Genomic DNA, 452,702 nt, shown 5'->3' with positions numbered 1-452,702 from the left:
CGAGCAGAGGCGGGCCCTGGAGCCATGCTCCTGCCAAGATAGACTTGGCTACGACCAGTGTGGCTGATGTCATGGAGGAGTTTGACCAGGTGTGCAAAGATTTCTTTGAGCCCTTGGCTGGCCACGTTCCTGTGCACCATCAGTGGCCCGTGAGCAAGGAAAGATGCTGAGGACTGAGGGGACTGGAATGGGGTGCTGGCAGGTACAGTAGCGTGGTCCCCTCCAGCAGAGGCTCAGCCAGAGGGGCAGCTCAGGCTTGGCGGCAGGCCTGGCTTCCACGCATGTCCGTGCTCAACTGTGTGGCTTCAAATCAGCCACCTAGTGGTTCTCAGACTTAAGTTTTCTCATCTGGAAAGCATGAATGTTAGTCTCACTCAGGGGTTGGGAAGTTAAAACAAGCCTGTAAATCTGAGGGTAACTGAGAATTGCTCTATAATAATGTAAGAGGCCACAAGAATCGAGACAGCTGAGTCTCTTGTCGGCTGCATGCAGACTCAAGGCCCTGCATACTCCAGACACCCTTTAGTGCAAGGGGAAGAGGTGTAGATAACCCCAAACTTCACCGAGTCCCCAGACCACTAACTGGTGCTGTTATTCTCAAGAAAAGATTGTCCTTCCTTACAATTTATGAAAAAAGTTTGTACATATATGCTGGAAAGATGCTAGAGAGTCAAGTTGGGGAGAGACTGCCCACGAGAGTAAGGGGAATGTTCTGGATGTGTGACAGGAATTTGATGGAGAGTAGAGACTTTGACACCTAATCCACTACCCCTTTTCTGCCCCTTTAGAGAGGATGGAAGCAGCTCAGAGAACTTGAGTAACTTGTCAAAGGTCACACAGTTGCTTGATGGCAGGGCCAGGTTCAGAACTTTGACATCTGAGCAAGAACTCCCAGGCCACTTCACCAGAGCTATGCCATCCCAGATTCGTCCTTGCTATCGTGGGGACCAGTGACTGCTGCACCACTAGGTCTCAACGCCTCTGTTACTGCTGGGGAATAACAGGGACGATGCATTACAGGCAAATGGCATGTGCTATGTTGGCCGTTTTGGTGCACAGTTTAGTAGGGTAGAAATTTTATGTAACTGCTCAATAATTCAAAGGTTGTCATCTCCCCATCCATCATCCTGCTGCTAACTCTGAGTAGCCTCTAAGTCTCTGTGGGAAACCAGATCCAGGGGCGGGGAATTACCTGTCTCTTTTCTGACTGATGCCTGACACTACCTGGGGGTGTGAGCCTCAGAGAAACTCAGAGGGGAGTCTACCTCTTCAGCATGAGGTGTCAATTTTCCAACTGCTTGTCCTCCATAGCATGAATTTCTCCTGACATTTACCAATATGACAATTCACTATCAAGATAAAAGCTGAATCAGAAAATTGCATGCTTTGACAAAAAATAAGGGCAGGCAGCAGCGTAAAAAGGATGCAGAAAGAGGCGCTGGGAGTGGGGTTTCTCTGCAGTGGCAGCCTTCCCTTATTCTGCGGGTTTCTGGCGGGTTCCGCCTCTGCTCTCAGGGACTCTCTCGTTTGCTCATCCTCAGACCAGATGAGACAGTGCCCCCCAAAGTTATAGTTTTAGAGGGAGTCAACAGGAGGGATACTGGGACTAAGAGACTGAGAAAGTGATGGAGGGAGAGAAGAAGGGGATGGATAGAGGAACCTTGCTGGAAAGGTTTCCAAGCCTCTGAGCATTGAAAAGACACAGAGAAGGGTTCCCAGAAGTGAATGGGGAGAACAGAGGAGGGCATTGTGCAGGGGAGGAAGAAACTGAATAGCAAGGTGTTGGGAGCACAGACTCCGGAGCAGGCTGCCTGTTTTGGGGTCCCAGCATATCTCCTAAATTTCAAGTTGCTTGACCTTTTACATGGCCGTCTCCTCATCTGTAAAATGGGCATACTGCAGCTAGCAGTACCTCACAGAATTGTTGTTAGAATTGTACGGTTACTGTGGGTAAAGCCTGAGGAAGAGGAGGTCCTGTGTGAACATTAGCCATGAATACTTCCACGGCCAGAGGGAAGCCCCGATTGGGACGTGATGTTTTTTGTTTTCTTTCTGCTCTGCCCCTGCCTCATTCTATGCTGTCCACTCCCCCCCTGCGGTCTCAGGTTCCTCACCTATAGAGTGAGAGCCGTCACCACCAGCCTCTCTTATCAGCGGAGGAGCTAGCATTCCTCACGCTGCAGAATAAGTAGCAGACAATTGACTTAATGTAATACCTTTTCATTTTGGGGTCCCTGGTGTTAATGAACTTGTTTAGCTTCAGGGCGTCTTAGAAGGGCGGAGTCCATCATCCAGAGTGGTCTTTGGAGGTGTTTCCTTCCATCCCTAAACAATGGCACTTAACCATTTCGGGGGAGATAGCCCTCCTCTCGTACCCTGGCATGGGGCTTCCCGTCTCCCGGCCCCAGACAGTCCCAGCCTCTCCCCAGGAGCGCCGCAAACTGCGCCCCGCCTGCGACCGCTCGCAGCCCCTCTCCCTGGCCCGCCCGTCCCAGGCGCTACTCTTCCACTGCTGCGCCCTTTATCTCTGGAAGAGTGGGGACGGCCGGGGGAGCGGCCGAGGGCGGGCAGGTGTGCGAGGGCGCCCCCCGCCGCCGCCCCGGGCAATCCCCTGACCAGGGCGGGATTGCAGACTAAGCAGCCAGACGGTTCCCGAGCTAATCCGGCTGAACGCTCACACCCAAGCCAGGCTGCGCGTCCAGGACCCGGGTGGCCCGCGGAGAGCGGCGCGGGCGGGGGGCCGTTGGCATGGGAGGGGCGGCCGCGCGGGACGGAGCGGAGCCGCGGCGGAATCCGCCCCGGGCGCAGTGAGCTGCCCCGCCGCGCGGCCTCGCGTCCCGGGTGCCCGCGCCATGGCCGCCCCCGGGCTGCGCGGTGAGTGTCCCCTGCCCGCCCGGCTCCGGGCCTCTGGCGGGTTGTGCGAGGAGGGGCTGGGAGGGGAGGGACGATGTCCGACCCCTGCCCTCTGGGACTGGTGACCCCCTGTGAACCTGGAGAGCCAGGTGCGGGACGCTCACCCCTTTCCCCCGGGGGAGGGAAGCCGAGGGACGCTGAGGGGCGCCGGGGCAATTTCCGAAACACATCGTTTATCAAGGAGAGAGGCCTTAGGACAACGAGGCGGACTGGTCAGCGGCTTTTGGTGGCCCGTTACCAATTCCTACCCCTTCGTTGTTGCCTCCTTGTCGTTGGGTATTTAGCTTATCTGCTTTGAGGGTAAGCAAATAATTCAGAACCGGCCTGCTGAGGGCAGGGGTTCGAATTCACCTGCAACGACATTGACTTGGACGTCCTGGGAGTGTCCTCGGCTTCAGGCGAGTCCTCCAGCCTGACCTCAGCCTTCCCCCAGGAAGGGCCCTGACACCCCAGGCACCGGGACACACAGGCCCGGCTTACAGTGACTTTTCATAGAGGAAAGGCAAATCCAGGCAGACATGGGCAGGGGGCGCCGCCGTTCTGCTACACCTCCCACATTATACTAAGTAGGCAGAAGCTTAGGGAGGGGCTGACCCGGCCTGGAGAGGGATGTTGTTGGTGTCTTGTTTCTTCTGGTTGTTGTTGAGAGAGGCATGAGGTGGGGAGGTGCCCACTCTGTCGGCATGAACTGGGAGTGGAACGGTTGGTAACCGTCAGTCACCGTCCTGAGATTTTGTGAGCAAGTGTGGAGAGATACCTCCAGGGGTCATGTGGACTCTGGTCCAGGGAAGAAGGTCTCTGAGCAAGGTTAGATCTAACCTGAAGGCAAGTGGCAGGTGGAGAGGGGATCTTAGACAGGGTGGGGGCTCTCCCAGAGGATTGTGGTACTCTGGGCCCTCCACTTGCTTGGACTTTGTTCCTAGGACCTGACGTGAGAGCCCTGGCCTGTCTGTCTGTTCCCCTGCACCAGCTGCTGGGCATCCAGGGCCCATGTGCTCCTTTCACTGTGTCTTGCCATGCACCTTCCTTTTGGCAGCCACAGCCCCAATAAGGTCCTTTCCAGCAACTTCTAATGCCATGTGAGCTGCCTTTATGTGGGAACCACTGTGCGGGCTGACTGAAGAGGCTGTGGGAGGGGTAGGGGTAGGTCTAGACACCACCCTGAGGTTCTGGTCTAGTTTCTCTGTGTACCATTGCTGCCCTCTTCCATTGTGGGGCAAGGTTAGAGGGCCAGAGGCAGTAGGTATAAAGTGGAGCTTGTCTTTCATTTTCTCTAATGAGGACCTGAGATTTTTGGAGCTCACCTATCCTCTGGCCTTCCTGCTGGCTGAGTGAAGTTCGTCCCCCCTCTGTGTGGTGTTCTGAGATCACACGGGGTACAGAAATGTGACCACTAGAGACGAGGATCCTGCCTCTAGTTACAAAACAGAATCATTCTCTGTGATGAGAGGAGATGCATTTGAACAGAGATTGCATTAAATGAAGGCACAAGCTGTCCAGGCAAGATGGAGAATGATCTAGTAAAGGCACCATTAGTGCAAGACCCTGTGGCAGGAATGTGCTTGGGCTGTCCGAAAGTCATGGGAAGCCCAGTGACTGGAGCAGAGTGATCAAGAGGGAGAGAGGTAGGAGAGAGCCAGACCATGCAGTCTCGTAGCTCAGGTCATGTGTCATTGGCATTCAAAGAGGAAAGGAAGACAACATTTATCAAGCATCCAGTCTTCCAGACACTGTGCAAGGTACTTTGCCTCACAACTTTGGGGGTGAGTTTTTTTTTAAATTCATTTTGTTATCATTAATCTACAATTACATGAAGAACATTATGTTTACTAGACACCCCCCTTCACCAAGTCCCCGCCACAAAATCCATTACAGTCACTGTCCATCAGCGTAGTAAGATGCTGTACAATCACTACTTGTCTTCTCTGTGTTGCACAGCCCTCTCCGTGCCTCCCCCCACATTATACATGCTAATTGTAAGGCTCCCTTTCTTTTTCCCCTGCCTTATCCCTCCCTTCCCACCCATCCTTCCCAGTCCCTTTCCCTTTGGTAACTGTTAGTCCATTCTTGGGTTCTGTGATTCTGCTGCTGTTTTGTTCCATCAGTTTTTCTTTGTTCTTATACTCCACATATGAGTGAAATCATTTGGTACTTGTCTTTCTCCGCCTGGCTTATTTCACTGAGCATAATACCCTCTAGCTCCATCCATGTTGTTGCAAATGGTAGGATTTGTTTTCTTTTTATGGCTGAATAATATTCCATTGTGTATATGTACCACCTCTTCTTTATCCATTCATCTACTGATGGACACTTAGGTTGCTTCCATTTCTTGGCTATTGTAAATAGTGCTGTGATAAACATAGGGGTGCATCTGTCTTTTTCAAACTGGGCTGCTGCATTCTTAGGGTAAATTCCTAGGAGTGGAATTTCTGGGTCAAATGGTATTTCTATTTTGAGCTTTTTGAGGGACCTCCATACTGCTTTCCACAATGGTTGAACTAATTTACATTCCCACCAGCAGTGTAGGAGGGTTCCCCTTTCTCCACAACCTCACCAACATTTGTTGTTGTTTGTCTTTTGCATGGTGGTGATCCTTACTAATGTGAGGTGATATCTCATTGTGGTTTTAATTTGCATTTCTCTGATGGCTAGCGATGTGGAACATCTTTTCATATGTCTGTTGGCCATCTGAATCTCTTCTTTGGAGAACTGTCTGTTCAGCTCCTCTGCCCATTTTTTAATTGGATTATTTGCTTTTTGTTTGTTGAGGTGTGTAAGCTCTTTATATATTTTAGATGTCAACCCTTTGTCGGATCTGTCATTTATGAATATATTCTCCCATACTGTAGGATACCTTTTTGCTCTATTGATGGTGTCCTTTGCTGTACAGAAGCTTTTCAGCTTGATAGAGTCCCACTTGTTCATTTTTGCTTTTGTTTCCCTTGCCCAGGGAGATATGTTCATGAAGAAGTCACTCATGTTTATGTGCAAGAGATTTTTGCCTATGTTTTTTTCTAAGAGTTTTATGGTTTCATGACTTACACTCAGGTCTTTGATCCATTTTGAATTTACTTTTGTGTATGGGGTTAAACAGTGATCCAGTTTCATTCTCTTACATGGAGCTGTCCAGTTTTGCCAGCACCATCTGTTGAAGAGACTGTCATTTCGCCATTGTATGTCCATGGCTCCTTTATCATATATTAATTGACCATATATGTTTGGGTTAATGTCTGGAGTCTCTATTCTGTTCCACTGGTCTGTGGCTCTGTTCTTGTGCCATTACCAAACTATCTTGATTACTGTGGCTTTGTAGTAGAGCTTGAAGTTGGGGAGCGAGATCCCCCCCACTTTATTCTTTCTTCTCAGGATTGCTTTAGCTATTTGGGGTCTTTGGTGTTTCCATATGAAATTTTGAACTATTTGTTCCAGTTCATTGAAGAATGCTGTTGGTAATTTGATAGGGATTGCATCAAATCTGTATATTGCTTTGGGCAGGATGGCCATTTTGACAATATTAATTCTTCCTAGCCAAGAGCATGGAATGAGTTTCCATTTGTTAGTGTCCTCTTTAATTTCTCTTTAGAGTGTCTTATAGTTTTTTCCTGGTATGGGTCTTTCACTTCCTTGGTTAGGTTTATTCCTACTTATTTAATCTTTTTGGTGCAATTGTGAATGGAATTGTTTTCCTGATTTCTCTTTCTATTAGTTCATTGTTAGTGTATAGGAAAGCCACAGATTTCTGTGTGTTAATTTTGTATCCTGCAACTTTGCTGTATTCCGATATCAATTCTAGTTGTTTTGGAGTGGAGTCTTTAGGGTTTTTTATGCACAATATCATGTCTTCTGCAAATAGTGACAGTTTAACTTCTTCTTTCCCAATTTGGATTCCTTGTATTTCTTTGTTTTGTCTAATTGCTGTGGCTAGGACCTCCAGTACTATGTTGAATAACAGTGGGAAGACTGGGCATCCCTGTCTTGTTCCCGATCTCAGAGGAAAAGCTTTCAACTTCTCACTGTTCAGTATGATGTTGGCTGTGGGTTTATCATGTATGGCCTTTATGTTGAGGTACTTGCCCTCTATACCCATTTTGTTGAGAGTTTTTATCATGAATGGATGTTGAATTTTGTTGAATGCTTTTTCAGCATCTATGGAGATGATCATGTGGTTTTTGTCCTTCTTTTTGTTTATGTGGTGAATGATGTTGATGGATTTTTGAATGTTGTACCATCCTTGCATCCTGGGATGAATCCCACTTGGTCATGGTGTATGATCCTCTTGATATATTTTTGAATTCGGTTTGCTAATATTTTGTTGAGTATTTTTACATCTACATTCATCAGGGATATTGGTCTGTAATTTTCTTTTTTGGTGGGGTCTTTGCCTGGTTTTGGTATTAGGGTGATGTTGGCTTCATAGAATGAGTTTGGGAGTATTCCCTCCTCTTCTATTTTTTGGAAAACTTTAAGGAGAATGGTTATTATATCTTCTCTGTATGTCTGATAAAATTCTGAGGTAAATCCATCTGGCCCGGGGGTTTTGTTCTTGGGTAGTTTTTTTATTACCACTTGAATTTCTTTGCTGGTAATTGGTTTGTTTAGATTTTGTGTTTCTTCCTTGGTCAGTCTTGGAAGGTTGCATTTTTCTAGGAAGTTGTCCATTTCTTCTAGGTTTTCCAGCTTCTTGGCATATAGGTTTTCATAGTATTCTCTAATAATTCTTTGTATTTCTGTGGGATCCGTTGTGGTTTTACCTTCCTTATTTCTGATTCTTTTGATGTGTGTTGATTCTCTTTTTCTCTTAATAAGTCTGGCTAGAGGCTTATCTATTTGGTTTATTTTCTCAAAGAACCAACTCTTGGTTTCATTGATTTTTTCTATTGTTTTATTCTTCTCAATTTTATTTATTTCTTCTCTGATCTTATTTCCCTCCTTCTGCTGACTTTAGGCCTCATTTGTTCTACTTTTTCCAATTTCGATAATTGTGACATTAGACTATTCATTTGGGTTTGTTCTTCCTTCTTTAAATATGCCTGGATTGTTATATACTTTCCTCTTAAGACTGCTTTTGCTGCATCCCACAGAAGTTGGGGTTTGTGTTGTTGTCATTTGTTTCCATATATTGCTTGATCTCTATTTTAATTTGGTCGTTGATCCATTGATTATTTAGGAGCATGTTGTTAAGCCTCCATGTGTCTGTGGGCCTTTTTGCTTTCTTTGTACAATTTATTTCTAGTTTTATGCCTTTGTAGTCTGAAAAGTTGGTTGGTAGAATTTCAATCTTTTTGAATTTACTGAGGCTCTTTTCGTGGCCTAGTATGTGGTCTATTCTGGAGAATGTTCCATGTGCACTTGAGAAGAATGTGTATCCTGTTGCTTTTGGATGTAGAGTTGTATAGATGTCTATTAGATCCATCTGTTCTAGTGTGTTGTTCAGTGCCTCTGTGTCCTTACTCATTTGCTGTCTGGTGGATCTGTCCTTTGGAGTGAATGGTGTGTTGAAGTAGCTTAAATTGAATGCATTGCATTCGATTTCCTCCTTTAGTTCTGTTAGTATTTGTTTCACATATGCTGGTGCTCCTGTGTTGGCTGCACATATATTTAGAATGGTTATATCCTCTTGTTGGACTGAGCCCTTTATCATTATGTTGTATCCTTCTTTATCTCTTGTTACTTTCTTTGTTTTGAAGTCTATTTTGTCTGATATTAGTACTGCAACCCCTGCTTTCTTCTCGCTGTTGTTTGCATGAAATATCTTTTTCCTTCCCTTGACTTTTAGTCTGTGCATGTCTTTGGGTTTGAGGTGAGTCTCTTGTAAGCAGCATACAGATGGGTCTTGTTTTTTTTATCCATACAGTGACTCTATGTCTTTTGATTGGTGCATTCAGTCCATTTACATTTAGGGCGATTATCAATAGGTATATACTTATTGCCATTGCAGGCTTGAGATTCGTGGTTACCAAAGGTTCATGGTTAATTTCCTTGCTATCTAAGAGTCTAACTTAACTCATTTAGTATGCTGTTACAAACACAATCTAAAGGTTCTTTTCTGTTTCTCCTCCTTTTTCTTCCTCCTCCATTCTTTATATATTAGGTATCATATTCTGTAGTTTTTGTCTATCCCTTGATTGACTTTTGGGATAGTTAATTTAATTTTGCATTTGCTTAGTAATTAGCTGTTCTACTTTCTTTACTGTGGTTTTATTACCTCTGGTGACAGCTATTCTACCTTAGGAACACTTCCATCTATAGCAGTCCCTCCAAGATAGACTGTAGAGATGGTTTGTGGGAGGTGAATTCTCTCAGCTTTTGCTTATCTGGAAATTGCTTAATCCCTCCATCAAATTTAAATGATAATCTTGCTGGATAAAGTAATCTTCATTCCAGGCCCTTCTGCTTCATGGCATTAAATACATCATGCCACTCCCTTCTGGCCTGTAAGGTTTCTGCTGAGAAGTCTGATGTTAGCCTGATGGGCTTTCCTTTCTATGTGATCTTATTTCTGTCTCTGGTTGCTTTTAACAGTCTGTCCTTATCCTTGATCTTTTCCATTTTAATTACTGTGTATGTCTTGGTGTTGTCTTCCTTGGGTCCCTTGTGTTGGGAGATCTGTGGATCTCCATGGCCTGAGAGATTATCTCCTTCCCAGATTGGGGAAGTTTTCAGCAGCTATCTCCTCAAAGACACTTCCTATCCCTTTCTCTCTCTCTCTTCTTCTGGTATCCCTGTAATGCAAATATTGCTCCATTTGGATTGGTCACACAGTTTTCTCAATATTCTTTCATTCTTAGAGATCCTTTTTTCTCTCTGTGCCTCAGCTTCTTTGTATTCCTCTTCTCTAGTTTCTGTTTCATTTATCGTCTCCTCCACCATATCCAACCTGCTTTTAATACCCTCCATCGTGCTCTTCAATGATTGGATCTCCAACCTGAATTCATTCCTGAGTTCTTGGATGTCTTTCCATACCTCCTTTAGCATGTTGATGATTTTTATTTTGAACTCCCTTTCAGGAAGAGTCATGAGGTCCATATCATTTAAATCTTTCTTGGGAGTTGTATTAATAATTTTACTCTGGACCAGGTTTCTTTGGCGGTTCATATTTGTTTATGGCACCGTTTAGTGTCCAGAAGCTCTATTCTGGAGCTGCTGAGCCCCTGAAGCAATGTCATTTGCCACAGGGGAGAAGTATTGGTGCCTGGGGGGAGGAAAGAGCTGTTCTCTGCTTCCTGGCTGCTGTGCATGTCTCCACTGCCTGAATCAGTGGGCCAAGCACACAAGTATAAGCTTTTGTCCCAGAGCAGCTGAATATGGATCCCTGCTTTTCACAAGCAGCCAGAATCCCAGTCTCCCCAGGAACTCCGCCAATCCCAGCTTTTCAACCCTGTAATCAGAAGAGTATGATGAAAGCACCATGAAATGTAGGTTTGTGCTCCCAGAGCAGATCTCCAGAGTTAGGTATTCAGCAGTCCCAGGCCTTCCACTCCCTCCCTGCTCATACATGTCCATTGTAAAAACATTTAAATACAAGTAGAAAATAGAATAATAAAATAAGATATAAAATGAAGTATCAGTTTTTAATATTTTGGTGATTATTCTTCATCCTAATTCCTTTGTAATCCATTTATATTTTGCCAATATCAGATAACTATTGTTATTGCTGTTTATTATTTATTAATCTTCAAATAATTTACAAAAAAGGAGAACCCAGATACATAAATACTTAAACAAGGATAAATTAATAAATGAAGATTGGGAGCATATTGTTATATCACAAAGCATAGATAATAATAGGTTCCATAACTGAGCAAAACTGATCTATGAGGGTCCTGATAGGCAGGTCAGAAAAGAGACAATGTTACATGGGTCTCATTGTCAAATGAAAGGAGACTGGTTCATCAACATTAAACTTTAAGGAGAAAGTCACAGTGTTATTAGTGATATTTATATTTATATAAGACATTGCCCCATATAATGAGCTGTAGTTTCACTAGGAGGTTTTTAGAAAGAATATTATTTATCATATGGGCAATTATTACCTTGCTTCTGATTTTTTTAAAGGGTGTTCCTGCTTTATTCTTTTTTAGTCCATTTTATCCTGTTATATCTTTAAAAATGCTTTTTTGCAAACCATTAGATAACCAATGAATGAGCTGAAACTCTAATTTGAAAGTTGTAGTTTATACCATATAGAACACTCAGTGGCAAATCATTCATGTAGACCAGGGACACTCAATACTTTTCCTCTCCTGTGTAAGAAAGGCTACAAGACTCTTGCATCAGGAACAGTTCTTATCCAACTTTCCATCTGTTATCATTGCCCTTCAGACTGAAGAAATTCCTTCAGCCTTTCCTGAAGTATGGTTCTGCTGATGACAAATTCTCTCAGTTTGTGTTTTCATGGAACGTGTCTTTATTTCACTCTCATTTTTTTTTTTTGGAGAGGGCATATCTTATATTTATTGATCAAATGGTTGTTAACAACAATAAAATTCTGTATAGGGGACTCAATGCACAATCATTAATCAACCCCAAGCCTAATTCCCAACAGTCTCCAATCTTCTAAAGTATAATGAACAAGTTCTTACATGTTGAACAAATTCTTACATAGTGAATAAGTTCTTACATGGTGAACAGTACAAGGGCAGTCATCACAGAAACTTTCGGTTTTGATCACGCATTATGAACCATAAACAATCAGGTCAAATATGAATATTCGTTTAATTTTTATACTTGATTTATATGTGGATCCCACATTTATCCCTTTATTATTATTATTATTATTATTTTTAATAAAATGCTGAAGTGGTAGGTAGATGTAAGATAAAGGTAGAAAACTTAATTTAGTGTTATAAGAGAGCAAATGTAGATGATCAGGTGTGTGCCTGTAGACTATGTGTTAATCCAAGCTAGACAAGGGCAACAAAACATCCACGGATGCAGAAGATTTCTCTCAAAACAGGGGGGGGAGAGGTTCTAAGCCTCACCTCTATTGATCCCCAATTTCTCACCTGATGGCCCCCCTGCGACTGTGCCTGTCTTAGGTTGTTCCTCTCCTGAGGAATCTTACCCATCTCTGGCTAACCAGTCATCTTCCGGGGCCATACAGGGAGATGTAAAGTTGGTAAGTGAGAGAGAAGCCATATTGTTTGAAAAGGTTAGCTTTTTACTTCTATGTAGATTTATGCCCTGTGGCTTCTAAGCCCAGCATTTGTCTTGAGGTATCTTTAGCACTTGGAGGAATTATGATACTCGGTAAATTCGATATGAGGCACGAATTCTATTTAAGGGTTGTAATTAGGAAGGAAGAAGAAAAGCTATAGAGGTAGCAGATGGAAGAAAACATGGGGAGATTGATTATTTCTTTGACATATCTTCTTGTAGAGTAACTTCAGCATGTATAGGTTTTAAATTGCGCACACACATTAACATAATAGGAGTATAGTTACATAACCAAAGCATACCTGTAATTACCAGCCATCTCCAGTGAAACCAAGAAAACCAGTTAGGCACCTTAGGCATTTGTGAAAACTTATCTATGATATGGTGGATATTGTCCAACTGCACTTGAACAGTCTGAGAGAAATCAGACAAATTAAAACAACCCATTCCTGGGGAATGTTCACATTCCTTATGTTCTTTTAACAGTAAATAGTCTGTAGTTGTAAGATTTTGGAGCGCTACAATTTGCACTTCTCCTAATTCTTGATTGAGTTCCAACAGTATAGATCCAGTCAAATTTGTTGTTTTACTGTATGCACAGGCCAACTTAGATATCTCCTTCCTCATTCCCATGGCAAGTCCAGGAACTGGTGGGATGAGTGCATCTACAGCTGTAGCAGTGTGTGGATCTTTGTTGGGGTTTTTTGATTATCATCTTCTGGCATGAGTCTTCCAGAGAGTGCTGATGTTGGAAGTTCTTTTTCATATCATATCTTAGTTCATTTTCTGGGTAGCCCAATTAGGCTTTGATCCTCTGTATAAACACAAACAGACCCTTTGCCTACACTTTTGTATGCCCTTTATACTCTTGTGTAGAACTCGTTGGAGGTTACCACACAGGAACTGCCCTTTTTTTTTTTTTGGTATCACTAATATACACTTACATGATGCATATTATGTTTACTAGGCTCTCCCCTATACCAGGACCCCCCTATAGACTCCTTTACAGTCACTGTCCATCAGCATAGCAAAATGTTGTAGAATCCCTACTTGCCTTCTCTGTGTTTTACAGCCCTCCCTTTTCTCCTACCCCCCCATGCATGCTAATCTTAATACCCCTCTAATTCTCCCCCCCTTATCCCTCCCTACCCACCCATCCTCCCCAGTCCCTTTCCCTTTGGTACCTGTTAGTCCATTCTTGAGTTCTGTGATTCTGCTGCTGTTTTGTTCCTTCAGTTTTTCCTTTGTTCTTATATTCCACAGATAAGTGAAATCATTTGGTATTTCTCTTTCTCCACTTGGCTTGTTTCACTGAGCATAATACCCTCTAGCTCCATCCATGTTGCTGCAAATGGTTGGATTTGCCCTTTTCTTATGGCTGAGTAGTATTCCATTGTGTATATGTACCACATCTTCTTTATCCATTCATCTATTGATGGACATTTAGGTTGCTTCCAATTCTTGGCTATTGTAAATAGTGCTGCAATAAACATAGGGGTGCATCTGTCTTTCTCAAACTTGACTGCTGCATTCTTAGGGTAAATTCCTAGGAGTGGAATTCCTGGGTCAAATGGTAAGTCTGTTTTGAGCATTTTGATGTACCTCCATACTGCTTTCCACAATGGTTGAACTAACTTACATTCCCACCAGCAGTGTAGGAGGGTTCCCCTTTCTCCACAGCCTCGCCAACATTTGTTGTTGTTTGTCTTTTGGATGGCAGCCATCCTTACTGGTGTGAGGTGATACCTCATTGTAGTTTTAATTTGCATTTCTCTGATAATTAGCGATGTGGAGCATCTTTTCATGTGTCTGTTGGCCATCTGTATTTCTTTTTTGGAGAACTGTCTGTTCAGTTCCTCTGCCCATTTTTTAATTGGGTTATTTGTTTTTTGTTTGTTGAGGCATGTGAGCTCCTTATATATTCTGGACGTCAAGCCTTTATCGGATGTGTCATTTTCAAATATATTCTCCCATACTGTAGGGATCCTTCTTGTTCTATTGATGGTGTCTTTTGCTGTACAGAAGCTTTTCAGCTTAATATAGTCCCACTTACTCATTTTTGCTGTTGTTTTCCTTGCCCGGGGAGATATGTTCAAGAAGAGGTCACTCATGTTTATGTCTAAGAGGTTTTTGCCTATGTTTTCTTCCAAGAGTTTAATGGTTTCATGGCTTACATTCAGGTCTTTGATCCATTTTGAGTTTACTTTTGTATATGGGGTTAGACAATGGTCCAGTTTCATTCTCCTACATGTAGCTGTCCAGTTTTGCCAGCAGCACCTGTTGAAGAGACTGTCATTTCGTCTTTGTATGTCCATGGCTCCTTTATCAAATATTAATTGACCATATATGTCTGGGTTAATGTCTGGATTCTCTAGTCTGTTCCATTGGTCTGTGGCTCTACTCTTGTGCCAGTACCAAATTGTCTTGATTACTATGGCTTTATAGTAGAGCTTGAAGTTGGGGAGTGAGATCCCCCCTACTTTATTCTTCTTTCTCAGGATTGCTTTGGCTATTCGGGGTCTTTGGTGTTTCCATATGAATTTTTGAATTATTTGTTCCAGTTCATTGAAGAATGTTGCTAGTAGTTTCATAGGGATTGCATCAAATCTGTATATTGGTTTGGGCAGGATGGCCATTTTGACGATATTAATTCTTCCTAGCCACGAGCATGGGATGAGTTTCCATCTGTTAGTGTCCCCTTTAATTTCTCTTAAGAGTGACTTGTAGTTTTCAGAGTATAAGTCTTTCACTTCCTTGGTTAGGTTTATTCCTAGGTATTTTATTTTTTTTGATGCAATTGTGAATGGAGTTGTTTTCCTGATTTCTCTTTCTGTTGGTTCATTGTTAGTATATAGGAAAGCCACAGATTTCTGTGTGTTGATTTTGTATCCTGCAACTTTGGTGTATTCCGATATCAGTTCTAGTAGTTTTGGGGTGGAGTCTTTAGGGTTTTTTATGTACAGTATCATGTCATCTGCAAATAGTGACATTTTAACTTCTTCTTTACCAATCTGGATTCCTTGTATTTCTTTATTTTGTCTGATTGCCGTGGCTAGGACCTCCAGTACTATGTTAAATAACAGTGGAGAGAGTGGGCATCCCTGTCTAGTTCCCGATCTCAGAGGAAATGCTTTCAGCTTCTCGCTGTTCAATATAATGTTGGCTGTGGGTTTATCATTGATGGCCTTTATTATGTTGAGGTACTTGCCCTCTATACCCATTTTTTTGAGAGTTTTTATCATGAATGGATGTTGAACTTTGTCAAATGCTTTTTCAGCATCTATGGAGATGATCATGTGGTTTTTGTCTTTCTTTTTGTTGATGTGGTGGATGATGTTGATGGACTTTCGAATGTTGTACCATCCTTGCATCCCTGGGATGAATCCCACTTGGTCATGGTGTATGATCCTTTTGATGTATTTTTGAATTCGGTTTGCTAATATTTTGTTGAGTATTTTTGCATCTACGTTCATCAGGGATATTGGTCTGTAGTTTTCTTTTTTGGTGGGGTCTTTGCCCGGTTTTGGTATTAGGGTGATGTTAGCTTCATAGGATGAGTTTGGGAGTATCCCCTCCTCCTCTATTTTTTGGAAAACTTTAAGGAGAATGGGTATTATGTCTTCCCTGTATGTCTGATAAAATTCTGAGGTAAATCCATCTGGCCCGGGGGTTTTGTTCTTTGGTATTTTTTTGATTACCGCTTCAATTTCGTTGCTGGTAATTGGTCTGTTTAGATTTTCTGTTTCTTCCTGGGTCAATCTTGGAAGGTTATATTTTTCTAGGAAGTTTTCCATTTCTCCTAGGTTTCCCAGCTTGTTAGCATATAGGTTTTCATAGTATTCTCCAATAATTCTTTGCATTTCCGTGGGGTCCGTCGTGATTTTTCCTTTCTCGTTTCTGATACTGTTGATTTGTGTTGACTCTCTTTTCTTCTTAATAAGTCTGGCTAGAGGCTTATCTATTTTGTTTATTTTCTCGAAGAACCAGCTCTTGGTTTCATTGATTTTTGCTATTGTTTTATTCTTCTCAATTTTATTTATTTCTTCTCTGATCTTTATTATGTCCCTCCTTCTGCTGACCTTAGGCCTCATCTGTTCTTCTTTTTCCAATTTCGATAATTGTGACATTAGACCATTCATTTGGGATTGCTCTTCCTTTTTTAAATATGCTTGGATTGCTATATACTTTCCTCTTAAGACTGCTTTTGCTGTGTCCCACAGAAGTTGGGGCTTAGTGTTGTTGTTGTCATTTGTTTCCATATATTGCTGGATCTCCATTTTGATTTGGTCATTGATCCATTGATTATTTAGGAGCGTGTTGTTAAGCCTCCATGTGTTTGTGAGCCTCTTTGCTTTCTTTGTACAGTTTATTTCTAGTTTTATGCCTTTGTGGTCTGAAAAGTTGGTTGGTAGGATTTCAATCTTTTGGAATTTTCTGAGGCTCTTTTTGTGGCCTGGTATATGGTCTATTCTGGAGAATGTTCCATGTGCACTTGAGAAGAATGTATATCCCGCTGCTTTTGGATGTAGAGTTCTATAGATGTCTATTAGGTCCATCTGCTCTACTGTGTTGTTCAGTGCTTCCATGTCCTTACTTATTTTCTGCCCAGTGGATCTATCCTTTGGGGTGAGTGGTGTGTTGAAGTCTCCTAGAATGAATGCATTGCAGTCTATATCCCCCTTTAGTTCTGTTAGTATTTGTTTCCCATATGCTGGTGCTCCTGTGTTGGGTGCATATATATTTAGAATGGTTATATCCTCTTGTTTGACTGAGCCCTTTATCATTATGTAGTGTCCTTCTTTATCTCTTGTTACTTTCTTTGTTTTGAAGTCTATTTTGTCTGATATTAGTACTGCAACCCCTGCTTTCTTCTCACTGTTGTTTGCTTGAAATATGTTTTTCCATCCCTTGACTTTTAGTCTGTACATGTCTTTGGGTTTGACGTGAGTTTCTTGTTAGCAGCATATAGATGGGTCTTGCTTTTTTATCCATTCTGTTACTCTGTGTCTTTTAATTGGTGCATTCAACCCATTAACATTTAGGGTGACTATTGAAAGATATGTACTTATTGCCACTGCAGGCTTTAAATTCGTGGTTACCAAAGGTTCAAGGTTAGCCTCTTTAGTATCTTACTGCCTAACTTAGCTCGCTTATTGAGCTGTTATATACACTGTCTGGAGATTCTTTTCTTCTCTCCCTTCTTGTTCCTCCTCCTCGATTCTTCATATGTTGGGTGTTTTGTGCTGTGCTCTTTCTAGGAGTGCTCCCATCTAGAGCAGTCCCTGTAAGATGTTCTGTAGAGGTGGTTTGTGGGAAGCAAATTCCCTCCGCTTTTGTTTGTCTGGGAATTGTTTAATCCCACCATCATATTTGAATGATAGTCGTGCTGGATACAGTATCCTTGGTTCAAGGCCCTTCTGTTTCATTGTATTAAATATATCATGCCATTCTCTTCTGGCTTGTAGGGTTTCTGTTGAGAAATCTGACGTTAGCCTGATGGGTTTCCCTTTATAGGTGACCTTTTTCTCTCTAGCTGCCTTTAACACTCTTTCCTTGTCCTTGATCTTTGCCATTTTAATTATTATGTGTCTTGGTGTTGCCCTTCTTGGATCCTTTCTGTTGGGGGTTCTGTGTATTTCCGTGGTCTGTTCGATTACTTCCTCCCCCAGTGTGGGGAAGTTTTCAGCAATTATTTCTTCTAAGATACTTTCCATCTCTTTTCCTCTCTCTTCTTCTTCTGGGACCCCTATAATACGGAAATTGTTCCGTTTGGATTGGTCACACAGTTCTCTTAATATTGTTTCATTCCTGGAGATCCTTTTGTCTCTCTCTATGTCAGCTTCTATGCGTTCCTGTTCTCTGGTTTCAATTCCATCAATGGCCTCTTGCATCCTATCCATTCTGCTTATAAACCCTTCCAGAGTTTGTTTCATTTCTGCGATCTCCTTTCTGGCATCTGTGATCTCCTTCTGGACTTCATCCCATTTCTCTTGCGTATTTCTCTGCATCTCTGTCAGCATGTTTATGATTCTTATTTCGAATTTTTTTTCAGGGAGACTGGTTAGGTCTGTCTCCTTCTCTGGTGTTGTCTCTGTGATCTTTGTCTGCCTGTAGCTTTGTCTTTTCATGGTGATAGGAATAGTCTGCAGAACTGGGACGAGTGACGGCTGGAAGAACTTCCTTTCTTGTTGGTTTGTGGCCCTCCTCTCCTGGGAAAACAGCGACCTCTAGTGGCTTGTGCTGCGCAGCTGCACGCAGACAGGGTTTCTGCTTCCTGCCCGGCTGCTATGGAGTTAATCTCCGCTGTTGCTGTGGGCGTGGCCTGGCTCCGGCAGCTACTCCAAAATGGTGGAGTCGCGTTGGAGCAGGAGCTGCTGGGAGGCTATTTATCTCCGTAAGGGTCCTCCCTGCTCCCTGCAGCCCAGGGGTTAGGGTGCCCAGAGATCCCGGATTCCCTACCTCTGGATTAAGTGACCCGCCCTGCCCCTTTAAGACTTCCAAAAAGCACCCTCCAAAACAAAACAACGCCCACCAAAAAAAAAAAAAAAAAAAAAGTTTTTAATTAAAAAAAAAAGGTGGTTGTTCGTTTTTCTTTATTCTCCAGTGCCAGCCTCAGGCCTCTGCTCACCGGTCTTTCTGCCCTGTTTCCCTAGTATTGGGTTCCCTATCCCTTTAAGCCTTCCAAAAAGCGCTTGCCAAAACAACAGCAAAAAAGCAAAAAAAAAATGGTCGCACGCTTTTCTTATGTCCTCTGTCGCCCAGCCTCCAGTGCCTGCTCACTGTTCTTGCTGCCCTGTTTTCGTAGTATCAAGCGCCCTGCACTCTGGCCCGGATGGCTGGGGCTGGGTGTTCGGCAGTCCTGGGCTCCGTCTCCCTCCCGCTCTGCCTGCTCTTCTCCCACTGGGAGCTGGTGGGAGGGGCGCTCGGCTCCCGCGGGGCCGGGGCTTGTATCTTACCCCCTTCGCGAGGCGCTGGGTTCTCTCAGGTGCGGATGTGGTCTGGATATTGTCCTGTGTCCTCTGGTCTCTATTCTAGGAAGGGTTGTCTTTGTTATATTTTCATAGATATATGTGGTTTTGGGAGGAGATTTCCACTGCTGTACTCACGCCGCCATCTTCCGCCCCTCTCCCTACTCTATGTCTTTTGATTGGTGCATTCAGCCCATTAACATTTAGGATGACTATTGAAAGATATGTACTTATTGCCATTGCAGGCTTTAAATTTGTGGTTACCAAAGGTTCAAGGTTAGCCTCTTTAGTATCTTACTACCTAACTTAGCTCGCTTATTGAGCTGTTATATACACTGTCTGGAGATTCTTTTCTTCTCTCCCTTCTTATTCCTCCTCCTCGATTCTTCATATGTTGGGTGTTTTGTGCTGTGCTCTTTCTAGGAGTCCTCCCATCTAGAGCAGTCCCTGTAAGATGTTCTGTAGAAGTGGTTTGTGGAAAGCAAATTCCCTCAGCTTTTGTTTGTCTGGGAATTGTTTAATCCCACTGTCATATTTGAATGATAGTCGTGCTGGATACAGTATCCTTGGTTCAAGGCCCTTCTGTTTGATTGCATTTAATATATCATGCCATTCTCTTCTGGCCTGTAGGGTTTCTGTCGTGAAGTCTGATGTTAGCCTGATGGGTTTTCCTTTATAGGTGACCTTTTTCTCTCTAGCTGCCTTTAAAACTCTTTCTTTGTCCTTGATCTTTGCCATTTTAATTATTATGTTTCTTGGTGTTGTCCTCCCTGGATCCTTTCTGTTGGGGGTTCTGTGTATTTCCGTGGTCTGTTCGATTATTTCCTCCCCCAGTTTGGGGAAGTTTTCAGCAATTATTTCTTCTAAGATACTTTCCATCTCTTTTCCTCTCTCTTCTTCTTCGGGGACCCCTATAGTATGGATATTGTTCCGTTTGGATTGGTCACACAGTTCTCGTAACATTGTTTCATTCCTGGAGATCCTTTTATCTCTCTCTATGTCAGCTTCTATGCGTTCCTGTTCTCTGGTTTCAATTCCATCAATGGCCTCTTGCATCTTATCCATTCTGCTTATAAACCCTTCCAGAGTTTGTTTCATTTCTGCGATCTCCTTTCTGGCATCTGTGATCTCCCTCCGGACTTCATCCCATTTCTCTTGCGTATTTCTCTGCATCTCTGTCAGCATGTTTATGATTCTTATTTTGAATTCTTTGTCCGGAAGACTGGATAGGTCTGTCTCCTTCTCTGGTGTTGTCTCTGTGATCTTTGTCTGCCTGTAGCTTTGCCTTTTCATGGTGATAGGAATAGTTTGCAGCGCTGGGACGAGTGACGGCTGGAAGAACTTCCCTTCTTGTTGGTTTGTGGCCCTCCTCTCCTGGGAGAACAGCGACCTCTAGTGGCTTGTGCTGGGCAGCTGCGCACAGACAGGGTTTCTGCTTCCTGCCAGGCTGCTATGGAGTTTATCTCCGCTGTTGCTCTGGGTGTGGCCTGGTTCCGGCCTCCCCTTCGCGGGGCGCTGGGTTCTCTCAGGTGCGGATGTGGTCTGGATATTGTCCTGTGTCCTCTGGTCTTTATTCTAGGAAGGGTTGTCTTTGTTATATTTTCATAGATATATGTGGTTTTGGGAGGAGATTTCCGCTGCTGTACTCACGCCGCCATCTTCCGCCCCTCCTCCAAAACTTTTCTTTAAAAACAACTTTGTTGTTACTCAAAAATACTTGAACTCAGCATAATCAAAGTTCTAGAATTTTATACCATAAAGTATAGAAAAGAGATTACTTTTTCCAGAAATCCTTCTTCTCATCTTTTCACCATTTCCATTTTTATTCAATCTTTCATTGAACACCTGCTACGTCCCAGGCTGTGGTAAGGATGAAAGTGATATCTAGTCCCTACCTTTGACTATCTGTCCACACTTGTGAGGTGCAGGAGTGTGAGAAGTTGTTAAATCTCTCAGGTCGGGAGAATTTTGGGAAAGACTCTCTCTGTTGAGCAAGGCTCTGAACTCTTGTTATTTGACGTGGATGGTATCTCACTAGGCTGAGTTACAGCACTTGAAGATTACTTACTATTTATCCACATAGAGAGTGAACAATACTGTATTAGAGTACTGCTCAACTAACTGCTCTAATTGTAAGATAAATTCTAACTGAAATAAGCAGGCGATAAGAGGCAACAAAGGGCCAGGTGGTTTATTTGAGCGCAATCCGGGCGAGGTTCACCAGTCTGAAACACAGGCTGGAGAAGTCGCCCCTAACCAGATAGGCAGGGAGTTTTTATAAGCACAGGGAGGGGAGGGGGAAGTGGGCTGTGCCAGGGGTATGTGGGGAATTTTTATTGGCTCAGGGTCAGGTGATGGACAGCCAGAGGTCTCCTCCTTCCAGATGGAGGGGGTCTGCGTCTGGGGTTTGTTGGCAAGTCACGGGACTGGAATCCAGGAAGAGCTGTCCGTTCCTTCCTTATATGGCACAGAGCTATTTGGTGCTGTCTTTGCTCCGTTTGCACTGTCCTCGCTTTCCTCCCTCCAGTGCCTCCAGCCTTACACTAATGAGTAGACTAAAATATAAATAATGGGTAAAACACAACAATAGTTCATTTCTTGCTAAAGTCACAGTCCTGGGTGTGTAAGCAAGTTGGTGGGGAGGCTCCTTTCCACATAGCTTTTGAGAGAACCAGGGTGATGGAGGCTCATCCAGTTTCAGCTATGACTTCCAAGGTGGCCTTGGGGGTTGCCATTCCAGTCATCTGAAAGGGGAAGCATGCATGGGTGATGTCTATGGGGCCAGACCTGGAAGTAGCAATATTACTCTGTTCACATTTCTCTGGCTGGAATTCAGTCTCATGGCCATATCTAACTGCAAGGGTGGTTGGGAGATATCATCTAGCTGTGTGTTCAGAAAGAAGAGGAGAATTTGGATTTTTGGTACTGCCAATAGTCTCTGTCATAAGGGCCTATCAAAAATGATAAGATTGATATGGCATATTCATACTTATTTTACTGTATTAAAGTTACAGATTTACACATTTATTTCCCCAAGTAGGCTCTGGATCTTCAAGTTTCAGTATCAAGGACAAGACAGTGTATGTGGTAAATGGTTATTAAATGGTTTTTGAGTGAATGAATGAATTGAAGTGAATTGGTATGACAGTAGTTGGCCAAACAGATTCAGTTGCTTCTTTTTAAAAAAATATTTAAAAAAATTTTAAACTAAAGTGATGCCTGGCTAGTTGAGTTAGAGAAAGCAGATGAATGCAACATGAATCTTCTTTTAAATGTGAAAAACACACTTCACTTGTCCTTGAAATCCAAACAATTTATGAATTTGAGACACTAAGTATGAATTTGATTTCTCCTCGGGGAACTCAATCGTTTTCAAAAGTTAACTACACACCCTTGTGAAATTAATACACTGGGTTAAAGGAAAGAGAAAAAGAAATTATAATCATAACATATGAGCTTGAGATAGAGTTGCATATTTTTTTAACACAAAATTTGAATTAACTTTATTTCCCCTACAGTCAACAACTTTACATTGAATTTTGAAGCAAGAAAGTAACATAAAATCCCTCAAATGACAAGGCATCAAAAATGCAGATTTAGTTACACTATATTTGTGAAAGTGTTCAGCCATTTTATTGGTCTGTAAAAGAACCATCATCTGGGTAAAAAATGAATTCTACAGTCAAAGAATATTCAACACTTTAGAAAAGAAAATCAGCAGTAATATTCTCATTGAATATTGTAATGACACTTTTCTTCATAAAAGGTACATATTCTATATTTTCCCACCTACAGCAGGTGTGTAAGTTATGCTTATTTACATTAAAAAAAAAGTTATATCCAATGGCAGGAAAAACCCTTTCTCTTTCACTTTTCCTAAACAATTGGAGAAAATTCTCAAGTCTCTGTAAAGTTGCCTATAGCTGGAAAGTGAACATGTTTCAATCTCCATTTATATTTTAGTGCATTTTTTGACAGTTGTCGTATTTTTAAAAGAAGTGAAGAAATGCACATAGCATTAGAGAATGTTTCATCAAATGTTTAAGTAATTAAAAAAATACGGAACAGAGGGCAAAATATTGTGATGGATGAAACTGTTATAAACGGAGAGAAATCCAGACAAAGTTCTTTGTCATTCAGCAGAGTCACAAAAAATGAACTTTGGGTACCTGTCCACCTTTGGGATTTTTTTCCTTAATCTTTTGTGTGTAAACATAGTGACAATCTTAGTACTAAAATACCAAATCCCATCCAGGTAGGGATATAGTTGCATATTTAAAAAAAACTTTCAGTAAAAATTTCATTATGAAGGATTTAACCAAAGTAATTATGGGATTTGAAAGCTATGGGACTTGGAGGTTATCATCCTTCAGAGGATCATTTAGGGGATGATAGCCAAGTCCCATAAGTAGGTAGGTGAAATGATGAAATTCTACCTGAGGGCCTCCTTTTTAAAAAGTTGCTTTTTAAATGCATGTTGTGTTACGATGGTCTTGCATTCTTATTAGGAGGCTCTTTCCAGAATGTCTTTTCACGTCTATGTTGTCAATTTAGAGGAAGACGCTTGCCTTCCTGTTTGTTATGACAGGTAGACATGGCCCCAGTTTACTTCTAAATTGTATCAAATCACTGAGGCATATGTTAACCACATTCAATGACATTTACCATTTGAATTTACTTGGACTCTGTAGAACACTTCCTACCCCCTCTGACTCTCAAGCTGGTATTATGATCAAGGCTCTGCAGTATGCTTTAGAAGTCAGGAAGCCGCAGTGAAGCAGCACAGCGGAGGGCCGGCCCCGGTTGAAGCACACACCACTTCTGTAACCAGGGGCCAAAGCACACTGCTGGGGTGCCATGCATGGCAGGTTTGCCTTCTGTAGTGGCGGGCATCCCTTGCTTTGGGCTCGTTCAGAACCCGACCTTTTCACACCCAGGTTAAAGCAGGTCTAGTTCTATATACTCATCTTCACCCTGCTAAGGGGCACTTCGCTTTATTTGTCCTAAACTTACCTTATTCAAGTTCTAGGTAGTGCTCCTTCCTTCTCATATTTCAAGACCTGTGACTAGATCAATGTTCCCATTGTTGAATCTATGAGTGATTCTGTAGACCAGTGATCTTAACTCTGGCAGCATAATAGAACAGCCCCAACAAATTACATCCTAATTTTGAACCGGAGCCCAGATATCAATATTTTAATCTTCTTTGGTGATTCCAATGCACATCCCAGGTTGAAGACCTCTCTGTTCCCATTTGTTGTCAGCTTTCCCAGTTGCTGAATCCTAATATTTTAAGTCTGGCTTCCCATGACCATCCCCTCCACCCCACAGAGTCACTCTTGTTTCCTCTGTTTCTTCTTCTCCAGAACTGCTTCTCCTGGTTCCTTCCTTTGGAATGTGATGATTGTAACCTCACTGATAGTCAAATGAGGGCACATCTGGTTTTGAGTAAGAGCAATCTGTGTTTGCTTGGCCTCAGCAGCCTAGTGGAAGTAGAACTATGAGAAACTAAAAACTGTGTCTCTCAAGCTTTTCTCCCAGTAGTTATTATGGGATCTCCAGTCCTTAAAGTCTGTCCCAGCAATCAAGGGAGTCCCTGGTGGGATTGGGGGGTGGGGGATGTCTCATGTATCCATGAACAGTTCTCCAGGCTTCTGCATGGTGTTACCAACTCAGCCAATGCTTGATGTTGACGCTACCCTTTTCCCAAGTTGTGGGAAGGCACTTGTCCTGCTCCCAAAGCCAGTTATGTGCCAGTCCTCCTGCTGCGGGCTGAGGACGCAGTGGTGAGCAGGATAGGCCTGCTTCTGTCCTCAAGGAGAGAACAATCTAACAGATGAAACTCATACAGACATGTCAGTTAACAGTGCTATAACACAGAGAACATTTTTGAGCAATTTCCTATAGACTATAAATATATTTGGGATATTTTATAAAATTCCCAGGTTCATCCGTATTCACCACATCTGCTCTGAAACCCTCAGATTTCAGATCCAGAGGCCCCACAGCCTGAGCTGGGAGCTATGATGGGAGAAGTCAGAAAGTCTTCAGCTTTACACTCATACCCAGTCCATTTTGAGCAATAAATACCTGCTCCACCTTCTTTTGGAGAGATGGGAATAAGAAAGAGATCAGTCTGGGTTACACCCAAGAGGAAGAGAAGGGCCAGAGATGGAAGATGTTAGTGGGTGGTGGGGAAGGATGTGGGACATTGAGGGGAGTCACCTGGTACACCCAGGAGAGAAGTCAATCTGCCTCTATAAAGTGGGCATGTGAGTTTGTGAGTGTGTGTGCGTGTGTGTGTGTGTGTGTGTGTGTGGTGTGAAGAGGGGCTGGGAGAGGATTGCTGTTTGCTCACTGTTGCATCATCCTGCTCTTTCATGTCAATGTACTTGCAAAACAGGTAATAACGAACTAACAGAACAGTTTGACCCATTATGCTGTGGACTGGCTACTTCCTCATGATACAGGGAGACATTTATACCCGAACCTCACTAGCCACAATCTAAACCCTGGTGTAGGATGTGCTGCCAATGAAGAGGTTTCATCTGGGCAACTCATCCAAGTTCCAGTCCATGGATTTTGTCACTGAGGGAAGCATTTCCAGAAATGAATTTATTATTTTTTTCTTGTCCTAGGTCTTCACTGAGCATCGAGTGTAAATGCTGTTTGTTACAAGGTTTTTTTAAAGGGATGAGGGATGTCAAGAGTGTCTTGTCAGGAAGGGCTTTATTAAGTAGCCTTCCTTGTCCCTTACAGCTTAGTGGTTAAAAGTGTGGACTGTGTGCCACTTACTAGCTGGTGACCTTGGGCAACTGACCTGATTGCTCTATGCCTTAGTTTCTTCATCAGTAAAATGAGGACAACAATACTACCTGTCTCATCAGGTTATCATGACGATTAAATGAGCTGACAGGTGTAAAGTGCTTAGAACAGTGCCTTGCACACACGAAGTATTGGCTACTAGTGTTGTAGTTGTTGCTACAATTAGGTCATAAGTTTGTGTTCAGTTCAGAGGGGAATCCACTCTGTTCAAAATTCATTCATAAGAAAGGCTTCTGTAATTCCCTACATAATTGCCTGCATATATTTTTTGAGCCCTTATTGTGTCCTGAGTCCTGTACTAGGAATACAAAGACATAGGAGGCAAATTTTCTGAACTTCTTGTGGACCTCCCTAGGTAGTTAGAAGAGGCTTGGTGCAGGAGTAGGACTTTAGCTGGATGGAACTTAGACTGGCGGCGAGAACACTCCCAGCAGGGGGACTGTGGGAGCAAAGGCATAGAGTGAGAGTCAGTTTGGAGATAGGTTTGGCTAAAGAGGAATGTTCATGGACAGATGAGGCAGCAGAAACATGTAAGAGCTGAATAGAGATGCCTTTGAATGCCAAGTTGTTTATAAGCTCCCAGACAATGGAGGTTTTTGAGTAGCCAAGTCACCAGTTGAGTAAAAGTTTTATGAGGGATCCCCTGTAGCAGCAAAGGAGTTAGGGATCCATTCATCTATCCATCCATCCATCCATCCATCCATCCATCCATGCATCCTTATCCTGACACCCCATTTATCCTCACTTTGGCCAGAGTGATCTTTCTAACATAATGCTGATCATGTTGCTCCCTCATTTAAAATTCTTCAATGTCATTGTAACTTGTGAACTTTGCATGTTAGTGGGATTTGGGGTGGCATAGGATTGAAGAGGGGTGTTCAGGGGCAGAAGGGAGAGCAATTCCAAAGGCCAAAGATATAAAAAATCAGGTCACCTTCTGGAAGCCGCATGTTGTTTGGTCTGTCTGGAGTGCATGTGTGTGTTCACTGACTAGCCGGAGATGATTGACACTGGGAAGGTTGACAGGAAAGATGGGAAAAGGCCTTGTAGGCCATGTTAAAAACTGTGTACCGTAAGCCAGAAGGGTCCTTTCTTTGCCTCTCAAATCCCAACACATTAGTTGGCCACCTGTTGGGACTATGTGGATGGAAAAGGAGTTTGGGGAGGAGACAGTCCTTGTTCTCAGGAGGTTGATGATCTGGAACAGCCAAGGCCAGCAGGGGATTGTAAAGGAACCTACAGATGATTCATTTCTCCCTGGAATCTCCTTTCTTCCTTTGCCCATTGGAAAATGTCTACTTATCATTTCTAGATGCACCTCAAAAGTCATGTGCTGTGGGAGGCCATTCCTGATGGCTGTAAGCAGAGCTGAGGCCTTCTTCCACAGGTCCTTGTTCATTCCCCACATCGGCTCTTCTCTTATTCCTGAAAATATCTCCTTATTAGTTTGTTTTCCTTCCTTGTTAGTTTGCGTTTCCATGGGCCCCTAAGGGTTGGTGGAAAGGACCATGTTCTGTTTCACCTCATACATCCAATTTATTATTCAGTGCCTGGGAAGTTACAGTCTTCTGGAATGAACAGAGATGTGGATGGTTACATGTGTGTACCTTGCACCCCAATACTGGCCATTTGTGCTTGGAGCATGGCATGGTGGTGTACACAGTGGAGGAGGGGCTGGGAGGGCAGGGCAGGCCGTGGATGGGTGTGGAAAGATGAAGCAGTTCAGACAGCTGGGCAGGGCTCAGACTGGGAAAAGCCCTGGGTGCCGTAGCAGACAATTTGGTCTTCATCTAAGAATCATGGGAAGCCACTGAACAGAGTAACTTGGCCAGGTTGCTTCGGATAGTAATACAGAGTGAGTCGAGGAGCAGAGAGAGAAAGATTAGCTCTTACTTATCCAGGTTCTAGGTAAGGGTGCCAACTCACCAAGTCATTGGTATGTGGATGAATCATTATTAGGAAGGGGATGCTGGGTGTATCAGGAGAGAGGGGGCTGTTTTGAACCAAGGCTATGAGATCTGCAGAGTTGAGGAGGCAGATTTGCAAGGGGTCCTTTTTGTGTGGAGAGGACTGGAAGGTCGTCCTTCTGTTACTCTGGCTACCTGAGGCTGTGGAGGGACTGTTCAGTGGGATATTGTGGCAACGGATGGGGTGATTAGCTGACCACTGGGTCCAAATTTCAATCATGGAGCATCAAATTTGGACTGTTGTCCTGGGTCAGATTCATACAGGAGGCAGGCTGAGACCTCAGAGCAAGCGTCGACCTGGACTGAAGTGAAATCCATCCATCCCAGGGTGGTTGGGGAGGGTTTGGCTGAGTGCCTTCCAACTCTGCAAGTGCCCAGGTCTCTCTGAGGCCCCCAGGAGGCCCTGCCTGTCAGTAGGACCATCCCCGCCAGAGTTTTGTTCTTGGTCTGGGAGAGTGTAGATGCATGGTGTCCCCTTAGGCCTGGCCTGGCTTGCCTGGTTTTGCCAGAAGCAGTGGCCTTGAAAGGCTGGTGACAGAGGCTGTCAGGGCATTTCACATGCCATCTGCCAGTGGTTTGTAATGAGACAGTAATGACGCCATGAGGGAAACTTCTAGAAAGCCCAGCTGCCTGGAGGTCCAGCTCCTGCAGGAAGCCTTCTCCTCCTGCTGTTCTCTCTTGGAGGCTCTGGAAGCGCCCAGGGCCCTGAGGACTCACTCACCCTCCTCCGTCCCGGTGAGCCCGCTTCCTGCTCTCTCTGTGCAGCTGGCCCTGCCTTGCTCTTGATGGTGTCCTGGCCCCTCTGCTCCCATTTCCCCACCATCCTCTCATGCCTGAGCTTTCACTCTCAGTAGTTCCCCCTACCTTGCCCCTCCCTTCTCCGGTACTCAGAGGGCCCTCCTCCCTCCGATCTTTGCTGTGACCCTGGAGATTCCTGCCGAACTCTGAGAGGTGTGGCATGTTTTGCAGGGTCCAGAAAGAACTCCTGCTTTTCAGCATCTCTCCCTCACTGAGCGTGGTGCGCCAGCACTCGCCACTGGGGAGGGTTCCGTCAGGCCAAGCCCCTGCCCCCGAGGACACGTGGGGCTGTAAAGATGACATCTGCAGGGCCCTTTACGGTTTTCAAAATGCTTTCACTTACATTATCTCAGGACACCAGCTCTTTGTACTTTGGGGTGAACTAGCTTCTGAGAACTGAATGAGGGAATGGGTGGGGGAAGACCGTGGTAGTGGGGGAGAGCACAGGCATAGAGCAGGGGGCCCAAAGCTGGGCAGGGCTGAGAGTGCCTGGTGGTGGCAGGCGACTTGGAAACAGGCTCCATCTCACTTTGCATTTACTTGGGGCATCTCCCTGCCTTTAGTTTTTATCTTTTTCTCTCAAAATCTCCAATCCTGCTCCTTCATCGCCTTCATCCCCTTTCTGGCTTAGCCTAAGGTACCTGCAGCCCTACTTGGTCGTGGGGTTCGGATCCAACTGGAAGAGGCAGAGCTCATCCCCGAAGCGCTCAGCTCTGAAGGGGAGAAGTGTGTGTGGTGGTCCCAGATGAGAAAGGAAGTCAATTCCCAGATAGAAATGGGGGACAGATGGCTGAACTTCTCCTACCAGGCCTAGGAGAGCTTCCTGGAGACAATGAATAGTAAGTAAGCAGGAGGGAGGGAGAGAAAGAGGCTCTGGGGACTTGGGGCAGAGAAGTCAGGGTGGGCAGAGACAGCTGTGGGGCAGGCACTGCAGCCCTGGGGGAGGGCTGATCTGGTCTCTCACACTTCCCGTAGCTCCTGTACTTCTAGGGAATTGTAATTTTTTTTCTCTTACTGTCTCATCACACTTACCCTGTGAGGAAAAGCCCCCAATCATGGAAGTAAAAGCTAAGCTCAGAGAAAATACATAATTTTTCCAAAATTGTGGCAATGCCAGAACTGGCTGCCAAGGGCCTTCCTGGCTCAGTGTGGGGCTTGCTGTGTGGCAGAGGGCTGATGGCTGGTCCGGGGAGGGTTTAGGCTGGGAAGGAGAACAATGTGAGTAAGTCAACCCCAGTGCTTCTTGGGTAGGTGTAGAGCCTGTCTCTGTGCTACACCCATGTAGCCCCAAATCACCATCTGGCATGTGTTGATTTTCCTATTCTCAGCCTGCAAAGACTGTCAGCTGTGGCCTTGGGTCACTCAGACAGGCAGCAGATACCTCCAAACAGCAGGCCAAGACCAGAACACGGCCCTTCTTACTTTCATTTCCTCCCCACTCAAAAAGTCCAACCCCTCAGCTAATGCTCCTATGGCTCCACAATGCTTCAAGGCCCTCGCAAGTTGAGCAAATAAGAATATTCAGAAAAATTCTAGAAGAAAGAAAAGGAAGGCTCTTCTTTCCCCCACCCTAATGCTGTAGGAGGCTTAGGAGGGCCTGGACAGATGAAAGATGGGCCAGTCACAGTTGGGGTGGCCCTTTGGGGATCTGGGCAAAGGCCTTGGAGCGCAGATGCCTTGACTGGACAATTGGTGGGCTCCCCAATGGGTTGTCTTTGCTCATTGACACTGGACACTGAAAGCTGCTCCTTGAGCTCCACTCTGTGGCCCCATGCTGACCAGTGGCATCTGCTGGGTGAAGCTCAGAGGCCTTCCTCTGCTGACTTTGTGTGTGTTTGCGGCCCCTTAGCCCTCTCCACACTGCCTCAGCTTGTGGAATGTCAATCATATTTGGGGTGGTGGGAAATTATCTTTGCTTGTAGTATCCAAAGCTTCCTGTCTTATGCCTTGATCAGAAGTTTTTCAATTAGAATGTGTTACTTTTGATGTTTCTGTCCCTAATGATCAAAAGAACAGGTGGCCTACAGCTAGATGAAGGTGCGTGTTCCAGCCAGAGGAGGAACATAGGCAAGATCCTGGGTTGGGAGGGAGTTATGGTGCATTAAACAGACTGGAAACAGAACAGTGTGGCTGGTCAGACACCCAGACATCCAGCAGAACATGAAGAGAGATGAATAGGAGACATGGGCAGGCGGGAATATGCAGGTTCTCAGAGCTTGAGACCGGTGGGGAGCACCAGGAGGTTCCCACACTGGGGTCATGGCCAGGTCGACATCTGGAAAGGAACCCCTGCCTGCCTTGTCAGGACCAATGAAGGGTAGCAGGGGGCTGTTGGGAGTAATCAAGGTGGATGAGGTGGTAGGCATGGAGGTGGTGAAGAACAGGTGGATTTGGGAGATATTTCAGGGATGAAATTCATAGGGTTTGTGACAAATTGGCTATGGGGTAGGAGGGAGGAAGGCTATCAAGGCTGCCTGTAGATTTCTGGTTTGTGGACTGAGTGGTGGCAGCATTCACAACAGTAAAAACATACTGGAAAAAAACAATACAAAACTACTGGAAAAGAACCATGTCTCAGAGATGGTAAATTTGGTCTTGGACGTGTTGGTTTTGAAGGGGCTCTGAAGCATCCGAGGGATGCCAGGAAGGTGGGGAAGTGTGTGGACCCAGGGGCTGGAGGGGAACAAGGGTTAATGATAAAATGTTTAGATTTCTGAGCACATAGGTGATAATTAAGGCTATGGAATTGGTGGGAGTGCCCTGGGAAAGAAAGTGTGGAGAAGAGGCCCAGGTCCAAACCTTGTGGAAATCCATCTCATTGATCCAGAGGTGGGTGAGGCCATGCCTCTGCTTCCTGGCACCCGTGGGCCAGGAGGGTAGCTAAGTTGTGAACACCCAGGGATCTGCTGTTCAAGGCAGCCGGGAGCCCAGTAAATAGTCAGTGAAGTGAAGTGTGTTTCCAAATGGGCACCACGTTCCATGGGCTGCGTATGATGATGGCCTATACTTCTGATCAACCTCCACCCACCTCTTCTCAGCTCCTCGGGGGAGTCCCTTGGAGGCACTCACCTGCCGCAGCCTTCCTGAGGCCAGGCTTCACTCATAGTCCCCCTCAGCCTTCGTCTCTTGACTTAAGCTAGCTCTTTTGGGTCTCCCACACCTTTTTTGTCATTGTGTCATTATATTGTCATTTTGTGTCCTCCTTGCCTGGTATGTATTTCTGGAGCTGGAGGGTGGAACCATATACTATGCTGTCATTGTTGGGGGGAAGAAGGGGGTCATGAAAGCAGGGCCCCATGTGTCAGAGGGCAAGCAGAGGGAGCAGCCAGGGTGGCTAGAGGGGCCCAGAGGCTGGCCTCAAACCCCAGGTTTCGCCTTTAGGGGATTGTGGCTCCTGGGTAGTGGTTTGACTCAAGTGTTGGGCTGGCTTGGAAGCTGGGCTGCCCCGGGTCACAGCTGTGAATGTGGATATAGTTGTGGGGGAAGGGCAGACCTTGAGTGACACCACCTTTGTCATCTGCCCAGTTAGGCATCGCGATGGTCTTGGGCTTCTTAGGCATGCCTCTGGAGGTGTCCAGGCCTTCCCTGGAGCATTCAGTCCCCCTCTCAGATCTGCCCTGGGCCAGGTGGTGGGCAGGCATGCAGAAAGGCCCAAGGGGAGAGGGATGACGCAAGTCTAGGGTCCAAGGAAGGGAGCCCCTCCCTTGAGGCCCTAAGCCGGAGGCGCCCATCGCTCCAGCGTGCGTGCCCACTCCCTCCCTGCCGTGTTCTCTCCCCTGCCTTCCAGAAGCTGTCCACCCTTCGAGGCCAGCTTCAGGCTCACCTCCTCCAGAAGCCTGTTTTGCCTTCCTAGCCATATTGTGGTTTCCCATAATATGGACTGGAGCCTACAATATAGAAAAGGATTATGAAAGCTTTGCTCTGCTGGTTTTAATTGCGTTCCCTGCATGTCAGCTCTGTCTTCATAAAGAGATGTTAAGTTTCTCAAGTGCAGGAAAAAATGTTCTAGGGCTGCTGGAACTGTTCAGCCGAGAGGTGGGCATGGAAGGAGCTGCCCCGTAGTGGGGCCACTGCCCAGAACTCTGCTTCAGGAGACCAGCAAGGGCTGCTTTTGCCCATTCCTACACTGGGCAGGTGCTAAGGGCTGAGCTAGAAGAGTCAGTTGTGATCTCTGCTCACCTGGAACTCAAAATAAAATCATAATCATTCAATGTAATTGACCGTATTCCTTATGCTGTGCTTTTCATCTCTGTGACTTATTTATTTTATAACTGCAAGTTTGTACCTCTTTATCCCCTTCACCTATTTCACCCATTCCACATCCACCCTCCCCAACCCCACCCCACCCCCAAGGGTAACTATATTAATCCTGGTGAGTATTTTTTAAGGTATATAATTGTCAAATCGTTATCCTGCACACCAGAAATGAATCTCATATTGAGTGTCAACTATAGTTCAATAAAAATTTAATTAAAAATAGTAATCATATAACCTCCTTTTGTTGCACACCCAGAGGCTCTGACTGTCCTGTGTGCTTTGCTTATGCATTTCTCACTACAAGTTTGGGATTCTCCCCATTTTACTTGAAGAAGGAGGTTCACCGAGGTCTCTGAGCAAGCGGCTGAGCTGAGGTTCAAGGCCAGGGCACGGGGCTGGGCCGCTCCGCCGGACAGTGTTTCTCGGAGGTGGGAATGGGCTGTGTGCCCCTGTCTGGGGCTTTGGTGCCAAGTGCACTTGGAGAATTTAATTTCTCTGTCCCCTGCGATTCTGCCTTTCTGCATTTCCATCACCAACCTGGGTCCTGGAGGTTTTCTGAAACCGCACTGCGCCGCTGGCGGTCAGGAGGGCTGCTTCTGGAGAGCTGAGAGGGGCGGGGGTGCTGAGGGCTTGGTGAGTAGCAGGGGTGTGGGAACCCTTCCAGGGCACTGGAGGCAGCCCTTTGTGTGAGGGCGCCCCTGCCCTCAGGGAGCCCACTCTCCATCTGTCCTTGCAAGGGGTGTGGAGGCCGGCCAGGGTGCGGCTGGCCTGGCTGCCCTGGGAGAGGCCCTAAAGTCTGAGCCTTTGGCATTAATTCAAGGTGACTTTCCAGGCAGTGCCTGCACGCCCCTGGCTGGCCTGACACCACCCCTCTCCTCTCGTCTGGGAATCACAGGAGATTATGACAGCTGTCATGTGAGGGGGCTCCTGCTGGGGGCTCCAGGCCCCGCCTGTCTGCAGTCCCGTCCCATGGCTCACAGAGGCTGGGAGGAGACAGCTGTTTTCTTAGGGCCACCCCAGTCCCCCACCCTCTGGGCCTTGGTTTCTCTGAGTCCCGTTTCTTGTCATCTGAAGCTGCTTTGCCTCCTGTGTCTCTCTCCCTCTGACAGACATCCCCCTGCTCCCTGGCTCCCCACGCCGGCTGAGCCCTCGGGCGGTGGCCAGAGGGGACCAGGACCCCAAACAGGGGCAGCAGCAGGACCTCCAGGTGTCTGGCCCCCGAGCCCTGGGGCTGCAGGGCAGTTCCCACCGGGATTCTGGCCAGCCCGGTGGTGGAGGGAGCATCTGCAGCAGCTTGGTGAGTACTGGGCTGGGGGGATGGTTGGCCCTCTTGGGGGCCTGAGGGAGGCTCTTGCCCGAGGGACCCTCCACGTGAAGGGCAGGTGTGTATGTGTGAGAGAGAGAAAGGGAGGCCAGGGTTTCTGTTAGGGCCTTTTCCTCTCCTCCCTGTCCAAATCATGGAAGCACCACGTCCCAGCCATGCTGCTCTGCTGATCACAGGACAGGGAAGGGGGAGGTGTGGGAGGCCAGGTGATCCCACGTGTGGGTCTGCAGCCTCCTGGCCTCCCTCCCGCAGGTCTGTGGAGCCAGACCTCCGCTGTGGCTGCTCTGAGGCTCTCCCCAGTGCTTGGCGCTCCATCTGGTTGCCCAGGTGACCTCTCAGGTGGCTGCCAGGCAGCTGGGTATCAAACCAGTAATAAACAGGGAAACACCCAGAGGGAGGGAGGCAGGTCCCTCTCCTGCCCCGCCTCGTTCTCCTCCTCTTCTCTCAACCTCCTGAATCTGGGCGTCAGTCCCCTGCTTCCCCATCTCTGGCAGGGTCCTCACTGGTGGCTGGAGAGGAGGGGAGGATGCGGGGCTGTGAGGGGCACAGTGTAGAGTGAATCCCTTTGGTGTGGCAGGTGGGGGTGGGCCAGGTGACTAAAAATTGACCTTTGTTCCAATGGATCCAGAGAACTTGCCAGTGAGTAAAATATGCATGTGTTTGCAGGCAAGCCTGCAGGTCTCCAAGAAGGAGGGGGTGAGTGGGCGTGTTACTGTGCTATGAAGGGCCGTGTGTGTGTCAGTGCGCTGGGTGATGCACGTGTGCTCAGCTATGTGTAGGAGCGGTGCAGAGGGCTGTGTGTGCGTCTGCGGGGGCCGGCGGCTGTGTGGCGTGTGGCGTGGGTGTGCAGGGCCTGCTGAGAGCGCAGTCTGGTTCCCTGAGCATCTGTGTGCATGTGGCTGGAGTGGGCGTGAAGGCACCAATGTCCAGGGTGTGTGCAGCTAAACTTAGATCACTCTGTCCTTTCACTGGGGCAGTTGGGACCTCTGGGCCAGAGGGGTTTGTTACTAGTCCACCTCCCTGGGCCCAGAGCACAAGGTCAGCCTCCTCTGTCTCTCACTTCTTCCTCACCGGACCTCCCCATCTCTGTCCTGTTCTCTGGCCAGGTCATCAACAACTACCTGGATGCCAATGAACCAGTGTCCTCAGAGGCCCGTCTGAGCCGCATGCACTTCCATGACAACCAGAGGAAGGTCGACTACGTGCTCGCCTACCATTACCGGAAGCGTGGGGTGCACCCTGGCCACGGGTCTGCAGGCCACTCGTTGGCTATAGTCTCCAATGGAGAGACGGGCAAGGAGCCCCATGCTGGGGGTCCCGGTGACATGGAGCTGGGCCCGCTGGATGCCCTGGAGGAGGAGAGGAAGGAGCAGCGGGAGGAGTTTGAGCACAACCTGATGGAGGCTGGGCTGGAGCTTGAGAAGGACGTGGAGGTAAGACTGCAGGTGGCGGGGGGACGTGCGACGGGATGGCCTGCAGGGCTGGGCTGGCGATCAGTGTCCCCTGAAGGGAGCTTTGGCTTTGTTCTGGCAGGTGACATTTTTTTTTTAATCTGGTGGATAAACCAGATTTTCTTGCCCAAAGGCTTGAGGAGTATTGGCATATAGTGCCTCTGCCTCGGGGACCCCAGGTAGTAGTGATGCAGGCGGTGTGCCCATCTGTTCGGCGGCAGCTGGCCTGGCTAGAGATTGAAGGCAAGACACGTCTGCTGGCACTCAGGCCCCATCCTATGCCTTCTCTGCAATGCTTTCCTTGGGATAAGGACCCAGTTTGCCTGTTGAACTGTGGATTAAAATTCCTCTCTAGGGGAACTACTTTACTAAGGATGTGTTTGCCTGGGGCCCTGGAGGGAGAAGATTATTTGCAAAATGAACATTGGACATATTTTATCAACTTGTGAGCTCTATATATTCTCAACTCTGGTCAGTAACCAGAGTAAGGGAATCCATTTATCTACATGTCCATCCATCCATCCATTGATTCATTCACTTATCCATCTATTCCTCCATACACAGTGGTCCTTTAAAGATGACCCACCCTCACCATCCCCTGCCACTCAAATCCTCCCCCTCCCGCCTCCCCACACCTAGTGCGGCCCACTTGCCTGGTCTGGGCTGTGTGTTGGTCATCCACACCTTGGGGTCTTTGCGCTGGTTGTGCCTTCTGCCTCGGACACCCTTCCCCAGTCCTGTGTGTGCTCAATCCCTCAGGTCAGACCTCTGCTTGAATGTTACCTCCTTCCTGAATCTTCCCGACCATCCTTGCTAAATACCCCCACCCCATCACTCAGTCCTTGACCCTGCTTGACTTTCTTTCATCATGCTTAGCACTGCTACCTGAAATAACATGACAGAGCTTTGTGTTTATTCATCTGCACTCCCACCAGCTCCACGGAGGCAGAGGTCTGTTTGGTTCACTGCTGTGTTCCCAGAACCTAGGACAGAGTCTGAACAAAGAAGCAGCAGATGCTTACCAAGTATTAGATGAATAAATGACTTTACCTGAGTGTCAGGTTCCTCATCTGCAAAGTAACAGACACCCCACTGGATTGTAGTTCCATTGTAGTCATTAGATGGGGCAATGGAAACATCTCACACAATGTCCGGTACACAGTAGGTGCTCAGTAAATGCTTATTATGATTAATTTAAAGGGAGTTGTGCTGAGGAGTGGGGTGCCACTCTCACGAGAAATCTGTGTTCTGAGATTCAAGCTGACTGTCTCCAAGCTGGAAGGGACCCTCAGAGGACCACCATTTCTCTGTCTCTGGGCTGGATGGCATGTGGCCTGGCTCAGACTTTGTGCTGCTTTTCCAGAACCTTAACCAGGAGATGCTTCTCTTGTTATTTTTTCTGCCAATAGGGCTCATTGGGCCCTCCTTGCTCCCTTGATTTCACTTTTTGAAACCCAAATCTCATCTGGTGCCTCTAATTAGGGTCTGGTGTGAAGGTTTCTAGAGGCAGTGGTGTGTTTTGAGGGTGTACAGGGTGGTCTTGGCACCACCACTGTGGGAGGCTCAGTCCACACACCTGTCTCTGGGTGTCAGGGAGCAGAGGCCTGGGCCTTGCTCTGCTGTTTGGAAGGGAAACAGCATCATGCTCGAGAGGGTGGATTCTGGACCCAACACCCAGATGTTCACATCCCAGGCCTGGAATCAACTAGCCTCACATCTTGGGCAAGTGACTTGATCCTTCTGAGCTGAAGTTTCCATGTTGGTAAAAAAGGAATTACAACACATTCTTCACTGGGTTTTTGTGAAGACCAACAAGACAATTAAACAAAGTACACAGAACAGTAACCATGAGTGAGCGTCACTGCTGTGATTTTTAGAGTTGCCAGATTTAGCAAATCCAAGATGCCTAGTTACATTTGTATTTCAGACCCACAGCAAATACTTCTGGAGCATAAGTATGTCCTATGCAATACTGGGGACATACTTAAACTAAACAAATATTCATTGCTGATCTGAAACACTAATGTAACTGTCCGGGCAGCCGTCCCTGCTAGCAGTATCACTGCCCATCTCAGCTGTCCTCCGGCGTGCCTCGTTTGGATTGCTGTTAGATTTTCCTGTCTTTCGCTGGAAATTAGGAGGGCCCGGAGTTGCTCTGGGACTGCTCAGTGTCAGTGGGGGGCATGGAGTGCATCCTGGATTGTTATCCCTGTTGTGGAACCACCAGAGGCTTCCCCTTCCCTGTGCCCATTGTGGCTTCAGGGCCAGCTTAGCTCTTCTCCTTCATGAGGCCTGTCTGGGGTCCTCAGGCTCCACCACTCATGTGCCCATTGTGACCTGCCGTCTTGCAGTGCCCTCTGTCTCTCCCCTCTAAAGATCTCCCCTCTAAAGATCTCCCTCCTTGATTTGGGACCTCTGTGCACAGTGTTGAGTTGATCATGCTTCTCATTCATGGCATCTTGTAACCACTGGATGAGGACCCTCTCGTCCCTTATTTAAATACCCCCTTGCTCTTTGCTGCCTGTTACTTACTTCGCTGACCTCCATGGGCAATCATTCCAGTGTGGTGTGTTTCTGGGAAAAGTATGGTGGTGTTTTTGCTTTGTACAATTTTTTCATTTAAGAAAATCAACTTGATCATTGAGAACAGTTTTTAGATTTAAAGAAAAATTGGACAGAGTTCCCACATACAATCTGTCCAGTTGCTTCTATTATTAACATCTACATTGATATGGTACATTTATCACAACTAATGAGCCAGTACTGATACACTGCCATTAGTTAAAGCCCTACTTTATTCAGATTTCCTGAGTTTGTGCCTAGTGTCCTTTTTCTGTTCTGGGATCCTGCGTACCTGTAGCTGTCCCAGCTCTCTAGGCTCCTCTTGGTGGTGATGGCTTCTCAGAACAGTATGCATTTCTCATTTACACAAGAGCCACTCTATTTTACTGCCCACTCTGGTTCTTGCTTTTTTCTCTCGGCACTCTATTTTGAGACCATTCATGTTCTGCGTGTGAGTCTAACCCATTTTTCCCAGTGGGTGAGCAGTTTGCAGTCACCACAGTTTGCCTAGGCCCCCCCTAGTGACAGCAGGCTTGCCTCTCACCGTGTGTCACCCAACAAGGTGGAGAATGGGTTGTCACCCTCTTCAGGGCCACCGGCCCAGATCTTCTCCATTTCTCTTCCTGCTCTTCCCCCACCCTCACCCCAACCCATGGCATGTGGTACTAAACACTGGTTGGAGGTTTATCAGCTGAAGCCGGTGAGGGTCTGAATAACTCCTCTCTGTGTCAGGATGCTCAGCCTCTGGCCTTGGGCAGCAGCTTAGAACCGACACCTCAGGAGTGGGAGGCTGCCTGATGGCACCTGGAGAGCAGGTGCAGTGGCCCTGCCTGCTCAGCATGTCCCCACTCTTCTGGGCCGGGCTGTCTTGTAGGCCCTGGTTTCACCTTGATTTTAAGATAAACGGAGAGGAAATGGGTCTCTATCCAAGACCCATTACAAATTATTCACTTAGTCCTATAATCGAAAGAATTTGATACCCATCAAACTCCAATTGGTTGGATTTCCTAGGATTCATTTCCAACCCTAGTTGATTGATATCTGGGATCGGCACCTACTTTCCACTTGGTATTTTAGTTTTTCACTTTGTGGGCATATTTCCATGTATTGACATTGCCATGTTCATATTTTAAAGACTATTCAGTATTTATCAGGTGACTAAATCAAAGTTTGCCTTTATGTTTTCTTATGTTTGGCCATTTGACTAGAATTTTATTTAAAGTCATCACTGGAGATGCTTACAGGTGACAGAGACCCCAGCGTCCTCACTGCCAGTTCAGGTAAATGAGGGCGACCTGTCTGGAGCTGGGCAACACTGCTGGTAGGAGGCTGATGAAGCAGTTGAGTGATTTACCCACTTGCGCCTCCAGACGGGGTAGTAGAGTGGGTGGGCTGAACAAGGCCTCCTGGGCTCACCTCCTCCCGGACTGGAGAGACTCAGATTCAGATGAATGGCTTGACTGAGCGGGCTGACGGGGGAGGGTGAGCCCCAGAGCCAGGCGATGCCCTTGGTGGACCCGGAGGGCACGTGTGTGGACTTGGGCATAAGACCTCCAGCTCTGCAGGCCCTGAAATGCCAGCAGGCAGGGCCCCAGACTTCATTTGTATGGGCAACTGGATCTTCCAAACAGGGAAGGAAGAGAGAGCAGCCACAGGGAGGCCAAGTGCCCCTTGCTCAGGGCCAGCCTTCCTGGGAGGAGGGCACCAGAGAACCGACCGCAGAAGCTGCCTTTCTTTGGCACAGTCTGGCCTCTCCAGCAGGTCTGTGAGCTGCCTGGGGCAGACTCAGGCTTGGAGGAGGCAGTGTGCCAGTTGGGACACCCAGAGGCCACAGCTCCATTTGGGAGGCAACCTCTCTTTTCCCATTTGGAATCAGGTTGAACCCAGGAAAGACAAAATTCCTTCCCTCTCTGCAGAGAGGAGACTCCCTACCCTCAAGCCCTGGGAGGTCCCTGACCCCTGGCTGCTCACCCTACAGACCTGGATGTCTGACCTCTCAACCTGAACTACTGCACTGAGCCAAGGAAATAGGCTAGGGGACATCTGAGGTGTGGGACATCATGAACTCCCACAAGGGCTCACTTAGGGGAGAAGATTGTGGGCCAGGAAAAGCAGACAGTCTCCTTACTTTCTTAAAACCAAAGGCCACTGTTCCTTGACCTTCGTCATCATCCCTTTTGCCACCTCCTCTTCAGGAAAAGTTTTATACATCTGACGAAACAGCTGATAGGACCGGCCGTTCTCCTAGGCCCGTGGAGGAGGTGGGGTGACTTTGGGAAATTGCTGTACCTTTAAAGTTTGATTCAGTCTATGACTTTTAAGGAAGGAGCCAGCTTTCCCGAGCACCTTTTGGATGCCGTACACCATGGCCTCTTGCTTGCATTTGTGCTCGCTCATTTAATCTTCACGGATATCCTGCAGGGAGGGAGTTAACTCCCGTCTTTTCAAGGAGCTGAGGAAGCAGAGGCTAGCAACCCAGCCTCGGTGATATCTTGCAAGTGACCCAGGTAGAGCTTGAACCCCGCCTGAGCTTCAGACCTTCCAGAGTCTTTGTCATCCCGGGGGGAATGGCCAAGCCCCTGGTAGCAGTTGCCTCTTCCTCTTTCCCCAGAACTCACAGAGGTTCTCTGCAAGGGCCAAGAGTTATTTATCTCAAAGGGAGCTGATTTTTGGTTCATAGGAGCGTGTGGGTGTCCAGGCAGTGAGCACTGCCAGTCTGGTCTTCTGCTCTCCCGGGTGCTGCTCTGGCCTCCCTGAAGCTCCGGGCCAGCCCTGGTGAGCATTTCCCCTCACGTGACATCAGCCTGCAGCCCTAGAGACTAAACGCTCAGACCCACCCACGTCTTCTCTCGTGCCCTATAGAGCTACTGTGGAACCAGTTTCTCCTCTTATAACTCTCAGTCTTGCTTTGCTGGGAAAACTAGGGTGGAGGAAATTTCCTAGTCCTAAGGAAGACTATTCAGTTGCTGTTCAGTTTTCTAGGGTGACCGTGTGTCCCGGATGTCTTCCCGTCCGTGCTCTGCCTCAGGCACTGAGCAGTTGGTGTTGGTGCTGCAGTGAGCAGACGGGTGTATTTCTATGGGGCGGGGGCCCCTGACCCCTGGTGACTCCATTATAACATTGGTCTGTTTCCTCCTCAGGAGTGGGATGGGGCTTTGAGTTCTCAGGAAAGGCTATGGCAACGCAGGGAAAATGCAACAGTGGGATTTAATGATGCCCAGTCCGTACTGTTTCTTGGTGATGGCTGCTCTGCTCTCACGAGCGTGGCAGCGGGTGCACTGCTGTTGATGTGCACTGATCACTGGGGACAATGTGGTGATTTCCCCCTGGCTTTGCCTGTCTTCCTGTCCCATTTGCCTCACCTTGATGCAGCATGCTGGAGCCTTCGGCGTCTCACCTGCCCAGGGGACCTTCAGGGAACACAACAGAGACAGCCCAGCAGCCCGTGCCCCTGCTGGGGCACAGCTGAGCGGAGCGGAGCCACAGAAGGGCTGCTTGGGTCTGATCTCTGCGGGGCCCTCCAGGCAGCCTGGGGGGCGGGGTACAGAGAGAAGCAAGGAGGGAAAGTTGAGCCCCCAAACACGGGCAAATATTTCCCTTTTCAAAGAGTTCATAGTTAAAAAATTGATATTGAGTATTCACCCTCAATGCTCATGGGTCCCCACGGATGTGGCTAGGACAGCTCTTGTCCCTTTGTTGCAGGAACAAAGTGCCATGTCAAGCTAGTAAGGAACAGGGCTGCACCCTGAAACTAGGTTTCCTAATGCCTGCTCCCTCTGTTCTCTCAAAGTGACTTCCAGGGGCAGCGTTTGGCCTGCACAGTCACCCAGCCATGTATCAAGCTCTGTCCAGGTCATGAAAGCAGTTAGGTACTGGGTCTAGTGAAAAGCAGGTGGAGGGTTTGCATAGTGGTGGACGGGAGCTGGGTGTGGCTTTCTCTGGTCCATTATGTCTTTCATCTGTGGACAAGGGCTCTAGCTGTCTGCAGGATACCTGTGAAGGGACTGGAAGGAGTCTGTGGGCTTTGATTTGCCAATCCCACCTCACAGTAGCAGAGGGCAAGGATCAGTGCCTGGCCTGGCTAAGGGCTTCTGGCCATGCCCCACCTAGGTTGGCTGTGCGTTTGCTGGTTTTCTGTTACCAGGTGCCATCTGTGAGGTATGAGAAGATGGGATGAGAGGTTGAGAGCTGGGAGGGTTTGGATCGGTTCTTCCAGGTCCCTCAGAAGTTGAGAGGATGTGACTTGTATAAGCTCATGCTGCTAGTTAATGCTGTGAGCAGATGAAATATTGATTACAGAGAGTCTGTGAAGCTAGCAAGTCACAGGGGGCCATCTCCCTTCTGTCAGATCTGCCTTCCGTGCAGCTAAGTCACCTTCCTGTGAGGCTGATGTTTGCCTGGTGCTTCTGGCTTGATGTACCGGGCGTCCATGGCTGGGGCCTGTCCTGACTTAATACGCTGTGCTGGCTGTTAAGGTTTATATATCACTCTTACTTCCTACCATCATTTACGTGAAGCTCTGGATTCGAGGAAGACAGTTGGCATTGGGCTGGTCTCTATCCCGCCAGTCATCCCTCCTCGTGGCTGTGCTAGGTGTTTAGGGCTCTGAGATAAACGTGTAGAAAGAAAGCCTTTCTCTATTGGTCATCGGGTAAGTTCAAGGTTGTTGTCAGCCACCCGCTGCTTGGGCAGCCGCGTCAGCTGTAAAGACACTCAGAAGGGAAGCAGCTGCAGGGAACCTGCCGGCCCGGTCCCTGCCCCGTCTCCTGCCTCTCACTTAGGGGGCATTTGCTGAGCACTTAAGGTGCCAGCAAAGGGTTGGGAGCTGACGACACAGAGGTAAGATGTGGTCCCTGACCCAAGGACCTTGGAGAAGGGGAAACAGGCCTGAGCACAGAGAGTCCACACAGGGGGGTCGGGAAGCGCGGCGCAGAGGTGGGAAGAGAGTGACTGATGGTCTGGGGGACTTGAAGAAGTCTTACTGTGCCTCCAAGCTGTTGGCTACACCACCTGCCTTCCCTTGCTCCCCGATGCTCGGGGTCCTGACAGAAGTAAGTGGGCTGTGTCCCCCACTTTTCAGATGTCCAAGAAGGACTCACCTTCTGGGAGCTGAGTGGTGGTGAGGACTCTGCCCATTTAGATTCAGCTGAAGTGGGTGTTGTATGCACCAGGGTCTGTCTTGGAACATTTGAGATCTTGAGACACCCTGTGGTTCTATCTGGTGCCTCAAAGTGGTGAGGGTGGTTCTAGGGTCCCTTCAGCCTAGTTTCCCCTTCTCTTCACTGCAGACAGAGTCTCCCAGGTACCCCTGGTCAGCTCGTGAGGGTGTCTTGATACTTTATAGCTGATAACCTAGGGTGTGTGTGTCACCATCAGGGTTCTTGGATGCTTTGTGAATAGAATTCAAGGGTGGAATTCATAAACTTGGATGCTAGAAAATTGTACTTCATTTTCACCAACATTTAACTGAAACTCAGCATTTACTTCAGTTAAAAGATAAAGGCATAAACCTGCATTACAATGGAGTCCCGGGAGTTTGTCACCAACAGAAATCACCATAGATTCTCATCACATTACAGTCGTTGAACAGTGTCCAAAAGCATTTACAGTCATTGTTACTTTGAAATTGTGACCATATTTAGATGTGCTGTTAGGCGTCACTATTAAGTAGGTTGATGAAGCAAGTATATTACTGTATCACAAATTTATGTCTTATTATTTCATTAACTGTATTTCTATATACTTAGATTCTTTGTTATTCTGAATAATTATTTTACACACTTACAGACATTCTGAGAAGGGGTTCATAGCTTGGGAACCCCTGATCGTGACACCTGACCCTTAGGGGAAGGCTCAGGCGGTGAGTGGCGGTCCAGCCTGGCTGCTGTGTGAAGGGAGATGAGATGGGGAACCCCACTGGCTGCTCTCTGGAGACTGGCTGGCTCAGAGAAGGCTGCTGGGGAGTGCGGAGGCAAGGGCATGGCTTCTGTAAGCGGGCATCCCTGCGACACCTGCGGAGCCCTGCATGCTGCTGCTGCATGAGGCCTGCATGGCTGATTGCTTTCGAAAGTGTGAGGCTTAGTCCGTGAAATACTCTAACTGAAGAAGAAAACGGAAAGGAAAGAGAATTGGGCCGAGTTCTAGAAGACCTGGATTCAGGTCCCATTCTGCCACTGACTGGCTTCTTTCTGGACCTTGATTTCCACACCTGGAAAAGGAGAAGGTTGGGCATGATCAGGGGTTCTCAAGCCACGTACCTGGAAGTCCTGGCTTTCCATGACTTCGAGTGACATAGTTTGGGCTCAAATAAAAATTGGTACTGTTTTCTCAATTTACTGAAAAAGTGCATTGATAAAGATAATTTTCTCAATTTAAAATTGTTCTTTCATATCTTTTCCTTAAACTTTTGGAAGCCATTACTCCTGGTTTGCCAGTAAGTACTTGCTGAGGGCAAAGGAAGTGGATGAGAAGTAAAAGAATATTAATGGAAAAACTTAGAATTGGTTAATCCTGTTTAATTTTTTTTCTCTTTGTACTTTTATTTTGTTTATTTTTATTGAAGTATTGTTGATACACAATCTTATATTGGTTTCAAGTACACAACACAGTGGATCAACAGTTACTCATATTATTAAATCCTCATGCCCTCTAGTGTGGTTACTATGTGTCAACACAGAAAGATGTTACAGAATCATTGGCCATATTCTCCATGCTGTACTACCATCCCATGACCAACTTATGATTGAGCATTTCTGTGCTCCTTTATCCCTCTTACCCACCCCACCCAACCACCCCAAACCCTACCCCATGGTAACCACTAGTCACTTCTCAGTGTCTATGAGTCTACTGCTGTTTTGTTCATTCTGTTTTGCTTTGTATTTATATTCCACAAATAAGTGAAATCATATGGTATTTGTCTTTCTCCACCTGGCTTATTTTTTCTGAGCATAATACCCACTAGGTCCATCCATGTGGTTGCAAATGGCAGGATTTCTTTTTTTATGGCTGAATGGTATTCCATTGTGTATATGTACTACATCTTTATCCATTCATCTACTGATGGACACTTAGGTTGCTTCCATATCTTGGCTATTGTAGATGGTGCAGCGATAAACATAGGGGTGCATATTCATCTTTCTGAATCAGGGATTTTGTTATCTTTGGGTAAATTCCTAGAAGTGGAATTACTGGATTGAATGGTATTTCTATTTTTAGTTTTTTGAGGAACCTCCATACTGCCTTTCACAGTGGCTGAACCAATTTACATTCCCACTAACAGTGTATGAGGGTTCCCTTTTTTTCCACATCCTCACCAATACTTGTTATTTCTTGTTTTTTGGATAGTGGCCATTCTAACTGGTGTGCAGTGGTATCTCATTGTGGTTTTGATTTGCGTTTCCCTGATGATTAGCAATGTGGAACATCTTTTCATGTGGCTGTTGGCCATCTGTATTTCTTCTTTGGAGAAATGTTTGTTCAGGTCCTCGGCCCATTTTTTAATTGGTTTATTTGCATTTTTGGTGTTGAGGTGTATGAGTTCTTTATATATTCTGGATATTAATCCTTTATCAGATGAGTCATTTACAAATACATTGTCCCATACTGTAGGACGCCTTTTTGTCCTGCTCATGCTGTCCTTTGCTGTACAGAAGCTTTTTAGTTTGTGGTAGTCCCACTTTTTCACTTTGGTTTCCTTTGGCCAAAGAGATGTGTCCAGGAAAAAATTGCTCATGCTTATGTTCAGATTTTTGCCTATGTTTTCTTCTAAGAGTTTTATGGTTTCATGTCTTCATTTGTGTCTTTGATCCATTTCGAGTTTACTTTTGTGGGTGGAGTTAGACTGTAATCCAGTTTCATTCTTTTGCATGTAGCTGTCCAGCTTTCTCAACACCAGTTGTTGAAGAGGCTTTTTCCCATTGTATATTCATGGCTCCTTTATTGTATATTAATTGACTATATTGTGTGGGTTTATATCTGGGGTATCTGTTCTGTTCCACTGATCTATGGGTCTGTTCTTGTGCCAGTACCATACTGTTTTGGTTACCATAGCTTTATAGTAGAACTTGACGTTAGGGGGTGTCATCCCCCTGGCTTTGTTCTTCTTTTTCAGGATTGCTTTAGCTGTTCAGGGTCTTTTGTGGTTCCATATGAACTTTATACTATTTGTTCTAGTTCATTGAAAAGTACTGTTGGTATTTTGATAGGGATTGCATTGAATCTAAATTGCTTTGGGTAGGATAGTCATTTTGACAATATTTATTCTTCCTATCCATAAGCATGGGTTAGATTTCCATTTACTGGTGTCTTCTTTAATTTCTCTCATGAGTGTCTTACAGTTTTCAGAGTGCAGGTGTTTTAAATCCTTGGTTAGGTTTATTCCCAGGTATTTATTCTTTTTTGATACAATTATAAATGGAGTTGTTTTCCTGATTTCTCTTTCTGCTAGCTAGTTGTTAGTATAAAGGAATGCAACAGATTTGTGTGTATTAATTTTGTATCCTGCAACTTTGCTGAATCCACTTATTATTTCTAATAGTTTTTTGGTGGAGTCTTTAGGGTTTTCTCTATACAGTATCATGTCATCTTTAAATAGTGACAGTTTTACTTCTTCTTTACCATTTTGGATGCCTTTTATCTCTTTGTGTTGCCTGATTGCTGTGCCCAGGACCTCCACTACTATGTTGAATAAAAGTGGTGAGAGTGGACATCCTTGTCTTGTTCCTGATCTTAGACGAAAAGCTTTCAGCTTTTTGCCATTGACTGTGATGTTAGCTGAGGGTTTGTCTTATATGGCCTTTATTATGTTGAGGTATGTACCCTCTATACCCATTTTGTTGAGAGTTTATCATGAATAGATGTTGAGTTTTGTCAAATGCTTTTTCAGCATCTGTTGAGATGATCTTGTGTTTTTTATCTTTCTTTTTGTTAATGTGGTATATGATATTGATGGATTTATGAATACTGTACCATCCTGGCATCCCTGGAATAAATCCCACTTGGTCACGAAGGATGATCCTTTTGATATATTTTTGAATTTGGTTTGCTGTTATTTTGTTGAGGATTCATCTTGTTAAATTTTGCAGCTTAGTTTTGGTTGTGATTTTTTGTTGTCTATTCTGTGAGTTCTTCCACTAAAATTGTTCCTAGTTTGAATGTTGGGATTAAGCATGTTAGTATTTTAAGGACTTTTGTGAGCGTTTCTGCAAGAAGCCCTATGACCTGGGGGTGTTCTACCATCTCCTGCAGTCCCTGTGGCCCAGCCTGCCTAGACATTCATGAACACACAGCATCTCAGGATGCATTCTGCTAGGAAGGCTTTCCTTTGTTCTGGGTGAGCAAAGGGTGAGTGAACTGGTGAATCTTAGGGGGAATGGCCTCTCTCCAGGGCAGATAATGCTCCTGTTCACATCCAGGCCACAAACAAAAACAACAGTGCCCCGATGTGTTCCCAGCCTTCCCTGTTCTGTGCACCATGACTGGAAAAAGGACAATCTGGCAGTACTTTTGGCCAGCCCTTCCTGCAGCCACAAATCCTTATGTACTTTTTGACTCCCCTAGAACTTAACTACTAATAGCCTACTGTTGACTGGAAGCCTCACCAATAACATAAACAGTCAGCATATATTTTGTATGTTGTATGTATTATGTACTGTATTCATACAATAAATACAGAAAAGAAAATGTTTTTCAAATTGTTGCATATCTCAATAAATTTTCCAATATATTTATTGAAAAAAATGCACATGTAAGTGGACCTGCACAGTTCAAACCTGTAGTATTCAAGGGTCAATGTACCGTGGAAGCAAAAGGAAGAAGAGCCTGCTGGGTTGTCAGCATGTCACCGTCTTCTGAAGTGAGCTGTGCATTGTGGAGACCCCACCTTCCCTGTCCCTCCATTCCTCTTGACTTGCTCGGGAGCTCAGCTAAGACCAGGTGTTGTGAATCTCCCCGGCAAGATTCACAGAAATTGCTATTTATGGCCTGATGGGCTTCTAGGGAACCCAGGTCCACTGTGATGTCTACCAGAATGTGCTTCCTGTCCCTTGAGCAGTCCCACCTGCAGCATACCACCCCAGCAGGGAAGCAGCCAGACTCCTCTCCAGCACAGCAGTCCAAGGGGCTGGGCGTGGGCCTGGACTAGGTGACAGCTGGTGTTCTCATGACTATCCTGTTGAGTTTTTGCTTGGGGACCCGTTGTTGTGAGGTGTCCAGGGGTGGGATTGCCTCTGACTGTGGGTGTTTTAGCCAAAGCTGCATTGTTCCCTTCCCTCTGAGCTCTTCCAGACCAGGGAACTCACACTTAGGTCATCTGCAGGCCTTTGGAGGGTCAAGGCTTCCCAGGCCTCAGGGAGGACTGATGGGGTTTTAGCACCTTTTCAGGAGCAGGAAGTCAGGAGTAATGGGATTTGGTGGGTGTGCTGTTCTGTGGTGTTTTCCTTGTCAAGTGCAGACCCAGGGACCCCCACAGGCTTTGGACTGAAGCTCTGGGAGCCTTAGAGTTTGCGTGGGTTTGCTGCTGGCTCCCTGCACACACCACCCATCTGTGGTTACGTGTTGTGTGTGTTGCTATGTACGGTTCTCACTGTGCACTGTGGAGTTGGAGAGGATGTGTTTGGGACAACTCGAGCTGCAGCCTGTGAGCAGGGCCTGGGAGTCCCAGCTCTGTGGCTGGAACATTTAGACCAGTGGGTATATGTAGGGGTTACTTGCTGCCAGACTCCTGACTCCAAAATGTAGTGGGAAGAAGTTTGTGCATGGAGGGCAGTGGGCAGGATTCACTGACGTGCCTTTGTGCAAGTTTCTTAGCCATGTTGGGTTTGTTTTCTTAACTGAGATCTGTAGCCAGCACCTTCCACTGAGAGAGAATATTCTATACATTGTAGAATGCCTCCCACTCGGGTTCCAATTCCTATGTGTGTGTGGAGGAAAGGGTTTTCCCATGCATGACACCAAGTGATTCTCCAACACCAGCAGGGTGTCTGAGAACTCAACTCCATTCTGATGGTATCTGCCCGGAGACAGCCCCAGATTCCCCAGGTTAAGGACTCTGTCCTACAAGACTGTCCCTCATCTCCACACTCTAGATGCCAGTCACAAACCCAGGCTGTGACCTGTGCTTCTGCCTGACTGGCTACAGATTGGGGTTTCCAACCTCCTCAGGTTCCATTAATTTTCTAGAGCAGCCCATAGAACCTAGGAAAGCACATTTACCAGTTTAATAAAGGACACCATGAAGGATACAAGTGAACAGCCAGATGAAGAGATGCACAGGGCAAGATCCCACATCCAGAAGCTTCTATTCTCGTGGAGCTGGGGGCTGGATTTGGTGGCTCATGGGTGCTGTGGTTCCCCGGGCATGGAAGCTCCCTTCCAGACAGAGAAGCAAGATGCAGAAAGGGCAAAATGCCCTTCACGGGGGTGTTGTGAGGGCTTCACTGCATAGCCATGATTGACTAAGTCATTGGCCGTTGGCTGATTCAAACTCCCCAGGGGTTACGGGCAGGGGTCTGGGGGCTGAAACCTCCCACCCTCTAATCAGGTGGGTGGTCCCCTGGCAACCAGCCCCTGCCCTTGGGTGGGGCCCAGTGTCTCTATTAACGTAACAAGACACCCATTTCCCCTTTAAGCTCTGAAGTGTTTTTGTCAAGAGCAGTGGGTGAAGACCAAATATATCTGAGAAATATACATTGGTCAACTGAATGACCAAATACATATTTCTTATAAATCCTATCACAATGCTGTAAAAGGAAGCGTCCCTCTTCCACAGGAATGCTGTGGGGTTTCTCCCTGCCTTGGGCTTTTCATTTTGCCAGTGGACCCAAGTTGGCTCTCCCACCTGCCCACAGTTGGCTTTAATTTTCCAGTTTTTCACCCTCTCTAGGAGCTGAGTTGAATCTCCTTCTCATTTTCCAAATGAAGGACAATGCTCAGTGTGTGGATTGGGCACCCCAAGAAAGGGGGAGAGGGGAGTCTGCTGTCCTGCTGGGGAGCAGGATGTCCCCCCTGAAGGTACATGTGCTGGTTGCTTGTTTTACTTCACTTCCCTAGTAGAGGTTTCACATGTTCAGTTATTTAAATACCACAGTCATGGTTGTGAATGTGTCTGCTTACCAGTTTCATGATTGGAGGCATAGCCATTTATCTATACTATTATTTGATGAATATGTTTGCTAAATGGGCTCACTTTTTAAACTTAAATGTATTTTAAAAGGAAATACTATGACATAATCATAAGTAGAAAATCAATATCATTGGTCAACAAGTAGACTACAAAAAAATCACAATAACAACCAGAAACAAAATAATGTCATTAATCTGGCTGGATACGCTGACTGCAGGGGGTCACTCCTTTGAAGGAAGCTTAGCTAGTGTTGGAGAGGGTAAAGCTGTATTGGCATTAAACGGAGACCTTATCTTTCAGGATAAATGCAAAGGGATTAACTTCCCTGCTATTTAGAAAATGTCATTTGATGTTCTGTGTATCCATTCATCATCAACTGCCTTTAGTACACTCTATGGAGCTTCACTTGTGCCTGGATATATTGAAGTCTTTGAGAGCAGGACCTGGGTTTTATTCTTTATTGTTTTGTGCAGTGTCTTAAACAGAGTAGATGCTCAACAAGTTTGTTGAATTGATTCAAAGCCTAATGGGTAGCAAATGCCATACTCCGTGGAGTTGTTCAGGGCAGGAGAGATCCGCCCAGGTGGGGTTGGTAGGGAGGCTTTCCAGGGAAGATGGAGCTCCACCCCCTCATCTGGGCGGCACCCCTCTCAGTGCAGCCGGGGTCCTCCTGCTCCTGGTGCCTCTCCCCCCTGTCCTTGGGAGCAGCAGAATTTGCTTTTAGTTCCCTATCTCCTTCCTCAACCTGGGAAGAAAATACCACAGTAACTGTATCCCCTCAGAGCTACATGCTGAGGTAAGCTGGGCTAGAGGAGTGGGTGGGAGACAGGGAGGGAGGGAGAGAGAGAGAGAGAAGGAGGGAGGGACAGGGAAGGAGAGGGAGGGAGAAGGCGCGGATAGGGAGTGGGGAAGGGGGTTTAGGAGGCCTGTGGGGTGAGCCTGCCCTCACAGGCTGCCCTCCAGTCCAGTGTTAAGGGATTTGGGTGACCTGCTGGGTGAAGGTTGAGGGCTGAGCCCTGGGCCTTAGCGGCCTCTTTTCTTCCCATCCTTCCTTCTCTCCATTTCTCTTCTCCTTCCTTCTAGCACCTCCAGCTCTGTATTGCTGGGCAAATTCCGCAGCCCCAGATGATTACTGTTGTCATGGACCGGATGCTGTTGGTGTTTATGCGAGGCTAATCTCCAGTTAATAATGTAGATAACTATTGAATCACTATGTTGTATGCTTGAAGCCAATATAACATTGTATATCAACTATACTTCAATTAAAAAAAAAATAAAACCTTTCAGAAAAAGACACAGACACGTTTGCTATGGGCAGTGTGTCAGGAACTGCTTCCATGACTTCCAGCCCTGTCCCTAGGCCTATCTGGCTTTGGGGCCCTGCCTTCCTCCAGTTACCAGAAATCTCCTCCTGGGTGCTGCCAGGACCCGTGTCCTCTCCCCGCTGCCACATGGCCTCAGGAATCTGGACCCTCCCCTCCCTGAGTGTCTTACTGCTGTTTTTGAGGTCAAGTCATGACATTTACTTCTACTGTGCAAGGTGCATAAAAGTAACCCATTCAATCCTCCTAACAACCCTGTATTTACTATTACTGCCTCAATTTTGCAGATAAGAAAATTGAGGTCGCATAACTCAGTCAAGGTCAAAGAGCTGGTGCCAGTAAGGGATTCAGATCCTGAGAACCAGCTCCCGCCGGGTAGCGTCCCACAGCTCCTGGGGTAATGCTTCTGCCATCCGAGCTGGTGTGGGGCTGGGAGCCCATATTCTCACCACTGGGATGGCCAGTAGCTAAAGCAGGCTCAGGAGAGGAGGTGGCCTCCGACTTTGAGAGTCTTTTCTACCGCTTTGTTTTCTGTTCAGCTCACCTTGTCTCACCACTTACCTGCCTAGGCAGAAGGTCATGGACTGGGGAACAGCTGGATCCCTGCCCATCCCTTCTAATTACCCACACACTGAGTTTGTGGCAAGAATCCCGCTGCTCAGGGATACCCCCCACTTCTCCCCCAGACAGCAGGATGGGTCAGGATCCAGCAGGCAGAGCTTCCCTGGAGGGGGAGGCCAGGACAACGCTGCAAGGGCAGGAGAGAGCCTGGGGTGCAGTGGGGGCACAGGGCAGTGTGCTGTCCGGAGCCACTTTGGGACCTGGCAGGGAGGATGGTGAGCCAGTGTGGCATGTCAGTTCCCCTGGGAGAAGGGCTGGGTGGGAACCATCTGTGTGCACTGCCCTTTCCTGGCCTGCGGCAATCAGCGGGTGTGATGGCGGGGCCTGGAGGCCGTAGTCCCAGGTCACTCAGTCTTCCTTTTCTTCTCCTCCTCCAGGCCTGGTTTTGCCATCACTCTTCATCCTCTCTACCCTCCCGTCTTCCACGCAGGCCCTTCAGGATCACCCTGATTTGTAGCAGTTGCACTTTTAATAGGAATCAACACTTCAGGCTCAAGGTGATGAATTGGCCTCTATTGGCTCTTCCCTTTTTCAAGGACCCTGGCCCCAGACAGGCCTCCCTCTCCCCTCTCCAGCTGTCATACGCTGCTTACCTGGAGCCTAACAGGAGAACAGCCAGGTGGCATTCGGGATGGAGTGGCCTTCTGCGCAGGGGCCTGTGCTGCTCTGGGACGAAGGAGGAGGTCAGGGACATATTTGGGAGGTCCAGGTTTCTTGACGGGAGCAGAGGGAGGACAGTTTCCCCAGGTGGTGCAGGACGCCCCCTGTGAAGGTGCAGGTCTGTTCCATGCATGGGCAGCTTACAGAGGGTGAGTGGTTAAGCGGCTCACAGCCCCTTGCATTCTGGGTCATTCCCTCCTGCTGTTAGGATGCTCAGGAAATGGAAGCTAAGTCAGTCATTAATCAGCCTAAGCCAAGCCGGATCCGACAGCTATGCTGGGATCTTCCTCCTCACACAGAGGGCAGGTCCCTCCAGGGCTGAAGGGCTGAAGGGCCGTGGTTATCTGTGCCCCTGCCCACCTTCACTGGCGTGGCCAATTGCAAATTGTTGGTACAGTCCTTGTCTGCATACGTATCATAATCTAAACTGCCCTAATATGACGACTGGAACCTTGAAGGGCAGGGCTGGTTGGTTTCCCGAGGAAGATTCTGGCATCAAGTGAAGTGGGAGTGCCAGACTCATTTCACATCCCAGCTCTGCCACCAAGTGATGCGTGACCCTGGGCAAATCCTGTCACTTCACTTTTCTCATCTGATTTGTTTGAAGAAGATCCGAGCATCACGGGTACTTCATATTTGTCAAGGAAACAAATGATGACATGAGATAACATTTGTTAAAGTGCCCAGAGCAGTGCTTGGCACAGGTCAGAAATTCAGTTTTCAGTTGCTATTCTAGTTCCTTAATCTCAGGTTCTAAGATGTCTAAAATGCTTCTGTCTGCTTCTGGTTTCTAGGCTGACTTATCTCTCCTGTCCTAATTGTTCCCATTCCTTTTCTGGCTTCATGGGCCAGCGAGAGACCCCAGCACTTGCCTGTTGACCAGATACCTCTGGACAATTCCCCTTGAAAAGGTTTCTTTTTTCCTTTTCTTCTTTCTGGAGTCTCTGGGAAGCCCTCCTAAGAGCGAAGGCCTGATATCAAATACCTCACCGAGGAATCAGAGAGACTTTTGCATTCCTGGGCCTGTGACTAAGTCATCAATCGTTGTGTACTGGTTAAAGCTGGAAGTCTAGCCTGAGACACTGAACACCTGTTTTTAAAATTCTCATCCAATTTTAAGTATATTAATGTAGCTTGTTATAGTGAGTCCCTTTTTAGAATTCCTAATTTATCTGCTTTCTAAACCTGGACTTCCAAAGGTCAGATTTGCTTGCGGCGAGGCCTACGGTTCCTTCCTCCCTGTGCTTTAGTGAGAAACACGCACATTGTACAACTCTAAGCACAATCCAGCCTTGGTGCCGAGCTTGAGAAGGGCGTGTATTACTGCCTCTGTCGCTTGCTTGTGCAGATCTCAAAACTCAGGAGGGAAGTTCTTTTTGAGGTCTAACCTAACTCCCTCCAGAGCAACCGTATGTTGGAGAAGGAGCAGGTCAGATGGCATGCACTTGATTGGCTCCTCTGGGTCCGATGTGCGTGGGGACTTGTCTCTGGGGCCTCATTTTGAGGCTCCCATGTCCTAGGCAATGGAACCAACAGGAGGATTGGAAAATACCTTCCTCATGGGCCTGAGGAGGAGGGAGTATGGCGGTCTGCAAATCTGAGCTCTTTTCCCGGCGTTTCCTCAGACTCGGGGAAGGTCATGTGATTTTCCCCAGGTCTTAAATTTTGGCGTTTTGAGCTGGTTTGGGTCCCCCCATCTCCTGTCTTCTGTGGCATCTATAAGCAGGTTGGCTGACTGTTATCTGAAGAATCACATCCTCCTTCATGGGCTGTGGGAGGTGTCTGAAGGTCATCTTGTCCATGCCCCTGCCTCTCGAACAGGTTTTCTGTGTCCCAGTCCCTCAAACATCTTCCTGGGGCTTTCTCCATTGCCCTGTATTATATCTCCCTATGTTTCATAGTGACAAGGTTCTTTCTAGAATCTGACTTGAGCCACTCTTGCTGCCATCTCAACCCTTTGGTCCACTTAGTACTGGCCTCTAGGGAGGGGAAGAACAGCTGCTTGGCCCCACCCCTGCTCCTTCCTTGTTCTTGATGGGCTATCACCTCCGTGATCCAGCCCATGAGTCCCCCAGCAATTTCTTTGTCACTAGATCACATTGCAAGCTCCTGTCCAAATGCTGTCTGGTGCTTCCTGTTCCAGGCATCTCCCTCCCACCTGAGTATTTGTGTTTCTGATTATTTATCCCCAGATGCAACGGCCACATTTTTCCAGGTTGAATCTGCTCATTGTTACTTCCTGCCTGGGTTTGCTAACATCTCCAGGTCCCTCTTGCAGCCACTGCAGCAGCTTGCTGGTCGTGGAAATGTGCATTTCCAGCTTTTGGAAAGCAAACCATGAAAGGAGTGGGGTGGGGTGAGCCGGTTTCCCTGCTGTGAAGGGCCCCACCCAATCTGGAGTCAGGAGAACATCTGAATGATGAACGCAGAAGGCCATCTAGTGTGGCCAGCAGGGGGACAACCTAGACAGATACCCGTCCCAGCTGTCTGCCTTCTGTGAGTCTCCTGAGCAGAGAACAAGGAGCTGCCTACCTGCCCTTCTGCCCTCGGCTCTTTCCAAGCAGCCATCACCAGTTCTCATTAAATACTCAGCAGATGAAGCCACCCAGTGCCAGATGAGGGGCTTGGGGCTGTTTCCTGTCTGGGGAGGGGGCTGGGCCAGGATGGCAGGGGCTGCAAGTTATCTGCATATCTGTGAATGCGCCCCCCACCTTTTTTGAAATGGGAAAGTTTATTTTATTTTGGTGTCTTCTATTTTATTTTATTGTAAGTCCTGATAACTCAGAAAGGCAGAATTGGAGAGGACCTCTGAGAGTCTAATGCTCGTCTCATTTTACAGATGGAAACTGGAGGAAGGTTGGCAACTTTCTCAAGTTCACACGGCATTTTAAATTGTCCTCTGCCCTCAAGATGGGTGCTAAGTAGTAGGTCCAGAAAGTTAAATCTCTCATGACGAGAGAGGCTCAGACGTGGATGTTCATCTTGCTTGCCTGCATCTCTTCTTACTCTTCACCTTGAACCAGAGCTAGAAGAGGAAGCTGGGAGCACTGGTACCTCCCCAGCCTCCCAGGGCTCTGGGTTCACTGGGATTAAACTGAAATCCAGAGGTGTGAATAGGGTGAGCTGATCTGCTCGGGAGAGGTGGTCAGAACGATCGGCACAGGGAACTGGTGAAAAACGGAATTCACGTACCCTCTCCCTCTCCCCAGTTCTCTTCCTCCTGCCCCACCGCAGCTTCTGAGTTTGGAGCCTGTTACTAGTCAGGGGGCTTCCTTGGAAGATGCTGATGAATTTGGAGTGATTTTTAAAATTCATCTGGGGAAATAAACAGCTGCAGCTTGAAACACAAACACACACACTTGTACTGCTGTGTCCCCTGCCCTGCCGTCCTGCCCCCATCCCCCCGCCCGCTCCATCTGGGAAAAGCACACACACCCAAACTGTGCAGAGACACAGAAACCCGTGTGAATGGTCTGAACGACCATTGTGCAGAGGGAAAGGGATTAGCTGTCCTGCGGACTGGCAGATACCGCACTGGGGGGACGGCAGGATCTTAGAACACACTTCTGGAATCCTGGGGAACTTTGCATCCCTGGTTTGTGGAGCTCTTTGCAAGACGGAGCTGTTCTGATCTTTTAAGAACCTTGTATTTCTTTAGGGAATGGGGAGGAGAAAGGGAACAAACATTTGTGGTCACCAAGTACATGCCAGAGTTATATTCTCTTAACAAAATTATTGTGAAGTAGCAGTTATTGTGAAATTATGATTTCCATTTTATATAAACTGAGGCTTTCAGAGGTTAAGCTGGGACTCCATTTCATAGCCGTTTGCTTTTCATGGCTCTGTGTTGCCGCCTTATTTCCCTGGGTTCTCTGCACTTCCCTGACTGAGGACCCCAGATCCCTGTTCTTTGAGGGGCTGTGTGATGTTGGGGGGCGGCTGCTAACCCACCAGGTGTGACTGTTTCCTCTTCTGAAGGTGGAACTCATGCAATTTGGCTGTTTGGCTGAGTTGTTAGAAATCTTAATAACACAAAGTCTGTAGTCCTCTAAGATGTGATTGGAAATGACTGTGAGAGATATTTGCTGTTGCTCTAAATTGGAAGCACCATCCAGAGGTGAGTCTACTGTGCACTGCCATGCATGGCCATGTGGGGGGCAGAACTGCAGAGTCCTGGCTCAAGCAGACAGCAGGGCAGCCTTTTCTACCTTAGCAAGAGAGAGCAAGCTTTCTGGGCTGCAGCTACGTATCAACTTTTTTTCTGTCTTTAGAAGGCCTTCTTTCAACTCTATTATCCCCTGCAGTTGTGACCTGCTTACTTCTCTTCATAGCCAGGCTTAACAAAAATAAAATTTTTAAAATTGAAGTGTTGCATATGTCTGAAAAGCACACAAATTGAAAACGTACAACTTGATGAATTATCACTAACTGGATACACTTGTGTAACTGCCATCAGATGAAAAAATAGAACATGTCCAGCTCTCCAGAAACCTGCCTTGGGCCTCTGCCTAGTCACAGCCCTGCCCAAAGGTTGCGACAATCCAGACTTCTAGCATCACATATGAATTTCCTCATATATTTACTGTCTGACTTCTTTTTTTGCTCAACACTAAGTATATGAGATTCATCTATATTGTTTTATGTGATGGTGATTTACTCATTACTATAATAGTATTTATTTTATTGTTTGAACATATCGCAATTTACTTATCCATTCTACTGTTGATGGACTTTAGGGTTTCCTATTTAGGCTATAATGAATAGTATTGATATGACTATTTGCAAGTCTTTACTGAATGCATTTCTGGTAGGTATATACTTAGGAGTGGAAGAGCTGGGTCACATGGTATCTTACCAGTGGGTTTCAGCCCCGGGAAAGTTCATTATGGATCCAGTGAGACCTAAGAATGACAATGGAACATTCTTGGGGTGAAAGGGTTTATTACCTGGCTTGCTCTCCTGGTGATAGGTCAAGTACTAGAATTATGTTTGCATCCAATGGTCCGCAGGTCTGTAACTCTCCTTTGTCTCTGCCTCCACCCAGTGCACTGGTCAGAGCTCTTTATATAGTGACTTAGTCAATAATAGCTAGTTGCCTATGGGTGTGCAAGCATTAGCCTAGCAGCAGGCCAGTTACATCATCAGGTAGTTTAGGTTCAGGTGAGGATTCTGGCCATAGGAACCTTCACTTTATCCACACTCCACCCCTCCAGGATTCTCACCTCACAATCTACACACTCTCCATCTTTCCCAATGGTGCCTGTGTAAGAAAGCTGGAGCATTGTAACCAGATTCCACAACAGCAACAGAAGATAACAACAACATAGAGATAATTACAAAAATTAAGATACAACAAGATTTTGATACAGGTAACAAAATTATAATAATCCTCAAGCCTGAGGAGGTATTTCAGCTGTATTCAAAATCAGTTCTACTCAGATGAGTTCATGACTTGCACTTAGTAATGGTACAGATAGGGAGCTCCATGCACCCCAATGAGTAGCAGCGGTTTTTTTTGCTAGAGTGTGTGCCCAATCCACAAAGACCTTAGGGGCAATAAGACCCATGTTTTAATGACACCAACACAGGCAAATCTTGTCCATCAGGTAGGATGCATGCAAGAGAGTAGTCCTGTGATAGGACTGTAGCAGCAAGGGGGGCCTGTCCAGATCTAGTATACCATACCTTTACTCCTCTCCCCATGGGGGTTACTGAGGGATTTATATATAGTGCTACTGGAGGTGCATGCACTGGCCATAACGATAAAACAAAACTCCCCAGTAAGATGCTCCTGCCTTCTGGCCATTTAGGATATACTACTGTGATCTTTGGGGGCCACTCTACTGTTACTCCAGGCATACACAGGAGGCCAGCTTCCAGGCCTTGTCCCCAAGGTGCCAGGAGGGCCAGCCATCATTGGTTTATGTGTCAGAAGGTCCAAGGCCATGTCCACTCAATGGAGCCTCCAGGTTTTAGTGCAGTTGGTGTTGGCAGCAAGGTATTATTCTGCTGGCCGAACCTCAGCTTCAGTGATTCTTCCTTGGTTTGTACTTGTAGTTGTATAGGGGAGGAAGCAATATGCATTAGCATGTCTACGGGGCTCAGGGCTCCCTTTTGGGGTTTCTTGTTCAAATGCCATAGCACTGTCCATAGCAGACTGACCATCCCTGCAGACCATTGGTATCTGACTTCAGTCCAGATTTTAACAAACCATTGTACCTCTCTATCATGCCTGCTGTGGTAGGCTTGCATGGCACATGAAACTTCCATTTGATCCCCAACTATTGCACCCATTCTTACAGTGCATGTCCAGTAAAGTGGGTGCCTTGATCACTCTGTTACCTGTGGTAGGCCATGGGTGGCCAAGAGATGCTCCAGGCCTCTTTCAGTCATATGTTGGTCAAAGGGATTTGGGCTCATTTCACCCTGATAGCCTTACCCCCATATCCATCTATAATAGTGGGGGTCCAAGGAAACTGCTCAGGGTTGCCATAAATCAGTGCACATTCAGCCCCTGTGTCCACCAGAGCCAGGACACATTGTATGTTCACTGGGGACCAATGGATAGCTATTTCAACATGTGGCCTCTGGACCTGCTGGCCTCTCAGGGCAGGTACCTCAACCTTCCCCTCAATCAAACCGTGTTCCCCAATCATCTACCTGTGTGAGTTCAAGTGAGGTTGGCTCACTCTCCAGCAGGAAGTCTTGCAAACACAAAGGCTGGACTTGTGGCTCTGTCCCTGGCCTCTGCCTCTTTGTTCTTAATGGCTGGAACTGCTGCTCTGGTTTCAGTTGTTGCCACAGATCCAGTAAGATTCTATTTGACTTCCCATCTAATTTCCTTCTGTCTGCTCCTGCCCATATTAAATCAACCCACATCTGTGTCCTCTTAACCTTCATGGGGCCATTTAAATTCTTCTTGTGAGTAGCAGACTTTATTTCTTTCCATGCTTTCACTGCTTCAGCCTCTCCTAAGTCTGCTACTGTACGGGTAGCCTCGCTTATGGGCTGCCCTGAATAGCAAGAATGGCCACTGAAGGCCCAAACAGAGAATGTGGGGGCTGTTTGAGGCACATTTCTCATCCCTGCAGTAAAAGGCTCCTCATCTGGGCCATAATTATCTGGACTATAGATGGCTTTTTTTATGTCTAGTTCCCTTAACAGCTGTTGGAGCTCAGTATACATCTGCCATTTAACAGGGGAGGATGGTAAATCATCATGATTGGGCCACACAGCACAAAGTGGAGCCATAAGCCAATCAAGGAGGAGTGATTTGTTGGGGTCTGATGTATATTTTGTAATTGCTACCTCAAGGCAGGCTGAACTGTCAGGGAAGACAGCTTTCCCATCTCTGATCCCAACAGAACAATTCCATCCACCCCTAAATCCCACAGGCACAGGAGCCAAGCTGATATTTACAACCACTGGGGTGCTTTCAATTTTGGAGCGGTCAGTGCCCCCAACACCACCCCTTCATCCTTCCCCAGCTCCTCCATTTCCGGGGCTGATGTCACCTTTCTCTCCACTCCCCCAAGTGCCTCCTCTGCTACATCCTTTTCCTCTGCTACAGTGCCTCACAGCAATGCTAGCTCAGTCTTCAGCAGCTCTCTTACCTTCACCTCAATGCTTCACAGCTGGCATTCTTGTGCTGCCTCTTCCTAAGCTTCCCTCAGGAGTGCATCCTTTCCTCTATGGCCTTTTCCTCCTTCAGAGCACCTGGCAGTGCTGCTGTCTCATTCTGTAAGGAATCTTTTACCTCTTTCACTGGACCTCGCACTGCCTCTTCTTGTGTTTTTTTTGCAGGGGTCCATCCTTTTCCTTCATTGCCTTTATCTCTTCCACAGTACCTAGTAGTGATGCCATTTCAGTCACCAGCAAGTTTACCTCCTCCACAGCACCTTGCAGCTGGCATTCTTGTGCTGCCTCCTCTCATATCAATGCCATTTTGTTCTTCAGTGAATCCACAGCAGTTCACAGCTTGAGTCTCATGCTGCCATTTCTTGTGTCTCTTTCAGGAATATGTTCGTCTCATCTGTAGACTTTTTTTTAATACTGTGAGAAGCAGCCAACCCTCAGTCCCTGCTGCCTCATGGGCACTCTGTTTCTCAAAGGACCTACTTACTATACTAAGGGCCACCCCTACTGCCTCAGGTGTCACCTCCACCTGCCTCCAGTCCTGGAGTGGGGTCCAGCCCTCACTCGGAGCCAAAGCACCTCAGATCACATACCCACTGGGGGACAATCGACTGTGTCCCCATTCATAGGGGCAGCCTGCTGAAGCACCCCTCTCATAAGGGCAGCCTGTCTTTTTCCTTGGTCAACAGTGAACCCTGCCAACATCGCCAATTATCTTGCCAGTATGGGTTTCAGCTGTGGACAAGTTCACTATGGATTCAGTGTGACCAAAGAAATGACCAAAGAAACATTCTTGGGGTGAAAGGGTTTATTACCTGGCTTGTTTTCCCGGTGATAGGTCGAGCACTAGAATTACCTCTGCATCCAAGGTTGGTGGGTCTGTAACCCTCCTTTGTCTCTGCCTCTGCCCAGAGCACTGGTCAGAGCTCTTTATATAGTGATTCAATCAATAATAGCTAATTGCCTATGGGTGTGGAAGCAGTAAGTAGCCTAGCAGCAGGCCAGTTACATCATCAAGTAGTTTAGGTTCAGGTGAGGGTCCCAGTTGTAGGAACCTTCACTTTATCCACAGTGGGACGTGAGGTGTGAGTTAAGATTAGTTTTCTCCCCACATGGATATCTGTGGATGAAGTGAAGGTTCCTGTGGCCAGGATTCTCACGTGGCCCTGGATGACTAGCTCACTACACATGTGTGGGCAATACATTGTTATTGACTCTATATAAAGAGCTCTGCCCAGTGCTCTGGGAGGCATGGCGGCAGGGCTGCAAGGCAGCAGGAGAGCAGAGATGAACTAGAGTGGTGGCAGTGCTGAGGACAGAGACTGAGACAGCTGCAGGGGCAGAGAGGCCCAGAGGCAGAGACTGGCTTGCTGCATGAGACTCGCTCTGAGTGGATAGGGTTCTAGTGATTGACCTGCCACTGTGGGGATAAAGTTGGGTATAGCCCTTTCACCCCAAGAATGTTCTACTATCATTTCTTTGGTCACATTAAATCAATAGTGAACTTGTCCAGGGCTGAAACCCATTGGCAAAATAATATCTAACTGACCCAACATCAGTTATTGAAGGGACCATCCATCCTGTTTGCAGTGTTACCTGTGTTATAAATTGTGGGGAAAATTGAAGTTCCTCTGGCCAGGATCCTCACCTGAACCTAAACTACTTGGTGATGTAATAACTGGCCTCCTGCTAGGCTACTGCTTCCACACCCATAGGCATTAAGCTGTTACTGACTAAGTCACTATGTAAAGAGTTCTGCCCAGTGCTCTGGGTGGAGACAGAGATGAAAGAGGATTTCAGACCTTCAGACTGTTGGATGCAGATATAGTTCTATTGCTCTGATGTATTGCCAGGAGAATAAGCTGGGTAATAAATCCTTTTACCCCAACAACATTCTATTGTCATCCCTTGGTCTCACTGAATCCATAGTGACCTTGCCAAGGGCTGAAACCCGTTGACAAGATATGGTCCTTGTGCTGGTACCTCATTATCTTAATCACTGTATTTTATAACAAGTATCTCATAGACGTTCAAAGTTATTTTGACTTATTATTTCTATTTCTTTCATCTTAGTCAGGCTCCTTCAATCTGCCTTCTGCTCCCACCTCTCTGCCCACATTCTCTTGTAGAAATGAGCAGTTAAATGGTGCTGAACCTAACAGAAATTTTTTAGTTCTTAGCAACATTCTTTAGTTATTTTAGCAACATTTAACACAGCTAACCATTACATCTTGTTTGAAACACTGTCTTCCCTGATGTCTTATTTTCCTGATTTCCCTCCTTCTCTTATCTTCTTGGCTGGGTTATTCTACTGTGGGGAAAATGGAAGTTCCTATGGCCAGGATCCTCACCTGACCCTAAACTCTTGATAATGTAATTGGCCTCCTGCTAGACATGCTGTAGGCATTAAGCTATTATTGACTGAGTCACTGTATAAAGAGCTCTGCCCAGTGCTCTGGGGGGATGCAAAGATGGAGGTAGATTATGGGCCTGCAGACTGCTGGGTGCAGATGTTTCTAGTGCTCAACCTACTGCTGGGAGAATAAAGTCAGGTATAAACCCTTTTACCCCAAGAATATTCCATTATCATTTCTTGGCCTCACTGAATCCATAGTGAACTTGCCTGGGGCTGAAACCCTCAGGCAAGACATCTGCTCCATCTGATTTTTAAATGTTGGGCTTCTTCAAGTCTCATTTCTCACCTCTCTTTTTTTCTCATTTTACAGTTATTCTCAAGATGATTTATCTTATTTCCAACCTTTCTGTTGCTATCTTTAGGGTAAGAGAGCTCCCAAATCTATATTTACAGTTAGAGTTTTCTCTGAGCTTGAAATCATGAATTATCTGAATCAGAATTTTTTCCTCAATGGATCGCTTCCTGAATTATTTTTTTAACCCAGAATTTTTTTGTCTTTCTACTTCCTCTCTATGTACCTGGATCCCATTCAGTTGAGGCTTCAGACAGGGGATTTAATTTCTTTGAGATTCAGTTGCCAAAAATAATCAGTTGGGGAAACTATTTTTCTCATATACAAGGAAGTTGAGATAGTTACCTGAACTATTTCTGTAAATTTCTTTGTTCTCTTTAGGGATATGTAATATCCCTACAAAATGGTAGTTGTTAATGCATTAGGTTTCTCTTAGGCATGCCTCATTATCTTGCTAATGGGTTTCAGCCCTGGGAAAGTTCACTATGAATATAGTGAGACTTAGGAATGACAATGGAACGTTCTTGGGGTGAAAGGGTTTATGACCCGACTTGTTCTCCCAGTGATAGGTCAAGTACTAGAATTACGTCTGTAATCTTCCTTCATCTCTGCCTCTGCCCAGAGCCCTGGTCAGAGCTCCTTATATATTGACTCAGTCAATAATAGCTAATTGCCTATGGGTGTGGAATCAGTAGCCTAGCAGCAGACCAGTTACATCATCAAGTAGTTTAGGTTCAGGTGAGGATCCTGGCCATAGGAACCTTCACTTTATCCACACTTATCTTCAGTGTTACTATTTTCACCTTCATTTTGACCATCTAGAATGGTGTGGCTTAAAAGGAGGGACAAATGAAGGCACAGAAAAGCCAAGTGAATTCCTCCCACCACCACTGATGTTCAACAGGCCCCTCAAATTTTTCCATCAAAGTGTCCTTACAGAGAACATGGGTGATCCTCAAAAACCTAGTGGTGCAACAATGTCTAATCTCCAGCTGTGATTACTAGTCCAGGGGAGAGAAGCAGCTTCCTTTTCACTCCATGTGGGATGGGGGAACAGATCTATTTATTTCCTCACTGCTTAGGCCCTATGATTCCCCTGATCCTTATTACAATCACTTTAGACCTTTTCTAAGTAAAAAATCATGTATTTAAAGCTGGAGTTTCAGGGTCACAAATGAATAGTAATCAGGACTTCAATTAGATTTAAAGTTCTTTTCTGTTGTCCACTGATTCTCAAATTTGAGCATTATCAGAATCATCTGGAGAACTTGTTTATGATTTTGTTTGTATGGTTTTATCAGTGGTTGCTCTAGGGATTACAACAGACATCCTTGAATTGTCACAGTCCACTTTCAATCAATATTTCACCATCTCAAGTGGCGTGTAGAAACCTTAACCACCTTGTAAGTCCCTTTACCTTTCCCACTTTTCTTCATTACATAAATTCTGTACATATTAGTTACATAAATTTTGAAAAACCTACCAGAAATGTTGTAATTTCCACTTTTAATTGTCAAAGACATTTAAGATAGCTCAATAATAGAAGAATGGTATATTTTATTTACTGTAGTATTTACCACTTTTGTGGCTTTCTTCATTCTGCATGGTCTAAGTTTCCTCTTGGTATCATTTCCCTTCTGTCTGAAGAATTTTCTATAGTAGTTTTTTCAGAGCAAATCTGTTGGCAGTAAGTCATCTTAGTGTTCCTTTATTGGAGAAGCCTTTATTTTGGATTCATTCCTGAATGATATTTTCACAGCTCTGGAATTCTGGGTGGACATTTCTTTACTTCTAGCATTTTCAAAGTGGTATTTTACTACCTCTGGCCTCGATGATTCCTGATGAAAAATCTGTACTCATTCAAATTCTGTTTCCTGTTTATCTCTGGTTACTTTCAAGATTTTTTTCTTTGTCTTTACTTTTCAACAGTTAATGATGTGTCTGGGTGTGGAATTCTTTGGGTTTAGTCTGTTTGGTATTTGCTGGGTTTCTGGAATCTGTAGGTTTATATCTTTTACTAGTTTTGTGAGGAAGTTTTCAGTTTAACATATTACCATTTTTTTTTGCATTGTCCTCCTTCTGCTTTTCTGGAGGTTAATGGCATTAAAGTTAGATCTTTTTGGTATTGTCCTATAGGCCTCTGAGTTTCTGGTAGTTGTTTTCCATTGTTTTTTTCTCTCTGTTCAGATTGGATAATTTTTATTGGTTTCTTCAAGTATACTGACTCTTTCCTTTCTCACTCCTGTTTTGCTATTGAGCCCATCAGTGAACTTGTATTTCCATTATTGTATTTTTCTCAACTCTAAAATTTCTATTGGCTCATTTTTTATGTCCTCTATTTCTTTGCTGAAGTTTTCTATCTTTCCATTTATTTCAGGAGTGTCTACCTCTTACTTCCAGAAGCATTTTTATAACAGCTACTTTAAAGTACTTGTCAGATATTTCGAGTATCTTTGCCATCTTGGTGTTGGCATCTGTCTTTTCCCATAAAGACATTTCCTGGTTCCTTGTATGCTAAGTAATTTTAGATTGTATCCTGAATGTTTTCAATATTATGAAACTCTGGCTCTTGTTTAAATCCCATTTGTGTGTTAGCAGGCAATTATCTGGTTGGGGGTCAGGCTTCAAATTCTGACCAGCTTTCTTGGGTGTGGTTTCAATATCAGCTTTATTTTCAAAGCCTTTTGTTATTTGGTTCTGTACTACAGAAGCTACCAAGTGGCCAATTTGGGACATGGACAGTTCAGCCTTTAAGGTATGTCATATGCTATTTAGGTCAGATCCATGCACGTGCAGCTCAGGGGTAAGCCAAAGAGTTCATGAACAGCTTTATGGGGTCACTTTGCCAAGCTCCTTCCTCTCCGCATTCTTCTTAGTACCTTCCAGTTTGCCAGGATCCCCTTTGTCACTTTACAGCCAGAAACCTTGGAATTTATTTACCGTCTTCTACCACATACTTCTCACAACTGCACCTGTTTCTGGGGTCAGGTGGTGGGAGGGCAGAGAGAGAGAGGGAAAAAGCAACACCTTCTTTTTCCACCTTCTCCCTTCTCTGAAATTCTCCCCTGTTCAGAGGCTAGGGTTCCTTTCCATTAGAATTTCAGAAGCCTGTGTGCCAGGGTGCAAAAGAATGGAGAACAGAAAAAATAAAAGGGGGTCTTGCTTTAGCTGTCTCTGGATGTTGAGAGGTGCCTTTCTTATTTCTCAAGCCAGAACCAGAGGGCTTATCCTGGGCCTCTTTCTGTCAATGATGCTGATGCCCACTTCTGGGTTTTAGACTGCCTTGAGTCCAAGCTGGGGGATAGTGAGGGAGAAAACACCAGTTCAAATTAGGTCAAATTCCATTCTTCTCCCCCAGTCTGCCTCCTATTATACACTTTCCAGAATTCTCATATAGCTCCTCTGTACCTTCTGTTCAGGTCTCACAGCTGCACTGAGAAGAAAAGACCCAGGGAAAGTGCTTGCTTCATCTTACCTGGAACAAGAAATTCTGGAGGGCTTGTTTAAAACACAGCTTCCTGGGCCCACCCTGAGAGTTTCTGCCTCATTTAGTCTCAAGAAGGGCCTGAGAATTTGTATTCCTAACAAGTTCCCAGATAACGCTGAGGCTGATTGTTCCAGAGTCACATTTTGAGAATCACTGATGTAGTCTATCCTTAAATAGGATGGGAAAATTCTTTATCCAGAGTAGAATGTAAGTCAAGTTCTTTCATATTATAACATTAAGTGCCTAATGGTTTACTGTTTAATAATCTGAAGGTAAAAGCACAGTGGAATTCATTTGGTTGAGCAGATGAGGAGATGAAAAGAAAAACATTATGGAATTTGTTATAGATTATTTGGCCAAATAGGAACTGTAGGTGGTGCTTTGCTAATATAGAACTCAAAACTGGTGGAGATATTGTGATGGGGAATTTCCATTATTAAGATCTCCTTTAAGTATAATTTTTTAAAAGGAGAACATGAAAAATCTAGTAACTCTTGATTTCTTTGTTTGTAGGCTTTGTCTTTGAATATAGGACAGATAATAAGAGGAACTCAATTTTCATCTCAATTCTGAATAACAAGGAAAAACTGGTTGGCAAAAGAACTCTGACTGTCCATGCCATCTTGGCAATGATGAACATATAGAACACAGGGCATGGTCAGATATGTATCTGACATTTTATGTCGATATATTTTTTTAAACCAAGGAAAAGATAGATATCTGAATATATATTATAGGAATCAGAATTTTAGAAAAAAGATATTTAATATCCCTCCCTAGTCCCTAACACAGGATTTAGTAAGTGATTTCTGGGTTGAGTTCTTTCTTCACACTTTAATGTGTGCCTTTAGGAACATACTAGAAGGTAGAGCTGCTCAAGAATAATTTAAGATTAGGGCATTTATAAAGACCAGACAGTCTGTTGATCTATTCTGACATTTGCACCTCTGCCTTGGGCTGTGGGTGGAGAGCCCTCTTCTGTCAGGGCCCCAAAGGGCTTAAGATAGGGTCTTGCTCTGTTGCCCAGTGCTGCTGCCCAGCTGGAAGCACATTCGACTTTGTCCTGTAGAGTAGCATTGAGGCTGCCAGCATTTCAGAGCAGCTGTCGTACTAGAGGAATGAGCTCTGCAGCCACAAGAGGCCTTGCCACCTTCCCCATGGAAATTTTTCATGCTGCCAAGGACTCAATACTAGTGGGAATTATCACCTCTAAGCAGAACTGGTTTTCCCAAGATGCTGGTCAGGACAAAAAATAAAAAAAAAAGAAAAGAAGAGAGTGGGGTTTAAGCCCAAGGGGCCACAGACCAGAGAAGGCACAGACTGGATAAGTCCTGTTTTCTATCTGTGTACCTGCTTTTGGACAGGTACAGACACATTACCTCTGTCTTTCATTCCTGAACTCTTAGCCCCACAGGCCTGCATTATTTGAACAACTGCTATGAGTCCTCCAAACCACCAGGAGACAGTAAAGAGCCTTGGAGGGCCACTTGCCTAAGCAGCAGACAGTTAACGCCGCCTTTCAGGAGGGGTTTACTTTTTCCTAACCGACCTAAAAGACTTCATTGTCCCTCTGCTTGGGAACTCCACTTTGTTGTCTCTGAGATGATTGTCCATTTGGCAGCCAGCACATAGTGCTTTAGCCCTCTTAGTGTGGCACAGGGGGCTGTATAGGGAAGAGGAGACATGGTCCAGGTTCCCAAGAAAGCCACAGTCTGGGGAAGAAGATGAGGACACTTATAAGACACAATTTAAGAGTCTCATTCTTGTGCTGCTGGCTGGACTTCTGCCTGGGGCCGTGGGCATTCATATCTTCCTGGAGTCTCTTCTTGGAGTGTAGTTACTTATTTGTCCTATTGTCCCCAGCCAAAGTGTAAGCTCTTTGAGGGCAAGGATCTCATGGAATTAATTTCTAGGTGTGGGCAGTTTTAAAGTAGTGGTTAAGTACTCATGCTTTGGGGGTCCCTAGATTTAAGCCCTTGTGTGACTGCTAAAAGCTTTCTTTATCTCCCTCAGTAAGGCTTTGCATTTCCATTAAAAAAGAAAAAAGTGGTCTTATCAACTGGTATGTGCCCCACAGAGTTTCTGTGAGGAGTGCAGAAGACGATGCTGTGAGAAGCTTAGGGCTGAGCTTGGCATGTTGCCAGTGCTTGAAAGAGAAATCAGTCCCTCTGCTCCCTTCTCTCTCCTCTTTCCTTACTTCCGGAGCTTCACACAGTGTTTGGCACAGAGAAAGTACACATAAAATGTTAGTTGGTTGACTAAGAAAATGACTGCGGCGAGAGCACCAGTTGTGACTCAGTGATACGGCTAGCCGGGCCCCCTCGGGGTAGTCTCTCATTACCCCGGGCACAGCGGTGATGCTCTGCCGTGGAGCAGGGAAATGGGGCCAGCCCCTGGGATCAAAATCCGCATTGTGGAAGCAGTGGATTCTCAGGGACGGTCTCGGGTCCCCTTCGTGAGTGATCTGCCTTGAATCATACGTTTTTACTGAGGATGCTACTATGTCAGGTAGGGTTATTTAAGTAATTTAACATCGGAAGGATTAATTTTCACTTTCCCGTATTTCAGTGAATCCCTCATTGTCTTTCATGGGGGTTTGAAGCTAGTAATTTAGCTCCTTTCCATCTGTGGATTTTTATCATTTTCTTATTCCTTTCTGCTTTTTTTCAAGACTGAGACTGAGATTTTAATTACTATTAGATTCAAGAACCATAACATTTACTATAAATTTTTAAATTCTGGTTAAATATACATATTTTAAATAGCATTTACATACTGAACATTATATATACAATTTTCAATAACAATAAAATTTACCATTGTATCCATTTTTAAGTGCACAGTTCTATGACATTAAGTATACTCACATTTTTATGCAGCCACCACCACCATCCATCTCCAGAACTTTTTTGTCATCCCAAACGGAACCCCTTCCCCATTAAACACTAACTCCCTGTCCACCCCTGCTCCCCCAGCCCCTGGCCACCCCCATTCTACTTCCTGTTCCTTTGAATCTGACTACTCTAGGGACCTCATGTAAGTAGAATCGTACAGTGTTTATCCTTTTGTGAATGCCCTTTTGTTCCCTTTACTTAGCACAATGTCTTAGAAAAGTTGTAGCATTTGTCAGAATTTCCTTCCTTTATGAGGCTGAATAATATTCCATTGTGTGTACATACCACATGTTTGTTTATCCATTCATCTGCCAATGGACACGAGTTGCTTCCACATTTCAGATAGTGTGAATAACGCTGCTATGAACATGGGAGTACAGATATCTGTTTGAGTACCTACTTTTCCTCTCTGCTTTTAAATTTGCTTGGGAGGGTCAGGGCAGCTTAGATTTGTATGTTGAGAAGGGCCTGAGAGAAGTTGTCCGTCCTGGGCCTCTCCTCTTAAAAAGCAGGTCCTGAGTCCCAGGTCAGGACTTTATTTGGAGTCCTCTTGGCCCCCTCCAGGCATCTCCTGGGCACCATAGTTTCATGAGAGTCAAGGGCAGACGTCCTGGGAAGGGGGGTGGGCTTAGGTCACAAACACATTTATAAGGAATTAGCAAGTGTGAACAATGATAGTTCTTGCTATCAATACCTGCTTGATGAGTTTTCTGCTTTAGGGAAGCTTTCCTGACCCAGTTAATGTCTACTGGGAAATCTCCTTGTAGGTAGCCAACTGGTGGGACCATGAAAAATATTTATCAATATAGATGTGATTTTTACATCTAGACCTATTGTATAGTAAAGAATTTGCCTGGCCTTTGCTGCTGGTTCCTGGAAGGTGTCTGTTAGGTCCTGGAAATGTGCTGTTACTTCTGGTTATTCCTGCTAATGGAGAGGAGCAGCGGCTCAGATCTCCAGAGGGCAGATAAAGGACAAGTGTGCTTTCCCTTTGGATGGATTAGCGTGGTCAGACTAATCTCCCATTTCCGGAGTATGTGTTGATTTGTGGTCAGAGTCTGTAAGCCAGGTGGAGGCAGGATGGTACTAGCTCCGAGTCTTAAATAGCCACTGGACAGTCTTAAAATCATCCCCACTGTTGCTCATTAAGGATTGCAGGGTTCAAAGTGATGTTCCAAAGGACCCAGACTATGCTTGTGGTGTTGCTCAGCTGTTCAGGACTTGGATGCCGAGTTTAGACTGCTTGGGTTCATGTCTTACCTCTGCCACTTGACGATACCCTGGGCATGTTACTAAACCTTTAATGGCTCACGTTTCTTCATCTGTGAAGTGGGAAAAAGAGTAATGTCTTCTTGCTGGGTTTGCTGAGAGAGTTAAACGAGATAATGCGTTTAGAGCTCAGAATGCAGTGCCTAACCTATGGTAAGTTGCTCATTAAATATTAGTTATTATCGTCATCTGCTTTTAGTCTTACAGCCACCTCCCTTTGCCCAGCCTTGGTCATTAGTTGGTAAGCATGAACCTCAGACATGGCTTGGTCTGTGTCCTTAGTGCCTTTTCCATTCAGTTGCTCTCTTTCTGCAAAACCCTGGGATCAGCTCACCTGACCTGAAAGTTTGGCGAAAGCTCTGACACCTTGCAAAGCCTCACTCCTTCCTAATACCTTTCTACGTGAGTCACCTTTCTACAGGGGGGCCACCTTTCTACAGGGGGCCACCCTGTGTGTTTACACTTCCGGACCCCAGGGGTGGGGAAGGGGTGGTGGCGCCACTGGCTCTGTAAGCTTCCAGGCAGCCGGGGCCAACTGCAGAGGTCAACCCCACCACAGGAAATTTTGTCCGGCTTCCATGGAATAGGAATATTAATCTGACATACGGCCAGGGCAGACTGGACCAGAGGGAGATGAACTAGTAGAGCAAGAATGTAGTGTTTTCTGGTGGAATCAGGCAATAGACGGCTGCAGCAAATCGGAACCAGATTTTTGAATATGGTTCTGATGGTGGTGGATGGGAAGGAGGTGTTTGTGCCTTGGGGTCCTCTCTGCTCTTTGTCAGCAGCCCTGCCCTGGGGCTGTGTTTGTCTTTCTTTACCATGTTGGAGGGGAAAGGGGGTGTGTGCTTCTGCCTGTCGGTTTCCTTCCACTTTGGCTTGGTCTGTCTTCTGCCCAGATGATTTAGAGCAATCTGCAGGCCCAGGGAGTCATCCTCGGTCCTGGATTGGAGAGAGTGGCTTAGGTGATTGCTGTTTGCCTCCAATGCGGCTGTTAGGCAAGGTGGGAGCACCTTCTGGAAGCAGACTGGACACTGTCACCTGGGCCCCAGCAGAGTTTCCTGCTGTTCCCGTTGCTGTGGCCTGCTCACCATCCCCAGAGTGGTGCCCGGCTGGGCCTCTAGCCTGAGCATCGTGACCTTGCCTGCAGGCCACCTTGCTGTCACGCCAGGAGTGCTCGTCATCCCATCTGCAGTTACAGCAGTGGGAAGGAGCCGCGGGAGGGGGGTGAAAGGGCTGTCAGGCCTGCACTCGGCCTTCACATCAGGCTGCACTGGAGGCTGGTAGGGACACGGGGTGAGGATAACGGCCCGGAAACCGAGCCGCCCTGGGCTTCAAGCAGGTGCGCTAACTTCATCCTCTCCTCTCCTGAATTTACAGTGTGCCAGTGGCAGCAGCTGGAATCACTGCCCACGGTAGCCACGATCTAGCCCTGCCTGGCATCTGGACTGTGAGAGGCCCAGATTCAAGGGGCCCTTCCCTGTACTGACTGCTGGGGTTGGGGGTTGGCCTAGATTGTCAGAGGTAAGTGGTCAGGGTCTGGAGGTTGGCCACTGGGGTTTCCTTTTTCCATTTTTTACTGTGTGACCTTGGCCACATTTTAAATTTCTGTGCCTCAATGTGTTTTACTATAAAATGGGGATTATAATATATGCTTACCAGGACTGGTGTTAGGATTCAGTTAGATGGTACATGAAAAGGGTTTTAGAGGTGTACTGGCCACACAGGGGTTGATATTCAGAAAGAGCAATCCTGTAATTTCTCCCCAGCTGATACTTATGTTTGTGAGATTTGCAGCTTTAACCAGTTCTCCGGTTGCTGCCCCAATGCTACAGAGCTCGAAAACCTTTGGGCTGGGTACCAGCCCAGGGCCAATCAACAGTAGCTTTTATAATGATTGATTTTAAATACCTGGCACTGTTTAAAGTGCATGAAATAAACCCAGAAAATGTCAGAGCTAGAAATGACCTATGACATTAGTCATCGCATGCAAACTCCTGCTTCCATCGAGACATGGAGGCCTAGAAAGACAGCGTGTCTTGCCAAGACCCCAGTTCCAGGCAGGGACTTGCAGCAAAGTCCTCAGTTCCCAACCCAGTGCTCACACCACTTCCCTGTGGGGCCCTGTTCCCCAAACTTGGAGAGAGTCCTGAAGAACAGCCAGAGAGACCCAGCAGCTCAGCAACCATCAAACACACATGCAGGCATAAACCCACCCAAGTGTTTGTGCTATTTCCAATCGATGGCGTATGTGGCCGATGAAGAGAAGTTAGTCCCGATGCATAGTAAACAAACAGCTAAGTGATGTTTCCGTGAGAGTTTGTCCAGAGTGGCTGTGATTTATGAGTGAGCTCTGGGGTGGACGGCACCTCCAGGTCTGGTTCAGCAAGAGAAGGTGGACCTGCCCCGGGGGGATGTGTGTCCTGGGAGGACCACAGGTACCCAGGATGGACATTTATGTGTGGGCTCTGATGTGAGCCTCAGGTATTTAATTCATCTCAGTTTTCAGCATCCTCGCGGGTGACATGAAGCCAGGGAAAACCGAGCCACCATGAGATTTTAGACTAACACAGGCTGTGTGTGGTCATGGCCTTGGGGGTCTCCAGCAGGGTGTGTGGTGGGCCCTTAGGCCCATGTGGAACCGTAGTAGGAGAGCCGTGAGGAGGTGTCTCTGCCCACGTGTTTCCTTCTTTATTCTCTTGTCTTCCCACCCAGCTCTAACCTTATCTCCCTTACCTGAGAATTTCCTTTTTGTCTCTGCTGTGCCCTCCTGTCCATCAGCTCTGCAGTGGACGGTGCTATGTTTTTGTGACTCTGAGCACCGCAACGCTCCCCGACCCTAGTGTGAGCAGTTCTTAGCCTTTTCTTTTGGGGCTCTGTCTGCTGCTGGACTCTGAGCCTGGAAAACAAAAGCAGCTCTGTGTGGGGATGTGGGCGACCCGGGGCTCACCTTTCTCCATTCCTTTGCTGCTTCCTAACTGCTCCCTCAGACCACCCAGCTAACGCCTGTCCTGTCTTTGATGTCTGTTTCCTCCAAACCTTGGCAAAGAAGACCTGTCACATGGCTGTGGTCCTTTGGCCACCAGTCCCTCTGATGTCTGACCAAGCCGTGAATGTCCTCTGTCCAGCCAGTGGGCCAGGACCTGAAGCTGGCACAGTCCCCACTCCTTGCCTGTGGGGAGGAGTACAGATCCTAGCCTTTCTGTATGAAGGTATAATTAAGAGTCATGGCTGTCCAAATTCCCTTCCCTGAGAAGTGGAGAAGATAGAGCATGAGTACAAGGTTCTGAAGTCATGTGGTGCCAGGAAATCTCTCTGAACTTGGTTTCCCATATATAAAATGCACACCAAAAGGCTGCTGGTGCACATCCACCTCCTCCTCATGTCCCTGGACCCTAGATGGAAGCTTGAGTTGGGGAGAGGTATTCTTTCTTTCAGACCGTAGGAGAGGTGATGGATGGCAGGTTGATACAGGTTGGCATCTACTGCTAGTGCTGTCTTAAAAGCTCATAATTAGTCTAGAGAATTCTGCCTGTTCCTTTTCTTCCTGTTCTTAGGGACCCTTGAAGAAAAAGGCACCACCCTGGTTCTCAGGGCCATTCAGCCTTCCTCTTTCAATAGTGGTTTATATTTTGTAATCTCTTTCTCTGCCTCTGTAGCCACCCACTCTGACCCACCCCTCACCTCTAGTCGTAGCCTGAAAGAGTTAATTCAGTTCTCAGCTCCAGCCTGGGCATCTCCATTTGCCAGGAGAGTCAGCCCAGGATGAGCATTATTGAAATTGCTAATTTATTTCTATAGCTTCAGTCTCCAGCCTGGAATGGAATGAGACCAAAAGTGTTCCAGACACATTGTTTGTTTAATAAAGGAACATTCTTCCAGCTGAACTGGATGGCTGTTGGATTTTTCTGGTTTGATTGGTTAACCCTCATAAGTGGTTTGGATTTCGCTTGTTAGAGTTGGTGGGGGTGGGGGTTTGAGGGGGTCCAGGAGCCCTCTAATTGTTACGTCATTACTCCCCTGACCCTGGCCTCTTACCTAGTCCAACAGTTTGACTTCTGTAACATTGTCCTGCATCTGGAGAATTGGTTAAAGCTGTAAATCTCACAGAAATGAGTGTGCTGTATGGCCCCAGGAGAAATTACAGGATTGCCCCTTCTGAATTCCAACCCCTTTGGCTTTGAGAAGGCTGTTGATTTTATTATTGATCATTGGGTTTGATCTGATGTATTTCACAGAGACTTGGCTCTGAGGTTGTGCTGCTGGCTCTGGGGGCAGCAGCTATGTTGATGACAAGTTTTTCCGTTCCCCCCACCAGATGCAAGAGGTGGTAGGGTAGGCGCAAATTTACTCCTCCCTTCCTTCTGGAAAGTCTGATTTGGATGCATGCATATGTGGGTTTCTTTATGTTACTGATGGTGTGCGTTAAAAATTGCTCTTGACATACTACCAGGGGCAGGGGGATAGATGGAATGACCTTTGGAAGACTCTTCTTGGTAAAATAACTATGATTATTTTTATTGTTATTCTATGGACTGGACTTTTTTTTTTTCTGTAGATACAGGTAGAAAACTATCTAACAACCTAGAAGGATGCCCGGTGTTCATGTTTGTTTCTCTGGCTTTGGGTAAAACCATCACAAATCCATGATGTAGATAGTGAGCTCAACTGGGAGTAGTCAATATGGACTCCCTCCCTCCCTCCCTCCCTCCCTCCCTCCCTCCCTCCCTCCCTCCCTCCCTCCACCATCCATCCATCCCTCCCTCCTTCTCTCCATCCATCCCTCTTTCCTTCCCTCCCTCCCTCCCTCCATCCATCCCTCCACCCATCCATCCCTCCATCCATCCATCCCTCCATCCATCTGACCATCCATCCCTCCATCCATCCATCATTTATCAAATGCTTACTAAATTCTAGCAATTATACAAATCTACCCCATATTATGTAATTTCTTTTAATATTTCTATTCAATGAGAATAGAAATATAAAATCCTATTTTTACCTGATCTTTCGTTTGCATTTGACACAGTTCACCACTTCTTGCTTGACATTTTCTCGTCATTAGGATTCCAGAGTCTGTCCCACGGTTCATCCCTGCATTTCCCCTGCTCCTGTGGGCACCCCTCTTGCTGTCTCTCACGTGTTCTTGCTCCCTTATGGACCAAGTGTCAGTGTTCTCAGAGTCCTGTCTTCAGTTTCCTTTTCTCCTTTTCCCTTTCTGTTACTTTTCTCTTTAAACACTCTTTCTGAGCAATTTCACCCATTCACCATGTCTGAGTTATTATTTAGATACATATGGTGACTCTCAACTACTCATGATTAACCAGCATTTCCCCTCTGTGCTCTTAGCTCTTCTGTCTTCTGACAACTAATGCCTGGATATCCAGAAACATCTCAGACTCAGCAAGCCCATGAATGAACTCGGCATCTTCTCTGTCAATCCTGTACCTTCCTACCTTCCTGATTTTCTGTCTTGGGGATTGTCCTAAGCATTCTCCTTCTCAACCATGCCAGAATCTGGAAGCCTCCTTAGATTTCTCCCCCCGCTCACATCCACTTGGATACCAAGTCATGTCAGTCCTATTTCCCATATCTGTTTCCACCTCACCTTCCCCACTGCCACCATCCTAATTCCAGCACTCATTACCTCCCCCTGCATTATTGCAGTATCTCTTAACAGGTCCCTAGATTGCCACCTCCAGACCATCTTCATGCTGCCTCAGCATGGTTTTTTAAATGCAAATCTGATCAAGTCAATCCCATATTTAAGACCTTTCAGTGGGCTTCTAAGCCCCTAAGATCAAGTTCACACTCTTAAACATGTTGTAGCAAATTTCTATGATCAGCCTCTTTTCTATGTCTTTGCTTTGTCTCCAGTAAGTCTCTCTATTCTCTGACTTGACCCCAGACACACACCCTGGACCCCATTCAGACCAAACCACTGGCTGTGCTGATTCTTGCCTCCAGGCCTTTGCCTGTCCTCTTTCCTCCCCCTGAAATGGTCTTTCCCCCGTTACAGCGTTGGTCTTAGCTCAAGCGTGGTCTCTTCTGTGATGTCTTCCATGACCCCCCGGTTTCCTGCTCCCTACTTCTATTATACCTTGTAATAATTTGTTTGCATGTTGGTTTCCCTACTAGCCAGTGAGCTCCTGGAATTGTAACCCTCCCTAGTGTTTCACACCGATCTTGTGCCTAGAGAGAGCTCAGTACATGTTTATGGTTATACAGCCCCCTACGTTTATTTTTCCTCTTCTGATCTGTATCAGAGTTACAGACACTCAGTCATTTATTGTGAAGTCTTTCTCTTCTGTCTTATCATGTCAGAAATCCACCAGAAAACACGAGGACTCCTGAAATTAGGTTTGTTTCCATGTTTGGGCACTATCAACTCTTATTTACCCACCTACAACTTCATCAGCTGTTTTGATTATTGGAAGAAGTTGCTGATGTGAACTCAGCCTCGCTTTGGCCCTCAGCCCTGATCCTGGGGCTGCTTCCTTTCCTTTGCTCTCATCTTCCGACCTGGGAGCAGCACGTGCCATGCTTTCAGTGGAGAGGGGTAAAACGGTAGTTTTACTCTTGCAGGACCTCCAAGTTTGGATACACCGACTGTCACATTTAATGTTCCCGACGGCCATTCCCACTCTCTCCCAACCAAATGTTAAGCCTGAGTAGAACATAATTAGCAATCTGCCCTAAGATAACGTTTTAGAAGGTGTGTCTTTGCTCCCTGCTCCATTTCCCATGGGAAATGGAAATCTTAATGAAGTTACTGAACAGTTTTCCTTCAGGAGAGTACTTCATCTCAGTGTCATTTTCCCTGGCGTCTCTAAGTAAGCTGGTGTGTCCACATTGGATGCAATATGAATCATAAATCTATTAGCTCATTTAGGGATTGCTGTCTAGGTTGGTGTTGGGTACTTTTTTCAATGCTGTGTGGGCTGATCTTCAAAGCAAGACACTCATGCTTATATTCAGGGCATTCATATTATAATTAGTGGGTCAATTCATCAGATGTTTGGGGTATACTTACTATTAGCCAGACATTGTGCTAGGGCTGTTGATACAGTGGAGAACACAGCTCGTCCCTGCCTAGGAAGGCAGCATGATACTATGCAAAGGCATTAACAGCAGACAGACCTGAGTGTGAATCTTGATTGCATTACTTCTTACTGTGTGATTCTGACCAAGTTACTCAAACTTTCTGAATTTTACTTCCTTCATCCCTAAAGTGAGGGTTATTCTATTTATCTTACAATAATATTTTAAGAACTAGAGACATAATACATCAAACATAATCTGGTTGGTTCCGTGCTTTGCACTTAATACTGCCCACTATTACAGTAGTGGTTATAGTAAAATAAAACTCAGCTCTCTGGTCTGATTTAGTTTATGATAATAATTAAAATTTACAGCATACATTCCCTGATACAGACTCTGTTCTTAGTGCTTTACATGTATTAACACATTGAATCCTTACAAAAATCTTATGAGGTTCTTTTATTATTTTGTAGAAGTGGAAACTGAGGCATAGGAAAGTCAAATAACTTGCCCAAGTTCACACAGTTGGTGAACAGTTGGCCGGGATTTGCACCCAGGCAGTCTTGCTTCATCCTGCATGCTCTTAGCCACCGTGTTATACTGCCTGTCTGTGAAATGTTCAGTCTAGTAGCATCTCTAAGTTAGTAACTGTATTTATTTCTTAAGGCTGTAATAAAAAAAAATCCTCAAACTTGTTGGCTGAAAACAACAGAAATTTATTCTTTCATGGTTCCCAAGTCCAAAAGTCCAAAATTATGGTGTCAGTGGGGCTGGCAACTTCTGGAGGCTCCGAGGGAGAACTGGCCACGGCTCTGCCCTAGATGCTGGTGGTTGCCAGTAGTCTGGGGAGTTCCTTGGCTTGTAGCTGCATCCCTCCAATCTCTCCCTCTGTCTTCACATTGCCCTCTTCTGTGTGTGTCTTTTCCTTTTCCTAGCAGGACACAAGTCACTGGACTTAGGGCCACTCTAACCCAGTGTAACTTCATCTGAATGGATTCTATCTGCAATAACTGTATTTCCAAATAAGTTCACATTCTGAGGTTTAAGTTGGATATGAACTTTTGGCAGACACTATTCAACCCACCGTAATAACCATTCATCCTTTACTTTAAAATGTGAATTAATAAAGGAACATTTATGTACTTTTTCCAAAAGGCAGGTGAAGTAATTAAAATAATGCTCTAAGAACATAAACATATTTCAGAACATGATTCTGACTAGTGTTTGCCCATGGCCAGGCAGAGGAGTAAGAGGGACACTCCCCCTCAGCTGGCCTGGCCCTGCCCTAGCCAGATCCCATGGTCCCTCACCCATCCCTGTGCTCCACTTCCCTCTAATCAGTCTAACACCTTCATCCATTTTTCACTGGATGTAGCCTTCTGTTCCTTTTCTTTTCTCATTTCTTTCCTCTGAAGGGGCTCTGACTTGTCTGCCCCCATGAAATGCATCAGAGAATAGAGACGAACCTGCCCTGCTGTCATTCTAGATGTGGCCTAAGTCACATCAGATTGAACAGTGGCTACATCATCCCAAAGGCCTAGGCCTGGTTCTGCTGCTCACCGAGGTGATTTTGAGGAGGTTGTAACCTCTGTGAACTCAGTCTGATCTGTAGAATGAGGCTCGTCACACCCATTCACAAGGATATCATGCATCAAGGGGCCTGATGTGTCTGCACACTCTCTTTCCTGCAGCACAGTGCCTGTTAGCGGGAGTCATTACACATCTGCTGTGGGGCCAGATGAAAGGGACTGGACACTCCCACAGTTGTCTGCCTTCTGTGGCTGAACCCAGTCCCTGAAGGACTATCAGTCAGGGGTAGTCAGTGTGGGAGGGGGTGGAGAAATGGATCCAGGAGGCAGGGTCTGGTCCAAACTTTTGATCAGGAGCTGTGCCCTTTGATGTAGCAGAATGGAGCTCCCTTCAAGAGCAGTGCTGAGGCCAGCAGGCCCGCCTGCCCTCCCCTGCATTCTCTGGCAGGTACGGCACAAACCTGTGTGGCTGGATTTGGGCCTTGGGCCATCCTCCTACTGGAACTTGCCTGACTTTTGATGTCCAGTGGTTTGACCTAGTGATGATCTCCCTAGGTCAGGAGATGCAAAACGTGTACCATCACATCAGAGCATCAGTAGGACGAGCATTTATTGGATACCTTCCATATACAACTATTAGACTGGGGTTCAAGAGTTAAAAGACAGAGCCAGCCTTCAAGAAGCCCCCAGTCCAGTAGAGGAGACAGACATGTAAACAATCACAGTCCTGAGAGGAGGGCCAGGGGGAGGTGTGTCTGGCAGTGCGGCCTGCTCCAGGTCCAGCCTTCTATCACTTTTATTTACTTTTGTAAATACAATTGTCCTGGCACACAATGGCACTCATTTATGAGTGTATTGTCTCTGTGAGCTTCTGCACTTCAACAGCAGAGCTGAGTAGTTGTGACAGAGACCATGCAGGCTGCGAAACCGTAACATATTTACTATTTGCTCTTTTACAGAAAACATTCTCTGGCCCCTCTCCTAGATAATGCGCCAGCAGGTGAGAGTTCTGGATAGACATGGACCCTATTCTCAGGGGCATTCTGGATTTTTGTATGTGCAACTAAAACACAGAATTAAGAGAAAGTTGGTTTTGCTGGTGAGGGCAGAACTTGGACATGTGTGTAGTGTCAACTGGGAGGCGGGATGTCAAAAGCAGGGCAGGTGGGGCTAGAAGTTTGCTGTGTGCCCCCAGGTGACCCTTTATAGGTGCAGAGAGGAGCTGAGAGTGAGCAGAGGCCGAGGCCAGGATCCAACGATAGGCGCTGTGATAATGGGGGATGGCGTGGATCTAAGGCCATGTTGTGCTGACGAAGGCCATCAATGTAAAGCGCTGACATAGCACCTGGATTGGTGTTAGAAGTGTCCTCACAGATCATCTAACCTCCTCTTCATTGCATAAGTGAAGAGACGTGGAGGAAGGGAATTGGCTTCTCCAAGCTCATCCTGATCAGGTGGAAGACTGGCCTCTCTGCACATTGTGAACTGAGCTGAGGCACTGACCCCATGACGTAGCTCTCTAGGGGGGTCTAGGAAGCTCAAGCTCTTCACAACAGCCTCCTTTAGAATTTTCTGCAGCTTCCAGACTCCCAGCCTTTCCTCCTAGCCTCTTGTAGGATTCCCCAGTGTGTGTGCTGCTTGAGGGCAGGGTTTGTGCCTGCTCCTCTCTGTGAGTCCCTCCTTGTTCATACTGGGGGTTCCAGGGATGTGTGCAGAAATGCTGAGCAGTGAGGCCTCTGCCTCACCTTCCCGAGCATGCAGATTGGAGGTTGGGCCTTTGTGTGCCTTGGTTGGAGTGCAGGCTGGGACATGATAGCGTTCCACAGCAATGGCTGGTGTCTCTGGGGCTGAGAGGCCCCTCGAGGCAGCTGCGAGCTGTCCCTGAGCCCTGAGTGGCTTTGCAGCTACCCTGTAGTCTGTTCCACGTGCTCTGGCCACCTGCAGAGCTTTTCCTCCACCAGCTTCACCACTGTGAACTAAGAGCTTCTTTAAACGCTGAATGTCTCCATCAGTTCAGGGAGGACTCAGCTGGGATGCCATGCATCTTTGGTGAGTGACAGAAACACCTCATTTGTCCTGATGTGTTGACGGAAAGGCTGGAAGAGCAGCCAGAGATGACTCCCCAGCTCAGCATCCCACTAGTGGGCAGGACCTGCTCCTCCCAGCTGCCTGCAGTTGTTGAGAAGACTGCTTGGCCTCCTGCAGCATGCTGGATGGGCCCCAACCCAAACCCTTCCAGCGTGGGACTGAGGATGAGGATGGGAGGGGAGTGAAGCGGACGAATGGTGCAAAGTGAGTCAGGCAGTATTTGCTCATGGAGTCCCAGATTTGTCTGTTATCTGTAAAGCAGCCCCAAAGTTGTCCAGAGTCAGAGGCTTATCTGGCCCAGTGATAGAGCAGGAGAAGGGGGGCAAAAATCCAGGAGCCTAGGGACTCCAGGTGTCATGAGAGAGAGACAGAGAGAGCAGTGTCAAGCACATACATTCATACATACAGTACACAGTCCTGACCCTGGCAAGGCCTGCTGACTCCTCAGTCCTCACCCATCCCATTTGGCTGGTCTTATTTATTTGCAGCAATACAGAAATCAGCCACTTAGAGCAGCCTTGCTGTCCAGCCCAGGTTACCAAATATTGAGAGGAAAAAAAAGCCCCCAGTGCAAACAGTACCTTGTCACCAAAGGCAGTAACAAAGCTGTGCCCCTGTCACATGCACGTGTCCTCCCAGCGGCTCTTCCCAATGGCCCCGTGAAGGATGCCATTTCTCCCTTCCTGTGGACAGAGTGGGTCAGGAACCCCCAAGGTCATACAGAGGGAGTTGCAGGCTCTTAGTCCCAGAACCTGCTTCTTTTCACTGTACTGTGCCTCCTTCCTGGACCACAGGCACAGCCTTTTCTGGGAAAAGGGTGATTTAGGATGCTGGTCCAGACCACAGGCTGACCCTCTATGTGGGCAGAAATGGAGGTCTAGGTAGTGTGATTAAAACAAAACTGGGATGTAATTGCTATACCATAAAATCCATCCTTTTAGACGTGCACAGCCAGTGGATTTAGTATATTTACCAAGTTGTGCAACCCACATTGGTGGTAAGAATTGAACTTCGTCAGAACAACCCCTAGATTTCCGTCCTCTCCCCCATCAGCCTCCTAGTAGGCCTGGCTGTCTGCTGTGACCAGTAGTGGGGTAAAGCATTCAGAGCCCAGTGACAGTGCAGCTTGGCGGGATCACATCTTGCTGAGCCTTTAATGCCTCCAAAGGGCTGCCTCGTCACAGACTGACAAATATGTGGCTTGGTAGACCCTGTGTGAGGGAACCTGGGCTTAGACTCTGAGCTGCTCAAGGACAGCCCAGGGACTCCCTTAGCTGGAAAGGATGGGGTTCTGTGACAGGAGAGCCAGGGTGAGGGCATGGCCAGGACACACACCCTTAGTCCTGTGTCTTTTTTGTGTGTGACTCTTTGTGCTCTGGCTTGCTCCTGGGCTTCCACAGGAGGCTGGGAGCTTTGCAGCCCATCATGTCATATTTGCAGTAGAATGATGGAAAGGCTAGTTCTTCAGGCTGAAATGCTAAGTACTCTGACCCTTCGTGAAGTCCTAGATCTTTCAGTAGGAGGAATGCTTCTGAGTTCAATTCTTATCGTTTTATCCGTGAGCAGAAAGCAGAGGCCTTTGTCGCTCCCACTGCCCAGGGGGCCGGACAGCACTGGAATAGTGTGGGTCCAAATCAGCAGGGAAGACTTAAGTGCTCTTTTTCCAAAGACCTCTCAGAATAGTGGACAGACCCTCGGCTTGGGGTTTAATGAACCTGCTAGGCACAGACACTACTCTGAAATCACCACCGTCCCTCGGCTTCTCTGGGAGATTGGTCAGCACCGACCATTTTCTTTCCCCTCCTCTTGTCCCCAGTGCCAAAGTAGGATGAGCTTCAAAGCAAGATCTTGGTATTTGCTTCTTTCTTCCATCCCAACACATGTTTTGTGAGAACTACAGTGTTCTTGGATTTACGAGGGGTACTTCCTTCATAGGAGCTTGACTTGACAGTGGCCCCAGCAGCAGTTAGGTTTCTCTGCAGGGCCAGTGAGCCATACTCAAGTTCCCTGAGAAAAACTTATACCTTATTTGCCCAATTGTTATTGATTATGATAATTGCTTGTGAAGTTTTCAGCTAACAGTGGGCAGGGGTCTCAGGGAAGCCACTGTCCTCTTGGAGAAGACACTCCTGGGTCATGGCTAAATCGGAAGTGTCGTCATCACCCGAGGGGAGCAGTGCTTTGTTGTGTTGCCCACACTTGTCATTTGTCATCTTCTCCCCTGGACCCCGAGCAACCTCTGGCTTGTGCTCCTGCCTAAGGGTTAAATAGACGACATGCGTTTGATTCAGGGGCACCACCCACTGGGCTCTGCACTAGCACTGAAGGCATGGGGAGGGTGGCAGAGAAGACTGAGAAGGAATCCTGACCCACGGGGGCTGGAGAGAGAAATTCCTCTCTTTGCTGTGCTGTTTGAGATGATGCCAACCCTCCTTTTTGTTGCAAACCTACCATGCTGTTAGTCCTCTGGTGCTGCTCGGAGGAACCCAGGGAGGTGCAGAGCTGGATCTTTGTCCCCTGGAGATAAGGGAGTCAGCCTCGGAAAGATGCCCGTAGTCAAACACGGTGTTGCATGTCACAGATGAGTGACAAGCGTGGAGATGGGGGACTCTTGGTTCAGGAGTTTGGAGGGGCTTCCTGGAGTAGGTGTGACTTGAGCTAGAGCCTGCATGGAGGATCGCCCTTGGAAGTGGCCCTGGAGAATGCTCCTGCCCTGCTGGGTGCCACCTGCAGTGTGAGCTCAGCCAGGCCAACGCATTCTCCAGCTGGTCTCACCTCCAGGCTTTTGACCCTCCTTGGAGCTCACCTCTTGCCACCCATTCTCTCACTTGTCACCTGTCACCCACCCCACCCCCAGGCCTCATCTCCTCAGCCTCTTTCCAGCCCCCACCCAAAGCCTCCATTTCTGTTTATTTCCCTCAGTTAGAGTTACTTGCGTTCTTCTGCATTGAATCTCATTTTGTTATTTCCTGTCCCATATTTCCTAAACTCCCTAGGTCCCTTCTCGTTTATTTCCCCATCCTCTCTGGTGCTGTTTGTGGCTCCGCCCCATTGGCTATCATCTGCAGATTTAATTAGCATGGTCGATGATCCCCCTTCTTCCAGACTGGAGGCCGTGGGGAGGGGCGGGCGCTCAGGCAGGGCCAGCTACAGCCGTGTGTGTGCAGGGTCACGGCAGAGGAACAGCCCGTTTTGGCTGCACAGGGGGGACATGTTCCAAACTGGGCTCTCTCGCCTCATATAGGGGAAAAAAATGCCCCAGGAGCCAGGTTTTTCTGGGAAAAAAGGGAGGGTGCTGGAAACTAGATTACACAAACCCCCTCAATTCAAATTCCTCTGGCCAGAAGACACCATATGGAGAATCCAATTCTTGTTAGCACCAAGCACCTATTATGTGCCAGTCACTGGGTGAGGTGCCTTTCTTATGTTGTTATTGCTGATCTTCACAAGCACTCTGTCAGGTTATGGTTGCTTTCGGATTATTATTTTTCTGTTTTACCAGAAAGGGAATTGATGCTCAGAGAGGCTACATAATGTGTCTAATCACACAGGGAGCTCAGTGACAGAGCTGAGATTAAGCAGTCTCTCTGAGCTCTTCCTTTGATGCACCCTGCTTTTCCACGGTCCCATCTACTTCATCTCCTGGTCCCCATACCACTCTAGGCATTCATAGCACTGTTTGCAGATGGGCTAATTCTGGCTATTTTTGGGAGCTCACAAAATAACTCCTCTATTCTTTTTTATCATCATAGTGATGTACCCTTTCCAGAGTGTCCCTGGTCAGCTCATTAATATTAGATCCAAGATCTGGATTTTAGCTAATTAGTCATTACTCACAAATTGATTTCTTTAAACTCTACCTTAATATTTCTCAGGTCTGAGCCTGGTAGGTTGGGGTGGAGACTGGTGCCATAACTGCTAACCCCGGCTTTCATGTCAGATCTGATAGATCTGTGGGCAGCACAGTGTGTTTGCCTGTGGCATCCTGAGTCTTGGGGCAGTGATTCTCAACCGGGCAATAGAGTCTCAGTGTATTTCAGGGGGGACAATTTTTCCTTGTATGGGACTTTCCAGGACACTGCGGTATGCTTGGCTTCCCTCCAGCCATCCACTACATGGCAGTGGTGCTCTGCAGTCATTGTGACAATCAAAAAGCACTTTGATTTTGTGTCTGTCCTGGGCACTTCCATTTCCAAGGGCAATGGCAAAACTCTTATGGTGTCCATAAAGGTAACGTGGAGACCATCTCAGGGCCAAAGAAGCCTGAGCTCCAGTTGAGCTCTGGTCCTCCAAAGCTCAACTAGGGTAGGTCTTGGAATATTTGGTTTGAAGAAAAGGTCTTCAGCTACAGAAGGATTGCAACTAGGGTTGTAGAAAATCTTACCGCTGCTTTGTTCATGTTCAAAGTCTACCACGATTCCCTAAATATTATGAGGATTAATGGCCCTGAGAAGGAAGAGCCAGGCTCTGCCTTCCAGGAACCTGCCTCCTCTGACCTGCAGAAGGTCAGTGTGGTGCATGGGAGGCTTGCTCATTTAGCCTGTGGACTGCAGCCTAGGGCAATCCCAGAGCCGAGGGACAGTGGCTGTCCATCCATTTCATTTCTCGGTCTGCTTGTAGAAAAGGGAGAGCCCTACTTCAGCTCCATTGAGAAAGGAGGAGGGCATTCTCTCGGGGTTCCCTGACAAGGGGGACTCTCGTCATTCTTGCTACTGTTGAAGATATAGTGAATCTAGGTGTGAACATACGGGGTCGATCTGTCAAGATCACTACTTTGAAGGTCATTGTGGGCATCCTATCCAGGACAGGCCCCATCTCAGGCCTCTGGCTCCCCAGCTTCTTGCCTGTTGCAGGCAGGTTGGTTTCCACATGCTGCACTCCCTCCTCCTTGCACCTCTGCTCCTTCTGTTCCTTCTCTTCCATGCCACCCACAATGCTTTCACATGTGTAAATCCCATCATACAATGTTCAAAGGACAACTCAAGTTCCCTCTCCTCCGTGGCATCCTTCCTGGCTCCTCTGGCCCAGAGTCAGCTCTGCCACTGGTTTCTCATATATCAGTGAGAACTCTTGGTTGCGTTGACACAAAACCCAACTCAAACTGGCTTAGACAACAAAGGGAATTTATAAGCTCATGTAATTAGGACGCCCATAGCAGGTCTGGTGAAGCTTGATCTAGCAGCTCAAATAACGTTCCCAAGGACCTCCTAATTCTCCATCTTCCTGCTCTACCTTCTGTAGTTTCCACTTTGTCCTCTGTTTACTTGCTGGTCCCTTGGCTGACCCAGGCCTTCCCTTTATGGAACAAACTGACTGTCGCTGTTCTCCCCAGAGTTATGGCAGAAAGAGAAAGCTGCTTTCTCCAGAAACTCCAGTCAACATGTCCTTGCCTCTTACTGGTTCTGATTGCATTACATGCGTGTTCCAGGACCAGTTGTGGCTGATTGGCCCAGCCTAATTGGGCCTATCCCTGGAGTTGGTAGTGGGGTCAATCTTCTGAAAACATATGGCTGACATCCAGAAGGAGTGTTTCTCTCAGAGCACAATCTGGCAATTATTGTTGAGTGGAAGGGAGACAAAAAACAAATGAGAGGCACTAGTCATCCTGTCTGTGTGGATATTAATCACTCCAGCCATAATGTTATTCATCTGTTTTGTGTGTTAGATATCATTTATCTGTTTTCCAAAGAGACTGGCTTGATAGCTTATATTTCTTCTGTGTGCCCTGAACTCTTACACATTGCTGAACACACAGTTGTTGCCCAATTCTTATTGAATTGAAATATGTTGAGATGATTGAATCACAGGAAATAGTGGAGATATTCCTTAGCCCAGAGGCAAATCAGGTAAGAGAAGACAAGAGCACATCTTTGGGAGGGAGGGGAGGTAATTACCAATGGCATGGAGGTTTTGTAGAAGTGTCTTGAGGAGGGAAGAAAAGTATCAAAATCAAAGAATCACATACGTTTTGCGTTAGGAGGGATATAGAGATGCTTTCAGAGGTAACGTGATGGGCTTTTCAGTGCCTGGAACTGCTGCTCTCTGAGTGGGACATTTATCATATGGGCCAAAGGAATGACAGTCAGGAAGGAGATACGGGGCAATCCTGCCTAAAAGTATGATAGCTGTTGAAGCTAGTGGTACTCATTGCTGGCCCATGGGGTGGCCCAATGATTTGCTATCCAATCTGGGACATTTTTGATAATGCTGAAATGCTAACTTATGGATGGGATGATGAGGCAGGAGAAATGAACTGGCACTATCCCAGCCCATTCAGGACCTATTGGCCATCCTTGGTCTGAGTATCCCATCCTCCCAGGCGACCCTTTGCCCACCACTCTGCATCTGCCTTCTGCTCCTCTGGGCAATGAATTGTTGCAGTGTCCTGGTAGGAAGCACACACGTCATTGGGAGCATCCAATTCCGCTTGCAGGCTGGTGACTGTCCAAGATTGTTTTACTGTGATGAATAGGAAAGGGCAGCACTTTTCCTCTAGTCTTTCCTCATGGTTTATCAATGACTTTTTCCCCTCTGGGACTGGGCCTCTGTGCCTGAAACCTCCTTGTCAGCCTCCCAGCCTGCCTTTGTTTTGGAAGAGGCCTTGTTCTTTCTGCCAGCATCTTCAGAGCTTATGGATTTTTATTGGTAGAAATTTGGTCTCTGGCTCCTGGATTCTGTTCAGCCTGTTCCTTGCTGCATTGTAAATTCTTAAGAGAAACATCCTCTTCTTTTATCTCTGACCTTATCGGTAGTGTTTAGGTCTCTGCCAGGAACTGTTGCCATGGTGGGCTCAGCTATGATTTCTTGCAGGTTGGGATCCAAGAAGTGTGGTAGGATCCCCACAGAGGTCAATGGCATGTGTGTCATGGTCCAAAGGCAGGTACATGCTCTGTACTTTGAGCACCAATGCAGAGATTCGGCAGCCCAAGTCCTGAGCTTGCTCTTAGAAAATCTTTTTGCATATCACTTTATAGTGTGCAAAATATTTTCATCTATATCCCACTGGAATCCCCACAGAGGTCAATGGCATGTGTGTCATGGTCCAAAGGCAGGTACATGCTCTGTACTTTGAGCACCAATGCAGAGATTCGGCAGCCCAAGTCCTGAGCTTGCTCTTAGAAAATCTTTTTGCATATCACTTTATAGTGTGCAAAATATTTTCATCTATATCTCACTGGATTCCAAGACACCATGGAATCCCATTAACTTTTGAATATTTATGTATTAATTAAAATTAACACTATATAATATACTCTTAGACAAATAATGTGTTTATGTAACATGTTTTAATGAAAAATAATGATTTTTTCAAAACAACAAAAATGTTGTGAGAAGCATGGCATTGTTTTACACTTTCCCCCTAACTTTATTGAGGTGTAATTGATGTTCAATAAACTGCACATATTTAAAGAATCTAATCTGTTGAGTTTTGACATGCACACACATGTGAAGCTATCACTGTAAGACAATAATGACCGTATCTATCACCCCCAAAAGATTCACCTGCACCTTTGCTGAGTCCATCCTTCTCTCCTCCAGGGGATATTATTATTATTAATTATTACGATTATTTTAACATTGTCTCTGAGTTTCGAGAGCTTTGGTAACTTGTCAAAAATGGTGCAGCTGGTAAGTGACAGAGCTGGTGCCCTCAGGTCCATGGCCCTTATAACCTGTCATACATCAAGATTTTCCCCCATTTCTTATGTGGGCTTTCTGGAGTAGAACAAAGCCCAGGACACACTTCATCCCATTCTATTGCTGACCCCTGCGGTGCTCCTGCAGGGTGCGGGGCTGCCCTGGGGGCCTCGGCAGCTCAAAGTCAGCTGGGCAGTGGGTTCTCTCAGTCCCTGGTGTGTAGGAGGGTCTGACTCCTCAGTTTTCCTGGGTTCCTGCTCACTACTTCATCTCCACCTGGGCTCTGAGCAGAGGGTTTCCGGGTAGCTCTCGTCTGGAGTTCAGTGACACGTGACGCACGCAGTGGGGACTGTGGTATCAGTCCAGAGACAATCTCTGCTGGATGTCTGTCCATTTTGGTAGTTGACCCACGGCACCCTCCCAGCCAGGAGCACCCTCCCCTTCCACCAACTTTTGGTGATGGCTTTTGCTTTGAACAAAGTACAACAAGATTGGCTGAGTTTGCATCTCCATAGCGACTTGGCCAGGTGGTCCTCAGCCTTTGGCTGGGGACTAGGGGAAGACTTCCTGTAAGTAGAGTCCTGCTGTGGCGGTTTTGGGTCTCTGGGACAGGTGCAGTGGGCATTTGGCTCTGCCCCCTGCCTTTGCTGATTACTGCCCCTCCTCACCTTGGAGGGCAGGGCTGGGGAGGCGATGCCCTTGCTCTCACCCAGGGTCTCCCAGGGAGGCAAATTTTCATCTTTCCTTCTCCTGTCAGGATGTTCTTTCCTGTGCTAAATTCCAAGCCACTGTGTCTCTGGGAGGTCCAGGCAGAACCTTCTCCCTGATTGTAGGGAGGACGTTCCTGCTGGCCGACTTTATTCTTGATGATGACGCAGGTAGGCCCTGGTGCTCCTCAATGGAGCAATTGTGGGGACTCTGTCATTTCCTGCTCTCATTCAAAGGTCTCAAGCTGCACCCACACTCCCCCTTAGTCTGTGATGATGGCTGCAGTCTCAGCCACACCCGGGCCAACTCCTCCAGCTGGGTGGACGTCACCGACAATGATCTGAGAACATGGGCGTTGCTGGGGGTCTCCTTCACCCTCACTGTATGACCATATGCCTCTGGTCCTTGCTGATCCGAGATAAACTAGGCTGGTGATATCTTAGGGGAGTCTGTACCCCGTTGGCCCATTTGTGTAGCTGCTCAGCCCCCCACCCCGCCTCTAGCATCCCTGTTCCTAGGCCCCAATGTGCTGCAGCTGATGTTCTCTGCTCACAGCAGGGCTCGGGACCAGATCACACTAAGGCGTCCGGCTCAGCGTTGAGGTGGCTTGGCAGGACTTGTGGGAAGGAGGCTTGCGGAGTATCAGTTTCCAGCGTTTGGCTGGGGCTGCCTCCTATTCATTCTTGTTTCTCTAGAGGGAGAACGTGGTCTTGTGAGCCATAGGCAGTCTTTGGATAATAACAGTAAGACATAAACAAAATGGATAATCTCAGCAGGAGCGCACTGCCACTGGTCCCCGCCAAAGGCCATGAGCAGTGGCTGGAGCCCTGGAGAGAGGTGGCTGGGGGTGGTTTGCCCCTCCCCGAACCCCACCACTCCTCCATCCCTCCACTACCTAATTCCTTGTTGAGGGGCAAGCTGCAGATCTGCCCTCAGATGGTTGCTAGCACTAAGGGATGTATGACGGCACCCCTCCCTGGCACTATGGAATGGAAACCCTGGTGTTAGAAGACCTGGAGGCCATTCCTGGCTCTGCGACTAACTAGCTCAATGTCCATGCCTGAGCACTCAGTCTGGTTTACGTTCTTCATTTGTTACTCGAGGAAGACATGTTAGGTGTCCTTGGAGGTCTCTTCAACCCTGGAGTCTTCTGGTCAAATCAGTTCAGTCTCCTGAGATTCCCTGTGCCCCTCAGTGGGCTCTGCCTTGAGCTGTCAGCATCCGGATGTTGAGAGGCACCATGGAAGTCCAGTGCTTGGCAAGGAAAGATACCAAGGACTTTTACATTTGGAGTCTCTTATTTTCCAGAGTATTCCTGATTCTTCTCCTTAATGCTGCAACAACCCTATAAGCCTCTGAGGCAGAGAGGTTGCAGGGATATCTGTTTGCAGCTCAGTCCAGGTTGTGTTTTGTGAGCACGAGTGAGTCTGCTGTGCGTGCCTCTGGGAAAGGGAGCTGTGACGTGCAAATGCAGTGAGGACCGGGGCTGCCCACAGGGATGGCGAGGCCCTCCTGCAAGGTCCTCCTAAGGTTCCTGGTCAGGTGGACACTTGAATAACTTTCATTGTCAGCATGAGAAAAAAATTCAGAAATGCTGCTTAATTGAATTGTTCTTTTAAAAAGGAATTAGATTTAAATTTGGTTGGCCAAAGGTCACATTTATTTTCTGGACCCAGCAGCCAATTTTTAGAAATTGGTCATGGGATCCAAATAACCAGCTAGGTGTATGTGTGTACTGAAGTTGCAATAATACATAATCATGGAGCATTTGCTGCATGCCAGGTTTGTGATGGCTGCTGAGGACAAAGTAGCCAACAAGATGGGCACATTCTTTGTCCTCATGTTGCTTATGGTCTAGCTAGGAAGGCATTACTCACCTAGTTACAGTGATTGCAATAGTGCTCAGGGCTATTAAGGAGCAGGCTATGAGCTATGCAGGCAGGAGGGCAGACCAAACAGTCCAGGGTACAGTAAGGCCTCCCGGAAGAAGTAATGTTACAGCTGAGACCCAACTAGGACTTGACTGGGTTTGGGGATGGAGGGGACTTGGAAGTGGAGAAAATAGGGTGTGAGGAGGTTCTGAAGTGAGAGGTTGGCTGATGAGGAGGCACTAAGGTGGGAGGCTGGGTGCAGCTGCTGGGAACCCACGAGAAGGGCTGTGTGGCTAGAGTCCAGGGAGGAGGTGCTGGTGCGTGCGGTCACGTCTGCTGATGAGGCAGTTGCAGGGTGGAAGGAGGAAGGAGAAAGTGAGACCCTGGCTGATCGGGCAGGGCACAGGTTCAAGATGGGGACCTGACTTTGCCTATTGGTTGATTCAGTTTTCTATTTGTTTGCTTGGGGGAGAACAGGTCTAGGAAACTGACAACACAACTTTAAAGAGACGGAGGAAGCGTAAGGCAGGTTATGATCGTGGGGTGTTCGTTTCCTTTGACCCTCATTCTTTTGTTGGTCATCTCTTCCTGGGGCCCCAGGAATTGGAGAAACAGAACTCATAGGCTTTTATGAAAGTGGAATCACAGCGAAAAGAGTTATGTAGGCTTGTGACACATCTCAGTGGAGCTGCAGAGATCTCTTTGCCGTGTAGTGTACTTCACATTTCCTGCCACTGGAATGGTTGTATCCCCGAGATGTATGTGTTTGTGTTTTCTTAGAGAAAGCCGTGTGCACTCGTTCCCCTTTCTCTGATGACCAGAACTCAGTTGTATGTTACAGTTCATTTTATGGGAACTGAAATTTTAGTTGCCTGATGAGATGTGGGAGCCTCTTGAATCTCATTGATTAGTTACCTCTACAATCTTTTAGAGATGAGTTTTGTGCTCTGATAGCTGATCTCTTACACTCTATGTTCAATTTTGTATTGGTTCCAGAAAATAATGTCTTCTGCTCTATGTCCTCAAGTTCTGGAGATGCACGAATTTTAAGCCTGTGAATTCTTTTAGGGTGCCTGGGACATTTTGGAAATCCTATAGATAATTTAAAAAGTTCAAGGTAGTAAACAAGCCAGGATTACTTATGCACAGTTTTAATCGAACAGGAACTGGTTTTCCTCAATCTTTTCTATCAATTGCATGAATTTAATAAGGACCCACTGTGGGTCCAGCCCTGTGCCTGGTGCTTGAAGATCATAAAAGAAGTATCAGATTCTGTCCCTTCAGCCAAGAAGCAGTCATTTTAACTGGGTAGAGCTAATCACTGTGGTAAAGGTTGACATCTATTGAAGGGTCCATGGGACTTCACCCAACAGAGATACCTGTTTTTCATCCCCCTTACTCAGACAAAGAACCTGGCTTGTTTGGTTAAGTGACTTGCCCAGCAGCCTGAAGCTGTAAAAATGCAGGATTCAAATCTTAATCTGTTGTTATATGAAGGCCACACTCTATTTTCCTACTGTGCCGAAAAGAATCCAGGGTCAGGGCAAAATGCAAGTCTGCTGGAAATGGAGAACAAGGAAACTTTTTTTTAAGCTCAATCTATGTTTACCTCCAATTTCAGATTCCTGGATTAGTAAAAAGAGCTTCTGCATTTGGTAATGGTTCTGGCGCAGGGGTTTTCATGTATTTCTCTTTCTTCAGGAGACATAGCCAGTCACACCTCTTAGTGTTTCACACCAGCCTGCATGATTTTCTTTTTATGAAGGGGTAACAATGTTGCATGGCATGAAAGGAACATGACTTGATGTTAGCAGCACAAAATTGCATTCCAGCTTTCACTTTCATTTCAAACAAATCCCACTTGAGGAAAATTGAGCAGAAGCATGCTTTTCTGGAGTGAACTAAATGCCCCCAATTTTGTATCAGTTAGTACAAGATTGGGCTGCAACTGATAGAGTCTCTAAAATCACGATGGCTTAGCAAGATAGAATTTTATCTTTCACATAAAAATCCTGGAGATAGCCCAGGGCTGTTAGGACACTCTGTGAGGTCAGGACCCAACTTTTCTCTTGATACTTTACTCTTCCTGGCCTTGACCTTGACCTCAAGGACTAACATGCTTGTACCCATGTTGCAGGCAGAAATCAAGGGTAGAGAAGTTGGAGAGGCCAAGGGCATCTACTTGCTGTCTTTGAAGAGGGTTGCCAGACTCTCTTCATGACACTTCCACCTACTTCGCCTCGGCTAGAAATGAGCGATATTCCGACACCTACTTGCCAGGGAGATGAATTTTGATTCTGAACAGTCATGCACCTAGTTAACAATGAGGAAAATAAGAATGGCTGTCAGGGACAGCTAGCAGTCTGCCACCAGGCCATGGGGTTTGACCCTTGCCCTCCTCAAACTTTGAACATCTGCAGCCACTTAACAGACATTTGGTGCATACAAAGCACCAGTTCTAGAGAAAATTAGAAAAAAAAAAGGGGATTCATCACAACTTAAAAATAAAGACAAAACGTAATGTGCTAAAGTCAGTAAGAGTCATGATTTCCTCTCAGTGAGAGGGATGGTACTGTCTGCCATCTTTCACCAAAAACATCTTTTTTGGGGTCATGATAGTGAGCTGAGGCTGTGGGTCAGCTTTCCAGATGGTTTCTTTACTTACTCTATATTTTCACTAAACTAGGAAAGCTGAAATTATAGGTACAAGGAGCAGCAAGTGATTGATGACTTTGTCTAGTAGTCCTGGATATTGCAATCGTAGACAGATAGAGAAATTGGGGAGATTTCTTTCTGTAGCCCCTTTTCAGCATGTTTGGTCTGAACTATGTCATACTTAAAGGCTGGAAGATTGAATGTTTCACCTCAGGACTACCCCATATATTCCTGATCCAACCTTTGATTCAATTTTCATCTAAAGAGCATGTCTTCAGTTGCAGCTCTTGGATGTGGTTTTTAACTATGCTCAGTAATATGTCATGTCTGCCTCTAATGACAGAAGAAAGTCATCTGGTAGAGCATAGACTGCCTGGATTTGAGTAGTTTTAATCACACTATCTGTGTAACTTTGGACAAATTATTTAAATCTGCCCTGATTTCCTCAACCGTGAAATCGGGATAGCACCTGCCTGACAGCATGGCATGAATATTCCATGAGCTAATGCACATAACCACCTAGCTCTGTGCTGGCACCCGAAGCACACTCAGTCAGTAGGCATAGTGGTGATTGTTAATATTTTCAAGTATTCGCAAACTCTAGACCGTCCTGGCTTATTCTTCTTTCTTCTCCAGTATAAATTATAAACTCTGACCCTGTGAAAAGTGGAGGTTGGTTCTGGATATATGAGTTACTGAATTTATGAGGGAGCTGCATTCAAAATCATACAAATAGTCTTCACTTGCATGATAAGCCTCATAAAGTATCCTCTTATTTTATTTTATTCATCATTTCACAAGTGTGCGTGAGCACGGCTGTGGTCTGCGCACATCAGCCATCTTCCGGCTGCTCCATTTCTCTGCCCAGCATGTGGGAAGTGCAGATGGTCAGAGGCTGTGGATGGCTTCCACTGTTATCTTCAGCACTAAACCAAGACCAGAGGGTGTATTGTTGACTACTAACTGGTCTCTCTGAATGAAGCTGGGGAAGGAGTTTTCACAGGGCAACTGCTTTCATGTGCTGCACAAAGAGCTGGTGCCTTCTCAGTGGTCTCCATGCATCCTGCTCCACAAAATACCATGGTATTCAGTAGAAACCTCCTCTCTCCTGCAGCACGGATTTCCAGGGGGCCAGTGCAACAAGAAGCTGGGAATGCATCTCTGTAGAGCTTCCCTGCTGGCCTGGTCCCGATGCCGCCCATCAGTGGCTGTGTCCCGATGTAAACGTCATGTTGGCTGGCATGCTAGCATCTTCCCACTATGCTGCTAGAGTTTTATGTGATTTCCAACAGCCATCTGATGAAGGAATTTTGCTATTGGCTTGTTTTTCTGTCTCTGAACACAGCATTTGTGTTGACTTTGCAGGTAGTTGTAGAAGCTTCTTGCCAAATGGGCTTTTGCCCTTGTTTCCTATGTTTCTGTCTCCTTTCATTCTATAGTGACAAAACTAACTGTGATAATGTCAGAAAGTATTTATTTTTGTGTTCTTGTTCTGATGAAAGCTTGAGATTCTATTTGATGATAAGGAGACACTGGGGACTTCACGTCATAATCTGACCATAATCTGTTTTTATAACAGACACTGTGGCCAGGGGCAAATGGATTGCTGAGTCAGTAAGACCTAATTTTCAGGTACTCATCACTGCACTGCCTTCCCTTGCTTTTCATTTTTGGGCAAAATCAGCAGCACTCACGGAGTCACTTGTCTTGGGACATGGATTCATGTTCCGTAGTCACCCTGGAGCCCCTTTTGTGATTTGTGTTTGTAATATTCATGTTGCACCACTTACACTGTTTTTTATACCGTTAGCTTGAGGCTTAGGTGAACCACTTTTGTGATTTGAGCCTATGACACAGCACAATAGTAGGAGACGAATACTAAGTTAATATTAAACAATGAAATACGTGAGTGGAGGCAAGTTGCAGGCATTCACTGAATGCCAGCAGAGGGAAGCTGAGCAACTGCTGCGCTGAGAGTGTAATGGGATTTCAGGGAAAATCATAATTGCTTATATTTCAAATCTGTGAGCACAGTTGTTTTAATTCTTTTCCTCTGAAGCCAGCAAATCTCCAGGGAGTACACTTTGGGAAAACTATCCTATGGTTTTTGATGAGGGCATTTCTGGAACAGAACAGGTGAGTGGGGTATGGGGCTAGGGGGACTGGCCCCAGTGAGGTTTGAAGGGAAGACAAACCAGAGGCTGAAGAAACAACAGCTTGGGTCTTCTAGTTTGGGTGAGTTGGGGAGTCAGGGATTTAAGTTATATCCTTACAAATGTTTCTGTTTCTCTTCTTTTGTACCTTACAGAGTAAAAGCCAGGGATCCGTCTTTGTCCGGATACATGCCCCATGGCAGGTGCTGGCCAGAGAGGCGGAGTTCTTGAAGATCAAAGTCCCCACCAAGAAAGTATGAGCATGTTTCTCCTGGGCTTGGGGGTCTCCCAAGGGCTGGATGGATGTGACTAGTGTGGGAACAAGGCCAGTGGGACCTGGCTGTTATGGATTTGAAATTATTCTTGGCTCCCCAGGGATGCAATGGATGTGGGTGGGATGGGGAGAAAGATGGTGCGGAGAGAGGACTGGTCAGGGGTATCATTTTACCTGGGAGCCCCACCTGCGATGTGCTCCATGGCAGGTTGAGCATCACCACAGTCCAGCTTCTTGATCTCTGTGTTATGCTTCCTTTCTTCCTCTCCTTGGGGTCCTGACACTGCCAGGAGTTGTTTTAGAGCAAATGCAGCAATGAGAGCAGCCAGCACATGGTGCTGGTTGGATTGGCAGCGAACAGGGAGAATCGCACCAAAGCTGCTCTGAAGACCCCTATCCTGGTTGTGACCCAGCCGCTAAGTGTTGTATAATGGTGTTTTTCACTTGTCTTTTCTGTAAAACAGAAGGTTCTTAGGAGATTTGATTAAAGTCATCTGGGAATGTTTTCAAAATACTCATGCCAGTGTCCCACTGCTGGGATTTTGATTCAGTTGGTTGATGTGAAATGAGGTTTTGGCATCAATATTGTGAACAAAATCCCCAGGGAAGTCTGATGCACATCTGGGACGAGAGCCACCCAGTTTAGATGATTCCGAGGTCCTTCTCAGCCAATAGAGTGTACATGGAATTAACGCATCTTCCTAGGAAATTCCTAGGCGGTTGTTACCTCGTATGACAAAATCCAGCAAACACCTCCAAAAGAGAAAGGAAAAGTGTCCACAGCTTCACCACTCTTTTTTCACTCTGTATTTTAGGGGAAAGGGGTGGCTGCTGGCTTTGACCATTTGAGATGTCTCTGGAAAGGGTCCTGGGGCAGATACACTAGTTTAACCGTGATTATGGATGGTGGTGTTTCTCGTTCTCTGTCTCTGTCTCTGTCGCGCACACACATGCACCCCCCACCCCCCCACCCACACACACCCTTAACATCATATCCCGGGGGGGACCTACCTTCGCAGAGATCATTCATCTTTTATTACTGCAACTCTCTTCCCAGGGGTGATCCTTTTAGCAGGAAAGCTGGAGCCATAGACGTGTGTATCCTTCCACTGCACTGCGCTCTTTGTGGCCTTTCCTTCTTGGAAAGTCTCTGCACTTGAATTAGTAGGTGAGATGATTAGGGCGAAGACATATTATAATGCAGCTTTCTCTGAGTTTCCCTCCTTTGTTTCCCTTTCTTAAAATAATTCAAATGTATTTGATATAGAACCTTGTGTAAATTTAAGGTGCACAGCATGTTAATTTGATACATTTATGTATTGGAATATGATCACCACTGTAGTGAAAATTAGCACCTTTATGTGTTACAGAATCGTCCTTTATTTTTAGTGGTTGGAGTAATTAAGTTCTGGTCTCTTAGCAAGTTTGATTAGGGTGCAGTATATTGTCTATATCACTGTACTGTGCAGTAGCTCTCTAGAGCTTCTTCAGTACTCGTTGCAAGTTCATATCCTTAAATGGCATCTGTCCTATCCCCCCACCCTTCATTCCCTGGTAGCCACCATTTCACTCTCTGTTTTTGCAGGTGTGGCTTTTTAGATTCCACATATAAATGATAGCATATGGTACTTTTTTTCTCTTATCTCACGTAGCATCCTATGTTCAAGGTCCATCTATGTTGTTGCAAATGGTGGGATTTCCTTCTTTCTCATGGCAGAATAATATTCCATTGTGTGTGTGTGTGTGTGTGTATGTGTGTGTGTGTTTACCACATCTTCTTTATCCATTCTTCCACTGATGAGCATTTAGTTTGTCTCCACCCCACCTTCCTTTTCATTTGGAGGCATAGGCACTGTACTAAAAGCCCTCAGAAGACTGGACTTCTAGTCTTGCTGTGTGATTTAGAGATATCACTGCATCTTTCAAAGCCTCCATTTCCTCATCTGTGATGTGGGCATAATAATACCTGACCTATTTTTCTTAGAAAGTTGTTGTAAGAATCCACTTCTTAGCCAGCATTATGGAACTACAGGAGTTTATTACTGTGCCTGTTATGGGTAGTCTCAATTCCTTGTGCTCTAGTCAGCTTCCCTCCTGACTGAACAGGCAGCCAACACTGATGGAGGGCCCCTGGAAGAGAGTCTTTGGGAAGACCCTCAGGGGCACAGAAACAGTCCCTGCCTCCAGAGAGCTATGGTCATAGCACAGAGCAGGATGAACGTGCTCACCCACACATCAAAGCACCAGTTGAATATGTGTCAAATAGCAGTTCATTAGCACAACACAGATTTGGTGTGTAAATATGGTGGAGCAGGGCACCTGGGGAGAGCTGAGTCAGGTGGGGGCTTCAGATATAACAGAAAGAACTTCTCAGCACAGGTGGACTGTTCTGGCATTCTGTGGGTTCAACCACATGGCCCTGAACTTGACCTCACAGCAGGTGTCATAACCAGAAGAGGGAGATATAACTTGGTATGCTGAGTAGGATGCATGTTTTTAACAATTAATCTGTGAACCTGATACCAGGGGTGGAGGTGGGGTTAAACCCTATTTCTGAGATGAAGAAGCAGCATGGGGTGGGGGAGGATGAGACACGATAGTTTGTACAGGCTAGTGTTGGGTCCAGTGGCGTTTTTCTCTTTTTAAATGGGTTTGGGAAGTGACTGCAATGAGAAAAAACTATATTTTCAGAGAGCCACATGCTGGTGGCGGGGGGAACATGGAAGAAGACTGAGGCATGGCAGGGGATCAGTTAAGCATCCTCCAGGCCAGTGGAAGTTTGTACCGTAACTCGGCAGAGTCTGGAGAGACCAGGAAGTTGGGGAGGAAATCACGAAATCGAGATCTCAAACCTGGACAAATCCATAGTAATGCGTCCAGGGACTTGGAGTCCTGAGCACAGATATTAACTAGGAGGGGAAATCTTGTAAGGAAGCACTTGTTTTCCAAAAACAACAACAGAGGAGCCAGTATTTTGTGAGGGACACACCACATCCATGCACAGGAAGCGGGTGGGAAGGCCTGGCCTTTGGCCCCGAGCAGTCAGGGAACGATTCCCACCACTGCTCATGACGGAGGTGGCCCTTCCAGCTTGTGGTCGACATTTATGTTTCTTCTCATTCACTTTCTTATGTTGATGGATAAGCACCCCCTTTCCTCACCCCTGCTGTTCACTTATTCCCTGCTGCAGCAGGGATGAGGCTGTGAATGGATGAGTCCATTCTTGACAGTGAAGTGTTAACCCAGCCAGAGTCCCCTAAGTTTGGGTGATGGGAGTGGGGGGAAATGGCCTAGTCCCTTAAATCTGCCCAGGCAGCCAGAAGCCCAGAGAAGGAATCGGTGGAGAGGTGGGAACAGATGGCCTTCGGACTGTGTGCTGGGGGATTTCTGTTTCCTAGTGTGGGTCCTTGGGGCGTCTGTAAACATAACGGCTCCGTGCGCGAGGTCTGCGATGCCGTCTTAGGGAGAGTGAGCAGGAAGACTGCTCAGGCCCCACAGTGCAGGGAGGGAGGGCTTGCAGTCGCCCGTTCCAAGGGATAGATGGCAGGTGTGACAAGTGGACACCTTGAGTTCTACTACTGGCTCAGCCCACAGGAGCCTGGGGTTATTTGATTCACATCTTAACCTATTTCCCAAAATAGGACTTGAGAGATGGATCACAACCTAAATCATAACTACAGATGGATCATTTTTAAAAGGTACAAATAAGAAAGAATTCTGTGCTGGGGAGTTAGTAGGAAAATGCAGGGGAAGTAATGACAGTAGAAATAAAAGCTAAAGGTCACTGATGACAATGAGACAAATCTCATTCTTAGCTTCCTGGGAGCCAAGGCAGAAAGGACTGCAGCTCACATGATCCACAGAAAGGAGCATGCATTTCATCAGAGGAGGCCAACTTTTTCCTGTTGCTTAAATATAATTAAGTATATTTAAGTATAGTTAAGTATAGTTGTCATATAATGGACTTGAACAATATAAAGCATGTATTTTCAGTAGTGAGTTCATATAAAGTGCTCAAATATTCTTTGTATGGCCATTTTTTAACTGATTCTGGATGAAAATTGAGGCTGTAATGTTAAACACTAATTCAGAGAGGGTTATATTAAAAAAAGTATGTAAATTTCTGATGAACTAACTCTTTGAAGAAAAAAAGCAGAAATGTCATCCATACTTTTCTCCAATGGAATCCATGTTTTGAAATGTTCTTTATGTACTGTATTTATTAAAGAATAATTCATCTTTTCATTTTCATTAATGGAAAACATATAACTGCCATTAGGAATTTTCTGGTTGGTGGAGAAAATCGATGTTACCACACTGAACTAATACGATCTATGGCTGCCTCTCTTGAGGCTCTGATTTGGTAACCGTGGCTTTTGCTAAAGTTCCACAGGAAGGTCCTCCCTCTGGCTCATGGTGCCACCCAGCTTCAGGGACTCTGCCAGGCTAGGGCCCAGCCATCTTGCTTCTCACTTATTGAGATTTGAAGTTTGCATAAGTCAGGGTTCTCCAGAGAAACAGAACTGACAATATATATGTGTGTGTATATGTATATATGTTTATGTACTGTGTGTGTGTTTTTTTTTTACCTATTTACTGTGAAGAGTTGGCTCAAGTGGATATGGAGGCTGAGAAGTCCCCAAATCTTCAGTTAGCAAGCTGGAGACCCAGGAAAGCTAATGCTGTAAGTCACAGTTCAAAGATCCGTCAGGCTCAAGACCCATGAAAAGCCTGTTTCAGTTCAAGTGTGAAGGCAGGAAAAGACCTGCGTCCCAGCTCAAACAGTCAGACAGGGGGAGCTCTTGCTCACTCAGCCCCTTTGTTCTATGCAGGCCTTCAACTGATTGGGTGAGGCCCACCACATTAGGGAGCACAATCTGCTTTACTCAGTTTACCCATTCAAATGTTAGCATCCACAAACGCTCTCACGGACACCCTCAGAATATTTGGTCAACTATCTGGGCACCCCATGGCCCAGTCAGTTGATGCATAAAATTGCCCATCACAAGGCTGTATTTTTAAGGCCCATAAACCTCTTTGTAGTGGGTTGAATAGTGGTGTCCAAAAATATATGTCCACGTCCTAACCCTGGAAGTTGTGAATGTGATTTTATTTGGAAACAGGGTCTTTACAGATATAATTAAAGATCTCAAGATAAGATCATTCTGGATTTAGGATAGACCCAAATCCAATGGCAGATATCCTTATAAAAGAAAGGCCAGAAGAAATTTGAGACACACAGACACACAGGTAAGAAGACCACTGAGATTGGAAGACAGGCTGAGATTGGAGTGATGCAGCCCCAGACCGAGGAATGCTATGGGCAATGAAAAGCTGGGAGAGGTGAGGAAGGTTTTTGTCTTAGAACCTTTGGAAGGAGGGCAGCCCTCCTGACACCTTGATTTCAGACTTGTGGCTTTCACAACTGTGAGAGAATAAATTCTATTGTCTCAAGCCACCCAGTTTGTGGTAATTTTGTTATGATAGCCCTAGGACACTAATACATTCCTTCTCTGGGCAGGAAGCTATAAGCAGCAATTCAAGACCTGGGCCTCTGACAGGCTTGCTGTCTTGCTGTTCATTCCAATACTTCACTTTGCATCTTCTAAGATTGCTTGAAATAGCCTTGTTTACTCATTGATGCTGGGTTTTGCGGTTGTCTACAGGAATCTCAGTGCAAGCATCCTCCTATATGACTTGGGTGTGTCCGTGTCCACTTCACATTCCATTCCTACTTTCTTGAGGTCTGAGAGTCTGGAAGAGGCTGACCTTAGCATGGATGGTGGAAGGAGACCCTTTCATCCTATCTGGGAAGAGCTGCTTATTCAGTCAGCAACTATTTTCCCATTTATATTTCTGTTTCAAAAATAGTTGTTGGTTTGATTAAGTAAGTTTCTGCCTTGGTAAGGGGTATCTTTAAATAAAGATATTAGCATGTTTTAAAGCTGGCCCACATTTCATAGTTCTTACATTTGACTTTGAGGAGGATGGTTCATGAAACTGTTCTCAATGATGTCAGTCAAAACAAAATATATTAAAATAAAAAAACTTGTAAATAGATAGAAGGTTGATAAACAAATAATTAAATTAATTGACTTTTAAATATAGCTAATGCTTCCTATGTGCTGGGCTCTTTGATAAGAGCCTTGTCTGTGTTGCCTGTTTTTATCCTCACAACAATATGAGGTAGGTCCTAGCTTTAGCCCCATTTTATAGATGAGGATGCTGAAGTTCAGAGAGGTTAATAAACTTACCTAAGGTCACACAGCATGAAGGGGTTAGATCCAGGCCTCAGACTCATTTCTGTCTGACTCCAAAGTCATGCTCTTATCCTCTTACTTTACTGAAGCATCCATAACTAGGCTTGAGTTAGCATGGTCTAGAACAGCATTTCCCAAAATGTATATTGTAGAACAGTCTTGTTTTACACACACACACACACACACACACACACACACAATTCCATGGTCTAACATGCTCTAGGAACAGTAATTATTATAATCTATCTGACCAACTTAAAGTTCTGAGAAATCTTAAAGTGGTACAATTTTGTGGCACAGTTTCCTACTGAGCACTTAATAGGTTATTGACGTGTATATTATTAGATATCCTGGGGATCCAATGATCTACAGACTGTACTCTGGCAAATTCCATTCTGGATTAAATAATCCTGGACTGGGAGAGGTAACACATTAAAATTTTTACTTTCTCATTGCCATGGACTGGCTCAGTGACTTACTAACAGTCCTGCATTACAGCTTTCTCATCTGTAAAGTCAGGAGGTTGGACCCTAAATTCTCTGTCACAGCTTTAAAATGTTCTGGTCCACATGTAAGCCAAATGACACTTTGTGAATGTGTTAATTCTTTTCCTCTGCTATGGATGTTAGCTGTGGAATCTGAGGACAGATCACCTTTGGGGTTAGTCACACTCTATTTCCTAATATCCGAGACCAAAAATGTCCCACCCCTCTGCCACTTCTGGCTGTGTTTTACATGTGGTAGTATATTTAGCCTCTGGGTGCCTGTTCTCACCTGGGGCTGCCCTTTCCCCCCAAGCCTGGTAACATCACTGGGGCTCCTCCGAGTTCTGCACATGCTAGGCTGCTCTCCTCCAAACTATGCCTCTTCGTGGAGCTTATACTGACCTCCCTGATTTGGACTTTTGCCAAAAGGAGAGTACTTTACTTTCTTCCAGGGCTAGAGACTTTTCAAATGCTTGAAATATTTGCCTCTGGGCCTGGAATGATTTCCCATCCTCTCCAAATAAACAGTAAACAATAAAGAAACTCCTCCTGTGTGACCCAGCCCAAATCTGACCTCCCTTATACACCTTCCTTTATTTCTTCATCTGAACTGATCTCAGCTCTTCTGGATTGTTGGTCACCTACAGTCGGTAATGTTCTTAACTGTTCACTTTTCTTTAGCTGCTTTGATGCCTGACGCTTGTGTCTTCAAATGGACCATAAGCCTCTGAGAACAGGAACTGTAGCTCATGTTTCCTGTATATTCCGTGCAAATGCCTGTATGGTGTTACATGAATATAGATGCTCAGTACTAGAGTGACTGATTGATACACCAGTCCTTGTTCCCCTAGCCCAGCAGCCGTGTTCCACAATATAATGGCAGGGGTTTCGGCTCCCAGATGATGCAAAATCCTGGCACAGGAGACCCACTTATTTCCCTCTTCACCCTGACCAACTCGTTCCTGTACCAGGTGGTGATTCAACTACCCTTTGGGGCTATTTGGATAATTTAGTGACTCCTCCTTGGTGAAAAAAAGTGAAAATCAGGTGATACTCCATGAGCTTTGCTAAGGATGGAGAACTTGTAGATCCCTGGTCATGGGAAGAAGGGTCACTGTCTATTCAGCCTTCAAGAAGCCTTTCAGGACAGATCATTTTTGTTATTATTGTCAATAACTTTTAAATGAAGTGGAACTGTTGCTGTTTACATAGGGTTGGTGGTAGGTGGGGTCTCCCCTGTGGTCATTGCCTGTTCCCAAACATTTGTTTTTAATAGAAGCTCAGCTGAAAGGGCAAGGTTTCTATCTGATATCTCTATGGGCTTTTGACGCATGCTCTTTGATTGCTATTTAAATAGGTTGGGAAGAGTGCAGAATACTTTGACTTTTTATTCTTTTTTGTTTACTGTAATGCTTCTCATCTTCAAAAATCAGAAAAAATAATCAGTGCCACGTTAAGTGCTGTGGTTTGAGTGAGGAATCTGAGATGGCCTGCGGCCACACTCTAGATGTGCGTGCAGGCCTGGCAGACTCGAGTGGGTCTGTTAGCAGACAAGCTGGCTCAGGGCTCAAAAACAATGAAGCTGAAAATACAAAAATGTAACAGGAAGTGAATTTGAATTTTTTTTGATTAAGCTGTTTTTAGACTCATAGTTAAGAAAATATTGAAATAATAGTGGTGGTTTTCTTTTTTAAAGCCTCAAGTCATGTCTGTCTGAACTGGGGAGGCACATACCAGATGGGGGCTGGCTGGGACTGGACATGGGACCCAGCGCTGGTGGGGCTGAGAGACAAGGGCAGTGGCTGGGCTGACCAATGAGTTTCTTATTCAGAGGGGGCCCCTTTGAGAGTCAGCTATCAGCAAGGATGTCTGGACCCAGTAGTAAATCAGGGCTGTCCAGAGGTGCTGGGGCACGTGGCCGCTCTCCCAGTAGGAGGTGTGGGAGTGGTGGGCCTGGCATGGCATGGGTGTGTAAGGGAAAGGCCAGCCGGGCGGGAGAGGCAGAGCCACAGGCAGGGGCAGTGAGCTTCTGGCATGTGCGGTGCATGGGCAGAGCCCTCCTTACCCAGTGAGAACTGGGGTCTGGGATGTGCTAGCTCCCAAAGGCCCTAGAGATCTGACTGTTATGTTTTCAAGAATTTTGCAAGCTGGTTGTTACACTACATATGATAGGTTGACATTGGCCAACGTGGGTATATTTATACCATGGAAATTAGCAAATGTTCCAAATCAGCAGTCCCTCTTCCCTTGCATTCTCCCACCCCCGTAGTTGGTGAGCATTTGCCAGCACCCCCTGATGACAGCCCTAGAACTGGGTGCCAAGTACAACTGTCAGCTTGCTCTGTCCCATGCCTGAGCCAGGTTAGACCTGAGGGTGTTGTGTGGTTCCTGCTGTGGGCATTGAAGGGCTGCTGGTTAGAGAGCGGACAGGCATGATGGTGTCTGTGTCAGGGACTCTAGCCGGATGCCATGTCTGCCACCTCTAATACAGAAACGGGTTTCCCACCACTCCCTGACTTGCTCACTCTGCAGCGGCCACACTGCCTCCTTCCTGTTCCTGCAGAATGCCAGGCACGGTGCTATCCCAGGGCCCTTCAGCTCGCCTGTCCCTCTGCCTGGCCGGCCTCCTCCAGACCCCACGGAGCTCACTCCCCCACCTCACTGGCTGTCTCCTCATCTGGCCCCTCCTCAGGCAGCCTCCCACCCGCCCTCTGAGGCAGCCCCCTGCCCCTTCCATCCCCTCCCCTGCTTTTTCTTTCTAACACTCAGAGACTGAGCCATGTATTTGTGTCTTGCTTTAGCGTCTCTGACCCACTACGCTGCAGGCTCCATGAGGGCAGGAGGTCTGTTTTGCTGTCTTGGCAGCACCTAGAGGGAGGCCCGGCACAGAGCAAGCTCTACGTGGGTATTTGTAATGAGTGATAGCCTGGGTCACCTCCCGGACCTGGCACGTGGGCCGTGGCTCACTGGGCAGCGATGCTGAATGGGGAATGCTGGGACTCTGAGGGCCGCCTGCAAGGTGGGGGCCGGCAGCCCAGTGGCACATGCACTATAGTAGCCATTGCTGGCCTGGGCCCACAGCAGCCCCTTCAGTTGCCGAAATATTAGGAAGAGTCTGACTGTACCTGGCACGGGGCTGGGTCATATGTAAGGGGTCCTGGCCCTTTGGAAGGTCACATGCTTCATCCATGCCTCCAGCCAGCCAGTGAATATTTACTGAGCATCAGGCACTATGTGAATACTCTGCTGGGGACAGGTGAGTCAGTGGCGGCTACAACTGGCCCTGGGCCCACGTGGCTTCAGTGTTCTGAGGACTCGGCAGGTAGGTAGCTAGTTTTGAGCACCCACTGAAGCACAGAGTAGGGTGGACAGGGAGCCAACCAGAGGGAATGAATTTAGATGGGGTCAGGGTGAGGGCAGGTACCATTTGAGCTGAGATCTGAGGGCTCAGCAGAGAATTTGCCAGGTGGGGAGGGCAGATGAGAGGCTTTGCAGAGGGGGAAGAGCATGTCCTTGGGTCCCGAGGTAAGAAACGTGGCTCAGAAGGGAGCCGAGAGGAGCCCTGTATGCCAGGGCAGTGCAGGCTGTGGCTCTGGTGGGAGGTGGGAGGTGGGAGGCACAGTTTGTAACTTGTCAGTCATGTAAGTAGTTTGGATTTTATCCCACATTTTTTTTTAAAGTCCGAAACCATGCATTCATGTATAGAGGACATACTGGAACAGAATTAAAACCCATAAATGAATATAGTTAGATAGCAGAGAATGTGCATTTTGTAAACACAGCACTGTCCACACTCCGTGTTGCTAGTGATAGGAAATTTACCTATAGGCAGCAGCAAGGATGAAGAGACTGGTTAACTCCTGTTCTTTGTTGCACACATAGTCTCTGTTTGGCCTCTAGGATGCAGCTCATTTTAGCTCCTGGTGCTGTTTGCCTTTTGATCGGTGAATAGCTTGACATTCACTTGCAGGGGGAAATGTGCTTATGCACGGCACTCCTCAAGTCTGGGTTCAATCTGCATGTGGGTATGTGTGTGCCCCTCCCTCTGTCCCCTCAGGCACCAGTGAAGGATGAGAATCAGTGGGCAAATGCTGCTGCATCCTTAGCTTCTCTTCCTTGTAACTTTTCTAGTCTAGAGTCTTCCACCTCCATCCAGCTAGTGGCCTGTGGTGCCACCTTCCCACTGTTTGACTTCTCTTTGTGTCTGAGCCTAAAGGTGAGTGGGGGGCTATGATGACAATCTGCAGCCCAGCCCTACCTCTCAAGATGAGTGGCAAGCTATAAATAATAACAGTCGACCCTCAATTATCCAGTGACTGGAGGAACAGAGGAAAACACAAAGTACGAAGAGGCAGATGATCTGGGTCAATGTCTGGGTCTGTGAGGCTGTAAGCAGACACGCGAGTTCACAGCTGGGCTCACTCTCCGTCTTTCTGCCTGGTCTGTGCTCTTGCTGCTGACCTTCCCTCCCAGTTACAGGGAGAGACTCTTTTAGGTCATTTCAGATGCACTCATGGATAATGAACATGATATTGTTTATATCTCACATTGTGACACCTTTTCCTTGATCTTTGGCATCATTGGTTCTCCTAATGTTTGTGATGCTGGGCATATTAGTAAAATCTTTGTGTGCCTTGGTTTCCTCATCTGTAGAATGGAGGTGGTCGTATGTATCTGTCCGTGATAGACATCCTTATAGCCCTGCACCCTTGCATCCCAGGAAGGAACATAACTCCAGTGCAGGAAGGAAACAAATCAACCCTGAGACCACACTGCTATGCAGAGGGAGGCAAGGGTAGAAAAAGAAGTAAGAAGAGAAGGAATGGCAGTGAACCTCCTAGACTGTGACAGTGAGGCTAAAGTAAGCTTTTATGTGAACCACATTTGAGCCCTGGAATAAAAAATAAGAGCAACATACTTTAAAAATTATTTATGATTTTAAGCACATGAAAGGCGTATCATGTACCCAGGGAGGGCATAATGGGAACCAGCTGGCTAACATGTGTCTTGCCATTTCTGAGGATGTTCATAATTCTCTGATGTCCAAGAATAACAGTAATAATGATGCAGCTGCTGATTGCATTAATAATAATAGCGAGGGTGAGGGTGCCATTCCTGGATCCTGCTGAACCCAAGAGAAGAGCCCAGGCTGCTGGGGTTGGTGGGGCCTGAATGGGAGCTCCAGCCTCCTGCCTTCTCAGGGTCCTGGAAGCCTTCAAGGATCAGAGGTTTAAGGAAAGAGCCTGGATGGGGGAGGCGGGAGACCTGGGTCCCACGCCTGCTTCCGCACTGGCTCTGTCAGTCCCCTTCCCCTCTGAGTCTCAGTTTTCCCACGTGGCAGGCATGCCCTGCAGTTTCATGGGCCCTGGGAAAGGGTGCCTGGGGAGGTGCAGGAAATGGGGGCAGACGTTCTGCCTCTGGAGGGGTTTGCCGTCTTCCCCAGCACGAGTCACTGTCAACCCCCAAGCTCAGTGCCTGGCCTCTGGGAGATGCCTAGAAGTGTTTGTGCCGTGAACGAAGTTTTCTTTTTCATTAAATGTTGAAAGCTGTAGAATGTTAGATTTGGACAATACTCTAAAAGCTGTTTAGTCCCTTTTGCTTTTATGATTTGTTAAGTGGGTCTGGAACAGTGCCCAGCCGAGGGCTGATGAGCCCCCACTGCTGAATCCACCTGAGTGCTCCACCCAAGACCCCGCGGGTGGTGAGATTTTCCTTGCTGCCTGGTGGGAATGGGTGCTATTCCCAAGTCCCTCAGACGGTTCCTCCCAGTCTCCATGAGTCCCTTTGTACCATGCTGTCAAGTCTGCAGATCTCTGGGGGTGCCTTGTGAACCTCTCCCCTCCTGGGGGCTCTGTCCTGTGAACTCTGGCTGCCCCGGTCTCCCCAGTCTCCTCAGCTCAAGGGACTTCCTGGGCCCCACCTGTGGGCCCTTCCTGCCCACGGCCTAGAACCGCCCAAGGCCGTGAGCTGGAGCCATCACTGGGCTCCTTGCTTCTGGTCCCTTGGGAACTCCTTGCTGCCTGCTCTCCGGTATCTTGAACACTCTTGGCCTCATCCTTTCAGGCTGCTCTAACAAAATACCACAGACCGGGGTGGGGGTTCATAAACAGCAGCTCTGGAGGCTGGACGAAGGCCTCGCCAGTGTGCTGGCGTGCTTGGGTGAGGCCTTCCTCCTGGTTCTGAGCTGATGCTTTCCTGCTGTCTCACATAGTGAAAGGGGCGAGGGAGCTCTGTGGGGTCTCTTTAATGAAGGCACTGATCTCATTCATGAGGACTCCATCCCCGTGACCTCATCAATAACAAAAGGCCCACCTCCTGACACCTCCACACTGGGCATTAGGATTTCAAGATACGGATTTGGCAGGGGACACAAACATTCAGACCACAGAGGCCGTTATTTCATGTTTTCTGGGTGGGTGTTTGGTTGTTCCTGAAGGGGTAAATCGGGTCCCTGTTGCCCCATCATAGTGGGAGGTGGCTGTTCCTTATTCTCTCTTTAGAGATGAAGGACCTGAGAGGGAGAGTGACTTGTCCAAAGTCACACAGCTAGAGAGTGTCAGCAAGGACCAGGGCCCAGTCATTCACTCAATAGACATTATTGTGTTCTACTGTGGGTCAGGCACTCAAGGTGTGGTCCCTGCTCTCCAGAAGTCCACAGTCTGGTGGGGAGACAGAGAGTGAGCCAAAAATCAGAGAAGGGCTTGGCAAATTTTAGGACATAGGTATTAGTTCATAGGGTACTCAGGAAGCGTGACAGGAAGGGATTGGCCAAGGAGGGTTTCCTGGGAGAGATGATGTTGGAGCCTAGTGAGAGGGAAAAGGGGTGACCCGGGATGGAAGAGGAGGGACACCCCATGCAAAGGGCTGGAGGTAGGAAGCAGGTCCTTTGCCCTCTAAGCTGAGTGTCTGTGACTTTATGCCATGGGGCCACCCACCCGTGTTTTACTGTGGGTATGTGTCTGGCTCCATCTCCCAAAGTCCCTGAAATCTGGGAATCTCTTTCCGACCTAAGTCAGCCGTGGTGTCTCAGCCTGGGCACATTTGCATAGGGTCTTGGTCAGGCCAGTGCAGTGGATGTTGCCTTGAGATTTCTGGCTGGATTCTGGCATTCTACACCTTTTATGTTTTTCCTGGAGGGGCACAATATTATTTTCAGTGATTTGGAGCACCCCCCCATCCCCCAATCAAAGAAGGTCAAAAGTTATCCTGGTCTCATTCCTGGTCCCTCTAAAATCAGATCAGACACCCACTCCCTTTAGCCCATTTGTGTCAGTGAGCTCTCCCCGACCCACAGAGCTCTGGTAGAGATGAGGGTCAAGAACTGCTTGGAGGTTCTCAGCTACCCTTCTGCCTGAACACGGCCCTGAAACAACTGCTGGGTTATTCATCTGCACCACCTGCATGTGGGCCTTGCTGGCTATGCCAGGGCTCGGCTCCTGAGTGCCTTTGCAGTTGGTGGGGATGGCAAGGGGAGCCTTTCAGTCAGCCAGGGGCTTTAGGCCTTTGGCTTTATTCTCCAGCCTGCTTTATTTCTACCCCTGTTACCAAATGGCTGTTCTGCCCTCAGCCTGGGCTCCTCCAGTGGCAGCAACTACTGATATCAATGCTGGTTCCCCAGAGATTTAGCGTTTGTTCATTCATTGACCCATTCGTACATTCAGAGAGAACAGTCTGGACAGTGTCTTGGCTTCATGGAGATTATGGTTTGGTGGGGCAGCTGGACATTAATCAAAGAATCACCCAAATAAATAGAAAATTACAACTGTGTTAAGTGTTATGAAGGGAGGGAATCTGAGTCCCTGGAATGCTGTGGAGGTCAGAATTGACCTTGTCTGGAAGATTTCCCCAGGAAGTGACAGTTGAGTGAGACCTCAAGTGTGAACAGAAGCTGGTGAAGGGGCAGGAGGAGATGAAAGGCACAGGGTGCTCAGCATATTGGAAAAATTGCAGGAGGGCCAGTGAGCAGTGAACAAGGCCCCAAGCAGCAGGGAAATGGCGGCTTCTCCTGGGTCCCATGAGCTGCGTTAAGAATTTTGGCCTTTATTATTAGAGCAATGGGAACCTGCTGAAGGCTTTTGCTCAGGGAGGTGACACGGTCAGGTTTCTGTTCCAGAGCCATCACTCTGCTCCAGAGTGGACACTGAGTAGAGGTGGACAAAAATAGGGTTGCCAGATAAAATAAAGGATGCCTAGCTCAATTCAAATTTCAGATACACAAGGAATACTTTTTTAGTGTATGTCCCAAATATTGCATGGGACATACCAAAAAAATTGTCCCTTGTGTATCTGAAACTCAAATTTAACTGGATATCTTGTATTTTTATATGTCAAATATGGCACCTGTAAGCAAGAGGAGATATAGGAAGACCAGTTATTACTGTTATTTAAGGCTCCTTAGAAGGACAAAGAAGAAAAACCTATGGCTGGCTCAACTCTGGCATTCCAAGACATCTGGAAGACGGAGTCCATCAGCTTCCCTCCTGCTCTGAAACTTTAATTTCCATACACATGCTATTTAAAGACACACGGCCATGGGTATGATTAACACATTGCAATTCCAGGGCACATGCCCGGTCAGAACCTGCCCTAAATGACCCATTGGACATATGCTGGGATAGTCTAGGGGGCCATCTTTTTGCCCCCATCCCTCCAGGCCCAAGGATGAGCACTTTGCCTTGTGGTGACTGGTGTGTGTGAAGGAGAGACTCAGCAGGATGGTCAAGAGCTTAGTGACAATAGAGGCAATATTGCAAGTTGTGTGCTGTTTTCCCCCTTGATAACTCATGTTTTAGCCAATGAAGCAGAAAAGTGAAGCCATCAAGAACACAGGCTTTGCTAGGGGGCTCACATGCTCCAGCAATTATCATCTGGTTTACACTATCTGTGTGATCTTGACTGGGATACTTAACCCTTCATTGACTTTGCAGCATATCTCAAGATTAGTGCTAATGTATATCAAGAGCCAGGCACATAGGAGGTGCTTACAAAGTGGTGTGTGCTTCTAGAATAAACAATCCCCCTGTTTCCAAAAGCTGGCTCCTCCATATACAACTTCACTTGATTAATTTCCAGATTCACAACTCTGATTTTATCACTGTTCAAACCCTGTACTCACTTCTCATTGCCTCGTGCAGCAGGACATCCAAGCACTGGTTCCGTTTGCCTTTCTGCCAGGCCTGTCCTGGCTCTGCCATCAGAACCCTGTGCTCCAGAGAAACCAGGCCATTTAACCCCCCTTCAATCCAGCTTGAACTTTTCTATCTTTTAGTTTGCCTGGAATGTCTTGCCTATATCTGTTCAGGCCTTATTCATTAAGAGTATTTACAAGATAATGTTTTAGAAGTATGATCGAACAAGATAAAGCATATGTAGAAAATAAAATAAGTGCCCATCACTGGGAAACTGACTGAACAAATTAGGGTTCCTGTCTGCTGTGTGATGTTATGCATTTATTAAGGTACTTCTATAGGAGCTGACCTGGAAAGATATATATCTGGGATATATTGCTAAATGAAAAAAGCAAGTTGTAGAACAATGTGTGAAATATGATCACCGTTGGGCTGAGAAAGGGATTCAGTTTTATCTGTATGGGAAGAGTCAAGATAAGACATACTCTAAATTGTTAATAGAGGTTTCCTCTATAGGGGAGGGCGGGAGTGGGTTGGAAGTGAAAGGAAACTATTCACATTTAGCTAATATGCTTTTGTGATTTTGGTTTGTTTGTTTAGAATTGTGTTAATTTTGCAATTGAAATTAAATAAAAATGTATAGAAACATTTCTGGGAAGAAATAAATAAACTGTGGTTATGTTTTAGTGTTAGATTGGGGAGGCTCTTCCTCTCCCCCCAACTTATCATTATTTTATTAAAGAACAAAATGAGAACCCAAGAAGGTTCCCTTTCTGTTAAAATCCATGAAACCTTTTTCTGATTCCGAAGCTGAATGTGTCATCTCTGTTCTTTGAACCCTCAAAACACTTTGTATAAGACATACAAAGTGGGACTTCTCTCTGTCCAATGTGTATTTTGTACATACTTCACTGCCTCTCCAGAGTGAAGCAACTTGAGGATATTGTGGTAGAGAAGAAGAGTGGTTTTCAAGTTGGAAGGTATGGAGGTTGGCTCTAGTTCTGGTTACCTATGCAGTGTGATGGAGTTGCCCAAACTTAGCTTAACACACAGCCATTTTATTCTGTCTTATGAATTTATGATCAGGAACTTGAGCGGAGCTGGGCTGGATAATTCTTCTGCTCCAGGTGCTGTCGGTTTGGGTCACGTGGTAGTGTTTAACTTGGGGCTGAGCTGAATAGGAGGGTCCATGAAGGCTTCCTTCTCCTGCCTGAATGTGGCTGGAAGGCCACTTCAGCCTGGTTGTTTCCCTTTTTGAGTTCCGTTGGCGCCTCTCCACGGACTTCCTATAGCGGCTCAGGGCTTCAAAAGACCAGGCCTACCAAGGCAGGAGCTGCCCATCTCCTTAAAGGGTGGAACTGGCAGAGTGCCACTTCTGCTGTACTGGTCAAGCGGCCACAGAGCCCACCGAGCTTAAAGGGGGGAGCAGAGATGCCACCTCCTGAAAGGAGGATTTGTATAAAAAATTTGTGGCTATTGTTAATCCATGACAGCTTTGCTACGAGAAGTACAACCTCTGTGTCTCAATGACTGCATCTGTGAATTAGAGAGACTGAAAGCTATACTGTATGCAAAGGCACCCTGTGCATTGTAAAAAGCTGTACGTACAGCAAGTATCAGTTATCTTTGTACTGACTCTGTGGCTTACTCAAGGCAGGTACTTATTTAGCATGTTTAATTAGATGTTTGAAAGCAGACTCATTTATCAGATATTTCCCCAGGGGAACACACAAAGAAAGTGGTGCTGGGCGATTGCCCATGGGCATGGACTCATTGTAGAGTCAGACTTTGGGCTGCATTGGCATGAGTGAAATCAGGGCGTTCCCCAGTTGCATCTGTGTGACCTTTGTTGACTCATCTCACCTTTCTGAGCCTTAATTTCCTTATCACAATATGAGAAAAGTATTACCTAGCTAAATTGCTGTGAGCATTGAAACTAATTTGTGTAAAGCACTTGGTATGGCAACTGCAACACAGTAGGTCTTCTGTTTCTCTTCAGATGATGTAACAAAGTCATACGGAAAGTATGGACTCCTCACTCGTTTCTCTATGCTGGCCACTTCCGTTGACACCAACAATCGAGAGGGGATCCAGAGCCCACGTCCTTGTGAAAGCAAAGGGAAAGGGGAAGGACCCCCCTTCCTGTTTCTCCCAGTCGCCTTCTCGCCTCAGAGTGTCCCCCCTTCCAGGGCATCCTTTCCTGAGTGCTAGATGTGGCCCCTTTTCAGACCTGCGGCTTTGCCTTTCACAGATGTATGAGATCAAATCAGGAGGCAGCATTGCAAAGAAGTTCAATGAGATTCTGCAGAAGCTGAGCTCGCCCCTGAAGCCCAGAGTTCCAGAGCACAGTAACAACAGGATGAAAAACCTCTCCTACCCATTCTCCAGGGAGAAAATGTACCTGTGAGTATTGAGGCTGTGGGGCGGGGATGTGAGAGAGGCTGGGAAGGAAGACTGAACGCCACTCAGAGCCTCAGCTCACAAACAGAATGCTCCAGTGCCTGGCAGATGGGCGAGCATGCTCTCCTGGTGCTGTAGTCACTGTATCTGCTTTCTGAACCCCATTTCCTAAATGAGCTGATCCCAAATAGCTCCTGAATATTTGACTGGTGGCTTAGGGGGGAAAACCTGCCAGTTAGTCATTCTGCACATGGATGGAGAATCAGGAAGCAGACAACCATAATAACCTTTGGGACTCTGAGAAAAATCTTCAGATGGCCTGTTTTCTTTCTTCGGGGAGGCCATTCTGCCCAGTTCTCAGTCTACGGGATTCCAACATGTTGGGACAAACCAGAGGGAAGGTGGACAAAGCTTCTGCATTTCTGTATTTGCAGATGCCTACTCATGTACTCACTGGCTCTGAGGAGACCACTCCCCACTCCCCACCCAGGAAGAGGGGGTAAGGACCCTTCACAGGGATGGCAACAGGAAGCCTTTGGAGGGGAGTCGTGGTTGGCAAGTGGGAGATGCAGCAGCCAAGCATTAGTTATTGTAGCAGCTAATGAGAAAATAAGAGGCTGCCAGGAGTGCTAAGAGAATCTAGAGAGAAAGGGAAAGGAGTGGGCATGGAAAGGCAGAGGAGACCCAAGATTCTGTCCATTTTGAGGAGGCGGCATTCACAGAGTTGTGTTTCTGCTGTTCATTGAATGGTATCTCCTCCCCACCTTTGCCATGTTAGATGATAATTCTATACATATGCTTATGCCATTCCCTCTTGCATATACAATTGGCCCCTAAACAACATAGATTTGAACTGTGTGGGTCTACTTATATGTGGATTTTTCAATGAATACTGTAGAGTACCATAAATGTATTTCCTTTTCCTTGGGATTTCCTTAATAACATTTTTTTCCCCCTAGCTTACTTTACTATAAGAATCCAGTATACAGTACATACAACATACAAAGTATGTGTTAATGGACTGTTTATGTTATCAGTAAGGCTTCTGGTCAGCAGTAGGCTATTAGTAGTTTAGATTATTGATTTATTATAAAAGGCATCAAAGGAATACAAATCAGCTGCCAGATGTAGAGATATATAGCTGTACACAGGTGTTTTTCTGAGTGAAAGGTCAATATCTGACATTTAGAACAGACATAGGCCTTATATAATTAGGAGTTTAGTATCCAGTTGATGTGAGAAGAGTGACAACACTAAGCAAAATCCTGAAAAACAAAGAGTTATAGTTGCAACACCCTAAAAATATACTCCTTTTTCTTGTTATATTTTTACTATCTTTGTCCATGCACACAAATCCTTTTTACATATTTTTACCTTTAAAACATAATTATATGCTATTTTTGGTCAGAGTCTACAGTTTTTCTATTTGTAAAGATTTCAAAATTGTAATTTCCAATGACATCTTGATAATCTGTTGTGTAGATCTTGTGATTGTATCTTATCTCCATATCTTTATTATAAGTAACCTTGTAAGGATCATTTTTACTTATGGAACTTTTTTACTATAATAAATATACCACAACATAATAAATACACCAATGCACTTACTGTATATATAATATCTACATTTACTGTATACAATTTATAAATTTACCATATATAAATATACTGTACACTAATATACTGTATATTGTATGCACAGTACATTTACTGCATGTATTTATATAACATATATGTATTGTATATAATTTATATGCTTACTGTATATATATTGTATATGAATAAATATACGGTAACAATATACCATATGCTGCTTTCTTGGTGTCTCCAGGTACAACATCCAGGATAAGGACTGCTTCTTTGATAACGCCACCAGGAGCCGCATTGTAAGTAAACAGGTTAACCAGGGCTTCACCAGGTGTAGTAGGCTTGGGAAGGGGGTGAACAGGCTGAGCACCCCATTTTGCAGGGCATTCTCATGCCCTACCTGCCACCTCCCATTGTCACTTGCTTGCAGTTGCCTGGTGACTTGAGAGGCATATCCAGGAGCTTCCCAGTCCCAGCAGCAAACAAAACAAGCACCTGCCCTCACTCTTGGGTTGAGAGCAGTGTCTTCCCTTTAGGCTTCTCTTCTTGGGATGACAGCAGGGAACTCAGTGGGTGGGAGCTTCCGCCAGTTAGGTGACCTCCTTGCTTTACAGTTGAGGCGACTGAGGCACCAACAAGCTACAAATTGAAAAACAGTTCCTACAGATAATGTCCCAGGGAGGACTCGTTGCTGGGCTGTGTGCATCTTTGTTTCACCCCAAAGGAGTCCTGTGCATTCGTATCACAGGGTGCTACAGCCAGTCGGCTGGTCCCAGTGTAAAACTACCAGCCACTCAACAGAAAGCCAGAATTGATGACTGTAGCTGGTTTTCTACAGCCTTTTTGCCATTTAAATTTCCCTATGGCTTGGGTCCCACACCTGTGGGGGAGTTATAGGGTGTTGTGGAGATTACCCGATAATTGCCAAGTGCTTGTAAAATAATACAATGCTGTATAAATGCTGTTACTAATTATTATTGCTGTTGAATGACTGCACTGTATTGTAAGGGAATTAAACATTCTTGGTCCCCATCCTGCTGGAAGTTATTTATTTACCACTTCCTCTAGGTCTGTGGCCGGAGTACAGGAGTGTGAATGGTGGAGTAACACATCTCTCATTCACCTCTGGTTCTGGGAGCTTCTTCCTTCCCCTCCTGCCCAGTCCACCCCACACTGGGAGAAAGGGAGGGAAAGAGCCTTCAGTTTTGTGTTGGGGTCTACTCTGCCCTGGACTTTTGTCTGAGGACCTCGTCCGCATCTGGGAACATCCTCTCTGCACCCCTTTGGGTGTCTGAACAGCTTGCTTGTCCCAGAGCAGGCTTCCTCACTGGCGTCTCTTTAGAGCCCGGCACAGGCTTGGGACCCTGCACGGGTCCACCTGTGACCCTGCTTCCTCTGCAGGGGGTAATCTCAGCGCCCCTCCCTTCCATGTGAAAAACAGGGCCCTCCCCCTTCCGCACAAGCCCATGGCCCAGGCGTATTTGGGCCAGCAGTAGTCATTGAATAGGCTGCCGGCTGTGTGCCCAGAATGTGCGCTGACACCTGGGGTCTGAGGGAGCTTCTGACATGCTCTGATGGGGGGGCAAAAACAGAGACATAAGAGCTCCAGTGCCCGAGAGGTAGGTGGCCCTCTTCCAATTTCCAAAGTGCTTTTTTGGTTCCTCAGAGCAGCTCTGTGAGATAACTCGGGACCCTCAGAGAGCTTGCTCCGGAGACAGGACCAGAGGCGGGTTCATCTGCCTCCCTGCTTTCCTCAGCCTGGCACTCCTCAGGGCTGGCGGTGCCCCCCTCCTCCACACCTCCCGGCGTCCTGGCAGCAAGGTGCTCCCTCCCCAGCCCTCCAGAGGCTGCAGGGGTCTGGCCCACTGGGGTGTTTTCCTTCCCTTCTGTAACTGCAGTCAATTTCTAGCTGATTCTTTACTTTCTTCAGGGTGGGGAGAAGGAGATGACTGGGTGTGAGGGGTTAGACTCTGTTTGCTCAAAGCACTCAAATTTGAGTGGGTGTGACATGCAGTCCACTAGTGCGGCCTGTGATCAGCCACCTCTCCGGAAACGGGGCCCGCAGCAGGGCCCTGCGTGTGCAACGCACGTGGTCCAGGCGCTCACAGCCCTGCTGTCCTCTGTTCCAGGTGCACGAGATCTTGAAGCGCACAGCGTGTTCCCGCGCCAACAGCACGATGGGTAAGGACGCCTTCCCCGCCCGAGGGCCTGGCGCTGATGGGGACCCAAGGGGGCCGAGCTCTCCTTTCAACAGCTCCATCGGTGGGAGCAGAGCAGAGAGCAGAGCCTGCCGCGCAGGGCAGAAGGCTGCTTGCACTGAGGCCGGGACCCCGCTTGCCCTGCAGGAGCGCAGACGCCCCGACCCCGCCTGCAGCCACTCCTGCCTTTCACTTTATCCAGAAATTTCAGCTGCTTTTCTCTTTTCACTGTGTCCAAAAGTTTTTAATATTTACCTCAAATATGGCTGGCTTTTATTTACTCACTTTTTTCTAAGAAGAAAGGCATCTAGAGGCCCTTTAGTGCAAGTCCCCACTTTGTGTAAGAAGGAACTGACCTCCAGGCAGGGCCAACAACTTGTGTTAAGGCCACGAAGCTATCTGAATGTGCCTCTACTGAGCTCAGCATTCTTTTTTTTTTTAAAAATTGAACTATAGTTGATATGCAATATTATATTGGTTTTGGGTGTAAAATACAGTCATTCCACAGTTATATACATTATGAAACAGATACACCGTCTGCCGTCATGCCAAGTTGTTACTGCATTGACTCTATTCCGTATGCTGTACTTTCAGCCCTGTGATTAATTTGTTTTATAACTGGTAGTGCTTGCCTCTTGACCCCCCATCACCTGTTTTGCTCATCCCCTGGCCCCCTTCTCCTATGGCAACTGCTCTGTTCTCTGTTTATAAGTCTACTTCTGTTCGGTTTATTTGTTTGTTTGCTCATTTGTTTTGTTTTTTAGATTCCACATGTAAGTGAAATCATACGGTTCATCTTTCTCTGCCTTATTTCACCCAGCATAATACCCTCAAGGTCCGTCCATGTTGTTGCAAAAGGCAGGGTTTCATTAAGCTCAGCCTTCTTGTCACCATATCTGGAAGAATCTATTTGCCTTGGGGTCTGTGTTTAAAATGTGAAGGTATTTGTCTTTGAAGTAGGAACCTCAGCATTTGGGAGCTTGTGGTATAAGGCAGGCAGTTGATGTTGACAGACTGGGTAGAAGACACAAACAGCAGAGGTAAAAGTGTGAGCTTACACACGTAAGTGTGTGTCCCGTCTGCAGGATCACTGCAGCTTGAAGTCTCTTTCCAAAGGCGCTATTGTCGCTTGGAACAGTTTTCGAAACCTTTTGAGAGAACTTCCTTCAGAACATACTCTGTGGTGGCAAATCTTTGGCTCTAGGGGCAGCTTTGAGTTGAAAAGAATCAAATAGGCGATGAGGCTGAAGGATACTAACAGTGATGACAATAGCAATACTTCCGTTTGGAGAGCTGACTGTAGGGCTCCTTGGCTGCCTCAGGAGCCAGGGGACAGCCCTGAAGAAGGACTCAGAACAGGGTTTGTGTAGTGACAGCACTTTCAGAATACTGCAGAGACTCGCAAGCGGGCAGTTATGATTGACTCCGTTTGCTTGGATGTATTCATCTTGCTACAAAATACCAAGTAACACTCCAATTTTTAAAAAGTCAAATCTGTTATGTGTTATCTATCTGGAGCTTGGTGCTGACACGGCAAGGACATGAGTGAGCTTAGCCCCACTTGACTCTGTGGACCGGACTTGCAGCCCTCACCCTCAGCGGGGACCCCACCTCACCTCACCTCACCTCACCTCACCTTGACCCCAGGCTCAAGAACACAGAGGGTTCAAGTGATCTTAGAATGCATTTTGTATTCTCCTGGCCTTTATCAAAGTTCTTGAATTTATCCTGACTTCTTGACCATTCACTCCTCAATTCTGTTAATCTGCCTTTACCCTCTCACACCCTCCCCAAGTTGACTGGAACTGCTCCCTCAGCTGTCATGGTCTTTTTCTCCATCTTCATCTTCCTTACCTTCCTACATCCTTCCACACTTTCTCTACTTAACGTCCAGGAAGGTGTGAAGGTGCTGCTGGCCCACAAACCTGCTGTCTTTGTTTCTATCTCACGGACCACACTTTCTTGGTTTCCTTGTCCTTCTCCCACGTTTTAGATGTTGTCTTCTCCGTATTCTCTTGTGCTCTTTACTCTCTCTCTATGCAGACACCTTGCAGCTGTGTATTTCTATTTCCTGCTTTGCTTCCTGATTTCAGCCCAGTGTTCCATTCCTAATGGATGGAGACCTCTATTGAGATGCTCACCAGAACCTCAAAATCAATATATCCAATGTCCATTTCTATCTCATTGCTTCTCTCTCCTGCTTCTCTTCCTGGCAATGTGACCACTATCTTCTCTATTTTTGCTCATGCTGTTCCCTGTGCCTGAATGTCCTTCCCCATCTTCCTCATCCCAAGTCTATCATCAGTCCAAACATCACTGTCTTATAGGGTCTCCCTAATGTTCTCTCCTCGGAATACCCATCAAACTCAATCTCTTTCTTGCTCATTATCTATGTCCATGGCTGAGACTCCCAGGACAGCCCTCCCTTCATCTTTTATGCCCTCAAAGCAACTTGCTGTCTGACTTGCACATTACACTCAGTCGATTTGGTTTAGTAAATTAATTAACCACGTCTAGCCTGCTAGTCCTGCGGCAGGTGCTGATGAGTTCCTAACCATGTGTGTCCATGGACAAATGGTCTGTTTTCTCTGAAACTCAGTTTCCTTTTATGTAAAGTGGAGATAATACTATCTATCTTGCAGAGGTTTCTGAAGATTAAATGGGAAGCTGTTAGTTTTGTAAACTGTAGAGTCCTTAAAAACTGAAGTTGACTTTGAAGACAATCTCCAGATTGCTGAAAGGTCATTAAAGACCCTTTGCTTTAACACTGAAGTTTTTTTTTTCCCTTTGAGGATCTGAGTGTTTTTGTGCTGTCTCAAAGTCAAACATCAAAAGAATTTTGTTGAGTAGTTTTCAAAATTTCTCTCTTTTTTGACATTTAGAAAGCATATATTGAGTACCTGCTATGTGTCAAATGATGTTATAGAAACTGAGAGATGCCAAAATGAACTCAACCTAATTTCTACCCTTAGGGGCTCTTAGGTTAGCCTTGCAGACAGACGTATAAACAGAGAATTATGAGATAATCTGGTAGGTACAATGGTATAGATATGTACACAGTGCAAAGGGGGAGGAAGCAATTAACTTCCATGTATGTGTCTAAACTAGGAGGAAAAAATAGAAGGGAAATACTCAAATCATAGGCCCTCTAATTTCTGAAGTTGGGCTACAAATCTGACTTTGAACCAAAGTGAGAGAGAATATGGCTAGCAGTTCAGCTCTTGATGTCCTCAGCAATGTCTTTTGGCATAGAAAATTTTCTATAATCTCTCATACTTTCTTATATTGAACAGATCAACATACATTAACTATTTCTGGATGATTCAGGATCACCTACACTTTTTTTATGTTTGCTCAAGGATTATCAAATTACTAATAGAATTGTTTGGCCCACACCCCTTGATTTCTTGAGTTTTTGACTCTGGTGACCTTCCCTGGGTTTGGCTGTTTCAGTTTTGCCTTGCTCTTTGGGAGACAGCAAAACAGGCTTTTTAGAATTGTGGGCAAAGTGAGAGAGGAAATGATTGAAGGAGGGTCTGAAGGATTTGGCTGTGGTCAAGGCACATAACAGTAGGGAGTGGGTTTTATGAGATTTAGGTACTTTTTCTTTCTTCTGGGTTCTCTGCTGTGAGAACTTGGATAACCAGATAAGAGATCTCTGTACAAATAAGGCATCACTGTTACCAAATAATAAAGACCCTTTGCATGGGCTTAGTTGTATGCTTTTCAAAGACATTCATTGTCTCATGGGATCCTTTAAATGACCATGCAAAGGAGGTTCAACAGGTGTTAACTAATCTCACAAGAGAGAGACTGACCAGGTGCCCAAGGTTAGAGATCTAGAGTCAGATTTTAGCTTCCTTGGCTCTTCGTCAGTGCCCTTTAATCAGTTAGTAAATAAATGGAAGTTATCAGGCAAGGTTTCCCAGAGAAATAGAAGCCAAGGTCTTCCCAATGTTACATCCAGCCACTCAGTTGACAGATATGTACTGAGCACCTACTATGTGCCATTTGTATTCTAGAACCATGGATGGAGTAATGAATCAAACAGACACAATAGACACAAATCTCTGCCCTTAGGGGGCTGAAAAGCTAGCATTTGAGAAGAGGGAATAAGCCACATGAATTCCTGGCAAGAGATACATGCACGGAAAACATATAATAAGAAATACATGATGGGAGTCACTCTGAGACAATCAGTAAGTGTCCCAGCAGGAACAAATGACACGTTCAAATTAGGAAACTCAAGGTGGGAATATTAATAGACCATTTATAAAGTCGGGGATTCCAGGGATGCGGCTGTGACCTGGAATCAGTAGCAGAGCTGGAACAGGGACAGACGGGATTGGCTAGAGGAGGTGGCACTGAGAAGGGCAAGCGGCTGTTCAGGGCGGAGGCCCAGAGTCTGTACTATCCTACCCCCATCTGACCTGCTGAACCCAGCAGAAAGCCAGAGAGCAGAGAGACCATTCATGGCCAACAGAGAGGGGAAGAGACCATCTCAAAAGGGGCAAGGAAGATAGGCACACCCCCAGCAAGCCTGGAGAAGAGGGCCCCTTAGTTCTGGGATGAATACATTAAGAAACTTAGGTCAAGTCACATTCCCTCTGTGGGCCTGTCTCTCACTTTGAATCACATTCTCTCTCAATGTTCTTGAAGCTTCTGTCTAGCTCCAGCATTTGCTAGACTTTGACTTGAAGGAGCCACGTGGTCTCCTTTCCATAATGGGCCAACGAGGCTGTGGGTGGAGAAAATGGAAGTTCCTACGGCCAGGATCCTCTCCTGACCCTAAACTACTTGGTGATGTAATTGGCCTCCTGCTAGACTAATGCTTCCACACCCTAGGCAATGAGCTGTTATTGACTGAATCACTATATAAAGAGTTCTGCCCAGTGCTCTGGGTGGAGGCAGAGACAGAGGTGGATTACTGACATGCAGGCTGCTGGGTGCAGACGTGATTCTAGTGCTTGAGCTACTGCCAGGAGAATAAAGCTGGGTATAAACCCTGTTACCCCAAGAACGTTCCATTGTCATTTCTCAGTCTCACCGAATCCATAGTGAACCTTCCTAGGGCTGAAACCCGCAGGCAAGATGCATGCTCAGAGAGGGGACTGGCTTCCTGTAAATTCACAGCAGGTCCCAGGATCATGGCCAGGACTTGAGGTTGTAGGTTGTTCCTAAGAGCACGAGGACAGAGAGTGACAGAGGAGTAGTGAGAACAGGGAGGATTCAGGACTGCTGGCCAGGATGGTTGGAAGAGAAGACTGTGCTCCCACCTGGATCATCTGCCTATGGCCTTGGGCAGCGGGCACTCAGGGGCTGCCCACCCCACCTGTGTCAGAATCACATGGTGCCTTGTGAAAGCCCTGGCAATCCGGATGGCACACCGAGTTTCTTATTCATGAACTGCAGGGGCAAGGCTCCAAGACCTATGGTTTTATAAGCTACCCAGTTGCTTTTTAGAAACTCTATGGTTAGATAAAGATAAATCCCGGATGAGCTTCACAGACTTTCTGACTTACATACAGCTTGGAATGTAGAGTAGCTCAGAGGGCTCACCTTCCGGGGAGTTGACCACTGGTTGTCTGCAGTACCCAAAGATAACTGAGTCGCCTCTGTGAAGGGCCTAATTTTTGTTCTTGTTAGTTTTCTAACATTTGTTATGTGGGCATTAGCATTCAGTCCCTTCTAATGTCCCAGCCAGAGGTAGGGTCTTTCAGACTTTGTCTTCTTTTTTCTTTTCTTTTGTATTTTTCCTTTGGCAGAAGGAAGAGCAGGAAGGTAAAAATTAGGGTAAGGAGGCAAATAAAAGGGAGCCAGCCTTGAAAAAGTGTGAGTGGACTGACATTTGGTGATGGTCTAACTTCATTTTGGGGGTTTCTTCCATAACTTTCTTGTGTAGCCTTCTGTAACTCAGTCTCTCCCTCTTCTTGGAAGTGAGGGATTGTGGACTAATGTGAACACAATGTTCAGAGTATTGAATGGGTCTGCAAGCTTGGGTTCTGCATGGTGGTGGCTGCATGTGAACGATTGCAAACGTGGCCTGGCCCCATAAGGCCTCTTAATCAGCACAAGGTAAGGTGAGCTCTCAGGACCTGCAAGTTCACCCCCGTCATGGAATGCTTTCAAGTGCACTTGACCGTGGAAAGAAACCTAAGCCTCCTTGACCATGTCAGAGGAGGACAGACACCATTCTTGCGCCTTCATATGGAATTTATTGTGGCCTTTTCACGGACAGAAAATTACATATTGATGGAGCTACATTTTCACAGACATTTTGGTGTCAGAGCATTTAAACAAATGTATGCTTTGGGCATCTCTCGTCCCCATTCAGGAGATGATGTCTTAATTACTTTGACCGGAGCCAGACTGTGTTATGTGTTGTAAACATCTGGTTTATCATTCATCCAGCTGCACTGGTTTATATTTTGTTAGAAGAAAAGGCTTGGGATTAAAGGCATTTAAGTAATTAAGCACATGTCAGGACAATTTGGCGATGGGTAAATATAGTCTCCGTTAAACTGAGACTAGGGACTCTGGTTTAGATTTATGTCCGGCTGGAGAACTGGGATGAAGGCAGAAAGCCGGGTGGACTGGGCCCTGTTCTGGGGGAATCAAAACCAAATGGGTTCTCGGGAGTTCAGCGCCATTCCTCTAAGTACCTGTCCCCTTAGATAAAAGTTTCTTTTGCGTTTGGCCTGGAGGGGATGGTGCTGTAGTCCCTGTCACCTTGGGGTACTTGCAGATTTAATGGGACTTTCTTTGGGAGGCAGACCATAAATCATGCTTTAGCTGGTCCTTTGTGTTTGCGAAACAGAGATGTCTCAAAGCTAAATACTGTGAATGTGTGGATTCAGGAGCCAGTCCTGGGGCCTGAGCCCACCCTGTGCTGCTCCTCGGCCCTGACCCTGTGGCTGCAGAGGAATGGTGTTGCTCGGCCAGCCGGGGTGGATCAGGCTGTGTAGACCTGTGGTCAGAGGCAGGCAGAGACAAAGAACGAGGCTTTTCCTTTGGGGATTCTAGTTCCAACAGCAATAGGGAGGCAGTGCCTGGTGATTTGAAGGGAGTTAGGGACCAGGGAAAGTGTCCTCACGAACTATGCTGTGTTTGAGCAGAGGCCCTGCCTTTCTTTGTGGGAAGAGAGAAAGGAAAACGTCCTCTGTGCTTCTCCTCCCTGGTCCCCCTTTCAGGAGTAATAGGATGAGGGTTTGGGTCTTCCTCTCTCTCTCTCTCTCCCTCTGGGTCTAGAGCAGAGAGGAAAGACTATAGATGTGATCCTGAAGAAGAAAGCATTGCCACTGTGGCCAGATGGATGGTGCATGATGGAACCAATTAGCCCATTTTTTTGCTGAAAAGAAAGGAAAAAATTCAGAATTGCAATTTTCAAAGCAGAGACTCTTTTTGAAAAGCATTTGATTATTTCCTTCTTCTTTCAAACTGATTTCCATGCTTGTTTGGGGGTAGAATCTTGGTTTCTGAAGTCTGGGGCCCAAGAGGCCAAAGCCATTCCCACTCTTGGGTGAAGTTGCGGATGAATAGTTATATCCAGCTTGCCCTGCCCCCACTGCCCCTGCGCCTCCTTTGTGTGCTGTTCTCTCCTGCCTAGCAGCCACTTACTGGGGTCTCCTGGATGACACCATGTGAGAAAGAGGAGGTACACCGCATGGGGTGTTCAACATCTGGGGCCCTGGCCATCTGGGTCAGGACAGCTCAGGTCTGGTGGCCTGAATGGTACTGGCTGCAGGGCAAAGACCCATTTATTGGGCTTCCTCTGTAGGAAGTGGACTAACCAAGTAGAGGTTAAAGTTCCTTCATCAGATCTGTCGCCAAAGAAAATTGGAGTGGCGAGGAAGGCGCATACCTGGGGTAAATGGGAAGAGATACTGAGAGAAGTTTAGCCACAGGGCTGGTTTCTCTTAACACCAGGTGTCCTCTCTATGTTCTCAGCAGTGAACTGGGGCCATGAGAGACACAAGTGGGAGAGAGTGCCTCTGACCTCAGGGACCTGGTAGGGCTTCGGGGGATGCACAACGATGAGCAGACCATGTCCTAGAAGTGGTTTTCGTGACCTGCCTTAGGAATGTAGTTCACAGGAAGCTTTATTTGATGGGAGGTGCAGTGCACAGCATTAGGCCTGCGATGATTTGAGAGCTTTTCGGGGATCTGGCAGCAGGACCCAGGAGTTCAGGTTGTCAGCCTCATGCTGTCAGACACTGGGCTTCTGTGCTCAGTAAAGCCGAAGAATTCAGCACCTGCCTCACTTTCCATGCCTGGGACTGTCCGCATGGAGTACGGTGCTGCTGGCCACTGGGACTGTGAGTGCAGCATCGGGTGTGTGGGTGCCATCTGGCTGGAGTCCTGCCTGCCACTGACACCTTAGCCTCCATCTACCGTGAGGGCCTGTGTGTAGCTTTGAGCTCCCCGCCCCCTCCCGCCTGGGACTCCTCCCCTTGATTATTGTAGGGTGGCTTCACACGGCTATGGTTATGCTTCTTGAACTGATTAGCCATGCTCAGAGTGAAATTGTAGTCTTGTGAGGAAGACAAGACAAATCTGCAGCTCATTCAGTCCCCTGGCCCCCCCCACCATGCGACTCCCTTTACCCACCCTCTGCCCCCCTGCCCCCCAAAGTTATTGCTGATGTTTCATGTTCATGCCAAGGAAGAAGCTTAGGATCAGGAAAGGATTGGCCCTTTGGTGATGATGCAGCGTCAACACTCGCAGCTCCCAGGTCCCTGCTCCCTGGAGGCTTGGCCACCCCGCAGTCCTCAGGGCCTCGGCTTCCCCGTGGGGCCCACGGCTGGTCTTTCTGGCACCAGTGTCCTGAGGCTGAGGTGACCAGGGGCGAGGCAGAACGGAGGAGAGGGGACTGTTGAGTGCCTCTCTGTTCTCTGAGCGTGTGGGTGGGGACTGGGTGGGAAGGTGAAGGGGAAAATGTCTAGATTTGTTGTCTGACTTTGTGTCCTTTATCCAGAGCCATGCAAATGCAGATTACTTAGCATTTGAACAGTGTACTTATTTCCCTAGAAAACCAATTTTCTTCTCATCTCACTACTGTCTAAAGTCTTTCTGGAAAGGATGGTTGAGGGCAGAAAGTGTGTTTGAGGGGAATCACTGCATGCCAGAGACTTACCCCGCCCCTCCCTCTCTGCAATTCAATGTGCATCCTTGCATGGTAGGGTTCTCAGCACAGAGAGTGGGCGAGATATAATCCCTTCCATCTGGAGCCAGTGACCCAACACAGACTATCCCAAGTGGACAGAACATACAGACACTTTATAGTCTCTGAATAAAACCAGGAATGAAATGAGTCAATGACAGTGCCTCGAGGCTGAGCAGAAGGTTCTGTGCTGTGACTATACTAGAGCTAAAGGACAGAGCCATTTGTTCATTTACACATATTTAGTTATGTGCATGTGGTGCGAAATACTGATAAGATTAGACAATGAATCTCTTGTGTGGTTTGCAAACATTGTGGTCTCAGGACCCCTTTACACTTCTATAAATTCTTTTACACTTCTGTACTTCTAAAAAAGTACCAAGAGCCCGAGGGCTCTTGTTTAGGTGAGTTATAGCAATTGATATTTATTGTATTAGGAGTTAGAACTGAGAAAATGTAGAAGCACAAGAATCCATGAGTGCTGTTTTGTCAGCTGTCAGAGGGATGATATCATCACGTCACAAAACTCCCCTGGTGAGGGAATAGGAGCGACAAAGCAAAGTATGTCTCAATACTATTATAAAAAGTGTTTTGACCTCATGAAGCCCCTGAAAATGTCATGGGGACTCCCAGGTTCCCCAGGCCACACTTTGGGAACCCCTGCCCAGCTGCTCCCCACGGCAAGGAGCTGGGGTCCAGGCAGTGAGCACCGCTCTGCAGAGGAGCAGAAGGGCACTGCTGGGTGCTTATGCTGCTCATGGTTGCAGTGACCCACATGGACGTTCCTGGGCTGCTGAGGAGCACAGCTGTCCTCAGCTGGTGGTCGTGGAGGGCTGGTGGTGGTGAAGAACTGTTGGACGGAGTGCTCTGAGTGTGTGGGGACGGGAGAAGGGGAAGTCTGAGAGTACGTATTTGATATTAAAACATAACTTGGTAATTGGGACATGAACACTGTTGCTGTTCTACTAAGAACTGAAGTCGGACAAAAACTTATAGACTGGGTGGGCATAGAGGACATGCAGTGATGCTCAGCTGACAGGTGAGTGGGGGCTCACTACTCATCAAAAGACAAAGGTTACGTTGAGAAACCCCTGCCCGGGAGTTACTGTTGCACCTTCCTTTCTTCCCTAGGAATTAACTCTTTGATCGCAAACAATGTCTACGAGGCTGCCTACCCTCTTCATGACGTAAGTGCCATTTCCATTGGCTTGATCCCCGTAGTGTTTGTAAAGCTGAAAACCTCAGGGGGTAATAACGTGTGAGGCAGGCAGGCAAGAAGCATGGCGTTACAATCCCTCTGCTGCTTCTGGACGACTCATAACTGACAAGTTGGTTTTTGCCGGTTGTCAAACTGTCCAATTATTTCCCTGATAGTGAAATGATTGGATTTTGTTTGAGCTTTCCCTACCCTCCCTGCCTTTGTTTTGAGAGAAAGTGTGAGATGACAGATACAGCACGTGAGGGGTTAAAGTGGGGAGCAGGTGGGGAAAGTGGGTGGATGGCAGGGGAAGGCAAGTCGAGGCCTGGATAAGTTAGTACACAGCCGGGACTGTCAGACCCTTAAATGATTGAAAGTGGTGTTTTGTACGTGTTGGTTTTGCGTGTATGTGAGATTCCTCATCCTTACTATGCAGGTACATATTACATGTCAGATTTTTCATCTTTTTAAAAAATTTTAACATTTTTGAAGGAAATTTCTCAAAATTCCTTACATTGTTCAATTACAGAAAGAAAACATGTTATCAAAGCTTTCCTTGACTGGGAGTAATGCTATAAACATCCCATAATACAGTGCAATGACATTGTTCAAGACAAATCATGAAGGACTTACCTGGCTCATGTGCTAAATGTCCCCCTGGTGCACTGTTCGCTTGACTGGCCACTTCTTTGGCATCTGTCACACAGTCATGCCAAATGTGGCTACTGAGGTGGGGATCCCTGAGTGCTGGAAGGAAGGTCCAGCTGACAGGCTTCTGCCTGACACCCTGTGCGGGCAAATACTGTGCTGGGTTCTGTCCCCTGAGGACGGGGCGAGTGTGACTTGGCACAAGGTGATTTTGCAGGATGCTAGCCGGTTGACCACATATGCTCTGCTCTTACATTAGCTATGAGGAGGTGCAGGCTGCTCTCTGAAGCATCTGAGGGAGCATCTTTGTGTGAGAAGCCAACCACAGGCAACCTTACAAGTATTATTAACTAAGGAAGCAGAATATTGACTCCTTACCATGCCATGCTTTTGACCTTCCTCAAATGGGAATGAAAGAATGGGATGACATTAGAAAGGCAGGAAAATCCTGTCTCTGTTTTTGATGATCCCTTTGGCTTTACCCAGAATCCCTTTCTCTCCTGCAGGGTGAATATGACAGTCCAGGCGATGACATGAATGACAGAAAGGTAAGGGGGCCTTTGGCTATGCAGAGCGCTTTGGGCACAGGCCGCACTGGCTGGGTGTGGAACTGGACAGAACATCCTACCTGCTCTGTTTACCTGCTTAGATATTTTCCAGAGTCTCTTTCACACCTCCCTGCCCTCCAGGTCTTGTGGAAATGTGAGGGCCATTTCTGGTCATGGACATGGCTATGTGTACGGGGTGCTGCTGGCATCTAGTGCCTGGTGGGCCAGGGATGCTAACCATCCTGAAACACCTTCATCAGTCCAGGTCCTCAGTCGAGAAACACTGAGCCCAAATGCCTTGTAGATGGGGTGACTGAGACACAGAAAGATTGCGGACTTTTTCCACAATAACACTGCCACATAAACAGAGATGGGGCTCGTAACGCCTGTGACTCTCAGATGCAGTGTCCCTGCTAAGAATGTAGTATTACCCATTATTAGCCTATAGGACTTTTGGGGTGTCATGCTTAAGTTATTCTTCTTTTCCTCTAGGCAGACAAATGGGGATACCGCCATTCCCAAGTTAGAGAGGAGAAGTCTAAGGGAAAGCAGTCTCTGTCCTGCTGTATGTTCTGGGCAGCTGGGAATGAGGTTATGGCTGCAGGAGGGTCTCCCCCCATGCCAGTCACAGCTCCTGGCTGTCCAGCTCTCTCCCCAGCCCTGCACCCAGGTCCCGTTTCTTCTGTTTGCTAACACTCTGGGAACATGTGTACCCCTCCCCGCCATGGCGTGGCACTGCAAGGGTCACCCACCTCCAGTGGGAACTGCCCTGTCTCTGTTGCCTCTTGTGCCACCTTGTGCCACCTCCCACCTGGCTTCTGCCAGCCTCTGGCAACTCTGTGAGCAGAGGCAGCTGGGGGGGCGGGGGGAGGATGAGGACCTGGAGGCCAAGAAGTTCCCTCCCCCGGCCTGTTGTCTGGAAAACCATTCATCCCCCAAGCTGCCTTTTGAGTAGTCTTCTTTTCATCCTGCCTATTAGTCCCTGTTATGAAGTGTTAAGTATTAAAAACATAAAAGGTCTTTTCCAGAAATACTGCTGTGATTGCTTACACATGTCCCCTTCTCCGCCTGCCCAGGGACTCAGTGGTAGTATTGCGCTGTCTTAACCTCATCTGTTTTCTATCTGATGCTAATAGTCTTGGTGTTTAATTTCCTGAAAAGTCCCGGATCAGATTTAAAGGAGAAGGAGGAGAAGCATTTTTCTCCACATCTCATTTCGCTTCCCCAACCATTTTCTGCCCTCCCACTCCCCCATTTCAAGATGCCTCCCCTTTAAAGAGCGTGTGCCACCCCTGCCCACCTAAGAAACCTTCTGCTGGGTGGGTGGTGAGCCCCGCCTGTCAAGGTAGAGCACTTTGCAGGAATATTCCGGAGACCAGGAAAACACAGTAACTCATGGGAGAAGTCAGCCAGCCCCCTGTTATCTGTACAGAGACAGAGAGAGAAAAGTTTTAGACACATCTCCAAAATATATGTGTATTTGTCTTTGGAATGGAATTACATTATTAATAACAACAAAACCTTTTAACAAAAAATGTTCATCCCCGAAAATGTTTTGCTCGGGCCCATAGAATTCCTCCCAGGGGACACTCCAGCTGGTAGAACAGGCAGAATCTGGGAGGCAGGGGGAGACCAGCCAGGGTGGAGCTTCATCTCGGTGGATAACTCCCAAAGCTGATGTCAAAAAGATGCTCATTAAGGTGGACGAGTGTCTGAAAGACAAAGGGCCCCTTTTGCATGGCTTTTCCTTGGGTTGCTGGCCAGTCCCAGTGCCCTGGTCCTCCTCTGCCAGGGTCGCTCCTAGGGAATGAACTGCAGTGGGGGAGGAGGGAAACCATGAGTGAGAGAGAAAGCCTTCTTCTGCCCGCCTGGGCTGGGAAACTGATGCCCAGCAAGATGAGGAGACGGGTTCCAGTGCCTGTAAACGACAGTCAAATCAGGACGAAAACCCTGGTGTCCAGTTTGCAGTCAGCCCAACACCTCCTGTGTCTGCCAAGGGGAATTGTCACCACAATGCCGGTGCGTCCTGTGGTTTCAGGGGCACATGGGTGCAGTCAGAAGGTGTCCTAAAGGAGAAAAAGCCCAGACCTCTGAAAATGTGCAAAAATTTATTTGTTTTTATTACATTATAAGGCTAGGGTTCTGGGAGAGGGGCTGCAGGAAGGATTTTGGCTGGGTGCAGGGGAGGCCGCTTGGAGGTATTGCTGGAGGACATGGAGGAGGGTTGGAGCTGTAGGGTGGCATCGCCTCTCTGGGGGCCTTTTGGGGTGATTTGCAGGCGTCTCCCGAGCCACCCCCCCTTCCAGTGCCTGCGTGTTCTCCTTCACTCTGTTCCGTGGCTGTGCCCATGATCTCCCTGAGGCCCAGGCTCCTCCTCAGCAAGCCCCAGGCAAGCCAAGAGGCCCCAGAGGCTGTGTCCCCTCTCCCCTCGGGCTTGCCCACGCACACACGCACACGTGCAGGAGGCATGACTCAGCCCCTGCTCGGGGCTGTGAGGTGCTCTCCCCACTCCCGGAGGGTAATTAGGAAACAACTCCCTCCCTCTGGAGAACAGGGGTTTCCTGCCTTTCTAGAAAGCAGGGCAGCAGGAAGAGGGAGCACCGTGGGTGCTGATGGTTCCTGCTGATTCCACATTAGCCGTTGCTGCCTGGTTTGTGTGAGCGTCAGTTACCACTTTCTGGCGGCTGCCTGACCCCCACCTGCTGCCCCTGGCTTTCCGACCCACTGCCAGGGGTACCTGAGGTGTAACTGGAGTGTGACTTCCTTCAGCATTTTACCCCTGGGGCTCTGGATTCCAGCTGTGAATGGTATAAAGTGACGCCTAAAAGGTGTCTGTGTTTCTGATAAGAAAGCTACTTTTCTTCTTGGTTTCATCTGAGGATTAATTTTTCCATCCTCCCAACTCCCATTGTTCTAAGGCAGAAGATCCAGAGAGTTGAGGGGGTCTTGCCAAAAATTCAGACAGGTCATTACAGGGTCTGGGAGTAGAAATCCATTCTCTCCCATTCAGGCCCATTCTGTCCGGTCGGTGCCCCTACGCTGGCTACAGCTGCCATCTTCCTGCCTGTCGCAGTCCAGCTCAGAGACAGCCACGGGTCTTAAACGTCTTGCTGTTCTCTGGCATTGCAAATGGTTTTAACAATTGGGTTCCTTTATAGGCTCATGAAATACTTAAACCAACTGACCCGCTGTCAAATGTGATCCCTGGGGAGCCCAACTGGCTGCGTGTATGCTCTGCTCCATCAGACGGGGTGGTCCCTGTGGGGCGTTGCTTCCTGCCATAAATATTTGAGGTCAGGCTGACATGCCTGGAATTGTATCCGGGGCCTCTGGAATAAGGCCCTGTCCACTGAGAAGGAGCTGCAGACCTTTGCTGCTCTATTTGCAGGGTTGGCCTGTCAGCGAGGAGGTGTAACGAACTCTAAGGGAGAAAGTGGATTTGCTAAGAGACTTGTTAGAAGGTTCTAGACTATGTAAGTTTGAAGGGATTGCTTTAAGTTACTGTGGTTGTCCTGCATTTTACTCACTCCATGCTAATCCCCATGGAGCAGAGACCTCAGAGTATGCCTCTCTTTGCCCTGACTGCTAGGCTGTTCTGAACCCCGTGACCTGGGTTTAGCATAATCTGCTAGCTCTCCAGCTATGTGTGATTATGAATTTGCCGAGATAGGGAAGGGCCTGCAGCCCTGTCCTCCCTGCTCCCTGCCACCTCTGCAAGGATGTGTGAGCTGATCTGGGCAGAGGCATGTGAGTGTCCAGGCCAGACCCCTGCATCGTGGCCCCGACTTGGCTTCCTGTTGCCACAGCTCTGCTGCCGGGACTGAATAGTGAGTTGCTCCTCTGTGTCCATCTGCAATGAGGGCAGATAACTCTCTTGACTCATCTTCACCCGTATCCACAACCTACAGATACAGCTTTGTGCTTAGAGGGTGCCACACTGAGAAAGGGACTTTGTGGAGGTTTCTTACCATGGGCCCAGGATCCATTCCACAGTAAAGCCTTGTGAGTTTGGTTCTCAGTTTGAGCCCAAGCCAGCTGGGCCATATTAGCTTCCTGGAGCATTTTTAGTTTTTCCCTCCAGGGTGGTACAGACAGGTACTCTCAGGCCCAGGTGTTGGTTAGACATATGACTGGGAGCAGAATTTGTTCTGGAGGTCAGAGCCTATGAGGCAGGTAGTGACGTTCCCCAGCCCTCAAGGGAGGCCTTGCCCATATCTCCTGATGCAAGCTGGCCTCCCTCTGGACCACAAATGATGTCACTGTGACAACCAGGGGCTGGTGAGTGAGTCCAGGGTTTGCACTAGGGGGAGGGAATAAAAACCCAGGGCAGTACAAGTACCTAAGAGGCAGGGAGGAGGAGATGAAATGAGAACAGTACGGTTAGGTTAGAAGCCACCTGCCTGGAACGTGAAGCTTCAAAACTCATACATTCCATTCCTCCTCTGCCCATCATGCACTGTGTGACCCCTTGTGTATCTGGGTTTCCCCCTTTGCAGGTGGCCCTGACTATGGCTGCAGTTTGCTCTGGCAGGGTCTCTGTAGTTTCTGGTCCTGTTTTTTGTAGACATTAGGACAGTAAAGTCTACAGCCATTAAACAGGAATGTCAGTTCTTCTGTCAGTTTATTAAAAAATCATGTCTTTAAAGATTCTTAGGTAAAAGGGTAGCTTCTTGATGTTCAGCTGGGTATCCAAAATACCTAACTAGAGTTTTCTTTGACAGAATTCCTTGTGACTCCTGTGTGACATGTAAGGAGAATGAAGAATATAACAAGATAAAAAGTATATTATAAGCCTGTCAATTCTACACATTTAATTGGACTCTGTGCTAATATTTATTCAGTATGGATATCTAGATGATGTCTAGTGACGGTTCATCACCAGATCGATCACTTCATGTTCTTGTGGATGATCTGTGAGGCTTGCTGGCTGGCTGTTTGCAACTAGCCTGTGGTTTGCCCCTGACAGTGATACCCAGGTTTGCAAATGTGCCAAGTCTGCTACTGGTGCGGTGGGAGCATTGAGAGGTGGCACAACCTGCTGTTTCGGCCCATTGCCCCCTCCCTTAACCTCCAGAATGTGCCCCACCTGTCTGCCGAAACCACCACGCTTGTCAAGGTCATCAGTGACCTTAAAGCCACTGCATCCAATGCTCACTTCTCTGGCCTCAGCTGATCTGACCCCTCAGCAGTCTTTGACACAGCTGGTCATTTTCTTCTCTTTGAAGCCACTTGTCCCTGGGCTTCCAGAACACTGCACACTACTGGCTGTCCACATCACCAGCTGTTCTCCTGTCTCCTTTGCTGTTCTTCATCCTGACCTTGGCCTCTAGCCACTGGCACACCCAGGGTCCGGGTGTCAGGCCTCTTCTCTGCCTGCTCTGTGTTCCTTGGCAATTGCATCCATAGTTCAATGGCTTTACAAATCATCTTTCTCTGATAACTTCCAGGTTATATCTCTAGCCTGGATTGTCCTCTGAACTCCAGCCTTTTATATCCAGCTGCTTACTCAGCATCCCCATGTGGATGCCTAAAGAGCAGCTTGAATTAATGCACCCCAAGCTGAACTCTTGGTTCCACCCTTCCTAGCCTGTTCTTGCCATGGTCATGGTCTTCTCCATCTCAGTAAGTGGAACCACCATTTGCTCAGGCCAATTGTCCATTTTCTCTCACCCCACATCTAAACCAAGAGTAAATCTTATTGACTCTACCTTTAAAATGTAAGCAGAATCGACTACTTCTGATCACTTCTTCCATGGCTCAAGCCACCATCAGGTCCTCCTGGAGCACTATAATAGACTCCCTACTCCTGTGCTCATTCTCAGTCTGTTCTGCATACAGCAGCCAAAGTGGGCTGTCTACACTCTCATTGTTTCTCCCCACTCCTGCAAATCTCCCAATGGCTCACTTCAAAGTCCATGGATCTTAGCATGGCCTACAGACCCTTCAACCCTCTGGCCACATCAGGACTTTCTGACACCATCTCCCATGACTCTCATGTTCTCTCTGCCCCAGCCACACTACATCCTCATTTTTCCTTGGATACATGCTCCTTCCCCAGGGCCTTTGCCCAGGAGGAGTGTTCTTCTGCCTGGAAAAGTTCCCTACTTCCTACAGGACATTATTTGAGGGACTTCTTTGTTCTCAGCTCAAATGTCAGCTCAGAGAGGCCCTCCTTTGCCATGCTATCTCAAACAGCATCCTACCCCACCCCCGGCTTCATATTCTACTCCCTTACTTTGATTTATTTTTCTTAATGGCATTTATAAATCTTACATGTTTGTGTTTTGATATTTGTCTCCCCACACCAGGGTGTAAGGTCCGTGATAGCAGCAGCTTTGGTTTACTGCTGTATTCAGTGTCTGGACAGTGCTTGGTACATAGTAGATGCTCAGTAAATCCTTGATAGATGAGTGAAAATGAATTCCAGGGCTTATTTTGTTGGACTAAGCAAGACAACGGAATATAGAAGGAGGGGTTGTGATTAGGTGGTATAACACTGCCCCAGAGTGTGATAAAAGGCCTCCTGTATTATTTGGGGAAGGAGAAGTCAACTTCTACAGCTTCCTCCCTTGTGGATGAGAATTTTCCTAGAAGCTGGATTTTTGGGATTCAATTCTGACTTGTGAGGATGGCTTTTGGGGAGAAGATTTTGACTTGCTCACATGGACAAAAAAAGGCAAATGGCTGCCCCCCTTCATCTCTAATCCGGGTTTCCCTCTTTTTCTTGTTTAGCTGCTGTATCAAGAATGGGCACGCTACGGAGTGTTCTATAAGTTTCAACCTATTGACCTCATCAGGTAAGATGTGGGAGGGACATCTTGGGAGGACCTTAGAGGTGCAAATCCTGAAAGATATCTGTCAGCCTTCTTGGCCGCTGGCAGTCTGTTGGCCAAGCAGAGGGATCTGCTTTTCTAGGTTGTGATTCACCTGCTCTGTGCCTTATGATTGGGGAAGTGGCTCAGGCACGGGAGGAGGGATGGAGGCTGTGTGGGGCAGCAGGTGGTGCAGGACGAGATACCACGACTTCCGTCTCGAGGTCTTCGACGCTGGTCTCTCTGTGCCCGCCCTTCTGTTGGGTAGGGATGAATGGAGTTATCGTTCTTACTATGGTCCTTCAAATTTGTCCTCAAGAAGCACCTGGCTGAGGCAGATCCTTGGGTTATGCCCGAATGGCCACAGTGTTGACCAGGAGAAGGAAAGTCCTGGGGAATCACTCGTGGAATAAGCTGGCTGGTCCACAGGGAATGCAGGCTTTTCCTGACCTCCAAATTACAAGAGGAGAAAAGTCTAGGTCCTAGAAACCTTCCCTTTAGTGAAATCCCTAAAATAATGTCCTATTACCTTGCGAATTTCCCCAGGGTCTAGAGAACATTGGTGAAAAATCCTTTGAAAGAACTTACTAGAATGCAGTGGGTGTGATAAGCCTAAAATGGGCCGAAGGCTCTAGACGTGCAGGGGGCTCCCCAGCCCCAGTCCCTGCTGGGCAGCTGGAGGCAGCACAGTGAAGCGGGAAAGCTCCGGGTCTGGGCACTGGGTCCTCGTCCATGCCCGGCTGCCGGGGGCTGCCCATTCTTTGGGCAAAGCACGTTCCCTCTTTGGTCTTCAGGATCCTGGTTGCCCTCGGTGGGGAGGCTGAGCTGACGGGTCTCTGAGGAGACTGGGTAAAAAAGCCTCGCCACTAGGAAAAGATGGGGACTTTCAGTCCCACGGCTGACATGATGGACTCACTGTGTACAGTCACCTGTGGCTCTTCTAATAAGATAATTAATCAGCCAGCAAACAGAGCGTGCTCCCAGCTGATTGCCCTGGGCTGGGATCATGAGGGGGGCAGCAGCCAGAAGGACTGAGTCCAGAGGGAGGAATTCCAGCTTCTTCTGGGAGGAAGAAAGCAGCCTAGGCCCGCTGGGCAGGTCCCCCTCCCACACAGATATGTGGTGGCCCTCACAGGGAACTGGGAGCTTGGTTGGACGTCTCTTGACAGTAGGTGTTTCTTCCAGCTGAAGACTGTTAACCAAAGCACAGGGGTCGGGGAGCAGGGCCACGGGTGCCTGTGACCGGGGCGCCGTCACCCCGCCCCTCCCACCCCTGGCTGCCTTTATGAAGCACGGGCCACCTACACTGCTGTCCGAGCCGCCCCAGGCTGCCTCCTCCATGCTTGGGGGGCTTTGATCTGCCCCTGCATCTCAAGGGGCCACCCACTCTGTCGCCTGTTTTCTCCAGCTACTTATTTATTTGATCAAAAAATGATTAAAAAATAGAAAGGCTCCCTACCAGAGAGCCCTGTCTTTTCCCCCAGGGACGTCAGGTGACTGGCTGCCAGCTAAGTGGGAAACAGCTCCAGTGTACGCTTGGTTTTGGCCCCCATAGCAGCCTCACCTGCAGGGGGAGAACTGCCTTGGAGCAGAGCCCTGCTCTGGGGCCTGGCGGTTCCTGAGGACGCGGAGCTCAAAGCTGTCTAGACAGGGCATGGTGTGTCGTGGGGCTGGAGGCTGTCCACTGCTCCTCATAGATGAGGTGGGTGAGGCCAGCAGCCTGGCCAGGAGGGGAGAAGGCTGGAGCCTCAGGCGTCTCTTAGATACTGGCTGGAGGGGAAGAAATGGCCCCTGGGCAGTGTGTGCATATATGGTGGGGGGCTGTTGTCTCCCCGGTGGTATAAGGACCTCCATGACCTCAGGATGCTGCTGGACAAAGAGAAGGTGAGAGTAGTGGAGAGAGAAAAGGGGACAGGGCCATTAGGGACACAGGTGGGTAAGCAGAGACAGGGAAGCCAAGAGCAGGTGTCTGGAGGGCTTGTAAAGAGAACCCTGGGTGGCAGGTGACAGCAGCCCACATTTAGCAGGTGCCACCTAACTCACGTAGCACTGCCTTCCAAATGGCCCACCTGCCCTTCTCTGGTCCCATCAGTGTTCCCTCCTTCCTCCTCTGTGTCGCCTGCCCTGCTCATTTCCCACACCCCAACCTGACGCCAAGTCCTGAGGGTGCTTCCTCAGCGCCATTTCTCTCTTCCGCTACTTCTCTATCTTTCCTGCCACCTCTTGTGGGTCCCACTCGGCTCGCAGGGCCCAGACCAAAGCTGCCTTCCTCCAGCAGTCACTGGTCCCACACTGCTGGTGTTGTGTCACTACTTACTTGTGTGGCTGTGCCCTCTCTGTGCCTCCTGTAGAAACTGCACCCATGTGTTCTGTGTTGAAAGGTCGGCAGAAGCAGGGGTGTCCTACATGAGTTGAATAGGACAATTCATACAGAGACTCCAGAGAGGTATTTCCCTGGGTACTCAGCCCCCTGCTTTGAGCCCTGAGCTTCTTTTCCTCCTGTGGGTCCCTAGGCCTCCCTGTGCCAACTATTCAGAACATTCCAGAGCAGCGAGCTGTTGAGAGCTCGGCAGGCATGGGAGACCTTTTTGCGTTCTGAAAGCCCCAGGACTGACTATCCTTCCTCTCCACAGGCCCTCAAGCCTAAACCTGTGACTTGGGGTTTGAGGCTCCTCTCCCAGGGGTTGGAAGTGGACAGAGGGGAGTCAAGACATGTTTCACAGCATCCTCACTGGGCCTCGGCCTGCTGCACCGTCGTGCATGCCCAGCAGGCTGCACTGTGGCACTGCTGATGGGTCTCTTCCAGCCCAGCAGGGCGCTCCACCCCAGTCCTCCCTTTCCTCCAGGTCCTGGGGGCCTGCAGAGGCTGAGTGTGACAGTGTGCGCGCCCATGTAGTTGCAGGGACAGGTCCCGGGCACACATCCAGCACAGACCCTGCTCTCCGAAGTGCCCTCTGGGCACATCCAACAGCAGCACTTGTGTCCTGGCACAAACATGATTTGTGACCAAGACAGCAGGGGATATGATGCCTTAGCTGGAAGGAAATAGCTCTCTAGTCCTTAAGGGGCCATATGAAGGTCCTTGTAGCCAGAGGAGTTGATTTCTGCCTGCACTGTTCTGGGTTAACACCCCAACATCCCAGGAGGGAAACAGCCCTTATTTTCTGGGTTCCTGGGGACCTGGGGCCTTTTGGATTTGTACAGGTGTGATCCAATATTAGGGCCATGACCTGTCTTGTCATTAAAATTAATATCTGTTTCCTATGCTGATTTTCTTAGCTGAGAGGTTTTGATATGGATGAGACAAAACAATTGGCTTTAAACTGAGTCTGACTTGGCTCCTAACTATACTCTGCTGAAAGTGATATACATTTTATTTTCAGGTATCTGCCTGCCTATGACAGCATGAGGCAAAGGAGGGTCCAGAAGGCTCCTAGGCTCAGGGGGATTGCAGCCCATAGACTTTGAGGAATTCACCAAGGGGAGAATGCTTGGACAGCATTCACCACACTGAATCAGGATTACAGTCTGGAGAGGGGCAAATGACTCTAACACATTCAGGAATGTCTGCTTCGTGACTGAGGCTTCCTGAAAACCGGGCCCTGGGTGTGAAACCTGTCCATGTGGCAGCTCTGGAGTTCCCTTAGAAATGTGTGGGCTTGAAGCCTCGAGGGACAAACTGCCGCAGTGACCTGAGAATGGTATCTGTGGGTCATGCCATCTCAGGAGCCTTTGGGCATCACCTGTAGACAGCAACAGTGGCACTGTGTCTGCAGCTTGCTGCATGGCTCTGCCATCTCAGAAGCCCCAGCAGAGCCCTGACAGAGCAGGGATTATCTTTCCCTCCTCCTACTGAAAAGTCAGGTCCTTGTCCTGGGCCCAGCTCTCCAGGTCAGCCACTACAGGGCTGTGTGATTTGATCCTTCCCTCTCTGTCTCTGGGCCCCACTCTGCCCTCCTGAAATGTGACCCATCCAAATCCCTCCAGGAGGGAGACAGAGGAAGCCGCGCTTTTTCTTAAGAGGCTTCTCAGCAGGCCAGGCTTGGGAAGGACCAGACACAGCTGGTTTGGGGGAGGGAATGGAGAGGAAAAAATGTTGATCAATCCATGATTAGTTATTTCCTGAGCTCTGCCTCCTCCTTGATCCTTCCCTGGGATTTATAAAGGCAATTCAGCTCAATGCAACAAACACTTACTGACGCTCATGGTGAGCAAGTCTCCATGCTCCGCACGATGGGGAGGTGCGGCAGTGAGTAAGTCTGTGACCTTAAGAACCTAGCAGTTACACAGGGAGACTGACAGGTGCAAGGCAGGATGCAGTGAGGGCTTATAAGGACTACAGTGTAAGACAAACATAGTACTACAGGACAATGGTTGAAGAGTAATTGTTACTAGCAGAATAAGGGAGGACTTCCTGGAAGAAGTGGCTCTTGAATTGGAAATGTTGCTTTCTGAATGAGCAAGGTTAAAGGTCCAGAATACGCTTTGATCACCAGGCTGTGCTGCCACGTGTATGGATTGATTGTTCAGCTTGATATTGTTTGCTGGAAATCACACTGACCCACAGCTGGATGCTTCCTGACTGTTGACAGGGAGTGTTCAGATCAAGAACTTGACTTGCCAACCTCACCTGTACAGAAGTGGTGCCAACCTGGCCCAGGTCCCTTGCTCTGCTCTGCAAGTTAGCAGAGAATCCAGGGTTGGAAGAGATGAGGCTGGATCCAAGGAGGGAGGCCAAGGGGACGTGAAGTGTGGGACTGGCACTGTGGTGTCTGCACAGGTCCCACTGTTGGAAGTGTTGGATCTAGCTGGGAAACATTTGAAGGCAGGAAGGGAATAATAGCCCATGGGCCGGAAGAGTATCTTTCTTTTACGTCTGAGGGTTTGGAACAGAGCAGACAGAGAAGAGCAGGCAGTAGCTTGTGGAGGCAAGGCAGAAACAAGGATGATGATGCCCTGTGCTGTTATATTCTCTCCCATTTTACAGATTGGGAAGTGAGTCAGGCTGTTTATTAAATCTAGCTGTAAAAGGCTCTTGCTTCCCCCACCAAGTGCCGTTCTCCTCCAGTGTGCACCCTCTCAGGGGGGAGGCAGGTGGCCTGTGACTGACCAGTGAGCAATCTGGGTACGTGCTCTCAGCCTCCAGTCTGAGACTGCACCCAGAGGTCCGCTTTGCTTCTGATGGGGGTCTCCCAAGCCTTCTGTGAAGTGGGTATTTCTACTTCCATTGAACAAACGGGGCCACTGAGCTCAGCGAGAGAAGGAGCTTCCCAAAGCCACAGAACCAGTCCATCTGTGGTTCAAACCTGTCTGACTCCTGAAAGTATCTTCTCCCCCTGTACCATGTGCCTGAAGGTGACTGAGAACTCCATCCCACTGGACGTCAGGTGAATGGGGTTTCCAGCTATCTAGGGCTAATCCCTTCAATTAGCAATCTCTGAGGGAAAACTGGTGTGGTCCCCTGGTAAGTGGAGCTCAACGACCATAGTCAGCCCTTGCTTTACAACGGGATCCTCATTACGAACAGTCTTCTTGCCTAGCAGGACTGATGGGTCCTGCTGGGCCTTTGTTAAGTAACTCCAGAATGACATGTCTCTGTTCTCATTTCTATTTTTATAGCTGTTTTTCTGATGTCTTCCATGTGGCCAGGCTTTTGGCCATCCCTTCTTGCTTTTGTCCACCAAGTAGCTTCCTCCTGAGCTCTGATTTGCTGCTCTGTCTCAGTTGCAGGGTTAGCAGCCAGACGCCCAAGCAGGTGAGCGCTGTGCGCCAGGGAGGAGGCTCCCACTGCCCGCCCTGGAGTCTGGCTCCTGCTGGTGTGGGATTTGGTCGAGGCTCTGCGTTTGTTGTGGAACTGTGTTCTTTTTGTTTCCCAGTGAGAGTGGGTATGTGTACAGTAGGCCCTCTCAGTGAGAATAGCTATCCTTTTGTTCTTACTTGTTTTGGGAGGTCACAAGACCGCCATGCTATCAAAGATTTGTCTTAAAATAGAGCTCAGAGTCTGGTAACAACACAAGGGTGGGTCCCTACATCAAGAGTCTCCTGGATGAAGAACTTTGTCCTGGGTATGGTGTCAAAGCTAAAAGCAGAAGGAAACCGGAAGCTTGGAGGGCGATGCTGGGATGTAGGTGTTCACCGTGGAACACAGCTGATGGAGGTCACGGAGCTGCAAAGTAGTGCCCAACAGGTAGCCAACGCACACAGCCGTGTGCAGACGTGCTGGGGGCCAGGTTGCAAGGGGATTGGAGGGGTTCGCCACTGGATTGAATGCCGTCGATGAGAGAAACATGAAGCTTATGGGGCAGGTGAGTTTTGGGTACAAAGCAGAGATTTGAACGTGAAAAGAAATGTGGTTGGGAGATTTATAAGATTCTGATGAAAGCACCTTTGATCAGGAAAGGCTTAAAGAAAGAGAGACTCAAGAGGGGCTGAAGCCGAAGAAGAAGGGCTGAGGAGAACGTGCTGGGGTGCCTGGATGCGGCTGGAGGAGGTATTTGAGACCGTGTGGGAAGGAAGCCTAGACAAAGGCATCAGGACTATGAGGACCAAAAGGAGATGCTGTCAAGTGGTTTCCCTGGAATTCAGGCAGGTGGCAAAGCAGAGCTTCTGGGAATTCCAAGACTTAAATACTCTGTAGAGAAAATGAAAGTTCCTGTGGCCAGGATTCTCACCTGGCCCTGGTCGGCTTGCTCACTGCACACGTGTGGGCAATAGGTTATTATTGACTCAATTTAAGGAGCTCCACCCAGTGCTCTGGGCTGCATGGCTGCAGGACTGCAGAGGCTGGGGTGGTGGCAGCACCCAGGAGGAAGACTGAGATGCTGTGGGGCAGAGAGGATCGGAGGCACGGACCAGCTTGCTGCATGCAGACTCGCTCTGAGCTGTGTGGGATTCTAGCACTTGACCTGCCACCGTGGGGATAGAGTTGGGTATGAATGCTTTTCACCCCAGGAATGTTCCATTGTCATGTTTTGGTCTCACTGAATCAAGAGTGAACTTGCCTGGGGCAGAAACCCATTGGCAAGACATACTCCTACCTGTGAAGTGAGTGTGGACGTTGGGGTTCAGCTTTTTACTCATCCCCTTTCTTGGGAAACTTTGGGCAAGTCATCAGCCTGTTTGGATTTGGTACAGTCCTTCCCCTGACAGAGAAGGGAATCTGCATCTCCTCCACAAAACCTGTAGGCTGGCTGTGGCAGGTGCTCTTCTGTCTGTGGGAGCCAGAGGCCAGATAGCTCTGTGGGACTCATCCTGCCTGAGACAGAGGGGGAACTAGCACATGGATGAGTTTCCATGGACACGACCCAACTGTTTGATTCCATGAGCCACTGCTCTACCACGTGTCTCTGGAACCCCAAGCTCCCTGTTCCTGCTGGCTATATTCCCCTGAGTGGCGTTCTCCACCCATACCACATGGGTGTGTAACCAACATCAACAGAAAACGTCTTAACACATTGAGTAACATCGATGGAACACACGTGACAACAGCCACCACAAGATAGCTAAATTTAATTAGTCTGGCACACCCAGGCTTTTCACACAGCGATAGGTCTCTGTTTTAGAAATGGAAAACCACAGCATTTTGTGGGTCTGGAAGTCAGACATGAGCAAGAAAAAAATAAAAATAAAAAACTTGGAAATGCCTGCCTGCAGGACAGCCATCCCCCAGTGCCTTCGCGGGGTCATCTCAAGGTATTCAAAGACGTGGGTAGTTGGGAAGCAGCCAAGGATTGCTTATGATCTGTCCCTGGCAGGACGGTTGACTCAGACATTGAGAGATGTGGGGAGACTTGGCACCCAGCTGTTGGAGGGACTCAGGAAACCCTCCTGGAGGCCTCAGGCCTCAGGGTTGTGGGCTTGGCCTTGCTGGGCTCTTTCATAGAATCCGCATTCAGCTGAGCTCAGTCAAGGGAGGTGGAAAGGGGCTGGGGGATGGGGATTTGAACTTCTTATTTGGGCATTTTGTCTGGAGGAGGGCTAAGGGGGATGACTTGGTTTCAGCTGTTATCATTTCTGGCAAAATGGCAGTATTTCCTGAGGTTGGTATTCTGCCTGATCCTCATCTTTGGGTAGCAAGGCAAGCTGCTCAGTGGAGGGAAGTGAATCAGTTCTATACCCAAGGGGTCTCTCTGCTCTGCTCAGTTCACCTGGCCTCCTGAGAGCTCCACCTCATGCCTCCTGCTGCAGTTCATTCCCTTTCACTTTTGCTCATTCTCCATGCTTACCCCATGGTCTTTTCTTTCTGTAAAATTCTGTGAGATCATATCCGCATTTGGATATACTAGCCCTTCTCTAAAGGATCAACATCTGTGGATGGGGAGGGCAAGCCCTCTAACCATGCAACAGCTACCCAGAAGCCTCTATGGGACAATGTGAAAGAAATACAGACAGAACCCCCAGGCTCAGACCTTTTGACATGCAGTTTGGATGAAGACTCAATGTTTTGAGAAAGAGATTTAAGAGAATGAATAATTCCGTTCAGTTTAATCCAACATGTTTGTTGAGCACTTTCTCTGTGCCAAGCACTATTTTAGGTGCTGGAGTTAAAATGGTGAAAAAGTAATGGACAGCCCTTGGGTCATTAGATAATTTATTGTCTAACTCAGGACACTTTTGAGAGTGAAAGTAAGCACTGTTAATAATTACGCTTGAGTGTATGAGTCAGCTGTTGTCACAATAATGCTACATAACAAACCATCGAAAGTTAGCAGCTTACAACAACAGTCAATTATTTTTCTTGCTCATGTGTCTGTTGGTTGAGTGGAAAAGCTCTGCTTTAGGCCCAGGGTTGGCTAGGCTTAGCTCTAGACTTCAGATCGTGTTCTGGTCTCTGCAGGTCTGCACGTTCTCCTTAGGTCAGAAGCTACCTGGAGCATGCTCCTCTCATGATGAATCACAAGAGCACAAAGAAAGGAACAGTAGCACATGGTGCCTCTTAAGGCATGGCTGACATTCAATATGCTAGCGTTCCACGAGGCAAAGAAGTCATATGGCCAAACACAAATCTATGTTGCTGGAAAGTATACTCTTTCTTCAAGGGAGAGATGTTAATATTTGCTGAACACCAATCTAACCTACACACTGAGGCAACAGGTATAAACCAGGACTATCCCAGGAATATCTGGACTTGTGGTCCACCCTGGTCTCATCTCATACAGCTTATGTTCTAGAAGGGCAGACAGATAATGTACAGTTATTTATAAGTGTGACATGGGTTACAAATAGGGGAGTATGGGGCTTAATGGGACCACAGATAAAAGCAATCTGACCTAGTTGGATTCAGACTCCTTGAGAAAAGTGACATTTGAACTAAGATTTGATGCATGAGTGAAAGCAAAGACGAGCAGAGTAATGACAATAGCTAACATTCCATGGTACTTCTGTGGGTCAGGCGCTGTTGAAACTCCTTGCATTTTCTGACAATGACCCTTTGAGATAGATACTATATCCTCATTTTAAAGATGAGGAATTGTGACACAAAGAGGTTAAATTACCCAAATTCTCACAGCTAGTAAGCAAGAGGGAAGATTTGGACCCCTAAGTCCGGCTCCAGAGTCGAGTCTCTTTACCACTGTGTGTGCTGTGCCCCTGCTGGAAGCAGGAGCCCGGGGTGCTGGAGCATTATGTCTGCAGTGTGGGGAGTGACGGCAGACCAGGCTACAGTGAAGTAGGGTCCAGGTCCTAGAGGACCCTGTAGGCTGGTTGAGGATTTTAGACTTTATCCTAAGGAAAGGGTACATCCCTGAAGGGTTTGGCTTACGTAGGTGCGCATGTGTTGGCTTCTACTTTTAAATGACCTGAAGCTTTTCTGTGTGGGACACCAGAAAGGACCTGAGATTGCACATTTTGTGCAAGACAGGATGGAGGAATGGGGTGGGGGTCTGGGGAGAAGAAAGGCTTCTCCTGCTGGACGTCCTCTGTCCTGGAAGAGCGTGTGGGCTTCCGGCAGTATGACTCTGAGCCCAGAGCCTCTTTTCTTATCCTCACCCCTGCACATCCTAACTAACCACAGGTTTGCCTAAATTTTAGTCCCCCTGTTAACCAGTGGTGGACATCTTAGTGGGCATGATGGTGGCCAGCACTTCCATGGCATGTAGCCCATGCTCACCATGTGCCACCATTTCCATGCCCTTTATGTGCACGATCTTCATGGTAACCCTGTGCAGCTGGCACAGTGTTTCCATTTTCCAGACGAGGACACTGCAGCACAGGGTGGATAAGTCACTTGCTCTAAATCTCCGGCAGTATGCTCCAGAGCCCATTATCTCAACCTCTCGCTTTACTTTGAGGGAGGAAAACTGTTGGTGAGACACATGGCTACTTCCTGAAAGGGGCCCCAAAGCAGGTGCTGGGGGATAGTGTGCAAATGCAGGCAGATGTTCCGGTGGGATGGGGAAGAGACTCTAGGATCTTTTGGAATAAAACATACCTGGTTCCTTAAGGGGGTGTTGCCATAGATCACGGGACTTAGGAGTTTAGATATGGTGGGGGTGGGGTGGGGGCCTTGAGAGCCATCCCCTCACTTTATAAAAAAGCAACTAAATCCTCCAACAAAATTAATGAGGTGGATGGACAATGGCATCATGTCTGCAGACGCTTCCAGATAAGGAACTTTGACCTGTGCTGCTGTAACCTGTTGGCATTTAATGCAGAGAGCAGTGAGCAGGGCGTTGGAAGGGTGTATGGGATTAGAGGTGGGGGGTGATGTCCAGGCAGGCTGACCAACCTGCTACCTTCCTTGCCTAACAAAAAGGGGCTTGGGTCAGGTCACCTGTGAATTCCCTCCCAGGATCAGTTTCCCAGGCTCTATATGGTAGAATCTCCAGCCTGAAGCTGGTGTGAGGGCAAGACCCAAGGTCACACAAGGAGGCAAGGTGGGCTAGGGAACAGAACCCAGTCTGGACCACAGTTCTGGACACCATCCACTGGACTCTCCACCCCCCAGGGGCACCTCTACCCCCATGTCCCTGGATTTCTCTCTTCCTCTCCCCTAACCTACTCCCCCTTCCCATACACCCCCATCTCTGTTTTCTTTTGCCTCTGGCTTTGATCACATCTGGAGCATTTTGTAGAGTTGATGAGTGTATGTTTTCCTGTTGGGACACATGGTGTATATCAGAGGCACTTAAGAAGCTCTGGACGAGTGGAAAAGTCTGCGTGGCATCTCAGCGGCTGCTGGCCTGGAGGGAGGATGGCAGCTGCATGGCAGGGGACCTGGCAGGACGGCTGGCTGGCTCTCTGGGAAGACCAGAGGCCCTGCCTGGGGACTGCTGCTCCAAATGGCTTTGAGTTGTCCTGGTGGGATTGGTGCATGGGAAACATGTGCATCTGTGCATGTGCATGTGTGTGTATAAAAGGCCTGGAAGGGCCTGTCTGCCTTGTTGCCAGGGGCCACCACCTTCAGGGATTTGCTCTCCATGGTAACTGGGGCTTTTATCTGCATGTCTGTATGTCCAGCAACACAAACGAGTCATGTGTTGCCTAGTGGGGATGAGTGTGACATGGGGCAGCGAGGTGGAGCAGGGCTCCCTGAAAGGTGACAGTAATTTCCAGGGAGCAGTGAGGATGGATGAGATAGAGGCAAAGTGGACTTCCCATAGTGAGAGAGCTGGGCACAGGCCTGGGGCTTCTACGTCCCCAGTCAGAATTCTCTTTGCTGTCCATTTTCTTCTCCCTGGTGCTGGCCTTTTCTCCTCAGAGTCTTGGGCATGGGCCTGGGGTGTCAGCATGATTCTGTGCGGGCAAGGATGCTTTCAGCAGGAAGAGCGGTGGAGGAAGCAGACAGGGTCAGACCGGCTCTGAAGGGTAGGGGTCACATCTGCCCTGCTTCCCATTTCTTTCTCCTTCTTACAGGTGGAGGGGAGGGTGGGTGTGCCCAGCCGACTCTGCTTATTCTTTTGGAGCCTGCCTCCTGCAAGGGGTTTCAGAATGCTGCAGGGCCTCCAGGCTGTCTCCTCAGCCCTTCCCGCACCTTCCCAGGGCCTGGGTATCTCTCTCCAGGCTTCACAGCTGTGCATGCCTCCTTATAAACTTCTCTGTTCTCCTTGAACTTTCTCCTCCTCCTTGCAAGAACCCCAGGCTTTATTCTTTTTCCTTGCATCTCCTTTCTTCACCAGTCCATCCCAACTCTCTGTATCTGTTCACTCCTAGTGACATCTTCCAGACTTGGGGACAAATCACCTCTCTCTGGGCCTGCTGGGCCATCTTGGAAAGTGATAGAAGGTGTTTATAGGCCCAAGGTAGGGGCAATGCTGGCGGATGCCATGCAGAGTTTGGCCTCAAAGGTTGTTTATGCTCTTGTAGCTCTAACAGGGAGCAGCCTTGTCTATCCAGTGGCTCAAATTAAACTGTGGGTACCCCTGAACTCAGGGTTAGGAGCATCAACGAGGGAATTGTAGACTTCAAGTGAGAAGCAAACTTGGCAGGAGACAGGCCTGGTGAGGGCTGGCCCGGGATGGTTTTCCAGGAGGCTCCCTGGCCTCTTGGGTTCCGGGCACCGAGAGCCTCCCTGGAGCTGCACATCCGGGAGTGTGGCTTCTCGTGGCTGTGAGGCAGTTGGGAGAGGGGAGGGGGAGAGATTTCCTAGTCTCTCTCTCTTCCATTTCACTTGTCCTGCTCAGAGAGGGTTTAGAAAGAGGGTGAAGTGCTGAGTGGATGGCCTGCGGAGACCCATGGGGTGCCTGACATTTAGGTTCCTGCTGTGAGGCAGCGTCCCAGGAGCTGAGCCTTGGCTCAGGACATCATGACAAGGGTCAGCTTGCAGGCCCCGCCCCTCCCTGGGGAGGTGGGCAGCTGCCCTCGGGCTGTGACTCACCCACTCATTGATTCACTGTCGTTCAAAACACTCAGTGATTCAACAAGCACTTGCACTGTGGCAGGACCCATCCCAGGCAGTGGCAGTGAGACGTCCTGGCCCTCAGGGAGCTTTATAGGCAACTTGGGGAAAAGATAAGTCAGCCAGCACCTGTGCATGTGTGATGGGCACTGAGACAAATATATGCAGCGGGCCTAGGAGGCTTAAAGGAGGGGCTCCTGTGTCAGTCAGAGGAGGCCTCCTGGAAGATGAATAGTGACTCGATGTACAATGGGTGTGAGGACGGGGCTGGGCATTCCAAGCAGGGGAAACAGCATGATTAAGGCAAGAAGTGGAGAAAAAGCAGAGTCATTCAGGGATTTGAAGGGCGCTGAGTATGGCGGGAATGAAGATTGTACGTGAGGGTGGGGGGGGTATAAGGCAGGAAAGGTGGGCAGGCATTTGACCTTGGAAGCAGTCTTGAAGAGTTATTTCAGGTGATGTAGAAGGAGTTTAGGTAGGAAACTGGTAAGATCAGACTTGAGGAATGTTATCTGAGGGGTAGAGAAAGCTCCCCTGACTACTTTTCCCAGGAGTATGTCATAGCCAAGGCGAAGCAAGGCCTTGCAGAAATGGGGCACAGGTGGGTCTCTAGTGGGAGAGATGGTGCCAGGGTGGGAGCAGAAGCAAAGCTTCTTGGAGGGGAAGACCTCAGATGAGGGAACTGAAGCTCAGGAAAGACAACTCAGCAGCCCAGGCCGCACAGCTAATGAGCAGCAGGGCTGGGGCTCCAGGGAAATCCGAGCAGGAATGGTGACCACACGGCCTGTCTTCTCTAGGGTAGCTCTGTCTTCTCCACTTTCAGCATTACCTGTTACTGCAAAAATGAGGGGCAGAATTATTTGTGGGAATATTTATAAAAAATCCACACACAGATCGCAAACTCACGGTCACCCTGGCATTTTACCGCGATACTTTCTGAGAGGGAGGGCGCCTGCTTGTGCTCCATCTCCTGCTCGCTGCCTCCCTGGGGGTAGAGACCATGAAGAAGGAAGGCGATGCTTCGGCCAGCACCAGTCAAGGGGGCTGTGTCAGGGGGTCTGGCCACCAGCTCTGAGGCCTTGAGAATGGGAGGCATACTGATCAGATTTCCCATTGGTGCACATCTGGATGAAGAAGTTGCCTTGAAAGATACCAGAATCAAAACTCAAATGTTCTTGTCAAGAAGGAACCCTGAGCCAAAACCAACGAGGTGAAATTTAATAGTGGTAATGTAAAGTCAGCTAATACAGAGCAGGACCAGGAAAGCCTGACTTGGCAGGCATTTGTGTGAGTGTGAGAGAGACTGGGGGCAGGGGTGAGTTGACCACTGCTAAGCATGAGCTTTCTGTTCCTAAACATGAACTTGTCTCACACCAAAGTTAACAAATTCACGGCATGTGGACTGTGGGTAATTATGGTGTCACCATCCTCGAGCTGTCAGTCTACCAAATCGGATGGTGCTCCATTCTGGATGCCCCATTTTAACAGGTTCATTGACACTAGAGAAGATTCACAGATGTTACAAATTGGTGGCCTCAGGGAGGATTTTAGTCAGTTGACATTTAAAATAATTTGGTCCAAAAGATGTTTTAAAAACATTACATGTGAATGTTTTTGGTTGGAGCCTATGATAACTCCCCATAGCCCCCAGCATTCCCCCTGTCTTATATCCATCAGCTTGTATTTCCATTGTATGCCTTTACCCCACCCATTTCAACTGGGACCCTTGAATTAAATCTGTGATTCTCAAACCTAACAGCATGCCAGAATCACCTGAGAAACCTTCTAAACACTGATTCCCTACTTGCACATCTGGCCATGGCAGTGTCTGGTATAGGACTAGATTTTCTGCCATAAACAACTAGAAACCTAGATAATATGTATGCAGTAGCTGTTTTCAGACATTAGACAATGTGCAGGTAATCCATGAAGGAAGGAGGCTAGCCCTATGTTTGCTCTGAACAAATACAAAATACATAACAAAACATTCAGTTTAAACCCAGCCATATTGGTAATTATATTAAGCATAAATAACATCAAAATTAAGAGGTAGAAATTGCTAGATTGGATAAAAAAGCAATACTCAACTATATGCTGCATACTAGAAACATCTTTAAATATGAGGGCACAGATAGGTTAAAAGTAACAGGGTGAAAAGCCTTACACCATATAAACACCAATCAAAAGAAAGCTATAGTGGCTAAATTAATATCAGACAATGTAGGCTTTAGGTCAAGGAATATCAGAGGTATGGATAGTATTTGTGTAAAGGGGTCAACTTACTAGGAAGATGTAACAATTCTACTTGGGATTGTGAGTACTTGGTAAGAGAGTTTCAAAATATATGGGGCAAAAATTGACAGAACCAAAAGGAGAAATAGACAATCCACAATTATACTTGGTAATTTCAATTCTCTCAGTAATTGATAGAACAAGTGGACACTCAGGGAGGACATAGCAGACCTGAACATTATGAATGAACCTATCCTAATTGATATTTATAGAACACTGTACTCAAACTGCAGCAAACACATTATTTTCATGAGTACATGGACCATTTACTGAGCTAGACCATATTCTAGCTCATAAAACAAGTTCCAATGATTTTTAACAATTGAGGTCATGTGGCATATATCCATCCATATATGCAATCACACATTGCAAATTTAAAAAAAATGTCTATTGGCACAGTGGAATTAAGTTTGAGATTAGTAACAAAAGCCCTGCGCACAGTTCATGGTGCCTCCTCTGGTCTGTTCATGCAGGAAAATACCTCATGCATCCGTTGCTAGCTGACCTAAGCCAATTCAGGCATGCAAATTCTTTTTTGATAGATATTGGTAGCCTCTGAGGAAGTTTTGAGATCAGTGACATTTATGAACAAGTGTGAAAAAGTTCATATGACCTTTTTAGTGTGTTCCAACTTGTTGTTCTTACTATTCTCTGACACCTCCTTGAATGAAAGGTTCACTCCAGGCAAAAACCTCAATTCTAGAGACTCTTATAACTGGTGTCAGGGAAGCAGACTCCGGAGACTCAGCTAGACATGGGGCCATTTAGGGGTTTAGCCTAGGGCACTACATCTAGGACAAGGGGTACAGGCCTCTGTGACTGTTTAGAGGAAAGGGCAATAGTATGTCTGAAATATGTCTAGCCAGTCCACATTGTCTGAATACTCTAATTTCACCAAATGAAGACCCTTTTCTAGCATTCATTATGCTGGTCAAGTCAACAGACCCTTATTTTTACCTATGAAAATCCATTTCTGACACCCTGTATGCTAATTCACCAGGCTTTGCTTGCTGATAGAGATGAGGAAGGCAGCCGTACCACCTATAAGCACAGGCTTCCCAGAGTACCAGCTGGACACCCGGGCCGGCTCAGATGGTACCTGCGTCCTGGCTTCAGTCAAGCAAGACAAGTCCTCTTATACTTTATATGATGAAGTATTTTGAAGTAAATTTTACACATGGTAACATTTTCCTAGACAGTTTCCCCTTCTTTTGAAGATGTCCAGGGAAGGATGCCCGCTGGTGTCCCCTTGCAAACCTATTCCACTATCTCACAAAGTCATCCAGGTTTTGTTTTCCTTTCCAAAAGTGCTTCCAGGAATATCTTTATTCTTGATTTCGGAGCCTCCTTCAAAACGTGCACAGCCCCTACTGCCTGCCTGGTCCTGTAACTTTGATGTAAGACTCACAGTTCCTGAGGGCAGACAGTGGGTTTGGCTGAATTTTACTGCTGGTGCGTTTACAAGAGAAACCTCATCCTGCAGTCATGTACACGGCTGTTAGCTTTCTCTCTGTGGTTGTCACACTAATTGTTTTATGCGCAGATAATTATTTCCAACTATTATTTTGTTCACTGTAGTCTCTGCTGAAATCAGGAAAGGACTGGACTTCTTGAGAAGTAGGACATTCTAGTGGACATTTCTCTGCTTTCTTCTCTGAAGGCTTTTGGAACCTAAGAAATCACACATTGCAACTGAAAGGCCAAGGCCTGGGCTACATGGCTCCTTAAAATAAGGAAAAATTTGTTTTTTACTTTTTATTCTGAAATAATTCAAAACTTCCAGGAAAATTTCAAAATAGTACAAAGAATTCCCTACTGTTGGCACTCAGCTTGCTCAGTTCACATTTTGCCACATTTGCTCTGTCACTGCCTCTTTTTTTTTAAATTAAGGTATCATTGATATACACTCTTATGAAGGTTTCACAAGAAAACCAATGTGGTCACTACATTCACCCTTATTATCGAGTCCCCCCCATACCCCATTGCAGTCACTGTCCATCAGTGTAGTGAGATGCCACAGATTCACTATTTGCCTTCTCTGTGCTACACTGTCTTCCCCGTGATCCCCCCCACATACCGTGTGCACTAATCATGATACCCCTCAATCCCCTTCTCCTTCCCTCCCACACCCCTCCCCTTTGGTAATTGCTAGTCCCTTCTTGAAGTCTGTGAGTCTGCTGCTATTTTGTTCCTTCAGTTTTGCTTCGTTTTTATACTCCACAAATGAGGGAAATCATTTAGTATTTGTCTTTCTCTGCCTGGCTTATTTCACTGAGCATAATACCCTCTAGCTCCATCCATGTTGTTGCAAATGGTAGGATTTGTTTCTTTCTTATGACTGAATAGTATTCTATTGTAAGTATCACATCTTCTTTATCCATTCATCTACTGATGGATACTTAGGTTGTTTCCATATCTCGGCTATTGTAAATAGTGCTGCAATAAACATAAGGGTGTATGTTTCTTTGAATCTGAGAAGTTGTTTTCTTTGGGTAAATTCCTAGGCGTGGAATTCCTGGGTCAAATGGTATTTCTATTTTTAGTTTTTTGAGGAACCTCCATACTGCTTTCCACAATGGTTGAACTAATTTACATTCCCACCAGCAGTGTAGGAGGGTTCCCCTTTCTCTGTATCCTCGCCAGCATTTGTTGTTCCTAGTCTTTTCGATGTTGGCCATCCTAACTGGTGTGAGGTGATATCTCATTGTGGTTTTAATTTGCATTTCCCTGATAATTAGTGATGTGGAGCATCTTTTCACATGCCTGTTGGCCATCTGAATTTCTTCTTTGGAGAAGTGTCTGTTCATATCCTCCGCCCATTTTTTAATAGGGTTATTTGCCTTTTGGGTGTTAAGGCATGTGAGTTCTTTATATATTTTGGATGTTAACCCCTTTTCAGATAAGTTGTTTAAGAATATATTCTCTCATACTGTAGGATGGCTTTTTGTTCTGCTAATGGTGTCCTTTGCTGTACAGAAGGTTTTTAGCTTGATGTAGTCCCATTTGTTCATTTTTGCTTTTGTTTCCCTTGCTCTAGGAGATGTGTTCAGGAAAAAGTTGCTCATGTTTATATTCAAGAGATTTTTGCCTATATTTTTTTCTAAGAGTTTTATGGTTTCATGACTTACATTCAGGTCTTTGATCCATTTTGAGTTTACTTTTGTGTATGGGGTTAGACAATAATCCAGTTTCATTCTCTTACATGTAGCTGTCCAGTTTTGCCAACACCAGTTGTTGAAGGGGCTGTCATTTCCCCATTGTATGTCCATGGCTCCTTTATTGTATATTAATTGACCATATATGCTTGGGTTTATATCTGGTCTTTCTAGTTTATTCCATTGATCTATGGGTCTGTTATTGTGCCAGTACCAAATTGTTTTGATTACTATGACTTTGTAGCAGAGCTTGAAGTCAGGGAGCATAATCACCCCAACTTTATTCTTCCTTCCTAGGATTGCTTTGGCTATTTGGGGTCTTTTGTTCCATATGAATTTTAGAACTATTTGCTCTAGTTCATTGAAGAATGTTGTTGGTATTTTGATAGGGATTGCATTGAATCTGTGGATTGCTTTATCACTCCCTGTCTCTTATGTTTAGAAATTTATTTTTAATATTATCATACCATTTAAGAGAAGATGGCATACATGCCTCTTTATCCAGAAATACTTCAGTGTGTATTTTCCAAAGGCAAATATTTTTTCTTACAGTGTGATTTTCAAACCCAGGAAGTTTAGCATTGCTGTTATGTCATATCTATTCTACAGTCCATATTAAAATTTCAATTGTCCTGATAGTGACAATTTATAGTCAGTTATATCTCTTTAGTCTCCTTTAATTTGTAATCTTTTGTCTTTTGTGACACTGACTCTTGAACAGTAGAGGGTCATTTTGTCAAAGATCTCTCAGGTTGAGTTACCATCTGATGTTTCCTCAGGACTGAATCCAGATTCTGCGTTTTTAGTAGGATCCTATGTGAGTGATATGTACCCTTTTTTAAGACATCACAATAGGAGGCTGTGCTGTCTGTGGGTCCCCTTTATGGCGATATTAGCTTTGATCCCTGGGTTATGGTGGTGTTGTCTGTGTTCCTCCACTGTGAGCTTACTGTTTTTCTTTTGTAATTATTAAAACAATTTTGGAGGAGTGTCTTTGGGATGGTGTGAACATTCCGTCCCTCATCAGACGTCACCATTACTTTCAGCACGCAGGAGTTGGTTTGGGATTATCCTACCAATTGGGATATCATTTTGAAGGAGAAAGGAGTGAAGTGACTCCTTATTAAAGGCTCCACTTGGTGTGTGATCATTCTCTGCCCCTGTTCCCTAAAACTACAGATTACTTCCTGAATAAAGTAGGCTCTTTATTATTAAATTGAAAATGGAGAAGGGAGATTAATTTACTTTACTTTTAAATGACTCTGTGTGTGTGTGTGTGTGTGTGTGTGTGTGTGTGTGTGTGTGTGTGTATTTGGGGAAGAGGGAAGTGAGCCAAAATCTGGGATATGGAAAAGCAAGCTTGGTAGAGGGAAGGGAGTAAACAAAATCTTGTTGCATTGGCTCTTGGTTTGATACTGTCTATGCACAGTGCACTTCTGTAATTAATCAAGTGAGCAACCAATTAGGTTTCCCCTTTAGATACAGAATCTGGGATCTAGGAGGGATCTCCAGAGACCATCTGATTCAACCCTCTGCACATGGGCAGTAATCATGAGCCATATGTCAGGTGGGTTGGGCTTTCTTTTAGGTTTTGATACTTCCAGAGGGGAGATATCATCATTTTTTCTTGCATAATGCAGAATTGAGAATATGGGGAAACGTATGTACTCAGAAACTTTTCAGAAACCTATATACTCTTCTAAGAGAGGTGACTCAAATGACTATTCTCACCCTCATTAAAATTCTGTTAACCTTTAAATCTAAAATTGGTCCCCCTGTTTTTGGACTATGACACTTATCTTGGTCCCATGTCTATTTTGCTTTCATGTGGAACTTATCTTGGTTCATGATGATAATATTTCATTGAGTCTAAGAGTCTGCTGATTGTAAGATACACATTTATTTCACGTAATACTTAAAAAATAGGTGAATATTTAAATTGATGAAGCATAGTATAAGAACATCAGTGGTCGAACCCATCATTTGTGCTTGTTCATTCATTCCTTCAACAGTTATTCAGTATAAAATGATGTGCTAGTTTCTGTGGGGAGATACAAAGAGTCCCCATCAGCACTTAGCTGAGATTCAAGAAAATAAAGAAAAGAAATTGGAATTGGGTAAACTTGAGTTTGAGCCTCATTCTACCATTTTGTAGTTTTATGATCTTGGGACACTTAATTTCTCTGTGTCTCAGTCCTCATCTATAAAATGGGTTTAATAATACCCATCTTGTACTGCTGTTGTGAAGATTGGTAATGATATTTGAAAATCATCTAGCTTAGTGTCTGATATATAACGAACCCTTATTAGAGCAGGCACTCAATCAATTTTTGTAAATAGATTGATTTACAGGCATGTGACTAATATGCTCTGTTATAAGAGTGCATTACAACTGGGCATGACTTTTGATGTCTAAATTGCATTTCCCCAGCTCTGATTGTTTTATTCCATCTCCAGTGTAGATGAAGAACAACTGGACACCAACCCTTTGGTAATAATGTCTGAGGACAGAAGTGGACTCCCCACTACACACTGGTCTTGAAACTGTAGGAAAATAATGCATCAGCTTACCCATCTAAGGGTTAGACATTTGGGGGCCATTTCTTTCTAGTCCCATCTGGCTAACCACATGCCTTCTCCCACCTAACTGCAGTTACCCTCCTGGTTTTCAGTGTTGATAACAGGGCTGGATGCCACTGCTCTTGGACTTGTTGACCAGCTATGATTGTTTTCCTACCATGTTCCTAGTTTGCTTAACACCATACCATGCATTTTGGTCCCTGGCTGTTCTTTTTTTTTTTTTTTCCTCTTCATTTTGAGATCTGTAGGCTTTTTTTCTGGCATGAAGAAAGGAAGATGGGGGTGGGGCGATGCAATCAAATCCATATGTTTGCCATGTTGCATTTGCCCTGAAATAAGAAGAAAGCGTTGTTGGGAAAGAGCCTTTGGAGGACTTGGGGGCCACTTTCATAAGCCCTATATTGGCCTCTTCAGCCCATGCTGCCACTTGCCAGTTTTTGAGAAGATAAAAGTTCACATGGGGACGTTGTCCTCTTCTTTTTTCCTCTTTTTCGTTGCCTTTCACTGAGGCCACACAGTTCTTGCTGCCTGTGGCCTCACTACCTCACCAAGAGACCATTCCTGTGCTGAGAATTCTCGGTTGATGCCAGCACTCCAAACTCAAGCTAACTGGCCCCTCTGAACTCGTTAACTCCAAGGGCCTTTTTATTTCCTCCAAGCTCATGTCAGTTTACACATCTTATTTTTAAGCTCATTTCCTTTTTCTCCTCTCGGTCCTTTTTGTATATATTTTCAACAGATACTTATCCTTCACACATTTGCTGTCATGTGTTTGGGGTTCTGCAAGGCCTTGGGGGAATGTTTGGTTAAGGGACTCGTGCCTTTTCCCTGAGATCTGGAAGCTGAGTTCTCCGGTGCTTGCCAGGCTCAGGAGCGCCTCTCTGCAGCCTGTGGAACCGTCCTCCAGCTGACGGCACTTCTGCGCTCACATACCTCAGGGGCCATGCCAAGGGTCTGAATTCACAGAACCTGGGGCTTAGGCTGCAAGTTCTGCTGGATTCTACATTTGTGTACCAACGAGAAGAAGGCACTGCAACCAAGACTGCATCAAAACCCAAAGGAGCTCCTCACCCTCCAGTCTGAAGTTAAGAGATGTTGGGAAAAGCTCCTGGGGGCAAAGGCTACACACACGTGGAGTCTGCCAGGGAATCAGGAGATCACTCACAGAGACTGGTGCTGCCCTGCATGGCTTCATTCCTAAATGGCTCCCTTATGACTCACTTGAAGCTTTCTCTCTCCTTCTTGCTGTTTCTTGACACACAGTGGTGCTCACGTTGCATGTTTATCATCATGCGTTCCACCAGAATTCATCACATGCTGGGAAGGAGCAGAGTCTGTGTGGTGCCCAGGTGGGAACAAAAAGTGTATAAGCCCTTGGAGTGTTGCAGTAAGGCTGGGGAGACAAGACACAGCCACTCAGATAACAAGAGAGCAGTAGAGTTGGAAGAGCTCGGGCAGTGGAGACAGAGAAGTGGTGTCGGCCCCAGCACCTCCACATCGCTCTGTGGCTTTGGACCAGCGCTTTACCTCTGCAACCTTCAGCACTTTTCCCGAGAGTGGTTTTTTGGGAGGATTGCATGTAATAGTGTGTGTGAAGGCCCTTTATACACTACAAGGTGCTGCACAGGTTTTCGGTATTGCTGATTGTTACAGTAAAGCAGCAGTACCATGCAGAGGAGCCACGTTCTAGAATGTCACAGGGGAGGGATGGAGACATATGTCCATCAACAGAGCTCATTGCAGGCGTGGGGTCTGAGGAAGGAATGACTGGGTTGGAGAGATGGGGTGTGCTCCGGGGGGTACTTTTTGGCTGTCTCCCATGTAGCCTTGGCGTGCCAAAGCCTTTTCCCCCCTCACTCAGGTTATGTGTGAGCAGAATTAAATGGTGTTAATTTTGATAGCTTTTAAAGCTGCTTTTCTGGCCAAGTGCTGAGCCCGTGCTCCTCAATTCATGACTGCCATTTAGTGCCCAACACCAGAGGCTGAAATAGGTCCTGGGCATGGCACTGGATGGGAGACGTTTCTGAGCTAAGGGAGTGGACATTCTCCGAGCCAAAGGAGGTACACCATGAGGAGATTAGAGGGAGACAAGTGTTTTGACAAATCCCTAAAGAAAAGTTTTATGGTGCTCAGGATAATGTATCTTAATAGTTGGAAAAACAATTTGGAAGTTTTGCATTTTTACTCTGCCATAATTTTTAACATGACTCATATAGGCACAGGGTGATCTTCTGGGTCAAGATGAGGCAGTGGAGATTGTTCCTGTTTTATAGGAACAACAATTTATTTTTCCTCTCTCTCCTTCTCTTTGTGCATGATATACAGTTACCCCTTTTCTCTTATCTACTAATCATATTCTAGTAGTAGAAGAGGTGGATACATTTAGCAGCAGAAAGAGAGGGTTTGGAATTGGCAAAAGAGTTGAGGCAGTGGAAGGGATCAAAGACTCTCAAGACAGATAGACTATGAGTGGAAATGCAGATGGCCAGCTAACTAGATGTGGACCTTGGCCATGGGATTTCACTTCATTGAGGCTTGTTTTCCTCATCTGCAAATTAGGGGAATAATTGCTGACTCATAGGGTAGAGATCAAACCATCTATGTATGTAAAAGGCAGTGTAGGTGCTCAATAAATGTTCTTTTGCTTCCCCTGGTGGATAAGAGGGGAGTAAAGTTGGGAAAAGTCATCGAGAAGAGGTGCAGTGTCCAGTGACAGAACAAACAGGGTTATTTCTAAGATGAGAAATGCACTTTGAGTTTGAAAGAAAATCAACCACAGCGCCGCTGAGATTTCACCTGGATGGACACTGAGGGAGGAGCATGTGCTGCAGCAGCTCGGGATGCCTGGCGTGTGTCTTGGGGAAGAGCAGACAAAGCTTTTGAGGGCTGGGCCCTAACTCAGCATCCCTAGAGGTTCCACCAGGGCATCAGGCATTCTTCAAAAACATCAACACCAGCAGTGCCCTTGACCTTTCAGTGAAAGCTGTATTTTTTATCAAGTTGTGTCTTTAGCACCCTCTCAGCATAAAATAGAGCTGGTTGCTTGGCATGATGGTTGCACATCATTGTGTAGGCCTTTCTTTCCCCTTGGGAATATTAAAAAACACTGAAGAACAATGTTTTCGTCATACGGGAGAAAAGGTTTCTTTTTTTCTGCCACCCACACACATTATGGAATAGCAAAGTCAAAATAGTTCTTCAACCTCTTCTTATTCTAATCCCTGGCCTCTTTTCTTTTTGGAACAAAGTGGAGTAAGGAAGCTGCAGTAATTGTGCCAGAATCCCCTGCTTTAGAATTTTTAAAGCACTTTCATATGCTGTCTCAGTGGATATTTGTAACAACTTAATGAGATGAAGGTCATTTTCATTTAACAGGGACACCTACTTGCTGGGGGACCTTGAAGCAAGGCCATTCTATGAGAGCCATGCAGGTTGTTAACTGAATGGGGCACCTGGCCAGCGGGTGGAAGACGGGCTGTAACACCCCACTGGTGCCTTTCCTCATTCATACTAAAGGCGGGAGTGGCCCTGTCCTGGATAGGACTTTCTTGTGCTTAGGTTTTTCCACCTGTGGAATAGGATTAATTTTAGAATGTTTATGCCAGAAGGAGCATGTGTTTTTAAGTCCATATCCCCTTTCTTCTCAGCAGGGTTGGAAACTGGCACTATGATGATGATAATGGTGCTGCTAGCTAACCTTGCTGAGTAGTTACTATGCGCCAAGTGCCATGTCAAGCAATTCATATATATTAAGTTATCCAGCTCTTCTAACAGTCTTTTGATGTATGGTCTCTAACTGTGACTCTGCCTTGTTTTCGTGGTGATTTTGGACAGGTCTGGTCATGTCCTCAGCCTTAGGGCCTTAATCTGCAAAATGAGAGGTTTGTAACATATCAGGAACTTCTAACTCCCCTCACCCACTTTTCGGACTTTTTGAACTTTGTGTCATTTAGGAAAGAGGTGACACACTCAAATGGGTAATTGAGGATTAAGGACAATTCACAAGGGATGGGAAAGTACCCAGGATCAGCAACAGTGGGAGTGGTTAGCACCTCCAGGTGCAAAGGGGCCAGAGGAGAACCCTGAGAGAGCTGGGGCGGAAGCCAGCATGGGGGACAGGCCTCTGATGGGAGCGGAGACATCGCTGCCGGCACAGGGCTGGCGCAGGGCTTTGCTGCCAGTCATTTGGGGGAAATCAAGGCTCCACTGTCTTTACTCCCTGTTTTTGATGTCCTGATGGTGCCTCCCATTGGCAAACCCAGGAGCCAGAGATCCCAGGGGCCTGGTTGACACATTCCACTCAGGTCACCCTTTGGGGGCACAGACCAGGCTGGAGCTGGGTGAAGAGTGGGTCTGCAGCTCCACACAAACCACCTTCACAGCAGCACGTGTTTCATCCCCTAGACTCCCCTGGGAATTGTTTTTAAGTCAATATTATACAATATGATGTAGAAATGATTCTAAGTAAAAACATTTTATTTTAAATAAATATTAATGGATCTTGCATTATAAAAATCATTACATGCAATCTTTTGTAATATTCATTATACATAAAGACAAGTTTAAGTCCTTTTCCTTTTTCCACAAGGGGGGCACCCGTTGTTTATTTTACCACATTAAATTGTGCAAGAAAAAAATCATGTTCCCAAAATATCTTTTAGCAGAGTATGTCATCTTTGGTTTGGGTATTGATGCATATAAAAACTTAGATTAACATTTGTCATCATAATATAGCTTCAAAATAGACAAAAATACCCCCCACCTTTATGCCTGAAATTTGGTATGTTTGCACTTTGAGTTAGAAATGTAGCTGGTTTGTTATCTACTATGTATCCTTCATTGCCAAGGGATGAGCTGAAAGAGAAAGTTTTTAGGTTACACGTGCAAGGACTTCTCTGTATATTACATATGGTTGTTGAGGACAATCTAGCTCCCAATAAATGAAAAGCCAATTGGATACAATTGGATATAATAGTCATCCCCCTTAACATTGATTTTTGGTAGTGAGAATATCTTTATATGTCACATATGTCAATTTTGAGCAGTTACACATAATCTATGAATATGTGTGAATATCATTTAGAGGCAAATTCATTGAAATCTTTGCCGTTTTTATGCTCTGCATTAACATGTTTTATTTCACCGTCAGTATTTCTTAAGTTTCCATCTTTATTTAAAGATTGGTTGTGGATAGAAAATAAGCAGTATTTAAAAATGAACATGGAAACAGTGTGAACTGGCCAAAACAGCTAGGTGATAAATGATTGGGGCACTTGCGTGAGCATGTGTCTCCAATCACCATCTGATGTGGGCTTGGAAGCTCTCACGCTGCTCATTAATAAACAGAAAATGTCTAAATAATCACTTTCTGTATTACTTTTTTGCAAATAGAAATCAGAGCAGATGCTGTTACTGCCTTTTGTGGTGTGAAAGTGCCCCAGGGTCATAGGGTTTCATAAACCACTGAGTGGAGGATTCTATTTTAGTTGATCCTCAGGGTATCTTTCAGTTTTTCATTGACATAGAAAATGGGTCATAACACTTTTCAAACTGGAAGGCTCAAGTCTGCATTCTTATCTACTCCATTACCTAAGAAATGCATGTCATACTTAAGGAGTGGGCTTGGAATCAGGCAGCCCTGATTTGGAGCCCTGATTCTTCTCTTGTTAGCTGTGTGACCTTATACACATTACTCACCTTCTCTGAGCTGTGCTCATCTCATGCATAGAGGAAAGCTAGGCCTAAGAACCACCTTATGGGGTCATTGTGAGGATTTAGTCATCCAGTAAGCAAATGCTTATTAAATGGTTGCTATGTGCCAGGTACATTCTAGGTGCTGGGGGAACAACAGTGAACAAGGCAGAGAAGTCTCTGCTCTCATGAAGCTGACATTGTGAGATGGACAAAAACACAAATAAATGGAGAAGACAGTGTTAGGTGGGTAAGTATTACGAAGAAAAATGAATCAAGCTGGGAAGTATGGTGACGTTTGGGATGGGGTGATCATAGAAGGTCCTTCTGAGGAGGCGGTGTTGGAGCTGAGACTGAGGGAAGTGAGGATGTGAGTGTGAGGAGGTCTGAGTAACAGGTGCTCCAGGCAGAGGGCATAGCCAGAGCAAAGGCCCTGAGGCCAGGCAGATGTGGTGCGCTTGAGCCACGGTAAGGGGCCAGTGAGCTGGAGCAAAGCTGAGGAGGGGGATGGCAGGGAGAAATGTAGCCGGACTAATTTCAATGGGGTGAGGAAGATGCAGCCAGGCCAAATAGTACCTCGTAGGCCATGAAAACAGTTTTGGCTTTTATTGTACATGACATATAGTCATGAAGTTATCTTGAGCAGAGGAGTAACAAATCTGAGAGGCATTTAAAGGGATTCTTCTGGCTTCTGTTTAACAAAGAAATTGCAGGGGCCTTGGTGATGTGTCCCAGGAGGCAGAGGACAGCAGTGGGGCCAGAGTGTGTGTGGTGGAGCTGGTGAGATATGGTTGGGTTGTTTTATTTTTGACAGTAGAGTCTCCAGGATTTGCTATGGATTGGCTGTTTGATGTGATAAACAGTGTCAGCGATCATTCCTTTCTTGTTTTGGTCCTGAGCACCTGGACTGTGGTCCTGCATACTGAAATTTGGAAGACTGGGGAGGACAGTCAACGTGTGGCAGAGAAATCAAGAGTTCCATTGTGGACGCATTGAACTTGAACAAGTGTCCTGTAGGTGGTGGAATCGTGACACTGGAAACCGACAAGCTGGAAGACTGAATCACTTTGCTTTTCTATGGTTCCATCCCACAAACTGGAGAGGAATCGCGTCGCTGGGAGTGAGGCTTCTTGAGTCTTTCAGAGTCCCTGAGAATCTGAAGCCATTGCTGTTAACTCTTGTAAGGCCTTCCTGAAAGGCACTCCTCTTGCATTGTGGGGTGGTAAGGGAGTTAACAGCAGGGGCTTTTGGACCTCAGCAGATTAGTTTCAATATTGGTTCTGCAACCTAATGGCTTCATCAATGTTGGTGAGATATTTAATCTTTAAAGTTCCCATTCCCTCATCAATTAAATGGGGGTATAATGCTGACTTCTAGGACTGCCACACAGATTTGTGAAGGTTTTGCTTGCCTGAGAGGGCGAGGAGGCTGAAATCCACACCATACCCTGCTGCCTAGCCGTAGGCCCTGATGTGGGGCTGTGTATTCCCCGAGGAAGGAACCTTTTCACTCATATAAGGACTCCATTTGTTGGCCAAGCCCTGTGTTCTCTCATGGGATTCTGGTGAGGATGGTAAGGGATAAGGCATGCAGAGCATTCCCCAGAGTACCTGGAAGGAAGTGGACACTCAGAAATAGGGCCCTTTTATTTTGAGATCTGTCTCTTCTTCTGGCCTGGGGGGCATGGCTGTTAACCAAAGTCCACCCACCTGCCGAAGGCAGTGTGCAAAGGAGTGGAAAGATCCCGGTTCAAAACTTGCTTTCAGTGTCTCTGCTGGGTTCTGAAGAGGATCCTGCCAGCGCTCTGACTTCTGGAGCTTAGTTTCTTCCTGCCTTGTCTTTCCTGCTCTCTCACTTTCCAGGCTCTGACTTCTGCTCTGGCTGTCTAGCTGACCATGGGCTTGGCTCTCCATCATCCCTGGTCTTCTGTCCTGGTCTCCTGCTTGCTCCTCTGAACACATCTGCTGCCTGCGGGCCTGTGAGCTTCTGCGTCAGCCCAGCCAACTCTGTCCGCTGGTCCTGACCCTGCATCCCATCACCTGGCCCAGCACCTTCCTCTGCTTTGAACACAGGTCTTTATTTGGAAACCTTATAAAGTAGAGGACTTGGGAGGGCAGAGAGAGAACACTTGACAGAAGTGGCACAAGAGTGTTTCACAGATGTAGGATTCTGTGACGCCCGGTGTTTTTTCCCTCTGGAACTTCTGAACAGCTGTTCCATCAGCTGGTGTCTGTGCTGTCCCCTGATGCCAGGACTTGAGCTGGGCTCCATGCTCTCAGCCCCAAGGTCCTGAACCTAGCCCTTTCTTCACTCTGCTTTCTGAATTTGCCCCATGTCAGCAAAATTTTCTTTTCAGAAGGAGGCCCTCTCTTGGTCTCTCTGGAGGGTAAGAACTCAGAGCCTCCTGGCCCTCTTTGTTGATCTCTGTCTGCTGGCCTGTGCCCATCAGGGAGAGGCAGGCTGGGCCCTGCTGTGGGCTTTGGCAGAGGGGTGACAGCTCAGCCATTCCCCACCAGGGGACCTACCCACAGGGAGGCGTTCAGGTCCTGGATTGCCAGGCCGATGATCAGAAGTCGGAGCTGGGAGCTGGCATAGCGAAAGTCCAGTGTCCTTTCTCATGGTCACGTCTGTACTTACTGGAGAGAAGGGGCATGTGCTTCAGGTCCTGGGCTGTGGGTCCTGAGAGAAGAAGCTGATTAGCACCATTCTTTAATGAATATAAACCACCCATACAGAGAATGCTTGAAATCCCTTTTGACATAGAGTCTCTTCCTGGGTTTCTTTTCCAGCAACCTTTGTGCATCCCACCCAGGAAGGTAAGTGGGGGTGGGTGGTGGGTGGCAAACACTCCCTAGGAATGGGGGTGGAGAGGGGGATCGAGGGGATAAGACAGGGGAAATTCCCATTAGCCAGGAAGGAAAAATAAGCTTTTCCACTGAGGCCAGGTTGTTATAAGGAGAGAAATGGAAGGGTGTAGGGGGTTGGGGGTGAGAGGTCATTATTCTGGCCCTCCCTACCTTGGGGTCAAACTTTTCTGGAGTAGGAGTGGAAGGTTAGGAAATTACAAGTCTTTAGGGAAACCCAGCATCCAGCATGATGCTAGAGTGCCATGGGGCTGCCAGGCAGCTGCTTAAGAATGGCCAAGGGACGTGGCTCAGGAAAGTGAAATCGTGCCCCCAAAGCCTGCAGCCCACAAAGAGGGTCTGAAGATCCAGAGCTTCTTGTGAACGAGCCCACCTGAAGAGGCTGGGGCTGGGACACACAACAGATGCCCACACAATACTGGGGCCAGCCCGACCCAGCTCAGCCACTGAGCACTAGAGACCAGTGCCAGGCTCCACGGTCTAGACCAGGAAGTTCCCAGGGTCAGCCTTGGGGCCGGAAGCTCCCTCCCTTCTTCCATTTAAGGATGACACACTTTCTCCTCACCTAGACACCACCTGGTAAAGGGGATGGCGGTGGGGAGACTCCTGAGCTGGGAGAGACCGTTCTGATGGGGAACTTGAACTGTGAATTGACTGAATATTTATATCAAAGAGACTGCTTGTAAAAACCTGAAAAGACTAGTCTCCTGTAATTGTTATGCACATGTGAATCTAACCTTAATCCTAACACTAATTTTTGACTTACCTTGTAAGGTTTTGCAAGCATTAACAGATCCTATGTGTAAAGCACTGAACCCAGAGCTTGCAAGTGGTACATGCTGGATGAATGTCCACTTTCTCCCCTTGCTGGCCCCTTATCAGCCGTAGTCCACTCACATTATTTCCAAGGGCTGAGAGTGCAGGAAAAGGACACTGGTAGTTAAGAAGGCAAATCCTCCTTGGCCCAGCTCATGGTTTCACCAAGGAGTTACCTTTGCTGGCTTGTCTGGCTTTTGTAGCTGGGAATTTCCAGTTTCTCTTCCAGAAAGCCAACCATTGTGAACTTTAATTAAAAGCTCAGAACTTTCTCGTCGACATCTGTGCATCAGCTCACCATGCAGTTAAGGGATCCTGAGCCTGTTTGCCTTTAATTCTTCTCCTGAGGGGCCGGGAAAGCCTGACAACTTTTTGTAAGCCCAGGAAGGAAGGTGCTGGGCCTGTCATCGTGTCAGGCTGCTGTTGGCTTGGCAGGAGTTGAGAGCAGAAGCTGCCCCCTCCGGCGCCCCGGAACATGCCCTGCTGGCACGCCTGCCCCACGGTAATCATCTCCTGTGCTGCTTCTGTTCTGAGTGGGCGGACAGCACAGGCATCATCAGCCTCCATCAGTGCCCTGGGCTGCCCTGCTAATGCCCACCTGGCCTTTCAGGGCTGGCTGCCTTGTTCAGGAAGACTTGCCTTTTGTTAGCCTGGCCTTCTGTGCTTCATTCAGGCGGAAACTCCCCTTTCAGGTCTGCTGACGCCCTGGGCCTGAGTCATAAGCAGGCCTGATGTGGATTAAATGCTGTCTGGTTTGAAGGCAACAGAACGGACAAGATGATCTCCAGGGAATCTATGGGCCCGATTATAGGACATGTGGCGTCTTTTTAAAACCATTTTAAAATCAAAGTAAAATATACATACAGAAAAGTGTATCTACAAGAAATATAAAGCTTGCTGAACTTTTGCAAACTGAACACACCCATACTACCAGACTCAGATCAAGGACAAACGCTATCATCACTTCTTCCCTTACAGTATCCTAGTTGGGTATAATTTGTCAGATTGACTCCTTAAGCATCAGTCCAGGAGGGAAAGATCTATAGATTACATGGGTTAAGAAAGTGGTCAGAGAAATCTTATGTCTCTGAATGGCTGACTGCCTCAGAGGGGATGCTGTGGTGGTCTGGCTTCAGAGCTAGAAAAAAGCATGAAAGCACGCTAGGGGGTGGGGGTGGATGAATCGCTATGTGTGGCCTTTCTCCAATTTAGCACATCTGCCCTGAGCGTGTCCCCTGCCCATCCATTTCCTTTCCTTCTCTAAATTCCTCCTAGAAGTCAGTATGATGTGGAGGTTAAGAGCTGGAATTTCAAGGTTGACTCACTTCAGATTTGAATCTTGTCTTTGCATTTAACTAGCTGTGTGACCTTGGGTGAATAATTTGTACAAATTTCTTTATCTATAGTTTGAGGATAATAACTACCACCTCATAGAGTTGTGAGGACTGAAAAACTAAGATGTATTTAACATCTTCTGGAAACAGAGGTTGGCAGAGAATTAGACCTCCATAAACCCCAGGCACCACTCGTGCTGCTATCCTGGCAGGGGCACTAGACACCGAGGGGTCGGGTGGCAAAATACCAAGTTCTTACTCTGCCCTTCACTGGCCCTGTGACCTTGGACAAGTCTGTTTATCCAGGGAGTTTCCATGGTCTCACCTGGAAAGGCTGTTGTGAGAATTAAAAGAGGCTGAACAAGACCGTCAAGATGAAAGGGCTGGACAGTTTGTGCTGGTCCATCTGCTCTCCTCCGGCCTTCTCTCTTCTCCACTCTTCTTCCAGGGCTGGTGGTGGGGGTGGTGGGGACTGGGGGAGAGGGTAAGATGAGCGCCCGTGAAAAGACATGTGACACTGTCACCTCATGATGGGAAATGAGAACTGGGGTGCTGTCCCTTCTTTCATTCCCAACATTGGTTGTTTGTTTTTTACCTTTTATTTTCATGAGCAGTTTGACTAAATGTTTATCTACTCTACTGATCCTTTCAAACCATCAGCTTTTGTTTTCACTGACTCTATCATTTTCCTGTTTTCAGTTTCATTGATTACTGCTCCCCTTTTAGTCTTCTTTCCTTCTACTCGCTTTGGATTGAATTTGCTCTTCTTTTTCTAGTTAAAGTGTAAGCTTAGATTATTGACTCAAACTTTCTCATTTTAGTACAAATATTCGATGCTTTGAATTTCTAAATGTTGCTTTAATGCAATCTTGTAGTTTTTGATATGTTGTGTTTTCATCTTTACTCAACTGAAATATTTTCTAATTTTCTTTATGATTTCTTCTTTGACCCATGGGTTACTTAAAAGGGTACTGTTTATTTGCCAAGTATTTGTGGATTTTTTTTCCCAGATGTCTTTCTGCTGTTGATGCCTAGTTATTTGTGGTCAGGGAACAAAGTTTTTATGATTAAAATGAAAAAATTTGTTAGCTTTGCTTTGTGACTCAGAATATGGTTTATCTTGGTGTATGCGTATTGAAAAGAATGGGTTTCCCGCTGTTTTGGTGGAGTGTTCTGTGAATGCCAGTTAGGTTCCATTGGTTTTCAGTACCTTCTATGTCCTTAGGGATTTTCTGTCCACTTGTTCCTCTCTGTTATTGAGAGAGGTGTTGAAATCTCTGACTTACACGGGAGGATTTGTCTTTTCAGTGTTACTCTTTTTTTTGGTATGTATTTTGATGTATGCAGCTGATATATGCATTTTAACATGTGCATTTAGGATTATTAGATCTTCTTAATGAATTGTGCATTTTATCATTATTTCATGTCTCTATCCCTGGTAATGTTTTTGTTCTGAAGGCTACTTTGTCCCAGCTTTCTTTTGGTTCCTGTTTGCATATATTTTTCCATTCCTTTACTTTTATTCTTTATATGCCTTTATATTTAAAGTGGGATTTTTGTACATTTACGTTTAATGTTATCATTAATGTGTTTGTATTTTAAATCTACCATGTTACTATTTGTTTTCTTTTCTTTCTGTGTTCTTTGTTCCTGTTTTTCTTCTTTTTGTGTCTTCTTTTGAAATGAGTATATTTTATGATTCTATTTTGTCTCCAATATTGGCTTATTAGGTATACCCATTTTAAAACATAGTGATTGCTCTAGGGTTTATAAAATATAACTTTAACTTATCACATTCTACTTGCAACCACTATTATACCACTTCACACACAGGGTAAGAACCTTACAAACTTCATTCTCCCCCTTTCCTATCTTTTGTGCTAGTCTTGTCATATATTTTATTTCTGCATATGTTATAAACTCCATAATATGCAGTTACTGTTTTTGCTTAAGACCAATGTTTCCAAACTTTTTTTTCCATTATTGCCTCCCTAAGGCACCTTTTTAGACATTTTTTTCCTCCCTCTTCTCCCATGAAATTTTAATATTGCAGATACACTGTGGTATCTGTTTATGTTTTGTGGCCCTTTGGCCACAAAAATTGCTGTAATAAGTAAAAGTTTTTGGCTTCCAAAGAACTAGTTTTATCCCCCTTGGGGGCAAGATTGCATGTAGTATTCTGGGTTGATTTGTTTTTTATTCTTTCCATACTTTAAAGTTGTCACTCTATTATCTTTTGGTTTGCATAGTTTCTGCCAGGAAATTGGCTGTAAATCTTAACTTTGTTCCTTTGAATACAACATCCTCTGTTCTTCTCTCCAACCTCCAACCCCAGCTTAATGAAAGGTTTTCTCTTTCTCTTTGGTTTTCAGAGTTTGATTATGATGTGTCTAGGCATTTAAGGTTTTTATTTTTTACTTTTATGTTTATTCTGCTTGGGATCCTCTGGAGTTCTTGAATCTGTGTTTTGTTGTTTTTGATTAATTTTGGAAAATTTTTAGCCATAATCCATTTAAATACTTCATTTTTGTTCTGTTTCTCTTAATCCTTCTGGGACTTCAATTACATGTATGATAGACCCTTTGATTTTGTCTTACAGCCCTCGATTGCTAGGTTCTTTTTTCTTCTTTGCTCTTTTTTTCTCTGTTTTAGCTTGGACAATATTTATTGACTTATATTCAAGTTTATTGAGTTTTTCCTGGCTGTGTTCAATCTCCTGCTAAGGCACTTAAATGAAGATTTTTCATATCTGATATCGATAATTGTTTTTTTTCCTAGCAGTCCCGTTTTGCATTTTTGCATTTCTGTCTCTGAAAATTCCCAGTTTTCTCATGCATGTCGTCCACCTTTTGCACTAGATTTTTCGTTAATCTATTAACTATAATTATTTTAAAGCCCCTCCCTGTATGAGAATTTTGGCATCTAGATTGACTTTGATTTTGTTGATTTCCTTATTTCCTGAATGTGGGTTTTTTATTTTTCAACGTATCTCAAAATTTTTATTGAATTCTGGACACTGTGTATGACAAGATAGAAGAAGCTGAGATAAATGGCATTAACACCTGGGAATGGGCTTATGCCTGTTCTGTTGGGCCGTTTGTGAGGGGAGTGGAGTCAGTCTAGTTACGGGTTGAGCTGGGGATGGATTTTGTTTTGGTAGAGTCACCTTCAGTGTACCGCAGATCCCAAATCCCTTTGGCAGTGGGATGCTATTTCCAGCACAGCACTCGAGTGCTGAATATTTGTCCTCATTGTTCCCTTTCCATCTCCAGCTCTCAGCAGTACTTGGCTATAGGGAGCTCTCTTTCCTGCTTTTCTGCCAGTAGCAGACTGCAGATCCTTGTTACTTGATGTTTAAGGCTTTTGATTCGACTGCAAGGTGATCCTGCAATACAAGTGGGCTTTCATGCCTGTGTGCAACTAAGGGAGCTCTCTGCAGCTTCCTATGATGCCCTGGTCCTTCTCATGAATACCAGGTGCCGGTCATTGAATAGGACCTTGTGCATGAGTGCAACCTCTTTTTACATCTGGAGCTCCTAGTTATTCTAATCTGTCATGCTTACCTATACTCAGCCTTCCAGAATTAAAAATATATATATAGTTATTTCTTCTTACTTACTTTTATGGTGACTGCTTTCCTCCCGTGCTATGCTAAATGTGAAACTCTTTGTATTCCTATCTTTCCTTGGAGGGACTTGTCATTAAAAAAGAAACATTCAGTTTACATGGTCACCTTGCAACCTCCACTCTCTGACCGGTTTAAGAAAAGGCTTGGACAGATTATCCAGATTCCTCTTATTGTTTTGGTAAAAGCTACATTTTCTTGTAGTTGTCTACATTCAAAATGGGAGTAGCACCTCTGGTAGTGGAAAAAATAGATTCTACTCACTGTTCTCCATATTGCTTGGTCCTTTCATCCAAGAAGGGGCTGAGCTCCATTTCCATTCTGTGTTTATGTCAGAGGCTCTTGAGAAATGAAATATACTGCTCCACTGTGGACTGTTTTTTCTCATCAGGGGTCCATAACCAATATTTATTTAAGGGAAAATCCCCTTTTAGAGGCTTAGTGTGATAATTTACTAACTTTATGAACTGGGGAACAAAAAGATATGGCATGGTAAATTTTCTTTGTAAAAGAAATAATTTCTTTAGTTATAAAAGTAGTTCATTAACAAAATACAGTGTTTAAAGTGCAGAAAGAAAAGCAATATAGAAATAAAAATATAATCCCATAATCCCGTCAGCTAAAGAAACCACTACTAATATTTTATCATGTTTTCTTTTGGTCATTTTCCTATGTTTATGTTGGTTTGTATATATAAGTATACTGCCCAAGTATATAATTTGTGTGTTTTGTGTTTAAATAAGTTACTTCCAAAAAAGGTGTGCTTCTCTCTGGGTTGAGTTCCATGGCACTCATGAAATGATGTCTTATTCATGTTTGTCTGATAAAGATGCCAGAATTTATGGCATATCTTTAATTTGCTGTTGGGGCTGGATTTCTTCTCACAGCTATTTCACACAAACAGCCAGGACAGGTGTGTATATGTGACTCCATTGGAATGTAATTCATTTCAGAAAAGACCAGTGGTTGATTCCTTGTGCTGAGGTCCCCCTCTCCCCACTTCACTTCTCTTCTCTCTCATTTATGCTGACTCATTGTCAGGTTTAGAATAAACAGAAATGAGGAAGGTTCATGATGTTCTTAATATGTGTTATATTTTCTTTCTTTTCCAGAAAGTACTTTGGAGAAAAAATCGGTCTGTATTTTGCCTGGCTGGGACTATATACATCATTCCTCATTCCATCTTCTGTAATTGGGGTGATTGTGTTTCTTTATGGATGTGCAACAATTGAAGAAGATATTCCCAGGTGAGATAGTTTTAAAGAAATAGACTTGGGTCCCATATGTTAGTAGTTTGGAGTCTTATTCCAGTTGTAAGTACATTTTGCTTGCACACCTTCTTCCAAACTCCTCACCCTTTATCCTTCTTCCTTTACCACACAGGTAACTTCTGTCCAGAGACAAATCTGGGAGCTATGGATTCTGGGCATGGCTTCAGAGCTGTGCTGGGTGTGGCCCACTTCCTTTCCTGGTCAAGCTCTCCTCCAGGGTCAGGGTCTGATGTGCACAGGTGGATAACGCCTGATGAACAGACCATGCCTGACATGCTCGGTGGTGGTTGCTAGAGAGCTGGGCCTCAGGCTGGTCAAAACTGGAAAGCTCCATACAAACTATAGAGAACCAGCACCAGTGTAGTGGGTCGGGTGTCAGTGTGCTGATTTACATCAGCACTTAGAACTTGTGCCCTGGTTCCCCACATGGGAGTACATGTGACAGTGACCACTATAGCTGGAAATGACCACTGTCTATACCTGCTGGAAAGATATTTATCTACGCACATGTATATTTATTTATGTAAAATGTGATTGTCATCATTGCAGATGTATCATATTGCCTGTTGGGGTGGGTGATGTTTTACAAACTATGGATAGCAGCCCATAAGTACACTATGGAACTCGTTTAATGGTGATCTTTTAAGTGAACTAGATGGGATAGAATTGAGTGAAATATACTATTAGTATTCATGATAAGAAGGAAGTGTAAGTATTATTTCATGAGATTTTATTTAGTTACATAAGTCTTTATGGGGAGAGGGTATGTGTGTATTTTCATATTGAAATCCACTGTAAAAGTTTTTTTTTAAATTGTAGGTCTCGGTCTAAAAGGTTTGAAATTGGCTGTTACACAATTGAAATTTTGGTTGGTGTTTCAGACTTAGGGTAGGGTGGAGCAAATCAAGAAGGTGTAAATAATAGAAAAAATTAAGCATATCCTGAAGACTTTTTTTAAAGAACTACACTTTAATCACAATTATATATCCACTAAAAGTCCAAGCTCTATGGGCCTGATAAAAACTCACAAGCTATTGCTCCTCATCAACAAAGGAATAGTCTCTCAATCCCAATACTGAATCTAAACAAATTCAGACTTTTTCAGGATCTCTGTCAGCCACCCCTAGCATTATTAAAATTTTGCCCTGTTTCTGGGATTATTTCTAATTTTGGCATTAAGCCTGGAATTTACCATCTATGTGTCATTTAAAAAATACTTCTATTTTGAAAACATGCTAGATCCGCAGGAAGTTGCAAAGATAGTATAGAGGGATCCAGTGTACCCTTCAACCCTTCATCCAGTTTCTCCCAATGGTTATGTCTGATATAACTCAAGTATAATAACAAAACCAGAAAGTTTACATTATATGAAACTTTAAATGGTACCTTTTATCATCAATAACTTTGCTATGTGGGATATAAGGATCACTTGTGAGTAATAATTCCATATGTGCACGATATATCTCCAGAACTTTCCTCTACTTACCAAGTGATTGTTGGTTCTTTTGTTAGGCATTTGCTTACACGGGTAGGAAAGACTAGGGCATTTACAAAAGCTGATTAATATAAACCATATTGAAAAGAAGTTGGTTACTTTAGGCTTGAGACCTCAGTAGTGGGGTTCTGTCTGAATTTCATGAATAATTGCCTCATAGCACCTTCTCCCTTTGTGTTAACCTGGCCTGGCCCTGTATCATCGAGCTGTGAGCTATGACTCGTGCACTGAGAATGCTGCTCATTCTGGGGTTCTGGTTCAACTGATTGTCAGGCCATCTGTCCACTTTCTTATGCTTTCTAGAGAAAATGGTAGATTGAAGTATTATACCGTTAGATTTATAGCCACAGGTACTTCTAACTAATAATCTGTGGATTAGGCAGCCAGTGAACACCCTAGATAAGACTACAGTTCTAGCTAAGCTCCCCTATCTTTAAGCTTGTCTGGCGGCAGCCTCTGTCAGAGAATACAGTCATTTTAGCGTCATCCTGAGGCAGAATTTCTCCAGAATTCTGTTCAAACTCCTTGCATCAAACAAACAAACAAATAGAACCCCATGCATATAAAGCATTCTGACGTCAAAGTTAAATGATTTGGGGAGTATCCATGCTGCCACACTGATGATTGTTTTCTAATTTGAATGCCAATAATTTACACAGTGCTTAAGTTCCAAAGTGCTTTGTGCCAAGTTGGCTGCTCATACTTTCTTCATTCCTTACCCTTTAGCAATGATGGGGGCTGCTTAGCATAGGCTGACTAGGATTATCCCTCCCTGCATCTGTGTGCAAAAACCAGCCTGAACAACAAAGTGACATCCCTCATATATGCACTTGAGGGGCAGCATGGAGGAGCTTAGACGTTCAGACTCAGCTGAGAAGCACAGCCTGTTACTAGAATCTATACAGACCAGTAGGTTTCTGTATGAACCTAAGAGGGTACTGTCCTCTCTGAAAGGAGCACCTCCTTCTCAACTACATAGTGAACTCTTGTCCGACCCAAGAGACTTAAACCTTGCTCTCCAGTTTCCAGTAAGGACATGGTGAAACCAGCATGGCTGAACTTAACTATTGAGAAATTACTTTTTAGTATCGGTGATGTTTATTGAGTCACTGCTATTGACACTTGCCAATGGAGAGCTTAGCAGCGAGTCAGTGGAGAAACTAAGATTTATCCTCAGGGAGCTGGACTTTCCATTCTCTCACACAGAAAGCCTTTCCCTGCTGTGGATTTAAAAGCTCATTAAAGACAAGCCTGAAAGTGGGACTTGACAGACAGTGACAGCCGTCAGTAAAGCCTTTCAATTTCTTAATGAAGGGGTCCTGGACCCAGGCGTCCCTTTGCCTCTGGGTTCACCGGAGCACTTGCTGTGGCACACAGGGCTGGCACTGGCCTCCTACTTGTCTGCCATGCTCTGTAGCGCCCTCTGCTGCCTCTTTCCAGAGAAAACACAGCTGTGGCTCCGGGCCTAGGATCTCCTGCCTCCCCATCCCTGTGTCTCCAGCTGCTCTGTGAGAAGAGCCAATGCTTCATTATCATGAAATCTGGAGTTCTCCACCCTTTGCCCCTAAACAATGAGCTTAACCATCTCTCCACTCCCCAGGAGGCATATTACACACCAGACGGATGAGTTCATCCATTTTCCTACCAATGTGTGGTGTGGAGGGATATTGGGAAAGCCAGTTAGGGCTGTAGCTCTTTGGTTCTTGTTTGCAGGCATTCATATGAGTGGACATTTATTGGATCCAGCTATTCACCTAATGAGTGAATGGAATTTCATATATATTCATCAGTTCCCTTAAATAGAAATGTATGGAGAATTGGTGGAAATAGAGGTGATGATTACCCGACTCATTCTTCTCTCTGCAACTATCAAAGAATCTAGAATTTGGAAGAATTTGCCTTATTCCTTCATGCTCCCTAATCCCATCTCATGGTTATGACACTTACTATTAGGTTGATGTTATTAATCCACTCTACAAATGGCCATGCAGCTCATACACTCAGAGAAGGGCTTCCAACCCAGATCTGATTCTGTTCTTCTTCACAAGGCTTCTCCTTCTAGAAGTAAGGGCTTGTGTGGGTGATGCAGCCACCCACTTGTGTTTGTTTCTCCTGTGACCAACCTTGCACATTTGTAGGACAGCCAGTTGGGTTGAAGCCAGTCTGTTCTTTAATGACGATGACCAAATCTAAATTTCAGGCGATTCATTCACCACTGCGGTTGCTGCCACTGACCACACAGGCTCAGTGCGTTTTGAAAGGACTTAATAGGGCATCACTCAATATGTAACATCTCTGACACACGGTCACTGACCTTCTTTTGGGACCCTTCTAGTGACAGGGAGGCTCTATACCTCAGAAGGTGGCCCAGCCATTTTTTTGGATAAACTGCAAGAATAACACTGTCAGAATGAGGAATCCAGTTCCATCTTCTTTAACACACCTCACTCGTGGAGTTGATAGCTCGGCCATGGATTTGGAAGTGGGAGATGTTCTGGGGGTGATTTGCTTGGAGTGGATCCTGTCTGAGGCCATGTGACCCAGCAGCCTGTGTCTCCTGCAGCAAGGAGATGTGTGACCAGCAGAATGCCTTCACCATGTGTCCCCTGTGTGACAAGTCCTGTGATTACTGGAACCTCAGCTCAGCCTGTGGTACAGCGCGGGCCAGCCACCTGTTTGACAACCCTGCCACGGTCTTCTTCTCCATCTTCATGGCTCTGTGGGGTAGGTTGCCGTCATGAGCCTTGCTTCTATGGGAGGTACCTTCAAATGTGCACAGCGACAAGTCCTAAAGTCCATATCCTTCAGTTTACTTTCTTTTGATTTTGGTCCTTACATCTCAAGAAGTAGTTTGGGGACAATAGATTTCTCTCCTTTACTCATATATGTGACTAGAAGTAGGAATATCCTCAGTGGCTTTATGTATATTAAAGAGATATAGTAATGCTAGTCTTGTATTAATCTCATGTTTTAATTTATTTAGAATTTTGAATCAGTGCATGTTTTGAAAACCCCTAGCACCTCTAGGTGCATCTACAAAGGCATGTAAAGTCATAGATATCAGCCAGTAAAAGGCTTAGAGTGGTGGAGAAACCACCGTCTGGTCATAGAGTTAGCCGGCAGCAAAGGTGGTTCCCGACCTGGCCTGACCCCAGGCCTAGTGCAGTTTCCAGGGCACCACGAGCATGGACTGCGGAGGCTATGCTTAATGCCGGAGTGATGTTTCCAGTATTCGCACCAAAGGGATTTGTGAGGGAAAAAATAGTTCCTTCCCTTTCCACTTTCCTCCTCCTCCCTCACACCCAGAGCATCAGGATAATACACTTTCCCTGGGCCACGGCCATTGAGGGCACACGCATGCGCCTGCATGCACGCTCACGTGCACACACACACGCACACACTTCTCTTCTCACAAACTGGAATAACGACCCCGCGGTAAATGAACATTTCCATGAACACACACCCACGTGCATTACAAAAGGAATCCAGTCACCATGTTTCAGCCCATCTTGAGCAGCCACCTGCTTTTTACTTTTTCCTCATCACTGGATGTCTGGACCCTTAGCTTTTCCACTGGATCACAGGCCGGCAGGGTCACGATCCTGCCTGATGTATCACTGACTCCATGAGGCCTGGAGGACAGGCAAGGGTGGGGCCGTGAGTCACGCATCCCTGAAGTGTGAGCAGGACCGAGGGAGAGGTCTGTGCTCAGCCGCGTTGGGGGAATTGAGCACAGCCTTCTGCCACTCCCTGTAGGGACCTCTGCTTGGGTGGACATAGAGCCAGATTGGAAAGGTTCACGTCACTAGGCCACCAAGGATACTTGCCAGTGCGCTCTCTTCCCCATTCCCAGGGACAACAGCTGCTCCCCAGGCACACGGGCAGTAGTCAGCGCACAGATGGAGGGCCTGGGAGTAGGAGGAAATGGCACTGTGAGCAGATAGCCCTGCAGTGGTTCACAGGGAGGGTCAGTGTAACAAACTGCAATTGAAGCTTATTACCTGGGGAGTTCTGCATCTCCTCATTAAGTGGGGGCATCTTATAGCTGCCCCCAAATCCACTTGAACTGGTTTGGAACCCAGAATACCCATTCATTTTTTAAATATATTGCAACCCTCATTCTCATTAATTTGTCTTGCAGATATCACCATTACTGAGTGACTGAAGCTTAATGACACCGAATTCAGGGCCCCTTTAGAATATTCCCAGGGTGCATAACTCCTTGTTGTTGACAAACTTGGTTTTCAATTGTACTTTCCCACTTGCAAGCCCCCGAAACTGCCTCTCTTGGTCCTCAGTAGCTATAATTAGCAGATAGCTCCCACCCTCTCTGAGATCCACAATAATTTACTCCCCCAACCCGTCTCTCTCTCTGCCTCTCATGTAGCTGCTCAGGGAAAGCTAAAAGGGTGGGTTCATGTCAGAGCCTCCTGGCATAGGGTAGGGTTCGGTTTTGTTTTTTTAACAGGCTTGCTGTGTTTTATGTGATTGTGTGTTTGGTTACAGCAGTCAGGAGCCCCTCGGGCATGATTGCCTACAAATTACAATTAAAAATTACAGTAATGCCTCTCATTACCATGATTATTATGATCAGTGTTGCTGTGCTGGGTGGGCCCAGCCCAAGCCTGCCAGGAAAAGGCTGGGAAGAAGAAGTGGTTCTCTGCAGAGGCTCAGGCTGTTGGTGGAGCGGGATGGGGTTGCTGAGACCCGGGGGCACATGGCGAGAACCAGTCAGTAGGACCTGGGTGTGCTGGGCTCTTCAGGCCCAGCCTCAGGGCTCTGACCTCAGACTCTAGGGAACTTTGTAAAGAGAGGGAAGCCCTGTTGAAAAAGAAAGTAAAGAGACAGGCTTTCTGAACTCTTTCCTAGATAGACATGAAGGACACTGATTTAGGGGTCAGGCAGTCTAAAATGTGTCTCTGTCCTGCCCCTTACCAGCTGTGCATCCCAGAGATGTCAGTGTGAAGCTAGCTCTGTGTGTGTGTCACAGACCAAGCTGCCAGGTGACCCAGCACGTGACTCTTAACCTTTGGGCATCGGTGCCCTCATCTGTACAAGGGGAGAAGTAATACCTGCCCCACAGTGTTCTGGTGGCAGGTGCATGAGAAGTGAGCAAAGCTCTTGGCAGAGTGCCTGGCAGCTGATGCACCCGGAGCTGTGAGCTGCTCACCCCCGTTAGGACTTGTCCTCCCCTGTCCTTGTGACTTCTCTTCAGTGGCTCATGCCCCTGTCACCTGCTCCCAGTCTGACTTCTCTCCTTCATGGAGGCTGCAGTTGGGAAGCACCCATATGCAGAGCCCTCCCTGGCCCCGAGATGAGCGTAGGAAAGAGAGGATGCCCTCCTGTTCTCAGAGCATCCCCAGGCCAATGACAGTGTCTGGGTGTCAGGATGCACCCACATGAAGAGGCCTCATGTCCAAGGGAGATAACTACGAATCAGCACACCAGATGGTGGCACCATGTAAAACAAATAGAGTTTTAAGCAACTGTGCCCTCAGCCAATCTGTTCGTCTTTGTTAGGCTCATTTCTATGTGTGCCTGAGGTAAACAGAGGCAGCTAAGAGCCAAGGAAGAGTTTATGGGCTTGTTGCCACATTGCAGACCTGAGTGGCAGGTAATAGTCTAGCAGGGTGTGCAGTGAAGGGTGCCCAGGCTCTTACCCAGGGTTGCGTTGGGCTGTAGGGGTGGCCTCAGGGGGTGTCACATCTCTCCCTGCTCCAGGGCATCAGACCCTAAGGGCAGTAGGAGTGTGGAGGTGGTGGGGTGCCTGTGAGCCTGGTCCTATGGAAGAGGTGGGGTTTGAGCTGGTCAGGAAAGGACGAGGGTAGACATTGGAGGGCACCACGGACAGATGGACAGTTTGCACACATTGGGGATGAGGAGGACAGCAAGGAGATGACCTCGGCAGGTGATGCAGATGTAAGGTGTGTGCTGACAAATGGTGGGAAGAGATTCAGACAGAGGGGTCAGTCCAGCAAGAGCTTAGACAATATGGAGCTACTGAAAGTTTAGGCAGGAGGGTGCTGACACCCTCCCTCCCACCCCTCTCCACACCGTAATGCCATTGTTCTTCAAGACTCAGCTCAGATGCCTTTTTTGGCAGCTAGCCCTCTCTATTCTGCATGCCCACAGCCTTTTATCTGTGTCATTCCTAAGGCCCTGATCATGCTGTGCCTTGTAGTTATTTACAATCTCTTCTCATAGACTGCAAACAGCTTGAGAGTGAGGTCCACCTCGGATTCCCCTCATCTTCCTTACAATGTCCTGAACATGCTTTGTATGTCGTCAATACCTTAGTTAGGCCTCGTGGATTGTGCAGGATTAGAAATTCAGTCAAGTTTGCTCAAAGAACAAGAGAAGGCAAGAGGCATGCCCCTGGATGCAGGGGGCGCAGCGTGGCCAGGCATCTGGGGAGCGGAGCTGATGGAACTCTCAGGAACCATAGCCCGTCCTCCTTCCAGGCTGCATGGTCTGCCCCACTTCTGCTTCTCTTTGTGTCTCTGAGTTTCCATTTTCAAAAGAGAGAATCCGACTGGTCCATCAGCAGGCTCTGGGTTAGCTGTTCAGTGCTGATCTAACAGGCCGTGGCTGTGGTGCAGAGGGAGTTGGTTCTGTCCAGAGCAGGTTGGGCTGGCCCTTCAAGGGGCTGTGGGTAGAACGGGAAAACTGGCTGAGGCGAAGGTACCACTGGCATTCGACACTGTGCTAGACAAATGCGAGAGCGAGTAAGTGTCATTTAAGGGTGATTATCGGCTATGCATAGGGTGTGGGAAGGCTGAGACTCTGGAGTCAGGTAGAGCTTTTAGGAGACCGTTCCGTAACCTCAGAATGAGATGATTAGGGCCAGAGGAGGGAAGTAGTGTTGGGGACAGAAAGATGGAGAAAACAAGATTTCTCAAAAGGTGCAGGAAGAAACCATGTGTGTAGGGAAGATGAGGTTTGTCAAAGAGACCCCAACCCTTCCTTCATCCTTCCATCCTTCCTTTATTTCTTGGGATCAGTCCTTACCCTCTCCTCATAACCTAGAAGTGAGAAAAAGTGTGTGTGTGTTTGTGTGTCTCCCTTAATATATATCCACTGGGCTCTCAAGGATGTGGAATATTTTGATGAGTTTCAGCTAGAAAGTAGGAAGAAGGGAATAAATGCCTTTAAAAAAGTCCCTAAATTTAAAATCTGTAAGTTTATCCTCCACCGCCATTAGAGGACCCAAAGGGTACTCAAAATCCATTCTTCAAAATTAATAGGACTTTTTCTTTCTTTTTAAGCTACCATGTTTCTTGAAAACTGGAAGAGATTACAGATGCGACTGGGCTACTTCTGGGACCTGACTGGTATAGAAGAGGAAGAAGTGAGTTCTCCGGCATCCTTCTCTGTCTCTGCTTTGACTCTGGAAATAGATTACCTTGAGTGAAAAAACCACTTCCATTTGCTGTCACTATCAGCCAGTCACTGGCTGAGTCTTAGGGGGCTGTTTTTCTAGTTTGGCCCCATGAGCTGAGCCATGGTGGAGATGCTCTGAAGCCAAGGGTTCAAAATCCTTGCTCTTTTCTTGAGCTGTAAGACCTTGGACCTGATGCACAGCCAGATGTCCTTGTGACCCTCTCTGGGAAAAAAAGATGGCTTGAGATTTCAGTCACCACTCTACTACCCCTCTCACTGGTGCTAGTGGGCATGAAGCCAAAGTATAGGTATCCTTGCCATGTGACCCAGAGCATGGGTATGTCAGAATGCCTGTGAGCCTGCTGGGGGTCCATCGAGGGGCGTGGGTCTAGATGCCGGAGGCCTTTGATGCCTATGGAAGAAGATGGAGCCACTAACTATCACAGGACAGCATGTGAGAAACTGGAGCGTGAGCCAAGGGCAGACGGTAGGCTCTTCTAGAGTCTAGTTTTAGGGACAGATGACGTTTAAAGGGTGGTTTTTTGAGAACGAGGGCCCCAGTCTTGATGCTGCAAGTTGATGTTGAGTTGTATGCATGTGATTTCTCAGTTATCTGTTCTCTTGGGCTGCCCTGACTGAACAGCAAAAGTGAATTTGCATAGGTGCTCCCGATATTGTGGACATTGTCCACGAGGTGCTGGGGGCAGTGTCTAGAGGACGAGGATGCACTTCCAGTGCCCTGAGCCCCCCACTTGCAAGGGCTGGTCACGAGTGTTACGGTGGCTGCACCAAGTGTAGAACTTTCCTTTTCTTCCCTGAAGTAACTGGTGTGCCTCACCTCACAGGCCTTGGGACTGTGGCTTTGTGTCCCTGATGTTTTATGACCAGGCGAGTGGAATCCCCAGTTTAGTTTTGTTCTCAAACCTGTGTGGTTCCTGTGTTGGTGGTGTGGCATCATTTCTTCTTGTAGTGCCCTAATTATGAGCTTGCCTTTAAGCAGATGGGCATTCCATTGCCAGGTAAGGAGGGCATTTTCCATTACCAGGTGCTGAGTACCTGTGCTCACTCTGTTCCAGTCCTGTGCATTAAACGAATGCCTGGTGACTAATAGCATCACAGATTCTGTGGCAAATGAGAGACTGTACATATGGACTCTGCCTTCAGAGAGGATACAAATTGTATAGGAAGAGAAGCAACAGAGAGTAATAAAGGCAATTGTATTTCTCAGGGAAAAGTGCCCAAACAAGTGTTTCCACTAGAAAGAGCTGTAGAAGTTGACTGTGTGGGTGATCTGGTTGGGACAACTTCGTCCTGTTGGTTCTGTCTGATTCAGCTGCGGGGGTGAGAGAGGGAGAGAGAGAGAGAGAGAGAGGGAAGAGAATATTGAGGCTGGGTATGGGGAGGTGGGGTGGGTGGTGGTGCAGCTCCTAGTCTCCTAATGCCAGAGACAAGCCAAGTTGTCTGCTAAGTAGAGTTGAGGAGGCCAGCAAGTCTCTCTCTTAGAGAAGAAGTATAAACACACATGCAGAAAGGCATTAGTTATGACTCAATGCCCTCGAAACCTCAGTCAAGTCACAGACCTGGCAGGACTGGGATTATAATCCATTTTTTTCTTTCTGTAGCCAGGTTTTCTGCTTTCCATTGAATCCATTGAGCCATGGTACCTTCATGGGAGATACATGATTTCAGGAACTCATGTGCAAACTTGGCCAAGATTGGGTTTACCCGTGGCACAAGGACACATTCCTGATGGACTGTCTGTGTGAGTTGTGCAAGCCCAGAGCCAGGAAGGGTCAAGAGGAAGGGAGCACAGCCTTGTCTTTCCCTTGAATGTATTTATATTTTGGAACTAGAAAACTAAACACACTTAAAATTCAGTATAATCTGAACATACACATTAAGCACCAACTATGTTCCAGGTTTTGATGTGAAACACAAAGCTGCCTCAGGCATGGTCTCTGAGCATCTCCAAAGGGCTACATTTGGATCGGGGGCTGTCTGGCCTCTAAATATTGAATATACAGTGGTGAGTATGTCAGATTTTAATGGGCCACAAAGGGAAGGAAGGGTACCCACAGGAGGAAGCAGCAAGCAGAAGCCTTCATCTGGGGAGGCCAGGAGTGTGGATCAAAAACTGAGAGACATCTGGAAAGACTAGTTAGCTGCAGGGAACAGGGGCTGGGATGCAGTGGGGGACACAGCCACAAGCATGGGCTGGCGGCTGGATCAGGGAGGGGACTGATTGCTGGTCTGTGCGGGTCATGGGAAAGCATGGAGCACAGGATAAGAAGGTATCTGTGACCTGTACACGTGTCCTGGGACTTACGTGGAGTGTTGTGAGCAGGTCTGACCCATATTCAAGTGAGTGGCAAGCGGACACTGCTTTGGCATTAGGGAGAGGGAGGGACGGGTCCTTGAAGTCCATGATGGGAAGTTTTTCTGTTTCACCAGACACTGTCTCTGGGTATCAGGAATACCTCCGCAGCCACACTCCACAGCTGTCTGCAAGCCTAGGGCAGCATTCTTCCTGTGGTCTTCTCTGGCAAACCCTTACCACCCAGGGAGAAGGAGATGCTCACACAGAGACCAAAGCCCTCTGTCCCTCCACCTGGGGCACCCCTACCACGTGGGACACAAGCAGGTGGCTGCAGCCAGCAAGAAGTGAAGGACACGGGGTTGCTTTCTTACCAGGGCAGGGAAGGAAGTGAATAACCAAACCCAAGAGTCTGCGTCCTGGGCAGTGCAGCCCCTGCCTGCAGGCCTCCCTGTGGAACCAGCTGGGATGCCTCCCAGGGATGGAAAGACTCCTTTGGGTCCTGTTTGTGCTTAAGGAAGGGAGGCCTGCCAGACTTTGAGTCTTTTGCTCCGAAGCGGGTAATCTTCAGCTCAGCGGGGCTCTCTTATCTCATTAGCTTCTGCCGTCAGGCCCCAGGTATTCCTCGGACCACTTAGAGACGTGGCCTTATCTGAATAGGTGTCCTCTCCTCCATTTCTTTCCCTTTCCCTTTGATCACAGCAAGCTTTAGATATATGTCATGGCTTCCATCACGTAGGAAAGAAAATCCTCAGCCCTCCTACCTGGCCCCAGCCCGTGCCTCCATCCCCCTTGCTCAGGGCTTCTAGCCACAAGGGTCCTTACTGTCTCCCAAGCCCACCCCAGTCTCTGCACTGGCTGTTCCCTCTGCCTCTGATGCCCCAGTCTCCCTGGGCCCTCTCCTGTCTTGGCTTTCCCATCCCAGCTGGAACGTCACCCTCCTTGGATCGGCCTTTCCGGAATCCCCAATCGGAAGCAGCCATCCTGACTGACTCCTTGTATTGCTCTTATCCCCGTCTGCTGGTTTCTTATCTGTGTGTTTGCTTGCTTACTGTCACCTCCCTCCACTTGAAGATAAGCTCCATGGGGACCTTGGATGGTAGCGTAGAGCCTGGAAAGGAGCTGAGAGCCCAGCAGGAGCCTATATGTCCGTGGAAGGCAGCTGTGGAATGTATCTCTGGATTCACCTCCTTAGATCATGAAGGCTGGTCCTGAGCCAGCCTGGGGCCTTCCTTCAGGGCCTCCTCCTCCTGGAGGAGACCAGCCAGGTGGAAATAGCTTTGGGAAATATTTCCCAGAGTCTTGGGGGGAGGGGTTATGCATTTGTGATGATTCGGCAGCAGGCTACCCCTCTAGAGAGGCCATGATTGGGGAACATCAGTGAGGATGACCCACCACGGCTGGATGTGTTGGAGCAGCCCTGACAGGGTCTAGATCCTGCGCTAGCCAGGAGCTCAGCTGTCCAGCTCCCTGCCTTTCAGGAATTCTGTGACCTCACCCGACCTTGGCTGTAAACCGGGAGATCCTCATCTGACCTGCTTTGTCTGGAATGTGAGCAGCCTAAGATTCTGCTTTGAGAGCCTTGGACTCCCGTCCATGTGCAAAGAACACTCGACTTGTTCTAAACAGATGAGGGGTTTCTGAACCAGGGCCCAGTATGGGGTGAGGTGGGCCACAGCCGCTACTAGAGGGATGCGAGGTCACATCTCTATGTGATGTCACGGTGTGGCTTGGGAAAGTCAGGGGCAGGTCAGGAGCACGCTCCCAATCAGCAGGGAAGGGTCCTCAGCCCCTTGGCAGGATGAGCGTGTAGAAGCAACTCTAGCTGGAAGGGGTTTAGAATCCACATTATGGTTGCCACCAGAACAACACCACTATCATTTTTAATTAAAACCTTCCGTGGGAATAATGTACAAGTGAAGCCAGAAGCCCTTATTCCTTCCATAGGAATAATGTAGAAGAAAAGCAACCAACAGAGGCCATGGATGAAAACTTCATACCACAGTTTTCCTGTAGGATGTTAATTGTTGGAGGTAAAAGGAGTTTTGTGGGAGATGGTGGGTTTAAGAAAATTAAGCAAGTGTCTTTATAGTAGAACTTTGAGGAACTTTGAATATGCCCACTGGGACTCTCAGGTGATACATTATGTGGTATTTTCTAATCTCTTAGACCCTGGAATCCTTTTGTAGCTAAAACGCTCTTGACACACACATTATAAAATGCTGTTTTGGAGAATGAATGAAGGTGAGAGACAGAATCAAGTGTACTTCACAAGCATCTAGAGATTTCTGTGTGCTTTGCATGGCAGCAAATACAAAATAATACAGATCAGGTAGCAAATCCTTATATTAGGGTAAAAAAAGACTCTTACATGTAAATAGCTAGGAAATAATAAAAGAAAAATATGTAATCCAGAACTGTGTGTAGTATGAGCTATAAAACTCTAGGATGTCCAAGAGGGAGGAGACCCCACCAGGTCTGAAGCAGCAGTCAGAGGCCTCCTGAAAGGGATGGGACTGGTGCATCCTTGGAGATTGGGCAATAATGGGGAGCCTTAAAAACACTCGAATAACATCAGCTGTTGTAGTGAGTATGTTTATTAGGCATATGCATGGTTTTTCTGCTCCAACATCATGGCATGTCTGGGGAAAGCCAAAGACAGGACAGGAGCCTAGCTTGTTGGCTGTGGAATCTCTTGATGCATAAGCAGTGATAAGGAAATGTGTGTTCTCTGGGTCCACTGTGAGCCAGCACCTGAATGCCTGCCTAGGATTATTGGTAAATGATGCAGGAACATGAAGTCCTCACACCTGTAGATATTGGTCCTTGGACACTGCAGGGGAGACCTGCCAGTGAGGCCAGGTGTGCACTGTTAAGTTCTCTTTGAAGTTAGTTGTGCATCTTCCTGCTGCAGCATCTGCACTGGTTTGACCACAGTCTTCCTGATTTGGTGGGTGCTCTTTCCCATGCCCGGTGACTCACCATTCAGGTCTGCACTGCTGAATGGCTTGGTGAGGTCTCTTGAGCACTGGTGTACTTGCCAATGAGTTACAGGAAATAGGCCCAGGCAAGTGAGTTTTAAGATTCCCTATGGCAACCTTTAACCTTTGATGTTTATTGGCTGCCATGTTAGCTTGCAGAATAATGGAGCAGGCAAGAAGTTTTGTCATTGCCCTGAACTCCCAGCTGTGGGACACATCTGGTTCTCCAGCTGGGATTTGGCTCCCTGAAACTTAAAGTCTGAGGTATGAGAATGATTGGAGGGATGACCAGGTGCATCCCTCTGCCTTTGGTCAAACTGCTTTGCAAAGCATGTGGCTTCTCTTTGTATCATCTACTCAGTTAACCTTTCCTCTCTCCTTTCTCAACACTGATGCCATCTCCAGGAACATGCCCAGGTTTGGTTTTCAGTGTCGTAACCACTGTGTGTCTCCTCTCTCTCCCCCCACATACTGTTCCTGGTCTAGACTTTTGTGACTGTGTGTGTGGTGTGGCAGTCCATGTCCAATAGCATCTGACCCCAAGTCCTGACTTTAGTGTACTTGTGGTGTCTGGTTATGACCCCCAGGCCAACGTCACTCTTCTACCCATTTACTAACCACTCTTTTGACTCCTGGGTTTCAGGAACACTCCCGGCCTGAGTATGAGACCAAAGTCCGAGAGAAACTGCTAAAGGAGAGCGACAAGTCGGTCGTCCAGAAATTGGGAGCCAGTGTGATTGAGAATGAGGAAGAGGTGAGATACTGGTGCCTGTTGCTTGGTGCCCTCTTTATTTCTTCAGATCCTGTTGTTGTTTCATTTGGAATGGCCTTGTGGATGGAGACTTGGTCATGAGGAAGGGCTCATGGGGAGGGGACAGAATGCAATGACTGCGTGACATCTCTCGTCGTTTGTAGTCAGAGCTCTTGGGCAGAAGGCTTTTGCCCTGACTTGATTTACCTCTCCTTCCCAGGTGGTAGTGTCTGGACAAAATGCAGAACAGGTTGGAGAGGAAAGAAACAGTTTCAGGCCTTGTTCCCCCAGACTCCATCACCTAAATATCAAATAACAATAACTACCGTCATATCAACCAGCACGATGGCAGCTGACCCTTACCGAACGCTTTCTCTGGGCTAGACACTGTGCTAAGTGCATTCCATTATTTTATTCTCATGGTAAATTTATGAGGCTGGCACTATGGGCACATAAGTTAAAACAAATGAAAGAAGTTGTGTCCATAGGTGACATTGTTTGCCAGAGGTCAGCCAGCCAGTAAATGGTAGGTGGATATGGGATTCCAACCTAGGTCAGTCTGTATCTGACGGTCTGTGCATCTAACCATTACCTGATGCAGCCTTTCAAGTGCAACACAGATGTCAAAAGATAAAGCAAGAAATGGCTCTTAGGGTGGCAGATGCAAAATCATGCCTGTATTTGCTTGAGCTGCTCATGCAAGGTTCCTTACAGTTCATTTTATCTGGGTGGGCCTCCACAAGTAGCAACGTGATGGACAACATGTCTACTGAGTCATATTTCTGAGTTTTATGGTGGCATTCAGGCATTGAAACAGAGCTTCAGAATCTGTGCTGTGAACTGTAAATACTCCTAGTGTGTGCGAGGTGGGGGTGCTGTAGGGAGGCCTTCTTTTTGGCTGTGCCCATCTCCTCTGAGTGCCACCCTTCGATGTAACCAAGAGTATGTGTGTGTATCTTTCCTAATCTGGTTCCTGCAAAAATTCAACAAGATTGAAAATCTGTTGTTTTTACATGTGTCTTTTCTCCAGTTGGATTTGAATTCAAATTTCATTTAATTTTACATTCTTTAAGTTGGAACCATTCATGTTAACATGCAAATTTATTCAAGCACCAAAACAGAAGAATGTGGTGTATTTGAGCCCAGAATACAAGACCTTTTTTTTTTTTTAAATAAAAGAAAATAGAACTTAAACAGAAGAGAAAGAGGGTGGCCCTCTGAGTTATTTATTTTTTTTCCTAGATGAAAAGTAAGTCCGAGACTGTCAATTATTTGGGGAAATAATGAATTCATTCTCAGAAAAGACTAATCATCACCGCCACCCTGACCAGAAAGCAAGCTTTCTGTGTTCTGTCAGCTTCAGCAACTCCATGCAACCTTCTTTCTCCACCCCAGAGCAATATACAATGGATAATTTTATGGAAATCACATGTAACTTTTATTGACTCATTTAATTTTAATTCCATAGATGGGAATGCCAAGGAGCTGGAATTGCGTACATTGAGGCTGTGGTTCTAATATAAACATTGCTTGGATATATATGCATGATAGGTCAAATAACTTTCAGGAACCATGAATAATTGAAAAACATCTGAATGCATTATGAATGATACATATGTTTATGTTTTAGCATTCAACATCTATTTCCATTACACTGTTGGAGAAAGCAAAGCTCAAAGCATCTAATGTTTACGGGCACTGGGTGGGGGAAATGACCTTCCCAAATGAGCAGTGTATGAATAAAAGGGCCCGGGATTTGATTGTCAGCACCCTTGTTGTGTTCCCTCAGTTCTGTTAATATTGTAAATACTTCTGTTCTTGCTGTAAATCTAGATGAAGATGGGAGATGAAGGGCAGAGCACGTGTTGCTGTCTAATAGGAGGGGTGTTGTTTTTGCGTATGGCAAGAGTTAAGGTCAGTACTACTGCATACCATGGCTCCAGGGGTACCTGTGTGTGTGTGCAGTATTTATGAAGGGCAACTTCCTTTGGGGGCTAGACAGGGACTGAGGATCAAATTCTAGCTGGTGGTCTTGGATATGCTTCTTTTCTCCCGGAGGATCACCTTGTCTCGGCCTCCCTTGTAACCCTGATATTCCGATCCCCACCTCCCTTTACTTTCCTTCCTTGTGAATGATTAAAAGCTCCCATTTACTGAAGCCTAGAGAGGTACAGGAACTCGCTGAAGACCACATAGCTTGTTGTGGGGTTGCTGGTAAACGGACTCAATTCTGCTGATCCCCAAGGCCCCTTGCTTTTTTTTTTTTAATCAAGTCTATTTTAAGAAACATCTTTATTGAGATTTAATTCTCAGACCATCAAATTCACCATTTAAAATGTACAAGTAAATGGTTTTTAGTATATTCACAGATTTGTGCAGCCATCCCCACAATCTAAGTTTAAGATATTTCTATCTCCCCCAAAAGAAACACCATGCCCAATAGTTACCAAGACCTGGGAAACAACTAATCTATTTTCTCATTCTATAGATTTACCTATTCTGGACTTTCATGTAAATGGAATCATGCAAAATTGATATTTAGTGTGTTTTGCTTAGCAAAATATTTTCATGATCCATCCATGTTGTAGCTGTATCAGTTCTTCCTTCTTTTTTATTGCCTATTAATATTCCATATTTTGGATATACCTCATTTTATATATATATTCATCAGATGATGGATATTTTGATGGCTTTATTTTTTGGCTATTATGAATAGTGCAGCTATGAATATTTGTTTACAAGTTTTTGTGTGGATGTTAATGTTTTTATGTCTCTTAGATATATATGTAGGAGTGGAATTACTGGGTCATATGGTAACTCTATACTTAACATTTTGAAGAACTGCCATACTGTTTTCAAAGTGACTGCACCATTTTACATTCTCACCAGTAATGTATGAGGGCTCCCATTTCTCCACATCCTCACCAACACTTGTTATATGCCATTTTTATTAAATCCATCCTCGTTGTGTGAAATGATACCTCATTGTGGATCATGAGCATTTCCCTACTGACTGATGATGTGGAACATCTTTTCATGTGCTTGTTGCCATTTGTATGTCTTCTTTGGAAATATGTCCATTCAAATCCTCTGCCCATTTAAAAAATGGGGTAATTGTCTTTTAAAAATTGTATTGTAAGAGTTATTGACATAATCTGGATGCGAGTCCCTGATTAGATAATAGGATTTACAGATATTTCTCCCATTCTCTGAATTCTTTTTACTATGGATGGCAACTTGAACCACAAAAGTTTTATGAGGTGGTTCAGTTTTTCCTTTTGTCAGGTATGCTTTTGTGTTTTATTTCTAAAAGACCATTGCCCAGTCCAGCGTCATAGAGCTATACTCCCAGGTTTTCTTTGAAGAGTTTTAATAGTGTTAGCTTTTATATTGAGGTCTGTGATGCATTTTTAGTTAATCTTTGTGTATGATGGAAGTAAGGTGTCCACATTCTTTCTTTCTTTTTTTGTATGTGGATATTCAGTTATCCCAGCACTGTTTATTGAAAAGACTATTTTCCCCATTGAATTATCCTGACAACCTCATCCAAAAATCAATTTACCAAAAATGTAAGAGTTCATTGCTAGCCACTCAATACTATTCCATTAATCTGTATATCTGTCCTATGCCATGATTGCATTGTCTTGATTGCTGCTTCTCTGTAGTAAGTTTTGAAATTGAGAATGTGACTCTGACTTTGTGCTTCTTTTTCGAAATTATTTTGGTAATTCTGGGTGCCTTGCATTTCCCAGTGAATTTTATCACCAGCTTGTGAATTTCTGCAAAAAGCACAAACTGGGGTTTCTGATAGGAACTGAGTTGAATTTGTAGATTAATTCAGGAGGTATTATCATCTTAACAATATTAAGTCTTCTAATCTGTGAACATGGTATAGCTTTCCATTTATTTAGATTTTATTTAATTTGTCTTAACATTTTGTACTTTCAGTGTACAAGTCTTGCACATCTTTTTAAAATTGTGTACAATCATTTTATTCTTTTTAATGTTATTGCAAATTTGTTTTCTTTCAGTTTTGAATTGCTCATTGCTAGCGTATAGAAATATAATTGATTTTGTATGCCACAACTTTGCTGAACTCGTGTTAATTCTAATAGTTTTTAGTGGACTCCTTCAGGTTTTCTATTTATGAGATTATGTCATCTGTAAATAGAGATAATTTTACCTTTTCTTTCCTGATCTGGATGCATTTTAGCCTTCCCACCCCACCACAATTGCCCTGACTAGAATTTCTTGTACAGTGTTGAATAGAAGTGATCAAAAAGGACTTCCTTGTCTTGTTTTTGATCTTAGGAGAAAAAAAATTAATCTTTCATCATTAAGTATGATGTTAGCTCTGGCCCATTCCTTTTTAACTCTCTTCATAAGGCTTCCCAGAGGACATGTCACATCACCTCAACATGATGCTGATCTGAAATAGAATGTCTGTACTGTAATACAGTGGTAACTGCACGTCCACGCTGGGAAGGGGCAGTGTGGTAAGGCCCAGAGGCTGGCAGGCCCAGGGTGTTCTCACTGGGTACTGAGCCCTTCTCTGCGTGTCCTCTGCCTTAGCTGTCACATGGGGAGAGTGGCTTACAGCCTCTGCAGTTCTGGGAGTCAGGTGATTTTTCTTTGCTAATGTGAGAGATGATGTTGGTCATTAGCCCATAACTTCAAAGGATTGACTGCCTCTTGATGGTGGTAATTTGGCTATTCTTGTATCTACTCTCCTGATTTTCAAGGGTGTGGGCTCATTAAGGATGGTAATGATAAAAGTATAAGTAGTATTTATGGAGTGCTCACTTGTCAAGCGCAAGGCTTTCCAAGTTTCATTTCAGTTAAGTTTCAAAATCATTATTATGTCTAACTTATCCATGAGGAAACTGAGGCTTAGGGAAATAAGCAACCTGCTCAGTGCCAATGTGTGGCAGAGCCAGAGAGTGAGCCAGGTGGTCTGACCAAGGGTGAGGCTCTTGACTGCTGTGCTCCTCCATCTCTCAAATGTTTTTTTCCCAACAGATCCTCAGACGCTCCTAACATGTCATGCTTGGTTCTTCTTTTCTTCCACTAAATGCAGGAAGGACTGTGTATTCATTAGAAAGGTGGGTACAAGATAACTTGCTACCCTACTTCTTTAGCAGTTTTGTGTAAATTTTGGTGGAGTGATGCTCTGTTTCCACTGAGGACAATAGGCAGTAGAATTAGCTCAGTTTATAGCAAAAGGTCCAACAGACAGTAAGGAGAATTCAGGAATACAAACACAGATAGATACTGGGTTTCCAAGGAAGAATATAAGGTCATGAACTTTTACTAAAGGAATAGGCTCATTTTTTTTTTTTTCTTCCTGGATTGGTTTGAATCTTTTCTGGAATAGTTGATCCTGGACAGATTTGGAGGTTATCTCAAGTTTCCCTCCTAGGCAAGATTTCTCTGTGCGTACATGAGGATAAAGCTCTAAGTTGATTACAGATGGCGAGGTGCTGCGGCTGGCAGGGCTGGGGGGGCAGCACTGAGCCCTGCCTCTCATCCCGCTGACCTTTCGCTCAGCTGCTTCTAATTCCAGATCACATCTCCTTGTCTTTCAGTAAGTTTTGTATTAGTTGGGGTATAGTTGGAAAATGGAGCTCATGCCACATAGTTCAATGGAGGGAAAATAATATGAGATTTAATTATAAAGGTGTTAGGATTGGGGAAGTTGAGTCACACAGGGGATGGTGAGGCAGCCGAGAGATTAGTACCAGCAGGGGGTTCCTACCTCTCTCAGGAATGGAAGGCACTGAGCGAGGTGGTATTACCAGAGCCCAAGAGGCAGGGCCGTGTAATGGTGCTGGTCCCGCGGCCACTCCCGGAGATGCCATGTGAGGCTGACAGAGAGACTGCAGGAGAGGGACTCTGGATTTCCCCCTCCTGCCCTCCAGTCTTCCCACCAGCACCTCCCATTGGCCGAATTTAAGCAAAAGTCAGTTGATAAGTTTTCTGGGAAATACTGCTTTCAGCGGTCTGTGCCCTGCAACACAAAGTGGAGGGAGGAAATGGCAGAGAACAGATCTGAGCACAGTGGCCAAGGACCAGGCCAAGTGTCCAGCCAATAAGTCAGCATAACTTTAGGACCCACTAGCCACAGACCACCTAAGCCAGGTCCTTGCTTCGGGGAGTTGAGAGGCTACTGTGGCACAGAAATAAAACTCAGCAAATGCACAGGAAGGCCTCACCACTGACATATTGAACACACGAATATTCAGGGGTTCAGACCACAGTGATTGAGCATGTTTGTGTGAGTGAGGGAGTGTGTACTTGTGGTGTGAGCACGTGTGAGACAGCATGTGTGATTGGGGTGAGGTCAAATAACTGAAGGCTTCAAAGAGGAGGGGAAAATGTGATTTTGTGTCAAGGAGCCTGTAGCAAGCTGGAGGAAATGGCAAATGCGGGTCTTAAAAGAGTCTTCATCTATAAAACAAGTCACTCAAAGGACTCTAAAACAAAATCCTCTTTAACCAGTCCCAGGAGTTTACCTTGCGGGCCTTGTCATCAGCCGACGTTATCCAGTGTGGTGCAGGCACCTGTCCTCCCACCCCCTCCTGGCGCTGCTTGCGATGCAGCGTGTAATGAATGTTTTATGGGGAGCACTGAAGCTAAAACATGTGCCAAGAGGAGGCCCGTGGATCGATTGGTGTTAATTTACTGTTCAGTGCACCACCCTGGGGACAATTATTTCAAAAGAAAATTCATCTAAAGTTAAAGTATTGAAACATTTAGGACAGATGCCTCTGGCAGGCACAACAAACAAACATGTGGAATAAATTATGCATAATTGTGGGGCCTTTGACAGGAGGCTAGGACAACAGCAATAGGAGGCTCAGGACTGTCAGAGCAGGGGGAGCGGGAGGCCCGGGGAGGGAGGCTCTCTGCACGAAGGGGAGAAGCTCTGGCTTTCCACAAGGGCCCTGGGTGCATCAGCAGAATGTCCTGTGGAAGACTGAAGTTCCCTCGAGGCCTTCTTTTGGAGGCACTGAGTGACCAGAATAACATGATGAATCTAGGTGATTCTCTCAGACTTTTCTTAGTGATTAGCAGGTTCCTCACTGGCCACGGAAGCACTGGGGACAGAAAGGGACTTAAGATCCACATGGTGAGGAGCTGGGGTGCGGCTTGAGCCTGGGTCCATTTCGGAGAGCCTCGTAGTCACCTCGGTGCTTACAGTGTCCGGTCCTCCTTGTGAGCTGGTGTTCTGTGGATTTGCACCCAGAACCCATGCCAACTGAACACTGAGTTCTGGTTGGGGCCCTCCTGGGCCTTCCTTCTCTCCTACCTCCTGCATGATGCGAGGAGTGGCTGCAGGAAAGTGGGCTCTGACTTGTGCTGAGGGTGGCCCAGGGAGCCGGCCCCGCAGGTAGAGGGTGGTCAGCTTTGAAGTCCTGTGCTGCAGGCCAGCAGTCCCTGCCTCCCAGGACTTCCTTATATTTGGTCATAAGGACAATGAAACAGGTCACTATACAGTGCAGCTCTCTCGGAGGAACACAACTTAAAAAGTAGAATTGTTTCTGAAGGCTGCCCCTGACAATTTTATGTACGTTTACCATTTTATTTTATAGTTGTCTATTTATGTATTTATTTTTAGGTGTTGTTTCAATGGAGTTTTTAATTCATTGTTTTCAGCTCTGGCTCCCCTCTCTGTCTGTCTCTCTCGGGCTCACTTTTCTGCCGTCACTTAGGGTTGAGGGTGGGGAACAGCTTCCATTTCTCACCTCTGGTCCCTGCACCCCCCCAACCCCCAATTCCCTCACCAGGACATTCTCATTAAGGGAAAGAGGGCAAAGAAGCAGAGAAATGGATGCAGCAAGGGGCTTGGGGGATAGTCCTGTTTGACGATAGGATGGGGATGTCTTCTTAGCAGTAGTTCAGGACAAGTTTGGAAGCGCAAAGTTCTGCCTCCCTTTCCCTCATTGGTGAAATCCAGCCTCGCGGCTCCACCTAGATGAAAGGCAGGCTGGGAAATGTGGTCCTTGCCAGCGGCCTCCAGGCAACAGCTGCAGACACCAAAGGGCCAGCTTCTCTGCCTCCCTCCCACAGCGTCAGGTGGTGAGGAGTGAGCAGTGAGGCTCTGGGAAGGCGGCGGGAGGGGTCAGGGTGGAAAAGCCTGCAGGCAGTTCTGACTACCGCCCCTGAGAGTCCCTGTCGAAGGCGGTTCCCTTGAGGGAAGCTGTGAGGCACAGGCAGTGCGTGCTCACCTGTCGGTGTGCCCACGGAGCCGGCAGACGGCTTTGCGAGATCAGTGCCTTCCCCGGAGCTGGCACAGAATTCAGCACTGTCTGAAGTAGTGTTGCAGGTAACGTTTTTGGGTATGGCTACATTAAAATTGTGAGTTTGTTTTGTTGACAATTGTTTTACAAGTCCAGTGTGCTACCCTTGTCACAACAGAGCCATGTGGAAACATTCTCTTCAAGAAAAATCCCATATCACAGATAAAATGGAAGGCTCCCTGCACCTCGCCTCCCCCATGGAGGTCGCCACAGCTTCCAGTTTGGTTGGGATCCTGCCGCATCTTTTCTTATGCACTTTTATTCATGTATGAACTTATATTTATTTATTTGTTTTGGTTGTGGATTTATTTATACACACACACACACACACACACAGGAGAAAATCATAGGCAAACAGTTTCATTATGTTGAGAACATGTCTTAAGGCAGGAAGACTGTTTCCCAAACTATGCCCCGAGGTACCCCAGGGTGCCTCAGTGAACTCAGAAGTTTTGTGGAATTTTTAAACATTTTTGAGGGAAGCTCAGCAGTCCCTGACATCTGTCAAATACCACACAAACTACTACCTCACCAGTGTCGATGTTGAAAATTGCACGACATGCCATTCAGCAGCATCACGTCTTAGTGAGGCCCATCTCTGTGGCTGCAGTACCAGTTCTGCACACAGCCAACACGGAGCAGGAAGTGATAGTGGTCACGTCTTGTCTGACAAGTCTGAGAAGTTGGATAGTGTCTGACAGGTGAACACATCCTTTTAGTAAGTAAGTATGGCTAAGAATGATTTATGCCCTTTTTTTTCAATTTATTTGCATTTTTTCCCCCAAATGACTACTAAGTTATTAGGACATCAGTACTTATTATTTGGACTTAACTGTGCAAGAAAGAGAACTGTTAAATAGCTCTTTTAGTTAGCCCCATTGTGTAGAAATTACTGAGATGTTAAGGTTACTGCAAACTGAGATTTTGAGAACCACTGGACAGAGAATTCCTAAGTTCTATAGAGATGTAAGAGTAGAGCAGACAGCCAAGAGCAGAAAAGTTTTACAGAGATTAATAGTGAGTTTTCAAGTTGCAGGAATGTTTTCGGGGGGTGGCCACGTCTGTGGCAAAGTGTGTGCTCAGAGAGTTCCAGGCAGACTGGCTTCTCTGCCCTTGCTCTTGGGCCCCCCACTGACTCCTTAGGCTTCAGGGCTGATGCGCCTCAGGGTGGTTGTTCTCTGCCCCTGCCTTTGTCTCTGTTGTCTTCCTCTCTCTCCCTCCCTTTCTCTCTCTCCTTGTCTCTCTGTCTCTGTCTTTCTCTCTCCCTCTCTGTCTCTCTGCATGTGTGTGTGTGTGTGTGTTAGGATGGAACTGAGAGTTCCTGATTATGGACATGCTTTTAAATCCTTGGGATTTAAAAATAAACTCGATGGCTTCTTACCCAGAAGCCTTTGCTTTACTTACACTCTCCAGGGTGGCTTGGGCTTCATGGAGAAGGATGCCAGGGAAGCAGAGAATGTGTCCGTAAACATCTCCTTTGTGGGACACGTGAGTCATTCATCCCACCAAGAGCCTCCTCGGGTGGCCCGGGCCATCAGACAGGGGCTCTGGCCTGCCTCAGCTGACAGGCCGTTCTCGGCACAGAACCTCTAGCTAGCATGAGGCCTTCTCCTGTGCTCACTGTGTACATTTCTACTGGCCTGGGTCTAAATTAAGAAGTTACAAATAAGGAGAGTCCTGAAGCCTGGGTTATGGAGGAGAAGCTGAGAGAGACCAGACAGCCACAGCCATGGGGGAGGAGAATCAGCAGACCCAGCCTTGGAGTTGAGGCTGGGCAAATTCGGGATGGTATTTCAGGCCGGAGCCTCGTGGAAACACCAGGCTGTGCACGGATGGGGAATGTCAGGACAGCAGAGTCACTAACAGAGGCCAGCACATACCACGGGGATGTGTGATGTGTGCTGCTATAGACTTGCAGTTTGGACTTCTCTTTTTTCTGTCTAAATGATTTTTCCATTGTTGGCCTGAAGCATGTAAATTAAATTTGTCTTTTGCTGTCTGGGCCAAGGTCATTATTTCACTTGCCTAGAATTCACTGGAAGCACACCCAAGCCCTTCAGGTTCCTTTGCTCTCTTCCCCTTCGTGTGCCAGAAAATCAAGAATGTTGTTCTAGAAGATTCCTCGGAGTCAAAGGTGTTCTGGCTCCTTGTGATTCTCTGCCATGATGGTCAGAAGGTACTTGGAAAGAAAATGGGTGGGATTGCTCTTTCATGGTCGGGGAAGATAGAGGCCTCGAGACTGTGCCCTTCCAAGAGTCATTCCCCAGGCCGGCGGAGGCTGCAGGAGCCTCCCCGCCCGCCACCACCTGCCCAGCCACGCCTCGCCCTGCTGGTGAGCAAGTGCATCCACGCTTGCCAGCTGCAGCTCCATGGCTGAGGGGGCCCTGTGCTCTTCCTGGACACTACTTTCCTAACTTCCACAAAGAGTAATGACCTTGGAGGAAAAGAAAAAAGGGTCCTTACTTTACTTTTAATGTATTTAGTCTAGGTTTCCCCAGACGCAGACTTTGAGCCAAGGATTCAAGTGCAAAATTTATCTGGGAGGTAGAAACCCCAGTAGCGTGGGAAAGAGACAGAGAAGGGAAGGCATGTTGTCAGTCATGCTGCTGCTGTGGACAACTGGAGCTGTGTTCCTCTGGGGAATTCTGGGAGCTGATCTAGTACAGGCGCTTTACAGTTTTACTGCCTGAGGGCTGAGAGAGCTGGGTGTACACTAGCTTATATCCTTCATGTTGAGGGAGGCCCTGGGTGTGTGTGTGTGTGTGTGTGTGTGTGTGTGTGTGTGTGTGAATTCTCCTGCACTTGTGGCCTGCCTTGAACATGCATATGAGCAGAAGAGGCTCAGGTTACCAAAAAAGGCCTCAGGCACAGAGGTACAGATGCTGGCAGCTGGCAGCTGGACCCCTTACAATATGGAGATTGGCGGTCAGCACCAATGGTATAAGGGTCCTCAATCCTACCATGCATCAGCCAAGATCCAGTCGGAGAACCAGAAGCCCAGGGATCAGTAGAGAGAATTTAATACAGAGGAAGTTAGTTAGAAAGGTGTCAGAACAGCTGACAAGCTAAACAGAGATCGTGAGGCACCCAGAGATCAGCAGCAGCAGGAGGCTGGGGCACTGAGGTAGGAGGTGGTGTTCCCAGAGCCCAGGGCCAGGCCCCCTGGGAACTGGAGCCATGGTGGGAGATGGGGCCACTGAGGGAAGGGCAGCCAGCAGGACCTGGGAGTCAGGGGGAGTCGTGGCTACTTCATGAAGCAGCTGGGTGGGGAAGAATAATCTGCAGTCTCTTTTCCATCCACCTGCTGACCCTCCCATTGGCCGAATCTAGCCTGAGGGGGGAGTCTGGGAGATGTGATGCAGGGACCACTCCCCCTACATTGTATATCAGAGCAAAGGGCAGGCAGGTCTGAGAAGCAACAGGACAAGGGCCAGTACTGGTCATAACCCTTTACCTGACACAGGCACGTGCCTTCCACCACTAATTTCACAGCTCTTTCCACTCCATAACTCTGTTGGGTTTATCACCCCTTAAGCAGACTGTGAACTGCTGAGGGATTTGGATGGAGATTCCCTGGAGAGGGGAACGCGCTAGGAGGGGGAGCACGCTTGGCACGCTCGCTTGCCACTGTCCTAGAGGATGGCAGGGCTGTTCCTGTGCCTTTTGTTCCTCTGGTCAGAGTTAGCAGGACTTTAGACCCCCTGCCTTGGTTATGGGGTCGCTGAGGAAGCCTGCATCCTAAATATACCCATTCTCTGTGTCCCGCTTACATAGGCTTGCCACACTTTCGTTTCTTCTCGGTTTCAGTGAGGGAGGTTTCCTTACATTTTTGAGGAATACCTTTCAGAACCTGGAGCATGCCATGTTCTCTCTCTCCCAGGTTATTGCCATTTATCTGTTCAATAAAACCAAATGTCATCCTTCTGTTTGCTAGAAATAACAATCTGAATCCATACTGATCTTGTGCCCCTGCCCGGGACCCCCCATGCTTTCAGTGGTTACCTTATTTATTCCCCCAATCTTCCTGGGAGAAGCATGTCTATGTGGCCCCCTCTTCCTTCAGATGGGGCAGCTCATGTGAAATTTTCATGAATAATTGTGCATAAAGTCCACAGCAAAACTGATACCAGTCTCCACTTGGCTTACATACCTCTTTTGAGTTGGTACCACTTAATAGCAAACTATTATATGCCACCATGTTTGAGTTGGGTTCAGTTAATAGCCAACTAAATACATAATATGTAAAAGAATACAATGATCCCTACTTCTATTTTTTGAATATCTAAGAGCAATAGTTGTATTTAATATTACTAGGCTACTATGTGCTATGAGAATGGCATCCTGCTACCCTAAGCAGGCTGGAGCTGGAGTTCAAGGTGAACTATCCACTGGAATGGGGTCCATGAGGTGCCAACCCTAGAGGTAGAAGGAAATAAGTCCCTTCATGGGAGAGAGGAGCAGAGGATGTTAATTTCCTTACATTTCTTGCACCACCTTCAAGTCTAGGGGCCTGAAGCAGGGGGATGCCCTGAGGGAGGCGAGTCATGACTTAACTAGCCTTCTGCACCTGTAATCTGTAAATCAATGATCTGTAAACTGTAACCTGTAAATCAAACTTTTTTGAAAGAAGATGTCCAAAACCAACTCTCGTGGCCTTTCTTACTTCTGTTTCCTAGGCTTTCAGCTGGAATCCCTGAGGTGTGGCTGCAAGCCAGCCTCTGAAGTTCAATTTCATTCTCCTGGCCTAACTGGGGCATTCCGTTTTCTCTGACGTATGAGCACTGGCTTGTCCTCCAACTGGTAGGAGACGGGAGCAGGGGAACGGCATCCCAGGCCTTGAGGAGTGCCCGAGGCCTCTGCATAGTTCCCACTGTCCCGGGCTGGTGGCCGCACAGCCAGAACCAAGTGCTGGCCTCTGCAGAGGGGCAGCAGCTTGCTGTGTAGGCGATTGTTCTCCCATAGAGTATTCAAAGCCAGTTCCTCATCTGGGGGAGCTGCTGCTGCTCTTCTTCAAAAATACTCATGCCTTCCCAGCATTCTGACACCACATCCTGGATTTTCTGCATTATGATTTTATTTTTGCTGGGTTTAGGGCTTCTGGGCCTGTACTGATTTCCCTGGCACCATTTACACCCCTGTGGTATATGTAACCTTGGAAGGGTTAATGCCTGCCCAGTGCCAAGCAGTCCTGCTCATCAATGGCCCAGAGCTGGCCCAGCATGGGGCCTGTGGGCCCAGCCTAATGATTCCCCAGGAAGGCCACACGTTGTGGTGTTCCATTGGCTGTAGGCATTTGACATCCAATTCATTTTTATTATAATGGTGCATGGTCTTCTAGCCAACTTACATAAATTTCATTCTGAATTTGGGCATCTGCATTGAGTTTAGAGAATTTGTGGCAGGAAGTTTGCCCTGGAAATGTACTCAGCTGAATATTCCCACTCTGTAGCGTGAAGGGACTCCCATCCAAGAATCTCAGAGAGTTTGTCTATAAACATGAATGAATTAATCCTCCCAACACCACTGTGTGCAGTTTGCCAGCTGGATTATTTTAAGAGAAGTGACCAGCCCAGGGGCCTAGCGTGAGTCATGAAATAGTTCGCTCGCAGCCAGAGACTTTAGAATGTAGTGCTGTGGGTGGAGCCAGAGACCACTCTGAACCATTCTTTCCTCAGTGCTCATGCTTGGGGGCAGTGATTAGCACAAGAGCTGAGGTGGTCTGGCCACCTTGCAGCTCAGCACATCCTCTTCAATGTCTTCATCCCTGAAAACCATGGCTTTGTTAAATTAGGAAACTTATTTCTTTACGTATATAAAAGCAACATGTGCTAAGTGTAGAAAATCTAAAAAGGGAAGCAAAAGTATAAAGGGAAAATATCATCCATTATTTCATTTCCCAGAAAAACTATTGTAAACCCCTTTGTAACATATATTATCACACGGTTGACAAAAATGATACTGTACAGTTAATTTTGTATCATAATTTCTTTACTTAGTCTCAGGACATAAGGAGCTCCCGATCTTATTAAATACCATTCATGTACATCATTTCATTACCTGAGTAGTGTTTGGTCATGTGCATGTAATATAGTTTTCTTAACTCTTACCCCTGTAATTAATATACAATGAACACACTTATAATTTTCCCCCCTGAATTTTGGGTTATTTGGATTAACACATCATATGAAGGCATTATATTTTTTAAAATTATTACCCTATGGGTGAACATGTGATGAACATAACTGTACTTGTTATTTCAGGGGGAGAAGGGTTTGAGTTCTTTTAGAAGGGTTATGTTAGCAGAGCTCACTGGAAGCTCAGGATCTTTATTTGGTTGCAGGTTTCCTTAATGCACTACAGGAACGACATAGGTTCAGCCTTGACGTGGGACTGATATGCAGAGGCAACTCCAGTGTAACTAACTCTCTCTTGCTATTGCTCAGTCGTTCGCTCTGAGTAAAGCTGGGTCAGGTCATTTAATTCATGTCCTAGACCTCTCCCCTTGGCTTGGGTGCCCCTTCTGGGAAAGCGGGAGGTCTTTGCTCTTTTTGCATATGTGGCAGGGAGAACAGAGTTCTGGAGCATAGGTGGGTCATTGATCTTAGTCTCCGGGGTCTGGTTCTGGCCAGGGAGCCATTTATCACATCCTGGGAATGGGTGGGTTACTTGTATCAAATCCTGGAGTCTCTACATCTTCTGACCCCACTGCTATTGTGGGAAAATGATTCTGGAGCAATGGATGGGTCTTGGGTTCCTCAGTATCTGTATTTCACCAGTTGAATGAAGGCCAGGTTTTGGCAGGGGAATAAGAGGGACTAATCATGAGCTGCAGCTTTAGCTTCGAGAGGAAATGTGTCTCTGTCGGTTGAATGATCAACCAAAAGAGTATGAAACTCCGTTTGATAACTTAAACTTCTGGAAGCAATTTAGAGGGCAGGCAGGGTCACTCTGACTTCCGAGAAAGGGAAACGTTTTCTTGTTGAGATGTTGATTTTTTTTTTTCCCTCCAGCTTTACAACATGTACACACACACAAACAGTGTTGACCTATGGAAAATATTGTTAATTCACAGAAGAGCACTTGATAAATACTTTAATATGCTGTTATTTACTTCAGTGCCATTTTTCATTTGACTGAACTTTCTGTGGACAGTCACTCTGTCTCCCTGTGGAACCTGGGGTGCACCTTCACACCCTTTTGATGAATCATGAAAATGGAGTATTAGCCCCACAGCTGATCTAATAGCACTCTTTCAATTTGGAATGCATTTTCTGCTTTTCCTTACTTTTGCTTTTCCAATCTTACATAGTGTAGGATAACTAGTTCATGCTGTGCTTTTAAACTAGGCACCCTTGGGATTCTAAAGATGTGAATTCTTAATCAGGGTTAAGGTAGGTAGAACTCATTGAAAATAAACAAGAATAAGGAAGAGGGGAAGAGAAGACTAAAAAGAAGGAAGATAGGAGGAAGAGGACAGAAGGAACGACGACAGTAATTACCACTCATTGATCACAGCACCATATCACAATCCCTCTCACCGTAGTTTTTAGCCTTCATCCCATAAATGGGGTGTTAGGGACCATTTCCAGCTCTCTGGAGGCCCAGGAAGGAAACGAAGCTGACAGTAGCACCAAGCTTGTCAGGCCTGGCCATGGGCTGATATTTCTTGCAAATGGTGTACAACCTGCTGTGGCTTCAGCTGTGGCTGGAGCTCCCAGAGCCAACCTCCCTGCCTTCTCTGTCCTTGTTTAGCCCGTGTTTGGATGGCAGGAAGTGTAGTGAATCCTTACGTGTGGTTTGCTCTTGATCCTCTTTGGACTCAGAGTCTTGGACACATAAGCAGAGATTGGGGACTAGTGTGAATCTGGCTAAAGTGATTCTGTGTCTTTTGAGCCTTTGCCGAGCAAAGGTCACTCCACAGTGATCTGGTAGAAGGGCAGATAATCCACATGTGGGAAAGTGAAAAGAATGGGCTAGAACTTTGGCAGGCCTGAGAGGAGCAGGGAGGTTGCTCCAAGTCAGCAGGCTCAGGGCCAGATCCTGATACTGGATCTTGTTTCTTCCAGCATTAGCATCTCCCTCTCTGTCTTCTCTCTTTGGCAGAAGTGGGAGCTGGCAGACAGAAGGAGGGCTTGAGGTGGGTCCCCGAGAAAATGAGATTAGTGTCCCTGGGCCAGTTGAGCCACGAGGGGAAGGGTGGAGTTGGGAAACCCTGCTTCCTGGATTTTTTAGCCTATGTCATGGACGGTAGATGGTGGAATGATTCGGTCTGAGTTTTCCTATTTTGGATCCAGCAAAGGAGCCTGGCAACTTGAATTCTGGAAGGTGATGGGGCTCCAGGGTGAGTCATGCCATAGGGGACTTGGTCACAGCTGTTCGGTAAACAAGCCCTGAGTTCCAAATTCCCTGGAGCCCACCGTGTGTCATTTTCCATCCTCCTTCCAGGAAGCTCCAGAAACCTCCCCTCTCTGCACTACTGGCTACTTAATTCACATGTTGTCACAACATTGATTATGGTGTCTGCACACAGGGTTGAGGGGATTTCACTTTCTCCTTCACCACCTGCCAAAGTTTCCCCAAATGGCAACTATGACTTGACTGTCTGCTTTCTGGGAGGAAATGTTTAAAGTACTTTGAGACACAAAGAGACCTTAAAATACTGATGTTTATCTATTATCTATATCCTTGGGTCAAAAAATAGGCAGAAAAAAAAAGTAAAACAAGAATAAATGCATGTTTTCTTCTTAAGTCACACTGAGTGTGAAGATTCGGTGTGAATCTGATGAACCCTGTCAGTCCAGGTCTACCTACCTCACGTCTCTTGTGTTTATCTCTTTCTCCTCACTGTCTGAGTTCAGATTCTCATTGCATCTTGCCCAGACCCCTTCAGCAGGCTCCTAACTGGGCCCTGGCCCCCTTGCTGGGCCCCCTTCCAGCTGTGTCAGAGGGATCCATCCAGAATGTAAATCTGATTATGATACTCTATTGCTTAAAATCCTCTAATGCTCTCCAGAGTGTTTGGGATTATTTTCCAGCTTCTTGGCTTTACCCACAAGGCCCTACATGACCCACCTCTCCAGCTTCATCTCCAGCTCTCCCATGTGAACACTCTCTGCCAACCATTTCCAAACCGCATTCAGTTCCTAGCGCATCTTGCTGAACGTGCCTCAGTGACTTTGCGCGTGCAAGTCCCTTTGTTTGGAATATGCTTTCCCCTATTCGTCCAGCACTTTTTCCTTCTTGTTCTAGAAAAGTTAGGGCTAATATCGTCTCCACTGGGAGGCCATCTCTCACTCTCCAGGCAGACTTAGCTGTTGGCCCTTGTGTTTATTTCTAGTGCTGTAATAAATGATCACAAACTGGGTGGCTTAAAACAACAGATTGCTCTCATGGTTTTGGAGACCAAAAATTCAAAATAAAGGTTTTGGCAGGGTCACCCTCTCTCTGAAGGCTCTGAAAGAGGACCCTTCCTCATCTCTTTCAGCTTCTGGGACCTCCAGGCTTTCCTTTGCTCATGGCCACAGCCCTCCATCCCTGGCTCTGTCTTCACATGGCCTCCTCCCTGTGTCTCTGTCTTCACTTCTTGTGTCTCCTGTAAGGACACTGGTTCTTGGACTTAGGTCCCCACGCTAAATCCAGGAGGATCTCATCTCAAGATCCTTAACTTAGTTATATCTGCAAAGACTCTTTTTCCAAATAAAGTCACTCTCACATTCTGGGGGCTGGGACCTGGATGTGTGATTTTGGGAGCCACAGTTCACCCCCCTAAAGCTCTGTAGCACCCTGTACATTCCTTTTAGGAGGGGATTTTCCACTGACAGTTTAAAGCATTAATTTACATTCCTATTTTTCAAGGTGAAATCTCTTTGAGGGCAGGTGTTCCGTCGGACCCTTTATCTTTGGCTACTAGCACAGAGCCTGGCTATATCTCGTGGCATTTTCATTAACTTTAAGAAATAACCATCTAAAGGCTGTTAGTGGCTCCTTGTCTTTTGCTTGCGCAGATAGATATGCTCAGAGGCAGGAACCTGGGCAATATCACCTCCGGAAAGCCTACCTAGCTCAAGGGACCTGTTTCTGCAGTTTTGTTTGGGTCTGAAGTGCCTTTTTAGACTAACGATTTCAAGGACTATCCCAAGGAAGATCTTGGAATATTATAAGCCATAGGGAAGAGCCCAAAGTAGTTCTTCTACATTCCAGTGTGTTATTGCCCTGTGTGTGATGATGACATGCGTGGTTTTGCAAGGTACCAAACGGCTGACAGGGAACGGTTTAACATTTTCTGAGCATGTACAGGCATTGCCAGGATTCCCCATATTTCAAATGAAACCTTGGCTCTTAAGGGAGGAACAAGTCTTGGGAATTGGTCAGTGAATTACACTGTCCTACATGTTTGAGACCTGCAACTTTTATTCTGTAACCTTAGCTTAAGTTTTTTTCTTTAAACCGATAAGAACATAACTCCTGACTTCCTGATTTTCTTTATCTGCTTATGGTTAGAATTTGACCTTGGAGTCCAAAAATCCATCTACCAATCAGTCTGCAAATGGTTAATAAGGCCCTATTAACACTGCCTTCTCTCTGTGAGGCTCCCCCATACCAACTCATATTAACAAGACTGTTTATGCGAAAGAACTTGTAAAATCAAACTATTCTTTTGGAAAAGGGAGGGTGCAACTAATCTGCAGTGCTGGCCAAACTATTGACAAAAGGTTTAATTTTGTTCTTGGTCATCTCTGACCTTGTCGCTGACAGTGGAGAGTCCTGAGTGCCCCACGTCTTCCTGTTTGCGGAGCTGACGGCAGCACTGGGGTCTCTGAGGAGGTCTCGCAGCAGCCAGGGCTGCCCTTGCTCTCCACGGCAATCACTTGTTACCAAGTGGCCTGACATCCTAGACTCAAAGCCTCTGTAATCTTGGGCTTGCATGGGAGTCTTCCCATCTTCAGGGAGAACTTACGTGATCACACTGGTCTCATTTTCAGTTTCTCACCTCCTCTTGACACCTTTCTTCATTCACCCCCTCCCTGCCATTACTTCTCCTGTAGCACTGAATCCTCAACCCCAGCAACCCAGCTCAGCTCCTTCAACATTGCCCAGGGTCAAGGCCCTGCCCCCTGGCGCCCCATACTCACTGTCATGTTGTAACTTTGCCACTTCCCACCACTATCCAGGACCCCTGGGACCTCCCAGGGCCCCATCCCTTTTCTTCTGCGGTTTCATCCATGGCTCGCTCCTTCTAGTCCACATGCTTCCTGTCCTTACAGAACAGCTGGGCTACCAGCCCGAGTCACTGGAGCCACACCCCCACCTCTCAGTTAAGGTTTGGGCTCCCCAGAATTCCCCACTGCCAGACCATACTGAGAGGGCAGAGGACCAAGGGGGGGCAGTCATGAGGGTAATGGGCTCACTCATTTTCCCTAAATGTGTTACAAGCAGAAAATATAAGTAGATTCTCAAAGAAATTGGCTAAATTACCTATGACTGCAGAGCCATGCATGTGAATAAAGAAGTCAGGGTAAGTTCAGTGGGTGAGGATGCTGGGGATGGTTTCAAGCCCCCTCATGACTTTCCTAGAGGCCTGGTTGGTTGCCAAACCCTAGGTTGAATTGGATCTCTTCCTGATTGTAGTGGTGGAGAGGTTCAGTACTTGGAAAGAGTTGCAATTAAAAATATTTTGATGAAGACTACTCTTAGGAGAAGGAGAAATGTTGAGGGGCAGGGCACCCTCCGTCCTCTGAAGGTGGGATACATAAGGTGTGCGTGCAACTTCTCCTTGTATCCCGTCAGTCAGGTCTCACCACACCTAAGGGAAGGGAGGCCAGCGAGTGTAGTTTTTATTTTGCACCCCCATGTACCTAGCTAAAGAGAAGACTCTAACACTCCGAGAAAGGCTGAGAATGGATATTGGGGAACCACCAGCAATGTTTGTGGGGGGCAATACATTTAGTTAATTGTTACTAAGTATAGTTCCTAAATGGAGGATTTTGGAAAAACCAAACTAGAGGGGATTTGCAAAGGATCCTAAGTGATACTGGATTGAATCACTTATTCAGTCAGTATTTATTGAGCACCTGCTATGTGCCAGATGCTGTGCTAGGAGCTATGGATGCAAAAGTGAGCAAAACAGACTTGATCTCGGTCTTTGTAAAGCTTACGGTGTATGGGGAAGACAGATTTTAAATGTGGAAATAATTATTTAAAGCATAACTTTATTCCATGAGTGGTGTGGGGCTGTGAAACAGGAGAAACTGGCCCCCTCTGGAGAGCCGAGGGGAGCTCTGTTGATGCCCTGACACTTAACATAGACTGAAAGAATGAGTAGAAGTCGGTGAGGCGAGAAGGGAAGAGGGAGGCTGAGAAGAGCTCACGTGTACTGTGGAGGCCCCATGTGAGGTGCTTGTAGTCTTTACAACATAAGACTTATCAGGTATGTACCTTTATTGTCGCCGTCTTGTAGATAAGGAACCGAGATAGAGATAAGTGATGTACCTAAGGTCACAAGGTGGTGAGTGACCCAGGTGACCCTAGGCAGTCTGATTTGGGGCCATAGTCCTGAATGCTGTGTAACTGAGCAGGGGACATGCTGAGCAAGCCAAGAAAGAGAACGAATGCCTGCCTTGTGGAACATATTGTTGAGGGCAGTGGCTCCAGATAAAGCTGAAGGGCAAGGAGAAGATCACGCAGAGCTTTGGAGGCCTGGTTAAGGACCTGGCCTTTTCCTTTAGACCAATAGGAAGTTACTAAAAGATTTTAAAAGCAGGGACACTACCTGCTCATATTTGCACTTTAAAGTGCTCTGGCTGCCAAATGGAGTACTGGGGATGTGACGCCCTGTGCAGCGGGTACACATCAGTGATGACAGTGTATTCTAGGACAAGGAGGAGGAGTAGAACTCAAGCAGGTAGTGTTCACTGGGTTTGGTTAGTGGAAGGGATCAGAACCACACATAGGCATCTTGTTGGAACATCTGTGAGGTGGCGATTTTATTTACAAGATGGGAAGATTGGAGGAGAAGCAGTTGGGGGAAAGATCATGAGTTCTGTTTTGGACATACTGAACCAGGGTGTTTGTAAGACGTCCACGTGGAGAAGTCACTTGGGCATTTGGATCCAGAGCCCAGAAGAGAACACTGGGCCAGAGATACAAATTTGACATTCAGATGGTATTTGAAACATTGAAGTGGACAATATTGGGATGTATTGTCTGTCGATAATGTCTTATTAGTTAGAAGGTATCACTTAGAATAACATGAACCCAAGACAGTTTACCAGCATCGAGTAGTATAAATTCCATATATGCCACCTGTTCAGAGGAAGGGGAGACCAGCTGACAGCGGGGAAGATGGGAAGTGTTTCAAAGGCAAGCCCTGAAATGCATGGAATTTGTATAATCATATTGATACTAGGAAGTCGAACAAGCATCCTCTCGGGGGAGGAAGCAGGGAACAGAGTAGGTCTAGAGGGACCTCAGGCCCTGAATTGGGTGAGAAGGCTTGCTTCTGCCACTTCCTAACTGGGTTATGTTAGGAAGGCATTTGACTTCTCTGAACCACTAGGACTGATATTCATTCTGCTAACTCACAGAGTGATGTGACTGGTAGGAACAAACAAGATTAGACCTCAATGAATTATGTAAATTGGAAAGCTGTGCAAATTAAAAATGCTACATTGTCAAATAAAGTTCAAAATCCAGAGTGGGTAAGTCATTTTCCCAAAGTCACCCAGCTGGTAAATGCAGCCGACTAGAGAAGTTGGAAGTAGACCCTGGTCCTTGAACTTTGAGTGAGGTGAGTGAGCACCACTGTGGTTACTAGCTCCATGTCCTTGGGCAATTACTTAACCTCTCTAACTCTCATTTGCCTGACATATAACTGAGGAGACAACACCACTGACTCAGGTATAAAATATATTCTTGCATTTATGTGTTGGGCACTGTTCTAGATCATGGGGTTACAGCAGTGAGCAAAGAAGACAGTGACAGAGACAGAAAAACAAACATAATGTTTCAGAGGGTGATGACTGCTATGAAGAAAGATGAAGTGAGTAAGGAGACAGAGAGAAAAGGGACAGGTGGTAGAGGGAAAAGAACTATTCTTCAGTAGGGTGGACAAGGAAGATCTGGCTGGTAAAGGTAATGTTTGAGCAGGCATCATCATGAAGAAAGTGACTGGTATGGATATTTGGGGAAAGAGCATACAGGGAGAAAACAGTAAGGGCAAAGGCCCTGGGGCAGGAATCTTCCTGATGCATTTGAGGAACAGTCAGGAGGCCAGTGTGAAAGGAACAGAGAGCACAAAAAGGAGTATGGGAGAGGATAAGGTCTGAGAGGGCGCCAGAGACAGGATCGTGTAGGGCCTCGTCGGCCACAGCGAGGGCTATGAATTCATTCTGAGTGAGATGAACAGAAACTGTAGAGTTTTTATGAGAGGCAAGGAGGTGATGCATATGAAATTGCTTTATGAACTGGGAATTTGGGTTCAAGAATATTTCTGGGGTCATATAGCTGGCTGGGTGGTTGCAGAGCCAGAAGAGGACAGTGTCCCTGACCCACAGGCCATCTCTTTTTCCATGACATCCGGACTCTCCCTCAGAAAGCGTGGGGTACAGGGTCGATCCATGACCAGGTTGAGCCCTTGAACAAAGGCCAAGGCATTCTCTCCTTCCCAAGCTAAGGGGCTTTGTGAGCCTGTCTGACCCGGCACCATTGGGCCTTTGGAAGGAGCTGCAGAGGCTCTCAATGTGAAATGGGTGGAAAGAGGAGAGCTGGAGCTGTCCGAGGCAGTTTGGGCCTGGGACATAGAGACTGTCTTAAATTAAACACAGACCCCTGCTCAGGGCTGGACTAGAGAAGCTAAAAACATCAGGACTTAAGAGGAAAAACCAGCAGTTATGATAGGTTTCAGGGAATTCCTTTTAATATTTGTTCAGGAAGCCACAGAGTGGCCAAAAACAATAGTCAGAATGGCCAAAAACAATAGTCAGAATTTGTATGAATTCATAGTTGTTTACACAGTATTAGGCATGGATCAAGCAGATGCAATAGTGCGTGAATTTGGGTACCCAGGGTGACCCTGTATCACACACCCCTTTGGAGGACCAACAACTATAGATAGTTTAATCTGGCAAGGGCCCTGCCTAGTCCTCCTTTTGTGTGCACGTGCGATCCTGGGGGAAGACACTGTGGTTCTTTGCTGGGGAGCCCGAGGTTGAGGTCTGGTGCCCTTGAATCTTCACTGTTTGTGTAAAATGGGCTGAGTTTACTCCCTTCCTTCTCTCTGCCCTCCTCTCTTCTTGCCTTTTTTTCCTCCCTTCTCTCTGTCCGTGAGAAGAGGACATTATCCAATGTTTGATTTTCCCTCCGTTACAGTTATAATTGTTCATAAGTATATACATATCACACACCCAGTCTACTCCCTAAAAGAACGTGTCATCACGCACCATCTCCATTTCCAATAAAATATTCCCTATATACCTACTAAGTGGTCCTCATAAATCACCAGCTTTTAAGAAAATCAAGTGTCATAATTTTTTTCAATGAAACTGTGTTGGATTCCAACTGTATAAAAGCCATAATGATGAACAATCTGTTAGTGAAATTATGTTTCTTAACCAAAGGTACAATTTTCCCAGAAGTGACAGGCAATTGATATTCTGATTTCAATTACTTTAAGTAGGTACATTTTAAAAACATAACCACCTTAAGGTCTATGCATTTTTCAAATAATTCTTGTTATAATCTTTGTTAGTTTCTTTGCCTGTAGTTCCCTCCTATGTGAATCTTGGCAGACTCAGAAATGGAAATATTTCCTTTATAAGCACAGAAAAAATGGGGTACAATGAAAAGATATATAGGAAACATGTATAGGATGTATAACAGACACACACACAACACACATGCACACACACACACACTTATTCTTACTAGAGAAGCTCATCTCAGGGTTTCCAAGGGCAGAATCAGGTCCAAGTGGTGAAAAAGTTTCAGGGAAGACAGATTTCAGATTCCTTGGGGAAGAACTTTTTTAACAGTCAAATCTGCCCACCAACAGAATTGGCTGCATCACCAAGTTCAGTAAAAGGCTGCTTTTTTCGAGAACTTTATAAATACCAGAAGCTTCCAATGACAGGATTGTTATAAAAAGAAGATTATTTTATGCCTGCCCATTAAAAAACCATGCTATTATAAAAAGTAAAGAAGGAGCTGCTGTCATGGCACATGTTGACATTGTGAGCAGGGCACCTGTGAGCTGGCAGTGACTGGTTGGGGATGTCGCAGCAGCCACGTGGACGGGGCGGGTAGAGATTGTGATGGATGATGGCAATCTTGGTAATGCAAGAGTCACGATGGATCTCAGACATTTATGTATTCTGGCAACTAGCTAATGCTTTGAAATATTTAATTGCAATTCTGCAAATGTATTATATGCAATGAGTTCCTTTCTCTCTTTTTCCCCCCTAATCTTTTTGCTCTTTTGCATCTAAGACTGAAAAATTCCAAAAATAGCATACATCCTTGTCAGGTCCGATCCTGGGCATTCTGAATATGTAATCTATCATGGTGAGTGCCCCACTTCTGGAAGAGGTTGTGTAGAAGGTGAATGAACATTGCTAGAAACATTAAATGAGGAATTTCTGCTTTGAGTGGTTAGAGGAAATGATAATATGTTTTTAAAGCTGTGAAATATTTTGAGCACACAAAAAAATCTAAGCAATAAGCTAATGAAAACCAGGCACTTTTGTCATAAAGAACATTTTGTCACATTTGCTTCAGCTCTTTTTTTAAAATGTCATTACTTACAGAAGTGAAGCATATGTATAGCCCCTCATTTTGTATGCCTGCTCCTTCTCTTTCTAGAGGTTATGAATATTCTGAACTTTGTGTTTACCATTTTCATGGATATGTGTGTACTATTACTTAACATGCATGCACACAAATCCTATTTTTTTTGCATGTTTGTAAGCTTTACCTAAATGGTATCATGTTATACAGATTATTTTGTTGCTTGCTTTTTTCCTTGGCATTGCCTTAGACAGATACATTTTGATACATGGAGCTCTAGCGCTTTCATTTAAACCGAATTACCATATTTCTTAGATTAGTATGCCATCATTTGATCGCTCCGCTTTCCTGTTTAAGGGCACCGAGGTTGATACCTTATTTTCTCCCACTAGTGATGCAGTTTTGAATCCTCTTACAAATGTGTTTGGAACATTTATGTAAGAATTTCTCTAGGAATGGAATTACTTTTAGAGGATACACCTCTTTACAAGATATAATCAAATTGTTTTCTAAAATGACTGGGTTATTTTATATTCCCACTAATTTATACATTCTTATCAGCCCAGACTGATAGCAGAATTTTAATTTTGCCAATTGATAGTTGTTAAATGTTGTTTCATCAGATTTTTTAATTTGAATTTATTCAAATCTATTGTTTTTAAAATTTTATTTGTGTCTCTGTGTTTTAAGAAATCCTTCTCTCCCTCACAAATCATAAAGCCATTCCATTGTTTCCCCCTAAAATATTTAAAAAATTGCTGTTTCCCATGAATCTTGGAACTACCTGGAATTTGTTGTGTGTAGTGCACAGTAAAGACCAGTTTTCATGGCTTTCTATAGATGGTTTTAATTTTCTGGGTTACTAGTAAAAGCAACCATCTTTTCCTATGTTTATTTGCCACGTGAATTGTTTGTTCTTCTTATTTGCTCATTTTCCTGTGGAATTGTTTGTTTATTGGTTTATAGGAATTCTTTATGGATACTCTGCTTGTTAGTCATATGCACTGCAAATATCTTCTGTCAGCCTATGGTTTGTTTTAACTGTGATTACCACATTCTATGATGAATATTGGCATTGTCTTGATTGCTTGATAGAATTTACTGGTAAAACATGGATCTGGTATGCATTCTGTAGTAGGAGTGCAGTGTTCTTTATTTATTAGATCATGTTTGCTAATCATGAGCTTCCAATATTCTGTAACCTGCTGGATTTTTGTCTTCTTACATTATCTAATTACTGAATGTGTTATGTTGAAATCTTCCATATGGTGGAACATTTATGAAAATTGACTAGGAAGCAGGTCTGAACATGTTTCACAATATTTGTATTATAAAAATCATATTCTCTGACCACAATGTAATTCATTTAGCAATCATTTTTAAAGATAACCCAAATTTCCCTCTTATATTTAACACTGAAAAAAAATTTTCCAAAAGAATTTATGGGTCAAAAAAGAAATGAGAATATAATGGGAATATTAATGATGACGGCCAAATACTGCATTTTAAAATTTCTCTTATAGTTGTAAAGATAATTTTTGATTGTTATTAGTTGTCTATCAATTCAGAACTGGTAGACTGGTGCATTCATTTAGATTTGATTCTTCCCTTATTGCACCACCAGGTCAGGCATGCCTACAGAAAATATTGTCTAGTATATTTTAACAAGCATTAATATGTTTTCCGTACTTGGAAGGGGTCTCCTCCACACTGAGTTTACCACATGCCAGAAATGGAAGTGTCTTTTACATTTTCTGTGTCTACAAGCACATTCTCTGCAAATAATGGAAATTTGGGTTTTTCTTCTTTCCACTTCTTACATTTTATTTCTGTTTTCTTGTCCTGTTGTGTGAACAGGGTCTTTAGTACAGTGTTGAATACAAATGTATGTTTTTATTTTATTATTTTATTCCTGATTTTAAATGGAATGCTTTTAATATTTTATCCATAAATAGGATATTTGCTGTGGTCTTTTGTTGATACCATTATCAGATGGTTCCCCTTTGTTCCTATATTGCTAGGATACTTTAAATTATCAAATCTTTTTTCTATATCAATTCAAATAGTCATGTGGCTTTTCTCCTTTAACCTTTGGGTGTCCTGAACTTAATTAAGAGAACTATTAAGTTAACCTACACATGTATTCTCGGTAAAAACCAACTTGGTCACATATACTTATTTTAGTGTGCTGTTATATTTGGTTTGAAGATTTTTGCATCCGCATATATTAGTGAGCCTAGGCTAGAGTTTCTACTATGTGTCTGGTTTTGGTGCTAAGGTTATAAAAGCTTCATGTTATGAGTTTATATTATTTCTTCTTTTTTATTCTGTGCAATACATTATAGAAGGGCAGGATTATTTGTTTCTCCAAAATCTGGTAAAACATGTCTGGGCCACCTGCTGGGTATTTTGTGGGTAGATTTTTAATTTTTGATTTTTTTTTTTTACTGGATTTATTCTATTCAGGTTTTCATTGTCTTCTTAATTCTATGTCATTAGATCATTTTCCTAGGAAGTTGTCCATTTTGTATGTATTTTCAAACTTACTGGTATGAAATCCTTCACAGAATTGTCTTTTAAAGCTACTAGTCTTTGTCACATCTGTAATTGTATTGCCTGCATGATTCCAAATGTTGTTTATGTTGTCTTTCTTTTTCCATGTCTGATCAGTATGCCAGTTGTCGATCTATTTTATTAGCCTTTTCAAAAAAAAAGGAAAATTTTGGTTTAATTTATCCTTTCTATTGTTTGTGTTCTATTTCATGTATTCCTGCTCTTCTATTTTTTTTATTCTTTCTTTGGGCTTACTCTTTGTTCTTTATTGTTGGGTGTTTACTAATTTCCAGTCTTATAAAAGCATGTAAATTTCTTATCATTTAACTTATCATTTATTCTTTTACTTCTTATCAGCTGTTTATGTGCCAGGCACTGTTCTAGTTTCTATGGGTTCATCAGTGGACAAAACAACCAAAAAGCCCTGCCCTCATATTTTAAAAATTCTACTGTGAATTCTTTATTCCTTGAGTTATTTAGAAGTATGTTTTATGTTTCTATTGATGTAGGGGTGGGGATGTTGGCATCATGGCTATTTCTAATGGCATTTTGTTTAGAAAATGTGGTGCATGTGATGTTATTGTTTGGGTACTTTGGAGATTTGCTTTGTGACCTGGAATGTGTTTCTTATTTTATTTCTTAAACGTTCCCTGTGTGCTTGGAAAGAATGTGACCAGGGATCTGAAGAGTCTTTTCAACTTGGCGATTCGGTGGCTCCATGTCAGTGTCAATAACCTTGCCTAATCTGACGTGTTGTTCGAAGTTGTAGTTTTAAAAGAGCCTGATTCGCATTGAGGCTGATTCAGTAGTGAGTCTAGAGAGGTGCTTGAGAGCTCTCCACTAAGACCAGAGTTTAATGAGGGCCAGTCCCCTTTTTCTTCTAGGGAGGAGTGGGGCCGAGAATTATGGAATATCAAAACCAGAAAAACCCATTAGAGGTTGTGTGTGGCCAGAAGCAACCTAGCTGCTTGAGTGATTATTCAGAAGACTCGAATATATAGCACTTACTTACATATCAGGCACTGTTTTGAGTGCTTTACAAACACACTTGATCTTCACACCAGGCCTTGGCAGTTTGTATTATTGTCCCCATTTCTCTGATGAGAAAACTGGGCCACAGAGAGGGGAAGCCCTAAGGTCTCCCAGTTGGTGGCAGAGTCAGGATTGAATTCAGGCAGCCTCTGGCCCCCGGGTCATGCCCTCAGTGGTTCCATGATACTGCCTGACACACGGATCTGATGTTAAACTCTTCTTAAAAATACATACTCCCTTGCCCCACTGCAGATTTCCCATATCACTATGTACTGAAAGCCATATTCTTCACATGTCTTCAGGTTGATTCTCACCACTGTGAGGCCATTCCGTTCATTTACAGGTGGGGAAACTGAGGCTAGAAGGGGCAAGGGACTTGTCCAGTAGTTAATGGCATATGCAGGGAAAGTCTGATTCACTGCGACCTGCCCCTCTGTATGCTCTGTGTGCGGCTGCCGGGGAACTCAGCGACCCTGGTGTTGCCGGGAAGCCTAGTCCACCGCTCTGCTTGCGGATCTGAACAGCTCTCCTTTCCCCAAGAGAATCCATGGAGGCAGCCTCTAACTGGCTTTCTGTCCTTATCTCTCTCTGAATTTCTCCTTCTGTCCGTGTAGCTCTGTCTCCCTCTGTATGACTGTCTGTCTTTTACATAAAGTTGTCCATTAAGGAACTGAAGCAGAGATCCTGGAAGCTTTGGGGTTGGTGCAGGTTATGGGGTGTATTTTGTAGTGGAGAGAGTTTTAGAATCAGATGGAGCTGGTTCAAGTCCCACATCTGCCACCCTCTGGCTTTGTCATATTGGACTGTCTGACTTATCCCCCCTTTTTCTCATCTACAAGGGGGCATAATAGCCCTACTTTGTACTGTCTCCAGAGGCGTAAGTGACAGTGCCTTTGCGAAGTGCCTGGTACAGGGTAACAGCAATAGCAGCACATGGCGATTGAGGCCCCACTGTGTGCCGGGTGCAGATCCAGGCCCTGGGGATGCAGCAGTGAGAAAAAGAGACACAGTCCCAGCGAGGTTTGCAGTCTATCAGCGAGAGAGACAATAAATAAGTAAACGGGTAACTATATCATGTGTTCGGTAGCAACATGTGCTATGAAGAAGCGCAAAGCAGAGTAAGGGGAGACACTGAGGCAGAGAGGTGGTGGGGTGGTGGCAGAGGGCAGCCTCTCTGGCATAGTGACAGTTGTGCAGAAATAATGAAAGAAGGAGAAGCTGGGAGGAGGTGAGGGGAAAGGGTTCCGGGTGAGGCAGCAGCTCTTGCAAAGGCCCCGAAGTAGAGCAAGCTGGTTGTGCAGAAGGAACAGCAAGGAGGCCAGCATGGCTAGACCAGGGAATTCCTAACAGAGTGGCTGGACACGCAGGCCGGGAGGTTGCCTGGGTCAGCCCGTGGAGGACTCTGGGTTTACTCTAAATGAGGTGAGAAGTCACTGGGACTCTGGCTAAGGTTTGACACAATGAGTCCAACATTTCTGAGTGCTCACGCTGGTTGCTCTGCAGAACTAGACTTTAGGGACCAGGGCAGACAGGGAGACCAGTAGGAGGCCTTGCGGTGGTCCGAGTGGACAGAACAGAGCCTGAGCTCCGGGAGAGCCCTGGAGATGGTGGTCAGCATTCACCTGCTGCTGCATTTCAAAGGCAAATCCCTCTGTACGTCGATGGATTGAGTGTGAGGTATGAAAGAAAGAAAGAAATCGAGGGTTACTCAAAGGCTTTGGCCTGCACGATTGGCAGAATGCTGGTTGGGGAGCAAATCAAGTATTTGGTGGTGAACATGTTACATTGTGACAGCCGTCACCAGCCTGTGTAGAGAAGCAAAGAAGGCACCTGTTTTTTTTTCGGGGCAATGACTGGGCTGGAGAGTCATTGGCATTTAGATTATTTTTCAGCCATGAGATTCTTTGAGCTCACCAAATGGGTACGTGTGAGCAGAGGAGAATGATGCCTGGGAACTAAGCCTGGGCCTGTCTAGAGTTAGGGACTGAGAGGATGAGGACCCCCCAGCCCACCCAAGGTAACTGGGAATAGCTGGTTAAATAGGAGGGGAACCAAGAGAATGTGGAGGCCCTGAGGGCTGAGTGAGGGGAAGGCCACCGGAGGAAGGAGGGAAGGGAGGGAGGGGCCTCTGAGCGCAGCCAGCATCCTCACTTCACAGTGTGGCCCGGGCTCAGCAATGCTTACCTTCTCTGTTCGCAGCTTACCTTCCCTGGCAGGGCTGTCCCCTCCCACTACCGGCCACTTGGCCTTCTCGTCTGGGGGTGGGGCACTGGGGATGCCTCGTCGTCGCCAAGGCTATTGATGTCTTATTACAAAACCAGGCTTGCTCTGGGGTCTGGGGTTTCACGGTAACACCACGTGGCAGGAACGTGGCACCTACATGGAGGCACTGTGGACCTGAACTTGGATTATTGCGATTATGTGAGCCTGATCTTGACTTAGACCTGGCCTGACCCAGGATCTTTGAACCCATGTCGTAGAGGAGGGGCTTAAGTATACTATGGTGGAAGCATGAATTCAGGTCTCTGCATGTCTTTGCCTTTAGCATTCAGTACCAACCTGATGTCAGCCAGCTGACAGGTTAATGGCTTAAAGAGGATAATTATTTTACCTTATACTAAAATCTCCAGCTTAAGCATATATTGTCCTCAAATACCTTATAGAAAAAAAAATAAGCAGGACGAAAATTTAGGAGTCATCCTTGATTGTTTTTGTCCCCTCATATGTATCTTTTTGTTGCCTATACAGCTAATCCACCAGAGAATGCCTTTGGCTCTACCACTGAAGGATGTCTCTTATCTGAATGTGGTCCTGCCTCCCTATCACCCCCACCCATGCCTGGTCCAAACTGCCATCACTGCTGCTGTGTTATTGCAGGAACTGTCCACCTGCCGTCTGGGGCCTCCTCCCTCTGTAGTCCAGTCTCCACATCATTCATTTTGTAAGCATGAGCTTCCCAAAGTGTAGATCAGATCAGCCACTCATGACCTAAACCCACCGTGGCCTAGAACACCCTAGAAATAACGATAGTTTATGTCCACTCCAGGGTTGCTCTTCCTTCTTCTGGAAGGTTCTTTTTCAAGTTGCTTTTTGCTGCCTGCTCTCCTCATCCTGCTCTCAGCTGCCTGCTCTGCCTGGGAGATCTTTCCCAGCCCTGGCTACAGTGGCCTCCTGCCTTCACCAGCGTGACTTTCCCCACAGTGCCTATCAGGACCTGAGGGTCTTGGTTTACTTCTCACTTCTTTGCTCACACCCCACCCTCCATGTGAAAGGCCCCTGAGGACAGGGAGTCTGCCAGGCTTGCCACTGCCTCAGCTCTATGTCCAGAGCAGGTGTGTAGCATTTAGTAGGTGCTTGATAATGCCTGCTGCTTGATCAACAATATGCATTTACAAAATGAATGGTAACAGCTGATTTCCATTAGGTTTCCAGCTTTGTTTTGATGCCCAGGATGGGGTACTTTATTCCAAGTAGGATGAAAGTTGGTGATTCTGCCTGAACCTTTGAGCCAGTTTGGGCCTAGAGTGAGGGGCTTCTTCCCAATGTAGGAGTCATGGGGCACACCCACCTCGGCTTCCAGCAGATTGTTCCCACCCACCAGGGCACAGGGTAAGGTGGTACTTGGTCCCCACCAGTCATGGCACAGGGCAAGGTGGTGCTTGGTCCTCACCTGTCATGGCACAGGGTGAGGTGGTGCTTGGTCCCCACCCACCATGGCACAGGGTGAGGTGTACTTGGGATGCTCACAGCCTTCCTGAGGCAGGAGGAGACATTGGGCAACACTCTTTGGGACCCTTATCCCGGGATGACCTGGCTGATGCCCCAGCTTGAGCTAGGAGAGGCCAGGCACCAAGCAAAGGAGAATTTCACCCTGCGGAGGATGCAGACTTTCAGGAATCTACAGAGCTGGCCAAGTTATGTTAACACGAAGCTGGCCAAGAGCGTTGGCTGCTCATTTTCCTCCTACAGATCCAAAGTCAGTAGCAACTGCGGATTCCCTCATTTCAGAGCATTCACTTTTCTTGGGCTTCTTATTTTAAAAGAGTATGTTGTTTCAGGGACTCCCGAGAGAGAAAATGGTGAGGCTCAGAGGTGGGTGGTCCCAACGCCATGGGTTTTGATTCTGGCTTTGGGACCAGATTCAGAGTGGCTGGGGACACTTGTCCCCTTCCCTTCAGTGCCCACATCAGCCCCATACATTGGTTCTGTCTGGAGTCACTTCATCATTAGGTCCAGCCTGTCAACTGACTCTCAGAACAAAAACGCTCCTGAATAGTTTTAGCACATTGGCTTTGCCTTCTGTGTCTGCTTGTGCAAGGCCTGTGGAGAGCTGCCTTCTGCAAGTGGTCTGAGGCTTACACGTGTCACATCTAAACACTCACTCTGCCCATGTTGGGATCTGTCTTATGTCAGCATCTCATACAAGCAACATTTTAGCTTCCTTAGTGAAAACCATTTCTCAGTAGAAAGCTCAAAGAAGGGAAGAAGAATGCAGAATGGCCTTAAATTCGAAAACTATTTCTTGAGTGTTAACAATGTGCCAGACCCTGGCCTGGTGACTCAACAAAGTCATCTCCTAAGGTAGGCCACAAGGAACACAGAGACCCCAGCAGGACAGGTATCTCTCCGTAAACTTGCCCATTGCCATGGGCACCCCTGCAGGAGTCTGAACTCTCCTGCTTGTGTGCTGCATGGGGAATGGGAGGAGCAGGTCTCATCTCAGAGTGTGCAGCAGCCAGACCCAAAATCCCAGGTGAGTGTGGAGGAAAAAGGTAAGGCCGGTCATGGGAGTGAGCCAGTCCTGGAGAGCTCAGGAGCAGGGCCTCGGTCACCATCGGCGAGCTGGGGCGCCTGGCCCTGGAGGTCACACCCAGTGAGGGTCTGGGAGGCTAGGCCCACACTTAGGGCAGAAGGTTCTAGGTTTCTCCAAGGTGCTGGAATGAAGCCAGTTCCCACCTCCTGCAAAAAGCCTGTCTCTGTGCTCCCAACCCCATCTCTCCCTATCTATCTCTGGTATTTTACTCAAATGACCCCCTTTCTTTTGCAGTTATAAATTCTAACTCCTCAATATCTCTTCCCCCTCCCTAAAGTCAGGTCCCAGATTCTGGAATCCTAATCAACCTCTCCCTCTAAGGGGGCACCCCCATCAGAAGCCAGCACCTTCTTGATACCAGCACCTTCCTTTTCTCACTACTGTTCCTCACCTGGGCCTCATGGTCCCATTTGCCCTTTAGAAAACTTGTAATTTGTTTCTCTCTCCCAATCTTCCGAAACTGGCCTCTCTGGAGACCATTAGTCACCTTCCTAGTCAGTACACCCTGGAGCCTCCCCTTTCTCATTCCTCTCTGATCTCTGTCTCACGTCTTGAGAAATCAAATCGCCGATCTGGGGCCTTGGCCCCTTGAGACTTCTGCTCCTTGTGCAGGATAGATGGATGAGGGCTTGGGAGACGGGTGTGCAGGTCATCCAGAAAGACAGTAGGTGGGAGACATGGCGCCTTCCAGGCACTTGAAAAGCTCTGACAAGGAACAGGTGCTCCCATGGGTCAGGTTTTTTTCTTTAGTGAAGCAAAGGGACAAGAGGGACTGAGCAGAATGGGTGCCACCCAGGCCCTGTTACCCTTGACCTGTTTGCTGAGTAATAGACAAATCTGGAGTAAACCATATGCCATTGTCTCTTAGGCTTGATAAAGCTGCATGACTAATTGAGATTTTCAACTTTTGGGTCTCAGCTCTAATATTCAGGTTCCCAAGGATTTGCGCAGGTGCAGAAGGGATTAGATTAGTCAATACTTTAAGCCTCCCTCAAAAGGGAGTACAAGGATCAGACCTTTGTTTGAGGGCATCTGGGGCTTTAAGAGTTGACAGAAGAAAATCCTGTTGATGGTGATAGCCAAGGCTTTGGGTAATTAGGAGGGCACTCTGATTAAAGCAGAGGAAGGTGACGGGTCCTCCTTGTAAAGGATTCTCCTGGCTCCAGGCCTTTTGTAACACTGAGCCCGTCTTTGCCTCTTGGGCTTCCATTCAGGCCAGGCTTCCTTCCCTTCCCTGATTTCCCAAAGCATCGTGTGTTCCGAAGCCCTCTCCACTGCCCAGGGGGACTAATGGGCTCAGCCCATTGCTCAGGCCCTGCGTCAGGGGTAGAGTTTTGGCATCTTACCATCACAGTTGTGTTCTTGTGTGTTATTCTTCATTTCTGTTCTCCCACAAGGTCTTAATAATTGAAGTAGGAACCTGGAAGAGCAAGAGGGTCTGGTGCAGTGATTGATACTATTTGTTAGTGGTCTTGTCAGATTTTCATTGGACAGTCATAATGCTGATACAACAGTCCTCATTATATGTAAATTCTTTAATGCTTTTAGCTCTCAGCACAATGTCAAGGCCAAGGCAGCGGAGGGAACCACTGTGGGGCATTGAGCCAGACCTCCCAGGATCCTTTTTGGCAGTCCCATATTTGCTGTGTAACCTTGGGAAATTTTCTCTCCTTCTCTGTGCCTTTTCCCCCCAACACGTGTAACAGAGGTAATCATGCTGGTCCCCTCCCCGCCTCAGAGGGAATGAGAGGATGAATGAGATCATGTCTGTAAGTGAATGGAATTCCTTGGAGAACGGTACTACGGAAATTCAAAGATGTTGGGTATTTATGCAGCACTCCAAGTTCTTGGAAAACGCAGCCTCGTGCAGAGGACACCTTGCGTGCTGCTAGCATTCGGCATCAAGCCACAGCATCCATAACATGCAAGGGGGACTGAGTGTCCCCCAGCCTCCTTGCAGGACCCCATCTGACCAGCCAAACTGATAGATGCCAGCTCCATTTATAGGCATTTTTAAGCAAGGAAATTTCATGTTTCATTGGAAGCATATCCCAGGGTTTCAAAAACCCTCATTCTAGGCTCGTCTTCCCAGTAGTGGAGCTATATTGCCTCTCGCTTCCTGTATTCCATATTCAAGGGGTGGAAGTGCTGAAGGTCATTCATTCACATTTATTTAACAACTGTTCTAGCCAGGCTCAGGATTAGGCAGTGAACAGTACAGCCCCTTTGTGCTGAGGGTCTAGTGGAAAACGTAAGTAATTAAAGAGTGTTTGACACCAGTTGTGCTTTATTCTGGTAGGTGGAGGCAGTACCTTGTCCGGTCATTTAGAACCTGGCTTACCTCAGTGAGTTAAAACAATGCCAAGTGCTTAACTCAGTGGGTTAAAATGTTTTCTGACTTTTTTTAAGGGGCCATCCTCTTTTTATCTTCACTTTCTCCTCCAAACAGCAGTGTACCCATCACCCTTTCTCTCCATCCACCTTAGGGTACACACACGCACACCCGCACATTCCTGGAGCCTCCCCTACTCGAATTTGGATCTTGCATCTTTGCTGTCAAGAGTATCTTTGCAAAACACCCAGATTTCCAGAAACACTAAGTGGGACTTGGAAGATGCAATAAGGACAAGGAGACAGAGGGGGGTGTTGTATTTCCATTGTCTGCACAAGGAAGGAACTGGAGGATATTTATGACATTGGTATTACAAACCCTCAAGAAAATAGTGATCCCGCCAGTGACAGTGACCCAGCTTGCTGAAGTCAGAGCAGCTGGTGTCCTTTGGTGCCACATGCTGGCTTCCCAGAGGGCCTGAGAGAGGGATGGGTGGCCCTCTAGTGTAAAGGCCCCCAGCCTTTCCTTAAGATGTCCCTAGACCTTCTGCAGAAATAATTTCTCCCCCTTTGTGCTCCCATAGGAGTTCTATTTTATTACTGGTAACAATGGACTACGTTTGTGGCACTGTTCACTGGTGTAAGTCTGTCTCCCCTTCTAAACCATGTGCTCCTGGAGGGGGGAAACCACCTAGTTTGCCTTTGTTTCTTCATTAGTCCAGCATATAGTAAGTGCTTAATACATATGTGGGAAGGAAAGAAGTGATATAGGAATTTTACATATTAAAATTGATAAAGCTCTGGAAATTCCTGTCCATGCTACAAGGGGATAAGGGTTTAAGAAAGATATATATTTTTAATGTGGACAATGTAGGCTGTAGCCCTGTGGGGACTAACGGATTTGGCCCATAGTCTGTGAGAGCCCCAAATGCTTTTCATTTTTTAGGGGTGCAGAGAGCTGGTGGGGAAGTGGGGTCCTGCCATTCCAGAGAGCTGCCCCAGGACCTGACCCTGCAGACTCTGCCCACTTGCTGGCTATGTGGAGGTTGTCCCCTCTTATCTGAGGGGGCTGGCCTCTCTGCCTGATACCCAAACTGTCCCTCTTCCAGATGAGAAGAAGCCAGTCTCAGTCCTATGACCTCTTCTGCCATTTGCAGAGCGTGCTGCCCCAGCTGAGTAGCTGGGGAGATGGCCAACTCCTCTGTGGATGGAGCAGCTATATCTGGGAGCCAGGCTGCCCCAGGGCATCATCCTGTCCAGCCCTCGGCTCTCCCCCGAAGGCCTCCCTTCTGTGTTCTGGGTAGGTGGGGCTGGAATATAAGGGCAGGAATGATGGTGAAGGGAAGACCTTGATCTGACTGGGAGGGTGGGCTGTCCTCCTTTCCCATGTTTACAGAAACTCATGGAGACATGCTGGGAGTCTCACTGGTACCCAGGAAGGCCCCCATGTTCCTACTGCTCTTCCCCAGTTGTCTAACTGGCCAAGGTCAGAGACAGCTAGCTCCCTGTGCCTGACTGTCCTGAGGGCCAGGCCCTTTTTCAGGGTTAGCAAATACATGGAGACTTCTTTGCATCTGCATCCACTGGCCAGCCCAGAAGTAGAGAGGGCTTATTCCTCATAACCAAACCAAGGTGGGCACAGGTGGTCTGCAGGTCACACTGAGTCTCTGCCATATATGGATCTGGCACTGAAAGAACCTTGGCTTCTTGAGAACCTACTATGTGCCTGACCCAGAACTAGATCTTTTCCATATCATCTTATTTAGTCCTCCTACTTCATCTTTGGGAGTAGATTAATTATATACATTTATATAGGGGTAAATAGTAATATGTCTAAATCTCCTAGGCTACTCAGTAGTAGAACCAGGATTTGCACCAAGGGCCCACGATTCCGAAGCGTGTGCCTTGAACCACTGTCTCAGCACCAGTCTCTCTAGGACCTCCAGAGGGAAGATGAAAGTGAGTCAACAATATGCACCTTATTCTCAACTGAGTAATGGTTAGACTGGGAACCAGTATAGCCACATGGGATGGAGGCACTGAAAATACCTGCAGGTGGGTGTGACATGCCATGTCCTACATTCTCAGAGGGATGGAGAAGTTTAGAATGGAATCTGTTTGTAGAGAAAGGTTTCCTAGAAGAAGTGATACTTCTGAGCAAGGCTGAAGGCTAGTTCAAAGGTAGCAAGAGCTGTTGGGAAGAAATACTCTGTGGAGGAGTGATATTCCCTGGTGGAACCCTGGCTCACTTTCAACCAGCCCTCCTATGGCCCCCAGGGAGGGGCAGCTCCCTGCAGAGGGCCCAGGCCCACCACGCTAATTTTTTTGTCCCTCAACCATTTCCCCACTGGTGTATCAGCCACTGACGGCAAAGATCTTCTCCAGCTCATTATTGTATTGTCTGGCTTGCAGCAGGAGCTCAATGAATATTTGTGAACGGGTGCTCTGACCCCTTGCAGGAAGGGTGGTCCCATTGCTGACAGTGACTCAGGTGTTGGCATTTCTGGCAGGGCTGCATGTTGCCAGATCTGGGTGCCATGCTGTGAGCCATGGAACCCCAAGGCCTGGTGAGGATGTGGGAGGGACACCTGGCCTGAAGGGCCCTGGGGCAAATGCTGGGCCTGCGAAAGCCTGAGTGTGACCGGGTGGTGGAGGAAAGGGTTGTTTACAGTCTGCTCTCTCCGCCCCTGCCTGTCCCTGCACACATCTGCCCCAGTGAATTATAGATGTTGGAACTCTGGACCACATGGGGCAGCTGGAGAGCCAGGTGCAGCAGATTCAGGGCAGGTGGAAGTCAGAGTGGAGGCAAGATAGCTGGGAGGCCGAGCCTGGAAGAGCTGGACTCCCTGGTGTGCTGACTTGGGGATCATCCTCCAAGGCCCTGTCAGGGCCTCCTCCGTGAAGCCCTCCTTGACTTCCCCCACCTGGGCTGAGCTTTCCCTCCTTCCTCTCCTCAAGCTCTCCAACGTGTATCATCTGTTTGACTCTGGCATGCAATTATGGTGACTCTGTTTTCTGAACTGAAAATCAGGACATGTGATCTAACAGTGAGAGTGAATGTGAAAACTGAAGTTTTCTGGGAAAGTCTGCTATATGTGGCCAACAGAGATGACTGTATGGCCCCCTGCAATGTCTGATTTGCCTACTAAATCTGTTGTTATTTGTTTACAAAGTCCTCACTTGTCTGAGCCTGGTCTCCTCACTAGATTAAAGCCTTCTGAGGGAAGATGGTGTACATTGACTCCCTTGAGGTCTTTGAATGTCTTGCAGATCTTTGCCAGTCCGTGCTTTTAAGAGTAGGAGAGAGATATCTGAATCTTTCCTCTGTTTTTTTAAATTTTTTTTTCCTCCAAAGCAAGATAATTCAGGATCTTGTCTGAGCTGTGTTTTCCGTCTTTAATTGTGGGGTTAAATAGAGAGGACATGAGAAGGCTTGGGCTGATGATGTAGGACATAGTGCTGGAGAGAGAACACGTCTCACACTCCAGGGCAGGACATACTTTGAAAAAGGCAGGGTAGGGAGAAGTCTGGGAGCACAGAGAGTAGAGAGCCCTAGGGGATGCTGGTGACCTCACCACAGCCCCCAGTGCTCACAGGGTCCTGTAGGTCACCACTCCTCTCTGCTGCCTCCTAAGAAGTACAAACTTCTAAGTGTGGAAAAGAAAAGGTCAGTGTTTTCTTATCCCTCTGTCTGCTGCCAGGTAAGTCCAAACTTCACCCACTCTACTCAGATGAGTATCTTTCTTGGGTGCTCAAAGAAGGTATCAATCAGATGGCCAGTTTCTTGAAGGTGGAAAACCAGTTTGTCATTTCATTCCCAGCATCCCTGGTGTGGCAGTAGATGCAGAACAGAGCTCAAGAAATCCTTAACATACAGGGAAAGAGACGGCCAGTCCTTCCATGTTGCCTGCTCCCATGCCTAACTGCTTTGTAAACGGGGCTCTTCGGCGTCTAACAGAGTGTTTCTTGGCCTACAGCTCATGACCTGAGCTGAGGACAGAAGGTTCTCAGGACTTTGGAACTGAGTGGCATGAATTCCAGTTCTTTGCTTTGCCCCCAGCCTGTGCCTGTGGGTGCTCTGTGCACAGTCTCTGCACCCTGAACCCACCAGCAGCCAGGCCTCCATCCCCCACTTGCCATCATGACTTTCCAGATTCCTCCCCTTTGCATAGCCCCAGAGAGAGAGAGAGAGAGAGAGAGAGAGAGAGAGAGAGAGAGAGAGAAGATAACCCATAACTCAGTAAAAAATGTAACTGTTTCTTTGGTAGACATACTCATTTATTTCTTAAAAATCCCCAAAGACCAGAATTCCCAGCCTACTTCTTGGTTTTGATGAATACAGGAGTTGGGAAAATTTAACCCAAAACTGTGGGATAAGAAGCCTAAAAAAAGAGGCAGAAGTCTTCGGATGCAAGAACCATTGGTCTAAACTTATGTCTATGTATCAGCTTCGTCCCTTCCTCAGAGAAAAGGCAAATCCATTACAGAGAAGGAACTGTTACGATTTTTAAAATAATCTTTGAAGCAAAGCGATGAACGGTTTTTCTGTGATGTCTCCATTTAGCCTCCCTCCCTCTGCTCTCCAGCGCCGTCTATTCTTATCCTTTCAACCCTGACCCTTCTGCTTTCCTGGGGGTTAGTCAACACATGGGTAGGGTTGTGGGTCGAGCAGGGAAATGAGAGAAAAGGACTGTTATGGAAGAGATGTAGGAGCTTCATTAACAGCATGTTGGCTCAAAAAATAGCCCCAGGGACCTGTACGTACTAATGGGCTCCAGGGAGTAAGAAGAGAATAAGCTGAGTAAGGAAGGAAAAGGTTAGAGGAAGAGAGTAAATTTTCTCCCGGGTGGAAGTGGCCCGAAGAGCAGTAGGGAATGCGTTCATTAGCTCTTAGGCGGGCATGCACTTTGAGCTTTCTTCCCAGGGACGTGAGTGGGAAACGAATGGGTTCAGGGCTTCCCAGCTGAGGAGCCTCCTCTGTGCCTGGCCCCAACTCCAGAAGCTGTTCTTACGGAAGTTTTCTCTAGGGATGCCCTGCTTTGGCTTCCTCCTCGTGGGAAATTGGTTGTACCTCGGCCACTCTGCTTTCCCCTGATTCTTCTGTGCGGTGACCTCGATGTCACTGAAACAAAAGTCACACAATCCATAACATTCATAGCAAATGTGTGAGGTGGCAGGGGCCAGCTGTTCCCATCACCAGCCCACTGCTCTTCACTTTACAGAAGACAGTGTAGAGGGCAGACAGAGAAAGGACCTTCTGGAAGTCACACGGCTGCCAGGCCGATGCCATCCTGGCTCTGTTGATGGGGCTGCTGCCTGTAGCCCTGGCAGTGTCCCATATCTCCTCCCTGCTTAGGGATCACCTTTCTGCATGGAGCACAAGGAAGCACCTGTGCAGGTTGTGTGGCCGGCGCCAGTGACACCAGGGCCTTGGGCAAGTGACACATGGCTCCTCCATTCTGGGGGTGTCTCAGCTTGAGCCTGGGGCAAAAAGCTTTTCCATCCCTCCTGCAGGGCATGTCTGTCAACCAGAGGCATGCTCCCAAGTTAACTTTTTCTCCCTCCTTTATCCTGAGACCACCTGTGGGTCCCCTCCCATGAATCCACATGACTAGATGTCCAGCAGGTGGCTAGCCACCACACCTCCCCTATCTGCTTCTCATTCCCTGGGGTCTTTCCTTTCATCATTACGTGGTCCTGAATTAATAGGGCCCCAGAGTTAGAAGGGACAATTTAGGGGTTCCAGTAAGGATTCTACTGCATCTCTGACAGGTGCTTGAAGCCTTCCCTGGGTGGAAATTTTTTACTTTATAACACAGCCTGTCCCCGCTTTGGTCGGGAGTTGGCTGTCCCCACCAGTGGGTCCTGGGGCTTCAGAGCCCAAACAGTGGAGGCAGAGCCATCTTCACGTGTCTGAAGGCAGCCGTCCTCTGTCAGGCAAGTGTTTTCCATACCTAGCAAAGCATCTCCATTTATTTCCCCCTATCTTTACTTGGCAGGCTTCCAGATCTTCTCTTCTGGTTACCCTCTCCTATTTTTCAATGGTCTTTTTAATAAGAGGGTGCCAGAGAAAAACTCCAAAAGTGGACTTACTTGATTTGTTCCAAATAGTATACATCTGCTAGTATAATTGAACTTTTAGAGGCCGCATTACACTTTTGGTGTATGCTGAGCTCAGATTCAACAGACCGCCTACGTCTTGCTTATGTGAGCTGGTATCGGCCTGGGTGGAACTTGCCCTCGTGCTCTTCTGAGCCTAAATGTAGGTCCTTATGGTTTTGGTATTCCAACTCAAGTTGTCGGTTTCAGCCAATCTTGCTAAGTGACTCATCTTAGGGTGGGTACTCTACTGCCAACCAATGTGTTATCTACTCTTGCCAGCTTGGTGATATTTTCACAATTTAAGCTTCCTGTCTCTGTGTTTATTCAGATCATTGATATAATAATGATCAGGAAAAGGCAAAAGACTGTGGCATACTATCAAGGACCGTCCTTCATTATTTAACTAATCAATATTCCTTGGGTATTTGTACTCACCCACTCACAAGTCCATCTAATTCTATGTAGTATGGAAGATCCCTACATAGAAGGTGGTGTTCAGCCCATGTCAGAGCTATGTCCCAGTAAATCCCTTGGAATATTTTAACCTGAGCTCCCAGTGTTTGCCTTGGTATGTCTCTTTGCACAGAGTCCATGTTCCCAGACATCCCAGTCTTTCCTTTGGCAGAGAGGGGACTGATGATTTGGCTTCCTAACCCAGGGCCTGAGATACCCTCACCACCCAGTTGGTGCCCTGAGGATTTTGGCTCAAACATGGGCAGACTGGAGCCAACTTGAGGCACCAGTCCAGGGCACTGGTTGGACAGCCCTTCAGAATTCCTAACATATGTGGTCCCGTCACATCTAGTGGAAGGTGGAGGTATAGGCATCAAGCTCTGCAGCTTGCGTTCCAAACTGAGAGTCTCACTGAATTAGCATCAGAACATCTTCAAGGCCAACCCAGGAAATACATGTCAAAATCTGCCAGTTTCAGTTATCCAGGGGTTACTACCTCTGAACTGAGACTAAAAAGTAGAACTTCTCAGCAAGAAGCCAGGTCCCATCAGGGTCCAAGGGGTTGGATGGCTTTGGGAGAAAAGCATTGCATCCACAGTCTTGCTCTTTCCCTGGGTTTCTCCCCTACCTCTCTCTGATCTTCCCTCCTGCTTATCTTCACCAAACTGTGGGGATTTGTTTTCACACCATTTCTTTCACTCTGAGATTCCTCTCTGCTTTCTATACTGCTCACGCCATCCTCAGCACTCCGGGAGGGTGTGGACTAGTGGGGAAGGGGCATTGCTGCCATTCTGGGAGGGGCTGGGGAGGGAGGCCTTATTTTCTATTGAAGAAAAGATGGGACAAGTGTTCCTTTTCTCTTTCCCAGAAATGAGTACCTTTTGAAAGGTATAAATCCTCACTGGTGGCTGCTGCCTTTGGTTAGGTAGGACCTTCCTCTGTTCCCAGTGCTTGGAGGGGACCCGGGATAGGGTCACGGGGGTGCTTCAGTGGTGTGGCAAGGGATGAAGTTGGGCAGGACTATCATGACTTCGGCGCTTCATGACCAGTGCGCCCAGGGGCATCTAACCAGGGGTCTCAGAGATCTGGACATCCATTGTTCCTCCTTCTACAAAGTTGCCCATTGCTAACGGTGGAGAATAGGAGGAGTAGAAGGGGGTAGTGGATGCTGGAAGCGTCCTTCCTCAGAGGAGGACACCAGATGCACATGGACGCTAACAAGATAATAAGTAATAACTAACAGAAGGAGTCTCCAGACTTTAAGAGGTAGAACAATGTTCTCCTTGCTTACCTTCTGTAATAGTGAGCTGCTGGACTCTGTTGTCTTCTGGGCCATATTGGTTCTCATTTCCCATTTGTCTCCTGAAGGTCTGCTTCTGTATGAACAGGAAGTTGTCCTCCATGCCTTATTCTCCTCCCCAGCGGGTGCTACGGGCCCTCCCAGCACTGCCCCACTTCCCCCAAATGTCCCCTGGAGCTGGTCCTGTTTGTGTGCCAAGCTTCCCCTCAGCCCTGAGCAGCTCTGCCTCCCCTTTGGGGCCTGAAGCTCATAGGTTGCCTGCTTTTCAGTTTGGTGTCACTTTGTAGTACATTTCTGAGCCACTTTCATTTTCAAAACCTTAGGCAGAGGGGCCTTTATGATAATGTACTATATTTTTCCTCTTTATAAAACAATCCTTATTTATTGCAGAAAAGTTTGAAACCGCAGATAAATTTCCTTTTTTAAAGCAAAGAACAATCATTCCTAACATGATCACTGTTAACATTTTGGTCTATTTCCTTTGAATCTCTGTATGCATTTATGTGTCTGGGTGGGTAGATAAAATGGGATGTACTGTACACTTTATGACTGGAGTCTTTTACCCAGTAATTATTGTGAACATAGAGCCACGTTTCCTTGCTTGTTGGCTGGGTGCTTCTAAACCCAAACAGAGTGACCTCCTTTTGTTGTGAATCCTTTGTCTGTACAAGATGACTGCCCAGCGTGTTTGTCTCCTGGCCAAGCCATGACTGAGTGGTCTTTTCATTTCTGTCTGTACATCTGTGAGATCCTCTTTTCTGTGGCTGATGCCTTTACAAAGTGTATCTCTTACTATGGCATCCAGGCGCTCAGAGTGCTTCCTCCTGAGGAAGAAGGTCATTGGCAGCTCTCACTAAGATCCTTGCTCTCCTCTTGTCCCCATGTTAAGGAGAGTCAGCATGGTCCCTGGTGAGGAGACAGAGGTCCCAAGGGCACTTAGACGCACCATCTGAGCAGAAAGGTGCAGAGAAGTGCCATCCTGGAGGAAGTGATGTGGCCCCAGGTCCAGGAGCCCTGTGTCAAGGAGAGGTCTGGAGAGAAATCAGTGCTGACTGTGGAAAAGGGGAGGTGGGACATAGACCTCCCCATGTTAGAAATGCTGTTCAACTGGAAGTAGATATGTCCTGTTCTCCAAGGCCCTGAGGAGGAAAACACATGAGCTGCACAATGACCAAGGCAGACGAGGATGTGGAGATCATGGAGACTTTGTTTGACAAGTCAGGAAAACTGAGTCTCAGACTGGAGAAGTTCTCATAGCAAGTAATAGTGGAGCTGGGTCTTTGGATGGGACTCCTGACTCCCAGGAAAGAGTTATTGCTACAGCACAGCATTAGAGCAGATCTAAGAACTGTCTTGACTGGTGGTAAGGCATGGGGTCAGGTGGCCAAGACCAAGTGTGGCTCCTTCTTGAAAAACATCAAGTAAGTGCAGTTTATGTCCTCTTTCCTCTAACAAAGGCTAGGGTTCAGGGATGGGAGGGCCTAGAGAAGGTGATGCCTGGCGTCCCACCCCCTAAAAGAAGCCAATTGACCAGGAAGTGTCTCAAATGTCTGATTTAACCTGAGACTGAGGCTCAGAAGTCCAGCGACTATGATGTGGTCCTTGCCTTCAGAGAGTTTAACGAGGTGCTTCATTGTATCATGGAGACTTTGCATGTTATAGAAGCACAATAGAAAAGGATGGGCAATAATGAGTTGTAGGTGGCAGAAAACTTTTGGAAGAAGCTGATTTTACAGGGAAGAAAAAGATTTATATATACACAGAAAGGTAGCAGGAAGAGTATTGCATCTAGATGCAGAGTCACACTGACTTGGGTTCAGATTCCAGCTTCTCAGTTCCATCCATCCATCCATCTACCCATCCATCCATCCATCCATCCATCCATCCATCCATCCATCCATCCACCCACTCATCCATCCACCTATCCATCCATCCATCCATCCATCCATCCATCCATCCATCCATCCATCCATCCATCCATCCATCCATTTGTCCATCCTTCCATCCACCCACCCACTCATCCATCCACCTATCCATGCATCCATGCACCAACCATCCATCCATCCATCCATCCATCCATCCATCCATCCACCCACCCACTCATCCATCCACCTATCCATCCATCCATCCATCCATCCATCCATCCATCCATCCATCCATCCATCCATTCATCCATCCATCCATCCATCCATCCATCCATCCATCCATCCATCCATCCATCCATCCACTCAGTCACTCACTCACTCATTCATCCATCCATCCATCCATCCACCCACCCACTCATCCATCCATCCATCCATCCATCCATTCACTTATCCATTCATCCATCCATCTACCTACACATCCCTCCATCCATCCACCCACCCACTCATCCATCCATCCATCCATTCATCCACTCATCCATCCATCCATCCATCCACCCACCTACCCACCCATTCATCCATCCATCCATCCATCCACCCTTCCATCCATCCATCCATCCATCTATCCATCCATCCATCCATTCACCTATCCATCCACCCACCCACTCATCCATCCATCCATCCATCCATTCATCCACTTATCCATCCATTCATCCACTCATCCATCTACCTACCCACTCATCCATCCCATCCATCCATCCATCCATCCATCCATCCATCCATCCATCCATCTCCATCCATCCATCCATTCATCCACTCACCCAGCCACTCATCCATCCATCCGTCCATCCATCCATCTGTCCGTCCATCCGTCCATCCATCCATCTGTCCATCCGTCCACCTACCCATCCATTCATCCATCCATCCATCCATTCACTTATCCATCTATCCATCCATCCATCCACCCACCCACCCACCCTCTCATCCATCCATCCATCCACCCACCCACCAATCTACCTATCCATCCATCCATTTATCCATTCATTTATTCAACAAATACTTTTTGAGGGTCAGAAACTGTTCTAGGTTTTAGAAATACACAAGTAGATACAACCCCCTTGCTCTCACAGAGCTTGAGTTCTAGTAAGGTTAGAGAGTGACCTTGGGCAACTTGACCCTCCATCTATCATCTGTAAAGCTAGAGTACCAACTCCATCTCACTGGGTTGTTAGGAGCCAGTGAGATGAGTATGATGCAGGTTGATTGAGAAGGTGGATATAAAGCCCTTCACAGGCCCTGCACATGTGAATGTCACGACACACAGACTCTCACTATTGTATTGTGATGATAATATTATTATTATTATTAGAGAATAAGAGCAGACACTCCTCCAGTGTCTAGAAGCAGAAGATGGCTGATGGGGAAAAGGAAGAACTGAGGATGGGAATACAGTGTGGAAGAAAGCCTGAAGGAGAGAATTAAAAGCCAGTAAGCTGAGTTTAAACCAGATGAAACAGGCAGTGGGGTAGGGGTTCTCTTCTGAACAGAGGCTATGAGTTCCCAATAGCCATAGTAATGATGATAAAATGAATAATACTTATCCAACACTAACAACCTACCACATTCTCTGTTAAACATTCAGTAGGAATAATTTCACATGTCCTGTATAGGAGGTTGTGGCTTATGGATTAGGAAACTGAAGCTTTGAGACATGGAGTAACATCCCAGAATCAAGCTGGGAAAGCCAGAATGCAAACCCCGTTCTTCAGGCCTGCCTGCAGATGATGGGAGTGGCTGGCAGCTGGTATTAGGCACCATGTCTCAAAGGGGCTCTGCACTTTCCCAGGGGGGACTTTTTCTAGGAGGAGGTGGCCACCACAGCCACAGAAGGCTGTGAACTGGGGAGCCTCCTGCCAGCCATTTTCTGCAGTTGAGACAGTGCTGCTTCCCAGAGCTGTTCAGTTCCTTCAGTTAGGCTGGCTGGGGGTTCTTTGTGGAGAGGTTGACATATTTATGTGGAGGTATGACTGTGTCGGCTCCCTGAGGAGAGATTAGGAGCATAGCCCAGATCACTGTTTGGGGGCTGAGAGTCTCTGCTGGCCTAGAAAAGATACCTTGCAGATTAATACCTTTCAGATTAATTCAGAAAGTTACCAGCCTTGGGCATTTTAACTTGCTTCTCCTTTCCTTTGTCCATCAGTTATGACAAATTTACAGTTATCTACACCAGTGAGTGAAGAGCTGTAGGAGTCTACATCTAAAGCAATAACTAACTGCCAGGGAGTTCTCCTTCACTTCTGAAATCTCTATGTAATTTTTTTTTTCCTCTGGGGAGTTGGGATGGGGTGGGACACCCTCTTTTGTGCATAACTAAAGTAAGCGCTAAAGAAATGTGACTTGTTCACCAACCAGAGTGGCTGTGCTTGGAGAGGGCGCACCAGTGGTGAAGGGAGAGGTCGGTTGTGCCTGGAGGACCAGGAGGGGGTGTGAAGGCAGCCAGGGGAGAGGATTCCTAGTCTCTTCCGGAAACCTGGCTCTGTCACTTGACCCCCACTTGACCCGCCTGCGTCCCCAGTTGGCCTGAATATTGATTGCCAGCAGGTAACTATTGGAATCCATCACTCATCAAGATGACTACAAGGAAAACCATTATTTTTGCTTCTCTGGTGGGTGAGTTTGGCTTAAGAAAGGCTTGTGCTACTAGTAAACCACCGCTGGGCTGGCTCTGAAAGGGGCCAGTCCGTGTCTCTTTATGATTAATCTCTTTCATCCAGGTTCCATTAAGTTGGAATTTAGTGACCATTCGCTTTCAACTAATATTTATTTTATAAGTGGCTACTGTGTGCCAAGCACTGGCTGGGGCTGTCACATAGGTCATTTTGTTATTTGAAGACAGAAGGGCTCAAAATGTACCTTTGCATGATCTATGAGAAAAAGGCTTACTAAGCAAATGATGGTATGTGCAAGATTGCCAGGGGCAATTTTAAACTATTAATTTTAAACTGCTTCCAAGAAGCCTGCCAGTACTTTAGAAGCACTCCCTTACGTGGTATTTAAAAACAAAATTCAATTGAGTAGATTTTAAAGATCTTATTAGCTTTATTCAGTAATTCATGAATCGGGCAGCATCCCATCCAGTAAGATAGGAGTTCCTAAGAGCTGTAGAAAATGCAAGGCTTTTACAGGCAGAAGGGGGCAGAACAAGGTTGTTAACTAGCAGAGCGAATTGTGGGTGGTAAGATCACCATCCCTTGTGGGGTGGCAGGGGGTCTCTCAGGGTTACCTACCAGTGCTGACCAGGAAATTCCAGACTGACTGGTTAAGATTACATTCCTGGGAGAGGCAACACTGCAATTAAGTTAGGTATTAAAATCTCAGTTTGGTGACTTGGGCTTTAGCACAAGTGTCTCCATTTTGGGCCAGAGGTTTCTTTTTTTTTTAACAATGGGCAAACAGCAGATCCAAGAAACAGAGCCATGCGGGGGGAACAACGCAGGACAGAGCGTCAACAGCAGCATATCCCATCCCTGGTTCTATACCATGGCTCTGCCCCTGCACACTGCCACCCACTCCCCTCCCCTCCAGCTCATTCACGAAGATAATAGAGGCCCTCCTCGAAGCCTCACTGAAGGTACTGAGCAGGGGGTGTTGTGTGCACCCTTTTATGTGAAAAAGGGAGGAAATGCAAATAAACGCACACACACTTTTGTATTTGTTCTGTATTTGTAAGACATTCTGTAAACTTAAGAAATGAATAATCATGGTTCCCTCTGCAGAGTGGAGATGTGAGATTGAGAACTGGGCAGATGGGGACATAGATGGGAGGAAGACTCATCCCCAGGGGTACACTGGTTTTTTTGAACCATAGGCATATGGTTACATTACCTATTTAAAGATTAGATTCATAAGAAAGCTCTCTTGAAACCCAGACTCAATATTATAAAGAACTTCCAGACAAAAAGGAAGCTATACACTACCTGTTCTAAAATACTAATGTTGGCTCTTTCTGAGCGCGCCCAAACTATCTTCTAAATTGTTCATTTCTAGATGCTTGCCCAAGGGAGGTATTATTCTGCAGTGTCACTTGGCAGAGATTTTTGATGTATTGGGTCTCTGCTCATTTCTCTACCTCCTCATCACTGCAAATGTGTGCACACACAAACACACACACACACACACACACACACACACACTCACATGTGTGCATGTATGCCTGCCTCCCAAACAGATGTAAAAGTTGGCACCCTCACACCAGGTAGCTGACATTCAGGGATCCTCCACACTAGGCCCAATCTTAACCTGAAAGAAAATTAGCCTACTGCATTTATTCAAATAACTTGATTCTTTAACCCAAGGATTGTGCTTTTCAAATCACAAGTGTTTGGAAGGGGCCAGAGTACAGAACATCACAAGACCTCTGTTATCACTCAGGGTCCCCACCCCCAGCGTGAGTCACCTCCTGGGGAATGCACGCACTACACAGCACGTAGACCACAGTTACAGGGCTTGGATTAGACTTTCCTTCCAGTGTGTGAAGTTGATGTATTTTTACATATCCTTGGATTGATGGGTGGAGGGGCTGGTCATGGGTTTAGCTTTTTCTCTGCCTTTTTTCTGTCTTGGTTCTGTGAAAACCCTGGAGATGCCACAGAGGATTTGATGCTTGGGGAGGCCAGGCATGGCTTGAAGCGATAACTGGCTTAGAGAGCAGGAGAGAACTTGAGGTGGAAGTGTGGAGGAAGTCTTAGGGGTGGTCCCTTCCAGCCCCCACCATGATGAGAGGCTCAGCGGGTGCCCTGCTCAACACAAGCCAGTGGGGGCAGTGAGCCCTCAACTCCAGGGCAGCCCGGCTGACAGCCAGGTGGTTTCCTCCCCAGACTGAGAACAGTGAGAGAGGACAGCAGGCATGCCCCCAGGCTGCAGCACCTGAGGCTCTTTTTCCTCCCCTTTGTCTTCCTTCCTTCTCTCCCATCAAAATATTATTGCCTGTGTGGCAAGTAAAGATGGAAGGAAAGGAAGGAAGGAGAGTTGCTTGCTTCCAGGTTGCTGACTATTTTCAGGGAGGTAGATAGATTTTCCTTCTCTTTTTTTTCCTATTTGTTTATTTATTTATTTTGTTATCATTAATATACAATCACATGAGCAACATTGTGGTTACTAGATTCCCCCCATTATCAAGTCCCCCCCACATACCCTATTACAGTCACTGTCCATCAGCATACTAAGATGGTATAGAGTCACTACTTGTCTTATCTGTGCTAAACTGCCTTCCCTGTGACCTCCACTATGTTATGTGTGCTAATCGCAATGCCCCTTATTCCCCTTATCCCTCCCTTCCCACCCACCCTCGCCAGTCCCTTTCCCTTTGGTAACTGTTAGTCCATTCTTGGGTTCTGTGAGTCTGCTGCTGTTTTGTTCCTTCAGTTTTTGCTTTGTTCCTATGCTGCACATATGAGTGAGAAATCATCTGGTACTTGTCTTTCTCTGCCTGGCTTATTTCACTGAGCACAATACCCTCTAGCTCCATCCATGTTGTTGCAAATGGTAGGATTTGTTTTCTTCTTATGCTGAATAATACTCCATTGTGTATATGTACCACACCTTCTTTATCCATTCATCTACTGATGGACACTTAAGTTGCTTCCATTTCTTGGCTATTGTAAACAGTGCTGTGATAAACATAGGGGTGCATCTGTCTTTTTCAAACTGGGCTGCTGCATTCTGAGGGTAAATTCCTGGGAGTGGAATTCCTGGGTCAAATGATATTTCTATTTTGAGTTTTTTGAGGAACGTCCATACTGCTTTCCACAATGGTTGAACTAGCTTACATTCCCACCAGCAGTGTAGGAGGGTTCCCCTTTCTCTGCATCCTCACCAGCATTTGTTGTTCCTAGTCTTTTCTATGTTGGCCATCCTAACTGGTGTGAGGTGATATCTCATTGTGGTTTTAATTTGCGTTTCCCTGATAATTAGTGATGTGGAGCATCTTTTCATGAGCCTGTTGGCCATCTGAATTTCTTCTTTGGAGAAATGTCTGTTTATATCCTCCACCCATTTTTTAATAGGGTTATTTGCTTTTTCGGTGTTGAGGCATGTGAGTTCTTTATATGGAGTGTTAACCCCTTATCAGATATGTCATTTACAAATATATTCTCCCATACTGTAGGATGTCTTTTTGTTCTGCTGATGGTGTCCTTTGCTGTACAGAAGCTTTTAAGCATGATGTAGATCCACTTGTTCATTTTTTATTTTGTTTCCCTTGCTCTAGGAGATGCATTCAGGAAAAAGTTGCTCATGTTTATATTTAAGAGATTTTTACCTATGTTTTCTTCTAAGAGTTTTATGGTTTCATGACTTACATTCAGGTTTTTGATCCATTTTGAGTTTACTTTTGTGTACGGGGTTAGACAATAATCCAGTTTCATTCTCTTGCATGTAGCTGTCCAGTTTTGCCAACACCAGTTGTTGAAGGGGCTGTCATTTCCCCATTGTATGTCCATGGCTCCTTTATCGTATATTAATTGACCATATATGTTTGGGTTAATGTCTGGAGTCTCTAGTCTGTTCCACTGGTCTGTGGCTCTGTTCTTGTGCCAGTACCAAATTGTCTTGATTACTATGGCTTTATAGTAGAGCTTGAAATTGGGAAGTGAGATCCCCCCTACTTTATTCTTCTTTCTCAGGATTGCTTTAGCTATTCGGGGTCTTTGGTGTTTCCATATGAATTTTTGAATTATTTGTTCCAGTTCATTGAAGAATGTTGCTGGTAATTTGATAGGGTTTGCATCAAATCTGTATATTGCTTTGGACAGGATGGCCATTTTGACGATATTAATTCTTCCTAGCCATGAGCATGGGATGAGTTTCCATTTGTTAGTGTCCCCTTTAATTTCTCTTAAGAGTGACTTGTAGTTTTCAGAGTATAGGTAATTCACTTCTTTGGTTAGATTTATTCCTAGGTATTTTATTCTTTTTGATGCAATTGTGAATGGAATTGTTTTCCTGATTTCTCTTTCTATTGGTTCATTGTTAGTGTATAGGAAAGCTACAGATTTCTGTGTGTTAATTTTGTATCCTGCAACTTTGCTATATTCCGATATCAGTTCTAGTAGTTTTGAGGTGGAGTCTTTAGGGTTTTTTATGTACAATACCATGTCATCTGCAAATAGTGAAAGTTTAACTTCTTCTTTACCAATCTGGATTCCTTCTATTTCTTTGTTTTGTCTGATTGCCGTGGCTAGGACCTCCAGTACTATGTTAAATAGCAGTGGGGATAGTGGGCATCCCTGTCTAGTTCCCGATCTCAGAGGAAAAGCTTTCAGTTTCTCGCTGTTCAGTATTATGTTGGCTGTGGGTTTATGATATATGTCCTTTATTATGTTGAGGTACTTGCCCTCTATTCCCATTTTGCTGAGGGTTTTTATCATGAATGGATGTTGAATTTTGTCAAATGCTTTTTCTGCATCTATGGAGATGATCGTGTGGTTTTTGTCTTTCTTTTTGTTGATGTGGTGGATGATGTTGATGGACTTTCGAATGTTGTACCATCCTTGCATCCCTGGGATGAATCCCACTTGGTCATGGTGTATGATCCTTTTGATATACTTTTGAATTCGGTTTGCTAATATTTTGTTGAGTATTTTTGCATCTACATTCATCAGGGATATTGGTCTGTAATTTTCTTTTTTGGCGGGGTCTTTGCCTGGTTTGGTATTAGGGTGATGTTGGCTTCATAGAATGAGTTTGGGAGTATTCCCTCCTCTTCTATTTTTTGGAAAACTTTAAGGAGAATGGGTATTATGTCTTCTCTGTGTGTCTGATAAAATTCCGAGGTAAATCCGTCCAGCCCGGGTGTTTTGTTCTTGGTTAGTTTTTTGATTACCGTTTCAATTTCTTTGCTCGTAATTGGTTTGTTTAACTTTTGTGTTTCTTCCTTGGTCAGTCTTGGAAGGTTGTATTTTTCTAGGAAGTTGTCCATTTCTTCTAGGTTTTCCAGCTTGTTGGCATATAGGTTTTCATAGTAGTCTTTAATAATTCTTTGTATTTCTGTGGAGTCTGTCGTGCTTTTTCCATTCTCATTTGTGATTCTGTTGATTTGTGTTGATTCTCTTTTTCTCTTAATAAGTTTGGCTAGAGGCTTATCTATTTTGTTTATTTTCTCGAAGAACCAGCTCTTGGTTTCATTGATTTTTGCTATTGTTTTATTCTTCTCAATTTTGTTTATTTCTTCTCTGATCTTTATTATGTCCCTCCTTCTGCTGACTTTAGGCCTCATTTGTTCTTCTTTTTCCAATTTCAATAATTGTGATGTTAGACTATTCATTTGGGATTATTCTTGCTTCTTCAAGTGTGCCTGGATCGCTATATACTTTCCTCTTAAGACTGCTTTCACTGCGTCCCGCAGAAGTTGGGGCTTTGTGTTATTGTTATTTGTTTCTATATATTCCTTGATCTCTATTTTAATTTGTTCGTTGATCCATTGATTATTTAGGAGCATGTTGTTAAGCCTCCATGTGTTTGTGAGCCTTTTTGTTTTCTTTGTAGAGTTTATTTCTAGTTTTATATCTTTGTGGTCTGAAAAGTTGGTTGGTAGAATTTCAGTATTTTGGATTTTGCTGAGGCTCTTTTTGTGGTCTAGTATGTGGTCTATTCTGGAGAATGTTCCATGTGCACTTGAGAAGAATGTATATCCTGTTGCTTTTGGATGTAGAGTTCTATAGATGTCTATTAGGTCCATCTGCTCTACTATGTTGTTCTGTGCTTCCGTGTTCTTACTTATTTTCTGCCCGGTGGATGTATCCTTTGGGGTGAGTGGTGTGTTGAAGTCTCCTAGAATGAATGCATTGCAGTCTATTTCCCCCTTTAGTTCTGTTAGTATTTGTTTCACATATGCTGGTGCTCCTGTGTTGGGTGCATATATATTTAGAATGGTTATATCCTCTTGTTGGACTGAGCCCTTTATCATTATGTAGTGTCCTTCTTTATCTCTTGTTACTTTCTTTGTTTTGAAGTCTATTTTGTCTGATATTAGTACTGCAACCACTGCTTTCTTCTCGCTGTTGTTTGCCTGAAATATGTTTTTCCATCCCTTGACTTTTAGTCTGTACATGTCTTTGGGTTTGAGGTGAGTTTCTTGTAAGCAGCATATAGATGGGTCTTGCTTTTTTATCCATTCTATCACTCTGTGTCTTTTGATTGGTGCATTCAGTCCATTTACTTTTAGGGTGACTATTGAAAGATATGTACTTATTGCCATTGCAGGCTTTAAATTTGTGGTTACCAAAGGTTCAAGGTTAGCCTCTTTAGTATCTTACTGCCAAACTTAGCTCGCTTATTGAGCTGTTATATACACTGTCTGGAGATTCTTTTCTTCTCTCCCTTCTTATTCCTCCTCCTCCATTCTTCATATGTTGGGTGTTTTGTTCTGTCCTCTTTCTAGGAGCGCTCCCATCTAGAGCAGTCCCTGTAAGATGTTCTGTAGAGGTGGTTTGTGGAAAGCAAATTCCCTCAGCTTTTGCTTGTCTGGGAATTGTTTAATCCCACCATAATATTTAAATGATAATCGTGCTGGATACAGTATCCTTGGTTCAAGGCCCTTCTGTTTCATTGCATTAAATATATCATGCCATTCTCTTCTGGCCTGTAGGGTTTCTGTCGAGATATCTGATGTTAGCCTGATGGGTTTTCCTTTATAGGTGACCTTTTTCTCTCTAGCTGCCTTTAAAACTCTTTCCTTGTCCTTGATCTTTGCCATTTTAATTATTATGTGTCTTGGTGTTGTCCTCCTTGGATCCTTTCTGTTGGGGGTTCTGTGTATTTCCGTGGTCTGTTCGATTATTTCCTCCCCCTGTTTGGGGTAGTTTTCAGCAATTATTTCTTCCAAGATACTTTCCATCCCTTTCCCTCTCTCTTCTTCTTCTGGTACCCTTATAATACAGATATTGTTCCTTTTGGATTGGTCACAGAGTTCTCTTAATATTGTTTCATTCCTGGAGATCCTTTTGTCTCTCTCTATGTCAGCTTCTATGCGTTCCTGTTCTCTGGTTTCTATTCCATCAATGGCCTCTTGCATCTTATCCATTCTGCTTATAAATCCTTCCAGGGTTTGTTTCATTTCTGTAATCTCCTTTCTGGCATCTGTGATCTCCCTCTGGACTTCATCCCATTTCTCTTGCGTATTTCTCTGCATCTCTGTCAGCATGTTTATGATTTTTATTTTGAATTCCTTGTGAGGAAGACTGGTTAGGTCTGTCTCCTTCTCTAGTGTCTCTGTGATCTTGGTTTGCCTGTAATTTTGTCTTTTCATGGTGATAGGAATAGTTTGCAGAGCTGGGATGAGTGACGGCTGGAAGAACTTCCCTTCTTGTTGGTTTGTGGCCCTCCTCTCCTGGGAGAACAGCGACCTCTAGTGGCTTGTGCTGGGTAGCTGCGCGCAGACAGGGCTGCTGCTTCCTGCCCAGCTGCTATGGAGTTAATCTCTGCTGTTGCTGTGGGCGTGGCCTGGCTCAGGCGGCTGCTCCAAAGTGGTGGAGTCGCGTTGGAGGGGGAGCATCTGGGAGGCTATTTATCTCTGTAAGGGGCCTCCCTGCTCCCTGCAGCCCAGGGGTTAGGGTGCCCAGAGATCCCCGGATTCCGTACCTCTGGATTAAGTGTCTCGTCCTGCCCCTTTAAGACTTCCAAAAAGCACCCACCAAAACAAAACAACGACCACAAAAAAAAAAAAAAATTTTTTTAAATAACAAAATAAAATAAATAAATAAATAAATAATGGCCGCTCGTTTTTCTTTATTCTCCGGCGCCAGCCTCAGGCACCTGCTCACCGGTCTTGCTGCCCTGTTTCCCTAGTATTGGTGTCCCTGTCCCTTTAAGACTTCCAAAAATCACTCACCTCAACAAAACAACAACAACAACAACAAAAATGGCCGCTCGCTTTTCTTATGTCCTCCGGCGCCAGGCCTCCAGTACCTGCTCACCGTTCTTGCTGCCCTGTTTCCCTAGTATCCAGGGCCCCCCCGCGCATGCACTGTGTCTGCGCTCTGGCCCGGATGGCTGGGGCTGGGTGTTCTGCAGTCCTGGGCTCCGTCTCCCTCCTGTTCTGCCTCCTCTTCTCCCGCCGGGAGCTGGGGGGAGGGGCGCTCGGGTCCCGCGGGGCCAGAGCTTGTATCTTACCCCCTTCGCGAGGCGCTGGGTTCTTGCAGGTGTGGATGTGGTCTGGATGTTGTCCTGTGTCCTCTGGTCTTTATTCTAGGAAGAGTTGTCTTTGTTATATTTTCATAGATATATGTGGTTTGGGGAGGAGATTTCCGCTGCTCTACTCACGCCGCCATCTATGCTCTGCCTCTGATTAGATCTTACTTTTGTACCATACCTTAGAGTTTGCAAAGCTCTCACAGACATTCAATTATGCAGTTGGCATAGTACCTGTTGCCTCTTAGGTGGGACAAATGTTGTCATCTCCCTGCTTAAAGGAGAAGGGGGTGCTCAGAGCTCCCGCTTACCTCAGTGTGTGGGTGCTCCGGCTTGGCACTCTCCATAGGTTGGCTGATTAACATAAAAGGTCTGGTAACTTGGTGAGATAGATATTGCTATTTTACATATTGTACAGATAAGAAATATAATTATGGATGAGAAAACTGAGGTTCTGGGAATTTCCCAAGGTCACTTGATATAAGTATTAGAGCCAAGAGGTAAACTCAGATGTTCTGGCTCCAAGTCTGCTTTTCTTTCCATGATCCCATATGCTGGCTAGATGGCTTTTATGCAGGGTGTATTTAAATTAATGGTGTCTTGCCATGAATCTTTGTATCCTTAATGTGCCAGTGAGTGGAGAGTTTGAATCAGCTTCCATTATGACAGCCAATTACACGTATACATATATATATAAAGGCTACTTTCCTCCCTGGCAGCTTTGCTCGTAAGTTCGGGACCTTGGAAACCTAACCTTTGTGCTGCTCTTGGCGCTTGTGTCTGAATGCATGAGAACTGTGTGGATGTTGGAAGTTAGGACTTCCAGAAAAAGGGCTCATTGGTATAAACATGAAAGGGGGTGATTTTTCAGCAAACACCAGACCATCTGTATCAAAATGGGTATTTTTCTTTACGATTGTTGCTTTGAGAGGGCATCCGATTCAGCTGCTTTCTGTTGTCTCATTTTTGTGCAAAACAGTAATGCCACCTTCCTTTCCAGGGTTAGCTCTGGAATCCTTTTCCTGTGTCCTCCATGGTCTGAGCTGCCCATGGGCAGCCTAAGCCTTCTCACTGCGTTCTCAGTGTCCTGCACAGAGTGAGGCTCTCCAGTGCTCAGACCGTGTGTGCTGAGGGGAACCGAACCAGAGCTCTCCAGGCCACAGTGATCACTGCAGGGTACAGGCTCTCCAAAGACATCTCGTCTCCCTGGGTCCCTGGACTGAAGAAGGTGGACAACCACCCTGCAGGAAACCTTAGCCAAAACTATCCTGGAGGCCTGACTCTTCCCGTGGGTTCATTAGTCACCCTCCACAATTGTGCTTTTTATTTCTTTGAGCCCATTTCATCTTGAGCCATATTTCTTGCTCCTCTGCAAGTACTTCCCTCTCCCCCATTTCTTCCAGGACTGACTGACTCTGCCCTGAGGGCCACCCTGAGCCCAGTCTCACCCTTACTGACTGGTGTTTCCTGCCCCTTCCCCTCATGTCACAGATCCAACAAAGGTGTTCCTACCTCTCCTGGCCCTGATCCACACTCAGGGGCCCACGGGGGAGAAATCATCCTGTGGAGCCTGCCGTGGAGTCTGTCTTCCCTACTCACCACTGGTACTTCAGGGCACACCTGGTTTGCTGGGGTTTCCGGCAGAACCTCTCACTTATAGGCCAGAGAACAGAAAAAGAGTGAGAGAGTCACTAAATCCTTCACTGTAAAAGGGAGCCCTTAGGAAAGGCCCTGCCATGCACCCCCACAGTTCTTTCCAGGTCCCTTTTGGTGTTATCATCCACCAGCCCATCTTTAGTTTTTCTCATCAAAATCTTCAAGGAAAATTCGACTGGTGTGAGGAAACTAAAAATTACACTGAAGGCAGAAAGAAGGACATGCTCCTCCCCTTTGATGTTGACCTCCTTCAGAAGACCATGCATGGGTCTTGCTCAGCCCTAGTTGAAATAGTTCTGTGCCCTTCCACCTATTCAGAATGGCCACAGCCTGTAGTAACCTGTTCTCATCGTGTGATAGAAAGTCCACTGGGCTGGTCTAGAGACTGGATTCTATCACAAAGTCTATGAAAATGGAGCGTCACTTGTTCCTGAGTGGGAGTCCCAGGGCAGCAGTCCTGTCTGCTTTCCTCTGTGTCCCCATGAACCTAGCACCAAGGTCTGCACACGGTGGTTGTACAAATGTTTTTAGAAAGCCATCTTTTAGGCCAAGAAGGCCCATCACCTATAGTAGGGTGTTCAAAGGCTAGATGGCACTGTTGCTAGAGCCAAACCAGGTGCATCTGAAACAGCAGTGAGGAGGGAAGAGCAAACAGGGGCCCTGGAACATTCACTTGCTAAGTTTGATTCTGATACATGGCAGAGATGCAGGAGGCCTCCTGCCTTCCCAGAGCGCAGTGCCTTTCTATTTCATGGAATCCTCACAACGTGGCTGCAGATGGCCTTTCTAGTAACTTGGTAGGAGGGAGGGCACCCCCAAGTCTAATTTAATAGAACTGCAGCTCAGAGGAGTCTAGTGCCTGGTCTAAATCTACATAGCAATTAATTGGCAGAGATTGTAACCATTCTTACCTTGTTTGGGCATCTTCTTACCAAGTGAGGGTCCTTGGACGGTGCTAAAGGAGGACTGTGGTCCATCCTGGCCCAGGAGAGTGGACTGGGCGAGCTAGATGGACCCTGTCTTAGGTGAAAGTTGAAGGTCTAACCTGCACCTCGAAGTGTCTGCATTTGTGACCAGGGGACATGGTCATTTGGGAAGAAACAAAGGACAATACATACTGGTTCTTTGAAGAACAAACATTGTGGGTAATTTGTATACTTAACTTAGGATTTAAGGTCAATGGTTGATGTTCTATTTACAGGATGATCTATTTCAGAATGTTGCTGGGGAGCTGGGTCATATCTGTCACTTGTCCATTGCTTTCCTGTGTTCCCATGTTTCTCTTTAAAACCATTCTGTGCATAGGCAAGATGTTGTCACAACTGTGTGCACTTCACAGTGAAGACACAGAGGGTCAGAAATGTTAAGAGACATGTCCAAGGTTGCACAGCTGAGAAGGGGTTGAACTAAAACTTCAGGCCAGTATGAGGCTGAAATCGAATATTGTCCTTTTTCCAGGCGATGCGGAAATCACAAAATTAGGAGGGCTGTTGTTGATATGAGGGGAACGCATCAGAGACCAGAAAAATACTTACATAGAGTGATGAATGATTAATTGTATGCAAATTTATGCAAAATTGAGAGAAAATTATCATCTTTATTAACACATAAAAATTATTTGTGACTTCTGATTGTCTCTACCCTGCTGTTTCTCCCCAGGATGATGAAGATAAGCTGAACTGGAAAGATCGTTTCCCAGGTTACTTGATGAACTTTGCGTCCATCTTATTCATGGTAAGTTCCTTGAGGGGACACCTGCCCATGATTTATGCATGTAGATCCTGCTGTGTGAAGGCTGTGTGTGTGATATTCCCTTTTGCTATGGTAATGATCCTGTCCAGAGGGACAGGATTTTACCTGATAATGAGGTCACTGCTGCTATTAGTCATCCAAAAAGGGGAAGGTGTTTCCCTCAGACAGGAAACCAGATCTGGGAGGGGTCAGTGGCCCTCAGTGGCTGCAGAAAGGGGCTCTGTCATCTCAGCCTTGAGCACCACTGTTTGAACTGGGAACTTCTAGGGTGGGTTCCATCCACATGGAGACAGACGAAGACCTGGAAAGTAGTAATACAAGTAAGATGGTGTCAGAATTGTGGCAGCCTGTCTGGGCTGTGGACTGGCTCTCCCTGATGGTTTGTGGAAAAGAACCGAGTCTGGAAGCCACAGAAGGCAGCCACCTTGGGCTCTGTAGGCCTGATTCTTTAGCCTCCCTACAGTTGCTGAGTTTATTTCCCTGGGTTCCTCCCTTAGAGTTTAGAAGAGCCTTTGGAAAGACCCAGATGGTCTCAGCTGAGTCAGGGAGGGTGAGGAATGGGTCTGAGAGTCATACTTGAGTCAGATCGGGAAAGTGGTGGCAGATCATTCTCGGGGGCCAGAATGGGTGAGACAATAGGGAGTGAAGCTGGAAGACCCTGGGAAGGCAAAATCCGGGACTGAGCTCAGGACACTAAGGCATCTGCTCTCTTTGTGGGTAGATGCCTTTAGGATTCAGGACTGGGACTTCTGTTTTACAAAGGGGAGTTGTGTCCTTAATGCATTTCTAAGCAGGACTGCACATTAATTGTGTGGGGAGGGTTCGCGTATTCTAAAAACTGGGACTGAATCATAGTTTCCTGGACCTACTGGCAGGAGGTTATTCTAACACAGGCCTGAGGTTATTATTGCCACCATGAACAGAAGCATTATGTCTGCTGAGAACAGGAATATGTGCTAGTCTCAGAAATTTAAAAAGCGAAGGAGGCATAGACACCTCAGTTCAATTCCTTGTTTCACAGATAAAGTGCAGAGGTGATGGGTGGCCAAAACTTAAAAGTTTCCATTTCTTACCATCTCATTGCTTAGCAAGAGGGAGGCATGTAGAATTTATTTAAGAATATGTGGTGAACTGCAATGTGTTAAACTAAAATGATAAGATGTTTAACACTTCAAAGCCACCCACAGTATTCATAGTATTGTCAAAGGGTTTATTTGTTCATTCAGGAAGTATTGAATGATACCTCTTGTGCTTGATGGTATTCTTAGGCATTGGGGATAGAATAGAAGGTAAAAGAATCCCTCCCTGATGGAGTTTATAGGTAACAAATATGTACATAAATAGGAAAATAGGTAAGTAAAATAGACTTCGATCTCTGGTAGTGGTACATTAGGATATTTGTAGCATCCCGTCTTGCTGAAAACAACAAAAATATTGGATAAATGTATTTTTCAATCTTCTGAAAGCCTTGAGGAGATGACAGCATAGTAAAGAATACCAGGCTCAAACCTAGGGGAAATGGGAACCAAGGAAACAAATACCTGGGCATTAATGCTTATTTTACTTTGAGGACATTTTCCCATCTAGGCAAATTTGGGCTTTGGTTTTGGTGGTTTTATGGGGCAAGGAGGATAGGAATCAGGGGACATTCTAACAGGAAGTCCTCACCAAATTAAATTGGAAGTGTGAAGGGCTATTCTCTCAAACCCACTCCCTCCTCACTTATGGGACTGCAGAGCAGGTTGTTAGGAGTCTAAGAACAGGGAGAAAAAGGGAAACAAATCCTGGTCCCTGAGAAGTGGCCATGGGCAGGGCTCACTGTGGATCTGTAGCCTGGTTCACCCTCTGAGAGGCTCGGGGGAGCCTCAGATTGGGCACTTGGTCCAGGACTCAGTGCTCCCAGGTGCCCAGAGGAAGCAGACACAACTTCTGTCTGTAGGAAGGCATAGTGACACTAGGCCTCTAGAAGTCCCCCAAGAGAACTGTGCAAGGGCAATGAGGATAGTACAGTAAAAAAATAACCGATTATACAAGAAACTAAAGCACCATGAGAAAGAACCAGTGGGAACAGACAGCAGTGACTAAAGATATTAGAAATACTAGTCACAGGTTGAAGCAACAAGCTTGAAAATATCAGTGAAGAATAAGATGTATTTTCCAAAATGACCTAGAAGACTGTGGTATTTTTGTGGGAATAAGTAATTAGACTAATGGAATAACACAGAAAACCAAGAATCAGATCCATGCAAGTGGCACTGCATGTGAGTGGCAAAGAGGTGGCCCTGAAAGAATTCCATCATGAGCATGAAACAGATGTCAAGGGTAACTCCAAGGTTATTATCTTGGGCAGTCAAAAAGCTGGAGCCATCCCTTACTGGGAGAGAGAGGAGTTCTGGAGTTGCCTTCACAATGGGTATAAATCTGGAGCTCAGAGATGTGCAGGCTGGAGACCTAATTGGGCGGTGTAGGTGGTATTTAAAGCCATGAGATCGTATGAGATCACCAGGGCCCTGAGGGTAGGCTGAGAAAAGGGCAAGGTTGAGTCCCAAGATGTGGCAATGTTAAATCTGGGAGCATGAGGAGGAGCCAAAAAAGAGGATGGAGAAGGAGTAGACAGGAGCGTGGGGAGCCTGGAAGCAAGAAGGTGTGGCAAGGGGCAGGCGTCAATGGTGTTGGCTGCCCCTGAGGGCCCGGGAAGGCGAGGGCAGAACAGAGACATGTATCTGCCATCTGAGAGAAGAGCTTGTATCATCATCACTACCAGTGTCAGCAACAGATCCATCACTGCATCACAGTGGCACGTACTGAAAACAGGGCCAATGCTGGGCCATGGCCTAAAGTTCTATTTTTTTTTTTTAATTCCAGGGACACTTCCTACAGCTAGACTGGAGGGTGGGGACATGTTTTTGTGCTGTTCAGAAATAATATTTGATTATCTCTTCTTCCATCATCCCCTTTCCCGACCCCGACTCAACTCAAAGTCTCCATACAAATGGGAGATTCTGTATCAGAGACAAGAACAAGTAACTGATGTGTGTCACTGTGTCTGGGGGCCCCCACATGTAACCAGTAGGTGCTGGGAGCTGGGGTGTGTGAGCAGGAGCTGGGCAGGGAGCGGTAGGGAAGGGCTGGGACCCCCTTTAAGGATCACCCCTTTATAGTCAAGCGTTCCAGGCTAGTCCTGGTTTAAGCTTGCTAACCAAGGTGATTTTCAGTAGCACCCTTTTTACTTCCAAAAGTATTCCAGGTTGGACAATAAATTATATAGTCCCTTACCTATTAGATTTTTAAAAAATCTTTATTTTGCATGAACTTTTCCTTATTTTTATCATTTTTTATAAAAACTCGTTCTTTGAAAGAAAAGGGCTTGGCATTACCCAGAACAAGGTGTGGAGTGTGAGATGAAGGGGTCAAGGTGATTTTTTAAAAGTGGTTTTTTTATGGTGGAATCAGGTAAGTCAAAGGCGACTACCGTAGTAAAGGCCAGTGTGGAACATCACTCCCTTCTCCACCTGCGACAATTACACCTTGGCAGAAGATGCCAGGACTGTGGCCAGGAGGATGGTTTTAGGGAGGCCAGTCACAAGGTCAGTGGGGACAGTTTTCATGGGATAAAGGCAGCCAAGAAATAGCCCCAGCACTGTGCCCATCATCCCCACCCGTGATAGAGGCCAGTGTGGACAGAGATGAAGGTTCTCTTCTTTCTCCGGCCTAGTGCATTGAGCTAAAGTGTCTTTCCTTCTTTGAATCAATCGTCTTTTTGTTAGTCCTCAGAGGGATTCTCAGAGGCAGTGTCCTTCCACTAGAGCTAGTGCTGAACTTTCCTCCCATGGCCATGACGGTCATCTGCTTAGACTTGTGTACTGGGAACCAGCCATCAGGAACCCTCCATTACTGCAATGGTCTTCTGCCTATATTGGTCTCCCTGCTTTTATACTGTCCCTCTATAGATTATCAGCCTATCGATCTTCTTAAATCTAGGCCGAATCATGTCACTGCTCTGCTGAAAACTCTCTCAAGAGGAGTAGAGGCCAGCACCCTTATCCTCCATGGCTGACCCTTCTCCCCACTGGCCATCTCCACTCCAACACGCACCCTCCTTTCACTCAGCTTCGGCCACGTCTGTCCCAAAGCCCCTTCGCTAAGATTTCCTTCAGTAGGTCCTTGCTGAGATGTCACCTTCTCACCTATGCCTGTCCTGACCACCCTATCTTAAATTGCAACCAATCCCTATGCTCCTGTTTTTCTTTGTTTCTGTAGTATTTATCCCACCAGATATGCTGTATTTTTTTTTGCCTTTTTATTGGTTTGTTGTCTCTCTTTTTCCACTGGGGGATCCATGCCATGAGGGCAGAAATCTGATGTTTTTTTTTTACTATGGTATCCCTGACACCTAGAATGGTGGCTGACCCATAGAAGATGCTCCAGACATGTTTTATGAATGACTGAGTGAGAAAATGAATAAGCAGGTGCCAGAGACAGCTTATTATGTCAGGGATAAAGTCATTAGCATGTGCATTTTTAAAAACTGAGCTACTGTTATGTGCCCCACCTTAGACCAGACACTGTCCCACAGTTCAGACTGTGTCTGCCATGCACATTTCTACTTTTTCCTCTTTATTCTTTCCTCCAATTCTTTCCCACAGGAAACAGTCCCAAAACTGCTTTTGACTTAGCTTTTCTCTGACCAAGCTCCCTGCTCTCTGCTCATTGCAGACTAGAAGCTCATGAACTAAGGACCATGACTGTCCAGCTGCTACTAAGCTCATCCTTGTTATAGGTGTACAATGGCTTTCTCAACTTTGATTTAGAATGCAAGTCCTGGAGGGTAGGGACCAGACCATTTCTCCTTCCAGTCTCTCTCATATGGTTAAATAGAACTTTGGACTCTGTAGCCTGGCTTCCATTGTAATTTGGCCATGCCCAGAAGTAAAGCTATGGGATTAAAACACCAGAAGCCACAGGGACCATGATGGTGTGAGCATGTGTGGGGAGCTAGACTGCTAAAGCTGAGGATCAGCAATACCTTGCCAAGCACGTTCTGCAGGTGAAGCACCGCTGGGAAATGGCATGAGGAATACCAGACCAGGTCCCACTCCTAGTTTGGGGAAACTATTCACAAACATGAAATATACCCAGTGCAGTGGTTTGCACAATAAGTGGTTGGAAAATATTTGTTTAAATTTAAAAAATAAAAAAAACACTGTCAAAGTAGTGAAAATAATACTGATTTAGTGTCAGAAGCCTTAATGTCAGAATGGGATTGTAGACTTTGAAGCCATAGAACAGGGTTGAAATTCCGGATTGTCACTTAATTATAACCACAATACCTTATGTGGTTATAAGGATTAGTGCCAGGGAAGATCTGTACTGAATAATGAAATCAAGAGGGCACAAATGGACTAGCTGCTTTAATGATGTTACCACCATTAGTATCTCAGCACTGCTATGTACTAGACCTTGAGCCAATCACATTGCTGCTTCTTGGGCCTCAGTTTCCCTGTTATGAAATCGAAGGCTGAATGGGATGATCCCTAAATGCTAAAGTTATTGGATTCCTTCATGAACCAGGACACTAAGATTTTATTCCATGCATTGGACCTTGAGCACATCACTTCATTTTCCATGCCTGCTTTGAGGTCCTTGTGGGAAACACTGAAGAAGAGGTTCAGACCTGATTTCTATAGTGAAAGGGAAAACCCAGCCCAGAGAAGTTAAGATGGAAAAGAATGACATCAGAGGGCTGAGGAGTGACTTGTTGAAGGTGGGGCTGGGGAGGACAGGCAGGTGGAAAAAGGGCTTTGCTAACTGGTGGAGCAGTGCCTCTTGGACTTGCATAGGAGTCTTGCTAAAATGCAGAATCAGAGTTAGTAGGTCTGGGGTTGTGCTAGATATTCTGCAAGTTGATCAAGTTCCCAGCTGGTGCATGGAGTCCACAGGCCCTGCCTTGATAGCAGGGAAGAGTGCCTTCCTTCCCCAGTCTGGCTGCTGGGCCTCTTCGAGAAGGAGAGTAGAAGCCGACCTCCTCCCCACTCATTCCTCCATGCGCCACCCTCAAGACCCCACAGCGGGGCATGTTTTGGCCACTGTTGTTTCCTCCAAACCCCACCCAAACGTGCACACACACTTGCTCCTCAATGCCCTGGCCTCCCCTGCCTCATCAGTACTTCCGTCCCGGGCCTTCCCTGTAAAAGTGATTCTGGGGGAAAGGAATCGCACACCACCTTTTCCAGGCCCTTGCCATCTGGCGGTGAGAATCCCCGAGGACTGGAAAGTGAAATCGTCTCCATTGTTGCAGAGCGGTGATGTCATGTCCAGGCTTTCCCTCTTCCACGGTAGCCGTTCTCCCCTGGTCCTGGAGCCCGGGGTTTCTACTGCTTGGCCTCCACCCTGAGCAGAAGAGGGCCTCCCGCAGAGTGTTTTTCCCATCTAACCTCTCCTCTGCCCTGACACACATGCGTGCACAAGCATGCACACACACGCATGTTCCCTCTACACAGAGAATGCTGCCATCCTGCCTGCCATGCAGAGGGCTGCTTTCTCATACCCCGACCCACAGGGCAAACACTAATTTGGTAAAACACACAGGGACAAACAGCAGAGGCTGCCACCAGCACCCCAGGCACCCCCCAGGGGTCTGGAGACTTCCGTACCTTGACGCAGCTGAAACCCATTTCCCATTTGCAGCCCACCAGAGCATCATTTGCCCTGCTTGCAAAGCAATGCCAAGCCGGAGACCCCCTCTCCCTTCTCCTCCCTAGCCTTCCCACCCCTCCCTCTTCTCCCTTCCCCTCTTCTCTAAGGAGGGAATGTGCAGTCCAGGACAGTCTGTTTTTTCAGAGGGAACCTTTTTATCTCCCCTTTCTCTTCTGTGATTTCCATTCAGCCCTCCACAACTAGAGCCCCCAACCCCCATTCCCTGCCCCCAGAGGAAATATGACCCAAACAGCCTCCTTTGAAGAAAGAATTCTAAGAAAGAAGATATCAGGTGCCTGAAACAAATGAGAATTTTGCTCTAGGCAGGTTATACACCCAGCAGCCCCTACCTCCCTCTACCTCTAGAAGGCTGGCCCAGAGCACTTTTTTCTGACATCCCTGCTTTGTGGAAATGGCCCTTCCCGGGCTGTGGTGGGAGAGGAGAGGCAGCCTGTCTGGGAGAGTGTGGCTCCATTCTTAGGTTCTGGAAAGAAGAAACGGGGCAGGTGGTGGTGATGGTGGTGGTGGTGGTGGGGTTCCAGGTCAAGTGTCTGGTAAACTTTCCTTTTAAACATAGCAGCCAGAGATTTCTGCACCAAATGAGAAATCTAAGTCCTCCTCCAAATTGCCTGGTAGAGAAATCTTAGCATGATATTTTGCTCATCCTGAGGACTGAGAGTCTAAAGATTTCCCTCCTGGTTCTTTTCCCATTTTTCTCTTTTGGGAAACCTTCTCACACCTACCCCACTAAGCTCTAACTCACCACTTCTCAGCTCAAACACCCTCAGTGGCTCCCTATTTCCCCTCATTGAAGGCCCAGTATGAACCCCATTGCTCCTCAGACCGTTTCCTGACCACCCAAATCTACCTGGCCCTGTACTCTCAGGCCCTTTGACAACTATACTCTTCACTTAGCACTTAATACATCCTCAGGTGGCATTTACTATGGTTTGTCTTACTGCTGCAGTAGATGAGAGCTCCCTAATGAAAGAAATCACATGATCCGAGTTGTGTACATGGCAGTATCTGGTGTTTCCTTTCTTCATTTTGGGTGTGCATCATAGGTCATTTGGGATCTGATGAAATTGGAAGCATTCTCCCCTGGAACATGCACCTACATTGGAATTTACACAAGCGTTCAGGGGGTTTTCAGTTTCCTTGTGGCCAACCAGTGGACTCCAGATTAGTAAGACCAGACACAGCAGAGAGTACTACTGGCTGAGCAAATAATAGGGGCTAGATAATTGTCCACTGATGTGTGACTCTCCCTTTTTCTCCTGAACAGATTGCCCTGACTTTCTCCATTGTCTTTGGGGTCATTGTGTATCGCATCACGACTGCAGCCGCTCTGTCTCTCAACAAGGCCACACGCTCCAATGTCCGGGTGACAGTGACAGCAACAGCGGTCATCATCAACCTCGTAGTCATCCTCATCCTGGACGAGATCTACGGCGCTGTGGCCAAGTGGCTCACCAAGATCGGTACCGTGTTGCCAAATCCCGTGTCTATGCTAGGCCACCTTGAGTGTGGTCAGTTCAGTGTGTGCAAGGTTTTTGGTGGTAACCACCCAAAATGAAGAAAGGAATGGGAACAAGGTGCTTCACACAGTGCATTTTAATTGGATAAGTGAGGAAGTCAGTGGTTATATACCCCCAGGGCCTGCCAAGGGCCTCCCCTCAGACAGAAGTCCTTCTTGTAAATTCTCGGTCAATAGTCTTCCAGCCCTTGATGGCCCCACGGCCCCCTAAGAACAATCCATGGCATCTATTCTTTGTGCCTAACCTAGAAGCAAGACAGGTTCACCCTTCCTGTTCACATGTGCAGAGCTGTAGCCCTCTGCACTTTCCCAGCAGCATTTACGAACTTGAGAAAGCCTCTTGATACTTGAGCCCTACAGGGTCTTATCTCTCCCCATATTGTCAGAGGCCCCAGAAAATCCACACATTCCCCATGTGCTGAGCAGACTTCAAAGAGGAATATCAGACTTCCCAAGCTTCGAGCCAGTGAGAAAAATGCGGTGGCCTCAGCACTCAGACATGTCATTTGAGCCGTGACCTGCTGTTGCCTGGGCACTGCGCTGGCGTTTGTGCTCATTGGATGGGGGAGGGCTGAGAGCTGAGACCCTGTCCTCACTGTACTTACCCTGGGTGGCCTGGATGCACCCCTTTCCCACGTTGAATCTGGGGACCAGGTGTGGCAGCCTTTCACTAAGCTCATGGAAGTTGAACTAATGATATGATGACACCTTTAATTCACTGGCCAGTTAGAAGCCAGACACTTGATAGGATAACCCCTCTTCACGAGGGCCTTCCCTGGAGGGTCAGAGAATTCTGAAAAGGTTTCACTAATTCCAGCTAAAGGCCTCTACTCGCGGTGGGCATTACCTTCTGGTTTCTGTGTGGATGTAGGCCATTTCCCATCTTGAGGAGCAGTCCTGTTCTCTTTAGGCATGTGTGCATTTGTAAGTGTTATCTGTGTTCCACTGTATGATACTGGAGAAAATGAAGTAGAGAATCATTTTCCTGTAGTGCAGTTAGTTGTATATGGGCTTCTACAGAGGTACTTAGGAGGTGCATCCCGTGCTCCTGGGGTCTCAGGGAGGCTTCCGACGTGAAGGCATCCAGTTGGAGAGCTCAGGCACAAGTGGTAGTCAGACAGGCAGGTGCAGAGTGGGAGGGAGTGGTGGGAGGAGAGGCGGGCTCCTGGCCAAGGAAGCAGAATGAGAAATACAGCCCTGAAGGGGGCAATCAGACCCATCGGGGTCAGGAAAGGCATGCCGAGAAGTGGCCCTTGGGCTGGGCCTGCACAGTGGTAGGGTTTAGTGGGCCCGACTGCCAGGGGGGCCGAAGGAGCAGAGCTCAGCATGAGGAAGAAAGAACACATGAAGCACATCTGAGATGCCAGTGGAGCTGGTGTGGCGGTTGCTCTAGGGTCCGTGCATGCCTAGGGCACTGCCTAGTGGAAACTGGGCCCAGAACTGAGTTTTTTGGTGGAAAACTTTGAATGCTGGGCTGAGGACTTTGCTTATTGCCATAGACAATGGAAAAATGTTTGCTGGAGTTCAGAGGGCTTCCAACAAAGTACCCACCTCTCTGGCCTGACTATTGAACCAGCTGAGAAACAAGGTGAAGACAGATGTAGACAACAGCCAGAATTTTACCTTTGAAGATGAAAATGGCTACATTGGAGGAAGCAGCTCAACAGGAGAGCCAAACAGGCTTCCTAACACTGGATTCCAGACAGACCCTTTCTTGCCAGCAACTGTGGACAGGGCAGCTCGGTGGCTCCTAAGCCCTGGTGGGAGCACGAAGCTCCCCGCTGAGGAGTGCCAGTGTCACCTCTCAGGCTGACCCCTAAGACGAGCTATTCACCCTGTTCTCACCACAAGGAACGAGTGGGGCGGGGGCGCTAAGGCAGAGCATCGAGATGAATGACTCCCGGCGCAGGGGGAACATCAGGAGGGAAACCTGTCCCCATCCCCTCAATGGCTTCTGACTCAGTATCATGGAGGAGCGTTTGAAGACAGTGGCGCGATGGGAGCTGTATGTCTGCAGAATTATTCCAGCAGGGATGTGGGGTCCACGGGGTGGAGAGAGGCAGGAAGATGTGACGTTGAAGAGATCACTGATACGTGGGCAGGAAGGAGGGGAGAGAGGCAGGGGGACTCAGTGGCGATGCGGCAATGTCTGCCTGCTGTCCATTCGCGTTACTTTCTTTCACTTTACTCACACAGCTCCACCCAGCTGTATAGGCGGAGGATGCACAGAGCGGTTGGCAATCGAAAGCTCACTAACAAGTATTTCGGGAGCACCTCCCTTGTACACACTGTCTGGCCAATTCTCTCTGTACGGGGCCAGGAAGCATTTTCCGCCCTGTGACGCTGCGTCCCCTGTTTCTACCGGAGCTCCCTCCATCCCCCAGGAAGTTCAACCTCCTCCAGGCTGTTAACCGCTGTCCAGGACTCCATTCTGTCCAGAGTCTGTGCCTGGAAAGGGGATGAAATACGAACACGAGCATTGTGTTCTTTGTGATGTTGATGCTCCCAAAGGTTTCTAAACTGAAAAAAAAGTCTGTTATCCCATTTCATCTTTTCAACACAGTCGCTTGATAAATATTTGTTGAATAAAAAAAGGTCATGATGGTAAAGGTATAAACATCTGCTCTGAGGTGTCTTTCCCTGAGAAGATGTGACGGTACGGAGTGGGGATGGAATTATTTCCTTCCTGTGCACTGGGGTCTTGGTTTCCAGACCAGGGTGCACGTTTGCGAGATGACCCATCGGTGGTGTCATGGGAGCATCTGGGGTCAAGAACCGGTCGTGCCTTCCTGTTCCCTCCCTCCTTCTATTACTGTATGGGGAGAAAGTCCTCATAGGCAGTTGGAACAATCAAATGGGGAATCCATGTCACATGCCTGTATAGTGCCTGGCACATAGTGGGCGGTGTATGGTGGCCTCATGAATTTTTCTTTCTCTTTCTCTCTCTCTCTCTCCAGCCGCTTCCTTCCAAAATTCCTTTAACCTTAAAAGGTTCTGTCACCTTGGGCTAGGCCGCTAGACAGCATAGTAGGTATTATAGCCCTTTGTCCTAGAGCAAGAGTCGCCTTCCTGGCTCTAAGGAGCAATCCTTGTGCTGAGAAACTCTCCAGGGCTTCAGGAATATCTCAGGAACACCCATCCTTACTCTCCAGGTCTTGGCAGGGTTCTCAGCTCCCTTAGGCAATCCTCTGCTGCCTAATGACCCAGCCGGCTGGCTTCTGTAGGGTGATTCCCACCCCAGGGCACAAACAAGGCAACAACTCGCAGGGGAGGTGGAGACGCACCCCTTCCTCCACATACACTCATACACACACTCATGGATGGAGGGAAGGCCAGGTGGCTGGGTGTCAGAAAACTCTGCTGCTTGCCAAAGCCGGGTCTGCCCTGGGGGACTGGGCAGGGAGAGGGGCAGGTGCCTTTGCGTCCTTGCTCAGCTGCACAGGCCCAGGCCCTCCGTCTTCTGCCCCAAACCGTGCAGGGCTGGCACTTCCTGAAATATACACTAGGGCATGTCCTCATTTTACTTTGTTGCCTCCATTACAGATCTGCTGGCGGGGTGGGGACACCAGTTAGGGAGAGCTGCTTTTCTAAAATTCAGGTTCTGCAGCTGGCATCCTCTTGCTGGCCATGCTGTTTCCATATGATTAGAAGGGAGCTCTGGGGACTTTGAGTTCTGAGCTGGCCCCCTGGGTCTCACTGGGGCTTTCATACTAATTATCTCCCAAGGCAGTTTACAGCTCGGTCACTTGGTCTCATATTTTTTCATGACACAATGCTGCAGAGGTTCAACATGTAAAAGAAAAGTGGCTGGGTAATGGCTCTGCACAGGAATCGTCCTTCCTGATCTGAGACAGTGTCTGCCCTCTGTCGGAAATCTGCTTCAGCAGATTGGGAGCAGGTGGAACCCTAAGATGGCCTCTATTCAACCTGGGGGTGCTTGCTGGGGGAGGTGGCATTTCAGGAACATGTGAATGACCGGGGGGGGGGGGTTACCTTCGACCTACTCACACTCTCTCCATGTTGAGTCCCCTCCTTTGCATCCTTACAGCAATCGGCACCCAAAGGCACTGTATTCGCAGTAAGGAACACAAGCTCAGGGCTGTTTTCTCATGGGGCTTGGATTCAGACAACTCCAGAGGTCTGTGTCTTGTGAGGGGTCCTGCCCAGTGCCCTGAGGTGCAGACTGCCCCACCTGCCCTGGGGGCACCCCAGTGGGCTCCGAGAAGACTTGCTCCATTTCTTCAGCCCCACAGTTTGTCAGAGGCAGGCGAGGCTCCTTTCCTTGGCTGCTGAAGGAGATACAGAAGCCGCAGCTCCAGGGCTTTGACGCTGCCATAACCCCAACCCTCTCCCTCCCTGTGAGGTGCTCCCTGAAGGCCTCCTTCCCCAGAAGGCTCGCAAAGCGCACAGCATGGTCACAGAGCCTCGTGGCAGTGGGGGCGCCCGACTGATTTAGGGGCCTATCAAGTGGGTTTGGATTGTTTATTGGAAATGCCCATTATTTATGGTGGCTCATGGCCCTAAAAGCACAGGTGAAGGCTGTTTTTAGAAATAAAACTAATAAATAATAACCAGGCCCATGATTTATCAGCATGGAGGAAGGGAGCTGCTCATTTCCAGTTGGGGCGAAGAACTCTGAAAGGACCAGATTCTCTTTCCAGAGAACTCGGAGGAAATTCCTGTAGGGCCTGGGAGATCTGAGCACAAAGAGTTCAAAGGAGATTATAAAAGAAAATCAAAGACACGTGCCTCTCCATACCTCATTCTTAATCCCTTTCTAGCAACATTTACAAGTCAGCTTTCCAAATTTTCAGCATCTCAGACCTGATCACTTATTTTTTGGGTGACATCAGCTTTAATTTTCTTATCCCCAGAATATTTAAAAGTGAGAGATGAGATGTGTTTAAGTTACTGTTGAATTGGTTGCCTCTGGCAACCTGGGCAGAGGCTCAAATTCTTATTGAGAAGTTTTCCCTGCCTCCCTCCCTCCCTTCTTCCTTCCCTTCCCCCTTCCTCCTCCCCTCTGTTCCCCTTATCCTCCTTTTTCTCTGTCTCTGTCTCCCCAATCTCTCTCCTTTATAACCCAGATACAGAAGAGTACCCTGGGCCATCTCTGTCCATGCCCCTGTGCCCAATTCAAAGTAGGACTCAGTCCGAGGAATTGGGCACGTTCCTCTGTCAAGACAAATCCAGGATACCATGAGCCCTGGCAAGAAAAGCGGGTTCAAGGAATCTTTATTGAAGATTCATGCAGAGGCAAATGAGCGGTCACACTACACATTGCCCAGCAGAAGTTAATGAGAACTCCCACTGGGCACCTCTGCCCCTTCCCCCTCCGCCCTCCGCCCACCTGTCACTTACATCTCTCCTTTGGCAGCCGCCACCTCACCTCATCTCCTCTCGGTCCTTCCTCTCCTGTTGCCCTGGCTCTAGCCTTTTCTGGGTCCAACACCCCCATCTCCTATGTAGGGAAATTTCTCCCTTTGGGCTGCCGCCTTTCTTGTATATTCATATACACTATTCTGCTCAGCAGACAAAGGTCCCACCTTAGAATTTGCCCTCCTTGGAATGTGGCAGGAAATTTTTAGTAAGTGGCAAATAATGTTTTACTGTTGCAGGTAATGTTTGTTTCATGTCCTTCCTTCCTTCCTTCATGCAGTAAGTATGCCCAGTAGAGTACATCTGGCAGCAGCTGTGGTCCACCAGAAGGTGTATCTTCTCTGACTTTGTTCATTATAAAAAATGCCATCCAGACTCTACCTGGTGGGGGTGGGGCAGGTGTAGGGTTAACAGCTGCATAGGGGTTCAGAGTTATGAGTGACCTTAGAAATGTGACCTTAGAAAAGCATGGCACGCATTTCCTGGGCCTCAACATTGTCTTTCATCAAGGCTGCAGAAGGGGGTGCGGATCTGGAGCCCAGGGAAGCCTTGATAAGCATAAATCCCAACGGGAGGCACCAGCCTCTTTGCCAGGATTTCTAAGGGGAAAGGCCTTAGAGGGCTTTGCTAATGTACATAAACTAAAGAAGAAACCACAGAAGAGGCTGTGTTAAGTGTAAATGATGAGTACAAATCATTATCCAGAGCTCCCGGGGCAAGGCAGTGTGGGACTGGCCAGGACCATCTCCTGGGGGTCTGTGTGTGTCCGTCCAGGTGTGGTGGGGAGGAAACCTCAGAACTGTCTGCCAGCTGAGGGATATCACGGCAGACCTTCCCACCTTTATCCCCTACCGAATCATGATGGTGTCCCCAGATGGCTTAGCAGGCAATGCTTGTTTCCAAACTCGCCCGGAGGACCTCAGGAAGCCTGGCCCATGGAGTTCCTTGGGGTGGGGACAGGCTGTATGGATTCGACTTTCCCAGCTGTGTACCAGGAGAGTCACCTGCCAGTCATGCTCACCATTCATTGGTAGAAAGTGATCAGTAATCAACATGGAAGTGATGGTCAGACTAGGCATCTACGCAAATATCTGGCCACAGATGGCCCAGCTGTGCTGTAGAAAGAGGGCTGCTGGGCTTGGAGGAAGAGGAGGAGGGTGACAGTGGTGATGTTTTTTGGGACAACAGGGACTGTCATTTACTGAGGTCTGTCAGGTGCCAAGTGCCAGGCTGATGGCCTTGTATGTGTGCCCACCCTGCCTTCGGGGCAGCCCCTCGAGGCAGGTGCCATTGCCTTTTGTATTTAAGTTCATTCCTCTAATTACATTCTGTGTTTGAACTCAGATGTGTCCGATGCTAAAATCTGCACCTACAGCCATCTCTGAGAAAAACAAGCAAATAATCACTCCCCTCAATATACAGGTGGGCCATAGATAGGGTGGCAGGGTGCTCTGTGGGTTCAGCATGGCCTGTGGGGGCTTCTAGGACTCCTTGTCAATATAAGCAAACTAAAGTGGGCTTCAGGATGAGCGGGGCTTGGAGAGCAAGCCAGTTTTCAGTGTCACTGGCCGTGTAGGAGCCGTGCTTCTCAGGCTCATGGGACTAGGACATGTGAGGAACTCTCATTTCTGCAGGCCCTTTCAGCCTTAGTGAGAAATCCAGGCCAGGCCCGCAGTTGTAATGGTGGTTACAGTGTTACAATACTGTAACAGTAGTGGTGCTCTAAGCTTTCCCATTCTCAGGACCCCTCCCAGAATCATGGGTCCCCATGGGTCCCCTCTGCCTGTGGAGGTCTCCTTGGAAGGTCTCTGCTCAGGGGTGGGCCACCACTGGTGCTGTTGGGCATCATCTCTTATGCTCAAGACTGTTCCAAGGTTGCAGATGAATGAGGGGCTCACTGTGCTCTGTGGAAAAACAGCTTGTGGAAATGCAGCCTTCTTCTCTCCAGGATGCCCCTCTGCCATGGTGCCAGGGGAGGTGCACCATGCCACTCACAGAAGAAGTCTGGAGGAGGCTTAGCAGTCTGCAAAAGGTTTTCATGGAGACCTTGTTAAATGAAGCTCCGTGAAGGGAGTGATGGAGTCTTCCCCCATCCTGGCATGGTGCCTGGCACACAGCCAGTGCTCAGTGACTGTAGACCAAGCAGTGACAAGTATTTCTTAGATGTGTCGTGTTAGACCTGGGATGGGGGTGGGGAGGTGAAAGAGGTCATGTGATGTAACCATTAATCAACCAGAGAATGGGATTTCAAGTGTGTAGTAAAAACTCTTCAGACAGGGAGATCTGGGTTCAAATCTCAACTCTGTCACTTACTGGCTATGATCTCGGGCAGGGCTCTATCCTCTTTGAACTTCAGTTCCCTTATTCATAAAAGTGAGTCATACTACCTCTCCCACATTGGTAGGTGAGGATGAAACGAGACAGCAAACACACACTTGTGTGCAGCGGCCCTTGTAGGGTAGCTTGGAGCAGACACTCTTGTGCAGCGTGGACACCCACTTGGCCACCCTGCTGTGCATGTCCCTGTAGCTCTGTCCCTGGGCATTCTCTTGTTTTGGTAGCTTGCTCAGCCTCACACAGGACAAACTGGCAGTGCAGGAGTCAAGCCCAGCTGTCACCTTCAACCAATGCAGAACTGTGCGCTCACCCTCAGTGTAGTTTGAAGGGGTGCTTCACAGTCTCTTAGCAGGTCCTAGGGGACTGACCCCAAGTTGCCTGCAGCATTCCATGGTGCGGGAACACACCCATCTTGTCTTCCCTTCCTTCTCTGTCTCACCACTCCATGCCCTCTCCAGGCTACCTGGGAGCACTTCTCAAATAAAACTACTTACCCCCAAATCCTTGACTAAGCAGGGAACCCAAACTAAGACATGCACCACCAATGAAAGCTAATATGATTATGATTTTCAAGACATGGTTGTAGGTAATTAATACAGAGAAATAATAAATACTATAGAAGAAAAGAGAGCGATTACTACCAGCTGGAGGCATCTGGGAAGGCTATGGGAAACAGATTATGGGCAACATTTGATCTGAATGTTAGATGTGAGGATATATACATGAGGAGATGCGTTGGGGAAGGACATTCCAGGGGAGGAAACAGGGTCTTGTGTCTACTTTTCCAATGATTCCTACAAAAGCTACGTGTGAGTGAGGCGGGCCCAGGTCCCAGCCTCGCAGGGACACAGCGCTCCCCGGCCAGCATGGCCCTGGCTCTTAGGTGCTGTGTTCAGCACACTTCCAGGTGGCACTTATCAGTGCACATGATGCAGGGTTAGCGCTTCCCTTCTGCCCCTGAAGTGGGCCGGTGACCTTTTATCTTTGCTGAGCCATTTGTCCTGGTCTGGAGTCCCCACTCTGCATGGCTGCCCATCAGAGCATCCCGTGGTCTTGTGTCTTCTGAAGGCACCAGTAAGGGCTATGCTCTCACTGTTTCTCAGGGTCCTACTGGGAACACTGGCTGACTCCTCTGCCTGGATCTGAGTGAACTCCCTGGGGCTGGACCCCCGGGTTTGAGACACTGAGCTCAGGTTGTGTTGTTTCACTCATCTGACGGCCCTTCATCACTTGGGGAAGTGAATGCAAGGTGTCTCAGTCTGTTCAAGAGCACATGGATGAAAGGCTTTCCTGCTAAAAATGAAGAAGGAACACAGGTGCTCAAAACAAATCTTTGCTGCCTCCTGACCCTAGTGCAGTGGTTAACAAGCCTTTTTAGTCAGGGACTTCTGTTCAAGTAAAACCTATTGGTGTGGCAATTGTGCAGGTATGAGCTGAATTCCCTTGATGAAGCAAGGGTGGTAGGAGGATGTTCTGCCCAGACCCCTCTTTGAGGGGTGTGTGAGACCATTGCTCGAGTGGATAAGAGGAGGGAGGTGGAAGGACAGGCGATGATCCTATAGATCCTTTGCTTTCTGTAGCTTCATATCACCTAGTAAGCCATCTGGGACCATCCTGATGGATTCAGTTCTAATGTGCTAGAGAAACGGGTCTCTTGGTTTCTGTTTGCAGGAGTAAGTGGAAGACAATGGCTCACGTCATAGCGTTCAAATCCTGGCAAGGTGAGAAATCCGTCTCAGTCTTTTCAGCTCTGCTCTTCTCTTTCAGAGGTTCCCAAAACAGAACAGACTTTTGAAGAGCGCCTGATACTCAAAGCTTTCTTGCTGAAGTTTGTCAATGCCTACTCGCCCATCTTCTACGTGGCCTTCTTCAAGGGGAGGTGAGTATAGCGGTATCACACATGGAAGGGCAAGGCTGGGTCCTACTCCGGAGTCAGCCTGTCCTCAGTGTCACCTCACACGCTTTCCCCACTCCCACCCCACGTAGCAGTTCGTGAGGCAGTGGTATTAGCACTCAGTCATTTGTGATTAGCATCTTCAGATTCCGATAACCAGGGACACTCTCCAGGGTTTGACTCTGGTCCCCAAAGGGTGAGTCTTAGAGAATCTGTCTCCCAAATTTGAGGATGAGGCTGCAGGGAATTTGACATCTAGCCAATGGCTCTTAGGTTTTGCAATCCAATCCTGATGTTAACTACCCTGAGTTAAGGCAGGCTCCACGATTACAGGCCAAGTCTTCCACAGCACAGCCCCCACTGCAGGCCCTAGCTGCAAGATCTGGGGTTCCGAGGACACTTGTGATTTGATCCACTTACCCTTCAGGTTGGATACTTTGATAGAATGGCTCCCAGAACTCAGAAATGTGCTATACTTAAAATTACAGTTTCATTATAGGAAAGACAAACAAATCCAAACAAATGGATGTGGCACGTGGTACATCAGGTGAGGTTCAGGACAGTTCTCAGTAGCAGCTTCCATGTGCTCAGGGTGCTTTACTTCCTGGCACTTTGATGTGTACCACCAACCAGGAAGCTCATCCAAGTTCAGTGTCCAGAGTTTTTATTGAGGTTTCATTACACAGGCGTGAATGATTGGATCGTTCGCCATGTGATTGAACTCTTTCCCCAGTCCCCCTCTTCCCCTGGGGTCAGGCTGCTATCAGTGCCCCAAGCTTCTAATCATGTAGTTGATTTTTCTGGCAGGGCCTCCCCATCCTGAGTGATCTCATTAGCATAAATTCAGGTTTAGTCCTGGGGCCCACCAGGAAAAACAGACATTCATACTGGGAAATCTCAAGACTTAGAGGCTCCTTCCAGAAGCCAGCAACAAAGGCCAGTCACATTCTTTCTTATATAACAGGTCTAGATGTGAAAATCACTTCTGATAAATAATTTTCATTGTCCCACCAGTTGTTTACCAACAGGGAGATTTCCCAGTAGACATTAACTGGGTCAGGAAAGCTTCCCTGAAGCAGAAAGCTCATCAAGCAGGTATTGATAGCAAGAACTATCATTGTTCATACTCGATAATTTCTTATAAATGTGTTTGTGACCTAATGACAACCCCCTTTCCAGGACCTTTACCCTTGACTCTCATGAAATTCTAGGAGCAGAGAGACTGTCCGTATTAACGAGTATATACATCATTGGCTCTTTCTGTCCAGATTTAATACCAATAGTGAACTGCATACATATCATGTTCCAGGCAAAAAGTAGTGTCCCGACCTTTAGATAAATGTGTGGCATGCTGACACTATACTCTGCAGTATGTGCTGTGAGAGAGGTGCAGGCACGGTGTTGGGAAAATACTTCCTGATGAGCAAAGACAAGAAGAAGATGCCACAGAGACGGAAAGATTTAAGCTGACCCTTAAGTAGATGAACAGGATGTCAACAGGTGGCTGAGGGATGACATTTCAAGTGAGTAGGGTTCTTCCCATTACCTGTCTGGTTCCATGATTGACTTTTACCTCTCTGCTTCCTCCTCACACCTTTGCACAGTCTTCTTATCGCCCAATAAAATAGACCCTACATAGAAGAGGAAAGAGGCAGTCTTCTTCTATTCCTTTGAATATTTGCAATTAAAAGTCTAGATTTTTCTTTTCTGATACCAGAAATCTGTACTTGCAACTGTAGTCCATCTCACCCTTTGCTTCCTGGGAAATCAGAGGCCCTCACTGAGCAGCTGCAATCAGACTCAATTCTTGGCATTAGTTGAGGGAAGAAGGTACACAGTTAATACACTTAGAGAATCCAAATTCCATTGTGTTTAGGCTCGGAAGTTATTACACACACACACACACACACACATGTACTTGTGACCTTCCCAGCCGCACACCAACTCCAGCCTTGGGCCCCATCCCCTGGCATTTCACCAGTTAAGAGGTGAAGGCTAGGTTATAGATACTTGCTAGCTGAGAGCGGTATCGATTCCTGGCCCTGGGTGATTTAGCACCTTCCTGGCCAGAACTTTACCTGGAGTATTTTGAGTGGTGGCTATTCTACTCTGAAGGCGTGCCTGTAAGCTGCCCTACTTTCTCTTTCCCTAACTCTTCCCTCATGTCTTAATTCCAGGTTTGTGGGCCGGCCTGGAAGCTATGTCTATGTGTTTGATGGTTACCGCATGGAAGAGGTAGGTACACACAGCCCCTCGCAGCCCCAGCCCTTCCTGCCCCACCGCAGCACAGCTTCTCCAAGCCCTTGCTTCTCTGAGGGGCGCGTGGTCTGACCGCCTTCCCTCCTCTCCCCACTGCAGTGTGCCCCAGGGGGCTGCCTCATGGAGCTCTGCATCCAGCTCAGCATCATCATGCTGGGGAAGCAGCTGATTCAGAACAACATCTTTGAAATCGGAGTCCCGTACGTAACAAATTTTTCTTAGCTCTCTTCTTGGTGCCAGGGCCCCACCCAGCAGGCCCAGACTTCCCGTAGGATTTTCCTGGCTTGTCCTCTTCTAAGCCAGCTTGGTTACTGACTCCTCTTCCACTTACCCATAACTTTCTCTGTGAGGCAAAGCCTTGTTTGCCAGTCTGATTTGGGATGTTTGAGGCTCAGAAACCTCAAGCACTTGTTTAGTGCACATAATGACTGAGCAGCAGAGCCAGAAATAAGGTACTGCTGGCCTCAAAGTACAGTTTTATGCTACCTGTCTTCCTGGTGAATCAGCAAAGGAGACTTTCAATATAGTGGATAGAGGAATAGGAAAGTTTTAAACGCAATGCAATCGTTTAGAAAAATCTCTAAGAAACTGTGGAATAGATGATCTTAGGAGGAGAAGGATGCATAGCTGGTGAAACACGGGATGGGTTTTCATGTGGATTCTCTTTCCCCTCCCACATGGCTTAAATGGACTTCAGAAGACTTCTTTCATTTAGGTTTTGTATTAAGATAATCATGACAATAAACACTGACTCACAGACCTAAAAGAAAGGGGGATGCAATAACCGAACATCTACCTTCAGGTCAAAGAAAAATGTAACCTGTGCCTGTCATTGCTATTGCTTTTTGGTGTTAAAGAATAATTTGTTTCAGAGGATATTTTCAGCTAGCCTAGCACCAGAGAGCCAGGGAGTGACCGAGGTGATCAGAGGTAACTCTTATTGGCTGGGCTGATTCTGTGTAGGAGGACAGGATAGACAGTTTGCACTGACTCAGGGTTCTTTGCCAACCACTTGCAAAAGCAACCATTCTGGGAGGCAGATATTCAACAGGCCTGTAGGGTTAGGCGAGGATGCTGTCTCCCCATTGGAGATTTTCTGTGCACATAATATTAATGGTTTTGAGAAATCCTGCAATAAAGAAACTTGTTTAATCCCTTTCTTTCCAACTCTGTCTGTTCATGTTACTGGCCAGGGTTCTTAGTTGGGGACATTAGAATTCACTGTGGCTTGTTTAAGGAGCAAAGGAATTTAAGAATAATAAACAGCTAACAGAATATTCTTTAAGGGCCAGAGAGCCAGGCTCTGAGCTATATAACCAGGAATAACAGTGTCCACACTGCAGAGAATACCACTGCCTCTACCTCTCTGCTTGGATGGCTTAGATATTAAAAGATGAGACTTGTTTACTCAAGACACACACCCACAAAAACTGTGGTCTGAATCTAACCAGCCTGTCTTCCTCAGCTTGGGTTGCTCTAACAAAATAATATGGACTGGGAGCCTTAAACAACGGATACTTATTTCTCACAGCTCTGAGGCCATAAAGTCCAAGGTCAAGGTGTGGCAGATTCTGTCCTTGATGAGGCCCTCTTCCCAGCCTGCAGATGTCTGCCTTCTCCATGTGACCTGCTCACATGACCTCTCCTTTGTGTGCTGCTGCCTTGTTGTCTTCTCATAAGGGTGCTAATCCCATGATGGCAGCCCTGTCCCCATGACCTTATCTGACCCTAACCACCTCCCAAAGTCCCCAACTGCAAACACCATCCATGGGGGAGTCAGGGCTTCAGTCTCTGAATTTTGGAGGGGACACACACATGCAGAGCATAACAGCAGCGTCTTAATTTTTTTTCTTTCAACTTATGCACAAAATTTGTATCCAATTAAATAAAAAAAAATACACTTTGTCTTATTAGTACAAATTTTTGGTTTGGGAGACAAAACAGACTGCCCCTGACTGGGTGTGCTCTCTGTGATGCAGACTCCATCCAAACTCAGAGTCAGTAAAGGTCAGGTGTTCAGAGTGGTCAGAGAGGCCCCAAAGCAGTGGGACTCCTTCCGGGCTGTGTCTGGGTCTGTGTCTTCAGAGAAGGCTGCCACCAGTGTCTGTAATGGGCCTTCTGCCATTATTCTATTTAAAGAACCAATTTTCCTTGGCTGTGGGTATCTTTTCTAAACAAAGAACAGACTGACTTGGGTTAATCAAAACCCCTCTTGACACAGGTGTTTTTACACATGGAGAAGGTAAGGCCTGGAGAGATGGCAGCTCCCTGGCCAGAGTCTTGGGGCATTACAGGGTTAGGCAAGAGCAAGAGCTGGAATCTCTCTAAAACTATTTAAAGGTCACTGAGTCCTAGGTTTCTTGGGCTGAATGGAACCATTAGAGGATATATGACCCAACTCCTTTCTCCGAGGGAAACTATACCAGAGGCACCTGTTTCCATGGGGACTGTGGTGGTCTGAAAGGTCCCCAGAGAGAGCCATTTATAAACTCACAGAGCTGAAGTTATGTTGGAGAAAACTTAGTTTACTTGGAAAGAAAGCCCTTCTAATGAGACCCCTACCTCAAGGAATGAGAATCCTCACCATTTCCTCATAACACTTTACCATCCCATACTTCAGATCAGGCCCCACCATCATGCCCCACTCATTAGGCTAAATGAGGAGAGTGTTTTTCTGCCCTCACACTGGGGCAGCCTTGGGAGACCCCTGGGCATGTGCTTTTCTTGGAGGAGGAATGGCAAGAACAGGAACACTGATGTGAGGGCATTTCCTTCCACCTTCCCACTTAAGCCAGACCCTGGTCATCTCAAGAAACTCAACCCTCTGAAACTGTGCACTGTCCCCAGGTTTCTGATTGAAAGCCACTCAATGATAGTCAAGCAAAGCTGGTGAAATACATGGTGGCTGTTTTCTAGTTGCTTACCATCTCAGAAAGAGACCACATTTGTTATGGACAAACATCCAGAAAATATACAGACCACAAAGATGTACCAAAGCCACATCTGGTCCCTTTGAAGCTATGAGACCAGCCCCTTCATCACTGCTGCAAAGGAGAGTCTCCATCCTTCTTTGAAAATCTGGGCAAGACACCTGCCCTTCAAAGATACTGTTATTTTGCTCTAGAAGGAACTGTATACCGATTGTGGGCATGAGAGGCCCATTTTTTCCATCTCTGGACATCTATCTGCTCTACCACTTAGCTCATTCACTCTGGACCCAGAAGCCTTTTATAGAGTGTAAGAGAGGCGAGAACTCAGGCATATGTTTGGACAGTGTGTTGACATGTCCCCTACCCATCAAGTCCATCGGCTCCATAACAGATGAAATTAACATAGGTTATTTGCCTTAAAGGCTAAATTTTCCTTTTTTATGCCTGGCGTATTTAACATGCCACATTGTAATTGATGGCAATTGCACAGTGACTTAGAGCTCTGGGGAAAGTGACGTCTTTAAGTCTTACTGTCCCCCTCTCTTGGTGAAAATGATGGCATTGTGATCATCTCCAAGGTACTCTCGTCTCGACTCCAACATTCTATCAGTGTCTCCTTTAGTCAGTGAGACTGGTCCCTGCTGCTTCCGAATGTAAGTCACTTCTGTTTGGAAAGATTTTTCCTCATTTCAGCTTCTAGTCAGCTAGAGGGCCTATGCAACATAATGATGTAGTTAAATTCAGAGATGTAGAGCAGAAGTATTTCCACCAAGCCCTGGGGTCCTTCATCTCCAAGTTCTTTGTAATCCTACAGGTTGTATTTTTGAGTTTGGTCACAGGAATCACTATGATTATGATTGTCAGATCTTCCCCTTCTTAGAGCCCACTCTCAATAAATTAGACCCATCTAATCCAGAGCACAAGCACCTGGCAATATCCCTGTGTGTGACACCATCGAGACCCATGAAATCAGCAAGAAAATAAAAAGGAGTCTTTCATAGTCAAAACAGAAACTGCAGTTGAGCCTGACAGTGAGGAATGTAGTATACATTATAAAAACTAGACTCTGGTTGAGGTAGCACATCTCTGTGGGCCAGAGGTGGTCTAACAGATGTGGGTTTCAATTGAGGCATGACAGTATACTCACTGTGTGACCTTGGGAAAGTTATTTTAGAAAGATTTGCATCCAATATACTTATGTAAAATATAGCTTGCATAAATGCCTAGCTATCTAGAAAAAGAAAATATGGGCATCCAAGAAAGGAAGAACCATTGTGGGGGTTCCAGGTAGCCTAGGTATTACTGAGTATCATTTGCTTTATAAGTGCTGCTTTGTAAGTGTTGCAAGTCCAGGGGGTGAGATTGAAAAGACCAGTTTAAGAACACTGTTTTGCCCTTCTGTTCAAGGCCAGTGGCTTTTGGTTTACAGTGTAACCCTTATGTACCTTCAGAGCCTCTATCAAATTCTTTCTCCAAGGGAGATAAGTATTAAGTTTTAGAGGCCAAAATGGATTTTTAAAAGCAGAAGCAAGTCTGAGGAGTTAGGTAGGTGGTCATGTTAGATAAGAATATTTAGGATACAAAAAATAAGACCATACAGTTATAACACTGAATGTCTTTAGTGTTCCTCATCTATTTCTGAGAGCAATTTGCTAAGATTCTTCCAAGAAAATTAAAAAATGTTAAAGACTATCTCATTGACCTTTATTAGTAAACCAGATAGTCAGCTATAATTGATCTCTCTCCCTGAGGGTGCATCATTCTCATTAGATTCTCCATGTGTGTGCGTGCCCATGTGCGTGTATGTGTTGCAAAACATACCACAACCACAATTTGGATAGTCTTGTGAATCTTACAGACTTTTAACATTTGTATCCGTGTCTTGGGTCATTTGGGAGCCAACTTTTAAACTCTCTCCCCATATCTAGCTAAACAGTTATATGCATATTAATTTACCCTAAACCAAGTCACTTTTTATATAAATCCATAACATTTTTGAAAATGGAAAACTGACATTATCAGTTACCATGAATAGCACGTAACAGTGGAAAGAAATACAAAAGACAGTAAACATTACTAAACAACCAATGTGTTAGTCCAGGATCTGCATTCTCTTTGTTAAAAAGGAAGTAGCAAAACATTGGGCAGCTGTTAAGAACGTGCCAGCAGCAGAGTGAGGTTTTCTGCTGGACTGCAGTGAGGCCCAATGAGAACAGGAAAGGAAGTGACTCTACCAGGTGCTCTGATGAGATGTAAGGCTGAGTATAGAAGCCTCCCAAAGGTGTCGAACGAACTGCTAGTGGAATGGGTCCTTTGCTTGGGAAACACAGTTTTAGGGCAATGTTACCCCTTAGTCACCTCTTAATCCCACAGGACTCCAGGCGGCTGGCACAGATACCAGGCACATCCAAGAATACTGTGCAGCTGCGCCTGGGGGCCTAGGATGAGCTTCATCAGCTCTCTCAGATCTCTCCCTTTGCGAATGCTGTGTCTGGCAGTGCTACAGGCAGGGTCACTGCAGAAGCTCAGCTCTGTCCAGGCACCTTCCCCCAGAGCAGCACATCCCACCTTTTTTTTTTAAATTTTATTTTGGTATCATTAATCTACAATTACATGAAGGACATTATGTTCACTAGGCTCCCCCCCTCAGCAAGTCCCCCCCACATACCCGTTCACAGTCACTGTCCATCAGCATAGTAAGATGCTGTAGAATCACTACTTGTCTGCTCTGTGTTGCACAGCCCTCCCCATGCCACCCCCCCCACACACTATACATGCTAATCGTAATGCTACCTTTCTTCTTCCCCACACCTTCTCCCTCCCTTCCCACCCATCCTCCCCAGTCCCTTTCCCTTTGGTACCTGTTAGTCCATTCGTGGGTTCTGTGCTTCTGCTGCTGTTTTGTTCCTTCAGTTTTCTTTTGTTCTTATACTCCACATATGAGTGAAATCATTTGATACTTGTCTTTCTCTACCTGGTTTATTTCACTGAGCATAATACCCTCTAGCTCCATCCATGTTTTTGCGAATGGTAGGATCTGTTTTCTTCTTATGGCTGAATAATATTCCATTGTGTGTATGTACCACATCTTCTTTATCCATTCATCTACTGATGGACACTTAGGTTGCTTCCATATCTTGGCTATTGTAAATAGTGCTGCGATAAACATAGGGGTGCATCTGTCTTTTTCAAACTGGGCTGCTGCATTCTTAGGGTAAATTCCTAGAAGTGGAATTCCTGGGTCAAATGGTATTTCTATTTTGAGCATTTTGAGGAAACTCCATACTGCTTTCCACAATGGTTGAACTAATTTACATTCCCACCAGCAGTGTAGGAGGGTTTCCCTTTCTCCACAACTTCGCCAACATTTGTTGTTGTTTGTCTTTTGGATGGTAGCCATCCTTACTGGTGTGAGGTGATATCTCATTGTGGTTTTAATTTGCATTTCTCTGATGACAAGCTATGTGGAGCGTCTTTTCATGTGCCTGTTGGCCATCTGAATTTCTTCTTTAGAGAACTGTCTATTCAGCTCGTCTGCCCATTTTTTAATTGGATTATTTGCTTTTTGTTTGTTGAGGTGTGTGAGCTCTTTATATATTTTGGATGTCAACCCTTTGTCGGATCTGTCATTTTCGAATATATTCTCCCATACTGTAGGATACCTTTTTGTTCTATTGATGGTGTCCTTTGCTGTACATAAGCTTTTCAGCTTGATATAGTCCCATTTGTTCATTTTTGCTTTTGTTTCCCTTGCCCAGGGAGATATGTTCAAGAAGAGGTCACTCATGTTTATGTCTAAGAGATTTTTGCCTATGTTTTTATCTGAGAGTTTTATGGTTTCATGACTTACATTCAGGTCTTTGATCCATTTCAAATTTACTTTTGTGTATAGGGTTAGACAATGATCCAGTTTCATTCTCTTACATGTAGCTGTCCAGTTTTGCCAGCACCATCTGTTGAAGAGACTGTCATTTCCCCATTGAATGTACATGACCCTTTTATTGAATATTAGTTGACCATATATGTTTGGAGTCTCTATTCTGTTCCACTGGTCTGTGGCTCTGTTCTTGTGCCAGTACCAAATTGTCTTGATTACTGTGGCTTTGTAGTAGAGCTTGAAGTTGGGGAGTGAGATCCCCCCCACTTTATTCTTCCTTCTCAGGATTGCTTAAGCTATTCGGGATCTTTGGTATTTCCATATGAAATTTTGAACTATTTGTTCCAGTTCATTGAAGAATGTTGTTGGTAATTTGATAGGGATTGCATCGAATCTGTATATTGCTTTGGGCAGGATGGCCATTTTGATTATATTAATTCTTCCTAGCCAGGAGCATGGGATGAGTTTCCATTTGTTAGTGTCCTCTTTAATTTCTCTTAAGAGTGTCTTAGAGTTTTCAGAGTATAGGTCTTTCACTTCCTTGGTTAGGTTTATTCCTAGGTATTTATTCTTTTTGATGCTATTGTGAGTGGAATTGTCTTCCTGATTTCTCTTTCTATTAGTTTATTGTTAGTGTATAGGAAAGCCACAGATTTCTGTGTGTTAATTTTGTATCCTGCAACTTTGCTGAATTCCGATATTAGCTCTAGTAGTTTCAGAGTGGAGTCTTTAGGGTTTTTTATGTACAATATCATGACATCTGCAAATAGTGACAGTTTAACTTCTTCTTTACCAGTCTGGATTCCTTGTATTTCTTTGTTTTGTCTAATTGCCGTGGCTAGGACCTCCAGTACTATGTTGAATAACAGTGGGGATAGTGGGCATCCCTGTCTTGTTCCCGATCTCAGAGGAAAAGCTTTCAGCTTCTTGCTGTTCAGTATGATGTTGGCTGTGGGTTTATCATATATGGCCTTTATTATGTTGAGGTCCTTGCCCTCTATATCCATTTTGTTGAGAGTTTTTATCATGAATGGATGTTGAATTTTGTCAAATGCTTTTTCAGCATCTATGGAGATGATCATGTGGTTTTTGTCCTTCTTTTTGTTGATGTGGTGGAAGATGTTGATGGACTTTCGAATGTTGTACCATCCTTGCATCCCTGGGATGAATCCCACTTGGTCGTGGTGTACGATCCTTTTGATATATTTTTGAATTCGGTTTGCTAATATTTTGTTGAGTATTTTTGCATCTACGTTCATCAGGGATATTGGTCTGTAATTTTCTTTTTTTGTGGGGTCTTTGCCTGGTTTTGGTATTAGGGTGATGTTGGCTTCATAGAATGAGTTTGGGAGTATTCCCTCCTCTTCTATGTTTTGGAAAACTTTAAGGAGAATGGGTATTATGTCTTCTCTGTATGTCTGATAAAATTCCAAGGTAAATCAATCTGGCCTGGGGGTTTTGTTCTTTGGTAGTTTTTTGATTACTGCTTCAATTTCGTTGCTGGTAATTGGTCTGTTTAGATTTTCTGTTTCTTTCTGGGTCAGTCTTGGAAGGTTGTATTTTTCTAGGAAGTTATCCATTTCTCCTAGGTTTCCCAGCTTGTTAGCTTATAGGTTTTTATAGTACTCTCTAATTATTCTTTGTATTTCTGTGGGGTCCATCGTGATTTTTCCTTTCTCGTTTCTGATTCTGTTGATGTATGTTGACTCTCTTTTCCTCTTAATAAGTCTGGCTAGAGGCTTATCTATTTTGTTTATTTTCTCGAAGAACCAGCTCTTGGTTTCATTGATTTTTGCTATTGTTTTATTCTTCTCAATTTTATTTATTTCTTCTCTGATCTTTATTATGTCCCTCCTTCTGCTGACCTTAGGCCTCATTTGTTCTTCTTTTTCCAATTTCTACAATTGTGACATTGGACCATTCATTTGGAATTGTTCTTCCTTCTTTAAATATGCCTGGATTGCTATATACTTTCCTCTTAAGACTGCTTTTGCTGTATCCCACAGTAGTTGGGGCTTTGTGTTGTTGTTGTCATTTGTTTCCATATATTGCTGGATCTCCATTTTAATTTGGTCATTGATCCATTGATTATTTAGGAGCATGTTGTTAAGCCTTCACATGTTTGTGAGCCTTTTTGCTTTCTTTGTACAATTTATTTCTAGTTTTATGCCTTTGAGGTCTGAAAAGTTGGTTGGTAGGATTTCAATCTTTTGGAATTTACTGAGGCTCTTTTTGTGGCCTAGTATGTGGTCTATTCTGGAGAATGTTCCATGTGCACTTGGGAAGAATGTGTATCCTATTGCTTTTGGATGTAGAGTTCTATGGATGTCTATTAGGTCCATCTGTTATAGTGTGTTGTTCAGTGCCTCTGTGTACTTGCTTATTTTCTGTCTGTTGGATCTGTCCTTTGGAGTGAGTGGTGTGTTGAGGTCTCCCAAAATGAATGCATTGCATTCTATTTCCTCCTTTAATTCTGTTAGTATTTGTTTTACATATGTTGGTGCTCCTGTATTGGGTGCATATATATTTAGAATGGTTATATCCTCTTGTTGGACTGAGCCCTTCATCATTATGTCATGTCCTTCTTTATCTTTTGTTACTTTCTTTATTTTGAAGTCTATTTTGTCTGATACTAGTGTTGCAACACCTGCTTTTTTCTCTCTGTTGTTTGCATGAAATATCTTTTTCCATCCCTTGACTTTAAGTCTGTGCATGTCTTTGGGTTTGAGGTGAGTTTCTTGTAAGCAGCATATGGATGGGTCTTGCTTTTTATCCATTCTATTACTCTGTGTCTTTTGATTGGTGCATTCAGTCCATTTATATTTAGGGTGATTATTGAAAGGTATGTACTTATTGCTATTGCAGGCTTTAAGTTTGTGGTTACCAAAGGTTCAAGGTTAGCTTCTTTACTATCTTACCGTCTAACTTAACTTGCTTATTGAGCTATTATAAACATGGTCTGATGATTCTTTATTTCTCTCCCTTCTTATTCCTACTCCTCCCTTCTTCATATGTTGGGTGTTTTGTTCTGTGCTCTTTTTAGGAGTGCTCCCATCTAGAGCAGTCCCTGTAAGATGCCCTGTAGAGGTGGTTTGTGGAAGGCAAATTCCCTCAACTTTTGCTTGTCTGGGAATTGTTTAATCTCTCCTTCATATTTAAATGATAATAGTGCTGTATACAGTATTCTTGGTTTGATGCCCTTCTGTTTCATTGCATTAAGTATATCATGCCATTCTCTTCTGGCCTGTAAGGTTTCTGTTGAGAAGTCTGATGGGTTTTCCTTTGTAGGTGACCTTTTTTTTTCTCTCTGGCTGCCTTTAATACTCTATCCTTATCTTTGATCTTTGCCATTTTAATTATTATGTGTCTTGGTGTTGCCCTCCTTGGATCCCTTGTCATGGGAGTTCTGTGTACCTCTGTGGTCTGAGAGGCCATTTCCTCCCCTAGTTTGGGGAAGTTTTCAGCAATTATTTCTTCAAAGACACTTTCTATCCCTTTTTTTCTCTCTTCTTCTTCTGGTACCCCTGTAATATGGATATTGTTCCATTTCGATTGGTCACACAGTTCTCTTAATATTCTTTCATTCTTGGAGATCCTTTTATCTCTCTCTGCATCAGCTTCTCTGCATTCCTGTTCCCTGTTTTCTAGTCCATTAATGGTCTCTTGCATCTCGTCCATTCTGCTTTGAAGTCCTTCCAGAGATTGTTTTATTTCTGTATTCTCCCTCCTTAGTTCTTGCATATTTCTCTGCAAGTCCATCAGCATGGTTATGACTTTTGTTTTGAATTCTTTTTCAGGAAGATTGGTTAAATCTATCTCCCCAGATTCCTTCTCAGGGGAAGATGTAGCAGATGTCGAAGCTGTCTGGGTTAGTCTTGTCTGGATCAAATTTTTTGGCCTTTTCATGTTGATAGGTGCAGTGGTATGCTATTGACTCGTCTTGTCAGCTGGGAGAGCCAAGACTTTTTCCACTTGGCCCTGGCCTTTCTTTACTGGGACAACTGCGACCCCTAGTGGCTGGTGTTGGGCAATTGCGTGTAGACTGGGTCTCTGTATCTTGCCCGGCCGGTATGGAGGAAGCTCCCTTGCTGCTATGGCGGGGCCCAGAAGGGGTAATGGACGGGGGGCTGTTTGGCTGTTTACCTCTGTGAGGGGTCTCAGAGCTGTTGCCCAGGGGGTTAGTGCACCCGGAGTTCCCTGGAATTTCCAGATGCTGGACTGTGACCCGGGATGCTTCCGTCCAGCTGTGGGGTCCCCGTCCCTTTAAGACTTTCAAAAAGCACTTGCTTTTCTTTGTCCCAGAGGTGCCGGCTGCGGGACCTGCCCACAGGTCTTACTGTCCTGCTTCCCTAGTTTCCAGCACCCCATGCATGCACTGTGTGTCTGCACTCTGGTGCGGATGGCTAGGGCTGGGTGTTTAGCAGTCCTGGGCTCCCTCTCCCTCCCCGCTCCGACTCCTCTCCTCCCGCCGGGAGCTGGGGGGAGGGGTGCTCGGGTCCCGCCAGGCTGCAGCTTGTATCTTACCCCTTTCACCAGGTGCTGGGTTCTCACAGGTGTGGATGTAGTCTGGCTGTTGTCCTGTGTCTTCTGGTCTCTCTTTTAGGGATAGTTGTATTTGTTGTATTTTCAAAAATATATATGTTTTTGGGAGGAGATTCCCACTGTCCTACTCACACTGCCATCTTGGCTCCACCTCCAGCACATCCACCTTTATTCAGCCTGGTCCAGAGACCAGGAGATGGAAAAATGAAATGCTTCAAAGGAGGCAGTAAAACTGATGGCACTGGCTCTTTAGAGGCAGCTCTGTAACTAATAAGGCCATGAGAGTAGATAGAGCTGGGTTGCCTGGTCTGGCCTTGGACGGTCCCCACTCATGCCACCCCAGGCTCTTGGGGCCTGACACACTTGTGGCAGGTGCTTTTCAGAGAGGTGCTGGACAGTTTCCAACATCATGGGCCTCAGAATGATGTTCACTGCAGCTCCTTCTGAGATTACTGAATTCAGACACGGTGAGTGGGATGGCAGAATCTGATCTTGTGCTGTTCAGTGTCTGAGTCCGTTAACAGGGATTTCCCTCATCCTCCCAGCCTCCACCACATGCACTGCCTTCCCAGATATCTTTGGGCATGATAGACTTTGGACCCAAACTGCCTGGTGCCCCTGAAACATACCATACCATATCCCAGCTCCTTGCTATAATTTTATCTCAAACAGCCCTAGTATTCCTTGAAGGAAAACTGGAAATTGGCCATTTATCATTCAGAGAGATGGATTGTGTGTGTGTGTGTGTGTGTGTGAAAAGGTTCCTTTTTCAAGTACCAAATTCTTTCCTGGACAAATTCTGAGACAGAGCAGATAGAGCAATACTTCCACAGGCAAAATGTCTCCCCATCCTTATGCTTGCTCAGAGCATCAGATGACACCCCCCAAATAGGTGTAATATACCCCTGGACACAGCCAATAAGGTTTTATAAACTTTCTGCTTTTTTTTGGGTAAATGTAATAAATATTACATTTCAAGACATAAAACAGTCTCTCTTTAAAGCCATCACGGGGAAAAGAGGTCTGTGTTCTCCTCAAAGACAATGGAATCTGGCCATGAATCCAGACATTTAAGGAGCAAATTTGAACCTTGTCATGTGTCAAGAAAAAGAATACATAGCTCAGAGATTGATATGTTCCTCTTCTTTGGCCCATTTAAGGCTTGGTTCTGCCTTCTCTAATGGGGCTGAAGGCCTGTGGACCCAGGATCTGTGAAAGGCTGCCTGGAGCCCAGATTCCTGTGGCAGGGAGGCCCCAGGTGTGACCGATGATTGCCGTGGTTTTGGGGTGAGACATGGGGCACAAACAGAGGAAGGGCTCTGAGCTTTCTGGGCAGAGTTTCTCAGACCTGTCATTAAAAAGGGACAGAAAAATAACAGACGAAAAGGACAAGGGGTAACATCAAAGGAGTTATTTTAACGAGTGAGTGCATCATACGGTCAGAATCATAATCTGAAGTTTTCCAAATGGCCCATCTGTATGTCATACAACTTGCAGGATTCCTGTTAAATCCTGCTCTTGAGGGATTTTCTTTATTAATTTTTTTAAATGGTCACTGAGAGTTCCAGGAGGGAAACTATTTGCAGATTTCCACCCCCCCTTATTTTTGACCCACCTGTAGAGTGTTGTGCTGCTGACTACAGAGTCCACCCTGAGGCTCCCTTCTGCCCTGGCCTTCCTTGTCACATGGCCTTGCCATTGGCCTTTGTCCCTATAACTGCTCCTGCCTTGCCCTTTGAAGACTGCTTTCCTTCTTTGCATCCCTTCCTCTCTGCTCCATCCACAGGTGGTGTTCTCTGCTGGGGTTTCAGTTGCTCCGTCCATATGATTCTCAGAGCTCTAGCTTCTATCCAGACTTGTATTCAGAGCTCTACACCCATATGAAACCTGCCTGCTAGACATTCCTAGTAGTTGTCTCATGGGATCCTCCATGTCAGCTGCTCCCTCCCCTCCTCAAAACTGCCACTTCTCTAGTGGACCCTATCTTAGCAAACTGTACCACCCCCCCCACACACTCCCAAAGTCCCTGGGACTCAGCCTTGGTTCCTCACCCTCCCTCCCTTCCAGCGTACAGTCCACCACCAGCTTCTTACCTCTGCCCACTAAGCACATCGCAGTCTGTCTCCTCTTCATGTCCATTCAGGCCCCCTAGACTCTGCCACCATATAACTCCTCTGAACCACCACGTCCTGTGGCTCAACAGACCTTCTTCAATGCCATAACTCATGCTACCTTTTAAGTCTTATCCTTGGTCACTTTCTCACTCAGGCTCTGTACTCCAAGCATTTGAACTCATTCCAGTCTTTTCTCAGCCATTCTCACATTTGTCTTTGGCTGTTGCCCAACTAATTCCCTGTGCCTAGAGCAAATCTTTACCCCTCCCACCACTCTCCCTCTTTCTCACACTGCTTCTATCATCTTTCATCATTCATTTGGTTTATGTGTCTCTTCCTTGTGGAAAACTTACCCTGCTTAAGGTCAGATTAGGTTTCTTTTATGTTTTATAGTTACCTAAACTCCTCCCTTCACTGAACTTACACTTTATTGGTAACACTTGTTTAAATGTCTACTTTCCCAGCTAGTCAGATATCTTATTGGTCACATTAATTTTTTCCTGGAAGGACCATCCTCTAGGAATCCTCCATTCTCCTGTTCAAATCAGAACTATATGTTCACTAAATCTTCTCTTCAGCTGGCAATCCAGTTAGATCCAACAACTCCTTTTTCTGATGGATTCCTTGTTTTCTGGGTTCTGTGTTGTTTTCTTACCTTGGTTTATATCCTTGGTTGGTGAAATTCATCCTCCAGGACCTTCATGAGAATGGATACATGGGAAGTATATCTTTTTTTGAAATCTTGCCTACTTGAAAATTTCTTTATTATGCCCTTGCACTTGATGCATACTTTGGCTGGGTATAGAATTCTGTGCTTAAAAACCATTTGCTGTCTCAGTGTTCATACATTTCCCTAGAATTTTCTTGGATCAAGGGCTGATGTTGAGAATTCTAATATCTTTTTGGTTCCAAATAATTTTTTAGAGAATCTGTGTTTGTCCCTCTGGGCATGAAAACTCTTAAAATCATTTTCATTATTCTTAGAGTTCTGAAATCTCATTTTGATGTTGCTTTGTTGGAGGCCCTTTTTTTTTCTCCATTATGCTTAAGAGGTCTTTCCAATCAGAAAATATATGTCCTTCATGTCTGAGACATTTTCTTACATTTCTTTTGCCTATCATTTTCTGTCTTCTCTTTCTGATTAAGTGTTGGAATTCCTAGACAAGTATTATTCATTTATCTTTTCTTTTTTTTTTCTGAGCGTTCATCGATTTTTAGCTTTCCATTATTTTATTGGACTTATTTCAGATCTACAGTTTCTCCAATGAGAATTAATTTTCTCCAAATGAAAATTTTGCTCTTATTGATGCATAGTGAGGTGGTAGTCACCCAGGTAATATGGGTATTCAGAGACATTAAGGTCTACTTTTTCTTCAGCACTATTTTGACTGATCACTGCCTCCTACCTTTGGTGATACCTGGTACCTGAAAATCCTGAGCCTTTCTGAGATTTTGCAGCATGAATTGGCTTGCTTTTCTCTGTTGTCTTTCACTATAGGCACTTGGTATTCAACCACCAGAGCTTTTCTAACTCCTTCATCCTCTGTCTGTTGTACAAGATATGCATTAACATTGCTCATACACTACTGTGTTCACGACTATTTTATTTTACCTTGTGGTTGTATGCATTTTTAAATTCATTCCCTATCATTTTAGTAGTATTTTAGAAGTGGTTAGGGATATACTTGTGTTCAATTTTCCATGTTTAATTAAAACCACTAATTGCTCGTTATTAAGGATTTGGCCAAGTTTTCTGACTGCTGGTATCTGGAGGAAAAGTCTCAGTTTGAATTCTGGTTCTAGACCTCCTCTCCTCCTACCCTCCCTTCCTTCCTTCTTTGTTTTCCTTCCACTTTTTAATTTTTTTATCTCTCTCTTTTTTGTTGTTTTTCCTTCATTCTTTCCTCTCTCCTGACTCTCTGACAGGGTCTCAACCAGTCCACACTATTTGGCTTCAGAATATTTAGGTTCCTTCTATGTTTTCCTCAAGTTCTTATTATAACAATTATTGCTTTCTATTTTATGAAATATTTTACTGCTGCTTCTGTGGCTCTCAAATCATTCTTTAAATCCTTCTGTGATGATGATGATAGGGACAATAATAGTTATATTTATTGAACCCTTAGCATGTACCAAGCCCTAAGTCAAGCTTGTCATATAGATTAGCTCCTTTGAGAACCATATGGCCTACTTAATACTTATCTTCTCATTTTATAGATAAGAAAACTAAAGCTTGTAGAGTTTCAATCTCTTTCCCTAGAAAATGCAGCTGGTGAGTCGTGAAACGATTTTAAACATATATCTTCTGACATCAAAGATCAGATTTTATGCACTACACTGTACTACATCTTTCTGATGGCAAATAATACTAAACAAGACACTGATCAAAACGTCATTTTGAGCCCTTAGATTTCTACTAACTGTCAGAATCACTTTCTAATAACGGAGTGAGATGCCTACTGATGTCGAGAGCACTCCTCTGGAAACAGCACACAGGGACTGGCTGATCTTGTGTGAGGATGTGTGTGTGTCATGGTTCCTGAATCCAGGTGAAGCATGGACTTCAAAATCTACTTAAAGTCTTCAAGTCTGTGACTCTGACTGTTCTTCTGTTAGTTCTCCTCCCAACTCTCTCCTAGAAACTTTCTCTTAGTTGATTAGCAGAATTGATACCTTGTTCTTCACCTAATTTCATTCTCTAAATATTACGTACAGTATAAATGGGAAGAATGAAAAGACTATATCCTCAGGCATATTTTAGCATTTAATATTAAAAATAATAGCTATCATCTATGGGATGCTTACTGTGTTCAGCTATTGCATTAAGAATTGTATAAACTTTGGTTCACTTAGTCCTCATACCAACCCTGAAAAGCTGGGCCATTATAATCTTGTTCTCATTCCAGACAAATAAACGCCTGAATGTGGTTGACTTAGTCTACTCAGGCCGCCATAACAGAATACCATGGACTGGGTGGGTTAAACAACAGAAATTAATTTTCTCATAGTTCTACAGGCTGGGAGTTCCGAGGTCGGGCCTGGCAGGGTTTGGTGTCTAGTAGGGACCCTGTTGGTGGCTTGCAAGTGATTGCCTCTCACTGGGTGCTCACATGGTGAAGAGAGATCACCTTCTGTTTCTTTTTTTCTAGAGCTACCATCCTATTGGATTAGGACCCCACCTTCTATGATCTCCTTTAAGCTTAATTACCTCCTAAAAGGTCTGATCTCCAAATACAATCACACTGGGGTTTAGCGCTTCAATATACAAATTTTTGAGGGATATAGTTCAATCCATAGCAATGGTAGACAGTGTTTAGTTTGGCTTTCATGGAATTATGATGCTGTTTATGTTATTAAGAATTGAAGACATTTGAGCTGGGAGGAGAGCATCTTTTTACTACTTTCAGGACACTCTCTGTTCCCCATGAAAAGGGTAGATTGATCACCTGTTAGATGATAGGATGGTCTCAGTATTTGGCAGGAAGGGCAAACCCTCTTGTTGTTTATCAAATAGCAGGAAGAATTCAGTTTCTTTAGGTTGGAAGAAACTTGATCTTTTGTGGGGGTCTTGGTAAAGGACCTCTTCAACTTGCCTTTAAGAGAAAAGTAGCCCCCTTAGTGTCCATCTGTCTTTGGATCAGAGATGGCGTCAGTGTCTAAACTTAGGCCCTTGCCCCTTTCTGTCTGCAGAACTAACACTATCCCTCAGAGGTTTTTGGTGACTGCCCATTTCTTTTCCAGAAAACTTAAGAAACTATTTCGGAAGCTGAAAGATGAGACAGAACCTGGAGAAACGGACTCTGCCCATTCAAAGCATCCAGAGCAATGGGACCTAGACTACAGCTTGGAGCCATACACTGGGCTGACTCCAGAGTACATGGAAATGAGTAAGACCCAGCGATCTGTCCTTCCACTGGGGGCAGGTTCAGGCAAGGGAAGGGAGGTGAGGGAGAGGCTTAGGGAGCTGACTGGGGCAGCCTCTGCCTCTTCTTGAGCTTCCTGGCTATACAATGTCACCTTCAGTGCCACATGAAATTGTTGGGGAGGGGGTCAGAATGAAAACCATTCCAGGACCAATTGTTACCAGCTTGATACTAGGATGATGCCCTCTTCTCCTTGGGCTTCCTCTCCTCATCTATGAAATGAGAAATTTGGTCTCTCAGCCCTCTTCCCATAGTTTCTATCATTGATAAAGTGGAAAGGGAAATAGTGAAGTCTGAAATCGAAGAATACGGAGTTTCCATTAAGAAAAGTAAAGTAGTCCTATGGCACTTGGAACAAGGATATATATATACATCTTTGACATGGTGAATATAGGAGAGTCTCCGTCTCTGATTACGTAGTGCTGGATAAAATTTTTTTCTAAAAATTTGGGCCTATTTTATGTAGAGGATGAGAGGTAGATTTCGGCTTACAGAGCCTCTGGTTGATCTTGGATAGACTAGAGAGCAGGGGTGTATGTAGTTCAGGCTGATAGCACACAGTCTCTTCACATGTGCTTTGGAAGCCATGAGTTCTCCATTATAAGAAGTGTCCCAGCCTCGACCAACTGCCTCCAAACTCTTAGCTGCTTTTGAATAATCCTGCTCTTTTATTGGGGTGTGTATTTGAGAAGCATCTTCCAAGACTTGGAACTAATGAATTAAAAACATAGGACCGAGAGGTCAGATATATCATCTAAACATTTACTCAGTCTGGAACGTACAGAGAAGCTTCAATCAATCCGACAAAAGAGTCACTCAATACTTAATATCATCGGACCTGTCATTGTGTTTGCATAATGGCTCCTGCCTCCTCTGGTTAATCACTTTTAATAGGGGGCCACCAATGCGTCTCTGTGCACCACGTGCCTCACTCATTACTCCTAATGGATATTTACCCTCTTCTGTTTATAAGAACGTGTACATATGTGTTAAGGATAAAGGGATGGATAGGGTCCGGTTTAGATGGACACAAAAGGTCTGTTCTAGCTCTGGGGTATCTAAAATTCCAGGTAGAGTCTGAGCTTTGTAATCTAAATAAACTCCCCAGAGAAGAAACAATTATTATGTCTGTTTCAAGAACGATAGGCAAAGAAAATATCAAGACCCAGTTTCTGTAAACACATAACTCCTTCATGCTCTTCACCTTTAGCTAAGTGCAACTTCTAATCCCTCTCCAGCACCGAACCAGGTATTTACAAAGCACTGATTGGTCATATTTCAGATGCCATTCTGTCTGCCATCCTCTCTAAAGAAATTTTTGCCAGAGATTGAGGATTCCATTTGGGAAGGGGCTTCCCTTAGAAATCCTTGAGCCCTGCCTCTAGCCTCCAACCCCAGTTCCCCAACCCCCTCACCCAGTTATTTGTGTAGGTTTTACATGCCTGTCTGCCTGTATGTCTAGCTAGCTGGTTATTTCAGAGCTGCTTCTTTGGAGTGATTAAGAGCAGAGATGCTTGGGTTCAAATACTGGCTCTATCACCAACTAGCTGGACAGCTTTGGGTAAGTGGCTAACCTTTATGTGTCTCAGTTTGCTTTTGCTGTTAAAAAAAAAGTGATGATAGTGTCTACCTAATGGGATTGTTGTATTTAATGAATTAGTATCTGTGAAGTACTTAGAAGAGTGTCTATAAAAGCTGGGTTAAGTGTCATGCATTGTCTCTTTTGAGGCCATAGGAAGCCAGTTAGGAAAATGTGCTACACTTTGTCAGCTGCTATGGCACTGAGTACACACCCACTATGTGTTCAAATTTGTCTACTTATAAAATAATGAGAAGAAAAAAACAAGAACTAGGAGACTTGGTGACTTCTGAAGGAAGTTCATACCAAGACTGTAGAGATGGAAATTCATTCCATGGATTATACAAAGAAACAGGGACAAACAAACAGCTACTTACAGGTAATAAGGGAATAAAACAACCATGTAACAGAAAATTGGAAAATAGAGAAAAGAAGGGGGCATGTCTGCCAAACCTTCCTCATTCAAGCCCACCTTTTATTAGTATTTGAAAAATCAAGTTGTGATCATATGCACCTATCATCACCTATCTTCCAGTGAAGCACACGGGATGCTTGTTTTTCAATCCTTGCCCTATTTTAATGATCAAATATGTATTATCTTCATGCATATAATCTTTTCCACATTTAGTAATTGTTTTCATCAAGAGAGGTTCCCACAGGCATGATTACTAGATCTGAGATATGACCATTATATGGTTCTTGATTTATTTTACCACATTGCTTTCTGAAAGGATTGGAGCAATTCACCTAGCCACAGGCAAAGTATGAAATACTCTTCTAGGGAGTACAGATTCTTTGAATATCCTAAAGTCATGTGATGTGAAAGAATGCTCAGTGTGCAGTAAGATTGAAAGTCTCAGAACCCTATGACCAAATCCTTCCACCTGTTGACCTGAATATTCCAGACTCATCCTTTAAGCTATTCTCAGTGCCTCCTCCAGGAAATCTTCCCAGACCATGCCCCATTCCTTCTGAGAGCGGACTTTACTTATTTACTCTTCTGTCCCACCATTGCATTTGGTACACACGCTGATGGTGTATCTCACAGAATTATGGCACTATTGCTCACATATCTGTTCTTCTGCAGACCCAGTCTATTAGATTCTGAAGCGCAGTGAGTAGAAACCGTGGCTCATGCCTCTTCATAGCCTACAGAGCCCAGCACATTTCCTGGCACAGAACAGCTCAATATGTCTGATAAACAAAGATGAGTGAATGAATGAATGTATTAATTAATGAGAGAAGGTTTCTTAATAGAAGTAAGTTTTTAGTAATTTTAAGTGGCATTTTCAAAGTAGGATGTGGTTGGTGCTGAGTCAGCTGTGTTCTGAAGAGGTTTCCAGATCTAGGTAGGAGAACAGACTCCATTCCCGAGGTCCCTTTTGGTTCAGAGGGTCTATATATTAATGATAAGAGTAAGAGATAGCATTCTACAGAAAAAGACTGGCAAATGAAGAGTTCCCTGGTCATGAGTAACTGTTGACAAAACAAATTGTGGTTTTGGGCAAAGAGGGTTCAGATAAAGACCTGGGTTAACAGAGAACCTTAAAGACCTGACAAATTTGCATTTCATCTCAGGCTGGAGGGAGCAGGGGTAAAATTGTGGCCAAGGCTGTGATTATGTGTGAGATCCCTTTCCCTTGAGGAAATTGCCTGCAAAGCGCAGAAGCGGATAATAAGACTGAGGAAGGAATGAGACAACACAGGTGGACTCATTCATTTATTCATTCATTCATACTTTCATCATAAACACTTACTCCATGCCCAGAGGAAGAAACAAGCACAGAGACCAGAACCGTGTCTCCTGAAATTCAGGTTGATGTTGATTCGGTGGACAGTTCACTGGCTGCTGATTCAGTCTTGTCCGGAGGAGGAAGCCTGGATCACAGGCGGGCTTTATAGGCTGCGTCCCACAGAAAACTCACTCACCGAATCCTTTGGGCCATTTTGAGAAGCTGTAGATCATTTTAGAGACGTGATTCTTTTAGATAAGTGCAAGGATAATGTTTCTGAATTAGATTCTTTCTGGTTATCCTCTTCACTCTTTCAGGGAGTGTTTGCTGTCATGTATAGTCAAAGACTGGGCTACAGAGTAATTTGACCAAGCGAGCAGTGTGGCTGGGGGGCTGTGGAGTCAAACCCCCAGGCTTCCCATCCTGAGCCTGCTGCAGCTGCTTACAGGACTCTGGGCTTGAGGCGTAATGTCAGCCAAGGCCCGATTTCCTCATCTAAGATGCGGGTTAGATGAAGGTTGTTCTGAGAAGTAGGTGATGAATACAGAGGATTTAAAAAACAGTGCTTAGTTGCATAGGCTCATGGGGAACATTAGCTGCCATTGTTATGTCAAGGGTCCAATTTCCTGCTCTTTAATTTAGGAATTGGCTACAATTTGAAGCCCCTGAATGTAGTGCTCTGGAGGCTCTTCCCACCCCAGTAGTGTAGGGTTGGGCAGCAATGTTTAAAGGCCGAGGGTACCAGACTGAGGCAAATCTAAGAATCACACTCAGAAGCCTGAGATATAAACACTCCAAGATGTCTGGCCTTCCAGAGAACGCTAAGCCCTGAGGGCTCTAGACAAGTCTGGCATCTCAGATGGGCTCTTTTTTGTCATGTGTTTATCTAAAACCCACAGACTTTTGTTCTCTAGTCAGGCAAAATACAATCATTATTGTGGTCCTGACTCAGGAATTCAATTATCCGCCTTAAAGCCTTCTTCTTGCCTTTTAACTGCTGCCCATGAAGCTTTGAGGCCCTTAGGCCGTTAATGTGGGTGACAAGATGAATTTCTTCTGTCATTCACATCGTCATTAGAGGAAATCTCACTTTTCTTAGTCATGAGCTTATATCCTGTCAAACTGTAGAAAAGAAGAGCCATTGGTGAGTGCATATTTTCTTATTCATTCGTTTGGAGTGAAAGTCCATCATTATTTCAAAGAGTCCAGGGCCGTCAGTCTTTCCTGTTCTCTGGCTCTGTCCACCAAGACCTGTAGGAGTCCTCCAGCTGATAGAAATGCCTGGGGCAGGTCTCCCCAGAGACAAGGACATCAACAGCCTTGCCCCTGTGCCCAAGTTGTCTCCTTGAATTGCAGATTTGAACTCCCGGGTTCAGGAGGCGCATCCATGCATTGGCAGGGACCCTGCCTCCTTCTCCATGATTCTCGGCCTCTGCATGGGCTCAGGCGGGGCAGAGGCTTGCTCAGTGTCATCCTGAGCCTCTTATCCATGGCTCCTTCCCTCTGCTGAGAAGCATGGGTCCCCTTGTAGGCCCTTTGAAGTACTGCAAGGGCATCCCAGATTTTCATCCCTCTTCCCTTTCCCTGTCTCACTTTCTAAAAAGGGCTTCTCTAAAATGCCATCCAGACCCTTGAGCATTACTGACTATCTATCTTTGCGATAAAGTTCAAATCCCCTCGGCAATCATGCGAGGGCTTCCTTGCTCTGGTTGTCGTGCTACTGGGTCTGCACCCGCTGGTGCTGAACTCACTGCCTGCAGCCTGTCCGTGCTGAGTCGTTCAGGCTCACACACATCTCTTGGAAGCATTTTGTGGTTTTCCTATTCTCAGCTCTTCTCTTCTCCTACACCTGCTTGGTGGAGAAGAAAATATGGGTGCTCTGGGGGCAGACACTGAGCCTTATTCCTGTAGGCAGAACACTCAGCACAGTTCCCGGAATGCAGTATGAGCTCGACAAAATATTTCTTGAATGAACGGCCCTTGAACTCCCCTTCCTTCCTTGGCAGAGAAACAGAGGCCTCACCTCTCTTGTTGCTATATTTGGGCTGCCCTCCCTTTGCATGTGGACCTATTTGTATATACCTTTATGTGCAGCAATTTTCATGTCCCAAGACTAAAGTGAACCAGGTTTATTATCAGGGTTTTCCTCAAAGGAAAGTCACTTCTGGTTTTGATTTGCTCCTGTGCCTTCAGGGATCCAGCCATTAGCGGATGTGGACAGAGTGGAATGCTCTCTCCACACTTGGATTTAAGCTCAACTCCAGTTTCTTGTTCTTTACTCTGCAGTGCCCACTTCCTGGTCATCCCTGAGGGCAGTGCTGGGTCAGGCCTGTGCCAGGCACTCGGGACACCGAGGTAACACACAGCTGGGCCCTCCAGGACCTCCAGGTCTAGTGGCAGGGAGAGCCTGGCCAACAGTTACAAGGAAGGGCCTCATTGGATAGAAAACACGCCGCTAATAGTGCCGGCTCCAGAGAGGCCGGTCTTTGCAGCCCCCGCCTGAGCGAGAGACACGTCACAGAGAACTGCCCATTCTCTTCTTGGTCTGGGCCTGTGGTTGCTCCGCCCACCGAGCTTACTTGGGCTTTGGAACCCACCTACTGAGGCAGAGTAAACGCTGGACTGGGAGCAAGAGCTTTGTCTCAGCTGTCGCCACAGCCCTATTCTGAGACTTCAGATGAGGCCAGCGAGAGCATCCCATCTCAGGGGCAATATCTCTCAGCTCTTCTGCCTGGAGGCTTAGTTCCCGGGACGTTTTCTGAGTTCTTGCCCACACATAAGGCCCCAGCACCTTCCAGGCCCTAGCTGAGAATGTCGGTGCCACTTTTTGTCCCAGCAAGCTCGGTTCTCCTCTGGAGTGCCTCTGGAAGCTGCTCCTTCCATTCAGCCTCTCAGCCTCCTGCCCCTGGTAACTCTCAGTGCTAGTTCTTGTTCTTTCTGAGGGCTAGTGTTAGGCTTGTCAGCCATCGCCCAAGACTTCCTGGGTTCCCATATCCTTAACAGGCCTCCACAGGACATCCTTTCAGTTTATTTGGTCCTGGACCCTTTACCTCACTGCCTTGGCCTGGCAAGAATGAACCTCGTGGCTCACTCCCACCCACACCTTTCATGCCTGACCCTGCATGCTAAGCCCCCTTGCCTGGAATGTCTTGTGTCTTCTCAACCACATTAGCCCAAACCAGCTCCAGGTCACATGCCCCCACCTCACGCCCACCCCTTCCTCAGTATTTAGCCCCCTACCTGCCCAGGATTTCAGACTGGCTGCCTCCTGAGAGAGTGAGGCCTGTTGGTAACTGATTTCCCGAAGGCAGTCCCTCAGATTGCAGGGCCCTGTGTGGGGACCCCTGGCATGGGCCCTGAGAACACGCTGGGCAACCTGTACAGGAGTGGCTGAGTGAATGGGGCACCATGGGACTAGCTTCACCTTTCTCTCTAATCTAGGCTGAAACATCTCACTTGCAACGCTGGCATCAGTCCTCACTTAGTGGCAGGCTGACAACCCAGGGGGTAGATTATCAGGAAGGTGGTTATCCTTGTTTCTCTGCCTCCTCCCCCTGCATGTCTCCCCGCTGCACCCCCTCCCCTTTGCCTCTCTCCTCTGCCATCCCAAGCCTATTAATTACTCCTTCCCAGTGAGAAGGCAGGAGAAACCAGAGAAGGTGTAACGTGAGCCCATCCAAGTGCTCTAGGTTGCAGCCCGGGGAATAGCTTGATGGGAGAGGGGGTGAAGTCCGTGAGTGTCCAGGCCTTGCTGGAGGTGACTGTTGCTTCCATGCCCATGGGTACCTAAGACTTGGTAATAATCAATGTATCACCGCTTCTGATTTCTCTACAAGCCTGTCTTCAAAGTGAAGGCTCATTTTGTCTTCAGATGATCCGTGTAGGGCAGCGCCCGCCGCGTTTGTCCTTCCCGCCTTGCCAGTGTGTCGGGGAGACCTGGTGTGCTGCTGCTCTGCCTTCATGTAGCAGGTGACCTGGGGCCCCGCACACTGTCTCTGGGAGCCCCACTCTTCTCCTTGACATTACAGGGCGTCTGACTGAATGGTGAGCTTCTCCTTGCATAGTTGTGACCCACTGGTTTGTTGTCATCACCAGTTCCACAATGTGGCACAAGTCATATGCTACTCCTACTAATACATTTTTAAAAATATGAGGTAAAGCAGTCGATGTCACTCTCTCTCTCACATTTCTAGATTATTTTTGAGTGAGAGAGCAAGGGAGGTTTCAGCAGGCACAACCTGGCTGCGCCCACAGAATTGAGGGCTGCATGTAATCATTTTTCATGGGGTGCCTTGACAAGAATAAAGAGTTTCAGGACCAGGACCAGGTATTTCGGGGCTGGCTTCCTCCTTCAGCCATCCGGCTGGATGCACCTTGAAGCCAGGAGGTGCAGAGAGTGATGCAGGTTCCTTAAGGGCACCCCACAGACCCACGGTGGGTGGAGCCCCTTGTCTAGACAATCCAGGAAGAGAATTTCATTAGGACCTGTCAGAACTTGGGCTTCGGTGGAGGGATGGTGGGGTGAGGTTTCCTCCTTCCTTCCAACAGGCTAGGCCTCCCCAGTTCTAGAAGGGCCTGAACAGCGAAACTGAAGCTGCCGCTCCCTCTGGTGTGCCTGACACAGGATCCTGGCCCTGTTCTCGGCTGTCAGCTTCCTTCCCCGGCATCCCCGGGACCACCCATGCAGACAGGAAGTGCGCTGAGCCCACTCCCAGCCTGTCAGCTGTAATGGCAAGGCAGGTCATCAGTTGAGGGAGGCAGCAGGGAGAGATGTATTATATTTACATTTTACTAAATTGAGCTGGACCCAGGGCCCAGGGCCCAGCAGGCATGGGGGAGGGTCCCAAGGGGAAAGGGAAGCTGGGAGTGGGGGAGGCCGGGTTAGTGGGGGGGAGGGGCCTTGGGGGTGGGGAGCTACCTCGGGGCCACATTGGTGGTGGGGATGGGCTGGCTCCAGACAAAGGGAAACCTGAGAATGAGGGATTAAGCTGCAAAAACCTGTGAGGAGCGCAGGGAGCTTTCGAGGGAATCTCCAATATCAAGCCTTTTCCTGAAGAGCTTACCAAGAAGGACTTCCAGGGTAGTTCCCATCCCCCATCTCTGAACAGGGGACAGAATGCTGGCCCAGGAGCAGGCCATGACATTAATCATTACTGTCCCCAACCCCAAAATGGGGCTTCTCAGCTCCTTTGCTGCAGGCACCTCGCAGCCCAGTTGTGCAGTTTTCCTCAGGGCCTGATGAGAGGAAGTGCTTCAGTTGCTTTAAGAAGTGGAAGCAAAGTTCTCTTGACACTTGCAGCAGTTTGACTTTTCCAGAGTGGAATTTGGCAAAAAATGTAGATCTAATTTAATCCTATAAGAGGAGTTTAGTGACAAGTTCCAAAAGCTCCTGATAAAGTTGTATCGTCGTGTTATCAGATAAATAAGTGATGCAGTGGAAGACCAATGGCCTGGATTCTTGTTATGCACTAAGTTTTGATTTGTGTCTTACTCATTCACAGCACTTTACCACAGGGTCTGGCATACAGTAGATGCTTAGTAAATGTTTGATGAAGAAGAAAAATGAATGAAAGAGATGGTCCTATAGTGAGGACCTTGAGGACAAAGTGAAAATTGGAATCTGCAGGTGTCACCATTCATCAAAGCTCTCCGGACACCCTGGCTGTATTGGTTTAGCTGGGACAGTCTGTCCCCTACTGCCTCCCTCCCAGGGGGCCAAGATTCCTCATTTTGAAGTGCTTATAATTAAAGAATGCTATCCTCCTAGGAGCAGGTCTCCTGCAGCAATAAAATTGATCGACTTGTAAAATTATCTAGGTAGTTCAGGCAAAATACCCCATGTAATAGTCAACTACTTCTATGATAAAGCTTTGTAACAAATACCCCAGAATAAAGGGCAATGGGAAGAGCTGGCTCCAGGCAGCACTTTCTCCAAGAAAGAGGAAAAGAGGCTAAGGCTTCAGATGGAGCTGTGACTTAGGTGACACCTAAGATTCCTTCACACTCCGATGTTCTTTGGTCATGGATGGTAGGACCCTAACTGGGTAATGTACAAGTTTCCAACAGAGACTGAATGTATAGAATTGGTCTCAAGGGTGCCTTAGCTGGAAGGGATGAACTTTGCCAGAGTATCTGTGCAACCATCAGCACTGAGCCTGTCACAGAGCCCCAAGTGTGTGCCACAAGGCAAGGGCTCAGGAAACCAGGAAATCCTTTCCCCTGAGCTGTCCTGTTTGCATTATTGAGTCATCCCAATAGATAATCAGACACCTGCCATCTTCTCCCACAGTTCAGGCAGCATCCAGGGTTTCATTCCAGTTTTCCCAGGAAGTATGAGTCACAGGTCATTTCTTTCTTTTTGCTTTTGAAACATACATTGCTTGTCATTGTCCCTGCTAGGAGTCCTTTGCCCCACAAATACTTAGGAGAAAAGGGAAAAGAAATGTGGATACTACACCCCATGGTGTACTATAGATGGCTCCTGGCCTGCAGGAGATACCCAGTGAGTGGTTGAGGAATGAATGAATGAATGAATGAATGACTGGAAGGCAGTCTTTAGGTGAAAACATACTGAGAACACCATCACTTTCTGATTTTTCTTCTTGCTCTAGCAACCAGGAAGCTCAGAGTCGACGTTGTTGCTCAACCAGAGTCCCATTATGGGTCCTTGGCATTTGCATATTTTTACTCCTTTTTCTGTTCTTTATTTCTTTGTCTCTGAAATTCCTAATTGTAAGGAAGCCTAATTGTGTGTTCTTCTTGGTGACTTTTTCACAGAAGTCACAAAGCCTTTGGGCAAATGTAAGGGCAAAGGAATAAAGCAAACAAAGGGCCTCGGCGGTGATTAGTGGCTTGGGAACTTCTGAGTCATGACTGGGTACATTGCCCTTCCACATCACTCTCTGCAGTAGTGTAGCCCAGATGGGCAGATGCAAGGACGGATGGGAGGAATGGCGAAGGAACAGCTGGCCCTCCCATTCCCATTGTGCAGATGGATAAAGTAAACAAGAGTGAGTAAGCTAGGTCATTCATTTGTTCACATAATACCCACTTACTGAGAGAGAGTCAGGGTGTTCCCTGAAAATCAGAATGAATCAGGAGATCTCATCAGATCCATTCTCCCTAGTTTTAAAGTGCTGAGAGAGGTTCACTGATGTAAGATTTTTGAGATGGCACAAATAAAGGCCAGACAGGAGCAATGAGACAGAGAACAACAGGGTCAGCTTCAACGCGCCAGCCATAGAAGACATGTGTATGTGAGCAAAGACATTCTGGAGAGAGAAACTACCAGTATGAACTTATGCTGATGCTGGTATCAGTGAAAGTTCCTCCTCTGATGAGAAGATTAGAAATAATATTGGAGAAGACCCAGCAAAGGAAACTTAAGATGTGTGAGAGCAATGAGGAAGGGGGAAGGGTTGCTGTTGCATTAGGGTTGAATATTTACATTTTTGTTTGGCAAAAGGACATTGAATTTGGTTGGCATCAGAAACTATCTTCTTTCCCAGCTTTATCAGTTGCTAGCTGTGTGGCCCTGGGAAAATTCTTCCACCTCTCTGAGACTCAGTTTTTTCACTTGAACAGAGGAAGTCATAACACTTGACAGTGAAGATTACTTTATGAACCAGAGAGCATGCTGCCTGCACAGGGTAGACGTTTTGGAAATGTTGGTTGAGGCTCCATGATCTCTGGGGTTTGGAGTTTTGCCCAGAGGGTATAGAAGGGGACCAATGGGCAGATTTTTCGAGAAGACCATAGCATCCAGGCCTTCAAGTCACACTCTCCTGCCCTTTTCTGTGGCCATGAGCAGGGCTCACCTCTGAGCCTCCCAGGACCCTGACTTGTGTTCCCAAGGCAGAGAAGAGGGCTGCTGGGATTGGTCTGTATCAGACTCTCAACCTGACATCTGCTGTTATAACTAGAATTCTTGAGTAGCAGGCCCCTCAAGACATCATTGGTCCTTCCCTCCTCATTACTATTTCACAGTTCACCTGGGGGTGGGGAAAAAGTGAAGACTGAGTCTCCCTTAATCACACAGAGATGGAGAAAATGTGCCTGTTGACCTGTCCTGGTGTTGCACTGATTTGTATGTAATAAACTTTTAATAAGGTTTCTTCAAGCCTGTTCTTCATGTTATGACTTCCAGGGTTTCTGAATTGAGTCCAGTACATTGTGTAACCCCAGGTGATTCCACATAGATTGGAAGGGAATTCCACTTATTATTTTTATTTCCTAAGTAGTTTGTGAACTTTGATGAGCAGATTTGGGAGAAAGATCTCAACTACCAACTGCAGGGCAAACCTTCAAGTGTCTCTTCTGCTTGTTCTTCATCAAGCCCAGCGTTTGTGAATCTGTGATGCCTCCGTGGGCCTGCTGGTGAAGGTGTGCTATGCCTGCTCCAGTGCTGCGCTGTCCTGTCAATGCTGGCCCTACAGTTCTCACTCCATGCCCCTGGCTGGGTTTGTTTACGTGTCCACCTTCTCCACTGCGCATTAGGAGTTCTTGGAGGATGACATAGTAACCTGTTACCTGTGTTTCCTAGCAACAAATATGGTGCCCAGTATATAGAATGTGCTCAATAAAAGCTTGTTGAATGAATGAATAAATAAATGAATGAATGGCAAATGATGGATATTGAGAACCTTCTTATGTTTCTGTCCACACTTCTCCTGTTTTCTTTTTCCTATGCGATAGAGACTCATGCGAGGAACCAGCTCAGGCCCTTCTCCTCCTTATCACTTCCTGTTTACACGGTCAATCAAAACTTGTAATTCATTTTTACAACAGTGCTGAACACAGTTGGCTTCTATTGCCCCTAAGAAAAGGGGATCTCTGGGAAGCCTTGAAATATGGGCCGTTGAAATAAACCATGAGGACTTTCTTTTGCTGTGTTTTTACATAAGATGTTCTAATAATGGGTTGTTTCTGGATAAATCTTTTTAGTAACTACCCCGAGTAGAAGACAGGGTCACACCAAAGTGTTCTTCTGTTATTCTCTTGTCTTGCCTCTTAGTGGTTCATAAAGGGAGCATTCTTAAGCCCCCAGTTTTCAATCCCCTTAAGCAGACTGTGTTGCTTTTACCAAATTATAGAAAGTTAAAAAAATGTGTAATTATTTTTATTAGAATTGGGCTTTCATAACTGATGAGTTTTTACACCAACTTTCTGCAAATTCTTCTGCAAATTCCAGCCCTGAGAACTGCTGTGTGGAAATGCTTATTCTTCATGTCCCATCTCACCCCACCATCAATGAGTACAATGGTTTCCACTCATACATTTTAATTGTTGCCTCTTTTTGTGTTTATTTTATAGCTTGTGAAAACAAGTTTGTATTTATGGAGCAGATATCTCTGATCATCTGCTGTGGGATAGGCACCACACAAAATTGTGAGGATGCAGAAAAGAATGGAATATGCCCAAGGCTTCGAGGGGCTTCCCACCTAGGGAGCAAGTCAGGCAGCAAAGACAGCGAGGCATGCAAGGCATTGGGGGAGTGCGGAGGGAGATGCCAGTTCTGCCTGGTGAGGTGGTGGGACTGGGCTGAGGGAGAGTCCTCCCAGAGACACGTGTGCTTGAGTTACAACGGAAATTGAAATACTCATTCAGCCAGCGGACAAAAAGAAAGGAAAATTACAGATACTAGTGGTATGCACAGAGGCTCAAAAATATGGAAAACATCATGAGTTGGGGGAAGTACACCTGGTTTTGAAATGGTTGGAAAGCAGGCAGAATTGACATCCAATCATACCAGCTGAATATTAGCCTTGAGCACAGAACATGGGTGGGGAGATGTGTCTGGATTAAAATAATGTGGGGTCAGATCTTAAAGGGTCTTGAATGACACACCCATGATGGACTTTATTATGTGTGTTTGTGTGTGTGTGTGTGTGTGTGTGTGTGTGTGTGTGTGTGTATGATAGGAGGGTAGCTATCTTAACTGAAGAATTTTAAATAAATGAATAAAAATATCAGTTAATGTTCCAACAAGAGCTTTTCCACGAATCCTGGCCAGTCCACAAAATTTTACCTAATATACTATTTTTCTTCTTTAAGCAGATTGTCCTGGAATGTCCTTGCTGGATGCCATCTTGTTTAGTTTAATCCACCCCTCCTTGTTATTTTAACCTAAGCCAAGGTAATCAAGGCCGAGATTTTCATTGCCTCCAGCATCAGTCTGCAAAGGGCTGGTGGTTATTTTAGAAGGTCCTGGCTGCTGGACAGTGAGAAGGGAAAAACCAGTGGGGTTTCTGCTTATGAGTTTCCCGTCTTTGTGCTTCCAGCTCAGTGTTTCTGGAGCACCTTCCAGCAGGCTTTGTAAAGATTAGTTGAAAATCAACTTATGGATTTCTGTCTAATTGGCTTGGCTAGGTTTAATCTGTTACTGGTCAAGCCAAGCTGGCTTCTATTATGCGATGTACTGAGTCTTCCCGGCGCTGTTCTGCTCTTATCCTAAGGGAGGCTGGCTGTTTTTAGAAGCAAATCTGGTGTTGGAGAAAGCTGGTATCATTGTGTCCTCTGAAGTGAACCCAGAAGGACGCCCATCTGATAAGGCATTTAGACCTTTGACTAAAAGAACACGAGGATTTGGCATTTGCATGCTAGAGATTGTGGTTTTATGTGTTTTGTCTCTGCAAGATAAAACTTCTTATTTGGTTTTGCCTTTTTGGTTTGAGTCCTGGAAATGTGCACTGCACCCTGTCCAGGCAGGCAACGTCAGCAGAGAGTGGCCCCTCCTGGCCCAGGATACCCTGGAGTAATGTTGGAGGGGAGACAGGGGTGTTCTGTCACTCTGGGCCTGGCGCCACTGGCCTTTGCTGAGCCCATTCCCTGAGGCTGTTCAATGCTGAACACAGACTTAAATGGCAAGGGGACAGGGAAGACACATGTTACGGGGAGGGGATAGCTGAGGGGCACTGTTAGCATTGAGCCATCACTGGCAGCCATGTGGGTGGACAGAAGAGGGACATAAGGGAGCCCACGTCAGGAGAGATTGTGGAGATAAAGATGCAAACCATCAGGGCATTCTGGGAGGAGAGGGTTCATGTCTGTGTCTGGGGTCATGTGGGAGAAAGGAGTGTCAGTGGAGAGCCCTACTTTTTCTATAATCCTAGAAGGACGTTGGATTTCTGAGTGCCCTTGGCAGAAGCCTGGGGAGGGGCTGCTGATGACATTTGCAGACACTCAGAAGTAACCTGCTCCTTCCTCCCCAATCAGGCTCTCTGCCGAGCCCTTGTTGGGCCTTTGGGAGCTTACACAGTTATGCTGAAGGAAGTCACTTATAAGAATATTTGCCCTGTAGAATTGAGCTCATTAGAATCAAGAAGATGGACTTAGAACTGCATAAATACAGATATTCGTATCTATACCTAAATACAAGCATGCAGTTCACAGCCTTTAGAAAACTAGGCTAACCTTTATTTTGTTTCCTTGCTAAGCGCATCCCCCTCTGCCCTCTCTGCTCTCACCCCCGCCCCCAGCTCTAAAGTGAATTCCTCAGCAAAACCTCAGTTAAGGGATGCGATAGACCCTGCGTTCTGAACTGACTCCCAGAACTCACTTCTGCAGATTTCTCCTCCCCTCCTCTAACCCCAGTCCCCCTGGCAAGCCAACTAGACAGGCAGCCATTTCAAGGGTCTGACCTTGACAGATCCACTCCTTCTGGTGTGTCCTGACACCAGCTGGCATCTGGGGGCTGCTAGGGCCTAAATCCACTGGGCACCGAGCACCAGGGCAGTGAGAGGGTACCCGCAAGACAATAACCTACAACTGAGGGCCAAGCACACTGCCAAATCAGGGGCATTGGTGCTGGGGAACATTTCATGCATGGTCTTCTTGAAATTTCTGTGCTTATGCTTATCCATCTGTGAACATTTATTATTTTATTATTTTATTAGTCTGGATCCTGGGTTTTCATTCTTTATTTGGATATCTTAGAATTGTGAAGCTTGTCCAAGAGAATGAGAATCATAGCATCACAGCAAATCAGACCTGAAGGGAATGTAAACCAGTGTCTTTAACTTACCAATGAGGCTGCAGAAGCCCATTGGAAAAGAGAATTGCCCAAGGACACAGGCTAGTGAGAAACTCCAGGGCTAGAGGTCAGGCCTCCTGACTCTCATTCAGGGCTTACACCTTAAGTTTGTGTCTATTTAGCATGTAAGTATGCAGTACCTATTGCAGCCATCTGTGAGTGTTGACATTCCAATAAGAGTAAAGATACACGTAACAGGTAGCATATTGAGCAGTTGCTAAGTGGCAGACCTTGTTCTAAGCACTTTGATTATGTATCATTGACCTGATAATAACCTAGGAGGGTATGATTATTATTCTCAATTTACAGTTGATGTAACTGCAACACAGAGAAGTTAAATAACTTGCCTTTAGCATGTAGGGAAGTCCTATTAGACTGACTTTCCTGGGACTCAGGACTGTGTTTGTATCAGCAAATATGTCCTGAACCCCTAGAATAGATAGGGCCCCTGCCTGTCTAGAGGGAAATAAAGACATGTGAACGGATAAGTCACAACGGCATACCTGATGACTGTCCCAGGCATGCACCGCGGGCAGGGGGAGGTGGAGGAAGGGGTAATGGGCTGCCCCAAGGAGATGGCATGTGATGATCTTGGGGATGCACAGCAGTTTTCTAACCAGAAAGGAGTACTGTACACAAATGAATGGGAGAACCTAACCAGTTCAGCGAAAACTCAGGGAGAGCTGAGGAGTTCAGAGTGCTACAAGGGAGACGCACTCTGGTCTGGGAGAGATGTTAGGAGGTGTAGCTAGAGAGGCAGGTTGGGAGCAGATTATAAATGACCTGTATCCCAAGAGAAGGAATTTGGATTATATTTGGTAAACAAAGGAGTCAACAGAGATTTTTATTTATTTATTTATTTATTTATTTTGTTATCATTAATGTACAATTACTTGAACATTATGGTTACTAGACTCCCCCTATTATCAAGTCCCCTTCACATATCCCATTACAGTCACTGTCCATCAGCGAAGTAAGATGCTATAGAGTCACTACTTGTCTTCTCTGTGCTGTACTGCCTTCCCCCCCACCCCACGCACTGCTACATTATGTCTGCTCATCGTAATGCCCCCTTTTCCCCTTCTCCCTCCCTTCCCACCCATCCTCCCCAGTCCCGTCCCTTTGGTAACTGTTATCCATTCTTGGGCTCTGAAAGTCCGCTGCATCAACAGAGATTTTTATGAGCAGGTAATTAACGGGACCGATTCGGAGGGCTTCGGGGCTGCCCAGACTGCAGAAGCCTGGGGAGGCTGGTGGCAAGAGCACCAGCTGGGAGCTGCCGCAGTTGCCCAGGTAGCACGATGCGGGCCTGACGCCTTACAGCCAGTGGACCGGCACACTGCCTCCGTGGCTTGGATGCTCCTGTTGGTCCAGTCTTCCTGGAGTGACAGGTCCTTCTTTCAAAACTGAGCTGAGGAGTCGTATATGGAGACTTTCCTCAGTCCCCAGCCTGAGCAGGTGTGCAGCTCCCTCCTTTGGGTCTCTGCTATCTCTGGTACACTCTTTTCTCTCTCTTTTCTTTCTTGGCACACATAAATGTTGTTGCACATCTTCATGCACAGTTCTCTGTTCCACTTTATGCTCAGCTCCTCGAAGGCAGGACCAGACCTTTAACTCCTTAAATACCTAGCCCAGTGCCTGATGTTCAGTGAGCTCTCGTATATGTGTAATGAGTGAATAAATAAATTTATTCCTAAATAAAGGCAGTGACTATGGTATGGAACGAAGAGACAAAATTTGGGAGATTTTTTTTTTAAGTTACATCAAGGGTTGGCAAACTATGGCCCACAGACCCAATCCAGCCCCCTTCATTTACTGCCTTTGTGAATAAAGTTTTATTGGAACACAACCAAGCCCATTTGCCTATGTTTTGGCTATAGCTGCTTACACTCTACAGTGGCAGAGCTCAGTCGCTGTGACAAGACCGTAAGGCCTGCAAATACAAAAATATTTCCTATCTGGATCTCTGCTGAAAAAGTGTGTTGCTCTCTGAGTTCAACGACCAGGATGAGTGACTGGAGATAAAGGGCGACGGAAAGGAAAGAGGCCAGACTGTTCCTTCTCTGTGTCACCTCACTGAGCCCTGATACGGAGCTTGGCTCCTACGGGATGCAGGCCCTGAGGGAGAAATCCCGAGGCTTGGGGGGCAGGGGGACAGGGAGTCCAGGAGGCCGCGGTGCAGAGCGACCCCCAGAAGGAGAGACGAGGGGCCTTTGCTGCCAGAAACAGAAATGTTACCTAACCCTGCTTCTTCCCTGCGAAGCGTCTCAAGCTGTTCTCTCCCTCCAGTCATCCAGTTCGGGTTTGTCACCCTCTTTGTGGCCTCCTTCCCCCTGGCACCTGTGTTCGCCCTCCTCAACAACGTCATCGAAGTGCGGCTTGACGCGAAGAAGTTCGTCACGGAGCTGAGGCGGCCGGACGCCGTGAGAACCAAAGACATCGGTGCGTCCCTGCGCCGAGGCAGGGTGGGGCCACTCCCACCCCACGCGCCTCCCTCCCCGTGGCCGCCCCCCCTCGCCCCCATCCCTCCGCTGCTGCCCTCGCACTGTGTCAGGGATCCAGAGGGCTGGGGAACCCCTGCCTCTCCCCTCTTGGGCTCCTCATCCTCACATCTTAAGGTGCAGGAGGCCCAGGACACACACCCCACTCGTCACCCTGGTTTCCAGACAAGGGGGCACCTAGGCCTTTGCAGATAAGCCTGTTTCTGGGGGGGCCTGGCAAACTCCCACTGGTAACCGGCCTGCAAAGCATCACCCTGAGCAGCACATTGTCCTTCCCGGGCTGCTGGCAGGAGTGAGCCGGGCGCCTTCTTTCTGTCTTACAGGGATTTGGTTTGACATTCTCTCGGGAATCGGCAAGTTCTCTGTCATCATCAACGTGAGTGCTTCCTTTCGTGACACCCTAGCTCTGTGGGGAGGGCTTGCCAGCGTTGCTGAGGTCTTCAGAGCAGGAAGCCAACCCTTTTACATCCCAGCCTTTTCCATGTGGGGGGCCGTCTTTACTTAAGGCAGCCCCTGGTTTATAGTGCACACACGCCTTCCGAGTCATCCTGCTGTCGCCAGTGCTGTACAGTTCATTTTACCAAGAGAAAGAAAAGTAATTATCCACCGGAATGCATACCTTGGCCTTAAGAGTCAAAATCAGATCTTTGCTCCGAGCCAAGAATAATGAGGAAAGAATTCCACATTATCTGTCCATCTCTTTCCTTTCTTTTTTTTACTTCTGAGCTAAACAACACCTGGAGCATTGCCAAGGCCATGATTCCTAATTACGATTCCTCCAGTTGTCATTGCAAAGTCTTAATTATCCCCATGAATGCTGGTACTGCATAGGCTAAACTGGGACATGGAAGAAGAGGTGTGCTCCCTGTTGCGAGTTCCTGAACTGCCTTGCCAGACGTGTCCACATTTCAGAGGGAATTCTGCTGGGCTCGAGCCAGTGGCTCCTTTTGCTTTTTCCTTCTGTACAGACGGTGGCCGGGCAGGACCTCCTCTTCCATCTCCCAGGGAATTATCAGCTAGCTCAGTGCATACCAAAAAAGCCACAGCCTGTTTTTCCCTTGGGAAAGAAACATCGATTCTGGCTGTGACCTGGTTCCCTAATAAGAACACACAAAATGCCTGGAGACATGTGAGGAGAGGGAGAGAGAACCAGCCCATTGCATTTTGACTGTTTGATGGAGGAAGCACACATTTTGAGCCTGAGAAATAAGGAGTGATGTGGAAAATAGATGAGTAGCTCCTTTGGAGTTCTGGCTACTAGAAAAGAGGTCCCAAATCCTAAGCACTTTCCATCTGTGAATGACAGGAAGTGTTACTTTCCTAGCCTCTCTGAGACTTCTTACTTATCTACAATAAGGGGAGAGAGTAAGAGCACCCACCAAGTGGGAACATTCTGGAAATCAAATGGGTTGATGAAAGGACATAGAGCAAGTGCTCAGTAAGTGGTAGGTATGATGGGTATAAGAACGTTACTCATTCTCAAATATGGTACGGCCATCCACACTCACATATACATTTAGAAAACAATACCTAAACTACATTTTTAAAAAGGGCTTTAATTATCGGTGCACAATACAGTATAAACACATGCCAAAAAGATTTAAGGTTTTCTTTGCAGAAAGTACCTCCACATTCAAACATACGATCATTCATTTGTTGTTTGGCTTGCTCTGTAGACATTTATAGAGCACTTAGATATGGGTATGTGCAAGCAGGACCCCATCCTTCCCCCTCTATGTCTTACTTTTCCTAAGAACAATGCATGAAAGAACAACTTCTATTACCTGAGGTGTTTAAAAGCACCAAGAGATGATGGCCAAATGGAGGGAACCGTGGAACCATATCCTTGGTGTTCCTGGCCTTCCAGGGGCTGATGTACATGGGTGTTCTGTGTCTTGCCCATGGCACTTATGTGACACTCTTATCGCTATTGCTAATTTTCTCAGAAAATCTTCTATTCTGCTTTGGCTTGGCCAATACCAGCGTCAATTCAGATATGTCAGAGGTGATTTATTCCCTCCAGCACCAAGTGGTGCTCACTGACTTAGCATCCTTTGCTATAGTGGTTGAAATTCACTCACTTGACAGCCGCTATCTTGTGGACTGACTTACACATATCAAAGATGGAAAAACCAGACCCGTCAACTGGAGGAGCTCAGCGATAAGGATTTCTGTCAGAGCCAGAGCAGCACTTCTGGCTGGGGAGCGTAAAAGGGGACAGTCTGTCAGCCAGATGGGTGCTGTGCCACCTGGACTGCAGCCATCCTGACCACTCCTCACATGCTTGTGGTTCTGTCCCCCAGGCTTTTGTCATTGCTGTCACCTCCGACTTCATCCCCCGCCTCGTGTACCAGTACTCCTATAGTCACAACGGGACCCTGCATGGCTTTGTCAACCACACCCTCTCCTTTTTCAATGTCAGCCAGCTGAAGGAGGGAACGCAGCCAGAAAACTCACAGTTTGACCAGGAGGTTCAGTTCTGCAGGTAAAGTAATCGGGAGGAGGAGGGCAGTGGAGGACCGGAAGTGGCAGATCCAAGGAATTATTTGGATGATTGAGAATTGTATCATCCTCCATTCCCTCTTTCTCCTGCCCCCAAGCCCCTGGATCACATAAATCAGTTTCAGTGAAGCAACAAATATTTATTGAGTGTCTTTTGCTGGATACTATGGAGCAGACAAAAAAGTATGTAGCCTCTTCCTTCCCATTAAGGGGTTTATGGTCTGGGTGGAAGAAAACAAGCAGAATGGATGGGACATAGCTGGTTTTTCAGTGATTGTATCTAGTATGGACAGAAAAGAGTGAGTTCAGTGGGGCTAGATGGAAAGAGTAGGTTTCCTGAAGGGGCCACAAGGACTTGTAGGACAGAAAGAGAGAGGATCTTACATGGGGAGTCAGCCTGAGCAAGGTCATAGGGGTGAGGATGAATTTGGGTATTAGATAAACATGAAGGGACTGACTGGGTCATATAATTAGGAAGGAGAGTGTTTGGGAGATAGTAATAGGAAATGCTACGGTGAATGCAGTATATACAGAAATGCCTAGAATGAGCCAAAATACATTGTTGAGTTTGAGTAAGTAGGATGAAGCAGATAATGGGAAATCTTACAGAAATTTTAATGTGATAGAATAGGAAGTTACCAACCTTTTTAGTGCCAAGGAAAGACAGGATAGTGTAGGCTTAGGAAAATTAATCTGGTCTCAGAGAGGAAGACAGACTAGAATTGGGGGAACTCAGGGAGGGCAGCTGAGCTGCTGTTTCATTCAGACACGAACGATGATGGGCACAGACCAGAGTGGTGGGAGGAATAAGAAGGGGGAAGGTGAGCTGTTTAATATATTACAGAGTTGGTGACAAGAGACATAGAAGGGCATCTGAGCCAAAGATATCTCCAAAGTTTGGGCTGATGTCAGAGGACTGGGAGATTGAGGGATTGGATGAGGAAGATGTTAAGAGCATCTAATTTTATGGTATGTATGATGAATTTCATGTCAACCAGGTCGCATTTACAATGCTGGTAGGAAATCTAAGGGGCAGCTTCCACCTAATTCTCCAACACTCTAATCTAGAATTCTGGAGAGGTCCTGGCTAGAGGCGTGATTGAAAACCATCCACTCAGGAATCAGTGAAGCCAAGCAACAGAGAACTCTGCACTATTTACCCAAGAAGGGAAAATAAAGAGAGGAGCAGAGGGGAATAGATCCTTCAACCCTTTAATACCCTGGTTAAATGATAGTCATATAAAGGACTTGCCCAAAGATCACACCTCATGTATTTAAAAATTAGAGCAGTAATTACACCAAAACCCAAAAAGAATAGGAAAAGATATTGAGGGACCAATGTAGGGCTTTCTTGGCCCATCGCCGGTAGTATCTGATGTAAAAGCTGTTGATGCCTCCATTGACGAAGCAGTGTTTTAACTGTGTTTGCAGCAGCGATGACCCTGGGTACGTCTACATAGTTTCCTGCTCAGGACACCTTGGTACCCAGGGTCAGGCATTTGTAAGATGGCTGCTTAGGTTCTCAGATTCACTGTCTGAGGCCATAAAAGAGAGAAAACTAACTGGTCTTCCCAACCCAGGTCGGGAGTTAAACAGCCTTGCCAATTTGTGACTTAAATAGGATATTCTGGCCCCATAAGCAATAACTTTAGGGTTCAACCCTAGCCAACCAAGAAAAGACTCAGAATCAGGGACCAGGTTGAAGAAGAGATGAGTGGATTTATTCTCAGGTACTGATTTATATCAGCCTAGATGTTTCTGGTGTTTTCACATTTGGAGCTGTAAAGAGTTCAACTCTTGGACATAAGTCATATGTAGGCAGATTTGCTATTCTACTATGTGTGGCCTGGGGCCACTCCTCTGTATGTCTGGCATACCAGGCTGTCTGTCCATGGTGCTGGATTTTGCTCTGCAGATCCAAAAGGCAGTCCCACTGTACAGAGGGACTGTACCAGTCGGAGGCCTTCTCTGGTGGCATCTGGATCTGCTTCAGCAACGTTGAAGTCACTCAACACGTCTGTATTAAATAGGCACTGAAAAGTCAGAATCACAAAATTATTTTTATAACTAGAAGGTGTAGAAATCACCTTGTTGAAACTCCTCAATCTACATGAAGAGAAACTGAGGCTTAGAAAATTGAAGAGTTCTCCAAGATAGCAGAGATTTCTAGTGACAGATCCTGAAATAAAACTCACATCTATTCAAGAATGCAAGCTTCAAATCCCATGTGGGGAAGCAAGGCTAATGCTGTTTCTTTAGTTCATCAAGAAGCCCATGTCTAACCAGAGCATCAAGAGGCTCAGCCCTTGCTCCTGACAGTAACACTATGAATATGCTTTCCAGATACATCAGTGGCTTAAACATAAAAGGACTTTAATGGCCCCCATATTGAAAGTTGAGGGTATTCCTCATTTTAGGCAAGACTTGACCGACCAAGTCTGCCGAAACCAAATCTTTCTCCATCTCCCAGCCCCACTGCAGTCAGTTCCATATGACTGCCAGCAGCTACAGGCCAGCTCATACTGGGTCCAGGCCCAGTGGGAGAAGAGCCCATCCCTCTTTCCCAGTGATCCCAGCAAAAGTGTCATTGCAGCTCTTTAGCTAGGCTCAGTATGTAGCCAGAGGAATGTGATGCTTTCCATGGCCTTTGGAGCCATTGGGGTTGAGGATTAGGGGTGAAATCATCTCCAGCTGAAGCACATGATCTCAGAGTAAGAGGTAGTTCCCTAGTGAGGAGTCAAAATGAATGGATACAACTCAGCCAAAACAATAGATGCCCAGGATACTGGGATTATTAGTGCCCATGGAGCAGATTGTGCTTTGGTGTGTAAGACTTGAGAGCCACTGGACTTTCCAGCCATCTGTGATGGTTTTTCTCCCTTGTTCCCATGCACTTGATGAGACTATGGCTTATTTGTGGCCAATTTTTACAACACTCTGCCTCTAAGGGGGCAGGATTAACATTGGGCGCATGTGTGGGAAGGGCAGTCTGTATTTTAGCCAAGAACTTTTATCTGTAGAAAATAGATCATTCCAGGATCAAATCAAAATGATTTTGGAGCATCCATCATTTTTTTCTTTACTCAGTACCAGTGAGGATTATAGATTCATCGTGCAACTGTTTTTCAGGCCTTATGATAAGTGTGTCATTGGTTACATAATAGGGAACAGGACACAGTGCCTCCCTCAAGGTGTCTACATGGAGGACATGAGCATGTTAAAAAGCAATTAAAATACAGGTTTAATAATATACGGTAGGGTAACAGCAGGGGGGATGGGGGCCCTGAGGAAGGAGACCATGCAGCTGTGTGTCCTGGGTAGCAGGGGTGCTGCTTGGTGTTCAGTGGTTGGAGCTGGAGTGAGCAGATAACATGAAGGATGAGGATGGAAGAGAAAACAAAAGCAAGACCACGATGAGCATGTGGGTCACGTGGAGGGTGTGGACTCCCTCTCAGGGGATGGGGAGCCACTGCAGAGTTAAGGGAGCGGTCATGAGATCAGACTTCACTGGTGTTTTCTCTGCCGATACAAAGATGCTCTACTCTCAGGTGTAAGCAGGTGTCTAGCAAACAGGGTTGACATATTTGTAAATATAATGTACAGCACAGGAGCTGTTTGGGGGCCACCTTTCCTAGATGGATAGGAGTTGCTGCTGTAAGTTTCTACCTCAGGTGGGTCCCACTCCCTGCATACCATGTGAACTTGTCTCTCTCAGCAAATTCTCTGGAGATTCAGGAAGTGGAGGCATAACCTACTGATACCTTTGTATGGCAGGAATTGTCAGTGGCTATAAGAAAAAGAAATGGAGAAAAGAGAGAGCTTGTGAGAAACAGAGAATTATAGCTAGTCCCCAAACCAGTGTTTAAAACTGCTTCCGTGGTGGGAAACGAGAAGTTTACCCTGGTTTTCTGGCAAATAATGTTGGGAACTCGATGACCCTTCTTATTCTTAGCTTTCAGTGACCTCTGGAGATAAATGCGGTCAAATAAAACCAAGGTCTCGGGCTCCAATCCGGCCTCGCCAGGGATAGAGGTATCTTAAAAATAGCAATAAAAGTTAGGACAAGTCTCCAGCTGCCCATTTGAGATGCATTCCCAGCATTTTTGGAGCGACGTTGGCCTCAGCCATCTAACTGCTCCGGCAGGGCCGCTCCGTAAACAGTCCTGTGACGTCAATCTGCAGGCATGATTAGTGGCCATTTGACAGGGTCGAAGGGCCACTGTGTTCTGCTGGATGGATGGCGGCTCAGGCTTCTGGTTCAGCTGGAAGGGAGAGAGAAGTCAGCAGGACAGGCCTGGCCAGGGATCTGGGTCCCAGAGCTCGAGGAGCTTCCTTGAGCCTGGTCAGCCCAGTGGGCCTGTCTGGAGGTGCTGAGCACCCAGAAACTGCAAGCTTGGGTGGCTCCTGCCAGGTTCTTCAAGGCCTGAGGTCTTTCATATCCCCAGGTCCTGCGAAAAGACTAAGAAGAGGCAGGTTCCCTTGCGGTCCATGGCTGCCTCTCTGTTCCTCGCAGAAACCACTGGGAGAGTCAGCTTTCCCCGGCGTTGCCTTTCCTCCGATCTTTATCTGCCACGTGATTAACATGGTTCTCATTAGTTCCAAATTGCTTGTGCTCTTTCACTTTGCTAAAGGCCAATTTCAGAAGGCAGTTTTAAGTAGCTCAGATGGCATGAAAATATTGTATGTCACTGTGTTCAGCATTAATATGATATTTCCATTGTGACTGTTAAAATTTTTTTTAACATATCGTTGTTTGGAGTTGAGAAATGAATTTATGAACTGATTCATAATGTAACTAAAACCTCATTTAAAGGAGCTGTTACTGATCGTCGATGACCAGCGCCTCAGGTTCTTACTGGGCACCCTTCCTGCCCCCCGGGATGTTTTACTGTGATGTGTTGTGGTAGATGTCACTGTCCCTGCAAGAGAGGATGCAGGGGGCATCTGAGCCAGGAGTCTCTCCTCCCTGCCCGTGCCTCAGTTTCTCCCTCTGTAAAAACAGGGACTTGGATCAATAATCCCCAAAGATTCTTTTCTGCTTCATTAAAAAAAATTAATGTTTAATGATTCATGTAATATATTAATCTATTCCTATAAGCATTCTAAACATTACAGGCAACATCTCCCACTCTGCTCCACCTCCACCCTCCACCCTGCTCAATCCTAGGCATCTTCCGAGCAGTAGCCATGGCGATACACTTGTGTGATTCTTGCTAAGGCATTTTTCTGCACATCAACATTAATGAACTTATAGAAAGAACCCTTCAGGTATTGTTTTATGGGTTTGTTTTATAAAAATGAAATACAGTTGAGTTAATGGCAGCCTTATTTCCTTAGGTAATGTATACATTCAGATCAGTAAATGTCATTTTTCATAGTGTTAGGATAATCTACATAAAATATTAATGTAATTTTAAAGTTATAATGTTTGATTCTTGTACCAGTTTCACTTATTGCATGAGAGTCTTTCTCTATAGCTTTGCTCCTGAAAGCTTCGTATAAAAATGTGTTTGGGTGAGCTGCATACTTCCATTAATTGCCTTCTTCTTTTGAATCCATGAACTTTTTTTCTTATGAAAGTGATTTTGTATACACATTTGTGTATATAAAAGGAAAGGGAAAGATTCTTAGCCCTGATTGGTGTTATTCTCTCCCTGAAGAAATCTTTGTGCCCATTTTCTGTGGAAGCCTCCAGATATCACATGCACATGTGTCCTTTTATTTAATTTTCACTGTGTTTCTTTAACATTCAATGCACACACACACATGCTTGTGTGCGCGTGGTCATGTATTCATGGTGGGGTGCGCGCAGCACTGAGACACATATTTTATTTGCTCTACTTTATGGATTAAAAGCCTGAAGTTCAGAGATGTGAGCCTGCTTCCTCAGGGCCTTTCAGTTAGAAAGCAGCATAACCACCACAAATGCATGCTTCCTTTTTAGACCATCTCACCGTTTCATTACGGCAAGGCTCTCCTTATCAGAAGACTCAAGGGAATACTCAATGTTAAGGCTCAAAGTAAATAAAGGCAGCCTTGGAGGGGTGAGATCTAGGAGTGAGCAGCTCATAATATTACGGCTGCGAGCTTAGATCCCAGCCAGCAGATGCAGGGGGTGGCCAGTTGTGGGGATTCGCTGAGTGCTTGGCCACTCTGGAGGGCTCTGGGAGAGCCACGCTCCCTCGCCCCTGGAAAGGGTCTGGTTTTAGAGAGCATTTGAGCCGACAGGAGTGGGCAGAAGTGCCACTTCCCACCAGCCTGAGGTGTCCTGTTTTGTGCCACCTTCCTGGAAGTAGATCCCGAGAGAAGCCCCTTGTGGCTGTGGCTTTGGCTGGCCCTTTTTGGTTCATATCAGCATTATGGGTAAGTTGAGGGCTTCAGTGCTCAGAGGTCCTCCTGGAAGGCCAGGAGGGATGGGAGCAGGGGCTATGTGCTCTGTCCTATTTTGACAGGAGAGGTGTGTTTCCTGTTACCCTCAGTCAAAGAAGGAAGCCTAGCGCCTCCTTACTGGTTCTGTACCTGATGGATCAGGTACATCTGTGTGCTGAGTGCTCTTCATTGCCATTTCATCTTCCTTACAACTCTGGGAGGTGGGGCGTGGAGGCCCATTTCATGGACTGGGATCTCGGCTGCCAGAACGCTGTGTGACTTTCTAGAGGACATAGAACTACAGTGGTGGAGGTGGCATCAAACCCTTCGCTGACTCCAGAGCCCATGCGTTTGCCAACTCTATGCACTGGGCTTAAAACAAAACAGACAAAACAGACCACTGTCACCATGCAGACACAATTAAGTCTATTAGCCACTCTGTCTTTTGTGGGCATTACTAGTCTTCAAGCTAATTATCTCTGTTTAATTTGTGTTGTCAGTTACTCAGTGGAAACATTTGATAAGCTTGACTTCTTAGGATGATTTTTTTTTTAGATTATGAAATTTGAACTTGTATTGGAATGTAAACAACCAATCATTTACCTGATGACAGAGACTTAACGGGAATTAATGTTTTTAGAACTACGAGTCATTGTTTATTAGTGGGTTATGAAATCACTTTAGTGGGTCATGATCAGTATTTTAAAGAACAGAATAGGATAAAATGAATGGAATTTGAATGGAATAGAGTAGGATAGAATAGAATAAAATAGAATAGAAAATATCAGTGCATTGTGCACAGCAGGAAAAATACGTTTTGTATAATTTTTATTTCATTGACATATATTTATGTGTATATTAATGTAAAATGAATTCCTTACTGCCGTGAGTCAAAGTTTTTTAAAAGTCCACTTTAGAAAGAGAAATAAGAGCAGAGGCATCATTCATTAAATTGTGTCTTGTTTTTTGTGGATAGCTTGTCTGTAGTTGTAACAGACTTAGCCCATGGCAGAGAGGCATTTTCAAGCACAGCTTTCTGGAGGTATCTGTGTGTTAATCTTTCCCCAGATCCTTGATTAGATGGATGCACCTATTAGATTCAAAATGTTTCGGACTCTCAGGGAGGGCAAAGTAACATTTCCAAAAGTTCTGGTGAATTAGTACCAGAGGTGGGATCAGAATTGGATTATTTATGGATTCTTTTTAGACTGGAAAAAAGAGGAGTGAGCAATGGCTCTCATACCGAGGTCAGTGAGCAGCTGCTCCATCGTAGATGCAGCTGGAGAATAAGATAGACAGACTTTGGTTGCTGCCCGGGGGGTTGCACTGGACCTGGGGAAGGGTTTCTCCACTGCCAGGAATGAGCAAGTGTGTGTGTGTACCCCTCCCCAGAGGTCTTGAGAAGACAAGGCTGAATTCCCTTTTGCATGGGCACTGGCGGTGGGAGGGGGCGGGGGGCAGCAGGAGCATAGGTGAGCCTGAGCATGTTCTTACCCCAAGGTGTCCCTGTTCATTTAGCCATGCTGCCCCTTTCTCCCATTCACAAGTGTCATCTGGAGCTGGCTGTGTTTCTATCCTCAGCCATGGATGGAGGTGATGAATCCCGTGGTGTTTTGCTGGGGCTGCAGTTAGCTTTGCTCTTCATCCGGATGTCAAACCAAGCCTGCAACAGCTGTGATCAGCTGTTGGGAGAAGGGGACTGGGTGGGGAGGGGACAGCTCCTGGCCTCTGGCCCAGCCCTAGACAAATGCTTAGTGTCCACTTCTCTGTCTGTCTCTTTCTGTTGCTGCCTCTACCACTGTGCCTTCTATCTTTTCGTGTGCTATCTTTGCCTCTTCCTCTTTGTATTTTTCTCTTCTTTCTTCATCTCTCTCCTTGGGCAGTTGGAAGCGACCATGCTTTTACGTGAATCTTCTGGAGCGGCTGGTTCATTCAGGGCAGGGGGATCAACAGAGAGCACCCATTTCTGAATCCCCCTCCCCAAATGGCAGCTGCTGGGGAGATATTCTGTGACGACTGGGGAAAGGCCTGAATTCAGCCAGGCTTGAATTCTACCTGGCCTGCACCTCTTGCTGGCCACAAGAACTTGGCCAAGTAGTCGAACCCCTCTCAGCCTCAGTTTCCTTCTGAGTTATATAGGGTATCAATGCCTGCCTGAGAATGTTTGGAACATTAAACTTCCAGAAAACCCCCTTGCTCAGAGATTGATACATTCTGCCTGTTCAATATGTGTTTGTTTTCCTTCTTGGCCCCTCCTGGGACAGAGTCCCCCCACCTTTCTCAGCACCCATGTACCTTACTTGGGGCCTGATGCCACCCAACCCCTTCCTCCAGCCCAGGGCTTCTTTTTTGCTTTTATGAAGCATCAAAGATTTGTTGAATTCCATAGAGAAAACCATTCCGTGGTGGGGTCATAATTCTTTTGGTACCAACTTTAATCATTTTTCCAGGCTTAGAAAAAAGTAAGTCTGAGAAAATGAGCCATGTTTAATATGAGTCATCCCAGAATAGGGGTGAAAGGCAACAGGAGGAGAAGCCCTAGGCCTCCCCATGGGCCTGAGACAGGCCTGAGCTCATGTCAGGCACTATCATTTTGTTGCTTAAGCCATGTGGATAATAATAAACACAGAAAAAGAGGACACTGACCAACCCTGACTGTCACCCCCCACCCCTTCAGGTTGGCTTGAATCGGTCTTCCTTTGGAGACAAGGGTGCAGCCATCAAGTGAGGCCACCCGCTTTTGTGGCCCCAGTCCCAGAGCAGCCAGCTGGGGATGAAGCCTGGAGCTGTCTGCTGGCACCTGCGTCTTCACTGATCCCTTTGGCTGTGGAGAGCTGTGCAAGGTGTCTGGGCATCTCGCCTCCCTTCTAGAGCCCACAGGCTAGTGGAAGCCAAGGAAGATCCATTTTTCTGAGCCCCTCTCATGATTCCTGGGCTCTTCTAGAAGGAGAATCCAGATACCAGAGGAAGCTTAGGGGGATGTTAGAGAAGGAGTAGGAGAAAGACATTTCTAGGCTGGCACTGGGTTTTCTGGACTTGAGTCCTGTTATTCCATCAAGACTTGTGGGTTGGGCCATAGATTCCTCCCAAACACCCCTATTTCCCAAGTCTGAGAGCCAAGGGCTTGTCTGCTGCATTAATCCTTGAGGTTTCACCCAGAGAAGCACTCCGTTCCTTCCATCTCCCCCCAGTCCTCACACCACATTTCTCTTTAACACACAGGTTTAAAGATTACCGAGAACCTCCATGGGCCCCCAACCCATATGAGTTTTCCAAACAGTACTGGTCTGTTCTGTCTGCCCGACTGGCTTTCGTCATAATCTTCCAGGTGAGTTGCCCCAATAAGGAAGAGCAAAAAAGAATCCAGGCTGCAGGGGCAAAGACAGCCACGTCTCCTTGCCCGCCCCTCACCTCCAAGGCGCTCGGTGAAGTGAGGCCTCCGCATGTGGCCGGCAGACATGAATGCTCCCTTCCCCGGCTGAGGCCGGAAGGTCTCCTGAGAGCACTTCCATTAATGGATGGATTTGTAGAAAGAGAGTAAGACACAGAGTAAGATTACAAGACAGATGTGGAGTAAGTTATAGGGTGGAGATAGATTCCCATTTCAACGTAAGACAAGAAAGGAAAGTAGGAAATGCAGTGGAAACCAGAGTCTCGGCTCTGCTGCAGACAAACAGGCACCCCCTGGGCTCTGCAGCCCCCGAGGCAGCTGGAGCTCTGAACCTTTCTTCTGCTGCTCTCGGCTGCTCCCTCCTTTGTTAGTGCTGTTTCAGCCCCTGAGACATCTGGCGGAAGGACCCCAGAGCAATCCAGCCAGTCCTAAATGAATAGCAAACCGGAGCCCAGTGATGCCTATCTCCAACAATAGGCGCAGCTCCAGTTGCACTGCCGAGGTCGACTGTGAGGCCCCCAGTTCCCACTCGGGTCCCGCCTGCCTTCAAGCCCAGATCCTTTTCTCAGCCACTCCCTCAGGCTTTGTATTCCCTGAAGGCAGATCTCCGGAGGGCTCTAGAATATCCTGCCCCGGGACCCCAGACCAGGAAGTGGCGAAGCCCGTGAGCTAGTCTTTCACTTAAAGAAGATGCCATTCTTCCTGTGTGAGATGGGGCGATATATTTGAGAAATGGCTCAGACGTCCGCCTGCTGCGCCTGCTGCAGGCACCACCCACTTCATCGTGGGCCAGTGTGGCATACACTCACACCATAAGGAGCGGGTTTAAACAGAGAGTATGACTTGAAGAAGCAGCTCTCACAGGGCAGGAGACTCTGGGAGCAACAGCTGGTGCCCAAAGTTCCCCAGCCCCCGGGAGCACGCAGCCTTCAAGGTCAAGTTGGGAGTGGCTTTAGGGCATGGAAGGCACGGTGCTCTGGTTTTCTCCTTCTGGCTCAGGCGCTGTCCTCTGGACCTCAGTTGGGAGGAGACCCAGGAGCAAGAGGTTGGCAAGCAGAGAAGAACACAATGGAAGGCGTGTGCTGGGCGGAGTGGGGCTGAGGGTGGCTTGGGGAGATTGATGGGAATTATAAAAGCCAGGTTATAAATGCTCCCAGGTCTCATCCTACCTGTGTTTACAGGGTGGGCGAGGATGTAGCTCAGCAGAGGGAAGAAGGAGACCAATTACATGGACGCATAAACCCTTAGAATGGATACAGGAGAGCTGGAGGCAGGGGTCCCAGGCTGGCTGGTGTAACTAGGGTGGTGGGGATGGAAGAGCGAGCAGAATACGGTGAGTGTGGGGTTGGCCGAGGTCAGAGTTCAGCGCAGAAACCAAAGGCGCGATTCTGATACAGAGGACAGAGGGCCAGCTGGGAGGAAGAGACGGGCAGCTGTCCCGTGACAGCCCTGGACAGGCCAGTGGGCCTTGTGGCGACCTTGCAGGGAGCTCTGGAGCAGGGGGCCTGGAACACCCACAGTCAGGCTCTTGGCTAAGGTCACCCGCCAGTGAGCGTTGGAGCAGGAGTCACGCGGAGGCTTCCTGCCCCCGTGTGTGCTCGTCACCGCAGGCCCCGCTGAGCCCCTGCTGCGGCAGGGCAGGGCGCGCGGGGGCCTCTCCCCTCAGCCCCTCTCCTGCTCTCGGCAGAACCTCGTGATGTTCCTGAGCGTCCTCGTAGACTGGATGATCCCAGACATCCCCACCGACATCAGTGAGCAGATCAAGAAGGAGAAGGGCTTGCTGGTGGACTTCTTCCTGAAGGAGGAACACGGGAAGCTCAGGCTGGTGGACGAGCCGGCCCAGAGGGGCGGGGGAGCGGGCACTCAGGGCGGCCGGAGCCTGGCGGCCAGCTCACCGGCCTCGGGCAGTAGCCGGCCGGGCAGTGTCGTGTCCTCTGGGTCCCAGCACACCAGCGTGTGAGCAAGCGCCCAGCGCCCAGCCCTGCCCCGGTGCAGGGACCTTGGGAAGGGGCTACGTGCAGGGAGAAATCCAAGTGAGCAGGAAGGCAGAGAGACGGGGCTGCTTCTCGGAAACTTCCTGCGTGAGTTTCTGTTAGGTCCTCTTTTGAGCAGAATCCTTTTTGGGGATTGCTATCCCGTTCTGAGTCAATCACGGGAAGAGTGGGGTCTGTTCTCCTGGAGCCCCGGGCACCACCACCTCCCCTGTGCCCTCGGCACGCTCAGTGCGGACACTGCAGGCTGAGGGAGCGCCGGCAGCGCCCTGTTTTGGCCCATCACCAGTGATCACTGCCCACCCACCGTCACCCCGAGTCGCTTGGCCCTGGGGCTGTCAAAGCCTCAGTGGATGCAAATTCAGTAACAGGCTGCTTGCTGTGGCCACTGCACCCTGCGGAGAGTGGCGGAGGCCCAAACCCAAGCTTGTCTCCAGTTCATGCCACATGGATGCTTAGAGCTAAACTAACCATCATTTTATGCAGGTTCAGATTTAAAATAATAAAATGAATCGAAACATTCTTTATAAAGATGCTTCTCCTTGTCTTTGGTTCTCTCTCTCTCTTCCTTCACATTGCTACATAGTGAGCACCTACTATGTGCCAGACTTTGTTGTCAGACAAGAGGCACAGCAGAGTACAGGAGACCTTGCTGCCTGGAGCTTAGGTTCTGGGGAGAGACAGTATAGAACTGTAGATGGTAGTAGGGGCCGTGGGAAAATATAAAGTAGGGGGACAGGAAACGTGAGGGCACAGGAGGCGAGGGGTTACCATTCTGTATATGAGTTAATGACAAAGCCAGATGGCCCAGAGGTTATACCCTGCAACACTGACATCAGTTGGCAGCACCCTCCCAGGGCTCTGCAACGAGTTTTCAAGCATAGCTGGAAACAAAGGTAAAAAAGATATCACTTATCATTGCCTTTTACACATCTCAGCCCCACCTGCTGCCCAGAAACCATTTGCACAGTCCCTTCCTCCGGACCTGGCCCCTGTTCCCCCCAGTCAGCCTGAGTAGAGTCCAGCTCGAAGCCTGAAAGGAAGTTGCCCGGAGGCTGAGCCCAAGAGGAGGAGTGAGCCGGAGTTCTGATGTTTCGGCACTGCTGGTCATCTGAGGCCCACGGGGCTGGGCTGCTCGCTGTTGTGGCTCACCACGGCCTCTTGTTTCCTCCAGATATGTGCAGAATGGCAGCACCTGACAACCTTGCCCTGCCCCTTCTTTATTGGGTACCAGGGCATAGATCTGGCTCTTGGTAAGAGCAGCAGGGAGCTGTGCCCCACACGGCTTATGCATGCACCAGTAATCCTAGAAATGTTAATTAAAAGTTACACCTTAATGTTCAGATTTACCTTTTCAGCCTAGATTAAAACTATAGTATCAATACATGACATCATCTCACAACAGGCTTCAGCTAATTTGGGGATAGTAAAGTGGCTGATGAAAGCTTCACTTCAAGGGCATTAATGACATGGAGATTCTAGGCCCATAAAAAGGAGGATATACTCAGAGAGTCCTGCCAGTGTGAGTAGGGTTGATAATCCTAGGAATTAGTGATATTCCACAGTCAAGGGCTGCCTCCATCACCAGACACCTACTTTGTGTGGACTGAGCCACACCCAAGCCACAGGCTGCCCATGGCTGGCCCAGGACCCCACCTCATTTTTTCTCCTTTTGTAAACATTTTTATATGATCAATAGAGGTGGAACTTGCACACCGAGAGTCAGACAATGTAAAAAACAATGAGGCAGAAAGTAAAATCAGCAGAGTCCCCAAATTTATAATCGACATGGACAATTGCTGTGTTTTCTTCCAGCCTCTCTTTCCCTCCTAAGCACATCTGTATTTTTAATGACAGTTACACAGTGTGTGCTGTCTCGTCACATTCCTCACTCTGTATAGCTCGTCTGTCTTTTTATCCCATACATTTAAGTTTGTCCATTCAGAAGTATGTCCTGGGCACCTGCTATGTGTCAGGCACTGTATTAGGCACTTGCGATACATCACTCAACAATTCCTGCTCTCATGGAGTTTATGGTCTGTGGGTGAGTCAGAAAGATAATAAACAATGACAGTGAACTACATAGACTGTTAGAAGGTGATAAAAACAAAAGCTTCCTTCTCTAAGCTCTTTAAGGAAATGATAAATTGGTTTATTTCATTATAAAATATGGAAAAAATTGTGAACAAATACTCAAACACTGAAGAAAGAAAAATGATCCCTCCTAATCCTACTCGCTTTCTCCAGAAATAAAAATCATTAACATTTTGGCTTAAGTTTAGTTGTGCTCTTATGGTATATGTGCAGCCACATCCATTGATTTGTGCGAGCATCTACTTTGTCTAATTATGAAAGTAATACTCCTTGAGGAAGATTTAGAAAATGCAAAAGAAGTAAAATGTACATAAAAAAAGTTTAAATCACCCAGACTGCAAGCCAGTCTTTTTTTCATGCACAGCTGAGATGATGCTCACACACTAATTTTTAAACATAATTAATGGAGAAATTTCCAGGAGCCCTGGGTAGAGGTTATTATGAAGAAGGGCTTGGTGGCAAACTGTATCTACCACTGAGTTTATCAGTCATTGTTTATTAAGAACAAAGAGAAATGGAATCAAGTTGACTTAATTAATTTAAATAAATTTTAATGAATCATTTTGATTCATTAAAAGGCTATTTCCTTCATGCACTCTTTGTAAAGAGCATGAAATCAGAGGCAGGACATTTTCCTTCTCTGCTCTGTCACAGCCTCTGCAGCTCAGCCCTGGCTGGTGCAATCCACCTGTGAAGATGGTGTGTCCCCAGCAAGGATCTTAAAGATGAGAAAATCATCACTCAGTTCTTTCTGAACAAAATGGCCGTTGTTCTGCCACATCGAACTTTGCTTTGCTGGGAGAGAAATGAAAGTTGTTTGGCTTGTCAACCTCCCAGCCCAGTGGCCTAACCTTGTAAATAGACCGGCCAGTGTGAAGAAAGTGGGAGGGCACAGACCCGTTGCTCTCCTAAGAGGCCATAAAGTGTAGCAGGAGCTTCCACTGGGCGCTGGGGAAGCCGTTTCTGGGAAAACAACAATGAGGTGGGGAAGCCTGGGGACTGGTCTTTGTACTATGGTTGCTTAAAATATATACCCCAACAGGGCCTGGGGCCCAAATGAATTTGAAGAGCTCTCCTGTCTTGTCATAGTGTAATAGTCTTCCCTTAGTTGGCCAGAGTACACCGTCAGGTGAAATTTTTTATCAAGGTGGCATTAAAGATGCCATCAACGTCCCTTCAGGACTTAGGCCTCATTCCTCAGCTGCTGACGTCCCTGTCTGAACCCCCGTGAGTGCAAGGCAGCTGGCTGGGCCACGCCACTCCTCTGCTCTGGGGCATCCTTGTCACTGTAGGGGCTGCCTCAGCTCGGGAGGACTCTGAGGGCTCCCTGTGGGATCGCCGAGGTCCCCATCCAGGTTCCCTGCGCTCAGCTCCTCCCTCTGCTGATTCTGCCCACCTCACCCCCGCCCAGGGTTTGTTCTGGAGCCAACTTCCCAGCAAACCTCCTGCAGGCCAGTGGGTCTCGGTCTCAGAGTCAGCTTTCCAGAGAACCCGACCTAAGACCCGGGGCGTTTGCTTTTATGTTGGAATGACGACTTGGCTGGTTCACCATAGTTGGGTCACCATACTTTGAAAGCACTGTGGCTGTGGCAGCTGATCAATACTCTTCCAGGGTTTCAGAGGAGAAATTGATATTGCTTTGTAGGCTCTTTTTTTCCCCTCCTGCTCTGGTGCTAATAGAATTTTAAAATTTATTCTTGTAATTCAAGAAGTTCACTGGAACATGTCTTGATACGAGTTTCTTTCATTTAATATGCCAAAAAGGAACGATCATCTCCGGTTTGTACATTCAGTTCTTTTCAGCTCTGAGAGGTGTGCTTCAACAGAGGAATGGCTTCCAGTATATCCATTCCAACTGTTTGGGCTGCTTTAAGAAAACACTGAAGTTTTACATTGGTTTCCACCATCTTCTTTCTTCACATCTTACCTGCTTGTTCTAGTCCTATATACTTCAGGAGCATGCTCTTCCCAGAGTACCAGGTTACTCTTTTCTCTGCCCCCTTCCCCCAGAATCTACCCACCATCATCTTAGGATATTATTTCAGCAACTTCTATGCTCTCACTTATATGAATCCTTCGTAGATAATGTGGAAGAAAGGAGAAGATTTCTTCTAACTGCCCACAACCCTACCCCTCTGAACTTCCTGTGCACTGATGGCCTTCCTTTACCTGCAATATGTATTTTCCAAGATGAATTTCTTGCTTGTGAATGGAGAAGTTGGACTGTGCAAACTCACATGTGCCACGGGTTCTCCACACGTGGTAAAGTGAAGAGTATGGCTCAGCGTTGATGGCTCGGCCTTACCTTCCATGTTCCCAGCCCAGGCCCTGGACATCTGCCTCCCGGATACCCTAACCCGATTCAGCCCATGCTGCCCTCATTTCCACTCTTGCCCCCACCAACAGCAGCATCTGATCTGCTCAGCCACAGCAGAGGGCGCCAGAGAGCAGGACCCGCCCTGCAGGGCTCAGCCGCCACACACTCTGGAAAAGCAGATGCTTTCTTAGAATGCAGCCCTTTTTGCACATCTGGCTGGCCTCCTGCTCCCCTTCCTCTTCTTCCCTGTTCTGCACAGCCGTGGACAGCAGTGCCCCCAGAACCGTTTCCCTTCAGAACCAGGCTGGACAACGTTCTCTCCAGGACCCTCAACCCAACGCAGTGGATCCACTCATTCTCCTGACCTTCCCTCAGCTCATACAGCTTTATCTGCAGACGGGAAGTGCGGGGAGAGAACCAGATGGGAAATGCAAAAAGACAGTCCAACATATGAGTTCAGGAACCTTCATGTTTTATTGCCCCACCTTTCTCTCACTTCCTGTCAGCCTAACGGAACAAGGAGCAGAGGGCTGAGGCTTCTGAGCCAGGTTGTCTTCCTTAATTAGGGGAGGGAAGCCCTAGGCCCTAAGGGAAAGAGGCAGCCTTTTGACATGGATCCCACATCATAACCTGCTCCTCGTTTTCTCCCAGCATGATGGACTGAATCTAATTCTTCAGAGAGTACGTGTCAGCTTCTATCAAGAACCACATCTGGTTGGGCTGAGGGAGGCTGCTAGTTGAGCAACACATGAGGCCCCTAAACTAGGCCTCTTCAGCCCTTCTCCACAGGCCTCGTTCCTGCTACACCCGCAGAAGCGCTTCTCGGTGCGTGCCTTATCAGCTTCGGACTTGGATTTCTTCCCTGCACCCCCTGACTTCCCTGTACCCCCACCCGTTTCTTCAGATTCTTGCTTCCTTGCCTCAATTTATTGCCCACTGTCTCTCCATAAGGTGGGGTTTCTCCCTTTTTCTGTCTCCTCCATGGTCCCCGTCTCCTTCCAGAAACCCCTCTGAAGCTCCTCTCTACGTGGATGGGCAGCATACGCAGAGCCCGCTTCAGTATCATTATGTCGAAACGTGGTAGTATTGTAACATGGGAAGATCTGGGTTTATGGGGCCAGGAGCTTGTATAATTTTAAGGACCCGCTTCAAGAATATGTACCTAAAATTATGAAATAAAATCAGGCACAAAGGTGAATATTTCTTTGACACGGCAAGAGAAATTACAACAAAATACAAAATTCAGGCCAACGCCAGAAACCTCCTGACATCCCTAACCAAGAGCTTGGCTTCTGATTGCTAAGCTGCCTCTTGCCCCTTTCTCATGTCATGACACCATCCCCTCCACGTCTGGCGGCACCCTCTGGTCACCTTGTCAGAATGATGTTTCCAGCAAGGAGAGGAGAAAGGTAATTCAGTCTTTCCTCCAGCAACTTTGATCAACATTTGCTTTTTCTTTCTGATAGAAAATAGAAACTGAGAGTGTTTCTCCACAGCTTATTTTTGGTGATTTCGTGTGAATCTTAGGATTATTGTCAGCTTTGGGAGAGATTCTCTCAAGATTTTTTCATATATACGCTCTGAGTTTTGAGAGAATTTTCCAGACATTTTGGAAGTTGTTTTGCCTCCACCTTCTGCCCTGGGCACACCTGGAAGGGGCCTTGGTGCTCACACTGCCTTAGCTTCACTGAAATTGGCCTGTCATCATTGGCCCTGTTTGAATAGTCACTGGAGTTCGGCAAATGCAGGACTTCAGCCCTGGGGTGCAGGCTCCAGCCTGTGTTTCTCCTTCACCACGACGCCTCCCTTAGAAGCCCACCGCCTCTGGGTGCTGTGCCTGAGGCCCACGGAGAGCACAGTGACAGGGCCAGTACCGGACCGCTACCATCTGTGCAGCACTTCCTGGGGGCCAGTGCACCGAGAACTGTACTCTACTCCTCACCTAGCTTAATCCTCATATGTTGGGCTGCGTTTTATTCCCTATTTTACCTTAAGCAGCCACACCACCAACTTGGACCGCAAGTCCCTCTTTTTCCCGTGAATCACTTGAATGCCCACATAGTTTGGAAGACAACTGGAGTAAGAGGCCATCCAGATCTCCTTCCCGAGGCCTCCTGCCTTCGACCCCTCCAAGATCCCCAGGGCTTACTCCATCCCAAGGGGGCCTTCACAGACCTACTGAAGAGACCTCAGGAGAGGGTTCAGCCCCCGTTGGCTAAGGCCACAGGGGGCACCGCTGGAGGCATTTGCCCCTCCACGTTGACACCCTCTTGGAACAGATTTCTGAATATTACAAGGTCATGTCCCCTATGTGCCCCACTGTGCCAGAGAGGCTGCATCCCAAGGGCTTTGAGCCCCACCGCATATGCACAGATTTGGCCCTTCCCTAGTTACCCCTGGATATTTGCAGTGAGTGAGGTTCACTAGCCTGGGATCTCCTTCCGCAGTGGGGTTCCACAGTGGGACATCCCCTCTGAGGCTCTGGTCTTGGGTTATGAGTTAGAGGTCTCAGAGTGTTAAGAAGAGTAAGTCCCTCTTCTTTCTTATCCAAGCTGGATCTACGGGTTTGCCTCTCATGCTGCAGAAGCTTCCATCCTCCCTCTGCTCTGGGAAACCCTTCATTACACAAAAGGAAACTTCTGTGTCTGCCTTCACAGAATCCAGAGCTTCTGGTCTGACCTGGAAGATGGTGTGTGGGGTGAGGCGATGGCAGGCAATTCAAGATGACATAAGGCTCAGAGAAGTTTGGCTTCTTCTCCAGAGTCTAACGCTAGGAAGTGGCTGAGCTAGAGTCAGGCTGTAGGCAGCCTCACCCCAGAGCCTGTGTTCTTAACGACTCATTGAAGAAAAGGTGGACGGCACATTTCTCAGCTGTGTGTGTGTAAGTAAAGCCTTCGTGGAGACAGAGTCATTCAATGTGTAGGTCATGTCCTCTAGCGGGAAGTGTGCTCTGGTTTGGAGCCAGACTTGGGTTCTAGTCTCCACTCTCCCAGGGGTCACGCTGCATAACTTCTCTGAGTTGCTTCCTCCACCTGGAGCATGGAAATGATACCTGCTCTGCCTCCTTCTAGGGCTGGGCTGTCAGGGATGAGTCCCAGAACATGAGATCAGTATCAGGGAGGGGCATTATAATCAGCAGGTACATTTCTAGGAAACAAACATTATCCTCAATGGCTCATAGAAGTGCATGTCCCATGTAAGATCCATTGATAGAGACTGCTATGTTCAACATAAACCTAAAGTCCAGGTGGGGCCATTCCAGGAGGGGGGCACAGATGCCAGGAAATGGAGTGCTTGCCAGAATAATCTCTGCAGAACACCTCACACTGCCCAGTTAGTGCTCTTGACATCAGCTTGTTTCTCTTAACTCCATTGCATGCTGGGTTTCCAGGTGAATAAACTACTGAGGAAGACCTCAAATGCAATGTTGCTTTCCAAGATTCACTAAAGAATTGTTGTCTTTGCCCCCACTTCTGTTAACATCCCTCAGCTTTTAAAACAAATGCCTTGCTTTGATGTTGAATAAGTGTGTTGTAGTTTTTTAAAAACATTGCACCAACTCCATTAAAAACCTATCAAGTGATGTTCTAGTATAAGTTTCAGACACTAGACCATGATTTTCAGGAAAAGCATTAACCTAAACTAATATTTCCTGGTTTTTGTGGTTTCTTAAGTGGTTCCTCATAGATGTCTACCAAAGAACAGAGAGTTTATTGTGGGAACAGGTAGACTTCTGGATGGAAATGCTTCATCGTCAAGACCGAAATCCCGTCCAAAGAAAAATGGCTATTCTGCTGAATTTTGCATGACTACTTCATAGCATCCCAGCATATCTGGAATCCAAGACGGTGATGCTGGTTATACTACCACCTGTTGGGGATGGCCCGTGGAGACAATTATATTCCAGGATCACTAAGTTAGAGAATGCCAAAGGACCTTTAGAGAGTGGCAACCAAGAAAAGACCCTCTGAAAAGTGTCTTCCATCTGCTGGTGAAAGTCTGCAGTCACAAATCCATTTTCAATAAGGGTAGAAATGAAGAACTAGATGTACATTGAAAAACACCAGCTCCTATGAGAATTTGCACTGGAAAGATATTATGGAAGCATTTTTCTTCTCCTTATTGGTGGGGATGTGGTTTGGAAAGCAAGAGATCAGATAAAAGCACATCTCACTGGTAGAGAGAATTTTAAAAGCAGAAGATATTTCTTTTTAAAAAAATATATATCACCCACTTTCAAAAGAGATTTGAAGTTGCTATTATACATGATAGTTAAACTAGAGAGGGAGAGAGAGACCAGAAACTATATGCCGAGTGTGTCAGGTACTGGACAACAAAAGGATTGACAATTGGTTAAATTGTCAAAACAACAGAGGCTGCACTTTCTCACTGGGCCCTTGAGTTCCATGACCCTCCTGTTTGTGCAGGAGCACCACCCCGCCCTGAACGTGGCTCCCAGCTGCCGAGCCTTCTGCACTGCCTATGCTTTCAGGTGGAGCCCAGCCTTAGCCAGAAATGTTCACTTCCCATGCACCATCTTCACTCGGCTGAGTTCTGTTCCCTTTGCCCAGTTCTGGTGCCCAGGGACACCAGCCTCACCCCCGTCCTTGGGCATGTCCTCCCATGGTGCATCTCAGGACAGGTGTGGAGCCTCCTGGTCCACTGTGGTCATGCCCACTTGGCTCAGGTTTAGGGTTCCCCCAACTCTCTCCATAGACACCTTTCTAATGACCTCCATTCTGCAAACTGTGGGTGTGGGATCGGAAGGGGGATAAGGGGAGTGAGGGGCACGGCTATGTGACCACCTCTCATTTAGGACCATGCACCTCATGACCATTATTTGTAATCCTAACAATAAACCATAAAAGTGACCCCATTTTATGGGTTAAAAACTTGGTGCTCTAGGACATTTTCTAACTCACTCAAGGACACCTAGCTGATACGTTTATGAGCCACAAATGAAACTTAGGTGTGTCTCAAAGTCTGTGCTATTTCCTCTGTGCCAGCCTGCCACCAAATTTTCCCCAACCTTTTCTCCAATTATTTAATTATGCAAACTCCCGACTCCGGCCAAACCCATCTGTTGTCATCTCTTACATATTCCCATGTTCCTCTCCTGGGCTTTTGCTACATCTGGAACACTCATTTCTGGTTTGCTGCCAGAAAACCCATGCTCTTACCCTGTGCCTTTGGTTCTGGCCCAGCCAGCACAGATTGGCAGCCTTCCCTCTAAACTGTACTTCACAGACACAGTCCTCTCTCCCAGCCCCCGCGCCTCACGCTTCTGGCTCCAAACCACACAGGTATGCCTGTGCACTGTCAGGCATAATGCTAGAGCGCTCACTGTGAGAAGTAAGTAGGCTCGCTCATGGGCTTGTCTTTCCTTAAGGAAAATGGTTACGTGTGGATCACCTCTAGGATCCAAGCTTAGCACAGTCCCTGGAACACAGTTTGCCCCAAAGGCTGGTTGCTGCAAAGGCGGCAGGCAGGAATGCAGGCGGGGAGGGGGCAGAAGCCACGTGGGGCTGGAGTACCTGCTGCGGTATTTGGGAGGTGGGTAGTAGTGAGGCTTTCATTGCAAAGCAACAACGACCAGCTGTGGCCCTCCCCTTCCCAGGCCTCGTGGCCGCACTCTGCACACTAACAGAGAATCTCAGCTGATATTTCACTGACCCACAGCAGGGCCATGCTGAGGACTAAAATATTGAAATAATTTTGGACTAGATCATAAATAGCCACTGCTCCCATCTCAAGTTCCCCAAGGGTACTCCCAGGCCACCCCAGTTACTCCGGTGAGGTCCCCTGGTCCTCTCTTATGATCCTGAAAATAAACTTGGGAATGATGCTCGTCACAGCAGGGGCCTCAGGGCCTGGAAGTGCAAAACATTTCAATATCTCTTCATGAAAGAACCATTCCTGGATGCCTAATCCTGGAAGTCTCATCAATTCCCACTTGCCCTTCACCCACCCCACCCAGAAACACCCCTTCAGTAGCTTAAAATCACTAGAATTTGCTCAGAGCTTCTGTGTGGAGGTCACTCCTCTTGCCTTAGGGCTCTGAAGTCACTGGGGGTGGCCAACATAAACAGACCTGGGAGAAATTTGCCTGAGTTTATTCCAAAGGCAATAAGACAAGTAGCTGCCTACCTTTGCCTTGATTCCAGAACGTAAGTGAGGTCACAGGTGGGAAGACCTTTGGCATCTGCCAAGTTGTTTTATCTGTGGGAAATCTTATCCAAAAATATTGGACCTTCCAGATTTCCTGATGAGACTGTAGCAATGGCGAATGTTAGTATGTGCCCAGTTCCTCGTGTGGTCCCTTTTTACCTCCCCTGCCTCCCCAAACCCTAGTCTCTTCCTAATGGAAGAGGGAATATCATTCCTAATTGGATCCTGAGGAAATGATTAATAATAGCTGTCCCTTCATCACACCCCAAAGCCCTAGAGAGCCTCTGCCTTTAGTTGTTCTAATGTATATACTCAGGGTCCTTTCCAAGGACTATAAGTAGCTGGGACATCTCTGCGCTCAAGGCAACTTATGTTTTTGCAACACTCTATGGTGGATTTAAACACCAAGAAGCCCATTGTAATGAATACCGCTATCCATGCAATGAATGTTTTCCAGGAGAGAAAGGACTGTGCTCACATTCTTTTCCCTGCCTACATTTAATGCATTTCCATCCCCTATCTCCCTCCACCGAGAAAGGACTTCAAGATACTAAAATGTGCCAGACTCTGACCTGGTTGGTGGTGATGTGACTGAGAGACACAGTGATAATTCTTGTAGCTTGTGGATTCCTCTGGAGGTCACCTCATTCATCCCCCTGCCTCCAGGCAGGGGACCACCGTATCAAACACATCCCAGACTGGTATGCCACAGACCCAGTGGGCAAATGATCCACGGGCCTGGAATAAATTAGTCTGAGATGAAAGAAAACCATGTTCCAGGAAAGAGAGATTGGCAACTGGAACAGATCATATGGACCAGCCTTCCAATACCTTATTGCCCATGGCTGGAGGTGGCTGGCCACGGGCCAGGATCTTTAAAGCCTTGGTAAAGTGAGAATGGTGAAGAGTGCTAATTATGTAGAACTGAAATTCAGAATTTATCTGATTCAAAATTGTTTTTAGGAGACAGAATCCCACAGTCACCACGATGTGCCCCTGTGGCCCGTGCTGGCTTTGGTGGGAGTCGAGGAGCAGGTTCCGAGGTGCCAGCTTCTCGCGGCAGCCCCACAGCTTCCTGAGGCGCAGGGCTCTTCCCTCACTTCAGGCGCCCGCACTCACGGTTCCTTTGCCTGTGCTCTCATGCCCCTTGCTCCCCCTCTTTATTCCAGGCTCTGCTCAAATATTACTCCTCAGAGGGCCCCTCCCTGACCACCTCCTGGGGTGCATCCTGGCACTTAGGGGTGCACACACTGGTGACATAGGCACTCCTGGGAGGACAGACCCAGAGAAGAACACATTCTTTGGGAATGGGCTTGGGGAGATGAGGGGAAAATAGAAGATCTTACAGCCAGGATCCTCACCTGCCCCTAAACTACTTGATGATGTAACTGGCCTCCTGCTAGGCTACTGCTTCCACACCCATAGGCAATAAGCTATTACTGAGTGGGTCACTATATAAAGAGCTCTGCCCAGTGCTCTGGATGGAGGCAGAGATGGAGGAGGCCTACAGACCTGCAGACTGTTGGATGCAGACATAATTCTAGTGCTCAACCTATTGCCGGGAGGACAAAGCCAGGTAATAAACCCTTTCACCCCAAGAATGTTCCATTGTCATTTCTCAGTCTCACTGAATCCACAGTGAACTTGCCCATCGCTGAAACCCTCTAGCAAGACAGGACATTTAGCCAGAAAATTCTGGGGTCTTGACTATCTTCCAAGTGGTCCAGGAGGGGGTACTCCTTGCTGCATGGGGAGGGGCATGCTGGCAGACAGCTGGAATAAATGCAAGGCCCCTCCTATAGGATCAGGAGGATGGGGGCAGGCTTCTCTCTTCAAGGCCACCTGAGCTGCAGGTGGCCTTTGCTCCAGCTATCACTTCATTCTACAGAAAAAGGAGTAAATGGCAAGACAAATGAAGGGTCCAGCTAAGTTAGCTTCATTTTCTTGGGAACTTTCTGGAAGCCCCATCCTACAACTTCTGTTTGCACATTATTGTCCAGGACTTAGTCACATGGCCACTTTTACCCAAGAGGGAGCCTGGAAAATGTAGTTTCCTTTGCTGGGCCCATTTCTCCCTCTTTCAATAAAGTCAAGGTATACTGGTAAGGGAAAAGGGCAAAATAGATTTTGTATAGCAATCAGTACCTTCTGCCCCCATCCTTCCACATGCTTCTTCTGGACCCTTAGACAAGGAAGGAAAAGGTCTAGCTTGAAGTTGAAGGTGCATGAAGCAGAAGAACTAGGGGGAGAAGAGGGCCACGACCAGCCTTGAATGCCAGACTAAGAAATGGAGAGACTCCAGATGTGGCTCCTGAGGCTTCAGGTGGTGATGGTTTCTTGTGTTAGAAGCTTGCTTTGTGTGGGGCGCAAGTCAAATCCTTTTACATACTTGATTGCATTGGCTCCTAATAACAAGGCCACAAGGTGGATTTTATGGTTTCCGTTTTACAGAGGAAGAACTCAAGGCTGTCAAGCATCTACCTCACCAAAGGTTTTAAGCAGTGAAGCTTGACTCTTCCTGTTTGTATCTGATTCTAAAGTTCGTGCTCATATCCACCATGCAACAGCCTCTGGCCAAGCGTCCAGTGGATGGCTCAGCCCATTTCCCTGGGTTCTTTAGTCCCCACCCTGTCTTCTCCTCTTCCACCACCACCCCTCCCATCCCTTCTCCAGCAACCCCTTCCTTTCAGAGCCCTTTCCTATGAGTAGCCCTCCAACTCTGTTCCTTCTCCCAGCAGCAATCCAGGTATCTGTCTCCATCCTCCAGCCCAGTCAAATGGCCTAGTCCTTTCAGAAAGGTTGATGAGGGAGAGAAGAGAAGAAGGCTTAGCAACTGTCCTGGGTGAAGGCTGGGCCGACTGGCCACAGAAGTGCTTTCAAGGGCCTCTGGAATGACTTCTAGCAACTTCCCTCTCTTGGTGGGTGTTTCTAAGAACCAACAAGTAAGGTAATAAATGTGGACTCTGTAGTTATGTATAGGCTCCACCTTCCCTCTGCAGTCACAAAATCTTCAGCCACCCCCTCCTGACCTCACCCCGTGGAGAGGTCCTGCATCTGTAGGAAGGGGGGATGGGACAGAGGAAGGGAAGCAAGCAGGAAGGGATCAGCTTGGTTCCAGACTTCTGCATCCTATAGGTCGCAGGAAACTGTAAGGTCCGGGTCAGGCTCCAGGCCCATCTCACTGGGTTCTCTTTCCCAGGAATCCCTGGAAACCCGCAGGGAATCCTTGCTTTTACATGGCATGTGTCTCAGCTGCTGCCCGCCTCTAAGCTCATGGCTGGGCTACTCCTGGGCAGGTCGCTGCTCACCTCCAGTGGTCTGGCTTCCCATGAGCTGCAGCTGTCTTTGCCCCTGCATGGACAGAGACCCACCCCTTAACTCCTTAACTAAGGCTAGGAAACCAAGAGTCAAGTTCATCAGGGCTTTACTAAGTATAAAATCCATACAAGTATACTTTGCTCAAAGTCGCCAGTGGCAGAAACCTTTCCTGTGTAACTGGGGAGTTCAGGGGTAAAGATGACAGAAACCGTGGACACTCAACCAGGTCTTCCTCCTTCCTTCTCTCCTTCCCGCCTGTCCCCCCTCCTCCCCTCTCTCCACCTCTACAGGTGAGGTCAGGAGGGTGTGGCTGAAGACGGCTCTAGCTTTATATTATCCCAATGTTGCTACTGCAGAAGGAAGAGCCACTTTCCTGGCATCTATATGTAAAAGACCAGGGAGAAGCCTGATTGGGTGACATGTCTACCCTGGGCCGCTACTGGTAGCCATGGGCATGATTTATCATGTTAGGTAAGGTTTGGTCATAAAGAGGTTCAACCTGGCCCACAGGAAGCTGGTGAGTGGTCCCCAAGCTTTGCCATTTCTCCTGGGTGGCCAGAGATGCAGAACAGCCCTTTGGAGCCCTCACAATGACCCGAGTGGAAAGAGGCATGTCTCACCTAGAAATGAGAAGGTGGTTCTAGATGATGTCTCAGGTCCCTTCAAAACCTGTGGCTCTGGGATGCTGGTCACAGGAGAGCTGATTACAATACTCCCAGGTATTTGTTTGGAATACACTCACTGTAAAGCCCCTTGTTGGTAAACATGATCGCCGGATCATGGAGGCTGCCATTCCACGCCTCTGTGGTGTGGTAGGAACAGGCAGCTCTCATTTCTGTTTCACAGATGAGGCGCAGAGATTTACCTTGCTGTAGCGAGTGGGGAGGTGGCCTCCTGGACCACCATGTTCTGTCTTCTCTTCCCTACAGCACACTGGCACGAAGTCCTAGCCAGGCGATCTAGCACCCAGCAAAAGGCTCTGGCTGTCCAGGTAAGAAGAGAGGGGGTTCAGGTCTGGTGTGTGCTCTCTGCCCTCTTCCCAACCTCCAAAACCACTGATCCTGGAGCCAGCTGACTCCCTCTGACACTCAGCAGATTGGGTGTGGAATGCTCTTTGCTGAGGCTTCTCCATTTTACACACACACACACACACACACACACACACACACAAGCTCATGCCATGAGGATCAGATATTCCCTTCTTGCAAATTTTCTCTCTGCTCAGATGTTCTTTTGTGAGTTTCACATGTGATGACAAGGGGAAGGTTAGAGTGGGGTGGAGATGGAATTGTTGTCTGAGTGCCTGGATGTGTCAGAAGAGTTCGTCTTTTATTGAGTTACATGCTGATGCCAGAGAGGTAGAAGACAATCGGTCCAGGGGATATTTTTTGGTGAGTGTTAGAATTTCATCTTGCTAATCCATTAATTGACAAGTCTGCACTGAGCATTTTGCCTGGTTCAGAAAAAAAGTGTTGAGGGGAACAGGGGTGTGGAGTACTGGAATTCAGATGGGCAACTAGATCAAAACACTTGAGAAGACAGTGTTCTAGGGAAACAAGGCCAAGTGCCAATTCATGAACAAAAACAGTTTGGTGCAAAGGGAAGGGTTAGCTGTCGAGGAGCCATTTGAACTGAGCCAAGGAGGATAATTGAGTTTTCTACAGATGGAGAAAACGTAGAGGAGTTAGAGTTGTCCAGGCAGTAGATAGCTGGGCAAGGTGGGGCTGTGACTGCTGGACAGGAGAGGGAGGTGAAGGTAGGCAATGAATCAAATATGAATGAGGCCTTCGTTCTCTTTTAAATTCTAAAAAAGAAATCTCCAAAAAAGGGCCATGACTCAATCAATCAGAATTTACAGAATGCTCATGATGTTCTCAGTGCTGATGGATCAGAAATGCATAAGGCATGGCCTGGGCCCTGATACAAAGCAGAGAATAATTGGAGAAGACAGTTGGCGTAATAAAGTGAATCTGCATAAAACAAACGGGACGCTGGGAGTTCTGCCCGAGACGGCTGCGGCAGACCAAACTGCATGTTCCCCCTTGCATGCAGGTGTGGCAAGATTACCAGTTCTCATTAATGGGTTAACGTGAATGACCTGGAAGTCACTTTTCAAAGGGAAGTGTGCCTTCTCCAATGCTCCCCCTGTTGGAGATCCACAAACACAGGGAGCCTGAGTCCTGAACTGAAATCTTTCTAGCCAGGAGCACTTACCCTTCAGTGTCACCTGTTACGTGACCTGTAACACTTACCTGACATAGGAGTCAGAAATGTGTTTCTATTGTGTCATGCTACTGGAATGTTAGGGTTGATTTGCTACAGCAAGTAGCACTTTCTTAGCTCTTTTTCATTAGGCATTTCCTACAAGGAAATCAGTCAGATAGTCCTTCCGTAGCATTTCCAGGAGTTTCATTCTAGAACTGAGGACATGCAACTGGGCTTATGAGGTTTCTGTGGAGAGGTAGAGCCTAGTTTGAAATAACTCAACTTGTTTCTCAGGGTATCCTGACTCTTTCCTGCTTCCTTCCATGTGCCTAGAAGGGAAGCAGCTACTGTTTCTGCCCCCTCTCCTTCCCCTGAGGACTCAAAAAAACCCCAGAGAGATTGTGGGTCCATCCTCCTGCTTCCCCATAGCCCTACTCTTAGGATACACGAGCCCATCGGCTGGAGGAGATGGTTCATCTTTATTTCCTGCCAGGTCACTATTAGAAGATCCTTGAGCAGAATTCCTCTTGCGGTGTTCCCATCACAGTGCATAGAGACTCTGACTTCCAATTATTTTGGTTAAAAGGCTTTCATTATCTCAAAAACAGGCCTTACCCAATCCAAAGAGTCAGTCTTTCATTCAAATGCCAGGCAAAGACTGGAAGGCCACCCACAGTCTTCCTCATCTCTGTTGATGGAAACCCCATCCTTCCAGCTGCCCAGATCAAAATCTTTGGCATCATCCTGACCTCCTCTTTTTCTCTCGTGACTCCAGCAGCACATGGTATCAGCTCTGCTTGTAAAATGGATTTAGCACCTGACCACCTCCTGCCAGCTCTGCCCTCCTGAGCCACTGCCCCACTGTAGGATTACAGCAACAGCTTCCTGGGTTCCCTCCTTTGGTCCTTGCTTCTGTACAGTCTATTTTCAGCATGTTCCATCCTGCAGCCAGATCAGGCGTTTAAACCTGTAAGCTGTCCATGCCTTTCCTCTGCTCAGAGCACCCAGGGGCCTCTCCTCTCATTCCAAGTGAAAAACAAAGTCCTTACCCTTGATCTGGGTCCTGCTCCCTCTCTGATTTTGTTTGCTACAGAGGGTGCTATTCAGAATGTTAAATGGCACAAAAGGTACCAATGGCCACTGACCAGTCTGGACAGGGGTCCACCATAGGGCTGGAGGAATGACCTGGAGGTGTCCTCTGCCAGGCATGGCCCTGCAGGACCTAGGTTCTGGAGGAGTTCCAAGGGAGGGGAGAGTGCTGCCTGGCCAGGGTAGTGGCAAGGTGGCATTTGAGAGTTTGGGAGAGTGGCTGTTTACCAACCAGTCTGCAAGGTTTTCAGTATTTTGTGATCAGTACTTCCTCACAGGAGCTTATCAGCTGAACATCAGCATTACTCCCACCATTTTCTTCCTGCTCACTCTGCTCCCACCATGCTGAACTCCTTACTGCCATGCGCCAAGCATCCCTGTGTGGGAAGCACTCCTGTGGCTCACCCGCCCTCTCCTGCAGATCTCTGCTCGAATTTCTTGTCAGAGAAGCCCACTGCTTCCACCAGAGCATCTGTAACACCTGCACCTTCTTGTCGTATCACCTTCCAGAGTTCTCTCCCCAATGGGATACACCCTACATTTACTTGTTTGTTTTTTATTGTCTGTCTTCTCCCCTGGAATGTGAACTTCAAGAGGGAAGGGCTTTGTTTTCCTCTCTGCTGCAGTTCCAGTGTTTGCATCTAGTAGGCAGTCAATGAAATTGTTGAGTGAATGAATAAATGAACACTCTGATATTAATAAAACTAATAATTAGTACCAACCAACCCTCCGGCTAAAGCTCAGAATAAACAACTTCTTGAGAGTCAAAGTTACCCACACGAAGAATGAGCTGTTACAAAGATGTATTGTGCTACCAATTTTGCACATTATGTTGGGAAATCTGGGCTCCACCAGTCTGGGCTTCAACTGATGCGATTTACCTAAACCCCACAGGGTCTCTCTGTCCTCTGCTGCAAGTTGGCGACATCACCATGTCACAGGGCGTGCAAAGGGCTTATCATAGTGCCCCATCTATACTAGGTGCATGGAGTTGGTTCCTTCCCCTTCCCTCTCTTATCCCTGCAGAGCTGTGGTGGTCCTCAGATGGACATGTAGCTTCAAGGACACAAGAGTAGGTGGGGAAAGAAATTCAGGCGGGGGCTGGAGGTGGGGGTGGGGGTAGGATTGGTGCCACTGCTCCTGCTGGGATGGCTCCCAGGCCTGCTCAGATGGAGGGCACAGAGCAGGTTCCATCTGTGCCACCAGGCCTTCTGTGATGATTTGGGAGCAGTGACAAGCACTAACCCAGATCATGCATATTCAAAGCCCAGTCTGGCTCCCTGGAACAATGGGCCAGGACAACAGAGCAGGTAACAGCTTGCCTCCTTGAGTCAAACTCTGAATAACTGGGTCTTTTGGGTCTGAAATGGAAAGCCAGGATGGGATCCCAAGGAAATATTATGTCTTTTTCTTTGAATTCAGGTGGACAACCTCCAAACTGAGGGTTCTTATCTAAGATTCTATGACTCCTAAGGTATATTTGGATTAAATAAATCCCAAAACATGGATAGGAAAAAATACCTACTGATTCTACTAACTTCTTACTGAATTGTAGCACATCCAATTTTGAGTATAAGCAACAAATTGCATTACTATTAGTGGCACCAAGTGACTTTGACACCAATGGAATTCACAGATAGCACCTGCTAGTTGTTGCAGATGTCACAAAATATTAACATAGCCATCACTACTCTGAATATAGGTAGTTTTTAGAGCTGCTGCAATATCTTGTGATTTAATGCATTATTAAAGATATCTTAATCATGTTTTTCCATCATATTTTGGTAAATGTGTTTCCACATCATTGGTTTCATGTGTAATCCTCTATGTTTCATTATATTCTATGTATTTTAAAAACATTATTCTGACAAGTATGTATGGACTTTAGCAGACTGCCAGGGTGATCTATCTGTGGCTCAAAACCCTCTCTCAACCATCTGAAAGAGACAAATGTATGCTTAGCTGTGTATTTTGTGTGCATGTGTTTGTGTGTGTGTGTGCATACTGCACGTGCACACGGATGTACTTGTATTCTTGACATGGAAGTAAACCATCAATACAATTTCAGGAATGCTGTTCTCCAGGCCAATCCTTGAGCCTTCCTTCCCGCTACAACTCCAGGTTGCCTGGTGTCACCAGGCCAGAAGAATAGCTACCTGTCATGCACTAGCCTCCTCTGCACTGCAATGAAGTCACCTGGACTCACCTCATTTCCCAGGTGACTGGCTGGGTCAATGGATTCCTTGTTCCTGGGCCTAATTTCCCAGCCCTGTCATTAACCACCCACCCAGGACCACACTGGCACTGATTATCCTCCTGAGCTTTCTCATATTTCTCCATCTGTTATTCACTGAAAGTTTGAGTTTCTTTTTAGATCAAAACACTTCACATAGTAAAACAAAATATAGTACCCTCAACTGAAAACTAGTAAATTGTCAGGCCCCATATAAAGAGAGAGCTCCAGAAGAGCCCAGGAGGCCTTGCTGAGGTCAGAGGCAAAACCATCTCTCTTCACCCCTAATTTCTGGCTACCATGGCAAGACTTCTTGGCCAGGAATCACCTGAGGAGCCACATTTGCTGTTCCTTCATTTCAGTGAGGTAGGTTAGGTACATGGATTTAAGAGAGAAAGATGGCAGGGTAGAATGTTCAGAACTGACCAAAATATACCTTATTTGGAGCTATTGTAGGTCATAAAGTTCCCTCCCCTGCCTCAGTCTTTAGTAGCTTGACCATGAGGCAGGGATCAAGTAATAAATAAACAGGTACATAAGGAGCAAATACTACCCTCGGCCCTGCAGGTACAAGGATGGATAAGATGATGTCTCTCCTCACTCTGGAGAAGAAGATAAATTGTAAACAAATGAAAAGAGAACATAAGAGTATATTAATGTCAATCTTTTTAGTTGTAAATGACAGAAATCCATTTCAAACCTGTTCAAGGAAAAATAACTTATTGGTTTATTAATAACTTGACTAATGCATTAATCAGCTTTCCCTAGATTTTGCTGCAGTAACAATGACTCCCCAAATCAAAGTGTCTTACAGTTATAAAGGTTTATCTTTTTTACCGATGTTATACATTCATCCGTCACTGGAGAAGAAAAACCTCATTACCGAACCAGATTGAGACAGTAGCCTCTTTCTTAGCCTTGTGAAAGAGGAAAAAAAGCAAGAGGGAAACCACCCGTCAGTTCTTCAATCTTTTGCTCGGTAGCAGAAAATATCATTTCAGTTTATCTTGGTCAGATACCCACAATGGTTTCTATTGGCCAAAAGAGTCACATGGTCAAATCTAGCATCAGTGGTGGTGGGACATATACTCCTCCTTCAGGAGAGCATCTCTCGAGGGACCTCCCGGGGAGGAGCCCAGTACTGATGGACAGCAAACATTTGAGAGAATACTACTGTCTCTCACAGCACTTATTGAACATCTATTTTGTGCCAGACACTGTTCTAAGCACTGGAGATACAGCAGTGAACAATATAAACAAAGTCTCTGCTTTCATGGAGTTATCAAATTCTTGATGATAGTGTGGGAAGATATAAAAAGAGACCAATAAACATATAAGCAAAAAGAATCCAGTCATGGTAAGAATCATGAAGAAAATAAGTCAGTATGGTGAGATGCAGTGCTGGTGGGTTACTTTAGCTTGAGTTGTTGTGAAGGTAACATTTAGCCACAGATTGAAGTGAAAGGAAAGACTTAGTCATGTGAAGAACTTAGTCTTTCCTAAAATTCTGGAGGGAGAGGAAGAAGTTTGACTGTCCTTCTTAGCACATGTAAGTGTTCCTGAAAAGGGCTTCCCTGGTCACAAGTTGGCTGCTATAGTTCCAGGCATCTCATCCAGACATGATGATGCCCAATAGAAGAGCAATGGGCGGCTCTTTTCCATATCTCTTACTGTGAATGAAGAAACCAACTCAGCCTCACCTGAAGGACACGCTTTCTGGAGGTGGGTGCCTGAGAAATGTCAGGGTTTTGTAGGAAGGACAAAGGAGAAGTGACTGTTAGATGGGTAATAAATAAGGTTTGTTTATAATTCCCATTTAGGATTGGTTCCCCATGAAAGAATCCCCTTTCCTCCCAGTCCTGATTCTTTCTGCTGCCTGCCTAGCAGAGGTAAGGACTCTGAGATTTCTCTAAATAGCTCTAGAGATGCAGTTAGCATGAAGGTGACAAATTTCTTCCAGGGGTAACTCTACAGAGAGAAAAGGATATAAATCCTACACTGTGTTAATTTCATTTCTTTCTGAGTTGTCCTTCAGAGGATCAGAAAGACAAGGCCCAGTGGCCTGAATGATAAATGACCTGTGCATTTTGTGCTTTTCCATGTAGACTGTGGAAAGGAAGTAGGTAGGAGGAGAGAAACACAGGAAGCTTTGACTTGAGGCCTTGGAACCTCTGTTCAAGTCTGGCTCCTGCAATTAGCACTTCCAGCTACGTAGCTAGAATACCACTCCAGAAGGGTAACCTCGTACAGCAAACTGCTACCTCTCCCTTTACCAATCTCTAGGCTCATAGAAAACAGCAAAGTCATACCCGCAAATGCTTAGGATAATGGTATCGTCAGATATAGAAATTACAGTAAATATATTTGCTATGCTTAAAGAGATAAAACTGAGGCTTTAGAAAATTTGTAAGGACCCAAGAAGTCCTATCAAAGAAGCCAGTTAGAGATTTTTCTCTTCTGGTAAATTCCCAGAAGTGAATGAATCAAATGGAATGTCTAGAAACTGAAAAATATAATAATTATAATAAAACTCAGTGGATGGGTTAAATAGAAAATTAAACAGCCAAAGAGAAAACTAATGACTCAGAAGACATCCAAAGAAATTTTCCAAAATAAAACAGAGAGAGACAAAAAAGAGTTAGGAAAGATATGTCAAATATGTGGATATTAGAGTTAGAAGTGCTAATATTTATATTATTTTGAGGATAAGCATACCCAGCAGTTCCAGTCCAAACCTCAACCAGTCCAATAATTCCCAAGATAGAAGAGCTCTTGAATTTGTGTATTAGGAGAGAGACAAGCATATTAATGGCAGCAATGCTTGACATAGCAAATAAAACCCAAAAGCTAGAAAGTAATAGGAAAATAGAAAAATAAATTGTAGTACACACTTCATGTGCATATATTATATATAAATCATATTGTGATTGTGGAATATCACTCAGAAGTGAAAATTAATGAATTATCATTGTATACATCATCATAGATGAGTCATGAAAATAATGTTGATTAAAAAAAACAAGTTACAGTTAGATACATACAATATTATTTCATTTATACAAAATTTAAAAGTGTGAATAATTGAATACTTTACTGTGTAAGGATACATGAATATGTGAAAACATAAAGAAAAGTGAAGAATGATAGATGAAAATTTAGGTTACCTTTGGGGGTTTAGGGAGCTTGGTGGGATAAGGAGAAGCACGTGGGGCTGATGTTCTACCACTTGAGCTGAGCTGAGTAGTGGTTTTATGAATACATTTATTGATTTTGACACCCTTCTCTATGTGTTAGAAATAGCTTGTATATACTTAATATGTTAAAATAAATTTGGAAAATATATATCAAGCAAATGTATACTAAAAACATAAGGTGTCAATTTTTTCAAACAAAATGGATTTTGAGGTAAACTTCATTCAAAGAAACAAAAAGAGGTCCTATATCCATCAGTAAAATGAATAGACAAAGTTAATGCAACGGGCACTAACAAATATGCACTTAATAATAAAGCCTTGAAATACAGAAATTAAAAAATTGAGATACAACTATTGAAATAAATAGGGAAATCATTTATTGCAGATGGTGATTTTAACATTCTTTCATGAAATTAATAAATCAAACTGACAAAGGAGAAAGATACAGTAGATTTGAATTACATAACTGTGTAACTAATAAGCATGAACTGATATATATGCATTTCACAGTTAATCAATATAGAATGCATATTCTTTTCAAGAGCACATGGAACACTCACAAGTCAGTATTAAACTTACATGACAAAGGTAACCTCAATAAATTCCAAAGAACCAACATCACACAAACTATACTCTGATTATAATGCTATGAAATTGGGACTTGATAACAAAAGGGTAGTTTTTAAAATTCTATACGCCTGGAAATTAAAAAGCACACTACTAAATACTCCTTTGGGTAAAGTGGAAATCGCAGGGAAAAATATGAAACATATAAAACTAAACAAAATGAAAACACCATATATGAAAATATGTAGAACACAACTAAATCACTTCTTTGAGAGAAATTTACAACCTTAAATATATTTATCACAAAGCAAGAAAGAACAAAACGAAATGAACTAAGCTTTCAACTCAAGCAGTTAGAAAGAGAGAAATTGAGTTAATCCAAGGAACTACTAAGGGAATAGAAAATAAAAATGAGGGCAGAAACTAACAAAATGATGAACTAAAAAAAAGTAGAAAAATTAACAATAAAGGCTACTTTTGTGAAAATATTTATACTTCTGATAAGTCTCTGGCAAGACATCAAAATTTTAAGAAAGGAGATAAGATATAAATTTAAACATATGGAATAAATAAAAAAATTATGGACACAAGAGGGATTTTATTTTTGAAAAAGAAGAACTACAGTGGACTATTTTAGAAAAATACTTGAGAAATTAGGTATAATGACTAAAATTATGAAAAAACAAAAACTAGCAGAAGAAAAAAATCAGAAAAAAAAGAATGAATTGATCATTCTTTTAAAATTTTAAATATTAAACCCTGTTCCCCAATTCACACATGTGCAAACAACAAAGCCCAAAGCCCAAAAAGTTTTATTCAGCTTTCAGGCTATATGAAAATAATCTCTCTTGCAATTTTTTTCCAGGGAAGAGAGAGAAAGCTGTCCAACTTTTCATGAGGCTACAATGACCTCAATTCCAATGCCAGCAAATGGCAATTCAGAAGACCTATTTCATTTCTGAACATATGTGACTATTCAAACAAATAAAACAAGTAATTGTTAACTGAATCCAACTGTGCACTTAAAATAATACATCATGATCAAGGTGAATATTTTCAGGAAAAGGTAACAATATAAAAATTCTTTCAAAGTAACTCACTAAAACAAAGGACTAAAAGGAAATGAAATGATATGATTACCTTGATAGATGCAGAAAAAGCATTAAATAAGTCTCAATATCTTTCTAGAATAATAGTAAAAATGGGAATAATTTTCACATTCTCTTTACTTGATTAAGAATATATCCCACTGTGAGCATGAGTCTCAAGAAATAAATTTTAGACACTTTCTGTTTAAGTGATACTCAGTAAAAGGAATGCTCATTATGACCACTACTCTTTAATATAGTACTGGAGGTACTGGCCAATACAATAAGGCAAGAAAAATGAACATTAGAAGCAATGATAGAAAGGGAAGAGATAAATTATGTTATTGGCAGATGATATAATTATCCACGTAGAGCAACCAATAGAATCAGCAGCCAATCTATCATAACTAACATTAGTTCAGCAACACTGATTGGTGTAAGATCAATTTATAAAAACACAATCAGTAGAATTACATTATTCCTGCAAAAACTTATATTATATATATTTTATATATTAGAACTATATAAAAATAAATAAGTCCTTATCAAAATAGAAATGAGAACTAGAATAAACTTTCAGAAAATGTGTAAGATCTTTAAGTATATAATTTAAAAAATCAATTACAGTAAAAACTCAATTATGTATTAGAAAGTATTGGAATAAATGAAGAAATATGTTTTATTCATGAATTGTTAGTTTTTTGAGGATGTGTACCAATGAATATAGATCCACAAATAGTTAATTAAATTTTGTTAAAGAAAAATATGACAGTATAGTCACCTTACTCAGTAGGAAAATGTGAAAATGCAACAAACCCATAGTAATATAATAAAAGCAATCTGATTTTGGTGCAAGGATATGTGAAGAGACCAATGCAAGAGAATTCAGTACTAAAAAACTCTGATTATACTCATATTATATATTCTTTTCCTAAATACATATGTATGAATGACCACAAAATCATAATAAAAAGAATTATATTGGAGAAAAATAAAATTGTCCTACCTAACCAAAGGAAATGTAAACTTTTGAAAGATTAATGATCTATATGTGAGAACTAAAATTATAACTTCATAAAAGAAATAAATAATATATTACAATTTTGGGGTGGGGAAGAAGATTTATTAAATAACACTCCAAAAGCACAAAGCACAAGGAAATTAAGAAAAGATAGATTTGACTTTATCATAATTTTTGTTTAACAAAAGACATCACTGTCAAAGATAATAAACCAGTAACAGATTGGGAAAAGATATTTACAGCAATAAAAAATAAGGATGGGATTAGTATCTAGGATGTTCAACAAACACAAAATCATGGGTATCCAATGGAATAAAGGGGGAAATGATATGCATAAGCAATCGACAATAGGGAAAAACCCAAATGGCCAACAAGTATATGAAGAGATGGTAACCCTCACTAAACGTGGTAATACATCAGCAAGTCCTACTAGTAGTAACATTATAGTTACTAGGAGGAGGAGGAGGAAGAACTACTGAATACTTAAATATGCACCACAGCAGGTTTCTTTAACATATTTACTTCTCACAGTAACCTGGTGAGGCAATTATATTAATATGCCCATTTTATAGATGCAAAAACATAGGCACAGAGAAATGGCTTACTTAAGATCATATAGCTAGTAAGTGACGGAATGAAGATTTGAACCCATACTCTTAACTATCACAAAACCCAAAACTTTACTCTCATCAGATTGTCAAGGAAGAGGGAAACAGAAAACTTTGCATGCACTGCTGGCAGTATGACAGACTGGTGCAGAGGTCCTGGAGAGAGATCTGGGAAGAGCACGTACCACTACGGAGGCTTTTACCTGAAGGCTTGAATATCACTAGATGTGAACAGAATTAGAGGTAGACCAGGTGCACAACCCCAGGAACCTGCGTAAGTGAGAAGGGAGTGGGTGCACCAGGGGCAGCACGCAGGGGAAGTAAAACCAAGACTTAGAGGGACATACATAATCAGAGACAGATCTTAAAAACATAAATTTAAGTTAAAATAAAAAGAAGAAATGGAAAGTCCACAGCAAAATGCCATCTACCTAGAGTAAACACACACACATGCACAATATATTTAAAATGTATTTTGGAAAGCGCATTCCTATTCAAAGATTTATACCACACACATTGGAGAAGGGCTGGGGATCAGGGATAAAGAGGGAAAAGATTAATAAGACAAAACCAGCAGGAGTTTTGCATGGGCACAGCTTGCTATGGTCTGAGGGGGATGGTTAACTTTCTCTTCCCTTAACATGGCATTCCCACCTCCTTGGAAGAGAAATCCATGTCTCCAGATGTCACCTGTCCCCAAAGAACTGGTCCTGTGGGTTCGCCTGGTTACTGTGGCCAGAACTCAGACTTGCCTCTGTGAGACCACGGCTTCCCTGTGCTTTCTGATTCCTAGGAAACGGAATCCTGGCCATGTCCTCAGCCTCATGCCTGAGGCTGGGCATCTGATACCCAGCAGCTGGTTCTGGCATGGAACTCTGTCCCAGCCATGGCGGTCCTTCAGGCGAGCAAGGTCCTCCTCACCAAGGCCCACCCTCTTTTGCCCCCCTACCTTGTTCTGAGTTCAGCAGGTCCTGCTACCAGAATGCCTGTTCCTGTTCCTGTCGGCCTTTACAGGCTCAGGGGACTACAGCATCCCCGACCCAGGGCCACCCAGTAACACGAAGGGAGGTGTCTTTCCTGTTCCCGGCCCTGAGTGACATTTCACCCAGACAGTCCCTGCCCCCTCCCTCACTGCACACACAGGCCTGGCCTTGGGCCTTGAAGTTCAGTGCCAGACCTGAGGAGAGTGCCGAGTGAACCCTGGTATTGCCTTGCCACTGGGTGCCAGCTGTGTGGGCTGTCAGCCTTTCTGCGTCTGCCTGGCCTGTGTCACTTGGCACTTCTAGATATGTTGCTTTCTAATAAGGTCATTTCCCATGTATGCACTTAGTGTCTCCTGCTAGCCTGAAGGTTCTCAAGGGACAAGTCTGTCCCTCCCCCAGTTCCTTGGAAATGTGTTTGTGTGTGCCGTAGGGTATGTCTGTTCTGCTATTTTTCAGTGTGGAATGGACTGTCCCCTAGTCAGGCACACCTTGCCATCACAGCCGTCCCACCTCCCATTGTACCTCCTTGACCAGAGTGTAGTGGGGACCCAATCAGGAAAACCAACAGGGTGAATGGCATAGAAATAGTAACTCTTGCGAGCCTGGACTGCTACAGCTTACAAAAGCTCTTTCACATACACTATCATTAAATTGTTAAGCCTTCCAGGTGACCCAGTGCCTTACCCAAAGCCACACAGCTGTGGGTTGCTGGGACAGCGGGACTTTCCGTCTTCGGCACCCACCCCAGGGTTCTTTCAGATAAGCTGAGGCCAAGGGCGGCTGCTTTCTCTCACGAGTAAAATTTGGAGTTTGTGCTCAGGCCTCTAGTCCTGCTCAGTGGATACCGGACTCTTCCAGGGCCACCTGGAAGCAGGAAGGAAATGCTAACAGTATGAGCAGTTCTTTCCCCAAATGGCCTTTTCCCTGATCAATCCCAGGAGCTCCTGGGGGGCTTCAGAGAGATGCCGACTGAGGCACTCCAATGCTCTGTGCCCCACGCGGTAGCAACTTCAACTGTCAATACCCCCAACCGGGTCTAGACAGCATTAAAGGCTGGTCAGCAGTGGGAAGCTGCTTGAGGGCCCTGCCTCCATCCTTGTCTTGCCGGCTCTCTCCTCGCACACCCAGGGCAGAAGGATTTTGTCGCTCATTTCTGGTGGCTTCTCCCTCGCTGGCCCACCCTGCTTCCCCCAGATAGTTCACCTTTATCCTTATCCCTGGGCACAAAGAGAGCTCTTGATGAAACCCAGGATCTCGGCCCCGTCATCCCTGCCTCTTCTCAGCCCAGTGGGGATGACAGGAAAAGCCCAGCTCCAGGGGCAGGGCTGGGCCTGGGAAACCCCCGACTAGTCTCCCATGTCTGCTGTCACACATCAGCACAACCTGGGTGGCTTCAAACAACAGAACTTCATTCTCTCAGTTCTGGGGCCCTGGAGTCTGAAATCAGCCTCATGGAACCAAAAATCAAGGTGTGGACAGGGCCACATTGCCCCTGAGGCTCTGGGGGGAGCCTGCTCTTGTTCCTGCCCGGGCCCGGTGACTCATGGTGCATCACTGCAGCCTTCCAGGCCAGCATCCCCGGGTCTCTCTGCCCACCCCCATACCACCTTTCCTGTGTGTCGCCAGGTCTGCCTCTGCCTTCCTCCTGCAAGGATGCATGTAATTGCATGTAGGGCCCATCCACGTGATCTGGAATAATCTCCCCATCTCAAAATCCTTAATTGGACCACATCTGCAAAGACATCCCCCTTATAATGTGACATTCACAGGTTCCAGATATTATGATGTGGGTATATTTTAGGGGGCCGTTTTTCAGCCCTCTTCAACCACTGAGTCCTCCTGATAGTTAAGAGGTGTACTTCCCCTTTCCACCTTGGTTTCCCCATCTGTGAAGTACAAGGGCTGATTCAGATGGCCTGTGAAGCCGTTCCAGGCCAGGATCTCATTGCCCCTCCCTGCAACCTGAGGCACTGGGGCAACCTTCCCCTGGTCCCTTCCCTTCCCCTGCAGCCCTGGAGGCCAGGTCTGCGGGTGGGGCACCCTTCCCCTCCCACCAGGGCCCTTTCCTGGGGAGTCTCAATTACCTGAGGCGTCGGGGCTGCGACCGGAAGGCGACTTGAGCAGCCTGTGTTCTCATGTGGTGCCTGTCAGACCTGTCAGCTGTTTCTGCGCCAGCACCTGCCACCAAGCTCTGGAGCTTCACTTAGAAGTGGCCACCTGGCCCAGGACCACGAGGAGGAAACAAGAGCAGGGGTGGGGAGGGCAGAGGTGCAAGACCCCTTCCTCCTGCTCCTGCCCCTAATGCTGGCTGTGCATGAGGGCCCCGATCCAGTCCCCCTGCAGTCAGAGTCTGACAGGGGCACTGTGGGTGGGCCGAGCCCCCGCCCTGCCGCTCCTCCCTGTAGTAAATACATGACCTCACGTCTGGCTGCCTTGCATTCTGGAGAGCGTCCAAGCAGCCCAGGCAGGTGGGTACCCGGAGCCCCTCAGCGTGGAGCAGCCGCAGCCCAGGGCAGCCTTGTCAGCACCATCCTCCTGGATTTTAAAGCCAAACCTCAGCAGAGCTGGCTGCAAGCCTGGGCTCTGCTGCCTCTGCTCATGTGGGGCAGCCCCAGAGAGCCTCGTTTGTGATGTCATTTATGGTCTCCTGCCCTGCAAGGTGACCTTGGCCACCTCCCGATCAGCAACCCCACACCTCTGCTCTTCCCCAGGGGTCTCGGTGCCATCAGCCATTATCCAGTCACAGCTCTGCTTCTGGGGCCCTAGCACATACCAAGCACTATGCTAGTTTTATACCTGTGTTCTGACTTACTCCTCAAAATAACAACTCTAAAAAATTTATATTTTTCCTTCCTTTGTCACAGGCAAAGAAATGGAGACTCAGTAAGTCATGGATTGGCTCATGGCCATCCAGCTGGCCAAGTGGCAGCCTGGGATTGGAACCTAAATCGGCCCAACTCCAGCCATCCCACACACCATTCTTGCCCCAGCCTGAAATATCTCCCCTCTGTCTCTGCCAGGTATGTCCTCCACCTTTGAAGCCTTGAGCACCTCTCACCAACATCATCGCCATCGCTGTTTTCCAGCAGACGTAGCTCAGGTCCTTCCAGACGGCACTTGTCTTCACCATAAAATTCTCTGCTGACATGGGGGTGATGTTGTGGCCCCAGGTGGATCCATGGCAGTTCTTGGGCCCTAGTTTCCTTATCTGCAGACTGCTGGGCTTGGACAGATCTACTGTCCTGCTGTTCTCATGCCTGATCGTACCACTTCCAGGCCTTCCTAGACGACCCACCAAGCCTGCTGGAGAGAGAAAAGAGAGCTAGCAACAGCCCCTGCCCCTCATCCCAAGCTCCCAGCCCTCTGTGGACCAGCACCGCCCAGGGACTGGAAGGCTGGAATGAGCACCCAATGGTCCTCGCCTCCCACACCAACTCCAGTCTTGCTTGTCTACCTGCTTGTCTACAAAACTGCCCATCTGTGGAAGAACGGAGAGCTGGGCACTGTGCCTTGCGAGCTGTTTTCAGGCCGTGGAGGAATTGTCAGCAGATTGAGAGGAGTCAAATATAAACATGATATTTTGGATACTGATATTATTACAACCTTTTTAGGTCAATTAAGGTTGGATGAGCAGGACTTAGATGAGAAATGATGTATTTAAAGCATGGAAAGAGTCAAGACAGCATATATCACTTCACATGGTGACAGCAATACAAACAGCCAGGACTCAGAATAGGCTGAAAACCAGTGCAGGCCTGTGCACCTTCCCGTGTCCCTCCACCATTCCCATGCTGGAGAAGCCCTCTCCTCACCATTCTTCCAAGAAATTCTGCTCCAAACCTACTGTCCCTAGAGCTTCTACCCACAGGGTAGAAGGTGCCTGGGCCAGGGCTGGTAGGACCCCAGAGGCCACCTAGGCTCGTGGTTCCCAAGTAGGCTGCTTCTAGACATCACGGCAGGTGATATACCACATGCAGGTCCTGGGGTTGTGCTCCAAGTCCACTGACTCAGAATCTCTAGGAGCAAAAGCCCAGGAAAGGGGACTTTTTAACCCCCAGGTCACACTTACAAACACCCAGACTATGGAAGTGCTGGCCTACACCAACGCCCACCTACCCCTGGTGAGGAATGGAGGCCGAGGCTGGGGCGGCTAGCTCAGGGATATGGCCAAGCAGAGCAGGACCGGACACACCTCCCAGAGGGGTCCCCTGACTGCCTCCTGACCCTGCTGGCTTGTAGCACATGCTTCTCGCTTGATGGATCTACTGTGCAGAGGCGTGTCCGTGCAGCCAGCAGCTCTGGCTCTGAGGCCACGTCACAGCTGTTAGGTTCCAACTTTCCTCTGTAAATGTGGGCTGCCATGCAGTTTCTACTTTCTGGCCCTGCCCAGGAGTCTGGGGCTCTGCTCTGACCATGGGATCCAATTATGTGATCTTTGTAACTAATTATGTCTCCAGGAGAACAGGCCATTGAAAACAATCCTCTGTGCCATTCCATGGAACATTTTAGAAGCATTCACATCCTTCCATGTTCTGAGCCCTACCTGAGAACATATTCCTCTTGGGGCAGGTCACTCAGGCTGGTGGACCCTTGAATTATTGAGGTGATTCTCTCCTTTCTCTTCTCTAAGGCATAAAGCACTTTGCTGTGCATGAAGAGTTGTTGAGAGACAACAGGAGGACATGTATTTAAATATCTTGACAAAACAGGAGAAAGTTGATATTGGAGTCTCTTGGTTCCTTCCTTCTGTGTGGTAATATTCTGTCAAACAAGGACAATTCACATGGCATCCTAAAGTAAGGGAAATATTTTCTGCATCTGATTTCATAGTAAAGAAGACAGTATGTCCACATTGTCTTCTTGCACAGTTGATGAAACAGGCACCAGCCCTTCCATTCCAAGTAAAAAATCAACATGTTTCATAGTTTACAAAATACTTTCACATGTACTACCTCAGCCTTTAAAATCCTGCATGATAGGCATTTTTCTGTCACCATCAGGCTATAGACAGACAAGGAAACTGAGGCTGGGGAGCTGAAGTTCCTTTCATCCCTCTATTCTGTTTCTCTGAAGTCAGAGCAGGCTGTCCTGGGGCCAGACCTGCCACGTGCTCCCATGTGGCCTCAGGATCCTGGCAGCCCCTCCTGATCTGTGTGCCCCTTGCGCTGTTGCCACAGGGGTCACTTGCATGGCAGCTGTAGTATTCGCTCAGTTTGGGGATGCCTACGGTATCTTAAGCAGTTTACATACATTGCCCTGCTTTCCCCCTATGAAACCTTGCATTTTTGAGTAAATACCACTGAGACGGAGAGAATATCCTTTAGATTTTCCACTTGCTCCTCCAGATCTTTTCTGTACCTTTTCTGTGCTATGTGGCTGACCCACATGAACCTATGTGCCCCACACTAATGGGGTCCCTTGCCCACTGGCATGTGGTTGGGTCCCGGCCATGCAGAACACTGGTAGGAGAGGTGAGAGGGGGCAGAGGTCAGGATGCTCCCCCAGCTCCTCCCAGCAGAGGCCCTAGCTCCTGTCAATCTGCCATCTCCACTGTGGGACTGCAGGTTCCAGTGAGCAAACCCTAACCTTCAGGCCAAGGGCTGGTCATGGCAGACTCTGGAAAAGCCATATTAGAGCTAAGGAGATGGTAAAACTCAGTGCTCCTGTTTGTATGTATATATGCTTTTGTATTATTTATAATGCTTTTTTTCCCTAGAATATTAGCAGAAAAAATATTGACAAATTGAGAAGTGGGTATATCAAAACTCACATTATTTTGTTTAAATATTTTATTTCTACTCCAAATGGAATGTATTATAATTTTATTTTCCTGGCTTTATAGAAACAAACTCACCATTAATACTTTCAAAATCTATTTTTTTGCTTATTTTCAATTAAGAGTTGTGAGTTACAACAGATAAGAAATAACTTTGAAAATATGTTTCATCAGTGTGAAACTTCATCAAGAGATATGAATATACTTTCTGAATTTAGAAAGAGATGAAAGAAAAAGTAATGAAACTGGAAATGTACAAATCATGAACAAGAGGATCAACCAGGATGAGACTAGCACATATTGAATAGGAATTAGGATTTCAGATGTCCTAGTTACGCATTTCGAATGGAGACATGAAAATCAAACAAAGTGTTTCATAGTTTGAATTTTTAACTATGAAAGTTATTTTCTGTGAGTAGATCTAATTTACAAAAAGAAGTCCTTGACTTAATATTAAGTCCAGACTTAAATAGACTGACCATGTATTCACAGTAGAAGTTTCATCTGAGGTAGTTTTAACTAACAGGCAATATCAGCATTTATAACATAAAATCAGTATTGTATTTGGTTCTTCTAAAACTGATTCATACATTTTGCTTAGCACAAGCTTTCCAAATTTGGAAGTGGGCTTGAGAATTTTTTTTTTTTTAACAATACCAATCAGTGCTATTCTGTGAAAGAAGTTTTGGTGAGCTGGAGTTAATTAAAAAATTATAAGTTAGGCATTGGTCAAGAGATATTGTCAAATATGGTGGTTCTTTCCATTGAAAATGACCTAGATCAACCAGCAGATCCTGAAAACATTATTGATGAGTTTGTTTCATTTTAAGTCAGAAAGTAAAATTATAATACAATCTGGTTTTTATACAAAATGTTCCAACTTCAAATAATGCTACTAAGGTTTATACATGTACTCTAAAGTTTTTAATATTTTACAAACTCATTGCATATTTTGGGAAAAAAGTTAAACCATTAAAAATACTCAGAAACATGTACAGCTGACTCTTGAATAATGTGGGGTTTAGGGGTGCTGACCCTCTGCATGGTCAAAAAACTGTGTATAACTTTTGGCTCCTCCAGAACTTAACTATTAATAACCCTCTGTTGACCAGAAGCCTTACTGATAACAGTCAATTAACACGTTTTGTGCAGTGTGTTTTTATATACTGTGTTCTTATAATACAGGAAGCCAGAGAAAATAAAATGTTATTAAGAAGATCATAAGGAAGATAAAATACATTTAAAATACTGTAGGTGTTTATTTAGAAAACATCCATGTATATATAACTAGACCCTCAAAGTTCAAGCCCATGTTGCTCAAGGGTCTGCTGTGCATAGACAGGGAGGCACGTGTTCCCCTTTGCCCTAGGCTCCAGCATGCTTTGGCATGGTATCGTTGGAGCCTGTTTTTATTTCAGATTTTGATATTCTTCACTTTTCATTTTCACTTGAAAAAACATTAAATACTTTTTATCTTGACTGGTGTCTGGCCTCCTTTCAGTGCTCCGTCTGTGCGGCCCTCCCTGGGACACGGTGCCTCTGCCCTGCCTCTGTGCCTGCACTGTTGTAAGTAGTCCCTTTAAACACTTCCGTTCAAACTACCAATTAGAGGGCACCTCTGCTCCCTGCGCGAGTCCTCATACAAGGTCAAGGAACTTGCCCGCGGTCACACAGCTAGCAGGTAGTAAAACCAGGGTTCAGACCAGTTCTGCGTGACTCCGGAGTTCTTGCCCGCTCCTCGGGGCTGTGTGGCCTCCCCCGTGAGAACAAGGACTTGCAGAGTGAGCCTTTCCAGGAGACGGCGAGGCTCCTGAGGCACCTGTGCTTCCTCCTGTGTGAAGGGCAGCCGGAGCCGAGGCAGGGTGCTACCAGCTGCCCCAGGCTGGGCACACCGTTGGCCAGCAAATGAATGGCAGGGCCTGGCTCTGCCCGGGAGCCCCAGGCCTTGGGTAGGCAGGCTTAAGGAGAGGCTTCGATGCCAGACGTTTTTTCCTTCTTTGAGTCATCCTCTAATTGAAAATGACCCCTTGCAGCTGTCAGCCTGGAGGCCTCGGGTGTCTGCATCCCAGCTGTGCCAATTGCAAAAATCCTTGTTGTGATGACATCAAGCACACAGGCCCAGGGGGACATTAACAACTGTTTATTTGCGCCTGACATGAAGGCGCTGAGGAGTGCAGCCCTGGGGCTTCTGAAGCTGGAAGTGCTGCTAGTAACCAGAGACCCACATGCACAGTGCCTGTGCACAGACAGCAGCAAGCCCCAGCCTGCCCTGCGAGGGGAGGGGACAGCCGGACAGAGAAGGCAGCTGGGGAGGTGGCTTCCGTCCCGTGCTGGGAGTTGAGAACACAGAGTGCAGGGCTTTTGCCTCAGAAGTGATCCCCAGAGTGACTTTTCTGTGGCCACAGTTCCTGGGTAGAATTTGCTTCCTAGGGGCCAACCCTCTTGTTCAGACAGCAAACACTGAGGATGACTTACCTTTTCTGGGACTTGGTCTCCTTGTTGGTACAATGGAAGTAACTAGAATACCTCTGAGGTTGGGTGGGGGAAAGGCATGATTTCAAGAAGGAAAAATAAACTGTATTTTTTTAAAATAGAGAAGCAATGGTGTTTAATTCACTCCTGAATTCCAAGGGTCATGTTTGAGCTATGCTACAGACATGCCTATTCACTTAATGATTATTGTATAAAATGAGACATTAAGAAATATTAGGAGAATTAATGTGAACACATAGGCATCCATTCCAGAAATGTCTTTCCTGCAGTGGGAAGAGCAGGTACTGTTCAAAGTACTACATCTACGTGGCAGCCGAGACCTCTGCACTTAGGAAGCTCATGTTCAGCATCAGACCAGTAAGTAAACAAATGCATACTATGATGAGTGGTGAGTGAAGGAGTAGAGTGCAGGAGACTTCAGGGAGGAGTCAGGTAGTAATAATGGTGGCTATTTTAGCTCTGGTGGCCAAGGAAGTTCTTTCTGAAGAGGCAGGATCTGAATAGAGATCAAAACATCGTGAAAAACGATCCATGAGAAAATTGGGGCCAGGTCACAGGCAGAAGGAACAGCAAGTGCAAAGACCCTGAGGTAGGAATGTCTGGCGGATTTAAAGAAAAGCAGCATTTCCCATGTGAGTAGAACAGGGTTAGCAAAGAGGAGAGTGGTGGGAGCTGTGTTCAAGGGGTAGCCAGGGTCCCGCTGCCTGGAGCCTGGTAGGCTCTGATAAGAAGTTTGGGTTTTACTGTGTGATGGGAAGCCATTGGAAGGTTTTGAGTCAAGGATAAACATAATCCTTACATTTGAATGGGCTCTTTTTGCCCACTGGTTAGAAAAGTATGTAGGGGAGACGGATGGAAGCAGAAAGACCATGAGATTTCTGCAGAAGTCCAGGTGAGAAGTTTGCACTAGGATGGTGAGTGTGGAGCCTGGGAGGGATGGCTGGATTCTGTATATGTTATTAGAGTAGAGTTAGAGCATTTATAATGGATAAGATGTAGTGTAAAAGAAAAAAGAATAATAGATTTCATATATAAATAGAGACTTTGTTTTACATAATGCCTGAGCAATTAGGTAAACAATAGAATCATTCATAGAGATGGGTAAAACTGGGGGAGATGGGTTTGGGGATAGGGCGAAATCAAGAGTTTGAATCATGCCTTCGAATGTTAATAGTATCTGCAGAGAGAAATGCAATTTGAGTAAAATATCAAGAACTGTAAATTCATAAGAATATAAATATCTTTCTAAATGAGCTTTTCCATTGTTAACCATTCATTTATTTGGCTTTATCTCCAAACTTTTAGAAAGAATTACTAAATCGGAACTTAATGGCATACTGGCCCAGTCTCCTAGTGCTTTTCTGCACCTTTGGGATTTTAAACTAGTTCAGTCCTGGAGGGCAGGGACTTTGCCTTATACATCTTTGTGATACTCTGGGTTTAGCCTGGTGCCTGCCTTTTTTGCAATGGACGTCTAACACATGTTAACTGAACACATGAGGGAAATGGAATGCTCGCACAAGAAAACAGTCAATCTCATTAAAACTATGAGTTGGACTTGTCTGAGGGCTCCTACATGGAGGCCTCCAAGGAGAACCCCACCACGTCTGCATTCCCCACAGGGGTCCCTTCCCAGCCATAAAGTGATTCTTCCTGCATCTGATTTCCACCTCCCCTGATAGCTCATGCCACTGAGACAGTGTCCATCTACATGAAGTGTATGACCTGTACTGTCATTCTAAAGACTGATTCTTTGGGCCACAATTTCAGATACCATGGCTGGCCCAAGGAGCTGATACTTTATGCCACCCAGTTTTTAAGCTACCCTGAAAGATAAAATTACATCATGTAGGCAGTTGTCTGTATGCCTTTATACATATGGCTGAACTTACAGGATAGGAGCTGTAATTTTAAGAAGTAAATTAGGTGGTGCAGAGGTAGAAGGGGCAGATCATGTGTATGGATGGATGCTCAAGGGTACAAAGTAAGGGAAGGCTGGGATGCCTTGGGGGCAGATCCAGGGCATACCATCAGTTACTGCTACATCATAACCACCTTACAACAACCATACCATTTATCATTGCTCGTATGTCTCTGGTCTGCTGCACAGTTCTGCTGACCTGAGCCAGGCTTGGCTGATCTCAGCTGATCTCGGCTGGGCAGTTCTTCTGGTTTTGGGTGGGGCTTGTTCATGTGTTTTATCCTCCAATAGGCTAGCTGAGGCAAACTTCAGGGCAGTTCAGGTGTCCAAGAAGGAGAAAAGTACTGTGCAAGGCCTTTTGAAACCTGGGCTCCAAATTTATATGTTGATACTTCCAGTACATTCTTTTTTGCCAGAGCAGCCACAAAGCTGGTCAAAATTTAAGGAGTGGGACCATAGACTCCACCACTTGATGAGAGGAGTATTAACTCACATTGCAAAGGATTTGGATACAGAATTGTGTGGGGAACTGGGGCCATTCTTGCAAGAGGAGCAACTCTGCTTTTCCTCTCTTGTCAAATAGGGTCTTTGTGATGCATTGCAATGGCATATTCTGAGGTAAGGACAGCCCCGGGGGGGTAAGCAGGCAGGGTCCTAAGTGCCAAGCAGGAGGCCCTCTGCTTCCTGTAATTCCCAGAAGTGGTGGGTCATGAGGCTTCTCCCTGGAGGAGCAGCCCCCTTTGGGGATGGTACCTGGGTGTGAAGCTCACAGCTTTCTAGATGGACCTTGGATATCAGCCAGCAGCATCTCCTCCCTTTATAGAAAACTGAGGCCCAGAGAGGGAAGTGGTTTGATCAAGGTCACACAGCTACTGTCGGCTCCAGGAGAATCTAGATATGTTTGGAGGGCCAGGAAGTGTTTTCTTTTTGACTTTTATAATGTACAATGACAACTTCCAAAGTGAGGTAGGAAGTCAAGCTCATTAAGTTGAAGGAAAACATTTTAGGAAAAAAAAGGGATTTTTGGACTTTGTAGGGTAGGGGCGTGTTCTCCAAAGGGAGAGAAAACTAAGACACAGATGTTGGGGACTGTCCCAGGGTCTCCGAGGGGTGCAGCAGGAGCCGCGATAGGATCTGACCTCAAGGACCCTGTTTGTGAGCAGACTTACTTGAAGAAAACAAATTTGGCATTATTTTTCTTTCCTGATTCAGGTCCTTCTCCTTCACCCCTCCTCCACCACATGTATTTTCTCCATCTCACCATCAAAGAAATGCATAGGCCAGGTCTTGAACACCATTCATTTATTCAACATAATAAAAGACATTTACTGACTGCCTGCTGTGTGCTGGGTACTCTTACAGGTGCTGGAATACTGCAGCAACAAGAAGACACACAGTCCTGCTCTCAAGGGTGGTTGTGTTCTCATCAGCACAAAAATATCAGGCAGGGAGATAACTGCCAGAAGATAATTACAGTGATGGAGTGCCTGGGTGGTCAGGGAAGGCATCCTGGGGGAGGTGACCTTTAAAGTTGCAACCTGAAAGACAGGAAGGAAATGGCCAAGTGGAAATCTGAGGAAAGAGCATTCCAGGCGAACAGACCAACTAGCACAGAGCCTCTGTAAGCAGAGCAGGAGGGAAACATCCTGTCTGCAGCATGGCTTCACCTGTCATCTCACATGGAACAGGTATTGCTGTCCAAAATTTTTAAAAAACTTTTTCCTATTCAGAAACAGACACTGTCAGAGTTGGCTTGGGAACAATTTGCTTGGTTGACAGGGAATAAACACACAGCCCTGGTATCTTGATCACCTTTAGCAGGGCCAGCACCCTGGTGTGTGGCGTAAGAAAGATTTGAGCCCTAGAACAGCATCCAATTTCCCCCCAAACCCAGTAACAAGATCTCGTATACTTGACAATCGAGCCATGGCCCACTTCCCGCGCCATCCCTGCCCTTGGAATTCTTGGGCAGAACAGCTGCTCCAGGGGCTCAGTTTTCAATGAAACAATAAAATACTCCTGCGTGTCCCTAAGAGGATGGCATTTATGACCGGGGTGGGCCAGCTTCCCTGCACAGACACCCCCGCCCCGATTCCCAGGCTCACCGGCCCAGACGCCCCCATGTCCCACAGCCTGTCCTTAAGCCTCTGGGAGCTGCAACATGGGTGCCTGGGAAGGTCCTTGCCTGAGCGGAGCAAGCTGGTGGAGAAGCAGGACATGCACCTCCTGCAGCCAGAAGGACCACAAAGTGCACTTCTGCATCCCAGGCCATCCAGAAGGGCGGCCCCCCCCCCAGCATGGTTCCCTCCCCAGAATCCCCACCAGCCGGGCCCATGCACACAGCTGCCTGGGGAGGCTGCTCTGGTTCAAGGACAGGAAAGCCCTCACTGGCTCCGAGAAGGCGGGTGTGGCCCGCATTCCACAAGCATGCACCCTTCCCCCACGCCTGCCTCTGCCTTGGGCTCTTCATTAATGGAGCAAGAAGCCCTTGACTTCCATAAACTTCCCTGTGCTCAGCATGCATGTTTGGACATTGTACACTGATAACCCTGACTTCCTTCCAAGTGCCAGACTGGAACTTCCACGCCTGGGGGCCAAACCTTACAAGCTTCCACGTGGGGGCGCAGCATGCCAGCCGGCAGAGCAGCGTGTGAGGACACCTTTGGCCTCAGGCACAGAATTTGTGCAGATATTTTACACAGTTAATTAAATTTTGCCCTTAGTGCTTTATAAAAATAAAGCCATGGAAAGCAGGGGTAGAAAGCATAGGTCTATTAAACACAGTACCAGTAGGACAAAGATAGATGTCATTAGTCTTGCCAAAGAAAGAGTAAGGAGGCCGCAGACACATGCTCCCCAGAATTAAGCTGACTGACGTGTTCCAGGAACTACTAGACTTGCTCCTGCTGTGGGCCCTCTACTCAGAATGCTCTGCGCCTGGACTCCATGCGACTCACTCCCTCACCGACCTTCCTCGTTGTTGCTGAGAGCACAGCGTGTGGATGAGGCTTCCCTGGGCTTCCTGTTTTTAATTGCAACCTGCATTCCACCCCACGGGCATTCTGGGTCCTCATGACTCCCCATACACTTAATACCGTCTCACAGATTGTCTTACTTATAACATGTTCTTTTCATCATCTGTCTCCTTCCATTAGAGTCTGTAAGCTCCATGAAGGATATATTTCAAACACTGAGCATGGTGTCCAGCACCAAGGGTACCATTCTGTTTTTTCCTATTGATATTTCATTGATATCAATGAATGTTGAATTGTAAAGGAAGTAAATTGACAAGTACATTCAAAATATGGGTAGTATATTGCAAAAATTGCACCCAAAAGGTGAGGTGTAATTACTGTATTACAATTTCTTTGAGATTCCTGGGAAAATACACCCCTATGCCATGTAAGTCTATGGTTATGCTTTTGAAGATTTGATTTTGGTTCACAATTTCAGAAACACACTACACATGACAGTAGGGGACAGCTCTTGAACAAGCTGAGCCCACAGGTAGAGCAGATACAGATTATGGGCTGAGTTCAAGACAGAAGAGTGAAATCTGGAAAGGCTTCTTGGAAGAAGTCGTTTGACCTGCCCTTCTTGTTCCTGTTTGGCACATGCAGGGTCAGGTTTTGAGGCAGGCCTTTGCCAAACAGGGGTGGCCCAGGTGCTGCAGCCTGGGCCTCTCTGGAATCCTCACAGGGTATTTGCCAGCTGGCATTTGTGGTGGGTACAGACACCTCATGCACTAAGCTTGGAAGATGATGAAACCCTGAGTCTCTTTGGTAGGAATCCCCACCATCTGTTAGGAATGGGAGACAGGATGTGTGGCTGGTACACAACCTGAAGGAGCAGAGGATGTGTCTCTCAGTGAGGCGAGGGAAGGGAACGATGGGGAGCTCCCTGGACCAAGGACTGGTTTCCCAGGTCCTCAGATCATATCCTTAATAAAAAACATTAACTATCTTGCAGCAAGCACTCATGAAGTGCTCAGTCCTGTGCAAAGCACTTTACCTGAAATAATCACTCACCTCTCACTCTAACAACTTCCCTGCGTTATTAGGCAGTTTTCCAGCCATTTTACAGATGAGGGAAGGAAAGACCGGACGGGTTAGTTTGCACAACTAACACAGGCTGGAGTTCACGTCAGAGTCCCAGCACTGGCTCCAGTGCCCCCACTCTCAGCCCCTGTGAGCACCAGAGGCCATGGGCCTCGCTGGGGGCCCCAGGAGGACCCTCTCTTCCATCTCCCATGCCTCTCACTCCAGGGGAGCAGAGGTTCTGGGTAGAAAGGATAACAAAAAACAAACCTTTCAATACTGCTGAAAGAGACAGACAGAAAAACCTTACACATGAAACCAGAGAAAATCTTATTCTGGTTGACCAGGTGAGTAGAGCAGACAGCACCCCCCAGAGCCAACTTCATTTTGGGTTCAGGAAATTTTTTCTGTCTACATACAAACACAGCAAATGTGCCTAGTTTTATCCTGACCTCACAGAAATTTGCTGTGGCTCGGGGACCGTGGGTGTGATGACGTGTGTTGCTGCCTGGAGCAGGTGGTGGGGGTGGGGAGGCAGCTAGAGGTACGTGTTGGTTCAGTTCTTCTGCTTTACCAGGAAGCTAATGAAGCTTCAGCTGTGGGTGCCCTTGTTTGCTCCAGCCCCAAAGGCTAGGAGGCACCCTGCAATATATGCATATGTTACATGGTTTAAAAAAACCTTAAAGTACGATTAAAATCATTCTGATATCAGAAGACAAATTGTAACAAAAAAGTCTCATTAAAGATTACACTGAAGTATTATTCATTCCCTGAGGGAGAGAGAAATTTCCAGTCAAAATGATACATTTTCAGTAGAGGTAATGAATAGGCTCTTGGATTGTGATGTAACCCAATTAAAGGAAAGGGGTGAATTACATGTGCACATTGGAAAAAATATTTTCCTTCTGCTGATTCAACATAAACTGGTGTCACTGATGAGGATAACATAACACTTCAGTGGGGACGATGATGACAGGCTGGTTAATGAGTGTTGGCAAGTCAAAGAGTATTAAAGATTAATCACTGCATTAAAAAATGTCCTGACATCTTTCAGCCGATATATGGAAGGACCTTCACAGAGGCTTTCCTAAATTTGCTAACAATTCTGAAAATGTACATGACATTACCAAACATAAGTTGTGAGCCTGAGAGAAACCTTTCTGAAATGTCAATATTAAGAAATGAAATTTGAACAACCTTGTTACAAGAGAAGCTAAATGATCTTTCTGTTTTCTCTATAGAAATATGATAAAACTATTGTCAGTTAGGAAGGAAATGCTGACAAGAAATAGAGGAAATAAAGCATTATAGAGGTATGCCAGGAAGTTGATGAAATTATTAGTGCTCAGTTTTCTGTATTTTTACATTTTTATGGCACCTGTCAGCTTTTAACATTTATAATTTGTGGTGATTTATTTTTCTCTCTTAAGGACCCATACTAGTTTGCGAGGGCTGCCGTAACAAAGGACTACAGACTGGGTGGCTTAAGCAGTAGGAATCTGTTGTCTCACAATTCTGGAAGCCGGAAGTCCAGCATCAAGGGGCCAACAGGATTGGTGTCTTCGTAAGGGCCAGGAGGGAAGGATCTATTTCAGGACCCTCTTCTTGGCTTGTAGATGGCGTCTTCTCCCGCTGTGTCTTCACACGGTTGTTCTTCCTTGCACGTCTGCAGTGTGCCTGAATCTCCTCTTCGTATAAGGACGCCAGTTGTGTGGGCTAAGGGCCCACCCTAATGACTGTATTTTATATTTAATCACCTCTCCAAAGACCCTATGTCCAAATACAGTTACAGTCTTAGTACTGGCAGCTAAGACTTCAACACTTGAATTTTTGGGGCTGCATAATTAAGCCCATGATGATACCCAATCTTGTATTTTTAAGGAGGGTTTCTGGTAATTTTTAAATTTTGGGCACCAGAAAGTCTGGACATCCAGGTATTTCTTTCATTCTTAGAATTACCTGTTCTGAAGTCCATCACCTCCTGTACACAAGAAGTCCTTCCAATTCAATAAACATTATGGAGGGCCTACTGTGTGCCAGGCACTACATACAATGGGGCTGCAGCAAGGATGGCCACGGACCCTGCTCCCTGATTCCCAGCGGTGTGAGTGCGTGGAGGGGAGGCAGCAGGTGCTCTGGAGCCAGAGCAGGGGCAAGCGGGCCTTATGGGTGGGGGCCTGGGCAGCCACACAGGGCCCTGCGTGTAGAAGGGGTCGTTTATGAATGAAGAGCCCAGGTTCACCTTTGGCACCAGCCTTGCAAATTCTGTATCCAGTTCTGAGGAGAGGAGTTGGTGAGGCTTCTGGTGTGGCCAAGTCAGCTCTGAAGGCTGGCGAAGGTTTTTCCCTCAGAGAAAGGGGAGTGAGCACTCCAGGAAGAAGGAAGAGCATGTGCCGAGACACGTGGGCAGGAGTCGGGGAGCCCTGTGTGTCATCTAGAATGCTGTCCCGCGTCGTTCTGTGTGGGGAGCCCCTGAGGCCTGAGCCCTGAAGTGGCTGTGAGTGCCAGCCTGCCTGATTACCTACCGCAATGGGGGTGACTTACTGACCCCCCTGGCATTCAGCATCCTCATCTGTCACGGGGTGAACACCACGGATTGAAGAGTTAGGACTTCATGCGTGTGCTACTTTTTCTTTTCTGTCATCACTTTCGAGTCAGAGCACGGAAAGCCCTTGGAGTGTGAGGGAGTTTGTGGTTGGGGAAGGGTAGGAAAGGGCTGCTGGGAGGAATAGGCTGCACCAGGAATTGGTGGCGGGCATGCACACGGCAGACCTGAGAGACAGGGAGACAGCCAGTGGGGCTGGGCTCTGTGTTCAGTAGGGAGAGAAATAGCCAGAAAAGAGGCTGGGGCTGTACTGTCAGTGATCCCAGGTGCCCAGCCAGGGAGCTTGGACTCCTGGCAACAGAGAACTGCTGAAAGCCTGTGGGGGGGCCTGATGAGAATGGCGTTCGGTGAAAATCCCTGAGCAGGAAAGCCCACATCCTAGGATCTACATGGGGGCCACTGCATGGCTGGTCACATCTGCCCCTCTGACTCCAGGCAGGCCTGGGTCTGCACAGATACTATGGAGCAGCCGGTGCAGGTGGCCCAGGGGGTGCAGAGCCCCAGAGGGTGGGTGAAGCTCGGCCCTTCTCCGATGAGACACTTGGGCCCTTGGTGACTTATCTATTGAAGGTCATTCTCCTGCTTATCTCCCAAAGGACATGAGCTCATACCTGTCCACAGGACTACATCCCCACTCCGGAGCATGGCACAATGGGCTGTGTGATCCATTCTTCATGTTCCATCCATGCCGACCTATTAGCTGGCTGGAGGCAAAAGGGCCCCTGTTGTGCCCTAGTAATAAGCTGTCACTAAAGCTATCAAAACAGCAATCACACTGCATCACCCCTCCTGTGTCTGTCCAGGACACTGTGCTGCGATCTGTTTCCCCAAGCAAGGGGCTGACACCAGCCTGTGCTGGGTCAGGGCAATGGATGTGGCCCAGAAACCCTTGACTCAGCTGAGGTCTTACAGTTGGACCAGGGTTCTTGGATTCACACCTGCAACTCCTGCTAGACACGCCGGACTACTGCTTGACTACTGCTTGTCTGCACTATATCTATCTCACCTCTTGCCAAGCTGAAATAACCAGGATGGGGCAGGGCCTCACCCGGCAGCAGGGCAAGCCTGAGCCCTGTGGGGCCACCATCTGCTGCAGCATGAGGAGGTGGAAAGGAGTTTCTGTTGCCCGTAGAAACCAGGAATCCTGTGCTTCATGACCTCCTTTCCCATCCAGCTGGTTCTGTGCTTTTACAGCCTAGGGGGCTTTTACAAGGGCCTGAGAAAGCTTCCAGATTTGGTCTCGACTTAAACACCAAAAGCGCTAGAACAGACTAGGCTTATAGAATGAGGGATTTGGGCAAGGATAAGAGGCATTTCCCTCAAAGTGAGGGTGGCGGTGGGAAGCAAGACAGAGGCTGGGTTTCCTGCTCTGGGGCCTGCAGGCACAGGCCCCATCTCTGGCGGGGAGCCAGTGTCACTGAGAGCTTCCTGGAGGCCAGACATGCTGCCACATGTCTTAATTGTGGGCCTTCCATGCTGACAACAGTCCTGTAGGGAGGGTAGAGTGGAAGTCAGGGTGGAAGATGTAGGCACAGTTGGGCAGTGGTTAAATACCAAACATCTACTGTACCAGTTCCTGGTAACTGCTGTCCCAAGCCCCCACCCCCCAGGGGTCTCCCACGACCCCTGCACTTCCTCTGGGGTCCTCAGGAATTCCTTATGATCCAACACCCAAAGAAGGTCTGGAGGGGCCCTGACCCTGCTCCAGCCTGCAGCTGTCTGCTGGCCCATGCTGCCTGCTCTAGATTCAGACATTTTCAAAGCATCCGGGCACGTGGGTTGCATCATGTCCATTTTATGAGAAACTCGAGACTGAACCAAATCAGGGAACTTGTCCAAGGTCACATGACTATGAATGGTGGGGTCAGAGGCAAGTCTAGGTCTCCTGGACTTGGGTCACTGCACCACACCACAAACCAGAGGGGCAGCCTCTGGAGGGTCCCATTGCTGCGGGTTGAAGGTTCCATGTGCAAAGTCCTGGAACAGCAGAAGCACTAGCAGGCAGAGAAGATTCTGGGGTGGCGAAAGTTCTGCTGGCCTTGGAGAAGCGTGGAAAGCCCTCAGGTCCCTCACTGCTGGAGGGGTGGGCAGGGAGCCTGCTAAGGAAGGTGGAGAAATGGAGGCTGTGCTGGACTGGATGACCGAAGGTCTGGTTTTCATCTTTGCTCTGCCCTACATTAGCTGGGTGACCTTGACTTAGTCGCCTAGCCTCTCTGGAGTCTAGCTGGTTTAGTAGGATGGGGTGGGAAGTAGTTCCAGTGGCCCTTTGGGAGTGTTTCAGAGACCATCCACCTCGCCTCGCCTGTATAGTCTCAAAGCTGTCACCCCTGCCACTCATTCTTCGGGTAGGCTGGGTTAGCTTTGAGGATTCTTTGTCATTGAACTAGGAATGTTTTTATATCCATTTTTCAGAAAGGAAAACAAAGGGCTATGGAGTACAAATGACTCACTACAGTCCCAAGAAAAGTCTCTGTGATGGGACAACAAAAGTAGTTTTCTTGAAGCATGACTTAGATTAAAAGAAAGTTCCCTTGGGGTGCTAGAACCAGAAACCTAGCCTCAGGTCAGGCCAAAGCTCCCCATCTTCCCTGGCTGGGGAGCTGCCAGCAGGAGCCAGAGGCACAGAAATTCAGAAGGGGTGGCCCTGCCAACCATCTGCAGGGGGGCCTGGGGGCCTCCCCGGACAGCAGGAGGGATGGACTGAATCTTGTTTCTCTGGAATGCAACAGGTTTGACAGGATAAAAGGTCCCTCAGAGAGAGAGAAGGCTGAAGGTGACATCTGGTAAAAAGCAGCACTACACATAATACTGGCCTCTCAGGGGGACCTGGGGTGCCTACTGCCTCTGATAAAATGCTTCCCCCAGAGATGATTCATGAATTGGGCCCTGTTTGCCCTTCTATTGCCAAAGCCTGATGTTTGATTCTAGATCGTTAAATATCCTATGCTTTAATTAGGGCTATTAATTGCTCAGAGTATATGAAAATGTGTTTATCTTCCCTTAGGCATACTGACTTTTCATATCTTGAATTTCATAGCAGCAACCATTTTAATCATGAAATATATGGTGTTTAATGCCACTATCACCCTGCCCCAACCACTCCCTGTTCATTCTCTATCCTTTCACAGTTTTATGTTTCTTCTTAGCAGTTGCTACTACCTGAAATTATTTTATGTACGTATTTGCTTATAGTTTTAGTTTGTTCCTGTTAGTAGACTGGAAGCTCCATAAAGGTATTAAGTGCCTCTGCCCTTTGGTCATTTTGAAAATCAGTGCCTAGGAGAGCTGTGCAAAGTAGGTTTCTATGACAAATCGTTGAATGAATGCTTGAGTGGATGAATGATTGTTCAACCAATCCATGATGTTCTTTATTTAAGAAGTGTAAACATAGCCCTGGTTCATGATCTGCACTTTGTTTCCCTTTACATATATTTAAAAAATTTCTTCCAGTTCAAGTCCTCTTCCCAACATTGTACCAATGGTGTAATGGAGTTTTGAATCTTTGGACTGAAAAGGATGTTATGATTCTATGTTGTAGAATATTGTCCATTGTATATTTTGGAGCTCCTTGTCTCTAAAACACATTCCCCTAACTCATCATCAACATGTAAATAACTCAAGAGCAATACATCCTCCCATATGAATCCATTCTCCCTTTGAGCTGACCCAAATCCTTTCTGTTGGGAGTTCCAGTTCATTAAGGGGGCTCATTCATTGGTTTGTACTACACGTATTGAATGAATGCCCACTGAGAGCTTAGTGCCCAGCATTGGGGGTATGGTTCTGACTAAAACCAGCAATGATAGGTACTCACGGAGATTAGAGCCAAATGGGGCGATGTATCCAACAAATAATTACCCGAGTACCTATATAGCTGTCAGGTCAGTTGTGTTCTGTGATATGAAATAAAATGCTGGGTGCTAGGAGAATATGAAATGGTCTGGAAGGCTAGGTGATCATCTCAGGAGGTGTCGGGAAAGCCCAAACCCAAGGAAAAGGAATTTATACCCTGAAGACGGAGTTAGATGAAGGGAACCAAAGACAGAGGAAGGGCATTCAAGGCAGAGGGAACAACATGTCTGCACCTCTGGAACCAAAGGGCGTTTGGCTCCTTCTAGGATTTTCCTGAGACGAATCCATTATTTTCCTGATTGACTAAAAGGCTTTCATTTAAATAAATAAAAACTTTCATAATTTCAAGCATCCATCTATGTTGATAATTAGCTATCTATTGGACATCTCTACCTTGATGCCCCAGGGGTACCTCAAACTCATCACCTACCATTCCTGCCTTCAAACCCTGCCCTCTTGAATTTGATTTAGAACCAGTATTTCTTGATAATGTTGGGGTCATCATCCTTAATGCCTTCCTCTCTCACCGTTCAAATCCAGTTGGCTACCAAACTTTATTGATTGCATCTCAAAAATCCAATTGGCTACCAAACTTTATTGATTGCATTCTCCCTACTCCCCTGCCTTCTTCTTGGCCTAAGCCTTGTATTATTTACGCTGCTTTTCCAGCTGTCACTCTATCGGTCTATCTCTAGTCTGCCTGTCAGGTATACTGCCACTAAAATTATCTTCCTTAAAAAAAAAAATAGCTGGAATAACCCCCTTATTGACTCCTCATTGTTAAATAAAACAGGGATTCCCAAAGGGTGCAATGGTATCATCTGGGAACCTGTTAGAAAGGCAAGTTCTCAGGTTCTACCCCAGACCTAATGAATCAGAAGCTCAGGTGATGGGGCCCAGCAAGCAGCTTCAACAGCCCTCCAGGAGCGTCTGATGCTAAGGTTGGGGGTAACCAAGCAAATAAAAAGTTCATAGTCTTTCACTTAATGGCCTTGAATTATCTCATCTGAATTTCTCTCTCCAGCTTCCTACAATCATGAAATTCTTGTTACCTCAAACCCTTTTCTTTTCTCTCCACATGTCAGACCTTGTCACCATTATGCACTTTTGCAGGCCATTCCTCTGTCTGGAATAGCCTTCCCCATCAAACTCCTACTTATCCTTAAGACCCAGCTCAGAGGTCACCACCTCAGTGAAGCCTTCCCTGGCTGTCCCAACCAGCAGTAAGTTGCTTGTTTTCTGGGTTCCTGTATGCCCTTTTGTTGACAATCTAGTCATAGCTGTTTTATCTATAGATTTAGCTTCAACATAAGGATTGCATTTCTATTTGGTAATTAGAGTTGTTTTTAAAATACAGCCAGCTCCTTGTGAGGAGGCGCTTGTGGAGAGGGTGTGGAAATTGTCGAGGCCACTGTAAGCTGCTAAGCCTTCAGGTCCCATCCCTTTTACTTACTGCCCTTCCAGGAGGGATGACATCTTTTGTACTGAGTCCATACAGCTGAGCAGGGTGCCTCACATCTAATAGGCAATCAACAAAGTTCTAAAAAATGTACTGAATGAATAAAAGATAAAAATCTGCCTTGTATGGGAGGGTGAAAGGTTCTGTGCACATTTGAGATTCCTGACTTTAATGTCTGCAAAAGCCCAAAAGTGATGTCCCAGCGATGCTGATGTTTATGCTTCAGGGAGAAGCTATGGCCTGCCAGTGACTGTTAGGCTGCTGGGTGGGGATGGAGGGTTTGAGGCGGGAGGGAGGCTCACTCTTCCCCAGCCCACAGGAAACCCCTGGGCAGTGCGCTGCTGTGCTGCTGAATCTGGCATTTCCCTCAGGTGCAAAAATTGTCGGGAATCCCCACCATACTGACCCTTTCATCTCTCCTGTGTGTTGAGCGCATGTCACCCTCTTCACTCCCTCGTCCGGTTGAAATTTAATACCCGGTCCCCAGAGCACTTAGCAGCTTCTCCATTACCATCTTACTTACCCAGTTAACAGCATGTGCGTCCAAACCACACAGACCTCTGGGCTCTTATCTGGGCACTTGCTCTTACCAGCTGTATGACTGTGGGCAGGTTATTTAACTTTTCTTAACAAGTGTCTTCAAATGCACAAAAGAGTTAAAACTGCCAGGGTGTACACAGTGCCTTACATGGAAGAAGCAACCAATCAATAATCACTACTATTATTACGTATTCTTTGGTCTAACCTTATCTTCTACACCCTCTCCGCAGCACCACTTCCAGTGCTTTTCTACCAAATCAGAAGGCCCACAACTCCAACTCCTTCTGTTTTGGCTGCTGGAATCTGCCTGGTGCCTTTTCTGTCTGTAAATCCTCAACCCTGATCAGCCTGTTTCCTGGCTCCAAGAATGTTCATTTTCCATGTGCTCCCCAGCTGGCTACCAGCTCCATCTCCTAAAGGTTAAACTTGTGTTCCAGAACATTCTTTCCAAGCATTACCTTTCCTTAAAAAAATGCAATCCATTAATGGTTAGGATATCAAAGCAGCTATTCACACACACACACACACACACACACACACACACGCAAATGCTTACATGCATGCCCACCCACTTCCATACATCTCCTTGTGGAAAGCCATCTAACTCATTAGGCTGTGTTTCACAATTTCCCAATAATCTTCGATGTTTTCTTGCCACAGAGACTTCTGTAATTGAACAGGCGGTGTCATTACTAAACTCTGCCACAATCCAACTCAGCCAAGATCATCAGCAGTAGCTTCTGGAAACATCTTCGGTATCTTTGGGCCACTGCCTTCTCCACCCCCTTGCTCCTCCCCACCCTCCCCCACCATAGGCACGTCTGTGCTGTTTCATTGGCCTTCCGTACACTAGGACCAAATACAGACCAAGCACTAAAGAGAGAAAATCCTCTGTCCTTCAGAGCACTTCTGACCTGCTCTGTGGTTCTGCTCCTCTAAGCTGGGCCAGCCTCCTTCTAAAGCCAAACAAAAATCTAGGGGTTCACATCCACACAGGGGCACCGCATTTCAGTCTGCAGTGAAACGTGTGCCTTTTGAGAAGTCCACTACCCACCATCACTTGAGAAGGCATGGGTAAGGAGTCAGGACTCTCTGGATTTGGGGGTGGGACTTTGAGGAAAAGGGTTAGACTGAGGAAGGTTCCAGGTGAGACAACCAGTCTCCAGTGGCTGTGGCTTCTCCTGGATTTGCAGAACTGAGTGCATTCAAGGCCCTCAGGCCAGGGTGGCAGGAGGGGGGTGTTGTAGACAGTAAGCTGTTCCCTGGGCTGAGGCTGAGCAGAGGTGGAGCTTGGTGACCCAAAGCCCAGCCTAATGGAGGACCTGGCATTGGCTTTGCATGCCTAGGGCCCTCAGAGCTGGAAGCCTGTGGGATGCTTCTTCCTGGTGAAGCCAGATGAATCTCCAGGTAGCCATAAACTGACTACACAGATTTCATTCCTGAACACATGTGCAAAGGTGATAAAATAAATGCAGATAGATGGCTTCTCCAAGTGTCAGCGGAGGGTTTTTTACATTGACTAAAGGAACTAAACAGCACACATACATACACATGGGAAAGAGAACAACAAAGGAACCCTCAAAAATGCCAAACCCTAAGCTACCAACCTGGAGAAAACATTGTTGGACATAAATGAACAAGAGAGAGACTAAGAGAGCGGGAGGGAGGTCCAAAGACTAAGCTGTCTCAAATCTGCAGAGAAAAATGCATGCACACACACACTCTCTCTCTCTCTCTCTCTCTGTCTCTCTGTCTCTCTCTCTCTCTGTCTTCAGAAGAATCACATTGGTTGCTAACAGTTCTGCTGAGAGGTTTAGAAATACCTTACCCAGTGTGTCAAGGGGGAGTAAAGGCCTGTCAGTAGGACTGGGCCAGTGGCACTGGGCAAATGCTGCCCTCGGGGCTGCCTCCCATGGAGTAGGTGATCGATACACTTTAATTGGGGCTATTTCTCTACCATGAAGTTTGGAAATCCCTACCAGAATTCCAGGTAGGTCTCCTGCAAATCCCCCAAAGCTAATCGTCATCACCACCATCATCAGTAACCCTCAAGTGGGTTTCTCACGTGCCAGGAACTGTATGTTTTCATTACATTGCAAAACAGTCTTACAATGGAGGCACTATGATTTTACAGACAAGGAAAAAAAGGCTCAGAGAGGTTAGGCAATTCACACAGCCTATAGATGCAAGAACCTTGGAGATTTATGGGAGCGCAGACAGAACTCTACCAACGGAGCTGCCACCATAGTACTGGCAACAGCCAATGTGTGTGCTGGGCAGAAACTGCCAATGAAGTTACTGAAATGGAACTGGAGACTGCTTCGCTGTCCCCAGCAATGGGTAGGCAGAGCCGTCGTACAGCCTGGAGCCCTGGTTCCCTTCAGGGATGTTTTAACTGGGTCTCTGGGTTCACTTTATCCTCAGAGCTGCACTTACCCAGGAGCAGGCAGCTCTGGACTCTCGACATGCAGGCAAATTCCATCCATTCCAGGCAGAACCCAGGACTTGGCACTGCTGTTTAGGGTCTGTGCCTTCCCGTCTCGGGTTTGAGATCTCTGTCACCCAAGCCCAGTTCCCCAGGCAGCCAGACTCACTCGACAGGCCCTTTTAAGTATTTGGAACTGAAGATCCGTAAGAGGAACATGAGTTCCAGCTGCGAACTGGATCTGGCTGAGTCACAAGACTCCCATTGACCTATCAGCTGGTTTATTGTATCCTGGATGTAGGCTCAGGAAGCAAGAGCTACAAACGGCTTCCGGGCAGAGGATTACGCTTTGCATCCCTCTCTGGCTGTCCTGTTCATTCTGAAATGCAGTGCACCAGTGCAGGAGGGGAGGAGAGCAGTGATGAGGAAACAAGACCACATCATCATGCAAACTGGGATTTAAACATTTTCTCTGGACTTACCTGCTTGGTGACGGCAGGCACATTTAATCTCAGGCTTCAGTTTCCTCATCTATGAACTGGAGATGATAATGCTACTTCAAAGGATTTGGGACAGTTAATGGTTGCCGTGTTGGAAAGTGCCTAGCATGTAGTGGGCTACGGCAGATTCCTCATTTCCTGCCCTCGGTTTTAGGCATCCAGAGTCCAGTGCACCAGTGCCTGTAATGATGCTTTTAACTAAATAAAGCCACGCTACTTGCCAAGCCTGTTTTCTGGAGCTCAGTGCCATGACAAGAACACCTACTCTATTAGGCTTGTGTTAGTGAGATCCCGGAGTGCGGGCTACTCTGGGTAGAGTGCATGTGCCTTAGAGGCAGAGCCATCCAGGGAAGTCCTGGGACAGGGGTTCAGGCAGTGGTGGAGCCTCTGTAGTGGCATACAGGGCACTTTGCACCTCCAACAAGATGGGGGGTGATTACCTTCAAGCTCCAGTGCCAAAAGGAGGAACTGCTTCCCAGTGGGAAAGAGGCTTGGGGGAAGTGCTAGTGGCTTCCTCGGGACCCCCTTGGCCTAGGAAACCTAGGCTCAGAGAGCCTTTGACACCTTGCCCAAGTCACAGGGAAGAGCTGGAATTTGAATCCAAAGCCCAGTATTTTCTAATTCCTCATGCAGCTCTGGGAGGGGCCAGCAGAGGGGTGGGTCTGGGCCAGGGGGACCTCTTATGAGTAAATTCTCTTCTGTATGTAGATTATTCAGGATCCATTTCAGTTGGCTGCTAGGTAACCATACAATTATTCTGTTACAAATAGTTAAGATTTTTTTTCCTATGTGCCTAAAAGGATTAAAACCACTTAGAAAAAGCAAAACCAAAACAAAGCTCCCCCCCAGCAAAAATAAAAATCCAATTCCTAAATGACCCCAAGCCCCAGACAACACATGTGCTGAAAAGAAACTTCCAGCACTAAAATTGCACGGTCATTGTTATTGTTCCAGGACCAGAACTTTGGAGCCAATTGCAATTCTTATTGGCAAAAGTGACAGCAGGAAAAGGAGAGCAGGTTTTGGCCATGAGCGTGGTGGCCAGAATTAAGTGTGGGGCTCAGATCTCATTACCGGGGATCATTCTCAATGGAGGTGGTAAGAATTCTTATAATGAATTAATCAAACATGAAGTATACCAGAAGGGGGATTAACTGTGTCTATACATAACTCTGACATCATCTGATTTTAACAAGTTTACTAAAACGACAGTCATGGCCTTGACAATACTGAACGCAAATACTGGTGTACACAGATTTTACAGAGCGGCTCCTGAGAGCCGGGTCACAAAATAAGGTTTAACAGATGGGAGAGGCCTGAGGGAAGGCAAGCACACTGATTTTATTGAGAAAAAAGCTTATATACTGTAGGGTTGCTGAAGTTTAATAAATAAAGGTCAACTTATAATATATAAAAACAATATAAACATTTATATGCTACATGCATATCATATAATTTAAAGTAATAATTTATATATGGGGAGAGATGCCAATTTATGTTCTTCCGATTTTTCTCGACAAGGCACACACACAGGAGGTGTCTATCCGTATCCATCGCCAGCCTACGAGTTTATTGTTTTCTGATGTCAGTGCTCGGACGTAGGTTTGGGACGTTTTGCACTGAGAGTTCCAGTGTTTATCGTCAATCCCCCTGCAACCATTTTTGACAGGCCTGGCTTCTTTACATCTCGTCTCATAAAAATATTGTTTGACGGGAGAGTTGCCGGTTTTGATCTCCCCCAGCACTGTGACCTGGTGTCCCCGAATGTCGATGGCTGATGACTTGTCGGTCACCCACAGACTCTCGCTGTCACATACCGAGTATTCCCCTCGGTGACTCTTGTGCTCCGCGTACCTCTTCCTCCGGGACGTTCTGTTTGCCCCCACGGGGTTGCCCACATAATCCTCCATGAGATACAAGGGAGGGGGCCCCAAGGGGGTGCTGTCGCTCAGCAGGACCCGGGGGGAGTGGTAGCGTCTCTGGTGCCGCAGCAGGTCAGTGTCCGTCGCGATCGCGGGCTGGAACCCCACCCTGGCCGGCTCTCCCTGCTCCGGCTTCCTGGCGGCCTCCGCTTTGGGCAGGGAGCTCTGGTAGTTTTCCTTAACATCCACCACCTGCTTGGAGAGCTTGTTTTTCAAAATATCTGCCTGGATCAGCTTAATAATCAGGGAATTTAGCGAGTCTTCAGGCAGACTCCTTTGATCCATGTTGTTGCCTTGGACGCCACGGAGATAAGTGAGAAATATCACATAAAACAAGATGGACATCACCTTGTTCACCTGTAAGAGCTGGAAAGGAAACACAGGTGTTACTAGCTGTGGTGGCCGAGTCCACCCCATTCAGGGGCCTGAATTCACCCCATTCAGCTGCCTGAGGCCGAGGACCCCTGTGAGGGCAAACAAGCTCAGGGGTCACCACCCCAGGAAAGCACCAAGCGCCTCCCTGATGTCCAGACAGGGAGGTTGTCTATGTCTTTTTCCCACCGGGGGAAACACTGCCTTAACACGAGTCCTCTGAACCCGTAAGGCCCCCTTCTCTCCCAGATTTCCAATGCCTTCATCTCCATCACTTTTCTTCCAGGATCATGACTGTGTGGTAGGAAGGCGACTGAGTGTGTGTGTGTGGTGTGTAAGCGAGAGAGCGAGAGAGAACAAAAGAATGTTTTTTAAAAACAAAATAAACCCTAAACACTAGTGGCGAGAACTGCGGTCAAGAGGAGCTGGGTGTCTGCCTAGGCCCGGGTCATCTGAGCGTGGAAAGCGGGAAGGCAGAGAAATCTTCCATGTCTGCTCTCCTCCCTAGACAGACAGTGCCTGCAGCCCTTGTATTTCATGCCTGAGACATATGCCACCTTCTGCTCTGGGTGGACGATGTCCTGCCCCTTCTTTAGACATCACTGAAGTCTGAAAAGTCCACGGTCTGCTCCATCTTGGCGAACTATGAAGAAATGGAACCTGAAAATTCTTAAGGTGTATTTATAGTCTTTTATCAGCAGTAGCTGCCTTGCAATTGCCCCAAGACACAGCCCTACTGCCCCCTCCTGTGCAGCCCTGGGGTGGCTCAGAGCAGCACACTGTGGCTGGGGGCTGGGCGCTCCTCTGCAGCATCAGGGACGGGGCTCATCCTGCATCCCTGTTCTCCTGCCTTCTAAAGGAACACGCGGGCCACCCTGCGAGAGGGCCTGCATTTCAGGGTGCTCTGCCAAGCTCTCCAGTGAGCATGCTTCCCCGGGGTGCCCGACTGCTCCCCAGAGACCTCTTCCCAAGACAGCAGCCCGACCAAAGCACAAGACACAGCGGTGAGTGCTTCAAATTAACAGGCTGACTCACCCTGAACAGCAAGCTGCCTTGTTGATTTTTTTTCTCCTTTGGCTTTTTAATTTTAAGTTTCCATTACCAAATGTTTCTTTTGGTGGTTGTATCTCTGATCCTGGTATGTCCTTGTTTAAATGGCATTCAAACCCATGAGCACTCTCCTTCTGTTGCTATGCAAAACCTCAACACGGGCTTTCTGTTGAGTCCTTGTGGAATTACAGGGTTGACCTCGAGACACCTTTCTTGCTGGTCTCTCTCTCACTAGAGCAAAGCCCAGATTTCCCAAAGGCTGGCCGTGGAAGGAGACTGTCCAGGTGGGTGGGGAGGGGCGGCTGTACTAGTGGTCCCACCTGCACTCTGTACCTTGGCCTTGAGGCATCCATTCTTTAATTGCCATTGCTGGTGCCTCACTGGCCCCCAGGGGGACATGGTTTCCTCTGTAAGTCTCTGTCTAAGCATGGAAAATAAGAACCTTCCCTTGGTTCACCTTGGGCATTTCCAGAAAGATATTACTAAACCCAGGGGGAAAACAGAATGGAAATAAACAAAGCAGGTGACACAAGAAGTAGAAAAATGGTCCTGCTTACCAGGCACCCGTGTGACCTGCCCATGCTAACCTGCTCCTAGGAGTCACAGATGCAGCCTCTTCCCTAATCTTCTCAGAAGTACCTCTCTCTGGTCCTCAGAGACCAATGATGCCACAGGCACTTTACTTCACCTTCCTCCTGCCGGCTTCCGGCCAGCCTCTCCGACAAGGGGACCGTCTGTCTGCCTTCCATGGGGACCACTCTTCTGGACAACTGACTCCTCAAGGTCAGGGCTGAGAGAAGGATTGGAGCTCTACTGCCCATCCCTAGAGATTACTCTGGGAATCATATTATCCTAGGAAAATGGTTCCCACAGGATAACTCATCTCCCTCCCACTATGCATATAATCGACATTTCCTTCAATATTGCCGGCCCAGCAAAATGAAACTTGAACAACACAGAAAGGATAGCATATGTGCAACTAGAATTATACCGCCTTCCCTCCCCTTGCCTCCAGCAGAACAGAGTACAACTGCAAAAAGTAATTTGGGATGGAGAGTCTATCAGAAAGAACTTGTTAATCCCCCAAAGCCCAGACATTGTAAGATAAAAATACAGCATATCTGCTCATAGGGAAGAAGACCAGGTGTGGTTAGTCAGGGGAGATCTCAGGCAGAATGAGTCAGTGTCTACTTTAGCCAGGTTATGGGTCGGTTGTGGGAAGAATGATGTTGGTGGGATGGTGCCCACGGCCTGGAGGTGCAAAAGGAAGTGCTTTATGGGTGGTGGCCTGAACACGGAACCGAAGGGTATTAGAAGTAGCAGAGCCAAATGAGGAGAGCATCTAACCCAGTTCAAGACCTAAACTGCACTTGAAGAAGAGGAGAGGCACACAGGGTAGAGAGGGGGTTACCCCCACTCGGGCCAGCTGCCCTCTCCACGGTGTTGCCATCGGGCTCCCACAGCTGAGCTCCAGCCCGTTCACAGTTCCAGAGCTACTTCAATAAACTGTGTGACCCGGGTGCCGTGCTGGCCCCTTCCCCTCGCTCACCTCCATCACCTCTTCTGCTGAAATGTTGCCGTTGGGCGATACCTGGATAGACAGCTAACTTTTTGGTGAGGCCACAAAAGCAGCAGTAACCACTTCCTTTGCATTCCCACTGCATGTTTCCCATGTGGCCACTGTGGTGGATGTCATGTCCCTTGTGGCATTCCGTGGTTTACTCACTACACACTCTCCTCTCCCAGGCCAGGAGCCCCTTCCTTCCTTCCTATGTCGGTGTCCACACCCCAGTGAACACAAGTTGGAGGTGGAGGTCAGGGGGCACCGGGACAGAGATGGGAGTGAGGGTAGCTCAAGGCAGAACAGCTACATAATTTGCAGGCCTTGGTGTAAAAATTATTTAGAGGCAGGGTGGTGGCAGGAACTGTGACCACATTTGAGCCAATGCTCTGAGCCCCCAGGGGCAGGCCCCACTGTCCCACTGGACTTATAAATGCATACGCAAAGACAAAACCCTTAAGAATTTCAGGATGGGCACGACAGAGCATTAATCCCTGAGTGGAGGTCCCCTCTCCCACAGCAGCCCCCAGGTGACATGCTGGTTATGTGCCCCCAAAGCCTGCCCCAGCTGCAGCAGCTCAGGTGCTCCATTTTGGTGAAACTGTTCGAAGCAAAGAGTAGAAATTCATTTTTGGTGGGGAGGGATGGGCAAGGCCCAGGCACCACCGCATGGGGGTGTCACGGCTAGCACTGCGGACAGGAGCTGTGATGTCTCTGCAGCCTGGCCAGGACAGCCTGGCACCGCGGAAGGTGAAAAGCCCTCACAACAGCCTGCTCCCTCTCTGGCCTCTGGCAACAAGGAACGCGGGCACTAAACGGAGCAGTGGGAGCCGTCAGGACTGCTCGGAGGAATACCGGTCACGGTCATGACACTGCTAAGAATGGCCAAAGCACGTGACTGTAAAAAGCAGGCTGACTTTTAGTTGATTGTATTGTTTTAAAATTCTCTACAGACAATATTTATTGCATGTGCCCTGGTGAACTGCTGCTACCAGCCCACATTGGTGTGCACTGCTTCTGGGACCCTCAAAGCATTTGGTGGATAAGAACACAGGTCTCCTGGCTGTTTTTAGACAACCCTGCGCTGCCCCAGTCTCTGGGCACACAAACTCAATGTGGAGAGGTCAGGCCAACGCTGGTGGAGGTGGGGTTGTACCAATGAAAAATAATAATAATAAGAGGAAAAGTTCTCAAATGCCCCTTAACATCAGTCCTGCCAATTTGTGGATCTGTACTACTTCTTGTCATCAAATCCAAAACCTCGGTGGGATACTTTGCAATAAGTAGTGGGAATAAATCGTCTGTAGGCTGGTAAGTGTTTCTAAACCATTTTCAAGTCTGCATTAAAACCCAGCAGGCTTCCTATGGACTCCAGTTTGATAATCTGCTTGTAGTTTCTTCCAAACCCAAGAATGTTAGTTATAGAATTTACCAAAACACAGATGTTTGAAGCTGGAAGGGACCCAGGATAACCTCAGTTTTGCAAGGAAGGAGAGTAAGGCCTGCAGAGGTGAGGAAGGGCATCGTCTGAGGTCAGACTGCTAAGGAATGTCAGAGTGACAGAGGGCACCTGGTTCAAAACTGGACAAGAGGCATGTGGCCTGTGCATAAGCAACATTATTGTGGGCATAAAAAAGGGATGCTTAAATAAATCTATGTGAAAGCATTTAGCACGGTCTCTGGCACATAGTGATACACTTGGAATGCTAGCTGAACGTGAACTTGAATTATCTGTGGCTGCAGGGATGCTGTATGCTTGTCTTCAGGGCTCACATATGACATAACACACAGCTGGAGTCAAGAATTCCATTTCAACATTCAGCTCAAAGCAGTCTGTGCCAACAGTCTCCACAAGGCTTTCTCTCAAATGCCTATTGCTGGCCAGTGCTTGGATCTCAGATCAGCCACCCGAGTTGTGGGAGAAGAAAAGCTTATTGTAAACTGGAGGCAGGGAGAACAGGAAAATTAGGAAAGTGAGCATGGCAAGCTGCGAGATGGTGTTTCTGAAGAGGCTGGGGTGCAAAGAACTTGAGTCTCATCTCTGCCTCTTCCCGCTCACCAGAACCTGCACTTCTACCCCATCTTCTGGGTCAAGGGAGGCCATCAGTGAAGTTTTCTGTTTTAGAGGGACATCTGTACTTCCTGTAAGTTCACAGAGACCCCCACGCAAGCCATTTTATCTTACTGCCTTATGGTTGGCGGGTCTCCTCTTTGATGGAGGGGCCATGCCTGATGCCCGGCACAGGGCTGGCCCATTGCAGTCTCAGTATATTTACTGTATGATGCCTACTACGATCAAGACCTCCCCACGACACTGCTCACTGGTCTGAGATCCTGTATGGGTTTCTGCCAAGCCTGGTTTGGAAGCCAATTAACTCTGCCTTCTTTTCCCAAAGAAAATACAGACCCTGGCTCTGGAGTAGACCATGGTCCCCAGGCTCTTCTTGGCTATAATTGGAAAAAGACCTGTTAAAGACCTCAGTAAAAGCCCCTTCCTACACTCTCCCCAGTGCCTGTTCCCCTGTGAGGAGTGTTCCAAGATCCTGACCAACTTGCATATGCTATTTTCCTCACTTAGAAATGCTTTCCCACATATGGTGTTTTCTCAGTCCCTGGAGCAGCATTCCTACAAGGTTTCACCATCCCTCAAAATACTCAAAAGAGAGCAATTTCTGATTCCTCCTTTTGGCTCAGTTTACAATATACACAGAGGGTTTGGGGGTATTCAAGAAGCTTCTGAAGTGGAAAGGGCAGCTGGTGGGGGTGGTGGGCAGAATGGTATCAGACCTGAGCCCACAGCAGCAGGTTTCTCTCCTGTGGCACAAAGACATGGGGGCTGCATCCTCTGAGTTCTACTGTGCCTCTCCAGTACTGGGGCACCTTCTGCTGACCTTGTGCCAAAGGTCTTGCTCACTGCACGTGTATGGAGCAAATTCTTAGCCTGGCTGGAGGGGACCATCAAGAACAAAAAAGCTATGTGCAGGTACTGATACACCTAAAACTTTACTCTTGGTAACAGCTCTTCTGAGGTACATACTTAGATTTCCCATTGCAGGTGGGAAAAATGATGCCAAAAAGTGGTTTCATCCCTGGCTAATGAGCAGCAGAGCCAGGATTTGGTCACAGTCTGGCTCTGGAATTGATGCTCTTAACAATTACACTATAAACTATAGTATATACCAGTATATACTATACTATGTTATAATGATTATACTAGCTCTCTGTCTGTCGCTGCTCTCAAACATTCCAGGGTTTATTTCCAGAGAACGCTCAAGTTCTAAGCCTGGAGCCCGGGCAGCTGCTACCCAGCAGGTTGAGCCCCTCCCCAGGAAGCCTCAGCTTTTGGCAGGGTTTCCAGGGGCTTGAGGCCTCCACTCCTGTTTCTCGTCCCCATGTTCCCTGTGGAAGTGTTCTCCATGAAAGTAAACACGATTCAGCGCACTCCTATAGGTCACCTACCCTGCAGAGGCCATGGGCCATACTGGACAGAGCACTGGGTGTACCATCTCAGGCCCTGGTTTGGCACCAGTGCTAGAAATCAGGGCGACTGACAAAGTAGGCATGAAGGCTTCCCTCAGGGAGGAGGCATGAGATCAAATGCGGAAGCGCCTTTTAATTTGCCAAGTTTTTAATAAGCAAATTCAAGAGACTTCATTATTTCTGGTGAAGCCATATCCTCTGGAGGCAACGGTATTCTCTGGCTGGGGTGGACGAGGGCCCTGTCCAGCTGTATCCAGAAGGGCCTAATTCTTTGGAGAATTTCTGCAGCTACGACACGGTCTCTGACTAATGCGAAGGGCTCAAAAGACTACATCCTGCCAGATAACCCTATTATCTTGTTCAGGGAGTGGAAAGGGGGAGAGGTGGGAAAGAGATAGATTTAAAGTACAATGACAAAAGGGAAAGGAATGTGGTGAAAATATTAAATAAACTAAGGCCATTTAAAAGGCTGGCTAAGCTTGGTCCCCATATCTTAATTGCAAAATTAATTCAAATTGGCTTTGTTCTGAACACAGGTCCTGAGGCCTAAAAATTAGTCCATGGGGCCTTATGAAGATGCTCTGACCCATGACAAGGTTGGTTGCTGGGAGGGAGAAGCTGGTGGAGCCTCCACTGGGGATTGGTCTGGTTTTGGTTAATCTCTTTATTAATGATCCGGAAGCAAGAGAGAGGAAAAAGTGGCAGATTAATTAAAACACACAGATGACGCTCAAAGGGAAGGTGCTGCAAACGCCGGTGTAGACAGGCCAATTACTCCCCAGCCCCTGGCGGGGTTGGCAACCTGGAAATAGCTTGATGAGATTCAAACTGGAAACACTAGGTTAACTCACTGGGGGCAAGATGAATCCAAAACCAACAAGGGAGGGAAATGCTTTCAGAAGGATGTAGGGAAGGAATGACTTGGCAGGGCTACAAGGAGTAAATGAGGAAGAGCTCCCAGGCCTGGGCCGTGCGGGCTTCCACAGCACCGTCTGCCCCTCCAGGCCTCATTTGTATTTAAGACTCAGTTCACTCACTCTTAGCACACCTCTGGGGTGGTGGCCGTGCTCACATACCATCTGATGAAGCACTACAGTCCATAAATTGAGCATTAGAGAGGGAGGGCAAGGAACGGGGGCAAGATGAGAAAGCAGGTCCATGGCTGTCACCGAAGGATGCTGACGGCGCACTCCAAAGTCCCCAAACCAGCGTGATCGGTGACCTAGAGGAGGAGAACCACTGCTCTGCGCTGCACTCGATGAGGTTGCATTGGGACGCCCTGGCCGCAGGGTAGGTCTGCATCTACGCAGACAAAGCGGGCAAGAGCAGAGGTAGGGAGATGATTCTTGTCCCGTTTTTTACAACTCCCCCATTCTGCAAAGTTCCTTGTGTTAAAACTTACTCAACTCAGCATCAGAAGCTGCTTGGCATGGACAACAACTGGTCCAAGATCTGGGGTGGGAAAGGTCCTCGATTTTCAGGTGTTCCCGATGGCAACAAGGCACACAGTCAGCAGGGAAGGTACAATTCTAGGATGACACAAAACCAACTAAAGAACCTCAGAAGGGTGACTCGCTTCCTCAGAAAGGCATTTCTGCAATCAGTCCCTCTTGGAAGCCAGAAAATGAGGAACAGAGACCTCTGAATGGATGAGGAACCCGTATCCAAAGAGCAACCCTAAAGGCCCGGAGATGCAGCTTGAAAGCCCCCAGTCTGCATTGCACAGCTAGTGGAAGAGGAATTTTACATTGTTCAGAGCATATCCTCCTCTGGCCCCACGGCGGTGAAGACTGAAGGTATGGCGCATGTCAAAACAGTGAGCTTTGCCACCCTGGGAGGAAGGTAGTAGTTTCTCCCCAGGCCAAGGAGCCCTCTGGCTTGGTCCCATCTTGGCAAAGAGATCTGAAAGGAGCTTGGTATGCCAACACAAGCCCCAGGAAATCCAGATTTATTTTATCCTTTTCATACTACGAACTCATTTCATGGCCAGAGGGTTGGCAAGGAAGGACCCACAGAGAAAATATCTGAGTCAATCCAGCTACTGGCCGTAAGAGCATTTATCTGGTAAATTTAGTTTTCTTTGTTCTGGGCACTAACACTCATCCACCACCGTGCACTGAGGTGTGCATGCATGGCTTTCTGCATGTACACACATACACACATGCACACACACACACACACACACACACACACATACACATGCTGTAGCCCCTCAAGATGAGGATGGGTTACAGTCAGGCTATTTCCCAATGATTGTATCATTTAATATTCTGAGACATTTTGGGTTTTCTTTTATTACCCGCATGTTGGTAAATCACTTTTTCCAAGTATGAAAACACTCAAGGGAAGGTTGCTTCAGCTGCACAGACAGTTGGGGGTACAGTAAACGCATAGCACCTGAGAATAACTGCCCCAAGCCAACCCTTTGGTTTTAGATGCTTCGGGTTTGAGCCGGTTTATGTGTCAAGCATACACATTACCTGCAAAATGCTACGCAGCTGAAAGTTAATATTATTACAAGGTAGGGGCTACCGAGTAATGGATTTTAAAAAATTATAGTAAACAGTGATGATGATGATACATTATTTATCTTGTCTATCCAGCCAAGAACAGGTCTCAAATGGCAGAATAAAAAAGCTGGCTTCGTCTTGAGAGCCGGAAGCTAAGGGAAATCCCAAAGCACAACTTCCACTCACGCTCTGGGATCCTCTTCCGAACCCAGACATCAGCTGACTCGGCCACACCCAAGTCTCCGTGCATCAACGAGCGCAGCGGCGGCAATGTTGGCATCTACCAGAACCATAATGGTCTGGCCCTGCGAGGACTCGGCTGCAGGTAAGCGTGGTCTGTGGCGGCCTTCTCCTCCGGGCTTGGCAATCCGGCCCGCGTCAGATACAGCCTGTGTCTCCCCTTCACACCTCCCCCTGGCCCCCCACAACCAACCTCCTTTCACAAGGATGAGGGATCGGCCCATTGTCCGGGGCTGTCTTCCGCCTGGATCGCCTCTCCAGGCCACTGCGATGTCTGAAGACCGTGAGAGCCAAGGCTTCCTCCCACTCCGCGGGGCGTCCCTCCCCTCTGCTCCCTCTGGCTGCCACCATTCACCTGAACGCCCTGACGGGCCAGGAAATTGAGGCAGGAGAGACATCTCTTCGGGGAGATCCGGAGCCTCTTCTTGTCCACTGGCTGGGAGGTGCACACAGGGAGAAACTCAGTCTTCCACCACACAGGGCTGTGTGCTAGGCAGCAAACGTCGTGACTCCAATCCCAAACAGTCTACGGACTCTCTTTCTGGGCAGCTGGGGGAGACTGAAAACCAACCCGGGGCTTGTCCTTTGAAAGCAATTTTGGCACCAACACTCTGAACCCAAAGCTGTCTTTAATCACAGACACAGTCATAATAATCGCTTGTAATAACAGCTAGCATTTAGTGAGCCGTGCCACATGCTACGACTTTGCGGGACACTTTACATGGATTATGCCAATTAATCCTCACAGAGACGATGGCTATCCATACTTTGCAGCTGAGGAAACTGAGGCTCAGAGGGATTAAGTCATTTTGTCTGAGACCACACATCAGTTGAGAGGCAGAACCAGGAAGCAGACCCCTGTCTGTGTGACCCCACTTTTAGCTGACACAACATAGTACCTCCTGATTGAGCCAGAGCGTCTGAGCCCCTTGCCTCTTGCTTGCAGTGAACTAGGCAGCGAGCATCATGCTGGTACATTATCACTTCTTTCCCTTTTTAGAGAAAGAGACATCCAAAGCAGGTCCTCTGAAATGGAAAGACATTTCATTCTGAGGGTGGCATCACTGATCCATAGTGGCTGAAAGTATATCTATGTAACACAGGGCTAAGAGCTCATTATCCATGCCTCAGTTTCCCGGTACTTAAAATATTCCTTCCCTCTTTCCTTTTTGATGGTAAAGAAGTCCAAAGAATAGGGATTCTTTTTGAAAATTGCTGGATCTTTGAAGGTGAGACAGAGTTCTGATTCTTCAGCTTTCTTTGTAGTATATCTGTGGTTGCCAAGGAGAAATTTAAAGTAAAAGCAAAAGGTGGACTGCTGGCATATTTCTTGCTTGGATTATGAATAAAAACCATCTCTTGCTACTAACCGGCTTGGAGGCTCATCCTGGTGTCTCAATTCCCTATGGTATTTCTCCAAAGGGGTGCTGCTGATATTTTGGGCAGGGCAGTTCTTCACTTTGGGGGACCAGTTTTGTCCCCTTATTAAATATCAATTGTGTACCCCAGTCATGGTGACAGCCTAAAAAAAATATATTCGCTTTTCCAAATAACATCTGGGGAGGACTTATTCATCCTTGTTAAGAATCACATGATGCTGGTGGATTAGAGTAGTGGTTCTTAACAGATTTTAGATTATTGGCCCTTTCTAGAATGTGATAAAAATGATGAAAGTTAACAAAACTTTCCTCAAAAAACACAGATAAAGGGAAATTTTTGCAAAACAATTTGAAGGCAGTTCAGACTCGCTGAAGTCTAACTCAGAGGCCCACAGATCCTAGGTGAGGAATTCTTGAGCCAGAGTTTCAAAGGTCCTTTCTAGCCGGAGTAGTCTATGCTTCTATTACCCTCTGCCAACCTTGAATTATTTCTTCACCAGACCAAGTGGTCCTCATTATTGGCCTCATTTCTAGTCCTCCCCCACTCTTCTGTGTCCCTCTGAAGCTATGGAGCCAGGCACGGGCATCCTAATCCACTAGGATTCTTACATAATGGGGAGGTTGTGGCGAGAAAGTGACTTGCCCCAAATGAAATAACATGTTAGTGGAAGAGCCAGAAGTAGAACCCAGCTCTTCAGAGGACCAGCCTGTGCTGCCCATCCAGACCAGCACATAACGGAGCACGAGGGAGGCCTGCACACCTCAGCGGCCAGCAGGCTTCCTCAAGAAGGCCGGGTCCCTTGTGAGCGAGACCAGCTTGGCATGTTTAACACAGCTCTGTGAGAGGGCTGGGGCGCCTGCAGCCTCATTCAGCCCAGGAAGTAGCCCACAGGGGCAGAACCCTTCCCTTCTTCTTTCTTCTACAAACGTCTGTTAGCAACCGAGCCGCCATTCATTGACACCTCAAGGGCCTTGGGATTCCGTGCATTTTCGTATCCATCTCTTATCCTGTTGTCACTCAGATGACTTCACCTCCAACCTGATGGCTTTTTCATCCCTTCGCTCTCCCTGTTCCTCAATGTCATCATGACCAGTGCTCTCCATTATGTCTGAAAACTTCACTGTTTCTGAAGAGCTTCTCTCCGTTCCAGACAACTGCCATTAAGATCCTTGGGCTGCTGAGCATCGAGTGCAGGAAAAGCTGGGGGGGAGGGGAGTCACGGGACACGGGCCTGGGAGATACCCCTGGAAGCTTGAGAAGAAGCTTAAGCACAAACAGAGGCTCTCTTAATGTATCAGATATCAAAAGTGGGTAAATTCATTAATACATGAGGACCAGGTATTGTGCACAGGTAACATTGCTGGATTAAAACACAGCTGCCAATTTTTGGTGCTCCTCCATCTATAGCTGGTGTCTATGTACCCTCCTCTTGCACATGGATGGCTTTGGCTGTTTGACCAATGCAGTAGAGAGTAGGAAGAGCTATGTGATGCCCAAAGCCAGGCTGTAAGAGCCCATGCCACTTCCACCTGTTATTGGCGCCCTGAGCTACTTGTCGTGCGACAGTCCTGAGGCCACCATGCTGGAGAGGCTCTCCAAGATGGCCTTGTGGCCTGCCCTGCCAAGGCACTAGTCTTTTGAGTAAAGCTGGCCTGGATAATCCAGACCAACCCGTCAGCCAATTGAGTACAATCAAGTGATTTCTGTCAAGGCCATGCGGATAGAAGAATCGCCCAGCCCAGCCATACCCAAATTCCTGACACACAAAATCATGAGAAACGATAAAATGGTTGCTATCTTATGGGGTGGTTTGTTAGACAGCAAAAGATAAGCGAACATCTGGAGCTGGAAAAACAACACAGGATTAGAGGAGTCGCCTGTTACAGTCAGGTTAGTGCCAGTGCATGAGATTTGCTCCAAAGGGTCCAAGGAAGACTTGGAGGATAGGTTTAAAGTGATCTCTAGGATGATTCTGGTGGACGGCTAACTTCTGAGGCTGAACCATGAAGAACAGGCCCGTCCCCGGGAGCTGTCAATCACCTGGAGGGGTGCCCCAGCTGAGGTGCTGCAGTCCAGGTGGGTCCGGCCTCAAGGCGGCCAAGCAGAGGTGTGAAGCCACCCTCTCCTTCAGGGTGAGAGTGCATGAGAGAGGGAGAGAGACACAGAGAGAGAGAGAGACAGAGGGAGAGAGAGAGGAGAGGGGGAGACCTTGAGGAAGAGAGAGAGGGAGGCAGACAAGGTGTTCTTGAACACGGGCTTTCAGTTGAGTCACAGGCCCCTGGACAGGAGGCTTTTTTACAGGGCTACAGAAAAGCAGACTACCAGGAGAGCACCCCCCTCCAAAGCCCTCACCCGCACAGCCCAAGAGGGTATCTGCACTTCCATCCATGTTGGAAACGGCCCAGCCCCGCCACTGTCCGCAGAGCTCGGTAAATTCCTGTGCTGGCTTACATTTTCTTCCCGTCCCCTAGAGGGATGAGCACACTCATCCTGCAGACAGGGCAGGTGGCCCCGGACCTGTCCTCTGGGAGAGCTTGAAAGCTCAGTTTCCAAGAGCTTTCTGGCAATGCCACGGAACAGGCCATGATTGCACAGGCTATTTGTGCCTTGTCCCAAGTGGTTGGGGACAACACCCACTCTGCCCTCAGACATGGGGAAGAGGAGGGATCCACCCAATACATGTGCTGCTGGGAAACAGGCCAGGCAGCCTGTGTGTGCCTGTGTGTGACTATGTGTGGTGTGTGTGTGTATATGCGTGTGTCTGGCTGTGTGTGTGTCTGTGCGTGTGTGCATGTGTGGTGTGTTGGGAGAGGGATGCTGAGAAGGGGAGAAAGCCAAGGGTTAAGAGGAATCCAAAGACAGGGGTCTGTCCCTGGGAAATCGGGGGCAGCCTTTTCTCCCCGCCTCTCAGGTGTCAGTTGCTCTCCTATAAAGTGACAAATCAGAGTAGATCATCCTAACATCATTCCAGTGCTAACAGCCCGCCTGCCCACAGGGGCTCCAAGACACAGCTCAGAGCATGATGCCCCCCCTCTGGTCCCCCTGGTCGCAGAGGAGGAGAGAAGGCTCCAGGGGTCCTCCTGACCCCCCCACCCTGCCAGCTCGGTCATGCAGTGAGGCACACCGCTCTGGTGGCCTTCTCCTATCTCTGTGGATCAGAAACATGTAGAGACAGGCAGGGGAGAAGCCCAGGAGATAGAAAGAGAAACCCTGGGTCAAGTTTGCATTTCTCATTATTTCTCCAACCCTTCTCAAATTCCTTTTGTTTAGAAACCTCCCTGAGTTTCTGAGGGCCTCCCCCTCCCCCATCCTACCCCTGAAAAACTCTAGGAGCTCCTCCAGCCTGTAACCCTTCCAGATAACACGTTCCATATGCCGGTCACTCTGCATGAAATGCCTGTACTCACTTTCCTGGTCACCTCCTCCGTGGCTTCCCCATGCCATGCTGCCTCTCCCTAGAATGGCCCGCCAAGCCCCTCTCAGGCCCTCTACTCCAGAAGCATGGGTTTGGGTCTGGCTGGCGCACCCTGTGCTGTCTCCTTGGACAACGCCCATGCGGGATTTCGCAGGTTGGCATCCTGAGTGACCCAGAGCGAGCCTCCTCTGTCCCGCCCGCCCTGCCCTGCCCCGTCGCACCGGCAGCTGCAGGGAGACCCTCCCCTAAGCGCTGGGGCTACCTGAGCAGTGCTCCGACTCAGCTTGCCACGGTATCTGCTTAGAGCATTCTTTACAGGCAGGCAGCATGGATTCTATTGTCTTCCTTTCCCACCCCGGCTCCCCCCGCCATCCGTGGTTAGCCACAGCGGTAAATAAAGGCTGAAGAGATTTTTCCAAGTAACTTCAAACGTTCCTTTTGGGGGGTTGAACAGACCTTCCAGCCCTCCTTGCTTGAACCCTTCCCCACTCGCTCCCGCCGCCACACACACACCCCACCCTCTTCGTGCCTTTCTGAAGCATCTTTTGATAAGTGAGCTTGCCTCTGAAACATGCAATAAGTGGCTTCACACTAGGTTTTGTGCGTTTCCTGAAAGACAGAAGACAGGTTTCTGCGGCTCTGGAGTGGCTGAGTGGGAAGGACTGAGGATGACCTCCAATTGGCCAAGGGAGCCTGATAACTGCATGGAGCGCCTCTTCCTCAAAAGCATAATTGTGCTTAAGACTTCAGGCCCCTCCAGGTGCCCTGGAGAGCAAGCCGTGGCCACCTTGAGACAGGCAGCAAGGCAGCCCCTTAATGTAATGAGTACAGGCAAGGACAGGCATGGGGCCCCAGCGGCTGGACCAAGGGCTCAAGCCTTTCCAGAACAAATGCGTGGGTCTCAGGTGGAGAAACACCTCTGCGGACATGGCAGAATTATCGACACTCTTAAAGGAAGGAAGGAGGAACATCTGCCCAGGACTGCAATGGAAAGCTTGCATCTCATCGTCCGTAGCTTTTTCGGTGGAGATGCAGTTAGGAAAATTATATAGAGAGAGGCTATTGCTATTTTAAAGCTGAGAAGTTTGGGGCATAGAGCAGGCAAGTGATGGGCTCAAGGTTGACACAGCCAGAGGCAAAATTACAACCAGAGCCCCTGCTTCCTGACTCCTGGTCCTACATTCTCCCCGAAAGACAACTCTCTGTATTAGCAAAGTCCTAAAGAGTCCAGAGGACAGGCCACATGCCTGTGATGGTCCAGGGAGTGGAAAGCGTCTGTGTGGGACTTCAGGAGAGCCCTCCTAGTACAAACGCCAGACTGCACTTTTCCCTAGGGCTCACGAGATCTTTGGTGCTTCTGATGCACCAGTTTGCACAAAGTGGATCATTTGCAAAGCTGGGCTGCCTCTGGCTGCAAGCGCACCCTCCTGTCCTGGAGGCGGATGGGACCTTTCATTGGCTCACGTTTTCCACCTACTTCTTTATAAGCCTCCCCTATTCCCGCCCTCCCCCAATCTTGGCTTTATTTGGTCTGAAGATTTATTGTATTCTGGAAATCAGACAACAGGTTAAACAAAACTGTGTGTTAAAAACAATCTTTCTGAACAATACCTGTATTAAGAAAATGACAATAATAATGAAGGAAAACATGTTTGATGATGGGGTTGGATGATGTGTGGTGGCTAATGAGATGACAGAACTACTGTAATTGGGGGATCAAACTTCAGAAGCTCCAATTATGCTTGATGGGCTTGGCAAGGAACCCTGCAATTTGGTGCTAATGAATGGATTGATACAGAGGAGAAATTGGAACCCAAGAATATAGGAATGTGCCCTGACACCGTGCTGGGCATGTAGCAGTGGGGCCAACAATGACTTGATGAATTGCAGTGGAAAAATTTGTTGACCTTACAACAGGCAGTCATTTCTGGCCAACAGACTAGCTTGTCTGCCACTGGGCCAATTTGCAGAGCATTAGGGACATCTATTTCAGGGACATCTATTTCAGTTTACTAGAAAGAATGCTGGAGCACGTTTCCAAGCATGCGGTCCAAATGGCCAGATCGACTGCATGTAATAGAGGGGATTGCAAAAAAGTTCCTTCCAGACCTGAGTCTGTGATTCTATGTTGATGTTGTGAGGATAAAACTCTACAACAGGGAGGTCACAGGAGCCACAGAGGTCTGTAGGAGTAGTGAGCAACTTTTATTCCCCTTAGTGATGTTAGTAATGTCATTGGCTAATGCCACACTAACAGAATTGATGGAGCGCCAGCTCAACCAAGAAAAGGAGGAAGTAACGACCTCACTTCATGCCCAACTTATGTTTATGCAAAGGTTGAGTGCAAATCATATTTCTGTGAATTGTATTATACTTCAAAGATACTAGGAGGGTTTGCAATAAAAAATTCTTATGGTGAATTCCTATGGAAAGCAGCAAATAATCACTTTTCAACTTAAAAAATTTGTGCATTAGACAAGTTTTAGCTTAAAGCAAAGTACATCTTTGAATGTAGAACACTATGCTATAAATACATTACAATTCCACAGTGAATACATATGCTTTGAGATTAAACTCCCAAGGGCAATAAGACTTATTTATTCTTTGATTAGTTCTACTATCTGGGTGCCCTGTTAATGTGCATTATTCCATACGGCTTATTCTTCCAGAAGCTAGAAACCTGGAAGAAGAAAAGAGGCAGGAAAGTTTCCTGCTGGAAGTTCCCAGATTTCCACTCCTGGGTCCCAAACAGGCCAATCTAAGTTGCCATGATTAATGGCACATCAGTCTTCTCCAAGATCCCAATAAGGAGAGGGATACAAAGAAGAGCGGGTAGGCAGGAAGACTCAAGAGTGATCTACGGGAGATTACCTAATACTCTCCATGCATCTGAGGCGGCACCCCATGATCAGACAAGTTAGTATTTCTGCTGCAAAATTATAAATACTCATGTAAGTAAGGTAAAGATGATGTCAATTCACATCACATTTTGCTGCCAAATGAACCTGCTGTATGTACCCTTAAGAAGTGACTCTGGGTTTTCAGAGCTTCTTGGGCTTTAGAATTGTAAAGAAGAGACCTGGGAGCATGCATCACTCTCTGTATTTTATAAGGAAAACAAGCCCAAGAGGAAGAAAGTGCCAGAGATGGTGCCGTGGCCATACCACAGCTAAGGTCAGGGGCCGAGCTGGCATTCAAACCCTGGCATGTCTCACACCAAAACCTATGTTCTCGAACCCCAGGCTGTGCCGGTGATCTTCCCTACCCTAGGGTCTGAGAGCATGAAAACTCCCTACAGCAGTTTTCTGAGGAGATCAAATTAAACCGTGAATGGACATACTTGTTTTTATGTTTAAAGAATTTTTTTCTTAAGTAAATTTCTGCAGAGTGATTCATTTTTTTAGTATTAAAGTAGTAAGTCCATATTGAAGAACATTCTAAAAATATGAAAATATATAGGGAACTTAACTCCCACAAATATTATGAAATATTTGTGCCCAGCTTTTTTAAAACACATGCAGACTTTTTCTATGTCGCACATAGTTGAGATCTTACTTTGTGTTGTAATCTAAGCATTCTCCCATCATAGTAAAATCTTACATGAACAAAATTTTGATGGCTATATAATATTCCACCATAGGAATGTGCTGTGATTTACTGGCTTACATCCCCTGGGTAGGAAATTTATTATTTCCAGTTCCCCGCTCTCATTAAGAATGCTGCAGCAAACTTCTTCATGTGCAAAGCTGAGGTCAGTATAGTTAGCCACTCTCCTACCCTCTGGACACACCTGTTCAGTGCATGCCCACCCTTGCATGAATCCAAGCCTCCTTTTCTCCCACTGACATCAGGCTGCTGAGAGGGGGGAATGCGCACATGGAGAGCTTGGTGCAAGCACACCTGTGTCCTCAGGTCGGCTCCACCTTGGGGTCTATCGACAATATGTTGTTGTTTCCATGCCGAGTCTTTCTGCCATTCCTCACAACAGCTCTTCCAAAGCTGCACTCATCTCCTGGGGTCTCTTAGAACACAGAAAATTCTGCCTCCTACTTCACAGTAAGAAAAAAAATGAGTCACTCAAGTTGGAACTCCTCAACTTTGTCCCCCACGAGAGGACTGGGATGGGTCTGGCTGGAGTGACCAGCTCATCTTCACCCGAAGAGCACACATCTGAAAGTGAAGAGGGTGCCCTTGGCTGGGGGGACAGCTCACAATGGGCCTGCCTGGGGTTCATCTGGAAATGTGCTCACCCTGAGGACAGCCGTAATGTCCTCTGAGTGGCTGAGCCATCCTTGTCACACCCCCTTTTAATAGGATCTACAGTGACACACTGGTCCCACCCCCTCTTGTTGCCTTGGAAGCCTCATTCCAGTGGGCCCTCCATCCAGCTCTATCTGCAACCTGCCCTGTGCTACAGGAGCCCCCTCCACAGTAGGCCCCATGCTACAGGAGCCCCCTCCACAGTAGGTGATATTCATGTTGCCAACCTTAAAAAAAGACAACAAAAGACAGTTGTCTTCCTTGAAGGTGACTGCCCGGTCCCAGTCAGGCTTTGCAGAAGAGCACCTGTGTCTGTCACCTCCATTTCCTCAAACCCTGCACAACAGGCAGAATTCTGGCCTCCAGCCATCACCTCCAGGACACCCCTGAGCATCTCATTTTGAAACCAGACAGGCATGTGGCCATCTTTGCTGCTTTACCTTTAGGGTCTCCCTCCTTCAGTTCCTGGGCTTCCTACCTGTTCACTCTTGTGACGTTGTTCCCCCAAGTCCTGTCTTTCTCTTCTCACCTGTGCTCATGACAGCGACCCCTCACGCACCTGCTTACTTCTACATCCATGTCTCCAGCACAATTCAGCCCTCACCTCCACACCCCAAGGTCCACCTGCTACTGGACATGTCCACTGGAATGTTTCAAAGGCATCTCAAGGGTGATATATCCCAAAGGGAAGTTACCATCTTCCCCCAAACCCTGCTCCTCCTCTGGCCTCCTGGGCTTGCTCTTGGAAAAGGGCACCAACATTCCCCAGGGAGTATGCTTGAGTCCCTTCTCTGCTCTGCCCTCCACATCAGGCTCATTTTTAATTCCAGTTGATTCTCTTAGGATCGAAAAGAATATACTTCCAAGAGACAGACGCACAAGGATCTAGGAAGAGCTGGGCGGGCAAAAGGTAAAGAGAAAGAAGGCTGAACTCCTTCATGGTGACAAAAAGAAGGTTCGGGTTCATGTCTTTGGCAAGACCACATAGGGGAGAGGAGGCTGTTTTTGACTAAGTAAGACAGGAACTCTGCTGGAACCTTCCAAGGACAGACACACCTTGCAAGTAACCCTCAGACAGGGTGCTCTCCTGGCCAAAGGAGAAATGAAGCTGGAGAATGTTTTTGTCCTTAAGAAGTTCACTGAATTGCAGCTCTGGGGTAAATAAATACAGGCATCAACAAAGAAATCTAAGGGTGCTGATTCTCTAGAACAGAAAGCAAAAGGCTAGCTCTCACAGCAGCAGTGGTCCCCCAGCCTGCCACTTCCCTGTCACCAACCCAGGAACCCTGGGGAAAAGAAAGTGCAAATGGGCAAAGAGACCAGCCAACCTTGAAGAACTGCCCAGTTGCATAGCATTATGGGAGATCATTGCCTCCCCACCCCCACCCCTAGGCAGGTTCAAACTGTAGCCACAGAAAAACAGGCCAGAAAGAGGCAAAGAGTAGGTATGCACTACAGGGGAGAAGCAAGGATGGTGGCAGTGGTGGGTCCCAAGTATCATAATCATATTCCTAACTCACTGGTGTCTGTATATATTTTCTATTGATCATTACGGTAACTCAACGACATATGAGGACTGGAATTCTCTTCATTTTAGAATGAAGAAAACTGAATCTTAGGAAGGTTAAATGATTTGTCCAATGGCAAAGAGCCAGTATGTGACAGAGCTGGGACCAGATTCCCCACTGTCTGATGCTCGTTCTTTTCCTAAATGCCCATGAGCACTCCGTGCCTGATCACACTCTCCCTTCCGCCATGCCCACCCCCTGCCTCTTCTCACCAACACAGTCCCACAGTCCTGGGATTGCTATCCATTCCATGAAGGTAAAGTCTGTGTGTAGAAATTTCAAATTATTCTCCTTATAAAGGAAAAAAACCCCCACCCAATCCTTCTTTCGAGCTTATTATGTACAAATGGCAACCTCATCATTTATTAGATAACATACTCCTTGCCAGGGGACACTTTCTCAACAGGATCTCAGGTATTGCATTTATCAGAATGAGACCAGGTAAAGATGGCCAACAGGCAGACAAAGGTCTTTGGTTTTCTGTCTTGTACATAATGCATTCCTGCCGCAGACTTGCAGTGCACAGGGGAGCTGCTTTCCCCATCTCTGCTGGTCCTACCACGGGCCAAGATGGAGAACCTCCTGGGTGCCTAAAGCCCACTTCCTTCCGCTGGGAAGCAGAGACTGCTCCCCAAGAGATCTGCTCCTGAATTCTACAGAGATCCAGAAATCTATCCCCAGTGAGCAGGTTGCCCTTCTGTCCAAACACCTCTTCATGTACAGTTGCCCCCCACCCCAACCCCTTCCTTGTCTCTAAACAGCTCCTTAAAAGTACTGTTGCAGAAGGAAGGAGAAATGGCGCACATGGGAGCCGACTCTTATGGAAGCCCCCTGGGAAGGACAGCGGCTCCTCAGCCAGCCAAGCCCCTGTGCGTCAGCATTTCTGCCACCGTCTCCCCAAAATCTTCTTACTGTCATATCAGTCCCTTCTCTTTTCATATGTTCATTGGTTGCAACACAGTATCAACATTATCATACCTCTGATATGGTATTTTAGTGTTATTTTATAATTTCAATATATTATTGCACTAGAGTTTCCCAAACTCACATGGTGTTTGTGTGTGACAGATGAGGAAACTGAGGCCCAAGTGACATGCTTAAGGTGACCCCCTGGGTGATGACTCCCTGGTTGGTGAAGTCTGAATCCAGGTGACCTGATCCCTTGTGAACTGCCATCTCCAAAGGCAGCCTGCCCCACATAATGGCCCATGAAAGATCTAGAAAAGCCAGAGGAAATTTTAGTGCTAGAAAAGACTTACAGATTGTGAGTTCGTGTTTCCCAACAGAAACTATACGCTGACCAATGAACTGTTTAAAATGTCTATTGCAAGATCTAGTAATAGAGGAAAGAGAGGAGACCAGTAATGACGGAAATGAACCATAACTTGTGCCAAGAGGAAGGGAGGGGAAGGGAAGGAGTTCTAAGCAGGTGCTGACAACATGCCCAGCTTCTGTGAACACCCGCAGTTGAGAGACACACATTTAAAATTTCAAACTAATAGCCTTTATCAGAAGTCATCTGGGCTACACACTCACATTATAAGCAGTATGCGTTTTCTTGTAGAGAAGCCCAGGGTTGGGTGGCTTGCCCAGAGAATGTATTTGGACATTGTAGGGAAGGAAATGCAGGTCTCACAGCAGTGCAGAGTGATATGGATAGGAAGACGCAGGGAAAGAACAGTGTCTAAAGCCATTTCTGGCCCCCCAGCCTCCCTTCTCCAGCCACTGTTCTGGGACCTGGGAGAAGGCAGGGGCATGCTGGTCCATGGTAGGAAGAGGAGGGCACAGCCCCCTGCCTTGCAGCCAAGGGCAGATGGGTGGCAGGGGAGATTTACCAACAGGAACTGCACAAACAGTTCACTGAGATTATAGCAGGACTCCCAGCAGAATGCACAGGGACATGGATGTCCCCACTTCCACCAGAGCGTCCAGACCATGACACAGAATTCAAGAATTAACTTCAGGGGAGGGGATGTTTTCCTGCTGCAAAACTTGGATGCACTAGACACTCCCTCCTGGAGCTCGGAGCAGTTAACCCAGCTTCCGGCTGTCAGTGGAGATAAGAAAGAGTTCTTGTCTGCATAGGAAAGAAGGGGAGTCATTCTTCCCCATGAAAGGCTCTACACCAAAAGTGTCTCTTCAAATGAACTCACCAACAGACAACACTGCAAAAGGGAAATAAGGTTCCTCTGACCGGTTTTTTTTTAATATAGGGAGTCTCACTAAATCAAAGGCATGGGTAATTAAAAAAACAATGGATGCCATGAGTTTAAAATTACATAAAAACAAAAAACGCCCTAAAGGCATGATTAAAAAATGCATGGTTCAAATTATTTTTATATTATTTTGGAATGTGAAAAAGACACACATTCAGTAAGCTCTATGATCTTTCAAAGAAGGTTAGGCCAGTGTTTCTACATTTTGCCTTACTAGTAAGGGTTACCCAAGGTTAACTGTAAAATCCCATCTAATTCTAGGTTCGTTTGTGGCCTGTAGTTCAGTGAAGATGCGCCGGTTCCCCCATCATGCTGCAGCTGTCTGATAGTCACTGACCCCATGGGATGTCCAGGGACCCCTGCGTGCCGATGCCCCCAGGGCAGCTCTCTGTCTTTCTCTACGACTCTACACACCCCAGCCCTGCCCATTTGCTTCTGAGGGGCACCTCTAAGCTCTGCTGCTTCTCCTCCAAACCCTGTCACCCTGGCCTGTTTGGGAAAGTAGCTCTGATGTCAGTGTGCTGGCTCTTCCAGACTGTGGCTCTGAACATTGCAAATTTAAGTTTTCAGAATTCACAAAAACCATTTCTCTCGTAAGTGCCTGGCTCTGGACATCAAAGCCGTGTCTGTCTGTTACAGATTCACAAAACTGATTCTGCTGTTCAGTGGATTTCTCTGTCCCAGGGGGAAGCCACCCTCTCTGAGGTGCTGAGTGATAATGAACCTTCACTATCTCTCTGGACAGCGTCCTGCGTCGCCAGGGCAGTAGTGGACTAGTGCACTAGTGGACTGCAGGATGTGGCGGGTGTACTGAGACACTACCACTGAGATGCCATTTCTGAGTTCAAATCCATGCTGTCTTCTGTGGCCTCCATGGGTCGGAGCTTCCCCAGATTTAGGAGAGAGGATAAAAGAAGTCTGCCCTCCATTTATAACTAGTTTTTGCCCAGACTGAGAGAGCTGTTCTTAAAAAGTAAAAAGAGTCTGTACCATTCTCAAAACGAATGTTGTTCAGCTGATGTGCATTAAGATATGGATTTGGAAAATAATGAAAAGAAGTTACAGGCATGAAGGAAAAGGTATCTCTCCTTCAATATGTAAGATACATACATTACCCATAGCATATATACAGATATATGTGTTTAAGTGTGTATATATAAAATAGCCCACGAGGTGGAGAACACAGCGTGAATTGCACGAACAAATCAAGGCAGTTGATATCACTGAACAGACTGTGATTATGTTGATTGAAACCAGATTTAAAGGACCAGGGGAATTTGTTTGGCAACAGAGACCAGGACCAAAATATTCCCTCCGAGAGGAAATCTCACCAGAGGAAATCCACGACGGGCGGAGGGGCAGGCACCGGAGGTGGGGGTGGAGCCGCACAGTGGCGTTAGGGCTGAGTTTAGGGCAGTTGGTGTGGGAGAGAGCCCTCTTTTCCCTTGCAAGGGTGTACGAGGTGCACAGTGAGATCAATCCAGTGGGGAGGATGATGAGACAAGGGGAATGCAGGCAGGGAAAAGGGCGGCACGAGGGAAGAACTGGACTGTTCGTCCCTCTGTTGCTTGGCTGGAAAATAAATGGACTCCAATTTGGTAACTGAACAGTGAAAACATACTTCATCTCTAACTGTCGGAATTCAAGGATGGGCATTCAATCATGTGTAGGTTTGAAAGAAGCAAGATTAATGGACAGGGCTCGCAGGGTGCATCAGAAGAATCTTTTCAGATGCAACCATTTGAGGAGGGGTGAGAGGCGGGAGACGGAGGAATCTGGCACATGGCCAATCCCTTGGAGAAAAAAATGGCAATTCAGAATTCCATCCTTCTAGGTCAGTCGAAGCCACTCCCAGCCACAGGTGACCACGACCTGACTGAATGGCAAAGCCTCTCACATACAATACAAGGTCAATCTCTCCTGGGGGCTCTCCCCAAATACATGCTTTGACATGTTGGCAGCATTTAAAAACAGTAATCACTGAAAAGTAGGGGGCTTAGTATACTCAGAAGAACTTGGACATCATCTAACCCCTCAACCCGCCTTTTACAGCTGGAGAAACGACGGCCCCCAGGAACCAAGCCAATGGCCCAGGGTCGCATGGTGAGGAGCTGGGCTTTTATGCACCCAAGTAAATAGGTTTCTACATGTTCCTTTTTAGTTAGTTTTTTTTTTTTCAGATTTTGTGCTGCTTGTATGACAGCTCTGTAACCCTCAACAGATCAACTAGGTCGTAGGAGACACTCAGGGATGTGGTCTAGGAACATGCAAGCTAAATATGGAGAGGAAGCAAGCACCACACTAAGGGCCTTTTCCTCCCGGGCACCAGGATGTCTATACTCGGGAGAATGAAACTCTTCTCTTAAAGGCAGAAAATTATGGGAAAGGAGAGAGGAGATGGCCTGCGGGGGGCCACAGAACCCAAATCGCAGCCCTTCCTAATTTCCTTCCCAGTGCTCCCAGAAGGGAGCTGGTAAGTGCCCACTCTTCAAGGGCATGGGAGGAAACTTCTTGGGGTGCACACTCCTGCTGGTCACCCCACCATTCTTTGCAGAAACAAAAGTAACAACTACACAGAGCTCAGGTTCCTGTGGCTGCCCCAGGGCCGACGGCTGCCAGGCCTCCTGGGAAATCCCAACCTACAGCATTTCTCCCCTGTTCAGACTGAAGTGGAGGAATTTTCATTTTCAAGTTTGAACAGGAGACTCTACTAAGGTGGCGGGAAAGAAAAAGCAAATAACATTTCAGTGAATAGGCAGCACTTTATGGATTTATTTCTGTACCACACATGAGCAGATTCAAGTTCCCATTCTCCCTGTTGTACTCTTTCCTGGATCCCCCTCAAGCATGTATGTGTGCACACACACGTCACTTCTGGAATGAACTGGTGCCTCGGAAAGTCTGCATCAGAAGGAGAATTTGTCAGAAGAATTATGAGAACAAGCAGTTGTCGTAAGAGATACCCCTGGGGCTGGCAGTACATTCTTCTGGCATTACCCTCGCAGGCTGGTTTTGGAACTCTGCTGCAAAATGGGGCAGGTCCCCACTGTTGGGATGCTGGGTCAGTGCTGACACAGAACCAGGGGCTGCCCTCACCATGGTGTGTCCCACCATTGACCACAGCAGGAGGCAGCTGGGCCAGCTTTTCAGGAAGAACATGCTAGATGTAATACTGAGCGGTCACAGAGCTGGCTTCAAAAATGTGTGAAGATCAAGTGTCGACCTGTGCCTGGGACAGGCTAGAGGCAGCTCAGCCTGAAGACTGGAGCATGAGCCCAGTGATACTCACAGATCCCTTCCAGGTCCTGCTCTGGCTACCTGGGCCCGGAGGCACCTTAGAATGCTGCTCAGTGTCTCCAGACAGGTGAGCCACGTGTGGTGCGAGGATGGCTGAGTCAGGGGACCTGCCTTTTCAGTCCCAGCTCTGCCACTAACAAGTTGGATGGTCCTGAGTAATTCCCATCATCCCTCTTAGTCTTGACAGGGAGTTGAAAAGACAAACCTCTTGTAGAAATGTTTCTTAAACAGCCACTCCTGGTGCATGGTTCCTCTTGGATAAGCATGGGTGCTGGTCTGAGATACACGCCAAGCTTTTGCTGGAGGTGTGACTGCTGCGGTTCCCCTGATGGGGCAGCTCTGTCAGGTCACTGGCCCGGGACTCAGGAGATCCAGTCCCACTAGGGGAGCCATGCAGAAGGGGGCTTTGATGCAAGTTGGTGGGAGGTCAGGCAGGCCCACACTCAGAGGCCTGCTCTGCCCTCTCCCAGCAGACTGAGGGTCAATTACCTGATTTCCATAAGCCTCAGTTTTCCCAACTGTTAAATCAGGCTGATAATGCCTAATTCACAGAGCAGTTCAAGGGAATAAATGAGGCATTTGGTGATATATGCCCACTGTGCACACAGCCTGGCACATAGCAGGCAGTCAATAAATAGTAGTTCCATTCATTTAGGAAAAGTCCTATTTCCAACCTTAATTTTCTCACTAGTAAACTTCTGGGTGATAAGCTCTGCCTTCTTTCTGCCTCATGTGAGTTCTGCGCAGATGAAATAACACAAACACAGGTTGTCGTGGTGTTACTACCTTGGAAAGCAGATGTGAGAAGCTGTCACTCTGGGCAGCAGCGATCCTTCCAGGTCACAGCTATGTTGGCTGCCCTGCTCAGGCACCGGGCTTCAGCCAGAGGTCTCTGCCACCCCCACTCTGCCTCTCCACGCCGCTGTCCCCAAGGACTGCAGCCCCCACTTGCCTCTCCCAGCCCCATTATCCACTGCTTTGGGGGAAAGGGGTGCTGCTCACTTAGCACAGAGTTGGAGAGGCAAAGCACAGAAAGCAGGAGCTTTACTTGGGGGTCTGGGTCTTACGCTTGCCATTCTCTGAGTTTGGATGTGTGGATCTGTCTCTCTGAGCCTCAGCCTCCAATCTGGAAAAAGAAATAGCAACACCTGACCTGTCCATCTTGGGGATCTTTCCAGTCTCAGTTGATAAAATGTGAGTCATAAATGAATGCTAAAGAGAATGATACTAAAGAGATGGTACTGATGACATCATTTCACATGTGAAGGACCCGCTTCCTAACACGGTGGCAAGTTGTGTAGGTAGGAGTGAGGTCTTACATACCATATTCTAGCTATATCCCCCCCATCTCCATCCCTGCCCTGGGTCATAGATGCCTGTGTCAAGGGACGTAGGGAAAAAGCAAAAACTAGCCAATATATTCAAATATGTGCAAGAAGGCGGAATATGGTCTTTCTGAGTAGTGATGACTGAGAATCTTCCTTAGATCAGAGATCCCTAAACTTGGTCTGGCGTCACAGTCATCTGGGAGTGGTTAATATTAAAGTCGAGGGCCCTACTCCAGGCTTACTGAATCAACATCATCAGGGGATGGGGCCCAGGAGCCTATATATAAAAAGTGTTCCATAGTGATTCGAATAAGCATCAGGCCCGGGAACCACCTCCACGTCTACTTGCCTGCGTCTGTCCCCACATAACACCGGCACAACACCTAGCACAGGAATTGGCCCAACAGCCCTCACTGCAATGAGCTGGAATTCCAAGTGGGTGGCCCTGCAGTGCTGGACTGGTTGGGACCTCCCACATGGGAAGGAACTGCCAGGCTGTCCACCTGTGCCAGTGCAGAAGGCAGACAAAGCCGAGATCAGGCCACACCTGGGTTGGACCCCTGGCCCCTACTTTCATGTGGAAACAGATCCCACTTTTTTCCCATGCCTATCTTAAAGAGACACTATCAGTACATACATACATACACACATATATACATACATACATAGTCCTATCACCTTTCATTATCGTCACAAAGACATAGGTGTCAGACATAGGAGGGGCTAATTCCATTTCTTAGGTGCAGAAACTGAGGCCCAGAGAGTGGCAGTAGCTGGACCAAGTTCCCACTGCAAACTGGCAACCAGTTGTGTGCTGTGGTAAAAGGGAAAGAGAGCTGAGTCAGCCATGTGGCTGTCCCGGCATTCCAAGACCTGCCAAAACCCCACACTGGGTTCATTTTTGCATCTGTATGCACCAGACTTCTGCCTCCAAAACCCAACCTCAGCAAAGGGCAGAATTCATCTCTTAGACCATGCTCCCTACAGAAATCCATCCCCATAACCACCTGGACCCTCAGGGCTCTTTATCCCTGTGGCCTCACTCTGGTGGTTCCTTCTGCCTGTCAATCTGTGGCCCTGACACGGCTACCCCTGCCCATCCGTCTAGTGTCCTGCTGCAAGACTGACCTCAGACATTACAGGTGCTCCCCTCCTCTGTGCAGTGTTTTGAGACCTGCTTCCTTCCAACTTCCAGGCATTCTGATGATCTCTCTTATAGATGTTCTCTTTTGCCTTGTCTTTTGTGTATTTCTTTATCCCTTATGGCAGTTATACCTACATTCTGTACCTTTCAATATCCCCTAAATTTTCTAACACACACTTAGGTGATGAATATGAATTTGCTCAATTAAACTGGATCTTGACATTATGCAATGGTCTGGGTCCTGCCCTTTTCATTCCAAAAGAAAGGACAGATGCCCTTGGCTAACCTATGGCATAGGGGCCCACATTTGAATGGAAAGATAAACAGAGCAGAGCCGAAAGAGAATGTGAAGCCATCTGAATGCCATCTGGATGAGATCTATTCGGCTTGCTCTTTTCAGTGCAGAGCAGTAGGACAGAAAGAAAATTGCATGCATGCACTACACATGATATATGTATGTGTGTGCATGTGTGTGTGTGTGTGTATATATATATATATATCAATAAAACTTTAGAAGGTATTTTGAGATCATTGATACCTCAGGATAGGGGAGTTTATGATATTAAGGCATCCATTTGCTCGAAGAAGGTTTCCTGAGGTTGCTGCTCTGAAGATAATGCCTTCCCAATCTGGAGGCAGGTCCACTGCCAGTCTGATATTATCTACGGAAACCACCCTAGGGATGTCATAAACCCTGCTCTCCAGGCATCTGACCTTCAAATGAGGTGAACTATAGTGACATTTCTTCCAGAAAAGCCTGTCCTACCACCTTCATGCCAACCAGTTGTTTGCCATTGCTACCAGTGGGAACTCTATGAGAATAAGTTGTATAGCATCTCTCCTAAGAGCTTATCTGGAACTTTCCTCAGCCACAGTGAAGATGCTCTTGAGAGCCAAGTACTAAAGTGGCCTGGCACTGGCACGTGGCTAAACAAGCCTAAGACAGGTCCTAACACATGAGTGTGCACTCTGTCCTCCCACAGTAAAAACAGGGCCCTACATTAGCTTGCAAAGAGAAATTTAATGAGTCTTAAGGATGTGAAGTTAAAGAGAGGTAGTCTTCAGCTGTTCTCCACATGCCTTCACTGAGGACACTAAAAGAAGTAGCAGGGGTGAAAGAAGTACCATCTACTAGTCTACATGTGGGGCGTGGGGACACACAGTACCTGTACCACTTCAAGTCCATATTGGCAGCCCTTTGTTGAGTGCTTGCAACATAACAGGCACTATTCTAGGTACTCCGACATACCTTATATGTTATATAAGATCTTACTAATCCTTACCTCAGACCTCTGTGATAAGCACTACTTTCTTATTACAGAGGAGTAATGTGAAGTTAGATAATCATTATTAATAATTATTAACAAGTAGTAGGTCAGGGACTAGAATTCAGATGTTCTGACTCTAAACCTAATGTTTTTTCCATTAAACTAGAGGTGGCAAGGGGGTTTCAATCTAAGTTACAAATCCAATTGATTGATATATATGGTTACCTGCAGACCTGTGTTGAGGATTAAAAGACCTGTGAAGCTCAGTGGGAATGAGTGCTATGATTGATTAGCGATGTCTACTCTGGGCAAAGAAGTGACAGTGGGAAAGAGAGATGTGATTGATTAATGATGTCTGCTGTGGACAAAAGCTGAGAATGGCAGTACACATGCTGAATTTAGCTGTTATCCCTGCACTAAAGTATACTTCAGTGAATGAGCAGGCTTCCCCGTTACAGAGTTGACTACAAGTCTAATTCTTCACCACTATCCTTTAAAAATTTCCTCACACGCATACCCCTAACATTTTCAAATTCTCTTGATTTTCTTCCCCTGAGTTTTCCAAGTTCTCCACAATTCTCTTTAAGTATCTAGCCTCCAAAATAACTCTCGGGTCTGCATGGTAATGGACACAGATTTCCCTTCTAAGGGCTTCTTCCTGTGGGTTGCCCCAGTTTGACCTTCCTCATTATCCAGAAAGGCCCTCTGGGGATGGAAAACATTCCCAAAACACAGAGGAGGCATGTTTTACATGACCCTGACAACTATTCCTGGGAACGACCATTACTGACCGAGGGCTGCAGCCAACGGAGCATGAGGAATGGAGTCAAGGAGAGTTGGGTGTGCGAGGACATGTGGAGTGGGCGGTGGGAAGGCAGGACTTCCCTGGGGCAGGAGGCAGGGCACAGGCAGCTGGCAAGTCCCCAGACTTTAGGCCAGGGATTGCTGCTTGTTTTTGAGCAGGGACCTGAGGAGAGCAAGGAGCAAGCTTGATGACCAATAGCCATTTGGCCTTAAAGAGATTTACTGCCTTGAGCAACTAACCATTAAAAAATAAATAAAAAGGAAAAGAGAGGAGGAAATGTCTCTTCTTCATTTTAACTCCTTTGTCTTAATCATCGAAGTCATTTGGATGCTGTGCTGCGGGCTGGGCTGACTGCAGCTGAGAACCTGCAGAAACCGAATCCCACCCTGGGCCCCCTTTAAAGCGATTAAACTCCTATCAGACCAGGCTGGACCCCCTGGCAGCAAAGACGTCATGCTTGGAGCAGCAACCTGGGAAATGCTCATTGGGCAAATCAAGACCTTAAAAAATAATTATGGTTCACACATCCTGAAACAATAATGGCTTCAAAACTCCCTTCACATGTGATTTATATATAAGCATATTTCCCCCTTGAACCTTCTCCCCCATTCCCATTCTGCTCACTCCACCCAAATCCAAGTGGTTAGAAAGTCAATAATCTTAGGTCTTGCGAAAAAGTCCAGATGGAAAAGCCCTGGTCTGTATCAGGCAGAAAAGAACTGCTAACACCACCTGCCATTAAAATTCTCATACACCCAGTTGTGCATGAATGTGAGTATTTGCACAGATTCCAAGAGGTTCAAAGGGAAAAGGAGAAAAATTAATTAAGCCTACACTTCTCTGCCAAGGAATCGAATGCTCTCTGGGGCCTGGCTTTGAGGCGAAGAAATGTTCTCCTACAGGGCTGCTGATTCTGATCCAGTTTATTGTAGAAAGAAGGGATAGTGAGGTCAAAGCTGGGGTGGGGGGCACTGGAGTTGACAACTGCTCTCTTTTGTTGTCCCTGGGAAGATGTCCCAGATCATGGAAGGGAATGGCCACTAAACGTTCATCTACTATATGCCAAGTATACACAGAGGCAGGAAGAGACATATAAAGATGGAGAAACCCCCTGGATGACTGGTCTTGTGGTGCAAAAGAACAAAAGAGACCAGTCCCGCTTCCATGAGGTCCTGAGGGGGAACTGACAGGTGGGCTCAGGAAAAGGGAAACAGTGAGAGGATAAGTTGCCCCCTGGGACAGACTGCAAATTGGAATGAGCATCTGGGATGGCCAATCAAGTACGATTTCAATGTCGGCCTAGAAGATGTGAATGAGGGCTCAGGCTGAGCTTGCATGCCTGTGAAGAGGAAAGAATTAGAGGCCAGAGACCCCAGAGAGAAAGCAGCTGGAGAAAGGTGGCCCCTCCAAGGCCCCGCTGACAAAACCTACTCTAGGACAGCTGCTCCTTCCGGGAAACAACAGCCAAAGCACCCTGATAACCTGGGCTGGGGGCTTCAGCGGGGCCCTGCTCTTTCCTTCCTCATATTGCAGCCGCAGGGGTAAAAGAAATGGAAATGAAGTTTCACAGCCAGGCAGAGATCCAATACGTATGTTCCTCCCTGAAGATAATTGAAATATGAAAACAGCCCCAAAGAGGATGGAATGACTTACAAGACCTCTGGGAAATAGCCTCTTGCAGGGGTGGGAAGGGCAAAAGCCAGTGCCATGTGTCACCCTATCAGTGGGAGTAACAGCAACGTCTTTGAGGGTGAAGGACACACATGTCCTTAGTCGAGGGCCCCGGGGGCAGGCGACTGAGCTGGGAGCTTCCCAGAGCCTCTTCTCAGATGTCCCTCCCCCGGCCAGAATTGGCTGCAGCCTGGGAGCTCCCAAAAAACTATGGGGGTCAAAGAGGAGAGGCGTGTTAGTGTCCATCTTCTGACTTTATCTCATTTGAGAATCCCGAGGAGGAAGAGAAGGTGAAATCTAAGCACAGAAAGGAGGAAGCCAGTTTGGGGACAGCCAAATCAGATGTTAATTTGGGGGGAAGGAGGACACAATCGCTGTGCTCACCAAATGAGAAGTGGCAACATAAAGGAAATCAGAAAAGAGGGAGCTACAGACTTCACTGTTATAGGTCTGCTCTCTGCAGAAGGAAGTTTGAAGAGGAGGGAGACCAGGAACCCTCTGAAAGTCATGATAAAGACTCGGAAGCATGGGAGAACCACTATAGGATTTCAAGTAAAAAAATGACCCTGTAAGCTTTGCAAAGTGTGCAGAATGGCAATGTGTTACAGTCAAACCTGCTTCCCCAGGTCTAAGGTGAATGGAATTTTCCAAGGCATGCAAAAAAACACCCACACTGAGAAGTGAGTTACCATCTTATAAAACAGAAGAAGGGTTTGGAGTTGTCCACGTGTGTGAACTTGATATCTGTGAGTGTGTGTGTGTGTGTGTTTATGTGCACGCATGTGGGTGCATGCATGCTCCCTCTTTCTACATCACTGGTCATAGACAAAAAAGGACCAGCTTACCTACCTGCCAAAATCATTTCAGAGCTTGTTTTTAAGAGACTTGCAATGAAGGAACAAGCTCCCTGTGGGAAGGGATTAAACCTCATTCAACTTTTACATGGCCGTGTGGCTGAGTGAATGTTTGCCAAAGTGAATGAACATCAGTCACCTGTTCTGGGAATTCATAATGCCACCTGGGGATGTTTCTTCCTTAATCCCAGGTCTGCTCTTTGAGCCTACGCCAGGTTTCTGCTAGACAAACACCTTCGTTCATTCATCCTTTCATTCAATGAGTGACTTACTGTTTATTATAAACCAGGCAATGTGTTTGGTGCAGTTGGAAATGATGCTATGACTAAGCAGGAACAGTCCCTGTCCTCAAGAGGTCTATTGTCTAGTAAGAAAGGTGTTGAACCAGTAGTTAGAATAAGAAGTATTGGATGTTAGGGAAAGTGCTATGGGCACGTGGTGGGGAGCCCCACAGGGGATTAGGGACTACCTCCCAAAGGAAGAGGTGCTCAAGCTGACACCTTAAAGTGGTAAGAAGTGGGCAAGAGGCATGGGGGAAAGAAAGATGCTGTTCCAGGTAGCAGGAACAGATACCCGTGTGCTGAGGCTTAGAGGCAAGAAGGTATGCTGTGTGTTCTGAGTAACAACAGAATCCAGCGTGGTTGAAGGGCAGAGAGGAAGAGGGAAAGAGAAAAGGAAAGGGGAGGAGAGGAGAGCAGGAGAGAAGTAGAGGAGGTGAGGGAAGAAGGGGGGAAGGGGGAACACAACAGAAGGAAGTATAAAGATGAGTGAGATCATGAACCCGCTGAAAGTCATGATAAAGACTCGGAAGCATGGGAGAACCACTATAGGATTTCAAGTAAAAAAAACGACCCAATTAGCTTTGCAAAGTGTGCAGAATGGCCAAGATGAAGGTGGCTTTGATTAGGGGAGTGGCAGTGGAGAGGAGAATATCAGGACAAACCAGAGAGAGATGTCTAGGATTAAGATGATGTGGAGATTGACTGATGGTGGGGAATCAGAGTGGACAGGCTGGGAATGACTCCCGGGCATCTGACTTGACCAAATGCAGTAGCAGGTGGTTCCGTTGCTAAGCCGGGAATGGTGGAGAATGTTCACCAGCGGCAGAGAGAGCTGGCAGCAGAGTGGGTTCATAGTGAGTCTGGGACACATGAGTTTTAGGTGCACTGACACATTTGGGTGGAGAATCTAGCAGGCAGGTAGACCTATGGGTCTGCAGCTTAAGAGGAAATACCTATGTGTTGGGGAGCCAGCTGTTTACAGATATAAGAGATCACTGGGAGGCTTGAAATCAGCTATGGAAAAAGTGTGCAGAGAGGGGAACCCAGGTCAGGGAGAGGAAAAGTCAGCTAAGTAAAGTGGGACAAAACTGCCACCGAGGTAGGATAGAAAGCAGTGTGGAAGATCAGGGTGAGAGAGAATTCCAAGAAAAAAGACAATGTGGGAAGCTGGTGCTTAAAGGCCCTGCAAGGAGAGGTGGCTCTCTTCCCTCACAGCAGCTTGGTAAAGAAGGTAAAGAAGTTTGGTTGTGAGGTGGAGGGGAGGCGCATGGTAGGAATGGGCGTGGAGGCCCCCCAGGGTGGCCAGACACCACCATAGTTCCCAGACCCCGGAACTTCCTGGTGATGATACTCAGGAGTGGGTTACATGCATTTCTAACTTCTGACCATACATACCTCAAATCTTAATATGCCATGAATAAAGTTCCTGGTCTTTCAGGGATAAAAAACACTTCAAAACCATTTCCCCTTTGTTCTCATTCTCATTTATGCAGCAGAAGTATTGAGATGATCATTTTCCCCATTTTGCAGGTGAGCAAACCCAGGCAGGCACGGCCTTGGCCCTGTGACCCTGTGACCCTGTGGGCAGGTGGCAGAGATGGGAAGGCAGCTCAGCAGTGTCCCTCTGCCTCCCAGGGGCACCACCTCTCTAGGACCAGCAGCTGCAGGGGGCCTGGCACACTTTGCTGCTAACAGAGCAGTCATTCAGGGCTTCTGGTGAACTTGGGCCCCAATCACTTGACCTAAGTGAGCTCAGTCTGTTTCCCTGTCTATTTCAGGAAGCCTGGTAAAAGTCTTGGCAAATCTCAGAGCTCAGAAACTGAATCTGGTCCTCATCATCCCATCTGGGCTGAGCCACTCAGAGAGATTCTTACACAAGCCTCCCCTCCAGCAGTCAGACACTTAGCAGACTAAAGCCAGAGCCCTGACCCTCACTCACAGCTCCAAGGTGGAGGGGAGGAGGTGGCTCCCAGAGCTCTCAGCCGGGGGGCAGAAACAACGTGGCCCACCTGTGCCCGAGAGCTTTCCAAAGAGCAAGTGTCAGCCTGGATGAGGCAGTAGGTGCAATCGGCCTCAGCAGCAGGGGGATGATTAGATAATGTTGGCAAGGTTCCAGCCGTGGCTGAAGAATCCGAAGCACCCACAGTTCAGTTCATTTCTAGAATGAGCAAAGGAGCTGGAGTATGTTGCAAAATCACCAAAGTGGGGTATCCTTCATTCATTTTTCACTCGCTTAATCAATGTTGGTCTATGTGATTCTCTGATAGGGCTGCTGCGTCCCCTCCTAAAGGGCACTTGGAAATGTGTGGAGGTGTTCCTGGTTGTCAGGGTGACCGGAAGGGGGAAGATGTACTGGCATTTGATACTTGCTGTGCATCCAGCACCACTAAGACCTATCCCGAGCAAACTGTATCCCGGCTAAGAAACTCCATGTCCGTTGGGGAGGTAGAATCCCCACAGTGACTGTGGAATCTCCGGGACGCTTGAAGGCAGAAGTCATCACTAAGCAAACAGCATGCCCGTCCTGCCCGGGGATCAGAGAGCATCCCTCTTTTTTTCTCTCCTCGCAACACCGAGACCCATCTCACATGGGGTGGGGGCATTACAGCCCCTAGCGCGCCAGAGTTGGCCCCATCTTCCTATACTCTGTGGACCGTCTGATTCTTCCCATTGACCTGCATTTTGGACCCTTCTCCCTGCTCAGCCTTCACCATCCCTGTCAATTATGAAAGGGCTTCAACAGAAGGATTGGACAGAGTCAATTTCTTGCACATCAATGTCTCTGAGTCATTGTTCCCAGTTTAGCTGCTGACTGCCCTCCAGCAAGAGGCTCATTTCTCTGAGACTTGTCTCCCTTCCCCTCCCCCATGTCCACAGAAACAGGGTGCAGACCTTGCTCACACTGCCCAGGGTGCAGTCAGGCTGAATCAAGGCATGAGGAGAGCTCAGGCTCCTTTGAATAGAGAGGCTGTATGTGCATGTGTGTGCGTGAGCATGTGTGTGCGTGCGTGTATGTGGTATTGAGGAGAGATGGATGGCTGATCATGGCCCATAGACTCCTTTAATCTGTTAAAATATTTGGGGCTGGAGGCCAGGCCCAGGCACTCCTGCCTCTGCCTGGCTTGCGGGCATTTTCCTTCAGCTCCCAGCTAACTCAGTGTATAGTCCAGGCAGGCACGGGCTGTGTTCAAGAAGCTTGGCAAAGCCTCCCAGAGCTTCCATCCCAGACAACGATGGAAGACAGATGTGTGCAGTCAAAGAGTAACAGGAATCATGAAAAGGAGTAGCAGGCTCACATGTGCGCAGGGACAGGAGTCAGGAGAGGGGTGGGATCTGTTTGAAAAAAGCCCAGGCAGAGCACCAGATGTGTGCTGGGTGACCCTGTGGGCAGGACAGCCCTGCTGGCAAGATGTTTCCACAGGAAGAGGGGCTGGGCTCTCTGCAGGGGGCTGGGGCTTACAGCTTCCATTTGCTGCACACATTAGGCCCGGAGAATTCTGTCCTGGCCCAGAAGGGAGACTAGAGAGCAACCATCCACCTCCCAATTTCACCCATGGAGATACTGATCCAGAGAAGTTAACCACCTCAGCCATAGGTGCACAGCCTGGGGGCAGGGCTAGGACAAGAACTCATGGCCACCGAGCCGCCTTCCGCAGCACCAGTCTGGTGCCCCGCTCACTGAGCCTTCCCTGTATCTCTGTCCCTCCCACACTTACCCCCACCCTGTTGTCCAGCCTCTATCCCTGCCCTCTGCCCCCCACCAGCTGGCCACCTGCTGCGCTGCTCTCTCTCTCTCTGAGGCTCTCAGGAACCCACACTGTGGGAAAAGAAAGGAGGCGCTGCATTGAAAACACACATGGTTGAGTTGAGACGACAAAGGCAGGACACCTTCTTCCTTGGCCATGGAGGTCACTGAGATGGGAGACCCCAGTTAAAAGGGCTGCCACATTCAGCTTGATCTGGAAAAGAACTGGCTGCATAGTTGCACCCAGCCCGCCCTGCACAGGGTGTGTGTGTGGAGGAGTTACGGATCCTCATCGTCCTTCCTTCCTGTTACGGATTGAATTGTGGCCCCACAAAAAGATGTGTTGAAATCCTAACCCCCCAGTACCTCAGAATGTTACCTTATTTGGAAATAAGGTCTTTACTGAGGTAATCAAGTTAAAATGAGGTCATTACGGTGGGCCCTAATCCAATATGGCTGGTGTCCTTACAAAATGCTGAAACTGGGATACAGGCATGCAAGGAGGGAATGTGAAAATATACGGGCTTGGGGAATGCCATGTGAAGGTGGAGAATTCAGGCGACGCATCTCCAAGCCAGGGAATACCTTCAGCCACCAGGAGCTAGAGAGCCCCAGGACAGGTCATTCCCCAGTGCCTTCTGATGGAGCATGGCTATGCCAATACCCTGATTTGGGACTCGTGGCCTCTTGCACGGCAAAGCAGTAAACTGTTGTTTTAAGCCACCCAGGTCATGCTATTTTGTTACAGCAGCCCTAGAAAACTCATAAACTTCCCCATTCTTGTAGTCTCCCCAGACTACCTGCCATACCCAGGACCTCACGCTATCGTCCGCAACAGACAATGTGAGGTTGAGTTTTGTTAACAGCAGAGTCATGTATGCTGTACATTAAAAGGGTTCCCGGAATATGACTAGGAAACTCAAAGTGCTCCCTGCCCAGTCCCAACATCTCCCTCCCTTGCCCCCCTGAGCAGGTGCTCCAGAAACTCTCGGTTGTCATGCCATGCCTGGCGATGATGGGTAGAGGAGGCCTTCAGGGCAGCTGTTCCTGCTCTGTGCTCGGCTGGGGAAAAGATCTTGAACAAGTAGGGAGCAGAAGGGAGGAGAAAATCCTCCCATTACCCAACACATCTGTTGGGAAAACAAATAGAGCTCAATGTGGATCACAGAGAGTTCTAAGCAACAGAGAGAACGGTTTACAATGAGGAACACAGATAAAGTCAATGGGAAAGCCTGCTGGCCAGGCTCCGATTCTTCTTAAATGAAAGAAATACACTAATAAAGAGGGAGAGTCCAAGAGCGACTGGAAAGGGAAGCACGTAGGCAAAGCGGGGAGCTGGAGAAAGCTCACACTCTGTTAAGTTGCACGTCATCTGAAGAAGAAGACAGAGCAGGACAGGAAGCACTAAAAGGTAGGACTGGGGGCCAGATCAAAGCCTTGTCTGTAAGTCGGGAACACGCCACAGTGTTAACACACTTGCAACAGACTTTAGATGTCACAACAATATGGATATAGATATTCATAATCATCTATGATTGATTTCTCCATCTTAAAATTTAACAAACGGTTATTTATTAAATGCTTCCTATGTTCCAGGCACTGTGCTAAATGAGCACTGTATGTGGACTCAGTCGTTCAATCCTTGCACAATCTGATGAGGTTATTGGTTTTTCTCCCCATTTTACAGATGAGAACATTTGAGGATGACAGGTGTGTAAAGTAACCAGTAATAAGTGATGGAGCTGGGATTCAAAGCCAGCCTAGCCTGGCTTCTGTAACCATGTTCTTCTCCACTGCACTGTGTGAGATGTGCACACTCAGCTGAAAGGCTGGTAGGTGGGGTGGGAGAGAAGACAAGAGGAAAGCCATCTAAGAATTGGATCGCAAAAGCACATGCTTCTGGAAGATAGAGCTAATGGAGCAAAGGAAGGTGACAGTCTTTCTCATGAACCACGGTGTTCAGTGGGGCGGGTCCAGGGCTGGGGTGGGTGGCCCCTGGGGCTGGCCACTGAGCCTCTCTGTGGTCCTCTGATAAGCATCAACTCAGATTCCCCACTCAGAGTTGACTCACTTTTCAAAAACCACCACCTTTCTTTAAAATATTAATGCCTTTAAACCCAGAAAGAGAACTATTCTAAGAAAATATCCAGATACGTGTTTAAACATGTGTATGAAAGGATGGGTAACTACAGTGTAAAAACTGGCCAAAATGAAAATGTACCACAGTAATGAAATGATTAAGGTATGGTGCAGGGTGGAATATTATATGGTGAATATCATCCTATCCAAAAATACTTAAAGATGGGAGGAAATACATATGATGCAGTAGTAAGTGGAAAATGTCACTTAGAAATTATTTATAAAATAGGGTGAATTTGCAAATGTTCACACACACAGAGAGAACTTTAAGGGACAGATACCAAAATGTTGGGATTTCTAGTAATTGTCTTCCTCTTTATTCTTATTAATGTTTTCCTAATTCTCTATAATGAACATGCATTAGAACAGGTATATTTCATAACCAGAAAACAATGTTGATATTAAAATACTTCTGGAAGGATCCCCAAATCTTCAGCTGTCACTGTTAGCTGTCAATTTTGTCCACTGTTCAGTGACCAGGCACAAGAAAGAGGGGACTTCAAGCAGCCCCAGTCAGCAATACAGTACTTCTTAGGCCCTAATCTTAATCTAGGAAAAGGCAGAACTCTCGAATTAAGGAGAAAAATGTCCTGTGTTTCTGATGAGATGAAGGAACTATGAACATGTCAACTATACCTGCTGATTTAATAGTGAATCAACACAGAATTGTGTCCAGGAAGCCAAGTGGGATGAGGATACCATGCGGAGGGTACTGTGGTTTAGTGCACCTGGTAAGTGACAGCTCTGTGCATGCAGTTGCCCCAAGAAGGGTGAAGGGCACCAAGAGATGGGGAGAACAGGGGGAGGAAATAACTTACAGATAGAGGCATGCGAGGTACTGGTTAGGAACACAGACTCCGGAATCAGCAAAGTGATTGCAAGCTTGGTGCTACCACTTCCTAACCATTTACTCCTGGGAAAGCTATGTGGTCATTCCACAAATAGCCACTGAGCAGCTACCATGTGCCACGTCGAATCCCAGGTCCTGGAGATACAGCAGTGGAGCCAGGATACAAAAAAGCTCTGCCCCTGTGGAACTGCCTTCTAATAGGGAGAAATGGATAACAGTGGCACCCTCATTTTATTGTGCTTCAAAGATACCTTGTTTTATGCAAATTGAAGGTTTGTGGCAACCGTGTATTGAGCAAGTCTATCAGCACCATTTTTTCCAAGAGCATTTGCTCACTTCGTGTCTCTGTCACATTTTGGTAATTCTCACCATATTTCAAACTTTTTCGTTATTATTACATTTGTTATGGTGATCTGTGACCAGGGATCACAACTCAATAAGAGCTCAGGTGGTGGTTAGCATTTTTTAGCCGCAAGGTATTTTACTTTTAAGTAAAATGCTATTGCACACTCAACAGACTACAGGGTAGTGTACACAGAACTTTTCTATGCACTGGGAAACATCTGCCCAAGCCTTAGTCACCTTGTCTGCAAAAATTGGATGGGGATAACAAAATAGCGATTTCATCGAGTAGTGATGAGGATTCATGAGATCATATATAAAGCACTGAACATGGTTCTCAGGTCAATAAATATGAACTATTACCATTATTTTGAGATTAAAAGAGCCAAATCTACTCTTCTTGTCTGAGTGACAACACAGGGAAATGACAAGAAATGGCTGCAAGCATTTGGAAATTGCAAAGGCAAAGGGGACTCGACCCCAAGTGATGAGGACACATTGAGCCAATGACACTGTGGCGGGGCACAGCAAGCTTTTTCCCACTCGGGGCTTTATGCAACGCCACAGGAAGCCAGAGGAATCCCGGATTACTTCTACCTTCATTCAGTAAAGATACTATTGACGTTTTGTTTTCTCCCATCTTGGGGTTTAACAAAAGGAGTTTCATCCACCCCACGCTGCTCAGCCAGTGTCCTCCCCCAGGCTTCTCTAAGGAGGGCAGAGGCTGAGAGGAGAGGAGGCCTGCTGCTCCTTTAAGTCCACACATGTCCACAGCCATCTGGAGTCAAGAGGTTGCTTAGAGACTCAAACGGAGTTCTCCCAAAGCCTGGTGGAGCCAGATGACAGGCCCCAGAGCAGATTCCCACCCAGGCTGCACGACAAACCCCCAGAATACGAAGCTGTTCCTGATCCATGCCCCAACCGCTGGGCCAATGGCCAATGATTCTCCAGGGGAAGAAGGAAGGAAATGACACCTGGTTAGGCAGAGAAAAAGGTTCCCACAAGTCATGTCCTTTAAGCCTTGGCGTTCCAGCCTCCTGGAGACACGAAGTCACTAGAGGCTAGACTAGGGCACAAAGAGGCAGACGTGTGTTCTTGTGTGTACATGTGCCAGCAAATGCACGTGCAAGAATGTTTTAAGTAACTGAATTCAGGGCTTAAATCACACGGATCATCCTGGGATTTCCCAAACCAGTAGTTTATTTTGGGCAGACCTCAGAGAGGCTCAATGATTTGTTTGCACTTGACACCAAAGAGGATAGCTTGTTAGTGCTTTTCCTCTTCTCCGTAAAGCCAGCTTTGGCAGAGCTCTGCACATTCAGGAAGTGTCAGGTTTCTCACCGAAGCCCTGCTCCTACACGCCAGGTAAGTCCTTCCTCTCCTAGGACTAGGATGCAACCAAAGGGCCGAATGTGTACCCAGTGTTAAATTCAGAGAAACCCTTCAGGAAGGCGGAATTCCAGCCACTACAACCAACAAATCAGAACCCCACAGATGGAGCAGAGCCTTAAACAGGAACAGATGAGAAGACCCTAAGAGGAATTTCCAGAAAGTTCAAAGAAAACTCTTAGGAGGAAATAATGCAAACCAAAGACAAAAAAAGGAGAGAGAAGCTATGAAGGGATGCAGTAGGCCCTCTCCCCCAAAGCACAGTGCCCTGGGAGGCAGGAGAAGTCACTCTGAGACATAGTGTCTTTTACCACTCTGCAAACCCTCTCCCTAAAGTCAGGCTTATTGGTCAAGCCCCAAACACTCGGTGTTTTTTCCCATCTTTGTGCCATCCAGATCAACCCCCTAAAATTATCTTGCCTGATGTAGGGGTCTCCTTAATCACCCACCAAAAGTCTGTGGGACTTGAACTGCCCTCTGAGGGTCATACTCCCGTAGCCCTGATCATTTCTGTCTTGACATTTATTTAGTTGGGGATGTTGTATTTCTCTAGATTCACTGTAAGTTCTCGGAGGTGAGGAGCCATGCGTGCTTGCTCTCCCCTCCAGCATGGGGCACAGTACCCCATCAGGCACTTAGTAGCCAGTTGCCTAATGAGAGGCTTTTTTAGAACTAGAATTTATGTGCATTAGGTCATTAGGCAGAGTTCATCTTTTCAGATGAGATTAATGAAGCAGACTGAACATTCAGACTGTTTTCCCTTTTCCTGTGCTCCTCGTAATGACACATGCAGTTGTCAGGTATGGAAAGTCAGCTCATTTTGGGGGGCCTTAGGAACCCGACAAAGAACAATGGGGTGTCTTCCTTCCAGGACTTTGCTCCTTCTTGCATCACAGCATCTCTCACACTTGTCCAGCAGCAAGCCCTCCTTCCAAACAGACCCCAAATCTGGCTCCTTAGCACCTCCCTCAGGACCGCCCACATGCAGGCAGCCCTTCTCTCTTTCCCACTGTACTGGCACCTGATTTGCCCCCCTGCCTCCACTGCCTGCCCCCAACAGTGCACACAGAGTGACCTTTTAAAAGTGTTAACTCAAAGACATTCCCTGCTCCCGAACCTCCAGTGGCTCTCCATCCCGCTTGAGAGGGAAAACCCTGGCTTCCCAGCATACAAGGAGGGGCCATGGGGAAGTTCTGGCTTCTCATCACACACCTCAACTCATCACACAAATAACTCTATAAAAGGTCTCTGAGACTGTGACACGATCTGGCTGCCTCTCTCGCTCTCTGTCCCAGCCACACAAGTCTTCCTGCTGTCTTGAACGTACCAGTCTAAGATGTGGTCTATCCCATCACTCTGTCTTATTTTACACCGTGGCATTGATCCCTGTCGGAAAATTTCATTTATTTGCCTATCTACTTACATGCTTTTTTATTTCTGTATTTGGATTGTCACTGCTGGAATGTAAGAACCGTGAGGGCAGAGTGCAAATCTTGTCATTCACTTCTCTCCCTACCATACCTGGAACACTGCCTAGCACACAGCAGGGGCTTATTTCTGGAGAGAAGAATCTTTCCCGATACTGATGTAAAAGTTACCTGCCAGCAGAGTTCTCCCTGTTGTCAATATTGATGCCAAAAGAAATTCTTAGAGATCACAAATAGAGAGCCAAGACTTTATAGCCCTGGCCAGTAATCAGTCAGCCTGGGTTTTAAAGCTGTCTAGCTGAAATTTCCCATGAAAAAAGAAGGCTTTTAAAAATGGCCACAAACCTTCCCACAGAGATACACTCAACCAAGACAGATCCATCAGCAATGAAAAGAGTCTCCCCCAATTCTGGGACCCCTTGTACTGCTGTAGGTTTGCCTGGGGTTCAGGTTAGGATAACCACCATTTCTTAAACACTGTATTAAGTCCCGGGGAATATAAAGATAATTAGAACAGTGCCCTTACCCACAGAGAGTGTATAGACTCATGGGGAAGCTGGACACACGAGCATATATAATGTAGTAAATGGTGAACTAGAGAGATGATATGGGCTTCCAGGAAGACTCCCTGCATGAACGCCTGTAATAGTCAGCTAGGCAAACAAAGTCAAGAAGAGATCCTATGCTTTGGGAAAAACATGAACAAAAGTGAAGTTGTAAGAAACTGCATGGATGCAGAGACCTCAAGCACAAAATGTGAGGCAGGCAGAGTGTGTCATGGGGGGACAAGCAAGTCTCATTCCAGGAGCTGGGACCGTACCTGGCGTGCGATGGAGAGAGCCTTCCTTAGCATGTTAGGTAGTACGGCGGGTATCCACTTTTCTTCCGTAAGCGACAAAACGGTTCCACAGAAATCCCAGCTCATTCAAGAAGCACAGTGTGAAAGGCAAGAAAGTAGCTTGACCTTTGAAGTTAACCCCCAAATTAATCTAACAATTGGGCAAAAAGGTAACAGGAAGGGAAGAATTCCACATACGAAATTGTGTACTTGGTACAGAAAGGCATGTAGCTTTTTCAAAAGGATGGATGAATGGAAGCCGGACAGACAGCAAATCTCATCCTGATGGAGGAGAGACAGTGTGGACGGCAACGCATGCATTTTGGAGTCAGAGAGATCCAGCTTCGATCAAGCCTCTGATAGACAAGCTCCGTTTTCTCATCTGAAAATGTGGGGACTTACGTCTGTCTTCTCGAGTTGCTATGGGGATTGGGGTTGCGCACACAAAGTGTGGTCCCCGTGTCACCACCCCAGAGGCAAATAAAAAAGCCAACAAATCCTGAACATATCTTTAAAAATTATCACGTTAAAAACCCCCCTCCTGGATCAGAAACTGGTTATCTAGGTGTCCAGGATGTAAGGATCTGAATCTTTGCCCTTTCAGAGATGCCTAAGGGCCTCTTTGTTTAAGCTGTCATCAGCCTGAAAAAGGCAGGGAATTAAAAGGAAAAAGCTCATATGCACTGGGAACTACCTGTATCCGGTGAGGACCTGCACTGTTTGAACTTCCCAGGGTGAGCTTTGTAGAGGAGAGCCCAAGATCTGCACTTGGGAAGAGAAGCTGAGCCGCGGGCTGCCAGCCTTTCACGCGGAAGGCGCGGTCCCAGCTCCAAGGCCTGCACAGCCCGTGGGAGGGAGGTGAGAGCACCTGCTCTACCAAACTACATGCAGAATTCATTTCACACTTGTCTACTCCTACAAAGGCCCTGATTGAATTGTTACCTAAAGATAAAGACTAGGGATGGTCCTGGACATGCCCTGAGGCTCCGTGTGAGTCCTGCGGGAACATGGAAGCCTGTCCTTTTCCTAACTGGGTGTTCTGTGTGGTCTGTGTATTTATCACCCGTATTAGTCTGTATTTGCTTGACTTCTCTCCTCCCTGGCACGGAAGCTCCTAAGGAGAGCTCAGCCCACAGTCCAGCACGGGGGCCAATTGCAGCCCGGAGGAGACCACCTCTGTCTATTTCACCTGAGAATCCTCACGTGCCCCATCACTGTTTCCAGTTCTGATGTGATTTATTGATCATTTTAATGGATAATTTGGGGAGTAATTGCTCAGCCCACAGTTGTACTGCGTCAAAAGATTGGGCTTCTGAAGTTATTCATGCGTTACATGGCACGACTCCATTCCCTGGTCCACAGCTAATGAACTAGTGAGAACCTCTGGCTCAAGTTGGCCCAATCAGAGTCTCTCTCTAAGGAATCTGGAACTGAGGCCCTGGAACACTCAACCAGTAGGCCTAGAATGAGAAGGAGCACAGAGGCATATAATCGAGCAGAGCCGCAGGACTGCGCACAGGCTCCGGGCTCCGTGGGTAGGCTCTTAGAAAACGTGCAGTTCCTGCCTTTGGGTTCCTGAAGATGATGCTGTATCTGCTTATCTTCCCCTTGGGTTAGTTAGTAATATCAAAACAATAATGTGCTAGTAGTGGCTAACGTGTATTAAGCCTTGACAATGTTCCAGATTCAGAATGTTATGTATTGTACCTTATTTAGTCCTTCCAACAATGAAATGTCATCCTTTTACACTTCAGGAAATGGACTGCACTGTACCCCTGTTGTCGAGATCTCATAGCAAAGAAGTGGAGATGGGATTTAAGACTAGGATGATGCTTCGATTTTTAATTACAATAATATACAGCTAACAAGACAGTTTTGCCTCTCTACAATGAGCCCCTGCTGTGGGGCTGGCACTGTGTTACCTGGTCTAACTCTCATCACCATTATCTCCATGGTGGCAGTCTGTGAAAATGTTTCACTTGACCAGAGCATTCTTGAGAACTTTGAAGGGATCCTCATTTCAAGACAGCAGACTGATTACCCACTGCAGTTTTCCTCCTCTTGCATCAAATCCATATACAGAACAGAAAATACATTAAAAAATAAATTTTTTAAACTGCGAAGGCTTGAAAAGAAGGGAGACTTTCACTGCTCAGAGACTCTAAGGACTCCCTAAAAGTAGTTAAACATTCAAGAAGCCAAAGATCATCGAAGAAGCTGAAGCCAAGCAGAGAAACCACGTGCAAAAGGAATGCATGAGAATCTGCCCCAGAAGATAACCTGGTCGTCCGGGCTGCCAGCCACACATCTGAGGAAAGCCGGCACCATGAAAAGGTAGCAAACTACCACCAGAAAAACTCAAGCCCAAGGAAGCAGTGAAAAGGGCAACCAGAAAAGGACTTTGAATATCTCATATCATGATCTCAAAGATATAAGGCAGTCCATCTGCACAATGAGACTAGGAATGTGTCCAGGGGATTTTGATAATGATAAGGAAACAAACCAAAAAGGTGTGGGGCCCTTGTAGAAGGGGAGGTCGTCCATCTCCACCCCACACCCACGATGGTGCTGGACGGGAAGTTCTGTTTGGCAGACACAGATGTAACCGTGCAGAGTCTAACAGGAGCAAGCAGCTGCCGCATACAAGCTGTGTGGCTGGCTGGCTGGCGGGAGGGTATACAACCCAGACTGAAATAACCCCAGATTTCCTGGACAACGTTTTGACTGCCCCATGCACATCCACTCAACATTCTGTCCACAAGCTGTCCTGCACAGATGGCAGGGCTCTGAGCTTATACCCCAGTGACATCATCAGAAAGAGGAGAAGTTATACACTGATTCCTTCAAGCGCAGCTGAAACTTTTCTGCCATTTCTTAGGATGGGAGACATCTGAAGGGCTCCCTCCCAAACTCTCTGTGTTGCAGGAGCACGCAGGCACGGCAGTGTCTTGTGAAGGCACATTTTCTTAGCTTGGCTTGGAGAACAGCCATCTTCCACACAGAACTATGTGCTATTAGCACAAGAATATACCAGTTTAAACCATGACATATATTTTTAAGTAATTTACAGCTTGCAAAACACTCTCCTTTGCAGTATCTCATCTGAAACTCCACGTTAATTATGTTAATAGATAGGGTTTGGTATCCCAGTTTACAAAAGGAGGAAAGGAGGACACTAAGGCTTCAAGAAGTTGTGAGGATTAGAGACTGACAGAAGTGGAAGCAGAACCTGGGTCCTCTTGTGTAAAACGTTAATTCTCAACATAGTTCAGTGTAATGAGGTTTACCTTCCTTCAGCATTTGCTCTAAGGCAGAAATAGCCCGAGGAGCATGTTCACCTGAAGCTCCATGCGTAATCCTACTGGAGGGCCACTTTTTACAATTCTTGCAGTCAATGTGTAGAATGCTCCTCAGCACTAGAGTCAACTTCCTGTGCACTTCATGCTCCCTTATGAATGTGTTCTGATTAGACTTTGGAAAACAGAATTAATTGCCTGGAGCTCAGAAATAAATGCTTTGGCTCATCTCTCTTCCCACTCCTTGAAACATCACTGTCTCTTGATTAAAAAAAAAAAAGCCACTACGGAAGGTGATTGCTGTGCGTATTTGGGGTGAGGGGATGATGGCAGTTACACACGGCCAAGAATGACTTCAGGTCACCCACGTGATATATACGGAGGGAGCCTGTGGTTCTCTGCTTCTGCTGCTCTTGCCGGGCTTGCCTCTGATGTGCAGCCTGGAGCAGTCCCTGGTGCAGAATGACGCCTGTCCCTGCCTCACTGACCAGCGCTGCGCATTGGGGCCATGCCCCTCACCTCCCCCCTTGAACCGCAGTCTCCATTCTTACCACTGGGCAGTGGGGTTCACATCATCACATTATAGTTCCTAAACTACTCTTAGCTCACTTGGCAATACAGAGAACTCCTGAGTCCCAAAATGCTTGTGTTAGACATCCAGCCGCAGCACGCCTAACAGTGTATGCAGTAATATATCTTTGTAAATGAAAAACCCAGGGACTGCAATCACTCCATTTGGTCCGTTTTACAGTTCACAGCTATGTGGTCAGAAATATAACTTCTTCAGACCCTGACTGCTGGTTTCCTTCTCTGGCCCTCTGTATGCTGACCCTCCTGCAAGCTCTGGCTCCCTAGCCAGAAAATGTCAAGGAAGAGAGCTGCTTTCTTGGGACAAGAGGGCCACTGGTTAAAGCATGTTCTCAGGCTGAGCCTCTTTAGAAGCCTTGTCCCAAGACAGGCACTTGGAGTACAACCCCCAGAACTGAGAGGGAAAGAGGTGCTTGCTTTCCCAGTGAGCCACTGGGATCAGAAATTAGCAGCTCTGATCCATAGCTAAGCCCGGAGGAGGGTCTCTGACCAGTGTGCACACTCCCAGCGAGAAGCAGTGCAGAAGTCTGATCATTTGGAGACTACAGACCATTTTGCATTCTAAATGTACTATGGAAAGTTGCCCTCCAGCCTGGTAGAATATCCCCCTCTGAGGGCTGTTGGGGGAACTAATGATGCCATATAGAAAAGCACCTGCACGTTAATGCCCTGGGGATGTGGGTCGATGTGCATCTCTCCCCTGCTCCCCACCATTCACCCTCAAAAGCCCCTCCAGCAGATGGCAGATGGTGGCACACTTCAGAATCCGCTCAGCACCTGTGACCTGGCCTCCTGGTCTCCAGTTTCTGAAGCAAACACAGGACGGGCAGTGGGTAGGAGAGCTCAACCCAAATTAGCCAAGCATCTTTCACTAAGTGAGGAGTTCTCACAAGCCCACGAAGGGGGAGATGGGAATGATGCCAGGACAGCTGCAGAGGGCGGGGCTGGGTGGGGTGGGTGAGGACAGCACTGAGGGGTTCACAGCCTTGCTGCACGCTGGAATCATCAGACGAGCATGAAAAAAATTCTGATGCCTCTGCCCCAACCCTAGACATCCACCTTAATTGGCCCTAATAACATGATGAGCAGCCACTGCTAGCCAAAGTTAAAAGATCTCAGAGTGTAAGGTGGGTGAGTCTGTGTTGCGCAAAGACCTGCGAGATGACACTACAGGTTCTCCTACGTCCCCATGTGGCTCTACCAAGAGGTGCTCTTGCATCCCATGTCCCAGGCTGCTGGATGGATGGCATGTCAGATGTCTGTCTGGGCCATGGTCACACACACTCTTACATAAGCTGAACAACTGGACCTTGCAAGTAACTCCCAATCAATCACTACCAGCAAAAGAGGTTCTGTGCAATGTGGTAATTTAAGATTTTGAAACACACACACACACATCCATAAGAAACATCTACAGGTGATTCTGATGTCCAGGAATCTGGACTCCCAGAGATGTACCAGAGACCCAAGCACGTGCCCACGTTCCACTTTGGGCCTGTGGAAGGGTCTGCAATGCAAGAAGCCCCCTTTGGAGCAAGTCCTCTGGGGCGCAACTCTGACAGCCACCTTCCTTTTTGATCCTGAATGAAATCAAATTAAGATACAAATGTGCAAAAGATGGAAGAAGTCTGGGAGGTCCCTCCACTGGCAGCCACCCTGAACTCTCAGCATTGAGAGTTACTGTTTGGGTCCCTGTTTGCTCACAGCCAGGAGCAATAATCAGTCCTCCCGGGAGGTGATGGTCTTACCCAGAGTGACACTGGTCAGGGTAACCAGAGATCCCATCAGGGCCTGATGCTCACTCTCTGTGCCCCACTCATTGCTCCCTCATTCATTCACTCTCCCACCAGTCCAGCCAAAAGTCATTCTTTCGCTGAACACCTGTTTATTAAGAGCTGAATTCCACACTGCAGCCGAGTGATCCCTTTTAAAACAGAGGCTGATTGTGGGTCCTCACATGCTATTTCCAAGTCTGCAGTACCGTCCATCACCCTGGGGAAGAGGGCCAGCCCCCGGAGGCTCCTGCCTGACCCATCACCTCACTCTGCTCGACCCCCACCCCACACCAGGACTTCTTTCTGTTCCTCTGGCCCATTTTTCTCACCATGGGGTCCTTTCCACCTGCTCCTCACCTGGAAATCTCTTCTCCCCAATCTCCTCCTACTTCCACCAATGATGACAAATCACAGAACAGGCCACCAGGAAACCTCTCAGGTACCTCCCGGGGCTTCTTGCTCCACATATGGGTCTCCCTCCATGTCGGTTGCTCTTGGAAGAATTTCCCTTTCTATCTGTATCCCAGACCCTGCTCACTGATTCCTTTTGGACAAGAGCCACAAACATTGCTGTACCACAGGAAAGCTCATGGAAAGACACTGGAATCATTCTCCAATCCCCTAACATTTTTTTTCCCTTATTAGTCAAAAATCAGACCTTCTCTAATGGCTCCATCCTTGACTGTGCCTCAGTCAGGCAATCCCCCCAAGACCTTGGGGGCCTTGCTGTAGACAGGTGGTAACTTTACACACCAGCCCCCAAAGGACATGTAAACACTGAAGGAGGGAGTGGGGGATAATTCTTGACTCATGCAAGGATCAGAACGTAAAAGGGAAATGTCAGAGGGTACGAGTGACACGCTGAGGCCTCTCTCCTAGTAACCCAACCCACATTCAACTTGATTTCCTAGACTTGCTAATAGACCACAATCTAAACTATCTTTCTTTTTGTCTTTCATACATGCACCAAAAGAGAAGAATATGGAACAAACACACTGAAGGGTTCCTTGGTGATCATTTAAATGCTGAGAGAGAGAGAGAAAAATCTCATATTAATCAACCAGCACCAAAAAATCTCAGGTACTTAAAAAAAGCTCCCTATGAGCAACAGTGGAATGGATTCTAACATGAAGGAGTCTTACACTTGAGCTATGGACAGTGCTACCACACGAATGCGGTTTCTGTTTGGGGAGCTATGTCTGACTCAAGCACTATGCAGACACAGTTTTGGAAGGAAGGTCCAGGAGACACAGGGAGAGAGGCAGCATGGCAGAAACCGCATGAAGCTGTTTACCCTTCTTATTTGTGCGGGACCCAACAGTCTTCTGGTGAAATTCTCCCTCCCCCATTGTGTGTGGGGTCATCGGGGAAGGACCACACCTTGAGGTGACCCCCTCTTCAAAGGATCCAGGTGGGACTCTGGCTTTGCCCTTTGACAAGCTGGAAACCAGGAGCAGCCTCCCACTGTGTGCAGGCATGGTATTTCATGCAGAGTCAGGGACAGGAGAGCCCTCAGGTGAGACCAGCAGTCCCAGCCCACAGGGTGGGCCTTCTTGGTCCTGGAAGACCAGTTCACAGCCTGGACCGTGACATCACAGCTCTCCCAGGTGCTTGCGCCGAACCCTGGGGCTGCGGACGTGGGTCAAGCTGCCCACACTTGTCTTTCCCAGTTCCTTCAGCCCGCAAGGATTCCTCCTTCCTCCAAACTCCCAAAGTCTCTGCGGTCCCTGCCACTCATGTGCCACTTGCCACACATATCCTGTCTATCCTGTGGACTATTTCTCTGCAAGTCTGCCCTGGGCTCCCAACTAGATTGCAAGGCTCTTAAAGGTCAGACCTTGCCCTTCACCCCCTGGTACTGCACATGGTACCTAGAACAGTGGTTAAGAAGAATCAGGAAAGGCAGGAGCCCTCTTAAAATAATACTTTTGTTTGGCAGATAAGAAAAATATCTAACAGATATGTTATGTTTTTTTAAAGGCCCCTTCTAAATTCCAAAGAAATTACTAAATAAGGGTCTGCTTATTTTATTTCTTCTGGTATCTGGACCAATTTAAAACAGGATGTGAAAAAAAAATGCTAAGGAGCTCAGTGAGCAGGAGGAATTCGGAGGACAGAAGTGGACAGTAGATGGCAGTCTGTCCCTATGTCAGAAGTGGCCACAGAGACAACACTGCCGTGAGGCAGCAAAAACCACAGCGCTTAAGCACCTCGGCGGTGGGCGGACTGCAGCCATGTGCGGGGCACTTCTGAAAGGCACACCTGTGTGAACACTCCTCACATCTGCCAGACAACACCCGTACAACGTGCACCTTCTCTGAAGTCCACACCAAGAGCCAAGGTCCCCAGGACGATGGATTCAGGACATCTGTCAGCAGACCCCTGGTCTGACACTGGGCTCTCGGGGACAAGAAAACTGCTCTCCTGCTGCAGTGAAGGCCATTCAGGGACATTTCAGGCTGCTCCTGGCCGAGAGGATTCTCCATCACCATCACACTACAGCAGCGATCCCGCCAGGAACCTGCCCTTCATCTTCCAGGATGATGCGATGTAACCTGCCTGTCTCCCTCAGCAGCTCCTAGACCCTCAAGGTGAGAGCCGCATTTGTCGCCCATGTCTAGCACAGGGCCTGATACTTACCAGCCACCAACAGGACACTTATTGGACAATCTTTAAACATGTGCTTTCTGAGTGTCTAGAAATGGATCGGACATAATTCACGTGCAGTGACACATGATTCCCCTGTGGGTGAGAGCTCAGGTTTGCCAAAGAGCTAGGCAGCCTAAGACATGGGTGAAAGGGTCTCTAAAGGGGGCAAAAGAGCAGCTTTTCCCAGTGAGCAGGCAGCAAGCTTCCTGACCTCAGCCTTGGGACCGGCCAGCAGGAGACAGAACACGGCCCCGGACCCTTGGCAGACCCATGGCCTCCCTGGCATAGTCTGGCCTCACGGATGACCTGTCCTGTGTTCATTCATCCAACACATTTCCGTGGCAGACACTGTTCAAGGTGTGAGGGACAGGAATTAGGAGGCTGGCTACCTTTCTTCACAGAGCTCATGTTCTAGTGAGGACACAGGAATGCAAATAAAACTCAGGGCTGCTAAGGGGCATCACAGGGAGGCTGGGGAGGGAGTCCCAGGCTCCCTGGGGAATGCAGGGAGGCTTCCCAGAGAAGGGAATGGTGAAGCAAGATATGAAGGATGATTTCAATATCCTCGGTGCAGAAGGAAGGGGGAGCATTCCAGACACAATACACACACAGACCATATCCTTCAATGCAAGAACAGTTGTACATTTCTGTCACTCATACCATTTTGCAACCAGGGGACATCTGCCTCTACATTTAAGCCATCTCCTCTTCGTGGATGCACTCATCCACGTTTTGTCTATTACTCCCTGATTCCCACAATAAATGATGAGGCAAGAAAGACTTAAGGGATCACCAAAGCCAGTAGCCCTTAACTCACTCATGTAAGTGAAATCTGGTGGGGTTCAGGGACTCCCTCAAAGTACAATTAGTCTCTGGTAGAGCTGAGGTGGAGTCTGGTGTCCTTGCTTGGAGTTCAGGATCTTTCTGACTTAACGTACTGATTTCAGCTACCCACAGACAGTTTTATCCCACATAAACCTCTTCCTAGGTTCCCAACTTCCAATCCAAAATCTGCCACAAATCTGGCAAGCTTGGTTCTTCCACACTTTATGAACATGCACTCATCCATATGTTCAATGACTTATCTGGCATCACATAACTTAATTTCCTCCTCCACCCCCTCCACATTTCTGCACATAAGTCCTCCAGGCCAGCAGGGATACCTGGAAATCCCAGGCACGGAGCACAGTGAGGCTTAGGCAGCAGCAGAGTCATGCAATATGTGAACTGTCACAACTGGCAGGGTCCTTTTGACTTTCTGGGGAGTGTAATTCCCTCCTTTTCCAGAAGGGAAACCAGGCCCTTAGAGGGAGGGTGATTGGCTCAAGGTCACACAGCTAGATTAAGTCCTTGGCAAGGTGAGATGCAATATGCTGTTCCAGGTAGCAAGCTGGGTGTCAGAACACCTGAGCTCCTTCCCAATCATGGGACACATTTGTTGGCAATCAGGTGATTTCCAGAGTTGCATTTTCCTCTTGAGTCCATAAGACTAGGTCAGCTAGATGCAGGATGAGAACTTGAAACATATTCCCTAAGGGGTATTTTTGGAGCCAGAGGGGGAGGATATTTTTAGATGTGTGTGTGGGGGGAGGAGGGGGCTCAGACCTAGAAACAAAGGGAGAGGTGCAGTAAATTGCAAGGACTTGGCTATAATAAAAAAATAAAAGGGCTATGTCCTTTTACAAAGAAGGGAAGCCTCGCCCTACAGGTGAAAAGTTGTTTTAAACAAAGCAAACACATTTTTTGAGCACCTACAATTTCACAGACATTAGGTTAGTGTTCTACAGTCTCCTTACATTGCAAATCCATTTAAACAATAGAACAAAGTCATTCCCATTAATTGTCTTGAAGGTGCGTGTGTGCTAATGATGATGGGGAAATCAGTGGCAGGATAAGGAAGAGCAAGAGCCTTCAGTCCCTCCTTGAGATAGCAAGCACCCTTGTGGCTTCCCTACTTCTGGTGCTGCCTGGACAAGGGCATACAGCAGGTAAGGGCCAGGCTGGAGGGCTCTACAGCTGCTCTGTTCTGCAGCAAAGCCTGGGGAGGCCACCACTTCCCAGCAACCACTGCTTCCAACCTCTCAATGAGAAACCTATGTTCACTTTGGCACTGCTATAAATGGAGGGAGTTTCTTAGCCTATTAAGGAAAGTCATTTCCAAATTCTGAAGAGCCTTCCTGTTCTCCATTCAGACTCTATTTTATTTTGATTCTGTGCAACCCTCATTGCAGGACTCAAGAATGCTGGGACCTACCACCTCTTGTGGGCGTGTGGATCAAAACCAGATGTCCAGCTCCAATCTTATAGAGTTTACAAGGAGGCAATTGTGGCTTAAATCAATACCCCTATTCTGGAAGGGCAGATTCCCTTGTCAACAGAACGGGAAGTAAAGGGGGAGGGCCGATGGGAGCTAAGACAGGTCTGACACAGGCTTGCCAGCAGGTGGCTAAAAAGCCTCCACGTTTGTCTTGCACATTGACAATGAGCCTTCCAGTGGAGCAGGCTACCCTGTGGGGTGACAGACTCTGCAGAGGGCTATCAAACAATCTTCCATCTGGATGACATCACATAATGCAGGAAGCAGAGTCTGACTGGCAGGTGATGGGCTTGGGGTGGCCACAGACTTCAGGACAGAATGCCAGCATGTCAACATCTAGCTATCTAACTGTAAGCAAATCCCTTAACCTCACGTAACCTCAGTCTCCCCATCTGTAGATGAGATTATTTTGGGCATTGAAATAATGCCATCACTATTTGTAATTATGTGTGGCACCCAGAAAATGCTCAAATATTAACTATCATTACTATCATCATTGGTCATTTAAAGTGTCTTCTCTTAGAGATACTGACACTAAAAGGCATTCACATGGAAGCTGGGTGATTAGCATCAGACCTACCAGAAAGCCAAGCCCAACCCCTTTCAGCTCTGTACACACTGTAAGGCAAAGCCAACTGCAAGAGCATTCTTGGCCAAAACAAAACACTATGGCAAATTCTTTGCATGCCTTTCTGCCTTTGACTCAGCCATTCCCCAAAGACAAAAACATGGGAGCTCATTTAGGGCGAGCCAAGATGCACTTCAAGCAAGGCATACTAGCACCGATTGAGTAGTAAGATGGGACCTCTACAGAATCCAAGGATGGTGGAGTTGGAATGGGACTTGGAGATCTTCTAAGTCAAGGTCTTCACTTACAGATGGGTAAATCAAGGCCTGGAGAGAACACTCAGGGTCATAAAACAACAGCTGTTTAATAACAGAGCCCAGTTTTCAATCTTGGTCCCTCACATCCAAGTCAATAGGCTTTCTGGGGCCCTCAGCTCACCTTAGCCTGGGATCTTTTAAGATGAGTAAGCTACCATTTACTCCTTCAGCTCTGGCCTTGAATTAACAAGAACCTAAATCCTTTCAAAAATCCTTGATTGAACAAATTCATAAAAGATTTGGAACTCAACAAATGTGTGCTCTGGAGATGCTGCTAAAAGGTGAGCAATCACAACAGACCACACCTAATTTCACTTCACAATCTGTTCTTCTCCATCTGAGCCACAGTTATAGTCAGAGGTTTGTCCTGTAGGATGCCCAGAGCCACAGAGGGTGGCTGGTGGTTCCCACTCAAGACTGCTCGAGAAAGACCAGGGCAGAGAGGACACAAGCCAACCAAAGCATTCTGACCACCTGGGGACACATGTGCTCTCTGTCCCTTGATATTTCTCAGTAGAATGAAAGACTGATTTGGAAAACTATCAACAACAATAAAAAATACCTTAATGATCTTGGTTCATCTACAGGTGCTTTCATGGGTCCTAAAGAGAGTCCTCCAAAAGGCTTCCTTTGTCCAGCCTGGGTCTTAGTGGAAATCTGTCCAGGCAGGAGTGAAGGGTGTTGACACTGGCCTCATACTTCTTTAAAGCTTATACGTCCTCCATCCCCATATACAAATGATCTCAAAGAAGTGGCTCCCAACTTGTTCCACAAGATGACCCTTCTGCAAGAAGCAATACAATGGCAGTCCAGTCTGAGCCAGTTGCCCTTTAACTGCTACCCATAAGCTGTATGAAGGCCTCCTGCCCACCCAGAGCCACTTCTGTGCTCACAAGTCCCCCGGCACGCATAGAGAAAAGAAGGGCAGTAGCCTTCAGTGATCATTCTCTTGTGCTCTCCTCTCACTCTGCACACGCCTGCTGTTGCACAAAGTACATCCACAGACCCTTAGCGGCAGCACCAAGTGGGGCTTAGGCTTGTCTCCAGTAGAAAATTTGGTTCTTCTCCAACCTCAATTTTAAATAAAACTAAATCTAAAACCCTAGCAACGGTCATTAGTTCAACATCCCCCCTCCAGAAACTGCCTGCTTCATGAAAGAGTAAAACAGCAGCTGGTGAGCTCCTGAAGCAGGGTGGTGGGGTTTAAAGATCTACTGCATCGGCCTGACTCCCCTCTCTCACTTCAGCCAACACGTGGATTTACATTCCCTCTAGTGGGGGTGGGAACTCAGGAAAAGGTCTGGAGAAGCCTGAAACAGAAGCTGCCTGCTCAATTATTTGTCCTCAATGGAGGGGAAGAGGAGAGGCCTGAACATCTGATACATCTGGGAGGGGAATTGCAGAGATGGGAAATGTTATGTAATTAAACTCTGCTGGCCTGTCCTGTCTGGGGAATGTGAGACCCATCAGCAGTGACCTCTTCCAATCAACTTAATTGGCCCAATCTCGCCAAGAAAAGCAACAGAATTGGTTTAGTGCCTCATGGAAATAGCTTAGCTCCTGACTATTTATGGCCACTGAACTCAAGGATGGGAGCCTGACTCTGAGCCAGCAGTTGACAGCGTGTGCTGACTCTTGGGAGGACTCAGAGGCTTCAGTGGGTTTCCGTGCCCTTCTGTGCCTCCGTTTCTGCCTCTGTGGAAAGGGGCTGTATCAGCTGGCTACACTGGACATACAGCATTTCACAAATCCAAAGCCCAGGCCCTCTTCTTCCCAGCAGGCTCCTGCTTGTGAAGGACCATGGTCTTGAGAAAAACGGATCTTCATGGTAACCCAGGATGGCTGGGCTTTCTCTTCTTTTATTCAAATAGGCCAAGGACAATTACTATTTTCTCTGTTCTCACATTTGTTTCAGCATCATGATCTGCATTGCTCATGTTAAAGAATAGGAAAATGCCTGTCTGATGATTAGTAACATTGATCGTTGGATCACCTTTCTTCTGAATAGTTCAAAGACCAATCATGAAGGGAGATTACCATCAACTATAATCTACATTTGGCTGCCTCCATTTTATGGATGAGTAAACTGAAGCAGTTATAGAAAGTTCTGTTTAGACAGTAGGTGAGCAGTGGACATTGAGATTATTTTACCAAACTTGCCTGTAAAGGGGAAGGGGTGCAGATCCCATTTTCCTAGAGCCTACATTCAATTAGACGTCATCTTTGATTAAAGCTTTGTACTTCTAAACTCACTGAGCTTTGACTGGGGGAAAAGCAACGTGAACTTTTCTTCTTATTCTGTCATTACAGACATTGCCATTCTATAAATGGAGAAATGGAGGCTCAGAGAGATTAGGAAACTTTCCCAAAGTCACATTGCTCCAAAGTGGCAGAACTGGAGTAGAATCAAGGCATTCGCAACAAGCAGTCCTCCACTTCCACCACACCGTCCTCGGCCACCAGACCTTCTGATCACTGGACAGACCCTCTATCAGCTCTCTCTTACCTCAATGAACTTCCCCTAGAAATAAGGCAGTGCCTCAAAATGTCACACCCATATTGTTTCATGAACTCAAAAATGTCATGATTCAAATCAAGGCCCCCGAATCATATGCCTTCCCACAATGAGAATGTAAAAAATGAGACATCCTATCACCGGGTCCAGGAAAGCACCCCCCTCTCCCTGCCCCGATCCAGCCACCCCACTGGCTGTCTCAGGGTGTGAACCCAGCCAGTGTTATGCTTCTCTCAGTCCTCAAATGCTCCCTGAAGCCTACTGCCCTTCTTTTCTCTACACCTTTTTTTACTTTAGATACACATCTGAGCATCCAAGACAGTTTTCATCCTTCCTCAGACACACAGAATTCCTGCAAAAACATACACCCCACTCCCTGGTAAGAGCCTGAACAGACACCCCTCCTATCCCCCGGCTGGCTTCCTTCCAGTGACTTGACTCCAGACCTATAGTGTGCATGCATGCACACACACACACACACAAACACACACACCAGGTCATCTTTACACTCACAGCCTAGAAAGCATCAAAGATTAATAAACACTCTCAACCTTCATCTTTCTTGATCACTGCTTTGCCCTTCCCCAGCTCCATGTATCAAGTCTCCTCCCTGCTAGTGAATAGGCACTGTACACTCTCCGAAACGCAGTCCTCAAATGTATGAGAACCTGCATTCTGACCTGGATAAGCAGCCTTCCATAACCTAATTCTCAGCTCACACCCCCTACAAGAAACAGTGACACCCTCCAGCTCCCTCCCCAACACACAAAACTATACATCATCCCTATTTTCTAACCCCTTTTAACAAAACAGATATATTTCAAATCAGCTTCCCTTTGTCCCCCAAGATCCAGTTCTTGAAGAAACCTCAACTAGCATCAGCTCTCTTTATTCATCCTGGCAAAATTGCAGCAGTCAGCTCAGCCCCAAGAAGGAATTTTTCCAGGGCACTGTGCCATGCCCCATACCCAGCCATGGGCCCAGCATCCAGCAGGCATTCCATAAACGTTAACTGATAATCAATATTAATTGGTGACAGTGAAATCCTCTATTAAATAAGAAACCCATTATGTGACATAATACAACATGCATCTCTGGCAGTAGGCATGCAAAATATATTCCTCCCCTCACTCCAGTCTTATGCAGACATACTTCCTGATCCCCACCCCGTCCTAACACACAGGACTTTTCCCCTTAAATGTACATCCCTCATTCTATGCCTTCTCCAATTCCCTCCTCTCTGGGGGAGTAAGGAGGGGGAGAAGGCAAAAAACAGTACAGCATCCTTCCCTGCAAATGCCTTGTCTCCCTAAAACGAGTGTCTGAGTCCACACTTTTCTATCCCCACAGGCCTTAATGGCGTCCCAGCCAAATCTCCCAGTGCACACTCATAAAATCCACACTCTGCTCTGCACAGAAACCCCTCCCCCCATCCCTTTGGTAATCCTCACCTTCCACGCGTCCATCCACCTTTGGCTCCCACATACAGCCCTCATCCCACGCCACACCCACTCCATGTGTCTGTGCAGGCATGCACAAGCCATCTGTCTTCCACACACTGTACCTCTCCGGCTCTGACACCCTTCGCAGGCACAGATTTCTCATTAGCTACACCTATGCTTCCACATGCTCTCATCTGCCAGTCACACATATGCCCATCCAACAGACTCCTCAGAAGCACACCCTCCGCGGGGCACAGAGCAGGGTGCAGCTCCCACTCTCTGGCCATCCCCCCTCCCCCACACCCTCTTGCAGAGACTTTCCAAAGACCTCTGACCATACAGAGCGCCCCAGGATCTCGATTTCCCTCTATAAAAAAGTAGAGCTCATTCACACAAGGCAATCCTCCATTTCCAGCTACAACACAGTTCTCACAAACACAAAATCTTACCTCCCCAACCCCCCGCAAACCCCACAGACTGCCCTCCTCCACCATTCACAGAGCTTGATTTCTTTCATCTCCCTCCACTCCCAAGGCTATACCCAGGTTTAAGCATTTGAGCCCAAGGCAGGCGGTTGGATTTTATCTCCTGAATTCTACCTCTCAACTTTCTTTGTGCAACATGTCAGTGAGGAATTGAGGGCGGGAGGTGGTGGTGCGGGGGGCAGGCTGAGTGTGCTGGAGAATTTCTGAGTGTTGTGAAACCAGAACGGGTTGCAAAGTTCCCTGTACGTTACAACTTTCTCCCATCCTGACGCTTAGGGCAGGCTTCGATTGCTTTTCTTGCTCTGTTCTGAAGGGTGGGAGAGGGCATCTGTTTATTAAAAAGCAGGTCGTCTGGCACGACATTCCGTAGTCGGCTGAGTTACAAACATCAAACTCCAGGCGTACCAGCCGCCCGGGTTTGCCGTCCCGGCAGCTCCCGCCTCCTGCTCTCCGCACACATAAACAAGTCCACCGGCGCGCGGTCTCCCAGCGCTCCGGCCCTGAGCCCAGCGCTCCGGCTGCGTCTGGGCAGCTGCGTCCACTCAGACCCTGAAACTGCCGCCCGCCGCCGGAGGTCCAGACTAGACGGTGTGGTTCTGCATTTTCTCCAGCTGGAATCCCCGAGCCACTAAGAGGGATCCTTACTAGCCAGCGGCCCCTGCCCGGTCCGGGCACTGAAGCGCCGACGAGGGGCGCAGGGGCCCAACTCCAGCTCCCGCAAAGCAGCAGCGCCTCCTCGCCACGCATCCGCTTGCGCCCGAAAGCAGCAAGCAGAGTCCCCTCCCCCACAGAGCCCCTCCTTCCCGAACCTTCAGCCCCAAGCCTCCCAAATTGCAGTAGGACTATGACCAGAGACCCGGGGCAAGAGAACAGCTTGGTCCATTGAGGGTCCCTTTAACTCGGCCCTAGCCCCGCCGGTCCCGGGGTCTCCCAACTACCCACACCTCGGCCTCAATTCCTCGCCGGGAATTCCCCAGGGATGGCCCGGCCCGCGCGCCCGCCGCTCGCGGCGGGGTCCCCGCTGCGCCGGCCGCGCGCGGAGCTCTAACATCTGCACAGAGAACAAGGGCGGGGGAGCTGCGGGGTGGGCGCCGGCCAGGACTCGCCCGGAGTGCCGGGTCATTCCGAGACAGCTTTCGGCGGAGGCAGGGCACTCCAGAACAGGTACGCCGCGCCGGCCCGGAGTTTCAACACCGCAAACTGGGAAGCGACGGTCCGGGTCGAAAGCCGCGAGTCCCCTCCCCCAGCCCACGCCCGGGCCCCGGGAGCCGAGGCGCGCGGGGAGTCCGGGGCGCGTGCCGGGGAGGGCGGCCGCACGCTCCCCCCCTCCCCGCCTGGGCTCTGCAGCCGCCCCCTTTTTTTACGGGATGCGCCGGGAGCCAGCTCCGCAGCAGCAGCAGGGGCGCGGGGGCTGCCAGTTCTGTCGGATCTCTTTCCTGCCCTTCCGTCGTCCCCTTTCCTCCCGTCTCCGCCCCCCATTGCCAGTCTAGGTCCCTTAAACCTGATCACTTTCCCAGATACGGGGCGGTTTCTCGGGCGGCCGAGGAGCGCGAGAGGAGGTGGGGAGGGGTGTTCGCGTGCGTGTGTGTGTCCGTGAGTGTGCGGCGGGGAGGGGGTGGCCGTGGCTGAGTCTCGGCCTGGGCCGATCCCAGCGCAAACTTCGGCGAGGCACGGGCCGGGGAGAGTTAGCGAGCGCGCCGCGCCGGGGGCGGGGGTGGCTGCGGAGCGGGGGGTCGGCGCGCTGGCCCGCTGGGGAGCCCCCCACTAGGCCCCCACCCCCAAACCTGCCCACCCGACGCGCCCTCCTCCCCTTACCGTGGCAGAAGTAACCATGGCATCCGTGTGACCGTTTCCAGGGACGTCGACATGTAGAGAAAGGTGGACGCGAGCTCGGGCATCAAAGTCTCCCCCACCCCGCCGCCGCCACCACCCAGCCCGGGAAAAAAGACAAGAAAGAAAGAAAGGGGTGAAAGTAGTTGCGCTGGGCTCTCTCGCGGGGCCGCGCGCGGAGCTGCTCGGTAGGGAGCGGAGCCTTCAACTCTGAGTCCCGGGAGCAGAATCTGCGCGGTTATAACCAGCCAACCCGGCCAGATGGTTCCGCGCGCGGCGCCTTAACCCCTTCGGCGCCGCGCCGCCCGCCCCCGCGCCCGCCCGCCGCGCAGGCCCGCACCCCGGCGCCGCCGCGATGTGGGCCCCGGGACCGGGGCCGGGACGGGGTCGTGCCACCTAGCCTCTCTTAAAGAAAAACACCAAAAACTTCCAAATTAGTATCACCTTCAGTATCCCCTTGGTTTCCCTTTTAGAGATCCAGAAAGAAAAAAGAGAGAAAGAAATACTCAACTTTCCACTACATGTTACATGTTAATGTCTTCGGCCTGTCTTAATTGTTCTTTTTCATGAAAAAAAATCTTTTTGCTCTTCTTTTTTCTTTTTAAGATTTCCTTTAGTAGGCAGAAGGGCCCTTCTCGCCCCTTCCCTTTGGCGGCTTGGATGTTCTGTGCAAACTCCTCCTCCAAACCTTTTAGACCCTTCCAGCTCCCGATCTCTCCCCACCTCCTATCAAGCCCACCCGCACTCCTTCCGCAGCCCCACAACATGAACACGCCCGAGAACAATCGCTCCCTAGCGAACTCGCCGCTCCCGGACACCAGCGGGAGCGTCAAGGGAGATCAAGTCAAAGAGGTATGGAGGGTGGAGGACTGGGGGTCAAGGGAGGGGCGGCTGTGTGTGTGTGTGTGTATGTGTGTGTGTTTGCACGAGAGTGAGTGTGGAAGGGAGAGAGCGATGGCTCGGAGCCTCCCATTTCGCCCAGCCTCCAACTTCCCCTAAGCCCCTTCCTTCCACACTTGGATGGGGCCCTGCAGCTGAGCACCCGCCCAGCACCCACCCATCTGCACGCTGGGACGGCGCGGGAAGCAGAGAAGACAAGCCACAGAGAAGAGGTTTTCTTCTCAGCGCTCATAAAGTAGTGACGCTCATTCCCCATCCACAGATCATTCGAGGAAAGGATGCTGGGGGCAGGAGGGAGGTTTGTGCCAAATCTCTTATTTGAGATGATTATAGCTGCCCATTAGACTCCACTTCTTCTGAGATCGTTCTCTCTAAATTTAGAATTAAGTCATCTTTCTTTCGCCCGTTTGTCGTGGAGTGAAGTGGGGGAGAAAACGTCACATAGAAGCCAAAGAAAAATCCAGAGCCTGGGAGTGGCTTTGTGCTCCTAGTCGCCTCCTGTCCAGCTCCCCGGCGGTGGCGTGGCGGACCTCTCCTCCGAGGCCCCCACCCCTTCCTCCCTGCCGTCTCAGCCACTCCTCACCCCATTTCTTGCCAGGACCTTTTGACTCACACGCGACTGGGGGAGGAGAGTGAGTAAGCATCCCATCTCCTCCTTGCCTTCTGTCCTAGGTGTCCAGCGACCCACTGTATGTTTCAGCTAGGGTCAGGTTCAAGATATCCACATTCTTTTGATTTGTTTGAGAATTTGGTCAAACACGAGCAGCACCAGCACTGTGCCAACCAGATCAGACCGAATGCGGCGCAAAGAGAGGCTGCGGGGCCCCAGGGGAGGTAGGAAGGAACGGGGAGTCTGGGGGCTGCATACTAGATAGATTGTACCTGCCTCGTCATTATCCTGGCAGACGCAGGATGCCACATCGAAAACAGCCAGAAGCACCCACTGAGGCCCAGGGGAGCCGCTTCCCGCGGTCCCTGGGAAGAGCAGGGTCTCCTTCAGTGCCTCCCTTGTGCCAAAATGTCGAGGTCCTCCTCCGGGCCAGATTAGGTTGCCGAGTCGTCCCCTCCACCCGGCACACAGCACCATGAAGGTTTGGATTGGGCGTGATCTGGGTTCTGGTTTTCTCCCTCTGCTCGGCCCGCCTCCCTACCCTCCCTCACTTCCCGCACACCCTCTCCCCTCCCCGCGAACCGTAGTCAAAAGAGGGATTCAGGCCCCAGCTTCAGCTCCACCGGCCAAGTTCTAGGGACTGTTTTCTGGAGCTCCAGGTCCTCCCGTGACCCCAGGATTTCAGGGAAAGTGGTGGTTGGCTCGGGCTGCAGCGAGGAATGGGTTAAAAACATGTGCGGGCTGGTCGGCCTGCAGCTCCTCGGTCACTGGCAGTTTCAGGGAGGAGGCGAAGGGAGCGGGGCAAACTTAAATTTGAAAAATCGGAAGGGAAAATGAAGAAGAAAAGGCAGCCGTGAGTTTAAGACCGGTTTGCTGTGCGGACGCCCTGCATTGACCAGCCGCCTCACTTTGCCAGGACCCAGGTGATCCCAGGAAGAGTTTGTACTGGTTCCCAGCAGGAGGGGTTTTTGTCCTGAGCTGGTGGGCCCGTGTTTGCGTGCCATCAACAGTGCCTTGTAATATGAGAGGTGACACCTTAATCTTGCCAAATATGTGTGGTGCCTTTGGGAGGAGGAAAGGGAGGGAGGGGCTAAGGGGAGGAGAGAGGAATAGAGGCAGAAGCAGGCAGATGCAAAGCGTTTCAGATGCCCTCTTGTCATTTTTTTCTCCCAAACGTGAAGCCACCGGCTCGTTTCCGGAAGACTTTTTTCACGCAACCTCCCTTGAGCAGGCAAGCTGCCTTCTGCTTCAGAGCTAAAGGTTCTCTTCTCCCCCCTGAAGAGGACTAGAGACCAATGCCCATGTCTTCCTTTTTTACTTTCAAGAGTGGTAAGGTGATCAAAGAACAGGGTGCGGTGGCTAGAAAAAGGAGTAGAAAAGTGTTTTTTTTTAAAGATAGTGATGAACATAATATAGATTCATTTTGGAACTGCAGAACATGGTGACTTCCAAGCAAATCCAGCTTTTCTAACTAGAGAAAAATCTTAGTGGTATAGATAGTTAAAGCAGAGAACAGAGCTGGGAAGCATGCTGGTGAGTTCATGTGCCAGGGACAATGCTGGGTATGGAAGTCCATCCAGAACGAGGGCTTTTTTGATTAGCTAGGCAATAATTGCCTCTCTCCAGATTCACTCCATGAGCATGGCCTTGGCCGTCCATCTGTTGACTGTATTTTTAGGCGGCTGAACTTTCTTTTTCTCCCTGCTGCATCCAAGCATAATGCACTGACTCCTGAAAGTGGTTTGTGAAAGCAGGAATTAGATCTAGCGTTTGAAAGCCCCCTTTAAAATTCTCTCCTCAAGCAAATTTCTGGAGTGCTGCCTGCTCACCCTTACCTTTTGCAATAGCACCACCCTGTGGTTGAAACGCTGAACAGAAACAGAATGGAAATGTTGGAACAAATTATGCCTTTACCTTGTGAAAAGCAGTATCCATCTACTAGATGTTTCAGTGAAGCGGACTGTTTGTTGGGGAAGGCGAGGGTGCTCAGCATGTCGCAAGGGACAGGTCCTGTGCAGTAGCTGCTGTGGCTAATTCATTGTGACGTTTTGACCTCAGGAAATAAGAGAATTGGGCCGTATGGCCTCCAAGGACCCTCTCCTCTGTTGACCATACCTGGTAAAGGCAAGCTTGGTTATTTTCCATGTTCATATGGCTCTTCTTGAATGTCCTCTTTCATTGTCTTTTTTTTTCCTGCCTTTGAGATTGCTAAGCTCTCCTTCACACCTTAGCTGATCCTAAAGTATTTCCGCGTTGCCTCTTCTGCTGCCGGAGGGCACTGTGGAGAGGTTAGGCAGGATGGCTGCAGCTACTTTCTTTTGCTCTACCCTGCCTATCCTCTACCCCACGAGCTCAGACAGTCACTGGAGCTGATGGAGCTGGAAAAGTCTGTTTTTCTGAAGCAATGACAGGGAATGGCAAAGGTGTTTGCATAGGGTCTGGGGACTTATGGGTCTCCAGAAAGTCTGTGCTACTTGGCTCCTGGCACTCAGAAGATTTCTATGCTGCCCACCCATTACTACCTACGTTCTAACTATAGCTTTATTAACCAACAGTCAGACGGGCTGTCGTGCCAATTAGCAACTCCACCCAGAAGCCCTGAAGAGTCCTGGGAGGCAATCTTCTTTTTTTTTTCAAAGTGGGTGCAGTTGTCCACAGAAACTGGGTGACTTTGTTTATTCAACAAGCCCAGGTCTTCCCTAAAATTTCTATCCTCTTGAGAAGGCACAGCTTGGCTGTTACCAGCACTGATCTCTAACCAGAACAGGGGTACTAAAATCCAAATTCTGACAGGTCTGTGTCCCATCCCCACATTTAATAGTTGAGGAAAGAGTGGGTGCAAGCTCTTTGTGACTTGCCCCAGGAAAACAAAAAACAGGAACAGATCAGGAACTAGAATTCTCGGAAAGATTGGATTTTGGAGTTGTACAAACCCGGGTTCCATATTGCCTTCTTCACTAGGAATTGGGTCTTTGGACAGGTTCCTGGGCTCAGAAGCCATCTGTAACTGGCAGAAAGGATGCCAACCTCATAGGAGTAGTATGAGAATGAATGCACTGATTTATTAAAAACCCTCCATGGAGTGCCTGGTAGTGTAAGCACCAACTCTGAATCTAATAGTTCTTACACTGCCACCTCCCTGGTCTCAGCCTTTAGAAAAAGCTTGACTTTTAGAATGTCCCATTGGTTATTTATAAGCCATTTTAAACATTTCATTACTGTATCTTCACAGCTCTATATTTTTCCCTTTGGACAAAGAGAGAAAGAAATAAGTAGGATGAAGTAGTGAACATATTTAGAATTTATAGAGCTTCCCTAACGTGGACCTCAAAGACATGAAACACATAGTTGAAGTATTTCAAAATCTCATCTTATTCATTCTTTGCCTCCAAGGCAGAGCCACCTCATCATTTAAAAGGAAATTCCACCGTGTCCTTCATCTCTGAACAGATTACCTGGTATATTATTGGTTCGTTGTTATTGCTAATTATGTTCTAAGGCTTATGTTGAACAATATAAGGAATTACATTGAACAATGGGTCAACTCGTTTTGTGAAACAGCATGTATGTTCATAATTACGTCTCAAGAAATTACCCATAATAATAGAGGGAAAGTATGTATTCGTACCACACAGGTGGATATAGAAATCATAATAAAGTCTCCTATTTCACCAGTCGTGACATGAATTCCTAACCACCCTATAAATTAACTTTATGCTGCACCAAACTCTACTCATAAAAAAAAATGACATTAAGGTTTCCTAGGTAACTAATGCATTTCCAAAGGGAATAGGCCTCAGGAGACTAAGAGGGCAGGGAAAAGGATGGGGGTGGGGAAGTGGAGAAAAAGAAAAAAACATCAGATCAGACCCATGTGACATAAACAAAATATTTCATGGGGTAGAACTCATAAAGTTTTATTACCTGGGTTCGACAAAGATATGGCCCTGCCATGAATTCCATCTTTGGGCAATGAAATACTCACTGGCCTGTCCCTCCCATCAAGTATGCCAGCATTTCATATTTCAGGTTCAGATTTACACATGTCGAGAGAACTCAGCCCTTTCCATTCATCTGATGAGCTGTGTCCACTCACTGGCAGGCTGTTTCTTGAGCTCTCCACAGTGGTATACAGGCATCACCAAAATGTTGAGATGAATGTGAAAAGTAGGGTCAATTTGGGTGTTTCAAAATAGGCAGATGCTTTTGCTCTTAAAGAGTCTGAGAGCCTTGGCTCAGGTCTGTTAGCCTTCTCCTGACAGTTGAGCTAACAGGGTCCAGGACCAGTCCCCCCACCCCCCGAACTCATTGCCCCACTCCACCAACACCGCCCCCCCCCCCGCCAACCCGCCAGCCTGCTGGTCTCTCAGTGCAGCTTCCTTCCTGTGGGGAAAGGGCTTGAGGTTAAAGAGCACTTAAACGCTTAGGAGGAAATGTAAGACTGTAGGTGGAGTTTAGGCTTGAATTTATGCTGCCAGAACATTGAGTAATCCTGAAAGGCATTGCACTTCAGAGAAGCCTCAGGGAGCTGGAGACTGAGAAAATGAGAACAGAGAGCTGGCCTTGCCACTGCTTTGTGAGTTCAGGGGGATTGTGGAGCTTTTCAGTTCCTTGGTTTTGCCACGTGTCAAAGGGACTTACCTCGTTTTCCTGCATAGCTGGGAATATATAACAAGCAAGGAAATGTGCTAATTTGGACACAACTGGAAGTTTTGTGTTATCTGCTCTCCACATTCAGTAGCCCCAGACTGACGTCTCTGAGTGAAAACTGCAACCTGTTCCCAGACACAGCCAGGTGACTTCTCTATGCAAAGCATGGTGAGTTTCCCTGCGGATTTCCATGTGGAAGTGTTCCTACCGGTTCTTACTGGGACAGTAGGTGTTGAGCGAAGCCTGCCTTTTGCACTTTCTGTGTCCTGCTGCAAAAAGGACACTAGATGCAAATTTGTGACTGGCAAGCCAACTGGAAAACCAACACTGTTTTCATCACACAGTTCCTTCCACTGGGTATTGAAATCATTTTGGGATTTACCTCTGTTTGGGCACATGGGGTGGGATTAGGGATTAGAAATATCTGGCTACACCCTCCATTTATTACCTTTCCTGGGCAGTCAGGGGCGGGGAAAGTCTGGGAAGTACATGTACAGCAACCAAAAGGTGCAGCTTTCTCAAGGATTTAAAGCTAAGTAGGATAGGAACCCAGGTCTCCTTTTCCCTAATTAGGAGCCCGGTCAGACTAGCCATGTGTATGACAGTAACATATAATAATATGTCCTATGAATACTCTCCTCCTACTCATCTTTCTTCAGAATTTGGGGCTTGGGGGACCTGACAAAAGTCACTCCATTCATCCTCCTGGTTCCAAGACCAATCCTCAATTACCACTGACAAAACAATTATGAAGCGTATGGTGGAGATAGGGGTGGGGAAGAAGGTTCATTCCACTACCCATGTCTCCTTGAAAACATTTTTCTCTCCTCTCCAGCAGTCTTGGCAAACTAAGGAAAGAGAGTTAATCACTGAGTCTTTCACCTTGAGTTCCCATGAAACACAAAACAAGAAGTGTTAACAGTTCTTGGGGGCCAAGGAAATTTGAGTTCAAGTAGAAATAAGTTTGCAACACACACACACATACACAGGCATACACACCCATGCAGCCAGCACACGCACGTGTGTACAAGCAGACACGCCCATCTATGGTTTGCTGTATTTATCAGTCTGCCCAATTGACAGTGCTTTTCCCACCCTGAGAGCAGACACCCTCAGGCCCCATTCAGAATGAAAATAATGCTCAAGCAACACAGAGTACTCGAGCTGGGGCCTCACAGAATTGTAGAACCATGAATGCCCAGCACAGGGAAGAATGTTAGCATGTGAACTTCCTTTACAAGATCATCATCCTCATATCAGAACGATAGGTAACATTCACTGAAGGCTTACTGAGTAAGGCTTGCCAGTAGCATTCAATGAATAATAACATTTTATGCCAGGCACTATTTTAAACACTGTGTGCATGCATAAATGTAATAAATGTACACACATACATAGGTGTGTGTGTGTACATTTTCCAGCACACACACACATATATATATATATATGTGTGTGTGCTGGAAAAGATAAGACCAATGTATCATATATATTGGTTTTATCATTGGACTAGGAGTCAGAGTTCATATCTTAGTCCTTTATGATTTTAGGCAAATTATCTGTCCCCCCATACCTTAACTTTTTAAATCTATAAAGTGAAGATAATAATAGTACCTACTTTGTAGGGTTTTTCTAAGGATTAAGTGACATGAAGGTAGCTGAAATTATTACCTCCACTTTATAGATTTTAAAAATTGAGGCACAAGGAGTTTATATAATGTGCCCAAGTATACATAGGTAGTAATGAGTGACAAAGCAGAGGTTTGAACCCCAACTGCCTGTCCACTCTACACTGTCAAACCTTGAGAGGGGGCATTTTTACAGATGAGGAAACTGAGGTCTAGGAGGAGACAAGCAGCTAGCCTAAGATCATTCAGAGGAGCCCAGACATAAGCCAGGCTGCCTGTCTCTAGCCCAGGGCTGAGAACAGCAGCTATTTTCAAAGAATAGCTTTGAAAATGAAATGGATATATCCTTAGGGTCAATTCTCCTGGCATCAAGGTTGTCCTAGGGCTATTGGAGAAGGAGGGGAGTGGGGGACGGAGTGAAGTAGATCAGGCCCATTAGGGGGCCTTTGGTACATGGAGGAAGGGCTGATTTCAGCACCTACTCGTCTCCCCAGCTTGTTCCTTTGTCAGGACACACCTGTATAAGTACACGACAGCTTCCACGAGCAGCAAGATAAAGCTGTGCAGTGCCAGGTTGCTGAGAAATCCTTCCAAGGGGCAGGCCATTGGCTGGGCTCCAAAGATTAAAAGGCCTGTAATAAGACTACTAGTGTTTGTGACATCAAGATATACAGGAAAAGAGTTGAGCCTTGAGTCTCTAATAAGGAATATGTCTGTAAATGGCCACTGAGAAACTACAGAACCCTGGATTAGAACATTATGGGCAATAGATGTTTTGTTACCTATGCTTCATTTGAATCATACAGCCACAAGAGTACACACATGCAAATAATATCTCTTCCTTTTGCATAGACATAGGTTTACACCTCCTTTAGAGCTCAGACTCTGCAGGCAAGCCAGGATCAAAACCTGCCTGTGAATGAGCTTTAAAATCTGCAGTTGCTGCCAAGATAATAATCATGAGGCATCAGATTTGTACTTCACTCCTCCACCATGTCCAGTCTCTCTGCCTCCAAATAAGGAATATAGTAAGAGAATTCTGCTGGTCTTTCTCCCATTGCTTCAATGTCTTTTGTCAAAAGCTTTTGACAATGAGTCCAAAAGCTAGAACTTACCTCCTTTGGAGTGAATAGAAAGAATAACATTACAAATAATGGCAGTGATTATTTTCCTATGTGTATTGATCCCTCCCAACTGACTTTATGGACATCTTAAAAATAAGTAAGAGAAATACACAACACAGTTGGAAATAGCCTTCTATACGCAGAAATTAATAAACCAGAAACTGTGTCTTTTTCCCAGGGTAAGCAGGGAGTCCATGGCTAAGGTGAGCATAGAATTGTAACTGGTAAGAGGTTTGCAGTCTATTGGTACACAATCCACACCCCAAACTGGAAAACCAAGACTAGCTGTAGTGCAGAACCGGTGAATGAATGAATGGCTTACGTTCTTTCAGAGCTGAAAGGTGCCTGAGATTCTCCTAATCCAATCCCTCATTTTACAGAGGAAGTTATTAGGACCCAGGCAAATGAAGGGACAGGCCAGAGGCCACACAGATACTGAGACTCGTCACTGAGGGCGTGGAACCCAAACTGCTGACTCCCGGGATGCTGCTTCCGTCTCCTCTGTCTACACACGGCCAGGGACTGGACGCATCTGCTTTCCTTCTGGAAACACAGATCCGCTTCCCTCTAATCCCTTCCCTACCTTTTCTCTTTCCTCTGTTTTGACTTACTTCAACTTATCTTAATATTTAATTTCCTTTATTTTGTTCCCATTGTGCATTACTGGCAAAACAAGAAAGTTAGTTTAATACACAGAAGGCAAGGTTTCATTAGGAACTGGAAGAGAGTTTTAACTAAGGAGAAGTTAAAGAATAGCTTTAAAAATGAAATGGATACTTTCCTATTTTTGATGACATAAGGGTGGTACTTTTTCAAAAGAGGATTAATTATATGAACGATATCCATTTTTCAATAACATCAGATAACCTTTCAAGACTCCCAACCTCAATGAATCTTTTCTCATATTGTTTTTGCTTGTGTATCATCTTTTCTTTGTATTAAAGATGGCAGAAAGGATCTATTTTGCTAAGGGAATGTTTCTTTGGTAGGACTTTTTATTTAATTTTTTCTTGCAACAAAGCTATCAGTAAAAGCTAGGGTCAAATTCTTTACTCTCTTATTTGTGTCCTAATTCCTTCCTTGTAAAAGAACTGACATCAGTATCTGTCCTTGGCATTATAGATCAGTGGGAGCCTAGGAACATACAATAAATAAGAGTAGAAAAGACCCAGATGTCTAGACAGTCAGAATGTAAATGAAAATGGGACTGTTCTGCAAGACTCTGAGAGGGAGAATTAGGGTGAAGGGAATTTAATTTACAAAGGTACAGATTTCAAGTTAGCACTGAGGTGATGGTTCTGACACACAGAAATTCCAGAAATAAAATCAATCGCCTCCTTAACTAATGAGTTGTTCTCTGTAACTGGACAAGCTTGGGCATAGGAAACAATGTTGTGGAGGGGTTGCAAATTTGGATGGGTGGTGAAGAAGTTAAGATTCCCTCTAAACCTGAGCTATCACAATCAATGATCTGGTCACTTGAGCAAGTCTGTGCCTTCCCACAGCTTAATGTTTGTACCACTGATACATTAAATCTATTTTTGGTGGCACATGGGTAAACATTTTAAATGTTAATAGTTATTTTTAATTTGTTTTAATGTATCAATTCTATTTATGGTGATACAAAACTTCCTTTAAAAATACACTTACTGGGGAGGAACTTTCACTTCAAGTTATGGCAGACTAAATTGTTATATACCAATTGTACCACCAAAAATACCTAGAAAAGCTGGAAAAACATTTTAAAAACAATTAAATGTTCCATTTTTGATATGGCTGCATAAACCCTTTCAGATCAATCCTCCTACAGATAACAGTTATAGAGTGGGGACCAGAGGATGAACAAAATCTTCTGGAAGGGAGATGGTTTTTCAAAGAGAACAAGATAGAAAGAGTTTGTTACTTTTTGCAGTTGTTAGCTTGAGGGTAGGTCACAACTAGTACCATACGAGGTAGCAAGAAATTACAGATATGTATGGAGAAATAGACAATCCCCAGTGATAACTTGAGATTTCAATACCCTTGTCTAGGCGATTGGTAGAACAAATATTAAAATACCAGTAAAGGCAAAGGTGACATTATCAACCACCTTGATTTAATTACTATTTGTAGAATACTACACCCAGTAAATGCATGACACGAATTCTTATCAAGTACACGTGGTATGTTTACAAAGACAGGCCATATGCTGGGTCATAAAACAAGCTTCATTAAATTTAAAGAATAGAATCACAGAGTATATTCTCTGACTACAATGAAGTAAAACTAGAAATAAGTAACAATATGAGGTCTAGGAAGCCCTAGTAATTAGAAATTAAATAACATACTTTTAGCTATTCAACAGGTCAAAGAAGAAATCACCTGGGAAATTAGAAAATATTCTGACTTGTATAATAATGAAATAAAACATACCAAAGTCTGTGGGATGCAGATAAAGCAGTGTTAGAGGGAAAGTTACAGCTTTACATGCTTATATTAAAAGAAATTGAATAAAAATCAATCACTTAAGGCTCCACATTAAAAATCTGTAACAGAGGAGCAAAGTAAACCAAAAGCAAGTAAGGAAGAAGGAAGTAATAAAGATATGAGATGAAATCAATGAAATAGAAATTAGCAGAGCCAAAGTGCATTCTTTGAAAAGATTAACAAAATTGGTTACTTCCTAACTAGACTGATTTACAAAAATGAAAGAGAAAAAAATTACTAAAATCAGGAATGAGAGAGCGATTATCACTCAGATCCTACTGACATGGAAAGGAAAACAGTGGAATATTATGAACAATTTCATGAAATAAATTCAACAACTTTTATAAAATGGACAAATTATTTAAGCTAACACATGATTAAATAGAACACCTGAATAGCCTTTTGCCTATTAGAAACATTGAATTTGTTATTCTAAAACTTCCCACCAATAAAACAGAAAAAGACAGTTTTACTGATAAATTCTGTTTAAGGAAAAAATAGCATCAGATATCAAATACTTCTCAAGTTGTTATATGTGGTCAATACAATGCTAATACGGAAATCTGGCAATGAAATTGTTTTTTTAAAAGAGGAAAGAGAGAAAGAAAAAGAATTACAGACAAGGAACTCTTAACAACATAAATAAAAAATTCTTAACAAAAATACTAACGAGAAGAATCCAGCAATCTATGACTAAGGGTTTCTCCTAGTGATGCAAGATCAGGAAACTAATCAATATAATTCACCGTATTGATAGAATAAAGAAGAAAACTCATAGGATATTTCAATAGATTCAGGCTATTCATTTGAAAATATTAAATTCAATGCCTAGTCATGATAAACACACACACAGAGCAAACTAACAATAAAAGGAAGCTTTCTCAAACTGATAAAGGGAATCTTCAAAATACCAACAGCTGACATAATACATCTAGGTGAAATTTTTCCCTAAGATCAGGAACAAGGCAAAGGATACAAATATCTCAGGTATCTCTCAGTATGAGAATGGGTAAACCAACTGTTATATATTCTTATAAAGGAATATTCTTCAACAATAAATAAGAAACTATGGATACATACAATAATATGGATGACTTTCAAAAATACTATATTGAATAAAGAAGCCTTATACAAAATCATATACTTTATGTGATTTCATGAAGTTTTACAACCAGCAAAAATAATATTTTCTAGAATAAAATTACAATAGCCATTGCCTGTAGGGTGGTGGGAGTGGGAAATGACCGGAAAGAGGCATGAGTGATAGAGGCTTGGATTATACAGTGATGTCCTGTCCCCAAAGAAAGGATAGAATAATAAAAGGTTTGGGTTATACAGTGATATATGGAGTGATAGAGATTTGGATTACATAGTGTATACATTTGTCAAACCCTAGTTCATGTTAAATTTTATGCAATTCATTTTATGTAAATTTTGTGTCTAAAAAATCTTTAAAACAACACTGAACTTTAGTTAATGAAATGCATGCTGACATTTTTAAAGGGAAGTGTCCTGATGGCCTAAGAACATTTTTAAATGTGTCAGAACATGAGATGGAATGATGGATGGACATCGAGATAGATAGATGGGAAGACATAAAACCAGCCAGTCATTAAAAAATGAAATTAGAGAATCTGGTCTGTGGGTATATGGCTGTTCACTGTAAAATACCTTAACTTTTTTATTTATGTCTAAAAATTCCTATAATAAAATGTTGAGAAACAAAAGAAAAAAATATGTTTAAAGTAATTGGAGTGTTACCATGGCAACATGAACATGAGGGGACAAGAGCTCAGAAAAGGGAAGCGCAGGAAGTCAAACTGATTTTCAGCTGCATTTTGCTTTTGAGGCATATGCTGATTTGTAAGTGGAAGCTGAGAGAATGATAAATGAGGTGAACTTTGAGCAATCTCTCTAGACTTCAGAGACAAAAATTGGAGTTCAAGAATTACTGAAATTCTCAACAAAATATTAGCAAACCAAATACAACAATGCATTGAAAGGATCATGCACCACAATCAAGCAGGATCTATTCCAGGGATGCAAGGATGGTTCAACATCTGCAAATCAATGTCATATGTGACACATTAGAAAAATGAAGGATAAAAATCATACAGCCATCTCAAGAGATGAAGAAAAAACCTCAACATAATAAAGGCCATATATGACAAACCCACAGCTAACATACTTAATGGTGAAAGCTGAAAGCTTTTCTTCTAAGACAAGTGTGCCTACCTGCCCTTTTATAGTACTGGAAGTTCTAGCCATAGCAATTAGGAAAGAAAAGAAATAAAAGATATCCAAATTGGAAAGGAAGATGCCACTTTTTGAAGATAACAATATAAAGTTTTGAAGAAACTGAATATAAAAATCTCTAAAAACTCCACAAAAATCTATTAGAATTCATAATCTTCAGTAAAGCCACAGGATATACAAAATTAACATAAAGAAATCAGCTGTATTTCCATATACTAATAACAAGCTATCAGAAAGCAAAGTTAAGAAAACACTCCCATTTACAGTTACACCAAAAAGAATAAAATACCTAGAAATAAATTTAACCAAGGAGGTGAAAAACCTATACTCTGAAAACTATAAAACATTGATCAAAGAAATTGAAGATGACACAAATAAATGAAAAGACATTTCATGCTCATAGATTGGAAGAATTAACATTGTTAAAATGTCCATACCACCCAAAGCAATCTACAGATTCAATGCAACCCATATTGAAATACCAGTAACATTTTTTTCACAGAATTAGGACAAAGAATCCTAACATTTTTATGGAGGAACAAAAGACCCAGAATAGCTAAAGCAATCTTGAGAAATCAGAACAAAGCTGGAGGTATCATGTTCCTTGATTTAAAACTATGCAAAAAAGCTATGGTAATCAAAACAGTATGGTACTGGCCCAAAAACAGATGTGTAGATCAATGGAATGGAATACAGAGCCCAGAAAAAAAAAACATGCATATGTGGTCAATAAATCTATGATAAAGGAGGCAAAAATATACAATGGAAAAAAGATTAACACAATAAATGGTGTGGGTAAAACTAGACAGTTACACGCAAAAGAATGAAACTGGATCATTCTGTTATATCATATGCAAAAATAAATTCAAAATAGAATAACAATTTGAATGTAAGACCTAAAACCATAAAAGTCATAGAAGAAAACATAGCAAGTAAGCTCTTTGACATCAGTCTTAGCAATATTTGTCTGGACCAGTCTCCTCAGGCAAGGGCAACAAAAACTGAAACAAATGGGATTACATCAAGCTAAAAAACTTTTTTGCTGAAGGAAATTATCAGCAAAATGAAAGGGAAACCTAATGAATGGGAGATGTTTGCAAATAATGCATCTAATAAGAGGTTAATATCCAAAATATATAAAGAACATACATATCTTAATACTAAAAAAATAAATAATCTGATTTAAAAATGATCAGAGGGCTGGAATAGATATTTTCCAAAGAAGATATACAAATGGCCAATATGTACATGACAAGATGTTCAACATCACTAGTCATCTGGGAAATATAAATTAAAACCATGAGATATCATCTCACACCTCTCAGATAGGTTCTGATCAAAAAGACAAAAAATAATAAGTATTGGCAAGGATGGAGGAAAGGGAACCCCCATTCACTTTTTGTGGAAATGTAAACTGGTATAGCCACTATGGAAAATAGTATAGAGGTTCCTCAAAAAATTAAAAGTAGAACTGCTATGTGATCTACCAATTCCAGTTCTAGGTAATTATCTGAAGAAAATGAAAACACCAATCTGAAAGAATATACTCCTATGCTCATTATAGCATTAGTTATAATAGCCAAGATATGGAAGCAATGTAAGTGTACACTGATATGGATAAAAGAAGATGAATATTATGCTAAGTGAAATTAGTCATACAGAGAAACAAATACTGTATGATTTCACTTATATGTGGAATCTAAAAAGCAAAACAAATGAACAAATAAAACAAAACAGAAACAGACTCATAGACACAGGAAATAAACTATTGTTTACCAAAGTTGTCAGAGTAGGGAGGTGTTGGGGAGTAGTGGAGGTGAAGGGGATTAAAAGCTACAAATTTCCAGTTATAAAATAAGTAAGTCATTTATTTGCATACCAAGGTACAGTATAGGGAATATATAGTCAGTTATATTTTAATAAATTTGCATGGTGACAGATAACCAGTTATTGTAAGGATCATTTCATAATGCATAAAAATACTGAACCAACTATTATGCACACCTGATGCTAATAGGATATTGTATGTCAGTTGTACTTCAATTAAAAATAAAGAATCACTGAGGAAGAAGTGCTTTCCATTTTGATTGTTGAAAAGCTATTTCTTAGGAGTAAGGAGGTACAAAAAATAGAAGCACTTTTTATCAATGACGAAAACCCAAGTTTCAATCAGCTCAGTCCAAAATAATATTAAAATAATCTTTCCTTAGCCTAACTGCCTGACAGAACAAATGAAAATCCTTCATGGAGAAAAAGCACACCATGCTTCAATTATTTGCATAACTTTCCTTACACATATCAGGAAACATGTCAAAATGACTAAGAGAAAAGAGAAAACAAATCAAGACGATAGAAAGAAAATCCAAGGATATCAATATATTGAAGTTATTAGACATAGACTTTAAAATAATTGTGATTATTATGTTCAAAAAATTTATACCAAGATGGAAAATATCATGAATTTATTTTAAAGAATCAAATGTAAAGGCTAGAGCTGAAAAACTAGGACAAAAAATTAGGAATGCAGGTTAAATACAAGTAGAGAGAGGATTAGTGGACAAGAAGAGAGGTAAGTAAAAAATATCCAGGCAGAAGCATGGAGTGAAAAAATAATGGACAATACATAAAAGAATGTGCAAACATATGATACACAGAGAAAAGATCTAATACACATATAATTGGTGTCCTAGTAAGGACAGGAAAAAGAGAATGGGGCAGTAGTAGTATCTGAAGACATAATGGTCACGAATTTCCAAAACTTGATTGAAAACATAAACCCATGTATTCTAGAAACTCAGCATATCTGAAGCAGGATAAGTAGAAAGAAAACTACACTCAGCACGTCACAAAAAATCTGCTGAAAAATAAGACAAAAAGAAAAAAGTGAAAGTATCACAGAAAAAAACACATTACCTTGGACTGCAATAACTTATGGATGACTTTTCTACAGAAACTACAGGCATCAGAAAGCAAGAAACTAGCAAACTATCGAAGAAAATGTCAATTGTGAATTCTTTATACAGTAAAGATGTCCTTCAATAATATGTGAAATAAAGTTATTTTCAGATAATTAAGACAAAATTTGAGATAATTCATTATTTGAAGATCTGTGCTAAAGGAAATATTAAAGGAAGGTATTCCTACATAAGGGAAATGATTTCATATATAAGTAAAGAAATACAGGAAAGGAAATATCAGAAAGCAACAGAAAATTTTAATATGTGGCAAGGATGAATGGATACTAACTGTATGAAACCATAAAGTATTTCATAGAATTAAATTTATGACAACAAATGCACAAAAGGCAGTAAGTTGTAAATGAGTAAAGGGTCCTAAGGTCCTTGCATTCTTTGGGAATTGATATTAGCACTAATGTATATTAAACCTAATAATTCAACACTACATGTGGTAGTCTCTGTGATAACCACAAAATAAATAACAAAAGAAGGTTTATTTAAGATGTGGGGGTTGGGAAAAACATTAATTGCAAGAAGGCCAGAAAAAAGGAACATGGGGAGGTGAGACAGAACTAATAGTAAAATAGTAAGGAATTGAACCCACATATGTGTTATTTATACAAAAACTGACTATTTATTACTGTAAGTGATTAGAAATTGAAATATAAAAATATCATTTCAGTAAATAAGTAGTATCTAAGCGTAAGTCTAGTAAAAGATGTACAACACCTCTACACAGAAAAGCACAACATATTATTAAGAGAAATTAAAGATTTATATAAAGGTGTATTCCATGTTCATGGATTGGAAGACTCAATGTTATAAGGATGTCAGTTCTTCCTAGACTGATTTATTAATTTTATCTAATCCTAAGCAAAATCACAGGAAGGTTTGTGTATGTGTGAATGTGTGCATAAATCAATGAATTGATTCTCAAATTTATATTCTAGATTTACTCTGAAAGCCACCCAGCTGAGTCACATCAGTCTTGAAGAATAGCAAACTGAGATGACTTATACTACCTAATACCCTGAGTCTTTCTGAAAGTACTTTAATTAAGACAGTGTAGTATTTGCATGAAAACGTATTAATAGAATAATGGGCCAGTATAAGGAATCAAGAAGCAGACTCATAGTATATAGGCACCTATGGCACTGAAGAGCATGGGGAGGAGGATCATTTAAAAAATAAATTGTATTGGGTCAATCATATACTCACGTAAAAAAATACAAATCTTGCCTCTACATTGTATATAAAAATCAACTATAGATGGATTGTTAATCTAAATGTGAAAGGTAAAATAATAAAAGCGTATAGAATATAGCATGAGAATTTCTTCATGGTCCCAAGATAGGAAAATACTTAAGACACAAAGGATATACTAATCATAAAGGAAAAGGTTGATAAATTGGACTATAATTAAACATAAGAACATTTATCTAAAGATTCCATTAAAAAGTAAAAGGGCAAGTCATAAAGCGAGAGAGAATATTTACAATGCAAATTATCAACAAAGGACTCGTGCCTAGAACATGTAAATAACTACTACAAACAAACTGGAAATAAATAAGACCATTCAATAGAAAAATGGGTGAAAAGCTTGAACTTGAAAACACTTCATTAAATAGAATATCTAAATGCAAAGGCATTCGACCTCATTAGTCAAAATGGGAATGCAAATTAAAACCATAATGCAGTACCACTGCTTCCAAACCACAATGGCTAGAAAACAAACAAAAAAACCTGACAATAGCTAGAGTGTTTATTTTTTTGAAAATTTATCAAGTTCTTTATTTATGACTGGGCACTTCCCTGCATGAATATTTTATGTCAGTAACTTTTTGTGTAAACAAAGAAAACATCCCTCTAGTGAAGAAAAACAAAGTCATCATTTAAAAAAATATGAAGCTCATGATAGTTTTAGTGATATGCATATATGGGAAAAACTGTGCAATTTGCAAAAGACAGAAGTTGGGGAAATATTGAACTTGTTGCAACTTATATTCTACATTTTTCATCTTTCTCTGTATCTTTTTGCTATCTAATCAGGCTGGGGATGAAGAAACAGTCTGTCTGAAT

General features: G+C 46.5%; 2 protein-coding genes across 5 annotated transcripts; one reads left to right on the top strand and one right to left on the bottom strand.

The window, feature by feature from the left end:
- Nucleotides 1-35,320: 35,320 nt before the first annotated feature.
- On the top strand, nucleotides 35,321-318,927 carry ANO2 (anoctamin 2). 2 transcript variants are annotated; one of them, XM_057491702.1, is made up of 23 exons: nucleotides 35,321-35,641; nucleotides 96,777-96,875; nucleotides 115,020-115,171; nucleotides 117,000-117,054; nucleotides 118,885-118,936; nucleotides 129,245-129,300; nucleotides 130,466-130,507; nucleotides 137,240-137,304; nucleotides 173,624-173,758; nucleotides 177,841-178,001; nucleotides 182,543-182,625; nucleotides 188,596-188,706; nucleotides 248,731-248,805; nucleotides 256,805-257,000; nucleotides 266,540-266,651; nucleotides 268,844-268,901; nucleotides 269,025-269,125; nucleotides 286,130-286,275; nucleotides 303,944-304,096; nucleotides 304,479-304,531; nucleotides 306,459-306,640; nucleotides 316,249-316,354; nucleotides 318,105-318,927. In XM_057491702.1, exons 1-23 carry the CDS (start codon nucleotides 35,375-35,377, stop codon nucleotides 318,375-318,377), a joined length of 2,733 nt encoding a protein of 910 aa, XP_057347685.1. In that variant the 5' UTR covers nucleotides 35,321-35,374; the 3' UTR covers nucleotides 318,378-318,927. The 2 variants fall into 2 exon arrangements, with proteins under 2 accessions (XP_057347685.1, XP_057347686.1); XM_057491703.1 differs by lacking the exons at nucleotides 316,249-316,354; nucleotides 318,105-318,927 and adding an exon at nucleotides 311,471-311,819.
- Nucleotides 318,928-372,223: 53,296 nt separating this feature from the next.
- NTF3 (neurotrophin 3) lies at nucleotides 372,224-436,021 on the bottom strand. 3 transcript variants are annotated; one of them, XM_057491746.1, is made up of 2 exons: nucleotides 435,818-436,021; nucleotides 372,224-373,189 (listed from the first exon to the last, which is right to left on the bottom strand). In XM_057491746.1, exons 1-2 carry the CDS (start codon nucleotides 435,854-435,856, stop codon nucleotides 372,395-372,397), a joined length of 834 nt encoding a protein of 277 aa, XP_057347729.1. In that variant the 5' UTR covers nucleotides 435,857-436,021; the 3' UTR covers nucleotides 372,224-372,394. The 3 variants fall into 3 exon arrangements, with proteins under 3 accessions (XP_057347729.1, XP_036764571.1, XP_036764576.1); XM_036908676.2 differs by lacking the exon at nucleotides 435,818-436,021 and adding an exon at nucleotides 434,021-434,130; XM_036908681.2 differs by lacking the exon at nucleotides 435,818-436,021 and adding an exon at nucleotides 380,689-380,761.
- Nucleotides 436,022-452,702: the final 16,681 nt, after the last annotated feature.

Source organism: Manis pentadactyla, chromosome 14, assembly GCF_030020395.1.
Source record: "Manis pentadactyla isolate mManPen7 chromosome 14, mManPen7.hap1, whole genome shotgun sequence".
Taxonomy (NCBI): Eukaryota; Metazoa; Chordata; class Mammalia; order Pholidota; family Manidae; genus Manis; species Manis pentadactyla.
The sequence above is the reverse complement of the archived record's forward strand: the minus strand, read 5'-3'. Positions and strand labels throughout refer to the sequence as shown.

Coding starts and splice junctions, on each gene's coding strand:
- NTF3 (XM_057491746.1), bottom strand. CDS start 435,856: ATGTGGCATCCTGCGTCTGCCAGGATAATGACGAGGCAG. Junction 373,190..435,817: donor CCAGGATAATGACGAGGCAG/GTACAATCTATC, acceptor TTTCCTTTCCAG/CTCTTACAGGTGAACAAGGT.
- ANO2 (XM_057491702.1), top strand. CDS start 35,375: ATGCACTTCCATGACAACCAGAGGAAGGTCGACTACGTGCTCGCCTAC. Junction 182,626..188,595: donor CTGGTATAGAAGAGGAAGAA/GTGAGTTCTCCG, acceptor CCTGGGTTTCAG/GAACACTCCCGGCCTGAGTA. Junction 188,707..248,730: donor TGATTGAGAATGAGGAAGAG/GTGAGATACTGG, acceptor GTTTCTCCCCAG/GATGATGAAGATAAGCTGAA.